Raw genomic sequence first — 576,716 nt, 5'->3', positions numbered from 1 at the left:
CCCATGAGAGACCGTGGGCAGTCCCAGTTCTATCTAAGCAGTCCCATAGATAAGAAATATGAAGAGCATGTGGTTCTAGGAAGTACATAACCTTCAGATTTTAGCATTTTGGTCTTCAGTAACAAGGAGTCTTCTATTTGCCTATTTTGGAATGTAAACTCACTGGATACAAAGCAGAAAGAATAATTTCTATAAGAATAATAGAATCATCCCAAATATTTTCCCTATTTCTCCTTCCGCTAGACAATGGATGTGCATGGTAATGGTATTGAATTGGGGAAGGGAGGGGTAGAAATGGGGTGGGAGTTGCTCAGGCACGAAATATAAGAGACAGCAAAAAGTAAAAAGCCAGTAATTATGATTAACAGTATTTTAATGCAGTGCTTTAAAACAATCAAATTTAATGCAAAAATCCGAAGTGAACAAAATGTCAAAATTTTAAATGAACATAGGATCAATACTACTGAGTATCTTAGCCTATTCAAGCTGTCATAACAAAACCCCAGAGCCTGAAGAACTCAGAGTCATCAACCCAGCCAATCTCAGAGCAGAAGTCGCTCCTAATAGAACTCTGTGTCTTAATGTTACAGTTTGGATATGAGAGGTTCCCCCAAAGCTCCTGCGTTAATGCAGGAAAACTCAGAGGTAAAATGATTGGATTGTGAGAGGTGTAACCAGTCCTAGGATGGATTTTTTTTTGGGGGGGGGCGCGGGTTACAGGAAATTGAACTCAGAGGAACTCAGCCACTGAGCCACACCCCCAGTCATATTTTGTATTTTATTTAGAGGCAGGGACTAACAGTTGCTTAGTGCCTCACTTTTGCTGATCCTCCTGCCTCAGCCTCCCAAGCTGCTGGGATTACAGGTGTGCACCACTGTGCCCAGCCATCCTAGTTTGAATAGATTAAATGGGTGGTAAATGTAGGTAGGTGGAATGTAGCTTGAAGAGGTGGGTCACTGGGGGTCTGCACTGGAAGAGTTTATCTTACCTCCAGACTCTTTCCCCTTTTCTCTCTGCTTGCTGGCCACCATGACTTGAGTAGTGTTCCTTCACCATGCTTTTCCTCCATGATGTTCTGCTTCACTTTGGGCCCACAGCAATGAGGTTGACCTTCCATGGACTTCATCTCTAAAACCAGGAGCCAAAATAAATTTCCCTGTAAGTTGTCCTTGTCAAGTATTTTGGTGACTGGGTCAAAAACAACCTGACAAAACCACTTAGCTTCCAGCTTGACCAAGAATAACTCTATCCACTGCCATTTATATCCAGCCGAGATTCAAACATCTGTCTTCATTTCCCACACCCACCCACACCCAGCAGAGGGCACATGTCAAACTGCATACGTTTCTCCTGAAGAACCTAACTATCCACCTGAGAAAAAGGGCAGCATGTCCTCTCCCCAAAGCAGTTAAGTGTGGCGTCACAGGGAGCAGCATCCACCCAATCTCTTAAGAAACCCTTCTACCTCTTCATGAACTCTTGGCCTTTTCTTATGCAAACCAGAGGTGTCTTCAAAATTCACACCAAATATGAAAAGGAAATATTTTTAATTTTAAGTGGTACAAGAGAATTCATATATGTTGGGTTATTTGTTTTAAATATGAAGCAAAAGATTCAAACAGTTTGATACAGCTTTATGAAAAATGATACCTTTCCTAAATACAGCATGACAGCATGACATCTTGTGAAAATGATAAAGTACACACACACACACACACACACACACACACACACACACATATATATATATATATATATATGTATATATATATCATTCGTGTGTGTGTGCATGGACCTATATACAATGGAAGAAATAAAAAGTTAAACACCAAGCAATGTCCTGAACTCATACAAAGTAATTACCATCAGTCAGACTTAACATATTTTCCTTTCAAAGCTCATTCCCATCCATTAACCCATGTGATGATGACACATGACTGATCTACCATGCAGTAAACTTTCCACCTCATCTTCCTACATACATGCTGCCATCCATCTTCTAGTCCACCCTGCATATCTCTGACTGGTAAATTTCCCTAAAATATAATATCATTCTGGTTCTTTCCTCTACAACCATCAATGGTTCTCTAGTGCCTACTGGATACATTTTAAAAGTTTAGACATGTTTTTCTTTTATTACTTCATATTTTATACATACACAATTTGAACCAAATTTATTTTCCTCTAAAACAGCCATACTTTTCTATTTTTCCACATAATAGACACTTAATAGACAGAGGGTTCTAAGTATTCCTGCTATAAGAAAAGAGTGGGTAGGGGTAGTTCCTGATGTGTTAAATGTGTTTGAATAAAATCCTTGAGTAAACCTCTATTACACCATTATATTACAATTCGATTGCTTCTCTTTTTTATTTTTATTTTTTTTTTATTTTTGGTATTGGGGATTGAACTCAGGGGCACTCGACCACTGAGAGCTGCATCCCCAGCCTTATTTTGTATTTTATTTAGATACAGGGTCTCACTGAGATGCTTAGCACCTGCCTCGTTGTTGCTGAAGCTAGCTTTGAACTCAAGATCCTCCTGCCTCAGCTCCCAAGCTGCTGGGATTACAGGCATGCGCCACTGCATCCAGCTTAATTGCTTCTTTATGTATCTATTTCCCTATCTTTTTTTTTCCTTTCTGAGGAGAAAAATTGTACCTCCTTCAGATATGGAAATTATTGGAAAGTAACTAAACGTTATTCAAAATATGGTAGAGATTAAAGGACTGCATTTAAGAGAATAAAAATAAAGTGATATTATAATAAGTACAAAACAAATAAAATAGGCAAAATAAATGTGTTTTGGTCATAGTAGGCTAGATTAACTGTGTAACAAGCATCACCAGCAACTTAAGGGTCTAATGAAAACTAGGTACATTTTTGTTCACTCGGAGTCCAATGTGAGTGCTCTTGGTTGGTAGTTTTCAAAGAAGACTTTGTTCACAGAGGTCTCTTACCATCAGGATCCTTTCATCAGCTCAATATTCATAAGTCTTCCTTTAAGTTTTCTTCTGGGTCCTCTGCAACCAACTAATTAACAAGCAAAAGCTAAGGTATGGAGGAATGTTATGGACTGGACTATGTGTATCTTGCAGGTGTTCATCATTTCCATCTGAACTCAAGATGAACAGGAAAATGTGGTTTTCATTGTACCTAAGGAGAGAAAGAAACCCAGATTTGGTGAATACCTGTTGTCTCTCCTTCCCTGGATTTTTCTGTATGGTTTTAGAGTAAGCACCAAATGTGTCGATCAGTCTCACAGGCTGCATCTTGATAATGTCAATTGCAATGAGATTATATTAATTATTAACTACTGCATGTCAAATTACCCCAAAGAGTAGTAGGTTGATAGAATGTTTATTATTTTGGTTTCTGCAGGTCAAAATTCCAAAAGTGACTTGGTAGGTCTGTCCTCTGGCTTAGGGTTTCTTTCTAACTGGCCATGATCAAAGCACTCTTTGGCCAAGGCTGATGATATTTTGGGGGTATATTATGAGCTAGCTCTCAAGGGCAACTGGCAGGATTCATTTCCTTGTGGCTCTTATACTGATGGCCTCAGGTGCTAACTGGTTGTAGGCTGGACAGTCCATCACTTTTCCCCTAATCTATTCATGGGCAGCCAGTCACTAGGTCCAGCCACATTCAAGGGGAGGGGACCATGCAAGGGTGTGTATATGAGGAGGGGGATCCCAGTGAGCCATTTTAGAAATCACCTACCACAAAAATCACAGAAAAAAAAAAGACAACTGTAAGTGCCCAAACTATAGAGGCTGAGTAATTGACTAAAGCATTTAATAAAGGGGTAGTCAAGGAAATTTGGTGCATGACATTTTGGTGTTGGAAAGGGAATGACAAAGGAGATTTAGGGAAAGAGAGAAGTAAGTCAATAAAAGTGTTTGCTCAGCAAGTAGAGTGCATGGTTTAAATTGAAGCTTTACTGTGCACAGGGAAATTGCTCTGGAAATACCTGAAATAGCTGAAGCAAAGAAGACAATGCAATTTGAGGGAAAGAAGTGATTTTTAGGGGAAAAAAATGAAAGATTTCAGTGTTGTTAAAATCATACCTAACTCATAGATTTGCTCTGAGAATTACATGAGCTGGTGCTTAAGAAGCTACATGATTCCCCTAGGTCCTGAGAATGTGGTAAGAAGCTCTGAAGTGACTCAGAGAATTTCTCATCTGAAAATCACACTTAAGGTCTCTAATACCCTGCTGCAGAGTTCCTGACCCCTGGATGCTTCCATGGAAATTATCATCCTATCTCAGTGGTCCTCATACCTGAGTGGGCATCAGAATGATCTGAGGGACTGTGGTACTGAACCGCTTGCTGAGCCCCACTGCCAGAGTCTCGGAATCAGCACATCTGCATTGGACCTGGGCACTATAAAGACAGTAAATTTGAAGGCAACTTCTTCTGCCCTGAAGAAGTTACAATGTGTAATTTGGAGAGGAAAAGTTCCTGCTCTCCTCTGGAGAAGAAGCTGTTATAAACTCGGCTACCACGAGTACAGGACACCCATTAAAACACACTAACAAATGGCTTAATTAGGGCAGGGCCAGGGAGCTCTGTAAATCTCCTTCCCAGCCCCTCTGCAATCACTTCCCCAACTGATGCAACCAGGTGTCCTTTTTATTTTTTAAACACCCTTGGAACAAAAAATTAAAGTCCTCTCCAAATAAGATCCTAAAAATTAAATGCTAACTATGATTCTCAGGATAGAAGTTACAATAGGAATTCATTTTAATCTTGTCACTTCATAAATGTACATCAGGTTGTATTTATCCCCTTGATATAATTTTAATTTTTTTTTTTAATTCTTGATTAGGAAGAGAGAAAGTTCTTATTATGGGTGGCAGAGAGTCTGAGAGGCCCAGTCAAGGACACTGTCATACTCCCCAGTAGCTCAAACTCCAGAGGGGAGAGAACACTGGAAAGCAACCTACCAAATTCATTTCCAACTCAGGCTTCTGCATAGTGATTTTCCCTAGTGGAATGCTCTTCCCGTAAAGTCTGCCTGGTTCCTCTTCCTCCTTAGTCTCAGGCTGCCTGGTCTGGGATTCCTTGCCCAGGAGGAGGAAACTCTATCTGACTGGGAGATGGAGACAGCTTCCCAAAGGGAGCTTAAGGCAGGCAGCTTGGAGTGGCTTCTTTTTTTTTTTTTTTTTTTTTAATTGCTTTTTTTTTTTTTTGAGAGAGAGAGAGAGAGAGAGAATTTTTTTTAATAGCGGACACAAAATCTTTGTTGGTATGTGGTGCTGAGGATTGAACCCTGGCCGCACGCATGCCAGGGGAGCGCACTACCGCTTAAGCCACATCCCCAGCCCTTGGAGTGGCATCTGAGAAATAAGAAGGCCTGTCCTAGTGGGGAGGGGGAGGCTGAGTAGAGCAGTCAGACAGAAGAGTCCAAGTCACGTGTCTGGGGGCCCAGCAGACACGTAGGTGGTCCCGTGTCATCATGCACAAGGAAGCTATGGGCAGCCACACGGAATCAAGGCCTGCAGAGAACAGAGAACTTCATATTGAAATCCACAGGATGTAGTGGACAGGAGGGAGGCACAGTGCCGCAGTCTGGCTGGGCACAATTCAGGAACCACTTGTCAAAAGAAACTAACTTTATTTTTAGAACCACACGCCAAACAAAACAGCTGCTCAGGAAAAACCCTCAGAGCCCAACTGCCACCACCAGCTTCTCACAAGCCTCTCAACCTCCCACAATCCTCCTGCTCTTGAGGCCGATTGGCTGAGTCATGTGGGCGGAGCCAAAAAAGTCCCCCAATGAGCAGCTCCGTGGTCTGAAAGGGCAGGGAAACAGCCTAATGAGCATCACCGCAGAGGAGCCAATCAGCTAGATGTTGCTGGGGCGGCTGTGAGCCAATCATCAGCTGGCAGCTGGAAGTTTGCTGGCAGCTGGAAGTTTGCTGGGGCCCCTTGGTCTGTGGCTCTCAACAGCACAGGAAGCTGTGTCAGGAGGTATCAGTGAAGCAGTAGGAAGATGGAATTCAAAGGCCTATAGGGAAGCAAGCAGGAAGGGGCTTCTGATGGGGGGACCCTGCATACCCGCAGTAAGGCCAGGGTGAGGTCCTGAACTAAGGCTGAGGCAGCAGTGTTTTAGGGATCCTTCTGGGGAGCACAGCTGTGCAAACCCACTAGATGAACATGACTCCAGCACCTCCCTCACATTTCCTTTATAGTCACCAGAATGAGATTTGTATCAAAATGTCTTGATCCCAGGTTTGAAATCTAATCCATGGACCAAATCCTTTCCTTTCACACAGGTTCTCTACAGTTCTAACCAATTCCATTAGATTGCCCGGTTAATCATCTTGGGCCTGCATTCTCTTCTCTTAGCTTCTGTCTGATTCTCAAAGAAGCCAAACTCATCTCCACTCAGGGCCTTTGCCTCTTCTTGGAATACTGTTGCCCACATTTGGGGCATTGTTGGCTCTTTCTCATCATTCACCTTACTGCCCAACTGTCACCTCCTTGAGAGGCCTCTTCAATCCTCTGCCCAGGGCACCATGTCCCCGGCTTTGATGTTCTCTATACCACATGCATGACACATAGTAGATGCTCAGTGAACTTTTGTTGAACTAGTGGACCTGAAGAACGTGAAGATACCTTGGAGTTACCCTTCAGTTCCCTTATCCCCATAGCATTCCCTTCTCTCTTGTCATACTAATTCACCAGCCAGTTCTCCAGAGGAGGGTTTAATCCCAGTGCCTGTCAGTCTGGTCCAGGGAAACACTCACTTTTTCCCTGGGCAAGGTACATATCTTTGTGACAGCCTTTGCCTGTAATAGCTACAGCAGCCACCAGACAGGAGGCATTAAAAATTAAACAACAGAAGAGTCGATCAGCTTCCAATCTCAGGTTTATAGACAGGAAAATGCTTAATGACAGGTGGTCTCTGTAACAGAGGTGGCCTCTGAGAGACATTTCTCTTGATTTTATTTTTTAATTAACTTTTATTTTCAGTATTTTGTCCCTTTTTTCTGCCCCCACTGGAATGATATTTAAATGATAAAAGGCTCACCACTGTTTTGAGCGCAGCCCAGACTGCCTCACCACCAGGCTGCAAGGGGAGGAAATCTTTAAAGACAGTTCTGTCTCGGAATTCTAATGCTGCCAACTGGCACACACGGGCGCTCATGATATGTCTCCCAACTGCAGTTCTTTAAGCTAAAGAGTGCAGTTCTTCACCACTTCATCATCACGGTCTCCTAATTACCCATTCTGAGCTCTCTCAAACAGCATTCCTCCTAGTTAAGGGTCTTTACCACCCGCTGCAAGACACACCAGTGAGCTGAGCATATTTTATTCAGCGTCTATCAACTGTGCATGAATAGTAAAATAGGCACAGTCACAGTCTTACTAATGGTAGTAAGATCCATTCCAACTTCGAATTGAGTCACTATTAAATTATGTGTGTGTATGTATATTTGTATACACCCTGCACATATAAAACATCGTCCTTAATATAGCAAGGGAGGCACACCTTGCTTAACTCTGAACATGCTCTTTCATGACGGATCTCCACCATCCCTCTGGGAGAAGGCAGTTCTACACTAGTCATCCTTTACATGTGAATGTTAAAGCACTGGGGAGATTAACTTATCTAAAGTCATGTAGCTCAAAAGGGCCACTGCTGAGATTTGAACCTAGGCAATCTGATTCCATAGCTGTTCTCCTAAACCCTTGGCAAGATTGAAGCATATTGGGTACAAGGAATAAGGAAAGAGGAAAGAAAAAATAATTTGGGAAAATAATAGAAACGAAATTGTGCAGGATCGTAAATGTCAGGAAAAGTCATGTGGACTTTTTTTTCTGCAAGTCAGAAGGAAATATCAGAGTGTGAATGAAAGGTCTGTGGATGAGGGGACTGACAGCTTTAACCCTCCATTTTACCACTTTATTAGGATGTAAAATTACAAACACATGTATGTGTGTGGGCGCGCGCGCACACACACACACACACACACATATATATATCTTGCACATCATGTCTCCTCCCTCCCTGGAATGAATGAATGTGCCACCAGAATAGTCCTTGTATGGCTTTTCCTCCAGTGCATCCTCAGTGCTTATAATTACTGAAGGAAGGAGTCAAGAAAATCAGGTTTAAAGTTCCACTACTCCCTGAAGCCTGAGTCACCTGGGTTCCTTGAACCAAACTCACACCACCTCCCAAAGCAGCTGTCCCCTTGTGGGGCTGATGCTGAGCAAAGCAGCCCCTGGTTCTGACTCTGTCTGGTGCTACTCATTCCTGGCCCCAGCCTTGGGATATAAATACTCTGGCCTCAGGTTTTCTTAGCAGACAAGATGACCTGCTTCTGGTCTGCTGAATGTAGAATACCTCTACATTGGATGGGGACTGCTGTCAAAAGAGGTCATCCTTGTCTATCTGTTGGGCAGTTTTCCTTTAATATTAATTGTTGTATCACACAGCTTCATTTGAACAATAGCAGAAGAAGAAAAAACAGGAGAAACAACAACCCACATCCAAACTCCCCCTCCCTGTTCGTTCCGAACCTCGCTTCATTGCCTCCTCCAGACCCTCCACATTTAGTACGGAGCACTTAACCTTCCATGGGATATTTTTATGCTCCATTTTCTGTGCCATTATGAAAGAGATGAAAGTAAATGGAGTTCACTTTGGATGGGTGCTGTCATCACCCACTTACTTGCTTCCCCACCCTCCCCACTTCCCAAAAGGGAAACACAGATGCAAAGAGAGTGAAGGTGTTTTCAAATTAAATGTATTTCAGAGAGTCAGTTAGGCAGGAATAAATGCCTTTTGTGAGGCATGCCAAACCAGTAAAGCACCTTGGATTGATTCGTACAGATGAGCATTTACTTAGTAACAGGATGGACCAGGACAAGACCAGCTTAGCCATCTCGTTTATCTTCCTCTGGGGCCTTGTGCTTCTCCTTTCCAACACGTGCGCATGTAACTATTTGTTTCACGTCTGCTTTCAAAGATATTGCCATGGCTATCTATGCCCATGTAACTTGATGGCTTAGAACAAAAACAGACATTTATTTTGCTTACAAATATGTGATTTGGGTCAAACTCATCAGCAATAGCATGTGTCTAATCTACATGGAGTTGGTGGGGTGAGCTACACCAGAGACTCTGAAGGGGCTACTTCCAAGATGGTGCGCTCACAGGTGGCAAGTTGATTCTCAGAACTGAGTTAGGGCTGTTGGCTAGGGGTGGCTCAGGTCCTTCCAGAGGAACCTCCCCTAAAGGTCATTGTGTTTCTTAATGACATGATGGCTGGCTTCCAAAAGCACATGTTCTAAGAAATCAGTTTCTTAAGGTCTGGCCTCAGACTCCAACCATTATGAGTTGAACTATGTCCCCTAAAAAGTTTGCATCGCATTCCTAACCAGCAGGAACTCAGCATGGGATCTTATTTGGGAACAGGGTATTTATAAATATAGGAAGTTAAGATCAGGTTATTAGGGTGGACCCTGATCTAATATGACTGAACTCCCTATAAAAAGAGGGCACTAGACAATGATACAAGTTTGCATAAGGGAAAGACCATGTGAAGACACACAGGAAAAATATCATGTGAAGATGAAGGCAGAGATTGGAGTAATGCATCTACACACAAAGATTGCTAGCAAACTACCTGAGCAGAGGCATTGGACAGATTTTCTCTCAGAGTCCTCAAAAGGAAGAAACCCAGTCAACACCTTATCTTGGAATTCCAGCCTCCAGAACTGGGAGAAAATTACTTTTTATTGTTTAAGCCATCCAGTCTCTTGTATTTCATTAAGGCAGCTTCAGAAGACTAACCCACTGGCACCACATCCTTATGGACCAGATCAGTCACAGAACCAGCCCAGACTGAAGGGAAATCCCAGGAGAAACACACACAAAAAAAATTCTTAAGATGTGGTGGCCCATTACAGTAATCCCAGTGACTCAGAAGGCTGAGGCAGGAGGATAACATGTTCTAACCAGCATGGGCAACTTATCTCAAACTAAAATAAAAAGAATTGAGCATGTTGCTTGGTGGTACAGGGCTTGTCAATCAGGTGCAGAATCTCAAGAAAAAAACAAATCTTGGCCATCATTAAGCCAGCACTCAGAATCAGAGTCTCTGGCTACGGTGTTTTCCTCTATTTCACCGGTGCCTAGTATGAGTGGTACACAATAAATATATTTTGGAAGAAAATGAATGAAGTTTCTTTGATGTCTTATTTTTCTGAATCAGTAATCTCAGGCTTCCTACTATAATATTGCTTTCTGAAAACTCCTCATTTGGTGTATGCAAACAAAAGGGCACCAATATGATCAGTAGCATGCTGAATTTCAACATTTTATAAATCACAGCATTTCGGTGATGTCCTCCATCTTCTGAGACCTCAGCCACTGTGGGAAATAAGGCTAAGCATGGCAGGACCTCTAAGGAATGAGAAGTGGTCAAAGGCTCAGCATGATTTTCCAGCTTCTCTTCCTTGCAGTGATACACACGGGACTCTGTGTCCAATTGAGAACATCTGATGGGACCATGCCACGCAAGAGTGCATCTGATGGAGTCTCCTCATGGAAGTCCATCAGAAACAGAGCACTGTGTTCCTAGAATAACCTAAAGAGGAGGAGGAGCAAGAGCAGGAGATGGAAGAAATAGAAGGAGGAGAGCAGTTAGTATGCATTAAACCCACATACGTTGCTTTATTTACTTACCACAGATTCCTCTGTCACAGGTATTTTTCTCCCTGTTGTATATCTGAGGGAACTGAAGCTCAGAGAAAGTTGGATCCTTGTACCCATAGCACAACGCTAGAGAATGGTGAGATTTGAATTCAGATGCAAGTTCATATAACTCCAGCCTGTCTTTTTCACTACCACTACCTGTTTTTATCAGATTTTTCACTGCTGTGACCAAAAGACCTCACAAGAAAAATTTTAGAGGAGGAAAGGTTGATTTGGCTCTCACATTTTCAGAGGTGTCAGTCCATAGACAGCCAACTCCATTTCTCTGGGTACAAGGGTAGGGCAGGAAATCATGATGGAAAAGTGTGGTGGAGGAGAGCAGCCCAGGACATAACTAACACCAGGGAGCTGAAAGAAACGTCCCTCACCACAGACAGCATATATAGTCCAAAGGCACACCTCCCATGACCCTCCTCCTCTAGTTACTCCCTATTGTCATCACCCAGTTAATCCCTATCAGAGGATTAATGCATCAATTAGGTTAAGACTCTTATAGACCAATCACTTCACATCTAAGCTTTCTTGCATTGTCTCACACGTGAGCTTTTGGGTGTCACAGGACTGGGGCCTTCTGGGAAACTGAGGCAGTGCAAAAGTAAAACCTTCAAACCCTGATTACTGTGGTGAAGTCAGGAAGATGTCAACATGTCACTCAGAGTCCCAGATGATGAGTTTATAAAGGGATGGGAAAAGGCAAAGGGGACACTCTCAAGGAACAGAGAGGATCCTCTCAGTGGCATTTTGTCCCTCTCCTGCACTCCAATTTTATTGGAGATCCCAGAGAAGTTTTCAGAGTTCTGCCCATCTCTGCCTCTTGAATTGTAACCGACAGCAGGATAACATCAGACTTCCAAATCCCCACTTTCATGACCACTCTAGATCACTTTGTTCCCTGCTGACTGGTTCTAATTTGGATTCTTAACCATAAATTCTTACAGATTTTATGATTAGGGGGAATTATCCTTCTGTCCCTGAATTCTGGGATTTGGTCTGTGAGAATGGTTACAAAATCTCCCCCTTCAGAGTAACTTGGGTTCCTCTGATTGACCTCATTTCAGGCTTGCATTTCCTCTGGAGATAACAGGTAGTTTGCTGAGGAATATGACACATCCTGTCCACTTAAGCCAGTCAGGGCTGCAGGTAAATTGTTTCTTAGAAAATAAAGTATGTGGGGATCAGGAAAGTGGACCCATTTTATGGAATTACTCCTTTAACCTCGTGTTCCTATCATTTGCATCTGTCTCTCCCCCATCAGGCAGACACAGTATACCTAACCATAACACGGCCCCAAATCAACTAGACGGGCTCAGTTAGACCATGTAGCTGTGTGCTCACATCAGATGGTCTGAGCAAGACGACATGGAGAGTTATTAAAAGTCAGGGGTGGGTTCAGCAAACCTGATGGAAAGACTGGGGCCCTCGAATCCTTGTTCCCTGCTATTTTGGGCCAGTCTATGTCATCCTCCAAATTCAAAGGAGGAATCCGAATTCATTTTTCCAAATGCTCATAAAATCCCACCGTACCATTTCATACCAGTTCACACGCAATTCCTCACTCAGTACTACTCTTCTGGAATGTACTATTGACATTCTCTTAATAACTGTGGCCTCCTGGGATGCTCACACGAAATGTATCTGTTTCTATCTACAACTGACAAAGGCAGGAGGACATCGGGGCCCTGTCTTCCCAGAGGCTTTTCCTGGCCAGAATTTCTTTTCACCATGGTTCCGGCCTTTGGCTGGATACTTGAGGCCTCCCAGTCTGGAGGAAGGAGGAAGGGGGAGCAGGAGGGCCGGGAGACAGGAGGGCATAGCTGATAAGAACAAAGACCCAGCGAACTCCGGAAGTCCATGAAGCATGCCGGGAGGAGCAGACTTCCAGCAACTTGAAAAGATGAGTGAGGAGGAGGATTACGGGAACTTCCTTCTCTTGTGGTGTGGCCGGGTCATAATGGTGCTGTGGTTACACAGCAAAGGCTCATTAAAACAATAAATAAACCACAAGGGCTGTAACCGAGAGTTCTCTTTTCCAGCATGCTTTCCTGAAAGACGGAGAAGAATGAGTCCCTGTCTCCTGCCATTGACTTGCCATCCAGCTGGTATTGGTAGTATGAATTTCGAATGTCAAAAAGGAACAGAAATCCCTTATGCCCTACTCTATGATGTGGGATTAGGGAGAAAAGTAAGGCACAGGTATTTAATATTCAAGAAAAAAGTCTTGCTGATGGATCATTCTGGATAATAACGAGGTCTCAACTTGGAGTTCAATTCCATGTACAATTTTCTTTAGGCACTGTAGAAATGTCCTAACTCATGCTATCACTAGAGAATAGCTGGCTGCATTTCTAAAATGCTTCCCTAGGTGGTACAGGCATTTGAATTAATGAAAGAGAGAGGATTGAGGACCAAAGGCAGGTAATTCACTATAACCAATTGGCACTTTAAAATTCCTCATATCTCTAGCATCTTTCTTTTTAACTCATCTAAAATTCTGAACACTCTCTCCTAGGATGGATACAAATAAGCCTATAATTTCACCAATACAACCCTATAGAAGTATTTCATCCTAAATTGCCCATTTCTAAAATAAAAGTGTAACTAAACTCTAGGTCACTCGTGCTCTTTCTCAATTATCATATAAATGTATCCGGCAAACACTGGCTCTTCCAAGGTGCCACTGTTCGCATGCACTCCCAACTGAAATCTCAACTTTGTAGCGTGGCCTTCAAGGTCCTCCAAGTTAAGTTCTGGCCCCCTTCTGCTCTGGGGACTTTTCTCACACACTTACAGCAGGTGCATCCTGAGTATTAAGATGGGTTTGTCACACTCCCAACAGGACAAGGAAGGGTGTGTGGAGACAGATAGTGGAGCAGCCTTTACTCCATGCCCTGACCTTGCCATTCTCCCTGATGGTGCATAGGACGAGTTTGGGGATAAGTCAGACTTGGACTAAATCTCTGTCCTGCCACTCATTAGCAAAACGATTTGGGGAGGAAAGAACACTGACTCAGCTCTAAGTGCTAAAAAGGGTTTAGATCAAAGACTCCTGCAAGAACTAAAGGAGAAAATGAATATAAAGGACTCAGTAAAATGCGTGACATAAAGCAAGCACTAAATAAAGGGCGGAGGGTGTTATTGCAAAAATGATCCCCTCCAGTTGTCAAAATCTTTCAATTTGGCAAGACCTAATTCGAATGTGCCCTCTAAGACTATTCCAGTGCAGTGGGAAGCCGTCTCTTTCCTTTCTAAACCCTTAGACTGCTAAATTGCATCTCTGGAGGGGATTTCTCCCTTATAGCCTTTCCATATAATTTTTTTTAGTAGAATGATAAAAATGTCTTTTACTTACATGTGTGCTGACTAGTACTCCAAGCACTTTATATACATTATCCCATTGACTCCTCACAATAAACTCTCAGAGACTTGGACTTTATTATCTCCATTTTACAGATCAAGAAACTGATACACAGAGAGATAAAGTAACTCACACCATGTTGCACAGTTATTTAAAGATAACATTGGAGTTCAAAGATTGAAATAATGTGTCTGGACTGATACCTCATCTCCACTGATATTTCATCAAATGAGACAGAGTGAGTCCTTATTTATTTATTTATTTATTTTTTTAATACCAACAACCTCCCTTGTCTCAGACTAGACCTGGTCCTGTAATCTTTTTGCAATAGAAAGGAAATGGGGTTTGAGATCACAAACTTGGCCTCAAATTCCATTTAGCCACTTAATAGTTATGCAACCTTGGGCAAGTCATTTAAGATTTCAGAGTCTCCATCTGTACAGCTGAAAAGTGAACATTCTTAAAAGATGATGGGAATAACATATTTCAAATGCCTCCTAACACACACACACACACACACACATATATAGATATAGATATAGATATATAGATATAGATAGATACTCAATTAATTTATTTTATGAATACAATCTAAAGGCTTTAGGGATCAAATTTCATGTGTTTTTTTTTCCTCTTAACCAGTCTAAGAAAGAATTCCAGATACTTCCTTGCACAAAAGAGCAAATACACACACACACACACACACAACAGTATTTATTTTGTGGTCTGAATAAGTAAATTCATCAATAAATGCCTGTGTGATATAAGTAAACCTTTCTAGAACAAGATGGGAAATGGTCCCATTTGGCTGAGTTTCTACCTAAAATCCTCATTAGTAAAACAGCACACGTTCTTCCACGTTGCAGTGACATTTCGAGTCTCCTTTAATATAACAAGTGATCTCTCCAACCCCGAGGCTGCCCTAGTTCAGGCGAGGTCCGGCCTGAGGTTGACTTGCAGGCAGAGAGCACCACCTACTGAACTGTGATGTCCGGCATTTCAAGAGGCCGAAATGTGAGCCAAGGCCACACAGGCAGCACTTCAACCCATGGTTAAACAGAGTGGAAGTGAAAGCGACAGGATCCTGAGAAACATCTCTTGGAAGAGGGCATTTCCTTCTGCTCACATTACCCTCCTTCCTCAAAGGACCCCTGGATGGAGCGTTCCGTTGGCCCTGGGAGGAGGGGAACCAGGGGCTCCCCTCTCAGCCTCCATTAGGGAGCAGGTGGGAGTTTGCTGGAGTTGATTTTCCACACAATTTGGCCGCCTTTCACTAAGAAGAGTAACTTTCACACAAACACCATCAGAGGTCACAGAGTTTTTTTCCTGAGGTCCACGGGCATTTATCCAAACCATTCAATTGCAGGATGGCTCAGAGGAGGGGACAAGGTCACCAGAGTGTGGGCTTCTCTTCCCTGAGTGCCAAGGGCAAACAACACTGGCTTTGACTCTCGCTTCCCTGCTTCTCTCTTCAGCATCTGCACGTCAGTGGAGGAGAGGAGTGAAAGAACTCGGCGTCTGAGCTCCAGTCACCCTGGGCTTGCTATCAGGGGATCGCTGAAGCCTCTGACACAGGTCCTGATGCATCGTAGATGTTTAGTAAGTGACTGGTACATAAATGGGGGAAATGTACTAGCCGTCTGACCATGGGAAGGGGGTCAGGGGGCACAGATCTCTTCTCTGCCCAATGCTCAGTGATGCAAACACCACCCAAACCCTCTTTGCAGACCACTCTGACGTCCTTTCAATATACCACACTCTGGTCCCAACTTCCTACTCCACAGTCCACGAATCATGACCCTGATAAAAGCCCTATGTAATTCTTACAGACCCAAAGAGCAAAACTCTTAGGGGGAGCCTCAACATGAGTCCATTTCATTGATATATTCCCAGTATCTAGACAAAGAGTTAACACATAGTAAGTTCTCAATAAATCCTTAATATCAATGTTTCACTTAAACTTTTTTATAACTTTTTTGATAGTGCAAAAGCAATACCTGTTCAATAGACTTATACTTTTAAAAAAATTTATTTGTTCTTTTTAGTTATATATGACAGTAGAATGTAATTTTTTTTTTTTGGTAGGGGATAAACACAGGGATGCTTAACTAATGAACCACATCCCCAGCCCTTTTAAATATTATATAGAGAAAGGATCTCACAGAATTGCTTAGGGTCTCTAAATTGCTGAGGCTGACTTTGAACTCCTGAAACTCCTGCCTCACTTTTGACATATTATACACACGTGGGGGTACAACGGGGTGCTATCCTGATAAACTCATCACAAGGTAATCATGTTGTAATTTGAAAATGCATTGGGTACACTTAACCTGTTGAATATTTAGCTTACCAACAGAGCATACTGTAGGCTATGGTTGCTTCCTCCTGTGGTTGTCTGGTTGACTGAGAGTGGCAATTCTCTGCCACTGCCCAGCATTGCCAGAGACCATTGCTAACCTTGGAAGGGATCAAAGCTGAAAGTATGATCCTAGGCAAAAATCTCTCACAGGCTTATCAGGGTGGTTTTATGAGGCTGCAAGCCCATTGTACAATAGGACAAACATCCGCAGTTGTAGAACAAGTGAATGGACATCCTGGCAGAGGGAGCATTCTCAGAAGGAAAGTTGAGGGAAAGAGAGGAGCAGAGAGGTGGAGAAGAGCTGATGGAAGGACAGGCTGAGCATCTGTCTCCTCATTCCAACCACGGAGCCACATCTCTGAACAAACTTTCCATTGGTGCTCAGCCTTCCCAGATCTCTCCCCCAAGGTCCTGCAGGAAGCCCCTCTAGTGGAATATGGGGTACAGGCAGCTGTGTTCTCTTCTACCGGCCACCCCTGGCTAAGCCCTGCTTTCAGGCTGTCCCTGGTTCCTTCTGCCTTGTGGCACAAATGGTCTCTCCCCATCTCGCTCAACAGCCTGCCTGTCTGACTCTTGCTCTTTCTCTGCTTTTCTCTCCCAGTGTCTCTCTTTTTCACTGTGTCCACTTTCTGTGTGCTGCGTTTCTATGCCTCTTGGTCCGTCTTGCTCTGTGTATGTGTCCCGCTCTGTCTGTCCCTCTCTCCTCCTTTGTCTCTGTTGTTGGTTCAGTTTCTTGCTTTCCATCTGCCTGTCTTTCTCTGGCTCTTTTTTGTGTGCTTGTGTCTCTGTCTTTGTCTCTGTTTCTGTGTGTATCCTTTATTCGTGGTCCATTGCTTTTTCTTTATGTATATTCTAGCAGAATCTAACAACTAACAAAACTACAGTGAATTTCCTTCCCATCCCTGTGTTCATCCCTGATGAAGGTCCTGTTCATAACTTTCTTTTAACTAATTTGAATTGTGGGATTGCAGAATCCTTCAGGTGACAGCAGCACTTTGGGGGCATGTGCACCCCCATCCTCTCAGCTCTGATAACCCTGTGAAGTCTGAATACCATATTCCATAAACATGCTCTCTCCTTCACCAGTTCCTCAGTGACTTGGAAACCCCCTCGATTGTGTATGCTGGCTTGCCCCCGAGCAGCACAGGGAGTGGGCCTAAGAGAGAAGGCCATTAGGAAGATTTTGTCTGTGTGTCTCTCTGTGATGAAGTCCCTGCCTGGGTGTTCTGACAGATAACTGGCAGCTCTCCCTCCCTGGAACTCAGCTTACCAGATTGAGCAGCCCAGACAGCAGTTTAACCCGAGGGTCAGAGGGCAGCCAGGCGTTATCTACCAACTGGCTGCCTTCCCTCCGCCTCGCTGAGTTCCACCTCCCCTTATAGACTCTGACAGGAGGGGCCAAGCCGCAGGGTGACCCCCTAGGACTTAGAGATGTAAAGAGCCTTCTAACACGCCCCCTCCCCCCCCATTTTTGAATGAATGAAACTCAACACAGATTCCTTATTAATAAGATATACCAGAGGATACATCTTGAGATGCTGGAGAGGAGAGTGACAGCACATCAATTTGGGATATGCACAAACACCCCCCCGCAACACACACACACACACACACACACACACACACACACCAGTGTGCATATCAAAGCCATCTTGTGAATCTTCAGTTGATTAAAGATGAGGATTGAAATGCATCTTAATAACGAGAAAATAACTTTTACAATCTAACATCTTGATTGTACTAGATTTCAAAGGGCAGCAAGATGTGTTGAAATGCACATATCTAATCACCAGTGGAATTAACAGATTTGCAAAAGTTATGCTTCAGAACATTATGTGTAGCTGTAACACAGCATAATCAAATTCCCATTTAATTTTATTAATGCTAAAATTCAGACTATTTGCACATTGCCATTCTTCCTAATGGTATTTTGGGGATTATTGAGAAAGCACATTTTTAAATGTTTTCTGTCTCATAGATATTTTTAAATCAAGATCATATGCATTAGTATCTTATTATTTGATTAAACAAGAGCATTTCTACTCTGTCTTCTAACCCTGATCCCATAAACCCAGCTCAGTAATGGAAAGAGAGCTATGGGCTCCTTGCCAGGCACTTGGGACATGCATTCTCATGGCTGCCCTCATTTCCCTTCCCTTTCTCTGCTCACCACTCCCAGTCTCACTGTCTGTGATGTTTACACATTACCCCATTGTTCTCACCTGGTTTCCCTCTGCCCCTGCAGCTGTCTGGACCCTACATCTAAAAAAGCACAAATTCTGGAATTTTTCTGCCATGCACCTGAGACTTTCATAGCACAGAATTCCATTCTGGCTGGCCCACATCAGATAAGGACAAGCTGCAGCTTCAAACAGAATTTGAATTTTTAAACAAGGGACCCACATGCTAATAATTGCATTAGGAATTTAAAAGAAAGCAAAGTAGAGGGATTTGAGCCACAAGAGCTCAACACTACAATAGTGCTCTTATTTAATGTGCCCTAAAGTCAGGCATGTAGAAATCAACATATTCACCCACTTATTGTGACTCGGCTTAACATTCAGGTCAATGGTTATGTGGGGTAAATAAAGGATTCTGAGAGTAGGAGGTAAAACAATAGTCTTTTCATAAAAGGAGGAAAGGACTGTTTTTATTTAAATTACCTAACAGAGTTTATCGCACAAAGAATAATCTCAATATGGTCAGTGCACCAAAAATGATATTTTCCCTTTAATTAGAGAAGCATAGCATAGAATCAGAGGATTTGAGTGCAAGTCTTGTTTTTATCACTTTCTACCTCTGAAACACCAGTCAAGGAGCTGAGCCTCTCTGAGCTTTAACTCAGGAGAGTTACAATCATAATGATCCTGATGTGAGGTGGTCAGCATGATTTAACTGATTCACTTAGAAAAGCAGCGGATATCTCAGTGTTCTGTAAAATATAAAGAGCCAAGCAAATTATTAAGAAATAATAAATATAATAAATGTAACTACTTAAATGTGATTCTCTATATTTGCTCTTTTATTTTTACTTCTTAAAAAATCAGTACCTTGAAGCTAGATATGGTGATTCATGCTTGTAATCCCAGTGACTCAGAAGGCTGAGGCAGGAGGATCCCATGTTCAAGGACACCCTGAGCCACTTAGTGAGACCCTGTATCCAAATAAAGTAACAAGTGCTGGAAAAGTAGCTCCAAGGTAAAGCACCCCTGGGTTCAATACTTAGCCCCGCCCCCGAGAAAAAAAATTAATACACTGTCCAACAAGCACCCTTCTTTTTCTGCATATTGACTACTGGAGGTTTCATTTTCATCTGTGAGAATGGCTGCTTGGCATATGAGTCTAAGCAGTGTTTTATTTATCAACAGGAAAAAAAAGGAATACCAGGAATATAAAAGGGCTTCAGAGTCATACAGGTCTGAGCCTCAATCCTGAGCCAGCCAGCCACTTGAAAGCTATGTGTCTTAAGATATTTTATGAAAATTTTAGTGTGCCCATTATCTCAAAAGTAAAAAGAGAGAAGGAAACTCACTGCTCTACTTGGGGGATATAACAAAAGTAAAAACAGGCTGTAAAAAAAAAATTGGTATTGGCCAAACCTCATTTAGGTACAAGTTATCAGAAAACAAATTCAAATTGGTTCAAGGGAACTTGTTGGTTGTGGTAATATTCATTTTCATATGTACATAAATATAGACACATATGCACTTTCATCTATTTGCACCTATATCTGTAGATAAATATATGAAAAGGCAAGAAATTAGATGAGAGGAAGAGAAATAGAAAAGGACATGTAAAGATAGAAGGGGGGGGTCAATAGATCATATCTTGGATTTTATGCCATTACACTGAACTACAAGAAATCTGTGCTAAGATTAAAGGTCTCTTTAAGTTATACAACTTGGAAGGAGAGTCAATTCTCCCAAAAATGAAGGTAAATAAAATAACATATATTTACTTTTCACCACAAGGCAACCCAGCATCCATGTACTTGACATTTTGCATTATATCATTTAAATGGCTTTCTTGCCTGATATGGATGACTGCAATCCACTCATTCACTTTCCAAAGAGAGACCATGCAAAGGTGCATCTATGCATTTCATCTTGACAAAATCCACATTTCTTCTTTGTTAGGTCCACAAATGGAAACCTCATCTTTGGTGATCTGGGATAAGTACACATAAAAATCTCAAGTTGGAAAAAGGGTCAGAGCATGGGACTGTGCTATTGAGAACTCTCAAAGGCTGCACCCAGGGCTTTCAGATGAGAGCTTTATCAGGCAATTGTTTACACCTTGATCCTGAGAAGGCTCATACATATCCATTTACCTCTATGAGTCCACCTGAGAAGGATAAGAGTTTCAGTCCCTTTTGGTGGGGGACATTACTTTGGCAAACCTTTCCATTTGGTTGAGTTACCAGGACAGAGCAATTTCTCTGTAAGTGAAGAAATCTGAAGCAATCACCTGTAGACTAACTCTGCTTGATTTCTAGATCCTCTTTGTTTGTGTGTGTGTGTGGGGGGGTGCTGGGGGTTGAACTCATGGCTTTGTGTATGTGAGGCAAGCACTCTACTAACTAAGCTATATCCCCAGCCCCTCTAGAATCTTCTTATAAAACTGTTTTATATAGTTGCTGTCTCTCCACATTCATTTAAGGCTGACACAGTCAGTTGAAATGCAGTCGTACCCCATCACCCCTGGTCTAAGTTAAACCTCCCTCCTCATGTGATTGTTTGCTACATGGCTTGCTTGTTCTTTAACACACTGACCCAAACCAACCCATTGCACAGCTGCTGATGCTAAAACCCATTGTCAACACCGGAGCTATACTCAGCCTCAAGGAATAGCTCCTATGGACCCTTATAAGGGCTCAGTCTCCCGGGCTTGTTTCTTCTTGCTCCCCACCTGTTGGTTGAGCTTCTTCTGCCTCCAGACTTCCCCTCAGGCTCCCATCCTCTGGAAACTGTAAGTGATAAATTTCTTCTATTTCACTCATTTTGATTGCAACTGCTCATTGCATCTTATCCAAAGAAGACTCTGAACCTAACTTTTCCTGTGGCTAGAACTCTCCTGAAGAGTAGTTTTTTGGTTTATGGTTGGTAAAAATATCTTAAAACCAAATTAGGAAGAAACCAAAACAACAAAAATTCTATGTTCTAATAAGTAATAACAAAATCATGTTGGATTGTTTTTACTTAAAGGATCCTATCTTTGCACGCTTGTCTCTTAGCAACAGAATTTGGTGCTCACTGAATTCCTGCAATCTCGCACTCAGGGACTTCCTTATTGTCATGTGTCTCAGAGCAACGTGAAACACTGGAGGGGAGAGCTGGGCTAGTTGGCTCATAACCTTTGGCTTTCTCTCCTCCATGGCTCTCTCCAGTTGTCAGCCCTTCATAGACAGGAGGCACACAGCTGCAGATAAAATCTGGTAAATAAAATCAGCCTTCCTCCAATTGTATAAGGCTTTCTGTGATGGCTCTTTAATGTGCCAGGATGGCTAGATAAAACTCTATCTCCCAGAATTCCACCACTTGCATGTTTCCATTTGGGGTGGGCCATGAGGGTCACTCTTAAGAGATTGGACAGAATCCAAGACAGCCATTTTTCACCTTATAGGAATTGTTGTCCACCTGATGACTCACCTTGCTGGTTTGAGGGAGTAGCTGGTCCTGCAGTAACTTTCCCTTCCTGGTGGATACTCCTATTGTTTTCTTCTTTCCCCCCAACTCTTGGGACAGGTGTGTGTTTAAGTCCCTGGTGAGGGACCCAGATTCTGTGAAATGCCTTAGAGTAGAGGCAACAAGTATTGACATACATTAAGTTCCCATGTCTAGGCTTGTAGGTTTCTGCTTGTCTTTGCTCTTCTACTATGTCTACTCTTCCATATTCTCTTCCTGCCCACCTGGTGGACCTCAGGCTCTGGCATTAGACACATAGGGTTTTATAGAGAACACCTAATCAGCTCCCACCATTGCATGCTGTAATATATCCATAATGAGATGTGTACAGTTATGTCTGTTCATCTTACTGACTCTGCTACTCTGGGCTGTGACACACTTTTTCATTCTAGCTTTATTTTATAATTTGATCCCCTTTACTTAACTCTTAGTAAAATGTTGACTTCTGTAATTTCAAAAAAAAATGTGGTTATCTTCCCCCCTCACCTTCTTGCTTTTCACAGAAGAATGAACCACAAATATATCTTGGGATCTATTTCCTCTTTCCTCAAGGAGATGGCAGTTCTATTCCTCCATGCACCTGGAGAAGATGGCTGTTGTTAGCCCAAGTTTTTCCTCATTCCAGATCACCTGGTTCTTTGAATGGCACCATTCTGGGTGTTAGCACCAAAGCAACACTGAGTTTTACTAGACGTAATTGTCCCCAACAAGTAAGGCAGTGATAAACTCCCAGCTAATAGTTCTCTAATTTCCCCTGGTGCTAGTAATACGAATGTAATGAGAATCTCTAGTTTCTACAGCAGGTGTGTCCTCCTTTCTTTGGGGTTCCCACAATAAGGAGTATCAGTGCTCATCTCAGTCAATTTCATAACCATTAAAAAAGAGATTCAGTTCTAACCATGGAACACAGCACATTTGAATTGGCTTTTCATGCTCTTGATGACCAGTTGCACTTAATTAGTCTTATCAGGTGTGTAAATCAGCCCAATTCAATCTTGAGACCCAAGATGTCCAGCTGGTTGTTTGAAATGTTGTCTTCTACCATATAGGTTATATCCTCAATTCCCCATTCAGGTTCTATGCTTATAGTGTCTATGGTCTATTGATATGAAGTATAAATTGTTACTAAACAAGGAAACTATGAAGGAATCTATAGAAATGAAGGTATATGGAATAATTTTAAGGAGATGTTTTGTCTTATCCTTTGGCCAGGGACTGGCCTCAAATCTTATGTATTAGGTTGAAACTGCATCAAATTACTACTTTTGTAAATCATATATTGGCAATCTTGGATACTCATCTGATAGAAATTTCCTTAACTTGGTGTGTATAATTTGGATTTCAGATATTTATAAAGAAAACATGTTAAGAACCCAAAAGTCTTTGAAAAAGAAAACAATTATGAAGAACAAAAGCATTTGGCTACCAAACAGATGATTTCAAGAGAATAAAAATAATTTTTCTTTCCACAGACCAGAGCTAGTCATGAGGAAATTAAGAAAGTGTTTATTTCAGATTTTAAGTGAATTAGTTTAACCTCAATTTTTTTTTGAGAAATTCACCTTTTAGACTAAAGCATCTTCTCATCACACTTCCTAATAATGTAGCTGTCAAGGTGACCAAAGAGACAAGAATATTAAAAGATTCCAGCCACCCACACCTTTGCAACTCAAGTGAAGCTCACAATAATTATAGTTCTCTTTATTAGTTTAAATATACTTTAAAATGTGGATTTAGGTTTTGTTGTCTTCCATCAAAACTTCATAACCAACTCAGTGCTGCATATATTCTGTCAAATAAACCATTGCTTCACTGTAAGGTAGTTACCTCTGAGAAAAATGTAGTGGATAGTAAGACCTTCTTGCAGCTCTGAGTTATAACTATGACACCAGAAATGTGGTACATCTTAAAAAGGTACAAACCATTCAATGGTCCATATTTTCCTGATAAGTTTTAAAAAATTACCCCATGGTATGGGCTGTTAAAAAAAAAGCCACTTATAGATATAACTGTCATACTGGAGAGGCTCAGACATGGCCTGTGTCAATCAGTAATACAGGAGGAGGAGGCAAAGAAAAAAGCCATGCAGGCCCCTTCCTCAATTTATCCAGGAGCCAGGCTATGTAGGACAGGACACATCTCTGGGGAGAGACTGCTGAGAATGAGGCAGCATCTTAGGGTGCCAGCAAGGAGAGTTTTATGAAAATGCCCCAGAGCCCAGAGAACCAGAAGGAATATGTGAATCTATGACACAGGAAAGCAGAGCACCCAGGGAGAATGCTGCATCTTTTTCCTTTTTGTAAATTTATGTTCTACTTGAAAAATGTGGGCTGGGATAGAACACTTGCCTAGCACATGTGAGGCACTGGGTTTGATTCTGCAGCACCACATTAAAACAAACAACAACAACAACAAAATAACTAAACAAGTAAAGATATTGTGTCCATCTACAACTAAAAATATTTTTAAAAAAAAGAAAAAGAAAAAATGTGTTCCATAGGGTAGACTCTAAAAATACAAAAAAAAAAAAAAAAAAAACAGTAGCCATTTGTATCTTCTACTATGGCAAGATTAAAATAAAAGAGGCGGGGGCTGAGATAATGAACAAGAGGGATATGTGTTGGGTGGGTGTGACAAACAAGTTACATTAGGTGAAAGACTCTCATGGAGCATCAAAACCCACATTCCCCCCTCCCACTTCTTTCCATCAACCATGGCCCTTCAAACAGATTCCTTAGGATTAGCTTTCCTCCTACGTCTTAGATGATATCAAGGGCAAGCCTCATGATTATCCTAGCTGCCACTTCCCCATTATAAACTATTCTCCACTCATGTTATTTTCAAAAAAGTCTGTTCAGTAACTGTCCTCTCCAATATGATAATCAACATTTTTAAAAGGTATCATAATTAAAGCCCCTAGCATGCAGCTGAGAAGGTGAGATGCAGCTGGCTGCTTCTCTGTACCTCCTCCAACTCATGTCCTCTTTGCTTAAAGACAGTTCTGATTCCAATAGTCATTTAGTTTTTAGTTTTGATGTTTTTAATTGGTGGTAAGTGATGAAGGGCAAGAGTCCTGATACCAGAATAATTCAATTTGGTTGCCACCCTGGTGACTTTGGTGTCCTCTACCCAATTAAGGCAAAAGTTGAAAATGACTTTTTCCTAAATACTTACAGACACTCCTCAGCCTTCTCCGGGGCCTCTCACCAACTGTTCTGTCCTTTCTTCTGCCAGTTCCCTTACTGATGACACCCTTCCACTGCTCATGCAGATAACCTACCAGCTGCCTCTTTCACTTGGCCCACCATGGCTTCTGACAGTTGGAAGACTGCCATCCCCCTGCCTCAGTTCTCTTCTCTGCTGCACAAGTTGCTAAGGCTGACTCCTACCTGTCAGACTCAAGGACACAAGACTATGCCTACCGATCTCAGGCTTTCCCAGTGTAGGTCTCTATAGCCTCTCCCATAAACTTGAAGTAGATGATCAGTTATTATCTCTGCTCCATTTAGAAATCTTGGTAAGTTAATCTGGTACCTAGTTTTGGGATGGATACAATTGGTACCCAATATCTTAAGGAATTGTAGAAATCAAGTCAGACAGCATCCTATTTTATCTGCCTGAGATATGCACTCACTTGAAACCACAGATGGATATATTACCCAGACCTTACATCTTGGTTCATAAAATGAAATTTCATATCCTTTTAATATCTGAAAATATTTTTATTTCATGGTCCCTGTTGAGTAAGCATTTGGTTCAATATAAAGTTCTATCACATTTACTTTTAATGACCTAGTTATGGCATTTAAGCCCCTACAGGCCTGACTGCTAAAAATTAATATTCCTCCAAGTGCCCTCCAGTTATTTCGGGGAGCCCCTTAAACCAGTCTGTGTTCTGCAGCCTCCAGACCTCACTGGGCCTGCTCCCCGCTCCTCTCCCACCTGTCCACACCTGCTGTCCGTGAGGCCTCAGCCTGATTATTACTGTTCACCATGGGATCTAGACACAGGATGCCAGATGCTCTCGAAGCTTCCAGCACATGCTTGCCAACATCACTGTTCCAAGCCGAAATCGAGGAACCACTTCTCTCGGACTGGAAGCTGACTATTTTGCCCACTGGCCTCCCCTAAACAGATCTACCAGCTTTAAACATTTACCAATGCCAAATATCTTTCCACATCTTTAAAGTGTCCCTTCAGTTTCTCTCTCTGCTTTCTGCTGGGGGAGCTCAAATATAAGCTCCCTGGGTGGAACAGTAACAGGACTGGGTGATTTGAAATTCTAATTTTGGCTTGGTGAAGTGGGCAACAGGACTAAAAACAACTTGCACCCATGAGCATCTCAGGTTGCAATCATGTCCATCATTAGTTGAGAGTCACTTCCTTTGCTTAATAGGAAAATTAAACCATCTCCTCACGTTTTTTTTTTTTTTTGTGTGTGTGTGTGCCATATTAGGAAGAAGAGAGACCCAAAGCCTGCATGTGGATTTCTCATGTCTAGGTTCATGCAGACATTGACTCAGATTGAGTTTGATTTATAAAAACCAAATGTGGCTTCTATTATGCATTATTTTCTACGCAGTGCTCTAGAGAGGAAGGTACTATTTCCAGACCCTTTTCATGGATGAAAAAGCTGAGGAATGGAGGGTCAATCATGCAGCTATCACAGGAACTGGCTGGGATTTGAACTTCTGGAACCAAGGTCTTCACCATTTTGTTTAATAGATTCTTTAGTAATGTCAGCTGTCTCTGGTCACCAGGGACAAAGCAATGACTAGGAAGATTTTTTTTTTCTTTCAGCTCAGTGGCTAGTACAACTTCATTTTTCTGTTGCTTGAGAGAGATCTATTGTCTGCACATAATAATCTCAGTATATAAGAAATTAAGGTTTGACTTTGTTCAGGTTGAGTCACATTGTGGTTGAGATACTGCTTCAGAAAAGCTGCCCCAATAATCAGAACTTATGGTGCTCCTCTCATTTTCTTGGTGTGGTTTGTTATTTTTGTTTTATTTTTTTTTCCCAAGCTGAAGATGGCTTTGACCTATTAGAAATGCTGCCCCAGTGAAATTTCAAATGACTACCAGCACAGAAATCAAATGAATCTCAGACTGGTTTCCAGTGAAAATCACTGATATTTAGCCATCAAAATCTGTCTCCCTCTACACCTCTTTTCTTGTACTTAGACATCTAATAAGACTGATGTCTAACATCTTTTTTTATCATTTGAAGGTTTGACCTCTAGTTGGGGTTGCTTAATCCTGAAGTCCAGTTAATGCTACTTCAAGCATCTTAACTAATCTAATCTTGTCCAAGTTAAAAAAAAATGTTTAGTCCTGTTATGATTTAGATAGGAGATATCCCCCTAAAGCTCTTCTTAATGCAGGAATATTCAGAAGAAAATGATTAGATTGTGAAAATATGACCTAATCTAGTTTGGGTGATGATTGTAGGTAAGTGCAGCATGGATGGAGGAGGTGGGTCGCCGTAAGCATGCCCAGGAAGGGTATCCCCGCATCCTGACCCTGTGATGAGTGCACCAACTTTCCTCCAGGGGGCCTTTCCCCAGTGATGTGCTCCCTCACCAATGGAGTCAGCCATCTATGTCCTGAGACCTCTGAAACCCCAAGTCCCAAATAAACTTTCCCTTCTCCAAGTTATTCTTATTGGGTATTTTGGTTACACTGACCCAAATGTTCTCCTGTTTGACATTTTAGAGAGGTAGCATTGTTTTTCCTGCCATAAAAAACTCCTTTGTCCCTCATGAAGAAGTTTGGGAAACACCCCCTCTGCAGCAAAGGAACAGGTAACTCAGATAAAGGATATGCCCAGTTCTATCAGCCAATAGTAAGACTGATTCATTCTCCATTGCCTTCCCTGGAAGAGGATCTTCCACAGGACCTGCCATTACATCTGGTTCTTTATCTACCAACTAGAGTTCAGAGACCTGTACCTCTTTTGCAGCCAGAGACCCTAGAGCACTGACCCTTCCCAGAGACTGTGCAGGGTATCTGGGCCCTAAGCAGGAGCATGGGAATCTGACTGGACAGTGTGCTATGCAGAGTACCAGGAGCCAGAGACACGAATCAGGATTAAACACATAGGAGAGTCGGTGTGATTATGACTAACCTGTCCTATGTTCTTCTCAGTGACACCTTGTGAATCTTTGCTTTTGATCACCTACTTCTGCTCTCACTCATTTGGGGATTTCCCCTCCATTTTTGGCTGATACAACAGTGTCTTGGTTTAGAAATGATGTGTTCCCCCAAAAGCTCATGTGTTAAGCAATAGTAGAACATTTAGAGGTGAAATGATTGGGTTATGACAGAATTAACCTAACCAATGGGCTTACCATAGCTAGGGTGTGGGAGGAGGAGGCAGGTTGTTGGGGTATGCCTTTGGGATATAGATCTTTAGTTTTTGGTGAGCAGAGTAGTCCCTCTCTGCTTCCTGATTGTCATGTCCCAAGCTATTCTCCTCTTCCACACCCTTCTGCCATGATGATCTGCCTCACCTCTGGCACAGAGCAACGGAGCCAGCAGTCTATGACCTAGGATCTCTGAAACTGTGAACACCAAATAAATTTTTCTTGTCAGCTGTTTGGTCACAGCAATGGAAAAGCTGACTAAAACAACTTACACCGTGTATTCCCCAGGGCAGTATGGCTCCCTCAAGAAATGGCAATAAAAGTTCTGAGTAGCTGAAATGAGTAGGCATGAAATTACCAAAGCAGTAATGGGAGATGGGCCCTGTTTAACACTTTAGAGATGATGGAGTATTGCTGAATACTCCTGGTCTACAAAAATACCTAATTCTCTCCTTTGTCTTTTATTGCAGTGTATTAAAACTGTGTGGCTTTGGTTTGATGCTTTACAAGAATAATAGAATATTTCGTACCTGGGAAATGTATTTCTAATTCTTAACCACAGAATATATAATTATGAAAACAGATATGTCATATGTGTCAGTCTGGCTTAGTTAGAGTCTCAGTTATTTAACCAAACACTACTAAGTACTTCTATGAAAGTGTGCAGGCTTGATTACAACTACACTCATTTGTCAGTTATGAGTAATCTAGATGGGCCACATGCAATTGGTTGAAAGTCCTTGAGAACAGAGCTTATCTGGGGAAGATGCAGGTTTGCCAATTAGCAGCAGAGTTTGTTCTCTCTGTTCTCTTTCCTTTCTACCCCACATTTTCCTTTCCTCCTCTCACCCTTCTCCTTCCTTTGATCTTACAGAAAAGTAACTTCTGAAGACCAGGGCATGGACACGCTCCTTTCTATCTTCAATGGAAGCTCTTTATTAACTTACATGGAACAACTAGAAGGTTAATTTTACTATTTTTCCAGAGGGCTTTCCCAGCTCATCCCTGGGTCATTCTTCCAGGGTTGTCCCAGTGGCTCTCTGAAGGTTCACACCCATACAATGACTGAGATTACTACATAGAGTGACCAACCTGCTCAATTAGGTAGTGGGAGCCATTTCTTGCAACAAAGCCCATACACTCAGAATATCCCACCCTAGTCACAGGCCTTGGGCCCCACCCTAGATCCTTCCTTCAAACAGCCTGCCTGGAGTTTGAGCCATATCACCTCAGTCCTAGGATGATGTTCGTACAATTCATTCTGACACACATTTTTGCTCTTCAACATTTCTGCAATTAGGTCTTATAATTGAGTGTAGCTCATGGTTTTGGTTTGTCTGATTTTTGCACTTGATTTCATTTGTTTTTCTGCACATCCCAATGTGTTTTACCCCATTCCCTCTCAGAAAAAAAAAAAAGGCTGTTATCAAATTGACTCATTTGTATTCAAAAGTATCTCAGCATTGACACTTTCACAAAAGATAGAGGCTCACTAAGGAGGAAGAGCCCCAGCATTCCCAGCAGCCCTGATATAAACAGTCACTGCCCCCCGCCACCACCCCCCACCCCGGGAGTTACCCTGATAAGCTTATCCCTGCTCTGGGTCCCCACAGATCCTCATTAACACCAGGAAACCTTGACCTCAGACCAACCCACAGGCTTGAGATTCCTCCATCTCACTACTTAGATTTGACAGGCCTCATTTCATTGCTCTGCATCAAACCTCAGCCATACACCTCTTAATACAAGATTTATCTCAGAAGTCAGATTCAAATATCATGGTGAAATCTATCTTTGTCTTGCATCTTCTACCCCAGGCCTCTGATGGTGTGGGCTTAACCATGAAGTGTGTTGCTGCTGAAGCATCTTTTCTTACTGTTATTTCTGTGAATTTCTCACTTCTACTCCCATAATAAGCTTCCTCTCTAAGGCTGTTTTAGACAGTTTTTATTCACTAGAGATAGCATGACCATATATATGACTTGAGGTCTAAACTAAAACACTCATGAAAAAGAAAGTTATTAATAACCATGCCAGAAAAACATACACATCAGGATGATCCTGGGTATATTAGTCAGAATTCTCTAGAGGAACAGAATCAACAGGAAGAATAATTATAAAAGGGAGACTTCTTAGGTTGGTTTACACGACCAGAAGCTGGATAGTCCATCATAGCCATCTGCAGGTTGGAGAGCTGGAAGAACCAGTAGCTGTGCCATCCAAGAGTCTGAAGCCCCAGAACAAGAGGGATTAATGAGACTTAAGGTTTCTGGGGAATCACTGGCAGAGTCTGCTTTGGAAGAGTGAAGAAGCGAGAGTCTGATATCTTCAGATGATCACAGCAGCAATCAAGAATGTGTTAAAGAACTATTGAGGAGCTTGCATCTGCTGTTTCTTCCTTGCTCTTCCAGCTTTTACTCCATCCATGCCATCATCCTATTGGACAGTGCTGCCCACACCGAGGGAGAGTCTCTATTTCAGTTGGCTATCCCATATGCCAATCATTCCTAGATGCACCCTTACTGACACACCCATGAGTCTCTTAATCATTTGCATCTCCTAATCCAATCAAGTTGATCCAAATTAAACATTACACTAGTTAAACTCAATTCATGTATTCTCCTCAGTGTAAGCCACTTTGGGTAGGAAAAACTTTGCTTTTGGATAACTCATCAACTCCTTATACCCCATAAATTGGGCTATAATTGCTCTTGGATTAGGAGTTCATATTTAGTTCAAGGAGACTTATGGAGAAGTGTGCCATGTAATAAATGGCATAGTCATTGCTGTCTGGGGGAAAGTAACATTAATTAATCATGTGAGCCAGAAGAGTAGGTACCTATTCCCTCTAGTTTTGTAGATGAGGCAAATGAGGTACAGAGAGGTTAAATAATTTTTACAAGGTCATTCTGCTAAGAGGTTGATCTCCTGAGATCAGCCCACATGTTCTGCATTTCCTCTTTCCATTCCCCAGGGATCCCTGTTCTGAAGATTCTTTATTTCAGATGAGAGTGACAGGGTATGGGTAGCTTCCCACTTCTGTGGCTGGAACTCAGAAAAATAAACATCTCTAAATATGCTAAATATAAATAATTATTAAAAGTTTAACATGAGCTCTGGCAGAGGTCACAAACCATACCTATAAAAGGCCAGAGAATAAATATTTTGGGTTGCTAGGGACATATTGTGTCTAGGAAACCATCAATTCTCCTATTGTTAGCATGAAGCAGCCAGGAGACTGTGCACATGTGGCTGTGGTCCAATAAAACTTTATGCATAAAAGCTCTTACCATCTGACTAATTGAGAGACTAACTCTGAAGTTTCACAGTCTAGCATCCATCTCTCCAGGTCAGGACTTTAAAACAAAATTATCTCTGAAAATGCCTTTGATGCTCACAGATGCCAGACTTCTGAGGAGGCTGAACAACACCAAAAATCTGAGGTATAGAAATTGTCACCTCCATTTTCTGCCCCTCCTTCCACATTGAGATAGAAATTTCAATACCAAAATAGGTTTGGCATGTGGGTAATAAGATTGTTTTTCATTTGTAACTGACTAAATAACAAAGTACCAACGACTTTCGGGAACTCTGCTTGTTAACTTCAAATATTCCAACAACAACTTTCTGAAATAAAGCATCAGTTCTGGAAAGCACAAGGCAGCTATTGCAGGGCTTAATGATTAAGTCACATCCTGCAGCCTAGTTATTGCACTAACACAATATGAAGAGGTTTTTGGAGTAAATCAGAAAACCAAGAAATGTGCTTTGCAGGAAGAATAAGATAATCAGTTTTCACATAGGAAAATGTAAAACAAACATATGAACCTCACACTCAAGATGTTTTGGTTCTGAAGTTGAGTTTCCCGATGGAATGGGAAGAGAAGGAACCAAGGAAGTTTTCTGCTCCTTCTGGGAAGTCAGGAAAGCACCAGGATGTAAACAGGGACCCAAAGTGGAACACTGTAGTCCACACTTTGGTGCTTCCAAAGGCCACCTCCTTTTGTACTAAGAGAGGAACATCTGCAAGTGGGAGGGAGATGGTAGGTTCCTGTGAAGTGGCCACAAGCTACCGGCAAATCTGGGTGAAACTTGCCTACAGAGTAGATATATCTCTGGTTGAATTTTCTAATAAAAAAGAAGTTTTTTAAAGTTTTCTTTTAAATCCTTTGTTAGATGAATTTAAAGAAAAGAACTTACATGCTCTTCAAAATGTTTCTTAAATATGGTTGTGACTTAATGACAGGGATATATTCTGAGCATGGTTGGTCAGTTTCATCATTGCACTAACATTGTACAGTGCCCTTATATATACCTGGGTGGTCTAAGGTGAAGCACTCCATGTGGCCTCTTACTGCAATTAAGAGACACAGAAAACCCAAGTTGTATGAGGCTACCGTGATTGCAAAAAAACGTACTCTTTTACAGTAATTGCTTTAATAAGTATAAGGGATATTTTCTGCAATAACAATAAAATGTATAGTAAATACATATGCCAGTAACATTGTCACTATCATTCTCAAGTACTGTGGACTCTACGTAAATCTAAGTGCTATATTTTTATGATACAGGTTTATATCAGCATTACCCACACTCACAATGTGTTGTGCTATGACTTTGTCATGGTTACCAGACATGGAAAAAGTTCCTTAGACAGTGGGAACTTTTCAGCTCAGTAATGATCTTATGGGACAACCATCATACATATATATGGCCTGTCATTGATGGAATATTGTCATGTGGTACACATCTGCAATTACTTTAGAAGTAAAAGACTTAATAAAAAATCAAAGTTGTTCCCATATCATTTTTCTGACTCCCTAGTTCTCCTCGCCACAGGTAACTGCTGTGATTGGTTCTGTTTTCAACATTATAGATATCTCTAAACATACACTGGGATATGTATGTTCCTTAAAAAGAAAGAAAAATGGCAGCAATATTTTGAAAAATTTTAACTTCCCTTTTTTAATATTTATTGGACCCACTCTCATATTTTTTTATATACAACAACTATTTTATTCCCCTTTATTGAATGTATTCAGTACATGAATGTATCATGATTTTTCTTCATGGACATTGGGGTTTTTACAAATTTTTAACATCATACTGTTGTTCTGTGAGTATCTTTGAATATATCTAAGTTCTTATATTTTTTTTTCAGTAATATCAATTTTCTAGGAGTAAAATTGCAAGGTCAGGGAGTATTTCTGTATTTAAAATTTAATAGATTTTTTTTCCAGTTTTTCTCTGTAAAGATAGGCTAGTTTTTATTTCTATTTGAAAAGTTTGGGAGTGTATTTTCCTATATCCTCTTCAAACTCCAAATGGATCTTTGCAAATCTTACATTTAATAAATGTTAAAACATAGCTTTAATTTATATCTCTCATGATAAGACATATTTTTAGCAGCTCTTTATAAGATTAACAGCCCTATTACCCTTAGATACTTAATTTGATGATATTGATTACCAGATGCATGTCATATGGGAATGGAATTAATTGTTGGCCTGTGGTATAAGTTGTAAATACTCATTTCCCAATTTTTCAACTGTAGTTTTGCTTTTGAACTTTATTTTTTGATGTCTAGCAATTTTTGACTATTATCCATTGGAATTTACCTAATGTTTCTGAATTCTCAGATTTTATTGTTCTTATAAATCCTTCTTTATTCTAATACCCTAAAAATACATTCTTTCATCTACACTTTACAAATTCATTCTCTGATCAGTAATATATTCTTTATTAAATATAAAATTCCTATATACATTTGGGCTATTATCAGACTAATTTTCATACTATCTCAATTATGATTTTTACAATAATTTTAAAATCTAGTAGGGCTAGTTCTCTTATATTCGTTAATTTTTTCTTTTGTAGACTGCTTTTTTTTGTTCTACATGAAACTCTAGAATACTATTTTGAGAAGAATTCATAGTAACTGTATTTTCAGAATTATTGCAAATTTGAAGATGTTTGCTGTTGTATTATACCATAATATCAGTTTAGCTAGGTATAAAACACTATTATCACTTTTTACTTCTTAATAATGCTTTACTCACTGCCTCACCAAAATTTCTAATACTATTAAAATATGTTCACATGTAATATGTACATTTATAACATGTCTACAAGTGATAAGGTTCATTTGTGTGTAAGAAGACTATTAATGTATAACTGATCATATAACACTTTCTGCAGACTTTCTGAAGTGTCCTTTTCTAATTTTTAATATTCTAACAACAACTTTCCAAAATCAGGCTCCACCATCAGGAAGGCAAAATGCTGGTACAGCAAGGTCATGCTGTGCCCTGCTACTGTACAACACTGTTGTATGTACGTGAAAGAGTGTTGGTAGGGCAAGAGAATAAAAATCATTAGTCCACTCTCACTTTGTCCATGATGGGAGATTAATTAATTTTACCTGTGTTTCCAAAGGATGCTTCTTAATCTTTGAAATGAAGTCAGTTACTACAATGTATCTTCATCTACCATTCTGTCTTAATTATTTTCCAGGCCCAAAATATCTCTGAAATTTATAAGTTCAAGCATTATTTTATGAAATTTTAACATATAAGCTCTTCAATATTTCATTATCTTACCTTTTTAGATACACTAATATTATGAGTTGGCTTTTATTTATTCTTTAATCTATTTTTCTTACAGTTTATTTAAACATTTTGTTTTATTTAATTGAATTTAATACTTATCTCAATCTGTCTTCATACTTCTTGTATTTTTTTTAAAAAGCCTCCCTTTATGTTTTTGCAAGTACAGCCCTCACATTTTTGTGAGCTTTGTGACTTCATGCCACCACCAGGATGTGCCAGCTCAATATTTCACCTCTTTATATTACCCTTATGTATCTTCCTAGAATGCCTATATCCCTCCTAGATAGGTAGAAACTTTTTTAAAAAATTAAATATAACAACATTATCAAAGTTTATTACTTTTATTTTCTCTTAATAGTAATGTGTCTTGTCAAAATTTTAATCTGTTCTATGGCAACATTCTCTTGGTGAGTGTTCTGACATTTAAAGGAACAAGAGGAGACATCATCCTTTTACTGTCATTTTAAAATCATTGATACTCTTTTTCTGACCTTTACACATTGATTATGTTGACAAATATTTGTGATAGACTCTATGCTAGCTTCTGGAGATCTGATGACCAGAAACCCCAGATAAGACTCCTGATTTCATGGAGCATAAATTCTACCTCATGTTGCTCCTCCATTATTTCTGTGAAAAAAAAAACTGTTCACTTGTCAATATTATTTTGTATTATGTTTCCATCTTTGTAACAAAATACCTGAGATAATGAGCTTTCAAGGAGGGAAGGTTTATTTTGGCTCCCAGTTTCTCTTCAGGGTTGCCTGAGATCATCGCCATTGGGCCTGTGGAGAGGCAACATGTCGTGGCCAGAACACATGGACAGAAGAGGCCAGCTCACCTCATAGCAGCTGGAATCAAAGAGAGACAGAAAGGTGCCAGGGTTCCAATATCCCCTTTGAGAGGATGCTTCTAGTAGTGCTACATCTGGTGATCAGACTTCTAACATATGACCTTTGGGAGACATTTACCCAAACAGACTTACCCAAACAGACTTTACTTAAAATTTCTGATGATATTCCCTCTGCTTTCCTTATTGTCTTCTGTTCTCATGAACCAATTACTATAACCCAGGAAAAGGACAAATCAGTTGGTATTATTTCCTAATTGTACTTAAGAAAATGAAAGTGACTATGACTTCTACTCTTTCAGACCAAGTGAGGTCATCTTTGGGATCCTGTGTAAGTATTCTTCCTTACCAGTGATGTTAACATTCCACTTCCATTATCATAGAGTCAATATTAATACAAAGAAAATCATGTCGAAAATTTTTTTTTAAATCCTCACTGCATTTGACACAATGACTGTGTTAAAAACCTCGTATCGCTCATTGACCCTGTTTTCACCAAGGCACACATTTACTTTGAGATTTATCTCTAGACTTCTGATAACCAAGGCAGTGCTTTAGTATGTCTCACTGAATATAAACTATGGCACCATTACCACAAAGTATGGAGGCAGACTTTTAGAAGAACTGACTTTCCCTATTAAATGTATGCAATTGGCTGGACATGCTGGCAATTTATCGAAAAAATTAATAGGCCCTCTATGTGACATTAAATAGCCTTTTAACAACAGTGCACTTAGATCCCACACCAACTTCCACAAAATAAATAGCACTGAATTGCCTAACAATCAAATAAGGATTTGTCTTCCATTTCAATTTAAATTGCTCTGAAAGATAAGCAAACCTAAAAAGCTAATGGAGAAATAAATCCCTATCTATTATGTTCTATTTGACACATATGTAACCCCAGTTGTCTTTGGGAAAATAAAGTCACATAATTTATTTTGTATTTTCCATACACCACTCATTAAAGCATCCTCAGTAAATAGCACTAAATGGAATACAATCAGGTTATAATATTGTCACAAGTGAGCACAGAGGGAGAAGAACTGGATGTTTCCACAGAGAGACTAACACTTTTTTTGTGCTCTGAAGGATGAAGAAGGGTCGGAGGGGGAATAAGAGTTGATATTTGGAGAGGGCAAGAAAGAAAACTTACTGAACTTGAATCAGATGGCTTGAAATGGCTCACATAACCTAGAACTTATTACCCATGGAAATGAATATATTCACAGAAGGAAATACACAAAGAGAAGGGTGGGATGTTTAATGGCCATTCTATCAATTTATAAAGTCAAGAGATGAAAGAATATAATGGTGAGATCCTCACAAAGTTATAAACACATGGAAGACATGAAGTCTACATTCTTTTCTCTTCCTCTTTATTTATGAGTGTAAAACAATGGGATTTAGGGAGAAAAGCAATAGAAAACAATGAGAATGGCAGTCAAATGGGTGAGAATTAACAGATTACAACATTTGAGCTGACCTGAGAGTGAGGAAGATCCTGTGGGACATAAGACCAACCATCATGATGGAGTAAGAGCAAAGAAGGGTCCAGAGGTGCTAATCATAGCAGTTGGAAGTACTGACCCACCTATTGGCCTACTCTTTCCCAGCAAGAGTTCTTCTCCACATTTGCTATGCTTCTGTACAGGTGTACAGTCGCCATATTGATGTTGACACTGGCCATAGAACTTAATCTGGCCAATGTGAAGTTAGTACATTTCTTACGCCCAGTAGAAGACACAAGAATATTTTGTCAATCAGGTCTTACAGTTTTCCTTCGGCCATGAGAATGGTACATCCCAGGGAATAAATCAAAAAGGGGTTGAACCATAGAATAATATGTGAAGCAGCTAAAGAAATCTGACAACATAAAATGAGGACTTTGTTTTTTTTATTAATGGTTGAATATATAAAGCTAGGCTACCACTTCAGCATAGATTCTGGACTATAGATAAGAAGGAAGCACAGCCAATTCAAAACGAGAACTAGAGACCTTTCTTATGACCCAAAAATGAAGAGACCAATGACATTAGTAAAATTAATTTTGATGCAGGGGAAAATGTAGAGGACTTCAGCATATTATAAAGTAGTTGGGAGGTATGGGCCTGGAGCAGTACATGTGAAATTTTCTTGAGACTTAAAAATGAGCAAAATGAAGTGGTTAGTAAATGGAGTGATGTTGGGTCCAAATCCATATTTCATACCTTTTTGTTTATTTGCCCCAATGGTGGGAAAAATCTGTGGGCTGACAAGAATGATGCAAATTAGGTAGGAAAATTAAGATATTGGTAGATGGGAGTGGGCGGGATTGTAACTCAGCTGTAGAGTGCTCGCCTAGCACATGGGAGGCCCTGGGTTTGATCCTCAGCACCACATAAAAATAAATAAATAAAATAAAGTATTAGGGGAGGGAGGAATAAGAAGAGCAGCAGAATACAACAGACACTAGTATTGCTGTATGTATATACGTGGCCATATAACCAATGTGATCCTGCAACTTGTACATGTGGAAAAATGAGAATTTATACCTCATTTGAGTCAAAGGTATGATATGTCAAGATCATTGTATTGTCATGAGCAACTAATAAAATAAAGATACTTAAAAAAAAAGATATTGGTAGATGGGAATAGGAATGTAGTCCAACTCCTGGGAGCTAGTGCATAGGCAGGTGGATCTTCCTTGGATGGGACAGTGAAGGAGAGAAATGGAATGTCTTCTAGCTCTTAATTACAGCCCAGCTGAGACAATTGATTAAAACACTTAATTCATAATGATCTCAATATGCCAAGTAGCATAATGGAAGTTGACAGTAGGGCTTAGATTTTAGAATAAATGTAAAATGGAGAATGCAAATGATTAGGTTCACTCTGGATTGGGATTTTGCTCATGATAAGTGAGCAAAGAGGCAACAAAGTTGAGCATATTTGCAAGAGTGTGTTTGCTTTCATCCATAGGTAGGCATCCTGTGCATGTAAATTTTTTAAAAAAGAAAGACTAATTAGTGAAGAGATGAGGAGAGATTAAGATAGAAACAGCTGATTGGGTGAAGTACTGCAGTATAGGAAGTTGAACCCAGGATCTGGGAAATCCAAGGGGTTATCTTCGGAGAATTACATGTTTCCATTGGTGATTTCAGATACAATTCAGTTTCTGGAAATGGAGATGGTAGCCCAGGTGCTAAAGTTCTCAGCAAATAAGGAAAGGGACAAGGAGAATAGTAAATGTTTGCAATGGGGAAGAAACAAGGAAGATAACAGGTATTTGGTGTGACAGAATGCCCAGTAACTGTTTTGACCACTATTTTGCTCTACTCTGCATTCTTAAGGAAATTTAGGAGTCTCCTAATTCTCTATCCTAAACTGAAACAAATGTGACACATGGCTCTGCTCTCTTGGCCACTCACTACAGACAATAGCTGTGTCCTCAGGCCAGTCTTCTGTAAAACCATGATTGATTGGGAAATGACATCAATCTTACTTCTGCACCTTAAATCAGTTTCATACATTTTTATACCTGAGTATAAGGTAGCTTGAGTAGTGGGAGTGTCTCAATTATCAGTGTGCTTAAAACTTAACTTAGTTGCTGATTAAAATGCAGATTGGTAGGCTTCTGAAGGGCTGAGTACATTGGGAGAATTGGTAATGTTAACCAAAACCTCCAGTGACTCTGAACAGGAGTAGTTGGGCCACACTTTGATAAAGGCTACTGTTACAGAAGGAAACATGAACTTTGATTGAGGCTTGCACCAACCACTAATGCAGCATGTTCATAGAGATTACATTACCTTCCTGAAACCAGGTATTATATGCAACTGCCACTTATTGATTAGAAGAAATGGGTTATACTTCTTGACACTGTGAGCTCCAAATAACAATTCTTATATTAGAGCTTCATTTCTTGGTCATACCACAGAACAAAGGAAAGCAGTACAGGTTGATAGGGTATCAACAAGATTAGCAGGCTCCCCCAGCTCCTTCCATCCTCCTGCACTACCATCCCAGTACTTCTCCCATCATTTCTAGAACTCTATTCTTCAAAGATAAACTGAATTACAAAAGAATTAAAAGAAGAATAGATTTAAAATGATCATATACACAGCTCCCTTTCTTTTAACTAGTCTTTTTAAAGCCTCTACTGTTCATCTGTATTCATACAACTGGACAGAGGACCCTAGCCAGTTGCAAAGAAGGTGGGAACTAGAGGTATTATTTTAGGTAGCAATGTAGCTAATCCAAAGTTCAAATTCTTTTACCAAAGAACAATGGAGACTGGATATTGGGAGACTCATCTTATTTGCGTTGTGGATAGACCTACTATGTTAGTTTGTTGGGGCTGCTATAACTAAATGCCACAGACTGGGTGGATCAAACAACAGAAACGTACTAGTACACAGTTCTGGAGGCTATAAGTCACAGCATCATCCCTATCTCTGCCTTTGTGTCCCCATGTTGGTCTTCCTGTATGACTGCCTGTGCCTAAGTTTCCTTTTTATGTCAGAACACTACCAATCATTGGATTAGGGACTATTCTGATGACTTCACTTTTTAACTTAATCATCTTTAAGACCCTCTTTCAAATAAGATCTTATTCACTAAGTGTTAGGACTTCATTATGTTTGGAAGGGACATAACTTCATCCCTAATATCAAAGTTGTAATGTTTGTGAACCCTCAAAGCCCGATCCCTCTCCTATATGACCAGTTCTGCTCTCTCCACAAATTGCTTCTAGTCCATGTCAGTGCCTATAGTCTCTAAAATCTGGTTCTCAGAACTAGAACCCCAGTGCCTACATCTCCTGTTCCTGCTATAATCTTGGATTTGAATCAGCCCCGGATTGGCTTCTTATCCAGTTCCCTATCTGCTTCTTCAATACACCACCAGGTCCTTGACCATGCCAGGGCACCTGCACTTATTAGCTGAAGATGGCTTCAGCTAAACTCTGACCACAAACTTGGTCTAATCAGATCTGCAACATACCTGTGGTCCAATGGCACTCCTGGCTGATATGTAGTGCTTTGTTCAATTGTTGTCCAGTTCAGCTCAGAAAGAGAGCACAAGACTCTTGTTGCTAAGCAGGCAGGACTTTTTTTTCACCCTTTGGCTCTTACTTCATAAAAATTTTGTTACCTATGGTTTCTCAAATTGGCTGCTGGGGTGGATTGTGCTGTTTTAAGCAGTAGAGAATGGCATCCGATGGGGATTAAGAAGCCTATGCACTCCTAAGAAACCTGTATCCAGCTTGGATTCACACAGTTTCTGGAAATAAGGGATTGAGAGGAACTCAGGGCAGCTGAGAGAATCTATGAAGAAAGAAGTAGCTCTAAATTAAATATTTTTCAAAGTTTTTCAGGAGGCATAGGTAGCTTGTTAAATATTAAGTAGAGAAATCTCCATCTGACTGTTAGAAGCGCATGGCAAGGGAGCAAACACAGTTTTTACAATTCCTGACATGGTGAGACCGGGAGAGGGACCACAGAGCTGGGATAATTCATTAGGAAAAAAACAGTGGCTTCCAGCAAAAGGTTCACAGATGCTGCCTTCTAATTAATTTTTTTTTAATTTTAGAATACAATTTTACAGACTTTATACCTGCAAATGAATGCCTCACACCACATGGCGCCTCCCAATGAACTGTGAAGGGAAAAGCCAGGGCAGCCTTCAATGCTTTGTGCCCCTGGATCTTCTACTTCCTATTGCCAGAAACCAAAGAAGGGAAAATTTAAATTAAAATAAAACACAAGGAGTCCAGTATGCATTTCCAAGTTGTCTTGGCCAGGAAATGAGATTGTGCTTTTTAAGAAGGCAGAACTGAATTTTATAGGCTGTTTCTTTTGCTTCTAAAAAATGAGTCAGGAAATTTAGAGGGACACTGATCCTTAAACCCAGAGAATTGTCGAGCATGGTGTGGTCAACGTCATCCAAAAGATGGTTGTTTGGGGAATAAGATCAAGAAGAAAAAGTATGACAAAGGCCTGTCATCTTGACCAGATTCACCTTTTCATTCAGTCCAGACATAACCTTAGTGGCCTAATGACCACAATCCAGTAGCCACTAGTAGTTGATCAGAGTTAGGAACTTAGATTTAGTGCACTTCTCAACTTTATGTCTAGAGCATTAGTTTTACTGGGAAAGCAAGATCCTTAAACAGCTGCCTAGAACTTCTCATGGATAATCTAGGAGAGTTTAAAACAGAAGTGATCCAAATTCCTTTCTTTTTTTTTTTTAAGTTTTAGTTGTAGATGGGCACAATACCTTTATTTTATTTATTTATGTGGTGCTGAGGATCAAACCCAGTGCCTCACACATGTGAGGCAAGCACTCTACCACTGAGCTACAATCCCAACCCCCAACTTCCTGTCTCTATGAAAAAAAAATAAGAACAGGAGGATTCTTTTGGTATGAAGTTCCCTGTTCCCCAAAGTAAAACTGCCAATTTATTTTCACCCTGAATGCCTATTTGTGGTTATTGGAAACACACCTGAAATGGCTTGAGAAGTGGCATTATCTGTGAAGAGAAAGACACCTTGATTTATTAGCCTCTCTCATGGGCATGGAGAAGATGAGTGGTCCATATATGAAGGTAGTCATTCCTAAATGTTGTGCAACATGGGGAAAATGAGAACTCAGATTCGGTTTTAGATTGAAGAACTCAGACTCAGTTCCCAAGTCAGAAACCTCTGACTTTTGGGCTGGTATTAGAGGCTGAGAACCTCTTATAAAAAACTCGATGAAGATACTTGTGAAGGAGCTGAATTCAAGAAAATTATGTTTTACTACTGCAACCACTAACTTACCAACCTTGACTTATAGGGCCTAGGAATAGGGGGTGATGGAGAAGCATTTCTACTCTGGGTCATTTCTCAGGATAAAGACTAATGGATGTTGAAACTCTATTATGTTAATGTCATATTAGCTGGTGGCCCTGGAACCCCAGTGATGCCCTTTCTTATCTGCTTCTTTCAATCCAGTTCTGACTATGAAATGGAGAAAATTGTACAACATTGTTTTTCCCTTTTTTTAAAAAAAATATTTTTGATGGACAAATCATTATATGTCCACATTGTATGTGTTATGGCTTGTTTTTTCAGGTGGAAGAACATCTTGGGTACAATAAGATATTTTGGTATACTTATATTTTGTGTTATAGCTAAGCCAAGCCAATTAGCATATGCATCATCTCAGTTACTTATAGTTTATTTTTATGGTTAGCTATTTTTTTGAAATGCATAACACATTATTATCAACTATACTCACATTGCTGTGCAATCACTCTTAATACCTATTTCTCATGCTTACCTGAAAATTGGTATGCTTTGATCAAAAACTCCCCGTTCCATTTTGCTCCAACCCCAAGCTGCTGATAACCATTGTTCTACCTTTACTTCTGTATATTCAACTTTATTGGATTTCACATATGTGTGAGATATTGCACTATTTATCTTTCTGTTCCTGGCTTGTTTTATTTCTGGTCCTAAATTTCCAGATTCATTTATGTTTTCACAAATGATAAGGATTTCCTTGTTTTTTCAGGTGGAAGAGCATTCTTTGTGTATATATACCACATTTTCTTTACCCATTCATCTGTTGATGGACACATAGGTTTTTTTCTATATATTGGTAAAAATTATGATAAATGACTCAATGGACATGGGAAAGCAGATATTCTCTTGCATGATTTAGTTCATTTGGATATACCAGAAGAGAGATTACAGAATCCTATGGTGGTACTGTTTTTAGTTTAAGAAACCAACATACTATTTTCCATAAAATTACACTAATTTGCATTCCTTTTACAAAGCTTGTGTTCCCTTTCCATCTTCTATAGCTCATTTCAGTATATCTCTATGGATAAATTTACATTAGTATTTGTTATTGCTGTTGCTATTATAAAGTGGGTTATTTTCTTTTGTTTTTTAGATAGTTCATTATTAATATATCAAAATGATATTGATTTTTGTGTGTTGATACTACATCCTACAAATTTATTGTGTTTGACTATAAGTTGATATAGTTTTTGATAAGGATTCAAGGTTATCTTTATATAATGTCATCAGTAAATAGACATTTTCATTACTTATCTTTTAGGATGCTTTTTATTTCTTTTTCCTTCCTAATTGCATTGGCTAGGACCTTTACTATTTTGAAAAGAAGTGGAAATAGTGGGCATTATTGATTCCCCCCCCACCCCAGTCTTTGAAGAATATCTTTCAATTTCTCATTGAAAACAATGTTCATGTAGATTTCATTTGTCATATATTGCTGTCATTGTTTTGAGGTTCATTCCCTCTGAACCTGATCAGTTGTCTTTAACTTGAAATTGTATAGAAATTAATCAAATGCATTTACTGCCTGTATTGAAATAATTATGTAATCTTTCTCCTTTTTAATGTATTACATTTATGGATTTGCATAAGATGAACCATCTTTGTACCCCAGAGATAAATCTCACTTGATTATTTGTAATGTTTTTTCATATGTTCCTGAAATTGGTTTGCTGATAGTTTATTGAAGATTTTGCCCATATATCAATCAGGGAAATTGGTCTATACATATATTTTTTTTCTTTTTGTATAATGTTTCATGTTCTTCCTTAGTTTTGGTACCAGGATAATGCTAACCTCATAAAATGACTTTGTGTCCCCTTTACTGGAATTTTTTGGAAGAGTTTGAGAATAACTAGGATTTCTTCTTTAAATGCCTGGTAGATTTCAGCTGTGAAACTGGTTCTGGACTTTTTAGAAGATTTTTTTTAATTCCTGATTTAATACTCATTATTGATCTGTTAAGATTTTATATTCATGATTCAGATTTCATAGGCTATATGTGTTTACTGAGAAGAATATGTACTGGAATGTTGGATGGTATGCTCTGTATATATCTGGTATGGCCATTTGGTCTAAATTATAATTAAAAATATAATATGATTAAAGACCTTTTATAAAAATTATCTGGTTGCAGTGAGGGAAATTAAATTTAAGAAAATGGAAGTACAGAAACCAGGTAGATGACAGTGATGCAGACAAACTCTTAGTACTCAGAGCAGGAGGATAGAGGTGGAGATGGTGAAATGGTAGGAATGGGATGCATTTTAAAGGTGAAGTTCAAAGTCATTGCCAATGGATTGGATGTGGAAGTAGGAATATAAAGCATATCTCACTATTCTAACACCTACATAGGCCTGACTTTCTAGAACTTTATGAACAATTCATTGGGTACAAGAGGAAACCAGGATGTTGTGGATACCTCCAAGATGTCCCATTGCCTTGTGAATGGTACCTTTTTATAATTCTATTTCCTTGAGTATGGGCAGACACATGCTTTTCTTCTAACCAATAGAATATGGAAAAAGTCCCATGCTTATGGCACCTTTGATAAGATTCCATGTGAACAGACTGGAATGGGAGATCCTCCTACTGGCATGAAGAAACAAAAGGCCATATTATGAAGAGTTCTCGGAGAGGCCCAGTAGGCAAGGAACTGTGAGCATACTCTAGAACCTGAGGCAGCATTCAGATGAGAACCAGAAGATGGGTCTTTTGGTTTTACTGCCACAGGGAAGGAAGTTCTGCCCAGAATGTGAATGAGGTAGGTGGGAGTAAATTTTTCTCCCATCTGCATTAAGAAGAAAAGGCAGTCTAGCTAATACCTTAATAGCTTCCAGAAACCTGAGCAGAGGACCTAGCTAAGCCATGCTTGAACTCCTATCTCAAAGAAACTGTCAGACAATAAACTGCCAGTGATAATTTGTTATACTACCAGAAATTATGCAAAAATGATAAGCTTTAACCTTCAAAGGAGAGATGGATCAATCTGTCCTAATATGAGTCACAAAGTGTGGTCTCTTGGCCCAACTCAACACCACTGCATTTCATAAATTATATCAGGGCAGAAGGATGAGGATGAAATTATAAATCTAATTTAAAATAGTGTTTGAAAATCAATTTTCCTCACTGTGTACTATAAAGAGTGGAGCTGCCATCTGGGCTCTGATGCCCCAGGAAGTCTCCATGAACATAGGGAAACCTAGAAGAAAATAAGTGGTGTCCACTGGACATGTCTATCAATTTCCTCAGAGCCCAGCACCCGACTGAAGAGGTAGGAGCCACACTTCCCCATGAAGGCAGTGGTCTCTGTTCAAATTGTTACCCTAGCACCTAGAGGTATTACCCAGGGGAGATGGAATCAAATGGAAGTATACATCATAAATGTGGACACCAAACTGTCTGAACAAACAGGCCACCAGAGTCGCATGGCTTCTTAAATAAACTGTGCTTAAAGCAGTGTGAATAAAATGTAATTTTATTTTTCTCTAATCATATTCATGTGAGAAAATATCTTTCTTCCGTATCAAGCAATGATAGCTGAGACTGTCTCTTCATACTAGAAGAATCTCATTTGAGGTGTTAAAAATTGAATCCAATTTAACTCAACAGGTAAAGATCTTTTCAAACTCCTGTGTTTATCCTTCCTTCTTAACTTGATTCAGAGACTAGGATTCAACAGCAGGGAAGGAAGGCAAGGTCAGTTTCGGGATTTGCATTCACTTGTCACCCATTGTAGCCCTTTTGTCTCCTCCAACCCTGGGAAAGGGGAAAGGAAATTGGAGGAAAACTAAAATGCTATTTGAATAAGTATTTTTAAAAATAATTTGGAACCCATACCCTCTGGATTGGCAGCACCTTAATTGTTAGCTCTTTTTCATAGGCATAGAATCTTCATGGGCTGTTTGGAGAACGCCTCCGTGATCTCTTTTACACAGTGTATCCTGAAGTATATTCTGTAGGTGGCTGCTGGCACACACCCTATGCTCTTGAAGGGCAGCATACCCCAGAAGTATAGACTTCCTGGTAGCAGTCTACTCAAGAATCTTCTACCCCTTGATGCTTCAGGAAGGTGGGCTTGCATTACATGACCCACAGCAAAACTGCATTCTGCACCCACCAAACCTCAAGTGTAATTCCTCTCAGGCAGTTTCTGCTGGTTTCCTCATTTTCTTCTTCCCTTGGTGGATCCAGAAATCTGTCTCTGTACTCACACAGCATGCCAAAGCTCTCAGGATTCCATGGCACATTCTCTATACTTCTCTGTACTCTGCTTCAAGGCTGTACATAAGGACCCGTCATTTCCCCTGATCTGCCAGTACCTTTCTATGGGTGTAGAGCACGATGGTCTCCTCACTAGAATGCAGTCACAAGCTCAGCTGATGGTTCTGGTTCCTCCTGCAATGCATTTTGGGAAAGAGGAAAAACACTCTCTCTTCCTCCCTCTTTTCCTAGAGGTTTCTGTTAAAGGATTTCATTTAATAAATCCGAGACTTAGTTTTGAAAGTTATTTTAAGGTCTTTATTTGCCTCTGGTCATCCTTGAATATAACTACAACTTTGGAGGTATCAGTCACCAATGTATTAAGCAGTCTCTTTTAAAAAACTCCCTTCAAATGTTTCAATATTCACTCAACTTGGCAAGAAAAATAAAAACTTGCTTTCTGCACCCCACTGGGGAGGTGAGGAGAGACAGCCAGATTCTAGACTGCCAGTCAATCCTTAGAAATACAGTCTCATGAGAGGCTGCATTTTTATACAAGGAACATGTAATAAATGCCACAGATGATAATTTTTAGGATAGTCTACAAAGGACTTGAGAAGAGACAAATCTGTTGACTCTAGAATAAATTATTTCCTCTAAATTAATAGAAAATGCTAAGTATCACATAGATAGCAAATCAAACACTGGGCTACACAAATTAATTTGACTTTCTGATTTCACTTATGAAACAAAATATCAGGTAGGCAGCGTCCATATCCTACCATTATAAATGTCAGTGAATAAAACTAATCTGAAGGTAATTTAAGTGGGAAATCAGTTAAGATAAAGTCTCAGATGTCACTTGTGCATGAAAATAGAAAGAAAATAACAAATATTCTGCTTTCTCACCTAGATAAGTGAAACATGAGCAGCACACGTTGTTAGATTCTGTGCTACTCATTAAACATTCAGAATTGGATGGCATGCGTGATATGTATTTTGATGACAGTTAAAAGAAATACCAGCTAACATTCCTCAACAGAAGATTCTTTATTTTAATTTTACTAATTTACTGATCAAGCTAATATGTGTGTTTCAGTTTGTTTGGGCTTGATGCATTTTTCAGTAACAAGTTTTATATTTTTCCTGAGTGATCAGAAGTCAGGATCAAGTGAATACCTAGAGGCAAATCAGTGTACAAAAAATAAAGTTTAAAAACTATCCTGTCACAAACTCAGATGTCTCTTTACTTTAATCCTGTCTTTAATTCTCTTTCACCATCTGCCCTTGAGGATTCCAAGGAAACTGCTCAGATCTACTTTTATTCATATTTCAGTAAAAATGAGCTTTGAAACCCTAAAGAATAAGAATCTAGCTCCCATATGTAATACTATATATGCACATATATGAAATTGTATGTTTCATATATAGTTTATATCAGTTCTTTAAGTTTATCGCTTGGTTTGTTAGTAGACCAACCAGCCATTCTAAAAAATCAACCCATGTTTTGAGTACAGGTGACCTGCTTTTTATGACTAAAAGACCCAGAATTCAAGTGAGAACCCACACCTCTGTTGAGAGCAGGAGGCCCAGGCCAATGTGAACATCTCAATGCTGAGTTTCTGCAGTCATCATGTGGACGTGCCCACTCACTCCCCTATCCACTAATCAGAGGGCTAGGCCCAGATTGCCCCTCTGGGAACCTGAGATGGGCCAAGAAGGGAAATCTACTTATCAGAGCCTCCCCAACACAAGACAGGCCATATAGAGGTGACCAACTATTGATAGGAACATTCTTCTAAGTTAAGTCAACTATAGACCACATCATTTCAAAATAAATTTTTTTTTCTGGTAACAAAAGTTATATAATCTCACAGAAGAAAAATTTCAAGGTACCAAACAATTAGGAGCCAATAAACCTCATAATTCTACTTTCTAGAAACCCCAGTGGTATATCAGAGATAACTAGTTCCAAGCAATTTTTTCTTGCATACATAACCATAAAACTATATGACCATGTAATCATATTCTACATAGTATTATGTACAGTATTTGTATTAAAATGTTTCCAAATTATTTAAGTTTAGTGATGCATGATATTGTAAGGATCAAGTATCATTTGATTCTTTACTCTCAACAAATATGTATTGAATACCGACTCTGTCAGGATATGTGCTAGTCCCTGAGAGTATAAAAATTTACAAGATGTGTTTTCTTTTTACAAGTGTCTTATACTTCCCTTACTAAACAGTAGTGAGTGAAATAATTGTCAATGATTCAAAAACACAGACATATAAGCAAAGAAGATTTCTACAATATGAGTAAGTGAAAAACTGGAAACAGAAGTATCTGACACTAAAGAATTAATTTCTCTCTTAGTCTCTTTCAGTTCAGAGTCCTGGTTTGCTATTCTCAGTTATTAAAACATATTTAATAGTTATCACGTGGTGAAGATACTTTGGATTGTTACAATATGTGATAGGGACATTGACATGGATGGGGAAGTCAGGGTGAGGAAAAGATCACTGTGCCAAGATAAAGACAATGGCTATTTTATCTGTCTGGTGGCAATGAGGGTGAGTAGGTTTGGGCTTCAGAGACACCCTTCCAGCTACACTGAAGAAACTGGGTGGCAGCCCAAGTGAAGTCAGGAGATGTATAAGAAACCAGTTTCAGGGATTCATAAAAGATTGGTTCCAAGATGATTTGTGTATAGTTGTCATGGAACTAACTAGAGGGGAAGGTATCATCTAGGACTGTGGATTTCTCAGACACAGAACTGCTGAGAATATAAAGTCAAGAGAGCTTAAAATAACAAACCAGGACATGTGAACTGAAACAGAGGGATGAAGAGAGGAACTAATTCCTTAGTGTCAGATACTTCTGTTTCCAGTTTTTCACTTACTCATATTGTAGAAATCTTCTTTGCTTATCTGGTTAATGTCTTAAGGCATAGCACTTAAAATGGAAGGATCAAATGATACAGGCATTGTAAAGATTACAAAGATATGCTCTGTTTGCTCCAATAAAAGCTATATTTCTTAAGCATATTTGGATATGCATAGCTTCTCCAGCATTCAGTTTTTTCTTCTAAGTAGATAATCCTAAATTGTTCTACTGTGCATTTCTTTGATTCCTAATAAACTTGCCTGAGACTGGGGGTTTTGTAATATTTTCAGTTAACTTATGTTCATGTCCCTTGCTCATGTTTCTTCCCTAAAATTTTGAAGTTTTCCTCATTAGGAAAATCGATTTACATATTATGCATACAAGTACAATGGAATTGTTGTGAAATAATTTTCCCTTCTGATATCTGTCTTTTAGTTTCTTTATCTTCAAACACAACATGGTAATTACACGGTCAACCCTACTGGTATTTTCCTATTTATATTCCTATTCTTAGAGTACAACCTTCCATTTGTAAACTTTTCTTTAGAAACTATCTTTTCCTTAATGTTTATAGATTTTCTTGTTCATTTTATTCAATCTGTAACTAATTCTGATGGTGGCTTGTTGTCAAAATCTAATATTTTTCCTATCACTTTTCTGCCATGGACATTTTGGGGGTTGTCTATTTATCCCCATTTCCCTTCTCTGGGGAACTTCCCATGCTGTCCTCGAACTCACCAAACCACAGGGCCACCTCAGTGTTTTCATATTCTTGTACAACTCTGCCCTCCTCAGGCCACAGCGAATCTATTAAAAAATGAGCAATTGGCAATCAATTCCTGGGATTTTTCAAACTAAAACTGACAAGGTAAGCCATTCCCTATTTGGTTGAAACTTACAATGTAGAGCATGGGCCCATCAATAACTAAAAGAAGAAATAAAATCTTAGCACTTGTATAGCATCTTAAGTAAGGATAGATCTACCATGAGACAAACAGAAGTGAGGGTGGGTCGCTGGCCCTGTGGACGTACAGGTTCTGGTATTTGAATTTATCAGCCTTTGAAAACTTCCTCAAACTCATGATTCAATCATAATTTTTTTCTACTGTAGTTCAAGGTTAGATGAGTTCTCATCTTCAGAAGGATGTCTTCCTTGTTGTGAGCATATGTGTGTTTTGACTTTATTTTTAAATATTTTTTTTCCTTTTTTTTATTATGTATCATCAGGGTTGTTGTTCCTGTTTCTTAAAAAATCCTTTCTTACATGCAATATTAATTTGTTTTGGCTTTACATGTGAATTTATTTTTGTAGTATATAGGAAAGCCTTTCTGTTTAATGATTTGAGTTTGAATGAGGACTCTTTCAGCTGAGTCTGCTCAATCTGGAGGCAAAAGAACTGGACCATCCAATACTCTGCTGGTGTTTGACATCTCAACATACTTTTTTCACCTAATCATGTGTGTCCTCCACCTTCAGGATATGTGGCATCCCTCAGAGCCCTTCCGTTGAAAGAATCACTTGGGCATCTATTTCTCTGCTCACCCATTGATCTTTGTTAATTTAATGCCCCTAATTTAATAGAACATTTGAGGAGATTCTCACCAAAATATTTGAATAGGAAGATGTACCAATAGTTTTGCTCATTAAAAAACTACCAAAAGACCTAAAAAGAGCATACTACAGGGATACAGCTACATCAATGTTCATAGCAGCACAATTCATAATAGCTAGACTGTGGAACCAAACTAGATGCCCTTCAATAGATAAATAGGTTAAAACAAATGTGGCATTTATACACAATGAAATATTACTCAGCACTAAAAAATAACAAAATCATGGCATTTGCAGGGAAATGGATGGCATTAGAGCAGATTATGCTAAGTGAAGTTAGCCAATCTCCAAAAAAAAGTGCCGAATGTCTTCTTTGATGTAAGGGGGGCGACTCAAAACAGAGCAGGGAGGAAGAGCATGAGATGAAGATTACCATTAAACAGGGACAACTGGTGGGAGGGAATGGGAGAGAGAAGGGGAATTGCACAGAAATGGAAGGAGATCCACATTGTTATACAAAATTACATATAAGATGGTGTGAGGGGGAAGTAAAAAAAGAGAGAGAAATGTGTTACAGTAGATGGGGTAGAGAGAGGTGATGGGAGGGAGGGAGGGGAGGAGGGATAGAAAGAGGATAGGAAGGGCAGCAGAATACAACAGACACTAGTATGGCAGTATGTATAAATGTGGCTATATAAACAATGTGATCCTGCAATCTGTACATGTGGAAAAATAAGAATTCATACCCCATTTGAATCAAATGTATGATATATGATATGTCAAGATCATTGTAATGTTTTGAGCAACTACTAAAAAATTAATTAATTAATTTAAAAAAAAACTAAGGTTTAAAAGACTTGTAGTAGTGTTAAATTTCATCACATTAAGCCACCACTTCATTGCCCTTATCTGCAAAATAAGAGTAATACTTCCCTGCTCAAATTAGTGAGTTGTGTTAGGGATAATGAGATGATCAGGTGTAAGCTCTTTGCCAATTATACAGTGGTATATAAAGATGAATTGCTTGTAAAACATTCTCTTTATTCAATGATTGACTGAGAGCAGATCACAGGAAGTATACCCTGGTTACAAACAGGACAATGGTTTTCAGAGCACAGCAGCTGGGGCCTTGGCTAATTAAGATCCATGACATTCAATGTCAGGAAGGCTCACTGTTGTGGCCACCACAACTATTGATGCTTTTAGTTTATCTCTATGATCCACTAGAATTAATTTTGTGGGGCTGTTTGGAAGTTTCAGGGGAGAGAGCAAACATAAAAAAAACAAAAGTTCAAATCCCAAATGCTTTGCCAAGTAATGCCAGAGTTATGTTTAACTTCAATGAAAATGATTTTCATAGAAGTATTCCCAACCATTCCATGAACACTTCTTATGCAAAGTCAGTTGTTTGTAATTGTGCTTCAAAAATATTGATATATCTTGGCACAAGAACCCAAGAATAGATATATCAACAAACACTGAATGGTTAAGCACTAGATTACAAAAAATGATAAAATAAATACATTGGTTTGAATTAGGTTCCTTTTTTATATACCTTTCAAAACACTTATTAACATGTATTACAAATATTGATGGAGCTCAGTGTGATATTTCCATATATGTATACAGCATGCATGGATAAAATTCAACTTCACTCCCCCAACTCCAACCCTTCCCAATCTCTAGTACTCACAATTCTACTTTCAGGTTAATTTTTCTTTAGCTTCTATATATGAAAGAATATGCATTACTTATCCTTCACACTTATTTCCCTTAACATAATGCCCTTGAGTTACATCCATTTTGCTAAGAATTATAGGATTTTTTCTTATGTTTGAGTAGTACTCCATTGCATATATACCATAATTTCTTTACCCATTCATCTGTTGATGTGCACCTATGTGATTCTATATCTTAGCTATTATGAACAATGCTGCAATATACATAGGCATGTAGATGTCTCATTGGTATGCTAGTTTCATTTCCTTTAGATATATATACCCCAATCTTGAAAAACTGGATAATAAACTACATCTAATTTTAGATTTCTGAGAAAAATCTATATTGTTGTTCATAATGGCTGTATTAATTCTCATTCCCCTATTAGTGTACAAGTATTCCACTTTCTCTGCATTATTATCAGAATTTTAATAAATATTTTATAATACCTGTTGTAACTAAGGTGTAATGATATTTCATGGTTTTGATTTGCATTTCCTTATTGACCAATGGTATTAGGCAAGTTTTTCATATTTGTTGGTCATTTCTTTTTGAGAAGTGTCAATTCATTTGCCCATTTTTTAAATTATTTACCCTCTGTCACATGAATAATTAGCATATATTCTCTCCCATTCTGTTTTTTTTCTTTGTTGATTCTTCCTTTGCTTTGCAGAAGCTTTTAAATTTGGTGTAATTCTGTTTATCAATTTTTGCTTTTTCATGTTCTTTTGAGTTCTATCCAGAAAATCGTTGCTTCTACCAATGTCTTGAAGTGTTTCCCATAAGTTTTCTTCTCATATCAGAATTGCTTTAAGTAGTTTGAGAGATTCAAGTCTTATATTTAGCACTTGATCCATTTCAACTTGATGTTTTTTGTCCAGGATGAGAGAGAAGGCTCAATTTTATTTTCTGCTTGTGGTTATCCAGTTTGTTGAAGGGGCAGTCCTTTCACCATTGTGTGGTGTTAATTAAGCACCTTTATCAAGAACCAGATAGCTGTAGATATGCACATGTTTTACTTAGATCTCTGTCCTGTTCCACTGTTCTGTTTCTGTTTTTATGCCAATACTATATTTTGGCTACTCTGGATCTGTATATCCTGAAATCAGGTATCGTGATGACTCTTACTTTGTTCATTTTGTTAAGATTCCTTTGGATATTCACGGTCTTGTGTGCTTCTGTATACATCTTAAGGTTGTTTTTCTTTGTTCTATGAGAATGTCATTAGCATTTTCATGGGAATTGAATTTGTAGATCCCTTCAGGCAGCATGGACATTTTAACAATACCTCCAATCCACGAATATGGGAGGTCTTTCCAACTTTATCTTCTTTTCATCAGTGTTTTGAATGTTTAATGTAGAGGTCTTTTATTCCCCCAATTAAATTTATTTCTAGGTGTTTTTTGTAGCTATTGTAAATGAAATTGATTTCATGATTTCTGTCTCAGCACATTAATTACTGACATTTAGACAAATCATTGGGGTTTTTTGTTTGTTTGTTTTGTTTTCTTGAGTATTTTTTTTGTTATTGTTGTTGATGATTTTTGTATTTTACTTCACTGAATTCATTTGTCAAGTCTAATGGTCTTGGTAGAATCTCTTTTTCCTACATATAATGTTATATCCAAACAATAATTTGACTTCTCTTGATATTAGTATGTATTTTTTTTCTCTTGCTTTGTTGCTCTGGATAAAACTTACAGTACTATATTGAGTAAAATGGAGACATTGGACACTTTGTCTTATTCCTGATTTTAGAGAAATGCTTTCAGTATTTCCCTAGTCAATATGATATTACTGTGCATTTGTCATACATAGCCTTTATTATGTGGAAATATGATCCATCTATGTCTAATTTATTAGGAGATTTTATAATGAAGGGATGTTGAATTACATGAAATGCTTTCCCTGAATGTATTGAGATAATCATAATCAAATTTTGTGCTTCATTCTGATGACAGGGAATATTGCATTTATTGATCTGTGTGTTTTGAAAATATCCTTGTCTCACTGAAATGAAACCAGCTTGGTCATGGTGAATGAACTTCTTGATGTGCTGTTAAAATTTTTTGTATCTTGTTGAAATTTTTTGTATCTATGTTCATCAGAGATATTGGTCTTTGTTTTTCTTTTTTAGCTGTAGCCTTTATCTGGTTTGGATAACAGAGTCAATTCTGGCTTCATATAATAAGTTTGGAAGTTTTCCCTGCCTTTGAATTGTTTGGAATAGTTTGAAAATTGGTGATAGTTCTTCAAAAGTTTACCAGAATTCAATAGTAAAACCATCTAAAGTTTACTTTCTTGAAGTATCGTTGTCTGGTTTTGATGTCATAGTTACAGTAAATTAATAGAGGAGTGTTTCCTTCTTTGTTCATGGAATAATTTAAAGAAGGTTGTTTTATTTAATTGTTTATTAGAACTCAGCTAAGGATTCATCTGGTTCTGAGCTTTCTTTGTTGGAAGGCTTTTAATTGTCTTTCAATCTCACTGCTTGGTATTGGTATATTTAAATTTTTCTGTATTCCTATGATTCAATGTGGGTAGGTCATGTATGTCTAGAAATTTGTCAATATCATCTATATTTTCTAGTTTATTTGAAGAAAAAAATTTTAAAGAGTTTCTAATGATCCTCTGGATTTCAGAGACATCTGTGGTAAAAATCTCCTTTTTCATCGTTATTATTTTTTTAATTTGGGTCTTCTTTTTTTTTTAGTTTGGTTAAAGGTTTACCAATCTTGTTTTCAAAGACCAACTATCTGCATTAATCATTTTAATTGTATTATTCTCAGTTGCATTAGTTTTGTCTCTGATCTCAATTATTTCCTGTCTTAAATTGATTCTGAAATTAGTTTGGTCTTGCTTTTCTAGGACCTTGAGGTATACCATTAGATTATTTAAGGCTCCTCCCACCTTTTCATGTGGACACCCAATGCTATAGTTTCCTCTTAAAATATTGTTCAGACAATCTCAGAAATTTTGATATGTTGTATCTGTTTCTTCTATTTGTCTCAATATATACCAAAAATGTGAGATATATATAAATCAAAGGAGAAAAGGAGAAAGCAACACACACACACACACACACACACACACACACACACATTGCTTTCTCCCCTGATTGCTTCTATGACTCAGCCTTTATTTGAAAGCAAATTATTTAAGTACCGGGTATTAAAATATTTTATTTTTATCTTGTTATTGATTTCTAACATCATTTCATTATGAGGTAAAAGGAATTAAGTTTACCTTTTTGCATTTGCTGTGACTTACTTTTTGTCCTAAAATATAGTTATTTTAGAGAATGTTTCATGTGCATGAGAAAGTGATTTTCATGATTGCTTGAAGAAACATTCTACAGATTTCTCTAGGTACATACAATTGATGGTATTTTTTTATTTCTGAAAGTCTTAACTTATGTCTGGATGATTTATCTATTGGAAAGATAGCTGTGCTGAAATCACACAATATTTTGTTAGGATCTATTTGATTCTAAATTGACCAGGGTTTTTAATGTAGGTAATTATACTAATATTCAGGCATAAATACTTGTAATCATTTTATCTTGTTCTTCAGTGATTCCATGAATCAGCATGTATTCACTACCTCTTTTGGTCAATTTTGGCTTGAAGTCTACTTTTTCATATATGAGAGTAGCTACTCCTGCTTGCTTTGGTCTTCATTTACATGGTATACAAATTTCCTTCCCTTTACCTGTAGCCTGTAGATGTTTTCACCTGTAAGACTTTCTTGTAAATGACACATTATAGGGCTTTTTTTAAAATCCATTCATAAAAACTAAGTCTTTCAGAGTGTTTAGACCATGTGTATTCAACTAGATTTAGTGTTTGAATTCTTAAAATTTCTGCTGAACATTGAATATTTTTATTTCATCTTCAATTCTACAGGAGAGTTCTGCTAGATTTAACAATCTTGATTGTAACCTCTTATCCTTTAGGGCCTGGTTTACATTATTTCAAGCCTTCCTTGCTTTTTTACACTCAAGGTTGAGAAATCAGAAGAAAGTTTAACTGACTTATATCTAAATATCATTTTTATTTGCAGCTTTAAAAATTCTATGCTTCTGTATATTATCTATTTTAATTGCAATGTGTCTCAGAGAGGACCTTTTCTTATCTTGTTTATTTGGGGTTCCAAATGCATCCTGTGTTTGGATTTATATATCATAACTAAGGTTTGGCATATTTTATGGTATTTCATTGAAAAAGTTTTGCATTCTTTTAATTTGTATTTTGTGTTTTCTTCTTCACCAGTAATTCTTAGACATGGTCTTTTAATGTTATACACCTATGTTGGTTCCTTAGTTTCCCTATTGTGAATTTATTGAATAGTCTGATTTATTTCAAGATTTATTGAAAAGTCAAAGTCTTTTTTTTCTTTTGTTTTGGCACCTGAATCAGTGTTTAATTAAACAGTTTTATCACCCAGTCAGTACAAAAAAACCTTAGTTTCTAAAATCAAAGTAGACCACGTAAACCTTATTCTTTAAGAGGAAGAAAAAAGAGGAAGATAAACAGCTTAGACTCAATGCAAGAGGTTATTTTTTAAAACTATTTTTATTTGTTTTTATTTATTTATTTATTTATTTATTTTTTTTTTTATCAAGATTAGCTTTAATTTCTTATGCACATGTTGAAATGCTGATACTGAGGGAAAAACTGAATTTTTTGTTCTAGCATTGTAGAAACAAGGTCTGGAATCAGACATTTACAATTCTCCTAGGTAGACATGGATTTTGAATAACCCTGGTAAGGGGAAATTGGGCAGAAGGAAGGAGAGGAAAGCCTAGTCCAGAGCTTTTATTACTATTAGTAATAAAAGCTTTTTTTTTTTTTAAATTTTTTTTTTATTGGTTGTTCACAACATTACAAAGCTCTTGACATATCATATTTCATACATTAGATTGAAGTGGGTTATGAACTCCCAATTTTACCCCAAATGCAGATTGCAGAATCACGTCGGTTATACATCCACAATTTTACATAATGCCCAATTAGTAATTGTTGTATTCTGCTACCTTTCCTATCCCCTACTATCCCCCCTTCCCTCCCCTCCCCTCCCTTCTTCTCTTTCTACCCCATCTACTGTAATTCATTTCTCTCCTTGTTTATTTTCCCATTCCCCTCACAACCTCTTATATGTAATTTTGTATAGCAATGAGGGTCTCCCTTCATTTCCAGGCAATTTCCCTTTTCTCTCCCTTTCCCTCCCATCTCATGACTCTGTTAAATGTTAGTCTTTTCTTCCTGCTCTTCCTCCTTGCTCTGTTCATAGTTGCTCTCATTATATCAAAGAAGACATTTGGTATTTGTTTTTTAGGGATTGACTAGCTTCACTAAGCATAATCTGCTCTAGTGCCATCCATTTCCCTGCAAATTCTATGATTTTGTCATTTTTTATTGCTGCATAGTACTCCATTGTGTATAGATGCCACATTTTTTTTATCCATTCATCTATTGAAGGGCATCTGGGTTGGTTCCACAGTCTAGCTATTGTGAATTGTGCTGCTATGAACATCGATATGGCAGCATCCCTGTAGCATGCTCTTTTAAGGTCTTCAGGGAATAGTCCGAGAAGGGCAATAGCAGGGTCAAGTGGTGGTTCCATTCCCAGCTTTCCCAGGAATCTCCAAACTGCTTTCCAAATTGGTCATACCAATTTGCAGTCCCACCAGCAATGTACAAGAGTACCCTTTTCTCCACATCCTCACCAGCACTTGTTGTTGTTTGACTTCATAGTGGCTGCCAATCTTACTGGAGTGAGATGGTATCTTAGGATGGTTTTGATTTGCATTTCTCTGACTGCTAGAGATGGTGAGCATTTTTTCATGTACTTGTTGATTGATTGCATATCCTCCTCTGAGAAGTGTCTGTTCAGATCCTTGGCCCATTTGTTGATTGGGTTATTTGTTATCTTATTGTCTATTTTTTTGAGTTCTTTGTATACTCTGGATATTAGGGCTCTATCTGAAGTGTGAGGAGTAAAGATTTGTTCCCATGATGTAGGCTCCCTATTTACCTCTCTTATTGTTTCTCTTGCTGAGAAAAAACTTTTTAGTTTAAGTAAGTCCCATTTGTTGATTCTTGTTATTAACTCTTGTGCTATGGGTGTCCTATTAAGGAATTTGGAGCCCGACCCCACAATATGTAGATCAGAGCCAACTTTTTCTTCTATCAGACGCAGAGTCTCTGATTTGATATCAAGCTCCTTGATCCATTTAGAGTTAACTTTTGTGCATGGCGAGAGGAAGGGATTCAGTTTCATTTTTTTGCATATGGATTTCCAGTTTTCCCAACACCATTTGTTGAAGATGCTATCCTTCCTCCATTGCATGCTTTTAGCCCCTTTATCAAATATAAGATAGTTGTAACTTTGTGGATTAGTCTCTGTGTCCTCTATTCTATACCATTGGTCCACTCGCCTGTTTTGGTACCAGTACCATGCTGTTTTTGTCACTATTGCTCTGTAATATAGTTTGAAATCTGGTATCGCTATACCGCCTGATTCACACTTCCTGCTTAAAATTGCTTTTGCTATTCTGGGTCTTTTATTTTTCCATATGAATTTCATGATTGCTTTATCTATTTCTTCAAGAAATGCCATTGGGATTTTGATTGGCATTGAGATACACATGACATTAGAGTGTATTTTGAAATATTATTCATACTTTGGAGTACAACCCGTTCCAAGGATCCCATTCTTGTAGTTGTACATGATGAGGAGTTATACTAGTCATGTATTCATATACGAACAAAGCAAAGTTATGTCCAATTCATTCTACTGTCTTTCCTATTCCCATCCCTTCTCTCTTCCTTTCATTCCATTTGTCTAATCCAGTGAATTTCTACTTCCCCTCCCTACCCTCCCTTGTTGTGGGTTAGGATCCACATATCAGACAGAACATTTGGCCTTTGCTTTTATGGGATAGCTTATTTTATTTAGCATGATATTCTCCCGTTCCATCCATTTACCAGAAATTGCCATGATTTCATTCCTCTTTATTTATATGTAATATTCCATTGTGTATATATACCACATTTTCTTTATCCATTCATCTTTTCAAGGGCACCTAGGTTGGTTCCTTAGTTTCCCTATTGTGAATTAAGCTACTATAAATATTGGTGTGGCTTCCTCCTGTATTATAGAGATTTTAAGGCCCTCCAGTACAAATGGAAGAGTGGGATTACTGGGTCAAATGGTTCCATTCCAAGTTATCTAAGGAATCTCTACACTGCTTTCCATATGTTTGCACCAATTTGCAGTCCCACTAGCAATGTATGAGTGAGCCTTTTCTTCCCACATTCTCACCCACATTTATTGTTATTGTATTCTTGATAATTGCCATTCTGACTAGAGTGAGATGGAATATCACTGTAGTTTTAATTTGCCTTTCTCTAACTGCTAGATATGTTGAACATTTTTTCATATATTTGTTACGATTCATATTTCTTGTATGAAGTGCCTGTTCAATTCCTTTGCCAAATTATTCATTGGGGATTTCTTGTTTTGTTTTTTGGTGTTTAGTTTTTTAGTTCTTTGTATATCCTGGATATTAATGCTCTAGCTGAGGTGCAGATGGCAAAGATTTTCTTCCATCTTTAGGCTCTCTGTTCATGTTTTGATTGTTTCTTCTGCCATGAAGAAGCTTTTTAGTTTAACACTATCCCATTTATCAATTCTTGATTTTACTTCCTGTGCTTTGGAAGTCTACAGAGGAAGTCCTGAGCCAATATGAGGGAGAGTGTACCCTAATTTTTCTTCTAGTAGGTGCAGGGTCTCTAGTTTAATCCCAGTCCTTCATCCACTTTGAAAAAAAAAGTTCAATTTAAATCGACTACATATAGATTTCCAGTTTATCTAGCACCATTTGTTGAAGAAGCTATTTTTCCTCTGATGTATGTTTATGGCATCTTTGTCCAGTGCAAGATGACTATATTTATGTGGGTTTGTCTCTGTGTCTTCTGTTCTATTGGTTTTCATGTTTACTTTGGTGCCCATACCATGCCATTTTTGTTGCTATAACACTGTTGTATAATTTAAGATCTGGTATTGTGATGCCTCTTTCTTCACTTTTCTTGCTAATGATTGTTTTGGCTATTCTGGGCTTCTTATTTTTCCAGATGAATTGTATGACTGCTTTTTCAATTTCTATAAAGAATGCCATTGGGATTTTAACAGGAATTGCTTTAAATCCAAATAGCACTTTTGGTAGTATGGCCATTTTGACAATATTAATTTTTACCTGTACAAGAACATGAGGGATTTTTTCCATTTTCTGAATTCTTCTTCAATTTCTTCCTTTAGTGTTCTGAAGTTTTCTTTGTAGAGTTTTTTCACCTCTTTTCTTAGATTGATTCCAGTATTTTTTGAGGTTATTGTAAATGGGATAGTTTTCCTGATTTTTCTTTCAGCTGATTCATCCTTGGTATGTAGAAATGCGATTTGAGTATTAATTTTACATCCTTTTACTTTCCGGACTTCATTTCAGGTCAAGATGATTTCTTGTGGAGATTTTACAGCTAATAGGGAGAGTTTGAGCTCTTCTCTATCTAGATCCCTTTATTTTTGTTCTTTTATCTAATTTCTCTGACTAGGGTTTCAAGGACTATAGTGAATTGGAATGGTAAAAGAGACCATCCCTGTCTTGTTCTAGTTTTTTGAGGGAATGTATTAAATTTTTCTCCATTTAGAATGATGTTGGCCTTGGATTTAGCATATATAGCTTTTACAATGTTTAGATATGTTCTTATTATCCTTAGGTTTTTTAATGTTTTGAGCATAAATGTGTGTTGAATTTTGGTTTTGTTTTTTTCTGAATCTACTGAGATCATTATTTAGTTCTTTAAGTCTACTGATCTGATAAATTATGTTTATTCATTTCTGAATGTTGAACCAATATTGCATCCCTGGGATGAAATTCACTTGATCATGGTGAACTATTTTTTCAGTGTTTCCGCATGCAATTTGTCTTATTAAGAATTTTGCATCAATATTCATCAGGGATATTGGTCTGAAGTTTTCTTTCCTTGGTGTGTCTTTGTCTGGTTTAGCTCTCAGGTTGATACTAGCTTCATTGAATGAATTTGGAAGCATCATTAAATAATTTTAGAAGTATTGGTATAAGTTGTTCTTTGAAGGTCTGGTAGAACTTGGCTGAGATCCATCAAGTCCTGGGCTTTTTGTTGGTGGTGGTGGTAGGCTTTTGATGGTGTCTTTAATTTCATTTCTTAAAATTGATCTCTTTAAATTTTCTGTGTTCTTCTGATGCAATTTGGGTAGGTCATATATTTCTAGAAATTTGTCAATGTCTTCATGATTTTCTGTTTTATTGGAGTATAGATTTTCAAAGTAGTTTCTGAATATCATCTCTATTTCAGTAGTACCCATGTTGATATTTCCTTTTTCATTACAAATTTTAGCGAATAGACGTCTGTCTTTTTTTCTTTGTTATCTTGGCTAAGGGTTTATCATTTTATTTATTTTGTCAAAGAGTAAAATTTTTATTTTGTTGATTTTAATTGTTTTTGTTGTTGTTGCTATTTTCAATTTCATTGATTTTTGACTCTGATTTTAACTATTTCCTGTCTTGTACTGCTTTTTGGTGTTGATTTGTTCTTTTTCTAGGACTGTAAAATGTAATGTTATTACTTTTGTGACTTTCTATTCTTTTAACTAATGTACTCAGTCCAATGAACTCTCTTAGAACTGCCTTCATAGTGTCCCAAAGATTTAATTATTGCTATTCTCATTTACCTCTAAGTATATTTTATTTTATCCCTGATTTCTTCAAATATGCATTAGTTTTCAATAGTGTATTATTTAGTCTCCAGGTAGCTTGTGTTTTTTAATGTTATAGTTGATTTCAAATTTCATTCCATTATAATCTGATACAATGCAAGATATTGTGTCTATTTTTTTTTTTTTGGTATTTGCTAAGAGTTGCTTTGTGGCCTAAGATATGGTATATTTTAGAGAAGGATCTTTTTGCTGCTGAGAAGAAAGTTTATTCAGTCATAGATGGATTAAATATTGTATATATGTCTGTTAAGTCTAAATTATTAATTGTACGTTTTAGTTATATAGCCTTTTTGTTTGAGGATCTATCCAGTGATGAGAGAGGCATGTTAAAGTCTCCCAGTATTACTGTGTTGTGTTCTATTTGATTCTTGAAATTGAGAAGGGTTTGTTTGATGTAAGTAGGTGCTCCACTAGGCATAAATATTTATGATTATTATGTCTTGTTGATGTGTAATTCCCTTAAGCAGTATGCAATGACCTTCTTGGTCCCTTCTGATTAATTTTAACTTCAAATACACTTTATCTGATATGAAGATAGAAACCCCTGCTTGTTTATGAAATGCCTATGAGTGATATGCTTTTGTTTTTCATCCTTTTACCTTCAGCCTGTGAATTTCTTTGTTTATGTGGTGGTGTCTTGGAAAGAGCATAATATTGGGTCTTGTTTTCTAATCCAATCAGCTAGTCCATATTTTTGATTAAGGAATTTAGGCCATTTATATTCAAAGTTATTATTGACATGACTTTCATTCACTGTCATTTTGATTCATTTCTGGTTTTTAATTTGAATTAGTTTCACATTGATTGACTGTGATTCTAGTGTAGTTTCCCTTTGCCTATTTTCACTTTTGTCTGTCATTTTTTTCATGAAATATCTTATTGAGTAGGTTTTGTAGTGTTTTAGTCAGCTATTTTGCTGCTGTAATTAAAAACCTGAAAAACTATAGAGAAGGAAAAGTTTGTTTGAAGGCTCACAGTTTTAGAAGTCTCAGTCCACAGAAATCCAGTGCCATTCCTTAGGGCTCCAGATGAGGCTGAACATCACAGGGGAAGGGTGTGGTGGAGGGAAGTAGCTTGCATGATCATCAGGAAGCAGACAGAGAGAGGTCTCCACTTGCCAGATACACATGTATACCCCAAAGCCATGCCCCAAATTCCCAACTTCTTTACCCACACCCCACCACTTCAGTGGTAACTATCAGATTGAGTTAAAAATATCACAAATCAATCATTTCTTCTCTGAACCTTTTTTCATTATCTTACATTTGAGCTTTCGGGAGACATCTCATATCCAAACCATAACAGGCACTCCAAGTTTCTAATTGTGAATTCTTTTAACTTGTGTTTATCGTAGGACATTTTAATTTCATCATCAATTCTGAAGCTTAATTTTTCTGGGTATACTAGGCTGGCAACCAATTTATTTCAGGGCTTGGTATATATTCTTCTAAGACCTCCTATCTTTGAGCTTTTGTACTGAGAAATCAGCTGAGATCCAGATTGGTTTCTCCAAAAAGTTGACTGGCCATCTTTCTCTGGTAGAAGTTAAAATCCTTATTCTATGTGTTAGGCGTGTTCATAATAATGTGCCTTGGTGTGGGTCTGTTGTATTTTCTATAATTGGAGTCCTATAAGCCTCCTGTACTTAGTTTTCTATTTTATTCTTAAAGTTTGGGAAGTTTTCTGATTTCAACTGCAAAGATTGTACATTCTTTTGATCTGTATCTCTTAGTTTTCATCTGTCCTAATAAATCTTATGTTTGGTATAGTCATGTTATTTCATATTTCTTGAAAGTTCTGTTCATATTCTCTTAATAATTTTTCTCTATTGTCAGCTTTCTTTTCTTTTAATTTTTATTTTTATTTTTGTTTTAGTTATACATGACAGTAGAATGCATTTAGGCACTTTGAACTACCATTTGACCTAGCTATCCTACTTACGCCTCAGTCTACACCCAAATAATGTAAAATCAGCATATTACAATGATGTGACCACATCAATGTTTATAGCAACTCAACTCATAATAGCTAATCTATGGAACCAACCTAGGTACCCTTTAATAGACAAATTATAAAGAAAATGGTCTAATAAAACATGCTAATTCACAGTAAGGGGGGGATAGGGGAGGGAAGAATAGGGTCAACTTTATTTTCAAAATTATATATTTTGTCTTCACTGCCTGAAACTCTGTCTTCCAAGTGTTCTATTCTGCTGTTTGATGCTTTCCAATGAATTTTTAATTTGGTTTATTGATTCCTTCATGTCAAGGATTTCCAAATGATTCTTCTTCAGGATCTCTGTCTCCTTATTGAAATGATCTATCACTTCTTGTATTTTCTCTGATTTCATTTTTTACAACATCTTTTATTTTGTACATAAGTTTAACCATGAAATTCCTAAATTCCATCTCTGACATTTTCTAGACTGTGGTGTTAATGAAGTCTGTTCTTGAGGTATTCTGTGTTGTTTGCAATGGTTTGTTCCATTGCTTTTTCATATTATTATGTCTACCTTTCTATCTGGTTGGATCTGATGTTGTAGAGTTTTTTCTACCTTACGAGTTTATACTGTCCCTCTATGTCACCTGTATTTCACAGATTGGGGGGAAGGCCAATGATAGCAGCATTCTATGCAAACAATATAAAGCAGTAGATTGATTCTTAGTTCTTATTTTGTTATCTAGTCTTAATTGGTAAAGTATGTAAAAATAGTAGGATCAGCAATTTCCATCAGTAAAACCAATAAATAATCATGCATTATGTCTGGATTAAAACCAAATAAGTGTTGTCTATGACGTCTACCATATAAATTATTGCTATGACATTGATGGAAGGAGCAGATGTTATATACATCAATTAGTTTAAGAGTTGTTAAGGATAGAGTTGAGTATGAGGAAAGAAGTAGAGAGATGAGGGTAGAAAAGTATTTGCAATTTCATTGTTTGAATAGGGCAGAAGGAGTCATAACTTAGAATATATTGTTAATGTGAAAAGGGAAGAAAAATAGATTATAAAGAAGAAGAGAGAATAAAATTTAAATGTCAATAATAGAAAAGATAAAGGGAGATAGGGTAGTGGCAAGGATGATACAAAACAATATCAAAATATGTCAATCAAAAATTCTAACTCTCAAAATCCAGGGAATGCAAAAATAATACCTTAAAGAAAGAAAAGGAATTTTTTTAAAAAGTCTCTTGCAATGAAATCTACAGAAAGCAATATGGAGATTCCTTAGAAAACATGGAATGGAACCATCACTTGACCCAGTTATCCAATTCCTCAGTCTATACACAAAGGAATTAAAAACAGCATACTGCAGTGACAGAGCCACATCCATATTTATAGGAGCTTAACTCACAATATCCAAGCTATAGAAACAATCTAGGTAAACTTCAACTGATGAATGGATAAAGAAAATGTGGCATATATACACAATGGAATATTATTCATCCATAAAGAACAAAATTATGACATTTGCTGGTAAATGGATGGAACTGGAGAATATCATGCTAAGTGAAATAAGCCAATCCCAAAAAAACAATGTCTCGATGTTCTCTCTGATTTGTGGATGCTAAACCACAACAAGGGAGATTGGGGAGGGGAAGAATAAGTCCATTTATTAGACCAAGGGAAGGAAGAGGGAAAGGGAATAGGAAAGACATTAGAATTAATTGGCCATAGTCATAACTTTTCTAGTCTTGTATTGATATACATGACCAGGTAACTCCACATCACACATAACTAAAAAAGTGGGAAACAGAATAGAATAAGGTATACTCTATATACACATATTCTGCCAAAATACATTCTACTGTCATGTATAACTAAAAAAAATTAAAAATTAGAAAATAATATTATAAATGTTAATTAGGAGAAAAGCCTAGAAATTAGAAAAAAACAAATATGTATATGTGTAGGAGTCCTTGAATCAATCAGTACCTGTTCAAATAAAATAAAAACCCAATATAGAAAAACAAAAACAAAAAGCAATACAGAACAACAGCAATCAAAATCTTGGTGAAATGCTAAGACATTTCATAGTTGTTCCCACTATGGTGGACAAATTTTACCTCTCACACATCCGATAGAATACTAATCTCTAGGGTATATAAAGAACTCAAAAAGCTAAGCACCAAAAACACAAATAACCCAGTCAATAAATGGGCCAAGGACCTAAACAGACACTTCTCAGAAGAGGATATATAATCAATCAACAAATATATGAAAAAGTGATTTGCATATAAAAATGCAAATCAAAACTACTCTAATATATCATCTCACTCCAGTCAGAATGGCAGCTATTATAAAGACAAACAATAATAAGTGTTGGTAAGGATGTGGGGGAAAAGGTACACTCATACATTGCTGGTGGACTGCAAATTGATGTTTCCAATATGGAAAGAAGTATGGAGATTCCTTGGAAATCTTGGAATGGAACCTCCATTTGACTCAGCTATCCCTCTCCTTGGTCTATACCCAAAGGACTTAAAAACAGCATACTAGAGGGACACAGCCACATCAATGTTTATAGCAGCGCAATTCACAATAGCTAAACTGTGGAACCAACCTAGATGCCCTTCAGAGGATGAATGGATTAAAAAATGTGGCTTATATACACAATGGAATATTACTAAGCAATAAAAGAGAATAAAATCATGGTATTTGCAGGTAAATGGATGGCGTTGGAGAAGATAATGCTAAGTGAAGTAAGCCAACCCCCCCCCCAAAAAAAAAACCAAAAAAACAAATGCCGTATGTCTTCTCTGATATAAGGAGGCTGACTCATAGTTGGGTAAAGGGGAGGGAGCATGGGAGGAATAGATGAATTCTAGATAAGGCAGAGAGGTGGGAGGAAAAGGGACGGGGCAGGGGATTAGCAAGGATCGTGGAATGGGATAGACATCATTATCCAAAGTATATGTATGAAGACATGAATTGGTGTCAACATAAAGTATATACATACAGAGATATGAAAAATTGTGCTGTGTAAGTGCAAGAAGAATTGTAATGCATTCCACTGTCATTTATTTTTTTTTAAATCAATAAAAAATAGACAGTATACATATTCACAGTCTGTGCCCAACTGATTTTATTTCTTTTTGAAGTATGAACTAAGCATGGAACTATGGGCCGTGGGCTGTTGGGTACTTCTTTTTTATTGTGTGGCTCACTGAGATGAAGGTTGGGTTTTAAGATAGCCCAATTTCCCTTCTTTAGAGATTAGTGTGGGTGGGCCAGTCTGCAGGCCAGGTATGAAGCAGCAGGCTGGGCCAGGCGGGCCTGGCAGTGAAGTGGCATACTAGGAAAGCTGGGTTGTGGGCAGACAGCAAAGCCACAGGCCTAATAGGTGGAGCAGTGGGCCAGGTCAGGGTCCAGGGGGTCGGTATACTGGGATCTGGGGGCCTGGAGGGCCCTTGCAGGAGTTGGACTAGTGCTGAACTTGGTGGGCTTTGGGGACCTGGGGACTTGTGGATACTGGACTGGGGAGGGAGCCAGGGACCCGCCAAGTGCTGGCCCTGGGGCTCCCCAGGAACCCAGTGGGTGCTGGACCACCTGCCTGGACAAGTGGAGAGCCAAATGCCCTCACACCCATACTTCCAACCTCCCAACCCACTCTAGCCAGCCCTGACAGCCCCCATAAGCTGCAGAACTCCACCCTCTCTAACCTGAGGGTGATGCTTTCCCAGTTTCTGACTTTCCACAGGTGTGTTGTTAGGCTCAGCCAAGTCCTAGCTAGGTCCTGGGATGGGTCCTAGATCAGCTCTGTGCTGGTCTTATTCTCTTAACATCTTTTCTGTACTGTTGATTTTATTTTCAAGATTATATACTTTGAAGCCTGAGAATCTGTCTTCCATGTGGCTTAATCTATTGGTGATGCTTTCAAGTGAATTATTTTAATTTATTGAGTCTTTCATTTCCTGGATTTATATTTGGTTCCTTTTCATTGAAATGATATTTCTCTTTCTGTATTTTCTCTTAGTTCATTCCTTATATCTTTCAGTTCATTTTAGGATCTGTTCTGAAAGATCAAAGAAAGTCTTATTGACTTACCTCTAAATGTGTCCTGCCATTCTTGCAAAGAACTTCAGTCCTCGTTTTCTGCTACATTATCCAAATTTCGAGTCCCTTCAAGTCTCAAACTGTCCAGTATTAAGTTTGAGTGTTTACTGTGTTACCCATTTTTCTGGTGAGCTGTTACTTCACCACCTTTTTTTGGACTGTGGAGGAGTTGAGGGTTCCTACTTTGATCCACTCTGCCATCCTTCAAATCTCTACATCTGTATCTTTTAATTGGAAAATGTGTTATATTTACATTCAAGGTTATTTCCAGGTAAGGACCTTTTCCTTGACATTAATTTTATTCTGGTCATTTTGAAAATTCTTTGTTCTTCCTCTCTTGTTCATCTTTGTGCTGTCCTGATTTATTATACTGATGTTTTTTTTCCTATATCATTTATGTATGTTTTCCTCTGGTGGGATTTATACTTTCAGGGTGGTAGTTCTTTATCTTTTACTTCTGAATGTAGTTCTCCCATGAGCACATATTGTAAGCCTGGTCTGGTGGTCAGGAATTCTCTCCATTTTTGTTTGTCTCAGAAGTAGTTTATATCCCCGTTTATAAAGGATACCCTTGCTGGATGTGGTATACTTGTTTGGCAGTTAGTGTTTCAGAAATTGGACCATGTCATTCTATTCTCTCTATAGGGTTTTTGCTGTGAAGTCTGCTATTAGTTTATAGAGATACCCATAAATGTCATTTGGCTCTTTTTTTCTCACAGATTTTAGAATTTTTTTTCTTATGCTTTTGAAAGTTTGACTATTTATGCCACAGTGAAGATCTTTTCTAGTCTTTTCTATTTGAGGTCCTATAAGCCTCCTATATATGAGTGTCCACATTATTGTCATGATTGAAGGAATATTTTATTGAATAGGATTTCCATTCAATTAACTTTTTTCTCCTCACCTTTGTTTATTCCAAACATATGGATATTTTGATAGGTGATTCCAATATCTTAAATGCTGTCTTCTTCTTATTTTTCTTTCTTATTTTTTCTTTTGTTTGAGATATTTCAAAAGATCTGTCTTCAACTTCAGATATTTCTTCTTCTGATTGATGTAGAAGGTTATTGATGCTTTTAGCTGTTTTGTTTTGTTTTTTAATTTGACTTGTTGAGTTTTTCCTTTCCAAGAAATCTATTTGTTTCCTTTTCAAAATCTCTATCTCTTTTACTGGATTTCTAATCAAATCCTGCATTACTAAATAATCACTCTGTTGGACCATGTTGAATTCACAATTTTATTTAACTGTTTATCCATATTTTTGATAATTAATTAATTTTAATTATTTATCAGCCTTTCAACCATATCAATTTCTTTGGGATTTTTGCCAAAGAGTTACCGTGTTGTCTTGGAAGCATCATATATTCTTTTTTATGTTTCTTGTGCTCCTATGTTGAGAATTGGGTTTATGGTAGATAAAGTATTTCCAGTACTGTTATGGGGTGATCTTCATAGTATAAAACTCTCTCTAGAAGTTGTGTCTTGGGGTGCCATTCAAGAGTTGGATAATTCTAGCATCAAGCAGGTATGGTACAAACAGCAGTAGGTGTGGGGATTCACTGTGTTGTTGTTCTTTTATTGGAACTGATGGTCTTTGTCAGATGATGGAGTTAACTTGGGAACTGTTAATGCTCACTCTCCTACTACAAAGGGCCTCTGGCACTGGGTATCACAGCATTTGTGAGAGGCCTGAAACATTTGTCCTCTGAACAGTGAATGTATGCTGTTGGCTCTGATACTGATACTGCATGGGGCTAGGTGGTGGTGAGAATTGCAGCATTCACTCTGTGATGCACACACCCATCTTGACAGGTATGCATGGTCAGACAAGGTGTGGATGTGGCCCCAGAACTGCATAGACAAGGTAGTAGCAGGAACTATAGTGTACTCCTCTGCTAGTAATAATGCATACGCAAGAGTAGAACTCCAGCTAGCACCAGATAAGTTTTTACTGGACTTCTTTGGCCTTGTGTACCTGAGTCAGGCCATGAGCTAGGGTTTAGTTTTTCCCACCCCACCCCAACTCCTTTATTAGCTATAGCACGTGCTCAGGGACAGAACAATAGCTAGATATATGGAGTTTCTGGGTGTCCCTCAGAATACCCCTATGGGCAAGGAGGAAGCAGGATCCATGGTTTCCTATGCACACCCTCTCAGTAACAGGTGCTAGAGCATGATGCAAAGGTAGGAGTAGCAGGAACAGCAAGGGCACTTGCCTATATTCCTGACATTGGCACAAGTCCACACACAGTGGGCCACATAGTTTGTCTCAGAATCAAGTGCCCTGATCTGGTTCTCAAGAGTGGCATGCTCTGCTATCCTCCACCTTGCACTATCCCCTATAGTGCTCAGTACCCAGTGGGATTACTGAATAGTTGAATTCACAAGGCAGCTGCTTCCCAAGCCAGTATATCAGGGTATCTAGAGATGAGAATATACAGGGATTTCTGATCCATTGATCTGTCCAAGCTCCATGGATCATTTCTCAAGACAGCTCTTGGCTACAGCACCCTGGGAGGTCACTGGAAGGTGATGTAAGATCTATTTCCAAATCAAGAACACTGGGCAGATTTCAGGTTACTCTTCTAGATGGACTGCAAGCCTGTGATAATTGTGATACTTTCCAGCAGTTATGCTTGCCAATATCTGTGCTGATGAAATTTTCCAGGACACTCTCATTAACCCTTATACCTCACTCTCCCTTTGTTATGGAGAAGGTGCTAGGTAATTTTGTTTCTTTGAATGCTGTTGTCCCAGGTCTCTGAATCTTACAAGGTTTGTCTCATTGATTTCTAATGTTCTCCCATGGTAGCCTCAAAATGCAGTTATACACTAATTATAGCTCAGTGTATGAGTGCTGGACATTTCTGTTATACTATGTTGGATCCAGATCCTTTCTTATCAATTCTCTACTCAATAGAAATGTTAAAGATTTACATTTTAGGTATCCAAAAGAAAATGTTGGAGAAATGAGAGGAAAAAAAGTGAAGTAAACCTTTTGAAATCAGTTCTAGAGAAATTCATGAATAATATTCCAATAAAATTAAGAGTTCACATTGCCTTACCTTCAAATCACTGAAATAAAAAACAATTGCTTCAGATGGAGCTATACATTTGTTGCTAGTATTGGCACAGCAATACAGCAGGACCCCATTGGTTTACCTGTAACATGTTATAACTCAAAATATGTAACAGAAATCCTGAGTTAACTTTGCCTGAAACTTTGAGTCATACATGTCACGACTAAACAGAAGTACTAAAGAAGAGTAGGGAAGAATACAGAGAACTGAGAATGGTTTGACCTCCCGACATTCTCCCAAATTGCCATCTTTCTGGCAATGAAAAGTGCAATCAGGGTATGGTCATTTCAACCTCCTCAATCAAAAGGAAGAGTGAGTCAAACAGTAGCAAAATGGTTCCAATATGGTAATGATATTCTACATGAAGAGTCTCAAACAAGGACTCATTTGTCACAAGTCAAATTTAGAGAAGACTAAACCTTTTATTTTCTTTTTTTTATTGATGACAACAGTTCCTTCTTCCTGAAGGCTCTGATTTAAGTTCTGTCTCTGCTTTCCACAGAAAGACCTTGTGTAGAGAATTTTCCCTTAAAAAGTAAAAATCGAAGCCATATAACTTAATTTAATCCCAATAAACTTTCAATATTTGAAAATTAAAACAAAAGAAAAGAGTGAATTTAAAAAATAAGAAAGAAAAAAAAAGGCTGCCTTTTAAAACTTCTAGTATTTATATCACTTTGTTTTTCATTCACACGAGGGAAATAACAAGAGGTCCTCTGATGAATGTTGCAGATCGCCATGGTTACGGTTCAGAGATGCAGCAAAAAGCAATTATGGTGGAACAGAAGAAAGAAATGCACCTCTTTGTCAGAATTTCATAACAGCTGTAATAACACTAGCGCACCCAAATGAATGTAAAATAACTGAAATATTGTGGCATGTTAAATGCCAGCACATTAAAAAATTGTATTTCAATGTCACATTATTTAAAACGACAGGAAGCATTAATTCCAGCTGCACCAAGGAGCTTGTTAGGAGATACAGGGTGGGGGTGGATGTAAACCAGCATGCACACAGGGAGAGGACTTCAACGAAAATATGAAAATACAATACTTTTAGAAGAGGAAAAGGAATGTACAAGACCAAATTTAACCTTATACTCTGAATTAGTTCCATTATGTATAATAGAGCTTAGATTTCCTACATCCTGACAAAGCTACTTTAACATTGGGACAGTCTCCTAACCCTTTCCTTACACTGCAAGCTCCAAATATTTAATTAAAAGTTCTCCTAATGAGGAATGTTAGCCCACTTTACAATAGAACCAAATTGGGAAATGATGATCAGATTATGGTGTGTACTTCTTATGAGCCGAATTTGAACATGGTCAGGTAAGTTTAGAGATGCTATTAGTTATGCAGTGAGAAAATTTTCTCATTCAGCTTGGATAGTTCAAACATTCTAGCTTTGAAATGTTGGTGACAGAAGATAGAATTTCTAACAATCATGAAATGCCATTTGTCTATTCAATGTCCTACAAATACAATTTCCCCTGGAGTAAAAATATGAAACAGACAAGAGCTCTGTCAAACACAAAGAAGGTGCCTTTATTCCTCTACCTTTCAGTTTTCTGCTTCCTCAAACCACAACTTATGCTCATTTTGTGGCTCTAATTCTAAGAAAAGAGACTCAAAATGGACAATGAACAGTGACTTACAGGTTTATGGCCAATATGACGGTAGCTCTCAAAAGGCCAATCATTCCAGATATTCCTGTGGTTGCTCACACTTAACTGGGCTAGAAGATGAACAATTGTTAATATCAGCATGACATAATGTTCACCAAGGAGAAAACATAGCTCTTAACAGCTACTGTTTCCATAATGGTTTATAATTTAGAACGCACCTGCATAAGCTTTATCAAGGTTCTTATAACAACTCTGGGATGATGCTAGGGAAAGTGTCAGAAGTCCTCTCCTAGCAAATGACATAACTAAGGCTCAGACTCAACCATCATCTGTGTCATCAGGACCCATGACTCCCCACTGCCAATATCCTATGACTTCATTTTACATTCCAGGGGGCCACAGCTCACTGTTGCACATATAAAGAAAGCCCCATCCCTTCAGCAGAAAGACACCTAAGTCAATCAAACTTTCAAATTTCCTTATGCTCTTCTTTGGATAAGTTGCTGCTTAATAAGCAAGAATTACTGACTTAAAATAACCATTCTATTTGGCAAAGGGATTCTGTAGGCCAGAAATTCCATGAGGACACAATGGCAGTAACTACTTTTTGTTCCTTGGTGTCTGGAGCCCTACCTTTGAGGACTTCAGTGTAGGACTTGAATTTTCAGAAGCTGCTTAATTTGTATGACTGACATTTGGGCTGCAATGACAAAAAACATGATTCTTTATGTACTATGGTTTCTTCACAGCATGATAGTCTTAATTTCTCTATATAGCAGCTCAGGACCCCAAGCCCAAGCATTTCAATAAATTAGAAATTGTCCCACATCTTATGATTCAGCCTCTCAACTCACACCATACTGTACTGATCCAAGGATAATCACTCATAGTTATTGTATAGGAAAATATCACTAACTTCTCAATGGGAAGAAACTACAATTCAATAAAGTACCTACAGCACTACACCTCTGTGATTTTGATTATTTTGTCTTGAGGAACCAAATTTTAAAGCTACTGTATTCATTAGTCAAAATCCACTTACTCATCTTTAGTTACATGGCTTGAACAACAACAACAACAATAAAAATGATAAAGAGAAATACAAGATAAGAATCAGATTGTATTTGATAATTCAAGATAATTACACTTGTTTCAAGTAGAATTATTTCTGAAGGGCATATAGATATATGGAGAAATTATAGAGTATGCCAGTTAGTATTAATGCTACTATAGGTACACAGGGCTGAAGACGAGCAGATGTTACTCTAAGTTGGTTACTTTTATTCACCACTAAATGTCTCCTTACCCATTTTAATGGGGAAGACTTCAACAGGCCTTCCATACATCCACTAAACTTCAAGGAAGTAAATGTCTGATTATCTACTTTTCATAAATAATGACCAATGGGAGATCACCTGAATCAAGGCATTAAACTGCTTTTTTTAGTTCTTCCAAGACAACTTTTTGCCTTGGCCCTAGAGTCAACTTTGAAGACTACACATTAATACTCAACCACCTTACTTTTGAAATTCAGGCAAAGATTATCTCCTAGGGAACAAAAAATATGTAAATGTTGCATTGAAACACAGAGAAAGACACAACTGATAAGAGTTTGATGCTTTTTCACAGAGAATACATATGTGGAACCAGCTCAGACCTAAAAAAAATGGAACTTGATATTCTGTGCTCTGGTCACTCCTATTCTCCAAGTGCTCACATATCATGTACTTTTAAGTTTGTATTCTTTACAAACTATTATGAGTATAAGAATCATCTGAATTCCTACACTATAATTCCTTGGCATCCTTGAAATTTGATGTGTCTTACTTTTCACACCTTATCAAAATGGAGTGATTACTGAACATGAGTCCAAGGCTGGCTTTACAATTCAATACAGTACCTACAGCACTATACCTTTGTGATTTTACTTGTTTTGTCTTTTAAATCCGCATGCTATCAACATATTTAAAAATCAATGTAGTGGTAGGAACAAAATTGCAGAGCTGAGGTGCTTGTCCCATGAAAATTCTAATTGTCTGTATGCCCTTGAGGTTAAGATAATTTTAAGAGAATTTTGTCTCTTAAAATTCTCTTCAGTAAAGTTGGCATAATCCGCAGGCTTATTTCTACCACCCAAACCCTCTGCTTTTTAAGCCATTCATACTAATTTTATGTTACCATACTTCTGGGTCATTCTTTAAAAAGAAAGAGTTAAACCTCCTATAAGCCCACTCTAGTCAAAAGAGACTATCATCCTGGAAAAGCAAACCCAACAGGAAAGTTAGGATATTTATAAATTGCAACATTTATAATGTGATAGTTTTCCTATTTACTAAGTAGACAAGTGTCAGTCTTCTTCAGGGTGATTACAATTTTTTTTTTAAATCCTATTAATGTAAGCCAACATGGCAGTGTCAAAATAATGCTGAATGGGTTACTCCTTGGGGTAGTTTCCCTCCTGCTTGTAGCAGAATGGACTGGGGAGAGGAAGCAATTTGAGCAACCACTACTGTGGCATCTGCTGGGGCCTGAGATGTGATTGTCAAGGTTTCCTTTGTGTGACAGGCAGTGGAGTTTCAACAGGGAGAAGTAAAAGACTGGATTTCAAAACAAAGGTTGCATTTCAGAGTGGGGGTGCCTCATCACTCCATCATTGGCTGTGTGCTCATGTCAGATAAGTGGGCTTGCAAAGCACCTTAATTAGAATTGAGGATTATGCTGGGCAAGAATCCACTGGACAGCAGGCCTCTCTGTGGGGACAGAAAGCACAGCCTCAATAAATACTGGGCAGACATGAGGATTTTTACTGAGAAAATGAACTTTAAGTAGCACAGGCTTCTCCTGGGTCTTCTGCATACTTTCACAGACTATTAATAATTTTCTCTTATTGAATATCTGAAAGGAAAAGAATATTTTCCCCAAAATATTTCAAAGATCTCAGAAGACTGACAGCACAAGTATCCATGTATCTTGTGACTTCAGAGATAATAAGTTAAAGCCATGATTAAAAAAAAATTGTTAGCTAGCTGTAAATATGGGGGTTGCCAGTATCTAAGGTTCTTATTTGAAATTTCCTACAAATCTTGATTCATCTCCCTCTTTAGCACTGTAGTTAATTATTAATGGATTTTTTTCTGCCATTTCCCTCTGCCTCACCAAAATATATTCTCTACAAATGAAAGACCATGCCTCTCTAGTTGTCTAACATATTTCCAGCACCCAGAACATTTTTCATATTTGAGAATTGTTCTTTATGTTTTAAATTTTTATTCTAATTTGTTATATATGACAGCAGAATGCATTATAATTCACATTACATATAGAGCACAATTTTTCATATCTTTGCTTGTATTCAAAATATATTCATATCATTCATGTCTTTTTCATACATGTACTTAAGGTGGTGATGATGTCCATCTTATTCCATCATCTTTTTTTTTTTACCCTCTTTCCCCCTCCCTTACCCTCCAACACCTCTGCCCTATCTAGAGTTCGTCTATTTCTCCCATGCTCTCCCTCCCAGCCCCACTATGAATCAACCTCCTTATACCAGAGAAAACATTTGGCATTTGTTTTTTGGGGGATTGGCTAACTTCACTTAGCATTATCTTCTCCAACGCCATCCATTTACCTACAAATGTCATTGTTCTTTTTACAGAAAAAGAGAACCAGAGCTACTCCATATTTCAATAACTAAGACTTTATTTATACTGGTTGGTACCTTCCCTACAGGTGTAAAGTCCTTATTTACTTGTGTTGTGGTTAACTGGGCAAAAAACGTATTTATAGGGACAATGCCTGCAGATGTTCTGTTGAGGGAATTTCCTGAATGAACTAGAATAGGCAGTTGACTCCTTGTTTTAGGACTACTCCCCAAAATACCTTTATAAACTTACTACTAGATTCCAAACACGTTACAAATGTGTTTGGAAGCCTCACTCTGGAATTGATCCATAAAACTTTCCAAGGTCTTCATTTATGGGTTTGTTGTTGCTTTGGGGTAACAATTACTGAATGAAGTGAAAGTTGGGAAAGAAACCATAAATAAAGTAGGATTCCCAACACCAGTGATGGTTTGATGAAGAATGTTGAGTCTCAACTCTGGGGTGCCTGGTCCTGACTTACTGTAAGTTTGAGAAGAGAAGAGAGCTGGGAGTGGATGATGGTATGCTGGCTCCATGTCACAGGGCTCCTCCCTGCTCTGGCTTGGTGTAGGTAATCCTGAGAGGGGAAGGGCTCCTTAGAGAAGCATCAGAGAATGTCTGAGGCTAGTGGGTTTGCACATTCTGCCCCCTCCTCCTCCCATTTTATAACTTATAATCACTATTTCCCTTGCTTATACCTAAGGCTGGACATAAAGGCTGTGCAGGGCAATACCATTCTGTAAGGAGCTCTAGGGCCCACAGCAGACCCTGGTATGAAAGAGCTCTCCGTGACATTTGGTGGGTAGGTGAATTCCATAGGAAGCAGGGGCCTGATCACTCTTATAGAGAGAAGCTAAATCTCAGAGGGAAAGGTCACTTCATCTTAGGATAAAAATAAATTCTATTTATAATAGGTATCCTCAAAATATATTAGCTTGTCTAAAATCTAAAAAAAAAAAATTGGCAAGTTTGTCTGTTTTCTCCATTCTTAGAATGAACCACATTACCACCCCTTAGAGTATATAACCATCTCACTTGAGGGGTGGAGAGAGCTATGACCTTCATGGCTATGGGTCACTATGGCTTCTTACTTCCAGGGAAAAGTAAAAACAAAAACAAACAAACAAACAAAAAAAAAAGGCTAGGACTCAAGTCCTTATGCAAATAACAGAGTTGGAAAAAAAAACTCTTCTTGCCTCAGGCTTGCAATATTTAACTGCCTGGCCAAGGTTTACTGTTTAAGCAAAGATAATTATTTACTTATCACTGAACTTCAAGTCTCCTTCCAAAAGCAGTTTAACAAAGCACATTGCAATCTGCCACCTCAGGTCCATAATCCCCCTTTTGAAAAGGGCTGGTGCAAGAACTGAAGGGGGAGGTCCCTGAAAACCAATCCTATTGATTTTACAAGGTCAACTTGGTGGGCTTTTAGCCAAAGGGCAATATGGACATCTGCATCAAACTCTTCCAAAAATCTTCCTCATTCTTATCTAACACTACCTTAGCCTTCTTTGGCTAAAAAGATGAAGAATTTGCGTAATGTTAATTGGCTGGTCAACTTAAGTTTTTATTTCTGGGTAAAATAATGTCGCTAGAAAACATTTTTAAACTATGCTAATATTTTGCTAATACTACAATGTTAATATTGTGAGGCTTAAAACACCAGAGAACATCCACATCTCATCATATCTAATTGTTCCAGAGTTTTAAAAATAACATTCATAATTATCATTTTTGACCATCTTCAATGCACAGCTCTTATTGTATTTCTTACAAAGAAAATTTCAGTTCTGTGCCTGAAGCCATGTGATGGTGTCCATTTAAACACTTACTATAAACAGCGATTATGTATGTTCATCCCTCACCAGTCGTCTTGAAAGGAAAATGGGGCAGAGTATGTCAGACAAAATCAAATTTATTTAAAATAAAAAGAGGGAGGATACTAAAATCATCCTGGCTATTCACTTTCTAGATGAGAAAATGGATTTGCTCCTGTAACCAACAGAAAGTCATTTTTAAAATACTAACCATACATATAATCCAAATCCCACCTAACCCTATGGGTAACTCGGTATCCCAGGGAGCCAGGAAGTATGTGATTGTTATAAAACTTTCTTCTTTAAACTTTCAAGAAATACAAAATTTTGTTAAACTCTGAAGAAGGAGAGGGGAAGTATAGGGAGAGAGAGATTAATGTGAAAATAAGAAATTGACAATGAGACAAGTATTGATAACTGACATAGAGATTATCTTCCTTCCCAGCCATGTAGGGGGCTTGGTGTCACTAAGCCAGTGGAGGACATCTTGCTCATGAGGTTTTTGTTTGGATCCCTTACTGAGGACAGAACTGAAACAGATGCTACAAAGCTATGCCCCACCCATAACCTCAGCTCTCTCCAATGTAGAATATACCAGTGTTGCTCTACCCCAAACATCTACACGATGCTTTTTCCCAAGAGTTTTGTTAAGCAAGTAAGTGAGGTAGACCAGAAGTTCTGGAAATTTAACATCACCTGCAGAACTCCTATTCAATGAGGGATAAAAATTGAATTACAAATACCTCAGCTTCCTCACTCCTCTGCCAGATTCTTTATCAAGATGGATCTCCAGTTACTTGCAAGAGTAACATGCTCATTAATGCATTCTGTCATCTTCCTTCTCTGTTTCCTGTTCTCATTTCCCCATTACCCTATTGGTGCTCTTGGGAAACTGCTTGTTCCTGGTCTCAGGATCTATTTGTGGGAGAATTGAGTTTAAGAGAATGAACCTAGCCAAAAATAACTACCACAGATCACATTCAGATTCTTTTATAAAACCTCACTTTCTAGGTGAGTTATTTAAGTCTACTTAAGTAGCTAAGGAAATGATAACAGATTGATTTCACTTCCTCTACTATCAGCTCTTTAGCCAACTTTTAAGATATAATGATGTAAATCATTCTATGGTGTTGGTCTCTTATGCTCTCCTACTCTCTGATGGTTAATTGAGGGCTAGGAAATAAAGCCAAATATTTATATATTTATTAGCATTAGAATATGCATGGGTTTGTAAAAATATGATATCTGAATTCAAAGAAATGGCAAGACTTGTAAGAATTACTTAAAAAAGAAAAAAAAAAACAAGAAAAACCAGAACATCCCTGTCTTTGATCCAAAAATCTTAAAGGCAAGAAAAATATCCTAATGGATAGCATACAAATAGACTAAGGAACTCACTACCTTGCTGACTCTAAGATGTGATCCCACAAGTCACTTTTGATCCCTAGGATGGCAAAAATTGCTGTCAAACATGACCTTCTTTTTTTACTAATTCATAGAAAAAAATGTTATTGGATAGCATTTTATAAGTTTCACATCCTTTATTTTTTTAAATATCTTTGGCACCTTCTATTATCCATCCTAGACTTGAGAATAGCATGTATTCTTTTTTAGCATGTTTATGTAACCAATAAGTTTTATACATTTCTTTCTTGAAAGAAAAATGTTTGATACATGTGAGCCACTATTTGACATTGAACTATAATGGAAAAAAGAAGGCTGCTTATCATATGGAGTATTTGTATTGGTGATGTGATGCAAAATATTAAATAGGAAAATTTATAAGTGAGAAAGGCTATATTAAATAGTAATAACAGCTGGAGAATATAAGTTAGGATAACATAGAGAATGACTAAAATTGTAAGTAATTTAAATTGGGTCATCAGGAAATGCAATGAAGAGACAATGTTGAAATTAACAACTGAACTATTAGAAAAAGACCAGACCTTTTATATACAGATGATAGAACAATTGAAAAAGAACTAAAGTGTTACTGAACTTGATGTGTTCTATTAATGTCACAAAAATTTCAATTTCTGAAGCATGATGTGCAATGGTGTCAGTCCAAGTGGTGTGTGTTTACTGAGCCATGGTATTTTAAAAATTAGACAAATTATAAGGATTTAGACTTTTGGGAAAGAAAATATCCTGTTTATTGACTCTAATTCCATAGTTCCCAAGCTATGTGCTAACAAGGCTGTGGTGGGAGTGAGGGACAATAAATCACATGGGAAATTTCAAAATTTCAAGGAAAATAACCATACTCAACAACGCTTCGGAATCATGCAAGTTCCTGATCAAGATAGTTCACCATTTCACAATGGAATCAAGCTACTTTCATTTTGGTGGGGAGAGTCCTCAAAAAATGGAACTGTTGTAGAACCCAGGAAAACCACTCCTGGGTATATACCCAAAGGAAATGCAATTAGCATGTAGAAGTGACACCTGTGTTTACTGCAGCAATATTCACAATCATCAAAATATGGACTCAAACTAAATGCCCACTAGTGGACAATTAGAGAAAGAAAATGTAGTATATACACACTAGAATATTATTCAGTCATGGGAAAGCATGAACTCCAGTCATTTGTGCAAAATATGGCTGGACTGGAGAATGTTAAGTAAAATTAGCCTTGAGAAAAAAATACTGCCTGATCTCATTCATTGTTGAATCTATAAAAGTTGATCTAATAGAATTTTAGAGTAGATTAGTGGTTACCAACGACTGGAAAGAGAAAGAGGTAAAGTGGCGGGGAAAGGTTGATCAATAGATGTAAGATCACAGTTTACATAGGGGTAAGTTCTGGTATACCATTGCATAGAAGGGTGAACAGTTATTAATGTACTATATAAGTCAGAGTATTTAAAAAAATTTTTTTTTTGTACCAGGGATTGAAACCAGGGATGCTTAAACACTGAGCCACATTCCCAGCTCTTTTTAGTTTTATTTGGAGACAGGGCCTTGCTAAATTGCTTGAGACCTAGCTAAATTGCTGAGGCTGGCTTTGAACTTGCAACCCTCAGAGGAAGATTTTTAATGTAATCACTATAAGGAAATGATAAAATCTTAAAGAAATGAATATGTTAATTATCCTGATTCAATTATTAGCCAATGTATACATAAACCAAAACGTCACATTGAACCTCATAAACATGTACAAATACTGTCAGTCAAAAATTAGGAAAATGATTTGAAGGCTTGATACATAAAAAAGAACTAGTACCTGCTGATGAGTAGAAAAGTTATCTCCTGTACTGCTCCTTACAGTCTGTCTCCTTCTCCCACTTTGGAAACCTGCTTTGTTCTCTTGTGACCTCTCCATGGTATTTAAATACTTCAAGATTTCGCACCTGATCTTCAACACATTCTCTTGACCTCACTTTCCTTGCAGTTTTCCCTGTTCCTCGCATCCCCTTCTTAAAGCCTTACAGTTGGCCATTATCATTCTCTGTACTCACTCCTCAGCCCCATGGCACCCACCCAACCAACCCATCACCCCACTGCAATCTCCAGGTCACAGAAACATACTTGATTTCTTAGGGATTCCTTCATTCTTAACTACTCTGTCCTTTTAAGAAACTCGTCTACTCTCATATTTCATGACTTTAAATACCTATGTCTCTGTTCTAATTTCATTTTTCCCACAATATATTCCTCTGAGTCCCATCCATGAAGGATGGTGTTCTCTAGGTTACCCACCTGGTCATCCATCCTTCTCATCTCATTTTCTGCCTTCTTGTCTATGCTAGTTGTTATTTTGTGCCCCCAGCCAGGACCTTATTCCTGCCAGGTGTAGGGTTCTATTTACTTGTTGCACTGTACTCCCAATCAATGGGTCCACAGTTAAATTCACGTTCTTCTCCCATCTCATATACCCCCAATTCAGCCTCCTTCCTATGTCCTCCACGTTAGTAAAAGTTGTCACTATGCATCTAGTGTCCCGTCCCTCTGAGGCTCCCCCAGGCAGAAGGCTACTGCTAAAATGAAAATAGCATCACGCGCTCCTATATTCTTCATTACCCAGGAGGAGGTTCTGAATCCCTAACCTGTTTCCAAGGCCAATTGTGACCTGGCCTGCTTGGATTCGTGCTGAGCCTTCACCCTTGTGCTAATCAGCTTTGTATCCTCATCACCAGATCACTGACAATAACAACTCAGAGAAGGAAAGTTTACTTTGGCTCTTGGTTTCAGAGGTTTAGTCTATGGTGGCAGACTCCATTGCTCTTGGTCTTAGATGAGGCACAATATCACAGCATGGCAGAAGGGAATAGTAGGGGAGCAGTCCTCCATTCATGACGGTCAGGAAACAGAGAGAGGGAGGGAAAGGGGGAACAGGAAAGAGGAATCATTTCGGGGCTTGCCTTCAGTGACCCACCTCCTCAAACCATGCCCCAAGTGCCTATTGTTACCACTACATCCAAATGAGTGTGGACTGATTAGGTTCTGACCACCATATCCTAATCATTTCACCTCTGAATATTCCTGAACTTACACAGGAGCTTTTGGAGGATACTTCATATCCAAATCATAATACTCCTTTATAACTTGTCCGAAAACATTTTGATCTCTCCCACTTCCCTTTCTTCTTTCCCTTTCTCTCCTCCCTACCTCTCCCTCCTCCTCTCTCACCTCTCCTGCCTCTCCTTGTCAACCCCTTCTCCTCCTCACCTGCTTTAACTCCCCTCTCCTTCCCCCACTTTCTTTCCTCCTCTCCCCTCCTATTTGTATATATTCTTCATTTCTACTGGTAATATTTTTCTTTTTCTTTTTTCTTTCTTTCTTTTTTCTTTTTTGTCTTTAATTCCTATCCACCTGCCATGTCTCAGCTTAAAGTCACTGCTTTTCATAAGCCTTCTCTGGCCAATCAAAACTTCTTTGATATTGCAGTTTCCACATTAAACTATTTTCATTAGAGCTGAATAGTATTTGGGTTCATTCCAACAAACACATACATGCATGAAAACCCATTTCAGCTCATGATTCCCCCCTTTTCCCTTCCCCTTTTCTTCCCATCCTCTCTCCCTCCCCCATTCGCCCTCTTCTACTTTACTAGACTTTCTTTAGATCATCTGTTAATTTGTATTTGATTGGCTCTTTGTTATTCTATCCTTGCCACCAGCTCTTCTGTATTTTACTTTAGCTTCTGCTTATGAGAGAGAACATTCAACGTTTGACTTTGACTTTCACAAAACCCCTTTTGTTGTTTGTTTTCATGTAGGCAGAGACTCTTGCTTGCTCTTTCATCTAATCACCCTGCAGAACATGGTACACAGCAATGACATATTATTTAATCAAGAGAAAATGCTTACCATGTGCCTGACACACTCCTAAAACTCAAACAGCAAGCCCTTGCTAAAGTTACTGGTGTTGTTTCCATTTACAGAAGGACAAACTGAGGCAGGGAGTATAGTGAGTAAGCAAGAAATCAAGGATCAATTCTAGAGAGTCCAGAGACCATACTCTTCCCATTATTGGTTGACTGAAGAAAGAGAATAAATGAAAAATAGGGGACTGGATCCAATGTAGAACATCTAACTTGATTTCTTTGTGGCACGTAGCTTTGAAGTGCTAGAGCTAGGGATTCAGCCTGAATCTTCAGACTCCAAATTTTATGCATTTAGTGACTGATCCACCCAGCCTCTTATATTTTTAATTGTTTTAAAAGCAAATGCATTTTGCTCTCTGTGGGCACAGTTTTAATAAGCCTGTTTAAATATTCATAATTCAAGTGCAAATTCCCCTGCTGCAGCCTTCTGTGATTCGCAGACTTCAGTGCATGGCCTCTGCTCTTGGTGGTGAGGACCCAGTGAACTGACCCGCCCGGTGCTTATCCCACTTCCTGTATGATCAGACGCTCAGAACAGACTGCTGAGCCAAGAGGTTAGCATAATCTGTCATAGCTTCCAAAATATTAATTGGATAGTAATATTTTTGCTCTATAGGCAGCTGGTTCATAACCTCACTGGGAAAGTACTAAATGGTGATAAAAAGTGTCTCAATTCTAGGAAAAATAATGTTTTAGAAGTGTCTCAGGAGTTAACTGAGCTGGCCATTTTTACTTTATTTTTTCCTTAATTCTCCCAAATTCACATTCACTGAGCATAATTAAACCTACGATAAGATGTTCATATCCAAACCTGTGATTCTCTGGCATTTCTGACTTCCATATCCCCATCAAATTCAAAAGCTAAATTCAGGTTGTGTGTGTGTGTGTGTATGCATGTATGTGTGTCTGTGTGTGTGTATTTTTTTAAAACCAAAATCTTCCTTAATTATCTGATGTTTAGAAAGAAATTATATTAAAGTTTATATTCTCTGTGCCTGAATTAATGTCACTTATATAATTGCTTTCTGAATGAATGCACAATTTCTTCTAAAGTATTTGGCTAATTTATATGTGTATGCATTCAACAAAAGAAGAAATACTCATCACTTTTAAGGTCCTCGTTTCTGCCACCAGTCACATGGGCACAGAGGCATTCATAACTACCCTTTTCCATTATCCATTCTGCATTCCCTTTGTGTTCAGTAAAAGCCTCTCAGATAATCCTGGTTCTTTGTCTGATGGGGTGACCTGCATATTGTCACCCCTTCATTGTATTCTCCTTTCTTTGAAGCAGATATCAAATATTTGGTTTGGAGCACAAACTTTTCCAACATGATTTCCATATCTGTTTGCATAGCAGACAAGCAGAAAGCATGCTCCTCTTTGTGAAAAACAAATGAAATTCAAAATACTTGTGTAATCAAGCATATACATTTTATTATGTTCCCACATCTTGGATAAGCTCTTCTTTTCCTTGGCTAGTTTGTTTTTCTTTGCTGCACCCCATTTCAATTATCAAAGTTTCTGTATTACCTTCTCTTTCTTTTTACATCCAGTCCTGTGGTTCAAACGCCCTTTGCATATTGATTTACACATTTTTATCTATATTCCTTATGTGTCCACAAACTCATTTATATAACTGACTACAAACTATCTCTCTTCTATATTCATCATCTTAGCAAGTGAATATTCCTTGGAGACACAATCCCAGAAATTAGGTAACCAAATGAAACACAAGACAGCACATATTCTGTGATTCCTCAGAGGGATTTTGACAAGAGCAAGCAGGGAAGGCAAATCCATCCCCAGCCTAAGTGCTTATCCTATTAAGAGCAGAGAGCTGTGCCTTCCATTATTGGAGCTGCCCAGTATAACCCATCTGTCCCCACACCACTCATACTTCTAGATCAACAGGCAGAGAAGGGGTTCACTGAACCCTCCAGGGTGATTGATCCTGGTTATCAACTGTAAATCAAGCTGATACTACACAGTGAAAGTGAGAGGAGGCTGACTGGCGTTAAAGAGATACCCGAAGAGCATGAGGAAAATCAGTTGAAAATTACGACAACCCAAATCAGGCAGGATTAGTAATAGTTCAGACATTTCAGGAAGCGAAATGCAGGGCACCCCATCAGTAAAAGAACCAAGAGTATCAGAGAGGCTTTTACTGAGCACAAAGAAAATGTAGAATGGATAAAGAAGAAGGTAGTTATAAATATCTGCTTTGACCATAGTATTCATAGCTACCAAAATACTGGTGATTATATTATTTTATTTAATATGTTTGCAAAAAGTCAAGTATTTTTGCTTTCTCCCCTCATTTCCTTATCTAACATAAGATGTATTAATTATAGTTAACTATGATATCCTGTAACTTAGATATTTGAATACAAAGGAGAAGCATGACCATTCCCAGCTGTGCTGCATTCTCTAGGGAGAGCAGTAGCATGCTTTCCATTGGAGGCAGGATAGTAGCAGTATTGGCTGGAAGCATAGCTTTGCTATAGTCACTGTTGGAGAATAAGTATGGTTTCAAGTTTTTATGGGTTCCAGGTGAACAAGAAGTGAACTGTGTGGTTTTTATGTCTTAATTTGGCATTGCAACAATTTCCAGTTATTCCAACATTAATCTTCTGTTGCTGTGAAGCTATTTTGTGAATGTGATTGAACTTCATAATCAGTTGACTCAAAAGCAGGGGAGAGTATCCTTAGGAATTTGTCTCTGTTTCAGTTATATGAAAGGTTTTCAAATGCAGAGCTGAGGCTCCCTGGAGAGAAGTACTCCTGCCCACTGAGGAGACTGAGGAGAGGTTCTGAACTTGCCAGTCTTGTCAATCTGCAGCTCCTGATGACCTGCCCAGTGAACTCTACACTCTCCTAGCCAGCGCCCCCTGGCAATACATTTCTTAATATAGATCTTCTCACTGTAGTTTAAATAAAATTCTTACTTCTTACTATAGTAAGAAGTAATAGTAATCTAGACCAAATATTTGGTCCCAGGACCAGATTTTTACCTTCTTAAAAACTGAGAACCCTCAACAGCTCTTGTCTATGTACAATATATTAATAAATAAACCCTACTGGAAATGAAAGTATTTAAAATGTACATGTTAAATAGCTCAATCAATAAATGGGCAAAAGAACTGAACTGACACTTCATAGAAGAAGAAGAAATATGATCAGTCAACAAATATATGAAAAAATGTTCATCATCTCTAGCAATTAGAGAAATGAAAATCAAAACTACTCAAAGATATCATCTCACTCCAGTCAGAATGACAACTATTATGAAGACACACAACAATAAATGTTGTCGAGGATGTGGGGGGAAAGGTACACTCCTACATTGCTAGTGTCTGTGCAAATTGGTGCAACCACTATGGAAAACAGTATGGAGATTCCTCAGAAAACTTGGAATAGAACCAGCATTTGACCTAGTTATCCTACTCCTTAGTTAATACTCAAGGACTTAAAATTAGCATACTATAGTTACACAACCAGATCATATTTTTATTGATTTTTTTAAAAAGTAAATGATAGCAGATTGCATTACAATTCTTATTACACATATACAGCATAATTTCTCATATCTCTGGTTGAAATATAAAGTATGTTGACACCAATTCATACCTTTATACATGTACTTTGGATAATGATGTCTATCACAGCCCAATGCACAATAATTAATAATCTATGGAATCAACCTAGATGCCCTTCAACAGATGGATATAGAAAATGTGGTATATATGCTCAATGTAAAGAAGACTGAAATTATCATATTTGCTGGTAAAAATGGAACTGGAGAATATCTTGCTAAGTGAAATAAGCCAATCTGAAAAAACCAAAAGGCCAAATGTTTTCTCTGATATATAGATCTAACTCACAATGCAGGGGGTGGAGGTGTGTTGGGAAGATTAGAAGTACTTCGGATTAGACAAAAGGGAATGAAGGGAAGTGAGGGGGAATGGGAAGAGGAAAGATAGTAGAATAAATAAGCTATTACTATCCTATGTGCCTATAAAATTACACAACCAATGTTATTCTATATCATGTACAATCATAGAAACGAGAAGTTCTACTCCAAATATATATAATATGTCAAAATACATTTTACTATCATGTAAAAGTAATAAGAACAAATAAAAATTTATTAAAAATAAAAAAATAAAATACACATGTAAAATAGCATGTTTAATGATGATTCCTATATTTTTCAGATAATTGGTACAGAATGTAATATTATAATTTTTGTAGACCTTTAACATCTAAGTAGAATATAGGCATGTCTTATCTCTGTTTTTAAAATGTTATATGGCTTTTGTTCAAGTGTATAGAAATTTAACCTTACCAAGAAATGTAGTTCAGAAAGGGAGAAATATTTTAATATCCTGTTTGAAATATTGGTACCAAAACTCAACAAATGATAGTTTAATTTTAAAGGTGAGTCACAATGTGGTATCTGAAACTACATAAATTAACAGTAAAATCCATTACTTTGGCTTTCAGTTTAAATTGATTTTTATCCATCCATGAATTTATAATACCTTGCTTTGGTCTTTTGGGGAAAAATATTAGTTTGACATATTAGATAAGCATTTCAAATCTTGATACGTTTTATGTATAATTAAAAATCATCTTCATTTAATAGTTCCACAGATCTCTTCAGAGATGCATTCCATTCACAATGGAAGATACAAGTTTTCTAAAATTCCAATTGCCTCTTAAAAGTTTATATTTTACTTTTACAAAAAAAAATACTGTCAGCTGTTTACCTTTAAGTGACAGGGTAATTTTGTTTTCCTTTTCATGAAAATATAGGCCAAAGAGCCAAAGCTGAATAGTTTTATTTAGTCAGCTGTTCTTTCAAGTAAACATGGTTTTATAAGAAAAATTGGATAGTTCAGCTAGCAACAGAAATAATTATATAAGTGGGTTTTTGTTGTTGTTGCAATATCACTATTATCTTCTAAAATGAAACAGAAGTGCTTCATGTGAACTTCCCAGTTTGCTAAAAGGAGTCATATTTGATAAGATAAATAATTATCATTGCTCTCTCAAGGGCATTAGTAATTGAAATTGCTTTTTATTTCCCTGCTGGTATGTGGAAGTAAGAAAACAATGTTTGGGGCTATTGTATTGATTCCTATTAAAACTGATGTGCCTTATGTCTCATTGCTTTTATGCAATCAATATAAATATCAACACAATGCAATAGACAAGGAATATCTTAGCATCATTATGACAATAAATGTGACATTATGGATGCCCTAAAAGGGTCTCAGGGAGCCTCACTGCATTCAAAGTCTATACTTTGAAAAATAGATATGCCTGTTTATAGTTCTCCACCCCCAGCCACTGTATATTTTTTAGAGCATTATAATTATACATAGTTGTATTCATTTTGACAAAAATCATATGTGCCTGGAATTTGATACATTTCAGTTTCCTTTCCCCACCTCTTTCCCTCCCATTTTTCATCTATTTTCCTTTCTCTATTATTCTATTTTTTGCTCATTTATTTTTGATTGATGCCTTGTGCATATACATAAATGTCCCAGTGGCATATTTATATATGCACATAGCATGATCCTTTCTCTGTACCAGGAAATCTCCTTCTACTGCACTAATCTTCCTATTGTCTTTACAGTACTCAACATCACCCCTTTTCCTCCTGATCTTTCTCTGGCTTCTGCATATGAGAGAAAACATTTCACCAGATTCTGGCTTATTTCACTTAGTATGACATTCTTCATTTTCATTCATTTGCTGACAAATGCCATAATTTCATTCTTCTTGAAAAATTCATTCATTCTTAATCTATTAAGATATTTATGGCCATCTGGACTGGTTTCATAATTTGGCTATTGTGAATGGTGTTGCTATAAACATTAATGTGACTGCATCAATGTAGTGTGCTGACTTTAGTTCTTTTGGATAAATACCAAGGAGTGGGATAGTTGAGTCATACAGTGTTTCCATTCCTAGTTTTCTGAGGAATTTCCATTCTTCTTTCCAATTTGGTTGAACTAATTTCCAGTTTCACCAACAATGTGTGAGTGTACCTTTCCCCACATCCTCACCAGCATTTATTATTATTCATATTCCTGTTAATTGCCTTTCTGACCAAAGTAAGATGAGATCTCAATGTAATTTTTATTTACATTTATCTGTTTGGTAGAGATGCTGAACATTTTATTTTCATATATTTGTTGGCCATTTGTGTTCTTTCTTTCTTAGAAATGTCTGTTTAATTATTCTTCCCATTTATTGACTGGGTTATTTTATTGATGTTCAGTTTTCTGAGTCTATATATTTTGGATATTAATCCCCTGTTAGAGTAGCTGGCAAAGATTTTCTCCCATTCTGTATGCTCTTTCTTCATACTCTGTTAGATAATTTTCTTTGCTGTGCCATGGATTTTTAATTTGATGCTATTCCATCTATGGATTTTTGGTTTTATTTCTTGAGCTTTAGGGGTCCTGTTAAGGAAATCAGTGCCTAAACCAATAGGCAGTTGCATAGTTTCTGGTCTAATTTTTAAGTCTGATCCACTTTGATTTGACTCTCCTGCACAGTGAGAGATAGGGATCCAATTTCATTCTTCTACATACAGATATTCAGTTTTCCCAGCACAATTTGTTAAAAGGCTATCTTTTTTTCCAACATAGGTTTGGTGATTTTGTCAAATGTCAAATGACTGTATTTGAGTTTGTCTCTGTGTATTCTGTTCCATTATCTTCATGTCTATTTGTATGTCAATACCATGCTGGTTTTGTTACTTATAACTCTGTAGTCTAATTTGAGATCAAACATTGTGATGTTTCCCTTATTGCTCTTTCTTTTTTAAAAATTTTTTAATTGTAGTTGTATACAGTACCTTTATTTTATTTGTTTAGTTTTATGTGGAGCTGAGGATCGAACCCGGGGCCTCGCAAATGCTCGGCTAGAGCTCTACCGCTGAGCCATGACCCCAGCCCCTCCCTTATTGCTCTTTCTGCTCAAGATTGATTTGGCTATTGTGGGTTTCTTACTCTTTCAAAAGAATTTAACAATATGGGTTTTTTTCTAGTTCTATGAAAAATATTATTGGTATTGTCATGGAGATTCCCTGTGGTAGTAGGGCCATTTTGACAATATTCTGCTTTGTAAACAAATGGGGGTCTTTTCATCTTCTAAGGTAGTCTTTAATTTCTTTCTTTAGTGTTCTATAATTTTCATTGCACAGATCTTTCACCTTTCTGGCTAGATGTATTCCCAAGCTTCATTTGTTTGTTTGTTTTTGAGATTATTGTGGTTGGGAAGGTTTCCCTGATTTCTTTCTCAGCAGAATCACTGTTGGAGTATAGGAAAGTTATTGACTTATAAATGTTGATCTTCTCTATGTTCCTTTATTGAATTCATTTATCAGCTCTAGAAGTTCTTCTGTTGGAATTTTTTGAAGTCTTCTGAATGGAGGAACAGGTCATCAACAGAGATAATTTAACTTCTTCCTCTCCTATTTATATCCCTTTTAGTTTTCTTCTCTTGCCTTATTTCTTTGACTAGAATTCTAAGAGTTATATTGAATGAAAGTGGTGAACATGCACATCCTTGTCTCTTTCCTGATTTTTGGAAGAAATGTTATCAGTTTTTCTCTGTTAAGTAGGATATTGGCTTGGGTTTGCTGTATATAGCCTTTATAATGTGGAGGTAAGTTCCTTCTGTTCCTAGTTTCTCCAGTGTTTTTACATGAATGTCATCCACTTTAATTTTAATTCCAGGGAAAATTGAGCCATTCAGAATAATGGCAAGCAGTAACATGTCATGCTGTTTACATTCTCTAACGTATAGAAATCTGGTGTCTATCAACTCTCTCTCCATTATTGATCATAAATAATGTACTCTATGGAATAGTTTTGATAGGTTTCATCTGTGTATTTGTGCTGCACTAGATAGTGTATTTGTCAGCTTTCTGATGCTAATAACATACCATACAGAGGGGAGGTTACAAAGATGGGACATTTTGACTTGTGGTGGTGGAGGTGAAGATTGAGGGCTGTTTCTTTGTGATGCCCTTCTTGCTGGCAGAGTCTCACAGCAAAGGAAAGCATCTGATGACAGGGAATGTGGATGTGTGTGTCTTATGGTTTCTTTCCTCCGTATCTTTATAAAGTCATTGGGATTTTATCATAGTCCTAATCACCTCTAAAAGCCCCACCTCTAAATACCATAGGGTAAATTCCCCCGTCTCAATACCTTGCAATGGGGATTAAATTTGAACACATGAAACCTGGGAGACAGAGTCAAATTTCATCCATATCATAGAAGATACTATATTAGTCAGGGTTTGTCAGAGAATAGGGTTTTATGTATATGTGAAAGAGATTGTTAATGGTTTAGAGGTGGTATCCCCCAAGAGCTCATGTGTGAGACAATGTAAGGTTTGGAAGATAAATGATTGATTTTAGCCTTAACCTGATCAGTGACTAACTGAATGGTAACTGGAGGCAGATAGGGTTTGGAGGAAGTGGTTCATTGGGACATAGCTCTGAGGTATATATTTTGTATCTGAAGAGTGGAGTCTCTCTCTGCTTCCTTATGACTGTGTGAGCTGCTTCTCCCTGCCACACTCTCCCACCGTGACATTCAGCCTCACCTAGAGCCTAAAGGAAGGGAGCCGACCTCCTATGGACTAAGACCTCCGAAACCATGAGCCCACAAATAATCTTTTCCTCCTAAAATTGTTCTGGACAGATCTTTTAGTCAATGCAATGAAATAGCTGACGAAAACAGAGACAGAACAAGAGAGAGGTTGTTTTTTCTTTGTTTGTTTGTTTGTTTTTAAATAAATGGTTCACATGATCATGGAGTCTGGCATACCCAATGCATGTAGAGCCATCATACTATAGATCAGAAAGAGCTAAAGTTCAAGTGTGAAGGCCCTTTGCTGGCCTTCTCCTTCCAAAGAAGGAAGTCTTTTTTTTTTTTTCTAGTTAGGCCTTCAACTGATTAGATAAGGTCCACCTACATAGTGTAGTCAATCTGTTTTTATCAAAGTCCACCAATTTAAATGTTAATTTTATCCAAAAACATTCTCAAAGAAATATCCAGAAGAATATTTGACTGTATATCAGGGGACTGTGGCCTAATTAAATTTACATAAGATTAACCATCACAAATTGATCTTTGTCAGAACCACTGAATGTGATCCTAGTTGGAAATAGAGTCTTTGAACATATACTTAGTTAAACTAAAGTCATACTGGAGTAGAGTAGGCCTTTTGTAAAATATCAACTAGTGTCCTTATAGGAAAAGAAGGGACCCAGAGAATAGATACAGAGGGAATATCGTGTGTTGAAGGAGGCAGTGATGTGTTGATAAGCCAAGGAATGCCCAAGGTTGCCAACATACCAGAAGCTAAGTGAAACACAGAAGAGATTCCTCCAGAGAGCCCTCAGAAAGAGAATGACTCTTCTAGTGTCTTGATTTCAGACCTCAAACCTGCAGATCTGTGAGGGAATGAACTTTCGTTGCTTTACACCACCTGGTTTGAAGTGATTCACCGTGGCAGCCCTCGGAAATGAATTCGCTTGCCCTTTTACCATATGCTATAAATTGTATAAGGTATGAGCAAAAAATCTCTTCTCGGGTGACAATTCATAAAGAATCAGGATTTCTCTGAAAAGGGTGGAGGGACAGGGATAAGACCCCCTGATCCGAACGTGCTCAGCGACCTGGGGTGTGAAGAGAGAGAGAGAAAAGCTGGGGATTGAGCACAGAGCCTGGCAGAAGAGAGAGGACAGCCGCATGGTATTGAATGGAACCAGCTGGAGATAGCCACAAAATGAAGGACGCCAATCAAGGGCACGGGGTGGAAGGTCAGGCGTGTTTCAGTCAGTCTCCTTTTTGATACAGGTATCTACCCTGGAGAGCTTTTCAGAAAGATATCTGAGAGTCACTCAGAGGGTCCCAATGTTGCCTCCTGCAAAATTAGGAGTAAGAAAGGGAAGAGAAAAGAGAGCCCGAGGGGTTGAGGGAAGAGCCAGACCTGCTGTCGCTGGGGAAGGGAAAAGAAAGTGTCAGATCGCAGCTGGTAAATAAGATGTTACAGTGAAACTTGAAAAGCCGGGCTCTTTCTCCTTTATAAAGGCTCTACCTGCATAACATGAAGGGGCTCAGTGACAGACACATTAAAACACCATTAAACTGTGAAATAGAACACAGTGTGAAAATAGATTTAACCTTCACAGCGTATCGATCTCTACCCCGCGCCGTGCCCAAGTTCTTGGACAACTGTTTTATAATAGGTTTTACTTATTTTCCTGTTGCTATTCTGACTTCCTCCGAGGAGGGTGTTATTTCTAAAAGCTCCTGACAGCTGAGAGAAGCAGGCTTGCCTCTCAGGGAGCGCCTGGCCTTGGAATGCTCCTGCCAGCTGCTCCATAAACAGAAATCCGTTTTGTGAAAGTGAGGGATGATTGTGTGGTGGCCGTAGGGATGACAGACGCCCACGCACGAGGAGGAGAGCTTGGCCAGGTTGGGGGGGGAGGGCGGGGGGAGGAGAGTGGGATGAGCCCCATACCACTGCAGATAACCGCCCGGCGTTGGGTGTCTAAGCCTCTTGTGACTTCATCTGAGCACCCAGGGACATGGCCACACTGCTACCCCGTAAGATGGCTCTTAGGCTTTATTTTGTTTCCCTCAATGTGTGCATAGACGCAATCAAATCTTTTTTATTCCAAGGCATCGGAGATTCAGATCTCTATCACAAAAAGGTCAAGGAGCTGTGATTCTCCAAATGATTTTCTGAAGACGTTTTTAACCCACATAGCATACTCACAAAAAGGAACAAAGATGGCCTAATCACTTACTTTTCATGGAGGCATTTATAATTAATTCTGCAGTGTCTTAGAGGATGAAGCAAATTTGAAGATGCATTTGTACATCAGAGCAAATGAGAGTTCAAGCCTCCATTCTAAGTGGGAATTTTATTACTTTCTTTTTAACCATCTTATTTACAAAATGAGCACATAAGGAACAGCCCCTTCCTACATGGCAGTGGAATCAGAGAAAAATCATAATAATGGAAACAGTGTTTAGAGGAAGCATTCAGTAAACCAGAGGACTTGCAGTGTTCGCTGTGAAAAGCCAAAGAGACCCAGACTCCTTGGTGTTTTGTGCAGCTCAGAAGGCTGCACACGAGTATGCCATCAGAGGCAGACAAGGTGCCCATGTGGACGCTCACATTGCAGCTCACAAGGATGTTCCCCTAGTCATATTTCTTATAATTCACCTTTTTTAATGTTTATTTTTAGTAATAGTTGGACACAATACCTTTATTTTACTTATTTATTAATATGTGGTACTGAAAATCAAACCCAGGGTTTTGCATGTGCAAGGTGAGCACTCTACCACTGAGTCACAACCCAGCACCATCTTATAATTCATCATATTAGGGGTTCGAATATGTTTGATAAACTGGCTGCGGTAGGCACACGTGTAATCCAGCTGCTCAGAACCTGATGCAGGAAGATTACAAGTTTGAGGCCAGCTTCAGCCACTTAGGTAGACCCTAAACAGCTTAGTGAGATTGTCTCAAAATATGAAATGGGTCAGTAGTAAAGTGCTTCTAGGTTCAGTCCTTAGTTTGTTCCCCCTCCTAACTCCCTCCTCCCTCTCATATGTATTTATATGATCACTTTCCATATGAAAACTCTTTTAGAGGGAATGTAAATTAGTATAGCCATCCTGAAAAACATGCAGATTCCTCAAAAAGCTAAAAGTAGAGCTACCATGTGATCCAGCAGTTTTACTATTGTGATCTGAAAGAAATGAAATCACAATATCTGCACTCTTGTTCATTGTGGCACAATAGCAATGAAATGGAACTAACTAAGGTGTTCGTCAACAGACAAATGCATAAGGAAAATGCTATGTATGTATATGTGTATGTATACATGCATGTATATATACAAACACACATATGAAGGAATATGATTCAGCTGTAAATAGTATGAAACCCTATTATTTGCAGCAACATGGATGAAACTGGAGGTCATTATGTTAAGTGAACTAAGCCAGGCACAGAAAAACCAATGACATGTTACCACTTGTTTGTGAAACTTAAAACAGATCACATAGAATAATGGAGTGGAATAGTGGTTACCAGAGACCAAAGAGGAGGGTAGGGGAAGGGAAAGGTGTTAGAGAAACCAAAACAAAGGAGGAATAGTTCTGTATTTCTATGGCTCAATAGAGTTACTGCCATCTGTGATGTATTTCAAAATAACTGTAGGAGTATGAAATGTCCTAACTCATGGATGATTAGGATGTTTCAGGAGTTGGAAGTGCTTATTACCTTGAGTTGATCATTACACATTATACATATATCAAATTAGTCTGTGCCTAATAAAAGTATACAAATATTTTGTCTTAATAAAAATCAAGAGAAAACAAAATCCTCTTTGTAAAAGGGGATAAAATTTTTCTTTTTAGCTTGTCAAAGAAATCTGTCCTAGACTAGGACCTGCCACACGTTGAATGGTGAAAAACTAAATTCACTTTAAGTTAGAAACATGATAGAGTTACTCTATTCAGTTATTTAGATTTTTTTGTGTAAGTAACAACTAATGAAATTAAAAATGTAATAATAGCTCTAATAAGGAAAGGGAGAAAAAGTGGCTGTTTTAGAGCTTGATTGCATAACTAGAAAATTCAGTATGGTCTAATACTAAGCGATTAAAATAACTTAAGTTTGTATTTTTGCTGGCTAAAAATATGTAGTGCTGGGCACAGTGGCCTATGCCTGTAATCCCAGTGGTTTGGGAGGCAGAGGCAGAAGAATTTCAAGTTTGAAGACAGTTCAGCAACTTAGTGAGACACTGTCACAAAAAAAACAAAAAGAACTAGGGATGTAGCTCAGTAACAAAGTACCTGTAGGTTCAATCCCCAGTGCCCACTCCCCCCCTCAAAAAAAAAAACCCCAGAAGTAAAGTACCAGTAACTTCCTATGTTACAAATATACATATTAATATAGGTGTAAATATATGGACATATATACATATTACAAATATGTCTACTTCTAAAATATAACAAGAAAATAAATCTGGCCCCTCCCAAGAGGTTGCATCCAGTTGCAACCAAAAATGTAAATGGGATTGAACCCCACAGAAAACAGGTAGAATCTTCCTGAATAAAACAATAAAGTATTGTATCATCTCATATGTTGAGAGAACTGATATTGTGAAAATAGCAAATTGTCTCCAAGTAAGTTCCATTTGGATGTTTTAGAGTGTGAAAAGAATCTTACCAAAGTTTACATAAAAGAAAAAACTTGGATTGTGTAGAGGGGAGTGAGGGGAGGGTTGGGGCAGTGGGAATGGGAAGGACAGTAGAATATGACTGACATTGTTACCCTATATACATGTGTGATTCCACTACTGGTGTGACTTAGCACCATACAGCCAGAGGAATGAGAAGTTTTTTAGCTTTCAAATCTGTATAAGCTGCACTGGAATTGTAGCTCAGTGGTGGAACGCTTGTCTAGAATGTGTGAGGCACTGGATTTGAACCTCAGCACCACATAAAATAAATAAGTAAATAGTAAATAAATAAATAAATAAATAAAGGTACTGTGTCCACCTACAACTGAAAATATTTTTAAAAAACTATATAAACTAAATGAACTTCTTATATTTATATTTTATAATGCATTAGATATTTTGTTACAGCAACAGGAAACAAACTAACACACAGGGGAGGGTCTTTAGAAAACAACTATCATTCTGTAATCTCAGTGTATATTAACCAGTATTCAGTTTATTGTTGAATTGTTTCATCAAATAATATACCACTTAATTTTTCCCCAGACTTTTAATAACTTTTCTATGTGTGTGTGTGTGTGTGTGTGTTTTGTGTGTGTGTGTGCATTATAATGATACAGAACAGTGGAATTCATTGTTCCATAATTCTACATGCACATCCCCATTGTGTATATATACCACATTTTCTTTACCCATTTTTCCACTGACTGACATCTGGGTTGGTTCCATAGTTTGGCTTTTGTGAATTGTGCTGCTGTAAGCATGGGTATGCAAGATCACCCTAGTATGATGACTTTAATTCTCCAGGATAGTTATTAAAGAGTGGTGTAACTGGGTCATATCCTGGTCACATACCTAGTCTTTTGAGGAACCTCTATATGTGTTTCTGTAGTGGTTATACTATTTTACAATCCTACCAACAGTATAAAACTGTTCCTTCTTTTCCACATCCTCATCAGCATTTATTATTATTGTTTATATTCTTGATGACTGAAATTCTGATTGGTGTGAGATGAAATTTCAGTGTAGTTTTGACTTGCATTTTCCTAAGTTCTAATTATGTTGAATGTTTTCATATACTGCAAGCCATTTTTTCTTCTTTTGGTAAGTATCCATTTAGCTCATTTGCCCATTTATTAATTGCAGGATTTGGATTTGGGGTGATAAGTTTTTTGAGTTTTTTTAATATATTCTGCATATTAATCTGCCACAAGACTATCTAGCAAAATTTTTCTTTCGATATGTTCTCCCTTCACATTCTTAATGGTTTGATACTATTTACTGAGCTTTAAGATTTCTACTGAGAAGTTTGTTGCTTATGTTTATGAGTTGGAGTGTTGACCCTATGGTTTCTTCTAGCATTTGCAAAGTTTCTGGTCTAATTCCTAGGTCTGTGATTCATTTGAGGTTGAAATATGTGCAGGGTGAGAGATAAGGATCTAGTCTCATCCTTCTACAAATGAATAATCAGTTTTTCTAGCACCATTTGTTAAAAGGGCTCTCTTTTCTCTAACATATATATTTTTGGGTGCCAGTATGATACTTTATCTAATACATTTTCCTTAGGTCCTTTAATTCAAAATTTTTTTTTCTCCAAAAATGTGAGTGTTCATTGTTAAATTAAAATCTAGTTACTCTATAGCTTTTATTGTTCTTTTAAAAGTAATATTCTTTCTATTTACTTTTCTGAATGATTTTCCCCAGTGTGAAAGATTGCTTTTCATTGTTAAACTTTATTTTAAGTGGAGAATATTAAATATTGGATCAGGGAGTGCTTTTTAAAGCATAATGCCAAAGCAGGATGCATACGGAACATGTTCATTTGCCAAGCACACCTGTCAAAGTCAAAAGATAAATGACAATTTGGGAAAAAATATTTGCTTACATATATGACATAAAAAGGGCTAGCAATCTAAATATATAAAACATTATTACAAAGCAAAAAGAAAATTATTCAAATATGGGAAATACCAGCAAAAAAAAATAACTAAAAAGAAGAAATAGACATACCCAGGGAACACGAATATTAAGTGTTTTATGCAAAGACCTGCAAATGAGATCTAAGCACCTTAGTATTATCAGATGTGTTCACTGGGATTCTTGCTTTAGTGACAGAGACCCAACACAATGTAAACTGTTTGAAAAGAAAACCTTTGGATCAGTTAGCTGGTATAGCTAGAAGTGGCTCTTGTTTCAGCATGGTGATTAACAATCCCCCCCCACACCCCCCACACCCCCGCACCGAACCTCATAGAGATTTCCTTTTAACAGGGTAACTTAAACACATATGATTTTACACTCTTGGTTATTTGGTGGAAACAACCAGTGCATGTGTGAAGAGGAGCACCACAAAAGAAATCGGCTGAGAGGGTGTTTTTAAACTTTCCCACATTTTCTAAAATCACAAATCATTATGAACAAACAAAACCTGTAAACAGAGAGGATCTGGTACGAATTCAAACATTTCCAAGGATATACTTGGGGTCTCCTTGTAATTTTCTTTAGGACCCCAGTGGCAACAAGACCTCATTACACTGAAAGTCACCTCCCAAACCACTCATGGGAACTTGTGGGCGAGAGTGGCTTGTTGTAGACATTATATCATGGTCCTTGGAGAGGGAGAGGGAGAGAGAGAGCAAGCGGGCGGGCGAGCAAGCACACTTGCACAAAGAAGAAACAATTCCATTTGGAGGGGAAATGTGAGCCTTGGAGAGGTGTAAGATGGAGAAAAGAAAGGGACAGCTGATCTCAACTCGGCCAGAACTAGGCTCTCAGTGAACAATGTGGTGTGTGCTGAAGGTTAGTCACAAACATAATCTCAAGCATCTGTGAGGCGCACAAACTTTTAGTTTTTCCCCCCTCTCTAAATTGATAGGTTGGCAGGTTTTGAGTCCTGTGTCCTTTAGAAATCCCAGTGCATAGCTCAGATATTTCATACAGCCAGAGAGAGGCAATAAATAGCACAAAGTTCATGATAGCCTCTATGAAGTGAAAATGTTTTATTTTATGAAAAACACAAAATGCAAAGAAAATTGAGCCTACAAAAAGATATGAAGACTGCAGAGAGCCCATAATGAAATACTGAATTCCCACAGAATTTTTCAGAAAAGTCAAATTCCTTTGATGGCAGGTCTGCCATCTTCCAGACTTAAATGCCTTCAAATGGTAAATGGCATTTGAGTTCTACATGGAGAAATGAGGCCACTCCAGGGTTCAGGAAAGTTGCCCTGGTCATATGATTACGTAGCTCCTTCTCTGGATTCAGGGAAATATGAGCACAGAGAGAAATGTATGGATAAGGAACTGCTCAGAGCCTGTCATGTCATGAAATGACAGGATCCCTACAAATATCTTTTCCACATTTGTTTTGCTCTGGACTCAGTGTTTCATAGAAGGTGTCCCTACTGCATCCATATCAAGAAATTTAATATTAAATGACAGCACCAGATAAGTTAGGAAGTACTGAATATTACTTTTAATTGTCCTATTTAAAAGGCAGAACTAGATTATACTTGCTTTCTGTTTTCATTCATGCCTAGCAACACGACTTGGCACACAGCCACCTGTCATAAGTCTTGACTAGTTTATTGAATAAATTTTAATGAATGAAATAGACTAGGCAATGCTTGCATTTGGGGATGTTTCTTTCCATTCAAACTAACATTCTTACCATATGGCCATCTACAAGCCTCCACATTTAAACATATTTAGAGATGAGGAGGCCACAGTCCAAGAAGGGCTAGAGTGGGCAAACACATTCCTCTGATGGAGTGGAGGAGGATACCAGTACCACCAGAAAGGTTCCAAAAGATACACAAACTTGAAAGCAGTAAAGATCATGCATGGTAGTGGGGATAAAAAAATGTTTTGTAAAGAGGTATGATAACAAGAAAAGCATTAGAAAATGGATCAGATAGCCACTGTGAGAGAAAGAAGAGAATAGACTTTTCCAGATTGAGGCAGGGATTATGTACTTAGAATTAAAGAGCAGTGGACTTTGCCAGAGATCAGCTATATTTGGAAACTAGTATTATACAGGACTGGAAAGTTAGATTAGAATCAGCTACTTCCCATATAGTCTAGCATGCTCCACTCACTGGAAAAAATTGCTCATATATATTGTTATTGTTTACATATTGCTATAATTCCTGACTGGCAAGAATCTGTGTGTCCATTTGTCTGTCTCAATCTCCTATTAGGAAGGGTCCCTTGCCCTATGCCTCTACCAGAGACAAAACTATGAAGGGAATGGTGGTGGAGGGGATTAGAATAATAACTCTAGTTCTTCTGGCTGACTTTGGGGGGAAAGAGATCTAGTTTCTATGATACACGTTGGAGAAGAGGACTATAACTCACTTCAAGGGAGAAAAAGAAGCAGGTCAGATAATCCTTGATTCTGGACCCTTGATATGTCCTTTAGTTCACCATACTCTGTATGCAAAACCATCATCCTTTAATATATTTTTCCCTGAGCCTTAGAACATGGGCCCCCCTGGTACAAGGACATACTTCTTAATTATAATGTTTGCACTTAGATCCTGACTTCATGCCCCACTCCTCTCACAGGTCATCCACCCTGAGGATATTGTCCAGTCGATTGAAGAACAAGAAGTTTTGATTTTTTTTTTAAACGTCAATGTTTGATTTGGATTTTGTTTCCTTTTTGTATATACTGAAACCTCTAGAAACTTCACATTTTGTCAGGAGCATACCAATGGAAACAAGAAATCCACTTGCAGTTGAAAGTTTGTATTTTAATGTTCAAATGGCTGCCTGGAATTAGATGGTCATCCCTAGATCTAAAGAGTCTTTGAAAATCATGAAAGCCTGAGATCACCAATACTTAAAAAGTTGAAGTTTGGGGATGTGATGGAAAAAAGTGAAAGGCATTGTGAGTTTGCTTCCTACAGATCTCTGGACAGGAATGCATGAACATCAGTGTAGAATTAAAAAGAAAAAGAAAAAAAAAGATGGGGAGTAGAGCCCATTGAAAATGGAAAAACAATTAAAAATATATTGAAAGTGGAAAGAAAAAGAGAAATCACTCCTAATTAATTCTGGTGCCCTACTCAACCCCAGTCTCTTTGTAATCCTACTGGGAACATCTTTATTGATCTGGGGGTCCTGAAGCAGGCTTCTGATGCTTATCTCAGCATAAAAACAGGCTCTCCTGATGAGCAGTGATTTAATTACATGACAATCACCGTTAACAATGCATGGCGAATACCAAGAAATATGCAGAGCAAGACTGGCAGTGATAAATGTAAAGAAGTGGCATTGACTTTCAGTAAAGTTTCTGGCTAAAACTCAACTGACTTTTCTCTCATAAGGAACAATGTTCAGTGACCTATGATGTCTGAGAACTGACTTCATTGGCTCATGTTTAGGTAATAAGTTAAATTTTAAAATATTTTAATATATTAGGACCCTTTCTAAAACCTGGGAAATATATCTAGCACTAAGCTATTCCGCAAAATTGTGAGATTTCTAAAAGGCAAGAACTTCTTGTCAACTGTTGAAGATTTCACTCAAGGATAATGCTATAATCAGTCCTGAAAAATTAAGAAAGAAACTCACAGAAATTGGATGTATTCTCATGATCAGACCTTTTTAGAATAGAATTCCAAATGACATCAGAAGTGTTATAATACCTTGACTTTTTCATAGGATGAAGTACATATTTAAGTCTAGGCATATTGAAAATACATTTCTCTCTTTATCACTAGATGATTAAGATTAGTAAATTGATTCCTACCTTAGAAGGATTATGCCATGTTAATTGACACTTTTTAAAAACATTTGAGCAGATAAATATGTGAGCAAGGACCACAGATTGTGCTTAATTTGTGTCACTTAAAACCTAGTCTACTGAACATGGTAGAGTGAACTTTGTTACAAGGACAGAAGTTGAGAACGTAGCATACAAGAGAATAAATTCATACTAAGAGTAAGGAAAGAGCCATCTCAGACAAGAGCTATGTGGATGTACGTGGATGACTGAAAAATGCTGGGGTTCCATGGATAGCACTGAACTAGAGGTCCCCCTATTGCCATCAGCAGCCCTTGAAAGGCTTCAGCTTAGAGATGGTAGGATTTAAAAAGTGTCTGGATGAGAACAGGGATATTCACAAGTATTTCATGGAGGTACACAACCAATGTGGTCCCAGCTGATAAAGCTGGAGGTCCCTTGAAAACATCAATGAGATTAATGAAGAGAGTCAGGGCCTTAGGTGGAAGGTCAATAGCACAAGGCCAGTCTTGGGATTCAAAGCCCAGGTCCTTGACTTACCAGTGTGTGGCCTTGAACAATGTCCCTAACCTATTTCTTGGTTTCCCCATCTGTATAATAGAGAATAATTGGGCTCAATAATGATATTTCAGCTTCATTGAAGTATAATTGACAAAGGCTGTATCTACTGAAAGTAAACAAGATGATATTTTGGTGTTGATGTACAAATGCACCACAGTCATTACCAAATCTGGCTAATTGGTTTCTTCATAACCTCACTTAATTGCCTGTTGTATTTGCAGTGATGAAATATTTAAGATATACTTTCTTAACAAATTTTAAATATATATCATTATTAACTACAGGCACCAATGCTGCCCATTGTCTCCATAACTGACTCATATTATAACTGAAAGTTTGTATACCCTATGAGTAGCACATCTTCCCCACCTCTAAAGCCCCACTAACCACACCCACCCACCACCTCCATCCCTCTACACTGTTTCTATGAGGTTTTTTGGTTTGGTTGGTGTTGGAATAACTTTCATTTGCAGCTAACAGCTATGAGCAGCTTGGAGTGCTTGAAGAATCTACACTCCTTCAGTCCTGATAGGAATGCCTCTTGGATAGGGTGCTCTGCTCTGGTGAGCCATTAGTGAAACCACATCCTTAGCACTTGTGGTTAGCATTGCCAAGCTACCAGGCCAAGAAACAATAGCCAGGAGCTTCAGAGCATGAAACCCCTAACTTAGAAAGCCCCCTTCCTTAGGGACAAAGACCCTTCCTGATGATACCAATACTCAGAGCATCCTCATAGTGCGGTTACATTAGGCATAAGATGATTGGTTTATTGATATTATCTTGCTTATGTATGATTGATGGGCATGCCCCACCTGAACCCTATAACAGTTGTACACATTCCAAAAATAAATGGGCTGCTGGATGTTGACTGCCTGCCATTGTCACCAGCCAGCTTCTCACCAACCCCACCCCAGCCCCACCCCAGTGTCTTCTGTTGATTCTGTGTCTCTGCCTCCCACGATTGAGGTAGCCGAGTGACTAATTGACCACATCAGGTTGGTTTTTTTGGTTTTGTTTTTGTTTGTTTAGATTCTGCCTATTTAAAAAATCATGCAGTATTTTGTGTCCTGCTTGTTTCACTTAGCTTAATGTTCTCAAGGCTAATTCATGTTATGATTAAAGACAGGATTTCGTTCTTTTATGGATGAATAGTATTCCATTTCTTTATCTGTTTATCTGACAGAATGTATATAGATTGTTTCCATATCTCCCCCAGCCCTTGATTCTAGGGATTAAACCCAGGACCTTGAACATGCCAAAGATGAACCTACCTAAATTTTCAAATAAAATTTAACTTCTTCCTTTTCAATTTATATCTGTTTAATTTATTCCCTTTTCTTACCTAATTGATTTGCTAGAAACTTTCAGTTATAATTTGCATAGATTGGCAGAAAGGACATCCTTGTTTTTCACTGAAGGCTTTTTTAAGTATAAGGTTAGCCGAGTATTATATTTTGCCTGCATTGTTTTGAAATACATTCCTTGTCCTCTTATATCTAGTTTACTGAAAGTTTTTATACCAAAATGTTCATTTACTCAATTTCCTTATCTCTTAAAATAATATTTTATTTTTTATTCTTTTAATGGGATGTACCAGATTTTTAAATTCATGTATGTCAAACCATCCTTGCATCCCAGGAACAATTTTTCTCCCACCAATTTTTCATAGTGTTTCAACATTTTTATGTGCTGCTGAACTCAGTTTTTCAGTACTTCTTTTGAAGTTTTTTTTTTTTAATTTCTGTTATTCAGGAATATTGGCATATAGCTTTTCTTATCTGGATTTAGTTGGAATAATGCTGGCCTCACAAGATGAATTTGGAAGTATTCTCATATTTTTTTCAATTCTTTGGAAGAGTTTGGTAAGCATTTCTTTAAGTGTTTCATTGATTTCTGCAGTAAAGCCCTTAGATCCTGGAGTTTTCTTATATCATTGATTCAACCTCTTGTTTTACTGTGTACATATTTGGAATTTCTATTTCTTCCTAAAGGAATATTGAAACCTTGTAGGTTTCTAGGAATTGATTTTCTTCTGGGATATCCAGTTTGTTAGTATATAATATCTCATACTAGTATTTGTGAGTCTTTGTATTTCTATCTGTTTTAATGTCTCCTCTATCATATCTGAAGATTTTGGAGATTTCTGTATTTTGTTCTGAATTAGTATAGATAAATTTGTCAATTATTTTAGTTATATTCATAATATTTGTTTCATCAATCTTTTTTTTCTTTTTGCACTTATTTCATTGATTTCTTTTCTGATCTTTACTCATTCCTTCTTTCTAAACTTGGTCTTTTTTCTTTTTTGCTTTTCTTTCCCTAATTCTTTAGCTATAATTTTAGGTTGTTCCTTTAAGATATTTGTTCTCTTTAAATGTAGATATTTTTTGTTATAAACTTGCCTTTTAGAACAGCTTTTTCTACATCCCTTAAGTTTTGGCATGTTTGTTTCCATTTAAGTTGTCACTAGATATTTAATTACCCCTTTGAACTTTTTCTATGACCCTGTTGCTCAGGAGTATCTTGTTTAATTTTCATGTATTTGTGATTTTTTTCAGTTTTTTCTCCTGTTATTAAAAATACAGTGACTAGAGACGATATGTGATATGATTTAATATTCTCAAATTTAAAGATTTTGTGGCCTACATGGATCTTGGAGAATTCCAGGTATGATTAAAAGTAATGTGTTATTATTAGAGAATATGTTCCTTATATGTCTGTTAGATCTTTGTTGTCTGAAGTATGGTTCAAGTTCAGTGTTTGTTAATCTGTTTTTAAGAGTGAAGTGTTGATTTTCTCAAATATTATTTTGTTGTCTATAGTCCCTTTGGATTTACTAATATTTGCTTTATGGGCTCCAATGTTTGGAACACATATATTTACAACTGTTGTATCCTTGTAATGAATTGACTCCTATGTCATTCTATAACAATCTATCTTCTTATTAGTTTTTATTTAAAGTTATATATTTGTTTTATATGTGTACAGCTACTCTTGCAGTCTTTTGGCTATTTTTTTTTTAATGGAATGCATTTTCCTTTTCTTTATATCACACTGTATGCTCTTAAAGCTGAAGTTGACTCTCTTGTAGGCAGCTTGTAGTTGTTGTTTTTTTTTTGTTTTTGTTTGTTTGTTTGATTTTTTTTAATCTATTGAGCCTGACTTTAGCTACAAATTCTACTTCATATTTACATTCAAAGTTCATTGTTAATAGGTAAGGACTTTTCTGTTTTTCCTTTCTGCTAACTGTTTTCTGGATCTTTTGTATATCTTTGGTGCTTTCTTCCTCACTTCATATATATTCCTTTGACATTTTATAGTTTAATATATGCTTTGGTTCCTTTCTCTTTACTATTTGTGTGTTAACCTTATATTTTTGTTTTATGAATGTCATTTAGTTTATCTGAAATATCCTACAGTTATAACTACCTTATGATGCTGACAGCTTTACTTGTATACACTCTAATTTATTCCCCTACCCACATATTCTATTTTTGATAACATAATGTGCATATTTTCTATTATGTACCTCAACTTATTGATGAAAGTCTCATTGTATGCAGGAAGTCTTTGCCGCTTTAAAATCACTGTCTTTGATTTTGATAATTTGATTATAGTAGGTCTTGGTAAAGTTGTATTTGGGTTGAACCTGATGAAAATTTGTAAAATTCACAGATGTAAATGCTCACATCTATCTAAGATACAGGAAATTTTTCAGTCATTTTCAGTCATTTGAGCATCCTGTCCTTTTTTTCCCTCATTCTTCTGAAACTTCTATGTGAGTGTTAAGTTTTATGGATTGTGTCCCAAAAATCCCTTGAGATTCTGTATAATTTTACTTTTTTCCACCCTTGTTTTAATCATCTGAGTAGTTCTTTTCTTAATTCCTTAGGATAATTTTATTAATTCAGTTGAAATATGATAATGACACAGAATAGTGAATTTTATTGTGTTATATTCCAACATTCATATAACATAGTTTGATCAAATTTCATTCCACATTACCTCTACTTACCATTCCCTCCTTCCTCCCCATGATACCTTCCTTTACCCTGGTAGTCTTCCTCCTGTTTTCATTATGTACTTTTTAAATATATATATTAGTTTTAGGTGGACACAATATCTTTATTTTTTTAAATTTTTATGTGGTGCTGAGAATCGAACCCAGTACCTCACGCATGCTAGGTGAGTGAGCTACCACTTAAGCCACATCCCCAACCCTGTACTTTTTATTTTTTTTCATCCTAACCTTTATGTATGAGGGCAAACATTTGATTCTTGTCCTTGTGAGTCTGGCTTATTTTATTAAACACAATACTCTGCAGATCCATCTATTTTCCTGCAAAAATAAAACTTCAGTGGATATATGAACCACATTTTCTTTATCTAGTCATCTGATGACTAGGCTGATTCCATAACTAGCTTATTGTGAATTATGCTGTAATTAACATGGGTATGTAGGTATTAACATATGCCGATTTTAATTTTTTAGATAAATACCAAGAAGTTATATATCTGGGTCATAGGTAGTGTCCCATTTTTGTGTCTTTTGAGGAATCTCCATACTGATTGCCACAGTGGCTGTACTAACTTACATTTCTATCAACATTTTAAAGTTCCTTTTTCTCCACATCACTGACAGCATTTATTGTTTGTATATTTGATGATTGCTATGCTGACCAGAATTAAATGAAATCTCAATGTATTTTGATTTGCAATTCCATAATGACTAAAATTGTTGAACATTTTTTCTTTCTTTCTTTCTTTATTTTAAGAGAGAGAGAGAAATAATTTTTAAAATACTTATTGTTTAGTTTTTGGCGGACACAATATCTTTATTTTTTATTTGTATGTGGTGCTGAGGATCCAACTCAGAGCCCCTCGCTTGCCAGGTGAGCAAGCTATAGCTTGAGCCACATCCTCAGCCCCATTGAACATTTTTTCATCTTTTTTTTTGCCATTTGTAATTCTTTGGGGCAGAGTCTGTTCATTTTGCATTTTGAGTTATTTGCGTTATTTGCTCATTTGTGTGTGTGTGTGCATGTGTGTGTGGTGAGTTTTTAGAGTTCTTTATATATTCTAGATATTAACTGTTAGAAAAGTAGCAGAAACATTTTCTTCTATTTTGTAGGTGATTCCTTTATATTGTTGTTTGCTTTGTAGAAGGTTTTTTTTAAAAAAAAAATTTATACTATTCTCTTTATCAATTCTCATTTTTTTTTCCTAAGAAATAGGGATCCTATCAGTAAATCATCACCTGTGCCCTTACCTACTGGTTATTTCAAAATGACCTGTCCTCAAGCACACTGAGTTTCTTCTGCTATTGATGCTTCTGATTATGTTTTTCATTTCGTTTTTTTCAGCCCTTGAGTTTGCTTGGTTCTTTATGCATCTGTTTCTCTGTTGAATTTCTAATTTTGCTCGTGTGTTTTCCTTATTTCATTGAATCTCCTAGCTACACTATCTTGGAGTTCTTTGACCTCCCTTAAAATAATTGTTTTTAATTTTCCATCAGGCCATTTGCAGATCTCCATTTCTTTGGGACCAATTACTAGAAAATTGTTTTATTTGATGCTGTCTTGATTTTGTGTGTTTTTATTTGCTGTTGTTTTCACATTTTTCACTGCAGTGCTTTAGTGTCTGTACATATGATGAAGCAGTCACCTCTGCGCAATTTCACAGACTGGATTTGGAAAGATTTTTGTTTTACATTTGTGGAATGAGAGGGCGGCAGCTGGGTAAGTTGCAGAAATCTCAGGTCCGATGAGGGTACAGCACTGTGGTGGACACTGTGAAGCCCTGCCCAAAGCAGCTGGTGTTGGCAAAGATTAAAGGCATATTAAAAACATGAGTTTAGGTTTCTGTGGTGATGGTGAGGGCTGTCAGGGTCTTAGGTGGTGAAGAACCTTACTGATACATTTTACCTCTTAAGGGGGATGCCATCACTAGATCTATCCCTTTTTGTGTCAGATTCACCTGATGGGCACACTGGCAGTGACAGTGACAATATTGTGTGATGTACAGTGCCTGTGAAGTAGCTAAGTAACCAGGTTTATACATGGAAGAACCACAACTCTGGAGTCGTGTTGTTGCCTTAGAGAAATCAAGAAAGAAAAACATCTGTGGCCCCAAAGACCATAGGTATTACCCAAGACCTAAACATACAAGGTATCAAAATAATTTGTACTTTTTCAATGTGCTTAAACAGCTTAACTCAATACCCCAATACCCTTTTTATCTGCATGAAAATGTTAAATTTTATATACATGAAAATACCAGTTCGGCAGATCAGAAAACCAAGCCCCAGAGAAATTAATTGAGTTAAGATTACCCAGCTAAGAAGTAAACTTTTCTCTCTTCATTCAGCATTGAAAATCCTCTACAAATGTGAGTCCAGTTAAATTTATGTCCTAAATGATACTAAGTAGGATAAGTAGCTCCCTACATTGGAACTTTTGTTCATTGAGTGCTACAATGCAAAACTGATTTCCATGTGGGCACTCACCTTTAAGACCAATAATAACTACATATGGTCCTTCATGACAATAAGATAAACATATTAAAACATGAAGAATTCCTCAGGCGAACATTCCTCATTAGCCTGACCTGTTGTCTATTTGTTGAAAAGCATATGTGCATTCCCAAATGTACGCACACAATGTCTCCTTAGAAGAGTTCTGTGTAGCTTGTGTAGCTGGCTGATATCACTAGAGTCCAGAGTCAGAAAGAAATCCTGCTAGTCAGTGTAAGCGAAGACTCAGGTCTGTAACTCAGTTTAATTGGCATTTATATTATGCAATTTCTAGCTTTGTGGTTTCTAGTTCCAACATAAATATTTCCTAGTGAGTTAAAGTAATGCAACTTTGTGTTTAACATGTAAGTTTACCATTAAGATGATCAATGACTTCAATCCACTCATGGCCTGAATCCAGAAAGAAAATTCTCTAAACCAATCTATTTAAATTACTTGAATATTTAATTTTTAGCCCCCCAAACAGCTTGTTCAGAAAGAATGATGTGATTATGGTTGCCAACTTGTGATTTCCTGAAATAGCAGGAGATACGTATAACATGGATAATTGAAGTCCAGAATTGGAAAAAATATAAACTGAAACTGTATCTAATGGTCAATTTGAACATCTACTTTTATTGAACAGTGAGAGAGCATTGTTACAGAATAAAATGGACTAATCCAATGCTAAGATCTCTGTAGATGCCAACATTTTGTGCACCATGCCAATATTAATGGCTTCATTCTAAATATATCATCCTAGTAGTTAGTGGAGAAACTGAGGGTAAGGTGTCTTAGAAGTTTGGATTCAATGCCTCAATAATGAATTGTGACATCAGGAATGAGAGCTTTGGATTCTGGCTTTTCTTCAGCTGAGATGAGCCTCCTGACCAGGACCAACTATGTAAAACTATTTCCTTCTCTGTTACACTTGCACTTGGATTATCCTCTTTCCAACCTTCACCCAGACTGACCTTGAGACTCTCTAATGGACTTTAAATATGGTGACTATCTTTGAGATAAATAAATGCCCATGACTCTACCAAGGTCTTTCAAGTACTACCCCTACAAATGTTTTAAATTTGAGTTTAACAAGGGCTAATACATATTGAGAACCTGGAATATTTGATTCCCAATTGGATATTCTTTACATCATTATATGCTGCATTTCATCCTCCAATAAGGATATTTTACCATAATAATAGATAATTAATTCATCACATAATTGCTTTTTGCAGTTGTGCTTATAAACTAGGAGTATGTTTGTGTTACATGTACTGTTATAACCCACAAAAGTATAAAACATTCTGCTTTGAAAAATAATGAAAAAATCTGCCAAGGAAGATACACAGAAGTGTGTTTCTGTGGACACTCATCAACTTTTAGCTTAGATAAGCCCTGGTGGGTATTGTACATAGAGTAATGACCCACCAAAGATGTCTATATCCTAATCTCCAGAACATGTTAGGCTACATGGTAAAGGGGAATCCGGGTTGCAGGTGGAGTTGATGTGGTTAATTAGATGTCCTTAAAACAGGGAGAGTATCCTGGGGTATCCAGGTGGAACCAATAGAATTGCAAGTGTCTTTAAAAGTGGAAGGAAGAATTGGAAAAGACAATCAGAGAAATGTCCAAGTGAGAAGGACCCTGCCCAACTTTGCTTGCTTTGAAGTTGCAGGAAGTGAACCATGAGCCAATACCTGGGTGGACTCTAGAAGGTGAAAAAATCAAGGAAACAATGATCTCCTGTGGACTCACAGGGAGCACAGTCCTGACACCTTAATTATAGCCAAGCAAGATCTGTCTGAACCCTGACTTCCAGGGCTGCAATGTACATCTGCATGTTTTAATCCATTAATGTTATGGTCAACTTTCACAGCAATAATAGAAACAAATAGGACTCTCTTCAAAGACACCTGTAATTTTTTACCAAAAGAGAAGAAACTGCATCAGAATTAAACTTCAGAGATTGTGTCTGTTTATAAATTGGTCTTTTATCTTTTAATGATTCTAGTGGACTTTGCACTTTCAGATAGTTTCACTATAGTTCTTTATTAAGCTTTTGCTCAGGGTAAAGAAATGGAGAAACATCATCTGCTATGTAGTGTTTAGCCAATTTCCATCAAATGTTGCTTTCTAAATAGTTGTTGTTTTTCCAATTCAGTTAATGTGATATGAAACTTCAGTAATTTGTATTTTCTGTTGCATATGAAATTCAGATATCTACAGCAGCGGAATACACAATGTGAGAACAAGTTGTTTATAATTTCTCATGTATTCTGATTGTCTTCCCTTATATTATAGCAACTGGCTATTATAAAGAAGATGAAAATGATTGTTTGCTAAGATTCTTATTTTTTTTATTATAACTAGTTCTCAAACATCTTACTTTCCCATAATTTAATGCATGGTGATTATGTTACTGTAGCTTTGTGTTTTTAAACACTGTGAATATTGAGAAAAGTGTTGTGAAAAGCTCTCAATAATTACAGATTTTGTTAATTCATAAATGATAAATATATGCAAGTCTATTAAGGTATTTTGTACATTGCGAAATTTTCCAATGGAGGAATTTTTTGAAGAAAATGAGATAAAACAAATATAAATATACTATAAAATATCATAAGTAAACCAGCTATTATAGACTCTATTTCCCCAAAATTGACATGCTGAAACCTCACCTGAATGTGATGCTTTTAGGAGGTAAGGCCTTTCAGAGACAATTAGGTCATGAGGGCAGAGTTCCTGTGGCGGGTTTAATGTCCTTATAGAAAAGCCAGAGACCTCCCTTCTGGATCTGCAGGTACCTTGATCTTAGACTTCTCATCCTCCAGAACTGTAAAAATAGCCACTCAGCTTATTGTATTTTATTAGAGCTGCTCATGTAAATTAATTCAAAATTTATCAAATTTGTTGGAATTTGTAGAGATGGGTTTGGATTATCTTCCACCCATCATCATTATCTGGATTTGACCAAGACATTCCCAGGTCTCAGTTTTGCCTATGTAAAATGATGATAGAAATAACTAAAACAAAATTCAGGGAGGATGATGAAAATGATTTAAAAATTGTCTCATAAACCCTGAGAGGGAATTTATGACATCATAACCAGAAACGTGACTACAATGTAAGCCACCCACAAAAAGTGTCATCACATTCCCACAAACCCCAAAATGCAAATTGTTGGTGACAAACTACTGGTACCTTCAAATACTACAGGAATGCCTCAGAGGAAACACGGATCACTGATAATGAATCTGTTATTTAAAAAACAAAAAAAGTCTTCAGATTTCTAACAGGTACTCAGAGAAGTATGGCAGGAAAACTGAAATTGAAAAGATCTCTAGGTTTCAGGTAAGTGCCTGATAAGCTCAGAGGGCTGGAGCTGTCTTTGCACTAGAAACTCACAGACCAAAGTTTATTCTCTTCCATGACCAAGTTTCACAACGGGGAAGAACTACTGAGAAGGAACTGGAATTGAATAGGAAAGCAGAAACAATAGGGCACAGTAAAAAAAAGGGTTAGATAGCAGTGGTAGAGAAGGGAAGCAGAGAATTCAAAGTGCAAGGCTGTTTTTAAATCAATTTGCAAAGAAAATAGCAAAAGCTGTGTTGAATCAGGTCACCACCCTAAAATTTCAGAAGAGATAATTTTGTGTAAAAATCAATTATAAAATGTTCACTGGATAACCACTTGGAAAAACCAGGTCTGAGCATTATTTTATACAGCAAACCAAACAAAATTCTGGGTTGATTTTAGATGTAAATGTAAATGTAATAGAACAAAGCTTTCAGAGACAAGCAAAGAACTTCTCCCCTGACCTTCTGACCTTGGACTGAATAGAATTGTCTTAAGATACATATAAAAAAAAATCACAGACCATAAAAAATGACAAATTGTACCATGTTAAAATTTAGAACTTCTTTTCATTAACATACCGTAGTAGCGAGATGTACAAATTTAAGTTGAAGTCATATAATAAAAAAATGTAAAACTTACTCTTAATGAAAGATTCACAAATAGGTAGAAAAGTTCTAAAAACCAGTGAAATAAATTCAGAGACATTCACGTTGCAAAAGGTGACAAGTGTCTATGCATTCTCTTATCAAAAGGGCATATTGAAATAGGAAACACTTTAAAAAATTACCCAAACTTCTTTAGTCATTGGGGAAATGCAAATTAAAACCTATGCAATGAATTCTACTACACAATAAATGAAATACTACTGCACACGTATCTAAATGATTGAAATGAAACACATGGGTATATAAAATGAAACACATTGGAGAGGATATGGAATCACCAAAAATCTCCCACCTTGCCTGGTGAAATGCAGATGGATACAACCACTTTAGAAAACTTGATCACTTATGAAAGTTTTGATGCCAACCTGTGACTCAGCAAGTGTCCTTCTAGGAAATAACCAGAAAAAAATTTCATATTGATGTGAAACTGCATTTTGAAAAGACTTGGAATAAATTGAGTTAAATTAACCCTGAGATATTTTTCTCTGGAAACTTGGACATCCAAGGAAAATAACTCATTAATTATAATTAATAATTAATAGAAAATCAGACTGATTTCAGACATTCTGACAGCACTCTCCTTGCCAGAAAAGTATACCAACAACAACAAAAAGGCAAAGATTTAAATATTTAAATGAAAATCAAATATTAAAAAGCAAAAAATAAATAAAAATAAAAATCATGGGTGTGTTCCTCTGCCTATGAATGACAGTTTTTTAAAATACAGACTGTACAAATATGGGTCACAAAAATTGATTAGACAACTAATTGAAAAGAAATGCGAAGAGATTTTTCATATGTTTAAAGCACTATTCAAAAGAAGAACAACACAAACTACACAAAGTAGCACACTGTGTATATATTTCCCCATGTATATAGACCACATATTCTTTGTGTTCATCAACTGATGGACTTCCCCACTGATTCCATATTTTAGCTATTATGAATAGTGCTGCCGTAAACATGAGAGCACAAGCATGTTTGGGGTATAATCATTTCATCTCCTTTGGATATGTATTGAGTAGTGAAATTGTGGGATTATGTTGTCTAATTTTAGTATTTTTGAGAAATTTTCATGTGGTTTTTCTATAATGAATGTATTAATTTACATTCCCACCAACAATGAATAACAGTTCCCTTTTACCGACATCCTCACCAGCATTTGTTTTTTTTTTCTTCTCTTTTTGATGATAGCCATTCTAACAGGGGTGAGATGATATCTCATTGGAGTTATGATTTGTATTTTCCTAATGATTGGTGAGATTGATCTTTTTTTCTTTCATATACTTGGCCTCCTGTACATCTTTTTAAGACAGTCAATTCAGTTCTTTAACCCGGTTTTTACTTGCTTCTTTGCTTTCAACTTCTAGAGTTCCCCCTAAAACTTTCTGACTTGAATGTTCCTTCTTTTCTCGGGTCTTGAGGCACCTTATTTGATTGTTTATTTGAGATTTTTCTATTTTTTTTGGTGTATGCATTTATTGCTAGAAACTTCTCAGTGCTAATTTTGCTGAATCCCACAGATTCTGATATGCTGTTACCATTTGCTGTTTTTGATTTGTATTTTTATTCTGCTCTGGTCTAGAAGATATATGATATGATTTCAGATTTTTAAAATTTATTGAGATTCCATTCATGGCCTAACATATAGTCTATCCTAGAGAATATCCCATGTGCTCATAAGTTAACCTTGAATTATACTCTGGTTGGATAAAATTTTCTATAAATATGTTAGGTCCATTTGCTTTATAGTGTAAACTTAGATGCAATTTTGTTGGATTTCTGGCCAGGTGATCTGTTCATTTATAAAAGTGTGTTTTTAATTCCACAGTTGTTAATATATTAGAGTCTCTCTAATCTTTGATCTAATACTATTCACTTTGTATATTAGGGTGGTCCCATGTGGGTTAGATATATTATTAACAGTTGTCTCAATTTCTTGCTTTTATTGATCCTTTCTTTCATTATATGATGATATTCTTTGTTTCTTTTTACAGTTTGTTTTAAATTCTGCTTAATCAGTTATGAATAGATAGCTACTCTTGTTCCCTTGTGGTTTTCATGTGTATGTCTTCCTAAACCTTCTCTTTTAGGCCATGTGTATCTTTATCAATGAAGTGAGTTTCTCCATGGTGGTATATAGATGGGTCATGGGATTTCCCCCACTTCCTTCATTAAACCAATCTGTCTTATGACAAGTTATTACTTACAGGTATAACTTATTTCCTGTCATATTTATTCTGCTTGTTTTGTATATTTTTTGTTCCTTGCCACCTCTCCTATTTATTTTTTGTGATTTGTTGGTTTTCGTCATGTAATGATTTGATTCTCCTTTTCTTTCCTGTATTGGTTCTAGTGATTTTTGTATATTCAAGTTTTCATGATGGTACTTATCCTCCCTTTGTTTCTAGTGTAGGATTCTGTTAAGAATTTTGAGTAAGGCTCCTCTGGAGGTGATGAGTGCCTTTTCAGCTTTCTGGGAAAGACTACATTTCTACTTGGTTTCTGAAGGTTAATTTTGTAAGGTATAGTATTCCAGGTTGGTAAGGTTTTTGTTATTGTTGTTATTGTTTTAATATTTTGAATATAACATTCCAATTCTCTTCTCACCTTTGTGGTTTCTGCTGAGAAATATAAATTTCCATTGGGCATTACATTATATGTGTTTGACACTTTTCTATTACTTTGTTATGGATTCTCTTTTTCTTGTACTATTGACATTTTGATTATAATGTCTTCATTTAATTTGGTTGAGTCTAGTTGGGATCCTTCATGCTCTTTTTATCTGGATATACAGATTTCCATGAGGGTTTGAAAAGTTTGGGGCTATTATTTCATGAAATAGGTTTTCAATGTTTTCTTCCCTTTGCATCATTTTCTGGAATTGCTATAATGCATAGTTTGAATATTTGTTTGCTTATTTGTGGTATCCATATGCCTTGTAGGCACTTATTCTTTTTATTTTTTATTTATTCATTTATTTATTTTGATTTTGTATTAGTTCACACAACCTATTATCAAGTTCAGAAATTCTTTTATCTTACTTGTTCTTATTTATTTTGTAAGCTCTCTATGTTTTTATTCATTTAAGTTTGAAGCTCTACGATATCTGATTGATTTTTTATGATTTCTTTTTTTGGTGAATTTCTCATTCAAATCCTGAATTGCTTTTCTCATTTCTTCTTATTATTTATCTGTATTGTCTTTCATCTTAATACATTTCTTTGGGATAATTACTTTGAATTTTTTTAGGCTTTTCTTCAATTTGGGACTTATTTAAGGAGAATTATTACTTTCCTTTGTAGTTATCATGTTTCCTTTCACATTTCTTCTGTCCTTAAGTTGATACCTGCATATCTGCTATAATGTTTGCATCTTCTAGTTTTAGGAATTGTGTTTTATAGTAAAAGATTGGGAAATAAGATATCATTTGGGTTAGTATTTGAGGTTACATTATAGGGAAACTCAAAAGCATATCCCATGTGACTTCTTTGTCTTTGATTCACATCAGCAGTGTCTGATACCTCAATAGCCTGGATGGCACCAGTTCATAGGGGTAGTTGGATGACTTTGTAGTTGACTCAATCTTCAAAATTTATATGCCTCAGGTTCCACAGAATTGAGCACTGATGGCACTGGGTTTCAGCAGGGAGCTGCAACAGACTCTGTGGTGCAGGGTGTGGAGAAAAGTGTCCTCAGGTCCCATGGGACAAGTACAGGTGATGTTAAGCATTGTAGAACTGGCATCCAGCCACAGAATATGAAGGAGATCTTCTCTGTGACTCTCAGAATAAATGCAGAAGGTGCCTGTGATTATAGCATCATTAGCCATACATCAGCCGACACAAATTTGAATGGGATCTTCCCTGGGTCTTATGGGCTGGCCTCAGGTGGTCTGTGTTATCAGGCATTTGTGATCTCAAGGTTGTAGAAAAAAGGAGGACCTTACCTACATTTTCTGCAACAATTATGATCATTTATAGGACTTCTAAATCTGATAGCTGCTTTTGTGGACTTGTGGGATATGGAATATACCTTTTCCAGGTCTCTGGGAAAAAGAACAAGGGGTACCAGACCTTTTGGCACTAGCATCAGTGGTCCCAAGTCCTTGGGCTGTGGAGGAGATCTTCCCTTGTCCTTTAGTGCATGTGTAGGTGATATTTGGGTGTGAGTACTGGTAGCCACAGTTCTGGAGCTGTAGGACATGGATGGGACCTTCTTCTGGCCCCTAAGGACAAACATGTATTGTGCTATGTCTTCTGGCATTAGTAACTAAAGGCTTTAGGGCATGGATTGGGAAAGGGACCTTCCCTAGTTCCTGCTGAGTGAAATGGGTGCGGTGCTGAGGATTGGGGCCATAGATAATCATATTGCTGGAGTTGAAGCAAGTGTCTGGGACAGCTCCTGAGAGATAGGCAGAAGTAAAGCCAGGACTTTTAATCAATCAGTAGCTGCAGTACTAAGGCTGTGGGCTGGGAAGGAGACCCTCACAAGTGATTGTCAGGGAATAAAACTTGGGCTTATGAATACTGTAGCTTTGATCTTGATGTTGAAAGATCTGTCTTCTTCCCAGTGAGGTGTGCAATGGCCCAAGGATTCTGGCGGTGTCAGGGGCCAGCTGCTGATTCCTAAGGCAAGATAGCACCTAGTAATATCAATGGGAGTAGGTAGGGTTCTTGAGGTTGAGGTAGGTCCAGTGTGGTTTCCTTCTTTGGAGGAGAGCAGTCAGTCAGACCAGCCAGCTCCCTAAACTGGATTGCAGAGCTTGTGGGGAGCCTGCATTTCTCTGCAGTTAGGACTGCTGTTCTGCTTCTGTATTGGAGTTGATGTCACCATCCAACTTAACTTTTCCAGGCAGTATGGGGTCCCCTGGCCAGGGAACCATGGGTGAGGTTGCAATTTGCTTTTTCCTTTTTTATAGGTTGCCTGTCTTTCCATGCTTATTAGGATTCCTGCTATCCCTTGCTGATTTCCAGATTCTTCCTGACTCTCGTTGAAGTCAGTTTTTCCCTTGCTGCCCTGCTACTTCTCTGTGGCAGAGTTGTGTGCAAGGCACCCTTATTTAGCCATCGTGGCTGCCTTACTAAAGCTTCTGCTAATGAGTCACAAGAGGAGAGGGAGAAGAGTGAAGGCTCACATAGGAGTTACCCCTGGGCCTCCATAGATCTCAGTTGGGGACAGTTTTGCCTAACACCCTACCTCACTCTATCTCAGGGAATATTGAAGAATAGCTAGATATTTTTTCTGCCAATAGTTGGTAGAGGGGTACAACAAGCATCTGGTAGGTGCCAGTGGTGCTGCTAAACATCACTACGATGTTGTGCCCCATTGTTCCACAACAAAGAATCATCAGGCTCACAATGTCAATAGTACCAAGTTTGAGAAACAGTGGCATGCATACATGAGAGGTAGTGTCTTGGTCTATTTTGGTTTCTGTAAAAAATATAGACTGGGTAGCTTATAAACAATAACCATTTATCTCTCACAGCTGTGGAGGATGGCAGTTGTAATATCAAGGCACTGAGAGATTCAGTGTCTGGTGAGAGCCATCTTCCTCATAGACAGCTTTCTTCTTACTATAACATAGCAGTAGGGGCAAGGGATCTATCTTGGTCCTCTTTCATAAGAACATTAATCTCACTTATGAGGGCTCTGATCTCACAAACTCATCACACTAAAAAGTTTTCACATCTTAATATCCTCCTTTTGGAGGTTAGAAGTTTAACATATAAAGTTTGGGACATAGAAACATTCAGATAATAGTAGGTAATAACTAAAAAGGGACATAAGGGAGACTCCTGGGCTGCTGGAAGTGGTATTTCCTGGTTTGAGAACTGGATATTCAACTACTGAAAATTTGCAGTGAGGATATTCAATTTGTGAAAATTTTCCAGGCTGCAAAGTTATGGTGTGTGTGTTTTATATATGTAACATGTGATGCATATACATATGTATGCATAAACACATGTGTGTATATATGGATATGTTTGTGTGTATATATATATATGTAATGCCACAGCAGGGAACCAATGTACCTGCCAATGTTCTGAGTACTTGTGTTCTTTATTCAAATCCTTCACAATTTGGATGCTACTCTTTACATTCTCGAAATAAAGAATGAGCTTAAGAAAAGTGAGTTTGCCCAAGACACACAGTAGGTTAATGCCAAATAGCAAATCTTGAACTTGAACCTTTAGCTTTCTGGCTCCCTGCCTTTGTGGTCGTCTAATTCTTTTTTTTTTTTTTTTTTTAAGAGAGAGTGAGAGAGATTTTTTTTTTTAATATTTATTTTTTAGTTCTCGGCAGACACAACATCTTTGTTGGTATGTGGTGCTGAGGATCGAACCCGGGCCACACGCATGCCAGGCGAGCGCGCTACCGCTTGAGCCACATCCTCAGCCCTGTGGTCGTCTAATTCTAAGCCAATTACAACCAGACACTAATAGCAGGCAGCTGGGAAGAGAAAAATTGTTTTCCATTTCCATATAATCCAAATTTGGGATTGACCAGAGTTTTCTCCCCTTTTAAATTGCCTCTTTTAAGACATGTAAATGTTTCTAACACTGACTTACAGAATGTGCAATGGTTAAAAAAAATAAGTAGATGAAACATGGATAAAATAAAGTTACAACTTTATAGACCATCAGGAGATTGGAAGTGAGATCTGAAATTACTAAAGTCAAAAACATAATGGATAGTTTTAAGACTGCATGAGAATTGAACTTATGATACTCCCATAGAATTAAATCTCGTTTAAAAACTAAGGATTTTAAGAAGAAGGGGCATTAATTAAGGTGAATGAGAGACTATTCATTTTGGAAATCTTTTACAGGAGTAGCCAATATGCATAGTATGTTGAACCAGCCCAATCAATTCTGAAGGAGATGGTGGTAAGAAGGAAAAAGTCAGGAAACACTGTGGTTCAAATGTCTCTTTCTAAAGTACTCAAACCTGCCACTCCTCTCTAACCACAACTCTTTTGAAATGGTTCACATAAAATAACAAACTGGAGCACAGATCAACATCTTAAGTCCGTACTTACCAAGTTAACTATGCAAAATATTTTTTGTAATTGATTAAAACTGATTTTGAAGTGTTTTAAATATGAATGATCTTCAAAAAATCATAGTGATCAGTGTGACTGAAACTGGTGTTAATGATAAAGCTGAAACTTAGGAATAGACAGTGGAGGCAGAAGGTAGGGGAAGCAGTTAACTAGAAATAGCCAAAAGACCTATTATGTATTATTTAAATAGATGATTCAGTGGAGTCTCACAGTACTCCACTTTTAAATTTAATTTAAAAAAATAAGACTGATATGTTGTAAATCCCTTATATTTTAAGGTAGTGATCATAATAAATGCTATAGTTCTAGTTAAAGAGAGATTGCCTGACCTTGAGCCAAAGGAATCAAGGTCATATGGTGACCTGTATTAGCATCTTTACTAATTATTTAGAAGAGAGGAATATACAATACAAACATTTAAGGAAATTTAAAAATGGGGGGGTGAACTAGCATACATTGACAATCTGAAAGAGAAGAAAGAAAAATCATAGACTTTTTCCTTAGTCAGAGCCATATGATAGGTAGAACTTCCAAATTCCAGGAATCAAAAATTTCTATACTGGAGGGTGATAATAAAAACAGCCAAGGACAAAAATTTTAGTCGAAATAACATAGGCCTGTGTCTCTCCCTTCATGGGCTTGACTATGCCCTATATTATGACTTTGTATGAACTGAGGACCTGTTTCAGGTTTTTTTTTTTTTTTTTTTTTTGTCTCTGTGACCAAAGACCTGACAAGAACAATTTAGAGGAGGAAAAGTTGATTTTGGCTCATGGTTTCAGAGGTTCTGTCTATGGTTAGCAAAATCCATAGCTCTGGGCCTTAGGTGAGGCAGAACATCATGGCAGACAGGTATGGCTGGAGAAAGCAGCTCAGGACATGACAGCCAGGAAGCAGAGAGAAGGTTCTGCTCATCACAGACAAAATATATGCTCCAAATGCACAGCTCCAGTGACTACTTCCTCCAGCCACATCCTACCTGCCTATGGTTAAACTCAGTTAATTCCTCACAGGGCAATTAAAACACTGAGTAAGTCAAGACTCTCATAACCCAATAATTTCTCCTCTAGGTGTTCTTGCACTGTCTCCACATGAGCTTTTGTGGGACACCACATATCAAACCATAACATTGTGGTCATTGTTATCCAACTTTATCTCAGTCCACAGAGAAACTGTGTCTTAGATTCCTTATACCAGATTCTAGTTCAGCAAACTCCGTTTCTACCCTGGCTGAACCCAACCCAATATAAGTATAAATGTGATTCATGTTTCAATAAGAAAAAAAAATTATCTCCTTGAAGTACAATGAATACTGCACTATTTCTGTTAATTTTTTTCAGATCTTTTGGGGTTAAAACAAACAAAAACATGTAAAGTGTGCAAAGTATTTAGCACTCTTTGGATCAAAATTTATGTAGTGGACATTTAACTAAAAGAGTTACGTTACCTGTTTATTATGCAGTTACAAAAATGAGTCATGTGTTTTTACTTTTCTAACCATTTGTCTTATTAAATGAGAAAACATGGAGAAGAGGAACTTGTATTTATTACCATAATGAATTAAAGGAAAGAAAACATGGAAATCTTAGGATTTCTCAATTATAAAGAACATAACAGGATAGGGTTGTAGTTCAGTGGTAGAGCACTTGCCTCATGTAGGTGAGGCACTGGGTTCAATTAGCACCACATATAAATAAATAAAGGTCCATCAACAAGTAAAAAAACATATTTTAAAAATGGACATTATAATAAAATATTTCCAGAGAGAAGCTAGATTGAAGAATGTATTACATTCCAACCTTGAGCAGGCTACTGCCATTGGGATCCCAGCAAAACACTTTCTCTAGCTGGTGGTTGCAAAGGCAGCCAGAGGCAAACATAGAATACTTACCCTGAAAGTTGAAATTCTTGGAATCTTACTCAGTGTCAAGTTACTAAGTTTTGGAAATATATGAAATTAAAATTTATGTGTGTGTGTGTGTGTGTGTGTGTGTGTCTGTTCATCTAATCTATTTCTTCCTATGGGAGAAAAACTATATAACTGTCCTCAGATATTCAAAAAGCAGTAGGACCTTTTTCTCTACAAATTTTAATGTGTGAAAAAAATAACTTATATGAGAAATGAAGTCCCAGGCTGCTGAGCCAAATGAACATAAATACAACTTAAAAATATTTTCTGGAACATTTCAGATGCTGAGGTTATATTGGCCAGTTTTCTCACATAAAGCAAATTTTCAATGCTTTTGTGAGTAATAAGCTATTACTCTTGGTAATAAAGATATTTTGAAATGATGATTGATTTGTAAGAAGATGAGAATTAAATATTCAACTACTATCTGCTTTGAGTTTGTTTAAAATGACTCCAAGCCCTTACACAAAATTTAAATGATCATTTTAATTGGTTTATGATAACACATTTAAAATGTTAAAAATGTGACTGGCTCTTTCTTTAAAACACTTAAGTGTTTGGCTTCCATTTCTTTAACCATAAAATAGGAATAAAATTGTAATACTTTAGTTTTTTCTTCTCAGTGAATATGCAGAAATTACACAGATCCTAAGTTCATAGCTCAACAAATTTTCAGCAGTTGACCAAAGCTCATGTAACTGGAATCTAGACCAAAACAAGACAATGTTGGCATCATCCCAGGAGTCTGATTTTGACCTCATTTAGTCACTGCTCCCCAAGCATCCTCAATTCTAGAACTGGAGATAAGAGTTTTGTCTGTCTTCGAACTTGATGTCAATGAAATTGTACATTGTATCAATTTGTGCTGGAGTATCCAGTTCAGCATTGTTTTTGACACTCATCCCTATTGTTATATGTAGCATTAATCATTCACGCCTTTATTGTATTCCATTTCATAGTAGCAGTTTGTGGATTAACTCAAATATTAATAGAAATAGGAGTTTCAGTTTGAGAATGAGAGGGAGTTTGGCTATGAATATTCATCCATGTCTTTCATTAAACATATATATACACAGTGTTGTTTATATACTTAAGTGTGAACTTCATATGAAGCAAGGGTATAGGGCACATGTCAGTTTTAATAGATACTACCAAACTTTTCAAAAAGTGATTCTACCAATTTTCATTCTCAGGCACCTCAATGCAATGCTAAACCTAGCTCACAAATTCCTCCCACGGCTGTTTCTACAGTTTTTTCAGTGAAAGGCAATACCATCTTCCTAGGCTTGGCATCAAAGTCTGTAAAATATCAACATTCTTGCATTCTTGAATGTCCATTGAGTGGCCATCCTTGACTTTCTCTCCCTTTTCTCATAGTCAAGAATAGTCAAGTTCTGCTCAGTATATCTCCTAAACTCCTGATTTCATTGTTTTCTGTGCCAGTTTTTGAAAGTTCAGGACATCATTAATTTATCAGGAGCATTAAAATTGCCTTATGATGTCTCTGAACATTCATATTTGCTCAAAAACCCACTGCACATGAAAGGATTATTTTCTTGAAACTGGAGTCTGAGCATGTCATGCTGTTGCTTGAAAGTATCAATTTAACATCTGGTTCTACCAGGGGAACATTTTCTGTTTCATTCAGGTGCATTATCAGTGTTTGTTAATCAATGTTTATTAAATAACGGTACAAGGAAACAAAGAATGTAAAGATTGTTTTACTGTCCACAGATATTTCTATTAACATGAAGGTAAGAACTCTGAATGTAAGACATAGTTTAATTTAGAAGTTGGTAATTAACATTGCCAGGGATTATAAATAATATTGCACAAAGTAAACTTCCTATTTAAAGCAAGAAATACATTCTCCAGGATAGACTACACTGATGTGTCCAGTTTAGAACTATGTTCTAACAGGAGCACATGAAAGAGAACAATGAAAATTTGTCTGTGAACTGGTCTGTTAGAAATGTTGTTCCTTAGATTGAAATGTTATATCTTAGGTGTCAGGATAGGAGGTCCAGTTGAAGACAGTGGGGGTCAAGCCTTTTGGTAACTCTGACCTCTTGCAGAATCTGGCAAATGCCAGCATAATTTTTCTATGGTTTGGTGCATCCTCCAGAATGTACTTATTGGAAACTTAATCCTCACCTGGTATTGAGATGGGGACTTGGGCAGGTAATTAGGATGTGAAGAGGCCCATCTATGAAGGTGAGGCTCTCTTGATGGCGATAACGGTTTCAGAAGAAGAGAGACCCTAGTGGGCATGCTCACTTATTCTAGAATTGTTCTTAAACTTCTGATAGTTCTTCCTTACCCTCAATTTCACTTTCAGTGGTTTCAGTTGCCCCTGGTGAACCATGCTTCAAAATTATTAAATAGAAAACTCCAGAAGGAACAAAACTACACATTCAAATGTCAAAGCACTCTGAATAATGTAACAATACCTAATGCCATTGTGCTCCATGCTGCCTATGATGTGAATCATCCTTTTGTCCATGTGTCCATACTGTATATGCTGTCAGTCACTCAGTTCCCATTTCAGTTATCAGACTAAGTACTGCAGTGCTTGTGTTCATGGAACCCTCCAAAGCCCAGGAGTAACAATGCTGGGAATTTGGATGTGCCAGAAAGTACTTCCTTTGAGTGAAAATATGCAAGTTTTCAATTTGATAAGTAAAAAAAAAAAAAATCTTATGCTGAGGTTGCTAAGATCTAGGATAAAAATGAATTTTTATACATGAAATTTTAGAAGAAAAAAATTCATGTTGGTTTTGCTGTCACACATCAATCTGCAAAATTTATGACCACAGGGTATGATAAGTGCTTATTTAAGGCATTAAATTATAGGGACTGGTATTATCTGAGGTGTCAAGCACCCACTAGGGGTCTTAGGAATTCCCCCAAGGATATCAGGGATTCCTGTTATTGCATCAATATTAACATTTCACTTATAACTAACATTGATTTTTTTTAACAATCAGTGTCTATTTAATCAATTAGCAATGTTTTCCATATACAATCTATTAAAGGTTGATTTGGTCCTGATCTTATATCTCAGCTAATGTTTGTGTCCTAAACTTAAGGCTGAGAATTCCAGTCAGGCTACAGAGGAAAAACATCTAACTAATGATGCCTTCTTGTAGGGAAAATTGTTTCATTTTGAAATTGTATAGCAAAAGAACAACAATAAAGCATTGGTTCCACTTTTAAATAAATAAGGGGTTATTTTGCTGCTGAAAGTTTTCATTGAAATGACTGATCAGATCTCACATGTCTGCTTAAAAATGTCTGACTTAGGTCGTTACAAAATGACAGACTATGATAAACTGGATGATAGTTGGGAGCAAGACAATGAGGCATTGTTTACACAGAAGATTGAGTAACCGGTTTAACAAAAGAGGTTCTTGGGTATCTATTGTATGTACAACTAAGAGATTTACTGGGGCTTTTATAATTTCTGCAAGGCTCTTTTCCAGCCAGCTTCATTAACTTGAAGTAAATCAAATCATGCAGAAATCTGGCTCAGCCAGAAAGAAACCCAGGAAGATACAATATGAAGAAAAACAGACACAAGATGATAAGGTTTAGAGTCTTTGGCATTTTTCATAAACATTTTGTTTGAGATTATTAAATTACAACCCAGAAACAAAAAAAAAATACCATAGTAAACTCACTATTAAATTAGGTCTTTTTACCTCAACTTTACAATACATATACATATATAAAATTGCACATACAAAGTATGTGTCAATAAAATACATTCTTTAAACTTTAAATATTATTTGAACAGAAAGATTTGCATATATTTTATATATGCACAAAATCAAGATTTTTCAGGGGATTACTGAGGAATTGTGGGGTATACAGGAATCAAATGCCAGCAAAAGAGGAATTTGGGGTGCTACATTCTAGGAACAGGGTTCTAAAATTTTCATGGCCGATGGCTTACTTTTACCAGAAGGGGAACCAAAAATAAATTTGGACCATCAAAATACTCTAACTTTCTGTCCAAAACATTGGAGGAAATGAAATGATTATATTTAGGGAACACCCTGATTTATTAGTTTTTCTCTTCATACCTTTATCTTTCTAAATACTCAGAATTCATTTATTCATCACCTAAACCCCGCCTTTCAGAAGCCAGCTATTGACATTTTATTTGGAAATAAATAAAGTGAGAAGAAATGGCTTTTTAAGGCAGCCAAATACTTTCAGAAAACCCTAATTCTTCCAAAGAGTGGTCCCTTGGGACCTCCTGGGGCATCCATTGCCAGCAATGGACCATAATGTAGGCTGGTATCCAGCACCAAGGGGTTCCAAAAATTTACATATATGTTCATGGTAGTGACTGCTAAAGATTTGGGTGTAACTATGTTAATTATTATAAAATCTTTTTGTAATATACATTATTTGAATAGATAGCTACCATAGACTTAATTCAGATGAAACTTGCATGAATGACAATCTGAAAGGAGGGTGGGGGTGGGAAGTAGAAGTAACTGAATCTCAGAATCTGTTGAAGGTGTGAAAATCAGGTTGTCACTCTCAAACCCAAGTGGTCTCTTGGTTGGTCTTAAGGAGGGACTTCAGATCCATGGGAGCCTTGCTTCAACTCCTATTTCAGAATGGATGTGTCTTTCATAATCTCAGAACTGGTTTCTTTTGCTGGGATGGACATCTATGCAAATGATAGAACACCCCGTGTGGAGGGGTGGGCACAGGAGTGTCGGCATCTGTGCACATAAAGAAGAGAAGAGCATATATCATGGTCTCCACCTGGCACACACTTCAGGTCCCAGAGGACCACTGAAATAGCCGTGACATTGGTCTGACCGAGTGCACAATATAGGAGGCTAGAGTCAAAAGTCTGTGTGCATCTTAGAGAGCGCTGCGCTTCTTCCGAAGGGGGCTGCCACTGCCACAGAGTTTCAATTCCGCATACTGCACCTGTGAAAACAAACAGACGTGTTGCTGGCAGTTAGGTAACCCTAGCTCACCACAGAGTGTGTTAATGGCTCCCCAAGGACAAACCCAAGGCAAAGGAAGGAAGGTTCAAAGGTAATGAATCATTTTCTAAACACAGGAACATGGAGGGATTAATTGCAGGAAGGATTTGAGAAGTCATGCATCATTTCTTGAAACCAAAATATTAAAAGCAGATTTTTCTAATGAGATGCATGGGTTTCTACCTGCTCTGGGCACTGCTAGATGATCTTAATTTTGTGCGCGTCAGTTCTCAACCATAAGTAAGTTTAATAACTGCCTCTTGGGAATGTTTATCTTAGTATATGATATAGCAACTTAGAATTATTCATTTAAAACTATCTAAAATCTTGGGGAAAAAATCGCAGCCAATTATGGACATTTATTTTGTCTAACAGGGGAAAAATGCTGAAATTGATACTGGGTACCAGATTTTATTATAGATTTCTCTTAAAAATTAATTTCATTTACAATATAATGGCTAAAACATCTGTGATAAATATGAGTGCTTGGTGATTCCCCAGGGGCACACTGTCAAGGTGTTATTAGACACTGCCCTTGGTGAGATGGGGAGGATCTTACTAGCATGCTGCGTGTCCTTCTCAGATGCTCTTTTGTTGTATATCTCTGTGTTCATGCCAACTCCAACTGGATGACTGCTCAGAGCTGTTGCTTGGACCATGCACAGACAACCCTTGGGGGCTTGATGGAAATTGCTATTCTTCAAGGATAGTGTATGAACTCACACTGCGGCCCAAGTGATGGTACAGTGCAAATGTATTGCTTTGGTGTGTGAGCTTTGGTAGGCTGCTGGTGGAATGCCTTTATTTAAGCTATTGTATTACAGACCACATGTGTTCACTATTTTTAGCATTTGTGCTAATCTCCCCAAGGACATGAGGCCCAATCACAGGTTAGTCTATACTTTGCCAAAAACAGATAAAAGAAAAACAAAACAAACAAACAACAACAACAACAACAAAAAAAAAACACACCGTTTTCTTCCAGTGTTTTGTAAAGGTTTAGTTAGGGGAGCAGAGAATGACATACCTGTCAGTCTTCAGTGCAAAACAGAAGTAAGGTTACTTTTTAATTATACAATTTAAATGTTAAAATACATTCTAGGAAGATGAATTTACTCTTTAACAGTTATAAAGTGAAGGTTAAAGAGAAAAATAGTCAATTTTAATCTCCAGAACTTGAAATGAAGGGGAAAGGAGCTCTAAGACCTTAAGCCCTATTTCTCCATGATCCGCTCAGATGCTGGGGAACAACTATGTCACAGTGGCCCAATGGTGAAAACTGATACTTGATTTGGGATTCTCTCAGATAACACAATATTGTTATCTTCGATGATATTTCATCCAATGTCTCCCCATCAACCTATTCTTCATTAGTGAAATTGCTGCCTGCCTTCCTTCCTCAGGATTTATACCAGGCTAATCTGCAGGGACCCACGTTGAGCTATTCTTCGGGACTTTCTCTTATTGTTGTCTTCATTAATCTCCGAGCATCCACAGAAATGAGACGCTGCTGGATTAAGTGACCATTACCTGTGAATAATACCTGTGATTGATCTCAAATTATCTCATGCCGTCTCTTCCTCTCCATGTAGCAAAGTAAGTGGGGGATTTGCCCTTACCATCTTTAAGTCTTTACAGGAAAGGGGATAGAAGGGAGGCCCAGGAGATAATCAGGGCAAACAAGAATAAAAAGAATAATCCTCTTGTTCCCTATTCCCTATAAATGCCTGCCATCCGGAAAAAGGAAGAAAATAAGTATCACTCCTGAGGTTTGGATCTCCTGCAATTGCACTTACTGAGCCCATCTTGTCCTCTTTAAGGAGGTAAGCAATCAAAAAGGGCCAAGCATCAGCACACTGCAGCTGCACGGTATGAGTTCCAGATCATTCTTTAGTAGCTCTTTTTCAGGATAATTTCCCCCAATCATCTCATGCTTTGGACAAAGCTGCCTTTTTTTTTTTTTTTTTTTTTTTAATACCACCTCCCTGCAAGCCAGGCCTCTTTAGGGCTTTTCAGATTCCTTATCTCAATTACTCACATAAGCAGAGTCTTGTGGTCCTTTAGCTCTGCGGCTGCCTAGAACTCAGTGTTGGAGCCCCTGTTGTTGGTGAGCACTCATTACATACCTTTTGAACGTCGGAAGGAACCCTGGAGAGGAAGTCTAGTAGCTCATTATTGTCGATGGCAAAGGGATTTCGGAGCTTCTTGGTAAATTTATTTATGCCTGAAACATAGAAACACCAGAGAGCTTTTTGTCTTTCTGTCTACCTACATCCCTATTTTTAAAAATCTTGCCTGACTTGGGTGTGTGTGGAGGGGTATTCACAAGTAAAAATTAGTGTGAAAACAATTACTAGACTTCAAGTCATGCACATGTTGCTGTCATGTGGAATCATTCACAAATGCCTTTTCCTGGAAGAAGGTGGAGGGGGCGGGGGAAAAAGGGCTCTGCCTTCTTCAGCTGTGAAAATCCCATTACAGTCCTAGCAGCAGGGCAGCAGAAACAAGCACTAAAACTGGAGAGCTCATTGGCTTTTTTGGAATATACTGATTAACAGCCTCCTTTGCTATGAAAACAAATGTCCCAGATGGGAAAAGGCCTTCATTAGCCAAAACAAGCCCCTACTTGGAGGCTCAGGACCCCGTGTAGCTGTGGGAGGTGGAGGGCGGGACTTTCTTGTTGTTAGAAAGAAACTGCAGCAATCTCTCTCTGCCCCCACCTCCAAGTCATTTTCACAGGATTCTCTTCTCTCACAGCAGAACAGAACTTGACATGTTGATCGTACTTTGATGCTGCAGGAAACTGTGAAAAGTTATTATTGGAAAATTATCTTACTATGGTTGCTAACTTAATTTGGGGACTGCAACACTGGAGAGTGGGTTTGTCTGGACAAGGCAGTATGTGCTAATTTAGGATGGGGACGATGGTTATTACAGAGGGGTTCAACATTTTAAGATGTGAGTCCACTGTAGAGCACCCATCTTTGGTGGCTGCACTTTGGGTTCCTGTATCTGCCCAGGACACACTCTGCTCATGGTTTCCTCTTTAGTGAAGAGGTCCTCTCCACCACCTTTTGTCTTCCACTGTGCTCCTTGGGGCTACTTTGCATGTACCCAGAGCTCACAGTCTGTAGTCTTTTCACCAAAATGTCAACTCTTTTTTTCATGTTGAGTGTTAGAAGCAGAAAGACTAGGTGGCCTTCTGAAGTTTTGCCACAGGGTGCTTGTTTAACAAGGATCCTATCTGAAGGCCTGTCAGTCCCAATGACCGCTGAATGGATTCTTAGCTTAGTTGTGCTCTGAATGGCTCCTACTCAGAAGCCAAGTTCAACAGTCCCCCAACACATAAAAGGTTTGATGTTTTTCTTTGTTCATTAAATATTACTTTGCTTTCATCTCGGGACTGGACTTCCTGCATGGCATTATACCTGACACAATGACAACCTCCAGTCCATTCTTTGGGGGGTCAGATTTACATCTGCTTTGCAAATGGGGGCCAGCCATTGTTCATGAGTAAATGGTAGCTTGGTGGCTGGGCTAGGGAAGGTTCCCAGCAAATGATTCCCTTTTCCTCAAGTCAAAGCTGCACTTTGCCTTTCTTCCCTCTACCCCCACAGCAAGCTTCATGTTTCTAACTAAAATTTCCCCCAGTGTTCCTTTAAACTAAAATACTCTCACTGTGTTATTCTAAAGACATTTAATTGTAGCATGGGCTTTTTGGCAAAAGAAAACAGACAAGGCAAAATGATGAAGGGAGACAAAGACGTATTGAGAAAAGATATATCTTCTATTGTTAATTATATATAGTGTGCGCATCTGGAGTCTTTACAATGAACAGCAAAGCAGGGATAATATCAAAGCCGATCAAAACACAGCATTCTCAGCCACTGAGAAGATTATAAACCTGCACAGTAGCTCAAATGCACCGATAAAGGCCGAAGTAGTCCACAATGCACTGAGACTGTCTACGTTTGAAAAAGTTAGAATAAAAATTACAAGGCATACAGATTGCATGCTTCAAAAGCACACCTTATTTTTTAAAGGTATCCCAGGTTTGACTCTTACAGTAATTCCAACATACTATTTATTATGTGAGATCTAGGGCCAACAGGAGATCACGGACTTCTTGGTCATTTTTAAGGGCCAATGAGGGATCACAACAAAGGTGATGGTGCAAGAATCCCTGGGCCTCAGTTTCAGCTACATGATACATTAACTGTGTGATTTCAGGCAAATCACTTAACCCTCCTCTGCATTATAACTGACCCAAGGCCAACCTCTAAACTTCTCATGAAATTTTAATGAAAAAAACTGCCTTATGTAATGTCTAGGGTTGATAGTAGAATCATGCTGGATAAGATATATGAAAGAATTCTGTATTTCCACAACAATGGAGGGGCTGCAATCATTACTGTGGGTATTAATAAGCTAGGAAGCCAAAGAAGGTCCGTAGGGAAGAGTTTTCATACATGATCACAAGAAAAATCTGAATGTGTGGCATCATCTAGTAGGATACTAGATGTAAATTTAAATTTTAACCTAAATGATACACATAGAGAGGTCTATCTCCTGTTAAAAAACAACAACAACAAAGCAAAACTTTTTTTTTTTTTTTGCTGTGATAAAACAAGTGAGATCTAAGTCCCAAAGGATAGCATTTGGGAAAGAGACTATCATTCAATGGTGATGGAGCTCAGAATAAATAGATGAGTAGGGTGGAAGGAGGGCTTCAATGTAAAAATAAATAAATAAATAAATAAACAAACAAACAAATAAATGTGGGGAAAGAGGATATGGGAAAATCTCATGACTGCCTTACACTCAGTAACTTGAAAATAAGCACTCAAAACAGAATAAGAAGTTTTCAGAAACTTCTATAAGTAATGGGCATGTACCTCTTCAGTGTGATTCCTTGGGGTCTATACAGGATCCTTGCTTACTCATTTTTCAAACCCTGAGCACCTTTCATATGAGAGCTGTGATGCTATCAACTAGAGATACAAAGTTAAATCTTGGCTCCCCTTGCAAAACCCCCAAACTTAAAAGTAGAGTCCAAGATTGGGAAGCTATAGCTAGGATCTGTGATGAAAAACTGAAAGAATATTGGGAAACTCTTCAACAGAAAACATGAATGCAATCAAATCTTAGGACTGCATGACTGATGTGATTCTACAACATGTACAATCAATTAAAAAATTAAAAATTATACCCCATTTGTGTATGATATATCAGAGTGCTTAAATGCATTCTACAGTCATGTATAACTAAAACAAATTTAAAAAAATTTTTAAAAGATACTTTACCATCTGGATATATATCAAGTGACTAAATTCCAGTAGATATTTTTTCTACAGAAAACTTCAGATATCCCTCTTGAAATCTACTTCTCAATTTCTAAAAATCACAGTTCCACACAAGAGAAACTGTGGGCTCAAAAAGAGTCACCTATGGAGAGTACAGGTATGGAGGCTGAGACTCATGCACTCAAAGGATTTTTTGACTGCTCACTAAAGATTTATATCTATGTTGCTGCATCAAGAATCATAAAGAGGGAAAAAATCATTAAAGAGGGAAAAACGTGTTTTACCTATCAAAACTTTACAGTAAATTGGAGTCCAGGAATATTTTCATATGTTTATGTCAAATAATTGATTTTAAAAATCGTTATACAAAAACATTATTTCCAGGTATAGAATATGAATATCTAGCAAAATGCTAGGCTCTTATTCATATGTTTAAGATTCCATAAAAATAAGTAACTTCATATGGTCCAGGAGACATTATTAAAGGATCATTATAAAGTTGACATATATCTTTTCTCATGTGAGAAAGCATCTGCAGGGGACAGAATCATATAAAAGATATGCAAAACATTGTACTGGACCTACAGTAGCTAGTAACTACCTTGCCTTGAAAATGAATAAGTTTTAATGCAACTGCAGAATATACTTCAGGATGGAAAGACAAGTCTTACATGATGAAATCATGGATTAATTGTCAAGGCATTTGTCCACTCTGTCTTTAATATGCTCACCAGTAAACTATGAATTCCTGTATAGAACGTGGAACCAAATCTCCAGAGGGTAAAGCTCAAAGGGTCACTGCTGGCTTTCAAGATAATGATAAAGTCCATGCTGTTTAATAGTTTCATCCATAAACTGAACAAGAAATAGAGAAATGTTTCACTAAGTAGATGCAAAGAGTTGTTGGAAAGCTGCCAATATCTTGGAAGAAGTCAAAGTGATTTAGGTAAATAGAACGGTTAGAATCCTAACATTGACAAAGGAGGAAATGGTACTGTTGGCCCTCTGTGTCTCTGGGTTGCACATTTGGATCAAAAATACTTGGGAAAAAAACTTACTTCTGTAATGAATGTATGCAGAGATTTATTGTCATTACTCCCTAAACAATACAGCATAACAACTATTTACACTGAGTTTACAGTGTATTAAGTATTATAAGTAAAATACAGGGGAGGATAGGTATAGATTATGTGGAAATACTGTCATTGTACAGAGGACTTGAACATCTGTAGATTTTGGTATCCACAGGGGGTTCTGGGATCAGGGATGACTGTATTAGTCGCCTTTGTGGAGGAAAGGAGCTCTATAAATAAATCAAGTATGTACTAGTGTTTAACAGCAGACCATGGCATTCAAATTAGATAAGCTGTTTGAACAAAACAGTAGCCAAAGAACTGTAATTTTGAATCGCACCTAGTTAGGGACAGACAGCTATATGAAGGTATAAGTTGTAAATGTAGTCAGGAATTGGAAACACAAACACAGACAAACACACACACACACAAAATAACAACTGTGAAAGAAAAAGATTATCCAGTCTATACAGATAATATTTAACATATAAAGTACTCATGGGAATATTTAAAAAAAAAATCCTGCCTTAATCAATGAGCCATTAGAGAGGCCCATGCTCTTTCCTAATGACCAAAGTGCTAGCATTGTTGCAATGTAAAACAAACCTGTGCATGAGAGGACTTTCCCAAGTTACAACAAGGGAGCTTGCAAGGATGCACATTGTCTGAAGCAACAGCAGAGAACCACGTGTTAATTCCTACCCCTCAGGAGAGGGTTAGAATATGTTTTTTTTTTTCTTTCCTCTTCCTAGACTTGCAATAAGGTCAGAGGCTTCTTTAGATAAGATTTTCAGCTCTAAATACTGTAGAGAATGATTGGGTTATGTTCTCAAAGTCCTTCTAGTTAGTTCTAGTAATTTTATGAGTTCTATTTTTCCCATGACTCTTCCCATTTCTGAATGTCCACCTTTGGCTTTCCTTGTGCACAGGGTTCTACCTTTTAGGTGAAATCCCTTGTAGGGATTCTTATAATGGTTCTAGAAAAGTTGCAGCTTTAATCCAGCATTTCCAGGCTCTCTGTCCATGCATAAAGATGAGTGTATCTCACCACAGACTCTCATTTTTGTGACTTCCCTGAACATCCTGACATAGGAAGCTCCCTGCAAGTAATGGGGGAGGAGAGCTCAGCAACAGTCACAAGACAAAGGCTGCCAAGTCCCCAGTCATGTAGTGCAGTGCATTCTCCTTACATCAAGCAGGGGCCACCCAGCAACAGACACAGAGATCCACAAAGTTTCATGAGTGTGAAGTCAGGAAATTTATTTCAAGTTTGATATTTTTATGTTTTTGTTTCTCTTTTTTTAAAGCAGCTAAACTTGTTAAGCATCCCATTTCCCCTGGTAAACAACAGCTTCCTCTTTTTTTTAAGGAACTGATAAATACTCACAGAATGTTCCCTCCTTCACCCCCACTCCTTCTGGATTTAAGTCCACTAGAGACAAAGGGTCAGGAGCAACCTGGCAGTGATCAGATCTACTTTGACATTATATAAAGGGCAAGATGCAGGTGTGGGCTCCTTGTTTGAACCACAGTGTTTCCAGAAAATTACTGGGCCACAAGCAATATATTATTCAAGGGGATTTATGACTGGCAAATCCCAAAGGGAAATAGCATGCACCATCACATTTTTATTTGATCACAATTATGCAAGGGGCCTATAAATATCCACGCTGATCCTTCACTCCACTGGCCTTTCCAGGGAGGTCCTGGAAGTGTTTGTTCCTCAAATGCTTTCCTTAATCTCCTGTTTAATTGCCAGCAAGAGCACATTTAAAGTTTATAGTCACACTTTAAAAATGAGTAATTGGTTCTTACCTGAAATTGATTGCTAGCAAAAGGACCATGTCAAACTTACCCCAGATTAAAATGATGTAGCGCAGTGGGATGAAGTACAAAGTGATGGTGGCCACGGCCAGAATCAAACAGGCCAGGAATGAAAGGAACGGGACCGTCCAGTTAAACGTGCTGTAGACAAACCACATAAATTTTATTTCCTTTGATGCTCAACGACTTCTGGAGTTACCTTGTCATATGTATTTCATGCTCAGATGTATAAAATGTCTACTTAAAATTATTTTTTATTAAATACTTGCAGATACATATTAAAACATCACACTGTGTTAATGCCGAAATGTTTGAAGGTAAAAATGATTAGATTATGAAAGCTATAACCCCTCTAGTGGATTAATTCTTTTGATGAACTAATAATTTGAAAAGACTACTCCAGGCAATAGGATGTGCCCAGAGGAAGTAGGTAGCTGGGGGCATGCCCTTGGGGATTATATTTCTTGTTTTCCTGGCTGCTGCTCTCTCTGCTTTCTGGCCTCCTTGAGTTTAGAAGCTTTCCTCCTTCCATCATGCTCTTCTGCCATGGTGATCTGCCTCACCTCAGGTCCAGAGCAATAGAGTTGGCTACTGTGGACTGAGCCTCTGAAACAGTAAGCCTGAATATACCTTTCCTTTGCCTAAAGTGTTTCTGTTAGGCATTTTGTCCACAGGGATGCAAAGCCATCACAACTCTCAGTGATTTAAAAACTGTGATACTGCCAAGATGGCTCTATGCATGGAGATCTTCAAAGCTTTGGTGGACTTCCTTTCAAATCAATATTTCTGTCAATGAAATACATAGTTGTAGATATTTTAAAAAGATTACTACGGTGCTTTCATGCTTCTGCATTCTCTAATATCTTCTGTTTAGAACTTCCAAGCTCATTTACTCTAAAAGGCAGAAATAAGGTGCTCTCAAATGGGTGGGGGGCATTGGCTACAAACCATCACACCACTAATCAAAGGTATGATTTACCATACAGTATTTTCATGGGGCTCTTTGATCCTTTGATTACATGCATGGCTTGTTTGGTCTTGAAGACCTACACCTTGGGATGTGGAATTCCATATAATGTAAAGATTCTTGAGTAGTCCTAAAAATAGAGCCCTACTTAGGATACCCAGAGTAGTTCTTCTTACTAATCTTCATCTTCCTATACAAATTTACATGTTTACTCTTTGCCTTGTACTAAAAATACCAAGAGGTAAAGATTTCTTCTGTTGTCTTTTGTATAAATTGAGGCAAGAATTTGGGCAATTTTGGAGGAAGTAGGTTATCTATCAGGCATTAATTTGTGCTAGTACTGAACATATATTTAAACTGCAATGCTCTTACTAATTCTGCTAAGTAAGTATTATCCCCATTTTACAGATGAGCACACTGAGAGGCTAATTTGTATATAAACAAAATTCCATCAACAGTATAGAATTAGGTACCTCACACTCTTAAGACTATTATCAATATTTCATCTTTGCCCATGGAGATAACATTTGTGTATGCATTTAATTTTTTCTTTAAATTATAAGTAGATTTGAACAACTTTTAATATGCTTGTTGATGATTTTTATAGAAGTTATTAAGAAATAAGTTATTTCCTTGCTCAGGGTCACAGTGTATAAAAGCATCAAAAAAAGGAGTTTACAAGCTGAGTTACTTTGGGAAAGTGACTACATCAATCTGAACTATAATTTCCTCTGTGCAAAATAGAAACAATAACACCTATGTCATAAATTTTGTTAGAATTAAATAAGAACTTGCATTTCAGAAGTTAGTTCAGTATTTGGCACATTATAAAATCTCAAAAAAAAAGGGGGGAGATGCAAAGGCAGTTACTATTTGTGAATTTTCCCTGAAGCTGTTTTGCTTGACTTTGTCATAAGTGTTTTAAAATACGTCTTTGGATGGTAAAGTAATTGGTCCTTTCTCATGTTTGTTATCATATTTTTACAGTTAGAGGCTTTGTCTGTATTGTAACTTAAAATATTACCAAACTTAACACTGATTTTCCTTTTCCATTCCAGGATTTGGCCAGTCTTAGAAGATACCTTCCTGAGTTTAGTGCAATGATGAAAACATTTTATAAAAATCACTGTTTCCCATACTCCGTGAATATGACATCTTTGTTACTTGTCATAGACTTGGTTGATTTTTATAATGGATGTACAAAAAATATTAAGTTTGACACTTTTTTGCAATTTTAAAAAGTAAAAACATGAGTAGCAGATCCTGAATTGAATTTCCACATATATGTTCAATCCATTTCTGTTCTCTCTCTTCTAGAGTAGAACATTTTGGATGGCAAATGAGCAGTATGTATTCTAAGGAATTTAACCTGCAGTCATCTTTGCCAAAGGCCAAAGAGGCAGTACATGAATGTCTGCTCCAAGCTGGTTTATAACACATACAAACAGGAAACCTCATTATCATTAAGGGGGGAATCTCTAGAAATATATAAAGAAAAAGAATTGATAAAATACTCTAAAATACTACACAAATTTTAAAAACTGATATGATCTCCACATTCTACCATAACGGCTCAAAACTAGAAAAGTGGAAAACAAATGCAGAAATAAATGTGCATATAATGATCATATAATCATTACTAAATATATACAAGTATCACATGTATAAGTTTATCATACTGAAAAAGAATATGAGGATTTACTCCAAGTAACTAATTCCAGTTAACAGTTGCTAAATATGATGGGGTTGGGGGAGAGAAAGAAGAAGGTAGAATGGGAGACTTGGTTGATTTTTATAATGGATGTACAAAAAAATAAATATTAAACTTGATACCTTTTTGCATTTTTTAAAAGTAAAAACATGAGTAGCAGATCCTGATTCAAATATGCAGCTCTTTAGTCACCTCTGATGATTATTTATTAACCTGATAGTTTATAATTTGAAAATATCTGTTCCAACGCTCATGAACTGTAAGCATAACCACAAGCAATGTACTCAACTTCTCTGTGCTTTACTTCTCCCATTTGTAGGATGAAAATAACATCTTCCCATCCTCTTGTGGAGATGTTGAGGAGATCAATGATTTAATAAATAGAAAGCATGTAAAACAATATCTGGCACTTAGTAGGTATTCAAGAACTGTCCACTGCCCTCATTTTTTTGTCATTGCACAAAAGTGAAGAATATGAAAATGGATTATATCAGGTAACATTCTGAAAACGGAAAATAATAAAAGCTACAAAATATGTAATATTACTTATTTTGTCAATAAAAAACGAAGTTCATTAATAAAACAACCAACTTGATTTTTAACTAAAAACCATGCTTTCTGCCGTTTTCTACATCTAGAAAATTACTTTTGAGACATACATATTTCTCCTCCTAGCAATACACCTTTAAAAATACGAGATAAATAGCCATCATTACACAAATATGAAAATAAGAAAATAGAATAAAAAATAAAATTGTAATAACTCTGAGGTAATGAAGCTTCAAAGTCAGTTTTCACTCTAATAACTTCTGCCAAATATTGGGATTTTGAGCTTCTGTTACCAGCATAGTGCATGGGGCACAGGAGGTAAAGCCTAAAATATCCTCAAAAAAAAAAAAAAAAAAAAGAATCGAATTGGGAACCACTGAATAAAGTTGATGTATGCAAGGTAAAGAGGAGTGTGAGTGAAAGAATGAATGGAAGGAAGGGAAGAAAAGAAACTATCCGTGAGTAGACATAGAGAACTATGCCTGTTGTCACTTTAGCACAAGCTAGAAAGGGTTGCCATCTAAGATTATGCTACCAGTGTAGACTGAAAAGCTTCAAGTATAAACTTTAAGGAAGACAAAATGATCCCATGTTGATAATATCCCAAGGTCACTCAAGAAATAATCATCCTGGGCCCAGCATGGTGGTGCACACCTGTAATCCCAGTGGCTTGGGAGACTGAAGCAAGAAGATCGCAAATTCAAAGCCACTTTCAGCAACTTAGGGGAAGTCTGTCTCAAAATAAAAAGGGCTGGGGATATGGCTCAGTGGTTAGGTGTCCCTCCCTTCAATCTCTGGTATCTAATAATAATCTTCCTTAGAGATGTGCAATATCAACCCAGATATTTCAGTACTCCTCACATAAAAATCCAAAGAATATGAATTCACAGTCACATATGCAAAAAAAACATGGCACAATTAGAGGAACAACAGCAGACAGCAAATTCCAAAGTAAAATACTGCAGGTAGAGATCCAAACCAATATATTAAATTAAATATTTAATATGGTAAAAGTCAAACTAGGGAATGAAAAATGACCAAGAAGCATTGAAAAATGAAAACTATAATGATTACAGTTAGAAATTCAATGAACTAAACAGAAGTTTTGCATAGGAATCTAGATAGTGCAAGATCATGCAAAAAAAAAAAAAAAAAAATACTTAGCATCACAGAGCCCAAAACAAGGAATGATAGCAAAGAGGTTCAGAGACAAGGAACACAGACAAAGAAGGTTTCAGACAATTTTAGACCATGGGAAATCATGCTCTTAACGTAGTGTGGCAACTGAAAGAATAGCAAGAGTGCGTTAGTGTTTCCGTTCCTAGGAAATAGAGGGAAAATGTAGAACATAAAGAGCAAGGATGAAGAGGGTACTTAAAAATCACAGGTTTAAGTCTATAAAAGAACACAAACTCTGAATAGACTACATGGTACAACTTGAAGTTTGTGATTGCCAGGTACAGGACTGAGATCTGAAAAAAAGTATGTTTAAAGGGAAAACTGGAAAGGTATTTATCAGGAAGTAAAAGAGGAGGTGACAAAACTACATGAAAAATCAAGAAAACAGGAAAGTTTTATTAGTTTTAAATAGGTTCCTTCATATTGATAAATAATTCAAGAAAATATGAATACTTGGACACATAAAAACAAAATAACAGCTTCAAAAACATAGTAAGCAAAAACAAAACCTCAGAGAAAGATAAATTCACAACCACAGTAGAAGGTTTTAACACAACTCTAATTGATAGAGGTAGCCAACCAAAGTCCAAAGATACTATACATGTAAAAGGTCTGAACTTGAGAAAACCTAACAAGCAGATAGCACAATAACCCAATAATCTACTTTTCAACCTTGAATAAAAATATGCAAAAGTAGGCCATAGTTGTATCGCTATTTTGTGAACTTAAAGTAATTAAACTAAAAACCAGAAATAATAACTAGAAAATTCCCAAAGTGTATTGGAAATTAAGTAATACACTTCTTAGCCAAGAAAGAAATCAAACTAGGAATGGCTTTACTTACATTTGAAAAAAAAATTATATTACTACATGCCAAAATGTTTGACATGGAATAAAAGTTGTGTTTACCAAAAGTCACAGAACTTTAAACCTTTACATTAGGAAGAAACATTGAAAATAAGTGACTTAATCACCAATGTTAAAGAGGTAGAGAAAGAATATACATTAAGGCCAAATAAAATGATGGAAACAGAAGATGAGCATAGTAATTGCTGGTTCCTTCCAAGGACTGATTGATTTAAATGTCTGTCAAGAAGAAAAGAGTGTCTGGGGTGGGGTCAGGGGACAATAAAAATCACAACAGTAGACCAGCTACAGATTTTGATAAGTTACAACATATAAATAAAATGGACAGACTCTTTAAAAATTACAGGCTTCAGGCTTACATAAACAGATGAGAAAAAAATGGGAAAAACACATGAAGAATATATAACAACCTGAACATTTAATTAAAAACCTCAGAAAGAAAACTGCAAGCCCAGATACCTCACCAGCAAAACTATCAGGTCTTACAGGAAATGACTCCAGACTTACACACAATTGCTTCCAGGGAATAGATAGAGGACAGTCCATCCAACCTTGTTTTATGTATTTAAAACCTTCTGTATATGAGGGATTTTCACAAATAGAAATTTATCAATCAATTTCATTAATGATTATAGCTACAAAAATACTAAGGGGGCAGAAATAGTAAATAAAAACAAGCACTATATGAAGGAATTTTGTAACAGAAAAAGCTGGATGGTTGAATATATTCCAGCAATGTAGATTGGCTTTATACTTGAAAAACAATCATTATATTACACCATATTTAAAAAAAAATGGAGGGAGGCACATATGATCCTCTCCAAGAATGCAGAAAAAAAGAAGTGTTTGACAAAACTGAACTCACATTCATGATGTAAAATTCTGAGCAAACTAGGAATAAAAGGAAATTTCTTTAATTAGATAAATCATCTTAACAAAAACCAAAGCCAATATCATTCTTAAGGGTGAACTGTTGAGACCTTTCTCTCTGAAACTGCATAAGAAAGTGAATGCCTGTGAGCTCCAATTCTGTTCAGCATTGTCCTATAACTACAAACCAGCAGTATTGTAGGGCTCAAAAATTAAAATGTGTAAGGACTGGAAAATTGAAAATTAGATGATATGTTAATTTAATAGATAATCCAAAATGATCTTCCTAAGAAAATGATGATAACTAAGTTTACCAAGGCTATTAGATATAACGTAGTCAATATAGGAAAATTAACTTCACTTCTACATATAAATAAGAGGAAGAAAATAATGCCAAACAAACCAAATCTTTAGGACTCTATCTCACAAAAAAATTCAGAGTTCTATAAAGAAAAATATAAAAAGTACACAGATAGAAATGACCAGAAGGATGGAAGAAGACAACAAGTTTATCTATGAGCAAACTTAAATTTTGTCACCATACCAACTTTCTTCCAATGGGTGCCATCCTAATAATGATACAAACACAGTTCGTGTAAGATAAGTCATATAGATTTATGTTGGATGCAAGAAATGGAGTTGTGCATCAGAAGTCCTGACAGATTTGTCCTCCCAACAGCCAAGTAATAGACTTTTCCCCTCAGTAACCCACAACCTTAAAGTGCTTTCAAAAACTCAGGTGTTGTGGGGGTGGGGTAACATTCATTGGGTTTAAAACACAGAGGAAGAAACTCAAGGCAATTTACAAAGAAGAGTATGTTATTAAAACATGCCATCCAGAGATAGATTCCTAAGGATGTATGCTTTTATGTTATTCTCCCCCCAAAAAAATTTCTCTAGGAATAATTGTCTTTTCCAGTTTACAGTGAAAGACTTATCCAATATCACTTACTCCCTGTCTGACAGAACATAAAAAATCTGAACTCAAAATCTTGGCTCCAGAGCCACGGTTCATTTTTTGCCATGTCTCCTACATGGTATCTTCCTCACACGTGTGTAGTTTTCACACTCGCTTATGAATGCTTTCCTTACACCTGGTTGCTGGTTCCCTCAGTGGTCTTTCTGTCTCCGTTACTTTAGGCATGTTATTCTCAAACACAAAATCCAACCATCAGTCATTCCCAATGGCCTTCCACTGGGAATGTGATTTCAGCTGCTTTCCCACCTACATGGGTGAGGATTTCACAACATCAGTGATAGGGAGGACAGTAACTTCAATTCATATGAATGTACCTTCCAAGATTTATTCTGGAATATGTGTAGAAATGGCTTACTCTGGCCTTAATCTCATCTCCTCCATGGAGGTGACTTTGCCACTAAAGGTTTGAAGCCATCACTCAATGATGATAAAACAGACAATATACATCACTCTTTTGACCCATGCTCTCTACTAACATAAATGCTGCAAGTTGAATAAATGTTTCAGTCAGACAGATCTGTATATTTAAAATGTGCCTAATATTAGAGAAGCTGATTAGAGAAGGTAGAGTAGGAAAAAAAAGAAAATAGTTTATTATTCCATGCAAATATAGCCCCACTGGGTTTCTCCCAGTTAGTGGCAGGGAAGCCTTGCTCTGAGAGTTTTATGTAACTGTGTTTATTTGCTAGTTGCCAAAAGTTGGGTAAAAGTCTTCCTGGTTCTTGAGCACTGAATTCCATTAGAGTTACACATGAAATCCCTCTTGAATGCACAGCAGGGACTCTAAGGTCACTATAATCATGAATGGCCAAAGAATTAATAGGAGTTGAGCCGTATGAGCCTTCCTGTGTTGCAGCTGGGCAGAACAGAGCCCTGTTGATGGGTTGAAAATGCATCCCAGACATGGTCGCTGCAGCTGTGCTGGGCACAGCTGCCCCTCAAAAACACCGTAGAGTCCAGAGTCTGTTTAAATCCCTCTGCCCTCTTCTCTCATCAGACACATTTCCTTTAATGTTATCAACTGCACAACAGCTACGCTTGTGTTTTAGAGACCTTTAAGAATGGACCCAGTTTTACCAAACCACATGATCTTCCTTCCTCGGCCTTGCCCCCAATCCACATCCTCTCGCCCTCCTTGCTGCCAGTAGTTCATCTTTTTTTTTTTTTTAATTGACTTTTTCCATCCCCTGAAGGTCCTGCATGAAACACCTCATCTCCAGGCATTGCCATCTCTATCCTCTATGGCAGGGACATACTGAGTCCTCCATCTTCCTGTATCTACCTGTCTTTTGCTTTGAGCTGGTGCACAAGGGCTCGCACTTACTGAAGGCCCCACTCCTCCATTCCTTGCCCAGTTATCTCTTCCTATTCTTGCAAATACTTATAAGTTGTTGCTGCTTCAACAACTGTTCCTTTGCTGTGTCCCCTGCGTCCCTTCTGGGGTGGGTCAGTCTTCTTCAGCAGCCTGTCTTACCTCGTTCCACCACCAGTGCTACTGAAATCTATTTGGCAATTAGTGATTTTCCCCCCTCATGTAAAAGCAGAAAATAATGACACAATAGTATAATAGTAAAGAGAAATGACCAATAAATAAGATAAGTGTTAATTCTTAGAACATTCCTGGCACAATTGTGGATTAAAGGAGGAAAGAAAACCTCCCGTTTTAATGGTACCAAATGAAGAGCATGTAATACAGATTTTAATGTGTAAAAAGAACATGAATCATAGTCTTAACTTGGACTCAGTTAAAGAAGTTATCACTTATGCTCAAAAATAAAGAATGATTTGGGTTTGATTAAAACCCAGCCTGCCTTCTTTGTAAATAAAGTTTTATTGGAACACATGTAACATACCCAATCATTTATGTATTGACTGTTCTATTTTTATGCTTAAGTAAAAGACTTATGTAGTTGTGTCAGATTATGAAAATATTTACTCTTTGGCCCATTACAGAGGAGTTTGTCAACTCCTATCCTATGCCATGCACATATTCACTGAATTGACTTGGTGTCTACCCATCATCTACAGTGTTAATATTGTACAATTTTTTGGAGAATTGATTGAAAAAATTTCACAGTGTCTTGAGGTTCCGATATAAAAAGTCTCTGTTAAAGCATACTTGCTTCCTTTTTTATTTCTGCAGAGGGCAATTCTATTTTTTTAATCTATAATTTATCACCCAAACCAGGATATTTCTGAAAGTGAAAGAGGACACTATTAATAGTTATGCTGGGACAACTAGTGTAAACTAAGCCATATGGTCACCCAAGTTCTGAGGCACCACCCAACTGTGAAGCTGACAAGCCCAAAGAACAAGCGACCAAAGTCAAACTGGTTTGCACAACACCACTGCTTTTGTTTTTTGCATTTTTCTGATCCCATTCCCCCTTTCTCCCATCATCCTTGTGGGTGGCAAATCTACTTTAAATACAACATATATGCAGAACTTACTTTTTAATTCTTTCTCCAAAAGAAGCTATTTCCTCCAAGATGTTTTGAACAGTGGAAACGATATCTTGTACCATGTAGATTCTCTCAATTAACCCCTTTCTCTCAGATTCCTGGGAAACATGAAAGATATAAATCAGTAACTTCATTTCTCATCATTCCGTTATGGAAATTATTACACCATGCTATAATAACATAGTTTTAACCAACAGAATGATTTCAAGAGATCACATTTTTTCACAACTTTAATGTTTATTGACTCCCAAAATGATTATCTGTTCACTCACCTTTCAGTCATAGTGTCCAAGCTCCATCGTTACCTCAATATCATGTAATGAATGGAAGTCTTTTGGAACCAGGGACTTTAGTTCCCTGTGGACTTGTTGATTGCCTCAGAGAAATCTGCAATTCCTTAAGTATGGCCAACTGGTTTCCTCTGTCCACATAAGGTTACATGTAAATTCATCCCAGCCCTCTTCTATCACAGTCCTTCAGAAATGCTCCCATAGAGACTGAAAGGTCATGTTGGACTTACACATAATATGCTTCCTAGACCTGTGACTTCTGAAACTCTGCTTACCACCCAGACACAGAGCAAGCACAGACAGCCACAGTATATAGTACTAAGGGCTGCAGGCTAACTAATTATGCCTTGAAGGATGCTCAATAGTTTTGATTTCTTCAGAAAGTTGGAAGCAAATATAAGTTCATCTTCCTCAGTTTCCAATTCTTCCCACAAATGAATTCAGCTTTCATGTAGAAAACTTTATATTTTACCCATACTAGATAGCTATAATGCTATAAAAATAGAAATCACTCAAGTGTTTGAGGAAGGATAATTCCCTAGAGAGTTGTAGTTTTACACTGTTTCTTATATTTCGCTGGTATGTGCTAGCTTCCCTGTAATTGGGATTTATTCAATGTCCTGCCTTTCTGAGTCATTGTTGTCACTACACCAGCTACATGAAACCTCAAGCCACTCTACAAAACTTATTTCTTATCTAAAATTTTACTTTGGTTAGAATTATGCTAAATTACTGAACAAAGGCTTCTAAATTTAAGGAGGACATTCCTATAATAAAAACAAATTATTTTCATCCTATAATCCCTGCTCCAAATCAAAATGGAGCCATGAATGGAGTGAAGGAATATCCATCACCCTAAGGATTTCTTGTAAAAGCACCAATGTGGCAGAAATATTGAGAAGTACATGCTTCCTTTCTTGCCTCTGCCCTCGTTTGTGAATCTGGAATTGAAACAGACCAAAAAGAGAATCAGGGGTTTCATGCACCTTTGCCAGCCTCTCTCTTGTGAAGTGTGCTGGTTGGGTGTTTAAATACAATATACGTGCAGAACTTTTGGTAACTTCCTGCCATCTGGCCTACACTTTTATAGTATCATTCTGTAGTCCTCCATCCAATCAATACATAAAGAAAGCAAAGTAAGGTTTATTATTTCTTCTTGCACCATCAAACTTTGAAGATATTTTCACTTTTAACCCTAATTTTAAATGCTTACTTTCCCTTACTACAATTCCTCAAGCAGTTTTTGTTAAAAATTAGATATGCTGCCACAGCGACCTAATTTCACGATCAGCAACCCACTGATATGTTTTAAGGAGTACAATGGTGAAAACCCATCTCTGTCTGCTAAACAAGTATTCACATTTGTAAAGAAGTATTTGAAAGCACTGGGGAATTTGACCCAAAGGGCAGAAGTGGCTTCCTCTTTTCAGTGGCATCCAGTTTAGGTCAAAACAATTTCTTGGAAAATGACTCAAATTTCCATGTGATTGAATTGCATAAAAACTTCCTATTTCAGTTGTCCAATTTTTTTCCCCTATGAAACAACCAAATACAAAGGTTCTGGTTGTGAAGAAAGCATGAATTAGCACACCAAAATAATAAATGAAGTGATTTCCCAAATGTCCTTTTGGTTTTTATCGCATTTGATGTTTTAATTTGAATCTTCAGTAGCCAAAGATGAGGGTAAAGAGCACCACTGTATCTAGGGTCAAGGAATATCTTATCAGCCATACCTTTGTATTTTAAAGGTGAAAACAAATGAAATTATATGATTTTTAGAATATTTACCAACTAACAACTTGGTTTACTTACATTGAAGAACTAGAAATTCATTTTTTATAAACATTGTTTTAAAACATAAAAATATTTTTGTGTGCATTAAAACAAAAACTTCTCTTTATGCTTATTATGTGACTGTTTTATAATCTGTGAAGAATAGCTATTAATAGAAAATAATCATATATTTTAGCCGATTTCCTAAGTTGTATCTGTCAATACTCCCACATAAGAGTTACTTTTCAAAGAAAATACAATTATAAAGTCATCTGTTCATTTCTAATATTAAGTAAAATTGTTCTTAATCATCTTCAAAGTTTAATGGTCATTAAATTGACATCTTATAAGCCCCACTGTAGACCACAATTAAGATAAAGTCTCTCTATAAGCACTTAGATACTTTGAGAACTCACAAAAATGTAATACATGGAGAATATTCTCCCCTCTCTATGTTAAATATTAAATGTCTATTTCAGTCCAAATATTTTCAAGGCCATTTTTTTATATCCATCCATATGACTTTATCTGTCAAACAATTTTCAGGACAATATAAGATGTCTCTGTGATTCCTTTGAACATTTAAGAAAATTTATTGCAAAATATAAATGGCTTCTCAATTTCTTTCCATTTCCTGGCAGAATATATTTTTATCCTAACAAAAATCAAAAGATTTACCCCACTCTTTGAAATAATCTAAAGTGTCACTGCAGATTTTAAGAAGAAAATGGTGCATATAGCATTTTGACCTCATAGTTTATTTTGTACCATATACACTTTTGCTTTGGTAGAGAATAAAAGTTGCCTTTTTGACACCTTTTTATTCACTTCTGTTCATGAAAATTTCCAATAGTGAAGTTAATTAGCACTTTAGTCATTAAAAATGTCCAAATAATTATGACAAAAATGCATCAAAAATCTAAAAGATTTTTTTTACAAGAGCAAAATAGCTTTAGAGAATGTATAGTTTGAGAATTATTTAGAGTTTCAAGTACTCCAAAAATCAAAGGGATGACGGGCAACAAAAGAGACATTTGCTGCTAGGCTGAAACTTAGGTTTTATATATATATATATATATATATATATATATATATATATATGTGTGTGTGTGTGTGTGTGTGTGTGTGTGTGTGTGTGTGTGTGTGTGTGTGTGTGTGTGTGTAAGGTAGGGTGTATAGCTCAATGGTAGAGCATATGCCTCGCATAAAAAGATATATAAAATTTGTAGATGGACACAATACCTTTATTTTATTTGTTTATTTTTATGTGGTGCCAGGGATCAAACCTAGTGCCTCACACATGCTAGGCAAGTGCTCTACCACTGAGCCACAACCCCGGCCCCACCTTTGGCTTATCTTGATCACAAATCCTTATTATCTCAATTTGGTACATATGAGACATGCACAGCTGTGTGCGCTACAACCTCTAATTGAATTGTTCGGTATTATCACTTGCATGCATGTGATCGTGGATAATGAGGGCACCACTGCCAATCCCAAGTACATTTCTGCCTCATGGATTCCTTATTTTGGAAGAGTATCTTGTTAGTTATGATGTGCTCCATCAAAATTTACATTCATATTACTAACATATTAATCACCAATGCCATATATTAAAATTTGCAATGTCATTCTTGATGTCAAAGATTTTATTATTTATAAAATTCACTGCAAGAGGCAGGGGGTATAGCTCAATGGTAGAGCATATGCTTTGCATGCCTGAGCCCTGGATCAATCGCCAGCACCCCAAAATATTTACATGAAAAAGATTTTTTCCATATATGAAAAAAATCCAGATGATTTCAGAATTAGCTAATTTGAAAATCTGAATACTTTCAAGGAAGATTAACAACAGCTTTTCTATTTTTAATACCCATACAAGTACAATGAAACTGGAATAGAAATGGATTAATGTGGAAAAAGACATTTGATTTAAATAAAATGTCCCACAAAGAGAGATGTAAATATACATTTTAGATGTATTATATTTTAAAATATTTTCATAAAGAGTTTTCTTAAATATGTATTTTCTGTTGAAATAGCTATTGTGGCTTCCTCTGCAGGTTTGTCAACTTAAGCTTACCTATGTCAATGACCTAAGCAGGGTCTTTGGGGTGGTTAGGAAATGGAAGCAACATATACAAGTTTGCTATGTTTGGATGTGGTTTCTCCTGTAAACAGTTCACGTGCTGGAGGCTTGGTTCTTAATGTAATGGTATTAAGAATTGATGGATCTTTTAAAAGGTGGGGCCTAATGGGAGATGATTTGGTCATGGGGTTACCACCTTTGGAAGGAATTGATATTCTCAGGGGAGAATATCATATTTCTCATGAGAGCAGGTTGTTGGAAAGCAAAGCCACCCCATGTAGCCATGCTACCATTTTCATTTCTATTTCAACACATTGGAAGACAGCTGGTATTAGACTTTCCAGCCATCAGAATTTTGAGCCAAAGATCTTGACATATCATACATTTGAATCAAATGTTGTAAAATCATTGTATTGTCATGAGCAACTAATTAAAGAAAAGTAAAAAAAAAGTGGAAAATCCTGTCATTTGTGAAAACATGGATGAACCTGAAAGGAATTGAATTAAGTGAAATAAATCAGGCACAGAAAGACACACACACACACACACAAAAGAATTTTGAGCCAAATAAGTCTCTTTACTTTACAAATAATCTAGTCTTAGGTATTTTGTTATAGCAATATAATACAGACCAAGACACAGTTAGTTCAACAACACCTATATTTAGAATTAGAAAATCAGTACTTGATTATTCATTAAGTACTCTTTGTATTTTTATTATTTATGGATTTAAAAACATTATCAGTTTTTAAAAGTTCATATTTACTTAATATAATGAATTAATCCACCCATGCAAAGAGGAAGTTAAAGATGGGATACCTAGGAATATCTAGGTTGTTTTGTTAGATTTAACTATTGTTACACTTTGAGAACTCTGGTCCCAACCTATGTATTTATGGACCACCAGTAATGACCTTAAAAAAAATGCTAAAAGTATACCATGAAAAAGCCCAAGAAAACTGTTCCAGCTTGTTTTAATAGAAATATAAAATTTAATACTTGGTTTAAAAATGGGGTAAATCATTAAGTGGGAATTTTCTGAGCAAACAGAGATATGTGATAAGCATAATAAGTTTTCCCTAAAATGTATTAGTATAGAAAGGAACCAATTCCTTTCAGGGTATGATTCTATATAGTGAGGAGAAACATTTTTTTTTCATGCATTTCTATGCCTTCCTTAGGTTGAACCCTGCATAAGGCATTTGCTACTCATGTTTGGGATGGCAAATATCATCATGAGATGGGCATCTTTTGTGATTAATAGCAAGTGTAGTCTCTGTTCTCTGAATGGTTTCAATTGCCATTGGACGATGTCTCTGTGTATTGGTCAAGGAATGGGAGTTTCTATGCTACAATAAGATAATATATATGTTTTATACTTGGATGTGCCCTTAATGGCTTCCAGAACCCTTCCATTCTGCTATGCCCACTTGAACTGGTGGACTAACAGAGAGAAATCCAGATGGCCTCATATGACCCTGTTCTCAGCACCAACAATTGCAGCAGCACAAGCAGGGTGCTTCTATGGCATTTTTTTTTAAATGGATAACTGGATGGAGGCAGGTGAAGTGTAGGGCTTTGGTTTTATGATAGTGTAAAATAATTATTTGCACGGACCTGAGAAATCAGCAAGTGTTTAGAATTTGTTTGTTTGCTTGTTTGTTTTGGTACCAGAGATTGAACCCAGGAGCGCTTAACCACTGAACTATATCTCCAGCCCTTGTTATATTTCATTTTGAGATAAGGTCTTATGAAGTTGATTAGGACCTTGAGAAATTTCTGAGGCTGGCTTTGAACTCATAATCCTCCTGCCTCAGCCTCCCAAACTGATGGGATTACAGGTGTGCACCACCATACTGGGCTAAATGCTTAGAGTTTACGAGAAATAAATCCAGCAGAAAGAATGAAAGGTCTACCCCAAGTTCCATGGTTTTTGAGAAGCATTCTAAGGGAGCCAGTCTACACTGACTACCACCTTTGTTCTCCCAAGTGACATTACATCTCTGTCCTTTCAGTCACTCTAGTAGCAAATGTTCTTTTCAGTCTCTGCACTGCAAACTTAATCTCCGTTAAATCATCAATATGCCAAAAGTCATATTACCTAGGCTTCAGTACTAGTAATTCTATTTATATGATACCAAATTCCAGAGAGATTAAATCATTTGTCTATGTTCACATGTACATGATTAAAAAAATCCCAGCTCAGAACTCGTAACTCTAAAGCTAGTTACACTTATTATAGGAAGTCCTTTAAGTTTTGGTTGGACATTTCAAAGCAGGCACTCAGCTTATATTTTCTCTGTCTGCCATTTGTTCCTTTTGTCTCTCTGGGTCTTTGTTGTCTATTCACCATTTAAGACACAACGTTCAGATGTTTGTCCAGTTATGCATATCTACCTACTGTTCTTTTCCATTACTGGTTTGCCCAATATTTGTGAGAACATATACCCTGACTTTTGACAATATTGGGGGAAAACCATCTCTTTCCTTTCTTATTTAACAAACTGATAGGTAATGAAAGATTATTTTAACCTAATAGATAAAAAAGTAGTCAAAAATGAGAAATATAAAATCTTAAAATATACCTAAGATATACCAACTCCATTGGCCTACACATTTAGAAAATGTGTTTATGTGTTTCTATAGTAACAAATGTTCTTTTTGTTCTCTGCACTGCAGATTTTATATCTTTTAAAATAAGATATTATCTTACAGGTGCAGTGGCACATGCCTATAATCCCAACTACTCCAGGGACTGAGGCAGGAACATCACAAATTCATGGTCAGTTTTAGCAACTTAGCAAGTTCTTGTCTCACAATTAAATTAAAAGGGCTGGGGGCATAGTGTAGTTTTAGATGGTTTGCCTAGCATGCACAAGACCCTAGGTTCAATACCAACTACCACAAATAATAAGATATTGGTATTATAGTCTGTTCTTTTTAATGATATCCGCTAATATAACAATGAATATATTACATAGCCTTTAGTATTAACTGTAAGGAAACTGAGATACGCCTCTGCAGAGCAGACTATGGATAAGAGAAAACTGGGTAACTCTAGTGTTGTCATCTACTAGCTTTTGAGATTATATTAGCCCATTTGTGTTGCTGTGACAAAAATATCTGAGTAGGGTAACTCATAAAGAATAAATTTGGAACACAGGGTTCTTATGAGGGAAGGTCCAAACAGCATGACACAGGGCTCTCTGGTTGTGTCACAACATGGTAACAAAACAGAAAGAAAACTAGCTGTTTGTGCAGAAGGGGCCAAGGATAAAAGATAGCCTGAGTTTATGATCATTGCTCTCGAGAGCACTCTCTAGGAGACCAGCATGAATGCCTTCCTTGGGTGGTGTCCCAGGACCTAATTACCTTCATTAGACCCCACCTCTTGAAGGTTCCACTCCATCCATATCACCACATTGAGGACTAAGTATCCAGTATATGAACCCCTTGGGGACACAAACAAAATGTTAACCATAGTAGTGATCATATCAAGATCTTGCCTTCTTGGAGTCCCAGTTGCATCTCTGGAAAATAGAGATCATAATCTGTGCCCTAACCGGAGGATTAAACATTATCATATATGCAAATTACCTAGGGTAGTCTAGTTTAGTCCACTTCCTTAATATAAGTCTCTTTCAAGAAGGCTAAGAGACAAAGAAGGAACTACCCTTTGTCTAGTTTAAAGGAACCAGGGTTAGTTTGAGTTTCAAAAGAAATGATCTTTCAGGACAAGTCTACTCATGTTGTCCTGAGTTGTAGGAAAGATCATCTGGCAGCTCTGTCTGCATCATGCTGGCTTTATTTACACATTTCAGATTGAACCAGGGAGTGTGGTGATAACACAGTTTAGCAAACACAACACCACACTGCATCTGTGGCTGCTGCTACTGAATTGCTTAGGAAGACTACAAACAATCCATTCAGAAAGACAGAACCGCTGTCACACACATTTGTATTTCCCTTAACATGGAAGCTTCTGATTATACAAGGACATTTGTAATAAAAATAGTGATAACTATGGATGAGATTAAACAACTAAACAAGATAATTGTGGCTAAACATAGAGCTTTCCATTGATATATTTGAAAAGAATGGAATTCTACCTGTCATTATAAACCTCCAAAACTATAGACTCTACTGGCAAATTCATGTGATACAGGGCCAACTTTACAACCAAGCATGTACCACAGGCAGAAGCAGCAACAAAGGATACAATCTACCTAATCCAGAAATCAAATTTCATAAACTTTGCTTTTTCAAAAATACACTCTAAAGAATGTCACTGATTATAAGACAAGTAACAAGCTCCAATTCTAACTAAAATTTTATATGATATAAAGACAAATGCAAGAGCGTAATTTTTAAACTGCTCATTTGTTTCTGAAATGTCAAAAGCATTGAGGCTTTTGACTAAGTTTTATAAGCAGCTGAATTAGGAACAATTAATGTGCCTGTGGTGTAACATAGCTGTTCGTTCTCTAAAATAAACCAAAAAACATAAAGAATAATTCAGAAGGCAAATCTTATTTTTTTTTCCTTAAGGTCTTGTTTCCTTTCCAGTGTCTCCAATGAGACACTGCAATAAACTAGCTTCGAGCCTCTGGGACAGAATTAACACCATCAAAATGAATTTACAACTGAGAATTAATTATATAAGCAGTATGTTACTTTAAATCTTTCCTGCATGTTCTGATTCAGAAAAAAAAACTCTCATTTCTCTATTAATTATCTAAGCAAAACCAGAGAGATATTCCTGAAAATTGACCCTGTCAGAAAAAAAAAAAATCCTTTTGACATGCTTAAAAATTGAGTAGCGTTTGTCACAGGATATACAGGATTCCCAAAAGAAATCGATGTAAAATTTTCTCTCACGATCCTCCCAGTAATTACAGCCACCAAGACTAAAGATACAAAAATACAACTTTACACAACAGGAATGTTTGGTCTGTTTCATTTCAGTGAATACTGAAAGCCTGGAATTTGAAAACTTGAAGAATTATAAACATTAGAAATAGTTTGAGTGGCATGTAACATGAAAAAAACTTCTGTGTCTGTCATAACAAAGAACAGGAAGCAACATTTATATATGAGATTAAAAATTATTCTTTAGGAATCGCAGCTTAATGCACTGGGAACCGTGTTTAGGATTTCTTCCCATGGGGCACTTTGTTGGCAGACAGACACACGTGTGGTGTCAACACCATGGTTCATGCTATTAAAGTGGGGGTGGGAAGAGAGAAATCTGTCCTCTTTCTGCAGAGTGCTTGTTTCTCAAGTAGCTCTTTTACTTTAGGAAATGTATATAAAGCAGTGTTTGGATTTGAATCAACATCATTTCTAAGGGCCTTTCCCCTGTCTGGTCATTATGGAGCTTATATACTTTATGTAACACCATTTTGGGCTTGCAATAGTAACCTCTGGTATCAAATAAAAGGATTGAAAAAATTAAAAACAAAAAAGAATGAACACCACCAAGAGAAAGAAATTACACAGAACTAAAAGATTGGTCACATTTTATATATATATATATATATATATATATATATATATTTTTTTTTTTTTTAACATAGATTCTGGTATTCATTCAGTTCCTCTGAGCCAACTGACGGAATGCTGTGCCACCACAAGGTTAATAGAGCTGTTTTTTATAACTATGACTACTGTAGACAAATACACAAAATGCAACAGTTGTTTAGTTTCTATGTGCCTCCTTTAGCTTCCTCTCAGGTAGGAGAATAAAGCAGGTATAAGGTAAAAATATTTATATCATCAAGAAATGCAAAACGTAATTCTCATTACCCTAAATCTGAATTTAAACACAGCTTCTGTTGGCACACCTGATTCCCCCAGCATTTCCTCTCCACTTCCCTTCATCATTTACAAATCCTGATGAAAGTATAGTAATCACACAGCAAGACTGTTGTTGAGCATGACCATCTTGCTTATTATAGCAATCTCTGTCCTCACAGAGGCTTTGATAAGAGAAATCAATAAATATCAGCAACAATAATGTGGAAAAGGGAATGAATAAATTGCTGATATGCTCCATCATAATGATGTAGCATAGTGAAATATAAATAAGATTTAGGAAATAAGATCTGGGTTTGAATCTTGCAACTATCCTGGCTGAGAAATCCTGGACATGTTACTTAATTTCTCTTAACCTGAGTTTGTTCAATTGTGGATGGGAAAGATAATATCAAAAGTAATGACTTGAATACTCAAAGAGTTAAAGGGTATAAAAGCAGCTTGTAAATTTGGAACACTCTGAAAATACTAGTATTTTAATTGATCTCACTATTTAAGTAATTCTTATATATCACAATCTTGTTTTAAATTAATACTTGTGTTTCGTTCTTTTTCATTTATTACTTAATTTTTCATGAGGGAAAAATGTGCTTCCACCTTTCTGTTAATTATCTCCATAAATTTTATTTCACTTTTCTAATAATTTTCTTATAGTCTTGTTGATGATTGGGACTTAGATTGGGCCACATTGAAATAGAAGGTTTCACAAGGAAAGACAAGAGGAAAAGCTACTGTGCTCAGAAAAAATACTTGTGGACGATTGGGATACAATATCTAGTGTATTCCACCCTAGCTTGACGTTAAAACTATTGGCAATGAGAACTTAAACACCATGATGCAGCACAGACTACTAAATATCAGAGCCTTATACTCAATTTTGTACATGTTAGTTAATAGAAGGATAATATGTAAATCAATTGAAGTGTAACTGATGTGATTCTGCAATCTGTATACGGGGTAAAAATGGGAGTTCATAACTCACTTGAATCAAAGTGTGAAATATGATATATCAAGAACTATGTAATGTTTTGAACAACCAACAATAACAAAAAAATAAAATAAAATAAAAAATTCATGCAATTAAAGTCTGGTGTATCTTATTTCACAAAATTTGAAAGTAAATACTAAGTACAGTCCTTACAGTAGACATGGCAGATAGGATCTACTAGTATTAGGAACGATAGTGTGATAATGAATAGTATATTTTGAATATTCCTAAGGGCTAGGTTAGTATCATTTTTGCATTACTTCTAAAGGTAATAAAGTCAAACCCTTTTAAGAATGGAAGTTTGAATTTTAGAAAAGAATGTGAGCAAGCTGATATGTCAAAGGAGTATAGGAACTGGGGAAGGCACCCTTTTCTCATTCAGAATGTCCACAAATTGAGAATTAAAAATTGGCTGGAACCCACTTATTATTAAAATCTTACGACAGTGTGGTCTAATTGTTATCAATTAAATCACTTAGCCAATAAAAACCATATGAAATAAAACTAAAAGGACTTATATCAGAATTTCCATTTACTTTAGTTCCCTAAATTTTATCCATAAGCAGATCTTCTATAACAGGCCCTGTATGTGGGTTGTATATGCGCTGAAGGAGTGTGTGTGCACAGATACCCACATAGGCACATCTACAACTATTGTTAAACATCGAAAGTTACGTCCTGGATTTTTATTTTCTTACTATCACCATACTTCATCATCTTAAAGTAACATGGTTAACGGAAGAATTAACAAGAATTAACACTGATCAAACCCATTTACTGAGCTTTGGACATCTTTTAAGAAGGCAAGAAGAATAGTAAGCAAACCACTCTTATTACTAGATTGTAAGGTGTCTCCCATGAACAATAGTTTTCCCGAGTTAGGACAGTAGATTAACTTCTCCCTCTACAACAAGAGGATGAAAGCAATGAGCCTCAGTGGACCGAACAACCCCACTGAAAGGAGTGTGCAGGTTAATTTACAGAGAGAACTCCTGGGTACAGAGGCCATGGTCTTCTTCCTTGATGGCTCTGCCTGTGTAATGATAATGTCATTCAATAGATTGCTGGATTGTGAAATTCACAGTTTAAATGTGCTTAAGTTTTAATGATGACATCCTAATTTCTGCAAATTGAAAATATAATGTCCATTTGTATCTTTTCATTAGAAATTGTTCCTCAGTCAACAAAAATGCATTGTGTTTCTTATCTTCTTCAAGGAAAACATCCATGTCTGCTTTTAAATCAATTACTGATATAAAAAGATGATTTTCTTTTTTCATAAACTCTATCAGAAAATTCTGACCTCATTGATGATCCTAAAAGGACAGATCATTCAAGTCCTATTTCTGTCAGCCTAGTTATAAATAAACCAACCCACAACGCAGGCATCAGAGTAGTTTCTTAATGGTAGCAATACACTGCTTTTTTTTTTCTTTTATTATATGCTCTATGATTCCTCTTTCCTGATGCTAATAGTAAATGCTGAAATATTCTATGTAAGTGGTTGTTGAGCTGGAAAAAGAAAGAAACTCTTAATGGAAGTATTTATACCTTCAGCAATGAAAACAAGATATTATTGTCTTGCATGACCTTTCCTAAGTACAGGATACAGCATTTTACACAATAGTTTCTTGGTTCATGCTTCAATTACTGACCTTTACTGTGTAGAAAATTAATGCAATTTTCATTGTAATCCATCCGTACAAATAAGGTCCACACGGAAGGATTCCACATATGGAATCTAATACAAATAGGAAATGTCAACTGATTGCTGTTGGCTGAACTTAGCCATTATCTGTTTGTTCTGGGGTCCCTTGCAAACTACACTTGCAACAAGCAATTTCTTACATGGGCCATCAGGTATAAGAAAGGAGGATTTCCTCTCTTTAAAGTTTAGCTTGTATGCTTCACTTCCTGAAAGCCAAAAATCGAGTTACCTGAAACTTCTATGCTCTCATTGAAAGTTCGCGAAAGAAAAGGCAAAATTGTCCAGTCTAATGTGGTTTCTAATACAGATCACCATCAAGCACTTTTAACAATAAGAAGGAGCAAGAGGCTACAGTGATGTCATTTTGCAACAATCCCTATTCCAGACAATAAAAGTATGACAGACCCCAGACCATGTCCTGGTCTGTGCATCCAAGACAGGCAGAAGATGAGAGTGCATTCATCTCCTGAGGAAGTTGGGCCAAGGGGCCCAGGCAGCCTTTCATCTTTCACAGTCATCTGTGACGGTATGTGGTGGGAAGGGGTGCTGGTAATTAAGGAGTGTCACTTTTAAGATGGATGGTTTGGGTAGAAAGGAGTTTCTCCACTCTTCTGGTTCTGTAAGAAATGGCTGTGTGTTTATAATTTGTAAACAGTTCCTCTTGGCATGGGTGTGTTACAGTTCCCAGAAGCACAGTCTGTCACATCTAACACACAACAGAAGCCAGAAGGGCTCAGTGAGGAAGACCTCTCTGACAGTCCACTGTGGTGGGGAGTCGCCTAGTCACTGTGTATCCATGTCTACGATGAACACATGTCAGTGGTGGAGGCTGCTGTACGTGGAGAAGAAGTGACTCTTTGCACACCCGCAGGATGTGCACTTGAGGAGCCTCCATGTTGAATACCCCTTTAGTTCAACAGATTTACAAGAGAAGGTATAGTGAAAAGAAATGAACAAGGACTAGGAAGCCTGCTGTTCTCCCCAGCTATTATTGAAAGGTATGTTAAGCAGAAGAGGCATAAACAGAGGTTGAATTATTTTACACTCATTCTTTAGAGGATTTTATAGAAATATAAAGCTGAAGAAGTAAAACTGCCATGGTTTTGCATTACCTATTAAAAGGCCCTATTTGAGCCAGGTGCATGCCCGTAATCCCAGCAGCTCAGGAGACTGAGGCAGGAGGATCTCAAGTTCAAAGTCAGACTCAGCAACTTAGCAAGGCCCTAAGCAACTCAGTGAGACCTTGTCTCTAAATAAAAAGGGCTGCAGCTATGGCTCAGTGATTGAGTGCTCCTAATTCAATTCTCAGTACCAAAAAAAAAAAAAGGCACTATTGAAATACTATAATAAAAACATGTCAAGAATGAAATTGCCCTGGAGAGAGTGAGGAGAGCCCTGCTGCCACCCCTTTCACCATGGAACAAGTTGATGCTACTGTCATGAGCAGGGCCATGCTGGGATGGATGAACCCATGCCAGGGTGCTGCCATTCACACTCTCCCCTCTGTCATCCTTGCCCAGAAAAACTTGAAGCACATTCACATAGATCTGACTGCAAACATCCAGGTAGTCTGAGGCAACTCAGTGGAAGATTAGACCTTGACAACCAATAATCTACACTTCATGGCCTAATTTTGTTGCTTGCCCTTTGCCAAACAATACTTTTCCATTCCTAGTCTTCTTGTTGGAAGCTCTTCTGCTTCAGACAGGCCAAAGACATCTGGTCCAAATGATCTCTAAAGGGTGGGCAGGCAGGGCCTTCTTCCTGGGGTGGCTCATTTAAATAGACTTGGTCAAATAGAAAAAAATTTTTTTCCTCTCTTTTGAGCTTTGGTCTATGAAAATTTAGAATTTTGCCTAGTGTGATATTGTGATATAATAAGAAATATATATTTGGTATTTGTTCCTGGCTCCTGGCCAGAGCTCCTAAAACTCTTGGAACTGCCTAAGTGATAAGAGTGGTAGGAGTATGTTTTGTTATATTTGGTTTTGTCTCCAGGTCCTGAAATAGCTGCAGATGTAGAAAGGTGAAAGGAGAATTTTTTTGTTGTTCATTAAAAAAAAAAAATGTCTATCCCACCTAAGTTTAAGTTAACGAGACAACATGTTTAAAAATCCCCTAAGGATGGGAGCTGGTTGCTAGAGGAATCCACCATGTGATTGGAGGATTGGAACTCCCAGACCACCTAGCCTCCAGAAAGAGGGGAAGAACTGGACATGGACTTAATTACAGTGGTCAGTGATTTAATCATCCATGCTGACTTAAGGAAGCCTCCAGAAAAACAACCACTAAAGTTAAAAAAAAAAAAAAAAAAACAACTATGTCAGGAGGCTTCTGTGCTGTTGAATATGTGCAGGAGCCAGGATCATGCAGTGCCTAGAGAGGGCAAAGAAGGACCACACCCCAGCCCCAATCTTCCTCTGTATGTCTCTTCCAATTAGCTGTTCCTGAGTTGCATCTTTTACCACAAACCAGAAGTGTAAGTAAATGTTTTCTTGCATTTTATGAGCTATTCTAGCAAATTTTTAAACCCAAGGGAGGGGCTGAACCCATAATTCATAGCTGGCTGGTAGAAAAACTGTAGGCCCAGACTTGCAACTGGTACAGTGTATAGGTTTATAACTAATTCATTAATACTGGTTATTTTCTTTCACCAAACATCCCTTATGCACTTTAGCCAGGCAACTAATATTCAATGATGGTCACATGGTAAACCCTCCCATCAATGCATCAGGATAAAAGGTGAATCTGTGGGACCTCTAACCTGAAAAAGGAGGATTTCCTTTTTATAAATATTATACTTTATTATTTTGCTATTAACGATCTTCTTAGCACAACAAATACAACTTACTTTGTAACCCACCCCATTTGCCTTAAATGGGCGAAACCATCTGGTCCACTCAATTAATTTTCAGACTCTTTGTGTCATGGAGCCAGTATCTTTGAATTAATTTCTATTCAATGGGCATTTATGTTGCACACTTACTCTTCAGGTTCTCCCTTTTGCCCTTTCCTCTCCCAGAAGCCTCCTCCATTCTACCATCCCTGGCCCCATATACCCACAGGTTTTAGGGGACTGGAAGTCCATTAAGCTTGAAGCATCTCATTTGGCACTTCCCTTTTTTCATTTTATTCCAGAAGGTTTGTCTGAAAGTGTAATGACAACAAAAGCAGCAGATTTGAGAGATTCTCCCAGGAGAAGTAAAAGGACAGATGTACACAGACATATAGCTGAAAACGCTGCCAGCAACAGCTGGGAAACTGACAGGCTCGGAAGTGGGTGACCACCCCACAGCGCGCCGACGTGAACCTAAAGGAGCAGCAATTTCACTTGATTTCCTTTTGACTTCCCAGGCTACCTTTTATCTACAAAGGGGAGGGCTAACCTTGGCTTTCGTCCAGAGAGCAGACTCCGATCGGTATGCTGTTTAGAACATTTTAGCTATTCCTAACGTTATATCCCCATTGAATCTTATTATGTGAAATCTTAGAGCCCAAATATCGCACTATACCCATAAAGGTGTACAAATATTACCTGTCAATTTGCAAGACAGGAAAGGCAACAGCTACTCCTAATCCATTTGGGTAAAGAGTCAAATAGAGGACTGTAACTGTTCCATTTTTAATACAGGAGATCCTGGGTTTTTTAAAAAAACATTTTAATATTATTGTATCATTTAATTTATAGTATTATAGAACCAAAAAGATGCAACCTGGCGGGGCAAATCTGCTGCCCCCATTCATGTCCCTGTCCAGCTGTTTCCTTAGAAGACTCACCCTCTCTTCCTCCTCTTCCTCCTCCTCCACGTCTGTGCTCTCCTGAAACAAAACCCCACAATTTGTTAATTAAGCCTCAACCATAATCATCCAAAGAAACTCAATTGCATACACATTTTAAATTTTGTCTACAGAATTCAAACATTAGTATTTTTAAAATTTATTACTAAAGTCTTGAAAATGACATTTTAAAAACTGAGGGACACCACAGCAAGACCACAAATGATAGGCATCACCATCTCCATAGAACAATTGTTTTTTAAAAAAAAGCTACAAGGAGAGTGCCCTTTGAAGGCATCCAGCTTCACAAATACATTGCTGACTTTCACTCTTCTGTAAACAGTTTCGTTCTCATTCTGACAAATGAACCAACTGCTCTGTTAAGGCTGAGAATACCGTATTCCGTTTGTGCTGGGCTCATGGTTGTAAGGACTCCTTTTTCCCTTTGGGGTCATTACTGAAACATTAGACAGTAGAAAATGCATTTGTCTGAATATAATACATCTTAAGGGTGAGTTACAGTTTCTATGTGGCTTTATTGTTTTCCTTGGGCTCCGAGGTTGGGAGAAGCAGGTGAGGGAAGAAAACCCAGGGCTCTGGTGTGGACTCGTCCACTTCAGCTCAGGTGCAAAATACGGTGCTGCCAATGGGCCCATTCAGATCTCTTTGGGAGTCTTGGCTATTTAATAGGTGAATTTTTAATCATATTAATACAGTATCTAAAAACACACATAAATGCATACATAATCAAATGAATTAAACAGTTCAGAAAGAAATGCTCAGTATTAACCAACTAATAATTAATATTAGGGTCAATTTTCTGCTTGAACACTTACCTGGTTGCTTAACTGTGCAAAGGTCAGGTGTACTATTTAGTATCACTCCAGCAGTTCAAAAAATAGTCAGTAGTATGCTAAGTTAAATAATTAGATCCAGAGTACTCTGCTATAGTACACAAAACCACTGAGTGGTCATCAAGAACTTTCTCCAGAGCTGGTACAGAATTCTCATGATCTTCAGCTGGCAGTATGGGACATTCACTGACCCTCTCAGGACCTGACCTGTTTACCATTGGCAGTAAACATGTTTCATGCACGCTGATAGATAAGTAAGAATGCTATGAAACTGGGTTATGAGAGGGAAAAGCGAGCGTAATTTGGGAAGTTGTAAGTCTTCAGCTTGAGTCACTGTCTAGCACATTTTCGCTCTGTGACTTTAGGGAAATTGTTTTGCCACTCTGAACTGTAGTTTCAGCAAGCATAAAATGAAAAGAGTACCTCTTCCACCCTTATGCTTTACTATACAGATCAATGAATTTGAATGTTTTATATACAGAAAAGGCATTATATACACACTTAGATTCATACATATGCAAGTTTATTTACACACATGCATATGTACACACATGCACATATAGATACTACAAACACACATCATGCATGTTGTGGGCCAAATGAAATCTGATTAAACATTTTAAAAGTGTCAGTTGATCACATTTGTTATGACAGATGTTTTTCTGTTAATTTCCCTCATTTATATACCTCAGTAAAACACTTTCAATGGATCTAAACTTTAAACCCATTTATTTATTTGGTTTCATTATCTTATTGTTATAAATCTTACTGTTATAAATCTATTGCATTAAATAATCAAAAATGAACAGAAAAGAATTTTGAAAGTGCCTGAGGTTTTACCTCTTACTACAATATTCATTTTCTCCACCTTCCCTGCATCCTAAATGAAACCAGAAATATCCCATAAACGTTCATGGTTTCAAAGACAAATTTTTTAAGTGAGAACGTAAGAAAACATATGTAACAATGGTTAGCTTTGAGTCTTGGGAAACCCCAGGTATAAGTAATCACTTTCTAAAGGAAATGATCAAGTTGAAAACTTTGGGTTTCTGTTTTTTAAACCTGGTTCTCCATCAAGGAATAGCAAAATTCATCCTAAAGCTAGGCTATAAATACAAGTTTCTGCACACTGGAGCACAAAAATATTCTTTGGGACTAGATGAGGGGAGCTGAGGCAGGAGAGTCAGAAAGGAAGCAAGATATGTACATGCTAAAGGGATGCCCAGGAGAAGGGCCCTTGTCTGGTCTTCCTTCTACATGACAGAAAATGAGAGAATTACAAAAAAAAAAAAAAAAATTAAATAAAAACTAATTTGGTCACCTGAGAACAGAAGAATCTACGTCCACCTGCTTTTACTCTGATTGCCCTGGGAGTTGACAAGCTTCAGAGAATCCTCTGATTCTTCTGACCAAAGGAGAACATTGTGTGGGCTGCCCATATGGAAAGGTCTGAGTCAGCTCCCTGGAGTGTCCCACAAGACCTGGAGGGGGTCAGGAATCCACCAAAGGTTTTTCTCTAGTGGTGGAGGAAATTGTTCACAGGAACCTTATGGCGAACTGGATGGGTGCACGCAAGTACTGCCCACGTGAAAAAAAAGACCAGCAACAACAGGGCTCCAGTCATGCAGAGGTTGTAGGCTGAGACAGGAAACACAGTTAACACAGCTGCCACCGAGGGAAGACAAAGACCTCCATTGCGAAACAGGTATGTGTGCAGGGATGCTCCCCAGGTCCCAACCAAAACAGATTCCGGGAGTGATTCGGTGGTAGTTGTTGTTTCCTATTGTGAGCACATTTTCCACAAATCACGAGCCAGAACTATGTCCATTTTTGCTCACCTGGCTGTCGTGCATGCAGCTCATTTTGCCTTTCATGGGTCCGATGAAATTGTAGACAAAGAGCAACAATAATGCCAGGGGGATCATGTACAGTTCAAAATTCCAGACTGTGACCAAAAATACCTGATAGGGAGACAAAGAACACAGGGTGACTGATAAAACAGTAGGAGCATAATCTTAAATCCTTACTCATTGACTTACAATTAAACAATCTAGGAACATAAACAGGTGTAAACATACACAAGTTCACATGCAATTAACTCAGTTTTAGAAATAGTAGCAGAATAAGAGCGCAGAATGACTTGGCCAGTGAAAACACTGAAACAGACAAATACAGGGACCTCACCCTATTCTATATTTTGGCACCTAGATTTTAAAGTGCCTGAATTTAGGGAAAACAGTCTGGAAAAATCCAAGGTCACAAAAAGGCAGGCCATGGAACACATTCTACCAACAGTGAAAAATTTATTTGACTAGAGAAATCAATTACTTCCGAAATCCATCCCAAATATTTACAAATCCAAGTATTTCAGACAAAATCTTCAGATTTCCAAATATTCATTAAAATTCTGCTGATTTGGGAACTGTAGGGTTACAGGAAAATTACTAGTTAACACTGTCTAGATCAGACAAAGCACACACTGACATGCCCAAGTTCAATCAACTTATGGAATTCACATCCTCTACTGCAGAAGAAAAAGGGGGGTTTGAACACAAGGGCCAGTGCTTCAGTGAATGCAAGAGCATGGATGCAGACAGGAAGAGCTCTGCCTCCAAGGAACACACTAATCAGGATGAACAGACTAGAACACCTGATGAGTGTCACAGGCAGCAGCAGTGAAATCCTGGGCAAGTTACTTCCAAACTTGAGCCTCACTTTCTTTTTTAAACTCACAGGTAATCTAGTTGATGAGATAAGATAATTATTTTTATGAGCAGCCAGCAAGAAAAACTCACTTTGTGACCTATTAACTTAGAAAGGACAAGTTACTGCCTCTTAAATATTAAATCTCCCCTTCCAATAATAATGTGGTTTTATTGCTGGATGCTTTTCTAACTTTTAAAAGAATTATTTTTATGTAGCTATTATATATTTCTTGCTTGTTTTATTTTTGGAGGCTAGGTAAATAAAATCATTTCTTTCATAATATTTTTTGAAACTAGCCATGGTTAGCATATATAAGGTAATAATTTGAATAAATTAGTTTTTTTTTTAGATTTGCCCCCTTGCTAAGTTTTCTTTATTGTTTCAAATGGCTTTCTATTTCATTCTTCTGGGGGTTTCTAAGATTATAGTCACAAACTATTGGACCAATATGGAATCTTTTCTGTTTTTACTAATATTCAAAACTTAATTTTTTCTTGTTTAAACTCATTATTCCTACAAAACAATGTCAAAACTGCTGAGAAGGATGTTATTGTGTGATTCCTAACTGTAATGAAAATTCTTCTAGTGTCTCATTTTTCTATTAAACATGAGGTTGGCTTCAGTTTGAATTATGTAAGTCATATCACATTAACAATACAAATACATACAATTAGTACCAGAAAATTCACACAACAGTATTGATTTTACTACTCTTTATCTCTTTTAGCTATTTTTAAAAATACTCTTTTGTATCCATCCCAAACTTAATGAAAACATTTCTTTAAGTAGGAATACTTGTATCAGTTCTAGCCAGGGCTTATTTCACTATTATTATTTTCAAAATCAGGAATAGATGGTGGTTGTTCAACTGTTTTATTTTTATGTCTTCTGAAAGAAGGAGGATTTTTACTTTTCATTTTAATACAATATAATGTATTCATTATAATGTTGAAGCCACTCTCATATTTTTTGGGGGAAACCCATTCTTTACTGGGGTATGACAGTCTTTTAACACACGGTGTATCTTATTTAATAATGCTCAAAATATTTTTCATATATACCTATGATTTTCATTTATCTATTACTTTATCTTTGTATTAAATCTAAGTTTTAGTGCTAGGATTATTTGTACATTGTATAAAATTTCAGTCTATCCTTTCTCTATGCTACAGATAATATTTGTTATTATATTGCAAGATTAAAAAATGCAAACTATTTAATACCACCCCTGCATTAACACTTACTACTGTGCTTGCTGTCATCATTTACTTATTATTCTTCCTTAAAAAAATGTCAAATACTTGGCTCCTAACTAACCTGGTCTTCTCATCCACGAACATGACATTTCTTAAAATTTATAAATCTATAAACAATATCAAAACATTCATATCAATTTAAAAGTAACTGTTTTATAGCTGTGTTGATGGTATATACATAAGTCAAGTACATTATATTTAACTGATACAGTTCCCCATTCAAATGAGTGTTATGAATTTCATATATGTATGCTCTCTTATCTATAGATTGAAACTTTTATCTAGTCAAACACGTTAACTTCAAGACTGGCACCTTCAATGTTCTGTACTCTACTTAAGGAATGCTATTTGACCTTAAGATGATAAAGCTTTCTGTTGTGTCTTCTTCTAAAAGATAAAGTGCATGTGATCTTTCTTCAATTTTCCTTCTTATAATTAGAATCAAGCATCCAATTTAAAGTTTTTTTTTACTCCTAGTCAACTTTTACAACTAACTTCCTTATAATGACCCATACATTTTTCACTGATCTACATTGTCATTTCTGCACAGGATAGCTGAAGAAGTCTTAATAGCTATGTCAGCATGAAATAGTTTAAGAAAACCATTTGAGAAAACATTTTAACAAATATAACAGGAAATCTATACTTACATATCCCTCTGTGGAGCATGACTTTTCATTTAGATCAAATGACTGTTCTTCTACATTAATTTGTCTTCTTTAGCATGACTTCACTCCTGCGTATTCCCTCCCTCACCCCATCCCAAGTAGTCTCATATCTTTCTGTACTAGTTCACCCTCCAGCATAAAATTCATTATTCGTCTTTCTTTTGACCCTTATTTGCTAAGCACTGACTGTGGACCATATCAATTTGGACAAGAGTGAAGAAGAAAAAAAAAGAAAGAAATATAAAAACACACAAAAACCAGACTTCATGGAGCTTATATTGAGATTTGGGATAATACATATAGAATAACTAGGTAAGCTACATATTTTATATCAGGTGATAAAAAGAGCTACCATGAAACAAAATGAAATCAAACAAAAACAAAAGTAAAAGGACATGGATACCACCCACTGGGGCCGATTCTACAATTATAAGCAGGTGGTCAGGGAAGGCCTTGCTTGGAGGGTGACATGAGAGCCAAGCCCTTGGTGGAAGTGTGTGTGTCAGGTGAAGGGTGTTTCCAGCTAGAAGTAACAGCAAGCACCAAGGCTGGGAAGTGGAAGGATGCCATTTTCTTTCTAGAATGTTCAAGGAACAGCAAGGAACCCTTGTGTCTGAAGCGAAAGACACAATGCAAACTTCGATTGAGAATGTTATGAGCACAATAATAACGTGATCTGACTTGTATCTAAGAAGGAACACTGCATGAGGAGGAAAAACTAAAAATAAATTTTATGAACAAATATTTTAATGACCCATTTTAATGAGTTGATTGTAGCTTAGAACCACAATAATGGCAAGAAAATTGATAAGAAGTGGTCATGTCAATTGTTGATAAAGTAGGGCCCAGATGACATGCAGATCGTTTGGATGAGAAGATTTTTTTAAAAATGGAATGTGTGAGAATACCAAGGTGTGGGGCCTCAAAAGTTGTAAGAATGGATCTATTCATTAGTAGAGAAAGTCTGAGGAAGAGTGAGTTTAAGGAGAGGGATGGGAGGTGTCCCTATGAAAACAAAGATGACACAGGATGCATGGTTTGGAGCTCAGGCTAGAGGCTAGGGCTAGAGACAAAAATTTATGTATTATCAGTATCCAGAAAGTATTTAAAGACATCAGATTGAAAAATCTTAGGAAGCAAGCAAGCAACTATAGAGAGAAATGGCCTAGGAGTGATCCTTGGTCCAAATTTAGAGATTGAAAATACCAGAAGGGATCAGAGAAAGATGCTGAGGAGCAGCCAGAGAGAGGGGGATACAGGAGGAGATGGTGGTGTTCTGGAAATCAAATATAGTAGTTTAAAAAACCAACGTATTTCTCTGAGTAAGATGATCCCTGACTCAATATTAAGGGATAATACTGAGAAATGCAGTAAGGACTCTGCCAAAGAGTTTGTTATAAAGGAGAGCAAAAAAAGCAAAAAAAAAAAAAAAGTGCCTGCAAGAGAATGAAGCAATGTTCTAGGAAAGAGAGGGACAGAAGAGCAAAAAAAAAAAAAAAAAAAAAAAAAAAAAAAAAAAAAAAAAAGGTAGACAAAGAGAGAAAAGACAAAGGGAGAAAAAATTGGAGAAGGAGGGAGTTAGGAAGGAAAAATGATTTGGAAGAAAGAAGAAAATCATTGGGACAATATTCTTAAAACAGTAAAAAACAATGGGACCCCAGCAGAAAGTTATAAGTTTGGTCTCAGCAACAAATCAGATCATCCACAGTTAAGAGGGAAAGCAGAGGACTCCAGCAGAGAGGATGATGAGGGATAGAGAAGGAGCCAGTAGGGTAGCAGGGGGTCATTTATGTCAATCTTGGTCATTGAGAGTGGAGATGAGAGAAGATATTAAGTTTGAGAGGAAAAGAGAAGCAACAAAATAGTCCAGAAAAGTAGAAAGATTATTGTAGAAATGTAATAGAACTGTCAGGGGCATTAAATATGGTTTTCTAGATCCATGCTTACCTAAGATTTTGCTAATTTAATATGTGCTAAATTATTGGACAGGAGCGTCGTAAAGGAAAGGGGATAAATTTAAACACACAGGATGTACAAATTGATAGAAACTAAAGGAAATTGAACAGAAAATTAGCAAATTGAGAGAGAATTCCAAAGAAATGATTCAGAATGCAGACAAGAGACAAAAAGATATATGAGAGGTCAAGAGACATGGAAGACAGAAACGGGGTGTTCTAATTTATGTTTTATAAGGGTTCAGGGTGGGGATAGACTATTCATGTGAGAAAGAGGGAAAAACATTACATAAAAATAAAATGCTCTAAAATTTCTGATAAATGTTGAAAGACACTAATAAAGGAAGCTCTCCCCCACTTAATACTATCCTTATTAGGATAAATAAAGACAAATCCAGTCTTAAAATACTCTTGAGAAAAACACTTGGGGAAAATAGAAACCGCTAGAGAGACCAGAAAATTCAACTATAAAGAAAAAACAATTTGAGTGATGTTATATTTCAGTGCAGCAAGGGAGGCAAGAAGATAGAAGAATAATTTAATATGTATGTATTTTTCAGTCTTTCAATTTAGAATCTTATATATAGCAAATTGTCTATGAATAAGAGTTAAGCAAAGATATTTTCATAAAAACATGAGCCAGGAATCCCTTATCTCCAAAAGAGTCTCGCAAACACATATATAAAAGATGCACTTTAAATAGAAGGAAAAATGCCCCAAGTGTAAAGGCTGCATGGGAGATATGTGTGGTGCTCAAATACAATGGTGCTGATTTAAATGTGTGTGCCAATACAAATAGACATTAACAGAAAAACAAAGTCTCATTTTTATGTAATAAAACGATCTAGAACTTTGGGAATAGCAAAAGCCTATAGATTTGGACAGGGATGCTTTGCTTTAAAGAATTCTAATTTGGAATCTGAATTACTTTCGATATTGGTTTTTTCTTTTTCTGTTTTTGTGGAAGACAAAAAGTTAACTCTTATGTGGAAGAGAATAAAAATCTAAGAATTTTCGCCAAAGCATTCCTAAAGATGAGAACCAAGGCCAAATAAAATTTGAGTAATACTGGTAGAAGGATAGGTAATAGATCAATGGAGAAGTCCACCTATATATGCAAAGTTAATTAATTAATTAATGTTTTAAACTTTTATTTTTTGTTGTAAGTGGGCACAGTACCATTTTATTTTATTTTTATGTGGTGTTGAGGATCAAACCCAGTGCCTCATGCATGCTAAGTGAGAGCTCTACCCCTGAGCCACAATCCCAGCCCTAGTTTATTACTGCTATCGTATGGATCATGTCTCCCAAAGGCCAATGTATTGAAGGCTTATATTACAGCTCATGAAACTACTGGGAGGTGATGGAACCTTTAGGAACGGGGGGGGGGGGGGTATTGGGAGGAAGTTAGGTGATTGGGGGGTGTGTCTTTGAAAGGGATATAGAAACCCTCAGTCCCTTCCTGAATCCCTTTTTGCTTCCTGGTCACCATGAGTTTAAACAATCCTCCTTTACCAAGTGTTCCCACATGATGTACCCTGCCACCTCCGGCTCAAAGCATCAGGGCCAAGCAACCAGGAACTGAAACCTCTAAAATGAAGAGCCAAAATAAACCTTTCATCCTTAGAAACTGTTTATCTCAGGTATTTGTCACAACAATGGAAAACTGACTAACATAATGTCTGAGTGGGAATTGCTGAGGAAAGGTAGAGTATATCATAAGTGGTATAAGTCAATTGATACCAAGAAAGCTAAAATGAAATCAAACCAAGAATAGATTAAAATCTTTAATGTAAAAGTTTAAATCGTAAAAAAAATATTAAATCCTATCTTAATGATTTTGGGGGTCAGAGATGGATTCTTTAAACATCCCATGAAATGCACAAACCATAGGAAATATAATTGATTAATTTGATATTATACATTTTCTTTGTCAACCTGCCTGTAATCCCATCAGCTCCGGAGGTTCAAGCAAGAGAATTGCAAATTTGAGGCCAATCTGGACAACTTAGTGAAACCTTGTCTCAAAAATAAATAAATAAATTTTAAAGAAGGGTTGGGGATATAGCTCAGTGGTAAAGCACCCCCTAGTTCAGTCACCAGTGCCAAAACTTTTTAAAAAAAATAATTAATTTTGTTCATCAAGGTAATTAACTTTGTTCTTCAAAAGATAAGATGAATAATGATAAAAACCAGAAACCTCAAGAAGATGTTTTAATTGTTTAAAAGTGCAACATGACTTCTTTTATATAGCCTTCAAAAATAGGCATAATTGAATACATTGTTCAGATATAAATACAGAGTTGGTGAAAGCACTCAGTTCCAATGTTACTTCTTCTGAGATGTAGAAAGGAGGATTCAGTCACAGAAAGTCAGAGAAAGAACTAAAATAATGAGAATTTTCGATTTTTAAATTGATCTTTTCTTTTTATTTTGTTTAAATAAATAAAATGTGTGTGCGTATATATATAAACGTATGTGTGTGTGCATAGCTTTATACCTCTTGTACATGTAAACCGTTTTGCAATTTTTTTTTAACAGCAGTTCACATAACTCCAGAACCAATGCATGTGATTCTGCTCTCACCTTCCATAAGCCATGGATTCAGGGTTCCCATGTAGCCACTTCTATTGGAAGTGCTACAACAGAAGCCAAAGTGCTGATTTTTAAAGTTAGAAATTCCAGACTGGGGAACAAAGAAGAGGATAAAAAAGCACTAACCAAACAATACCCTCATATCAAACTATGATGGTTACAAAGCCGTGGGGAGATGCTGAGGTCCTGGGCTTGGATTTCTACTGTACTCGGCCATAGGTTCCCCCTTCTCCATCAACACACACGGAAAAAGGCAGCGGCCAGTTTCTTTAACAGCCTCAACCCTTGACCTCTGAGACCTCTACCTCATACCTGTACAAACTCCTTTGTAGTAAAAATCATTTTTAAAATAATCTGTGGTTTAGTAAATGGGCAGGCACTACAGAAAATCATAGAACATACCATGTTTTTTTTTTTAAAAAAAATGTAATATCAAGTCTGACTCTGACACATTGTTTCTCAAACTTGCCTGAGCAAAGGTACCCTTCTTTTCTTGGATCACATACAGTGATTCAGAAACACTGCTACTTTTATATCAGTGTAAGAAATGTTAGCCACTGCCACGGGTTATAGACCAAAATGCCCACAGAGATCAAATAAGTAGTACAGACAGACTTGCAGGAAACCCAGGTGGCAGACCACAAGGTAAACACTAGGGTACTATCAAACAGCAGCTTCTCTCTACAGGCTCCATATCCCACTCAGTTTTGGCTGATTGTTCATCCAAAAGTAGGTGTGACATACCTAGTCCTCTAATCTTCAAGACAAGAAGAATGAGCTACTAATGTACAGAATAGGGATGGATCTGAAGATCACAAAGTGAGAAAGCCCATCTTAGTGAATTACATGTGGTATGATTCCTTTTTTTTTTTTTTTTTTTTTTTGGTACCAGGGATTGAACTCAGGGGCACACATCCACAGCCCTATTTCATATTTTATTTAGAGACAGGGTTTCACTGAGTTGCTTAGCACCTTGCTTTTGCTGAGGCTGGCTTTGAACTTGAAATCCCCCGACTCAACCTCCGGAGTCACTGGGATTACAGGCATGCACCACTGCACCCAGCTGATTCCTTTTACATAACATTGTTAGAGCTACCGTGATGAAAAATTAGAGTTATAGCAAAAGAAAACAGACATGTTTCTAAGGTTGAGTTTGGGGTGTGTGGACATTAGGGTGTAACAGGTGTGAGGTTCTCTATGAAAATAGAATACTTCTGCATCTTGATTATAAATAGGTTTATCTGGTATGTAAACTAGAATGCACCAATACCAGGTACATGTAAAAGCTAGTGAAACTTGAAACAGATCTGTGTCTTAGCCAATAGTCTGATGTCAACACTAGTCTCCTGGTTTAAGCCACTGTAAGCCCGCTGGTTATGTAAGATGTTATCACTGGGAAGAGTTGGCTTACTTAAGTAGGCATGGGAATCACTGGACTTTTTTAATTTTTAACTTATTTCAAATCTTAATTCATTTTAAGATAAAAAGTTTTTCAAAGAGTTCATGATATGAACTCTTCCAATTTCTAAATATAGGAAAGGAATTTCATCATTTTAAAATAACTTGTTTGCTTCTTTCCCAAACACAAACACCCACACACCACAGTAGACTGAATGGGGCTCTAACAGTTTGCCAGTTAAATAGGACTTGGATTATTCTAATACACTCCTAATTTATATATTATTCATAATTTTCTCTACTTCTGATCCATTCTACAGTAAGTTCTCAGCAAAGCATTTTATTCTCAAAGCCTTTTATATTTCTTCCCACTGCATATAGAGTCTAAAACTCTGTTTGCTATTCATGGCCCAACAAATCAAAATAAGACCTGAAATTACATTTGCAATGCTTTCTCTCTATATTTCTTACCATAGTTCCTACATTCTGGTCACATGCATTGGCCATTCTCAAAAACTGTTTTCCTTCTCGATGCTTTGATTCAAAGCATCTCTAGGAATGATCCTTTTTCTTCTTCACCAGTTTCCCAAGTTGGAACAAGCCATTCTTTCTATAAGATACTAGGAACATAGACTTTTGAGTAGGACCATGTTTATTTTGGTTCCATCTATAGTTTTCTCACCAGATTTTTTTTTACTCATTTATCTCTGTATTCCTTATAAAACATATGATGTAGGCTTATATGGAACAGGTACACATCAAATTGCAACTGGGGGTCAACATTGGAGCATTTAAATCAAATGCTATTCATTGTTATCCAACACAGTAGTTGGGCATTGTCATAAGGAAGCTCATAGACTAGAGTGTAAAGGGTAAATGGGGAAGCCTTGAACTCAAATCCAAAGTATGGCTTTGGATAATACAGATGCAAGAGAACAAAGCTAGAATCATTTCAGAATGCATGATTATCAAATGTTCTCCTAGTGCCTTCTCAGTGTGGCCACTTGTGTGTGGCTTGGAAAGTGTGAGCATGAATAAAGTTCCCATGAATGCTTCATTTCGGGTCTATACTGTGCATCAATGCCCTGGAAGCCAAGGTGCTCAAACACATCACAGATTCCAAATCAACTAAAACTGCAGAATTAAATCCAAACATCCAGTCAACCGGTATTCATGGAGGATTTGCCATATGTAAGGCATTATACTGCTGTTATTTATTGGATGAAAGAAATGAACAGTTTTCTCACCTAGCAGCTACTGATTACATGTAGTCCCATGTGATTTATTTAGATATAGTTTTTGGATAAATTATTAGGGTATATTATGGTACCATAATAATAAAGTTTTGCTTTTTCTATTACAACTTTATAGTTATACAGAGTAGTTGGATTCATCCTCACAAAAATTCATAAATGCATGGAAATCGATTTCAGCTCATGATCCCCCCACATTTCCCACTCATCCTCTCTCCCCTCTCCCTCTCCTTCCAACTACTCTCAGATTAGAATGACCAGAATACAATCTCTTCTCTCCTCCCAAATCCACATCTCTTACTAAAGTACTTTCTGTGCATGAAACCAGAACTTGCTCCAGAAATTCTTATCCATTAGGAAGCAATAAAGATGTCAGAACCTAGCTAGAGATCCATGAACTATCCCCTAGAACCTGATATGTGACATTGTAAAGGAAAGTAAGATTGCAGATGGAGTTAAATTGCTAATATTTGAGTTTAAAAGAGGGACATGATGGGGATTACCTGGGTGAGCCACATGTAATCACAAGAGTTTTTAAGAGTGGAAAAGGGGAGGTAGAAAATGGAGCCAGGAAAAGACCTAAGGACTTCAGACTTGCCTTGTTGGCTCTGAAAATGAGCTAAGGGAGGTGGAAACAGATCCCTCCGGAGCATAGCCCTCCCTTGGTGTTAGCTAGGTTAGAATTCTGACCTCCAGCATGATGAGATAATAAATTTTTGTTGTCTCAAGCCACCTAAGTTTAAAGCAATTAGGTATAATAGCAATAGAAAATGATACAGTAGCAAAATATAAAAAAAAATAAATATACCCAGGGAAATTATGGAAGGCCACTTGTACTGATAAGGGAACCTATTCTACAACTCTGGAAGGTTCCTGTAGACACAGAAAGGTCTTGTTATTCCAGGCACAGTTCTTACCTACAAGAAGGTGAGGAACCATTCACTCATCATGGGAGAAAGGTCTTGGCAAACTGCAACTGGTTTAGGACCCAGAGTTAAATGCCCTTCCCTGCCTTATCCTCCACGAAAACCTTCTTATTTCCACCTGCACCTCCCAAGTCCTCCTCTGGTTTTCATGAATGATACAAACTTTACCAAATCGAATTCATTAACCATTAGTTTTCTTGAAATCAATGTGCATCTGAAAAATTCTATTACTGGTATCTAAATGACATCTTCTTCAATTAATTCTACACAGCAAAGTAACCTGATTGGTCCATTAGGGGAAAAAAATCAATCTTGATATCTTGCCTCCTCCAGACAAAATTCAACTAGTTCATTCTAGTTTTTTTTTTTTTTTAAATTGGGGGTGGGGGTGGGGTGATCCCAATTGGTAGCTTATTCCTGAAAGTATTTTGGGCATACACCTGGATTGTAGGATTCTTACTTTTATTATTCTCTATGACTTTTTAAATAAACAATGCATATAATTTTCAAACTATCAATTTTACATTAACAGTACACTGAACACTTATATAATAAGAATGTGGCAAACTGCATTCTGATGATAGAGGAAGCCTATGTGTGTAGAACTCCATGTAATCTTAATAGTAAATACAAGTTGGGGATTTTAGACTGGAGTCTTTTAGAAATAGAATTTTTTGTTCACAAACCCCTTTTGAATGTATTAATGGATTTTTAAGGAGGAAAAAAAAGGTTTACCTACATTATTAGGCATTTCATGTTAAACAGTTTTTCCGTTTTAAGTGTTATTTATTAAAATCCCATCATTTTAATATTTGCATCATGCTTCCAGCAATCCTATACTTTATGTTTCTTGATGATTTTATTTAAGTAGAACAAAGTCCAACAGTCACCTGTGGCCCAATTAAAAAACCCCACACCACTCTCAGAGGCAGAACAACTAGTTTAAAAATTAGAGAAACACAAAACTAAATGAAAGAAAAAAGCATCTAATGTGCCACCACTATTGGCTTTTTCCCCATATAATGATCAAAATTTCAGGTGTAGAATCAGGCAATAAATTTCTCATTATGCATTTTTGCAGAAGCTGGTAATTGAGCAGTTGCAAGTCTGATTTTGGTAAATACAACTTTCAGGGCCATCAGTAGGTTCTGTGCTCTGATTAAAGGAAGGGATGGAAAATCCTCATACCTCTCTTTATTCCCTATAAAGCTGAATATCCAAAGAGGACACACACACACACACACACACACACACACACACACACACACACACAAAATCCCACTAAATGTACTGATACGTGTCACAGTCATTTCAGAAGTGCATGTTTGGCACCATAGGACCCTCCATGGTGGAAGTCCAGTGGAGCTCTAATTATCCTCTAAGTGGACAGAGCTGTCTCTAAAAGTGTTCTCTGGCTTTGGTCACATGAAAATCAGGCTGCATATGTGACTAAAAGCTTAAACTTAACACTAATGACATACTCCTCCATGTTCATAGAAAGATTAGATCAGAATGAATACAGAAAAAGCGCTCTGGGTAATAAAACAAGTGTATATAATTAGCATTAGTGCAGTGATGGAGTAAAGCCGTTCACTGTATTAAGTTACTTCACTTGAAGCTTTATGTCTGGCACTAAAAGAAGCAGGGTGGCAGCAAGTTCACATTAAGCCTGCAATAGCTCTGTCTATATTCAGCCTGCCTGAAACAGACTAAGGTGCCTTAATTTGGGGACCCTCCAATAGTGATTAGTGAGTGAAGCTATTTATAACAGAATACAATTCCTTTAGGAATCCTATCAAGAATGTCTTGGATGGCCTCCCATTAGACTACCTATTTGCTTAATTGAAAAGCAAAATTGTGTTTGTATCAGAACCGCACATACTTGACACTAAAAACAAAAAGGATGCCAAGATTTGGGTCCTCCTTCCCTTAGCAATGCTTTTAGAAGTCTTAAATTTATTCTGATCAGGATAAATCCAAGAAGCCTTTTTATAATGCTGAGACATCACGACAAATCAGGAAGAAATCAAAAAAAAAAATGGTCTTTATGCATGTGCATCTCACACACATACACACGCGCGCGCACACACACACACACACACACACATATCCCACACATATACATCCTTAAACAATCCTTTGCTCACCAAAATGAAAGTTCAAATCAAAATCCAACCACCACAAATTCAAGTTTCAGCTTATGATGTTCAAAATCTGTTGCATCATGTAAATAAATGTGTGTGTGTGTGTGTATGTGTGTGTGCATTTAAGCTACTGAAACAACAATGATCCTATTTGGATTTTAATATCTTTGGAATTTTAATGTCCTTATTATCAGGCAAAAGTATTAAGTTTGATGGCATGGATAGAAAATGAAGTCTTCCTCAGCTATTTTTGGATCTGGTCCTTTTAAGCACAAAATGAAAATATTTTAAGAGCTTCTTTAAAAACCTAGAGGCAGATGTTCAGGTAAAACCAAAGCCAGGAGATTGTTTATTTTAATAAAGCTATTATATGTGCAGCCCCAAATTAGGAGTGGCATGGAGGCCAGGGAATGTCTAAACCATCACCACCTGTTTGCCCTGAAAAATCAATTAAAGTCACACTTTCATAGCAGTTCCCTTCTAACCAATAAAACTGAGACAGCTTCATCACGAGGCCCGAGTGGCTCAGAGGGAACCTACTTGAAACCTACATCCTTAGTCTCGTATTACTTCCCCGCTCATATTCATATAAACTAACCACAGTAAAAGCAGCCTTCGGGGGCCATGTGGAAAATGGCAGGAGAAGAGGAAAGAGAGGAAGAGGAGAGAAATTCCTGCTTCTCTCAGTTTCATACTGAGGATCCTACCTCCGTTTGGTGAATTGCATTTTCTCAAAGCCCCCTTTTCTTTACTTCTCTTGTACAGCAGTATTCTCTGCTACATTTTCTGTGCAACAGAAGAGATCCAACTTTGCAAGTTGAAAGCAAGGGCAGAAAAGCCATCGCAAGTGTTTTAGTAATTAAATGAATATGCATAATGAACCATATGCCCAAAGGGCCTGTTCTTCATGTGGGCCAGATTTTTGTTTGAATTTTTAATTTTTATATACAGATGAAACATTCAGTGTAATCTACCAACAGTGTGAGATAACACACAATAAGAAAAAGTGCGAGGGACAGTCCTCGTAGAAGGAGGGACAGGAGATCCTAAAGAAACACAATTCTGAAGATTTTGATTCGAATGTGTTTTTCTCCCTCCAGCAATTGTTCCCATCATCTGCTCAGAGTCTTCAAGAGACACATATAACGAATACACTGACAGCTTTATACAGGAGGAGTAAAATACAACGCCGTCAGTCGAAAAGTGTGAAAATCCCATGGGACAAACAAGGATTTCTTTGTTAAAAAAAAAAAAAAAAAATCCTTCTACACCCATCACTCAGACTACCATCTTGAATTATAGGGAATCCTCCCAGGTCTCTTTCAGAAGCTACATAAATATTATATTGCAAGCCGTAGGCCACATATACAATTTGTATTAGCAATTGGGACTGATCTAAGACAAATTCCTACCTCCTAATGACGCAACTGACTGTGCCTAGTGGGGAGAGGAGACCCAGGGTGGAGCGCAAGCTTGCCTTCTCCACTCCTCTGGCCACAGACTATGAATTTAATGACTTCATTATGCTCCTCTGAACACACAGCCCCCACTACTTCCTAAACTATCACTGTGAAAGAATTGGTAAAATCTCCTTTTAGCTTTCTGGTGTCATTTAGAAAATACTGAGATCTAATCAAAGCAATGTAAGAGATACAGAGTCTGATAAAATCAGTGTATCAGCTCCCAGACACAAGAGTGAATCAGTATACTCCAATACAGAGAACAGAGCTTCTTAAAAAGGTGGTTGTGTATTGCTTGAAGTTTACTACAAAGGTCTGGACAAAGTTATCAGGTCCTGCATGTGAAGGGGTTTTGTACATGCCTAATTCTGGGTAAACATTTCAGAAGGAGGTATGTGCACCTATTTGCCTTTTGGGAGGCGGGAGGCGACACAGAGGAAATGCTAAAGTTCACCATTCTCCACATTTAACAGAAATAAACCCAATGCAAAATGCCACACTGGGAATTACCACTCTGAGAAAAGATTATGAAAATCTATCTGATCAAAAGTCAAAGCAAAGCCTTAGACCCTTTTCAGCCCTCCTTTTGAAGACAGAGGTGCCGTCATTTCTACAATGTAAACACCAGAAATGGAATGCAGAGCATTTAAAGAGCAAGTAATAATGGAGCTGTAAATAACATCTCTCATTGCTTTCATTCCTAATTCAGAGTTTATGCCTTTGACACTGTCTAGGATACTTGATCTAGTGGTCTCAGTGGAAAGACAGATAAACTTCAACTGCAGGCAGAAGACAAAAATTGACACGGAGCGTCACCTTCCCTGACTGTTTAAATCCTTTAAGGAAGTGTCTGAGCAATTAGAGAGGGAGTGTAATCTTTGCAGAGTGCATTAACACTCTCCGACCTCCCAGACAATAGATCAGACCTCAGACACATAATGCTTCCCTAAGGCTTTTTAGCCAGTGTATTTGATCTCTTAGTCACTTGGCGTGTGTTACCATAGGTATCATCCACGTAGAAGGCATTATTCATGAGCATTACTGTCCACTCACAGAGGCTGGACTGCAATCAAGCAGAAAGCTGGAATGTCACCATAATCCTCAGCAAGATTTTTCTTTTTTTTTTTTTCCAAAATTTTATTTTTTTTCAAGCTACAAAGCCTCTTCTGTCAAAGTGAATTAGTCACATTAATATTCATAGGTCATTGGATGATCATGGGGTGTGGATGGGGTCAACCCCCCCAAACATGCCAGGCTTCTGGCTCATAAAAATGAAGTTCATAATAGATTCATTGAGAAGAACCTCATGTGTGATAAACAACACTGTTATATGCAAAAGAAAGCAAAAGGGGGAAATCAAACAAAATCCTTACACTGCAAGCTTTTAAATCCTCATCTATCCTGCAGGTTTCTCTGCAGGACAACTGGCCAGGCAATAACCTATTTCCTGATGAACACATCCTGTTCCAACTGCTAATCTCACAGTGGAAGCTTGGCTCTTACCATTTATTATAAACATTTTCAAGAACTGCTTACCACGATATATTTTTAATGGATTAGATTTTGGTCAGCTGCTAACAGAGCAGAGAACTGAATATTCTTTATATGAAGGCAGCAAAATAGGTTTTCAGAGGGTCTGAGTTGCCTTCCACTCTTCTCCCTCATGAGTAATTGGAAGAGCAATTGAAACAGAATATAAGAAGGCCAGAAGGTTTCCTTTTTTTTCCCCACCCCCCTCTTCTATTACAAGGAAGTCTGGATCCAACGGTATAGTATACAAGACCTTATTGGTTTTCAACTTTAACATAAGACTTAGTGAAATGTTCAGAAGAAAGACAAAGACTAAAATTCACATAATTTCCTTAAGACTATCACAGTTGTCTGATGATGGCACTCAACATTGAAAGCCTAAAGCATTTAAACCAAAATAATTACATTTTCTTAGAATCAAGGCAGTTCCCCTTGAAAATGTGCACTGCAAGGTTTTTTAAATGAGACTTCAAGAAAATAGGAGAGCTGAAATTAGCTTTATGCTTAAGCAAATCACTCCAGAGTTAGCAGTTTTAAACTCAAACTTAAAAGATGTGTGTGTGTATATATATATATATATATATATATATATATATTTGTATGTGTGTGTGTGTGTGTATATATACACACACACAAAAAGCAATTTAAGAACTTTTGAACCTTGAGTAGCAGTGAACAATGAACTCCAAAATAGTTGATCCTTTAACTTTGCTTTGATAACGTCTAATGTCTAAAATGAAATAACTAAAGTAATTGAAAACATAATATCATATTCACTATGATTTTTCTAATGTTTTAGAAGAGATTTTTTGTGTTATTTTTTCAACCCTGGGTAGTATCTTTAGAGCAATTTGTGATTCTGAACATATTAAAACTAATCTTAACTACTTAAGGAAGAAAATACCTCTAAAAACAACTGTGTTTAACACTGTGATGCGAAGCTGTGTCTTTGTGCGTGCACTCATGCACCCACACACACACACACATACACACACACAGTCACACAGTCATACAGCATTGTCTAACCAAACAAAATTCTCCATAAAAGCCAAACCTAACCAATGACATAGCCAGAAACACTTAACTGAAAATTAAGTACAAATAAAACATAATAAAAAGGCTTAAAATGTTTAATTGACATATGAAATCTGTACCAGTTTGGCCATAATCTGGATCTTATCCCTTCTGCATAAAGATGAACATGCCATAGACTATATGAGAAAATTATTACAAAAAATGAAGCAGAAAATTACACATGGAAATTTAAATTTTTTTACTAATGTAATAATTTCTGCTTGCAGATTATTGTATCAAATTAAAAATAAATTGCTGAAATTAAAATCCCCAAGAAGTAGTCCACAGAAATTTACCTTGGCAGTTTCATCATTTATGAGTTTCTATCGCCACCTGCAGGACTATCTTTAAGTAAACTAAAGCAATCATCCAGCTATTTGCTATTCTTTTTCTCCTTCTCCCTCCTTTTCTCTCCCTTTATTTTTTCTTTTCCTTTCTTCTTTCTTGAGGCATATGTCAAATTTCCAAGAAACCAAGCACTCTGTTATTGAAAACATGTACATCATTAAAAAATTAAAAATCACCAATGAAATGCAAAATTAACTTTGCCAGAAAAGATGCACTTAACAAAGGAACAGGCAACTCATTTTTAAATAGCTGAACACACAATTTATTATCCTGTTTTCAAAATAAAATTTGGAAGGAAGAAATTAGCATATAGAAGTTTCCTTACAAAAATGTAAGGAAATAATTGGTTTCCAAGGAATAACGGCTTTTGCTATAAAATAGTTTCCAAAATGTTTATAACCAATGTACCTAGATTAATCCAGAGCAGGAGAAAAACTGCTATTAGCAAATGCATACTTTGATTTCTGTTTCTTTCTAAATAGAAGACAAATATTGAATACTTCACAAAAACTGTTATTGTAGCCCAACAAATCAAGAGCAAGTTTTTGAAACAGAACTCAGACACTTTCAAAACACACAAAACCCCCCCACAGGTTATCATCTTTGTCCTTGTTGTCATTATCATCACCTTCATTATCACCATCACTATAGCCATGACATCTTGATGAGGAAAATTCATTTGCTATCACAGAAAGGTCAGCCAACTGCACACAAAATAACAACATAGATTTATGTTCCTCTATGGCACACTACCCTCCTGAGTGGCAACTCCACAGACTTACAAAATATTTCCCCAATGTAAGGTTCAGGAAAATTTACTTTAAAAGAAATATCAGAATCTGTGAATACTTTGGAGATAAAAGTTTCTACTCAGAAGCTAAGACCATAATTATAGAGCTTTTGACAATAAAAATCACACCTTGTAAAAATGGTGTAGGACTGGGACTTCGGTTCCGACAAACTATGAAGCTTGAGGAAAACAATTCACTCTTTCTTTCCCTCTGGATGAAATGAAAGCCCCTCCAACTTGAACATTCTATGGCTCCCTGTTTTCTAGATTAAAACTGTAGCCATTGACAACTTACTTAACAATGATTGTGCCAAGAAGTATACTTCTTTCTTTCCTGCCACCCCTTTGACAAAAGACAAAATGAAGCATTCCTGACAATAAGTTGAATCAAAGTTTAAAGAGCTTGGGCAGAAATAACAAAGTCATTTCAAAGGGCCAAAAGAAAAATATGGATTTAGAGCATAAGAGAACCCCAGGGAGACAAAATTAGTCAGTGAAGACTCCAAGAATATAGCTCAGATGATTGCAACGTTGGACCTGGTTTTGATTTGTCTTTATATCACATTTTTGTATAAGTGAGATCTGAACTATCAGACCAATGAAGCCCCTCCCCCCAATAAATCTGTTATTTCAAATGCCAATGACATAACCTCAAGATAGAGACAGAGGTAACAAAACACACCTTTCCAAATCATAAATCAAATGGCAAAAGTACAATACACTGTAGTAAACCCTAAGCAGACCACAAAGAAGGTTTCTCTCCATAAACATCAGATCAGGCAGCTAGAATGATTACTGGGCTCTCTTGTAACTGTCACCTGTGGTGGGTCTAATTACAGACTACCCAGGCAAGCACGCCCACATCACACAGCAATAAAAGGGCCCTCCGCGTGCCAAGCCCAGCCAGACAATGAGAGCACACGCCACCTGATGCGGAGCCCCAAAAGATCAGCCAGGGAGACTAATAAAAATGACAGCTTAGAAACAAATAACAAAGCTCGGACTGCAAAAAAAAGGCAGTATCAAATTAGCCAGAAATGTAAGTGCTGAGCATGGTTCTTCCACAGGTCAAAACCTGTGCAGAGAATGGTTATGACTGTTTTCACACACACCAGGTCCCTTGCTCTGTTTCAAAATATTCTTTTTCATTTTTGCATCACACAAAATGTTTGCACATCCAGGTGTCACATGCAGAAACAGATGGAAGGGGGCGAAAAAAAGCACTCGGTTTTGTGAAAATAAAAAATAAAATACCCCTAGGTCCAGGGGCTGTTGAACCTGGGTGGAGATTGGCCAGTTCCCTTCTGCCTATTCCAGCCCTCCTACTGCTGACTGCCTCTTAGTCATTTGGGCTGTTAATTAGCTCCACCCTGGATGGGCAGGGCCAGGAAAATGCATATCAGACAAGATGATGAAAGTCCTTAGTCTGTCTGTACATTTTACCCACTGATGGGCCACCATCTTCCATAGAAGCTCCACTTTCTCTGAGGAGAGGAGTTGGAATAAAAAGAAAACATCTGATAGCAGATGATTTGCACTAATGCTAGCATTTTCCAAGATGCAATGATGGGATGCTTACTGTGTATCCAACACTATCCTAAGCAGTAAGGGTTTAAGACTGGTCTTTGCATTTTGCAGTTGATGCTATAAATATATCGAACCTTCCATCATGTAACTGTGCATAATTCTTTAATGTGTGATATTAACCTGATGTATTAGGTCATCAAAATAAAACCATCCTTTTTATATGTGAAGAACTTAATCTGCTAGAGCAAGCATGAAGAGAATTATCATTCCCTTGAAGGCAGAACATGCTTTGGTGTTTGAGAGTTGCATGCACCTTAGTCCTAGAACTGGTTAGTTCTTCTTGATATTCTCCACAGAAACAAACAAATAAACAAAAACAAAAACTGAGGTTTGCATTTTCACCCTGTCATGTAACAGTTCCTCTGGGAATCCTCAAATCACACACCCTTTGGAATAAAACCGCGTGTGTGTGTGTGTGTGTGTGTGTGTGTGTGTGTGTGTGTGTGTGTGTGTGTGTGTTTTAAGAAAGCTTTTCTCTGAATCAGAAGAGCTCCATCTTTATCTTTACTTATGAGTAGTTATATTAGATAATAATTCCTACTGGCACTTGTAGTTCAAAATTTTTAAGTACTTACATATTTAATATATAGTTTGATCCTCAAACAGCAAATTTTCCTTATGATGGACTTTAAAAATCAAAATATTACCTTTTGTTTTCAAATGTAAGGGGGAGGTAGAAGGAAAGTGGGAGAAGAAAAGTGGGGGACAAAGAAGGTGAGGAGGGGTGCTGGAGAGGGTCTGGAGGGAGTGAATGGGTGGGGTGAAAGGAGAAAGGGACAGAGGAAAAAAGGGAGAAAAATAGGGGAGAAGCTAAATGGACAAATGACTGATCAGTATGACAATTTCGTCTTTGCATCTTGGTAGTTAACAGTGTGTCAGACACTCTGGGCTACTCTGTGGACAGAGAAGGAGGGAGGAAGAGGGTCAAGGTTAAAGAAAGCAGTCAAGCATTAGCAGCATCAAGGAGCCACGTGACTTCTAGAGGCTTTTCTTTCTCTAAGATTTAAGATCCTAAAATGAGGATCCCATTCCAAGTTAACAATAAGATATCTCCAGGGAGAAGAATGCACTGCACTGAACTCATTGGGATCTACAAAAGCCAAGGGCTCCTGCATAGAAAACTCAAAGGTGGCAGAAAATATGTGCTTTCAAGGACACTCCAACAGAAAGCTCAGAGCAGGCAGTGGTGGTGACAGGGCACGCTGATATAGGGGCTGGACCCGTGACACCAGAGGAGGGTGAACCATTCACTCACTGTCTCACACAGTAATATGTCGATGTATGCTTCTCTAGATTAAAACAAAAATGATCTAATGTTTATTAGTCAAAATAGGAATGCTCTAAAATACCAAGTGATTTCAGTCAGTCTATCTATGATTCTGTCTGGAAGCACAATTCAATTATAAGGTTGAAAATATAAACATGAAAATATGCTAAAACAGTTAATAGTGTCTTTATACATTTTCAACAGATAATCTTTTAATGCAATTACTGTAATTTTATTAAATGGCATAATTAGCTAATGCCTGAGGAGTTGTCAATAGAAGGTACAATTATGTGGTACAAATTATAATCACAATGTACAGTGATGGATTGTTCTTATTTTTAAAAATGCTGAAAAAAAACCTTTAAAATATTTTTGAAAGTATATTATGTAGTCTTCCATGAAAAGGAAGATGTGGGAAATCAGCTAATAAATGTTAAAACAAATAATAAAATGCCAAATATTTAAGCATTTTATACATATATATTTGCAAGTATGTACACAAACATTTAAAAGTTCTCAGAAATCCTCTCTTTAGTATAAAATGCTTATATTAACTGTGTAATTTTTCTTTTCCTCTTTTATAGAAATACTGTTCATCTTTTAGTGCCAAGTATGCAGACACCTACCAAATGAACAGGGATGTCTGTGTCTGCTTTGTGTATCCAATGGTGACTTCTAAGGGGGTGCAGTCATAGACACCCAGAGAGTGTTTGTCATCAAATGCAAGTACAACCAGTTGCAAACAGGTGATAGAACTTTTTGAAATAGTAAATCTTCTAGATACAGTTAACACATTAATAAGTGAATCATTAAAAAGATATCTGACAGACATTACTTGAGGAATCCAATCTTGAAACAAAATCACAGGTGCATTTGTCATTTGGACCAAAGCAAAATAAATCTGAATGTTCTATGGACCACAGGGGAATCATGAGCACAAGCAAATTTCAAAGTCTTGCATCCAGTTTTTCCAAAATGTTCAGCAGGGCAACTTTATGTTCCTGAGTGCTCTACACTTCATTTTTTTTTTTAATGTGGTACAAAGAATTGAACCCGGTGCCTCACACATGCAAGGCAAGCACTGTACCACTGAGCTACAACCCCAGCCCCTGTTCTCTACTTTTTACAGTGCAAATGAGTGTAAGTGTGTGTGTATGTGTGTGTGTGTGTTGTGCAAACATGCTTATCATGCATTAGAAAGGTTGATTCTGTTAACTGCTACTATTGGTTTTAAGTTCCAAGTGAGATTATTTTCTGTTTCTCAATATTCTAGGATCTTTCTAAATGCTAAATCCTATAAATGTTAAATAAGGGACAGAAAAAAAGAGATGTATTTTTTAACCTTATTGGTGGGAGGTTGATTGATGCCTTAAATTATATATCATATTACAGACTCTGCCAACTCTGAAGAATAAATTCTTTATTTTCCCACACTTAAAAAATTCAGGAAAAAAGTCATAGATGTTAAAATCATAGCTTTATGAAGATACCATTGATATATGGTAGATTTAGATTATTTTTAAACATCAAATATCCGAGTAAAAATTTAATAAAACAAGGAATCCATCAATGCCCCACATGCTTGCCTCTCTAGACATAATAGGTGTATCTGAAAGATGGAGGAAAAGGCAGAACTACATAAACAGAATCTTATTTTAAAAGCATCAGAAGAACTTTGCTTTTGAAGATAACTTCTCATAATGCCATCTCTTGAGTAAATGCTCTTTTATCATATGAAAACATAAAGTTATATCATAAGTTTATATATTTTTATAGACCATCATGGGGTTTGTAACAAAATAATAGCAAAACAAAAACAAAGTGAAACCCCATACATATAATTGGTTCTATAATATAAATATCACAGTGCTAAATTATCTCTAAAACCAAATTTATCTTCATTACCATCAAATGAGGTACTTCCATTAAGACACTAAGGATATTATATAGAATGCCCCACATGCAACAAAAATATGGAGCTATGTCTTGGATTGCTATTGTTTTAAAATATTTTGAAGGAAGGCATTAATACAGACTATAACACTCCTCTAGCCCATCCCTTATTTTGAAAAAAAATCTTGAAATATATATTGATTCATTTCATGACCCCTCCAATTGGTTATACTTAGGTTTCATTATATTCTTTCCTTGATAGCCCTTTCACATCATCTAAGCAAAATCTAAGAAAAGAATGAAAAAAACTCAGACCCAAATCTGGGTCTAGAGCCAGATACTAGGGTTTTCCAGATCATCCAGCTGGATTCCAAGGATGTCACATGTGTGTAAATACTGATGTTTGTGTTGTTTCCCTGGAGTTTTACAGATATAATATTTCCATGTTTTGCTTCTTTTCCTTTAGCCCTATCACCTGTAAACAAAGTGCTAGGGATTGAGAATCTTACCATCCACATAATTAAGGTTTCTTTCCCCAAAGGTATCCTGGACAAGCTCAGGAGTACCCCATGCATATCATCTAAACACATATCTGAAATGATCAATATGGTTGTTTCTAGAGCCACTGCCTAAATACAAGAATGACAAGTACTGCATCCTGCTTTATTTATTTGTTTATTGGCGTACTGGAGATTGAAGTCAGGGTCTCTGTGATTGCTAGTCAGATGTTCTACCACTGAGCTACAATATCCTCAACACTCCTGGGTGTAAACCCAGCTCTGCCTCTTAAAAATATATTAGCTCTGATAATTTACTTAACCTATAAAGCCTCATTTTTTCATCTGCCAAAAGAAGATAGTAATTATTATGTACATCAACAAGTTGTTGTAAGAACTAAGTAAGTGAATACTTGTAAAATGCTTGGGACTCTGCCTGAAACATAGAAAGCAGTGAACTAACACAAGCTACTAATATGCCTGAAGCTCAAGGCCAGTGTGAAAATAACCATGCACATGTGTATAAAATGTCATCTATGTTTACACATCTATTCATAGGAAAATACACAGATACACTTAATTTCCAGAAAGATATTTTAGTTACATTTGGTCTTTGTCAATAAATTGACATCTCATATCAGTTTGTCTTTCAACTGGGAGGGTCAAGACTATGACTTTTTCAAGGGACAAAAATATATATTTAATTTAGCACTAATAAGTAAAACTTGAAGAATGTAATGCACCAACATATTTAGAAAACTTAGGAGAAGGAGAAAGACAGAACTGAAAGAATTTTTTTATATATATTTATCCTCACCACAGGGGGAAACAAAAAGAACAGAAACATGATCTGGAATGTTTTGACCACCAAAAAAACTCTTTTGAATTTAATTTTGTACAATAACAACGAATTCAACAATATGCAGCAACATTAGCACAGAAGGTTCAGTGAAAATTCAGGATAACTACTTTTCTCAATGTTGAGAATACAACCACCATGTAGGTGTTAAGAGCATAAATCCCACACATGGACAACCTAACGAGATAAATTCTCCCACGGCTGTCCATCCACTTCTGATTCAACACCTCAGGAACCGTAAAGTCTGCTTTTCTTCAACTGCAGCTTTCAACAAGATATGATCTTGGCCTACGCACACACATACACACATACAGAGGAGTCCTTGGAAAATGTATGGTTTGCTTTTATAAAGTCTTAAAATTAACAGCCAGAATATATTGACCATGATCCCCACCATGTACATGTTTTTTATCATCTTGAAATAAAGGGAAGAACATGAAACTAATAGCCTATTTATGTTTCCTCACAAAACAGAAGGGGAAAAAAATCCCTTAGAGTGTGGGACCACCGTCACTTCCTGTACCTCTGAGGGAAGAAGACCCCCATCTCCTGCAGATATCAGAATCTGTGGATGCTCAAGTTCCTTACATGAAATGGCACTATACTCTATATCACCTACACACATCCTCTCATATAATTTCAATCACCTCAATCAGATTACTGGTAATGCCAAATATAAATGTTATGCAATTAGTGGTTATACTGTGTTGTATAAGGCAAAAGAACAAGAAAAGTGCCTGGTTTTGAATCATACAGATACAATTTTATTATTATTATTATTATATGCCCTGCAAATCAGCCATAGGGAAACAAGCAAGAAGAAGAGCTCCTTTATTTGCTTTCTGTGGGTCTTGGGCATTGGAAGGTGTGATGCAGCAGGCTGCCGCACAGGGCTCTGTTTCAAGGTGGTGCTCACCAAGGAGGACTCACCTTAAAGAAGGGGCAGTGGAGAAGTGCCCCCCCCACCCCGCCTTCTGCCAAGGCTCCCTTCCCATCTAGAAGTCCTCTCCCCTGGCCAACCTGTTTCTATTCATTTGTTCTAATCTTTCTTCGGATCAGGCCAGCAGTCCATTAATCATTTCTGTCATCCCCTACAGGATCCAGGGCAACAGATCTGTTTTTCTAAAATCACAGTGCCAGAAACTAAACTCAAGGAGGAGGAAATCCTTTGCTCCTCGCGGCGGCTGGCTGGCGTGATGACTGGAAGAAGCCACCAATTGTGTTCACTTTCCTCTTCTGCCCAGAATTGCACAGAACATTCCATGGAAAGTTTTGAAAGGGAATTCAGGTGGGAAGTGGAATTGGCAGGGTTGAAGAGGAACCCAACACATAAAGCCACCCACCGGCTAAGGAGGATGTGAGAAAAGGGGGTGGATAAATATATGTCAAGACAATGACAGATATAAATTAACAAATTCCTTATTTTCAAGGCCAAATATTTTGACAACTCCAGACATCAGAGAAGGCATATTAAACATAAAACTTGTAGACAGCATAGTCCTCTATGCCCCGATGTGATGGAAAAACTGAAATTAACTAGATCAAACAAAATGCTCCCCAATGGCAGCGAAAAAGCAAATCAAATATATCCAATTGAGAATGAGTGACTATAGAGAGAGGGTGAGAATGGCCTTGGCCCTGTTGACATCTTGAGCTCATTTTTTTCTAAGTCTGAGCCAGTGGGGTAGCAGAGATTATTAAGGTAATACTGATGTTAGAAAACAAGAGATAGAAGAACCATGTGAAGTGCAAAAGTCAGACCTGTACTTATTCATAGGCCACTCATGCATCATGTCAGTCCCTATAGTAATCTCCACTCAATACAGAAATCAGTGCCATAATACCATCATTCAAAATTTGCCAGTGAAAGACATGATATCTTCTTCTTATGGGTAATAATGCCAATCTGATTTAGAACAAATCCCTTGACAAATAAGAGAGAATGTCCAGAGAGTCAAAGTGAGGGTGTTGTAACAACTGCCAAGTCCTTCCAGGATTCTTGAATACTCTGTGATACTTAGGTGGCTTTAAGTTCTCTTCCAGTTCTTTGATCCTATGATTATACATATGCTCATAAGAATGAACCAGTGTTATCAGAGAAAAGGATATACTTCATATACATGAATATTTCTCTATTATGACATTGAGTTAAATGGTAATATGTAATGATCAGTTATGCAGCAAGTGGCTTGATAGGAATAAATGCTTTTAATATCAAAGTTTATTAATACTTACTTAAAACCTAAATCAGAGCCATTTATTTATAATCATGTGATTATTCAGCTGCCATTTTTCATAGTAGGCGTCAGGACAGCAACTGTACAAATCTGGCTATATAACAACTACAGAAAATTTAAATATATATGTGTGTATATTTATATTATCTTTGCAGTATACACATGTATATTTAAATTTAAATACATATACATATGTATGTAACACTCTCTTAAGCTCCTCAAGAAATGGTACATAAGTAGGATTTTGTTAATTTAAAGCATTTTCATGACCTAAGTACAATCTTATAAAGACAAACCCAACATAATCCTTTATGCTATAATATATTTTACAAAGACAAATGGCTACAAAGAAGCAGCAAATAATCTGAACATAAAAAAGAAAGCTTACCACAAATGCTATGGTACTTCTTAACGTGGACTCCCACTGGAAGCAGCTCTTAAGGAACTGAATTGTATTCCATACTGCCATAGTGAGTCTTTTCACACGGTCCACATCTCTTGATAAGATCTGATATAAAAAAATGAAAATGGAGAACTTGATTTAAATACTCCAAGTATTATCTTGAGATCAAGTAGCCTGATCATTTAAATTATCTTCTGTGGAGGTGCCAATTAGAAAAACTAATAGAAAGGGAACGTCCGATACTACTAAAACTGTTTTACAATATTATCATCCATAAGAGGAAAAACAATCCCAGTGTATAGTTACAGCTCATTTGATGAAGAATAACTCTTTCAATAATATTCGGCACAAAACAGGTCTGGTAAAAGGTATAGCAACTGGGCTTCTGATACCATGGAATGTGTGAAAGTGTATGCGTGAGACACAGGGAGAGAGAGAGAAAGACAGATGGACACAAAGAAACAGAGTCAAAGCTCACAAGAATGGGAATGAATGCTGATATTGTTTTTCTTTGGAATTAACTGCACAAATTCATAGTGGACAATTCAAGTAATATAGCTCATCTTGTCTTTACGCCTATAAGAAAGTATAGTTCTTGGAAGAGAATCCAGTCCTCCCTCTTCCCAACTGTATAATCCTAGGCAAGTTACTTAACTCCTTTACAAAATAGGACTGCTATTAGTCTCACTTTACAAGTGGTTGTAATGTTAAGAGAATTAAGCGCCTTAGAAAAATACCTGTCACATAGTAAAAGTTTTTAAGAATTTGTATCAAAAGCAAAAGTATCACCCTTATGAACACTGGGGGTTACTAAGTGGTTAAAGGCACTCAGGAGGGTCGTGACCTACTCCAGGAGTTCAGCCTCAAACCCCTCATTTTTCTCAGAGCCCAAATCCACCCCACTTGGAGGTCATGTTTTACAAAGGAAATGTCTTTTCTCCCTGTTTTAGGCAGATTCATTTCAATTTGTTTGCAAAGCAGCTACACCATCTACCTTAACTCAAGTATTAACTTTCAGGCAAACAGAGCAAAATGCAATAATAATAATAATAATAATATAATAATAATAATAATAATAATAATAATATAAAAAAGGCCTTTACTCAGAATATACAAAAAAATAATATCATAGACTGCCAGTATTAGGGCAGACTGAAACAAAACATTTATTTGGATGCTTCCCTTTAGAAGATGGTTAAGGCCTTTTGCAATTGTGCCCAGAAGTTCATGGGAAACAAAAGGTTGATAAGATGCCTTTATATTTAACTGCTTTGTTTCATCCACAGCTGCTGAGCCCAAAGGAAGTAGTGGAAGTAATAAACGCTTTAAAAAGGGGACACTTTGTTCTTTGTTACACAACTGAAGAGGGACAATGGGTACAGAGTGAAATCCTGAACTGTATCTAAAGAGGACAGGGAGGGACTGAAGGGTTGGGGTGGGAAGGTAAAGGTCATAGTAAAAAAAATTGTAAAACTTCCACTACTTGTCCCTGATCTTCACTTTTGTTGGACCAAAGAGAGGAATTTCAGGCAACAGGCAGAGGTAAAGTTAGACAATTCAGCATGGGGTAAAATGCCAACACAGCCCAAATTTAGACAACACACAAGTGATAAGAAAAGTCTTTGGGTAATCTGAGGCCAGAAGTCTGGAAGAGTCCTCTGGGTTAATTCCCTTATCCACTCAACAGGCAGAACACCTCCCTGCAACTTCAAAAGCTAGAGACTGAAATAGCTACAGTGAAGGAGGGTGGACAGGCAAGGGAATTCAGGAGGATGTCTATGCTAGGAATTGTTCTTTAAGAATGATTCAGGAGAATACTGGAGGGCTGGCTGAGGCTTCTGCTTCAACCCATAGGTTTGTTTTAAGTCTCTGTACCCCATTCTTATTAAACTGCCTAATGTTCTTATTTTTGGAGAGAAGGAAAGACAAATGGAGAGAGAGGGAAGGAAAGAAGCAGACAAGCAGTGAGGAAGAAGCACTTGGGTGCTGGGAGTTTATGTGCCCAGCAGCCAGTCTAGGGGACCAGCCTACCTATTTTTTTTTTTTCTGTACCTGGAATTGAACCCAGGGGCACTTAACCATTGAGCCACATCCCCAACCACCTTTTGTATTTTATTAGAGACAGGGTCTCACTGAGTTGCTTAGGTCCTTGCTAAATTACTGAGGCTGCCTTTGAACTCTCAATCCTCCTGCCTCAGTCTCCAGAGCCACTGAAATTACAGGTATGCACCACTATGCCTGGGACCAGCCTACCTTTTTGGACAGCTTCCGGCTATCTTCAACAAAGCGCTTTTCTCTGGGAGTAAAGGTCCTAATACTTGCCTTGACCTAGAAAGACATCAGTTGTTACAAAGAACAGCATGCAAGTGGCCTTTACCATCCTTCTCCTCTGTCTAGTAACCAGATAAAAGATGGAAACCAATGCCTTTGGACCCTGAAGCCTCTGGCAGGGTCCAAAGGCAGATACCCTAAGCTCTGCCTTTGTGGAGCATTTCAGGAGAGTCCTTGGGCAGGCTGGATATTGGAGAGTGTTGCCTCCACTTCAGTAATTCCTAGGAGGTAATTTAAACCACACCACAGAGAGTGATGTTCATACATTCTCAAACTAATGTCCCTGGAAGATAAAATTTCCCTCTCATATTATTTTGAACTTAGCTTACACAGATAATACCTGGTACATGCTCATCAGTTTTCAGCTTATTAAAGGAAAAAAAAAATCTTTTCCACAGAGAATCTCAGTTCTTTTCAATGACCTGGAAAAATAAATGGATGTACCACATCATTCCCATTTTATAAGAAATAAACTGAGGCTCAGAGGGATTTAATGATTTATTCAAACCATCAGAGAGAGAAAAAACACACACAATAAAATCCAAGTCCTTCTCCTCTGCATCAGATGGACAACTGAAAAGTCACTTAAGAGAGATATTTTGTTTTTAAGGCGTTAATCCCACTTGCCCTTAAGCTCAGATTTTTGTCTGAGTATAATAACCTTTATATACAATGCATACACAAATGCTTGCCAGAGAAAGGCAGGAATGGGGGCAATATGTCCTCTAACCTCCTTATGTTTGATGTCCTTAAAGGTAAAGGGAGGAGATGACCAAAAAAAAGAAGGAGAAACATGCTCTTATACTGAAGACTATGCCCAGAGTTCTAGCACTACTGAGAGCCAGGGAACATAAGGATAAAAATATATTTATATAATATATAAAATTTTGCATTATATATTGGACAGATAACATATAATAGACTATGTAGAGATTTTTATATATATCATACATTTTACCTTGTATATAGGTTATATGTTCATTGTATAAGTTTCATCTATATATTACATAAATTTTAGATATATATTTATGTAATGAGCTATACTTTATATAACATATAGATATAGCATCTTTGGTATATATGCCCATTTATTTATATAATATTGAGCTATGTTATCTACCTATATCTGTATATTTATATGATATATAGATTACATAGATCTATTTTTTCCTTTTGTTTTTACTCATTCCTTTGCATTTCATTTTACTGAGAATTAAACACCATTGATTCTGCTGATGGAACCTGAAAGCTGGGATTCTCAGCACAAATTTTAGGGCTGAGGTTTTAAAAATGATTATCCCCTCTTTCTCCAATCACAACAATCAAGAGATACTGTTCATTAGTTTCAGTCTCTAAAGCCTGGTCACCTTTATTTTAAGTACAAAAATGCTAGGAAGTATGACCCAATAAGACTTACCGGATTATATATGAGGTCCATCTCTAAGTAAATAACTCCTTTAAAAGCTTGTTCTAAGTCTTTATTCTTCAGTACATAACAATTTGGTTGCCCGTCTTTAATCTGTTATAAACAAAAGATAAAATACACAATAGTACAAACTTTCTGTAAGGTTTAAACAGAATAACCACAACTCACTTTGGTAAAGTTGCAAAGGGAGTGAATTTATTAAACAGAACCTAAATCTATCATGAATCAATTTTTAATTCCAGAGACCTGTTATAATAGATAAGAAGGTAAAGTAACAACTACCAGGAACAAACTTGTGTGTTGATAGAAAATTATTGGTACAAATCGTGACAGAACCACATAGCCTTTTCCTTCAAACACCCCAGAGGTTACACACTTTCATGTACCCCCAAAATGATTAATATTCTACAAAATTCCTGGCCAATACTCCACAAGACTGTCAAGGTCATGGGAAAAAAGGAAAGACTAGGAAACCATCATAAATCAGAAGAGAACAAGGAGATAAGATGACTGAATATAATGGGATACCCTGATCTGGATCCTGGAAAAGAAACAGGACATTAAGTGCCAAAACTAGTAAAGTCCAAATTAAGATCAGAGTCCAGTTATTAATAATGTACCAATGTCATGGTGTCTCTTAGTTTTGACAAAACTATCACGGTCATTTGAGAGAGTAACATTAGGAGAAACTGGGTGGAGAGTATGTGAGGATTCTCTTGTCTTTACAATTTTTCTGTGAGTCTAAAATTATTCCCAAACTATCTTAAGGAAATAAATAACAAATCTTTATTTTTTCATAAAATGATAATACTTCACCAACTAGCAAAGTAAATTAAATAAACCAATCAGCCCACCTAATATTGAGGTCAAAATCATTCAAAATCTAAATCTTTAAAATAAACAAGTTCCTCTGATGTCCTCTTTCAACCAGTATGTCACATCTGAGTCACACACTTAGCTACCCACTGACCCAGCATATATGACTTCTAAGGAAAACATCCCCTGTATTGTTTTAGAAACCATTCAGCTCTCTCTTGAAAGGCATGTTAATTATCTAGATTTAATCACTCTCTTCAGATTTGATAGCAGCCCTGCTTTTCATTGTACACGTAGAGGTATATGAAGTAATTAAACTTCTAGCTTTTAAGAAGTGTATCCATTAACTCTAAAAGGTCCTCGGCAAAACTTGAGTTTTTCAGAAATTCTATCTGGAATTGCAATGACCCCATCATTTAGGTAGCTTAGGAAATTTGAGGGCCTGAAATTTGAGCCATATTTTAAATGACTATTGCCATCTCCACCGGCATTCACACAAGTGTTCTTATAAACAGTGGTGGAAATGAGTTGAGTAAGTCACAAGGGGAAACGGCAATTCCACTTTACAAGGGAGAGGTCATCTTCCTTCCCAAAGTCACTCCACCTCTCTCGGATTGAATAGCTTTTATACAGAAAGATGGTTTTCCTGGCCAGTGGCTAAGAGGAAGGGGGTGCCCCATAAAGACCTGGTTTCCTTCCTCAACGGTGTCCAAACAGGATTCTGAGCTTCCGCTTTGATACACAGTCTCACTTAATAAATTGTGGGTGTTAAAGTTGAAAGAAATAAATACAAAAACAGCATTGCAGTTTGCCAAGCTGAATTTGATCCAAATTAGCTTTGCTTCAAATCCATAGTCATTGTACTGTTATCTTAAAATTTCCATGATTTCTTAAGGGTTAGGGTGGGTCAAGAGAAGAACAAGAGGTATCAGTTTAAAAAGAAATATTTCATAGCAAAAGAAGATTTTTTTTTTTTTTTAATTTGGTAAATGGCCATTTCCTGTTACTCAATGTCCCTTGCATTGTGTCAGCAAAAACCAGCATCCACCTAGGGACATTAAAGCCGTCATCAAAGTTAGAGATATAATTAAAGCAATCCATGTTTAGCACTTTTGGAAAAATAATTCATTTAAAATGTACGAATTTTAAAAGTTTAAAAATTACAAAAAAATAAAGACCCTTTGAACTTCCTCAAACATCACCATTCTTTCCTTTGAACATAAATTAGAATGTGGCAGGTATTTTTAAATTTTTATTAAGAATTTATACTTATAAAAATAGCATTGAAAAAAGTGTTAAGCATTTTTTGCCTAAGTGATATGCTAGATGTATTCTGCAACTTCATTTTGTATTTACCAATATTATTTGTAATTTGATTACATTTATAAACAGATCTCATTTATAAACTACTCTTCATGTCCAACATGCAAATAAACTAAGATTTATCAATTCTGTTGATGAACATTTATTAATTTTACTTTTTCAATCTGTTCACCATAAGGAATATCTTTTGGGTCATAGTTAAAGATAAGTGGAAAATGGAAATATACTGTAATAGTTTGCAATTGAAATGTGTTTGGGTTATTAATAGGTTAATGCATTTGAATATTTAGTGTTAGAATTAAATACTGAAATAGTAACAGAAGAGACTAGCTTTTAAAATATCTTCACTTTCTACTGTCTTTATGTAATTAAACTTCTGACAAAACAATATAGGATTACAAGTTCTTCTGTAACATCCTAACTTACCAAATTCTTGTGTGAGTGCATGTATACACAGGAAATGAAAACAAAACATACACACAGGTATATATCACATGTTTGTATCACGTGAGTTATGCTTATTATTTGTACTTAGACTTTTGAAGATTATTCCTCATTGTCAATAATTTTATTATTTGTACTTAGACTTTTGAAGATTATTCCTCATTGTCAATAATTTTATATTTATATATAAATCTCAGAACTTTACTTATCATATTCAGTGAGAAAATAAAAGCACAAAGAATATTTAGAAGAGAGCATATACACAAATTTTCATCCCTGGCTATAGATAATGCTTCAACTTAAAACTCAGTTTAATTTTCAGTTCTGTATCAACAAAGGCAAGAAGGAAAGATAGTTACGTAACTCTGAAGAGTCTTCAGGGGCTGAATCTGAAAGGACTTCATTTGACTCAAATATAAGTGTCTTGGATGAATTTTGTCAGATAACTCTTTAAATCAACCTATTATTCATCTTTTTATACTGAATTTTTCATATGTAAAGAGTGCCTGATACTATGCAGTAATTTGTGGCAGGCATCTCCCCACAGCAGTAATATAGTTAACCTCATTAGGAACTAAAATGTCCATAACCAGAAAAATGGGTGTTTTCATGTTTCGTAGATGTTTTCAAGCATATTTTGTCTATAAAGCTTATATCAGGAGCCTAGGTAAGCATTATTTTATTGGTAAATTAGCTAATAAATGAATGAGTACAGGAAGCTTGCTTCTGAGTAATGATTCAGAATTTTATAATCAAAAAGAAAGTTACTGAGAAATTAGTCTGGTTTAAAATTTTTAATCTGACCCACAATAATTCTCAAACTATTCAACATTTTCGTATAGTAAAGATTATTAAATCTGCTTAAATGAGCTCTAAGCAAAGTCAATATGAAAAGCTTTTTTAAACATTGTTTGGTAGAAAATAATTTTTGAGTCCAATAAATGTTCTAACACTCATTATATTAGAAAACTAATCTATTTTATAAGCAGCATGTAATAGGCACAGGTATGTAAGAATAGAGAAAAAAGTTGTATCTAGAAATTTAAAAAAAATAATTATTTTCCAATAACTTGACATTTACTAGAAGAAAAAAAACTTTGATGCAATGAGTTATCAAGTGATTCAACAGCAAAATTGATCAGAAGCATTACAAAGGAATAAATCCACCAGTTGATTTAAGTAGAAAAGACACACATTTAAGATCAGAATCCAAATACAGAGTCATATTGATTCCTTCATTGTTTGACCTAAAAATTAGAAAATGGAGAACACTGGGGTATAACCTAGCATTTTCTATTAGATGTCTTTCATTTCATGCAAAAGGCAAAACTCGTAACTGTGAGAACACCATGGTGCACGGTTAGTCCCAGCTGATGTAAATGTAATAAAATGTGATGAGGACAGACATGTGGCTTGGCAAGAGTACAATACACTTTATCTGGGGTAGCTAGTCACCCATGAGCAAGAGGGTGGGGACGGACAACAAGTGGCAGGAACTTACAGGGAGGAAATCAGACACATACATCCAAGAGAGTCCACAGGTCACAGGACTGGGAACCCACAGGGAACCTTATCAAAACAGCCATCTGGAAAACGGGAACTGTTCTGCCAAAGCTCCCCGAGTCCTACTAGTTAATTTTTAACCCCTTAAGGGAAACTATTGCTTCAAGATCATGTCATACCCTCCCCTTGTGTCTAGGTCATCAAGACAAAGGGGCAATAAACTACTCACAGGACATGAGGGAACAAGAACAAAGGCACCTCAAGTCCTTAAAAGTCCTAGGTTCTAAAAGCATCCTGGTGTCCTCCCTAGAAGGGACCCATCCAGTGCCTGTCCTGAACATTTGTGCTCTTGCTCTTCCTGGTAAAGTCCTGCTTGAAATTCATCCTGCAGGATGGCAAGAACTGGCAGCTACTGATTTTCATGGTCTCTTTGGCTCCATGGGTCTCCCCTGCCACAGCAACAACTCAAATTTTTCACCCGACTTGGAAACAGGCCTGGTTCCCATGACAGGAGTTATAACCAACAGGAGAGATTAAACTGTCCACTAGGTCACTGTTGGTTCTGCAGGGAGTACTGTCACCAACCAGCCAAGGCAGCACAGAACTCCTTTTAAATAAAAAATAGAGAGGAAACATTCCCTTATATAATAACCCATTCTCCCACATTGTTCAGAATGGTTCTCTACCTCCCAAATATTCTAGAGTGAACCTGACTAATCCTCAGCTGTAATTCATTAAGTTCATTTCCAATTTTTAACAGTTGTAAACAGTGTGATGAATTTATCCGCAGATGTCTCTGTGCCTTCATGATACATTTCTAAAGATAAATTCCTAGAAATGGACTTGCTGAGTCGTGGAATACATCCATTCTCATAGTGCAGGTAAGTAGGCAGTTTGTCTTTCTGAAATGCTGTGTTAATTCACATTCCCAGGCTCAGCGAAGAAGCCTGTCTGTTTCCCCACAGCTTGGCCAACTGCAGGCATTTTAACTTAATATACTTAAAATTTCATAGAAAGAAAAAGTTTGGGATTAATATGAACTTCTTTTTTTTTTTATAACAAATGAGACTGCACAGTTTTCACTGTTTTTTTTTCATGTTAAAAAACAATAGACCAAGGTAGGGCTGTAAAACCAGACACATCTAGATATGATTCCCACCTCTGGCATTTAACATTGTGTGACTATGTGCAGTTACTGTACCTCTCTGAGCCCCAATGGTCTCTTCAAAATAGATAGACTATGAATACTCAAAGACATGTGTATATTAATTTTTTACCCATTTTATCCAAGTTTCTTCTGCAGACTTATACCAACTCATACTCCCAACAACAGAATTTGAGAGGGTCCTTTTCTATATTTGTTAAGCTGATTACCTAAATGAATTTCATCATTTAAATTGCTAAACAAGGTAGATGAAGATGACAGCTCATCCTACAAGTGGTTATTATATAACAGGGACTGTTAAATGTTTCATATGGGCCAACTCATTCAATTCTCACCATATATACCCACTGCATGTATAATAATAATTTTACCTTTATTTTATTAACAAGGAAATTCAGATAGAGAGGTTAAGTTACTGGACCAAAGTCACACAGCCAGTTTAGCTGAGGAGCAGAGGTGCCAACTCATGCAATCTACTTCCAACAACTACATTCTTTCCCACCATGATCATAATTGGATGAATCATGAGACATTCATATGCTTACAGGTTATTAGGATTTCCATTTAATTTAATTTTCTGGTAGGTTGAATTGTCGTACCTTATTGATTAAAGATAACTTATAAATTAGTGATGCCTATTTGCTTATATGCTATAAGTATTTTTTATATGCTCCTAAGTCTATATTTTGTCTTTTAGTTTATTATGTTGATTTTTGTTTTGGCCATATCTTAAGATATCTTAAGATTTCTTTGACCATTCCTCTTTTCAGTTTGTTTGTATAGAATGAGTGCTGTAATGCTTAGTGTAACACACTGACATTTTCCCCTAATCGATCAGCAACAAATTTTCCCAGAATCTCTTAAGTAGTTCACCATTTCCTCAATAACTTCATATTTCAAATTTATAATATATTAAATTATCTCCAATTATTTAGTCTTCTTTCAAGTACTTCAGTATGCTTCTAGAATTTCCTCACCTAAGTCTTACACATTCTAATTTGCTTTCTATTGTAGTCCGATGCTTTTTTAGATATTTTTTTTAAAAAAATCATTCCTATGAGTATAACCATTGATCTTGTTTAGTTAATATTGATCTTAGTGACCTTTTTATTTTAATGTTACATATTAATTTTTTTATGTTTATAGATATCTGACATCAAAGAGTATCTACAAATGTGTTTTGTTAAAATACACATTCTTTCTTTCTTCATATAATTCTGCATTGACTGGAGCTAACATAAAAGCCTTAATTTTCACTTGTTAATTCATAAACAAACTCATTAAATTCTCAAACAATTTGATGCGGAGACTGCTATTTAAAGTGAAGAAAGAGAAGGAATACGGCTGGTATTTCAGCAATGACTCTTAGGCCTTGAAATTTCTGATATCGTCCATCACATTAAGAAAGTGTCTTCAATTAGTAACTTATTAGACTATTTATTCATATTATATTGTTGTTTGTTTTCTTCCTTTAACATATCAGTGATTTAAATTGCACAATAAAGTTCCTAAACTTTCTGATATTCCAAGAAAGGTATATGAACAATTTCCTTCTTATTACATCTATAATTTTGGGGATGAGGATGTACCTTACTGATATAGCACTTGCCTAGCATTTGCAAGGCTCTGAGTTCAAACACAAGCACTGGAAAAAAAAAAGTGAGTTAAATGTGTTTTTGATGTCAGTTTTTCTAGTCTCAAGTAAAATTCATGAATTTTTCAATTTTATTTTTATTTTTTGGTTTGTTTTGTTTTGGTTTTGGTCCTTAACCACTGAGCCACATCCTCAGCCCCCTCCCCCCTTTTTTTTTAATGAGACAAGACCTCAATAAGTTGCTGAGGCTGCCCTCAAACTTGCTATCCTCCTGCCTCAGTCTCTATGGTAGCAAGGATTACAGGTGTGTACCTTCATGCTCAGCTCATTTTTATGTTCTTAATGAATTTAACGAAGAATTACCTGACCCTTTATGGTTTGGAAAAAACACACTCATAAAACAAATTATATCTGTTATTTTATATTTGGGGAAGATTAGGATGCAGGGAGTAAAGAAAAGAATAAATTTGATGATGTGTTCTCATCTTTGTATAATTAGTAATTTTCACTTAACTGTATATTAAATACCCACTATCCAAGTTACTCCATACTTGTTAAAATAAATTTCTTTGCTGTTTTTTTTTTACCAGTCCATTTAACCATGTGCAAAACTGTATTATATTTGCAGTTCATTTGGAAAGACTCAACATCTTTGCAGAACACAGGTTCTCAGGATCATAAGTTCAAGGTCAACCTCAGCAACTTAGCAAGGTCCTAATCAACTTAGTAAGATCATGTCTCAAAATAAAAACCAACCAAACAAACAAACAAAGGCCTGGAGATGTGACTCAGTGGTTAAGCACCCTTGAGTCAACCCTTAGTACAAAAAAAAATTAAAAAGAAAGAAAATATTTATACCACACATTCTCCCAGTATGTTTCTGTACTTTATTTCTCGGAGACCCCTCAATAAAGGTTGGTAGTGGTCTTCACAGCAATATTCTGTTTTTGTGTGTGTGTGTGTGTGTGTGTGTGTGTGTTGTTTATTTGTTCACTGTTTCCTCATTCTTGATGTTTTTCCTCTTTTGGCATTAACTCTGTAAGTTCCTGTCCATTTTGTTATTATTTCGGGGTGGGGAGCTGATACTTGGATTTATCATATTCACTGATAACATCTATTTTACATTGTTGTGGTGTTCTACAGTGCAGTATTCAATCTAGGACCTTTACATGCTAGGCAGGCAATTGAGCTACACCTCAGGACCTGTCTCTCTTTTATCTTCATCAATTCCTTCCCAAATTTTTTAGTTTTATTCTAGTTTCTTTTGTTGAGATGTATAATTGATTTTTAATCTTTATATTTAGTGACAAAGCCATCCAAGGTAAAAATTTCCTTTCAATAATACTTTTGACCCTTACTCTTAGTTTTTATGTATAGTATTTGTTACTTTCTAAGTAGTCTAGATTGCAGTTTGTTTCCAACTTAGTTACTTTTCCCCACCAAGTACATTAACACGTGTTTCTTTTTCTTTCTTTCTTTTTTTTTTTTTTTGAGAGAGAGAGAGATTGAGATTTTTAAAATATTTTTTAGTTTTCGGTGGACACAACATCTTCGTATGTGGTGCCGAGGATCGAACCCGGGCCGCACACATGCCAGGCGAGCGAGCTACCGCTTGAGCCACATCCCCAGCCCAACACGTGTTTCTTTTGATTTTTTTAATTTCTATTTTTATGGTGTTGGAACCACAGTACAATTTCTGCCTTTTTTGAAATTTATTGAAGTATTTTTGACCCATACAATCAATATTTGAACATGTTAAATGGGCTTTTTGAGCAGAATAATTTCTATACATATGTGTATTTTATTTTCAGTGGCTGTCACAGGGATTTTCACTAATAAACAGTTCTTAAAATTTGTACATTTGAAAATTACAATCTCCAAGAATCATCACAGCTTGCTTTTGTTTGTGGTATTTTCAAACGTGGGTAAATAATACACATTATCATTTGGTGATTCTAATTTTTTCAATTTTTTTCTTGTATTTTATATAGGAAAGAAAATAGGGAATAATTCATATGCAGGTCCATGTTTTTTATAATCTTACTGGTAGTTCAGTCTTTTTTTATAATGACTAGAATAACTCAGTGTATCATGTTTTTGACTCACTGTTTATTTACATTTGTATTCTATACTTTTACTATCTATTTTTATATTACTATGTTGTAGGTATCTCAATGCAGCAGCATTTAGATTTTACTCTGTTCAATGTAAGATTTTTTTTTCCATTTAATAGAAAAGTTGAGCCTATCCAACATCTACTCTCACAAGCGATATGTTCATTGATATACTGTGTAATGGCCATGTTTTTTTGTCATGTTATTTGGTACTAGGGATTGAACCCAGGGTGATTAACCACTGAAATACATCCTTAGCCCTTCCTTTTTGTTGTGTATTTTGAGTCAGGGTCTCAATAAGTTGCTTAGGGCCTTGCTAAGTTGCCGAGACTGGCTTTGAATTTTCAACCCTCTTGCCCGAGTCCCCAGCCACTGGGATTGCAAGTGTATGCCATGGTGCCCAGGCCATCTTGTTGTTGTTCCATGTTAGGGAAATCCCAGTAGGCCCTTCTCTTCCTTTCTCTCTTCTCCTGCCCAGCCTATCTGTCCTAACCAATATACTACCCAGTCAATATACTGCATAAGTTTCATGATAATTCAAACATATTAAAGGTGCCATTACCTAGGTTCCCAGGATGCTGGACAAAATTACCCTATTTTATTTTTATTTATTCCAATGGACTTATTGGAATAAGAGTAAGGGGTAAGGAGAATTGAAAGTTTGTGTTAAGAAATGACCATCGTTGTCCACATTGAGATTCAAGTCTTGCCTTTATCAAATAAACTCTCAGGTGACCCATCTTTTTTTCCTTATTACTCATCCTCTGTCCTCAAAGATTAATCACTTGGAATTCCCTGATCAAATTTATACCTAGAAAATAAAATCTTAGCCACAGACCACTTTACATTGTTTTAAACCTAATGATAAAGCCATTAACGTAAAGTTAAATATCAATATTGTTTAGTTTAATGGTTATCATTTCAGCATTAATCTAAAAAAATCTATGATTATATGAGTTTATTAAATTGGGCAAAACCATCACAGGTGAAACTTGTACAGATAAATACTTAATTGAAAATGTAAAGAGCTATTTGCATGGCATTTATTTGGTATAAGCAACTACAGAACATTTGTCTCATAAAACTAGGTGAAGTTGCTGTTGGTGCAGCTACTTATCAAGTACCTGAATCCACTGAGGGTGCTGGGGCCCCCTAATGGCACTGTGAAAGCCCTATTATTGTGATGACACTCTTGTGTCCATGTTGTTCTGACCCATACAAAAGGACTCATGTTTGTTTCAAAATGCAGTCTCTCAAAGTTTGGATGATTCTTTCTTGGTTATTAGAAAATAATAAATGTATGCTTGTTCCTATTTTACAGATCAAGTCTGTAAGGCAAACTTTAGTCATCTTAAATTGGCCCATTAGATAACTCTAAGAGAATAATTGTATGAGTGAATAAAAAGGACTGACCTAGAGGAGAATACAGCCCGATTTTCAAGACACGTTTAGTATCACTTAAATTGAGGATATAGACATGTTAAATAAATCGATTGAGCCAACTAATTATTAGAAGAGAATGTCTACTCCCCAAAATATTTTGAAAAATCTCAAATGTGCTTATTGCTTTCCACTATATTGTTTACTATATAGTAAATTGACTGATTAGAAAAGTATAGGAGCAAAGTGAAAATGAGGAGATATATGTCCCCTTTTTTGCTCTCACTGACCAGCCACGGAAGAAGTCTTCAGATGGTAATGCAGTCTAATCTCAGTTTCCCACTATTCTTAATCACCTGTATTTGATTAAAGAGCTTTGCATATCTGTAGAATAATTAATTTTTTTCAAAACTAAGAGAAATAAAATCTATGGAAGGAGGGCTTACTGGCCTGGATTCTTTTAATCCTGATATACGACCAATTGTACATATACATCTTGAACAATTCACCACCACTAATAAATATACTTATTTCAGTATATGGATTTTAAATGAACCAATAGTCAGCTAGTACTTTCACCTTGATTAAAAAGATATAGTGAATTTAGAACAGGCTCTTTATTTAACAGGCTTAAATGCACTTAACACATTAACATTTAGAGTAAGATTAAAAGTTAAAGTACCTTCTGCACTTTCTACTTAGACGTTAAAAAAAAATGTAGTTTGCATTGTCTCCAAAAGCATAAGCCAAATTTTAGTTTATGACTTGAATAAAAAAACTCATTTTCACAAAACTGTTCCCATTCCATTGGGAACAAATTGTTAATTATAAATTAAAATAAAATATTTGTTTTTAAACATAAAAGGAGACATTATTGAATATTGTTCTGTATTCTATAGATGATAGTGAAGCACCAGTAAATTCATTTTTATAATACATTCTCATATTAACCCCCCCACCCAAAAAAATAAGTTCTTCTCCTAAGAAGATACAATGTGATACTTGCATTTTCTTTAATGCTTATTTAATTCTGGAAATTTTAGTAAATTCCTCTCAGATTTACTTAATACTGTAGGAAAATTTTCTTCCTAGTCAATTGCACTGATGTCTCTGTCCCACAGTCAAAACCTTTCAGCAGCTTCCTGCTGACAGAATAAGCCAAACCTCTCTGCACCCTCCACAGGCCTGAGTAACCTTCCTCCTCCCCCTCCCCTTCTGTAATCATGCTGAGCTCCAGACACAGGTCCCGCCTAGCCCCAGCATGTGTCCCTCCTCTGCTTTACTGCTCACATATCTCTTCTACATAGAAGATCTTCCCTTTTGACCTCACTGAAGTCACTACCAACACCTATTCCTTCCTGACCCAGTTCCAACTCCTTGTCTTCTAAATGCTTACATCCATACTTCTCACTTCCTATTTGTCTAGTTCCTTTCCTGGGGCCCTTGTTATTTGAGGTCTTGTTTGTCTACTGCTTTGGGCACAATAATCATTTCATAGGTCTTTACTGTGCCCATCTGACATTTCTTAGAAGCTCAGGCTCTAATATGAAACTGCCTAAATTAAAATCCTGCTTCCATCACTCAGCAGCTATAGGATTCTTTCTGTGCCTCGGTTTCCTAATTTGTATATTGGCATAACAATAAAGCATGTCTTATTAAGTCATCAGAGAATTAATGATTCAACATACGTTAAGTGTACAGCACAGAGTTTGCTAGTTAGGCATCAATCAGTATATAAACTAAAGAAAAAAATCCTAGATCTAAATAGGTAGATTTTAAAATGTACTCTCTAAACCACAAGTTAGAATTACTTGTATATAGAAGGATCAATGAAATAATCAGCTCAAAGTATGCCAGTGATAATGAGGGTCATAGCATTTAAAAAAACATATTTATATCTCCATGTAACATTAGAGATCAATTAATTTGGAAATGGCAGGTGGAGCATAAGATGTCAAGACAAGCACAGGGATACACTGTGGGGTCTGATGGCTTCCCCGATTTATCTGTCAAAGAATCAAAAATAAATCAGAAATGAATCTGAATCAGATCAGCCACACTGAATGGCAGCAGCTGAAGTATCATATTCAATGCACCGTGCCAAGGACTCCAAAATCCGTAAGGGGAAAAAGGACCAGCCATGCTGCTTCACAAGGCAAAGACCTTTCATATTGGCATATATTTCCAGATGTGCCACAGCCCATTTATCCTAGAAACAAATAAAGTAAAATAAATCAAGCACTGTCTATCTCGAAACACCCTGTGGTTCCTCATCCTCCAAAAGGAAAAAGCCAAGTTCTTCAAACTTTGGCTTTCCAAGTCCTCCAGGGTCTTTTCCTGTTCTGCATCTCAATTTTCTCCACCTGACTCACACCATTCCATCCACAATAGTACCCAGGGATTTCTGGAATCTGACAATCAAGGTCCTGCTGCAAAGCAGGAAACCTGCATGAAAGTTTCCCCAGATATCATAAGACTCACTTCCTCATCTATATTCTCGTTCAAATGTCCCCTTTTTTGTGGCTCTCACTGGCCAGCCATGGAAAATTGCACTCCTCCCTCTGCCTGATTTTTCCCCATCTAACATACTGTGTACAATTTTTGTGTCATTTTGTATATGTCTCCTCTTCTACACATCTTGAAGCCATGAGCTCCAAGTGAGGAGAGAACTCCCCTGAGGTCGTCATTGGCGCTGTGTCACCTAAAACAGCGCCTGGTGCACAGTGACATTGGATCAATGCCTATGGACAGAATGATCAACAGACCTTAGGAAAGCTATCATGAACCTGAAAAAAATGTCAAGATGAATGGCTATTTGTATTTCAACCAGCTCTTCGACAAAACATTTCACCTTATATTTTGGAGGAATGTTTTGAAAAATGATTTAGTGTAAGTCAATGGTTCTACACTGGGAGGGATTTCCTGACTCTTCAGGATCTTTGGAAATGTCTGCAGATGACTTTGGTTGTCACAGCAGTAGTGGGTGGCAGCTGCTATCCATTGGAAGTCATGTAAGTAAGTTATGTAAGCACGTAAGTCAAAGATGTTTCTGGACATTCTACAGTGCAACAAGAAAGCTCCATGTGATGAAGACTATTCTGGCTCCAAATGTCAACAGTGTTAAGGTTGAGAAGCCCTGATGTAGCTGAAGTTAAGTTCTTAGATCTGCCAAGTAGAGCATGCGGGAAGAAAAAGAGAAAGAGGGAAGGAAGCAAGTAGACTAAGTGAGTTGTTGCAATTGTAGACCACAGGCATGAAACTTTTACAAACAAAAGGGGAGAGTTTTGAAAAATTAGCAAACGTGTTCACCTTGCAAGAAATAAAATGTGCTACTAAGATTTATGCATGAAAGTAAGAAGAGAAATGTCAAAAAAAAATTAGTGAATGGAGGAAAGTGAATTATAAAGAAGACCTTTTTCTCCTAGTACCTTTAGGGTCTCTAAAAGTGTGCCCCATATTCCTGTTACATGTATTCTTTCAGGAATAACTGACAACGCTGTAATAAAAAAGGGGGGAAATCCCAAATCACCACCTCCTCTCTGTGAGCCCCGCAGTCTGCTGCCGACAGCTCGGAGCATTTGGCAGGAGCCGGCTGTACAAGGGAGCAGATGCTTCACGCAGGCTCTTAGAGTAACATCAGGGATATGAGAACTTGGGGAGAAATTAACCAAGCGATCAAAAACAGACGAAGAGATATTAAGAGGTATAGCATTCCCCTCTCTGTAAACATTGTGTGAGCTAGACTAACCTCATGGTTGAATTACAGAGTGCTCCATCCACAAAGATGCACAAGTAGCTTTGGAAAAATAAGTCTTTGGGAAGAAATAAAATCTCATAGGCTGATGAAGCCATAGTCTACAACAAACCGTGTTGCCAGTTGAAGGAAAAACATAAAATTCTCTCAGAACAGTTCATCAGACCTACATGTTAATGTCCATTTAATGGATGGGGGAATGTGCTCCGTAGTTTTCCTTTTTCCCCATGTTTTTGGCTTTCTTTGATGTTTTCTCTGCTGTATTTTATAAGTATTTTTTTTTTCATTCAGCATTTCCTCTTTGCTGACCCCCGTATGTTCTCTTTAAACCAGACTACAGAAACACTCTCCCATTTCTAAGAGACATCTTTGCTTTCTTCCACAAAATATTTTTGGAGGCTGAAAATGAACAGGCCAAGTAAAAAACAATAAATACAAATGGAACTTTGGGATAAAAGGTCTTCCGCAGAGCTGAGAATGAAGGTACAGTTAGCAACAATTTAATTTTGAGGAAACATAGGGTGAGGAGGTATAAAGAAATACATGTTTTCCATTAATAAATGCAAATCTGAGTTGTAGATCCATATTCCTTGAAATCAAATGGAAACTCCAAGCTTAAAAATGGAGAGAAAGACTGAGAGTGAATTGACAGACTGGACAAAATGTTGTGGTTGATTAAATCAATACTGGACTGACACAGAAAAGATGATGTCTCTTTATAACTCAAACTTAAGGAAAAGGAATAAAGCGGTAGTTTGCTTTTATAGCTACAAGAATATTTCTTTTTTCTAGCACTGACAAGGACAAAGCAGCTCTGGATCACAGAAACTCATCAATTGTTAAATAACTTGCAAATTGTTGATGAACGAAAGGAACTTACAGACAGCAAGGGAATGGCAACTTTTCCAAGAAAATCAGGGGGTTTATCTCCATCTTCATCAAACACTGTCACTTCCAAAACATCATGGATGTCTTTAATGGGACTGAAACAAGAAATATCAGGTCTTATACACAAAAACACACAAGTGAAAGTCTGTTGCATGAAGATCTGAAAACACCGTTTCACTAATTAAGTCTGTGTGTCCTCAGAGTATAAAACTACCATTTAATTAAATTCTAAAAATTAAATCAAACTGACTGTATTCCCAAGCCTTCCATCATAGAAGACTCAGACATCCACATGAAAAAAAAAAAATCAAGTCAACTTTTTTACTGACATTTTCTTTCCATGTAGATGTGCACTTGAGGGTGCAACTGTTAGAGGAGCAGAATAAAGGAGAGAAAGAGTGAGAGGGAAAGGGAAATGATTTCAGAAAGTTGCTTCGAAATGAGAAAAGTAAGCATCACATTTTCTTTGAGTTAATGAAAAGGAAAGGTAAAATTCACATTTAATGAAATAGTGAGAAAGCTTCCTGTGGTCGAAACACAAATGCCAAAAATCCAAGGCATATTTAGAAACTTTTTTGTTGTTGTTGTTGTTGTTGACCATAAGGCAGACACCAGTGAAAATGAAAATAGAGCCACGATCACTGACAATGTGTTAGAGAGACAAGACACTCTTATTCCTGGCCACTGGCAGACCTGTTGGCAGAGCTGATCCACTTTCTCATTGGTCCTTAGGAGACTTCTATTAATATCATCAAAACCACACAAGCAAATTAGACTTTTGTAGACTAAGCATTTATTCAGCTTTGTGAGGATAATGTACCATCATTTCACCCAAATTCAACAGGGGCCATCCCTTGATGGTCAGGTACCTTGAAATCTAAAGTAGGAAATTAAGTATATCCTGCCTCCTTAATAGACAAGTTTGATGGAGTGGGCAGGGCATTGCTATGGATTGGGTCATTCAGCTAAATATAAATAGAAGGAGGCTCTGGGAGTCATTAAAGATTCACAAATAATATGTGTTTCCTAATGACTCTGGCATAATACAAGCTTTCAGGCATTTAAGGTAATGTTAGAGCATACAAGCTCCTTGAATTTAAGGCAGGTCTCCATTTGTGACTTTATTTAACTGAGGAATGAATTGGTTTAGATACATGGAGGCTTCTATATACCCACAGATTAATTTAGTCACTTGAAAGATCTACTTTACAAATGCCTTCTATAACACTCCCTTGCAGCTCCAAATGGTCTCTTCTATTATTAACACCACACTCCATAAAATAAAAGTATAAAAGGTTTTAAGGAAAAAGAAACAATAAAATTCACTCTTTGCACATAAAAATGGACAAAAAGTTCCACTCAAGAGCCCCAGCCTGCCCCAAACATATCAAGGATAATTGCTTTAAGTAAAGCCACTCCTCTGTATTTGAGAGGCTAAAGCACTTACAATGTAAAAACTTTGTTCCACTCTGGGTTGAGGTTTTTGTAAATGGTATGTGTCTGAAGCCGGTCATTGCCTACTTCCAACAAGCAAAAAGGATCACTCTTTCCTGGCAAGAGAACAGACATTAGTCAATGACAAATGAGTCCACAAAGGGTCAAAAGCACAGTAAACAAAAGCCATGTAGTTTTCCAACAATGAAAATTTCATGTTTGGTAAAAGAGGGAAGGTGAGACTACTTTTCTAGAAAGCTCTTTGGAAGCCCTCTTTGGGAAAGTGGAAGGTATACAAAGTCTATAGGTCTTTTTGCATCTTTTAACAACCTAGGACCTGATACACAATACCCAACTCAGCTCAGATACAGCTGAAAGTCAGTAACCATTCAGGTCTCACAGGAAGACTATCGGTTTGACCTGAGAGAGGATCCACTTCTTTGTTTTATTTTTAAAATAAACTCAATAGCAAAAATAAACATCAGAAACAAAACAAAAAAAACCAAAACCTCAAAGCCCACACACAATCCAATTTAAAAATGAGTAAAAGATCTAAAAAAAAAAAAAAAAGAATTCTCAAAAGAAGACATGCAAATGGCCAACAAATATATGAATGTTCACTAGTATTAATCACCAGAGAAATGCCAACTGAAGCCACAATGAGCTATCACCTTGCCCTAGTTAGAATAGCTAGTATCAAAATAAATAAAGTGTGTGTGTGTGTGTGTGTGTGTGTGTGTGTGTGTGTAGAAAGGGAACTCTTATGCACAGCTGGAGGGATGTACATTAATATATTCCTTATAAAATTCACAGGTTCCTCAAAAAGTCAAAAGTATATCTATCACATGATCCAGCATTCCATTATTAGGTATATATTTAAAGGAAATGAAGTCAATATATTGAAGAAATATTTGTACTCCCATGTTTATTGTAACACTATTCACAGTAGTCAAGAAATCAAAATAAGGTTCCATCGATGGATGAGTGGATAAAAAAATGTGGCACATATACATACATGAATAATATTCAGCCATAATACAGATGATACTTAGTTGGTTTTTTTTTTTTTGCCACAGCATGGATTAACTGGGAGGACAATTTTATGAAATAATTTAGGCACAGAAAGAAATACTGCATGATCTCAATTCACATGAAATCTAAAGAAGCTGCTCTAGTAGTGACTAGAGGCTGGGCAGGGTAGGAGTGACAGCTGAGTGGGGAAGATTCATCAAGAAGTATAAAGTCACAGTTAGGCAGGAGGAATGCATTCCAGCTTCTCCCGCATTAACAGAGAAACTACAGTTGACAACATTGCATTGAATATATTTCAAAGCAGAAAGAAGGAAGGATATTGAAGTTTCTCACCAATAATAAATGATTAATCTATAAATATGGTAAGTGCCCTGATTTAATTATTACACACTGTATTTATCAAAACATCACCCTGTATTATAAAACTGTTACTATATGTCAGCTGGAAACAAAAGGGAAAATGGAGCACATCTCTGCTTAGATCCTAAACTTTCTTTAGGTCAGAATGGATGGTTACTCTTCTACAATTAAAAGCCTATGAAAACTTCCATCATTTACATGGCTGTGAGAAGACATGCAAAAGAAGTGTAGAAATGACTGTTTAAGATTTAAAATGCTGCTTTTACTGACCACAAACATGTATGATTCTATATACTCAAGTGTATTGTAAGACCACGTGAGTTACATTTTTGGTGCTATGAAACATACAGACACATAATTCAATGAAATAGTTTGGGAATTGTATCTTAAAATATCTTAAGCTCATCCCTTACTTCTCATCTCTTCTTTTTTTCTGCCCTATCTCCCACACCCTCCAAAACCCCCCACACAAAAGTAAGATAATTCTAAATCTGAAGTTGAATTCAGAGTGCTACCAAAAATTCTCTTCCCTTTTGTCAGATTTGGCAGAGGGAATGTAGAATTGGAACTGTCAGGGAAAGAATGAATAGCCCCATAATATCCTTACAACATGAACTCATTGCCTGTGTCCCCAGCACATTGGTACTTTACAAAGCCGTGCATGCTAAATTAATTGAGGGCATAAGGACAGATGCTTCTCCAACAAATGCCAAGGAGTCCTGGGCCAGGGCCTAATGCAGAGAGTGCTTGCGCCTCTTGACCTGTTGACCTGCTATTCAGGTCAATGAACCAACATCTAATTCACTTAATAACCAGGAGCTCTGAGGTACTGCGTATTGAGAGAGAGACTAAGTATACAGGAGCCTTCATGAGGATAATATTTTTTTTTAAGAAAATGGAGAAGAGCAGATGCATGGTTGAGGTTCAGTTTGAAACAGAAGATTCCATTCCACTGACTTGTAGTCTAGACACTTGGATACCTGGCCAAACCTTTTAAGTCAGTGCCATTGGACACCGTTAGTGGTCAGTTACCACTAGACAACAATCAAATCACAGGTCTAAATGAGTGAGTTTGGGTCTTAACTGCAAACAATGGAAAGAAGCCCTGTCTAAATTTCATAGAAAAAGAATTTATTTAAATAATTCAGCTCTCAGAACACCTGCAAAGCCTGGAAAATCACAATAAAAAAGTTGCTGTCCACCAAAGAATAACTTAAGCACATAGTATTATAATAGTTAGTATTATATTGTAATAGCTAATGCTATTATAATAGCTAGTATTATATTATATTATAATCCTAAAGGATACTCCTGTCTCTAAACCCTGCCTGTGGCTTCTTCTAATATGAATTCTCTTTTCCTGCTTCTTTGCTTTGTTTGATGCACAAAGGCCTCCTATGAAACATCTGCCTAGCCATGCACCCATGCCCCAGTATCAGAGCTCAGAAAGGGAGACTAGGCTTTCCAGTCTTTCTAAATGCAAGTGGGTTCTGAAATGGTCTCCTCCAGATGCAATGGGAAACTCCTCTAATATAAGAGGGATTTTAGATGCTAGGCAGTCAAAAATCAAATGATCGCACAAATCCATCTGCAAAAAGATTCTGGCTTATTTAAAAAACAGTTTTCTCTGAAATGTACTCTGCAGGGGATTTAGATGGGGTAGAGCCTGCCAACATAGAACAACACTGAATACAGAGAGAACACATGCTCTGGGCTCCATGCTCAGGTATGGCATGCTTGATTCCTCAACCCAAGCTGAAACAGCTACTTAACCGTTTGTCAGACTATTAGTAGGTGTCAGCGCAGCTCCTCCAGAGACACCAACATGACATGCCATCAGCACTTGCTCTGGGGAAACCGCCTGACACTTTTAATGAAAGCCCTGGGGTTACTCCACAGCAGGGCAGAGACAAGGCCTCGTCCTGTTGTGGCACAGGTGGGCTCATGCTGCAGCTCCCACTCTTCTGAGCAAGCATGCTCTTAGCTGTCCCAGCTAATGAGGAACAGACTTTCCTCCAGAAACTGGAAACTTCAGTTATGTGTCTCCAAGGAACATCCTGCACCAACTCTCTGAACGTAATTCAGTCAAAGCTCATTAAAATGCTGCATTTATTAATATTACAGTATATACAGGCAGAGAGAAGAAACAAAGACATTAAGATGCTTATAGAGTAATCTATGTACACTTTTTAGTTTGATCTTTCTTATGTAAGACTTACAGGATGAATATTTTTATTGCAGACAATAATGATTTCCCATAATAAACGGAATGTCCCTATATCCCCAATGGCACTGAGAGAACAGCACTGGGCAGACTGCTGTCCAGACCTTCAAGGATCTACTTTTCCTTTCCTCTTCACACATTTTTTTCCTGTAAAATACCTCCCCGTGTCCAGATGACATGTCACCTAGAAATAATGATACCAATGGTGATTCAGTTTCACATTGGAATTTTAGCACCTTCACACGGTAGCCTTTTCCATTTTCTTTAACATCAGTTTCACATTCATTTATATTCCTTGAATAACAAATAAGAGTTTTTGATTTATAATTGATATAATGGGAAATTTTCAAAAGTTGAATGACAAGTAGTAAATGTATTTTAAGGGTCGTAGTTTTCATTTGAAAACCATTCCTGAACACAAACTCTGCTCCTACCACCACACCTTGTTCTGATATGCAAAGACCACCAAGCTATTACCTATAAGGAACTCTCCTCCTGGTCTCTGCTGTTCTGCAAGTATCATCTTTTCAGTGGAAACTTCCTTCACACTCACACTACAGCACATTGTGTTGTCCCTGTCTCTGATCTCCAATTGTGTGTTGTCTTTTTTTTTTTTTTTTCTTTTGGTACCTGGGATTGAACTCAGGGATACTCAACCACTGAGCCACATTCCCAGCCCTATTTTGTATTTTATTTAGAGACAGAGTCTCACTGAGTTGCTTAGTGCCTCACTTTTGCTGAAGCTAGCTCTGAATTTGTGATCGGGGCTCAGGAGGCTCCTGTCTCAGCCTCCTGAGCCCTTGGGATTACAGGCATTCACCACTGTACCAGCCAATTGTGTGTTTTCTTCACACCTCTCATATCCCGTATCTATAGATCTTTTTTCTATATTCAGCCTGTGTATTTTACTTAAGGATCCTGAAGCTGGAAAAACCAACATATGCTTACATGCCCTTACCATCCCTGGGAAAAGTGCCATGGCCAAGTGAAAGGGACTCCAGTGAGGAGTGCAGACCACAGGGAGCCATGCTTCTCCCATCCTTCGACACTCCCTGCAAGAAGCCATATTTCTTTATCTAGATTTCCTGTGTATCTCCCATCCCCCAAACCCATGTGCCATTTGTTCAGAAATAGAAATGAAAGTTCAGAGAAATTTAATTTGGTTGGGAAAATATTTCATAATGGAGGTGAATCTTAAGTGAGGCTTAGAAGGGGAATATTTGCCTGGTGCAGTGGCACACACCTGTAATCCCAGTGTCTTGGGAGGTGAGGCAGGAGGATTGTGAGTTCAAAGCCAGCCACAGCACAAGCAAGGCGCTAAGCAACTTGGTGAGACTCTTTCTCTAATAAAATACAAAATAGGGCTGGGGATGTGGCTCAGTGGTTCAGTACACCTGAGTTCAATCCCTGGTAACAACAACAACAACTAAAAAAGGTGAGTGTTCATTTAACAAAACTGGATATATCCTTCTTGGGCAGATTCCAAATTTATTCAGAAGATATATTTCTATACATATAAACAATTGGCCTTCTGTATCCACAGGTTCCACCAAGGGTGGATTATGTAATATGTACTTGGCTCATGATAGTTGCCTTTATAAAGGAACAGGTACAGACTTTTTTTTCCTGATCATTATTCCCTAAATAATGCAAATATCACAACCATTTACATTGTATTATGTATCATAAGTAATCCGAAGGTTATTTATAGTATGTGAGAGAATGTAAGTTTTATATAAATTCTATGTCACTTTACACAAGTGATGAGAACATCCTGGAATTTGGGTATCTAAGGGGCAGCACTAGAATTACTCTCACAGAGTTATCGAGGGACAACTATATATTAACAGGCAAGTACTGGCCTGAAGGTCATGACCAGTACTTTTCACTCAATTTCAATTCATGTTACTCATCCAGCAGCCAGGAGCCACCATACCCTGTTGACTCAAAACAAAGGGCAGGGTTTATAGAGGAAGATAATTCCTGAAGCTATGTATGGAGCATTGTAGCTCAAAAAACCTGGGAAAATAGAAAGGATGATAGCACTGCCGTTTCAGAGAAAATTTCCAAAAACCGCTTTTAGGCCCCGTTTTAACCCTTTATTTATAAACCCTCCCATCAAATATTGAAGAAAATTTTAAATGATCATTCTGAAAATTTGTATCCTCTGTCAACTGAAGCCGCACGATCCATCCTGATCCGCCTGCCGTTCACCAGTTCTTTAGCCAGGAATGTGTCTCTTTGCCCCACTTCCAACCACACCAGGCTGCCCCATCCTATCTGGCAAACAGGAACAAGGCTTATTCATGCTTCTCACTTTGCATGCAGAGCAGCTTGTCTGTGCAATGTTCTTCCAACTGTGCCTCTTCTCCAGAAATTAGAATGCCAGCTAACCTCCCAGACCTGGTGCAGACATACACTCTTCCTGGAATTTTCCTGGCAATCTACAGGGAGGTCCAGGATTCCTGTGGTGACTGGCTCAGGAATTAGAATATCTCCCATATAATCTACCTGTTCATTGCTTCAACAGATATATTAGGATCCCTGAAACATGGAGATCCCTGTGCCAGGAGCTGACAAGGACTAAAAATAATAATAATAATAATGAAGAAAATGCCAATCTTGGTTCTTGCTGGGCCTACTTTTTACATGTGCTCTGTGTTTTCAAGTAGATCACAGGTTCCTTTAAGACAATGTGGCTTCCTCAGCATCACACAGGCAAAGAGCTACTCTGTTTGTTGTAACAGATTTTCTGAACAAAGGGTAGCTGGTCCCCACTGGGAAGACGGCAAAGGACAAAGAGGACGTCATCTTGATGCAATGTTATTTCACTAAATTTCTGATGTTTTCATATTGCAACACAAATGTAGAAAAAACAAGGATTAATGACATCAGAATTTTTTACACCCACTCCCCTGCCACCACTCATGTTTCAAAACACACCAGTATCCCCTGCATTTGCTTAATATCACCATGATTTCATTCCCTGTGCAAAAGCCTTGCTGCCCATCAGTGCCAGAGAAAACTTTTAAAGTTCATATCAGATCACTTCACTCCCCTACTTAAGTTGTTTCCCAAATTCCTTTACCTGGCCCCGAGCTCCCACATGGTTCAGTGTTACCTAAGCTGATAGTTTTCTCTCCCCAAAGGTCCCTTTGCTCTCTGTTTTCGAGTCTCACTTGATTTCTTGTAGCCCCTCAGAAAACATGGCTTGGGAAATGGTATTCCCTCATTTAAAAATGCTGGACCAGCTCTTCATCCTTGACATCTCTACTAAAACATGACTTGCCAAAGCAACATCAGTTAGGTGTCTTTTAATGAATTTTAGCACCTATTCTTGACCTTAGCAGTATGATTATAATCAAATAGAGAGTCACTGGTTTAGTCACCTCATGTGAAACCCAGAGCCAATTCCAATTCTCCACCATGTTATCAGGGGCTATCATAGGAGAAATACATTTGCTGACATAAATTAAGATATTCCTAAGAACCCAACCACTAAGATCAAAGTGATACCTGTAATTTGTAAAGTGCCACAAATGAACTTAATTCATATGGTGTCATTAAATTACAACTGCTAAATCTTCTACATACTCCCAAACTTTGCCTTGACTAGAGAGTGCATTCTTTGGCAGACAGTTAAAACAGCCTGCCAAAGGTAGATTTATATAGTTTTTAATGTATTTTCAAAAGTTCTTGATTTGGGCTCAGTTATCCAGGAGGATCACATGAAAATTAAAAGCATTCAATCACTACCACTGAGCTTTCTAGAAATTCCAATTATAGTCGTCCCCTTGAAAATAGGGCATCTTTAAGAGGAGAAGTATTGCTATGGATACAGCTTCCAGAGACAGGCAATGAAAATAAACCATACAGTGGGCATGTGGTTTAAAATTCCCAGTGAACAATAACCACAGGACCACTCTTTTTCTGACACAAGTAGCCTTATATTTCAAAAAAAGAAAACAAAAACAACAAAACAAAAAACTTAATAGGCACCATTATAATTTACAGAAATAACTCAAAAGTAAGTATCATAGCATATGACTGGAACACTGTTTTTGTGTAATGTGGTTTAAATGCAGTATATTGGTCAATAGTTTCAGAGAATAGCACTTTACACACAATAAAAATCAGATGATCCAAAAAGGTACTTTATAGTAATAAGACTATTATCCACATTATGAAAATGTGAAATGAAAGCACTATATTAGGTTAGCATGAGAATTTCTCTCCAATAAAGCATTTTTGCCTTCATTTCTAGTAGGTAATAGAAGCAGAAACAAATCCAAAAAAAGGCATCTTAGTGTGATAGCTATAGATTTCTAAAAGTATCTGAAGACCTAAAAGTGATTAACAATGCTTTTATTTCTAGCTTTATCTAAAATTAGAGAAATTTATAAATAATATATCAAAAAGACAATCTGTAGGGCTGTGGCTGTGGCTCAGTGGCAGAGCACTAGTCTAGCATGAGTGAGGCACTGAGTTTGAGCCTCAGCACCCATTAAAAAATAATTAAAATAAAGGTATTATGTCCATCTACAACTGAAAATATTTTTAAAAGACAATCTATGAAATTCTCCATATACTATACTCTAATAAAATAAATTTAATAAAGAATAGGAAAAACATTTCCTAAACACATAATATATATTGGACATATTCAAGATACCCATGAATGTGTGAAGGCTTAAGAGTGGACCCCAGGTTAGTATGTGATAGAATCAAGACAGCACATGGGATTCTGCTTCTCTGTATACTTTGTATATTATATTCCCATATTGCACAGGGATTAATATGTGAGGCTACCTCAAAAAACAAAGCGCCACATCACCACCACTAATTTTCATCAGAAATGAAAAAAATCATTGAACAGAACATTATTGTACTTAAGGCAGGAGTCACAGGTACATGGAAGGACTCATGCACTTATGGAATGGAGTGTTTTGCCCTTATAGTAATGGGAACTCAAACCTGTGTGGGGGACATGCCAAGAGCTCCTCCTAATGGCACACCTAAGGAACCACTCCCTAATTTTGATGAGGGTCCTCATCTATTTTGATGGTGCACGCCACCCCCTGCATCAGGAATTCTACAGCAAAGAGTATGAAGGGAAAGAAAACAGAGCCCTCTCTTACAGCTTCTAATCTCACTAAAGGTTTGTCTGTTCACTGAGTATAGGCATTCAGTGATATGTGTTCATCATCACATCTACCACCAACTTGAGTTTGTTTAAATTGAGAAAAACTTAAAAAGCAGGCAAGGGCATTATACTGAATTCACCAGAAAGCAGCAGGGTGTTCTGGAACTAAATGTATTATTGTTCTTCTGAATCGGGTACTGGAACTTTCCCTAACATGCTTATTTATCAACTAAGGCCATCTTGTAACAACCTAGATTTCTTTCCTGAAAACATGTTGTTTTTACCATTCCTCTGATAGATATTTTGAGATTATGTTAATTTGATCATTGACTCATTTGTCAACACTGGCAACAGAGAGGGGTCCAAATAATGACATCACTACTCATAGGTCAAGAGGATCCTCATAAATTTGGAAATTTTTGTTGTTGTTGAAGGATGTTTTTTCATGGCAAGAAGTGCCAACAAATCTCAAGCATGACAAGAAAAAAAAAAAAAAGAACATGTTGATTTTTGGAGAAAAACCAGGTCCATACTATGAGTAAAGTTGATCCTTCCAGCTTTGTTCTTCCATTGCTTCCTGACAACTCCCAGCTTTTCATCATGACACACAGATTATTATAATGATAGAAACATAAAAAATAAAGATGAGAATGAATTATAGAAGGAGGGGATAATGAGGTTTATGTGATATTATTTGGTTATATTACTTAATACCATCCTACCCGATCTGCCATGGAATTCTTATCATTTCCTACTATTGGAACAACAAGTTTAAGAAACTCTCCTAAGTTTCTAACAGTTCTATACTTTGAAAGCATTCTAATGGGCAGGGGCCATCCGGGTAGCAATAACAGTGTATGGGTAGCTGGAACAAAGCTGAGGGAGACCAACAGAACCCATGTTGCCACAAGAGGATTACTTTAGAGGGAGTTTTGTTATGTAAGAATTATTTTTACAGAACAAAATCAACAAAGAGAAAACACTGTTGACAGGATGGTATACATCTGAAAACACTTTTTGATTCTAAGAATGAGAGTGAAGAGCCATCGACTAGATGTTGAATATTTTCATGTGCATTATACAAAAGGTGGCCATAATAGTCTCAGTCCTGATACAATGAATTAACCCCACAAATTACAACATTCTATCAATCATAATAAGACTCTCTTGAATGACTCTGCAAGCATGTCAAAAGAGTTTCCTTCTCTTCATTGGCTAATCTCTTTCACGTATAAGATACGTCTTCTTATCTAACTGTACAGTTATGACCAGAGAATACTTCAATTCTCTAAAGCTTTTCTATGAACCCACTGGGTATTTTATTACCTTTTTTATACTTTATGAGATTAAAAAATCTGCCCTTTTTCTCCATGGTATTAATGCAGGAATCTGATATGCCTCAGGGCAAACCAGAGTATACAGCACTAGTCTCTGTGAGGGCTTCCATTGCGGATAAGGAACCTGTTGCACTATTTTTCAGCTTTGTCCAGAATAAAATGTCTGTCTCCTTTTTAATCGTTACAACATGAGCTTCTTTTCTTGAAATAGTCCAAGTGAGATATGTTGGTCTCATTAAACCTTTAGACACAGCTATATTCACCTTGATTCTGAAAGCATGGTATATCATTTGTTTCATGAACAAAGGCTATGGTTTGGTTACTACAAAAGTAATTACATCAGATTGCACAACCTATTACTTAAAGATTTTAGGTTGTGCTGTGTGCAAAGGTTTTCTGAAGAGATATCTTTAATAAAAATATCTGACACGCTCTTCTATTAGAATAACTGTTCATGTATCCATGACTAATGTAAGCATACACCTGAGAACATTAGAATATCCTTCATCAGTTTTAAAGTGATGTGCTCCAAGACAGACAGCTTAATTCAAATTCCTGTAATTAAAAAAGCCTCTCTCTTTTTAAAAAAATAAATTTTAGAAACTCTAAAAAAAGCCAAGATATAAATTTAAATTTATTCATAATTAATAGTTTTTAACCACATAATACCATGTTTACAAAAGGATGTATAATTTTAAAAATAAATATATTTTTTATACTAGAGCCTCAAATTTCTAAATATCTTTATATCAGTTACATTTGTAAACTTAGGTTATTAATATATTTTGTGATATTTGAATACACTAATCTTTTCCTTCATATATGATAATGTTTTTATGGAAAAGAAATTCACTTTAGTACATGAATGTTATCCCAATATTCTAAAATACCAGCATAGTAACAAGTGTTCAAATTTGATTTCTTTTTATGACTATGGAATCATAACATCAATAACAACTGATGAGGAATACCTGGTTTAGTCATAGAGTCTTGCATGGCTCATTTTCTTTTTTAATTGTCACTTGCAAAGAGGTAGGTGGCTTGAAGATTAGCAACCTGTGACAACAGGTCTTGCCACCTGCATTCACTCCTCCCCTCCAGTACTTGAGGTCCTTGCACCCTACAAACAGTGACTGTGGCCTTGCTGGTGGTGACCACTGCCCCAACTACCCCCCTCAGGCTTGTACTTCATGAGAGTTTCTGAAGCTTAAGTGAAGAAAACTGGAAGAATCAGTTATTTAGCATTATGTTAAAGAAGCAATTTGTATGGATAGATAAAAAGTGGAAAGTCTGGGGAGTTTCCTTTTGTACCCTTTCTAAAATGACCATGATACTTACTTGTACTAAGGTATTCCTTTTTAATTTGCAGGTGAATACTTTGTTCCCTGATCAATCACAATATATGAACGAACACCTGGTTATAAAATAAGGCTGCCTAGAAAAGGTTGGATATAAACAGCCACTTATTTTTTTAATAATTGGCAATAATTCATTCCTGCCAATAATTTATGCCTCTTCTAATCCACAATCAAGTGATACTGTTTTTTTTTCCCTATACATCAGGGAGTTGGTAAAGATGATAATAAAAGCAATAAAGGTGGAGCACCTAATGTACCTCATTACTGCTAACCTCCAGGAGATACAAACTGAATCCATGGTGCCATCATACTGAAATCTGAATGCATTTCACTTCACACATAGAAAAATGGCATGACAACTGTGTGAAGTAGGTCCACTCTGTCATGGGAAAGCAATGTCTTAGTTGGGAACACGCTGGAGGACTCATCTACAATCTTGAGAACATGTAAGGGAAACAGAGATTTGATTCTAAAAACAAACATCAATGTGGTCGAAGGACAAGTTTAGCTAATGACAAATCATTTTGTCTCAATTCAGAATACTGATAATTTTCTCATAAATATAGCACAGAGATGGTAAAGCAGTAGGACATTTGGTCAAACCACACAGTGTCATTTCATTGTTAACTGCTGCTTTTAGACACTGCCATCCTTTGATACTCTGCTTCATCACTACAAAACTATCTGTTACATATTTTGAATATAATAAAAATAAACAAAAATAACTTTTCTCCCCCCCAAATTATTCTTACATAAAGAGGGTTTTGACTTATCTTCTAGTATTTACATTCATTCCTTTGTTTTCTTTCCTATTTACCTTAAATATTCAAAATACTCTTAGGAGATGACATATTGGCCTGAAATAACTCTCATCAATACTAGTTTGGGGGCTTGAAGGACACCTGATAATATAGAAAAAAATAAAATAGGTTGTAAAAATATTTTCCCACAGATGGATGTTATTGTAAAACAGCCTTTAAAATAAGGGAAAAAAACTTTGGATGCATTACAATTAGTTTTTGCAGATTAAAAAACTACAACTACAAAAGGAATCTTTAAAAAATACTGCTTGAAGGCATAAATAATTTCTTGGGGCTTAAGACATTTCTTGAGATAGTAACAAATGTGGATTCAAAGAGGGCTGCTCTAAACACTTAGAAATAATAACAACTTGCTCCAGGAAACTAGTGAATAACTCTAGACATGTTCTAGTAATGACAAACTGCTAACGTCAAAGACACATGTTAAACAGTCAAGTTAACTGTCAAAGGCTCACTTGAAATATTAAACATTTTCATAAAACATAAGTACAAAGAAAGGAGCATTTTCAAATTAACATGAGACTATAAACATTTGCAACTGTATTAATGACTATCAGAAGTAACCATTTTAGTATTTCATCTACAGTCCTTACAATTTATATCATCCATTTGGCCAAATAAATCCATTATATGCAATTGCTCACTGGGCACTTCTTTCAGGTGGGAAGCAGTTTATATAAAGAGACTACGGAGTATTTATTTCTACTGAATTGGTTCACTGAAGTGGGTGGAAAGAACTCCTGTTTTAAATTAAGTTTATATTTTCCATAATTTTGTAATAATATGTGCTTAAAATTAAAATTCACTTCCCCAATGTTTGAGTTTCCTTAAACACAGTCTCAGAAGTTTAGAAGTTATTCAGGTATAGTATAATTGTTTCTGTATGGAGGAATAAAAAGAGTAGACCACATTCTAAAAATACAAATGGGGGAGGGAGAGCGGGAACTACCCAATACAGTGTCAATAGATGGATGGATGTTGAACACTTTCTGTGTTCATCAATTTGCTTGGTAAATAGCATCTGTCATGTAGGCATTTAAATTGTTAGCACACAGAGGTAATTTGGCAATGAGCTTCGCTGATTAGATGCTGTTGAATCTGGATGACTCTACATGCCATAGAGCACAATTCAGCACTAGGCATACCTGCTCTAAACTTCACCTGAACCACCAAGAGAAACTTCTGAAAAGACGATATCCATGGCAAGGTGATCCTAGGGTCTGAAATCTGCTCACTGTCACAGTGAGATTCCAAACAGACATGCTAGCACACGCAGGTCAATAAACCACATTCTGTCTGCTGTGAAGGGTGCAGCACATTCAGAACATGAAGGGAAGAGGGGAAGGGCTCCAGGGCAAATAGCATGATTTGAGGTGCTGCAGCAAAGTTCAACCCCCATGTTAATTTAAGAAAGAAAGAAAGAAACCATGACATGAATAATCCAAAAATATCTCTGAATCCAAATTAATCTAATGCAATACTGAATCAAAGTATAAGTATTTGAATTTTTTTTTTTTTTTTTTTTTTTGCAAAAAACCAAAAATGGGTACCATGAGAACACAGTTGTTCAAGTCCGCATTGTTTTTCTCTGGTTGTTCTTTCTAAAACTGCACAGTGGGTGTACACTTACTTATATTTATTCCACATTTTGCTTTGCCATAATATCATTTCAAAGCATGAAATAAATGACAATAACAATGTAAAGCAATTAAAAAATGAAAGTGTTCCATACCTGAGAAATCTGCAGCTAGGAGATCTACTGCCTTCAAAACCTTCACTTGTAAAATGCCAACATCCTTTATATCTTTCAGAGAGTTCTGTAAGCACTGAGGGGAGAAAAGGAGATCACAAATGAAAATAGTTTTTCAGTATACTATTAATGCTCTGAAGGCCTATGGGGCATCTGTACATTCTATTATCTTCTCGTCTCATGAAATATTAGAAGAGTTTCAAACATACACTATGCCAGTCCACAGGACAGTTAGGCATTTACAGCAGCCAGATTAAAAAAAAAAAGTGACTGAGAATTAATTAACTACAACTCCAAAATTAACAAATTAAAAACACATACAATCTACTTTTAACATCGCCCCCTGGTGTTAGCAAAGATACCCCACTGGGAAAATGTGTGGGTAGAATGACTTCTCTTTTTTCTCTCTTTTTTTTCTCTTTAATGCAAATTTTAAATCACACTAAATGCAACATTATTCTGACCTATTTAGTATAAACTTACGGATGCAAGAATACTAAATTTGGACCAATGTAAAAATTTATTACCACTGGAAAGAGTGGGAATGAAAACAGAGTGAATTTTCTGATCCATGCCATAGCCAAGTTCTTTAGAGATTTAGTATCTTATATCAACCTATATTCACATTTTCTGTAATTTTTAGTTTGCATTATACAAAGTTGGAATATTTGGTCTGGTCATTCTTAAGCATATAAAGCAATATTGAGATGTCTAAATATATGATAGCCTGAAGAAATCATGCATGAAAAAGATAATTATATAAACCCTCTTCTCAAGCATACAGAATGCATCCAGTGAAAAAGATCCTGTTTCAAAACCTTCAGATACACATTGTTATTACCTAGCCAAAAACCTGTCATAAGCAGATCCCCAGGGATTGATATTGAGACAGTAAATTCCATTTTATTTAGGCATCTCAGGGTTGAATAGGAAAAGTTTAGTAAGAATAACAATAGGCAGACCTAATACATATAATTCTTAAGAACTTTTAAAAGTTGTTTCTCTTTGAATTTTCAACCTAAACCAAACAAAGTTAACTAGTTCTTAAGCTAAGAGGAAAACATGATACAATACACTTTTATACTGCAGAGAGAGAAATACCTTAAAGGAATATCTACTCTTACAACCTAAAAAAAAAAAAAAAAAAAAAAAATCCCACCTCTTTAACAGTACATTATTGCCTTCAAATGCTCTGGCCAGCTTGTAAGTTGAAGAAACACCTGGAATTTCTATTTTCATTATAGCTTCTTTAAACCTCAATTATTATCCCTGAAATTCTAAGGCATTATTCAAATATATCATTACTACGCTATATAATGTTACTTTTCAAATATACAGCATACGCCATAAATTTTGTAAATTGTGCAATTTATTCATTGGAAAGCTTGGGGATACTTTTAGTTTTTACCATCAAATTTTCATTTGCTTATGTAAAGTCATCAGAGAGACTACCAATAGGGTATTCTGTCCAAACTTCTTCAGAGTACATCAAGCGGGCATGCAGAATTCGTGACACAGAAATATATGTGGTTAGGCTTTGTACTCTCCAAGATAAAGATCTATTCAATTAATCAATACATGCATACAGTGAAGGATTCTGGAGGCAACAAAGTTTATGCTGAGGATGATATTGCCATTGAATAAGGATTCATCTTTGCTTTATTTTCATGCCACTTTCTTAAAAAAAAACATGCCTTCCATGTATGGAAATCAAGTGGATGTATTGATTTACAAAGAAGATGGCATAAAAACAGAATACAAAGGGGAAAAAGCGCTTTTAGAAAGTCAGCATTAAATAAATAAATAAATAAAGATAAGACAAAACAGGTATTTGATTTTAAAAATGTGGACTGGACTGTTAAGTACAGGGCAACTACTTAGGGAAGAATCACATTGATGTCATCATCCAGGTTTCAGGATTCGATGGTCCTCTGCTGCTCGTTTTAGGCTTTGTGAGACAGGAACATACCCTCTCTTGATTCTAAAATAACTTAGGAGTCCATAACCTTGCAACCAATGCCATTAAAATCCATGACATTACAAACATTAATGGTTGGTTAAAAAACAAAAGCCACTTTTGTTGAACTTCCATTAAAATTTCTATGCACATATCCAAACATGCTGAATTAAAGCCACTTCCTTGAAACAACTTGCAAAAGGCTAAAAATTTAAAATATCTTTTTGGGATTTAAAAATAACAAGGCAAACTCCAAGTCTTCTTTCACTTTCCAATAAGTATATTAATCCGTAGGTCCAGTGCCTTCTTTTAGGAGATACACAATGAAACTTGGGACCAAAATCTCTTTTGATGTAGTTTTTGATTCATAGACTTTGTTTTAATTTAAAACTAGGAGGGAGTAGGAGTGGTATAACAAGGCAGCACAACTCACATATCGTTGGGAAATCTGCTTTCTTTCGCTGGGGTCCTCAAAGGGGCAGACACACAGATCTGAGATGGAAACTCCCGCACAGGGTGTAAGTGTGATCAACATAAGGAGAGCCCCCAGGCAGCTCTCCAGCGGCAGCTCCAAGCAGTTGGCTTGCTTCAGCGGGAGTGCTGCGATATCCACTTTACACCTAGAAATTTTCAGAAGTCAGAGAAAGAAAAGTGATTAACTCAAGGCCACTGTAGAACCTCCAAAGCACCTGTCTTGCATTCCATCATCCCCAAACCTTACTTTGTCTGAGCTCAGGTTTATTGAGCAGTGAAGGTTCTAAGTGCTCCCCTGGCTTGGAACACTCACTCCCAAACCACCCCACTCTAAAAGTAAGGAGAGGAAGAGATAAAGCAAAATCCACGAGCAGGCAGCATGGGGGGCAGGGGTGGCAAATGCAAAGAGATAAGTCAGGTCTGTGTCAAATAAGGCCTGCAGAAAGACAATAAGATCAAGAATTAAGTAGAAAAAAGTTTCCAAGTTTAATGATCATAAATATAGATACGGCTTCCCTTTGTTGTGGCTTTTAGGAGTAAGGAGAATAAAAGAACATGGTTCAAATAAAAGAAGGAATAAAGAGAAATCCAAGTGGGAGAGGGTTAATAGAGAAAGCATTTTCTTCCCGATTGATGCCAACTGGCAAATTTTTATTTAAAGAAACGTGTTAAGGTGTTTTCCTAATAGGCACAGTTCCACAGGGTTTCCCCAGGTGGGTTTCTTTTGGACAAATGGAGCATGAAGTGTTGTTGATTGATCCCATCTCCCAGCACTGCCAGGAAGGGCTGTACCCATCTGCTATAAATTGCATGTTTTCCGCCTCTTAACAGCCAATGTTCTGGAGTTGTTGAAAACCTCAAACACATTTAAATACAGAAGCAAACACCAAAAGGGTGGGGGGGAGGGTGCTGAGGTGCTAAGTAATTTATTTGCTTTAACATTGAAAGCTCTGGGTTTGCCTAGACCACACCTACTATGTTTATGTATGCAGGTGGGTGAGGAAGCCCTGATTGGGGCAGGAACACACAATAATTCTTAGATTAATTTTTAACATCATTCGTATTTGTGCTTCACAATTATAGAATATGATGAATATTCCAGACTTTAGGAAAGGATAGAAGTATTGCCTCTCACAACAAGCAATAATGATGCATGCTTGCCCTGACAGCAGATAACCAGAAAGAGGTAACTAAGATATATATTATATAAAACAATGATGACTTTGAGGTACCTAGATATAATAGACAGAACCTTGCAGTTTACTATGAAAAACTGCAATCCTTTTCCCAATTAAATGGAAAGAATCAATTACATTAAAAGTCCATACCAATTATTATTATAGGATGAAAATACTTATTGATAATTGTCTATAAAATTAAATAAACATGGATAATTGTTTCCTATTTACCTAAAGTGATCCCACTTGAGAAGTGATTTTCCTTTGCATAGAGTAAATTTATCAAGTATGTCTACTGAAGGAAGATTACATATAGATCTACATATATTATTTTCTATGGTTTGTATCAAAACAATATTTTCTATAGCAAAAGGGAATCTTAAAAAAAAAAAAAACACCTAAAACTAGGGCCTGGAGTTGTAGCTCAGTGTTATTGATTGATCCCATCTCCCAGCATTTGCCTTGCATGCTTGAGGCCCTGGGTTCAATGCTTAGCATCACATAAATAAACAAACAAACAAATAAAAATAAAAAAATTGTGTCCATTTACAACTAAAAAAATTAAAAAATTAAAATCACTCCCATGAAGAGAGAGTTAATATTTCTATATCAAATGCATTTATGTAAGTAGGTAATTAAACATGTTTGGAAATAAATATTAAGTGCTTTATATCATTTTAAGACATCTATGAACACACACATTCTTAACAAATTTTTCCATATATATGCACAGGAACACATTATTTTACACTGTTATATACTTTCATTTATTAATAATACCCTTTCTTATAGAATGATAAAAGATCCAAATTTGTAAGAATTTTAATGGTCACTTTAATTAGTCCAAATTCTAACTCATTGATGGTACATGCTTTTTAATGCCATTAGTAATGGCAATGTTTGCTCTTTAAATGTTTACTGTGTGGTACTAGTTTGTTCATTTGAACAGTCAGAAGTTATTTAGAGGCAAGCACTCTGAAGGTTTGTAGTATTTGGAGGTCAAAAGTAATGCATAAATAGGCAACAGTAAATATTTTATTGGATAATTCAAAATGGTTCTGACATGTTTCTAGAGTAAACTAATAATGTTGTGATCAATGTTAGCATATTTATAGTAACTTTACAAACTCTCCTAGTGTCTGCTAAAATGCACAACTTATTAGAGAGAAGTTGATTTTAAGCAAAAGCTGACCACCCACCAGACAAAATGCAAAGTAAATTTTGAATTTCTTCTCAGAAATTATACCTTTGCACAGCCTTTTTAGTCATCTCTGTTCACTGTGAAAGCTTGGATTTACCTACTCTTTTAAAGATTATGTAATTAACTAGGAAATAACAGTTTTATGCAAAACAACCGTATCTACATTAAATACCAGAGCTCCATAAGCAGCAGGTTAATGATACTGGTACCAGTTTAATGTGTTCTACATTCTCCACTAACTACTGAGTATATACTCCAGTTTTCTTTTTGCAGTGACTTGAAAGAGCAAGTTAAATTGGTATATAGGTATCACATCAATCAAAAGGTTTAAAAGTTTTGCACATGGATTTTGATCTGTTTGGGTTCCTGCACCAACTATGTGTATTGATTCCTTAAGTCTTAAGAATTAAAGTTCCTTTTTCCTGATTTTAACAACCGGTTCCTCTATAAGGATGACTTTCTACAAAATGTCTAAACTTCTTCCACCCACCTTGCTTCCCATTTGTTCTCTCATTCAAGAAGAAAGAAGGAAATATAGAAGGAAGGAATGCATCTCATACAAAATCCTCTCCATCAGGCCTCCCATTTTTCTGTTTCAACCTCAGTCCACACTGCTCCAGCTTGCTCTACAGTTAAGAGGAGAACCACTAGAAGTTCTCAGGTGAGCCAGAGGCAGGGAGAATGATCCACATGAACACCAAACTAGGAGTGGGCAATATTAGCAACAGGTAGTAGAAAGAACCTTTAAAGAAGTTTTCCTTCAGAATTTTAAAGACTTTTAGCACAATATCCACCCAAACTTCCTAAGAGGAGGGAAGAATCAAGTGAATATAATAACTCTGTGGGTTTTTTTAAGGTTCAAAGATAAATGGACTAAAATCTAAAACATTTAAGATGTAAACATTTTGTAATACACTCAAAGATATTTTTAATATAAAAATAAATCCTGAAAGGAGAATCCAGAGACTTCTTTTCCATTTTCCATTATTGTATCACATTCTCTCAGAGTATTTACTAAATATTGTGGTTGGTCTTTTAATTTCTTCTAGTTGTTACTGAAGCCCTAAAAAATCTTTTGTTGTTTTCCAAGGCTTTCTGTCCACTATGCATCTACTTGTTATGGATGGGGCATAAGATTTTCTCACATGTAGACCTTTTTCAGTGAAGGACCAAAATTTTAATACCTTCACTTGGAAGTCCATGTGGTCTCTGATGAAATTATTCAACTCTACCCTTGAAGCAAGAAAGCAGTAATAAATATTGAAAACAAATGAAGAGAATTGTTTCCAATAAAGTTTTATTTGTAAAATCAGGTAGCTATCCGGTATTGACCCAGGAGCCATAGACTGCATAATCTTGACCTACAGAAATGTTAATAATTTAGCTGTGGTGAATGATAGCAACAGAATTATATTTTTTTTAAATCACAATGTTGCAGAAAACAGAAACAAATAAACTAAGATAATAGATATTAGTCTAAGGATAATTTTTATAAACAATTTTAACTCAACACAGACCCGGAGACCATGGCCAAATTATGCAATGATCTATTTGTCAATAAAAACTGATATAGCATTAAAACTGCTCTTCTATCTGACAAACAATGTGGAAAACATACTCAGAGCATCTCTGTAAGGAACATGATCAATGAGCATTAACCAAGTAGGCCTGTCCCATGGCTGTCTGTGTGGCATCACATTCAAGGTGAGTGCCATGCTTGGATAATAATTCCCAAGGTATAATACACTGATGCTCAAGGGACCAGAAAATTCTCATTTCAATGTCAGATCTTAGAAAATACAATTGATAGGAGCTCCTCTGTGATTACTTTTATTATGAAAATGAAAACAGCATAATCACTGATGTGTGTGTACCTGGAGAGGAGCTCCCAAGATTCATTCATGGGACATGGAATCCCACAGCTTTGTCAACTGCCTTCCTCTCCAGCTCCACTAGGTGACATTTCGAACCCATTCCACCCATTAAGTTTCTCAGGGGGATTGTGCCCTATCTTCTCTGTAGACATCTGCCCATATTGTGTGCTCTTCCTAGAAAATTCTTTCAATCTCCTTGCCAAGGTCATTCCCAGCCTTTTTAGAGGTCTCTGTTTAGATGCTGTTCTTCTAGGAAGCCTCCCCCTCATACCCTCCCCCCATGCCAAGTTGGTTTCCACAGTACTGAGATGCTCAGCCCTCACTCCATGGTACCATCACTGCTGGCTGACTTATAGTACCAAAAATTCGATGCCCATGGACAGCAGCCTTGAATCAATGAATCCTCAGCACTTTACAGCCCAAACAACATACAACATAGTCTATATATTTGAATAAGATGAAGACACAAACCAATGAATGTCACTGGTGTCAGGAAACTCATGAAGTCAAGAAATTCAAATCAGAAAATAAGTACTTTATGTTAACTAAATCTTCTGCAGTCCTTTTTTTCTTTCCATGTTAGAAAAACAAAAAGTTGAAATAAATGTATTTCCTAGGTGCCTCTCAGATTAAAAATTCCACTTCTACTCACCTGAAGGAAACAGGAACTAAATTACTTGTATTTTTTTTTTTTTCTGGAACAGGCATATGTTAGAGCTTTCCTCTCTCATCCACAGGCAGTTAATGTGCTGACTTAGCATTTGCTTTTGACCTCCCATACTTGTCTTTCTCCATTAATCCTACAGCATTTTGATGTTTTAATTCAACACATAATTTTACCATATCAGTCAGCCAAACCTGCTCAAGTTTTACTTGCCATGATAGCTTTTAACCTCATATTCATTACCATAATTCTGTTTTATATTATAGACTGGTCAGCTTTTAACTTAAATGCAAGGGGCCAAAAAAAAAAAAAGTGCTATAGTTTTAAATGCTGTAAATCTCAGAAGCTAAGGAAGCAAGAGAACAGGAAGAAAACAGTGAATGTGCGAAGCCCTGCTGTCAAAGCAAATCAACGACGTGGGGTGCAATTTGTCCAGAGAAATACTCCAGCTCAGATTTTTCACTGCCTCAAAGTCCCTAATAAACTGGTAGAATGTCAGAGCCACTTTATAAGACACCATTTGGGACCTAGGAGTGACCGTGAGGCAGGCCAGTCAAAAGAGACTTACTGATTCTCATTCTTAACCTTCCCAAACTGAATTAAATCTAGAATATTCTATAACAAGTTAAGGTCTGCAATCAGTTTGGAATGGAAACGAATCATTGAGACAAATGATTGTGATTTCTTTAAAACAACACAAAATTAAATAATCAATATTAATCTATGTTCGTATTTTTGTATTTTGTTAAATAGCTGGAGCAGGTTAAACCTAGCTTTATGTTTTTACTCTCCCTAATTGTTCCCTATCACTGTCTAAGAGCTGCTACTATCCCTTTTTTTTTTTTTTTTTTTTTTGGCTTTGACCATGAACAAACAGTGAAATCTAGAGGCAACACAGTTTCAGGGGATTGTGGATTGTGGGTCTTACTTAACCACTTTCATCTCACTTACCCCAAGCCCATAGCAGTTTCCCTGTGGCACAGCCAGTGCCCACAGGTGGGAGGAAGATGGCACAAAGAGAAGTCAGAAAGCCCCATATAACTCAGGAGAGCTTAGAGGTCACTGGTTGCTGGCAGGGCCATATTTTAGTCATCACGAAAATAGTAACCTACCAGTGATAATGGAAGTTCTCTTCACGTAACCAACCATCATCCCAGCCTTTCTATTCACAGCTACAAAACCCCAGCATTGTTCAAGCTTATCTATACAGATCCATTCTTCATTCAGTATGTGTCCCTTCCACCATGTCCTTGAAGATGTTCACTGCTCACGTCTACCCCCCACCCCCCAAAAAAAACAATCACAAAAAATTGTCTGCACTGTTTTGAATAAATGCTGAATTTTGATAGTCACATTTCATTCACTTAATTGCATAAGTTCAGTCACGAATGTTGTGGGGATCTAGAGTTGCCAGACAGAAAAATCTTAAAATTAATAATCATATCCACCATAGATGATATTAAATAGACATTGTTACTGTTGGACATGATGATCCTACAAGATGGCCAATGGCCCCATTTTACAGCTAAAGAGCCAGTCTGCACAAGCAAACTCATGACCCAAGGTCATATGGCTACTTCCTGATAAAATGTTCTTTTCCTCATGCAAACTGTCTGTGATGGGAAGCTTTAACAGTTATTAACATGAAGATGTTATCCAAAAAGAAAATATGAGAAGGTCATTAGGGGACACTTAAGGATCATTCATATTGTCAGAGAGCCTTCTGATGTCACAAGGTATTTTCACAACAGTTGGAACATAAAATAGTTGAGCCTCAGAATACATAACATAAAAGAAAATGTGTGTGGGGGGGTACCAAAATATTTAAAAAGTAACTAATAAGAAGGAGCCACAACACATCAGTGATAGGCTCAGCACAGTACCTCCTTTAAATCTGAGGGGCCATATTCTATTTTAGTATAGGTCTCTCCCCATTGGTACAGCAATACTGTGGAGCCTGCTCCCAAGAGATACTTTTGTTATCTTTTGTACTACGAAAAAAAAAAAAAAAAACTTTAAACATCCATGAAGAGGAAGGATAGAAGGACTGAAAGACCAGAAGACTGGTATATTTCCCAGTTGCAAACAGGAAATAGCTAAAATAATAAATGAATGTCCAAATGACAAAACATGAAGTGAAAGGAACATCTTAAAATTATGTTTTTGTTCCTGTGAGGCAATGCAACACTCATTTGGAAAAGCATTTCCTCTCAAGTGATGGAAACTAAAGGCAGAAGGATGTGTGAAATGCAAGGGCATTATTCCTTGTACCTACTAAAATAACACTCTGGCCATTCATCACCAGAGGGCCAAATGCCCACTTGCATTGCAGGACACAGTATTCTCAGTTTTAGTGTAACTTACCCTTGATCCATGGCTAGCACTAAAGTTTCTGGTTCTCCTACAATCTGCATTGTTAGGACCCTATTATGACACAGCAGTGACAATGCCAGAAGTACTGACATTACTGGATCTGAGTCAGTTCAGGTACCTGGTTTGAGCACAAGAGGGAGAGATAAGGTCAGACCAGTAACCTGATAGGCATCATCCATGAGATGCTGGCCCACAGGAGGTCTCCTGCTTGAGGTGGCAAGTTTGGCATGGCCTGGTTTGCTATATAAATACACAAACCTGGCTTGGGACATTGTAAACAAAGCAGAAACTATTGCCCACCAGATAAGCCAGATTGCACATGAAGACATTGCATTAAACAATGGAACCAGGGTATGGCACATAGCGAGCGAACAGCAGAGACTTCAACTGACAGAGGTCCTGGCAGTGCTGGTCCCCCGAAGCATATAGACTTGTGTATTGCATTGCAGGTATTCTATATGCTTGTATATGTGCAGATGAATGTGCATTCCACCCAATAATTGGGGAAAGTTATTGGCATCAGGTGAATGAGAGCCAGGTTTAGCTAAAAAATATCCTGCAACATGTCAGAGAGTTCCTTACAACAGGGACCTTCTGCTGAGAAACACTGGAAGAATTTTCTGTGGATATTCAACTCCCCACTCATCTATCTCAGAATAAACTCCTGAGGGAGACTGAAGCAATGACAGCAAGAAGAGCTAAAACCCTGGGCAGTGGGTACAAGTCTAAGACCTTCACAAAGTATTGTCAGACATATTTTTAGCTGAGTGACATGGCATTTCTGCCTCTAAAGTCCTTGCTACCTGAAAAAAAAAATTTTTTTTTGCATCTCTAGGCCACTGTATTTCCTTAAAATTAAAGAATTATATTAGATGAGTCACTTTCAATCTTCAGTTTTGGATAATAAAACTCTTTTCTCAACTGGAATGGCAAGGTAAACATAGGCCAATTTGAGATGCTCTGGCCACAGGGGAAGAGAAGTGAAAAGAGGACCTCCCATTGCCAAGGCATATCCTTGACCCCAAGTTCAAGGTTTGAAACAAGAGATCCATAGCAATTGAGATACTTTTAAATGTTTGTGTTCTTAAGATATGCATACAAATTTTATTTTTGTGGGATAAACAAAAGGCGATGATGACTTGATTGAAAGAACTAGGTCTTTGAAAATACAAAATCCTGACTCTGGAACTCATGGTTCTCAAGTCCAGTTCCAAGTCATGTGTGATTTTTAAAAAATATTTATTTAGTTGTAGATGAACACATAGGATCTTTATTTATTTTTATGTGGTGCTGAGGATTGAACCCAGTGCCTCACACATGCAAGGCAAGCACTTTCCCACTGAGCTACAGCCCCAGCCCCTCATTTGTGAATTTTTGCTTAACTTTCTCATCTACAAAAGGAGCTTGCTGGGCTAGTTCTGCAGATCCAAGGTGACCTGTACTTCTAGCAGCATCTCTTTTGTGCTTCCAGTACACTCTTTATTATACCCTAAGAGGAAGCTGTAAAACTTGTCGTATGTGGAGGAGTGTGTCAATGAAGTTGGGAGAGTCCAAGGTAAAGAAACGAAAAACAAAACAGAATTGGCCTTGGTGGATTTCATTATAGTCTGCTACAAAGAACATTGGAATTTAAGAGACTAAGTCCTATATAGCAAAACCCAAATAGGATATACTGGAAAGTTTTTTAAAGCAATTCTTTTATTTATTATACATTTATTTATTTTATTTATCTTTCTACTTATTTATATATTTATTTTTATGCAGTGCTGAGGATCAAACTCAGTGCATCACATATGCTAGGCAAGCGCTCTAAAACCCAAACGGGATATACTTGAAAGTTTCTCAAAAATAATTATTTTATTTATTATTTATTTTTTATTTATTTTTATGTAGTGCTGAGGGTCAAACTCAGTGCTTCACATGTGCTAGGCAAGCGCTCTACCACCGAGCTACAACCCCAGCCTCTATGCTGGAAATTATTACAAACATAGTCTCCAAAAGGTAGTTGGAACCTCATATTTCAGAGAATTCTTGACACAAACTACAGTTGGCCCTTTGGTTCCACATTTTCAGGTTCAACCAACCTTGAGAGAAAGTATGGAATACATGCAAGGACATTATGAGGGCGTTTTTATTCAATGAATAATATAGTATAACAACATTTTACTTGCCATTTATATTGTATCAGTAGTTATGTTAATATAGATATAATTTAAAATGTAGAGGAGGAAGTACATGAGTTGTACATAAATACTGCACCATTTTATACAAGGGACCTAAGACTTGGGGGTTTAGGTATCTACAGAGGGTCTTGGAACCAATGCATCGTGAATATTGAGGAACCATTGCATTTTGTTCTCTTTTATCTATGGTTTTTAAATACTGAATTTATCAATTAAAAACAGGAAATTCTTGGGGTGGCACAGAAGCTATTTCCCTCAGCCCAACCTCTCTGCACCAGCCCCATGCACGCACAAGCTCCCACAGGTTAGAAGCAGAGCAGACTCACGTGCCCAGTCGCTCTTCGTGCTTTTTGCTGTCTCTTCCCCACACTTCAATGTCCAAAATGCCCATCCTGTCAGAGAAGTAGTGAAAGTCAAACTGTTCCTGCCACTGCGGATTTGCACTCTTACACAGTGTCTAGAAAACATGCAGTTATAATATTTATTTTCTTAAAACGTCATACATTGCTATAGCAGCTACACATTTAATTTCATTTCTAAATGGCAGGAGGTTGAGACTATAGACTTGCCCCTTATTAAGTTAAACTTCCTTTTATTAAATAAAAGTGACTTCAAGGGTTCAGAAATTGGCAAAACATGGCTACTTTAACTGGTCTTAGATTCAATAATTTATCTAAGTTCAGAAGAACGACGTAAGAAACCAAAAATATCATATTCACACCCATTGGTATGTGTATATAGTGGATGTACATCAATAGACAGTGGGCAATTTTTCTCTCTTGAGAAGATAATACTAATTGGAAAATCAAATGCAAGTAACATATTAGTTGGCTTATGCATTCAGTGCTGGCTTAGGAACTACATAAATTAACTGTTTTGGGGTCTTAATTAACATTGATCAGATGCATTAAATGAAAAACCCATAACTTGTACATTGATGTCTGTTTCTCAAATCCAGTTACTGGATCCAGACAGTAAAGTGGGGATAAGACGTGGAAATTCCACTGCAGCCATACTTAAAAATTAATAAGAGTAGTTTGAAAGTTCTACAACTATGTCTGTATTCTCTAAGAATAATTTCAAACCATATATGTGTTTGGTTCATTGGCAGGTTTTTCATTTTTCTTTCATCTATGGAGATCCAATTTATGAATAAGGTGTGAATAAAAATGTTGAACACTGTGTATCAGCTCTAGGGACACAGCATCAACTACTAAATCCTAGCAATGACTATCTATGCATGAGAAAAACAGGGGCAACTCTGATCTCAGGTGTAGTCAATGTCACAAGAAGTCTTTTAACTGGGCTTTCAAATCACACTATATCAGATCACAGAATTTGGAAACCAGGAAGAAAAAGGGATGTATTAGAACCACGAATTATATATGTAGTGTTCCCCAAAGGACAAAGTGGCAGATACGGGACAAATTCTACACTTCACCTTAGTCCAAAGAGCTGTGTTCCTAGTGATGAATAAGTTCCCACAAATCCTGAGCCCGACCCTGACTGGCTAAAGGAATCTTAGTGGAGAGATGTGGTTACTTCAGATCCACTGGTTATAAAGTACAGCCTAAAACTACCAGCTTAAAATAATTATCTGTGTGTTTCTGCTATAACTCACCCTAGATTTTTCACAAACCTTATAACTTATTCTTCAACATGTGCCTATTCCTCTACTCCCTTTGTGCTGAAATTTTAAAAATGGCTAATATTGGATTTTGCACTGGAAATTGTGCAGCATAAGACAACCTCTTGCCTTCTGAAATCATTTTCCAAGTTTTCTGTTTCTTCTGTGCTCTCAATGCTGGAAAGTCCAAACTGCAAATATCCTGGGTCTATTTTCAAAAATTTCCACTGAATTTTATTCTATGTGGCTTTTGACAAGTGACATAACTTTCAAGTACCTTAGCTCTTTTGATTTATAAAACATATGAAATATTCCTGTCTGACAGTTATGTAAAACTAATTAATTTCCATGGTTTAGAGACTATGGTTTAAAATAAAATCCACACCAAATTACTAAGATTAAAAATTAAATGGAATTTGGATTTACAGAATAAGAAGATTTAAAGACAGCTAAAAATGCCATTACTTTCACTTTTAATACTGTAGTAGTCTATTTAAAAAAAAAAATCACATCAAAACCAGCAGCACTTAGATAACTATTTTTGGTATTCACACTAATAAGTGAGAAACAGCACAGAGGTATATAATTTTGAAAAAATTTCTTCAGTTATCTCTTATATTTTAATCCAGATTTCAAGTAGTATGTGATTTTATTTATATAGGATTTTGGAGACATCCAGCTATTTTTTTCCCTGAATTCTCTGAAACCATTTTTATTTTCAAAATGAAAATAAACCGTGCATTCAAAACTATGACTCAAAGCTTTCTCTAGCTCTGAGATATTCTATTAAAACAAATTACACTAAGCAATCAAAGCAATACTCATATTAATTGACTGCATCTACACCATTATTTTGTTTTCAGTAATGTTCTCTATTATAGTTAAGACAGCTAAAAATAAGTTATTTCTATTTTTGTGAAATTTATAGTAGAAAAGTAGTTTTTAGCTAATTTTTTTTTTTAATTCTGAAAGACATCATCTTTGTTGTGGCATTGATAGAACTTACCTTGCTTTTATACCTCTGATCTCCCAGTTTTAACTGAACAAACATTTCGGTCATGTTTCCTCCTGAGACGTTCTTCCCTTCCAACAAAGTTATACTTATAATTCCATTCCAGAGTTGGTTCTTTCTTAAGGACTCTGAGAGCCGCAGACTGCGTATCAAAGAGGACTAGAGCAAAAAATAAAGATGACAATATAAATGTACTGATAATTATTGGGAGTAATTCTGGCCATCTTAGGAATTCCAGCTTTCAGTGTTGGATTATGTAATCACTCCTTGCCTGAGGAGAAGTGCTATTCTTCCTTGGTTTCTCAGTCCTGCAGTCATAGTTATGTGACTTGCTTCTGCAGCTTTGGACTTATAACAGTATAGCAAAGGATGAGCATAAGCAACACTCTGATTTGGCACTGGTATACACTCCCACCCAGTTTGTTCTTTGCTAACTTTGTTCTTTGTTCTTTGGACTGTTTTAATAGTAAGAAGGGAAGAATGGCATTTGGGGGAACAGAGATATCAGAAAGAGGCTTTGCATGCCTGGGAGACATGGTATCCCTGGACATTCAAAATGACTATGGATTTATCCTTCACATTTGAATATGTCTCCATGTCCCCTTATTCTTTGGACCAATTTTGGAAATCTCTATGCCCCTGTGAGAGTAACAGTTCCAAACTCAGCTTGTAGTGGCCTAGCTGACCAAATGAGCTTTGCAGATCGAGTGGGTAGGGTGGGGTGGAAAGGAGGATACATTAAGTATCATATAGCAGCTGGACCTAGAAGGGGATACTTAACTATTAACCTATTTTTTTCTTTTACTAAATTATATTATTTATGCTTACCCATAAATACCTTGAACAGAATATAGAAAAAGGCAAACATTACTTATTATTAAATGATAAAGATGATTGCATTCTAAGTATTTTTAATTTATTTCTATTATGTAAAAATTTTAAGCAAACCCAAAGGTAAAGACAATAAGCAGCATGATAAATATCCATGTATTTACTCACAGGATTCAACATTTTGCCTACTTTAGTTCATTTCTCCCTTCATTATTTTTTTCTGGCTAAAATATATTAAAGCTAAATTCAGCATTTGTTTTTATATAATCATCATACCATGATCACCCTCAACAAAATCAATCATAAAAAAGTTTCCTCAATATCATTAAATACCTGCACATATTCATGTTTCTCTGAAGGTCTAGACAATGTCTTTCTATGATCTGTCTGAGTTAGGATCCCCGCATGATCCACGTGCTGCATTGAGTTGGCAGCGTTCATTTGTGTTCTCAGCTCCATGAGAGAAATGGCACAAGCATAGACTTTTTATTTGAAGGAGAGATAAATGGGCTAAGGAATGTAAATGGTGCTCAGCATCATAGTCAAGCAATGAATTTCTAACACTATATATTCACTCCTGTCGTCCGCTCACTATATTTTCAAGATCATTTAGACACCAATTTTCTTGGACACTAGTTAGTAACAATTTATCACAACAAATGGTATGTCAGGACAATGTTAATTATATACCAGCTTACCTCAGCCAGCCCACGTCATCCCCCCATCTCAATAAACTATGCAACACCACCATACCAGGGCTTTTGTTGATCATTCAGGGAAGATCTACTTCCAAAGCAGCAGTGGATACACGTTGCTTTTTTTCAGAAACACACACACACACACACACACACATACACTATTTAGAGGTGCTGATTCAAAATAGGGTGGGCAAATGGGTAAAGAATTAAAAGAATAAAAGTCCTCCTCTTACATCTCTTAACTCCCATTAGCAATCATGAACAGATAGAAATATACTCAACTAAAGTTTTGTGAAAGAGATAAAATTAAGTAACATTATATTTGTTAATAACAACACACCATAATATGGAGACAGGCATAGATGTGTTTACATTCACAGATGTGTATACACCTATAAAATATACTTACTAGATTTAATAGCTTGTATAGTATATAGGTCAAAAGCTTCTACCTTTAAAACAAAAAGATTTTGATTCATATTTCCTGCTGCAATTCCTTCTTTTCCTTTTGTTTTTAACCCCCCTTTCTAAAAGTTTGACTTGCCAACCAACAAGCTAAGGCATGACCCGTCCCACGGCCATGCTTCAAAGTTCCGACAGATATATTCCTCCCTAAGCACTGCAACTATTTCAAAATCCTTTTTATAAAATAGGGAGTCATGTCCACACAGGATCAAAGGGCATCCTACAGTCTGGCAATTGCCTAAGAAAAATGGCAGCACTTCCATGAAATATGCCCTAAAATAATTCTGTAGCTTGGTATGTCCTAATTTCAAATTGGATGTTTATCTTGGAAAGGCTTCTATCTAACTTGTCCATAAAACAGCTCCACTTAGCTCTATGAGCTCTGTGAAAATGGAATCCAAAGCTGGTTATTAAGGGGGCCTAGAGATAGATTCCATATGGCGGAACAGCATGGGAGGGCAAGGCTGAGGCCTATACAGGCGGGGCTTGGCTGGAGCTCCTGATCTATCCATGGACACTCGTTGCATTACACCATAACATCTGGATTATTGCTTGTAATGTCCCTGGGAAATATCCACTTTCCATCAAAGCCTTTATCTATCTCAGTCGGACTTTGAACATTTTAGTATTTAACGCAGTCGTGTTTGATCTGATGGACTTGTTCTCTGCTGTCCAAGTTTTTTTTTTTTTCTCTCCTTCTGAAAGGCTGTATAGAAGAGAAATTTTTGTGGAATTCACAGATAGAAAAGGACACAAGACCTTTATTCTACTTATTTCACCCTAAATATTTCTGCAAATGCCACTATAAGGCTATGTCCATAATAGTTTTGTTTGTGAGCCACATATTCTGTGTGTAATTTAAAGAAGTTTTTTTTTTTTTTTAAATTACTTTAACATTTCTCTTGCACCCTTGAGAGGTGTGCTGAGGCAGAAGGTATAACAGCAGAGTCTGTGGTTGGGGGCGGGGTGGGCCATTCTCGATGTGCTGTAACAGAGCCAGCTGGCAAAATCTTCTGTGTTCCGCTCTTTCTCCCCACAATAAATCGATTCATCTGCACTCACTCAGTTAGCTGAATTGCTCAGGTTTCCATATCTGTGCCCCCACCTATAAGTGAAATTTGTCATCTTAATGCAGCTGGGGATATGAAAAGAGAGGAGATGACCCATCACAGGGGAAGCCCACTCTACCTGAACTGAACTGAAACAAGCACCAGGAGATAGAGCAAAGTTTCTGGGTCCTGACCCTAATTCCTCAGCAGACATAACAGATGAAATATAGTCCATCAGGGTTTTGTTATTTTTCACCTTCCTCCCAAGAGATCGGAACCTTTTGCTATTTCTGTGTTCATTCCATTCTTGTGCACTCTTCCTCAGCCCCCATGCCATCATATCGACACCCACTCTTCTAAGAGAGAAAAAGTGATTTCCACGTAAAGCACACGGGTTGGCTATGAATAGTAGAAATAAGGCATGGTGTTCAGCTTATAAGCATACGGACTCGCATGAACATGAAACGACCTTGAAAATAGTCATTTGCCTCTGGGTTATGACAAACCATAGTCGAGGCAGAATGGGAAGAAGGAGACTGGGCCTAGAAGTATATACTATGCAGCTTTCATTCACCTCAAGTAGTAAAAGGATTCACTTCTAAGGCCTCAAAAGTTTGTGACCTGGGGATACTTCATCAAAACAGTGAACATGCTGAATTCTAAAGACATATAAAATGGGCTACAGCTTAGCAACAGATATTATTTGGGGCTATATGCTAATAGGCATAATGGGGAGATGGTGATATGGAGTCCAGTAGTCTAATTCCTTGGTGTGGCTACAAAAAAAAAAAAAAAAAAAACAGGAATGATGTAAGGACAACTCAGTACCTCCTATCTGTAACAAGTAGCAGAGAGGCTAGGAGTAAAGAAAGATCTAGAAAGAAAGGAGTAGAAACCCGTGTTGGTTCTGCAGCCATTGATATCAAGGTTACATTCATCTGTGCCAAACTCTTCAGCTGATGATGGTGACCAACAGCAAAGAGTGATTATCCAGAATACTTCCTTATATATAACAAAATTAAAAAATGGAATGCAATGAGAAAAGACAGTGTGACTAGGGTGTATCTACAAGGTGCCAAATACTGGGCCAGTATCCTCTCAGTGATCAAAGATTAACAATATCAGTGTCCCATACTGCTAACACTTCCTATATTGACTATTATTTCGTTTTCAATGAAAACACATGCACAAAAAAAAAATGAACTAAGCTTGTGAGAAAAAATGAATGGTAAAGCAGAATTCCCAGCTCTGCTGACCATTGCTTTGAAAAGCGAAGGGGAAACATGGGTCTATAAAAGCTTTCACTGAAATATTCCTTTCAAGTATTTTCAACATGTAAAACTACTGTTCCTTGTCAACAGCTTTTATAGCAAGACATGAGAAGATCCATACATCCAGGGAACAGGCTCTCAGACAAGACCTTCTCCGGCAGCTCTTTTACATCATCTGAAGAGGATCCTGTAGCCATAAATTCTAGAGCTGCACAAAAATCTTTGCATAAGGATAAAAAGAAAGCCTTTTAAATTTCCCACATGTGCATGAACACGGAAGATGAGATTTATATTTGTAGGTGAAAACTCTATCACAGTTCCAAGGACATAAATAATCTGTGTGTACAAAGACATTAGCTATAAAAGTTCCGTTTTAAATTTAATATTTTGAAATTATAAGGGACTGTCATCGCTCAAGTTTTCCACTTAAAAATTAAAAAAAGAATTAACTAAGAAAAGATTAAATAAATAGATAAGGATTATAAATATCCAATGACACTCAGAATTTAGGACCGGGGAAATATTTTTAATGCCATTTCCTACCATTAAAAACTAGAAGAAAAAAATGAAGGTCATGTGATCCAACAAGATTATCTTTTTGTTCTGACATCTGGGAAACTGAATGTTGTGTCCAAAGGCAATATGTTCATCATCTAGTATTTGATTTTTGGGTTGTCCTAATTGTGTTTACATCTCTGTTCCATTTGTCTATTCTTCTCCTTTACTTAAAGTACTACAGAAACACCTTTACTTAAAGTATTTCAGAGTCCACGACTGGCAACTCACAATCAAGCTACTGAAAGTGCAGAGCTGATATCTAAGCCGGAGTGTCTTCTTATGTTTTGCACAATAGGTACCTCCTCATTGCACCCTAATCCTAGCCCCACCCACAAGATCTAAGGACTTGCAGCCACAGCTGATGACCCACAAGGGCTACCCTTTCCTACACCTACAATTTGACTCCTACTATTCCAGCATCCCACTTAATTCTCTAAATCAAACTCCCCATTCTCAATCAAATGCTAATTATAAAGACTTTTAGGTGAAACCTGTATCTATTTTTGAAGGCAATCTCTCTATATTTCCTACATCAAAAGTGGGGCAGAATAGTAAGGAAACAGTAAAGAAGAGAGTCTATCAAGATTCTCCCATTCAGCAATATCTGGGATGATACAAAATTATAAAGTTATGGGAAAAGAATCAGTAATCAAAATTGCTCTAGGAATTACACTGAGGTTAAAAAAAGGCAATGATATTTTACGCTAATCCACTATATCAGAACTAGTAAAATTTTATACTCCTAATGAAGTAATCTTCATGCTAAATATTACTCAATATTAAAATCCTAAGAAAGAAACTTCAAGTTAAAAAATACCAAAAAGGCCAACTAGGATATTTTAACCACATTTACAATATTAATCAGAGTGCCTACAGTTTTCATTGACTCGTTTTGATAAGCCAAAAAGGTATCTCACTTTTTTCTTTTAAAACTGCATATTCCCAGAAGCAAAACAATCAACATAACTATAAAAAGCCTTCACCCATCCATAACTTACATGTCACAAATAAGATCACAAGAAGCTTTCAATTAACTTTATCCATCTATGATCTTAACTAGGTATAAATACGAGGTTTGGGCATTTATTACATTCCTGAGCCCAGTATACAGAAGTCAAAATTCTGGAAACTACCATGATTTGGAGGAAAAAAAAAAGACAACAACTCAGTTTTGAGACACAACTCTGCAGTATATATATAAATACTGCTCTCTGGATCCTCTGTTCCCTTCATATTTTTGATATCTTTATCCAAGCCGTCAACATGTTTTCTATCCCTCTTCATTCCTTTGGCCATTCTTCCATAACCTCTCCTATCCTCCCTAGACACCAATATTCCCCAAGCTCACAATTTTTCTTTCTAGCCTTTATGTTCTTCAACAAACTGCCAGTGCTCTTCCACAGACCGAAGCTCCCTAACTAAAGATGGTTATTGATGTACAGTACCAGTGTTTTAGTGCGGCAGCAGAATCAATAAACGAGAAAATACTGCTTTGTCAGGTTTCAACAAAGCATTCTGGGAAACTTTACTGCTTTGGGTGGTTACAGAAACTCTTAATACAGAGAGCGAGAGCTGGGCTCCCTTTTGTGGTGAGAAATGATGTTCTTCTACCCTCTAGTGACTATAAAGGAATAAAGCAAAAGTTGGAGGAATTTTAAAGACAGTGTTGCACTATTATTTATCATCTCTTAAGTTTATTTTTAAAAAGAACAAGAGTGTAAGGAACCAGGCAAACTGGTAGGATAACAAATCACTTTATCATACTTATTCTAAAATGTTCAAAATGCAAAACATTTTAGTAAATGCGTGTCAGAACTTAGGTTCCTTTGGATTTTTTAAAAATACAATGGATTATAATTGCTCTCCCTCTCACATACACACACATATACATCACAGAATCTCTGACCTGGAGGTGCCACCAGTTTCAAATTCCTTACTTTACAGAGAAGTAGGCAACTGAGGTACATTAGGTTATAATTTAGAGATGTCACATGTGTATTCAGATATGTGAGTATATACATGTATACAGAGAGACTGTGTAGCTTCTTCCTGCCACCTGCAAATCACCCTACCACCATTCAGAAACTGAACTGAACAAACAACTTGAAATATTGCATCATTTAATAAGAATTTTTTATTGATTATTAATCTTTTAAAAAGTAATAGAGGTGCTAAATTAAGCTATAAATACATTTTGGGTTTTGCTTATTTCTAAAATAACTTTTACACTTAGTCACCTAAGTTAAATTTTGCTAATTTGGTAACAATTAGTTATTAAATAATGCATTCCTACCTTGATACACTTATACTTTTTCTAAATTAAATATTTATAAATTTTGCTTATAAAGATACTAGGAATGTAAAAACAAACAAAAGTATTATATGAAAAAAAAACTTTAAAAGAAATTCTTACCAAAAAGTGACTTTTTCCAAAAAATATGGAGACTTATAAAATATAGCATATATTCAGTCCTTTCAATCAATTATTACATTGCCCCTATAACATCAAAGCTGGTGTCAAGCTAATGGTAAATAACTTCCTAAAGGACTAAAATGAACCATGCTACATTATAAATAATTCAAGCTTAATGAAGTGTAAACTTCTAACATGGCCAATACATATAAAATGTCATCACTCCAGACAGTGTAAGTTCAAACATCTGGATATGCCTTTATTTAATAAAATGTTAAAGGAACATTGTTCCTTTCTTATTCATTTTGGCAGTAAAAGGCAGAGAATGTGGTTACAAGTAAAGGATGGATAATATCAATTACATATACGTCTGTATCTGTCACAAGCATAAAGTTTTAGTCAAATAAACTAAACAAAAAAACAAGCGTACTTACCTTGCTGGCACTCAGGCACTTCCGATTTGACCATCGCTATGGATCATGTCCATTGAACATTGAACATGGCAAAATGAAAGAGAAACAGAATGGATAACAATGTAACCATATTATATTATATGGTGCATATTACGTGCACATGAGTGATAACCAAATTTGGAAGGTACCATGAAAGTGCATTTGAGTAAACAGTAACAAAGAAAAATCACCACGTTTATGTTGTTGTGTTACATAATTTTCTCAAAGCATTTTGTATGCAAAGGCAATGACAGATGAATACTCTTCAATCTCTAGAAGTACTTTTGTTCCTTATTTTTTTAAGAACTTAATCTTTATTTATTTGTTGTTATTTATTTGTCTTTTTTATGTGGTGCTGAGGATGGAACCCAGGGCTTCACTTGTTCTAGGCAAGTGAAACCCAAAACCTGTCCACATTTGTTCTTTAAGTTATCTTAAGACAGTATAACTTTATCTCTTAAAAAATTTCTCCTGTTTGAAATTTACAAATTTTACTACCAATGTTAATTCATGATTAGGGGTCCAAGGTTTTGATAACAGAAAACACAATTTTGTTCACTTTCATAGCTCATTCAATATGACACAACATTCAATATGACAGAAAACATCCTAAATCATTATTGTTCAATTAATAAAAATGAGTCAATATAACTGTGTAGGAGGGTAGAAAAATTTTCTTAATAGCAAAAAACTTCACCCCTGTTACCTTCTGATCTCTAACTTGTCATTTGAAAGCTGCTAAATTTCATCTACAATTAAAATTCTCTCTCAGCAAAATCCTCTCATCACTTCTGTGACCATCCAGTACTTCAAAGCTCTACTCTGGCTGGTTAACCAGCTAACTGGATATTAAAACTTGGATGAATTTGGGAGATTACAACTCAATTATGTATCTAATCGAGCAGACCCCATTTACTGATATGCTTAAGAAAAAAAATACCTTTAGTTAAATGACCTATCCACTTGGCCAATAATGTCTTCCCAATAAATGAGAATTTAAAAAAATATATTATTTAAGAGAAACCCATTTACCCTCCATTGACCAGCAACTAGAACACAATGGTACAGAACTGACTTGAAAATATTCTTTGTGAATAAGGCTTTCCTTGGTGAAACAGGATTCAACATTTAGCACACGACATGGGGTTATGATAATACAATCAGGGTACTAAAATCAGGTTTCCTGGTATTTTCTCAACATGACAATGAATATTTTCACCCAATTCAAGCACCAAAATTAATTACCATCTTATAGGTACACAGGGCTCTTTAGCCCTTTGATGGATAATATTTCATTTGATTTTTATAATGATTATAAAAGACAAAATAGATCAGGATAAAAAGGGAAGTGACTGGTACTATTTGCTGACTTACTGCTGTGCTATGAAATACCACATATTGAATGTCTCTACAGCATGGCAAGCACCCTATTTGGTAACCTCAATCATCATGACCATATGAAAGATACTCTTCTTATCCGTATTTCATACATAAGGAAACTGTAGCTCAGAAAGGTTAAATAATTCTGAGAATTTTACCAGAGCATTGGTGGTACTGGAGTTTAAACATGGGCAGTCAGATGACAGAGTCCATTATTTTAATTACAATCCTATTTTTTCAAAGGAAAAGAAAAAGCATATTTGTCTGTCTTCCAGTCTCTTCCAGCCAGAGCCTTACCTTCTGACTGTACCATGCTCACATATATTTAAATCCCTAGACACAATAGTAAATTTAAAAATATTGCATAGATGAAGGTTTTTGCCAGTGTGGTTCTAAAGCAACAAAAAACCAACTCATGGTGTCGTAAAGAAAAAACAGGTACAAGACTAGGAATTTAAACTGAAATTTCTCCAACAAAGTTTAATTTAAAATAATATTTAAGGACTGCAGGTTGTAGCTCTGTGGTAGAGAGCTTTCCAAGCATGCAAGAGGCTCTGGATTCCATCACCAGCACCGAAAGAAAGGGGGAAAAAAAAAGAAAATTTATAAATTACTTTGATCAAATAATCTAGTGCCCTCCAGTCCCAAGTGGTAGTCATGCCCACTTAAAAAACTCCATATAAGATTTCCTTTAAATATAAACTTAAACTCAATGAAAACAACAAACATTTTCTTTTGTCTATTATACCCAAAGAGCCCATGACATGCACTGTAAGTTGAATAACCACATATGGCCTCCAATAAATTATGCTTCAATTAACTGTTCCTTGATAATATTTTGATCAAGTATACAAAAATAAACCCAGTCAAAATAAATGCAAACAGGCAAGGTTTTCTCTGTTATAATATATCTATAAGAATATACAAAATAAATATATTGTACATCAACCCTTGCCAGGAAAAAAGAACAAGAATGGAAACAAGTGAGCAGAAAGTCTGAAAAATTCTTCAACACAAGGGATAGGGAAGGCCAAGTAAAAGGAGAGCCAACTATTGTGATATTCTTTGAGATGTTTCAGCAAAACAAATCTATACTGCATCTAATATTAATTGGCCTGCAATTTGAAATAAACTGAAACTGTCATGTCACTAAAATTCTAAATTTTAGCAATATTTATAAGTGTATTTTAAGAGTCAACATGACTGTTAAATATAATCAAATATACTATAGAAAAAATCACAAAAATAGTCAATACATAACTATTTTTATTGGGAAATCATCTAATTTTCAAAATACCTCTGAAGTATGTTAAAATTTTTTTAACAGATATATGTTAACAAATATACAACCATGTGGCAAATTATGGTATTTTATTACATGGTATTTTATTCTAACCTAGTATTTTATTACATGGTATTTTATTCTAACCTAGTATCCAACTCAAGCAACCTAACACCTGCAGTACCATTGACATAGAAGAAGACTGAGAGGAAGTTAGAGAACAACACTCCATCACTACGTGAGTAAAGAAAAAGTTTATTTTTAGCATTAATAACACATTTTAACATCAAAATATCAACTTTATTGATATCCTAAATGTGAATAGTGCCACATTTTTAAAAAGCAATTAATAGAGTTTTCTTCTGTTGCTGTCAAGTAAATTCTCACAAATAAGGAATTTAAATTTAAAGATCAAGAGTTCAGTTGACCCTCTGGCAATTAAAAGTTTAGTGTTCTAAAGCTGTCTTTATGAGTTTCCTAGAAAATCATTCATGATATTTTTAATTAAATAACTTACTTAAAAATTACTAGTTATGCCAAAACAAAAAGTTCTCTCCTTAAGCAACCCACTGCCTCAATTTAAGAAACATTTTTAAAGGCATTATTATTAATAAGCTTCAGATTTTTACAGTGGATTCTGCACATGTGAAATTGATATACATCTTACTCTTTTTCAAATAGGTATTTAGCTGGCTTTAATAATATCTTTCAAATAAATTATCCCAAACTCATTTTGTCCTATTTTAATTCCTGGAATTATCATGCATAATCCCTAAAAATAAAAGGACATTATGATTCTTATAAACAAATGTGCTCAAAGAAGAGTCTCAATTGATTCTATCTTGTGAAGTCTAATGTTTTGTTGATGTTATAGGCATCTTCAGTGGGTAGAACATTAATTAGAAATTTCAATGTAATAGACCAGAGAATATTAAAATTTGCATCTTTCTCAAAGCAGTACCAATAGAGCACTTAGTAGCTAAAGTTTATTAAAAAAAAGAGGAATGATGCAAATGTATACTCAATCACCTTAATAAAATGCAATCAATACTTAAATCCTGAGAACTGCTTTTCATGACAGAAAAATATCTCAGTTATCTGGGACCTAAAACATTACTACTAAATAATTGAAAGCATATTTTGTATGATAGTTATGAACATACCATATGTATCATGTAAGTTTTAATAACACTAATGCTAACCATATCCATAACTAAAATAGAGATTAATTTCTAAGTAGATTTTCTTTTCAGTATTTCAAAAGAGAAGATGTATATAACCACAGATAGGCACTTTAACTCTATGAAAATGTTTCCACTCCAAAATCATAGTAAAAATGTCAGTTATCTGCAGCCCAGCAACCAAAGGACAATCACAATGACAAGTTTAAAAAGCACAAAAGGGTCACACTTACGTGTCTCTTGAAATCACCCTGTTTTACTACTAGGCTCAAATTCAACACAATCACTCCCATGTCATCTTCTAAACTGTTTGGATCTTCCAATTTTAAAATATGCTCAGTTGTTCTACGAGCCAAAAAAGAGAAATAAATGTAGCACTTATTAACAGTAGCACTTACTGTTGTAGTTCATCAGGAGTTTAAAGTAAAAGTTTCCTTCTCCTGGAAAACTATTAGACACAATGCTAAAAAGGCCCTAAATTTAGTGAACGTAAACCAACAGGAAAAACTATTTGGAATTGTCTAATTCAACAGTTGGTTAACTTATCTCCCTCTCCTAACACCCAAATAAAATATACATGTTTGTTTTAAATTAGGTTAATGACCCTGAATATTAATGAATGAATGAGCAAAACCCCATATACATTTTAGAATACATAATATATGACTTAGTGCCTGATTAACATTTGACATCTAGAAAGCAAGTCTCAGAAAATATGTTGAGAGTTATAACACTTTAAAGCACTCTTCCTGTCATTCATATTATTTTGTTATTTGATCTAAAGAAGTACCATTTAACATCATCTTGAGTTCCTTCTAAAATTGCAGTAATGACAATTAAGATGTAAAACTACAATACCTGTTAAGTTCAAGATCACTGAGAATGATAAATGCAGAACCCATGAAATCAGATGTGGTTAAATCTCGATCATACACCTACAAAAGGCAGAGGCCAGTTAATGCACGTGAAAATTGTAATAAACCAATCAAGTTTATTAAATGATTAACAAATGCAATAGGCTAGAAATTTTGAAATCCACCTTTCAGATCTTAAAATAATCCACCCAGTATAGGTAAAGAAAAATTTAGCCAAGCCTATTCAGAGAACAAAATTATCCAGTATTGCCCATTTTGCCTACACAGGGACCAAACAACAGTAGAAAAGACTTTCAAGTCGTATTCATATGAATTAAAATGCTACGCACAATGTACCGCTCTCTTTAGTTTAAATGGCCTCTCATTAAAATTTAGTATTTTCCATGGTGAGTAGATCTGCCAATTAAATAAGAAATTTGCTAAATATTCTATAGCAATCCCATTCTGCACTCAACTCATGCAGTGTTAACCCAGATGTTAGAGCAATTGATGCTTGCACCCAGTAGCTTGAAACTCTATTAAGTATAAAGTTAGTCCTAATGAGAAAGGCTTTAGTACCTGTCGCCGTTGCACTACCAGTAATAATTCTTCCACATTCAGTAAATTTGAATACAATCAATGGAGATATTATTTTCACTCTGATTTGCTATAGAGCCTCTCTCATTGATTTGAGAGAAACATAAAGTTTCTGCTAATGGTATAAAGAATTCATTCTCTATCATTAATACCCAGCCTTGAAGATTAATAAGGGCAAGTTAACTTTTAAGAAGTCATGGAAAAACTACTGAGAAATATTTCTGCTAGAGGAGGAGATTTGAAAAGCATCTATGATTACCTTCACCCGCAGCTTTTGATCAAGGCTTTGTATTGGCAACACAACTATCTCATCCCAAATTGGGTTTAAGTTCTTATATATGACCTTGCTTTTGTACAGCGTCTTCCCATTCAGCTTAAATTTCACATATGGGTCACTTGTGCCTTTAAAAGAGAAAGAACAAGACAGAAGTTTTTAATATCCAGGTTTAAATCTAGAATCTCTATTAAAGTAAAGATGCTTCCCACAGTCCCCAGGCTCAAAGCAGTCTACAGAGCAACACCCAGAACAAACATCTCCTTACATAGAGATAGAAGGCCCCAGAAAAAAATAAAAAAATAAAAAAAATGGGGGAGTGAATGACTAATTCCCCTTTGCCTTTACAGTCAGAATACCAATGGGTTCCCTGAGCTTTTTCTGTTTGGTTTCATTGTGGATTCATCATTCCTCCCCTCCCTACCCACAAAAATTCCAGAAATCAACATCAGTGTCAGGAGTCATGGGGAGAAGCCCACCCCTCCTAGGGATAGCAGAGAGTCACTGAAAAGGGAAAAAAAAAATGTTTCAAATATTTAGCCAGATGGCTGCTTCGACAGAACCCCATACTTTGAAATATAATCATAATAAATCAATCTCCAGAACCAGTGGCTCAAAAGATGGGGCGATGGGACTCAGACTGGATGTGGGGACGTAGAGATTAAAACAACAGAGTTGCCATTCTCTGTGCATCCAGGCACCTGCACGACAGCAGAGAGCATTGTTTCCCCCCTGCCAGGGGAACTCCAGTCAGCCAGGCCCTCAGCTGGCCTCAGCCCTGACACCGCTGACCTGCTGGGTTCTTCCCAGGGGCTGTGAAATGGACACCAAAAGGGAAGAATAATGTCCCTCCAGTTACTGCGCTCAAAGCAAAATGAAGGGCAATGGCAGATCCTCTTCCATAGTTTTCAGATCAATTGAGAGGAAAGAAAAAAAAAAAACAGGCTTTAGACATAACATGTGAATTATGTGCTGTGTCCATGTGTTATATGCATAGGCACCATCGTACAGTGCCTGGGATATGCTAGTTCATTAATACCTGAGGAAAAGCAAAAAAAAAAAAAAAGGCACAAATGAATGAAAAATCAATGAGGGGATAGAGATGAAGATCATCTGAAAATACTATAAAGAAGAAATTCAAATTTGAGGCATTGTAGTTTATTCTGAAGCACAGCACTATGAACAGATATATGAATACCAACAATCTACCCCAAGTGGCTTGGACAGAGAAGATAGGTCCCCAGAAATATTTACTGAAATGAATTTCTAATATCAAAGTGAAGCAAAAATTATGTAAGAATAAAAATTATCGATTAGGTCACTCTGGCCCAAGCATTTATAGAATTTTTTTAAAAACTTTTTAAAGTTGTCGATAGACCTTTATTTTATTTACTTATATGCAGTACTGAGAATCTGACCCAGTGCCTCACAAATGCTTAAGCAAGTGCACTACCACTGAGCCCCAGCCCCAGCCTTGTTAATACCCATCATTAATTAATTGAATTATTTTTCAGGTCCTTTTGTGTTTTTATTTAGCCCCATATTAAAAATTACTTTAAAAAAATGTTTCCCAACGATTTTAGCTGAAAGTAACATCACTATAGAGGAAGAGAGGTGGGGAAAGGAGATGTCCTGGGAACAATTGCTCGAATTATGTTTTATATATATGTACAGATGTGGCCTAACAAATCCCACTACTTAAGTACAATCATAATGCACCAATGAAAGAAAGTTTTAATAGGTATACCAAGGTACAATTTGAAAAGTCAGCCTTCCAGCATAACAAGGCTACTACTAACTTTTTTTTTTTTTCCTTTTATTATGCTGGGGATGGAACCCAGGGCCTCTCAGATGCCAAGTAAATGCTCTACCACTGAGTGATTTCCCCAGCCTCCAGGATACTAACAAAAGAAATTAAGCTATAGATACATGTATATATTCAACTCTCACATTTTAAGTTTGGCAACACAGAATATGGGTAGAAGCCCAGTTCCTCTGATTTGAAACTTGGGCACACACACAACATGTTGAGCAGCAGCTCTTAGAGGGATAGTGAAAATAAATGCATTCACAGTCATTCAGTGGAATTCTCAGTAGCGAGTGAGCAACCCGCCCACCCGCCTCCCTTTAACAGTCCAAGAGAAATCCTCTGGCTAGCCAGACTTTAACAATCATTCTGATATATATATATAAAAAAAAAAGTGGTGGAAAACTATAATAAAAAGAGGCCTTTAATTAAATGAAATTGCCACTCTGGGATCAGGCCTTCATGCTTGTCAGCGTACTCTCAAAATAAACATCTCAAAACTCGGCCTCCGTGGTGTCACTTTCTCACAGGCAAGGCATACTGGGTAATCCCCAGGCATCTTGACAGCTACATAATGTTCAAACTGTTTCACGGGTGAATGGCGGCAGTTGCGTGAAAGAAAATATTAATGTCTGGAATTAATAGAAAAAAGGACCTGGGTTTACAAAGCCAAACAAGGAAGAGGGTGTCAAGTTAGTGCAGCGTTAATTGTTAGGGAAAATTTGAGAAAGGAAGGGAGCGCATGGTGATTTTCTCTCTTGGAGCCTAAGTGCCTCACTGTCAGGGAAGTGACATCTCAACTAGGCAGGTTCTGAAAAGAGGGTCGGCTGCTCAGGAATGCAACTCCCAGATTATACAAATGATGAGATGACACCTGAATGGGTGGACTTTAACCTTGTTTGCTGGGAGCTTCCTACACAATGAGGCTCTTGTGGTAGTTGGTATTGTGGGTGGAGAAGGATGGGAGTTAGCCCAGAGACAGGGTCTCCATGTAGGCGCTGCTCCCAATTCTGCCACATGAGCCTGATTGAGTCTCAAAAACTCAGAATATCAAGATGTCCAGAATCCATGGCCTGATGAGTGTCCTTCTCTTTTATAAAAACACTGGCTGCTGAGCAGAGTGGTACACACCTATAACCTCAGGGAAGGAGAGGCAGGAGGATGGTGAGTTTGAGGCCAATCTCAGCAATTTAGAAACCCCCTAGTCTCAAAATAAAATTAAAAAGGGCTGAGGATGTGGTTCAGTGCTTAAGCGCCCCTGGGTTTAATCCTTGGTACCAAAAACAAAAACAAAACAAAACAAAAAAAATCACTTTGGCTTCCATATCTATCAGTTCTGCATCTGTAGAGTCAATCAATCGTGAATGAAAAATATTTGAAAATAAAATGCATAAACTGCATCTGTACTGAACAAGTGAAAACTTTCTTTCCTTGTCATTATTCCCTAAACAATGCAGCATAACACCTCTTGACATAGCATTTATGATAGTTATTATAAGTAATCCAGAGATTATTTAAAGTACATGGGAGGATGCATATGTAAGTTATATACAAATATGATGACATTTTATATGAAAGATTTGAATTCCATGGATTCTGTTACCTGCCAGGGTCCTGGAACCAATTCCCTGTAGATGTCTAGTGATGAATGTAGATACTGAGAGAAATGATGGCTAGTCATTGGTCCTCCAAAAATGCTGCACCTATTCCTGCTCCTGACACCAGGCAAGACAGTTCTTTTCTGTGTTCAGGATACTGACATTACTACCAATGGCCATATTTTGCTTGGCACTGAGCCTGTCAGGAAGCTGACATCACATCTGAGCTTGGTTCTGTGCTAGGCATTCTGGGAGGTTTCTGAGGTACAACACTCCCACATCCTGCTGCTCTGTTCCTGATAGCAGCAGACACCCCGTAACAGAATACCAAGTCACAGAGCGACTGTCCAGGTAGAACTGAACAAGGTAGGGGTTATGCTAGTTCATGTGCAGGAAACATGATTTTCAGCTCAGATATCAGTGGAGACTGAACTAAAGGATATGAGAGTTAAAATGAATGGGTGTAAACTTGCTCGGAAGGACTGAGGTCACTCCAGTAGGAGGTACTGGCACTGAGGAGGAGGTAGGGAGGGGACCCAAAATGAATGGAGATGTTTGGTACCAAGCAAGCAGTCCATTGGATCCAGAAGTTAAGGTAGAAAAATATAATGAGAAATAAAGTTTAACAGGAAGGTTCACATCAGAGGCCCAAGGGCACTAAAAAAATAATAAAGAAGATTATCTGTTATTCAGCAAGAATTACAGGTGTTTTATTTCCTGTACTACTTTTCTATTTTTAAAAAATAAAAGTAATATGTGCACAAAACCCTGAAAGGTATGAGATGAAAATTCAGTACCCTATTACTCTTATCTGATTCTGTTTGTTTGATGTGCTCACCATAAACAGTTTTATGGGAATTTTAGGGAGGGGAAAAAAAAACACAAGAATTTGTGTTTTCACCGTAATGTACCTTGGAGTTCTTTTCATATTAGCAATTTATGTTGCTGGGATTTATGTTGTTGTTGCTGTTGTTGTTTTTTTCAATAACTTAGCATTTGGTTTTATCAATTTATTTAACTAATCACTAAAAAATGGATATTTACATCACTTCCTCTTTTTTTTACTGATACAAGCAATATTGCAGTCATCATTCTTGCATAACTATAAGTTCAAAGGTGATTATATTAAAAAGAAAGATTTAATACTGGAACTGTTGGACAAATGAAAATGTGCCATTTTGTTTCTGACACATATTATCAAATTGTTTTCTAACGTTTAGCAAATTTATATTCCCACCAGTACTATATATATTTTTTTATTTGTTTCTTATCTTGCTTACCAACTTTGGATATTATAGGTTTTTATTTCCAACCAATGGCACATGAAAAACTTGCTATCTCCATATTCCTCTATCTTTAACATTTTCAGGATCTTTCATATTTCATATTTCATATTTTAGTTAACTGTATTCGTATTTCTCCATCAGTGAAATTCTTGTTCTTATCTTTTGGCAATTTTTCAATGGGCTCATGGTTTGTCTTTGGCTTACAGGTTTGGAGGATCCCTTCACCATGGAAATCAGTTATTGAATATAAATCTTGTCAAACTTTATTTTAACTTACTATTGGCAAGGTTAAGTTCATTTTTATTTAGTCAAATATACCATTTTTAAAAAACTTGTGGCTTTGTTATTTAACATCCTGCTTAGAAGCAATTTTCCCACTACAAGATTTCAAATTAATTCATCCCTGTTACTTTCCATTTGTTCTGGTGTTGTTGATGTTGTTGTTGTTGCTGCTGCTGCTGCTGCTGCTGCTGCTGTTCTTGTTGTTTTTAACACTTAGGCTTTTGTTCCATCTAAAATTATTTTAGTATGAACAGCAACAGCGAAGGAAATTCAGGTTCACTCATGAGTAGGAGAGTAAAATGATCAGAGCCAAGCATTAGAAATATAAATCTGGCAGCAGCTCATAATTTAGAATGAAGAAGAAAGACGATAAAACAAAGAAACCTAGCAGCTGAGATACACAGTAGATTGTTGAAGACTGAGGAGGACACTGGACCTAGACCACAAGAGGTGGCCATCCAGGGTTTCACCAAGTGCCATCCAAACAACCTCATCTGCAGAGATGCTCTGCAGACTGAAAGAGGTATACCATCATAGCCATTAGCAAAAGCTGCCTGATATTTTCTTGCTTGGAACTTATACAATGTATAATAAATTTTTTTTAAAAAATGAAACTCCGCTAAGAAATCCAGTAAGACAAACAAGCAGCTTAAAACTTTTTCACTCTCTATATCAGAATATATTGTTGAAACAGAGAATGTTACATGGAGAATTGATGAATGTAATGTTAAACTCACCAAATCATAGTTTCTGGAAGAGAAGATATGAATGGTGGATCATAAACAGGATGAATGAATGAATACCCTCTGAGGTTAGATGGACATGGTAGGTGCAAATCCCCAGCCTTCCTTCCAGGAACTGTGTAACTGCGGACCATTGACTAGATTTCCTTGTACTACACTGTCTTCACCTATAAGATGGAAATCTGCGAATCTCAAAGGGTTATCTCAAGAGCTTAACAGATTTATACACTTCAATGACGGCAGGCTCCAGCCATTTGCTTAGAATGCTTTTTAGTAAGGGCTACTATTTCTAGTATCACTACTCAATTAAGTTAAAAAGGAAGAGAGTGCATAACCATTTAAGTAGTACTAATATTCACTTGCTTTATTTTAATGTCCAGAATAACACCCACTGCTAGTTTTCTCTATAATGTTCCATTATTGCCATCTCTAAAGGCATGAAATTTATATCACTTTCCTTTCCATAAGTTGGATAGAACATTTTTTATCTTATACATTTCTCACAGGCATTCAGGTGATTTGAAATTTTTTGTCAAACAATTTTAACTCCCCTATAAGGAAATAGCTGTATTGAAACTAAAAATTTCTAAGTCCTCATGAACACTGGCTACTTCCCTACCTGAAGTCCTGGGGTTACTCACTGAGAATTTCAGAGCAAAGTGGAGATAAAACCCGGTGAAAAAAACTGGGCTGCTTCATTAAGATACAGGGCAATGCAGGTCTGCCATCAGGAGGGAGTCACTAGGAACCAGAGAACTTGGGCATTTTATTCTCCTTCTGGCTTTATCATCCTTAGAGTTTTTATTACATTATGGGTGCAATGAAAAATTGGCCAGTATCAATAAAAGAAGTCATAAACAGAATGCCACATTGAATAGCCCAGGAAAACCACTGTGATATGCAAATAAAATACAAATAATACACCTCGAATTACAAGCAACTTCTCTTTGTGGTTTCTGATATAATAACTCATGGCTATTATGTCAAAAGCAAAATCAAGATGTGGTTAAAGAAAAAAGAACTAAGGAAGAATGAAAATTCCTACCACCTAAGAAAAGCTTAGTGCTGATGTTTATTTACATTTTACACACTTATACACACACACACACACACATGCACTCTTTTCACAAAAACAAATTGGTCTTCAGACAGTTTTATTTGTCTGCTTTTTTCAGTCAATAATATCAGTTTTTTTCCAAGCCCATAAATATATTTCCATGACTCAGTTTAAATATCTGCACATATATATATATATGAAAACTCACTATATAATGTAATTTCTAAACACTAGCATTTATAATTTAAACTAAAAATCCATTATTTTAAATAGAAAAGCATTATTTGTAAATAAACTACTTCTTGGCCATCAGCAAAGCTCATGTGCCAAGTGATAAAATTTAGAACTTGCAATTTCTCTGAAATAAAAGCACACTTTAGCTAGTTTAATTGCATGTATCTCTTAAAGGAGTCAATTGTTCATTAAAAAAAAATCACCATTTTAAATATGAAGTTCACATTTGGCAACATCTGGTAAATTTTTTCAATAGAGTTTAAAATTTCAGATTAAAGTAAATCAACAATTATTCACTAAGTCTTTACGGAAAATATGAATTCATCGCATAAACAGTATATGTAAATATAAATAGTGTAAACCTGACTTTGTCTTATCTTCTAGGGCTAGAGTAACAAGGGATGGTTCATTCTATTTATATGAACACATTCAGAATGTTCTGAATATACACACCTGTTTAGGATCCTTCCTCCTTGCCAGAAAAAAACCGAGCTGCTTTTACATGGGAGCCCTAAGTTCTTGCTTTCCTTGAAGTTAGCTAAATGACAGAGCCAGACTTGACTTTGAGAGAAGGGAAACGAAGGCAGTGCTGATTTTTGCACAGGGGCTGCTGCCCTCTCTCTGGCAGTTAGGCTAAGATATCCTGATGGAGTAATGTCTTCCTGCTGTATTCTTTTCTGACCTCTTCAGAAACGATAATGGACATTATGAAAACACAGAGGTCATTTTCCCTTAATTATATAAGGAGATTTTCCTATGGAGAGTAAAATCTATACTGCTTAAGTTATTGGCAGATTCCTAGCCTAACCCAAGTCCCAGCTAAATTATATCCCCTCTATATATGATATATCAAAGTGCATACATGCATTCTACTGTCAAGTATAACTAATTAAAACAAATTTAAAAATTAATAATAAAAAGAAGTCCCAGCTAGTTTTTTGTTTTGTTTTGTTTCGTTTTTCATTCAGGTTAAATGAGGGCACACACACGTTCCCAGCTAGGCCCTGTCCCATCCTTCCATAGATGGCAGCTTGATGCGTCTAGGAGTTGATTTTAATTACCAATTTCAGGATTGTTTCTTCCCCAACCTTGTACTGGACTCACCCTCTTTGCTTTGCTACTTAACACACCCCAATCGAACTATTTTGAAACTGTCTCCCAACTATGTTTGACTTCTCCCCTCTAAGAGGACTCTCAATGCAAAAAAATATCTCAGTGGTACCTTGAGCCAGAATTGTCCCTGGGGGAATCTTGAGATGCTGTAGCTCCAGGCAATTTTGAAAAAATCCACTTTACTGACAGATTTTTCCAAAGACCAACTTACAGTGGAATCAATGATCTGAAATTTTCAATTTTATCAAAACTTGCTTTGACAAGTTTACAAAAGTTTATGGAAACATATACGGAAGAAAAAGCAGATTATAAGGAAGCCCTGGGGAATTAGGCACTGAGGTTCTCCTAGGGCTTCTGGATTATCTACCTGCACCATGGCTTCCCCAAAACTTCCTCAGAACTCCCCATCACCACTGCAGACTCCCTCACCCCTTTCTGTAAGTCCCATCCCCACCCAACTTCCCTTAGTACCTTCTGTTTTTCTTTCCTTAGGCTTCTCTTTTTGGGGCTCTGCAGTCTAGGCTAGCATGTGCTCTGTTTCTTCTTCTTCTTTTTTTTGGCATAAAAAATTAAATCTTGTTGAATTGCTACTTTTGTTATGTATTCATAAAGCATCAATGATGTGAGCCAGAACTCCGTGAAAGGTATTTTTAAAAGTCCCCACCCAAAATTAAAATGTACAAGTACAATTTGTATAACTTCTTTTACAGATGAAAGAAACATGTCAATATACGGATAAATTCAGTAATTTTAGTAAATCCTCTATTTGTTGAGTATATGAAGGAACAAACTAGCTTCTGATGATCATTGAAATAGTCATTGAAATACTGGGCTTGGGCCCCATTCTTGGCCAGATGACCAGAGCACTGTGAGATGGGAAGCTTAGGTATCTCACACACACTATCCCCGTAACATCAAAACAGGAGGAAGCACAGCAACCTAGAGAAAAGTGAGAGAAGAGGAAGTGGATGGAATGCATCAGTAAAAAGTAGCTAGAAAGAGCTAGGGAGAAATAAGAAATATAAGAGGAGCAAACCAGATAACCAGGGAATCTGTGTTCCAGAAATCCATGTTGCCATAGGACACATAATTATTGATATATTAATGTTTTCCTTTCTATTAAAATACACTAAAACATCCCCTGCACAAGCTATTCTTTAAGCATAGAACTAAAAAAAGAAAAAAGGGCATAAGCCCACATGGAAAAGATGGAACAGGATTGAAGTTTGGTAAGAACACTGACAATGGGTGTCATCTCACTTCATCCCACAAAACTCATAGAGACACGCAAGATTTACACTGCTGCTTTAAAGAGGAGAAATTCATCCTTATAAAAGGAAATCCCGCCATTCACGACAAAAGGGATGAAACTGAAAAGCATTATGCTGAATGAAATAAGCCAGGCTCAGAAAGAAATACGGCATGATCTCTCCTATTCGTGGAATCTATTTCTTAGAATGTTGAATGCACCAGAGAATAGAACAGTGGTTCCAAGGAGTGGTAAAAGGAGCAAACAGGGAGAGGTAGACAAAAGAGATACAAAGTTATAGTTAGATAGGAAGAAAAAGGCTGGAGAGTTAATACATAGCACAGGGATTATAATTAATTGTGTTGTCTTGTACTCTAGAAATGTGATAAATTTTAGGTGATCTCTCTACCCAAACACAAAAAAGATAACTATATAACAGATATGAAAATTGGCTTGATTTTTAGTAATCATTTCACTAGATGTGTGTATGTATGTGCATATATGTAGATAGATAGCAAATATCCAGTTGTACCTTAAATATATATATATAACTTAGGCTGGGATTGTGACTCAGCAGTAGAGTGCTCACCTAGCACAGATGGGACCCAGGTTCGATTCTTAGCACCACATAAAAAATAAAGGCTTTGTGTTGTGTCCATCTACAAAAGAGATATATTCTTTCTCTCTCTCTCTCTTCCCCTCCCTTAAAATGTATGCATGTGTGTGTGTGTATGTGTGTGTGTGTGTGTGTGTGTGTGTGTGTGTATCAAAACATTTTTAAAAGAATGAGGGAAGTAGAACATCCCACCTAACCATTATTTAGCAGGGTGTGAATATGTGCTGAGGCTGAAATCACAACTAAGCTTTATGTAAATTATGGACACATGGGTGGGGCACAGGTGTACATAAACATGCACACACTGTGTCCAGAACACCCCATATCAACATCACAGACACTGGGTCAAAAGAAGCAAAAAGACAACTTGTAGTACAGCATGCAGCATGACATACATCTTAGGAGTAGGAACAATTAATATAAGCATACACTTAAGAAGTCCCCTTCAAGCAAATAAGAGGTGTACATTAAATTCAAATCAATGATCTTTGGTTGGGCATAAGGCATTTTATGTAAAGGAAACCAAACAAAAAAACCAAGGTTTTTTGTTTTGTTTCATTTTGGTGCTTCATAGGAATTTAGGCAGGATTCTGATGAAACAGCAGAGAAACAGACTCAATAAGGTTGTGAGTATCCAGAACATCCAAACCAACTCATGAGTTTGTAGAGCCTCAAAACAAAACCAAGCAACACAACTCTCCATAGGGCAAACCTCAGTGACAATGATACATTAAAGCCTGTTAGGAAGACCCTGCCTGCTCCTGATGTGTATCTAGTCACAAAAAAATAAACAAACTGATTTCAAAACTCAGCTCCACCCTTTTACTCCAGGACCTGGGCACTGCTGCCCATGTTACATCTTTTGAGAGTTTCTGGTTTGCCCTATGTTTCTGCTGCTCTCACACCAGCATCTCAATGAAATCATGCCATCTGGTGTCCAGAGAAGGTACTACACTGAGACACAAACTCCAATTTTCAAAATAAAGTGGTCTAATTGTGTCCTTTCAACTGTGGTTGGTGTTTGACCCCTGTACAAAGGAATGTGTCAGCCGGAATCAAAGAGAATTACAAGGTGCAAACCCCTACATTTATGGCATTTCAATATATTATAAAAGGTGCCAGTCAAATTACTAGGGAAAGAAATAAATAGGTCTAGTTTGTTTTACTTTTGCCAAATGGATACCTAAGTTCCTACACTGGACCAGAAATCAAAATAAATTTGAAACAGATGGAAGAGATAAATGAAAACTGTAACCTAGAGTCTCATGTGTATGACTCTCCGAAAAGTCCTTTTTCAGTGTGAAAACAAAGGAATACCATCTTCAGAATCAGATTGTGAGACTAAAGTGATGCTTTTTAAAAAAAAACATTATAAACAAAATAAAGGCAAATGACAAATTAGAATAATAGATATGAACATGTCTAGGCTATGGTAGAAACAGTCACGACAATAGATAGAATAAGATATGTACAGTAAAAGCAAATACCCCATAATCAAACATATTTAAGGTTCCAAATATATTAATACAAACTAAAACAAGAACAAAATCACTATTTTCCTCCATCAAAATAATAAACTTATCCTTCATCCAACATAGGTAAGAAATAGAAATTGAACAACTTTGATGCTTCTAGTGGGTAACAAAAGTAGGTCTTTCTCAGGACTAAGCGGGAAATTCTGTAATGAGAATCTTGAATAGGTCATATCATGTGGCAGAAAAACTCCAATCCACCCCAAGAGATGACTTCCAAAGAAATCAAAAGCATAAGTTGACCATGTAGATTTAGACAGTTCGCTGTGACCTTATTCCAAGTTACAGAAATTTTGAATAAACTTACTCTGAATCACTGATTAAACAAAGTATAATGTACTATTAAGCTTTGGATTTCTTCTCAAAATGAAAATCTTATAAAATAGAAAAATATGCCTAGGAAATAAAAGCCCATGATCCAGCAATATGAAAACCAGGTCCTGTTTTACTTTAGAAGGGAAAGCATCTTTAAAGAACCTGGTGAAGTGTGTGCTATTTAAAATTCTAGCATAACCTGTTGACATGGCTTCACCCATGCCAATTTTTCCCAGGTCACTATTATATTTGAAGGAAATTTGCTGCATCAAATTTAAGATGGAAAAAAATGAAACCACCAATCCACAAGAGTCAACATTCAAAAAACATACCTTCCAAAATAGTCTTTTTCATTTATTCTGTCTCTTCAATAATAGGAAGTGGCTTCAGAAAAGACCTCAACAACCATCTCCACCCTTTCAATTCCAAAAACTAAAAAAGCAAAATGCTCAATAAATTATCAAAAACTGGGAAGAAAGAGCCCATAATAAAACCTGAAAAATTCTGAAATCATTTCCCTTCTATAGGGAGTTTAAAAAAAGTAAACCAAAACAAAACCAACTAAGACAAGAATAAGAATATCCATAGCAATCACAGCTAATGTCCATCGTACATTGCCATATCACCCACTACCTCTCACCCAAACACACACAGAGGTCCCACAAAGGTACCCACTAGCTCAATCCTAGTCATCAGCTAAGCCAGTAGGCTCATGGCTCAATAGTGACCAAGGAAATGGCCATGTTCAGATGGACTGTGTTGAAAGTCCATACTTGTTACTAATTATCCAATGCTTCATAACACTTCAAATTATGGCACAAAAAGAAATTATCTTTTTTTGTGTGTGTGGGACACACAGCAAGGGACATGGAAGAGACTGCAAAGGAGCTGGCCAAATCCCAGTGGATGAAAACCTCAGTATACCCCTGAGAACACACCCTTTGAGATGTATAGGTCTCCTCGTCAGTTCACAGAATAGAGATCTCGAAATGCCCACTTGCCCTGTATTATAGCCACAAGAAGAATGTATTTTTGTCTAGATATAATACAGGAGTATATTTTCTTTATAAAGAAAAAATGTATCATCATAAAAAGGGTATGATCATAAAAATTAGTCTGCTAAATAATAAAAGCTGAACAGAAGTTAAATCAGAGGGACCTTATATTGGAACATTTTGGTAAGAGTTTGGTAAGTTACTAAGTACCTCCTATGTTGCAGAATCCTATCCTATTGGGAGAACTTTAAATCTTTTCTCTATACCATTCCTTTTGGATATGAAAATTTCTTGTCAAATCTATTATTTCGGTCACCTGCAGAGGAAGCTGTAGCTACTCTATAAACAAATGTCAACTATCTATCTGTGCTGGCAATCGAGAACGGAAGCAGTTTTATGGATATACAGATCATGAATTTTCATAACCTAAAATTCACATCAAAATGACGACCATCAACCCTCAACTCAGCTGGAGTGATTTTTATGGCCCTAATAATGTGACAGGAACTCCTTCAATCAACTTTTCTTTCCCTTTTGCAATGCTGAGAAGTGGCCACAAGAGGGCACCAGCAACATGCTAGTCTTCCAGTCCTCAGAAGGGAACTCCTGCAACTGGCTTACTCCTTGGGAAACACAGGGTGTAAATGCAGGGCTACTGTTTTCCAGTCAGTAATGCTGCAGGATTTCAGAGGATATGAGCTAACTGTCACAAAACCAAAGCTCAAGCTAGGCCTAGAACCCAGCTGCTGACATAAGCACAAACTTGCTCTGTGTCACCAAAATACTTTCCTCAGTCAAGTTTCTTGCTGTGGGAAATTGAGTCCAATTTCCCTCTGTGCATCAAGGAAATTATGAGGCAGTTGGATTTAAACTTGAATGGTCATATCATGCTTTGTGTTTTTACCAACCTCAAAATTTGAGACCAAGAGCTACTAAACAATGGCTCAGATCAAAAATTTAAAAGAGGTATGATGTGTGGTTAAAAATAATATAATCCCAGCGGCTCAGGAGGCTGAGACAGGAGGACCACAAGTCTAAAGCCAGCCTCAGCAATGGTGAGGTGCTAAGCAACCCTGTCTCTAAATGAAAAAAATACAAAACAGGGCTGAGGATGTGGCTTAGTGACCAAGTGTATCCTGAGTTTAATCCCTGGTACCAATAATAATAATAATAATTATACATCACATCTAACTTCTCATAAAAAATGGGAAGGAAATGAGGACTATAAAAAAGTTTTTTAAGGGAAAAAGGATTAAGGGAAGGGGTAAACATGACCAAAGGAGAAGCAGCAAGTTAAAAGAAGATAAGAGAGAGAAAAGAGGAGAAGAGTCAGACAGGGGAAAATAAGCAATGGCTAAGGTAGAGAGAGATGGCCATGATTTTTAATCCTACAGATTGCTAAACAGGATAAGAACAAGGCCATGCCTGGACAATTTACAGAATTTAGGAAAGTCTTGTTCTATAGTAAGCAATGTTTCCCAGCAAAATCAAAAACAAGCCAACAAAAACTATTGGTCTGCTTAATTGAATAATGAGCTCTTCAATTCAGGGTCTAGTCTAATAAACGTTGAAGGAACACAAGCCAGAAATTCAAAGGAAATCTGTGAACTAGAAAATGACCAGCAAAGAGCAATCTTCTAAATCTGGCCATACTTCTAGAATGATCTAATTAACACTCCCCAGTCACTCCTAGTGTATAGGCATGTTTAGGACAAGGACTTATTCCTTCGTCACTCGTCACTCACTCACTTCAATTCTTTTTAATGATGGGCAGGCTTTTTCTGGGTTTACACACACACACACACACACACACACACACACACACACACACACAGGACAGGGGACAGAGGACAGAGTTGATCATTCAGTACCCTGGGTAGCAACTATACAACATGACTCCTTCCCAGACACCACTGCCCAATCTGCCCAGGATTCTGAAGTCTGAGCATCCTTCTGGTTTCTCTCCAAAGAAGAAGTTACAATTTTGTAGGTTAAAAAGCTTCTTCAGGGGAAAAAAAAAAAAACACAGAAAATCTCAAAATCCCACTTTGAGAGTCTACACAATAAGCCAACAAGCCAAATGTATTTGAGCCAGAGAAGTGAGGAATTGTATTAGATACAATGATCACAGCATTTTAAACAGTGAAGCCCACTGCCCAGCCAGGCCAATGGTACCAGCAGATGGTGCTCTGTTTCCAGGACCCCAACCCCACCTGCCACCTTCCATCGGTCCAAGGGACTGGGGTTCCAAACATCACTCACAAACCCTGTAAGTACCATTTAACACTCATTCTTGAGATTTGTGAGAGCTGTCTTTTCTCAGAAAAATGCCTTGTCTCTTCCCTCTGCTGCCCAGTGAAATATCAAAATGATGACTTTTTGCTTCTCAATCTCGAGATTTTGTGCATTATTTTAGATCACATTACCACCAAGATGCTTCCTACACAGAAACTTCCATTGAAAGCACAAACTTCCAATATTGATCACTGCCTAATTAAATGCTGTACCTCCTTTATTCCAAATAATTAGTTCACTACACTAAAAAATAAAAATAAAATTTAAAAAAGTTTCATAGAGCAAGAATCTATAGTAAGCAGTGTAAGACCTTATTATTTGAGGTTAGCAAATCCATCCCACTACTTGTTGTTGTAAATAAGATTATTGGTACACAGTCATGCTTATTTATCTACTTCTTATCTACTGGTGTTTTCCAACTATGTCAAGACTGTTGAATAGTTGTCACTTATGGGCCATTGAAGTCTAAACTGTCTACTGGCTGGTCTTGTACATACAATGTTTGCCAACCATGTTCTAGACAGAGGTTACAAAAACAGTAATGCTTATGTAACAATTCAAAGAAAATGCTCTTTCATGAGAAGGGAGTGAGTCATCAAAAATGACTTTTCTCCTCCCAAACTCAAAAAAACAGAGGAGACTGCACAACTAGAATTAAAGATCCTGCAGCTGCAGTTCCTCTACCATCAAGGGTGGCAACACAGCCGAACACTTTGAGAGGACATTTGTGTTGTGACTGGAAATCAGTAGCTGATCAATTGGATCTGCTGTGTTTCTAATCAAAAATACATGATTTCATATCAGGAAAATAAGATGTCCCAAGGAAAACAAAAACAAAAACCTGTGTTCGAGAAAGAGAGGGCACAGGGACATTGACAAATTGACACAAGGGCCCAAGTTCACTGATGGGTGTGACGGGTGTGTTCCCGTGGATCACAGGAATGAGCTCTATACTGGGTGTCAGAAATGCAGGGGACTTTCATTATTATCACTAATTAATAGTAGTAAAACACATTGGTACACATTTAGGGGACATAAAAAGGTTGAAATGCTGTCATTTGTGACATGATGAACCCGGATGGACCACTATATTAAAGGAAATAAATCAGGTACAGAAAGACAAGTGTCTCATGTTCTCACTCAGCTGTGAGATCTCAAAAAGTTGATGTCCCAGGAGTTGAGAGTGGCCTAGCAGATGCTGGGAGTCACAGGGGTAAGAGCCGGGTGGGGAGGACTCAGCCAGTGGGTGCTACAGTTAGACAGGAGCAAGCGGCTCTGGTATCCTGCTGCACAGCAAGGTGACCATAGCTAATGACAACACAATTCATATCTCATGTAGCAAGAAGAAAGGATTTTTGAATGGTCTCACAACAAAGAAATGGGAAAAGTTCAGGTAATAGATATGTTAATTACCCTGACTTGATTATTACACAATATATACATCTATCAAAATATTGTATTGTACCCCATAAGTATATAAAATTATCATATGCCAATTAAAAATTTAAAACAACAGGGTATGGAGCAAGTGCACATGAAACCTGTTGTTTTGTTCATTATGTGCCATTTGCAATTATCCACTGTGCTTCATGAATATCCATTGTGTGTGCTGACTGCCCACTAAGAACTGTGCCCTAACTGTATCAGTAGGATTGATCAAGGACAGTTGAATAAACCAAAAAAGAAAAAAAAAAGGAATATTGGAAAAGCAATAAGCGGCCCATAGTAGAGATCCAGAGCTGTAAATCCCCAAAATTTCATACTTGGGGAAAATTCCAAAAATTTAAAATAGGACATGAATGGGCATGTCCCAATAAAGCTAAATATAGTCTCTCTAGAACTCTCTTTTAGTCTATGAGTAAGTGGTCACAAAATGAACTTGATGTGAGCTTTATCTGACAGAGGTACCTACTGGACACCATGCAGCCTCAACACAAGAGTCAGGATATTGATTGGAGGCAAGTTCACATTGATTGATGACCACACCCTGTTGATGTTATTTCAGGAGACAATGGTGTCTACGCTCCATCAGTGAAAACAGCATAAGATATCTGTTTATGAATGGATTTGTTTATGACAATGATGGGACCCAAGAAGAGGCACAATGCAGAAATGAGCAATTGTGATTTGCAGATAAAACTACTTACCAGAAAGTAGAGAATGGAATTGTGTGGTTATTTTGAAATGATACATCTGAGAAAATATGAGAGAAAAAAAGAAGAACATGAGAGAAATTTTAAGAAAAAAAAAAAGGGAGGGTGTGAGACATCCTTCACCTAGTCTGGACAAATGGAAACCAGGTGAGAGCAATTTATGAAAGAATCCATGGTTCAAAATATAAGCAGTAGAAAGTCATAGTCAAAAGGTTTCTAGGGCGGGGGTGGAATGGATGAGAAACTGCAGGACAGTCAATCAGGGATACGCCAAACTTAGAGGCAGCAGGTACAGGAAACAGAAATCACCTAAGCAGGGTTGGTGCAATGTTTGTAGAAAGGATAAATGGGTCACTAGGCTCCTTTCCCTTGATGTTGAGCAATGACCAGTAAAGGCCCTTGCGGGGGAGCAGGAGAGCAGGCAGGAAGCCAGAGAGGAGGCCTTAAGTGTCACTTGATAACCAGGAGGAACAGGAAGGAGGACTGGGAAGTGTTCAGTCTGAACTACTGGCTCATCTTGTCCAACTGCATGCCCCAGCCCCCTTACTGTCAGACAGGGCAGGACACAGCAAAGGAAAATAGCATCCATAAATGGGGGACCAAGGACACATGCATAACACGACGGACACAGCTCTTCAGAGAATCAGACCTGCAAAGGAAACTAAAGTCCCACAGCAAATACAACAGACTGCTCTCCCAGGGCAAGAAAGCACCCAATAGATTAGAAATGTGTCCTTGATCTTCTCAGATGGAGATGGCATTATTTCCTCTGAAACACAAAATTAAGCTGTGATAACAATGAAGACATGACAGCTCAATTAGTGAACAGAGGAGCACAAAGGTAACAACCAACCAGAAAATGGATGAGTGAAAACCAAACCAAGGGATTCCTCCCCAAAGGAAAAGGGATGGAGGAGGAAGGGGAGGTGAGAGACACAGAGGACAGAGCCAAGACCCTGCATTCAGCGCAAAGCTCTTCCAAAAGGAGTAGAGAGGCCACGGCCTGAAACAAGACCCAGACTCCTCAGAATAGGAAGATGAAGTCGTCAACCACTAAACAAAATGCATGGAAAAAAGAGACCATAAAAAAAAGTGATATTTGCATGATGAAATGCAAAACCTCTGAAGGACACAAGAGGCCATAAGATTAGGGAGAGGCAACAGATGGGGAGACAAATATTTGCATCAGACAATAAATGTAAATGCTGAAAATTATAAAGAGTTATAAGAAAAAGAAAATCTCAACTTAGCACATGGGACTTTATGTCAGTATATGTCTACAATCCTCCTAAAAGCCTAAAAGGTTTTTTTATTATTACCTTGTTTTAGTATTGTTGTTTTATAGGTGAGGAACCTAGAAACCTAAAAATCAGGTAACAAAGAATGAAGAAGCCAAAATTTGATCCCAGACAGTGTGCGTGACTCACTGTCTGTTCTTAAACCCATGAGATTTTTTTTTTTTATGTAAAGAATAACCTTCTCTGCGCACAGGGGCATACACATCATTTATATGGTCAACAAAGTAGGCCAAAAACAGGCATCATCATTAGAAGAGATAAATGAAATTTCATAGTATGGAGTATTACATTGTCTTTAAAAAGATATTTACATGGAAAAACTCCAAGATATTGTTATCAATCTTCAAAATATTGTAAGGTTAAAAAAAGAGCTTATGCTAGGATAATGTGGGCATTACAGTTCCATCTCAATTTCAATATATATATGTAGGTATGAACATAAGGAAATGTATACAGACATGCCAGGAGTTTGTACAGAATCATCTCAGATAATAACATTTAGAGAGAGTTCAGTGGAATTTCAAGGCAGAATGATGGGGTGGGGATTTAAGCGACATTTCTATCAATGTATCTATTTGATGACCTCATCCAAAAAAAAAAAAAAACACTATTCACAGCTTTCTTATAGATAGTTAAGGAATAGGGTCAAACACACGTGCTTATGAATAGTTGCTATGTGCCAAGCATAAGGGTACCATAGTTATTCATTCTAAAGTAACTTTATGTGTTAGTGCTGTTAATTTAATAATTTTAAAAAATGACAGCAGGGTTCAGGGCATTTAAAGAATTCCCTGCCTGGAGATGCTTAGGCTTCAGTTCTGGTGTGTCCTAAACCATGCCAACATGAAAAACATGACTAACAACCTTCACGTAAGGGTGGACAGAAAAAAGTTTTCAGGCTACAAAGAGCCAACAGAACCAGCCTTACCACATCGATCTCGGACAACCAGGTTGCGTCCTTCCTTCAGGTGTATGGTGAGGAGGTATGCAAAAGGGCTGGGGAGGTTACTGAGGCCATCGCCAGCCTCCTCGAGAGTCTGTAGAGACAAAGGAGGCATTTAAATCACCAAGTCTTGAACCCAACAAGAAAATTTCTACAAGAGCAAAGACATTCTTGAATTCAATAAGAAAAAAGGTCACAACCATTGTCAAGTGTTATCTCCAAGCCCCACTCACATTGATGATTTATTTCCATTGCTCTTGAGGGTTAGATCTGGATTGTCCTCCAACCCTCAGGTATTCAGAGGTGGGGGTCTGAGGACTCTGATCTCCTTGGATTAGCCCATTGATGGTCAAATGGACAACTCAAAGGCGGGTCCTAGCTGAAAGAAGTCGGCTACTAGGGGATGCCCTGGAAGGGTTTATCGCCTCCCGACCCCTTCCCCACTCCAATACCACCCACCCTCTCTGCTATCGGACTGCCAGGAGCTGAGCAGATTTTCCCCACCATGATGTTCTGTCTCACCTTGGGCTCAGAGCAATTGGAGCTGGCTGACCCTGGACTAAGTCCTCCAAACCTATAACCCCATATAAATTATTCCCCCTCTAAGTGGTTCTTGTCAGGTATTTTAGTTACAGCAATGAAAAGTTGATTAACACAACCATTTTATTAACAAATCCTTCTTATTTCCCCCAGGAGGATCTTATCGGAATTCAAAGGCAATCATGATCATTTCTTCACAGGATGAACTTCCCAATGATTACATAAGGGATCTGCCAATCTCTGAAAACCCTCAAACTCATCAATTTTCTCTGGGATTCCTTATAGTATGATAGAGTTCTGAGAGGAAAACAGCCTGCAGAAATACAGCTGCCAGCGTGGCTCCATGAACTTGTGGCCACACTTCCAACCTCAGAGATAGAATGCCTCCCAGCCTCCACCTTCACATCCATCCCCAACAGCTCTGGCACGCCTCCTCCACCTGTGGTAAGCTTTTCCGTGCCTGACACTCAGCAAATCCCTCCTAATAAGCCCTCTCGACCATCAGACAAACGTCCCTTGCTTGTACCCACATGGGACATCCACACCGTCTCTGCCCAGCAGTCTCCCAGATCTGCCACATGTTCTTTCATTCTCTGGCACCCACTCTTGGGGTCTCCTCCTCTTACTTTCCTTCTCTCACCCCCACCAAATCGCATCACTTTCCTTTCCAGAAACACATTGTCTCTTAGGGCCATAAAGTTGAAGTCAATTTTTTAATATATATTACACGAATCCAGTGAAATTATTGAGCCAATTTAAATGTTTGCCTCTCTTCAAAGAGGACAGATGAAAATATGTATCATTCATTTATTAGACAATTAATTGATTCTGTGGCCAAAGCCGCCCTTGACAAGTCTTCTTTAGAAAATTTCAAAGGACTTCAAAATGGCTTTGTCTCCTTTACCATTTCTCTCAATTTCATAGCTTCTGTGTATTTTTAGAAGACTCTATTCCAGTATGACCAATCAATAGATACTGAATTAATTTCTTCCAGCTAAAATTGGCAAGGCCGGTTTGTGAAGGTGGGTAGAGCTTTTATATTCTTTAGAAGTTAAAGAGACAAAGAAATATGAACATTTGATGAGAAACACTTATAATGTTTACTTCAGTGTTTGTTTTTAAGGAACGTCACTCACAGATTGTTCATCAAAATGTTGAGACGTCAAAGACGCATTCAGATCACCATTGCCACGTAACTTCTGCAAAGAAGAAGAAAAGCCTTCATTTAAAAACCAAATGAATGATTGTCCATGATGATATCTGTTCTCAGGTCTTCCCCTTTGGAAATCTGATATTTGCATATCCAGTTTCAGGTGTGTGGGCTGCTGTCCTGTTAGTGTGGGCAGAAGAGGTGAACTGAAAGGCATTAGTTTGTCCACAGCTTTTGCCATCAAAGTCATTGACTGGAATATTGGGACAACCAGTTCTATTCTCCTGCTGGACCATGGGTTGCCCTAGTTCATCGCATGCTTAGCAAGCAAATACCACTGAGCAAGTGAAAACAGAAGGGTGGGCCGTCAGGGCTTGATCCCTCCCAGGAGAAGCCTGGCTGGCCTCCCAACTCCAAGGGAGGTAAACAACTTGAGATTCAGAGAACTGAGCATGTCAATAATGTAGGAAGCATTTCAAGATGTGAACGACCTTCCTCAAACCAGATCTCCATGGGCCCGGCAACTATATAGTCAGTCACCGACCCAAAACTAGGAAATGCAAATTCTGCCCAAATGAGCTCACAGTGAGAGATATATCTTTTCTAATACAAACATACCTCCCCCACGCTGGATGTGATTCCACGAGGCATTAAAACTTGCACAATTCGTTAGTTAGTAGGGGAACAGCAGAGACCTTAGTTGTGTCAGGTCTTAAGTGCACAAACAAGGGTGTGCACAGAAGAGCTTTCACGCTCTGTGAGGACAGCTGACTGTAATAAAAGGCAGGATGGAGAGGACAGGGAGGAGCAGATCCCACCCACCCCCCAAGCCATGGGAGCACATTCCTGTTTTTCTGGTACATCAGCCAGAGCCGATTTCTTGTGTGGAAAAAAAAGATGGGATTTCCCCCCTCCAAAAATGGTTAGATAACTCCAAGGTTTAGAGGCCACTTTGGAGACAGGAAAGAGGTTTGCAGAGATTGATTAGATGACCATGAATTATTGGGGATGGGACCCAGGACCCAAGGCACTGAGGAAATGTCATTTGTTATTCCATCCATAGTGACCACTAGGAACATCTTGGGCACAATTAGAGATCCTGGATGGTAGGATGCCTTCCAAGACATACATGCGGCAATAAAAACCCCAGTTCCAGACGGGAAATCAGTTCTATTCTCCTGCTATAGATCTTTCAGGCCCCAACAGTGATGGTGAGGAGTTTGCTTCCACAAAAAAAGGAGCCCTGGGCTCAACCTCCCAGCAAACAAGAAAGGGGGCAGCAGGTACTTTGCTAAACTACCTGTCCTTTGTGTTCTTGGTATCTCCCTTATGTGCTATCTCTAAAAATTAGACACCTAGGTGAGTCCGCAGGCCAGTCCAAAAGTTGCTTTATGATAGAAATCAATTATCTTACTCAACTTTCACAACGTTAAAAGATCTCTTCATATATCTTTAATACTGTACACTATCAAATCCCATGAATTCAACTTCTTCCTGATTACTATGTCAATAACTATGACTTCACATGCAGAGCCAAGAGTCACCAGTGTTATCTGATGCTCTGCAGCCTGAAAATCCCCCACTATTGTTCTCAAGTGGGTTAAATGAAGTAAGTTCCATTTGGCCAATCCTGTTTCAAGACAAAAATTTTTTTAAACTACCATGTCTAGGTTCAGAATTTCTGTTTAAAATATCTGTTATTAGCCACAGATCATGTTGGCCTGGTATCTTCTACTTGCCATGGGAAAAGAGGCCAGATGGATGCCTAAATTTGGTCCCCCTACAGATTTATACACAATATATATTCTCCCAGGTTGGCCTCACTGTACTTAATGATGACGTTAATTAAATGACAAAACAACCACCATCATTTACATGCTATCAGAAATGAACACAGAGCTCTTATTCAAAATGTGGTAAGTCTTCCACTTATAATAGCAGGGAAATTCAATGTGAGGAATGGCATTAATTCAACATTATGGCTGGTTTTACTCACAGAAAAGTCACAGAACTTAAAGTTATGATTCCCACAGCCACTGTAACTGTCATACACCATATATACACACCGAGGCAGGAAAGTGATTACCATAAAGAACAGGAAAATGTTCCATATGCACGAGAGGACGACTTATAGCCACTGGGGGACACATAACTTTGAATATTCCCCTACACTCTTGCATAGAGTCTCTGGTATTATTCACTGAGTAGAAGTGGTATTATTTTCACCTTATTTTGTAAACCTAATAACTACATCAATATCTTTGTTTTCACTAAAAAGAGCACAATTAATATTTATGTCAACAGAACTCACTAGTTTATTAATCATTTGAAGAAAATTTTTGCTCTTAATAAGCATAATTGACATGTTACCTGTGTGAGAGTGCTGAGATTTTTAATACATGGACAAATCTAACTAATGCCTGCACAAGTAGGATACAAAACAGTTCTGTTACCCCAAACACCCCTCTCTTCCATACCACTACAGACAGAACTTCCTCCAATTCCTAACCCCTGGCAACTCCTAATCGGCTCTCATCACATCTTTAATTTTTTTTCCAGAATATCACATCAATGGGATCATACAGTATGTAAATGTTTGAGATGGGCATCTTTCACTTAGCATTGTGACTTTTAAATTTTCAAGTTTCTCATTTAATTGCTAAGTAGTATTCTATCATATGGATATATTACAGATTGTTTATCCTTTAAGAATCAGTTATCACAATTTTAAACCTATTGTGCTTAAGTATGTAATCGGGAAAATAAATAATTTTGAATATTGAAGCTAATAAATTTCCACATGATGAGCTTCATAATTACACACAAGCATTCAGAAATACAGCTTTAACATACTGGGATGAACACTAGTATGAGGGTGTCATCTCTCACATGAGTCTTACCACTGAATTATAGCTAAACACATTTTGGTGTTGGTTTTCAATGACTGAGTTTGTAGTGGTGTCTCCATTCTACCTTACAAACTTGAAATTTATAGGAAGGTAGCACATATTTTGCATTCTCTTTATAGGAGGATCCTCAGCTACAAGAATGCAAATCTATTACAATTCAGCAGAATATAGGAAGACACAAAAATAAACTCATCAATTATTTAAAAAAGAAAATCTCATCTAGTTATGGGAAGATTTTGAGAGCAAGACACTGATGTGAATAAACAATATTTTCCTTTTGTATAAACCGCTTGTGATCTTATACAAATACCACCTCCCCTGTGTCTGTCGGAAAGATCTTTTCATAAACTACACACAGGAAGCCAAATCACAAACTATGTTAGCAATTACTGGCTATTTAAACTTTAGTGGAAGACAACACACACCCACATCCAGAAGAGCTACCTAAGAGTAAAATGTTTGCTAAGAAGATCAATTATTTTGTTTCTGGAAGCTACTCTATTTTAGTTTAGCAAAGGACATATTTATTTCATTCTGTAACTCACTCCAGGCTTTTGAGAATATGCATATTTAAGACTACAGGAATCACAAACATAAATATCTATAGGACAAACAGTAATAAAATAAGCAAAAAGGTTTGGTTGGCTAGACTGACCATTATCAGCTTCAGGACACAGTGAAAGGATAAAAGATAAGCCAAATGGCAATTAGAGGTCAAAATCAGAATATCTATTCCAAAATTAAATAAATAAACAGAAACAATCAGGCCTACCAAATAGCTGTATTTATTCATATTCAGCCTTTGCACCTTTTAGGAGGCTATTGAACATACAATCATGGTTTATATATTTAATTTGTTCTCATCTCCAAAATTGTTAAAAGTGGTAATCCTGGAATATATCTAACAAACTTAACATAATTGTGTGCGCGCGTGTGTGTGTGTGTGTGTGTGTGTGCATGTGCACGCGCTCCCATCTACCCTGTTTAACCACAGGTCATGCCATCTTACCCACACTGCATTTCATAAATTGCAGCCTGTGAGGCACATCCAACCTACCACTTGTTTTGACAAATAGTCTAATTGAAAACCAGCTCCGCCTGCTCATCTCTCTACCATCCACGACTGACTTCATGCTACATCACCAGAATTAATTAGTGGTAACCAAGGACCTTAGTGGCCCCCAAAAGCCAAATGCAATTAATATCAGGGTCTTTACAGAAAAAGTTTGCAAGTACTGGTACAATGCTTTAAAACCATTCTTTACTCATCACTAATATTTCTCCACTGACTTTCCATAAATGTTTGCATACTAATTAGCAAGAGAAATTTTAAAAGAATAATAATTCCCTTTATATTTGCTTAGGACTTCCTAATTCACACATTCTCACTCTTGTTATCTTCATATAAGAAGTCCACCAGTTGTCATTTGTAAACTGGCAAGTTTACAAATAAAGGAGCCAGAGGTAGAAGAAAAATAAATGGTCGCCAGCAGGGAGTAGGAAGGTGAGGGCTTCAGAAATACACCCAGGACTCCACTCGATTCACTCTACCACAACTGTGCCTTGAGCATCCAGAAACAGCCCACCCTGTCTGATGTGCTACTGCACAACAGTAAAGAAGTCCTAGAATCATGAAGACCTAGTTCCAAATCCCACTTCTGCTACTACTTAGCTCTCAGTTCTGGGGGAAAAAAATGTACTTAAAATTCAAGAAACATAGACATCTCCCAAAGTGGCAAAACAAGATGCTTACTTTATAGGTTACTGAAAGAAAAATTAATTCCTTCACTGGATATTTGAATGGAATTGTATGAATGGATATTCGAGTGGATTCTCTGGGCCAGACACTGGGCTAGGTAGGCTCTTTGTATAGAAAATAGACCAAGCAAAGGTGGTCCCACAAGATAGTACCTACATAGTAAGTAGTGGAGCTCCTTCCACACAACCTCACAGGAAGTGGTATTAGACTGGAGTTGTTTTGTCATTTTATCACTATCATTATTGTTGCTGTTATTATAACAGCAGATGTGTTTGGGAAGTAATAAAAAAACTCTCTGAAGAAAGTGATTTGATTTGATCATTACACATTGTACACATGTATCAAATTATCATGCTGTATGCCATAAACATGCACAATTAATAAGAAAAAATATTAAAGTCCATGAAATTGTCCAGCAACCCAAGTCCCCTCATTCCCACCAACATTCGCAGCTTATGACAGTTAGAGGGCTGGCTGATGGAGCCTCAGGTCATGCCGTCTTGCCCACACACAACCCCATCAGCCTGGGCAGTCTTCCTCCAGTGCTCCCTTCTGGGGCAGAGCTTCTATAGATTGCTATTCCCAGTGTCTCCAGCAGGCACTGCCAATAAGCTGCTGCCTCATTCTGCCTGCCTGTGAGCTGTGCAGCATTGACAGGAGGTGCCTTTGCATCCTGCCCACTCAGTGACCCAGGTGATTGCTCTAGTCTACTAGTTGCTAGGCAGATGGGAAAGCACCATGTGAAATGACCTCTGTTAACTTCCCTGATATCTCCCAGCATTGCCCCTCACACCCTCCTCTCCAGCCACAGTACTTCTTTATACTTCTTGAAACACACCAAGCCCACTCCGGCCACCCAGGTCCTTTCCACTGGCTGTCCTCTCTTTCTGAAATGTTTTTTCTCTAGATAGGTACCTGACTATCTTCCTCACTTCCCCTATGGCTTGGTGTCAAGGTTATCTTCTCTGAAGAGGTCTTTCTTCACCCCTCTTTTCAAAACGGTGACAGCAAAACCCCAGCTCTCCCTAGAACTTTCTGTGCTTTATTTATCTTCATAATATTTAGCACTTTCTGATCACATCTGTAGCCTGCCACTCTTCAGAAGAGGCACTCTCGGCGGGAGAGGAAATGCTGCCAGAGTTGTCAACTGCGACTGCTGTGTCCCTAGTGCTGTCCCTAGCATCAGCATGTGGTCAGCGTCCAGTCCAACAGATAGGGAAGGAAGGAGGGCACAAGAAAGGGGAGGCCATGTTCATGAAGGGTCCTGGGACGTGCCTGCATATCTGCCTCACTGACACCATGATATTTGGGTATGATTTGGAGATCAAACAGAAATAGTTCAGAACACGTAAATGAGGGGTAGTGAGACTGACGCACTTGCGTCGCTTTGCAAGCTGGAGACCATTTCCTCTCTTCAGTGGTTTGATACTTCGCTTCTCTGTGGTCACTAAACTGAAGCTCTGTGGTTGCCAAGCAGGGTTTCTGGAAACATCTCAATGGGAGTAACTCGAAACCACTAACTCACCCACATGAGCTAGCACCAAAGCTAGTTATTTACAATTCCAACCACCAGATGAGATGTCAGGGAAGGACCTCCTCCGTGGAGGACTTGCAAGATGACAGGGAGAGGGAAATGATCTTTCCATTCCTGATCATTTGGTTTTGACCAAGACAGTAAGCTCCTCTGACCACTATAATTATCACTGTGTTTAATGGGCCACGGTAGATGCTGAAAAAAGAACATCTTCCTTTTATGATTGACTTGTGTGGCTCTCCAGTTCTCAGTCCTCTGAAGTTACAGTGGGTTACTGCTGTCTAGGAAAGGAAGAAAGAAGGAAAAAAAATCAAGATAAAAAGAAGAAAATAAGCTCTTTTCCCTCTCAGGTCTCCTTAACTTTAGCTTCTTTACTCTTCTCCTGACACTGGAAACTCCTCAAGAAATCGTTCTGTGTACCCAGGGACTCCGTGTGGCACCTATGCCCCAAACCAAATGAATTTCTTATGACCCTCAAAGCACCTACCATTGGCTTTGGCTTTGGCTTTGGCTTGAAAACCAACTGCGGAAACAACACAAATTACCATATATTCATATACATAGAGAGTGTTTGCAGAAAGGCTGAGAGGTGGAAAAAAATAAGAAGGCATCATTTCTACCTCTTGGGAGCTCTCAGATAATAAAAAAAAATAAAAAAATAAAAAAAACAAAACTTCCAAACAACGATTTTATACATGTGTATGTGTATGTGTGTGTGTATGTGTGTGTGTGTTTGACTACACATGGGAGTGGAGAGGGGTGTTTGACAGTATTCTAAAGTGTTCTTACTTCCTCCTCAGCCTCAAGTCTCAGATGATCTCACTGATCATCCTCTGAGAATGAAATTGTAAAACCACCATCTCAGTAAAGGCTGTGATAGCAAAATACCACGGACTGGGAGCTTCAATAACAGAATTCTTTTTTTCTCAGACTTCTGGAGTCTAGAAGTCCAAGATCAAGGTCCTGTCCCACTGGGTTCCTGTCCAAGGCCACTTCCTGGCTTGTAGATGACCAGCTTCCCTGTAATGTCCTCACATGATGGGGAAAGAAATCTCGGAGGTATCTTCAATAAATAAATCCTCATCCCCTTTGGAAATAAATACATCACTTCTATTGGATCAGGGTCCCAAACTTATGATCTCATTTAACCTAAATCACCTCTTAAAGGCCATATCTCCACTACAGTTGCATGGTGGAGATGGGGGCTAGAACTGCAACATGTGAATTGTAGATGGCTCAATTCAGTCCATAGCAACCATTCTTCGTCCATCAAAGCCCAGATGTAAAAAGTCACATAAAGGAGATAATGTAAATACCAGTTCACCCTCATAAGGCGCCAGCATGACAAAAAGTGATAATATATAATCAATGAAACTGTGTGTCAATCAGAAAAAGAGGGACCATGCAAAGAAGCCTGGGTAAAAGTTTAGATGTGCTCAGTGGGAAGAGAGAGCCTCTGCCACAGAACTTTGAGAGTCTGAACTCTGTTAGCTATCTGGGTCACCTGTAAAGCATAAGGAAGGTGACGCTGAGGTGGGGTGTGAGGATGTCCCATTCTCATCATCAGCTCAATCCTCATTGTGAGACAAATTGCACTAAATGCCATTCACAGAACCCATCCACCCTCCTTGCACAGATTCACTTGCACCAGCCTCCTGACTCTAAAGTGACTTCTCATAAAGACTGGCACTGGGGAAACATGTCCAGGCCCTGAGACAACCAATTAATAAAGTTGACTTTGGTTACAATTTGACTTCCAAAGGACCTTCACAGCAATAAAGAAGGAGCTGTTTACATCAAAAGGAACCTTAGTGGCTACCCAGTATTTCATTCTCATTGCAAATTACTTGTGAGAGCTAGTGGTAGAGTGGTGTCATGACCGATTGGTTAGTATGAGTCAGTCCTCAAAGCAGCTGTCCACTAGACAGTTGACCCAGGTCTTAGAGCAGAGTGATCTTCTCAAAGTCAGTGATGCCCTTACCCAACATCACCCTTGCCCAGCACCAATTCACTTCCTCTCCATGTGGTCAGCCCTTCCTCTCTCTACCACTTTCTACACAAAGACTGAGGCTAGTGTTGAGTGACAGGAAAAGCAGCATGCTGTGAAAACGAAAGCAGGTGAGGCTACTGTTTGCAGAGTTGGGCAAAGCACCAGAGAAAAGGAAGAGGTTACCTTGGCCTGGGAGGATGGAAGGGATTTCTGTAAGGGAAGATGAAGGGTGAAAAGGAGGAAAGAGCAGATGAGAGATGGATAAACGAAGGCTCTATAAAGTGTGAAAAGAGAGGAAAGAAGAACACTCCCCCTGTTCACAGGACTTGGGATTGAACAAAACATTGTGACAACAAAGTTGCTGAGAAACGATTGTCTGTATCTGGGGGAACCCTTCAGAGAAGTGTCAATTGTTTTAACAGAAAATTATCTCAAGGTTTCTGGGGGATATACAGACAATAAAAATCTGGGGATCAAGAGGGAGGTCTGGCAGGGTCCTCTTCAGCCACCATATCATTTCTCCTAAGTCTGCTTTCTCCATTTAATGGCTGGTTTGAACCCCTGCACTGGCAACTTGAGGCTGCACCTCTCTTGTACACCCCGATATCCCATCTCCCTTTTACTGCATCTCCACTTTCCTACTTGGTCTCCTCATTCCATTCCCCCATAACTATAAACCAATATTTCACTTCTTGTGCCGACACTGGCAGGACTGGAGAATAACTGTGGAATTCAGACATGACTGATAATCGAGGTCCTATCCCATCAATGTAGGTTCAACCTGGCACCAAACCAGCACTGGCACAAAACAAGTGCGACAACTCTCTAATGGGTCCCTCAGACCACAGATGTCCTTTGCCTCATCCCCTCTGGAAAGCTGCAAACAAAATAAGTTACACCAAGGATATTTGGCAAGCCTCCGAGTGTCCTTGCTGTATACCAGACTGGTCACATGCCAACCCCTTCCTTCCTCCTTCTTTCTTCCCCCATTCCATTAAAGTTGTAGAAAGCCTTAGGCTATTCATGAGAAACAGATGTGCAGATCCAAGATACAGACTAACTGACTTCAAGACTCTCAGATGGCATGCATTCAGCAGGACTTCTGTATTTTAAAAAGCAGGAAAAAAATAATATTTTAGATTAGCATCAAGCTTGGGGTACGGCAGCTACACCTGCCTAAACTTCTTTGTAAGTTCACTTACCATCATAATAAAGGAGATTTCATTTCTAAATGAAAATTTATATATTAACAAAAGGTTGATTCAATTAAATCCTAGAGAAAATTCATGGGAAAAACACTAACAAAAATTCTATTCATGTGAGGATACATATTGCCATGATTAGTGTTTACATTAAACAAGTGCTGGTTGAGCTCAGACTGCCTGTTAGGTATGAAGCTAAACCTTGGATACAGAAGGCAAATTAGAGGATTCTCTCCTGGCCATGCCAGTTCTCCGCACTAACCCATCCTAGTAGAGAAGATAATTAGGGGTGTAGTGCTTCTCTACCAGTTGATAAACTCTGGATCCTCAGGTAGTGGGAGAGGCCCACACAGTATAAACAGCAGTGGAGAGAGAAGCGGGGGAGGAGGGGAGGATGAACAGAGCTGTACACTTGACTGCAAGTAATCCTAGGGGTGATTAGCTGCAGCTCAGTTCCTCCATCCTCTGCAGAAAAAAAAAAATGAAACCAACAGATAAATGACACTTGAATGATGAGAACCTCAATCTTAGGTAAGATAATTGATATTAGTCTCTATCTCTTATCTCCTATAACTGTAGAAGGGAAGTAAAAGATTCTTTTTTAAGAATGATACTTTTTTTTAAAAAAAAATGGCCAAATTAAAACATAAAAATCAAATGATCCAGAATAAACTATTCTTGAAGGACTCTTCTTATTTCAGGGTTTCTGTATTTAGCCTGTGAGCAAACAGCCAACACCCACTAACCATCCTTCCTCTGTCCCTTCCAGAAAGCTTCCTAAGAAGTCTCTTTACCAGATAGGACAGAATGCTCACCATGGCCAAAAGCACCCAGCCACACGTCAGGTCAGTGTTGGTCACATTTCCTTGCTTGGCTAATGTGCTATCCCTCTGCCAGCCTGGACACTGCCTCAACATGATATGTGTCCATCCCCCACACATTGATTCCCCTCCACTCTACTAAGCTGCTAGGGGATCAGACTTAGAAGCTTTGCAAGAATAGCTCTAATATCTGATTGCCTCATGCTGTGTGGTGCAAGGCTGTCTCCCCAAAGCTCATAGCTTGAGCACAGTCACCTTCTTACCCATGTCCACTCCCAAGCTCTCCATTTATAGCACCTAGTCTAGAGCAGCATTCAAATACCTACACATATTCAAACAAAGGGGAAAACAGTTCCACAGTGCTCAGTTTGATTGCAGTTAATTTAAAAATTCTAACTGGAAACTTAAGCATATCAAAGCCAAGAAGTCCACTTATTTTTGCTTATTGGGTAATAAGTAAAAAGATAATGAAGATTAATTTCAGTATAGAGTTAAACATGTTACCTCACCATACTGAAATAATTTAGTAATTCGAAAACTTTGAATTTTGTTTAGTGGAAACACATAATTTAAATTTTAATACAAGAGTAAGTTTTACAAAAAAGATTTCATAAATGTTAATGTTCAAGAAAATACAGTTAAGTAATTTACTGAGTAGTGGTACCCTAACATAGTAACGTATCCAAAAGAATACAGCCACACAATCTTCTGAGCCTTCATGATTCAATTACCCACCCCCCAGAAAGACCTAAATAAATTTAATAATCAACAGGCTTTTATTTGAATAATAAACCCCAAATCCCAGTTAACTAATTTTTTCTATTCAATTCTAATAGTAACCTGGAATAGAGAAACAGTTAACTTTCTTACTTTGACACTGAAACATACTTTACTGCCATTACTGCAGGAATTTAAAAAAATAAAAACTTCTGATTACATTCATTATTCAAATCATGTTTTGGTAACTGGATGGTGATATAACTTAAAATTAAATCCATCATAGAAATACTAGCTTTGTCTCATAATTACACTTAACTGACTAACCTTGTTGAAATACTAAAGCTGAATCACTTATTTCTTAATTTATTTTTAGAGAATGCAAGCAAAGCTGCTCAGAGGTGTATATACACATACTTACATATCCTCACACATAGAAGGAAGACCCAACCCTGTCAAAGTCAAAGGGAGACACACATTCATAAATTCCTTAGGCACACTAATGTACATGATTTGTCTATTAAAAAAGAGACAGACTAACTGACAGAGACATTTATACAAAAAGTTAAATGGAAGTTACAGTCCTCATTTCTTTGCCAGGGACTGGAAAAATAAAAACTCATTCAATAGAGCATTTAATGTCTTAAAATGTCTTAGAGAGGCTTTTTGTAACAGTTTTTAAATACTTAGAGGTCAACTCGAAACTAATGGGAACCCTGGGTGCAATCGATATTACATTAATTTGAATTCTTGTAAATGACATTCTCCTTATCCAAGCTAACCACAAAAAAATGACCCCTGACCAAATTTTCCAAGGGCACAGAGTACATTTTAAAAAGGAAAAGAAGGAAATGAAACTGGAAAGTGCAAGCCCTGGTCTCACCTCAGGCTCTTCTTGTGCATCCACTCTAAGAGCAGGTTTCTGGAACTCAAAGATGCCCTGGCTGGAGGCCCGATGGTCCTCAGCAGGAGAGGAGTAAACCTCCTCTGAGTCTGTTTCCACCGCATGGAGATGGCTTGCTTCTTCCTGGCTCCAGTCCAGTTCTTCTTCAGACTGTTTCAAAGAGCTGCTACTACTTTTGGGAATGATCCCTGCAGTGGACAGGCTGCTGGGAACCGAGGTGTAGGACGACTGGGGACCTGAGTAGGGTCGACCCTCTGGAACCAAGTCCTCAGCCTCTAGGAGGTCAGGAACAGAGAGACTGAGCCTGCGGTCCAAATGGTGGCTTGCCCTTAAGTCTAAGGGCTTGTTTGCATTCTTCTTTACCTTCTTCTTGCTCAAATTGATTAGCAATGGCCTGGTCCGCTGTTTTAATGAGCCCCAGACAGATGGTTTATCCAGATCCATGGTTGCATGAAGAACAAAAGAATTCACTCTTCAAAAGAGTGTGCCTCTATTGAAAACAACTTCGGTGACTCCTATAAAACAGAACATAAAGAGAAAACATGAGCCTTCTCGGTGGGTTCAGGGCACATCAAGTGGGAAACGGCTCAGAAATCCCATGCTATCTTCTGAATGATCAAGATTCAAACATTCAATCATAACTTCTACAAATGCCAGGAAAAGCATTTTTCTTCTAATATTCTTTTTATTAGCATGTTATAGTTGTACATTGGAAATAGAAAGAACTTTTAAAAATAACTTTTTAAGATTTTTATCAGAGCCATGATAGAAAAGTTGGAAGCAGTGAATGAGAAAGTCAAGTTGATCCAAAAGAAAGCTTCCTAGGAAGACCACTGTTTATTCCCTTTCCTGAAAAAGCAAAGCTAAATACTAGAATAGTGCCAGGGGCAGTTCATCAGCATGATTAGGGGCAGGGGACTCCTTTTAAGTCAGGGTCAGCCAACAGCTTCCCTAATGGGCCACTTATTAAATATTTTTACACTTTGTGGACAGGTACTATGTGCTGCAACTTCTCACCTCTGCACTTGTGACCTCCAAGATGACATAAACATCACCTACATGAAAGAACAGGGCTGTGCTCTAATAAAACTTCATTGGTAAAAACAGGTAGCAGACTAGCAGTCTGGTCACCAGTGGTCATTTTAAACATGCCATCTTCCTCTCTAGAGTCAAGTATATGTTTTGAAGGACAAAATTGGATTTTTGCTCACACCAAATTGGATTCTGCCTAGCATCTTTAAATTATATAACAAAAAAAAAAATGAGCGACTAGAGAGAAAAACATTTGTAAAAAAAAAAATGGGAGTTCTGTCTTCATCCATAACTGGCAAAACTTTTACACTGGAACCCTCACAAGAACAAGCCTCAGAGACTCAGTCTGAGGACATGAGGGGGGAGAAAAGTGATTCTCACCAACAATTGGATGTGAACAATAAAAAGGCTTCACAAATAAATATGCCATCACAAAGGGTGGTAAATGCTGCTATCCAAAATATGGCTTCAGAGATGACAGGTCAAATTTAGCAGAGATCAAATCAAAATCAAATTTGGAAAAATAACCCTTATTTTATGTGCCAAATGGCTCATCATAAATTGTTTCAATGTGAAAAGATCTGGCCAGGCCACTGGGACCTGCCCTATAATGACTTTGCCACATTTGGCTGAGAAAGAGAAGTCAGGAGCCTCCACAAAACAGATTTTTCTAAGATCAAGAACTCCATGTTTTTTGTTCGCCTATCCAACTGATTTCAGGAGAAGATATTGAATCATTGAAAAGAAAAGTCCACACATCAGGGTTCCTATGGCCTGGTGAAAGTCAGGACATTATTCTCTACAAGGACCGTCAGTACAAGATGAACTCAGTTCCTTCAGTGAGAACCATGCAATGCTGGAATCAAGGTATTGGGCTCTAGAGACCAATTCCAGGTTAGAATTCTTCTCTGCTTTGTTACATTCTACTGAGATGTTTGAGAGCAAGTAACCGCACTAAGGCCAAGTTTTATCACCTATAGCTTGAGAATTAGATTACCTAGTTTACAGATAGAACTATAAGCATAAATCATAGTATCTGCTGAATTAACATGTTCAGTCAAGGAAAGCTATTTTTATCATTATTGCTATTGTCATTATGCCTACTTTCGATAACTTAGTCAAGTTACGTAAGAGCTCTATATCTCATTATTGTTCCTACTTCATAGATTAACTTAATACTAAGTATTTCTGGGACTGTGGTAAGAACTGAATGAATTCGTTCAGCTAAGAACAGTGCCTATCATGAATAGTGTTTAATACAATTTTATTAACTACTCCATAGTGCATTATTCTGACTTTAAATATTCAAAATATTTTATAATCTTTTGCTGACATTGAAAAATTTATTCTAAACAGAAACTTGTATTTCACATTAGCAAAACACAAATACATTATCCAAGTCATGTACTGTACCTTGCAGATATGCTACGGTGCATGGTTCCTATGTTTACTTATAAATATTTTCCTTCAATTAGCATGCAATAGAGGTGGGAGATATAGCACACTACCTAACACAGGAGAGGACTTTGAGAAAGGAAAAAGCCAAGCCAACAGATATATCTGGTACATTCACCATGTGACAGGCACCATAAAGGTCCCAGGACACCCATCACAGCCTTGAGAAAAATATCCTAGGAATGAGAAACGAAAGAATACAAATAAAAGCTCTGAGCAAAAGAATTTATACCAATTCCAAGCTAATTTCAACCAGATAGTTTTTGACCAAAAGAAACATTATTCTGATCGACTAAAAATTGAAGGCAGAGGAAAAAACAACAATTTAAGTAACTAAAAGGTTGTAATGAAAGCAATGTATTAGAAATATAAAAAGGAGAGGGTAGCCAGTCACAGGTGGCAAGAACAATGGGACTAGGATTGCTTATAACACATGTGCTATGAAGTCTCTGACCACAAAGACAACAGCACATGGGTGGGATGAACAGAGTACACTTCAGGTGGACAAGGAGCAGTAGATGGCAACTTTGACGAGTGTAGCAATGCTCAAGACTCACTCATGTGACAGAATATGATGAAACACTGTGATGTGTAAAACAGTCAAGTAGAGGATTATGGATTTCAGACATGTAATGAGAGTGAGAGTCAAAGACACAGGCAGGCACATAGATATCCCCCAGATTCAAATCCCACATGATTTCACAGAGATTGTCCCTGCACCTCCTGGCACAGTCTTATCAAGAATGTGTTTTCAAAATGCTTATTCCTGACCTCCACCAAATAAAGTGAGCCCAAGTCCCAAGAATTTCCCTGCTGAATACTGCACAGACTCAAGGTTACCTATCCAACTTCCAGAGATGCTTACATTCCCCTTCAGAGGAAATGAGGGAAAACTGATTATTTTATGGGAAGGCTGAGAAGAAATAACCTCTCATACAATGGAGAGGTTTTGAATCTCCAAGAAACAACAACAACAACAACAAATAATAATGTGATGGAAAACAGAAAAGGTTGAAATGAACAAAAAGCATCTCTGAAGAATGCGCTCTCTGTGTGAAAACATTGATTTTCCATGTAAATGGTCCCAGTGAAATACATAGTCTCCATCTCTTTTGGGGGATCAGGGGGAATTGGTAGAAATGGATACAATATTGGAACATTGCAACATTTTCAAGAGCTAGTTCAGGTAGAAGCAGGGATGTGCTTAGGATCACTGGATGCTGGAGACAACAGTTTCATCATCTTAATTTAATAAATATATATTAAATATATTTTTTATTTTTAAAATCACCTCAAAGGAAAATAGGCATTTCTTCCCTTTCATGTATACTTTTGTAACTTTAGCACACATAGAGATTTGTTTTATAACCATCACAATAAGAAGGATCTTCCCCTTAGAGTTATACCCACCTCAGAACCCCCCATCCAATAATAATTGATCTCTTCCTCATCATTATAATTCAATCTTTTTGAAAATGTTTTATAAATAGAATAATAAAAAAAACAGTTTTTTTGCTCAACATAAGACCTTTGAGAATCACACAAGTTGTTGCAGGAGTCAGTCATTAATGAATATTCTTCACTGCTGAGAGTATTCCATGGTCTGAGTGTATCAGAATTTATCTATTACACCTTAATGGACATATGAGTGGTTTCCAGTTTTGAGCTCCTAAAAATAAAACAGCTGTAGAGTTCAGATGTGTAATTTTCACTTTTCTAAGGGGTGTGATAATGGGAACCTTTTTATGTATTTATTTGCTATTTTTATGTGTAGTTTAGCAAACTACAAGACTTTTACCCAATTTTTTAAATTGGGCTGCTCGCTTTCTTTTTACTGATATATTTTGGGTACAAGGCCTTCCTTGAACACATAACTTGTAAATATTTACCATTTTATAGATTGACTTTCTTTTATTTTAATGATGTCTTATGATACAATTTTGGTTTTTAATTTTCAGTTTTCAAGCTTGATGAAGGTTAGCAGATACTATTTTTTATTTTATGGAAAATACTTTCTGGGTCAGTCATGTCTCCAAACTTATTGTTTAACTCCAGTTAACAAAAGTTTCTCTCATTTTCAACTAATAATTTTATAGTTGTACCTTTTACATTGAGATTTATGATCTATTTTGTGGGAGTTTCTACATAAGGTTTATGGTTTCATCAAAGTTCCTCTTTAACATATGGATGGCAATTTTTTTCTAATATCGTTGCTTCATTTTTCCACTGAATTAATCTGCATTATCCTGAACATCAAATGCCACATTCATGTGGGCGTGTTCTTTGGGTCTATTCTGTTCTAGGAATCCATGTGGCTATCAGTTTTTCAGTGCTACCTTGTTTTGATTACTGTGACATGCTAGTCTTAAAATCAGGAAGTGCAACTCTTCTAAATTCATTATCTCCCTACCTTACTTATCTACTCTAGTTCTTCTGTTCTTCTGTATAAATTTTAGAATAATTTCATCTATATATGCCAAAGAAAATCCTGCTAGATTTCTATCGCATTGTATTAACCTACAGATGAGTTTGGGAAGTACTGACATGTTTACTAGGTTAAGTCTTCCAATATAAGTATATTGTATTGCTATATATTTAGATCTCCTTTGGTTTTTTCATCAGTATATTCTGGAGTGAGCTTACATATCCAGTATGTTTTATTAGACTTACAAGTATTTCATTTTTGTTGAAATGAGAGCATATATTTTTCATTATTATTTTCAATTGTACAATGCTAATGTAGAGAAATAAAATTGAATTCTGTGTGCTGACCTTGAATTCTTTTTTAAAAAATATTTTGTTGTTGTAGATATATGCAATATCTTTTTTATTTATTTATTTTCATGTGGGGCTGAGGATGGAACTCAGTGCCTCACACATGCTAGATAAATACCCTACCACTGAGCTACAACCCCAGCCCATGACCTTGAATTTTTTTTAACTTGCTAAATATACTTAGTTTTATAATTTTTATTAGATTCCTTTGGCTATTCTATCTTGAAAAAATCATGTTTTCTGTAAATGGGGATATTTTTATTTTTTTCCATTTTATATGATAAACCTTCATTTTTTTGCCTTATTAAACTGCTTAAAGACTTCCTGTAAATGAGAGTGAAAGTTCTTATAATTTCTCTGATCTTGAAGAGAATGCATTCAACCTTCCATTATTAATTAAGATGTTAGCCTTTTATCAATTTATTGACTTCTTCCCCCAAGAAAAAAGTTTTGCTTTAATTATTTCACTATTTTCAACATCATACATGTTTGCTTATGACTTTATGACTTCCTTCCTTCTGTTTGACATTGGCTTCATTTTCTCTTTTGACTTTAAGGTGGTAGCTAAATTCAAAAGGTGAAAAACTATAGCCCAGCAAATAAGATCCACAAAAACCACCTGTTTTTGCACATAAAGTTTTAATGAATATAGCCACACCCATCAGCTTACACATTGGCCATAGCTTCTTTTGTACTTCAATGGCACAGTTTAACACTTATTATATGCCTCAAAGCTTAAATATATACCATATGAACGTTTACCAAGAAAGTTTGTCAACCATTGGTTTCGAATGATTGATCTGAGCCCTTTATTCATTTTGAAAATAAAGTTTAAAACTACATATTAGCTGCATTCCATAAATTGTGCTATATGGTATTTTCATCTAGATCAAAAACTTGTCTAATTTACTTGAAACTTCCTCTTTGAGCCATGTATTACCTGTAAGGATATAATATTTCCACTTTCATTTTTAAGTTTTTCCTTTTCTTGGTTTAGCTCATTTTTATTCCTTCTTGCATGTTTGTGTCTCCAATATTATATAGAGCAACTTAGATATAGTACAAGGTACTTTTAAAATTGATTTTAAAAACATGACAGTGGAATGCATTACAATTCTTACTACACATATATACCACAATTTTTCATATCTCTGTTTGTATATAAAGTATGTTGACACCCAATTTGTGTCTTCATACATGTACTTTGGAATATGATGTCTATAACATTCATCATCCTTGTTAATCCCCTGCTCCCTTCCTTACCCTCCCACCCCTCTTCCCTATCTACAATTTATCTATTCCTCCCATGTTCCCCATCCCTACCCCATTATGAGTCTGCTTATATCAGAGAAAATATTTGACATTAGTTTTTCTGGGATTGGCTAACTTCACTTAGTATTATCTTCTCCAATGCCATCCGTTTACCTGCAAATGCTATGATTTTATTCTCTTTTATTGCTGAGGAAAATTCCATTGTGTATATATGCCACTTTTTATTCATTCATCCACTGAAGGGCATCTAGGTTAGCTCCACAATTTCGCTATTGTGAATTGTGCTGCAATAAACATTGATGTGGCTGTGTCCCTGTAGTGTGCTATTTTTAAGTCCATTGGGTATAGACGGAGGAGATGTATAGCTGGGTCAGAAACTCTGTGTCTAATAGAAGAAAAAGTAGGCCCTAATCTTCATCATGTGGGATTAGGTCTCACCTTCCTTAATAAGAGTACTAAAGCGCAAGAATTAAAACCAAGAATCAATAAATGGGATGGAATCAAACTAAAAAGTTCCTTCTCAGCAAAAAGAAACAATCTGTGAGGTGAACAAAAAGCTTACATCCTGGGAGCAAATCTTTACCCCTCACACATCAGATACAGCACTCATCTATAAGGTATATAAAGAACTCAAAAAGCTAAGGACCAAAAAACAAATAACCCAATCAACAAATGGGCCAAGGACCCGAACAGACACTTCCCAGAAGACAATATACAATCAATCAACAAGTATATGAAAAAAATGTTCATTATCTCTAGAAATTAGAGAAATGCAAATCAAAACTACTCTAAGATATCATCTTACTCTAGTCAGAATGGCAGCTATTATGAAGAAAAACAACAATAAATGTTGTTGAGGATGTGGGGGGAAAAGGTATACTCATATATTGCTGGTGGGACTACAAATTGGTGCAGCCAATATTGAAAGCAGCATAGAGATTCCTTGGAAATCTGGGAATGGAAGCAACATTTTTAAGTTTTTCTTGAACCTTCCTTTTTGAACTAGGTTTTAGTCAAAAATAAAGTGTTAATTTCCAAATATTTGGAGATTTCTCAGATATATTTTCACTAATTTCTAGCTTAACATCAGAAAACACATTTTACATATGATTTCTATTATTTCAAGTTTGTTAAGGTTTGATTTGTGACCCAGACTGTGGCCTATCTTGTGACTGCTCCTTATGACCTACAATTACTGTTGGGTAAAGTTCCATAAATTTCCATTTCATCTAGTCGCTAGATGCTTCTGTTCTACTACATCCTTGAGGATTTTTGACTACTACTTCTACTACTGGGAGAAGAGAGTTAATATTTTTTAACTACAACTACATATTTGTCTATTTCTCGCTTTATTTATATAGTTTTTTCTCTGTATTTTGAGGCTCTGTGGTTAGTTGTGTATACATTGAGAACAATTATGTGTCTTGCTGAACTGACCCTTTGGCCAATGTGCATTACCTGTCTTTCTTCCTCAAAATTTTCTATGTTTTGAAGTTTGTCTTGTATTATTTTAATATACCCATTCCAGTCATCTTTTAATTTGTATCTCTGTGGTATTTTTCCACCTTTTGCTTTTGAGCTACCCATACCATTACCTATATCTTACAGAAAGTATACAGACGAATTACATAAAATGACCTAACTATCTCTACCTTTTAGTTGGTTTCTTTAGACCATTTATATTTAATATTACAATTGATTTATTTGTTTGGGGGCCTGTTTTACTCTTTGCTACCCATTTATTCCTTTGTTTTCCATTCTTCTGTTTCTCCTTTTCCTACATTCTTGGGGGTTATCTGAACTTTTTCTTATTGTTCCATTTTGTCAATTGTAATTTTGACTGTACTTCTTTGCACACATTTTTAGGGGTTGCTGTATGGGTTACAACAGGCATCGTTAGCTTTTCACACCCTACTGAGAATATTTTGATACTTTAATTGGAATAAATAAGACCACTTGCATTTGTTTTCTATTGCTATCATAAAAATTAATGAGAAACTTAATGGCGTAACAAGATAAATTATCCTTCCGTTCTAGAGGTCAGAAGTCAAAACAGTTCTCAGTGGGCTAAAAATCAAGGTGCTGTGAAGGATGCGTTCCTTCCTGGAGGCTCTGAGGAGAGTTCAGTTCCTAGATATTCCATTCCTAGGCAGAATTCCATTCCTAGGCAGAATTCCATTCCTAGGCAGAATTCCATTCCTAGGCAGAATTCCATTCCTGGCTGTGATGAGCAAGGTCCACATTGTTGCTGAATGTCAGCCAAGGGCAGTTTTCAGCTTTCAGAGGCTGCCCACATTCCTTGACTCATGGCCCATCCCTCCATCCACAGAGCCAGAAACAGCAGCTGAAGTCCTTCTCGGTGGCACATCACTCTGACCAATTAGCTACCTTTTCCTTTTTGAGACTCCTGCTGTTTGATTGGGCCCACCAGAAAACTATATAGACTACCTCCCTATCTCAAAGTTTATAGTTTGAATTGCATGTACAAGTCTTTTTTGGCATGAAATACAATTTCAGAGGATCCTGGGTTTAGGATGTGGGGATGGGTATAAGGGTGGGCAGAGAGATTGTTGTATCTACCATAATACCATGAAGCTCTCCAATCTGATTAATAAATTGTCATATATTAATCTATATACATTGAAAATTTTCATAGACAACGTTTGCCTGTTTATTTCAGCCATGAACTATACTGACTATAATTTAAAAGAATTATTGTATTTATCATTTGTTCCATTCTAGATACTCTACATTTTCTTCTTGCACCATTTTTCATCTAAGAAATCTCGTTAATTGATTATTTTGTAGTAGTTCTGCTAGCTCCAAATTCTTTAATTTTTTTCCTTATGTGAGAAAACCTGTTTCACCTTGCACCCTTGAATAGTATTTTAGCTGAACATTTGAACTTTTGCTTTAGAACTTTAAAAATGGGGTGCCATTTCCTTTTAGTCTCCATGATTTCTGACATGATATCTCAGTCATCTGAATCTGCTGTCCCTAGGATTCATGATTATTCACTCAAAACATTTATATAATAGTTCCTTTTACATAGTATTTTTATAATCATGTGTTGATTACCTTCTTTCATATAATTCAAAATTTTTGTCATTGTTCATATGTCAATAAGGATTGTACCTAGGGCATTTTCAATGTTTTCTTATGAACCTGTGGTTTATTTAAATTTATGGAGAATGTTGATATCATTGCCTTAGGAGGCATTTGATCTGGTTAGCCTCTAGACATAAATTACAATCTAGTTTCGGTGGGCTCTGATTATTGTGTCAGTCTGCTTTTTATAAGCTATGCAGACCCATTTGGATCTTCTTTATACTGCACAGCATAGAGATAAGTCTGGGACTCCAGTGGAATTCTATTTCAGTTAGCTTTTTTCACTATTGTGACAAAAAGACCTGACAAGAACAATTTTAGAAGAGAAAAAGTTTATGTGGGGGCTCACAGTTTTGGAAGTCTCAGTCCAGCAAAAGCAGTTAACAATGTAAAACTGCAGGGGCCAAAGCAATGGAACAAGGGAATATCTTAAAGTGGCAGTTCTAAACCACAAATTTGTTTTGTTCTTCTTTTAAAATTTCTAGATCTTTTGGCAATGATTATAGAAGTGGGTTGTTTCTGGGAAGAAAAAAAAATGGTAGACTTATATCCTGTTCAGTGGTATTTTAATTCTGGTATTCCTTAATCCACTTGTGATATTAACTTTATTCCATCTTATCCAGAACCAGGGCTATTTTAATATGTTTTGCAAATGTGTTCTGACCATAATTTCCAAATGCATGTAAGCAGTACAGAACCATGTGTATTGAATTGCAAACATATAACATAAAAACCTGTGCTCAGAAAAAATAAGGTTCTTAAAGATGTACATAAAGCTAACACACTGTTGGAATATCTCTTTTGTCCATAAAATTGCTATTCCTTCAATATACAGTGTGTTCTCCAGAGTAAAAGAAAACTTAAAAAAAAAATAAATCAAAGATTAGGTTTGAAGAAAAGCATGGGGAGAAAAATCCAATTATTTGAATATTTTAATATATTTAGGTTTCCTTAATTAAAAGCATACTTAAAAAGAAATGTGTTATCTGTTCCATTTTATATTAAGACACAAGTTCACAGGTTATTGTTCTGAACACCGAGAGGGCTACATATTATAATGTAAACTGTTATAACTCAGCAGGATAAGGATGGTTGACAACAATTAAGTGAATATTTCAAAACAGTTAGCAATGTGGATTTTGATGTCCCCAACAGAAAGAAGTTATAAATGTCTAAAGCTACAGATATGCCAATTACCTAATCTGATCATTACACGTTGTACACAGGTATGGAAATGTCACACTGTACTCTGTATGTATGAATACTCTGTGTCAGTTAAAAGTCTTAAAATTTTAAAAATACAAACATAGCCCAGCCCAGTGGCACAGTCCTGTAATCCCAGCGGCTCGGGAGGCTGAGACAGGAGGATCACAAGTTCAAAGCCAGCCTCAGCAAAAGCGAGGTGCTAAGCAACTCAGAGACTCTGTCTCTAAATAAAATACAAAATAGGGCTGGGAATATGGCTCAGTGGTTGAGTGCTCCTGGGTTCAATTCCTGTTACCCCCCCCAAAAAAAAAGAAAAATACAAGCAAAAATGTAGCCCACACTCCATCAAGCATCAGGACCAGAAGCACCATCTAAATAAGAAGCCTATGTACTACCCTACCCGATAAACTTCAGCTTTCACTTAATGAACAAAACAGCGTTCAGCCTTCTCCAAACCACTAATGGTAGGATAAGGACTTTACAGGAAACATCCCCAAGTCAAGGAGCCTAATGGAAGTTTCATTTATTATGGTTTTAAACCAGACACCCTCCCCAGCTGGCTGCTAGCAATTGCCTAAATGGAAAAAGAACAATGAGCCTTTTAAACACCAGCCACAAAGTGTCTGATTGAACCTGGACCAGGATGCTATCTGAATAAGAACCATCAGGAAGGAAAGAGTGTCTCAAAATGACAAAAGCCAAGTTTTGAAGAGCATATCACAGTTGTTCAGTAACACTGATGCAAACTGTGCTTCTCCAAGTTCTTCTTAAGTGTAAACTGAAACAGCAATTGCTTTCACAATCTAAATATCAGTTCAAATGAAAGAGCAGCGAGCAATGTTTTCTACCATTTTTCTTTTAAATCAAGTCATCTCCATCTAGAATTCTGGCAGGACAGAAAAATCCAACTAAATATATAATTTGGGAAGTTTATCTCATGAGAAGGGGAGGAAGAGAGAGGATTGTACTGTGAATACCTGGTGCTCATAGTTTCTGTCAACTTTCAAATTAGCCAGTATAAGAGTATGGGTACTAAACCTCTGAGATGAAAAATGCAAATTTCTTCAGCACCTGTGGTTCACTTGGTGTCTAGAGAAATCAAATCACTTTGAAAAGCTAAGTAGCAACCTGCAACCACACCAAGGATCACAGACTTGCCATTCCGCTTTCTCTTATTTTATGGTCAAAAATTCCTTGTTAAAATCCAATAAGATTGTATTAACATTAAATACTAAACCAGAGGGTTTAGATACCATATTCCCTGCTCTGAGGTCTGATCTTACCTGATTTTTCTTGTTCTAAGTAATTTTAAAGCCTTTTAGTTTACACATAACCCTGCTATTTTCCATATGACTCTCTTTATTATGATTTCAGACCCTTGGACCTGTACTCAAAGACTCTCAGCTTTGGTATTTCCCCATGAACTTCTGATGCCATCATTTTATACTTAGTTTTCTTTTGTTCTTTTTTTTTCTTTTTTAACTATACAAACATATGGTAGTTTTTATAACACACAGATACTGGTGATATAACCCATGAAATAAAAACAAATCCTTGGTACATCTCTGATGATTCTTTCATCAAGCCTTGCTAGAAGTAACTTTATCTTAAAATCATATTTATTACACCCATGTATTTTATTGAATATTTAGGGATATATACACATAGAACAAATTCTCATGATTATACACATTTTTTATAAAAGTTATAAGTGGTATATTACTACATCCTCTTCAATCAATATTACTGGCAGGAAATTTTATCCACAATGATAAATATAGTTTTATTAAAGCCATTTTAAAAGATGCATAGTATTTCATTGTGGGAAGATCTATAATTTATTGATTAATGTTCCTTCAGATGATACTTAAGATGCTTACCTTATTTTACCACTATGGAGACTTAAAGAAGTTTCATAGACTCTTCTGATGCACATTCCAGTTTCTCCCATAGTTTTTAAGTCAAAGATAGATGTCTGATTAGAAGAGATTGAAAATGTGTGAAGGATGTTTGGTTGTCAGAAGGGACATGGTAAAGGAGATAATTCACACATTGTATGTGGACATTAGGACTTGAAAGATATCCCCCTGGATAGATTTGTCTTGCCCAGTTTACCAATAAGGGCCCATTGAGAAACACTAAATGTCAGATAAATTCTTGGTTTGTAGCTTATGCATATCTTAAACTTGACTAGCAAGGTATTGCCAAACTGCTCTACAAAGAATATTTATTAATTTGAATACCTGACATCAGCCAACGAGTCCCCATTGTGCAACATCCTGGCCTGCACCTCATGTTGTAAGACTTTATATCTGCTAACCAAGAATTGTAGAAAGAAACCCAAAATCATATTTATTTTAAAATTATTCCAAGAATCACATTTTTAAAAACATTGGTGAGTTGAATTTAACAATATCTTTCATGTACTTTAGGTGTGGAAAGTGTAGGATTTTAAAATCCTCAAGGCTACAGGTTTCTTAGGAAGGTTCTAAAGATTTATTTTATATAACCATTTACTCTACTTGTTTATAGTTTATATACTCTATTGTTTATAGTTCCAGATAAGGATTCTATTTCATTTTTTATTCATATGGATAATCAAATTTCAAAGAACCTATTATTACAAAGGCTTACACCACCCCCAAAGATTTGCAATGTCATCTCTATCAGGTGCAAAATTTCCATATATGAAGTCTATACCTGGTTTCCTATATCTGTGTCATAACATAATAGTTACTGCTATAGATTTAAACTAACTCTTGGTATCTAGGAAGGTAAGCCACCTATCTTGTTATTCCTTCAAATTGTTTTTTATTTCTTTGTATTTCATGTAAATTTTAGAATTCATTTGTTTAACATTCCTACTACTAAAGAAAATTCTGATTGGCAATGCCTTTACACATTGATCTGATAACATGATTCATGATTTTGTAAACATGATTCATGATTTTGTGTCACCTTAGCAATGAAAATGGTTACTTTCTGTACATCTTTTTTTCTTTTTTAAAAATTTTTACCCAGGAGTGCCCTACAAATGCACCACATCCCCAGCCCTTTTTTTATTTTATTTTTTTTTTGAGACAGGATCTTGCTAAGTTGTTTAAAGCCTCACTAAGTTGTTGAGGCTGCCTTTGAACTTACAGTCCCCCTGAGCCACTGAGATTACAGGTGTGTGCCACCACACCTGGCTTATACATTTTTTAAATAATAGACTATTTTTAGATCTAGATTTAGATTTACAGAGAAATTATACAGAAAGTACAGAGGAGAAATTAACTATTTAATTCCTCTTTCTCCTAATCCTCAACAGTTTACCCTGTTATTTACATTTTTTGGATCAGTATGGTACATTTGTTCCATCTGGAGAACCAATACTGGCCCATTATTAACTAAGGCCCATGGTTTAGGTGAGGATTATCTCATTGCATTGTACACTTCTATGAATCTTGACAAATGTATAAGTCATGTATAAGCTACTAAGTAATATCAAAGTAGTTTCATTGCCTTAAAAAAATTCCCTCTGTTCCATCTATTCTTCCTTCTCTCCTTTCCCATTGAGCTCACAGAAGCCACTGATATTTTTATATTCTCTGTAGCTTTGCTTTTCTAAAACACCATAGTGTTGGAAACCCCACACTGTGTAACCTTTTCAGGCTAACTTCTTTCACTTAGCAATGTGCATTTAAGTTCACTCTTCTTTTTCCATAGCTTGATAGGACATTTCTTTCATTACTGGAAAATATTGCACTGTATGCACCATAGTTTATCCTGTAGCCTACTGAAGGGCACCTTGGTTACTTCTAATTTTTTGGCAATAGAAATAAAACTGCTACAAACATCTATGTGCAGATTTTTTATTCATTTAGCAAACACCAAGGAGGGTTGTCTCTGGATTATATGATATCAAAGTAGTCTTCATTATTTTAAAATTTCCATAAGAGGCATCTTGCCCATATTTTGCTCAATCAGTGCCCAGCCATCTTAGATTTGTAGTTAATACTTACATTTTATCTTGATTTACTAGTATATAGGAAAGTAGGTTTTTATGTGTAGATTTTAATTCCAATCATTTCATTGAAATCATTCTAACACTAAAAATTTCTTTTATAATCACTTACAGTTCAATGTAGATGACCAAATTACTTTCAAATGATAGTTCTGTTTCACCTTTTCTAAGCTACCTATTGTTTTTTTTTTTCCTTTCTGCATGATTGAGGCTTCCAAATCAACACATAACAGTACTTATAATGGTAAGCATCCTTGTAATATTCTTTGAAACATTTTAAGGATATGAACTTTTCTTATTTTACTAACAGTTTATAAGATGATTAAGTATTGAATTTTTTAAACATTTTCCTTTATTAGTTGATCATATTTTCTTATTTCATCTATGAATGTAGTATATTACATTGATATTCCAACGTTAAACTGTATCTGAGATAAATTAAAATAATTATTTTATTTGTATTACATTTTAAATACCATTACCAAAATTCAGATTGAAAATATTTTACTTAGAATTTATCCATACATGTTTACATGTAATATTGACTTGCAATCTTTTGTTGATCTTTTTGATTTGAGAGTCAAGATTATAAGATTTTCAAGGGAAAATTTAAAAGTGAAATTTTGGAAGTGATTGCTAGAATTCACCTAAACGCATGGCTGTGCATGAATTGTTGGGGACAACAGTGATTTAGCTGTTAAATTCCATTGCTGATTTTAAGTTATTGTTTTATGTATCTTGGAAATTTTATGGGAGAGTGTAGAATTTTATCGAGGTTTTCAAACAGAGTCCAAAATATTTACAGTATTGCTATTTCATTCTTTGCCCTATATAATGTGTCCCTATTATTATTTTTCATATTATTTTGGGATATAATAAAAAGAATAGATAAAACCAAAACTGTTCCTTTAATGATGCTCACAAAACTGACAAAACTATGTCAAAACTGACAAAACTGTGACAAAACTTGCCAAAACAATGATATTTCTCTACTGATTTTTAAATCAATTTTATCAATATCTATCTTTATGTTTCTTGCAAGTTAATTTAAAAATATGTTTCTTGCAATTTAATTTAAAAATATGTTTTTTAAAGATAAAGGACCCATAATAGGCAAGACATCTTAGATAAAAATAAATTAAGTCTGAATCTTCAATGACTCAATATTATCATAGAACTTCAGTAAAGAAGGTATTGCTTCATTGGTCCCAGTACGCCCAATTAGATAATGTAATAAAAAGGAAGCACAGTCAGTGGGGAAAATACAAGAATATGGGGCAAATAATATGGAGCTTCAAATTTTCTCACTATTGAAAGTTTTAATGTATTATCAAATGTATTTTTATTTAATGAAATAAAAATACATTTGATAATAGCTTCAAAACTTTATCTATTATGGGCATATAAGAATACAATTTACCTTTTCATATTGACCTTATACTCACTTGTCATGCTGAGCACCATCAGTCTTTCTAAAAACATATTTGTTAACTATTTTCAGGTTTTGCATTCATAAAATCTCACAGTCTATGATTAATGAGTTTCCTTTTGTGCTAAAACTTATGACTCGTTTTTTTTTTTTTTCATTGTTAAATACAGTGTTGATGGGCATCCTTCTATTGCAGTCTGTCTCGCAAGGAAAAGTTTTTAACTTATGTTATATGATGTTTTCTCTAAGCTTCTTTTTTGGTGGGTTTTTTTTATTGTTGGTTGTTCAAAACATTACATAGTTCTTGATATATCATATTTCATACTTTGATTCAAGTGGGTTATGAACTCCCATTTTTACCCCGTATACAGATTGCAGAATCACATCAGTAACACTTCCATTGTTTTACATATTGCCATACTAGTGTCTGTTGTATTCTGCTGCCTTTCCTATCCTCTACTATACCCCCTTCCCTCCCCTCCCCTAATAAATTCTCATAAGGCTAAGGAAATTTCTGTTTCCAGTTTGATAAGAGTTTCTATTGTACAAGGAACTCACTAGATAAATGCGTCTTCTGAAAACTTCAAAGTGAACATATATTTTTCTCTTTCTCTATTAATGTGAGAAATTGTAGTGATTTGCAAGTATGTGTTCACCCTTGCACTGCTGAAATAAACCTTACTAAGGTAATATTTTACATATTTCTGGATTCTATTTGCTAATGTTTCTTAGGATTTTTTTTACCCCTATATTCATAAGAGGATAATTATAACTTTCTCTTTGTAATATCCTATCATACTTTGTTAGAAATCAGAGAGGAACTTCATCTACCTCTATCATTTTCTTAGTATTTGCATAAAATTGTGTTTTTCTAATGTTTAAAAGAATGTACCAATGAAGTTCTCAGTGAATTTCTGTGTGAAATTTTTAAATAATTCAATATATTTAATAAATATCAATCCTTTCAAGTATCTCTTTCTTCTTTGACAATTTTGTCAATTTTTGTTGTGGAGGATCCATGTCAAGGTATTGAATTGTTTGAGATAAAAGGTATTCATAAAATCCTAATTTTCAGTTAGTAAAATTAACCCTTTTATTACTTGTATTAGCAAATGCTGTGTCTCCAAATTAACTGAATAATTTTACATGTTTATTTATTTTTTCCTAAATTTAAATTTTTCTTTGTTGATTTATTGACTTTTTGATTCTTTCTATGCTCTTTAGATTTATTTGCTATTTTTTCTAAACTCTTGCAAAGAAAAATTAATATTGACTTTCAGATTACATTTTTCTTGTTTATCCATTTAAAATTGTAAATTTCCCTGGAAACCCTGAGATACTTGCATCCCACAAATTTTGGTGTGTTGTATTTTCATTATCTCTTACTTATATTTCCTAATTTCCAATTTAAACTCTTCTGTGACATACATTTTTAGAGACAGTGGTTAATTTTTATACAGAGATTGACTGTCTTTGATTATTGACTTATCTAGCTTTATTCTTGAGAATCAAGTTAGAAAGCAAATCTATATTTTCAGTCCTCTGAAATTGATGGCTCCTCTAATGGCTTAGGCTATGATTAACTCTGTAGTTGCTGGAATCCGTACATGTACACGCCATTATGTTGAAGCTGGTTGCTGTGTTGTTTAGATCAGTGTTCAGATTCTTTCCTCTTCCTGTTCTAGCAGTAAGAAGACTGGCCTTGAGAAATAGTAATGGTAATAAATGGATGGCAATGAATAGAGGGGATGAGAAAGTGTGTTCAGGATGGAGTCCAACCCAATTAGAACTAGTATCATTCACTGAGAAGTTCATATTTTGAATGGATAACCTGAGCGCAGCCTTGATTTCTTTGTTTCAAAAGTCCAGTTGTGAAAGCCAGGTTGGCAGTTGGACACCTGACCGTGAAGCCAGGTTGGCAGTTGGACACCTGACCGTGAAGCAAAGAGGTCAGACTGGAGAGACTTGTTGAGAAAATTGGCATTCAGATGACAACTCAAGGCATGGCAACAGAGAACATTTCCAAGAAAGATATAAGATGAAAACATGGAACTACTTTTAAGGAACATTTAAGGGCCAGTTAGAGCAGAATAAACTCACAAAAGAAACTAGAAAGAATAACCAAAGAAAGTGGGGAGAGGTGTGATATCATCTTATGACAAATAGAACCCAAGACAGAGAAACCAAAGGAAGGGTAGGTATTTGGAAAGGAAGTGGTCAGCAGCACCAAATGCTGCTTGCAGACCAAGTCACAAAAAATATTGAAAATCCCCATTTGATGGAATGGAGGTAGTTTGTAATCCTGGTATGAGTGTCTTGTTGGCAAGCTGGGGGCAAAGCATCTGACAGGAGTAGGTTGAGAGGAGAGTGTAGGAGGAGGAAATGGAGACTACCAATTAGATCACCTTCACAACTGGTCTGAAGGGGAATAGAGATGTAGGTCACTAGGGGGGATTTGATCATGTTCAGAGGAAGACAGTCATATTAAAAGCACAGAGTGTCTTCATTGCAGTGATCTGTCACTCCTGACTGCTCCCATCATTTGCCAACACACACATACCCAGAAGTGCATACACTCTCTTGATCTTCTTATCAAAGTAGTTATTATCTGACACCCAGCTATAGATCCAAGTTTTCAAAAATCAAATACTGTCAACAACTGCAAAGTCTCACCAAGTGTAAATGAAGGTAATTCACTTCTTCACACAACTGAGTTTATTGGCCCCATGTTAAACCACAGACAAATGTCTCCATTAGAAAACAAGTCAAACTTAAAGGTCCTGCCTAATATTATTATCACATTTAAAAGTTTCCCTTCTCTAGAAATTACCTGCAGAAACAAAACACACCTAAAGTATTTTCAGGGCTTCCGTGGCAGATGAGACACTAATTTCTACTATCAAATGTTATTCAATCTGGATAAGGAACTATTTTAAAATATTAAATGTATTGAAAGATTAACTGAAAATCAACATTAATTTAGAATATGTAATGACATACATTCTTAAACCATTTCTGATGTTAAGCAGAACATATTTAATAAACTGTGTATATTTTTGAGCCACCAAATCAACAAAATTTTCAAATATCAAAGTGAAGTCTTTTAAATAAATGATTGTAGCTACCAAAAAGAAAAAACTTATATGAAAATATCTGTATTTTAAATAAATATCTCACACACTTTATCTTTTACTTGCTTCTAAATCATTGAGTCAATAGTTTCTTTCATAACATAACCTTTCAAAACATGTACCCAACACACACCTATATCAACAGAAGCATCACACACCTATTGTTTACATAGAGAGCAATCCTCCCAGCATACAGGAAAACTCAGTAATTCCAACATCATATAGACAATTTTACTGATAAAGTCTAGAGATTGGCAACACATTTCAAAACATATTCAAAGATACCCTGAAGATAGTCTCTATAAAAATTAACATATCAAGTTTTTTTTCAATTAAGATGAATCAAGAATCACAGTGTTAAATAAATATCAAGAAATATAATTTTTGGACAGCCTGATCTATGCTATCTCTTGAAAGATTTCTCAAAATTGTTCAGATGGGAAGGCTCTGGTAAATCATTAGTTCCCTCATCTACATTAAGAACTATTTAACTAGAAGAAAAAGAATCTTTTTATATACACATTCTCTCTCTCTTCCTCTCTCCCCCCTCCCAACACACAGCATATGTACATAACCAAGCATAACTAAATAATTTTTATTTCTTTTCCAATTTTATTATTTGTTGAATAATTCATTTATTCAATAGATATCAGTGGCATCTAAGTAACCAGGGGATATGCCAGCCTTTGGGGATATATCAGTGAACAAAAGAGAGTACTTGATTTCATGCAACTTATGTTCTCCTTGGAAGAGACAGACAATAAGCTAATGCATATTTAATATGTTGGCTGATGGTAAGAGAAAGAGCAACATCAACGGGAAGGGCGGCTGTGCACAGCCAGGCTGCCTTTTCTATACCATGCATAAGGGAAGCTCACCTTGGAAAAGGGCACAGGGTAAAGACAGATGAAGGATAGAAGTCTCTCACACCTTAGGTCCACAGGGCAGAGTGGGAAGCTCACTTGGGAAGACTAAGAAATAACAAGAAGGTTAGTGAGGTCGGGGCAGAAGCACACAGGGCAGAGTGGGAAGCTCACTTGGGAAGACTAAGAAATAACAAGAAGGTTAGTGAGGTCGGGGCAGAAGCAGAGAGGGGAATCAGTCAGAGATGAATTCAAAGGGGCAGGATGTGTATCAGTCAGGTCTATGTAGTCACTGTGAGGGTCTTGGCTTTTACTTGGAATGGGCTGTAAAGACCCTGGGGGTTTAAAAATCTATGCCAAACAGTCTTTACTGGTTCCTGCTATGTGTCTAGTCCTGTGTTCATTGCTTTACACATATCATTAATCTTCTCAATGATTTTATGCAACATGTATTTTACTACAACTTTACAGATGAGGACAACGCAATGGGTTCAAGTTACCAGTGTCAGACATTGGACCCAGGGCTACGTAACTCAGTATTGCTCAATCGGGCATTCCTGGCATTTGGGCTGGGGATTTTTTTTGTGTGTGTGTGTGTGTGTGTGTGTGTGTGTCATAGGAGACTGTCTTATACATTATAGGATGGCAGTGACCACCCACAGCTCACACCTTTTATGTGTCAGCAATGTCTCTGGCATCATGACAATCAAAGACATCACCCACGTTTCCAAAAGTCCCCTACAGGAACACTCCTTCCACTGGCTAGAACCACCAGCGCTGTCCCTGTCCACACCTAGAACTTTGTTCTGCCTCCAAGACTTCATTCTGCTATCAGAAAGGAGGCAACTGGAATGATCTTCATAAGGTTGATGGGTGACCTGAACAGTTTAAAATTGGACTATTTTACCCACATTTTTAGACTTTTATGATAGGCACTCTCCCTTGAACTATGATAAGACAGTACTAGTGTTAAATATCAGAGTTGGAACATAATTTTCTATCCCAGAGAATACACAATATTCTTTAAGTAGAGACTTGAGCTCTGAGAATCCTTGGGGTAATAAAACAATTGCCTGAGGACTTTGTAATATAATAGGCTCTATGGAAAATACTTAGAGATAAGAAGATTTGGCTCAGATCCTTGGGTATATTAAAATGTTTCTGGAGGGGAAAACCCCACGTGAAATACTAGAAAACAGTCTGCAGCAACACATAATCATATATAATCAAAAATGCTATTATCGCCACATGAGAAAGCTTACATGAAAAATGCCCCAAATACTGAGATCAGTCTTCAATAAACCTTTATAAGGTAATCATTGAAAGCATGTGACACAAGATAAGTAAAATGGTAAAGATAAATCCATTATTATCTATCTATATGATCAGTTATGCTCACAATTGAATTTAAAGACCTAAACACCAGAACTTGAAAATATGCCCAATTTTTCATAAGGCAATTATTTAAAAAGATGACTAAATGATAAAAAAGTTTGTAGGGGAAAACTTTTATTATTATTTGTTGAAATCATCAATTATGTTTACAATTGAATTGAAAAGAGCTTGGAAATCTGCAGCAGTAGGGGACATTTCTTTTTTTAAAATTTTTTATTTGTTTTAATTAGTTATACATGACAGTAGAATGCATTTATGCACTTTGATATATCATACATAGATGGAATATAATTTCATTTTTTCCGAGCATACATATTGGAGAATCATATTGGTCATGTAGTCATGTATATACATATAGAAATAATGTCTGTTTTATTCTACTATCTTTCCTTTCCCCACATCCCATTCCCCTTCCCTCCCATCACTTCCCTCTATCTAATCTAAGGTAATGCAATTATTCCCTAAGTAGGGGATATTTCAATGGGAACTTTAGAAATAGCACATGAAGCTACCCTAAGAAAACCAATGTTGTCAAATCACTTAAAATCCCTTATATTAATAACTTAAGCATTGTTAAGTTTTGCATCAATCCATCTTTGATTCAGAATTGGAAATCTGACAATTCTGCTTCTCTTAGGTTCTAAAAACCTATCAACAATATATTATACACAGAAGAATAAAAATGAGAATCACTTTTATTAAAAATGATTTTCTCAGGGCTGATTTTATTCAGTTATCCCCTTAAAATAAAATCAACAAATATGAAAGTGTCATCTGAGTACCTACTGGTTTTCATGAGAGAAGCACAAAACCTGTCCACAAGAAGTTTACAATCTAATGGCAAGAATTCAGTGGAAAACATACATTGATAATTGTATTTTTAAATGCAAAAAATAAATAAAATACAAGAATAATTCAGTGGACAACTGGTAGTATTTAATTTATATAACTCATATACCAAAATACAAGTTCTGACACTATTCAAAAAGGTATTTGACATATAAACTATCCACAAGGTGTCATTCTGACTGGAGTGAGATGAAATCTTAGAGTGGTTTTGATTTGCATTTCTCTAATTGCTAGTGATGATTAATATTTTTTCATATATCTGTTGGTTGATTGTACATCATCTTCTGAGAACTGTCTCTTCATGTCCTTGGCCCATTTATTGATTGAGTTATTTGTTTTTTTGGTGTTTAGCTTTTTGAGTTATTTATATACCCTAGAGATTAGTGCTGTATGCATACAAATAACAACAAGTGTTGGTGAGGATGTGGGGGAAAATGTACACTCATACACTGCAGGTGGAACTGCAAATTGGTGCAGCCAATATGGAAAGCAGTATGGAGATTTCTTGAAAAATTGGGAATGGAACCACCATTTGATGCAGCTATCCCTCTCCTCGGTCTATACCCAAAGGATTTAAAAACAGCATACTCCAGGGACACAGCCACATCAATGTTTATAGCGGTACAATTCACAATAGCTAAACTGTGGAACCAACCTAGATGTCCTTCGATATGTGAATGGATAAAAAAATGTATCATATATACACAATGGAATATTACTCAGCATTAAGAGAGAATACAATCATGGCATTTGCAAGTAAATGGATGGAGTTAGAGAAGATAATGCTAAGTGAAGTTAGCCAATCCCAAAAAACCAAATGCTGAATGTTTTCTCTGATACAAAGAGGCTAATTCATAGTGGAGTTGGGAAGGGGAGCATGGGAGGAATAGAAGAACTCTAGATAGGGCAGAGGGGTTGGAGGGGAAGGGGGGCATGGGGTTATTAATGATGGTGGAATGTGATGCTCATTATTATCCAAAGTACATGTATAAAGTACATAAATTGGTGTGAATATACTGTGTATGCAACCAGAGATATGAAAAATAGTGCTCTATGTGTAATAAGAATTGTAATGCATTCCACTGACATATATAAATAATAATAAAAAACTATCCACAAGGAGTCAGTAAATGGATGAAACAAAGAGAGGGGACTTTCTGGAAAAAAAAAGAATAATATAGATTTAGAAAGAAAACAAAATTAAAGTAAGTCTAAATCAAGATCTTTACCATTACCCTTGAAACTAAATGACCTTCTGTAATGACCAAGAAGCAACAACAAAAGACAAACTGACAGTACAGAGTGCTGATGTGGATGCAGAGCATCTGAATTCTCATATTGCTCATAGGATCGCAAATTGGTACCAACACTTTGGAGAACTGTGCAGCAGTTTCTTTCACAATTAATACACACTTAACAGATGATCCAGTAATCCCACTTACCAGTATTTATTCAAGAGAAATGAACATAGATGTCAACATCAAGACTTTCACATGAATGCTTAGGAAACCTTACTCAAATTGTCTAACACTTAAAAGAATTACCTAGTAAATGGATTCTTAGAAATATGGCCCATCCCTAAAATGGAATACTAATCAGCAATATAGAGCAATGTACTTCTCATACACAAAACACAGGACTATGAAAGCATTATGCTAAGTGAAAGAAGCCATATATGAATGGGTATGTTTAGTATGATGCCATTTTTACCACATCTGGAAGATGGTAAACTATATGGACAGAAATACAACCAGTGGTTGTAATCAACTATAAAAAGGAAACAGGAACTTTGGTGGGAGTGATAGAAACCTTCTAAGTTATGGTTTGTAGTGGGGGCTATATCAATTCAAATCTTTTGAACTCAGATAACTGTATATGTAAAAAGGAGGGGAATTCACTATATGCACATTTTACAATAAACCTGATGACCCCCAATTCAAAAAAAAAAAAAAACCCAAACCAACTGAATTTCAGACAAGTAACAAGCAGTTCTTTCAAATGATTTCTAGGTGGAAATGATGCAATCACCTGAGTACTTCTGGTCTTGTCAGTCATACCAGTATGGACACATCACCTGCCACAACCACCATTAAATATGTTACAACATATGCTTCAAACATAAGCAACTCCTTTGCACAAAATTTCAAAATGTTTTACATTGTTCTGAATAAGATATTGCATTTACTTAATTTTTTTTCTGACTATACTTTCACTTCTTCCCTCTAAAAGGGAGGACAAGTAAATTGGTTCTGACTCAAATGCCAAATGCCAAGCATGTTAATAAACATTTCCTGTTGACTCTGTGCTTCTTTCGGACCTTCCCTGTTTCTCTTGCTATGCTTACCCTGCCCTTCTGCAGGAAACGGTCTCCCATGTTGGCTGGCAATACCTCCATGTGGGCAGGAAGAAAACACCACAACTTCAAGGTATGTGTATTTTTAAACTGAGTTACACTTATTGATAAACTTAATATGCAAACCAGTTCACTCATTTGGCAACAGTCACAGAGGCAAGAATTTGTGCCAAGAACTATTCAAAATGCTGAGAATACAACAGCAAGCAAGACAGAGTGAGTTCCTGAACTCTGGAAGAATATATCCTAGAGGAGGAGACAGACAAGACATCAAACAAACCAAAAAAGATACTCAAAAATTCACACAGGGAAAGGTGCTAATAAAGAAACCTGCTGCCAGCAAAGGGGGAAGAATGTGGTCCCCTCACCGTTTAGGTAGCAGTGATTCAGAAGCTACTCAGAGCTTCATGGTGCACAGAGGTATTCACAGGCCACACACTCTCAGGATCATCCTGTGTGCCATGGATCTAGAGACTATGGGGCATGTGTGTGCATGTACTCCTAGCACATCTGGCTTCAGATATTTAAAGATGATATTTAGTTTTACAAAAAATATTCTTAAAAAGAAAATGCAGAATGAACATAATATTCATGAGAAGCATAAGTATCCCCAGCATGGTAATTATACTCCTAGTATGAGATTTTACTGAAATAATTAAGTGATTAAAATTGTTGAATTGCATGTTCAATCACATTGCTCTTACTACAAATGAGTGAATAAATTAAGTGAGCAAAAGTTTTCTTATATTTTATAACTTTAAGAATGCTGTATCTAATTTCACCTTCATCTCCCTTGGCCATTTTAAGTGCACCAATAAATAATAAGTACTTAGTAAATTTACTGAGTTACTCACTGCCTCTATGGTTTACATTTAAAACAGTCATCCTTTTTCTTTTCTTTCACTTCTCAGTATGGAACCCAGAGCTTCACACAAGCGAGGGAAATGCTTTACCACTGAGTCACACCCTCAGTCACCCCCAGTTTGTTTGAGACAGGATCTAAGTCACTCGGACTGGACTCAAAATTGTGATCCTCCTGCATCAGCCTCCAGAGTAGCTAGAATGACAGGTGTGCACCACCACACATGGTTTCCTTGTTTTAAGCATCTCTCAATGCAAATCATAGTGTATATATGATAAGTTTTGAACTATGCTATGCAATTTACAGGTAAATAAATGCACACATGGAACATGTGGTGTAAAATATTTATTAATAGAGGTCTTTATTAGTGAAGCCTTTACATGGAGACCTTGACTTTAAGACCCTACCCACTATGTCCAAGTCCATGTAGTCCCCTACACAGACTCAGTCCCTTTATCAGCCTCACTGTGCCTTCACCATATGTATAAAATCCACAAAGTATTTTTGGCAATAAAGTTGCATGAAAGCAGTCCATGATAAAATTGAAGGAAAGGGCACACACTATTCTTGTAGGAATAAGTATTTTGGCAATCACATTATCAGAAGACAGAGTTCTAATGTTGCTTTGTCTTGAGCTTCTCATGCTCTCATTTCTTTCACCCAAATTTTTCTCTTTAACTTTTTTGATTTTCTTTTGTTGGCAGTGCATAATCCAATCCTTAAGGAAAAGGAAAAAGAAAAGCACTGATACTAAGTGAATCAATACTTAAAGTTGAGGACTTACTAAATGACAATCCCTGTCTTAAATAACTTAAATACAGCAGAGAACGTGGAAGAACATCAATCATCAACACTACAGCATAAACAGGCTCATTTTGATAAAAAGTGTGCATAAAGAGGGTGAGGAGCCTGCCCCAGGGCACACAGACCATAAGTGATAGATCCAGGATTTGAACCCAGTCCACCCAAAACCACAGCCTGCTTTTTTAATCATGCTGTAAAACCTCCCAAATCAGGGCATGTGATCCGGTGGGTAAGCCAACTGCAGGGCCCTAGGGAGTAGGCAAAAGCAACTCACTTTGGCAAGCAGAAGTGGAGCCTATGACTCAGAACAGGTGAGAAACTTCTATGACGTCCCAAGTGTTAGCACCAAATAAAAGAAGCAACAGGGAGAGAATCAGCCTTCCAGGGAAATTACTCTCACAGATTAAGCTCTTGATAAGAAATGGTTTGAGAGTTCAACTGACAATTCAAGGCATTGAAAACTTGAAATAACTTCAGCCTAGCCAATGTGGACCCTAATTATTCAAGAATCCCTTACTTGTGAACCATCTCCTAAAATGTATTCACAACCATAATCAGCACTTCCATGAACCTTCTCAGACACATGTGTGGGGAAGTACTGGTCACCTGGCACTGGTGTGTTCCCATATAAGACCAAGGAGGGTCGCATTCTGCCTTCTGGCTTCAGCTCTCATGCTGTAAAGAGGCATCTTTTCTGCAGTTTTTTTAGTCCCATTTCTCCTTACTTATGTCTTTTTTTTTTTTTTTTTGGTGACTTCACTGTTTAAAATGGTCCCCAAGCATAGTGTTGAAGTACTGTCTAGAGTTCTTGAGAAAGTTTTGACCTGCCTTACAGAAAAAGTATGTGCACCCTTTAACCTTTGTTTAGGCATGAGAGACACATATAATTCATATATATTATATATGTGTATTCTATATATAATATGCACATAAGTCATATTTATACATATAAGTATTATATATTACATATTGTATTATAGTAATACATACTTTAGATGTATTATGTATAAATACCTATATTATATAAACATTTTATTTTACATATAAAAACATTTACATAAACTATACATGCAAAGCCATATATAGATAGATAGAGCCCCTTCCACTTTATCTCTGCTTCCTACTGCCCATGAGGTGAACACTTGTTCTCTACCACATTCCCACTGCCATGATGTATTATATACAACCAGAGATATGTGTATATATGTGTGTGTATATATATATGTATATATGTCTATATATAATATATTTAAAATGTCTTTAAACAAAACCACTTATAAAACAAGGTTATGTGTTAATAGATGCATTAAACTTCTGTGACCTGAGTTTCACATGAACTGAAGTGTACATTTCTGCTAGGACAATGGTTTAGTCACTCATTCTGTGTTGTTGTCTTTTCAGAACATAACTGTCAGGACGTCTGGGACCAAATAAATGTAATCTGATGAACACTGTCCCATCAGTATTCCCTCAAAGCTAAGTGTATCATGTGTCCTTCCTTGTTTAATTAACAGGCTTATTGACATAAAAGATTATCATGAGTCTATTTTCCTCAATAAAGAAAAATAAGAGATCTTCTCCAGAGGGAGCTACGTGTACAAGTCTATTTGTTCTACAACTAAAAGAAGAACACAAACCTTTAAAACATGCTTTCAGAAGCTTTCCACTTTCAAAAGCAATGGATATTCTGAATGTATTTAAACATAAACCCTGCAGCTATGACTTTCATAAATCTTGAATCGCTATTAGATTTGTTTGCACAATTAAACTTAAAAATAACAGTGAACTCTAGATAGGGCAGAGGGGTGGGAGGGGTAGAGAGGGGGCATGCGGTTAGAAATGATGGTAGAATGTGATGGACATTATTATCCAAAGTACACGTATGAAGATACGAATTGGTGAATATACTTTGTATAAAACCAGAGATATGAAAAATTGTGCTTTATATGTGTAATATGAATTGTAATGCAGTCTGCTGTCATATAAACAAAAACATTAATAACAAAAAATAACAGTGAGTTTCACAAACTATTGATCTTAATAAATAAAGTTAAGTCAATGTGTCCAGCAACATCTTAGTTATCTACCAAAATAAATGAATAGCCAAGATAAATTTCTAAAAGACTAGGAAACACATGATTCACAAACTAAAATTGTAATCTTCAATTATTTTTAAATGGAGTCCAGTTAGCAAACATTGTACATATTTAAAGTATCCTAAAATAACACTTAATCATAATTGTACAGACTATCATAAAGTTTCACGTAATACTGAAATATTTCATCTGACATCAACTAAAAGCCCTTTAAATATAGTTCATTGTTTGTCTTTCAAAACAACTTAAATTACTCTATATAAAACAAGAGTAGATTATATTGCTACAATTAAATGTGTAAAGATAACAAGTAGAGGGGAATAAAATAAAACATTTCAGTTTCCAAAAGCACTTAAATGTTTGTCTAAATAATTTTTTTAAATATTTATTTTTAAGTTTTTAGGTGGACACAATATCTTTATTTTACATTTATGTGGTGCTGAAGATCGAACCCAGTGCCTCGTGAGTGCTAGGTGAGCTCTCTACCACTGAGCCACAACTCCAGCCCTGTCTAAATAAATTAATTCATATGTACAAGAAGTCATAATGTTTTTCAAAAGTCCTAAGTAAGTATAATATAGTCTCTTAATCTATAAATTCAACCTCATATAGACCACACAGGCATAAGTGAGATTTTCCATCCAGTATTATGTATAATAAGAAATAATACTACATTCATCACTGACTTTAAACTATGACATGGATTCATTTGTAACAGACATAAATACTAGGTAATCATGGATTTTGATAGCCTAGTACATGGTTAGAAAATTTTTCTTTTACTAGAATGATCTAACCAATAGTATTGGTGCCTATTAATAGAGACTGTATTTGTAATATCAAAATCATCAACTTTTTATGGCTAGATTTCGAAGTTCAGATTGTAGTACAAATATCTCATAGTGTGTGTGTGGGGGGGGGGTAATCAGCAACATTTATTGAGCTATTCCTGGCATATGCTGAGCTATACGATGTTGTAGTTTGGACACTCAGTGTCCCCTAAAGGCCCATGTGTTGAAGGGTTGGTCCCCAGCACAGTGCTGTCAGGAAATAGTGAAACCATTGGCAGGTTGAGTTTAGTGAAAGGAAGTTGGGTTTACTGGGAATGCTCCTGAAGCCCCTTCCACTTTATCTCTGCTTCTCACTGCCCATGAGGTGAACACTTGTCCCCTACCACATGTTCCCACTGCCATGATGTACAAACTCCCCACAGGCCCAAAACAACAGGGCCAATCATTGACTAAAGCTTCAGGCACTGAGAGCCAAAATAAACCTTTTCCTCCTTATAAGGTATCTATCTAAGGTGCTTTGTCACAGTGATGGAAAGCTGACTAACATGGCAAAAACTTAATTCATATTCATAAAAATTATGTAGGAATTAGGAGTAATCATGAAAACCCTACTTCATAGATTAAAAAACTAAAAAAAAAAAATTATGTAATTTGCCCCAGCCACCAGCTAGTTTTGGTGGCAGTTATTATTAAAATCCACAACTGCCTTATAATGATTCCATGTGCTTTCTACTCCACGAGGCTGCTTTATCTAGATAATTAGGTTAACATTTTGCAATTACAAGGAAAGAAAGGTATATTAAGGGTATCCAAGAGTTTACTCTGAATATCTGATCCCCTTTATCAAATGTTACTGGGTCTCTCCAAAGTAGCAAAGCAGTCACCTTCAGTGACTCCTGAAGAAGCGAAGTCTACAAAAGTTCAAAATCCCTAATGTGAAGGCCCATTTGCTATCTGGATCTACTAGACGGCTAGGACCTGTATTCCTAGACATTCTGTCTGTGTCCAGAGATGAGAGAAAGTGAAAGGGCAGGAGGTTTGGAAATGTCACTCTGGAAATCATGCCAACCTCCCAAGGAGCAAAGCACCCTGTGATCAAGAAATGCTCCCCAAAGCTGAGAAGCAGGAGTACGGAGTGGGTAGGTTTCAGGGAGGGAGACTAGAGGCTGGAGGAGGAATGACAGATGGCAGAGACTTCTGGTGTTGAACACAGCACACTGAGGCTGGGCGCTTGGTTGGGGAGAATGTTTGCATACATCTATTATCCCAAAGGTTAGATGTTTCAGTGACCAGAATTCCCAAGAAGAGCAAGTCAATTTTCTGTAAATAGACAAAACAGATGAGGAGGGAGACATTGGACTCTCAGAAAGGGAGTACAGTAATAGAGGCAGGGTTGTTCATGTGTGCCTAAGAATAAAGCCAATGATCCCCTGGTGAACAACCAATGAGGAGAAAGAGGTTCATGCAATTAAGAGAAGGGTGACTGGAGGTCAGAGGATCCTCACCCAAGGTGTAAAAAATGGAAAGGGTGATTCCATGGTCATGAGGGAATATTACAGTGCATAGGAGTTATACCTACAACAATCTACCATTCCTGTTCAATCATAGTCAAGAATAAAGGACAATACTGGTACAGGTAACCAAGTTAGGTACTCAACTTTTCTACAGTACAGATCTGAATAAACTATGCTAATCAGCTTTCTATTATTCTAACAAAATACCTGAGGTAAGCAAGTTATAAGGAGAAAAAGGTTTTCTTTGGCTCACAGTTTCAGAGGTTTTTGCCCATGATCACTTGGTCCTGTTGCTTTGGGCCTGTGACAGCACACCACATCACGGTGGGACCAGGTGGTGGAGAAGACTTTTTCAACTCATGGTAGTCAGGAAGCAAAGACAGGCAGGAAGTGGCCAAGGTCTCAGTATTCCCTTCAAGGTCATGCCCCCAATGATTTAACTTCCTTTCACTAGGCCGCACCTCCTAGGGTTCTATTGCCTCCCCAGAGAACCACAGGCTGGGGACTAAGCCTTCAACACATGTACTTCTAGGTACATTCTAGATCAAACTACAGCAGAAGCCTTTATGAGTGACCCCGTCCCTTGATGACCAGTGTCCTTTACCAAAAGATTTTACATCCCAAACAACAGGACAAGAGGCTTCAAAGTAGGAATGATAGTGTGCATATCAGCTTTCCCTTATATGAAAATCACAGGCCCAGTTTGCTTTTAGAATCCAGAATTTCAGATTTGGGGAGGGGTGCATCGTATCTTAAATAATACCCTAAATTGTTTCAGTTGCAGTATGCCATCATCAAACGTATCAAAATTCAATCTGAATAGGATTTATGGACCATAAATAGCTTAAGAAGTATTCAGATCAGAGTCTGCTTCCAAATAAGTAGGAAAAACAAAAGCAAAATTTTCCATTTTCAGAAGTTTTCAAATTTGGAATTTGGGGAGAAGAGATTTATGAATCAGGCATGACAGCTGCAGGAATAAAACAGCAGCAGAAATAAATGCTGAACGTCAGCTTCCGCTTCCTGACCACCAGCTGGCACCAGGACCATGGTCTCTTTAAAGAGGAAGGGTTTAGAATACAATGACTTTCCTTCAGGAACTTTAGCAAGTGGTTCTCCTCTCAGCGTCCCCCAAGCAGAGTTCTGGCAGCTGGTACATTTAGAAGTCCTACAAACCCATCACATGCAGGAGACCAGATTGTTAAAGGGGGACCCCAGAGTAGACTGTGTATACCTAAGAAGGTCCAGAATAACCGTGGGGGGTGGCAAGAAAATATGGGAACTTCCACTCAGACTGAATCTAATGTGTCTTTTTAATTTCTATTTTTGTCTATGTTTAATAATATATGCATTATCATTACCACAGTACACGTACATAATTTATAAGTAAATATGCAAACTTATGTCTCAAAAAGTATCTGCTGAGAGGGTAAATGAGCAAAGAATATGCAGAGAACATTTTTAGAGCACCTGAACAATTCAATCTTTTGGTCTGCTGAAAAACTCAGAACAAAAATAAACAAAAAGCTGTAATAACAAGAATTTGGTTTTCTCCTTTAGGCAGTGACTATTTTCAGAACTATGTCTCTTTTCTTCCAGTAAGAAGGATCAGGTAATGAACATAATGCAAAACAGATGAGCTTAAATAGACAAGGTGCTCATTAAAAAAAAATAGAACTGCAATTTAAATAGAGTTTGGTATATAAGACTGTCACCTTTGCTAAGGGGTGTTCCTCTTGAGAGATTCATTAAGCAGTAATTTCAACGAGTGATCATTTGCTTCAAGTTTACTCTAACATTTGCAAATAACATTGTGTATGACTTTCTTTTGCTTCCTCTGGCCCATTTGTATGTTTTGCATTTTCAAAAGTAGATGCAGATGTCTTTCTGTAGACTCAGGTGACAGGGCAGAGGTAGGGAGGAGAAAAGATATGTATCTCTTGAGAGAGGATTCACTCATCATTGGAGCAAAACCGTCAACTAACAAAATTAAGATAAATCCATTTACCATAATGTGAGGGTAGAGAAATCTGGAGATAGAGCCATTTTACAGAGAAGGAAGTGTCTTAGCCGAGTTTTGTTTCTATAACAATGTTTTGGAGACTGGCTCATTTGTAAAGAATAGAAGTTTATTTGGCTCGTGGTTCTGGAGGCTGAAGTCCAAGAATAGAGTGGAGCAGTATTTCGACATGGCCGAGGACGTCACATAAACAGAGCAAAGGCTCTAGCTCTGGCTTTTCCTCCTTTTCTTAATAACCCACAAGTGACTTCTTGTGGGCCCCACTCTCATGACCTCATCGATTTATGATCAGTTCCCAGGGGCCTCCAAATATCATCAACATATGGTTTGGGCAATAAGTTTCCAACACATGAAATTTAGGGGCAAAATTCAAACCATAGCAAGGGGGTACTCTGTGAGCAGGCATCCGAGTGAGGAAAAAGAAAAACAGTAGCTATTTGAAGAAGAGGATTCCAGACAGAGGGACAAGTCCATGCAAAGGTCCAAAGCCAAAACCACAGTCCCTGAAAGAAATGACAGAGAAGTGGCAGGAGCTGTCAAAGGCTTGGGATTTTATTTCATGTGAGCCAGGAAGACCCGGGTGGAGAACAGCGTGTATAGCTGAGCTTTATGAGGGGACTGATCAGAGTTTTCACCTGTTTTTAAGGCATCTCAGTGGCTGCGGGGGAAAAACGTTTCACAAAGGGACAGAATCACTGGAGGGAGACCAACCAAGAAGCCAATGTCCAAGGTTCTTTGATTTGCAATTTGCACCTTTGGTTTTAGCTTTCTGGTTTCGACATGGCTGGAAATGCGATTTTGACACTGATGGAAATTTGAAGCCACAGACCACATCTCAAATTATCCATTTCCTGGGGCATCTACTCAGGAAGTAAAAACGTGGGAAAGTTGCACTTCCTTTCAAAATGGTCCTTTACTTCTCTGAGACTGACCTTCTCAGAACAGACAACAATCTGAGGTTTCCCACCCTGATATTCACTAGTGACATGATAACAGACTCCCAGTCTAAGTAATGTCAAGTTACTTTTTGTGAGTATTTACTAGGACTTCCATTTCTATCTGAAAGGGGCCCCATGTTGTGTAGGGGAAGAGCACATAAAGTTAAATATATTATTAATAAAAGTTCTCCATTCAACAGAGGTGTATGAAGGAGTGAGAAAAAGTCTATAATTTTTCCTACCATATATGCCAAAAAGAACTATTCTGGGCCCTGGAAAATGGGGTGAGAGAAACAAATGCCTTCCTAAGGTATTTCAGAAAATAGAAGTCATCCCTCCTAATAATCAGAATGGGATGGACAAATCCAAGGTCAACACAAAGCATTTTCACCAAGGTCAACCCATAGTTGCCCAAAACTGTAATAACCACCTTCATTCTTGACAACCTCCTGGGTTCACTTCTTTCCTAAGCAAAGATCACTGGGATACCCAGGGTCAAGATGTTGCCCAGTGCAGAGCTAATCCTGTCTCCCCTTGGTTCATCCTTAGAACCCTCCAGCCTAAGCCCAGATCCTCCACCTCTACACCCTGTTTTGTACCCTTTTATCAAGCCCTCTAAGATTCCTCCAGGAGTCCAGCCTCCCTTTGTGGGACTAAAAGCAGGTATATGGAGGTCTGTATCTAATGTATCACTACCCAGAGAAAACAAGCACAAATAAAATTATTAAAATACTTATAATAAAGTGATAAAGTGTTGTGACAAAAGGTATTGGTTAAAAATTATTCATCTATATTTAAGTTGTTGCTGATACCAAAAAATTTCAGTTGTACAGAAAAATGAGAAAACACACCCTAGATTTAATACTAGAAACAGTATCAAATCTTTTGATCCTCTTTCTATACTGACTCCAGAGTACTAGGCTAACCAAATCAGAAACTTAGTAAATTTCCCTAAAGATATTACTGCCCTCATTAAATTGATGATCTCACTAGGAAAATCAGGATGCAAATTATAAGATCAAAGTGCTGAAGACTATTTTTCAATTATTGTTTTTATCCACTGAACTATATTTTTACAAAAAAGGAAGACTATGCCTTATGTTTGAATAAGAGACTTTTAAAACATTCTGTATTTATAAAACCTTGCTTTGTGAAGCCCTATATCATATTTATTTACCTTCTCCATGACTCTCTTTCATATAAGTGTTAGGTAAAATATGTCTGGGAACTTCAATCTTTAGAATAATACAATGTGTCTTTTAAATGATGAGTTGAAATTTTTCTCTAGTTAAGTCATTAGTTTTTCTCAATAAATGGCCATCAATCATTTAAGGTTGTTGTCAATGACAAATTAATTATTAATTCTCATTAGGACAAGTATACAGTGCTAATGAATTAAAAACCTGCTTCTACAACTCACTATCAGCATATAAAATCTGTGGATTCTTAACCTTTGGAGAGCCGAGTTGTGTTGATTTCAATTTCATTTCAAAATATAAAAAACTAGTCCAAGAAAACAAACATTGGCCACATTAGAGATTCCCAAATGAAGAAGATAATTTAGGGATAATAGAGTGACCCTTTGTTTTGTGGTGACCATGTGCAAGCATTATTCTGAACACTTTTTGTCTATGATTTTTCTGAATCTTCATTTACATAATAGAGCTGAGTAACATTATCCTGGTTTTACACAGAAAGATGACTAGGATTAGAAATTAGCCACCTGTCAGCTAAGGAATGGCAGTGCCAGGATTAGACCCAGGTTCCTTCTAATGGCACTTGTGCTGGTATCTACTAGACTGTGCTATTATCCCCAAGAGGGTATTATCTCTCTTCTGGACATGATTCAAAGGAATAATTAAATTCCCCAAAAAGAGTCATTCAACATTATAATTATTGGTTCATCAGAATGGGAAACGACACAGAAAATTACAAAAGCTAATTCAAAAGTGTTGAGATTTAAATACACTATAAATTACGTAGCAATAATAATATGCAATTAGGAAGTGACTACAAGAATATCTGAATGCCAGCAGCTCAGGAGGCTGAAGCAGGAGGATTGCAAGTTTGAGGCCTGACTCAGCAGTTTAGCAAGGCCGTAAGCAATTTAGTGAGATGCTGTCCAAAATAAAATATCAAAACAGCTGAAAATGTTGCTTAGTGGTTAAGTTCAATCCCTAGTACCAAAAAAAAAAAGGAAGAATATGTAAATGCTATGAAGAAAAATTTGGGGGTCATCAAATACTATCAAAACATGTCACCCACTGTTGTCCCATCCTTTTAGTACATGCATGTGCAACTTTAACTTGTACAGTTGGAAATTTGAGTCAACAAAGGTGAAAATAAACAGTGTGCTCTGGATCATAAAGAGCCAAGTTAAAAGCAGGTATTGGTTTCCCCCCATCACTGAGCTATAACATCATTATACTTTTTTAAACTGAGAAAAAAATTTGTTCTGAGTTTAGTGGATATTTGTTATAATAGCATTAGTTCTATAATATTCAAAGGAAGCTATTATATTGCTTATGTTTTCTAAGAAAAAAAAATGAAGCTGGAGTACAATGTTGATGAAGCTATGTTTTTTTAACCTTCCAGTTAGCCCAAGGAATAAAATATATTCCAATCATTTTCTGTAAGCACTCAGTTTAGTAGGAGAGATGAGTATAAAAGTAATGGCAAGAGCATGCTGAAATCTATAGGGATGTTAAAAATAGGATGCTTGAGCACACAGTAGATGTATCAATCCAATGTATCAATCCAATGTAAGTAAACTGTAATTAAGAATGAAGGGGACTGATTGAGAAGGTGAGCTGTGTCCATTCAGCCCCTATATCCATGGGTTTTACATTCATGGGTTCAACCAACCACTGATTGGAACATGGGAGATTAATCCCAAAAAATTGCATTTGTATGAATAGACATTTTTATTATCATTATTTCTTGAATATACGGTATCTAAAAATCTATTTACATAGCATTTACAATGTATTTATAAGTAATTATAAGTTATTTAGAAGTGATTTAAAGAATATGGAAGGATGTTTGAGGGTGTATGTAAATTCTACACCATTTTATATAAGGGAATTTATCATCCTTAGATATTTGTATTCACTAGGGTCTTGGAACTAGTCCTTCCCAGATACTGAGGGAATAACTAATTTGTTAGTTTTTTTGTGTGTTGGAGAGGCATAATTGAGCAAAAACATATGTTTAAGGTTTCTGAATGGACAGTGGGGGATATGGTGAAATCACCCATTAATACAGAGAAACAAGAGCAAGAGTCACTGACAGGTGATAAGGTACAATTCATGTTGACTATGTTCCTTTGGATACACTGACAAATTATCAAAACTGAAACAGACTATAGTCCAATAGGATATTCAAGGTTGGAGTTTAGGAACAGGTTTTTTTGTTGTTGTTGCTGTTGTTTTTTAATTTGTTATATACAATTGCAAAATGCATTATGATTCATATTACACATATAGAGCACAATTTTCCATTTATCTAGTTGTACACAAAGTAGAGTCACACCATTTGTGTCTTCATACATTTACTTAAGGTAATGTCCATCTCATTCCACCATCTTTCCTGCCCCCGTGCCCCCTCCCTTCCTCTCCCTCCCCTTTGCCCTATCTAGATTTCATCTAATCCTCCCATGCCTCCCGCCTCAATCACATTGTGGATCAGCACATGAATGATGTGAATATACTTGGAATACAACCAGAGATATGAAAAATCGTGCTCTATGTGTATAATATGAATTGTAATTCTTTCTGCTGTCATATATAGCAAATTAGAATGAAAAACAATGGAATATTTCTAAGCAATAAAAGAGAATAAAATCATGGCTTTTTCAGGTAAATGAATGGAGTTGGAGAATATAATGCTAAGTGAAGTTAGCCAATCTCAAAAAAAAAAAAAAAAAACCCCAAAAAAATACTGAATGTTTTCTCTGATTTAAGGAATAGGGTTTTGATGGAAGGTTGGGAAAGTTTTGCTCTTAAACAAGTGGATAAAGTGAAAAGGAAGTAGGATTAGTGACCACATCACTGGGAGTCACTAATTTTTAGTGACCACATAGGAAAAAAAAAAAAAAGAGAACTCTTAACCAAAACAGAGGGCATCTGGCCAGGGAGGGACAGGAGGGCCTGATAAGAAGTGGAGCAAGATCAAGGAAGCCCAGAAAAGAAGAGGTCCCCAGGAGGGAGGGAGCAGTATTTCAAAACACCGCAGAAGTCAGCTGAGGAAGACGGAGGCGCACCATCAGATTCGGCAGTAGAGGCCTTGGGGACACAGAAGCCTTCTGTGAGCTGGGAAGGCAGGGAAGTAGGTTGTAACAAGAAACAGCCTTTCAAGAAGCTTGTAGAGGAGACACTCAGTAATCCTGGGCCAGTGAATACACAGTGAATAACAGTATTTGGTTCAAATAGGTTTATTAAAAAAAATATTTACTTACAAACTGTACTAGAATTATTATTAATCAGACTGCCACAGCCTTTGACCTCCTAGCTACACAAAAGACCCAGATGCAAGTGGCTAACTATCAAAACAGCTTGGCATTAGATTATCTACTGGATGTGGAAAGAAAAATATGTAGAAAGTTCAACAGCTCAGATTGTTGCATCCAAATGGGTGACAATAGACATGCAGTTAAGGATATAGCCAACAATACAAGAGAACTAACACAGGTGCTAGTGCATACCTAGAAGGGCATTAAAGTTTGGGTCCCAAATATGCTTTTCGGAGATGGTTTTCAACTTTTGGTAGATTTAAAAGCTTAACTGGTATAGTGCGTATTCTACAGTTAACCTGTTTATTGTCCCAGGTTTGGCTCCACTGTGCATTAAAACTATTGGGTCCATTATAGAAGTTGCTGTTGAAAGGATGACAACAACTAAGATTTTGGCATTATATGAGGCTTTAAGCCAAGATAATGGTAATGATGCTCTTACATTTAAAGGATTAAATTATGGGGAGCATCATTAAAAGGGGGAATTGAAGTGGCATCCCCTTACTCCACAGAAAAATCTTAACAGGGCTGCTCCAGAAATCTTCACCAGGGCTGATTTTAGGACTGTCAGCAAAAGAGTCTCTGCAAAAGAGTTCAATGTAGATAAACTTTATTTTCATTCCCCCCTACCACCCTTTTACTTGGCCACTGGCCAGGAAGATACCAGCACTCCAGGTGCTGGACACCCCCTTTACTAGTTTTTCACAGACATATCCAGTATAGTAGTTTGTAGAAATGTGTGAATAAAGCCTCTGGCCTTGAGCTGGGGCTTCACAGAGATGTCTATATTTTTAAGATAAGTTACCATCTGGGCTCCATGGTTACAACTGGCAGGGGGAGGAAAGAAAGGGAGAAGAAACTCCGTCCTTCTCAGGTGTTGTCCTTGAACGGTTAACTTACATAAAACAGTGATAGAAAAAGCTGCTTTTATGTGAACTTCTGCAGAATATGAACTTCTGAGCCCTTTCCCTTATCTGCTGAGTATAAAACACTGAAACTACCTGAACTCAGGGTTCAGGGGATTAATTAATTATAGCAAAAGCTGTGCCCTCTGAACCTGGCTGCAGCCAAATAAAACTGTTTCCTGCCAAAAAAAAAAAAAAAAAAATTTATAAGGGATACATGAAATCAAACTATTTTATAAGTTTTAAATGCATAAGATTCAGATTTTAATAGCAAATTCCCCCCAAATCTCTCAATTGCCTTTCTCCTCCTGCATTACAATTTTCTTGTCCTACTCTCATGGTTTAGATATGAAGTGTCCCCCAAAAGCTCATGTGTGAGAAAATGCAAGAAAGCTTAGAGGTTTAATGATTGGTTAATCAGAGCTTTAACTTAATTAGTGTGTTAATCCCCTGATAGGGAGTAACCCAGAGGTAACTGGAGGCACATAGGGTGGCTGGAGGAGGTGGGTCATTGTGGTGTGTCTTGGGGGCATATATCTTGTTTCTGGTGAACAGATCAGTCTCTCTGATCTGAGCAGATTTCCTCCACGACATTCTTGTGCCATGATGTTCGGCCTCATCTTGATCCCAGAGCAATGGAGTTGACTGTCTACGGGCTGAGACCTTTGAAACTCTGCTCACCAAATTACATTTTCCTCCTCTAAAATTGTTCTTGTTGGGTCTTTTGGTCACAGCAGTGAAAAAGCTGACTAAAACACCTACCTAGGTCTGAAGACACTGAGTTATAATTTTAGGTTAAAAACTTTAGAATTAGAAAAGATGTAAGCTATGGAGGCTGAACAACAACAAAAACACACACACACACACATTAAAACACCACCACCACCACCACACCAAGAGAACTATTTCCAGAAACAAGAAATGTATAGACCAGAGAAATGAATGGAAAATTTGTAGTTTATTTTTCTCCTCTCTGTGGTGCAGGGCTCAGCACTGGGCAGGGGCCCTAATTAAAGTCTGTTAAACAGAATTGAAGGTCAAATGGCTAATTCGAGATGGAGACATGGCTAGAATCCAGACCTTTTGGCTCTCTAGGTAATTTCCATTCAACTATAATTCAAAAAGTTACATATTGCATATACAATGAATGTCTTTGAAAAGAAGCTATACTCGCCATCATTAATCTTTAGAAAAATGCAAGTCAAAACCAAAGTGAGAAAGACTACTTCACACCTATCAGGATGGCTACAAAAATAAAGAAAAAAAAAAACAGAAAATAACAAGTGAGGCCAAAATCTAGAGATATTACAACCCTTAGACACTTGGTGAAAGAGGAATACCTACAATGGAAAACAGTACAACAGTTCCTCAAAAAATGAAATGTAGAATTATCATGAGCTAGACCAATTCTGCTTCTGGGCTTATTGTGCAAAAAAAACTAAAAGCAATGACTTAAAAAAAAAAATACTTGTGCACCCAAGTGTTCCTCAAGAGGCAAAAAGTAAGAATAAACACCTGCCCCCCAAACACATTGATAAACAAAACGTATCATGCACATGCAATTGGATATTATTCAGCATTAATAAGAGAATTCTGACACATGCTAGAACTTCGATAAGCCTTGAAGACATTGTGTTAAATGATATTAGCCAAAACAAAACCTAAAAACATGACTTTAATTCTGTTTATGTGAGGTATCTGGAGTCATGAAATATTAAAAGAGTAGAAAGGATGTTTTCCAGGAGCAGAGAAAAGAGAGAAGGGGGAGAAGCTGTTTCATGGAAACCAAGTTTCAGTTTTCCAAGTTGAACAGAGTGCTAGACGGTGGTGGTGATTGCGCAACATGACGGTCCATACACTGAAAATGGTTCAATTTATGTTGAGTATATTTTATTGTTTTAGTCGTAAAAATTGATTTGTAAGCCAAATTGGGACAAATATATAGCTATCTTTTAAGAGGGTGTATTTGGTAAAATTATAATACTTCTGGTTTCCAGAGCAGGGTCAAAAGCTCAGGCAAGACCTTGGGCACTACCCTAGCTGTGCATAGGGCAGCCCTGCAGTAATGCAGTCCAACATGTCTACCACTCTGACTTCAAGAGATGCTCTTGGCTCAAATATGTACATGAGATTACTACATTTCTATTCACTGACAATCAAACAGGGGTTATCCAAAGGCCACTATTTTCTAATCTCCTGTAATCACACTTCTTATTTGAGAGTACAGATTTCAATGGATTTCTTTCATATTTGCTTAAACTTGATGAAGACATCTTCTGCTGCTTCCTCTATAAACACTCAACACCAGTTCACATGGAATAGCACAATGGAGACACCTTTATTCCCTCCAAATGGATTCTTTTTATACTAAAATTGTTGGGCTCTGCTGTTGATTTTGCTTACTTCCATTATGCTAAATTTTATATAAATAACCATAAAGATCAAGATGTATGATTTCAGACCACTTTTCTCCTAATGTTATTTGTTCTCTGAGCGATTTCACCCTGCAGAGCCCATGTCACTTCACCTAACTGGGAGACAAAGACCCTTGCTGAGCTAATACTCAATGTCTCCATGGTAATGTATAAATTCACTTAGCTAAATTTTGTTTTCTAGGTAATTCCATGGTGTTGGTTCTTTTGGGAGCCAGGTGCTTTGCCTCAATGTGCTTTTAGATCGAGTATATTAAAGAAAATCCACACAAAAATACATGGTTCATAGGCTTTTGTACCAACTCCCAATACATGCTCTCCACATAAAATTTCAAATTACTCCATGATCACAGGTGAAGCGTAGAGTGTTTTGCCCAGTTTTCACAAGGTGCCAACTGAGTTAATAGAAACTATAAATATACCACAAGCTTAAGAGATTCTGTACAGAGTGCACATTAAGAGATGTACTTTGAGATACACACAGACCAGAACAGAAATACAAATCATAAATCATCATTAATGCAGCCATTAAAAATTAATTCTGATGCTATGTGGTTACCTGAAAAATTATTTGTGATGTCATCTTAAATGGGAAACAAACTACAAAGTCACACCTAAATTATGTTTATGACCAAAAAATGATGCAAATGTAGGGACTAAACTGAAAAGAAACATGAAAAAACTGCTAATGCTTAATTTTTTTCAAATCAGAGTATACATTCCTTTTTCACATTTATTTTTGTTACTTTTAGTATTTATATAATTTTGTTTGTGTAATAAGTACATATAAAAATAAAAGTGATGCTTGCAGCAATATTGGGGATGGGAGGGTGTCCTGTGGATTCTTTCTCCCAACAGAAAGAAATACATCCAATCAAACACAATCTTGGATGACAACTAGATTTCTCATGGTCAACTCAGATCAACTCATAGCAGCTATCTGAGGAGTTATTATTACAAAATATTCTGAAGCTGAATGGTAAATACAATGGCATCGAGATGAACATCTGCCCTTGGCTTTAGAAAGTGGAGCAATGGGGCTCTGGGCCAGGAATTTGTCACCTCTGTCTCAGCACCAGTATCAGAAACATACTGTGGAAGAACCAAGAATAGCCTACAGCTTTTATCAAAACAATCAACTCAAGAGATGTAGGTGACTCAAAATATGACATGATTAATTTTTGCACAAACCCCAATAGAAAAAATATAGCATCTTAAAATGTAATATTCTAAAGGACACAATTTTCATAAAAGATTGTAGCCACATCACATAGCACAAGCATGTGATAAGAAATCAGGACAGATATCTGTGTACTCTGTTTTATTATTAAGTTCCTATAATTCCTACATGTTTACAATAAAATCTCGTCATGTTTTTTTGTCTCTGTACAGAAGATTCCAGAGAGAATAGCCAAGGTAAACATCTATCTGCACAACTCAAGTGCTTAAATAGTACCTAAGCTTAATATTTAATTTAGTAATTTTCCACTTCTATATAAAGCTTTAAATCTTTCTTACCATACCCTAACATTCGGAAGTAACCAAATGATACTGTTTTGTAGTCAGAGTTAATCAACAAGACATGTGAAAACTACTCAGGCCACCGTGGCAGGTTTTGTACCACAGGGTGACTTTGCACTGACGGACCATGAAGGACTCCATCCAGACACTTGCACGTTTGCAAAGTCTCACTGCCTACTTAGATTCATTTTCCATAAATATATAAGAAAGCCAAACTTCATTAATAATAGAAAATGACTGGAAGGGAATACAGAGTTGAAAAGATGCAGAATGGAAGTAGAGGAAGCTCTAATTTCTAGCAGGTGTCTTGAGATAAGTGTGCAGGATCTTGACAGCTCAAGACAGAACAGTGTGGCATTTACAGAGAGCTTAAAGCATCAAGTGAGATAACATATTTCAGGCAGAAAGGGAAAGTTCTAGCAAGTCAAGCCACTGTTCTGGACTTATCTATCCAGCCAGTGTCACTGGAAAGGAAGCTAAGAAGCAGCTCACGCTAGATGCAAAGTTCACTTGACTTGCGCTGGACACAGGGAAAAGCTCAATTGACCCATGGTAATGACCTTGCCTGGCAGAGCCCATCATGTTCAGAATACCCAGTCCCACCTGGTCTAAGGAAATGTGTATATGAAGCAGAAAGCTGTAGCCCCAGTAAAAGGAGAAAATGCATGTAAGCATTTGGAGTGACAGCCTATGGATTTCGTATGTTGGTTCAGGACTATTACTTATATGTTCCCACATGTCAATCACCAGCTCTTTCAGGGCCAATCAAGCTTTACCTCTTAGACAGCCCTATCCTAACATTAACCATGACCCTCTAGTATGATGCAGCACCTCTGTACCATAATCTCATCATGCCAATCATGGCCCTAATGATTCAAAGTTATCTTTTTATTTTATTTATTTTATCACTTAATCCAGCCACATTCCAATACTGTAAGTAACCTCAAGGTAAGGGACTATATTTACCTACTCCATGTAAATACCAGCCACAAAGCAGCTATATTTCATTGAAGAATGAATTAAAAAGGGAATTATATCTACAACTGTTATGGCAATATTCACCAGAAATCTGAACCTGCATGGAGACCAGAGTATTCCATCAAGTATTCCATCAAAGGTATAACAACTCTTAAGCCTTTTAGAGACATCCGCTGTAGAACACATTTATTGCACTATGATATGGGATATAGGTAGCTTCATACAGGAGCTATAGAGCATAAAATCAGTAATAACCATCAGTCATGGCACAGCGTCATTAGAGGCCCAGGAGTCACTATGGTAAAGAGTAACCATGGTGAGAACGGAGCCTGTTTTTTCCTACCTGTAAATCCCCATCTGGTTTTTCCAAATCATTTATTAATGGAACAACTGACACCTCTTACCACCTTTATAAAAATCAGACAACAAATTGACAATGATACCCTTGACCTCTACAACAGGGTGAAGCCCACATAATTGAGAACTATTTTTCCAAAAGATTGTAGAACTTTCAGAACTGAAGTTTCCTAGAATTAAGAGTGATGGCAGGAGTCTGTGAGCATACCCCTTTTTTCTTCTTTCCGTTAACATTTGGTTTTCAATGAGCAGAGATTCTTGGGCAATGAGCAGAGATTCTTGGGGATCCTGGAGACAGCTGGTGTCCCCCAACATGTCAAACCCAAGAAAAGGCAACCTGAACTCCAAGAAGGAATTATGAGAAACTGGCTGAACTACATTTACTCCCCTCTGAACAGATTCAAATGTCTGAATCAAATGAGAAAAATCGGTTCAAACAAATTAAAATGAATTGGGTATGCATACATGAACAAACACACATACCCCAAGCCCCTCCTTGCCTATAAGGAAAAAAAATAAATTTAAAAACTCTAAAATATGAATTAATATTCCTTTTACTTACGTGATACATGGTTTATTTGAAGAATGTATTTCTATGCTTGTCACTGATGTATTTTAAAATGATATTTGCCAAAATCATGTGACTTTTGACTTTAAAAAAAAGACTATCAAAGACTGCAGTCAACCATCAGTACAGTATTTCTAAAGCATTCTATTATAACATCCTCTCTCAAATGAAAAGGTAATGACAACCGTTATTGATATTAAAACCATTTATCTTTTAAAAAGGTTATATCGATTTCCCCCACTGCTCCGATTCCATCAATGCCAGTGTCAGCTCCATGAAGAGGTTTAAATTGATAATTCCCAAATGAACTTTCCCAGTTTTCTATCACCTCTCGCTATGAGCATTTTTTGAACCCAACTCAGAGGATCATCTAAGAAAAGGCTTGGAATGACTAGAAACATCCAAAAGAATCTTCCCATTGAGCTAAAATACTGCAAATAGGTTTTAAATATGAAGCAAATATAAGGTCTTATTAAGGTCAGGCAACATGTCCCATCCCATCATACTTCATTAAACCCAAAATGATTCTCCCCACCTTTAGTATTCCAAAATAGCACACAAGAGCAGCACCTGCAGCCACCACTCACATGGAGCAAATTATGTAACAGACACCAGGTACTAAGTGTTTTAGGGACCTTGTCATGAAATCCTTGTAACCCTATTAGAAGCCTCATTTCACTGATCAATAAACAGAAACACAAAAAGCTTACGTAATTTGCCTAGAGTCAAACAGTCAATACTTAAAAGAGCCAAGATTTTTAGTGTAGTATCCTAGCTCTGCATACTTGATCTTTATGCAACCTTGGTCTTGTTTCATCACCTAATTTCCCATGAAGTAACATGTGTGTGTGTGTATGTGTGTGTGTGTGTGTGTGTGGTGCTGGGGATTGAACTCAGGGCTTTTTGCATGCAAGGCAAACACATGAAGTGACTTTTACATAGAACGTTTTTCTAGTAAATGACTAGCAAAGGACTCTTCAACCAAGTTTCAGGAGGCTATGTAATATAGAAGAACAGACAGACACAGTGAAGATCTCTCCCAGCCACTCCTACAAACCTCTGGCAGTCAATTTCCTCCGTCCTTCCATCAGGTCACATTTTCCCTCCTCCCCATGGTCTAAGCTGATCTTACCTGCTTGTAAAATCCTCTCTGCTACCAAGAGAGTGCCACAAATAAGTCTTACATGAAGTTAATCTTGATTTTCCAGGGAGACAAGCTTTTGAAATGAGAAACCTTTTCTATTTTCTCTAAACATCTATTTTCTAAACAGGATATCATGGTCAATTTATTCTTTTTTGGCAATTGAAAATGTAGGCATGTGGATCCAGTGAAGTCATTGATTAGGTTTCACCTTCCAAAGTCAGTCTTCAAAGTGGCACTTGTCAATACAGACTGAGGGAACATTTTCCACTTTGCCCCACGAGTGGCCCAGCTTTCATCAAATTATACTACAATTATGAAGAAAATACTAAATCCAGCAATATTGATAGGATGCCTGTGTGTGTCTGATATCAACTTTCTGAATTCTAACTTAGGTAAAATTGAAAAAGCAACTTAGAAACAAAAGAACCTAAAGCATTTTTGTTTCGCATTTTATTAAGAAGGGGAAGTTCTATAATCTCATCTCTTAAAAATAACAGCCTTAAATTGGAAAAATGAACTGAATTTAAATTCAGCATCGTCTAAGATGCACCTTTAGTTTCCTTTTTAAAATACAATAATTTAGTACCACCACTCCTTGCTTGCTTTCCTTATTCTGGTCTGAAAGTAATAAAGGACAAAACATCAGTGCATGGGGCTAGATGGGAAAAGCTGCCAGAACATTTTGGACACTTCTGTAGGTTTCTTTATTACTAAATGACCAAGCTCTCTCTGTTCCTTGTAAAGTACCTATCATGTGCAAGGTACTCTTCATAAATTACTACTTCAGCGCACCCTAATTGAAGTACTTTTATCTCCTAGGAAAACTAGGTTTCATGAACAGAGAAGGCCTGCAGTTAATGTATGTCAGAGTAGATATTTGAGTGGGGTTTGTCTGAATCTAAAATCAAATCTCTTCCTGTAGTAGAGGTTTCTTAAGCAGTTCTGCCCCAGGCCTACCTCAGAGAAGGCACTGGGGAAGGCTTGCTGTACTGAGAGGAAACTTGGGAAATTTTGTCTCTGTAAGCATTTTAAATTACATAGACAGTAGTGTGAGTTCACCTGATTTCAGAGAAACAGATTAAATCTGACAGTAAATGCCAAAGGCTTGTTCAAAATCTTAAAATGTTAAACAAATTCAAAGTATTTTTACCATTGTCATATCCCAAACAAGCTTTTTAAATGACATTTCAAAGACAACAAAAAAGGCCTATTATCTCACCATCCGATTAGCTATGGTAATGTTTTTTAAAAGATATGCCTTATGAAATGGTTATTGTGCACAGAAGCAAGCGATGAAAAATGACTCAACCCTGACAGACCTTCTCCCTAAAGTGACTACTAGTAAGTTTCTCATGATTATTTTCAGAAAAAAAAATATATATACGTATATATATACACATGCATTCATATGCCAGCAATTTGTGCACATAAAGAGCATTTTGTTCCGTACTATTTCATACTATGCTTCAAAATGTAATTTAAATGCAATGGTAACACCAAAACATTGTAAGTTCTAAGTCAGTGAATGCTCATTCAAAGCCACGGGCAAGAAAGGCTTGGTAGGCAGGGTCTGGTTTTCTTACTGAGTAGATTTGGGTTGTCACAGCAAACCACAGAAATTACTATAAAGTATCAAGAATAAGATATTCACAATTGCTAAGCAAAATTTATGTTTAAAAAGACCTCAACCAATACCCAGCTATCATTCATAATGCATCTTAAAATGACTGGCTTCTTATTGGAAAGAATAAAAACAGCAACATAGGTGTTCTCAAAGGCACAAGAGGCTATGCATGGGACATGAGGGTGCTAGGGAGCTTTAGTCACATCCTCTCCTTTCCCTCCAACACTCTTGTCAGCTTTGGCATCAGCTGTCATGTCCTAAGAAGTCACAGGTACTTATGCCCAAAGGAAAGAAAGCTACCTAGCAGGTATATCAGAAGCCTCCTGGGGACAAGCGGAGTGTTCAGAAAAGAAGCTTCGGCATCTGCAAGATCATAACAACCAGAAAATCAACCAATCTCTTACTGTGGGTTCTGAAAGGATTGCATTTGATAAATACATCCTGATGCTGATAAATATATAAATACAAAAAAAAGCACCTAGGTCTAATCAATAGCACCATAAAAACTTTATCTTGGTTTTGAAATGCCAACATCTGTTTATATTTAAAAGTTTATCTCACTTAAGAATATAAAAACACAGTAAGGCCTGGTCTCACGTGAACATTCAGGAATTAAATGTGGTGTTGAGATGTAAGCAACTGCTTCCTTCCTTTGACAAATGGATTTTAACAATCACACATTACAGCATCACTTGGGTCAGATGAAGGAGCCCTTTCCTGAAAATCCAGGTTCACAGACTCACAATCTTTTCACAGGAAATTGCTCTAAAGTGATAGATATATCTAAAGCCACACTGATCCTTACTACAATAGGGTAAACAGGATTCCAGGGGTTCCTGGATGTGTCTTTTAAGCATGCTCTCTGATGCTTTAAAGGGTCTCACCTCTGTGTTGTACCTGATAATGAGTAGATTAGTCACTTCCAAACCCAGAAGAGAAAGGAATTCCTGAAATCTAAGTTGGAATGGGTCTTGGAGACCCAAGGTCATCTGAGAAGCGAAACAGTGAAATGATTGAAATGTAACTGACTTGAAAAGAAGTAATGGGAAAAGCTAAAAAAGACATAGACTTGCACTCCAACCAACTGGGTGACTTTGTACAAGTTAGTGGTTTCTCCCAGTGTCAGTTTCTCATCAGTAAAATAGGAATGGCTCCTACCTAGTAGGGTTCCTAAGGGGTTGAGTGTGACTAAGAGAATGTTGCCACTGAGTAGAGGCCCGGAAACATCAAGTGGTTGGTACAAAAAATGAAATAATACAGCAGCTGAGTCTGTGTATCCTATAATGTGAGTGTTATTTGAATAAGATGTGTCCCCCCAAAGATCCTGTGTTAATCAGGAGTGTTCAGAGGTGAAATGATTGGATCGTGGGAGCTGTAACCTTATCAGTCCACACTAGTTTGAATGGACTGACTGGGTATAACTGTAGGCAAGTAGAGCTTGCTGGATGAGGCAGGTCACTGGGTGTGGGTTTAGGAAGGGTATAACTTCCCTGTTTCCCTTCCCCTTTCTGTCTCTGATTCCTGGCTGGCAGAGCTGAGTGGTTTTCCCTCCTCTATGCCCTTCTGCATGATGTTCTGCCTCACCTTGGGCTCAGAGTTAGCCAACCATGGATTGAACCTGTGAAACTGTGAGCCAAAATAAATGTTTCCTAAACTATTCTTGTCAGATATTTTGGTCACCATGACAAAAAGCTGACACACACAAAAAATAAGTTCTTTCATGAAATAAAAAAAAAACTGTCAATTAAAAGGTACACATTGACTACTGAACATAAAATCTAAGCAAAAGCTATTACTTTAGTACCTTGGGTTTATTGTGAGAAAACTAGAAACAGACAAAAGGCTAAAGCTGGAGAGAATGTAAAGTGGCCAAATCCCAATCTCTTATTGGTGACTAGGGCCACATCTACCTTTTTTTTTTTTAACATTAAAAAAGTCTCATATTTAAAGACAATTCATCGTGTAACTTCTCAGCCCTGCCATGTCTTCTAGTTCAAATATTAACAAAGAAAACTTCCTTCCCAAGAACCTTTGTGGTAAAGCTCTGTGCCAGCTCACAGAGGCTTAGAGAAACAAAAGAAATGTCAGTGAAAGGCTACCTGCTGAGACAGGCCCAAAACACTGGAGGAAACTTTTGCCAAGGATTCCTACAGAATTCAAAACACTCAATCATGTAGGAAGAAATTGGATGACATGCAGACCAAAGAGAAGATAGAGGAGAAAGGGGAGGTTGCCTTGTAGAAGAAGCAAAGTCTTGAGGGAGGCAGAGTTAGTTCGTTCCAGGGTGTGTTCTGGAAACCGACAACAGACACTATAGTGAAAAACCACAGACGCATTTGTAAGCAGAGAGCTAGGGATACATTTGTCCAACAGATGCTGTCACCAACTGACTTTGTAAGGTATTGAAACAGCCTGGGAACCAAGAGGAGGATAGAGGTGTCACTAAAAGAACAATTGATCCCAAAGTTCATTTCCAGAATATAAATCTAGGAAGCTAAACTTATTTATATAGATAGATATGTGTCATTGACATTAGGCAAAACTATTCTGGCAATAAGGTAGGTTATTGGGGTTGCAGTAATATGTTCTGTTCTTAGTCTGAGTTGACTAAGCCAAGGTTAAAAACATTAAAAATGACCTCTCATTCATCACCACCAAAAAGAAATATTACATAATAATTTTGTTTGTTTTTGGTGTTAATCTGGCTTAAGCAGGGTATTTTCACTTTTGTTGTTCTTTTGCATTGTCACCTCTGTTGCATCTTGGCTCTGAAGAAACTCTTCACAGCACTTCTCAAAAATACGGTCCCAGATACACAGATCCATCAAGCAGTTTGGTTTTCCTTTTCTAAGTGGTTCACCGACCTCTCATGAATATTCCCATTCATTAGTTAGCTCTTCATTAGCAAAGCTTTAATAGACTGCTTTAGCTTTCAGTTCCTCAAAAGCACCCATCCATCCATTTCTAGAGACAATCTGTGTACTCTGTAAACCTTCTCCATGTTCATGCTCCTGCTCAGCAGTTTCTCACACACTATCTCTCCCAGCTAGCCCCAGCTTCTGCTTCCTGGAGGTTGCCCTGGAGCACCTGCTCCCACACCACCTGGCCATCACCCTTAACCACAACACCTTTATTGCAATTATTGGTCAAATGTCTGACATCCCCCACCAAGCTGTTTGCTCTGAGGGTATGGAGATTGATTTTATTCACAACCGCACCTCCAGCACATAGTATGTCTAGTGCATGACCAATGAATCATTTTGGGATAAAAGAATAAATTTTTATCTCAGCTACTTTTAAAAACATGTTCTGAAGAAGCCTTCTACTTTGAGCACCTAAGAAAACCAAATATCCTATTTTTAAAAAAAAGTAATCTCCTGACTTGTGTATCAGCAACAACTATAAGAACACTGGGCAATTTGTATGACACACAAAATGATATGGTTAGTTTATAAGACATGATCTACATAAATAAAATGTGTTTATTATAATAAAAATAATAAATTAAGAATACGAAACATTTTACTCTCTAAAAAATTCTGAAAACCAGTTATCATCAACACCCCTTTGTTCACTGGGTTCTTGTTTGCTTTTCCATGTTGTGAACCTCCTTCCACTAGTCAGACCTCAGGCTCTCAGACAAGTGAAAGGCCAAAAGTGTGGAAAATTCATCTCTGTCTGCTAAAATATGAGGAGTAAACCTTCACCTTTGATATCAAAGGAGGAGGAATGCATTTTTCCTAGCCAGAATGAGAAAGGTCCAAATTTCCTGTGCAACCTGCTTCTCTTATATTCTCCATCATGTAATTGTTGATGTTATAAAATCAGTTAAGTGATTCAGTTGTAATATTCTATCAGTTGGCATTTAGTTTAATCAGTTGATAATTATTTAGTTATTATAGCCAATCGTTAATAATTAGTCAATTATTCAATACCACCTGAAGACCAATTCTTTCAAATTTCTGCAATGCCAGCCTCCTTCCTGGACTTCAGAACCTTACTGATCCAATTGTTCAACCACCACGAGGTCATACAGACATTTCAAACTGATAGTGGTCCATGAAAGTCGTCATTCTCTGCACACAGACCTCCCCTGTTTATTGGCACAAACCTGATTCACAGAGCCAATACTTCCCTCCTTCTCATCACCTGGTCACCCTTGCAATTTCCTGGAATTCTCTTAATTCCTTCAACACCTCTGCTTCCCTACTGCCTTAAGCCAATCCAAATAACATCACTCCTAAAAGACAATAGCTTAACTCCTTTCTCACGGAAAGTGTCTCTAATTCTGTTCCTTGTAACAAATACTGCACGGCAAGTACTTCTCTGCTATTCCAGAAGGATGTTGTCTGTCCTGAACATACCCGTACCTGCTTCTGATGCCTAACATAACACTCAGCACAACTAGCAGGCAATCAGTCACCGCGCAAAGGAAAGAATGTGTGAATGATACAACTGGTGCTCAGATTCTGCTGTTCACCATGAACTCCAGTTATTCATCTCTGTAGGAAAAGTGAAGACAGTACTCTGAAGTTCACACCCAAGGGCAAATCAACACTTACAGGCTCCCACATTTACATTAATCCATATTCAGTCTTACTTATGCTGCCTGACACTGTGGAGTTAGACTGTGATAAAATGTATAGAATTTGTTTTCAGGAAAAATATATACTGAAAATGCAAGGCCCAGCACTTCTCGATGCCTGCCCACATATAAGGGATAAACACAACATCACATGGAATTGCTCTGTGGCCAGGAAAAGAGGATAGCTTTTAGAGGGAGTTAATATCCAGACTAAATCTCAGCATCCTAAACAAGGCCATCTTCCACAATCATCCATGTGGCACTTCACTGGGGCACTCAAATGAGCCTATGATAATGAGGTGATAGGAGAGACACTCCCATGGTTTTCATGTGTATGAAGTTATGTCCATTTACTCATGAAATTTTTAAAGTTTGCATTAGAGTCGAATAACAACATTTCTTCTTTCAAATCTGAGAATTTGTTCCTAAAGAAAAGCTCATGAAAACTAAGTGTTCAGGAAATGACTAGGATTGTTCAAAAAGGCGTCTCAAGCCTGCCTTCCAGACCTCTTGCCCAATGCCAACATCCAACTTGAGCATGAAGCAGGACCAGATAGAAAGTTCTGGAACCAGACTTCCTGTGCTTAAATCCTGACTGAGTCACTTTCCAACTGTGTGACCATGGTAAATTCTCTTTGCTGCTCTCTGCCTCAGTTGTCTCACATCTAAATAAAAATGTCAAGAGCCCTGCCTCATCTTGGTATTGTGCTGATGATTAAGAGTTAATATTTTCAGAGCATGGGTGCTCAATACACGTTAGTGAGAGAAATACAGATTACTTTTTTTAAAAAAAGGAGAAAATTTCCTTTATCTGAAATTCTTGGGACCAGAGTATTTTGAATTTTTTTCAGATTTTAGCATATTTGTACATTTAATGAGATCTCTTAGTGATAAGACTCAAGTCTAAACACAAAACTCTTAATTTTTTCATATGCACATACCCTTAAGGTAAGTTTACATGACATTTTAAATAATTTAGTGCATGAAACAGTTTCATGGCATCTTACTTATGGCATCAAGGCAGCACTCAGAAAGTTTCAGATTTTGGAGGATTTTGGAATTATGATTTTCAGATTATGGATGCTTAACCTGTATGACTATAATAATATAATATCATTTTTACTTCCTGCCTTCAATCTTCCCAAGGGATTCCATGCCCAACCAGTTCTCTTAAACTTTAGAAGCAATGGTTCTCAGTCTTTATCATGTATCAGCATCATCCAGTGGCCAGTGGCTTCTTAAAATAGACTTCTGTTCTTCTGTGCTCCAGAATGGGGCCTGAGAACATCTTTTTTTCTTTTTCTTTTTTAGTAGCAGATATTGAATTCAGGGGAACTTTAACACTGAGCCACATCCCCAGCCATTTTTTTTTTTTTAAGTTTATTTCAAGACAGAGTCTTACTGATTTGCTTAGAGCCTTGATAAACTGCTGAGGCTGTTTGCGCTCGCCATCCTCCTGTTTCAGCCTCCTGAGCCACTGGGATTATAGGTATGCGACATGGTACCTGGCTAGAACATGCATGTTTAACAAATTAATCTCAGGTATATAGATGCTGCTTCTCTGGAGGAACAGCGAGAAATTTAACACTACTACTAGAGGACAACAGGCAGCTACAAACCCACAGGGCTTTCTATGGCCTTTTGCCCACCTTAGAATGCCCTTCCTGGACTCCATCTCAGTAAGTACACCAATATCTCCAAAAGGATTGAGCATGAAAAGCCAAACAACAGCTCCCATGGTCACTTTGTGCAGAATCTTAAAACAATGCAATGCACTGTGGTCAATGAAATCAGTTCCACCAGACTAGAAGTCCCTAACAATTAGGACTTTACTTAGTACTTGAGACACAGAAGATCCTCAATAAATAGTGACTGAAAGAAATTCTGGAGAGCCAATGGCCAAACACATCCCTGTGAACCAATAACCTGGAAGGTCTTAGAGATCAGATCCCAGTTGTTCACTGGACAGGAGTGCCCAGAGTTCCTGGGGAGCCCGTGATCTCGGCTACCCCACCCAGGAGTCTCTTCTCTGCTCCAAGGTCCAGGAGTCCGTTGCCTCCAACCACAACTTTCCCTCTCTTTGAAAGTAACAGAGCTTCAGCTTTAGGCTTTTCATCAGCATAGGCCCCCACGGGAACAACAAGCTGCTGGAAGATGCTCAGTATTATCAGGAGAGGAGAAGCCAGACTGCAATCAGGAAGCATTTCTGTGTAAACATTTCTGGTGAATTGCCCAATCAGATCTTGGTTGGCAAAGTCATGTATTTCTCACAAGATTTTTTAAAATCTCTTTTTTTCTCCTTTTAAATTAATACATACCTTTATACCCAATTTTTATTAAATTTTTAAAGAGGGCCACCAAATTGCTTACCTACCAGGAGTCACAAAGCTTGCATCAGCAGCTTCACACACTTCTACATATTCTGCTCCTTGATCTTTTGGATTTTCTAGAAATTTCTTGAAATTTTCACCCATCTTGACCCTCTTTCTTCCCTTATACCAGAACCAAGCCAAGAACTCTTTTATAAACACCTCCTATAGAATACTTTAAGTGTCTTATTGATTTCTCTGCCAAAGAAACATACACACACACACACACACACACACACACACACATCCATGCCAAGAATGATCCAGGTAAGATATTCTACCTGATCCTCTCCACACAGGCAACAGTTAACCACTGACATCTCAAAATATATAAATATTGTTTTTGAAAGTCAGATCACTTTTTTTAATTTTTAATATTTATTTTTTTCAGTTTTCAGGGGACACAACATCTTTCTTTGTATGTAGTGCTGAGGATCAAACTCGAGCCACATGCATGCCAGGCGAGCGCGCTACCACTTGAGCCACATCCCCAGCCCAAAATATTTAAATATTAAACTCTGATTTTTTGAGTGTAATCACAAACCATTATGAGACAGTTTCAAGAAAGCAAGTGTCCTCTATGTCAGGAAATATTATAAATTCTTAGTGATAGTAAAACTCTCATACTATACAGTGTAATAATTTTAATTTAAGAATCACTTCTGAAATTTACTTGCACTTTAAGATATCAGTTGTTATGAATCATTTACCCCAAAAACAAATCAGTAACTTTAGGATGTTTTGCTAAATCTGCCATTGCTGTACCTTATATTGCTTAAGATAACTTTGAGGAAAAATAAATATAGTCTTTAAAAATAAATATTAGAATCAAAATTTTAAAATTAATTAATTAAATATTAGATATGTTGATCAATATAGGTTTACGCACAGTCTGTTCTAGGTAACAACAGTAGTTTCTAGTCACTTTACAGGCATGGAAAGAAAACAACCTAAAATATGTGCATGTGAATACAATAAAAATCAACTCTTCATTCAATTTGTAACAGCAGTTTTACTAATTGACCCCACTTGGATATATTAGCACTTTAAAAATGTTAAGAAAGACATGACAAACTAAAAATTTTCAGTTTGAAAACAAACTGAGAAAAATAGCTATTTATCTACTTGTCTCAGGTAGGTCATAGTAACTGCACAAGTACAAAGAAAACAATGCTCATTTTATTTATGACAAACTAAACCCCAGGAGGTGAATTTTATGAATTTAAATTTGAATTCCAATTTCCAGTAAATCTGTCAGATTTATACTATCTCCCGTCACAGCTGCATGGAATATCAAATTAAAATAGCACTCAGATATATTCACATTCAATTCCTGGGTCAGTTACCTTGTACAAATTATTGAATTGCTCCCTTCCTCAGTTTTTCATCTGCACAGGGAAGTAATATCTATTTGTATATTTTAAACCATAAGACAAACTGTTTAGCATGGCACATGATTGATTTTATTTTTCAGTACTGGGGTGGTACCCAGGGTCTCAAACATGTTAGTTCAGTGATTTACCATTGAGCTACACTTTCAGACCCATAGTTGATTTCAATAATTCATAATTCCTGTTGCTGTGGATGAGTGATCAAGCTAATAACCCATACAGTCAAAGAACTACATTTTCCCTGCACTTAGATACTGTTTACCAGCATATAATGAGATGCTGGATGGGAGGCAAAGCATAACATGCCATTAATCTTATTCTGAACACCCACCTGTAAGGAATAAATGCCCTAAATTACCCCTTTGTGTCAACACCTGTACTACTAAACAGCACAGCAGAGGTTTGCTCTTAACAGACATACAACCAATATTTGTTCAATTCAAATGTTGCTGATTCAAGTTAAAACATGAATGCACAATCCTTAAAATCCCTCAATAAATGGTGACTGAATTCTGCATGTCACTGAAACCAGTGTTCTAAGGTCCCAAGGTTCACCAAGCAGCTCTTTGACATCTATAAATGCCCAGCCAAGCACACTTGAGCATACTCATATAACCATCCAGAGGAGGCTGAAACCCTCAGACATCGCACAAAAGTTCAATCAGACCAAAGGAAACCCGTTCTACGGAAATTCAATCATTTTAAAGCCATCAGCGGCACTACCTAACAAATGAGCAGTGCACTGAAGTACTGACTGAAGAAATAAACGACTTTAAAGGAACATCGCCATCATCGTTTTCTTCTTCCTTGTAATATGATTAAGACTGCAAATTTTGCTCTTAACCTAGGGTTTTCTGCTCCCCTTTAACTGGATAAACGTCAACACAAGGAACCAAAGTTGATTCTCTGCAGTTCCAGAAAGCGAGCGCATCAAAACCTTCCAGGGAGGGAATGACCTCTACAGAGATTCCAGGCCACGGCAGAGAAGTGACTAATACCTTTGCGCCTGGGGAAGACCCAATGTCTGGCCTTTAAAATGCAAAGAAATCCTGAAGCAGGCTGCCCTCCTCTCACGGGCTCTTTTGCACTCCAAGCTTTGCATTTCTGTCGTCCACAGGACACTCCTGAACCAGTAGCTACAAGGGAGGGCAATAGCTCCGCTACATTCCCATCCTGGACCCTCAAGGTCTATTAACTCCCTGCTTGGGTTGAGATCTGACGCCCACCCCTAGGAGAGAGCAGGCGGCGAACCTGCTGTGCTGCCAGGTGAGCCCCGCACCACACTCACCTGTCCTACGCTGCGTCCCAGGGGCTGCAGAGCAGGGTAGTCACGCGCCCCTTACCTGCGCGGGATCTGCCGTGGCTGTGGCACTGTTTGCCGCTCCCGAGCTTAGGGAGCAGCCCTTACGCAGCGAGGGCAGGGCGTTGCGGAGCGCCGCGGGACTTCCTCGGCACCCCCTTGCGAGCCCCGCCTTAAAGGGGAGGAGGCGGCCGCGCGTCACCTTTGAGAAGCCTCTGAGCCTAGCGCGGGCGCAGCTGCGAGCTGCTTTGCCAGGTGTTACGTGAAGGCGCCGGGGCTCGGTGCTGGGCACTGGCTGGGCGTAGAAACAGTGATTACTTGCAAATCATTCGTCTGGGTTGATCTACAGGAAGAGAAAGGTGTGTCCAAAAAGTCCGAAAGGACAAATGTGACCTGCAAACGTCTAAAAACCTGTCTTCGCTGGTACTTTCAGCAGGTCCCTAAAAGATCAGCGGACAGAAAATCGGTTCTCTCTTTAACGCCCTCACTCTAGAAAGAGGTGTTTCCAAGCTTGGCGGCCTTGTTAAACCCGTGCCACGTTTGAGCGATCGAGGTTGGAAGTCAGTCACCCAAATCTACAGAGATATGCTTTCTGAATCTTAGTTCCTCATGTATAAAAATAAGGCTGCCTTGTGGGCCCAGCGAGTTGGGTATTCCCAGAGGCCCCCAAAGACTCTTGTCAAATATTTATGGGCCACTAAGGTGGCCCATAAATATTTGCCTTTTGTTACTCTTGCACTTCCCTTTCTTCCTTCCTTATTCCTTTCTTTTTATTGCAGTTTGCACCCTTTGGTGCTTGGTCAGTTCCTTTTCCTATATATTCATGAGCCCGAATTTACTGAGCCCTGATTCTATGCTGTGTCAGGTGTTGGGTGGCTTTGGAGGAGACATGCAGGTTAGATGCCTGCTTTGAGGGCTCAGTCCCAAGAAACAGTAGTTTTGAACTTAACCAGAGATATGAAAAATTGTGCTCTGTAAGTGTAATATGAATTGTAATGCATTCTCCTGTCATATAAATTAAAAAAATAATTTAAAAAGAAAAAGAAACTAGATACAAGAGAAACAGGCTGGTGTGACATAAAACCAGGCATCTTATAGATTGTTCTGGGAATGGGGAGGTCTGTAAAGTGAGAGGAGTTTAATTGGTGTAACTGATGATTAAGAGCTTAGGTTCTGGAATCAGAAAGGCGTCAAATCAAATCCTTGCTGGGCAACTAATCATGTAAATAGGAGAGTTCACTTAACTACCCTGAACTCCAATTTTCCCTTTAATCAATTATGATTGAAATATATTCACATATATTCAGAGAAATAATGAAGTCAGTGTGCTGGCCCACAGTAACCATTTAATAAAGTTTAGCTAAATGATAACACATACTAATATAGAGGATAGGGAATGGGTTTAAATTTGAGAAAACAGGATGTAGGAAGAAATAGTAGAAAAAGAAGTGTATTACAATAAAAATTCCCACTTACAGCTGTCATTGAGGAAGACAACTTTGCACCAGTCTCTGAGCTTGGCATGAAACAATCTTATTTAATTTTTATGAACCTGTGAGACAGTTGATAATATCTCTGCTTTAAGGTGAAGAACTAGCCTCAGAACCATGAAATAATCTGCCAGAAGGTAGGAATCAAGTTCCCAGCCAAGTCAGAGCAAGCTGAGGCCCATGGCAAATCTACGCTTTTTTCAATGTGTTAAAGGTTACATTCCCTCCCAGTGAAGAGAGATAATTAGAGAACATAGAGTCTAAAAAGAAGAAGAAAAAGAACAATGCAGGAGAAGAAGCAACCATACCTTTAAAGCTGAGTAATAATATAAATGAATTAAAATAGTAAGCCATCCCACACTAAAAGCTTTTTCCCTCTGACTCCTGCTCTGGTGAAGTTCCTGTTCTGTGGTTCCGGCAGCCCAACCACAAGTAAAAAATGACTACCAGCATTTTGCAATCATTAAATGTTATAGAAAGTGAAACAGATATCTATGGTGATACTCTCCCCACCACACGCAAGGTCATCTGTCCAGCTTCCTTGGGTTTTCGGGTCTCTTTTGTCTTTTAATTAGCCCAATATGTTACACGCCTCCTTTAGCAGTGTGTTTCACGTAGGGAATAATAATGTCACATTTACTAGTTGAAGTTTGCTGCATAACCACAGCAGCAATTAGAACAGCAGCTGGGCTCATGTATATGGCTGATCAATTTTTAATATGCTATTGTCCTATTGAATTTTTTTTTAATTTAAACAGGTTTTGATCCAAGTCTTACACAATGAGCACTTGTCAATGATGTCAGTTGTTACTTTTTAAAAAAATAATAATAAATACTTCCTGAATTTACAATAGGCAACCTTCTCCCTCTGGCCTTCATAATTCACCTAATTCACAATGTAGTTGGCCTCTCAAGAAACAGCACTGTTGTCATTGTGATGACTGAGGTGGAGATTTCCTATTTCCTGACAAAATTGCTTTTAAATCTTAGTGCATATTTGGTTGCATGGCTATTTAATAACAGTGCCTGTCTTTTTAAATTTTCAATAGCAGATGTCTTCTGCATTCCCCATGTACTCTTTTGCATCACATCCTTTGCAGCACCAGAGATGTGATACATTCTGTGTGCATTCAGAAGCAGTGCAGTGGAAGTATCTTAGCAATGTTGTTGTTCCTGTTTTAGCTTTGAATGAGCCAGAGCAGTTTAAATGGGGCAAGCTACAATTGCTACAGTCACCCAGAATCTGTGATGATGGGAATGGAGCCGTCTTTTCTAACAGAAAGAATACCCTGGGTATACATACATACAAGCTAGAATTCTGACTCTTCTTTGCTCAGAGGGAACCACAAAGGACCACCTTGCATCATTCTACCAGAGTTGACCATGCAGGCAATTCTGCCTAGCTCCAAGTGGAAAATGAAGGGCTTTTCTTGAGAGAACAAGTCCCTTCAATTTCCAAGAGAAAGCTGTCTAAACTCTGCTACCAATGCCAGCTGTGATACAAATTCTTGGCACTTAGCATCCGTCATATTTTTCTTCATTGGTGCTTCTCAGCATTTCTGAGCCAATAAAAACAAAAGAAGAAAAACAATTTAGACATAAACATGTAGATCTAGATCTAACAGGAGGCGAAACAAATGTGATGGTTAAGGCAAAATTTATTCTGTTGACCAAGTAGCAGATGTTTAGTGTGTGCTATAAGGAAGTTTATGCACTTCATTACATGGTATAGAGAAAAGGGGCATTCCTTTTATGGATGGTGCAAATGGTCTTTGTTATCATATTGACTCAGGTTCTTTTATTTTTCTATTGTATAATCATCATGTCATCTCCTTTTTATAGTGGCAGGTGTGAAGACCAAATTTAGTGGCTCACTTCTGACCTGACTCTGTCACTTATTAGCTATGTGTTTTTCCTGCAGTCTTCACTCTCCTGAACAAAAATGGGGCCCTAACTAAAAATGCATTTTGTTTTCTAATTACTCAGGAAAAAAAGCCTTATTATAAAATCTTTTTTTATGGAAACAAACACCAGCATTTAATTACTTTAATGATATTTCTATGTAGCAAGTTTTTTTAAATACCTAGACATGTATTTAACACAAGCTGATTGGCTAAAAAAAATGCTTGCAGATAGTAAGTTGTTCTACATTCAAGTTTTATGGATATTAACCTTTTACTGGATGAAATTTTTTTATGGCCAAGATGAACATCTGGTACTGGTTGCTTTGAAAAAGTGAAGATTATAAGAAACATGAAAGCTGTATCTTAAAAGAATTAGTCTCACATGCATCAGATGGGTAAAGCATAATGAAATTGACTTTTTGGAGTGATATTTGCCTTGCTCAAGACTACTCCTTTAGCATCAGCTGTTTTCTATTTGATGTCCTAAATTCCATCTATTTGATTCCTAAATTCCCCCACCCTGCCAATACCTTATCCAGGAGAGAGATTCCTATTATACAAAATTACTGTGGGCTCAATTGTTTTACTGAATAATATCTAATGTGTCACCATTGGCAACAGTGATGGGCATATGAAGAATCATCCTTGAGAGATAGATTGTTGAATCTGCTTTTGGACTGTTGGTTAGGGTCTATTTCTTAAAATTGCAGTGTGTGTTTTAAAATGATCTGAAGTTGAAGTTGTCACTTAAGAACAGAAATCTTAGGCTTTCTCATGGTAGCTGGTTTGTTTGCATCCTCTGGGTTTTGCAAATATCAGAAGTGAACTTGTTTTCTCTCTAATTGGGCTGCTAGAATGCTGAGTGGCCCACTCCTGACATATTTTCAAAATTTTTTAATTTGTACATTGTATATTGGAGTTATCTCCGTCTACTTTTATTCCCCTAAGTCTGAGATAAAAATAGAGAAATTTTCAAGACTGTGTAATAATCAAGTCTCCAAGCAATAAGCAGCACATTGATTGATATTGTCTTTCACATAACTAACATATGCTAGCAGCTACAACCAGACCACAAATGAGGATGCCAATGAAGGCCAGGCTCATAAAATAAATGCTTGACTGTGATCACATATAAAAAAAACAAAGACTATCACAAACAATAGAAGGCACACCCACCCAAAGACATTCAAATTCACATACAGTGAAACCTGGGCCGGTGGCCAGAAGCCAGGTGACTAGTGTGTGTCCTCTCAAAATCAATGCATCAAGCTCTATGATCAACACTATGGATATAAAACATGGTGGCTGCTGCCCTCCAAGGAACCATTTGGCTCAGAGGAAAGACATGTAAATAAATAAGGACCTAGAGTGTCAGAGGAAAGTAGGTCTGCTGGGGTCACCCACAGAATCTGACAAGAGTCAAGTGCAGGAGTCCAGATATCAAATAAGGGGAATTATAAGAATCGTGATTCCAGGAAGCCCCAAGGTCTAAGGGAAAGGGTCCTGATGGGTGAAACCCAGCTTATACCCCTAGGATGTGCATAGGCTCAATTGGCAGGCGAAGATCAATTCAGGGAATGAAGCTAGGCCTGGTAATATTTCCACAATTGTTTATTCAATCAGAAATTTAAAATGCAAACACATAGGGAGAAATAATAACTATGCTTATGCCTGAGGACATTACCAAATTTTGGACTTGACATCTCTAGTCTCTTTTTGTGACTGTGTGGGACATATAATTTGAAGAAGTTCTAATTCATCCAGGCTTCAATTACAGACTGTAATGAAGACCTACAAAGAAAGTACAGAATCACTAATTAATGATTGAAAGTAGTCAGAAAATAGATGGAGCCTCATTAAGGACCTAATAATAATATTTTCAAGCTCACTTGGTGTACAATTACCTGACACACTTATCTTTAAGTATAACTCTACAATGAGTATTGTTGCTACTTTCTGAGAAAATCTGGGTCCCCAAATAAAGACTGAAAGAGCTAAGAAATCTGACCTGAAAACTAAATTATTTTTTTTAAATTTCCAGCAATCTTTTCTTTTACCCTCTTGTGAAGCATCATCTAAATGTAAAAAAAAAAAATTATACACTCCCTTAAAAGACATAATTCTTTCAAAAAGCATATTTACTTAAAGTTATGGTTCATCAATTTTAAGTGAAGAAAAAATAAGGAAAACCCCTATTCAATCAAGTAGCTGCTTTAAAGGGAAGAGGACTTCCTGGCAGATTTGCTGTCAGAGATCTATAGCTGTCATTTTTAAATTTTCACAATGACCTTTGCACCTACCCTGCTGCAGCATGTGACCTGACTCCTTATCCGTCATGGGTTATGGTGAAATTTAAGCTGTACTTGCTGAACTTGCATAATTGTTCCACCTGAGTACCTTTCATTTGAAAAGCCCAGCCTTATATTTCAAACTGCATATACTTCACCCATGCACATTCACTGGTAAAATATGCTCAGGAAAACCACAAAATAAGAGAGCTACATGCTCATACAGAAGAAACCATGCTGTGTTTTTGTTAAGTTTTGTGTCTGGAACGACTGGGCTCTGAAAAGACTTATCTTTCCAGCAATGAAAAATAATCCTTTCTCTTGAGAACCAAGCAGATCCTAATGTCATCATGTGATTTCAGTAATATTTTAGCATATTACTGAATCATGACTTTGTTAGAGTATCTTCTGAGAGTTAGAAGTGGAGTCCCGGACCAGAATTTCAAATGTTTCTGGTGACATCATCCTGTGGGTCACTCCTGGTTTTTTTGTAGTTGGGAAGTACCTGTTGTAGCAAGGTGTGCTCCAGGGGGTCTTGTGTCCTCTGCGAGCTGGAAACTTCCACAGTAACCGAATATGACACGTGGCAGGAAAATGAAGGGCAGAATTAGCAGCCCTATGAAAAGTGTGACTGCAAGTCAGAAGGGTGGAAATTAAAAATGAGAAAGCCAGTGATCAATGAACGGTGGGGGGAACCAAGCTGGAACTTAAATTGGCAAGGAGAACTACTATAGGTCATCAAAACCAGGAGATCAGAAGGCTAGCATAAATAAGATAGCAACAAAGTTAAAGGGAATGGCCTGATTATGTCAGGAGTGAGGATAATGAATCCAATATAAATCAGAGTTCATACTCTGTTGCCACAATGTCAGTCAGACAAGAAAATGGATTTTTCTTCTTTGGACTCACACCTCCCTCAAGGTGTGGCAGTCACTGCAGCTTTTTGCAGTGAAGCAATACTCTGCTTAATGAAGGGATATGTAGGCTACCATTGTACTCTACCTGACTGCATTATCCTCTAAGAATATGGAAACTCATTAGCTCATCTCTATAAATGCAACTCAGGTAGAGGCATATGCCCATTGTTCCTAAAAAGAGTATAATATTAAAAATAACTATTTTACAGTTATTATTACAAGATATTTTTGCAAGAATATGCAAGAATTGATGTTTTGTTTTAATATCAAGATCCACCTGACATAAGCTCCCGAGAAAATTAGTTATCTCTGCAAAAAAAGTCTTTTATTTCCTTGACTAAATTTTTATTCTTGTTTTCTTACACTGTCTTCCATTTTTATTTCCTATACATAGCCTTTGACTTCCCACCTCTCCTCCCATTTCACTCTTACTTTTTCTAGAAAGAAATATGGACAGAAACATATCCAGAATCTATTTTTTCCAATGCCTGTAAAAATGCTGTCTTCTTCTCAAAGAATTCCCTCATTCCTCAACCAAAAGCTATCAGTAATCCCCAGAGTAATATAGATTCCAACCTGAAAATATTTCACTCAAGAACAACTGCTTCTACCTTTATGAAATAGTTCAATACCAGTCTTAACTTTTAAACATGTGTTTGTTTATAAGTATGCCTAGAATACATACTCAGTGCTAGACAGTGTATAGAACATAAGTTTTTAAAATATTATACCTATGTGAAATGTAAAAATTATCTATTTTGGTATACCAAATAACCCTAAAACTCAGCCGTTGAAGGCAGTGAGCATTTGTTATCAAAGAGTTTTTGTGAAACAGGAATTCTGGGGTGGCCTAGTGGGTATCTCTGACTCAGGAGCTCTCCCAGATGGTAGTGAAGTCATCTGCCAGAGCAGTGGTGATCTCAGTGGTCACCTGGACCCCGCAAATCTGCTACAAAACTCACACATAAGTGGTGGTAGGATTCGGTTCCTTGCTACATGTATGTCATATTTTATGAAACTTTTTTCATCAGATGCAAACTTTCTGAAAGTTGTAAACTCACAGATGCAAGAAGTTGATGATATTTTCCTGCAGTGTCCTATCTACTGTTAATAAATGTTACATTCTTTTCAAATATTGTAGTTTTCATGTTGTGGTAACCAATAATGAGAGAGAGAGAGAGAGAGAGAGAGAGAGAGAGAGAGAGAGAGAGGCAAAAGCATGGGAAAAAGAGAAAACATAAGAGAAACCTGAAGATAGAAGTTGCCATCATTTTACATCCTAATTTTGGCAATGACACCCCATCCCGTAATCTATTCACAAGATAAAACTCAATAAACTCATTGAATATGCAAGGGAAGTAACTGCACAAGGACTTGGAAACCAGGAGGATGGGATAACCAGAGTTGATGGAGAGGCTGTCCTTCCCACCTAACAAGCACAACAAGGATATGATAAATGTCTGATCAATCAATTATCTGCTTAAATCTTGTTGAACTTTTGAATCTGTGAATTTTTAATTTTCATAAAGTTTGGATCTGATGAAAAATGTCCTGATCATTATTTCTTCAAATATTTTCTCATGCCCTCCTTGCTTTTCCTTTTTGAATGTCAGTTACAGATATGTCAGGTCCCTGAATATTGTCTGAATGTTCACAAGTGCTCTGTTTGTTATTTCCCCTCAAGCTTCTTTTCTCTGGGTGTTTCTTTCATTTTGGATTATTTCTATTTCTTTTTTTTTTTTCAGTTCTTGGGATTGAACCCAGGGCTTTGCACATGCCACGCGAGTGCCCTACCATTGAGCTATACCCCCAACCCTGGAGAGTTTCAATTTCTACTGTTCAGGTTGATTAATGTTTTCTCCTGCAATGTCTTCTCTGCTATTAATACAATACAATGTAACTTTCATCTCAGACATTTTAGTTTTATTTTTAGACACTCTTTCAGTCTTTTTACACTTCCATTTATCTCCTCATTCTAATGATTTCTTCTACTTTGTTGAGAGTAGAGAGTAATTGATACTACAATTTTACTTTCCTTGTATACTAATCAAATCATTTCCTTTCTAGATTTCATTCAATTGAGTGCTTTTTCTACTTGTTATGGTTCTTTTTTCTTGCTTCTCTACATAAACATAAATGTTAATTAAATATCAAACAGTGTGAATTTTGTGTAATTGGGTGTTGAATTTTTTTAAACATATTCCTTTACATAGTTTGGGTACCATGGTAGAATGAATCAGACATAATTTTACTATGTTCATATATGAATATATAGTCAGTGTAACTCCACATCATGTATAGCTGCAAAAATGGAAAGTTACATTCCATGTACTTAGGCTATATCAAAATACATTCTACTGTCATATATAACTATAAAGAATAAATAATTTTTTTAAAAAAGAAAAAGTTTGGATACCTTGAGGCTTGGTTTTAAGGTGCATTGAGTGGGTACAAAGTGGTTTTTCCTCTGGGATGATAACCCCTAAAGAGCCTATTCCATGTCTTAAGTCTTTTCTTACTCTCTTATGGGGCTGGCCTATTCCTAGTGATGTCTGAACTTTAGGAATTGTTAGACCAGCTTTCCTCTAGTGATTTCTGTTGATACATGAACTAATTAGCATTCAACTAAACATTAAAAATAAATTTTTTCAACTACCTTTCTGTATACATACCAATCTCTTTCTTTCTCATCACTCTATATAATGTAGATTTTTCCATTTTCTATTCCCCACCACAAATTATGGCTATCTTGGTCTCCCTAGTCTTTTCTCAACTAAAAGAAGCCAAGGGATTTGTTTGGGGTCCCCATTTCTGAGCCACAGCCTGCAAACTCTCCAGACAGTGAATTGGGGCAAACTTAGGTTCATCTTATTTATTTCTTTTCTCAGGGCTCACAGCACTGCATTGTCTGTTTTCTGATGCCTAAAAATGCCACTGTTTCAGATATGTGGCTGTCATTGTTAAATGTGGGACAGCAAATCCAGTCTCCTTCATTTCATCATGGCTAGAAGCTGAAGTCTAATCCAATACACATTAGACCCAATCTCTCTATGGAGACCTGGATGACGCTTGCTGTAAATGAGAGAAGAGCCTTGCCTAAAATTGTTTCAAATCTCAGAAAAAAAAATGCACTAGGATTAAAGATTTCTAAATTCATCATGTAATTCTTTACAAAATTATAGTGTCATTTTTCAGGTAATCAATTTCTAAAACAAATTTCAGTTGATTCAAAGTTCTTCATGTTTTCATCCAAGAACTTAAATGACTGTATTACTATTATTATTTTCAATTTGGTTACATCAAATATCCTGCTGACAGCTCACATAAAAGAGTCCAGCCTCCAAATCCTATAACACCATCTATTCTCAGTCAGGGGTTTGATGGTCATGACATCATCAGTATTCATTCATTGAGTTGATCCACTTTCAACTAAGAGCAGAAAAGGGGCTCTATTAGACCATCTTATGGGAAATAGTTTACTTCCAAGACTATATTACACAATGACAGGAAATAGTTTACTTCCACTAAAGTAAGTCTGTATGGATCTAGCACTTCAATTTTACAAATCTTTGCCTCAGTACTAAAAGGTATCTTTTCACAAAATGGAATACTAGTTAAGACTTTAAATGGGTCTCATCATTCTCATTTCAGCTAATCTTTTGACTATCACCAGGAAATTTTCCAGATCCTAATTATAGCAAACAAAATTTCTGGGTCAGGATACTGCTTCTTATTCTCTTTGAAATATACCAAGAATGTGCTTATTTTTTTTCATTAAGAAATTTAGACAGGGTCTCACTACATTTTACATTTATGTAACCTAAAGTAATTTGGAAATTTATGTAACCTAAAGTAATTTGGAAATGAAGCTACCACATTAAATCAGTGAGCAGTTTTGCCTTCTGAACTAACTGGAAAACAATCAAAGATAAGACCCATTAAGCCAAAGCATCCTTATGCATCTTTCATTTGTAAGCAAAAGAAAGGTGCAACATCATCAAAGGAGTTCTATAAATGTGGCAGGGTCTTTGTTCCTGTCCTTAGATGAGTAATTGCAGAACACCCACACTGTCTTTGATAACAGTGCTCTTGACCATGCTCCATCCCAAGTCCAGCTCAGTGTCTCCTATTTGTACACTGGGACCTCACCTCTTCTAGAGCCATGGATAGCATAACAAAATCAATCATAAAAATTGCCCCTTCAAGTTATCTCTATTTCCTATTTATACATATATTTTCATGTTATTCAAACTTTGCTTGATCATTTCTTTCTGCTTTCCTGAGGTATTCTATAGTCAGAGCAACAAAATTTCAAACTTGAGTCTCTAGAATCTCATACTAGGTTTTCATTGCTTTTTCACATGCTCAGGGGAGGTCAAAAAATCATACTGAGAACAAAAGCTATAACAAGTAAATAAAGTTAAAGAAGAAACCTGATATAGCAAATGAGCTCAAGTGTAGCCACTTATTAACTGGGAAACTTGAGCAAATTAATTTCATTTATATGTAAGCTGAAACCACCACCCACTTTTCAGGTCTAATGTGATAGTCATCCATATTTTGAATGTACCTCAGTCCATGCAGATTTGCAATGAATTTAAATGGTGGATGTGGTAGTGATGCCAATGAAGATGATAAAGCTCATGTATGTAAGCAGTTTTTTTCTCTTTAACTTGATTGGGCTTTCCCCTCAACATTTCATTATGGAAAATCACAAGTATACAACCAACTTGTAAGACTTACCTTGTATCCCCACAACCTGGTTTCTAGTATACATTTTATCATATGCCAATCAAACTATCTACCTCTTTATCCCATCAACTAGTCTTTAACTTATATTTCATTTAATTAAAATTTAATTTAAAAATTGACACATTTTAAAGTAAACTTTAGACATTGTTAAATCCACACATTTGCCATTATCTAGTGTTTGATATTTTTGATAGTGATGTTATGTAATTCATATGTACAAATCATACTTGTAAATGCACTGTTTTGAATAATGAATACAACTATGATAGCAAGATAATAGGACATTATCTTCCCAATACAAAATTACTTGTTAATCTTTCTTATTCAATATCTACCTATACACTCACACACACACACACACACACACACACACACACACACACACACACAAATCAAAAAGGGACACATCCACTGCCTACCTCAGTTCCAACATATTTTTTCTTCACAGATTAGCTTTGCCCATTGTAGAAATTTAAATAAATAAAATTGCACATTTGTACTCTTTATGTAAGGTTGAGTTGTTTTCACTCCTGCTAATGTTTTTGAGGTTAATCCACTTTGCTATGTTTGTGGGATGTGTAATTATATCACAGTTGGTTTATTTGTTCTTTTGACAGATACCTGGTAGTTTCTACTTTGGGGCTATTATGAGTTAAGTTGATAAAATCATTTTTGGACAAGCAATTTTGTGGTCATATAGATTCCTTTATGAGGTTTTTGAGGTTATAATGGTTGATTATCTTCCTCTTTGATTTTTATTCTGCAAATACCTACTATAATGTTGAACAGAGAATATTATCATACCTCGAATATACACACTCTTACTCACACACACACACAAACACACACACACACACACACACACACACACAGCAAGTTCACTAAAAGAACACATGCAAAAACAGTGATCTGTTTCTTGGCTCCCTTATTGAGGGCTAAGAAGAGTACAGATGTCAAAGGTTTGGGATTATTCCCCCATATTTTGGGGGGTTGGGGTGCCAGGGATTGAACTCAAGGGCTCTTGAACACTGAGCCACATCCCCAGCCCTATTTTGTATTATATTTAGAGACAAGGTCTCACTTAGTTGCTTAGCACCTTGCTTTTGTTGAGACTGGCTTTGAACTCCTGATCCTCCTGCCTCAGCCTCCCAAGCCTCTGGGATTACAGGTATGTACCACTACACCCAGCTCCCCCATAATTTTATAGAAGAAAAATATACAGACCTATTCCTGAAATCAATTGAGACCATAGTTACATTTTTTCATCTACTTGGTTGAAATTGATGCTTTTGTATCATTGCTTAGTTAATGGGTTTTGCAAAAATAGTTGGCCAAAGTTTCAAGAGTGCCATGAGTTTAGGAAATTTAAAGTGTGGGTGCACTGTACAACATTTTAAAGACCTCAGGTCCAGAGTGCTGATCTCAGGAGCATTGATAATGGCAGCTGTGTTCCCATCCCTCTACATTGCCATATGCTTTTCACTCCATGCCTAAAAGGGCTGTGATGGGCTGTTTGAAGTAGAATATTGTTTTGTTGCTTTCCATTTGGGACTTGGAGCCAGTGCCTCCAAGCTGTGCTAAGGCAGATGGGACACTTGAATTCCAGTACCTCCTTTGCCATGCATCACTGTGCCACTATGGGAGGACCCTCCATGACCTCTAGTGCCTTTGGTATTCCAGTGGTAAAATGAGCAAATGGGACCCAGTGACCAGGAGAGTGCAATGGCAGTTAGTGAAGGCAAATTTAGAATATCATTTCAACTGAAATCAAATAACAAATGGTCTTCCCTTTTGAATTTCCTTAGGATTGTTGAGTCATTATGACTTCAGTTTATTTTTCCAGTCATTGTAGGGATTATTTATTTGAGTGTTCTTGACTCAGCATTTCATAAAAATGATCCTCAGTCCCAAGGTCATGCAGCCAAAATATTCTGAGATTGACCCTGCCTGAATTGGTCTGAACATAAAATCTGAACATAAAATGTCTTTAACATTTATATAGCCTATGGTGATATCACCAGCTCCGTGATATCTGGGGAGAATTGGCAGATGCAGAAGATACTGGTGCTAATGAAAACCACCTCCACTTAGGGCCTCCTAGCATCCTATAATAATGGCAAAGATTGCTATGAGCTGTTTAGCCACAAAGGAGCTGCATTTCCTCCTAAGTGAGACAACAGCAATGCTGCTGTGTTTTCTGAGCCCTAATGGAGAAGGCTGAAACTCTCTCAGAGAAGAAGTGCTGACTTTGCACTGGAAATCTCTCCCTGTTCTATAGCTCTGGTAAGATCTTTTGTAGGTAGCCAGTGTCTTTTTTTTTTTTTTTTTTGTAATTTGTCTCAGATTGCAAGATTTCTTTCTATGAACAGTCCATTTGTTTAAAACCCAGTGCCAATTATATCTGATGAACATTTACTGTGCATCAGTTATAGGCATAGGCAATGCAAAGATGAATATAATAGTATGTATATCTTATTAAAGAATAATTTTCCAAAAAAAAGTAAGATATGGCTATCATATAGATGTCAACTGATTGTCTCATTTTGATGAGGGAGACCTTTAAAACGTACAGACCAGTTCAAAGAGGGGAGCCAAAAGAACACACAAATTTATATGGAATCATTAAATATTGAAATGAATTAGCAAGTGGGATGGAAAATCTACCTTTTCTAATGGTGGGGCAAGAGTTATTTCTACACTGGACTGAATTAAATCTATAGACAAAAAATAGTTTGCATTATATTTGCCTACCTAAAAGTGACCAAGATAGTTTAAAAGCTATGAAAAGCTGGGCTCAGGTTATCTGTGCTGGTGTACTATAAACCGTGTAGTTTCCCATGGAAACCAAAAATTTTCTCTATACCTTAATTTTTAAAATTGTATCATTTTTGCCTATGTTCCGCACAGAAATAAACATTCCAGAATCTAACAATTTGCCTTGGAAGATTAGTAGTATCTAATTTATTATTAAGAACATAACTTATAGAAATGTGTCACACTGTTCAGTTACCCTGCTGGAGAGTTCAACCGCTGGGAATTATTTATATGTTAAGCTATTGATTCCAAAGACTCTTTTCCACCCACATGTTACTGCCTCACCCCCCCAAAAAAAATCAAGGTGCAAGGAGACAGATGTGTAAATAGTAATTATATGTTGTGTGTTAGAATGAATAAAGGTTTGCGCAATAGCACCACAGGAAAAAAATAATCAGTACAATCTCCTTATTTGTACAGCTCTTCACATCACATGGACATGGGGTTTCTTTTTTTATTGAAACATTTTTTTAAATAGTTTAATTACCCGTTTTTTAAGATTTTTTGAAATTAGTTATACATGACAGCAGAATGTATTTTCACACATTGTATACAAAAGGAGCACAACTTCTCATTCCTCTGTCTGTACATGGTGCAGAGTCACACCAGTAGTGTAATCATACATGCATATAGGGTAATAATGTCCATATCATTCCACCACTCTTCCCACCCCCACACCCCCTTGCCTCTCCTCACTCCATTCTGCCCAATCAATCCAAAGCTCCTTCATTCTTCCCCACACCCTCATTTTGGATTAGCATCCGCTTATTAAAGAAAATATTCAGCCTTTAGGTTTTTTTTTTTTTAGTTTCATTGATTTCTTTAAAAAAATACATGACATCAAGATGCATTATAATTCTTATTACACATATAGAGTACAATTTTTTATATCTTTGTATATAGAGTATGTTCATGTCAATTTATACCTTTATACATGTACTTTGTTATTTTGGTTTTTTTCTGCATTATAATTCTTATTATACATATATACCACAATTTTTCGTATCTCTGTTTGTATATAAAGTATGGTGAGACCCAAATTGAGTCTTCATACATGTACTTTGGATAATGATGTTCATCACATTCCACTATCCTTGCTAATCCCCTGCCCCCTCCATTTCCCTCCCATCCCTTTTCCCTATCTAGAATTCATCTATTCTTCCCATGCTCCCCCTCCCTACTCCACTATGAGTCAACCTCCTTATATCAGAAAAAACATTTGGCATTTGGCTTTTTGGGATTGGCTGACTTCACTTAGCATTATCTTCTCCAATGCCATCCATTTACCTGCAAATGCCATGATTTTATTCTCTTTTAATGCTGAGTAAAATTCCATTTTGTATATATGCCACATTTTTTTATCCATTCATCCACTGAAGGACATCTAGGTTGGCTCAACAGTCTAGCTATTGTGAATTGTGCTGCTATAAACATTGATGTGGCTGTGTCCCTGTAGTATGCTATTTTTAAGTCCTTTGGGTATAGTCCAAGAAGAGGGATAGCTGGGTCAAATGGTTGTTCCATTTCCAGATTTCCAAGGAATCTCCATACTGCTTTCCATATTGGCTGTACCAATTTGCAGTCCCACCAGCAATGTATGAGTATATCTATTCCCCACATCCTCACCAACACTTATTGTTGTTTGTCTTCAAAGCACCTCTTAACAAATACAAAAAGGTACAGATACTACCATGCATTTTATCAGATCATAATGGAATTAAATTGGAAATCAATGACAAAATAAAAAATAAAAATTTCTCCATCACCTGGGGACTAAAAATATGCTACTGAATGAACAATGGGTTACAGAAGACATCAAGGAGGAGATTAAAAAATTCTTATAGGTATATGAGAACATAGACACAGTATATTGAAATCTCTGGGATATTATGAAAGCAGTACTAAGAGGAAAATTCATTGCATGGAGTTCATTCCTTAAAGAAGAAAAATTCAACAAATAAATGACCTCACGCTACATCCCAAAGCGCTAGAAAAAGAAGAACAAATCAGCAGCAAAAGCAGAAGAAGGCAAGAAATAAAGAAATAATTAAAATTAGAGCTGAAATAAATTAATTTGAAACAAAAGAAACAATTGAAAAAAATGACAAAACAAAAAGTTGGTTCCTTGAAAAAATAAAATTGACAGATCCTTAGCCATGCTAATGAAGAGAAGGAGAGAGAGAACTCAAATTACTAACATATGTGATGAAAAAGGTAATTTCACAACAGACACTACAGAAATACAGAGGGTAATTAGAAATTATTTTGAAATATTATACTCCAATAAAATAGAAGACATTGAAGGCATCAACGAATTTCTTAAGTCATATAATTTGCCCAGTTGAGTCAGAAAGACATACACAATTTAAACAGACCAATAGAAGAAGCCATCAGAATCTTACCAACCAAGAAAAGCCCAGGATCAGATGGATACACAGCTTAGCATCATATTCTCCAGCTCCATCCATTTACCTGCAAATGCCAAATTTTAATTCTTTTTTTTAAGGTGAAGTAATATTCCATTGTGCATCTGTACCACATTTTCCTTATCCATTCATCTGTAGAAGGGCATCTACGTTGGTTCCATAGTTTAGCTATTGTGAATTTAGCTAAATTTATATGTGGCTACATCACCGTAGTATGCTGATTTTTACGTCATTTGTGTATAAACTGAGGAGTGAGATAGCTGAGTCAAATGGTGGTTCCATTCCAAGTTTTCTGAGGAATGTTCGTACTGCTTTCCATAGTGGTTGTACCAAATTGCAGTGCCACCAACAATGAATGAATGTACCTTTTTCCCCACATCCTCACCAGCATTTGTTATTGCTTCTTTTCTTGATAATTGCCATTCTGATTGGAGTAAGATGAATCTCAGAATAGTTTTGATTTGCATTTCTCTAATTGCTAGAGATGGTGAACATTTTTTCATATATTTGTTGATTGATTGTATTTCTTCTGTGAAGTATCTGTTCAGTTCCTTAGCCTATTTATTGATTGGGTTATGGGTGTGTGTGTGTGTGTGTGTGTGTGTGTGTTTTATGTTTTTATAAAATTCATTCTTTATATGTCCTGGAGATTAGTGCTCTAACTGAAGTCTTGTGGTAAAGATTTTCTCCCATTCTGTAGGTTCTTCATGTTATTTATTGTTTCCTTTGCTAAGAAGAACCTTTTTAGTTTGAATCCACACCATTTTTGGTTTTTGATTTTACCTCTTGCACTTTAGGATCTTGTTAAGGAAGTCAGGTCCTAATCCAACATGATGAAGATTTAGACCTACTTTTTCTCCTATTAGGTGCAGGGTCTCTGTTATAGTGCCTAAGTCTTTGATCCACTTTGAGTTAATTTTTTTTGTGTGTGTGCTGTGTGAAAGATAAGGGTTTAATCTCATTCTGTTTCATATAGATTTCCCAGCACCATTTGCTGAATAGGCTATGTTTTTGGAGCCTTTGTTCAGTATGAGATAATAGTATTTATGTAATTTTTTGTCTCTATATCTCCTATTCTGTACCATTGGACTACATGTATATTTTGATGTCAATACCATGCCATTTTTATTACTATTGCTCTGTAGTATAGTTTAAGGTCTGGTATATGATGCCTCCTGCTTCACCCTTTTTGCTAAGGATTGCTTTACCTATTCTGAGTCTCTTATTTTTTCAAATGATTTTTTTTTTAGTCTCCTGAGGAGAGTGCACTCTTCCTAAAGGTACTGCGATACCAGGTCAATGTGTGGAGTGGATGGAGCAAGCTCCTATTCCATTTCCCTGCTCCAAAAATCCATTTAATATATTGTCCTCAGAGAACATATCAGATATTAAACTGATAAGAACAGATACTACACTTGATTTTAGCCAAAAGGCCAAAAAGTGATTCCAAATGAATTTTATAATTGCTTTTTCTAGTTCTGTGAAGAATCTAACTTACCAACTTTGGGAAGGATTTTGGTGGGGAAAGAGAACCATGCAATTCAAAGTATAGAGGAAATGATTTAAGAACATCATCTGCTTAGATAACTTTTTTTTTCATTTATTCAGGCATCATCTTTGTGAGCTATAAAAGTTTATTTTTTTGACTTTGAAGTTTCAACAAAATACAAACATTCTTTTTGGATTAACCTTTTAAATATAATTTTGAAGAGAATGTTTAAAAGTTTTAGAATAATTTATATTATTGTGGAAAGTGCAAAGATGTACACATAGTTCATCCAGATTCCCTCATTGTCAATATCTTATAATGCCATAATATATTTGTCACAATTAAAAAAACACTGGTGTTTACTATTTACTAAATGCCAGACTTTATTTGGATTTTGCCAGTTTTTCCACTGATGTATTCGGTGAGTTCCAGGATCCTGTACTTAATTGTCATTTTCTCCATGGTCTCTTATGGTTGAGGTCAGCTTCTCTCTTTGCTTTTTGTTCATGCCCTTGACCATTTTGAGGAGTTCTGTCTGGAGGTCCTGTAGAATGTCTCTAAACATTGTGTTGGTCTGTCATTTTTTTTTCCATACGTTTACTCTGGAAAAGTCTAATATTACATTGGAAAAATCTTGCAGGTTAAGTGTCTTTAATGTCATATCACATTGGGAGCTTTATGATGTCCACATGATACCACTGAAGATGTCCACCTTCATCACACTGTAATTTCTGAGAATGTTTAAGAATAACTCTAGAACTTGTTGGAGCATTTCATCACCAGAAAGGGGATGTGAAGTTTAAAGGGGGGCATTGTCGGATGTTCTGTCCTCTGATGTTCCCCCTCTTCCATGAGTCAGTAACCTGACTTTCTCTAGGGTCAATGTCCTTCTCCAAATAGGAAAGGACAAGAAAAAACGCCAGTCATGTTAAATGGTGTTTGGTTTGTGCCTGCACAGCCAGAGCAGGAGGAACACATTGGCTTCCAATAACTTACAAAGAAGCTCTGCTGGGTCATGTCTCGCCCTCCCACAGCAAGCCCTTTGAAGTAAGAGAACATTTCCCTGGGAGAAAGATACATGGCCCCATTGTAATTGTGTCAAACACCTAGATAAATCTTGAAATTAAGGAGCCACAGCTGGGGATGGGCAGAGACTCCCTCACTCCCAACCTTTCAGACTCATCTAAGTGTTCCTAGGCTGGTTTTGCAGAAGTCGCTTGCCCTCTTTTCCAGGATAAAGAGGGCCACTCCTGAAACCCTCTCTGAGTCCAGTCATAAAGATATTTTCTAAAACATACACAATGTGCTGAAAATAATCTCCTTTTTTTTCAGGTTTATTTTTCTTTTCGTGCATACAGCCTGTACATAAGCAATTTTTAAAAAATTATTTCATATTTTAAGGTGGAGAAAAAGTCTCTGTATGCATTGATCTTACCTAATAAACCAGAACTCTTAGGTGAACTTGGGAAGGGATAAAGAACAAAGGGAAATGATGACTTTTTTATTTGTTTATGTTCTGTGTAGTTTAAAATGAGCCATGCCAACTTCCTTTTAGGAGTACATCAGAATACTGACTGTCCCATGTTAAAGGTATATGATTGAGTAAATAATACAAGTTTGACATTGGGTTGGCTATCTCCTACATCAACCTCTGAACCTCAGGGGAAGGAGAGGCCCATGGATATACAAACAACAAAGACTAACTTCTGGAAATTACAACTTCTCTCAAGACACAGTTCCATGTGGACTTTTCTACATTTTTGGTTTTAAATGGAGACGAGGAGGATTTGCACAAATTGAACATGTGACACAATCCTAAAAACTAAATTTAATTTTGCGAGGCTTTTAGCTGGATGAATTCTGTTTCAATTAGAGAGACTAATTTAGAAGAATTTTCAAAGCACCCTTTTACAGAACATTGAAAATGTTAAAGTCAATGTCATCGTGTTCAAGTTTATTAAAGAGAGAGGCTGCAAGTTAAACACATTGTTTTTGGAAATGGATCCTCTTCTAGTATTTGCCATAACTCTAGCTTTAAAAATATTGATAAATGATTAATTTGCAGTTAAGTACATATTTTGAGGTGTACAATTGAATGTGATTGACATATTTATGTATCAATGAAACCATTATCACCAGAGTTAAGACAGAGCATATCTATCACTCCCAAAATTGCCCATGTGCTCCTTGGTTATGCTTTCCTCATTTCCCATTTGCATTTTCTAAAAATATATAAATTAATTCATATATACTGTAGTCTTTTAAAAATCTGGCTTCTTGTAGTCAGGTAAGGAGGCATACGCCTGTAATCCCAGAGGCATGGGAGGGAGAGGTAGGAGGATTTTGAGTTCAAAGCCAGCTTCAGCCAAAGTGAGCCACTAAGCAAATCAGAGAGATCCTGTCTCTAAATAAAATACAAATTAGGGCTGTGGATGTGGCTCAGTTGTCAAGTGCCCCTGAGCTCAATCCCTGGTACAAAAAAAAAAAAAAAGAATCTGGCTTTCTTCACTCAGCACAGTTATTTTGGGATTTGTTCACACTGTAGTGTATATCAATAGTTCATTCAGGGTTATTGCTAAGTAGCTTCATTTGTGTGGATATATCATACTTTTTCATGCATTCACCTGTTGATTTACATTTCAGTTCCTTCCAATATATGGCAATTACAAATGGCCCTTAATATTTGTGTACAAGTCTTTAAATGGACATATCCTTTTTTTCCCTTAGTTAAATAACTAGGAGGAGACTGGCTGGATTACATGGTACATGTATATTTAATTTTGAAAATAACTACCCAGATATTTTCCAAAGTGTCTGTGCCATTTTATATTCCCTATAGTAATATATGATAATCCCAGTTTCTCCACCTAACATTGTATACACCAATCTTTTTAAAATTTCAATTTCTGATTGATCTTTGCTGGATATAAATAAAATTGATTTTCGTGCACTTATTTAGCATTCCACAACCTTGCTAAACTCACTTACTAATTGTAGTACTTAAATTTTATAGAGTGAATTAAATTTTCCACATTGGCAGTTATGTCTTCCACAGATTAAAAAAAAAAAAGTTTTCCTTTTTCCTTTAAAAATGGGTTCGTTTTTTTCAAGCACTGGGGAATGTAGTTCATAAAGTGACTCTGGGTTCAATCCCCAGTACTACATGCAAAGCAGGGATTCCATTTTACTTTTCTTTTGGTCTTTTGACTCTGAAAAGAACCTAAAGCTCAATGATGAATAATAATGCTGAGCACAGATATCACATTATTTTATTTTATTCGAAGTACTGACAATCTGGATTTAAATCCAGTGGCACTGTACTACTAAGCGACAATTCCTGCCCATTTTTATTTTTTATTTTGAGATGTGGGTCTCACTCAAACTGGAGTTCCAAACTGAACTCCAGTTTTCTAACCTCCTGCCTCAGCCTTCCAAGCAGCAGAGATTACCGGTATGCACCACCATGCCTGGCAACCACCTGATTTTAACACTTAATTTATGCTATGGAGATTGAGAGGATAGGATTGCTTTCAAGATATAAGAATGCATCAGTGAACCAAGAAAATAAAGTCACAGGCATATTTGCTTTTTCTCCCATCTTAGAGGAATAGTATCTAATCTTTTATCACTAACTATCATGTCAACTATAGAGTAGTAGGATGAAGGAGTCCCTATTCCAACTTTGCTGAAATTTTCTTGACTCAAGAATGAAGTTGAACTATTGTCCAATTCTTTTTCTCACCTAAAACCTTTTTTTGCTTTTTAAAAATTTGTAACATGGCTTGCCACATGCATTGGTTTTTAAATGTCAGACCAGATCAATCTTGCATATCTGATAAACTCCACTTGATACAGCATTTTGCCCATTTTTATGTGTAGTTGGATTCAATTTGCTAAAATTTTGTTGAGAAATTTTACATCACTTTATGAGTTCTCTGTTTCCATTGTCTGGCTTTAATATCAGGGTAATGCTGTACTCCTAAGTTGAGTATTCAGTATATTAGTTTTCTGTGGTTTTCAAAACAAACAACCACAAGCACAGTGCTTCAAACTAGCACCAATTTATTAGTTTAGAATTCAGAGTATCAGAAAACCATCACAGTGTGGTGAACTAATCAGCTCAGCATACCACAAGACTACGAAGGTGGGAAGGTGGTGTTGGCTAGACTGGGACCTTGTGTGGAGATTTGGGAAAATCTATTTCTCAGTTTCTTCTTCCAGAGAGGATTCAGTCCTCAGTAGTTGTAGAATAGAGATCCCTGTTTCCTTGTTAGCTGCCAGCCCAGGGCCGCTCTCTGTCCTAGAGTCTCCCCACATACTTTTCTATATACCAAACTCACCTTTAAGCTCTCCAACAGAATATCTAGTCCTACATACAGTTTAAGTTTTGTGATTTTTTTCTCTCTGTCAACTGACAGAGAAAACTCATTCCAAAGGGTACATCTGATAAGGTTTGGTCCACCCAGACAATTTTCCTATCTTTGAGTCAGCTGATTTGGAAACTTAATTACATTCTTTCATAGTAACACCAAGATTAGTGTTTGCTTGAAAACCTGGGAGAGGATGTGAATACAATTCATTAGTAGAACTGTTTAGGCTTTCAGTTTTTTTTTTTTTAAGGGAAAGTTGCTTACTAAAAAACTCAATTTCTTTAGTGTATTCAGAATCATGCAAGATACATATTGCTTCTTGTATGAGGATTATTAGTTTATATCTTTCAAGGAATTTGTCTAATGAATTTGCATTGTAGAATTTACTGCCACAGTTACTTATAAAAACCCCTTCATAGTCCCAGTATATATTCTGTCCATTGAATTTTATCAGTGAGTAATTTGGACTTTCTTCCCTCTTTCCGGGATCAGTCTGCCTAGTTTGTCAAAATTATATATTGATAATCTCCAGTAACTAGTTCTTAGTTTCCTTTATTTTCTTTAATATTTTCCATGTCTTTTATCTATTTTCATTCAGATCTTTGTTATTCACTTTTCCTACTTAATTTGGGTTAAATTTCCTCTTAAAAGGAAATATAGGTCATTGACTTCAGACATTGGTTCTGCCTCAAAAGAATTATTTAATATTGTAAAGGTCATCCAGTATCTATTCATAACATTCAACAAATCTTAATGTATTGTATTTTTATTTTCCTTTTCCATTCTAGCTATCTTCTATTTTCCTTTTGAATTATTTGTGGACATGTGACCTACATAGATGTTTGTTATTTAATTTCTGAATTTCAGTTATTTTTAAGAGATATTTCTGTTTTTTAATTCTAATTTATTTCTAATTTTAATTCTAATTTAATTTTAAATTTATAGAGAACATGCTTCACATAATTTGAATTACCATTTTTTTAAAATTTTTTATTTGTTGTGGCATGCTTTCTGGCCAAGTTTATGGTCCATACTTGTAAATGGTGCATATATCATTGAAAAAGAATGTGTATTCTTAAGTTAAGTCTATTGATAAATTAGTTCAACTTCCCTAAACCCTGCTGACTCTGTGTCTATTCATTCCATCAGTTGTTGAGAGCAGGATATAAAATCTCTAACCATGTCTGTGAATTTGTGTTTTCTTAACTTTCTGAAGACTTTGCTTCATGAACTTTAAAGGTGTGTTATTTGGTACACACACATTTTAAATTATTTTGTCCTCTTGACTAATTGGCATTCTTATCATCATAAAATTATCCACCCTAAGGCTACTCCTGTACTTTTACTTATTTTTAAATTGATTTTTAGAGAATTTTTAGGTTCACAGAAAAATCTGCAAGAAGGAACAGCAGATTGCCCATGGGTCCTGCCCCAGGGACCATGCCCCACCACATCCACAGCCTCCCCCAATAAAAACAGCTCATCCCAGTGGTGTATTTATTACAGAGGGACCTGCCTTGACACAACATTCTCAGCAAAGTCCAAGCTTTACAGTACGTCCACTCTGTGTAGTACATACTATGGATTAATGCATAATGACCATTATAGTATCATAGAGTATATTTTCATGGTCCGAAATATCCTCTCTGGTCTACCTGTTCATCTTTCCCTCTCCTCTAACTCCTGGAGACCACCAATTTTGTTGCTGTTGTTTTTTGCTGACTCCACAGTTTTGCATTTTCCAGAATGTCATATAGTTAGAATAATACAATTTTAATAAGGTTGGCTTTTTTTTTCATTGAGTTCTATGCCCTTAAGTTTCTTCCATATCTTTTCATGGCTATATAGCTCATTTTCTTGGAGCTTTGAATAATATACCATTATCTAGATATTCATTCGTCTACTGTATTAGTCCACTTTTATTAGTATAACAAAGTGCCTGAGACAGGCTAACTTTGTAGAGAAAAGAAGTTTATTTAGCATATAGTTTTGAAGATTCAAAGTCAGGGTGCTGTCATCAGTTTAGCTCTGATGAGGACAACATCAGCTCTATCACAACACGGCAGAGCACATGTGGGAAGAGATCACTTTTCCAAACAAAAATCCAGAGAGGATGAAATCTCGGGATCTCTTCTGAAAGCATACCCTAAGTATCTCATGGTATGTTCTACCTATTAAAAGTTACATCAAATTTCACACTCTCACACTGGGGACCAAGCTCCCCACACATGATTCTTTGAAGAACAAGCGACACTTAAGCCATAGCACCTACTGAAAGACATCTGATTGATTCAAATTTTGGGTCATTATTAATAAAGCTGCTATGAACATATTTGTGGTTTTTGTGTCAACATAAATTTTTAACTTCCTTTGGGTAAATATCAAGTGATTGAGGAATTGTTTGTGCTATGGTTTGGATCTGTAATGGTTCCCAAAAGCTCATATGTTGAAGGCTTTGGTCCCTAGTGTAGCAATTGTCCTGAGGTGGTGGGACTTTGGGGAAGTAATTGGATCATGAGTGCTGATTGGATTAAGGATCTCACAACCCAATCATTTCTCCTCTGAATCGCTTGCATTGTCTCACACGTGAGCTTTTGGGGAACATCTCACAACCAAACCATAGCACCTCCCACTGTCTATAAATGAAAGTTCCTCCTGCTCCACATCCTTCCCAGCAAGTGGTATTGTCAGTGTCCTTAATTTAGGCCATTCTAATAGGTTTGTAATGGTATCTCATTGTTTAAATTCATTTTTTCCTGATAACATACTATACACAGAATATTTTCATAGCTTTGTTAACTATCTTCATGTTTCTAACAACAAAATGAGGTATTATGAATTTTGGCTCATTTTTAAAATCAGGTTATTTATTTATTGTTGAATTTTGAGTACTATTTATATGTTTTGGATTACAGTTTCTCATCAGATATGCTTTTGCAAATGTTTACTCCTAGTTGATGGCTTATCTTTTTAGTCCCTTGACAGTGTCTTTTGCAGAAAAGATTTTTTTAATTATTATTTTAATGAAATTCAGTTTATCACTTCTATCTCTCTTTGGTGTCCTATCTAAAAAATCATCACTGAACTCAAGGCCATCTAGATTTTCACCTATGTTGCCATCTATGAATTTTCTAATTTTGCATTTATGTTTAGTTTTTAAGCCACTTGGAGTTATTTTTATTTGAGGTACAAGGTCTGTGTCTAGATTTTATTTTTTATATTTGCATGTGGGTGTACAGTTTTTCCAGTGCTATTTTGTAAAAAATTTTTTTCTTTGCTCCATTGTATTAATTTTGCTCCTTTGCCAAAGATGTGAACCTATTTCTGGGCTCTCCTGTTCAGATGACCTATTCCTCTATTCTTTCACAGCAGCAGTCTGTCCTGATTACAGTAGCTTTAAAGTAAGTCTTGAAGTGGCTGGTGTCAGGCCTCCAGTTTTGTTCTTCTCCTTCAATATTGTGCTGACTGTTCTGTGTCTTTGCCCATTATTTTATTTCTGTCTTTTTTTTTTTGGTTTTATAATATTCATCTCAACCATCATGTAGGTGGTCTAATTTTTTTAATCCACCCTGACACTTTTACTTTTAACTGAGATATTTGAGCCATTTACATTGACTGTGACAACTGATATTATAATTTTTGAATCTATAATTTTTTAATTCATTTTCTATTTGTCCTATCTTTTCTTTTTTTTACTTCTCCTCCTTTTCTGCTTTCTTTCGAATGAGTTAAATGTATTTTTATGATTCCATTTCATCACCTTGTTGTTATATTAACTGTACTATATGTTTTATTATTTCAGTCATTCTCTTACAATTTGTCTTAAACTTATTACAATCTACCTTCAAGTGATACTGTACCATTTTATATGTGGTTAAAAATAACTTATAATGATATACTTCATTTTTATGCTATTTTTCTATATTTTACATAATAAAGAACTTATCAAAGGTAAAAGAAAGAAGGAAGGAAGAAGGGATCTAGAAAAAGAAAAGGAGACAGAGGGAAAAAATAGAATAATAATTCCTTACTTGCAATTTCAAAATCCAAGAAATTCTGCAAACCTGATTTCCATGACATCATTTACAGCAACACTATATGTAATCTTAGTTGGTAGCAAACTAAACTAACATGAGTTTGTAATCTGCATTTATCCCTCTTAGTATTATTATTAATTTTTTCTACAAAAATTTCGGTCAAAAAGTCAACAGAATAGAACTGAAACAGCCACTCTTGAAAGGCCTCCTTGCCAGGTTGGTTCCTCACTAGACTCTGGAACCTTGGATAGTGGGAAGGTTGCTACCATTCCCCAACTTATAGTGGTGGTTCACTGTGCCCACGCTATTCATGCAAACCCCTGGTTTATGTTAATAACCTGCTTTTCTCCTGAGATTCTTGAGTTTCGGCAAGTGCTGAGCAGAAGTACGCGTATACTTCTGAGTACCAAGAGTCTCATGAGCTTCTCTGGCAGTCGACATTTCACTGTGTTGTAGCAATTTGTGGCCAGAGATGTTAAGTGCATCCTGTGAATCCACTGAGGAATACTCCTGGAACCTTATGCCTGGTTTCGTCTGGACTTCTCCCCATGAGCATTTTTCCTTTGCTGGTTTTGTGTCTTTATGTTGTAAAAAGTCATATCCAGGAATATAAGTGTATGATAAACCAGACCTGGAAGCAGTCTTGGGGACCCTGGACACAGAAATGAGCATGAGTGATGACAGGGTGTTACTCCAGAGCTTGCTGGGATTGTGATGTAGCATATGCTATATGCACCATATAACTTCTTAAAAATCCCCCACATGTGAACTTTAAAATACATGTTACCTGTACTTTTCAATGAATGATTTTGGAAGTATGCCCCAAACCATAACATAAAATAAGTAGTTTGCAGATATAAGTAGTGAAGATTTTCTTTAACTACAGATCTTTTCCAGAAAGGAGAAATGGACTTTATGACAGAATGATGATGATGATAGTGATGATGATAATGATGATGAAGATGATGATGATTGTTATGTTTTAGATGTGAGGTATCTCCCCAAAACTCATGTGTGGTTTAATCCACTAATATGGATTAACTGGGTGATAACTTTAAGCAGGTAGGCTATGGCTAGAGGAATTATATCACTGGGGCCTTGCCTTTGTTGCTTACATTTCATCCCTGATGAGTGGAATACCCCAGCTTTCCTGGTAGCCTTGTTCTGAACTACTTTCCTCCACCACACCCTTCTGCCCTGATGCTCTGCCTCATCTCAGACACAGAGCAATGCAGTCGGCTGTCAGTGGACTGAGACCTCTGAAACTGTGAGCCCCAAACAAACTTTTCTTCCTCTGATTATCTCTCTCAGGACTTTTGGTCACAGTGACAAAAAAAAGCTGACTAAAACAATGATGATGGTCATGATGAAGATGATGCTAGTGATTATAATTATTATGGTTAACATGTCCTAAGTCTTCACACCAAGTACTAGATAATATTTACAAATTTCACAACAACTCAGTTAAGCAAATATTATGTTGATTCCTGTTATTGTTGAAAAAACCCCTGAGATTTTCAAAGGTTATACAACTGGACCAACATCAAAAAGTTTGCAAGGTTGGAGACCATGTTTAAACCTAAGTTCACCTGGCTAGATGCCTGGAGCCCTAATTGCAATGTGTCAAGAAGTGACTGCTGTACAGTTAACCCTTTTCTCTAGTTTCTTTCTTGAGCTGGGTCTCCATCACTCATGGGTTCACATCTAGAATTTTCACTAGTCTCAGGCTGATTCACAGAATTACATGCAGACTATTTGCTTCCTTCAGTCAATGCTGCTGTTTGACAGCAGCCAAAGTGCTTCTGTGTCTCCTCTCTGAACATTTGTTACTTTACCATTTAGTCATTACCATGTGCTGATTTTCTTCCATGCTAGTGTTCTTGTATTAAGTACTGAGTGCAGATGAAGATAAACTTTGCCAATCCACATTACAATAAAACAAACCAAGTCATACAGAGAGGAAAAAACTAATGCGTTTTTATGAAAGGTAGAACTCAGGTCTCAGACAAGGTTAGGACTGCACAGACTCAAAAAGTGAGTCTGATCTAGGATTTTGCTAGTTTGTAGCCTAAACATAATGTCACAATTTTCAAACTAACTAAAAAGGTTGGGCTTAGAACATGATTTATAGGTTATAGAAAAATATACCAGGGACATATAGGGGAAAGCTCACAGAAGAAAGAACATTAAACCAACAGTCAAGGGATGTAAGTTCCATCATGTTAGTTTTTATTCTTTAAGTCATGACATTGGACATGCCATTTAGTTTCACTGAATTTCAGATATCATTAAAAGAAAAAATAGGGTTGTTCAAAATTATTCCCCAAATCCTGTGCTAGTCAGTTTTGTATCACTATAACAAATAACCTGAAGTAATAAACTTACAAAGATAAAAGTTTGTTTTGGCTCCCAGCTTTGGTGGTTCCAGTTCATAATGTTGCTTTGGGATTGTGGTGAGGCAGCCCATCATGGTGGAAGTATGTGGTGAAGCATATCATGGCTGGAAAGCAAAGAGAATGGGGGAGGAATGGACAAGAATCCTTCAGCCTCCTTCAGGCTCACTCTGAATGACCTAAGACCTCCCACTAAGTCCTGCCTTTCAAAGGTTCCACCACCTCCCAGTAGCACTGCCCTAGAGACCAAGCCTTCCACATTGCTTGTGGGAGACATTCAGCATCAAAATATAGCAAGTCCTCTTCAACACAAAAATTCTCAGATCATCCAGAATAAATTTTCTGGGTCAAAGTATATGTCACAAAAGGCATTAGAAGAACAAAAGTTTTCAGAAAAGGACTATTTTGTGAGTTAAATGTTCTCATTAAAATATTATTTCAGGATGAAGTCAATATCTGTAATGAGCGTCCTCAGGACTTCCCTGTCCCCATGTTTGAGGCTTCTGTTACCAATCTCTGTGAAGTTTCAGAGGTTCAGAGAGACCAGTGTCAGAGGCCCAGTGTTCTCGAGTTCAGCAGGACCTACCTGAATTAACCTGACTTCATTTTTCTTCTTTTATCAATAAATTATTTTGCCCTTACTATAGATGTTTAGGGCAATATTTCAATATCTACTACCATTTAATTATTTTTTCATAGCTGCATTATGGATTATTTAAAAATACACAGAAGGCGATAAACACTAGTTAAGGAATCACTGCACATCAAAAAAAAAAAAAAAGAGGAGAACTTTTATATTAACAACATTGTGTACTAACTCTGTGACCTTGGCTACTGTCTAACCTCCCTCAGTGACTCTGTGCTTACATGTGACATCAAAGTAGAGTGGCCAGTTCTGCCTTTGGCTGAATTCCTGAGAAGAATGAAGTGTTATGCTACCTGGGACTCACTGAATGAGTCCCAAGAGGCTCAGTGTAACTGTCTCTGAGAAAGTGCTACTTGGACAGACCTGTGAGGACAGAAATGATCACCAAATTCACATTTTTCCCCCCAGTAGGTTTTATGTTTTAGTTTGGACTCTGAGCTAGAATAATTGACCAAATAATGATTTTAGAAGCTATTAATAATAATGATATTATGATAGTCAATTAACTGTATTGAATGCTTCTGATGTATAGCCCGGTATTTAGCATTTTGACTACATTAATTCATTTAACCTATCATAGTGGCCTAGCCGGGACTACTAGTGTCTGCACTGAACAGGTAAAAAAAAAAAAAAAAAAAAAAAACAGATCAAAAAAGTTGAACCTACACAGGATTACAGTAGTAGGATAAAGAGCTATGTTTTGAACTAAAGTGTCTGATTCTAGAGTCCATTTTTGTAGACAAAGCAGGCAGTCAACGTCATAGGTCTTGGTTGGAAATATATAGGTTAAAGAACTAAGTTGATCATTGACAAATTCTAATTCTCCAAATTATCCTAATAGTAGGAGGCTACATCCCAGGGCATTGAACTTAGACGAAGAGAACTTTAGATAAGATAAAATAGTAATGATCCTATAGGTATTTCTAGCTAAGGGTTAGCATTACTTTCTTATTAAGGACTAAGTGGATTTTTAGAACTTTACCACATAGAACCATTTTATGGCTGCCGATCATGCAATAAAATATGTATGGTTTACAGGTCTGGATGTGGGTTGGATTATCCTTGATGACTTCTTCAGCTCTTTTTGCACAGTTCCTTTGTAAGATTTCCATGAAGCAAAACATATATCTGAGATTGGCAACCTTTATTCATAAAGGAGTAGATAGTAAATATGTTCTGCTTTTTAGGATATATAGTCTCTTCCAACTCTGCCAGCTTAGCCTGAAACCATAGTCAATATGTAAATAAATGGGTATATCTGTGTTTCAGAAAAATTTTAATGACAAAAATAGTCAGCAGGCTATTTAACACCCCCTACTCCCCATCTGTACAGGGACATCTATATTCATTAGGTCAACCACCTCATCACATTTTGCTGGGAGCTTTCCCAGGTTTGGCCCTGAAAGTCCTAAATCCCATAAACCCTTATTCCAGAGCAAACTGAAAAGGTTGTTTGCCTTAAACTATTAAGAGGGTTTTATTAGCTATTTACAAAGGTTCTGAAATAGAACACTTTGAGTATGTTAAAATTGCTTTGGCTAAACTTATACTTGTGAGCAGAAAGTCATAAATGATAAGTGCAAACTCTAAACCCTCAAGTATTACATACATACAAGGGAAGAAAACAGGACCACAATTTTTCTTTCCTACATCTTTTTCTATATAGGGACTGACTTCCCACTTCCTCCCACATTTGAACCCACCTCTAGAGAAAGCTGCATACTGAGTGTTAGCAAGGTACCTGGATATCTTAAGACATGAAAGGCCAGTTAAAACAGAATTGTCATTCTTGGACTAATTGTTTCATGTTAGCACAAGCCTGAAGTCTGCTCAATTTTGGTAGATAAACAAAAAAGAGAGTCTTTAGGGACTCAGGTAATTCAGATGAAAAGCAACCTCAAACACAACACTAATTGACTGTTTCCTTGACAGCTTCTACCAGCTCCTTTGTGGAGTAAAGTGTTAGAAATTACCAAAGCCTTCAGCACCAATGATTTTTCTACTGTCAGAAGCCCTTAAATACCAGGGCTACAAAGAATATGCAGAAACTCATGGTATTTAGAATAAGAAAACTGGGTCAGATATGGTGGCCCATGCCTGTAATTCCAGCGACTTGGGAGGCTGAGGCAAGAGGATTGCAAGTTTTAGGGCAGCATGAACAACTTAGTAAGACCCTGTCTCAAATAAATACAAAAAGGGATGGAAGTGTGACTCAGAGGTAGAAGATCCCTGGGTTAAATCCTTGTACCATATGCGCACGCACGCGCACACACACACACACACACACACACACACACACACAAATAAATAAATAAATAGAGTAATAAAACTGGCACATACTATTACTACTGATGTGGCCTTGGACAAATTTTCTAACCATTTGGCCTAAGTAGCCTTATCTTCCCAAGAGTAATAACACAAGCACTGCACAGAACCATTATGATAATGGAAAGAGATATTCTTTGTAGATTTGCCCAATGTCCAGAACACATGCTTACACAAATGCTTTTGTGATTATGCCACATCTTTTTATGGGACTGTGTAACAGGGAAACCTAACCCTGTCTTGGTGAGTCAAGGAAGGCATCCCAGTGATGGTTGCTTTCCTAAGGAAATGATTATAATTTACTTAAGTAGACGAAAGAGGAAGAGAGAAACCAAATGAGCTTGGAAGACCAGAAAGATGTGGTGATGAAAGAACGAGACCAAAGAAAGAGAACAAAAAAGTTCACAGACCTGAAAGACATCCATGACCTAGAAGGGAAGGGATCATGGGAGAGTGGGGAGAACTGTAGTTGAAGAAGTAAGCCTGGCCCAGTTCCATGCAGGGAAGATGAGAAAATATCTAATTTAAAAGCAGATAAAAAGTCAAGCATGAAATTGATATTTGCTGTTTCTCATTGAGCTAATTTCTCGACTTCTTATGTCAAATGACTGCTCCTGATTTCCTTCAGGGGGACCACTCTTAGACCCCTGTTGATACACTCCTGTGCATAACTCCATTCCTGGGCTCTCTACTCTCTTCCATTGGTCTATATGTCTGTCTCTATGCCAGTTCTGTTATTTTTGGATTACTGAAGCTTTGTAATGTAATTAGAGGTCAGAGAATGTATATCTTTAACTTTCTTTTTCTTGCTCAACATTACTTTGACTGGAGAGTTCAAAGCCAGCCTTAGCAACAGTGAGGTGCTAAGCAACTCAGTGAGACAAAGACCCTATCTCTAAGTAAAATACAAAATAGGGCTGGAGATGTGGCTCAGTGGCCATTCATTGGCTGAGTGCCCCTGAGTTCAATCCCAGGTACCTAATAAAGATTGGTCATGGATCCAGAACTGGTCATATGTCTGTGAGTCTTAAAGAACATTAAGTGCGGGGAAATCCAAGATGGCGGGCCACAGGGAGGCAGCATTCTCTGTTACTCTGTAACCTGGGACTCAAGTAGTGAATATAATGCTTCTCTGCAAGTGATATTCCTGCTCCCAAGCAGGAATAATAGTCACAGTGCCCATCTGGTGCCCCAGGCCTCAGTGTCAATTAGGTCTCCCAACTACTTGCCCATACAGGACTACCAATACTGAGCAAAACCATCGGCATCTGCACAGATATTTTGGCTACCCAACCAAGCAGAAATCATAGATGCCACTCCCACGTAGGACAAGGGACAGCTTCTCCCATGCAGGAACTCCAGCCGCGCCATTCCCATGTGGACCCCCATCTATCAATGTGGCGCTCCCCCAGTTGCCGCCATCTTGGGACTCTGTAGCAGTGGAGATAGTCCCCTACATGCAGTAGCCTGCCTGCACCTGCAACTTCACACAGGTTCTGAAGTCAGCCAACAGCCACACGCTGCATGCCTAAGGCTCCTTTCTGATTTCATCCTCCAAAGACATCAAGGAGGAGATTAAAAATTTCTTAGAAGTAAGTGAGATCCCAGATACAACATATGAAAATCTCTAGGACACTATGAAGACAGTACTAAGAGGAAAGTTCATTGCATGGATTTCATTCCTTAAAAGAAGAAAAGTCAACAAACGAATGACTTAACATTACATCTCAAGGCCCTACAAAAAAAAGAGAATAAATCAGCACCAAAACTAGGAGAAGACAGGAAATAATTGAAATCAGAGCTGAAATCAATGAAATTGAAACAAAAGAAACAATTGCAAGAATTGACAAAAGAAAGAGTTGGTTCTTTGAAAAAATAAATAAAATTGATAAACCTTTAGCCATGCTAATGAAGAGAAGGAGAGAGAAAACTCAAATCACTAATATACATGATGAAAAAGGAAATATCACAATAAACACTACAGAAATATAGAAGACAATTTCAAATTATTTTGATAACCTGTACTCCAGTAAAATAGAAAATATTGAGGGCATTGACAAATTTCTAGAGTCATATAATTTGCCCAAATTGAATCAGGATGATATACACAATTTAAACAGATAAATTTCAAATAATGAAAAACAAGATGCCATCAAAACTCTACCAACCAAGAAAAGCCCAGGACCAGATGGATACATAGCCTAGTTCTACAAGACCTTTAAAGAAGAACTACTACCAATACTCTTCAATTTATTTCAGGAAATAGAATGGGGGGGCACTTCCAAACTCATTCTATAAGGCCAATATCACCTTGATTCCAAAACCAAGCAAAGACATATTAACAAAAGAAAACTTCAGACCAATATCTCTAATGAACATAGATGCAAAAAATTCTCAATAAAACTCTGGCAAATCAAATACAAAAAACATATCAAAAAGATCGTGCACCATGATCAAGTGGGATTTATCCCAGGCATGCAAGGCTGGCTCGACGTATGGAAATCAATAAATGTAATTCATCACATCAATAGACTTAAAGGTAAGAATCTTATAATCATCTCAATGGATTCAGAAAAAGCATTTGACAGAAACAGCACCCTTTCATGTTCAAAACACTAGAAAAAATAGGGATAACAGGAACATATCTGATCATCATAAAGTCTATCTATTCTAAGCCCCAGGCCAAAATCATTCTTAATAGATAAAAGTTGAAAGCATTCTCTCTAAAAACTGGAAGAAGACAGAGATGCCCTCTTTTGTCACTTCTATTTAACATAGTTCTTGAAACACTGGCCAGAGCAATTAGACAGACAAAAGATATCAAGGGATACACATAGGAAAAGAAGAACACACATTGGCACCATTTGTTGATGACATGATTCTATACCTAGAAGAAACAAAAAGTTCCACAAGAAAACTTCTAGAACTACTAAATGAATTCAGCAAAGTAGCAGGATATAAAATTAACACCTATAAATCAAATGCATTTCTGTGTATCAGTGACAAATCCTCTGAAAGGGAAATGAGAAAAACTATCCCACTTACAATAGCCTCAAAAAAAAAAAATACTTGGGAATCAACGAAAGAAGTGAAAGATCTATACAATGAAAATTACAGAAATCTAAAGAAAAAAATCAAAGAAGACCTTAGAAGATGGAAAGATCTACCTTGCTCTTGGATAAGCAGATTTAATATTATCAAAATGACCATACTTCCAAAAGCACTATACAGATTTAATGCAATTCCAATTAAAATCCCAATGATATTCCTCATAGCAATAGAAAGAGCAATCATGAAATTCATCTGGAAAAATAAGTGTCCCACAATAGCTAAAGCAATCCTTAGCAAGAAGAGTGAAGCAGGTGACATCACTATATCAGAACTTAAACTATACTACAGAGCAATAGTAACAAAAACAGCATGGCATTGGCACCAAAACAGACTAGTAGACCAATGGTACAGAATAGAGAACATAAAGACTAATGCACAAAATTACAATTATCGTATATTACACAAATATGCCAAAAAACATGCATTGGAGAAAAGATAGCGTATTCAACAAATGGTGCTGGGAAAATTGGAAATCCATATACAACAAAATTAAACCCCTATCTCTCATCATGCACAAAAAGTCAACTTAAAATGGATCAAGGACTTAAGAACAAAACGAGAGACTCTGTGTCTAATAGAAGAAAAAGTAGACCCTAATATCCATCATGTGGGATTAGGACCCAACTTCCTTAATAAGACTTCTTTGGCACAAGAATTAAAATCAAGAATCAATAATTGGAATGGATTCAAACTAAAAAGTTTCTTCTCAGCAAAAGAAACAATCTGTGAGGTGAATGGAGAGCCTACATCTTGGGAGCAAATCTTTACCCCTCACACATCAGATAGAGCATTAATCTCTAGGGTATATAAAGAACTCAAAAAGCTAAGCACCAAAAAAAAAAAAAAAACCACCACCAACAACAACAAATAACTCAATCAATAAATGAGCCTAGGGCCTGAACAGACACTTTTCAGAAGATGATGTGTACAATCAATCAACAAATATATGAAAAATGTTTATCGTCACTAGCAATTAGAAAAATGCAAATCAAAACTACTGTAAGATTTCTTCTCACTCCAGTCAGAACGACAGCTATTATGAAGACAAACAACAATAAGTGTTGGCAGGAATGTGGGGGAAAAGGTACACTCATACACTCCTGGTGGGGCTGCAAATTGGAGCAGCCAATATGGAAAGAAGTATGGAGATTTCTTGAGAAATTGGGAATGTAACCACCATTTGACTCAGCTATCTCTCTCCTCTGTCTATACCTAAAGGACTTAAAAACAGCAACCTACAGGGATACAGCCATATCAATGTTTATAGCAGCACAGTTCACAATAGCTAAACCATAGAACCAACATAAATGCCTTTCAGTCGATGAATGGATAAAAAAAAATGTGGCACATATATACAAGGAATATTACTCAGCAATAAAAGAGAATAAAATCATGGCACTTGCAAGAAAATAGATGGAGTTAGAGAAGATAATGCTAAGTGAAGTTAGCCAATCCCCCAAATCCAAATGGATCAAAGACATAAGAATAAATCCAGAGACCTTGAATCTAATAGAAGAAAAAGTAGAAGTAGAAAAAGTAGAAAAAAAGAGAAGAAAAATGTTTTCTCTGATATAAGGAGGCTGATTCATAGTTGGATAGAGAAGGGTAGTGTGGGAGGAATAGACAATCTCTAGATAGGGCAAAAGGGAGGGAGGGGAAAAGGAGGGGGCAAGGGGGTAAAAAAGATGTTGGAATGAAAGGGATATCAATATCCTAAGTATCTGTATAAAGGTAGAAATGGTGTGAATATACTTTGTATACAATCAGAGATATTAAAAATTGTGCTATACATGTGTAATGTGAACTTTAATGCATTCTGTTGTCATATATAACAAATTAGAATAAGAAATTTTAAAAAGGTTGCTTTCAATATTTGGGGTCCTTTATGGTTTCATACAAATTTTAGGATTTTTTTTCTTTTCTTATCTGTGAAAAATGCAATTGGAACTTTGACAGAGAATGCATCAAATATTAGATCACTATAGATTGTATGTATATTTTAACAATATTTAAATTTTTTTAGATATTGATGGACCTTTATTTTATTCATTTATTTATATGTGGTGCTGAGAATCAAACCCAGTGCCTGACACATGGTAGGCAGCTCTGCCACTGAGCCACAACCCCAGCCACATACATTTTTTTTTTTTTTGCAAATTCAAATACACATGGTGCTTTATTATTATACCTGCTTCCAGTTTTCTTTTAATTCTGTTGCTTTAAAATCAGTCAGTTTCATTGAGGACAAACAGCATTATAATTCATGCCTGAAGGAAGCTTATCTAACACAATCAGTTTCTTTTGGGGGCACACCACAGATCTTTTGCACTTAGAGAATAGTAGAAAACACTTCAGCACTGTGAACAACAAAATGATGAACAAAAGTCATTTGAAAAACATGGCCCTAAATAGACCACAGAAGAAGAATTGTTCAAAGAATTAGAGCTAAAACAGGGCAGAATTTGATTCTGCTCCTCCTCAGGTGGTGCATGATTAGGGAGTGAAATTTTTCACCGATCTGTTCTTTTCTATGAATAATTGTGAAATCCCTATAAGTATTTCTCTTAAGGTTACAAATACATTTTTGCAAATAGGTAAAATTGCAACTGTGAAGTCTATGAATAATGAGAATTAGATGCATATTGTTTTTGTTTCACTTATTTTCAAACTATCAGATCTTTATGTGTGAAATGTGCATTTTTGTAGATGTCATAACATTGGGTCTTTTTTATTCCTTTCTGGTAATCTTTTTTTTTTTTTTTAAATTTTTGTCCATTACCATTATGGAAGGGTTCTTATACACTCTTTTATCATTCCTCTGGGTTCATCTTCTCTTTCATGTTCCTCTATTCTACCTCTTCTGAATTATTTTAGATTAATAATTATCATTTACAATTCCAGTACAAGTTTTTGTATTGTACTTTTGACTGTATCTCATACTTTTTAAAGGTTTGTTCCTATGATAACAATGTGCCTCCTATTTTTCTTAGTCTATTTAAACTTAACATTACACCACTTCTAAAATACAGAAATATTGCAATTTCATAAAACATTTATCCTCTTCTGTTACTCTTTTCAAACCAAACAAGTTCCACCATTGTTGCACAAAAGCAGCCATAAGTAGTTTAGGAAGGAAAAGGCATGGCATGCTTTCTTATAAAAAAGATCTATAAAAATAGCCCCTAATCTGCCCATATTTGCTTTATACCATACACTATCATTTTATTATGTACTTCTTTCACAGATTGCATAAATCCTGCAAGATAATGTTTTAATATTTTTATTCAAAACATAATATGTATCTTTAAAGGACATTGTCTTTTATATGTATCTATTTATGTGTATCTGTCATTTCTGGAACAATTTATTCTTTCCAGACTGCCTAGGGTTTTACTGGAATCATTTTTCTTCAGATTGAACAGTTTACCTTAAAATTTTTGTAATGTAAAATTTCTGATAAAAATCATTTAGTATTTTGTTTTTCTTCTTGTTTTTGTCTAATTAAAATGTCTTTATTTTACTTTCATATCTGAAGAATAATTTTGCACAGCAGAGAACTTTGAACAGGTTATGTTTTTTAGAAATTATTTTCTTAATTTTTGTTTTAATTAGTTATACATGACAGTAGAATGCATTTAAGCACTTTGATATACATAGATGGGATATAATTTCTTATTTTTCTGGTTGTACATGTCATAAAATCACATAAGTTATGCAGTCATATCTGTATATAAGGTAATAATGTCTGTTTCGTTCTATTATCCTTCCTACCCCTATATATCCCCTCTACCTTTACTCCCCTCTACCTAATCTAAGGTATCTCTATCTTCCCTAGTGCCCCTTTTCTTGTGATTTAGCATCTGCATATAAGCCAGCCCCATACATTTTAACAATATTAATTCTTAATTGTGCCTAGTGAGAGGAACAGAAAAAATACATCTATTCCTATGGTGGAATTTCACTGAAAGTGAAAATGCCGGTTTTCCCTTAAAGACAGACTCTGGGGGGGGGGGGGGAAAGTTGAAAGTAGACATTGAGTCTTTTATTCAACTTTCCTGTAATCGTTTGAAAGAAAGATACTCAGATCTTTCAAAAATCACGGCTTACAGCCATATCTAAAACCAATTCTTGGGAACTCAGAATACCACTGTTTATGGTGGTCAGAATGGAGTCTTACAAGGGTCAAGTCACAAATGGAGTTTTGATCCACAAGTGCCTGTCACAGTGCCAGTAGATCAAAAATCTATTCTCACCCAGTATCTACCTGTTGGGAATATTATGGTTATATATATTCTCTATCCTGGAAAAGTATCTTGTCTAGATTTTCACGTAAGAGCTATGAAAATAAGAGGCAAGTAGAAGGCCCTAAAGCTGGCCTAACTACCAAAATGGTAATGTAAAATAATTATAATTTCTGTGAAGAAAATACTGAAACTTGTCCTACCATAAAAATTATTGAAAGATATACAGGTATTATGATTTCTATTTTGCTTTTATTTAGTTCTCCAATTTCTCCAGAGTCAACTGGTTTTGGATTGTCTTGGAAAATGAAAGTGAATTAATGAAATTTACAGGTATCAATTTCAACTACATGTAATTTGGGTGTGATCTCTTTGCAATTATCTCTTTCAAGGAGCTAATCTATACAATTCTTCCTATTGATCCACTGGAGTATGGCTTATTTCACCTTCCAGTATGTTATAATCATTGTACCTCAAAATTATATTAACCATTTGGCTCTTTGCCACAACTTAGTCTACAAAGACATGACTGTCTTACCTATCCATAAAATAGAAAGCTGGTCAAATACAATGGTGGTAGTAACTTCCAGACTCTGAAAGAAGGATGTATTTTGACTTTACTAAAACTCATATATGGCATGGAGTGAAAGATAAACTCTGTGAAAACATAATAGTCTGTCAGTTCATGGTAAAAGACATTTTCTCCAAAAGTAAAGGACAATCATTCCACACTAAATGGTGTACTATTAAAAATATAAACTATAGGTGGATTGATATCTAAAGCTAATAACTGAGTAAACAAAAAATTTCTGCAATGGCTTAAAAAATATATCCATATGCTAAATCAGTGAATCTCTGCATGTGACCCAATTTGGGAAAAGGTCCTCTTTAGATATATTTCAAAGCCTTGATAGTGCTTATTCTAGATTGAGGCTAAACCCTAAAGTCAGTTTCATGTGCTCTTGTAAGATAAGGAGAAGTTACACAGAGAAACAAAAGTAAAGTGAAGTAAAGTGAAGTTACACAGAGAAACAAAAGTAAAGGGGAAATAAAGTGAAGCAGATGGGCATGATTTGTCTATGTGCCGATTGATGATAAGGATTGCCAGCCGCTGCCAGAGCTGGAAGGGATCCTCCAGTAGGAGCCCACCCTTCTGAAATCTTGATTTCTAGATGCTTGGCCTCCAGAGTTGTGAGAGAATATTATATATACATGCCAAGTTTGAGGGCATTTGTTGGAGCAGTCCCAGTGAAGTGAATGCAGCTTCTTAATGTGAGTGGATCCCACAACAAAAGAAACAAGGTCCAGATGGCAGCTCAAAAAGATCCAATGAATGTATACAAATTTTGGGGAGTGGATCATGATAACACACGAGACGGTGACAAACACCAATAGGAGATTCCCAGTCCACTGGAATGTTAAATTTATGTACTCTATGGCAAAAAAGTTATTCTCCTTCATAGAAAAGAACTTTGGGGTTTCTATATTGATTAAAACTGGCCTCTTGATAGTGGAGAATCAGGTAACTACAGGTCCTGAGTCACCCATTAGGAGTTATAAACTTTGTATCTTTTGAATCTGGAAGAACATCATCATGAGGAAGTGGTAAATAAATATTAGGCCTAAACAGGCCCTGGAAGCACAGATAGGCAACACATGACTCAAATTTCTTGCATGTCTGTTCTTGCTATACCATATCAGGCCAGATTCCCATATATATATGCCAAAGAGCAAGTGACTTCTACAAATCCTAATCCAACCCATCCTGAAGTGGCTGGCGAAAGCATGCATCGCATGCATACTCTCAAGACACTTGGGGAGGGCTGGGGATGTGGCTCAAGCGATAGCGCACCTGGGTTTGATCCTTAGCACCACATACAAACAAAGATGTTGTGTCCGCTGAAAACTAAAAAAAAAAAATAAAGAAATATTAAAATTCTCTCTCTCTCTCCCCCCCCCCCTTTTTTTTTAAAAGACACTGGGGGAAAGCAGCCTGTGACATCATTCTTGTAACCTAGATTAAAGTAAAGGTGCCAGCATAATTCAGAAAGAAATTTAACCAAAAGCCCTTCCCAACAAAATGCATAGCATCAGAGATTGTTAGTGGAAAATGTGATGAGAGAAGCAGATCAAAAGGAAGACAGCAAGAGTAGAGAACCTTGAGAAGAAAGCTGAGGGAGAAAGAGGGAAGAGTACTTTCTGGAGTTCAGTTAGCTAGTTCTGGGTAACTGATCTGGGGAAAGCCTCAGCATTTTCCTGGTGGAATTTTTGGAATAGGAGGGGACATGAATAGGAAGTTTCCAGAAGTTCTTCTGAACTTCCAGTATATGTTCAGGATCTAAAAGATAAACTGAAATCGGAGGACAATCCAGTTTTACTGTGGTATATGATACTGGTACTCCATCCAAATGTCTATGGAACCCCTTAATTCTATTTTGGGGGGACCCAGAGCTCTAAGAAGCTTTTGCTCTCTTTTGCAGCTCTTTTTTCCAGTGGACTGTTTATGTGAGGATCTGGAGATTTCTTTCTCTTAAGCTAGATTGGATTTAAAAGTTTGAAATTCCTGTGCCTCTTGCCTTGCATCAGCATCTCACTCTCAAGAGCTCACTTGTGGGATAAATTAGAACAATTCCATGTAAAATTTTTCCTGAAATCATGCCCTTTCGATGCTTCCCATTCACTCACAGATTTCCCTTGAGATTCCTTCATTCATGAATCAATTGTACAATGTGACCTGTCTTAGTGTCTGATTTGGGGGCAATTGACCTAAGACACATTATCATTCTCATCGTCTAATGCCTTCTAAACAGAGAGGTTTTGCTGAAATAAAAACATCCAGATCACTTAATTCAGGTCATGATGATAAACCAACAAACATCTGACCTTCTCGTCAAGTACAATGGGGCTACTTTGGAGATAACAATTACCCTCTGCCCCAGTGCAGCAGAAACATTTTATAATTGATTTTCTATTGATATTTTCAAGCAATGCTTTCTGACTAGTAAATACAAAATTTATGCAATTCTGATAGATGAAAATATTGAAAACATAAATGCAGGTAATTCACATATTTATTAACTAATAATTTTGTTGGATCTTTTTAATTGGTTGGTGTGTTAGGATTGTAGGACTTCCATACCAAAGCAGGCCAGGCCAGGTAGCTTAAATCACAGACATTTATTTTCTTATAACATTCAAGGCTGAAGAACCAATAACAAGGTTATCAGTGGGCCTGGCTTCTCCTAAGGCTTCTCTCTTTGCCTTGGAGATGGCTGCATTCTTGCTGTATCCTCACATGGTATTTCCTCTGAATGTGTGTACAAACTTGTGTTTGTGTGTTCAAATATCCTCTTTGTATGAAGACACCAGTGAGATTGGACTAGGGCCTGAGGGTCTCCTTTTAATTTATCCATCACTTTAAAGCACTAATTAAGGTCACAATCTGTATTACTGATTGTCAGATCTTCAGCACATGAATTTTAGGGTAAAAAAAAAACAGCAAGTAACAGTTGCAGATGGAATAAGAATTTAAGGTCGGAGATATTTCTTGGTCTAGTTTGTGTGGAAAATGGTTTAATCAGTGAGAAGCAAATATTGCATACCATTTAAACAGTTAAATACTATTGTGGCATTTTGACTTGGTCTTAAGCCATCTTTCATTTAAAAAGATTTATTTTGATAATAAAACAGTTGGATCCACACATCTAGAATTGAATTACCTGGTAGGGTTTAAGTAACTGTTGAAAAAGTTATATATTATAAGCCTACATGGATAAATTAGGAATTACTTGGCTGAGGAGAATCAAAATCTTATTGTTTTGTGAAGGGCATTGCTTTGTAATTATACAGTAGGATTAATTTATCATCAAGTAATCTCATTTTAATTATTGTCCAATATAGCACTGAAATATTTTTAAACAGTAATAAGAAATTTGTGAAAGACAGTTGAAAAACTTTTGCAAGTCTATGTCTGTAGAACCACCAAGGCTGAAATATTCATATGTGATGAAATATTCATATGTGATGTTTTTAGGATCAAACCACTGATCCAATACCATGACTGCTGAAGTATAAGCACAAGGTAAGGTAGACACTGAGTGAGCCATGGAAGTGGTAAGCCACCATTATTATCCACAGCCATGGTACTTGCTGCAGAGAAAATAAGTAGACTTATTTATTACCTGAATTTCCTTCCTCATTGCATATAAGTATTTCAACTAGTTTCCTCATTTTTTTGTCTTTTTCCACCAAGACTGCTCTGGCATTTTCTGTCTTTGTAATAATTCTGTGGTTTTCAATACATCAGAATGGGATTGCTACAGAATTAAAAACAGAAATAGATTCCAGTCAGAGGTTTTGGGGCTGGAGTTTGAGCAAAGTAGGTAAGTTTTATTGGCTTCACATGGAGAATAGAGTATTTTCAGTTGTGCAAAGGTAAGCTGGTTTAGGTTAGGAAAAGCCTTTGGCATTTTGTGTTTTGTTTTATTTTTGAAGTGCAGTTATGGGAAATAATGGGGTGGGCTACTTTCTTATTTGGGCTACTGGTAACCTTAAGATCCTGATCTCTGTCACGCTGTCAGGTGGGATGTTACATATACTCAGGCTGTCTCCCAAAGGGAGGTCAGGCTCTCTTGCAAGTCACGGCTGTGAGGAATGGGACATCTCATGGGGGTTTGTCAACATGACACTGCCAAAATTTGACTTGACAACAGCCATGACACAAAGAAACCAGTATCATCAGTTGATGAGGCAGTTGTCTGTCAGGCACCTCTAACCAACAGCTCCCTGCCAGCACTTCTCCTGGCTTCTGCTATCGGGCATTCTTCTGGTTTATTCTACTTCCTTGGCCGGTTATTCCTCTGTTATCTTCACTTCCTCTTCTTTCCTGTTTGCATCCCTCTCTGAGTCTCTTCTTCATAATTCATTAAAACTGCATAACATCCTAAGGCACCTGTCCCCAGTCTGAAACTGTTCCCAGACTTAAACTGACTGTAGCAATTGCCCTAAGGCCAGCTTTTCTTCCCTTTTTTAAAAGCTCTCTGACTGAAATATGACATGAAATTTTTCATTTTTACTATTTTCAATCATACCATTTATTAATGTCAGCTGTATTCATATGTCTATACATGAATCTCTAGAAACTTTGTGCAAATCTGAAACTCCACAGGCACTGATCAAAAACTCCAACTCCCATGTACCCTCCCATGAATTTGCTGCTTTTGATTTTTGTCTTCATCTTTGATTTTCCCCAATATTATTATAATGTGTCCAGAAATGAATTTCTTTTGCTATTTATTCTATTCATTTATCCTAGGATTCACTGACCTTCTTACATTTGTGTATGGAGTTTTTCGTCAATTCCAGAAGATTCTCAGCCATTTTCTCTTCACCTATTGTCTCTGTCCTTTCTCATTTTCTTTATATCTGGAGCATAGATCAAGAATATATTACCCAAAAAACCAAATGCCAAATGTTTTTTTTTTATATAAGGAGGCTAATACATAGTGGGATAGGGAGAGGGAGCATGGGAGGAATAGACGAACTCTAGATAGGGCAGAGGGGTTGGAGGGGAAGGGAGGGGGCATGGGTTATTACTGATGGTGGAATGTGATGGACATTATTATTCAAAGTACAGGTATGAAGACACGAATTGTGAATATACTGTGTATACAACCATAGTTATGAAAAATTGTGCTCTATATGTATAATAAGAATTGTAATGCATTCTGCTGTCATATATAAATAAAAACTAAATTTTAAAAAAAGAATATATTAGACATTTACACATGACATTTGTACTTGTCATATTTCTTCAGAGAGAACTAGTAAGATAGATGGGTAGGTAGATATAGATATATGAGAGAGGAACTGGCTTACATGTTTGTGGAGATATTCCACAATAGGCTATCTTCAAGCTGCAGAACTGGTAGAGTATCTCAGTCTAAGAACCAAGAACCCAAGAATGCAAGAATCTAGGAAGCCACTATGGCTCTCAGTCTAACACCAAAGGCCTCAGAGCCCTAAGGGGTTTTGGTGAAAGTCCCAGAGTCCAAGGCTGAAAAACCTGGAATTCAGATGTCCAAGGGGAAGAGAAAAAAGACATCCTGCCTAGAAGAGAGAGAATTTGCCCTGTCATGACAGTCAATCTTGGTTGTCAAATGAGGGATGTCTAGAAAATTGGCAAAGCATACCTCTGACTGTGTTTCTGAGCGTGTTTCCAGAGATGATTGTTGGCATGGGGGTCAGTGAACTAAGAGGGGAAAGACCTGCCCTGAATGTAAACTGGGGACTCAGATGGAATAAAAATAACAGAAAACTAAGGAGGATCATTTGTGTACAGTTGACCTTCCTTCAATGGGTGAGTTTGGCTGCTGCTGTTGTCCTTGGATATCAGACTCCAGATTCTTTAGCCATTGAACACAAATGTCCACCAGCGACCTTCCAGGGAAATTCCAGGCCTTGAGCCCTGAACTACAGCCGCGTCATTGGTACCTCTTGCTTTGAGGCTTCCTTGCCCTGACCAACTTGTGTTTCCCCCAGTTCTCTAGCATCCAGAAGGCCTTTGTGGTACTGTCTAGCCTCTGATGGGTGGAGTCAATAAAATGAATCCCTTCTTGTAATTATATATACATCCTATTTGTTCTATTCCTTTGGAGAACGCTGACTAATGCCCTCTTCTTCCAACTTTTTCTTCTGGCCAGGCCTCCAACCTTTTTAATGTTGTTTCCCTACATTGAGGAAGGACCTTCCCTACTCAGTCTGTCAAATCACATTCCAATCTGCACCATCACGCGCACACCCAGAATCCGTGCTTTGCCAGGCTTCTAAGTACCCCTCCATCCAGTCAAGCTGACCTTTAAAACTAAACATCACAAGGCTTTATGTCTTTTCTCACCCTTCTATATTTTTTCTTATTTTTATTTGTTTTTTAAATCCCATTTTTATATGTTAAAATTACTATAAAACTCACCTGTATCAAACTGATTGTTGAAAATATTAAATTTTAAAGCAGTTTTTTTTTTGCAATATAATTTACATGCCATAATGTCTACCCATTTTAAATATACAATTCAATAAATTTTACCATACACTTATAATTATACAACCATCACCATAATCTAGACTAATACCGTCATCCTAGAAAAAGACCCTTCCAGCCCTTTGACTTTTTCATCCTTCTTGCCCCATTAGACTGTTAAAGGAAAAGTTTGAGTTTTCCTAGGTTGACAGATACCTATAAGCCAAAAGTTTCTTCAAAGTTCATGTGTCTATCTGCATGAGGATTTTCTGTTTAATATTGGTCTAGTAATTCTTTTTTGGTGGTGGGAGTAATGGGGGTTGAACTCAGGGCCACTCAACCACTGAGCCACATCCCTAGCCCTATTTTGTATTTATTTTTTAAGACATGGTCTCACTGAGTTGCTTAGTGCCTCAATTTTGCTAAGGCTGGCTTTGCACTTGAGATCCTCCTGCCTCAGTCTCCTGAGCTGCTGGGATTACACGTATGAACCGTTGCACCCGTGTAGTCTGGTAGCCCTTCACTGTCCCAATAAACATCTTTGTGTATTAAAGAAGACTTAAATTATGTTCTTTGGATTTTCCATCAGTTGGCAGCTGGAGTGTACATTTTAACAACCAAATTCACAAGCCAGATAGAAGGAGTCCCTCTCTGGTTTTGTCTCATTTTGCTTCCCTGCTTGAACTTAAGATGAAAGATCACCTTTGTGCCTGAAGGAGCATCACTGAGCAGGCTGGGGATCAGAGAGCACCCAATGGCTGGCTGTGCGCTTGGTTACTCAAGTAACCTGTGTATCTGTGTATTCCACTGCATCTGTGTGCATCCCCTTGATGGACAATGGCTTACATAAGTAGGCTGGATCATGTACTTATGGCCCACAGAAGTCTCAACTGGCATAATTGCTGAAGACATGATTGATGGTCATCATCCAAAGAGAAAGGTGTACCATTTTGGAAACTAAAGCTAATGTTCGCTGCTTTTGATAGGCCAATTCTTCCAACCCTGCAAATCTTTAGTCTACTTACAAAATCAATAGCATTCACATCAGCGCTCAAGCCCAACTAAGAACTTATTCATAATAGAGACACACAGTACAAAGATCTTTCTACTAGAGAATATCCTTGAGAGAAAATATGTGTTTGTGTGTAAACTCCCCCAAACCACCACACATACTCTCACACAATGTACAATTGAACTCACAGAGGTCTTCCTTGGCCACCTCCTACACTATTTCTCTGAATAATATAATCATAATCTCTAAACTTAGCTTCTTTATTGATTTATTTATTGTACATATGGTTCTTCTTGACAGCAAGCAAGCAGGGCCTCATCTTAATTATGATAGTCATTTTCTGTCTTTTTCACTGTTGTGCCTCCCAGAGCTTAAAAAACAGTGCTTGGTACAACTTTAGTGATACACAAGAGGACAATGGGAATATTACTCTGTAACAGTCAGCTTTCTGTTACAGTAATATAATGCCTTAGGCAATTGTCTCATAAAGAGAAAAGGTTTGTTATGCTTCACAGTTTTGGAGGTTCCAGTTCATGATCAAGTGGACCCATTGCCTGGGTCAGTGTCAAGGCAGCTCATCATGGTAGATGTGCATAATAGAGCAAAACTACTCACCTCATGAACAGAGAAGCCAAGAAAGACAAGAAGGGGCTAGGATCCCAAAATTCCCTTTGAGGTCATGTCCACAATGAACCAAAGATTTCTTAACCATCACCTTAAATATTTAACACTCTGTGATGAGAATACTTGAAATTCACTTTCCTAGTAATATTTAAATGAGCAGTACTAAATTACCAGCTACGTTCACTATGTTGTGCAATCGATCTTAAAAAAAAAAAAAAAGAACAAATGTATTCCTCTTATCTGGCTGAGGCTTTATGTCTTTTAACTGTTACATTCACATTTTCCCTATGCCTTAGCCTTTGGTAACTACCATTCTATCCTCTTCTTTGAGTTTGTTTTAGATTCTATATAGGGGAACATGCAGTGCCCATCTTTGCGGGATTTTCTTATTTCATTATTTTACTTAGCATAATGTTCTTCAATTTCATCCATGTTGTTGCAAATAACTTCTTCCTTAAGGAGTTTTAAAAGCTTTCCAAGTGATTCTAATGTGAAGAAGTAAAAAATAACCTCCCTAGGGAATATCAGTTCTGGTACATTGTAGAAAACAGGCAGTTAATTATCATTCAATTAATATCAATTGGCTACCTACTACAGCTCCAGCTCTATGCTGGGAATATAACTGTAAGTAAGACAGAGGAGAGAAGATTTTCACATTGATAGCTATCATTTTAACTGGCTGACATATCAAGAAATGTAAGCACAGAGAACTGCCAGGGACCATGGTCATGCCTGAGGAGAACAATGAAGTTCAGGTAGAAAAAAAGTTTCACTAAAGAACTTGAACTTCATTTGCATGATGCTTTGTGGGCAGAAGAACAGGTGGAAGAATATTTCAGGCAGAGGGAGCATATAAGCTAAGGCCTGGGGGTTCACAGGTGATCACGGGGGGCTGGAGCCTCGTGTGGTAGGAGAGGTAGTCTAGAATCATGCTTAGAAGGTCCTTTGGGAGGCATTGAGGGGTTTAGGAGGAAAGTAATGCAAATAGACTTATCACCAGATATTATCAAGCAATAAAACCTACATGAGAAATATTCTTTACATATATTGAAAGAAAGAATAACCAAGACAACAGCTACCTAGCCTTCAGCCAATCCCTCAATATTTGATTTTAAAGTATGAGGAAAAACACTAATGCATCTGCCCATTTCAGAACATGAAAATGTTTGGGAGGAAAATAGTTAATAAGGAAAAAGAAGACATCAGAAGGATGGAAGAACTCGCCACAGAAATGACCCTTGGGTTTGAACCACCTTTGAAAGGGCAAATAAAAATTATAGCTGTGAAAAAAGTTGCCCCACCTGCGCCTGATCCTCTGAAGACTTTTTCTTTAAGGCCAAAGGCCATATCCAGTGGCCTGCACTGCCATCTGCAGGCAGGAATTGGGAAACAGCGATAGTAGACTTCTGGGTTTTGTTCTCGGCTTTGGAGAAAGCAAAAGGAAGCCAGATCATGTCTTGCTTATCAACATTTTGCCTGCACGCTGGGCCTTTATGTTACTTTCTTGTGGTTTACATTTAAGCTGAGACATTAAATTGCCATTTTCTGTGGATCTTAAAGGGTGCTCCTCTTCCAGGCAACACACATACTTTTTTTTTTTTTTATATCTGAAATGAGAATGTCTTGAAATTGATTGACAATTCAACGGCTGAATTTATTTTCCTTGTTTATCCACAAAGAACATCTTACATTTAACGTCATTTTAGACTTGGCCATATTTATTTTGCATTTATAATAAGTGTGCCCTGATAGAAAAGCATGATTTTCCTGGGTATGAAAAAAATCAAATGTTACTTTCAATCTATAATAATCCCTTCTACTGGAATTTTGGCTCTCGATTACTTTCCAGCTATTTGAGTCTTGATTTCTTCATCTGGAATAATACTTATGAGATTTCTCAAGAGTTAAGTAAAATTATGCATAAAGTCCTTGAGCAGGTCCTACCTGGTAGATGAAAGGACTCAATAAATGATTGCTATCATCTTTTCCAAATTAAAGTCTCAAAAAAAAAAAAAAAAAAAGAGAGCTGCTCCTGTTACCACCTGACTTAAAAATGCCCAGACAAAAACACCATTCCTTTTCAGAATGTGCAATTGAATCCCAAATGCAATTGGTGCAGTTTAATCCTTGGAATTTATGAAAGCTACTGCTGAGCAGCTTGTTGATAACAAAAGGCACGAGGGTTCAGCTGGAGTCTATGGGGGCATTTATTTTAAGTGCACCTATTTGGATGTTTAAAGTCTTAAGCAGAACCTGGCTTATCTTTGCCCACTATAATTCAAAACCTCTTGTCACCAAACTGTGTTGTTTTTCCTGTGCCCTTAAAACTACCCAGCCTGGTTTCTGCCTTATTCTGATAAACCTGGAAGTGCACGGCTCAGCCTTTTAAGTAATACTGCTTTTCTGGTATTTAAGGCAGCTGAACATAAATGAAATGGAAAGTGACAATGATGACAGGTAATGCTATCGCTGCCTGCTGGATGCTGTTTGTAGCTCTCCCTAGCAATCACAGGATAAAATAAAGCCCATGTTGAAGGGCAGTTTCTCTAATTGCTGCCACAGGATATCAGCAGCCTGGGCTTGACGCCTCTGTGAGCTCTGCAGGGGGGCAACTCTAAGGAGCATGGGGACTGGGATGGAGCCTATAAAGATGTCTTGAAGCAGGCTTTCATGTTTGCCAAGTGGATGCCCCTTGAACTCCCTAATATCTCTTTTTGCTTAAATGATATGAAATTGTACAGTTCAAGTTCTTAGCACAAGTCCCAAGGAGAGAGAAGCCACCACAGAAAGGGAGGAAAATCAAAGCTGTTCCTGGCGTCTGCCACATACTTTCTCCGTAGCATCGCTGCCTTTCTGGGACTTACATTGGAACAAGAAGCTGCAAGAAGACAGATGGAGACTTCAAATGCTTGTCTTCCCAGGCTCTGGCCCTTGAGGCCAACTTCCCCTATTCCTGGGAATCATTAAGTTTTATATCTCTTAAGTACAGAGTGTGTTCATTTTATATATTGGGGTTTCAGATATTGTTAGAGTGTGACACAGTCAGGATTTGAATCCACGTTGATGTGACATCAGTGCTTGTGATTTTTTTTTTTTCCTATGAAATGGTCCTGGCACACCATGTTGTTCTATCCCAAGCGGAAATGACACAAGAATCCATATCTACTCACTCCCGTAGACCTTGTGGCAGATAGGGTAAATGTTTATACTGCTTGTGTATAAAGTATGCAGACATATGATAATGTTTTATGTCTCAGAACAGCCTGGTGAGATAAATCATTGGGCATATTTATAAATAAGAAAGCACTGGGCCCGTTAAGTGTGAAACCAGAGATTCAAAGAAGGGAATGAACAGATCCAAGGTTACACAGCACACATAAATGTAAATATGTGTGTGTGTGTGTGTGTGTGTATTTCAACACTTCAAATGCTTATGAATTAACTCCTTGAGGGGTACTCTTATGAGAGAGATTTTTTTTTAAATACTAGAATTGAACCTAGGGTTCCTTAACCACTGAGATACATTCCTATCCCTTTTTAAAAACATGTTTTTTAAAACTCTGAGACAGGGTCTTACTGAGTTTCTTAGGTCCCCACTAAGTTGCTGAGGTTGGTTTTGAATTTGTGATCCTTCTGCCTCAGCCTCTCAATATTATAGGCATGAGATGTTCCTGGCAAGAGGTACTCTTTTTTTTTTATTGGTTGTTCAAAACATTACAAAGCTCTTGACATATCATGTTTCATACATTAGATTCAAGTTGGTTATGAACTCCCATTTTTACCCCAAATACAGATTGCAGAATCACATCTGTTACACATCCACACTCTTAATTGTCATCTAAGACCTAGATTTCTTCCCCTGATGACTACACCCAGTTTAAATGAGGAATAGTAGATTGTATCCATTCAAAGTATAGCACATGATGATTGGATATACATATACATAGTGAAATTATTACTACAATCAATGTAATAACTAAGCCCATTACTATACATAATTACAACTTTGTGTGTATGTGTGTATGGGTGTGTGTGTGTGTGTGTGTGTGTGTGTGTGTGTGTGTGTGGTCAGAACACTTTACATCAACTATCCTTTATTGAGTTTCAGATAAACAATATGGATTTATTAAGTATAGTCACCAAGCTGTACATCAGTTCTCCAGAATTTATTCCTCTTATACCTAAACTTTGCTTCTTCTGAACAATATTTTTTTTCCTGTTTCCTTCACCTCCAGACCCTGCAACCACCATTTTTTCTGTTTCTGTGAGTTCAGTGTTTTTAGATGCCACATATGAGGGGGATCTTGCAGTATGTCTTTCTGTGCCTGGCTTCTTTCATTCAGCATAATGTCTTCCAGGGTTATCCATGTTGTCACCAATGGCAGGATTTCTTTCCTTTTTATGGCTGAATAGTGTATATGTATTCCATATTTTTCTGATCATCATGATCTTCTTCTGTTTGAAATGCATGTATTAAGTAATAAAAATTAAATTACCCTAAGTAACCCCTCACTATCCCACAGAGTCTCACATACCTACTTCTGTGGAGCTAGATGGAAACAGCAGGAGAAGTGCACAGTATTGGAGGCGGGGCAGAAAGGAGGCAGAGCAGGAAGAGAACTGGGACTGCATTCCAGCTCAACTTTCCTGTGAGATCATCCCCTTGATGATTTCTCTGTGCGCATCACTCTCCGTGCCTCTTCCTGCTTGTGGACAATATGAGAAAAGGGTCCAGGATTGAGAGACTGTCATGAAGATAAAGCAAGATACTGTTTGGGCCAGGCCAAAGCTCTTTTTTTTTTTTTTAAATAACTGAATTTATCATTTCTATTGTACAGAAAAGGAAATAGAACCACAGAGTGAGAGCTCAGTAGACTTCACACAACCCAACTGATTGGCTATAAAGTCAATTTGAGAACCTGAACATGGGTGGTTTCCTTTCCCCCTGTTCTAGACTTGTTCAAAATGCTCCATCCTATGCTCTTCTGCAAACTTTCTGATTTGTAATGAAGTTTTCTGAGTTGACCCATCCACCAAAATGGCACAGGGTAACAAACACTGTTCATGTTCCCAGATACAGTACTCAGTGGAGCGAATCCACTGGCTTTGGAGTTGCCTTTCTTGAGTAGGATAAGTGTGAATTATATCTCTGACCTCCCATTCCAGCTTCCACATCTCTAGCAAAGCCTACAGTCCAGTAATCCAGCCAAAATATTAAAGCGAGTCCTTGAATCCAAATGGACCTCTTCCCCATACATTTCAGATGCCAAACTGACCAGGCCTCTGCTCACATCCACAGTCATTCCAACTGGCCTTTAATGAACAGAAATGTGTTGAGGCAATAGATTTGTTTGTTTGAGAAATGGAGTAACCTCCTTATAAACAGGGGTTTCATTTAAGGACATTCCTTGGATATGTGAAACTACGGATGGTTCCAAACCCTGTATATGTTATATTTTTTCCTGTAGATATATTCCTATGACAATTTCTAATTTATAAATTAGGTACAATGAGAGCTTTATGAAAATATTACTAATAACAGAGAAATTTTAATAATGTACTATCATAAATTATTTGAAAGTTACAAATCCTTTGTTTCTGGAACATTCCATTTAATATTTTGACTGCAGGTAACAGTGAAAATGTAGGTAAAAGGTATCCCTAGTGCTGAGGATGTAGCTTAATGGTAGAGCACTTGCCAGCATGTTGTGAAACCTGGGTTTAATCCCTAGTACTGCAAAAAATTAAAAAATTAAAAATAAAAAGATACTACTATATTCATCCTTTATTTGATTTAATTTGGATAAATGTTCTCATATGAGCTAATATTAAGGCTCAAGATAATCAAATCCTTTGTTGAAAAAGAAAGTTCCTTATCTATAAATACTGTAATATAGCCAGGTAATGATTTCTGTTGACAATGCATACAAATCTGTTTTGTGTATCTCCGTTTAATATCATAACATCACTTATAATTCTCTGCATGTTTTTATAATTACAAAAATAATTAAAGCACTCCATAAACTTTGATATAGCAAACCTCAAGGGTCTTATTGGCTCTGTTGTTTCTCTGTCATGATAGTTAAAGAATAGAAAAGCAAGAAAAGGTATTTAACACAGAGACGTGCATGCGTGTGACGCACACACACACACACACACACACACACACACACACACACACAGGCAGAAAGCAGTCAGGTGCATCATAAAGCTTGTTATGTTATCTGTATGATTTATTGAAGAAAAACAAACCCAACTCAAATATGTTTGCCCTGGGGCTTCCTTTTTTATGGATTGTATGAGTTCTCAGAAATGAGCCTTGGAGATTTCTGCAACAAAGATGAAAAAATACCAGATGCTGGGAAGAAGGTAGGCTGCTGAGGTATGGGAAGCCTGAGCAATGTGGGCTTAGGAATGGAGTTTGTGCACCTGACACCCAGATGCTAAGAAGTTGCTGAGTGGACCAGCGGGTTCACTGAGGTGGGGCGCTCAAGAGAAGAGGGGTTTACTCAGGATCCTCAATTGGTGATGGTGGTGGGGGTACTTTTCTGCTTCTCCTCTATTAGCCATGGGGAGAATGGAATCATTTCCCATCACTCACAGAGCCCTGGCCACTTGCAGACTCCAGAGATGGTACCTGAGTGACAGAATGCTTACCCAGAAAACTAATAAACCATCGAAAGAGCACAGATGCCACAGTAAGGATGAAGAAGAATATAAACAATCGAAGTGCAAAATAACTTTCATAATAAAGACTGTTACAGTTTGGCTATGAAGTGTCCCCTGAAAGCTCATGTGTGAGAAAAATGTAGGAATGTTCACAGGTGAAATGATTCAATTTTAAGAGCTATCACACAATCAGTAGGTTAATTCATTGTATAGATTAATAATTCAAAAAGAGTATTGTATTAGGTAGTAACTGGGGCATGCTAGAGGAAATAGGTCAATGGGGGTGTAACCTTAGGGTTTATATTTGGTCCCTGGTGCCTTGTTTCTTCTGCCACATGTTCCCACCTTGGTGTTCTGCCTCAATTTTGTCCCAGAGCAATGAAGTCAGCTGACCATGGACTGATGCCTGTAAAATAGTGAGCCAAAATAAACTCTTCCTATTCTAAGTTGTTCTTGTTAGGCATTTTCATCACAGCGACAGAAAGCTAACTAACACAAAGATTTAACCATTTATAGAGAGATTAAAGACTTAAAAACTCAGAAGATTTTCTTGGAATTTAAACTTTGGATCCTCAAAATAAAGACCCTCAGTTGCCCAGGCTGTTTCTAATGCCTTAAGAGTGGCCCCAGCAGTGTGTCCTCAGGGTCTCCCATTTTGGAATTTGTTGAAGTTATTTTAACCACCAGTAGCTCTAACTGAAAGGAAAGCGAGGAACCAGGAGATGGGTGAGCCAGAAATGAAAGACAGAGACAGAAATACACACCAGAGTTTATTTGTCAAAGCTGACAAATAAAGGCACATCTCTCAATAGACGAGGCAAAACAGGCTAGGGGTTCGGGACTTTTAGAGCCCCGCAGGCAGTTAGGGGAGTGGTGAGCCTTTCTCAGAAAGGCCCTAGGGCAGGAAAGTGAAATTTTTCTTAAAATGGCTGTCACTTAAGATGGCCTACTAAGCAAACACAAAATAACCACTGTCTTTTCTTCGAAGAGTTAGCATTCCTGATTTTTTTAAAACTGAGAGAATACCCAAGGTTTGGAACTTTAGGTCCTAACTCCAGCAAAGTCCCTGGTTAAACCTACTTTCCATTCTTCTGTACTACCTACATCTGTCTTACCAGATGGTACGAGAAATAACACAGGAGCTTATGGGGTCTCACAGAGGGGAGATTGAATAAGAATGCTTTTAATTTGAATTCAGTGGTGTACATCAGTGACTTGTGTCACTTTGTATTTGCTGAAGCACTTGGTGACCATCCTCACGGAGGAACTGCCTCCAGGGTGTTAGTGCAGCCCACGTTGCTAACCTATCTCTGTCTCAGGAAGATACAGGACCATACTTGAAACATGCTCTGATCATGTCCTACTGAAGCCAGAATTAGACAGGCAGTCGGTATAGATAGGTAAATCAAATCAGGTCAGATCAAGGAGGCCAATTTTGAGTAAGTCAGGCAAGTTGGAGCCTGTCTCCTGAGGGATTGAAATGTTAATTACTTTAGAGCCCTTTCTCCACCCTTCTCAAGAACCTGACCCTGCTCCAACCTGTGGCCAAGGTAATCTTTCCCAGGAATTGCCCCTCCCTACAGGGAGCTGATAGGTTGTTGATGCTCCAACAAGTTCTTCCTCCTTCAGCCTACCTGTTTCCCAGTTTTGGCCATCCTACTGAAATTCCTAGACCTAATCACCTATGCAGAAAGGAGAAAGATAAGGGGAAAAGGGCAGGAGAACAAAGGAAGCCTAGGAGAAATATAAAGGGCAGAACACTTCACTTCTGGGGAAACCAGGATACCAGCTATGGCCCTCTTCTCCCTCCCAGGAGAAATCTGTTACCCCTTTTAAAATAAAACCTGGTTTATATGCTTGCCTCAGTGTGCTTCTCTAACGTTATACTTCCACAAGTGAGGGAGCAGGACTCCGATAATTGGCGGTATCATTACTGTGTACAACACCAAAGCAAAGAACAGTAGAGGAAAAACAAGGTTTGGAATGTGTAGAGCCAGAAGTTGCTTTGTGGAAAAGTCTTCCCATGGTCAAGTACACACTGTTGATAACGGAAGATGGAATTCTCATTGGTACGGAGTCAAAAGGGAAGCTCTCCCCTTCAAGAGTGGACTTGAGATGTAGTTAACATTGCCAGTTACCTTGATGAGTCCTTGAAAACATCAGAGAAGTGCGCTGAAGGCAAGCATAGAGTAAAAAGTAAGAAGCTTTATTTAAAGGATAGTAAAACAGACCTCTCCCAGGAGGAAAATAGGGACCCAAAGACAGAATCCATGGGTTGAGGAAGTCCTGTCCCTTTTGTGCATTCTTCTCCCTTATCTGGTTTATTGCCCCCCATCCTGTACATGTGATCAGGAGATGCTGCTGGAGAGGCCAAAAGGTGGGAAACAGGTGGGCTGGAGGGGCCAAGTGCAGGAAGAGGATCCAGGGCAAATTAATTCTCAGCTTCCTGTCTGTTCCAGAGTTGCTTCATGAACAACTCTTTAAGAGGGACAAAGCTCTGGGAACATTGACATTTCAGACTCCCAGAGAGCAGTCTCCAACCTTCCAGACACAAACTGGTCAGTTTTCTTCAATCTGCCCCAATTTATCTTTCTACACTGATCGCCTGTCTTTAATTCTGGCTTCACAGTGCACCATATGTTTTTCTCTGTTGCTAAAAATTGAGTGAAATGGGGTTTTTCAAAATTTCCTGTTTCAAAGACACTTCGTGCAATAATTCTACAAGTGGTTTCAAGAACCCAGCTCTCAATAATAAAATAAATCTGGGTTATTTCTGCTAGAGGAAAGACTAACATATCTCTTTATTCTCTCTGTGGAAAATAGTGTAAAGTTGCAGTTACATGAAGAGATGAACAAAGAATGTGAAGTTAAGAAATGTGGAAAGATAAAAGCTCTTTAGATAAAGGTCAGGTAGTCATCAATAAAAACGCAATGCCATCTTTCTGGATTTGGAGGATGTTCAGGGAATTTGGCAACATATTAAAATACATGTATTCTCTCATGATTTCTTTCTCACGCTGTAAACAAATATTCACATTTGTACCCAACTTTGTATTTCTGTTTGCAGTTTTCTTAAGAAATATTTTAATATGTAGAATTAAATGAAATTTATTCCCCAAATCTGGATCTTGCCCTGAAGAAAATAGGTTTAATATTCCAAAACTATATAGGAATCCACATTATCTTGAGTAATATGACATCCTAACACATTGAAATAAACACAGGCAAATTTATAAATGCTAAATAAAATTTGTGTGTGTGTGTGTGTGTGTGTGTGCGCGCGCGCGCGTGCACGCTAAAAGATTATTTTATTGAAGCCAATAAAGAAAAGATTTGGAAAAAATATATGTGTGGAACCCATATATGAGAGGAAATATTAATATCTAAAGTGAATAAAGGTATCTCAAGATTGATGGGAAGAGGGATGCACAAACCCTTAGGGGAAATGTGGAAAAGGACAGAAGAAGCAGTGTTTCTTTCAAGTCCCTGTGTTAAGCCATAGGGAAATTTCACCAAATAAAATAGTAGCACTACCACACAGGTCCCACTTTGATAATAACAAATTAGAGGACAAGAGCAGAAGAACCAAAAGAACCCATCATGTGGAAATATGAAATATACTTCTAAATAAGTCATGGGTCAAAGAATTCATCATGGAAACTAAGCACTATAATGGAAATGCCACATATCCAATGCTGTGAATTGCACCTAAAGCTAGAGTCTGAAATGTTTCTATAAAAATCAAAGGATAGAATCAAGGAGCTAAGTGTTCACAATAAGACTTTTTCCTTTCTTAAAGAAAGGTATGGTCTCCAAAGCAGATAGGAGATAAAAAAAATAGGAGCAAACATTTTTTAAAAATACAAAATACATGAAAAAGTGATTGCTTAATTTATAACTTATTAATAAAATAGAAAATTCTGTTGTTATTGAGAAGGCAAAGAAACAAAAGATATGAAGAAACAATATAAGGAACTAAAGAGGGGCCACAATTAGGGATAAAGAAGAGATATGTATCAGGATTTGGATATGTGTTGTCTCCAAAATTTTATGTGTGAGGCAATGCAAGAATGTTCTGAATAGAAATAATTAGGCTAGAGAGGTATGAACTGATCAGTGCATTAATCCCCTGATATGGATTAACTGGGTGGTGACTGTAGGTAGGTAGTGCATGGCTAGAGGAGGTGAGTCACAGAGACCTGTCTTTGGGGTTTGCATTTTGCCACCGATGGGCAGATATCTCTCCCTGCTTTCTGATTGCCATTTCCTGAGCTTCTTTCCTCCACTGCATCCTTTCTCCATGATGCTCGGCCTCACCTTGGACTTAGAGCTATGGGATGAGCAGTCTATGGACTGAGACCTCTGAGACTGTGAGCTCCAAACAAAATTTTCCCACTCTAATTGTTCTTATCAGGTCTTTTGGTCACAGTGATGAAAAGAAACTAACAAAAACAATATAAAAACAGAAAATGAGAGATTTCTAGAAATTATTGATTTTGAGTTGAATATATCCAATTTTCAGTTATATATAAGTAACATACCAAATTTGTGATTCTAGAAGAAACAGAGCCAGAATTGACTTTTAACCATTAAAATTTTAAATCAGTAAACAAAATTCTATTCTCTAAATTACCTGTATATTAGATGTTTAAGGTACAAATTCTTTCAGACATGAAAAACTGCAGTCTTCCTTTTTTTATACATAATATTTCAAAGAAAAAAAAGAAAGAAGGAATGCTCCCTAATTCTTTTTCTGAGTTTGATAATAATATTGACACTAAAACTTAAAAATATCCACATGAATAATCTAGTATGCAATCTTGCTAATGAATATAAACATAGAATTCCTGAATAAATGTTAGCAAATAGAAGACCACTTTATTATTCTTAATACCATTATGGTCAAGGTGGATTTATTATGAGAATTCATGGATGATTTAACATGTGAAATTAAAAACCTTAATTCTATTCACCACATAAATGCATTAAAATATAAGACCTATCTATATATACCTAAATGCGTATAAAACAAGCATTTGCATTTGATAAAATCCAACATCCACTCAAGATTCACACATGTCTGCACATGTACACAAGACATCTAAGGCAACTATCTTACTGATGAATGTAACTCAACCTTACACAAGTCTTATACCTTGGGAGACCAAACTTGCATGTTACTGAGTCACACTCCTTGGCTGGGTGCTGAGACACTCAGTCACAGAAATGTGGCAGAGCTTTCCCCACCCTTCTTGGGTTCAAGGTATGGTGTCTCCTGCATGGGTGTGTCTTGTTACAGCCCCATGGGTGGAACTATGCTCACCTGTTCCTTTGTAATATAACCTCTTGCCCTGTTTATGATAGAATCTTCCATGAAAGTGACTTGTGTGTGTCCCCTTCTCTTACTGTGCCCTTGGGTGTGGTCTACCCAGGTGTCAGTCAACCTGCTGACAGTGGACATCATGAAGATAGACTCAGCCCCTTGAAACCTGACCCCTTGCCTCATTTGAATAGCTTCTCATTAAAAGAGGTCAGCATGTTTCTCTCTCTCTCTCTCTCTCTCTCTCTCTCTCTCTCTCTCTCTCTCTCTCTCTCTCTCTCTCTTCCTGTGACCCTTAAGGTCAGAGGAGCCATCACATCGACCACAAAGAAAAAGGTATTTGTGTCTCTTGTGTGGTTATTTTGCGCAGCCCAATTAGCTCAGTTCAACTGGAGTGACCCCAGCCTTTTAGTCAGAACAGAAACCCAGCATTACACTGTATAGTGAAATGGAAAACCATTCCTTTCCAAGTTAGATACAATGCAAAGATGTCTGCTGAGTCAGCACAATATCAAAAACGTAGAAATTAAAAATGATGTACTAGATTTACAGAGAGGAAAAAAACTTTATTGAATCATATGAAGAATTAAACAGTCATTGCATGAAGATATCAATTATTATCAAATTAAAATATATGAATTCCATGGAATTCATGAAATTCATATCTTGTTAGTAATGTATTTATAGAATTTGATACGCTCATTCTAATATTTATGTGAAAAGTATAAAGCAAAAAAGAAAAGGCAAGATAATTTTGAATTAGAACAAGGCTGAAGAACTCACCCTAAGCCAAGTGCAGTACTGCGTTACTGTAATCACAGTGACACAGGACACTGATACAGGAGGATTCCATGTTCGAACCAGTCTCAACAACTTGGCAAGGCCCTAAGCAATTTAGTGAGACCCTATCTCAAAATAAAAAATAAAAAGGGGTGGGGAATGTGGCTTAGTAGTAAAATACCTCTGGGTTCAATCCTCAGTATAAAAAACACAAAAACAAACAACAAACAAAAACAAACAAAAGAAGATGCAAACCTCACCCTACAGATATTAATATTTATTATAATCTAGTACTAATTAAGAGAGTATCCATGTGTGGTAGACACAAAGCAAGTCCAAGAAAGATGATGTGTCTAACACTATTTTTATAAACCATAAAACTTACAAAATCAATATAATATGTACTTATAGAAACAAATGTGCAATGAAAGTATAAAATATTGATGAGAATACTACCTCAGATTTTAGGTTGGTAATTTCTTTTAATAAGATAAACACCTAGAGTCACAGGGATCGGGGTGGGGTGGGGGTGGAGGCTACAGCTCTAATTGTAATTTTGTAAAAATTTGTATAATTCTTATAAAACAAGAAAAAATAAATAAAGTGTAAGGTAAAGATTCCAAATTGTCTTGGCTTATAGTATTAGAAGATGTTAAGTGCAATGGGAAAAAAATTAGAGAGGACATGAGGGAAAAGAGAGGAGAAGAGAGGGAGAGAGAGAGAGAGAGAGAGAGAGAGAGAGAGAGAGAGAGAGAGAGAGAGAGAATGAAATTTGAGGCGACTGCAATTAAAAACTAGGATCAGAAAATTCAAATCAACAAATATACTTTGGCTAGGCAAACACTTTTAGAAAAAAAAATGGGCATGCATTTGAACAACCCCTTACTTTATGGTCTAACATGATATTTCCACCACTTAGTGCATTTGAATGGCATCTCTGGTGTCTGCTAATAGTGGAGATGCCCTCTCCATTGCAACAGAAATTAATGTGTTCACTGGTACAGTGTCTGGTCATTGCTTCAAGAGTGCACACATCAGAATCATTAAAAGAATTTGCAAAGAGCCAAGCATGTGGCACACATCTGTAATCTCAGCGGCTTTGGAGGCTGAGGCAGGCAGATCACAAGTTCAAAGCCAACCTCAATAACTAAGGGAAGGCCCTAGGTAACTTAGTAAGACCCTGCCTAAAAATAAAAAATTAAAAAGTGCTAGGGAAGTGGCTCAGTTCAGTGGTTGAGCATCCCTAGATTAGATTTAATCTTCAGTATGTATATGTGATAATATACATATATATTATCTCCAGTAAAGAAAGACTCAGTGATTAAATTCCTGCTTCTTTATCTGTCTGGATATGTCCTTGCTAGGGTATATCTTCTTGGATCAACATAATTAGGGGAAGTGTCTCAGGGCAATAACCTAAGCACATAGGAGACCACCCAAGGCTTCATGCCTTACCTAAAGAACTTCAGGGAAAGACTTTGGGAAAAGGCTAAAAATGCAAGATATCAAGATATTGCAACCCAAATCGCAAATTCAGGTTTATTTAACTGGGGAAAACTTGAGAAAATTTCTCAAAAAAAAAAATAGAACAAGGGCAACTGTTCTTCCCTAATAGAACATACCTTAGGATAGCAGTGCATTGCTTATTTCAAACAGCTATAAGAGAGGATTGTGAATGTTCTCATTTCCAAGAAATGATACATCTTTAAGGTGATGGATATGCTATCCATCCTGATTTGATCATTACACAGTTTTATACATGAATCAAAGCATCACATTCAAACCTGCAACATGCTCAACTATCACGTGTCCATCAAAATCCCAATAAAACAGAATTCTAAAGAGTAATAGGAAAAGAAAAATGTGATCAACCTGTCACAATTGCTTTCTATAGCCAGCCTTCCTCCTAACTCAAACAGTACACATACAAAATAGTACACAAAGCTTAGAGAAATGTCTGACACTAAAAAAATCATCTTATCAATCAAGATCTTGTTGATAATTCCAAGAATAAATGTTAAAATGAAGTAAAATAATCTTTCAAAAGCAAAATGTGAATACAAATGGGTAGATTAAATTTTTGTACTTGAAATAAAACAGATTACTTTTGAAATGGGCTTCCTTGTGATTCAATGTTTTGTATCCACAGCAAACTTTTTAGAACATATAAAAATAAAAATGCCCCAAAATTCTATGGTACTTAGTGACAATGATCAGAACTTAATTACAGACTTTCATCTCCAGTTTTTCAATTACTAGCCAAGTAATTAATTATGTCACCAAAGTTCACCTAAATAACAATGTCTTATCATAGTTGTTTCATCAACTATAACTGCTAGTAGGAATGGTTATTTAGGATTAATTATCTCCTTTGATCTCTACAGTGATCATGCAATATAAATGAACAGGTGACCTTCTGAAAGGAGGATTATTTGTCTTACCTGGAAGGCAAATTCATAGACTCTTCATCTATTTAACAACAACAACAACAATAAAAAATGCTGGGATCAGAGCCCTACTCTGCCAGTGTCTCACTGTAGAGTTGTGTGAGCAGAAGTCAGAGATCTGTTTGACCTCCTGAGGTCATTGCTTCCAACAGCAGAGCTGTAGACTGTTAGATTGTCATGTGACCTGGTTGAATCTGCAACAAAATGGGGGTAGGAAGCTAATAATCTTTCTTAAAAACTGTCCTCTATTCAAGATTACTCATATTAACTTAAATCATAGATAGTTGAGTGTTTTCATTTGAGTTCACATTCATTCTTGATACAATTTGAATTTTCAGTTTATTTTAATCCTCTAATTCTTATTTTAAAAATCTATTTCACCATTAAAATTAGAAATTGAAGGAAGAATGACTTTCAAATTTCATTTTACTTTCTGTTCTCTTCTCAAGATACTAGACTGAACTTCAACTCTGAGTCATCTAAATTTTGCAGAAAGCACCAAAAAAAATTTAGTAAGATGAAAGTTCAAATAACACGCCAAAAAATCAAATCCTTTCACTGTGTCGATCAGAGTTCAAAAAGTTTTGATTTATAGCTATTGACAGGTGTGGTTTTCCACTCTGTGTACTTAGAGGGCATGCTTGAAATTCACAACTTAGCAGAAAAAATAAAAGATCTGTGGGGAAATGGTAAGGAATTTGTCACTGCTCAAATCTAGTGCTCAGCCTTGGGCTGACTTTAATATTAATCTTCATAGAGCCATGTTTCTAGTAGGACAGAGAATAAGAGAAATACACCTAGGATTTATTGAGCATGTGGTACAAAATCCATTTTTGTAGGGCTATTTTTCTTCTGCAATAAATGATTAGGAAAAGAAAAAAAGAAAAGCTTAAAATTGGTGTCAAGCTCTTTATTCCATCCACTTGGGATTCGATAGAAGATAAATATATCTGTTTATAATGTATCATTTCCAATGAAGTTGAAAAGATGGAGAGGAGAAAAGTATTGAGCAGGCAGGGGCATGTGGGGATTCAATTGAAGTCCTTACAGTGGGGTTTGCCAAGTAGCACTATCAAATGTATTTTTATTGGCTGAATTGGATACACAGCCAAGTACAGCCTTAACCAATTACATGAGGAAATAAGTGTTGCAAAATGAGAATGTATTTCTCCTTCTTGCCTAAGATTTACAGATAAATTCATTTTTCTCATCTGGCAACAAAACATACAATACCCTATAACATGGATCATGGTCAAATTTGGCAGCTTGTATTAAATTACAATTGTTCAATGAAACCAGTGGGTTTATATCCCTGTTCCCACATTAGTGGAAGAAAATCCATAGGTATTCACAGCACCTGCTGTTTTTTAAAGACCAGGGCTTCAATATAGCTTCTCAAAATTGTCCATTATTCTACCAAGCACAAGTTGAATCAAAAGGTGCAATTTAGGATAAGAAGTCAACCACATTCTGTTTTCTACCTCTTTGCTTATTGTCCCCAGGATGCTACCCCCAAGTTGTTAGTTGGAGGGTTTACTGCTTATGTCTGTATTTGGCACATTTTCAACGACTGCCTGTATCAGATAAAAACTGTCCATTCAGTCTTGGTGAACTTCTGAACAGGAGTATACAAGAGAAGAGGAAATTAATACAGTGGGAAATACCCGGGGAAGATTCTTTACAGTGCTCGGTCTTATGTGTATATTTTGGTAATGTTCATCACCCACATGAAAAATTCCATTTCGTGATGCACCAACAAACCAGATACATTAAATCATAAACGACATGTGAACCAGTTGCCCAGAGTGGTTCTGCCATCTCCATGAGGACATCTCCTTTCACCATGAACTTCTATATAAGAGTATTCTTTGATTACTTACATAATTGGGTTTACTTTTAATTTCTATACATCTTCCCTGTAGAAAATCTATAGCAGAGTCCTTTGCATCTGTTAAGAATCCAGGCTGTAAGTAGATGATGGCTACATATTTTTTCCCTACCACGTCCCAATGTTTTCATGTTCCCACTTGATTTACTAGAAGACTTTCCTTAAGAGAAAGATGTTATATATTTCATCATCACTCTGCAAAACAAGTTTGTTGAAAGATGAGTGACAAATTTAGAAAATAGTTGCTAGCTGAGTTCTGTATTAAGTCATCTATCTATTGATGACTGTTACATAGTTATTTATTCCAAAGCTTCCAGGTTAAGTCAGACCGGACTGGATGACATCAAGTCAAATATCAACAACTTCACACACTACATCCTGCACTACTAAGCAGAGCATTTCCTCAGATCTGTTTAGTACATTGACATCCCTAGGAACTATGTCTTATGGCATGGCATGTAGCATTGTTTAACGGACTTTATGGCAAACAACCAGCACCTCCTTTGGGGGTTCTTCTCCCTGCCAAGGAGAGTGTAAGCCACCTGAGAAATAAAGTCTAGAATAATTAGTAAAGAACAAAAGACAAAGTCAGAAAGATAGTTTCAAAAGGGGAGCTCCTGATAGGCCTAGCCCACACAGAAGCTGGAGCTGAACTGAAAAATGGCTCAAGTGGTTTATTTAAAGGGATACATCAAAGGCAGGGGTAAGGTTTCAACGGTAGAGTCTTGCTTCCTGCTGTCTTGGATTTAGCAAGTTGATTGGCATCTTGGCAGGTCACACCCATCTCAGGTGCTGTGTGGGAGCTTTGGCAAAGCTGAGAGGGAAGTTCACCTGCATCAGGTGGTCTATCCCTGTGGGGGGTGCCATGGGAAGTTCCCAGTGTCAGGCCTGTCCCCTCATTGGCTGCAATGTGTAACACAGTCCACACACAGCCCATGATAGCTCTCAACAGTACTCTACTATTTAAATCAAACACTATCAACAAATTGTAGGATCTAATATATTCATCAAAGTTACAGTGTCCAGGAGTGCTAATGTTCAACAGAGTCTAAAATACTGGCACCTCTTATTTTTTAAAGTGTGAAATTTCTTTTTAACATAGTTTGCATGATTTAAGCTTGTGTGTTTTAAGAAGCATATTACCTTCATGATGATATGGTTTTCCTATTTTTGAGGTGAAAAAAGTATCTCATATAATTCCTATATGCCAATAAAACTTCAGAAACAATGGAACACCCCATTCCACCTAAACTGTAGTAAATATAGTTAAAAGTATCAGTCTAGGAATTGATAGTCAAAGGAATAAGACAGAAGTTAAGTCTTAAGACTTCTTAAGAAGTCTTTTTAAAATTTCTTTTCTTATTTATGTATGACAGCAGAATGCATTACAATTCTTATTACATACATAGAGCACAATTTTTCATATCTCTGGTTACATACATAGTATATTCACATCAATTCGTGTCTTAATACCTGTACTTTGGATAATAATGATCATCACATTTCACCATCATTAATTACCCCATGCCCTGTCCCTTCCCCTCCAACCAGTCTGCCCTGTCTAGAGTGTTCTTCTATTCCTCCCATGCTCCCTCTCCCTATCCCACTGTAAATCAGCCTCCTTACATCAAAGAAAACATTCGGCATTTGATTTTGGGGGATTGGCTAACTTCACTTAGCATTATCTTCTCTAACTCCATCCATTTACCTGCAAATGCCATGATTTTATTCTCTTTTATTGCTGAGTAATTTTGCATTGTGTATATATGCCACATTTTTTTATCCATTCATCTATTGAAGGGCATCTAGGTTGGTTTCATAGTTTAGCTATTGTGAATTGTGCTGCTATAATCATTGATGTGGCTGTGTCCCTGTAGTATGCTATTTTTAAGTCCTTTGGGTATAGACCAAGGAGAGGGACAGATGGGTCAAATGGTGGTTCCATTCCCAATTTTCCAAGAAATCTCCATACTGCTTTCCATATTGGCTGCATCAATTTGCAGTCCCACCAGCAGTGTATGAGTGTACATTTTCTCCCACATCCTTGCCAACACTTATTGTTGTTTATATGCATAACAGCTGCCATTCTGACTGGAGTGAGTTGAAATCTTAGAGTGGTTTTGATTTGCATTAATCTAATTGCTAGTGATGATGAACATTTTTTTCATGTGTTTGTTGATTGATTGTATGTCATCTAATGAGAAGTGTCTATTCAGGTCCTTGGCCCATTTATTGATTGGGTTATTTGGTTTCTGGTGTTTAGCTTTTTGAGTTTTTTATATACCCTAGTGATTAGTGCTCTATCTGATGTGTGAGGGCTAAAGATTTGCTCCCAAGATGTAGGCTCTCTATTTAACTAACAGAATTTTTCTTTTATTGAGAAGAAACTTTTAGTTTGAGTCCATCCCATTTATTGATACTTGATTTTAATTCTGTACCAAAGGAGTCTTATTAAAGAAGTTGGGGCCTAATCCCACATGATAGAGATTAGGGCCTACTTTTTCTTCTATTAGATGCAGGGTCTCTGGTTGTATTCCTAAGTTCTTGATCCATTTTGAGTTGAGTTTTGTGCATGGTGAGAGATAGGGGTTTAATTTCATTTTGTTGCATATGGATTTCCAGTTTTCCCAGCACCATTTGTTGAAGAGGATATCTTTTCTCCAATACATGTTTTTGTCAACTTTGTCTAATATAAGATAATTGTAATTTTGTGGGTTAGTCTCTGTGTCCTCTATTCTGTACCATTGGTCTACCAGTCTGTTTTGATGCCAATACCAGGCTGTTTTTGTTACTGTTGCTCTGTAGTATAGTTTAAGGTCTAGTATAGTGATGCCACCTGCTTCACTCTTCCTGCTAAGGATTGCTTTAGCTATTCTGGGTCTCTTATTTTTCCAAATATATTTCATAATTGCTTTTTCTATTTCTATGAGGAATGTCATTGGGATTTTAATTGAAATTGCATTAAATCTATAAAGTGCTTTTGGAAATATGGTCATTTTGATAATATTAATTCTGCCTATCCAAAAGCAAGGTAGATATTTCCAATTTTAAGGTCTTCTTTGATTTCTTTCTTTAGAGTTTTGTTATTTTCATTATATAGATCTTTCACCTCTTTCATTAAGTTGATTCTCAAGTATTTTTTTTGAGGCTATTGTAAATGGGGTAGTTTTCCTCATTTCCCTTTCAGAGGATTTTTCAGTGATATACAGAAATGCCTTTGATTTATGGTGTTGATTTTATATCCTGCTACTTTGCTGAATTCATTTACTAGTTCTACAAGTTTTCTGGTGGAACATTTTGGGTCTTCTGGTATAGAATCATGTCATTAGCAAATAGTGCCAATTTGAGTTCTCCATTTCCTATGTGTATCCCTTAAATTTCTTTTGTCTGTCTAATTGCTCTGGTCCATGTTTCAAAAACTATGTTAAAAGAGGGTATCCCTATCTTGTTCCAGTTTTTAGAGGGAATGCCTTCAATTTTTCTCCACTAAGAATGATTTTGGCCTGTTGCTTAGCATACATAGCCTTTATGATGTTGAGATATGTTCTTGTTATCTCTAATTTTTTTAGTGTTTTGAACATAAATGGGTACTATATTTTTTTTTAAGAGAGAGTGAGAGAGGAGAGAGGAGAGAGAGAGAGAATTTTTAATATTTATTTTTTAGTTGGCGGACACAACATCTTTGTTGGTATGTGGTGCTGAGGATCGAACCCGGGCCGCACGCATGCCAGGCGAACTCGCTACCGCTTGAGCCACATTTCCAGCCCTAAATGGGTACTATATTTTGACAAATGGTTTTTCTGCATCTATTGAGATGATCATATGATTCTTATCTTTGATTCTATTGATGTGATGAATTAAATTTATTGATTTCCATATATTGAACCAATCTTGCTTCCCTGGGATGAATCCATTTGATCATGGTGCACAATCTTTTTGATAGGTTTTTGTATTCGATTTGCCAGAATTTTATTGAGATGTAGTTTTAAGTCATTTGTTTGTTGACTTTTTCTTCTTTTAAGGGATGAAATCCCTGCAATGAACTTTCTTCTTAAAACTGCTTTCATAATGTCCCAGAGATTTTGATATGTTGTATCTGTGTTCTCATTCACCTCTAAAAACATTTAAATCTACTCCTTGATGTCTTTGGTAACCCATTGTTCATTCAGTTGCATATTATTTATTCTCCAGGTGTTAGAGTGGATTTTTTATTTCTTATTTTATCATTAATTTCTAATTTCATTCCATTATGATCTGATAGAATGCAGGGTAGTATCTCTACTTTTTTATTATTGAGACATAATTTGTATTCTCAGACATTTTTGTTTATTTTGATATTTAACGTGACTTGGTTTCTCTTCTGATTAGATTTTCCTTCAGTGTAATTCCTCTCTCTGCTAATTTTCATCATTGTTTTTTGTTTCCTCTTCTTGGAATATTTTGCTGAGGATGTTCTTTAGTGCAACTTTCTAGTTGTAAATTCTTTTAACTTTTGTTTTTCATGGTAGATTTTTATTTCATCATCAAATCTAAGACTTAGTTTTGCTGGGTATAAGATTCTTGATTGGCATCCATTTTCTGTCAGAGCTTGATATATGTTGTTCCATGATCCCCTGGCTTTGTGGGTCTGGGTTGAAAAATCTGCTGAGATATGAATTAGCCCCTATATGTGATCTGATTCCTCTCTCTTGCAGCTTTTAAGATTCTATCCTTATTCTGTATGCTAGGCATTTTCATTATAATGTGTCTTGGTGTAGATCTGTTGTAATTTTGTACATTTGGTGTCCTGTTAGCCTCTTGTATTTGGTTTTCCAATTTGTTCTTCATGCTTGGGAAATTTTCTAATGTTATCTCATTGAAGAGATTGTGCATTCCTTTGGTTTGAAACCCTGTGCCTTCCTCTATCCCAATAACTTTTAGATTTGGTCTTTTGATGCTGTCCCATAATTCTTAGATGTTCTGCTCATGGTTTCTAACTTTCTTCACTGTGTGATCAACTTTATTTTCCAGATTGTAATCTTTGTCTTCATTAACTGATGTTCTTTCTTCCAAATGGTCTAGTTTGTTGGTTATTTTTTCTATTGAGTTTTTTATTTGATTTATTGTATCCTTCATTTCAAGATTTCTGTTTTTTTTTTTCAGGGTCTTTATCTCTCTCTTGAAGTAATCTTGCTATCTATATTTTCTCTCTTATCTCATTGTTGGAGTGATCAATTTTTGCTTATATTTGCTCATTTAATTCACAGATCATTTTAATTATGAACTTTCTGAATTCCTTCTCTGACATTTCATCAACTTCGCTGTCCAAAGGTTCTGTTATTAAGTGTCCTGCTTTGTTTGAGCACTTTCTTCCCTTGTTTTTTATGTTGTCTATGTGTCTTCCTTTCTTGCAGTGTGGATCTGAGATACTACAGTTTCTTATCTATATTCTTGTAGTACCTGTGCAGATTGTCTGTACCTCACCTTGATGTTGAGCTTCCAGACCCTGCTGGTGTCCCTCAATGGATGCTACTGCATCCTGGATCTGGGACCTGTGTAAGTTGTAGTGGGTGGATCTGGGCTGCTGGGTTTGACCTTTGGTGGTAGTCTGTTGATAGGAAGGGGCAGTCCTGTGCCAAAGGCTAGGCTCTGGTGGTCTCTGCCCTGCTGGGGGAGGGGTGAACCAGGCCTACTGAGATTTTGGAACCTGTGTGGGCTGGTGTGGTGGTCTGGGCTAGATCTCGTCTCCCACAGTAGTTCACTGGTCAGAAGGGTGGTCCTGCACAAGGGTCTAGGCTTTGGCAAGTTTCTGCTCCACCGGGGCTTAAGGAGTCTTAAAAGTAAAAAGGTGGGATAAACAAGATCTATTAATGCTAGTAACAATAGTATTCCTCATTTAAAGTTAGGGTGATGACTTGGATTACATCTTATGTCATATTATAAATGATCTCCCAACAACAGATTGTGATTTGAGTTTAATTGGGGATTATTAAATCTCTTCTCCTTTCTCCTGAAAGGATTCATAGCAGTGGAGTAGGAAAAAGAAAAAATCTCTCTTGGCTCTTTCTGCTGGCACTTCCCACAGCAGGCCAGTTCTTATTCCCAGTTCTTTAGGTTCTGGGGAAAGATATTCTTGAAATATTTTCTGAGCTGAGAGATCTACACAAAACCTATGGGGTGTCTGGTTGGACCTTCAGAGTCCTTCCTTCCTTCTGCTCTTCATGCTGTGCTCCTCCCTACCTGTTTCTTCCATATTTCCCAACACTCCCAAGACTGATAGGAGAGACACTTTGGACTGGCTTAGGGCATGAGCATCCTTCTCTGGTCACAGTTGGTCTTTTACCTAAAAACAACTGAAGGGCAATCTAGAAAGTTCTTCTGTGAATATATTCTTTATCCAAATGACTATGTATAATTATAAATCAATGTAGGGTATTTTAGTCAGCACTTTGTCCCACCTTCTCCAGCCACACCATACCTGCCTACAGTTACATGTACTGATTAGGTTAAGGCTTTGCAACCCAATCATTTCACCTCTAAATATTCTTGTATTGTCACACAAATGAGAATTGGGGGGACACCTCATATCTAAAGCATAACATTCTACCCATGGTCCTCTAACGTTCATGCTCATCTTTCAATGAAAAATAAACTTAGTGCATTTCCAAGAATTCCCATAGTATCAACAATTAAAGGATTGACCAAAAAGTCCAGTTTCCTCTGACATGCATGAAAAACTCTCACCATGAGTCCCTCTACTAATCAAAAGCAAGTTATCTACCTCCAATATATACATGCACAAGAGTAAACATTTCCATTTCAAAAGGAAGAAATAGGGACATAGCAAGAATGGATGCGACCAAAGCAAGACCAAAACCCACCTGGGCAAACAAGTCCTTTAATGCCATGTCCAGCATCAGGAGCACATGGCATTGTAATATTCTTTCCAATGGGCTTATGTAGCTCCACTCTAATGGCTTTGCTGGTTGTAGCCCATGTGGCCACTCTCTTGGTTTGCTTCTGCTCTACTCCTGAAGATTTCCTCAGGAGGTGTCCCACATTACTGGCATGTCTTAATCTTGGGGGTCTTCACTGCAGCTTTGGCTTACTTCTTCATGAAGTCCCTCTCAAGGTCAGCCCATAGGGACTACAACCCTGTTGCACTTTGCCTGGTCTACCAGGACTTCCTTTCATGTCTTAGTGGAACCCTCCATGATCCCTAACTCCAGCACCCTGTATTCCTGCAGAAACAGCATCATATGATTGCTACCAAAGTCTGCCACCATCTTGAGCAGTATCCAGCCTGCAGGGAACACAGCTGCAGCATATTCTAGTGCCTGGGTAGCTGACCATGGTTAAACAACTTCATAGGCCCCCTTATACAAATAGGGTGTCCCACTGCTCTCTGCTCAAAGGAATGTTTACTTTTACACCTTTGAGTCTGAGATGGTTGTGGTCTTGGCAATTTCTGAGGTGTCTTCAAGCCATTTTTCCTTTTGTTTCTGAATAAAGTACTCAGCAGCATCACTTTCATGGTTACATTCTTTTTAACTACCACAACTTTTTTAGCTCTAGTTTTACTCACAGTTTTCTGGTTAAACTTGAAATTTTCAAGATTTCTGCCTTGCTTTCTGCTCCTGATTATCATACTAAACTTGACTAAAAGCCACCTTCAATAACATGCCACCCACTGAAGTCTGTGCTGCCTTTAACTTTCTTCTGCCAGATTAGTTGATTTATCACCTTTAAATTCAACCTCATAGAAAGTCTCAGGACATGTGAAAAATGTAGACAGCTTCTTATCCAGATAACAGAAAGTATCTACTCCCACTTCCAATAAAGTCCTCCTTCTTCTTTGAAACCTCATGATCCCAGTCTATACTGTCCACAGTTCTATCAGCATTATGATCTTCTGATCTCCCACCAGAAACATCCTTAAAGCTCCACTTAAATCTATAAAAATTTTCCAGATTGTGTCACTAAATTTTCCAAATCCCTCCCACAAATTCCAAAAAGCTCCAAAAGGATCAGAAGCTGAGTCACAGCAATGGCCAGGTTAGTAACAGCATTGGCGCCCCTTCTCTCTACCAATTTCTCTTTTAGTCAGATTTTTTTTTTGTTGTTGTTGCTATGACCAAAAGATCTGACAAGAAAGATTAGAGAAGTAAAAGTTTGCTGTGAGTCTTTCAAGAGTCTTTAGGATTTTACTCTAACCTCATATTTTTTACAATATCACATGATACTATTTTATTCTTACTCTGACTTCTTAAAATTTTTGAGTAACTAAATAGGAACAGGTCCAACTCTTTCTAAGTCAAGTAATAAGCCAAATACCTGGCAGTAGAGATTATATATAGCTTTAAAAGTTAAGAAGAGAAGATGATTTTACATTTCTTATACTAAGTATATTAATGAAACACACACACACACATATGTGTGTGTGTGTGTGTGTGTGTGTGTGTGTGTTTTCTTATTTAAATCTTCTGTGGGAAATGACAAAGTAGGATTTCAAGCATTCTCTAATATGGGATTCACCAAATTGTAAGATAACACACAAGGAGCATAACAGATTTCTAGTTTTACAACAGATGGATCAGCCTGAGTAGGACTAAACCTCCCACTGACAACTATGTATGAAACAACTGTCGGAACTCATTGAAGAAAAATCAACAGAGGTGGGATGGTACAACTGTGAACCCCGAGGAGAGAGAAGCACACAGGAAGCTCACATTTACCTTAGCTTTTCCCATGAAGACTGTGATTCAGCTTTGTATTTCAGTGACAAAAATACTTGACAAGAACAACTTAGAGGAGTAAAGATTTATTTTGGCCCACAGTTTCAGAGGATTCAGTCCATGATTGGCTGGCTGCCAAAGCAAAAATATTATGGTTGAAGAAACATACTAGCTCACAACAACCAGGAATGGGGGGGGGGGGAGGAGAGGGAGAGAAAGAGAGAGAGAGAGAGAGATGAAGAACTGGGGACAGATATAGTCCATCCAAGGCCATGTCCCTAATGACTAGCCACTGCCCACCTGCCTCTGATCACTACCCAGTAGTCTCTTCAAGTTATTAATGCATAAAATGAATTAATCTACTGATGAAGTCATAGCTTTCATAATCCAATCTTTTTACTTCTAAATATTGCTGCAATTCCTAACACATGAACTTTAGGGGGAATATTCCAAATCCAAACCATAATATTCTTCCCCTGGTCTTCAAAAGCTTATGCCCATCTCACAACGAAATACACATTGAGAGGGGCTGGGGATGTGGCTCAAGCAGTAGCGCGCTCGCCTGGCATGCCTGCGGCCAGGGTTCAATCCTCAGCACCACACACAAACAAAGATGTTGTGCCCGCCGAAAACTAAAAAATAAAGATTAAAAAAATTCTCTCTCTCTCTCTCTCTCTCTCTCTCTCTCTCTCTCTCTCTCTCTCTTTAAAAAAAAAGAAAAAGAAAAGAAATACACATTGAGTGCACCTCTGAGATCCCCATAACCTTCACATTTCAAGCATTGCTCAAAAGTCCAATTCTAAACTCACCTGAAAGAATTAAGGCAAACCTTCCTCTGTAAAGATCAAAAGTAAGTTACATATACCCAATGTAAAATGGACAAAGTAAATATTGCATTTCAAAATGGAAGAAAAGAAGCATAAGAAAGAGGGATTGAGACCAAGGCAAGACCAAAACTCAGCTGGGAAAACAAGTCCCATTGCTTCACATTTGGCATCTGGAGAAAATGGTGGTGAGACATGGGCCCCAAAGGTCTTTGTCAGCCTTGACAGTTGCAGCCCACAAAGACATTTCCCAATGTTCTGTTGAGGAAACCAAAGGCCAAGCAGAGAGATTTTAGTTGTTGTTGTTGTTGTCTGTTTTTGGTTTTACTGTAGTAAAGATATAGAAGTTAGAATTCCAAAATCCTGGAGGATAGGGGCATATAGAGCGTTAACCATTCTATCAAGCAATTGGCTGAATTTGACCTAAATATGGAAGACTAAGAGTTCAAAAGTGCAACAATTGGAAGTGGCGGCATTTTGGGGATGCAAATCAAGTCAAGATGGCGCCTGGCAGTTTCCCAGGAGGAGTAGTTTGTAAAGCAACGCCAGTGAGCCATTAAGATGATGAGGATTCCTTATTGGCTGACTGCTGTATCTAGATTATGTTAATTGAGTCAAGCTGTGTGTAATTAGTTAGGTATATATACCTCTGCTATCCTGCAGTGAAGTGGTTCTGCTACCTTAGGAGCCCGCTACTTTGAATTCTCGCTCAGTTCCTGCTGAGTTCACTCGAAATAAAGTAGTTCCTGCTTCAACCTTCAAGTTGCTTGTCATCTCTCCATTATTTGCCCAGCCGAAGAGCAGCAGAATAGCACAGATTTCAGCAGCTGTGTGTTGCCAGAAAGACTGTGCTGGGGTTTAATCCTCAATACGTCAGAGGGGCTTTGGAATAAAGTGTAGAGGTCCATGATCCTGAAAGGGTCATGAGATGGGAATAAATGCCACAGAATCATGAAAAGCACCAGCTCTTAGAAGACAGGGCTTAGGAGTAATCACAGACCCAAACTATGCCAACCCCAAGCACTAAAATCCAACACCAACAAGATTATAGGGATCTGCAGTCCCTGTTTCCTTCCTAGGAGAAAACCATACTCTTTTCAGAGGAGGATGGCATCATCCATAATCCCCATGTTGTGCCATCTATAAAGTCATGTATTCAAAAAGATTAGTATGAGAATTGAAACACCACACAGACAAATTTAAAAAAAATGTTTCTTAGTAAGTCATAGAAGAGCCCTATAGGAGATCCAGATAATTGAGTTAAAATTGTTATGATTAAATGGGAAAAAAGATGAGAAATTTCATCAGAGGACAGGAATTTGTAAATTGAAACTTTAGAACTGAAAAAATACACTATCTATTCTCTCATGGGTTTAAGAGAAGATTATATCCAGCAGAACAGATGAATAGTGAACTGAAAGACAGGTCAGCACAAAACATCCAACCAAAAGACAGGAAGAACAAATGAAAAATAAAGAGAAAAAAAATAAAAGAAAAATATAACAGCCCAGTCAAAGTAGAAAGGGAGCATCAAATAGAAACAAGACTTAAATTTTAAAAAAATCAGAAAATTTTCATCACCAGAAGAATTGCAATGCAGGAAACCTCAAAGCACATTTTTCAGGTAAAAGAAAAAAATTGTAAGAAAATTGTCAATCTACAAAATGAAGTACATCAGAATACCAAAATCCTAAATGTATTAAACAAAAGAGTTAAATTTGTGGAAAGGTAACACACTGCTTAAAACATTGTAGTATGAAAGTTTAAAACATATGTAGATCTACATTTTATAAATAACAAAAAGCTAAGAGGGAGAAATGTAAGTGTGCTCTAAATTTCTTACACTAATATGTGAAAACATATAACAACATTCAGAGTGAAACTGAATGAATAAAAATGTATGCTATAACCCATAAACAACCACTTAGATAACAAAGCAATATGTTTGGGGATAATAAGCCAAGAAAGGAAACAAAACTGAATCATAAAATTTCCATTAATCCAAACAAAGCAGACAAAATGAAAAGGGGAAGCAATAATCAATAAGACAGTTAGAAAACAAATAGCAAGATGATAGATTTAAGCCTCCCATTAATTATCATAGTACATGTAAAAGGTTTGTAAACTTCAATTATAGGTCAGATGTTAGATTGGATTTTTAATTTTTTAAAATTTGTTTTAATTAGTTATACATGACAGTAGAATGCATTTATGCACTTTGATGTATCATACATACATGGGGTATAATTTCTCTTTTTACTGATTGTACATGTTGTAGAATCACATTGGTCATGCAGTTATATATATATATATATATATATATATATATATATATATACACACACACACACACCTATAATAATAATAATAATAATAATAATAATGTCTGTTTCATTCACTATGCTTCCTATCCCCACATGCCCTGCCCTGCCCTTCCTTCACTCCCTTCTACTTAATTTAAGGTACCTCTATTCTTCTCTAGTGCCCTCCCCCTACATTGTGAATTAGCACCTGCATATAGAGATAGCATTCAGCTGTTGGTTTTGGGAGATTGGCTTATTTTGCTTAGCATAATATTCTCTAACTCCATCCATTTACTCACAAATGCCAAAATTACATTCTTCTTTAAAGCTGAGTGATATTCCATTATATATACATATATATAATGTATATATAATGTGTATATATATATATATATATATCACATTTTCTGTATCCTTTTATCTATTAAAGGACACCTAGATTGGTTCCATAGTTTAGTTATTATAAATTGAGCTGCTAAACCTTGATATGGCTGCATCACTGTAGTATGCTGATTTAAGTTCTTTGGGTATAAACTGAGGAGTGGGATAGCTGTGTCAAATGATGGTTCCATTCCAAGTTTTCTCAGGAATCTCCACACTGCTTTCCATAGTAGTTGTACCAATTTTCAGTCCCACCAGCAATGTATGAGTGAGTCTTTTACTCCACATCCACATTTATTGTTGCCTATAATTTGATGATTGCCATTCTGACTGGAGTGAGATGAAATCTTAGTGTAGTTTTTATTTGCCTTTCTCTAATTGCTAGAGAGAGTTGAAAATTTTTTCACATATTTGTTGATAAAATGTATTTCTTCTTTGAAGTGTCTGTTCAGTTCCTTAGCACATTTATTGATTGGGCTATTTATTTATTTATTTGGTGTTAATTGTTCTGAGTTCTTTATATATCCTAAAGATTAATACTTTACCTGAGGTTCATGTGGTAAAGATTTTCTCCCAATCTTTAGGCTCTCTCTTCACATTAATGATTGTTTCCTTTGCTAAGAAGAAGCTTTTTAGTTTGAATAAATCCCATTTATTGATTTTTGATTTTACTTTTTGCACTTTAGGGGTCTTGGGAAGGAAATCAGATCCTAGGCTGACATGGCGAGGATTTGGGCCTACTTTTTCTTTCATTAGGAGCAGGGTCTCTGTTCTAATGCCTAAGTCTTTGATCCATTTTGAGTTGTTTTTTTTTTGTTGTTTTTTCTTTTTTGTGAAGGTTGAGAGATAGAGGTTTAATTTCATTTTGCTACATATAGATTTTCAGTTTTCTGGCACCATTTGTTGAATAGGCTATCTTTTCTCCAGTGAATGCTTTTGGCACCTTTGTCTAATATGAAATAATTGTATTTGTGTGGGTTTGTCTCTGTGTCTTCTATTCTGTACCATTTGTCTACATGTCTGTTTTGGTGCCAATGCCATCTGGTTTTGTTACTATAGCTCTATGGTATGGTTTAAGGTCTGGTATTGTGATGCCTCCTTCTTCATTTTTCTTGCTAAGGCTTTCTTTGGCTATTCTGGGTCTCTTACTTTCCCAAATAATTTTTATGATTGCCTTTCTATTTCTATGAAGAATGTCATTGGAATTTTAATAGGAATTGCATTAAATCTGTATAATGATTTTGGTAGTATGGCCATTTTGACAATATTAATCTGCCTATCCAAGAACAAGGTAGATCTTTCCATCTTCTACGATTTTCTTTAGTTTCTTTCTTCAGTGTTCTGTAGTTTTCACTGTAGAGATCTTTCACCTCTTTTGTTAGATTGATTTCTCTAAATGGAGAAAAATTGAAAGCATTCCTGCTAAAAACTTAAACAAGACAAGATGTCCTCTTTCACCACATCTATTCAACATCATCCTTGAAACTCTTGCTAGAGCAATCAGACAGAAGAAAGAAATTAAAAGGATATAAATAGGTAAAGAAGAATTCAAACTATCACAATTTGCTGATGACATGATTCTATATCTAGAAGATTCAAAAAATTCCACCATAAAACTTTTAGAAATAATAAATGAATTCAGAAAGTAGCAGGATATAAATCAACAGCCATAAATTACACACATTCCTATATATCAGTGATGAAATCCACTGAAAGAGAAATTAGGAAAACTACTCCATTCAAAATAGCCTAAAAAATTGATTTTTAAAAAGTCAACATTCAAGTATATGTTACATATAAGAAACACACTTCATAAAAACACAAATATGAAGGTTGGGAATGTGACTCAGTGGTAGAATGCTTGCCAAGGATGCACAAATCCCTGGGTGCAATCCCTAGCACCATTGGAAAAAGAAAAGAAAAATTAAAACAAGATAATTCAGGTGCAGGAATGGCTATATTATAAGAAAAACTAGATTTCTGGCTAAAGCTTTTATGAGGAATAAAGAAAGTAATTTTGTTATAATAAGAAGTCAATCCATCAAGGCAATAAAATAACCCTAAATGTTTTTGTATTTAACAATAGAATTTTAAAATACACAAATTGAAAACTGATAGAATGGGAAGAAAAAAACAGACAATTTCACAAATAGTCAAGTAGGCAGATAACTTGTTCTTTCTCCCAAAACCCTCCCCTCAGTAATTGATGGGACAGGTAGACAGAAAATCGGTAAGGATATAGAAGATGAATAATACTGCCAACCAGCCTAATCTGTTTGACCCAATTTGTGAAACATTCAACCAAAAACAGCTGTTTCTCATTCTTTTCAAGTGCACATGAACTTTTAACCAAGACATATCAGATTCTGGGCCATAAAACGAGTCTTGATTTATTTGAAATCACTCAAGATATACAAAACATATTATTTGATCACAATGGAATCTCATTAGAAATCCATAACAGATAAATATCTGAAAAGTCTCATGTATTTGGAAACTCAACCATATATTTCTGTATGAACTATTGAAAAGAAGGGAAATTAATAGAAGCATATTTTCAACTGAATGAAAATAAAAATGCACTTTCTGGTTTTAGCTCTGACATACACACAGTTTGGAAGAGAGAACCTTCTTCCTTATAACAAAAAAGGCAGATATTGGAATTCATAGACATGAAATTAAAAGAACAATGGTTAATAAGTTAAAGGCTTTGATGGGAAAATGAGACAGTATGTGAGAACAGATGAGTAATGTAGGCAGAGAGATATCAACTCCAAGAATCAAAAGTTCCTAGAAATAAGAATTTGTTGCAGAAATGAAGAATATCTTTAAAGATCTTGCCAGGAGTATGGACACAGCTGAAGAAAGTTTTCATACTTTTTAAGATAGATTAAAAGAAGCCTCCAAAATAGAAATGAAAATAAATAAAGAAGGAAAAAATGAAAGAAGGAAGGAAGGAGGAAAGGAAGAAGGAAAAAGAAAAAAGATCAAAGAACTATGGGGAAATATACAAAGGTAAAACATACACATAATTAGAATGATGGGGAGAAAAACAGAAAAGAGAGCAGAAGAAATATCCGAGTAACAATAATAACTTTTCAAAATAAATGACATGCCAATTCAGATTCAGGAAGCTTAAAGAATATCAACTAGGATGAGAACTGAAACAACCCAGCTAAAAATGCATACTACCTGTAGAAAACCAAAGAAAAGAGCAAATTTTTGGAAGAGGTTAGAGGGAAAAACATACCTTACCAAGACAGGAACAAATATAAGAATTATAGATATCTTACTTTTAAGTAAGGCGAATAGAAAGATAAAGGAGTAAAATAGTTTGTTGAAAGAAAACAGTGCCAATCTATAAATTTACTTCCAGAAAAGTTGTCTTTCAAAATATAAATGGAAATACAGACTTTCTTCAACAAAGGAAACTGAGAGAAAGGATTGTCAGTGGACTGGATCTGTAAGAGACATTCAGAAGGAAGCATCCCCCAAAGAAATGCAAATATAGAAGGAAAAAAGTTCTTCCAAATGTTTGTTATTGGTTAGAAACTCCAATCTCAGATCTTTCCAAAAGGGAGAGCGTTAGAGAGAAGTAAAACATGTAAATAAAATAAAATCTTTAATCTTTCACATACTCATTTAATACAGCAGTGGAAGTGAAAAGTAACAATGTATTAGGTGATTTGTAGCAAATGAAGAGATGAATGATATTTCTGTCTTATAGAAGGATTAGGGATACTTGTTCATAAGTATTTGGAAACATGAAACAATATTACAGTGATTTGAAGGAGGACTTAGAATAACTTAAATGTTTATTTCAAACTCTATAATGTAACAAACATTTCAAAGGAATTATATTGATAATTATGCTAAATTTTAATGGTCTGAATACAATAGATAAAAGACATAAATTGTCAGCATGAATAAAAAACAAGATCCAACTATGCTTGGTCTACTATAAATCCACTTTAAATATAAATACACAGGTAAATTAAAATTAAAGGATGGGCCAGGGTTGTGGCTCAGTGGTAGAGCACTTGCCTAGCCTGTACGAGGCACTGCGTTCGACTCTTAGCACCATATAAAAATAAAATAAAGATATTGTGTCCACCTAAAACTAAAAAAAATATATTTTTTAAAAAAATTAAAGGGTTGGAGAAAGATGTACCATGCTAATATTATTCAAAAGAGAACTGATATAGTTATATTAATCTCAGAGACAGCAGAGTATAGAATAAGGAAATTTATCATTGAATTAAGAGGGGACACCTATTAAGGTAAAACTTTCTCCAAAGGGACATAATCATCCTAAAAGTGTCTGCCTCTAACAACAGAACATCGAACAGAGGCAAAATTTGATGAAACTAAGCAGAGGGACTAGGGCTGTAGTTCAGTGGTAGGGTGCATGCTCAGTGTATGCAGACATTGAGTTCAATCCTTTGCCTTAAAAAAAAAATAAAATAAGACACAGAAAAATTCTTTGCTATGGTTGTAGACATCAACATTCCTCTTATAGTATTCACTAGATAAAGCAAGCAGAAAATCATTATATTTACAGTTGAAATGAAAAGCCCTATCCATCAATTTGATCTTAATTGAGATTTATAGAGTACTCATCCAACAACATTATAATATACATTCTTCTTAAAACACATGAAACATTCACCAAGATAGACCATGTTATGGATTATAAAACACACCTGAAATTTAAAAGAATATAACACAAATTGTTCTTAGATTACAATGATATCAACTATAAATCATAATACAGAGTTGATTGATAATCTTTAAGTAAATAACACATTTCTATATAACATATGGGCCAAAGAATAAGTTAAAAAAAATCCTGGAAATAAGGTACCTCACAAGGTACAAAGCAAATATAAAGAAGTAAATTGCTTTCCAATATATTAGAAATAAATAGAGTTTGAAATTTTAAGGACCCAAAATAAAACCTTTAGGTATGAATCTAAGCAATGTAAACAGGATCTTATCTTCATTTGGAATGCTAGATAACTCTGATGACAGAAATCAGGGACTATCTAAACAAGTGGCACAATATTCTATTTCCATGCATTATGCTTTATATATTTTGGGTCTCTGTTGTAAGATATATATGTATTTATAATTCTTTTATATTCCTGATGAGATGACATTTCTGTCAGTATATGATTACTTTATTGTTTCTTGTATTGATTTTGACATAGTCTATTTTATTTGAGACTAGCATAAATTTTGTGTTTGATTTTTTTTTTCTTTCTAATGTTCCTTTTGATTTTCTATCCTGTAATAGTTCAGGGCTTTTTTTTTTTTTTTTTTTTTTTTTTTTTTTTTTTTTTACTGTTAGACTGTGCATTACAATTCTCATTTTAAATTTATAGCTACTAGTGTGAATTAATACCAAGCTAACTTTATATAGCACATAAAAATTCTACTCCTATACAACTCTATCACCTTCCCTCCCTTTATACTGGTAGATTAAAAAATCATATGGTTATATTATTGTGTGTACACTAACATCCATTTATGATTGGTTGTTCATGAGTATGCCTTTTAAGTCATATAGGAATACAAACAGGAGTTATATGTCAGCAAAAATAATACTGAGGTTTATATTCCCCTATGTGGTTACTTTTGCCCCTGTCTCTTTGTTTTTTCATATGGCTTCAAGTTACTGCCTGGTATCCTTCCATTTTGGTATAAAGGACTCCTTTTAGCATTTCTTACAGGGCAGATCTACAAATGATAAATTCCTTCAGTTTGGGTTTACCTGTGAATTTCTTGGTTTTACTTCATTTTAAAGAGATTTTTGTTCTGAATATAGTATTATTTTTTATGAGTTTTCCCCCCTTATCTATTTAAATATTATTATACTGTCTTCTAACCTTCAAAGTTTCTGATAGGAAACGAGCTATTAATTGTACAAGAATCACATACCTATGATGAAACTCCTTTGCTGCTTTAAAGATTCTTGTTCTTTGACTTTTGATAACCTGATAATGATGTGTTGCAGTGTGGAGCTCTGCTTACCCTCTTTAGAGGTTATTAAGATTCCTGAATGTATAGAGTTCACATCTTTCATCAAATCTGGGAATGTGTTGCCATTATTTTTTTGAATATTCTCTCTCCCTATTTCTCTTTCTTCTTTCCCAGGACTCCTATAATGTATGTGTTGATACACTCATGGTGACCTGCAGTTCCACAAAAGTTAGAATTTTCACTTCTCTTCATTGTTTTTATTTCTGATGCTTAAACTGGTTCGTTTCAATTTTACTGTCTTCAATTTCACTCATTCTCTCTTTTGTGTGCTTAAATCTGCTATTTAACGCTTATTGAATTTTTGTTTCAGTTTTTGTATTTTTGAGCTTCAGTATTTCTATTTGGTACTTTTGAACGATTTCTGTCTCTCCACTGACAGTTTATATTTGGTGAGGTTTCTTTTGTTTCTACCCATGGTTTCTTTAGCTCTTTGAACATGTTTAGGACAATTTTTTTTTTATTTAAAGTCTTCAGCAAGCACAATATCCGAAATTCCTTGGGAACAGTTTTTAGTAATATTTCTCCCTTGTAAATGGGTCATATTTCATTGCTTTGCATGCCTTCTACTATTTTGTTGAAATCTGAATATTTTTAACATTAAAATATGGTAACTCTAAGAATCAGATTTTCCTCCTTCTCTAGATTTTATTTTGATGTCTGTTATGGATTACAGTTGCTTGTTGGGTGGCTTTTCTGAACTCTGATTTGTAAACTAGAGTCTTTGTCATATGTGGTCACTGAAGTATGTGAGTTGTTACCTTGGTGTTGAACTAGTGATTTCACAGAAATTTCCTTTTAAACCTGGAGCCAAAAAATTAAAAATTAAAAAAACCAAAATAATATTCTCCTGCCCTTTGCACATTAGCTCTTTGTTAGGACATTGTTTCACAATGGTTCACCAGGCCCCCTTTAATACTCTATCTTACTCTGTATTTTCTGCTTGCATGAAGTATATAGTTCAGCTATAGTTGAAAGCTTAAAGTTTTCTCAGGTCTTTTTTTGAGCATGTATCCAGCCCTGGCATGCATACAGTTTTATAGATATTTAATTATATTCCTAATTATCAGCCAAATCACTAAAGTCCTGAAAATTTGACAATTACTTGAGTTGACTTTCTATCAACTGGTATGAGCTAACTTAAGGACACCACTGATTTATCGTTCCCAGGGGTAAGAAAGTATGGAAAGTGAGAAAAGAAAGAAACCAAGAAACGTAACTTTGAGGCAAGGTTCATTTAAAACTGATGAATAAATATTTATAGCAGCATTCTTCATGATTGTTCACACCTGGAAATAATCCAAATGTCTTTCAGCAGGTAAATGGATAAACTGTAGTACATGCACAGAATTGAATACTAGTCAGTAATAAAAACAAATGAAGTATGCCATGTGCGTGTGTGAATATATCACAATGCACTCCAATTTAATATGCAACTATAATGTGCTAGTTAGAGAATAAGTTAATAACTAAATAAAAGGAAGACCAATAGTACAGAGGAAGGGTATCAGGGAAAGGGAGGTAGAAAGACAGGGACGGGGAATTTACTGGGGATAAAAATGGAGAAAACCACATCATATGCATTTATGAGTATGTCAAAGTGATCCCCACTATTCTGTATAACTACAATGTACTAAAAGTAGAAAATTTAAAAAAGAAAAGTTTTTCACTTCACATTAAAGTTGTCAGATATTACAAAGTATCCTTTATATTCATAACTACTTAAAATTTTTAAAGATATTAGAATTATACTAAAAATGAACTATTAATTCATAGAACAATATGAATTAACCCCAAGCACACTGTGCTAAATTAGGAATTCTCACTGACCAGGTAGGAATGATGTAGGGATGTCTCCACATTGCGGACTCTTTTGACACATCTCTGGCCTCTAGCCACTAGGTGGCAGTAACACTCTTCCCTCCCAAGTTAAGACAAATGAAACTCTCTCTGGGCTTAATCAAAGGTCTCTGATTAAGGACCACTGTGCTAAGTGAAAGAACCTAGTCTCAGAGGGTTACATCTTGTATCGTTCCATTTACAAGACATCCATCCAGGAAAAGTAAAAACAAAAATATAAGAACAGCAGTTTGGTTAGTATTGTAAGGGGGTTGGGATTAGGAGGAAAATCTGAATACATAGGGTCAGAACAAGTGAATTCTTTTGAGTATTGGAACTATTTTATATCATCTCTCATAGGTGCACACTGATACATACTGCTTTGCATCTGTAAGAATACACAAAATTCCATGTAAAAACATACAATACAGTGTGCAATTTTTTTATCTTATTTTACCTATTTATTTTTTTAATTTTTATTTGTTCTTTTTAACTATGCATGACAGTCGAATCTATTTTGATATATTTATACGAGTATGGACTATATCTTAATCTACTTAGGATCTCTGTCTTGTGAATGTACACAATAATGAGATTCACTGCGGTATATTCATATATGTACATAGGAAAGTTGTCAATGTGCAATTTTAAAAATTGAAGAAATAAAAGCAAACAAAACAAAAACAGGTTGCTTATTTTTGTTTTGTTTGCTGAAAAATATAGGCATGGTGTAAATGGAAAAGAATCCATTAATTTGTCAATCAGCAGGTAATCTTATCAGCAGAGTTCTCCAGAGGTTGATGAGGGTGGCATGGTTGAGTCAATACTATAGGATATGTAGTGAATTCAGGTGAAGGAGAGTGATGGCAGGAGGGTCTGGCCTTTTAGGAATGTCCATATTGTCCTAGATTCTTTCTTTATTTGAAGGTTGTAGAGGATAAGTAGAAACATAGGCAGCACCTCAATGCAGCTGAACATGGGAAGGGGGTGCAGGTGCATGCCCTCATGCTAAGGAGAGAGCAGGCCCAATATGGGTCCTAGGTAAGTCAATGGGGACATTCCCATAGTAAAGACATCCAGAAGAGTTTGTCCTGTGCCCACAGTGCAGTGGTCCCTGTTCTCTTCCAAGCTCTGATATGTACTCTAAGTCAAGGCTATTAGGGGTATTTTTCAGAGGTGCATCCTGGGTGGTCTTCTTAGGTCCCATACCTCACATTTCAGGAGTCTTCCCATTGAGCAATCTGGTGTATTTGGATGCCCTGTTTCCTAAGTGATGCAACTTGTTACTAAAGATCTTTTGACCTATTTTCTGGACAGTAGTCACGTTCTATATGTTTATAATGAATGCCAAAACATGGTGGCTTGTACCCAAGAATTTGATTTGAGTCAAACTTTTCCGAGATCATGAAGTGTGTGCATATCTGATCTCCTGTGGGTGGTCAATGGTCTCTGGATTAGTTTCTTTTCTAGGTTCACTATGTTCTATGTTCCATTCCTTTTTTAGGAGATCACCTGGAGACACAGGGTACAGAAGACATACAGATTGGCACATGGAGGAAGGATATGAAAAACACAGATTATATATTCAAGGGAGAGAAATTTCAAAGGTCAACTAGACCTTCCATCAAAGGGTTAGAAGTCAAAAGATTAGTCTGAGAAATGGAACAAGCCAAGTGTGAGGAGCAGTGGTCCTCTGGGACTCGTTCTTGATTAATTTTGTAGGTAAAATTCCCATTCAAGGATTAGAATTTTACATAGTGCCAGCCTTTATTTATCCTGGAGAATCCTGGAGAAAGAAAATCATTCAGAGATTCAAGTACAGTACAAATGGAACAGCTTGGAGTACAGATTGTGCACTGAATAATTAAATGACGAAATACATCATGTTTATATGGGATGACACTCCCGGAAAGGTATGATTAGTTGTGCAATACTCCAGTGCCTCTCAGTAGCTGGATTTCAAGAATGTAGGATTAGTCAGAGCAGGAAATATGAGAAGGAAAGTGGAGAGAAACAGAGAGAGAGAATCAGAGAGAGAAAGAGAGAGAGAGGACATTTACATAACAGAGTGACCATACTGTTCATTATGAAAATGAAACATTTTTTGAGAGAAAAAAGGGACATTATAATAACCGCCCAAGAACAAAATTTAAAACAGGCTTGCCCTGGGCAAACAATAATTGCGTATTTCCCCCAAGAATTGGCAAAGTTCCCTGGGCTGAGTTTGGCACAGAAGATATTCCTTTTGATACTTATAACCTCTGAGAAGCAGCAGAAGGCTCCTGAGAAGCGCTGATGGACAGGGCTGGAATCCTCAGCTCTAGCCCTTCCCATACTGCGCTGCGCACATCGGAGCCAGAGTGACCTTTTTCTCTCCTCATTTCTTGGAGGTGTGGTTTGCCGTTCTGCCATCATCCCCTCACCACTTACAAGTAGTATAATTCAGTAAGGCTGCTCAAGGTTTGACCCCAGAGTATGTGTTATTTTTGGTTCCATATTTTTAAATGGTGCATTATAGTTGTGCATAATAGTGGGATTTGGTGTTATACATATTTGTCCATGCACATAACAATATAATGTGGCCACTAAAAATAAGTGTTCTTAATGGTCCTTTCTAGGCCCAGCCACAAAAGGATCCTCATCACCAATCCTGGGATGCTTGGCCTCTTAATAAAATTTTGGTGGTATTTTGTCTTTTATTTCCTTTCTTGATTTATAACTAGCAATATGTTTGCTGTTAATGACTTAAACATTAAACTGCTGTTTTGGCTGAGGATATTTTCCAGTTTGTGATGACCAGAGCTTTCTTTATTTACAACATCAACCAAAATGTTGTTTTGATTTAATGTGACCCTTGCTCACATCATTATACCAAATAACATGTCCACTGACTGGAATATCATAGGGCCTGCCTCGTTGAAAGTTGCTGATCATCTGGTATGCTACTGGGCTCAGTCTGCTTGAGCTTCAAGGTGCCTGCTTATCTGCATGTGAGAGGCATAGAAATTTCATACAAAGTACTGAACAATTTAGGTCAGTGGCTCAAATTATGTCACTTGAGGATGACTTGAAATCACCTGGGGCAGGAGAAATTATTAAGCCACAAATTGCTGATTCCTCTCCCCAGAGCTCCTCATTCACTGTCAGAGGAGGGATTTAAGACTTTGCATTTTTACTAATTCAACAGTTGATACTGATGCTGCTGTTCTGGGGACTGCACTTTGGAACTACTGTCTGAAAATTAATGATTCAATAGTGATGTAACTTACCCAACGTGGTCACTGCAGTTTCTTTCTTCGTTTGAAATGTTGGCAGGCATCATTATGTTTGGAGATGGCAAACTGAATGGCAAATTAAGGTTACTATTTAGCATAATATTAATTTGGTGGTGGCATCAATATTCTTCAAAGTCAGGTGATTTCTGTCATGGTTATTTCATGAGTGAAATAAAAAGCTGGATGGACAAATTCAAATCAGTGCAAATATTTTGGGGGAATTATTCTGTTAGGCATTACAGTATGAACCTAAACAGACGCAGGGCCTTGTGGACAGTGTGAAGACCATGCCTGAGGATTCTGGCTGAAAGTCACACTAGTGAAATCCTCACACAGTGGGTGGGATTCACACCACCTCTGGGAGGAAGTAAGAGAGGGTTAATTATCATAAATTTCAGAACATTTGGCAATGGGTCAGTATGATATAGTAATAAGGCGACCAGATTAACCTACTTTATCCCATTGTTCCAGATGTTGGATACCTATAAAAACTTAAATATTGCATATAATACATACTGTAATTATAGTAATAATATAATTATATAAAAATATAGTTATACATGACAATATAATGAACAAATATTGATTCATATAGAGGGCTTATATACGTGTTAATTCTTAACTATTTTAATGCCCCCATGTCAATTTCACGGAGCTATTTGCAGAATTGAAAGCTTGAGACTTAATGGGTTAAAATATAGAAAGTAAAATTCTCATCAAGTGTATAATCCTCTGTTTGGAGAAAGAATACTTTGACAAAAAAGGGCAGCCAGCACAGATAAGGAAGTTCGGCAACACCTAATTTCCAACCCTGCCCCTAAAAATCTCTGAGGGTCCTAAAGGAGGACCATTTGAGAAGCACAAATTTGACACCAGTGATTATTTTTGTTCATATAACTAATACTTTCCATCTCTACCCTTGATTCATTCAGCTATCTGATCATACCAATATCTGAGTATTCCTGTGTATTATTTATTATAAATCAATAATTTGCCACTCCATTCACCTTTTAAAATGTAGTAAAATTGATTATCATGAGAAAACCCCCTTCAAGGACTATATGTTCTGGAAATTGAGAATTGAGTTACTGAGCCTGTGAGGCTGAGCATCAGATTCTAGAATATGCTGATGTAGCTGAGTGTGGCGGGGCAGGAGGTGGACTTGGAGACAGCTTGGCAGCTGGCCTGCAGACTGATAATGTCCCAACCTTCCTTATGCTTCTGTGAAAATGAAACCCTGCTCACAAATAGAAAGAAGAGACAGACACAAACAGTGATAAGTATCGTAATGGATGTTTACAAGTAACTGATACAGGTGCTCAACAGAAAAGAAGATTCCATTGTTTAGGAGCACCTGCAGAGACTGCAGGCAGAAGGTGGGATTGAGCAGAACAGGAGGCTACTACTGTCTCCTACAGGCTAAGATGGAGTGGAAATGTTCCAGACAGTTGGAGCAGGAGAGCTCTGGCAGAGCCTCCTTTTTCTCTGCAAGGACAAATGGCTGTTGGGTAGATGGCATACTATGTTCTAGAGAAGCTCTTGGCTTGAGGGTCACAGTTTTATCACAAATGATGTCACTGGGTTTTTGAATGCCTGTGTCTTTTCTCAAAGTGAATGGTTTGGAGTGAAGCAGGGAAGGAAAATCTCCGAAGAAACTAAAATTTACAGTATTCAGCTGATTCCTTAAGAAAATTTCAGTCATAACCCAGAAAAAAATATATAAGAAGGAAGATTTTACTAAGTAACAGAGACAGATATGAATTCCTTATTTCCAATTAAAGGAGTCCAATTATTTTGACAGGCCTAAGGAGGTTTCTTTCAATTTAAAGAAAGGACTGAGCCATTTACCAAAGTTCTGGCTTAAAAATTAATAGACTTTGGAACCTCAGCTTGAACCTGCTCTGAGAGCAAAACTTGAGGTGTAGGACTTGAAGGAGGAAAAACTCACACTGGCTGAATTTCTCAAATATTAAGATTTCCAAATATTAAAGAATTTTCAGAATATTTCCATTGAGGTCTTCAATCATTGTTAAAGGGAAATAGAATAGACCAATGGCTGAGACCCAGCCCTCTTGAGTCTAGTTACATGAATTTAAAATCTTACTGAACCATTTGCTAGCTGGTTACACTTAGGGAATTTTCTTGACTAGGAGCCTTGATTTCTTCCCTCTTTGAAATGGGATCATAATAGTACCTACCTCCAAGTGTTATTGGATTAATGAGGGTAATCTATACCTGGCATAATTATTATCTGAGAGAGAGGGAAAATGTCATGTGGTGATGGTGACTACTTGTGTGGTTTTGAGCCAGTTACAGGTACAGAGCTGTGGGGAGGCAAGAAAGCATGTGTTTCCACTCTTGCACTTCATAAGTGATAAAATTAAACCCCAAATAATGGAGAGTCTTACTAGCTGGGACCAACTCTATAGTACTGGGTGGTGTTCTTTCAATTCCTCAATACCTGTTTTGTCAAGAGTCTACTCTTCTAGAAAAATTCCAGAGCCTCTGAATACAACTGGGCCTATCATTCCTGTGCAAACAAATTCTCTAAAATGCTGTGATCCTTGGCATGCTCCTTTCAGAGTCTTTCAGTTGCTACCTCCAAAGTTTCGCCTCTCACCCCTACCACACCGAGCATGCAATTTGCTTCTGGTATCTATTACAGAAAGATAAAATAGCTCATGCCAAGGGCCCCTTAACTTTACTCCTTTTCTGAAAGCCATTCCGCATTGACTGCCTTCCTCACCTCTTCTCTTCTGGTTCCCCTTGCTCTCCTCAGCTTTTCTCCTTCTTTCCATCTTCTCAAAAGACAGTCCAAAGCAGAGGTGAAGATCTACAAACTAAATATTGGCTGTGGGATTTAAGTGATATGGAAACATTAGTAAAATATGCAATTTCCTTCATCTTATTTATTCTGGCACTGACAACAGTTCTTGCTAAACCCTTGTGACTCCACTTCGAAGTCTCACAAACATTTCCTCCTCTTAATTAACCACTGGAAGGCATTTGACTCTGTGGACCACCCTGGGTTCTCCAAAGCTTATTTGCCTCCTGTCTCTTCTATGTTGCATCTTACTTCTTCAGCTCCAGGAGAAGGATCTCCAGCTCATTTGCCTACACTTTCATACCCATCCTTACATATCCATATTCCTCCAGGCCCTCCCACATTGCTTGTCTTTGCATTGTACATAATATCCATACACGACATTACCACCTCCACCTAAATTGATTCCTACACTTAAATCTCCAGTTCAGCACTCTTTTTTTTTTTTTTTTATTGTTGGTCGTTCAAAACCTTACACAGTTCTTAATACATCATATTTCACAGTTTGATTCAAGCGGGTTATGAACTCCCAACTTTACCCCGTATACAGATTGCTGTATCACATCAGTTACCCTTCCATTGATTCACATATTGCCTTTCTAGTGTCTGATGTATTCTGCTGTCAGTCCTATTTTCTACTATCCCCCCTCCCCTCCCCTCCCCTCCCCTTTTCTCTCTACCCCTTCTACTGTAAATCATTTCTTCCATTTGTATGATCTTGTCTTACCCCTCCATTACATATTTCTTGATATATCATATTTCACATTTTGATTCAAGTGGGTTATGCACTCCCATATTGCCCCTTATACAGATTGCAGATTCACATCAGTTTCACTTCCATTGCTTTACATATTGCCATCCTAGTGTCTGTTGTATTCTGCTGCCTTTCCTATCCTCTACTATCCCCCCTCCCCTCCCCTCCCCTCCCCTCTTCTCTCTCTACCCCCACTACTGCAATTCATTCCTCCCCCTTGTATTATTTTTCCCTTTCCCCTCACTTCCTCTTGTATGTAATTTTGTATAAACCTGAGGGTCTCGTTCCATTTCCATGCTATTTCCCTTCTCTCTCCCTTTCCCTCCCACCTCTCAACCCTGTTTAATGATGGTCTTCTTCTTGTGCTCTTCTTCCCTAGTCTGTTCTTAATTACTCTCCTTATATCAAAGAAGACATTTGGCATTTGTTTTTTAGGGCTTGGCTAGCTTCACTGAGCATAATCTGCTCTAATGCCATCCATTTCCCTCCAAATTCTATGATTTTGTCATTTCTTAATGCAGAGTAATACTCCATTGTGTATAAATGCCACATTTTTTTTATCCATTCGTCTATTGAAGGGCATCTAGGTTGGTTCCACAGTCTTCCTATTGTGAATTGTGCTGCTATGAACATCGATGTAGCAGTGTCCCTGTAGCATGCTCTTTTTAGGTCTTTAGGGAATAGACCCAGAAGGGGGATAGCTGGGTCAAATGGTGGTTCCATTCCCAGCTTTCCAAGAAATCTCCATACTGCTTTCCAAATTGGCTGCACCAATTTGCAGTCCCACCAACAATGTACAAGTGTACCCTTTTCCCCACATCCTCGCCAGCACTTATTGTTGTTTGACTTCGTGATGGCTGCCAATCTTACTGGAGTGAGATGGTATCTTAGGGTGGTTTTGATTTGCATTTCTCTGACTGCTAGAGATGGTGAGCATTTTTTCATGTACTTGTTGATTGATTGTATGTCCTCCTCTGAGAAGTGTCTGTTCAAGTCCTTGGCCCATTTGTTGATGGGATTATTTGTTATCTTATTGTCTAATTTTCTGAGTTCTTTATATACTCTGGATATTAGGGCTCTATCTGAAGTGTGAGGAGTAAAGATTTGTTCCCATGATGTAGGCTCCCTATTTACCTCTCTTATTGTTTCTTTTGCTGAGAAAAAACTTTTTAGTTTGAGTAAGTCCCATTTGTTGATTCTAGATGTTAACTCTTGTGCTATGGGTGTCCTATTGAGGAATTTGGAGCCCGACCCCACAGCATGTAGGTCGTAGCCAACTTTCTCTTCTATCAGATGCCGTGTCTCTGATTTGATATCAAGCTCCTTGATCCATTTTGAGTTAACTTTTGTGCATGGCGAGAGAAAGGGATTCAATTTCATTTTGTTGCATATGGATTTCCAATTTTCCCAGCACCATTTGTTGAAGATGCTATCCTTCCTCCATTGCATGCTTTTAGCCCCTTTATCAAATATAAGAAAGTTGTAGTTTTGTGGGTTGGTTTCTGTGTCCTCTATTCTGTACCATTGGTCCACCCGCCTGTTTTGGTACCAGTACCATGCTGTTTTTGTTACTATTGCTCTGTAGTATAGTTTGAAATCTGGAATCGTTATACCACCTGATTCACCTTTCCTGCTTAGTATTGTTTTTGCAATTCTGGGTCTTTTATTCTTCCATATGAATTTCATGATTGCTTTCTCCATTTCTATAAGAGATGCCGTTGGGATTTTGATTGGCATTGCATTAAACCTATAGAGAACTTTTGGTAGTATCGCCATTTTGATGATGTTAGTTCTGCCTATCCATGAACAGGGTATATTTTTCCATCTTCTAAGGTCTTCTTCAATTTCTCTCTTTAGGGTTCTGTAGTTTTCATTGTATAAGTCTTTCACCTCTTTTGTTAGGTTGATTCTCAAGTATTTTATTCTTTTTGAGGATATTATGAACGGGGTGGTTGTCCTCGTGTCCATTTCAGAGGATTTGTCGCTGATATACAGGAATGCCTTTGATTTATGCGTGTTGATTTTATAACCTGCCACTTTGCTGAATTCATTTATTAGCTCTAACAGTTTCTTTGTAGACCATATTGGGTCTGCTAGGTATAGAATCATGTCATCTGCAAATAGTGATAACTTAAGTTCTTCTTTTCCTATTTTTATGCCTTTAATTTCTTTCGTCTGTCTAATTGCTCTGGCCAGTGTTTCGAGAACTATGTTGAACAGGAGTGGTGAGAGAGGGCATCCCTGTCTTGTTCCAGATTTTAGAGGGAATGCCTTCAATTTTTCTCCATTCAGAATGATGCTAGCCTGAGGCTTAGCATAAATTGCTTTTACAATGTTGAGGTATGTTCCTGTTATCCCTAGTTTTTCGAGAGTTTTGAACATAAACGGATGCTGTACTTTGTCGAATGCTTTTTCTGCATCTATCGAGATGATCATATGGTTCTTATTTTTAAGTCTATTGATGTGGTGAATAACATTTATTGATTTCCGTATATTGAACCACCCTTGCATACCAGGGATGAATCCTACTTGATCATGGTGCACAATTTTTTTGATATGTTTTTGTATCCGATTTGCCAGAATTTTATTGAGGATTTTTGCATCTAGGTTCATTAGAGATATTGGTCTGTAGTTTTCTTTCTTTGAAGTGTCTTTGTCTGGTTTCGGAATCAGGGTGATGTTGGCCTCGTAGAATGAATTTGGAAGTTCTCCCTCTTTTTCTATTTCCTGGAATAGCTTGAAAAGTATTGGTATTAGTTCCTCTTTAAAGGTTTTGTAAAACTCTGCTGTAAACCCATCAGGTCCTGGGCTTTTCTTAGATGGTAATCTTTTGATGGTTTCTTCTATTTCCTCAATTGATATTGGTCTGTTTAGGTTGTCTATATCCTCCTGACTCAATCTGGGCAGATTATATGACTTAAGAAATTTATCGATGCCTTCACTATCTTCTATTTTATTGGAGTATAAGGATTCGAAATAATTTCTGATTATCTTCTGTATTTCTGAAGTGTCTGTCGTGATCTTGCCTTTTTCATTCCTTATGCTAGTAATTTGAGTTCTCTCTCTTCTTCTCTTCACTAGCATGGCTAAGGGTCTGTCAATTTTATTTATCTTTTCGAAGAACCAACTTTTCGTTTTGTCAATTTTTTCAATTGTTTCTTTTGTTTCGATTTCATTAATTTCAGCTCTGATTTTAATTATTTCTTGCCTTCTACTTCTTTTGCTGTTGTTTTGCTCTTCTTTTTCTAGAATTTTGAGATGAAGTATGAGATCATTTATTTGTTGGTTTTTTCTTTCTTTAAGGAATGAACTCCAAGCAATGAATTTTCCTCTTAGAACTGCTTTCAATGTGTCCCATAGATTCCGATATGTTGTGTCTGTGTTTTCATTATACTCTAAGAATTTTTTAATTTCCTCCTTGATGTCTTCTAAAACCCATTGATCATTCAGTAACCTATTGTTCATTCTCCAAGTGATGCATGATTTTTCCTTGCTTCTTTTATGGTTGATTTTTAGTTTCATTCCATTATGATCAGATAAGATGCATGGTATTATCTCCGCTCCTTTATATTGTCTAAGAGTTGCCCTGTGACATAATATATGATCTATTTTTGAGAAGGATCCATGTGCTGCTGAGAAAAAAGTGTAGCTGCTTGATGTTGGGTGGTATATTCTATATATGTCAATTAAGTCTAGGTTGTTAATTGTGTTATTGAGTTCTATAGTTTCCTTATTCAACTTTTGTTTGGAAGATCTGTCCAGTGGTGAGAGAGGTGTGTTGAAGTCTCCCATGATTATTGTATGGTGGTCTATTAGACTCTTGAACTTGAGAAGAGTTTGCTTGATGAACGCAGCAGCACCGTTGTTTGGGGCATATATATTTATGATTGTTATGTCTTGTTGGTGTATGGTTCCCTTGAGCAGTATGTAGTGTCCTTCTTTATCCCTTTTGATTAACTTTGGTTTGAAATCTATTTTATTTGATATGAGTATGGACACTCCTGCTTGTTTCCGCAGTCCATATGAGTGATATGATTTTTCCCAACCTTTCACCTTCAGTCTATGTATATCCTTTCCTATCAAATGCGTCTCCTGAAGGCAGCATATTGTTGGATCTTGTTTTGTGATCCATTCAACTAGCCTGTGTCTCTTAATTGGTGAGTTTAAGCCATTAACATTTAGAGTTATTATTGAGATATGGTTTGTTCTTCCAGCCATATTTGTTTATTAATGCTGTTAAACCTGATTTGTTTTTCTCTTTGATTTTTCCCCCCCTTTACTGTCCTACCTCCCACTGTTGGTTTTCATTGTTGTTTTCCATTTCCTCTTCCTGTAGTGTTTTGCCAAGGATTTTTTGAAGAGATGGTTTTCTAGCTGCAAATTCTTTTAACTTTTGTTTATCATGGAATGTTTTAATTTCATCTTCCATCCTGAAGCTTAATTTTGCTGGATACACGATTCTTGGTTGGAACCCATTTTCTTTTAGCGTTTGAAATATGTTATTCCAGGATCTTCTAGCTTTTAGAGTCTGTGTTGAGAGATCAGCTGTTATCCTGATTGGTTTACCCCTAAATGTAATCTGCTTCCTTTCTCTTGTAGCTTTTAAAATTCTCTCCTTATTCTGTATGTTGGACATCTTCATTATAATGTGTCTAGGTGTGGATCTCTTATGATTTTGCACATTCGGCGTCCTGTAGGCTTCTAGGATTTGGGGTTCTGTCTCATTCTTCAAGTCTGGGAAGTTTTCTCGTATTATTTCACTGAATAAGTTGTCTATTCCTTTGGTTTGGAGCTCTGTGCCTTCCTGTATCCCAATGACTCTTAAGTTTGGTCTTTTGATATTATCCCATATTTCTTGGATGTTCTGCTCATGGTTTCTTAGCAGACTTGCTGAGCTGTCTATGCTCTTTTCAAGTTGAAATACTCTGTCTTCATTGTCTGATGTTCTATCTTCTAAGTGATCCACTCTGCTGGTAGTTTTCTCAATTGAGTTTTTAAGTTGGTTTATTGCTTCCTGCATTTCTAGGATTTGTATTTGTTTGTTTTTTATTTCCTCTATCTCCCTGTGAAATTGATCTTTTACTTCCTGGATTTGTTTATGAAGTTCCTTGTCAATGTGATCTTTCATTGTCTGATTTTGCTGTCTCATGTCTTCCTTGAGACTCCAGATCATCTGAAGCATGTATATCCTGACCTCTCTGTCTGACATTCCATCTGTTGCAGCTATTACCTCTTCTAGAGTTGAGTTGACCTGCATTGCCTGTGGTCCTTTCTTTCCTTGTCTTTTCATACTGCTGGCGTTTCTTTCTGCTTGGTGAAGCTGTTGTGTTTTTGAGATTTTCCCTCTATTTATTTATATTGCTCTTGTATAGTTGAAAAGTCTCCCTTGCAGGACAGATGGTGGCTGTGATCCTCCACCAATTGGTGCGATCTGTCTACCACGCTGGCGGGCCCTAGGTCTGCTCTGCTGGCCGGTCGAAGGTCCGCCTACCCAGCAGGCGCGAGGGGCACCTCTGTCTCTCTGTAGGTTGCTGGGCCTAACCTCCCGATGGGTCCCTGGTATGCCTACCTTGCAGGCACTGGGGGTGGCGCTGGCTCCGGCCGCAACAAGCCGCTGGGCCTGATCTGCCGCTGGTCGCAGTCCCGCCTACCTTGCAGGCACTGGGGGAGGGGACGGGCCTGCCCCACAGAAGGCCGCTGGTGGGTCGCAGGACCCTGTTCCCTGCAGGCGCGTGTGTCAGCTCTGTCTCTTCGCAGATTGCTGGGCCTGACCTGCCTGTGGGTCTCCGGTTCTCCTACTTTGCAGGCACTGGGGGTGGGGCCGGCTCCGGTCCGCAACCAGCCGCTGGGCCTGATCTGCTGCTGGTCGCAGTCCCGCCTACCTTGCAGGCACTGGGGGAGGGGACTGTCCTGCCCCTCAGCAGGCCACTAAGCCTGATCTGCTAGAGGTGACAGTCCCGCCTACCTTGCAGGCTCTGGGGGTGGGGACGGGCCTGCCCCACAGAAGGCCGCTGGTGGGTCGCAGGACCCTGTTCCCTGCAGACGCGTGTGTCAGCTCTGTCTGTCCGCCGATTGCTGGGCCTGGCCTGCCCGTAGGTCGCCGGTTCTCCTACCTTGCAGGCACTGGGGGTGGGGCCGGCTCTGGCCCCAACCAGCCACTGGGCCTGCTCTGCCGGTGGTCACAGTCCCTCCTACCTTGCAGGCACTGGGGGAGGGGACAGGCCTGCCCCACAGAAGGCCGCTGGTGGGTCGCAGGACCCTGTTCCCTGCAGGCGCGTGTGTCAGCTCTGTCTCTTCGCAGATTGCTGGGCCTGACCTGCCTGTGGGTCGCCGGTTCCAGTTCAGCACTCTTGCAAGTTTGGATTAACCACTAGATAGTCCGATATTGCTGCTGAGACAGTGCAATGGGAGTGTCTCAAAATCCCATTTTCATATAAACTCAGACCATCTCTCCTTCTCCTTGTTTTCTTCTTTGGAGAACAACACCTCCAAATTTCCCAGGTATTCAGTTCAGAGCAAAAGGAAACCTGAGAACTATCTTAGTTTCTTCCTCCTGCTTAATGGTCCATGTTCAATCATGTCCGTGCCTGCTTGTTCTATTGGGAAGGTCTTCATCTCCAAGCCTCCTTTCCAGTTCCACTCTCAGGTCTTCAGCATCTGAAGCTTGAGCTCTCAGGATAATATTCTCGCCTATGCTCTTTGTTCTGCTGCACCCTCCTCTAATCCACCTTCACACTCTTCCCAGGGACTCTTTCCAAGCACAAGCTGAATCCTGTTTCTCCCCACACAAGTGCCTGTGACTTCCTGTAGTTCACCAATATGATGAAACATCCATTCTTTGGCAAGGTCTGCAGGCCTTTTGATGTGGTTACCTGCCCCCTTGAGCTGTTTCCATTTTCACTGGCTACAAATGTTGTAATGCAAGAAAAATGTATGGTTTCTCAGGGATAATGAGCTCCTGCTTTCCTATGTACTTTTGTGCATTTGTTTTCTTAGGATGATATTTGCCCTCCATTCCCACAGGCCTGCCTGGCAAATGCCTGGATATTTATACATTTTCCTGGAAAGCTGTTCTATTCTCACTGGAGAAACCTTGCAGGACTTGTTCTTCTTTGTATCATTTTTTTTGGGGGGGGGTAGGTGGTTACTAGGGATTGAACCCAGGAGTGTTCTACCACTGAGCTGCATCCCCACCCCTTTTCACTTTATTTTGTGACAGGGTCTCACTAAGTTGCTGACCCTCCTGTCTCAGCCCCTAGGTCACTGGGATAACAGGCTTATGCCCCTGCTCCCAGCTGTACTCTGGATATTTGACATAACCTCTGGCTTCTCACTCGTTATAGTTGAATGCATGTAGCTCCTCATGTGAGAGTTTACATCCTGGAACAGAGAGGGCTCTTTCTTTGAAAGCAAACATCTCTAATACACTGAACTTAAACACTCAGGAACTTTTGAACAAATGACTATATGAAATATGGTGACACTGGCTGAAATCTCCATGTGGGTTCATGAACCAGGGTGTTCATGGAGTCACCAGAGGAGCACTTTAAAATATAGATTTTCTGAATCAGAATTTCTCAATGAGAAAACCAATAAACTGATTTTAAACTATCCTCTAGCTGACTATTACGCAGCCAGCAGAAAAACTTTGGGCATCAGTAACCCAAAGCTTTTCAGATGCAGAATGTTCCTGGTGTTCTCTCACATTCTTGAAGATAGCTGATTTTTAACTTCCTTGGGTAAAATTCTGCATTTGTTTTTTCACCAAGATTGTATGAATTCATAGACATAAAATGGAAATGTTCAAAGGACCACAGATAATTAGCCATTGTTAGCAGTCACGTGTCCACAATTTGGTGGATATTTCATTTAAGTTCTGGTCATTTAAATTCTGGGCCTCTGCACCTTAGTATCATGGCATGCAGTTCTCAGAATGGCCCAGAAGATGGCAACAAGACCTCATGAAATTATGTTGGGGCAGCCCCATGCACTTGGCCACACGGTGGCAGCATAGCACAGAGTTATGAGGTAACACAAAAGTGGAATCCGTGCTTAGATTCTTTCCATTTGAGAAGCTTCCTATATTTAGTTCATTTAAAATCAAACTTTATCTTCTCAGGCTTCTAAAGGTGACTATTTAAGAGACTGCCTCTACTGTGTAATTTGAATCATTTTAGGTAAAATGTACCTTCTGACCAGTCAGTACATCCAACGTGGGGAAAAAAAAAAGTTCTTTTTTTCCCCCATAGTTTGGCTTTCATAAAATGAAAAATCTCCATAGATATGTAGGATGAATAATGCATCTTCATCAATCACAGTGACTTAAGGTGAACACTCCTGCAGGCTTTGAAAGGTTTCCTGAAGTTTTTAAGGATTTCTAAGGCACAGGGGGTGGCAAAATCCATTTCCCCAGAGTGATGCCTCATGTAGGGGATCTAGGACTCAGTACTTAGAACCTTTTGTAAAACCCACCAGCAGGGCTCCCAAGAACTGTTTCCTGGCAAGACTATGGGCTCAACCTTAGAATCTTCAGGTTTTTAAAACTTGCATAATTTTTATGAAGACTTCCAATTTTCCAAAAGTGGCAAGTAATTAAAAATAATTTACAGCAGTACAAACAAAACACAACTGTAAGCAAAACTCGACTTTTACCAGATAGCAGCTCCTGTATTCTCAGAAGAGTTCCAAAGGGCTGGAGTCAGGCTGGGAGGGGTCAGAGGAAGATGACCAGAGACCCAGAAAGCAACATTTTGCTATGGATTTTCTTTCACAAAAATTATGTTGAAATAATCTCCAGAACACTGGTAACAGGACAATGCAGATATTTATCAACATACTATATTCTCAGGAGAGTTCCCAAGGAGCATTTGAATTGTCAAATAGGATTCAAACAACTTTGTTTTCCTTGGCTTTACTTGCCGAGAAATCATGTTTCTATTGTGCCATTGAAATATTGTCAGAAATAATAATAATAGCCATAATATTTCTATGAGAGTCATGTAATTTTCTCTGCATTGGAAATTTGTCATTTTTCCTGATTATGAAAGTAACACATGTCCTTTGGGAACAGGAAGGGGGGGGAACCTCAAAAGCTATAATAACACTTTATAATCCTAAAAAGTAATAAATGTCCATTCACAATCCCACCCTGCCCCCCAGCATGGTAACAACATTTGTAAACTACTTCTATGCACATCTAAACACATCAGTGTAAAGTTAATATGGAAATTCAAGTATTTATAGCTTTTTTTTAAAAAAAGTCGAATACTGGTTTGTAATCTACTTTTTCATTCAATAATATAATGATATCATCGATGAGTTGATTGCTATATTGATTGGTTTCTTTGTGGTCATCATAATCTACCAACAGAGCAAATTTGCATTCTAATTGTAGCCTTTCCAGTATACCAGTGCTGCCAGCTGACAACTGAATTTTGTTCTTGTTTTTATATGTGTGGTTTTTCACAATTAAGCTTAAGGCTGGCTTTGGGTTAATATGTCTAATATTTTTAACATGTTGGGGAAGTATTCACTTATATCTATTGAAATTAAATGATTAATTTTCTTTTAAATCATGGATGGGTATTAACACATTAAAATGCCATCTTGACATCTGATGAAATATTTATGACCTTTTTTAACTTTTAATGTGGTGAATTATTTCAATAAATTTCCTATTAATGATGTAGTCTTGTAGCTTGGCACAGACTTGACTTCCCTGTAACATATTTTTCTTATTCTATTCAATTCTCTTATACAGCATATGATATCAACCTGCACTTTAATTTTCTTGTTTTTATGCAGATGTTCTAAGATTTGGTTTTATTGTTATTCTGGCCTCACAACAATTACTTGGATGGGTTCCCCCCTTTTTTGTTGAATATTTAAAATAGCATCAACATAATTTTTTCATACTGTGAAAAGAATTTATATAACAAGGTCTGGTGCTTTTTTAAATGGAGCTCTTGATGACTTTCTAAATTAAAAAACAAAAATCCTATAGAAATAAGGCTCAACTTTTTGCACATATTGTCATCACTTGAAGACTTCTTTTAATGTTTAACATATATCAGAAGACAGAATATCAGAGTATATGTGCTTGCATTAGCTTAGTTTAACACTGGTTTTGGTTTTCAGCCAGTCTCTTCCTACTTCCACAATTCTAGTATGAAACAAGGATTGAGAAATGCTACTTAGATATCTTATCTCTTATTGAGTCAATTTTAATAAATGTAGACTTGGGTTTAAAAATGCATCCACATCATTTGTGTTTAGTTGCATTTTCTTTTTTCTTTTTCTTTTTTATGCAAAAAATATAAGTATGAATATATGCCTGCATACTGTATTTGTGCACTAGATTTTCTTTTCCAATTTAGATTTGCCAGTGATTGATCTGCTTCTAAAGATGGAAATAACTCTGGAATCGATTAAACAATTTCCTTAAAAAAGAAAATTTCTAGTTTATTACTTACTCTGAATCCTTATTAAATTTTTCCTTGTGCTTTTCTTATGTTTAGTTTTTGTCTTTTTCTTATTGAGTTGGATATTTAGTTCACCTGCTTTTTTACTTTCTTATTTAGCAATATAAATTTGTTTCTCCATACAGTTACAGTCATTTTCTGGTGTTGTATTTTTATCTTCTTGATATTTTGAATTTTGGGGTTAAATATCATTTTTAATAACCTAACTTTTTTAAGTTTTAAAATTGATATTTCATAATATTTTCTTGGGTTTTTAAATTTTTACTATAGTTTTATATACTTATTTGTTCTGTAGTTGTACTTTATATAATTTCTGATTGCCTAATATGGTCAATTGTTGTAAATTTCTCATCAATATATAGAAAAAAGACATAGCCTCTACTTGCTGTGCATTACTTTAGTATGTATTTTATAGCCATTTTTTTCTGTTTATCTCTCCCTTTATTTGAGCTCTGTAGACTTTGCCTCAGGTATTGTGATATTTGTATATAACTTGGTGCATAAAAATTCATGTTCCACATACCTGTATCATATATTATGTTCTTTGTTATTATAAAAATATTTTATTGCTCACTTTTTCTTATCTGATAATGAAGTTGAGAGTCTTTCCTTCTTTCTTTTTTAATTTATATTTTAAGGCTTTACTTGAAATGGCTGTTTATTATTATGTTTTCAACATTTCTCATTCATTTTAATGACTCTTGTATTTAATTTTTCAAGTTTTAATTATAGATACAACATGAAGAATTTTTATTAAGTTCTCATCACACTTTTATTTAGCAATTTAACAGAAATTGTTAATCTGAATAAAAAGGGATGCTGGATGGTTCATATATTAATTCATAATATTGCGTCATGAGGTTTGAGGTTGATCAGCTAATAAAAAAAAAAAATGTTCCAAACTTCACTTTAGAGTTAACTCTATTGCCCATGCAGCTTTCCTTCCCACTCCCACCCTGTCCCTGGAAGGACGTATCTGTTGTGATTACCTAAATCAAAAGCCAGGACCAAAGTTGCAGGAGGAAGAGGGTGTGAGCATTTGCATGGTTCAGAGCTGGGGAAGTTTTTACTGCCCACCAGGACTCACAAGAGCGAATTCTCCAATGTAAAAAGCAGCTCAGATTCCAGAAAGCAAACCATGAAAGGCACGTTGCTGTTCTTCTAATAGCTACCATTATAGTTTAAACATAATATAGCTAATCCTCTACTTCTTGCTTTATTGCCTGCCGTCCATATTCACTGATCCTCTGCTATGAAATATGAAGAAATTAGCACACATATATTTCCTCTTACGTCTCTTCACCTCATTCTCTTTCCAGTGTCTATGAAATATTATTTTACATTGGCAGCAATTAAAGCATTGTTATTCTGTTCCATGATTACAGTTCACTTAAATTTTGCAATAAGTGGGAAGAGTACTAATTTTATAATTAAGCTATAATAATAAGTCAAGGATGCATATTGTAACCACCACTTTTACTCAAATAAAAATGAAAATAAGGTAGTAGAAGGGAGAATGGCATAATAAAAATAAATTAAAAGAAAGTAAGAAAGGAGGAAACAAGGGCTAAAAAATAAGCCAGCTTTTAGAAAGGATTATTATGAATTAATTAGGAAAAAAGCAGAGGAATTGCCAAAAAAAAATGTGCAAACAAGTTGCATAGGCATTTCTCAAAGAGAATATCCATGTTTAAGGATCCTCAATCCCATAATAGAATAAAAAAGAAAAAAAACTACCAAAAAAACCCTACTACTGCAAATGTGCCTGGATGGTTAAAATGAAAAACATTGTCAGTGCCACATATTTGCAAAGATGTGGAACAATGTGAACTCCTATTCCCTTCTGTTAGAAATAGAAATCAGCACCTCTACAGTTGAGCATATGCACATCATATAACCTAGCATTTCTATTCTTATGTGTAATCCCTATAGAAATGCATGCATGTGTGCAACCACAGACTGTCCAAGAAGTTCATAGCATCAACATTCATAGTAACTCCAAACTGGCAATAACTCAAATATCCATCAACAGGAGAATAATTAAATTTTGTTATATACTATGCATGCTACACATTAGTGAAAATAAGTTAACTACATCCAACTGCAAGAAGTTGGATGAATCCCACAAATCTGGGCACAAAATATGCATACTGTGGGATTTTCTAATAATAAAATTCAAAAACCAGTAAAAGTAATCTATAGATGTTAGGACACTGGGACCACCTTGGAGGCTAATCAACACGGGGGTGCACTGTTTGCATTTCTCTGTAATTGAGCTATATCTCAATAATGTGTTTACTTGAAATAATTTTTTGTGAATTTTATTTAGGAAATAAAAGCAATGAGATACACTAAGAGTATAAGTCACCTACATAAATGTTGATAACTATTCTCATGATATAATGAATCTATATGACTTTTGTAATCATCACCATTACTTCCAAAGATCAGCAAAGCAAATATAAGGTAATCATGATGAAGGATAGCAGCAGAATTTGGAATCATCAGATTACATAGAGAAGAAGTATATGTGGGCTCTGGAGCCTGTCTGCTGGACTGAAAGGTCATCCTGGTTGTTTGTTTCTTAGGCAAATTCTTTAGGTTATTTAAATTACTTAGGTTATAGTGCCTCAGTTTCCTTACCTATAATATATGGATAAAAATAGGTCCTGCCATATAAAAGAAACTTTTAAGGATTATGTAAGTCTTTATTCTCATTAGATTAATAGTTCTTTAAAATTTGTAACAAAAGGAGGGAAACATTAATGTATTTGTTGTCAAATGAGAAAAATTATGACACATACCAAGAAGTGTAAGTATTGTGGTAATGTAAGGGTCAACATGAAGATTAAAAAACTTTAAATGCATGATTTTTTTTCTGAAAATATAAAGATAATTAACATTATAAAAAAACCAACCATAAACAGAGCAATAAAAATTGAACAATGTTTTAAAATGTTGTCAAAATTGTATCTGTAATGAAGTTTTCCAACCAACTGCTTCTCCCCATGACCCCTATCTTCATCTTGCATAATATTTTCTTATTTTTAAATTTCTTTTCCATTTGTTTACCTACTTTGCTCACAAATATTCAAAGTTGGGCCATATTTCCCCTTTCATTAAGAAGAACGTTGGTAATCAGAAAAATGAAATAATTTCTTGACTATCACACAGCTGAGAAGTCTCTGAATATGGACTTTAATCTCTTGACATATTGCCTTCAATAGAATAATGCCAATCTGGACTTAAATTGTTACAAGAAATTAAATTTATCTTCTAACTATTGTGTTCAGAAAGGAAGCAAAATGCACATACCATCTTAGAAAAGTTCCGGTAAAATTTTGTAAGTATTTAACACTTACATTATTTGAGGTAAGTCAGGACAATCTGTTTATAAGAAAACTGTTTTTAACCTTACCCACTGCATTTCAGAAAGTAGGGCTGAATGATCAGCTTAAATGCTGACGTTTTATAAATTATTCTTGAGCTGACTTAAATGAGACTAAAACTGTAATTCACCAGGCCTATCGTTTCATGCTTGGAGAGTAAGGAAAATTTAATAATTCTCAGTTATTTTAGGCCATTAAAGAATATTAAGCTTTTCAGATATAGTACCAATCATCTCAGACCTGGCAGAAAATGTAGGCAGGAAGATATTTGCTTGATTTTGCTCTTTTGATTTTCATGTGAGGACACTTTGTCTTATGTCTCTTTCTCTTATTCTCAGTTTTCTGTTTTGCCTAAATCCAGCAAGCATTTCTGCATCTACAGAGCCAAGCAAGTCCCAACTATGTTTACATTCTTTTCTGCATATTTCTTTGCCCAGCAGCACCTCAGCCCTGAAGTGCGTTCAAGAGTAAACACCATTCTTTATATAGACTAGAAGAAGAGGTAACTCAAGCAAACCTCACGTGATACTAAGCCTTTGAAAGCTAATATTTAGCAACCTCTTGTGTTCTTCAACTTCAAAATATTTGTCTCTAGAAATAATGTGAGAACGAGTTTGTCAAGGGGAAGTCAAAGTGGACAAAACCCAATCCTCAAATGTTTTGCTATCTAGGTGTTTAAGTAGGGGCTGTGACCACACAGATCAAAGGCAGCAGTCACATCACCTGTGGTTCTGCAAACAACAAAGTCTGTCACCCAAGATTCAGACACCACATCTCAGTCACACTTGGCAGAAGGAGGGAGGAGATCTTGGGGTTTTTAGTTGGTGGAGTTATAAAAATTGGAGGGGGAGGGACTAAAATTATGTCGCATCAAAACAAGAGCTCTTGTTGCCAAATTGAAAGCTATTGTCCATTTCTGGTTTTCAAATTCAATGTTTTTAAAAGTGAAAATAAACTTGCATGATAATAAAAATAAAGTCTTGCTATTGGATTTGTTTTTAAGGAAGTGAAGTGTTGAATGTTGATGGTTTAGGTTAAGCGAAGCATAGATTTTACACTTAGATCAAATTTGAAATAACTTAAGAAATAGACCTCAAAATAAGTCCGATAGAGCTCAATCATTGAAACAAATTGATAACTTATAAAAGGATTATTAAAGTCTGTTTAAAGGATTCACAAATTCCCCATTCCAACCAGATATAGCCAGGTATATCTGGAAATTACTATTTCTTTGCTTTGCAGGGCTAACAGAACTCAAACTCATTTTTATTATTCCTGACAGTGAACAAATATTAGTAATGTCTTTGAGAAGTGAGTTAAAAATAATCTTTAAAAGTTTAATAGAAGTTTGAAGATTAAAAGATCCATTGTTGAAGATTAAAAACAAATTTCACTTAAATATAGTTATTCATAGTACCACAAGAGAGAATCCATTAATTTGTTCTTTGTAACCCAAGGTCTTAACAATGGTGTTGGTATTACAAAACACATGAGACTGGGTAATTTATACAGTAAAGAGGTTTGTTTTGTCTTACCATTTTGGAGACTGTGAGTCAAAGATTGGGTGGCCACATCTGGTGAAGACATCACACTGTATCTCAAGATGTTAGATGGGATCATATAGCATGAGCACATCACAAGAACTGGTGTAGAGGGGACAAACACATAAGGTGGCCTGGTAAAAATTACACCTACTGAAGCAAAAAAAAAGAATCTAGTCTTGAGATATGGACTTGTAATCACCTCCCACTGGGCTCCACCTCTTCAGGGTTCCACCGTGTCTCAATAGTCTTACACTCATGACCAACCTACCAACACATGAACCTTTGAGGGACAAACAATAGCCAACCATTCAATAGTTCACGTATTTCATTCATTTTAACCATTTTTCACTGTGCACCTACTATGCATTAGTTTCAGGGCATGCAGTTTGAATAAAGCAGATTAAATCTCTTTGCTCATGGAATGGAGAGTCTAGATGGAGAGACATAAATGATCAATGAGTCCCAAGACAGAGTTAAATACTATGAAGAGAGAAGGAAGGAGTCCACAAAGAGTACCAACCCATCCTGGAGAGTCAGAGACATGATATAGTAGTGGATGATTCAGGATATGGATTGTTTTCTTTCCTTCCTTAGAAGGCTGACAGCAACTTCACCAGTAAGTAAGTTTTGTGTTAGAAAATTCTTCCTCTGGGCTGGGGATGTGGCTCAAGCGGTAGCGCACTTGCCTGGCATGCGTGCGGCCTGGGTTCGATCCTCAGCACCACATACAAACAAAGATGTTGTGTCTGCCGAGAACTAAAATATAAATATTTTTTAAAAATCTCTCTCTTTCCCTCTCTCTCTCTCACTCTCTCTTTATATTTTTAAAAAATGCTTCCTCTTATAGCGTAGTTGACACTGATAACACTGCAGCCCTGCTTTGCAAAAAGAAGTATTTTCATATCTGGAGGAGAAGAGATGGCACAAAAGAGAGATACATCAGGTTCCCAAATGCCTGGGGTTAGAGGATACCACTATTTGGATATGGTGTGGATGTTACCCCAGGGTCCATGTGGTTGGAGATTTGGTCCTCAGGGTACTGATACAGGAGGTTGCTGTGGAACCTTTAAGAAGCAGAGCCTGGTGGAAGGTCCTTGGGTCACTGGGGGCTGTTAAGGGTCGGATATGAGGCATCTTCCAAAAGCTCAGGTGTGAGACAACACAAGAATGTTCAGAGATGAAATGATAAGTTTATAAGAGGTGTAGCCTATTCGGTGGATTAATCCATTGATATGGGCTAACTGGGTGGTAACTGTAGGCAGGTAGGGTGTGGCTGGAGGATTGGGTCACTGGGATTTGTATTTTGTCCCTGGTGAGTGGCACTCTCTCTCTATAACCCCATTCCCTGGTGCTGAGCTGCTTCCCTCTGTCATACCCTTCTGCATGATGTTTGGCTTCAATTCTGGCCTAAAGCTACGGAGCAAGTCAACTGTGGACATGATCTCTGAAGCTTTGGGCAAAAATAAACTTTTCCTCCTTTATGACGTCCTTGTCAGGCCATTTGGTCATAGTGATACAAAGCTGACTACAAGAGGGACCCTGCTCTCAAGAAGGGTTAGGTATTTCTCATAAAGCCTTTGCAATCTCCTGAGAGGGTTGTTTTAAGAGGAGCAAGCCTGGCTCTCCTCTCTCTCTGCTCCCTGTGCTGCTATATGATCTTTCCCCCTCAGCCATCAGATTTTCAGCAGAACCTACTCTGTGCTATTTGAACCAAAACCATTGGCTAAATAAACCTCTGTTCTTTATGAAGTTTGCTGCTGCCTCAGATATTTTGTTGTAGTAACAAAAAGGTGCCTAACAGAGAGGGATCTATCATCCCTCATAAGTTTCTACCAAGGGCTGAAAATTAGCTCTGATTCTTGGTATCCATGTCCAAATGGGCTTAGAGCATTTAATCTATTGAGCATAGTACATCCAGCAGCTGGGAGAGAGGAAGCATTGATTTTAGAGATAAAGAGAAGATTGTTCCAGATCCTACAGAGAGGAGGTTATCAAGAATTTGCAGATGCCAGGCGTGGTGCTACAGGTCTATAATTCTAGGGACATGGGAGGCTGAGGCAGGAGGATTGCATGTGTTCAAAGCCGGCCTCAGCAACCTATCAAGTCCCTAAGCAATTTAGCAAGACATAAAAAGTGTTGGGGAAGTGGCTCAGTGGTGATGTGCCCTTGAGTTCAATCACTGGTTCAAAAAAAAAAAAAAAAGGATATAGATTCCTACTGTAACAGACAACCCCACAGGGATTTGGTGGATTCCCCAGTCTAGCCCAGGAAAAACCAGTCACCATTGGTCATTTGAGAGTCTTTGGTGATCTTAGGACAGTTTCCAAGGAAGGGTCAAAAGAAAGGACTGAGAGAAGCTGTCAATTTTGTTCTATTTTAGTCATGTTTTTGCTTATGCTTCATTGAGCACAAGTTTATATCTTTAAAAAAGCTTGAAAACCTCAGATCTAGTTCTCAAGGCAGGTATCTCATCTCGGTTATCTAGTAGCTATGAATCCCTAGGAATTTAAACCTTGGTGTGCTTAGTATTTTCTTGTGAGAATTCATACAATAATGCCTAATTTATCAGGTTGTTGTGAGAACTGAATGAACAAACGTCTATCAAGTACTTACCAAATGGCAGGGTGGCCACTGTATGTGGTTTTGTACCCTGGGTTTTGCACAACACTGGCTAACATCCATTGGATAGGGCCTGATGAATTATGAAGCTCAAAATATGTATGTACACATATGTCATCTCTGGCAGGCAATAGTAAGAAAGTGGTCACTGGCAACCACTGTGATGACACTGTGATGAAATCTTGTTATAAACAGTAAATATAGTAAAAAAAAAACAAACCAAAAAACCGGAAAAGACCGGGGCCTTTTGAGGGGTGGGCATAAAGATAGCCAGGGCACAACGGAGCCATATGACTGCTGAACTAGAGCTGTATAATAAAATCCAAGTGTCACTGCCTGGTGCTTCTGAGCCCAGACCAAGAACTGGGTGGAACAGAGCTGTTCTGGTGTTCCCAAATATTGAGAGGCCTCAGTACCCACCTCTAGGGAACACTCTGGATTATCTTATTCTTGAGTGAAAACAAGGGGATTAATGATCCCCACGGAGCTTTCAAATACTATTAGACAAGGGTTTTATGGAGTTAGGAATTTGGGACAGTGGAGTTGCAGACTTTGTGGAAGAAATCTGGACGTAGAAGGTGACCCTCGAGAGCCCAGTGTCAGCACGTTAGCATGGTCATCCAGAGCAGAGGTATCTGAGAGCCATTACCATCCTGAGTACTTTGTGGTTGACACTGGCAAGTTACCAAGGAAACACAGTAGAGGATGCATTAGATCTTTGCCTAATGACCCTGGCTTCTTTTGCAGGAATCAGCAGGATGTTTCTTGCAAAGTTCCTATTTCAACAAATCATTTCATTCCAAGAACAAGTTCACAATGAGAGTGAGAAGCAAAGATTAAAAGGAAAATTTCAGACAAGATAAACTCACAGGCTGTTTTACATGTCTTTGAATTAAGGAAAATGCATTTCCAATTAGTCTGATTTGGTAGGAAAAGAAATGAGATATATGTGTAGTCTCCATCACAGATGGCTTTTAATTCTAGTATCAGCTTCCACTTCACCGGGCTTTCTCTCTCTCCTCTCTCTCTTTCTCTCTCTCTCTCTCTCTCATACACACACACGCACACACACACAAATAGAAATGAAACATCACTCTTGCTAAGGTACATCTCTCTCTCTCTCTCTCTCTCTCTCTCTCTCTCTCTCTCTCTGTGTGTGTGTGTGTGTGTGTTTAAAATGCCAACCATAATGATCATTTGGAAGAAAGTGTGACCTTCTGAGATTATTAGCCTTTGAAAAGCTAAATCTTAACAAAACTGTCTCTAGCAACAAAAATAATAAAATAGTTATCTTAAATTTATTATCACAAAATAATCTTAGATTTGATCCCATTTGACCACTTTACTTAAAGTCAGGAAAGATGAGATGCAGAAAGGAGAAGAGATTTCCATTAAAGTTAGGAAGTAAGGATTCTTGGGAGATGATACTTCTTGGATCTCCTGCATTTCTGTACTTCTTGTGAGGAACAACGTTGCTTCATTTTTTATATAATTACAAGCAAACAAACTTAAGAAGAAAGAAATGTATTTCTCCTTCCAGAGCACAGTACAGACTTGCTAAGTCTCCTCCACCAAAGAACTAGGCTTCCTCAGCTCCAGAAACTTCTGTGTAAAACAAGTCACCTTGTGTGCATGCAGCCATCTGATCCCATCTACCCTTCCCTGTGGGTCTTATGGTTTGGATCTTGAATGTTCCCAAAGGCCAAGGGGTTAAAATCTTGGTCTCCAGTTGATGGCCCTATTGGGAGGTGGTCCTACCTTTAGGAGGTGGAGCTTAGTGAAAGGCAGTTAGGTACCTAGAGGGTATGGCGTCAAAAATGACATTGGGACCTGAGATTTTTCCTGTATCTTTGCTTCCCAACTGCATGAGGTGAGCAGATTTGCTCCATCATATACTCCAACGTCAATGCTCTTTCTTTCCCCTGATCTAAAGACAATGGAGCCAACCAATCATGGACTGAATCTTCTGACACTGTAAGCCCAAATAAACCTTTCCTCCTTTAAGTTGTTTATCTCAAGTACCTTGTTATAGTAATTGATAGTTGACTAAGAGTGGATAAGGGAAAATGATAAAAGTATGTAAATGATCATATTGCTTGCTGCACTGTGAGCAATAAAAGTTTTAGTCTCTGACCCGGAAATCTTATGCTTTCTGTCAGCAGCCATGAAACTCTGGCAGTCTGTGTTGTTAACTTGCAAGTAGGATACAATCTCAGACCCTAACCAATTGTTGAGAAAGAGGGCCTTAAGTAGGAATTCTGATTCATAATCAGTCATTGTGATATTCTTCATTTGACAAGTAGTTTATAAAATGGTGCTTTCCTCCAAATAAATGAGCAAAACACACATGTGCATGTGCACACCTACACACACAAACACAGCCAAGTTTAGACCCTGAATAAGACACAGATTACATAATTATGTAGAGCAATGATGTTATTTCCTAATGCTTTTGGTTGCAAACTAAGTGATAAAAGGATCCATCCCAAGGAGCAGGTAATATTTCTAGGATTTTCTGCTTGATGTTAAAAATCAGGAGTTTTACACATCTTTCATACCCACAGCACTGCCATACTGAACTTCACTTCTGTGAAGTGGGTCTGTGGTTTATTTCTCCTTTTCCTCACCCTCCACCAAAACCTTATTTTCATGTGTCTTTAAATCCAATTGTTGTAAAGTCATTCTTTGCTCATAATAATATATTTCTTTCCCCATACTTTCACCTAGCAATGCTCATTCTAGGTTTTTCCAAGTTTTCATTGTTGACCCTGAAGCAATTGCTGCCCCATTGCAACAGTGAGTGAGAAGTCTTCCCCTCTTCCGATTCTCCTGAGCACGTCTGTCATAAATCCTGTCGACTTCATTTGTCTTTTATCCTCTCTGACTTGCTGCTTGGTATTCAGAGCAGCAGAATGGATGCCTTTTCATTCCACTGCCTTTGTCTGCTTGGCTCAAATAGGGACATACACTTTTATCAACATGACTCACGGCTTGCCTCCACTCTGTCATTTCTCCCATGGGCAGGGAGATTTAACTTAGCAGATCTGACTCTTGAGAGAACAAGGAAATCAGAGCTGCCAGGTTGAGAAAAACAAGAGCTCTTAAGGTGATTGCAAGGATATTCTAGAAATAAGGAAGGAAGATGGGATTGTGAACAGACAACTGTACTCTTTGGCATTCAAGAAGCATCTCAGTGAGGAAGCATGCCCAAACCCAGGCTGAGAAACACTTGGGCCACATTTTCAAGAACAGGCAATAATTCAGGCTCATGTACCTAAAAGCAAAATCATGTTAATGATCATTACTTTTGTAATCTTTTCTAACCTTTCAAATTCATTTTCTAGCAAGAATACTTTTTTTATTTTTCAGTCTCTCTGGGGTCCCTTAAAGGGATCCATGAACATTTAACAAACAAAGAAAATAGAATTGCAGATGATGTTAGGGCACTGCCACAGATGCCTCAAATGTATCTTTTACATAAGCCAGGAATGTTCTGTGAAAAAAAAAAAAAAGATACTTTTAAAATGTGGTAGTAATTTTATTCATTTTATATATGACTTTTCTCCCCAAGAGGATTATACAGTCTTTTTGGCAAGGAGAGTGTGATACATTTATTTTAAAACCCCCTTACTATTTCCTTTTGAAAAAGGTACGGTCAATAGATGTATTTAGCCTGGGAAACACTGCAGAATGCAGTTCATGGTCTTCCAGGGATCCCCTAACAAAGTCCACCGAGGGACATTTTGCTTGCTCCTGAATGGCCTCTCCGTCTTCTTTTTTATCTGAATGATGGAATGTTCCTGGGGAAAGCAGCTTTCCCAGGGCTTCTATGCAGCAGTGACTCTTGGAGCAGCAGCTTTTCCTGTTGAGATGGAATCCCCTGAGTTAACACTATGTTGCCATCTCCTTGGCTGCCCATAACTTGCAGCCATAATCCATAGGGCCTTGGTTCTATGAGTACAACTGTTCTGTTGCCCATTATAATACTGTCGCTTTAGAGTCATTTCTCCTTACAGGCATTGATGCTTACCTAGCAGCCCCAGGAACCTTCTCCCCACGACTGTCCTGACCAATGAGAATATGATAGAACGTTAAAGGAAGCTCCCACTATCCACTTTCCTATCCTCCATCATCAGTACACACACACACACACACACACACACACACACACACACAGAAAGATAGACTATGCTACTGAATTATTGAACTCCAGGCACTTCTGAGGATGAGACTGAGGTCATTCAGGACCCTGGCAGATTGGCAGATAGACTGAGCTAGTGATATGTGGCCTTTCTCCCTCATGCCTTGTGATTTAAACCTTTTACGCATGACTTTATGGAATCATCTGTTGGAAATGAATGCAAACTGTTATGATTTAATTTATCCTTTCTTTCCTGATGATAAAAGGCTTGGGGATTAAGCTATGTCTCACACGATTCCAAGGGACACAGCTTCATCTCTAGAAGTTTCTTGAAAGAAAAGTGGATTGTGTTATAGTTCTCTACTTTGGAGCACTCGAGCTGCATCACCAGCAGCTCAAAAAAAAAAAAAAAGTGCTGAAGGAATGAGCAAGCTCCAAGACATTAATCCCTGAGGCAGGGTCTGCCATTTCAGCCTTATAAGCTCATGATTATATACCTAGGGCATCCAGGGGCCCAAGAGAATAGCAAACACATTTTATAATGAAGAAATCCTCGGTTGGCCTAACCCAACCTCTGCTGCTGCCTTGTAACCCTGTTTCTCCTGTTCCACACCTACCAGCAATAATGAGTGGGTGGCTTGCCTTCTCCCAGAGGTCACTGAGCTTATGAAATGAGACTTTTCCTCTCTGCACAATTCTAGTTTTTCCAGTTTGCTAGAATGGGTGAGTTCCATGCTTGGTACCTAGCATTTGGATTCATACAGTGGATACTGACAACACATCTGGTGTCAGGCAAGGGAGTTTACCACCCAAAGAAAGTCTATGCTGTGGTTTTAGTTATTCACAAGCAAAGATTATGGGATGCCACAAGAAAATCCCAGGGCTGTTCCATAAAGAGATCCCTTGGATAAATTATTCACAATTAGTCCTCCACAGTCTATACATAAGGCATCCCTGTGAAGTGCTTTCCCCTCTGCTTCAATCCCACTTGCACGCATGCCTGCTAATGGAAATCAATAATGCAATTAGTTTGAGTAAGGGAACCTCCCCTCTAGTTCTGCCTACAATCGTAGCACTATTTTTTATTAGTTAGCTTTTCTTTTGATTCCTCCTTTCTCAAAAAACCCATTCCTTTGTAATGATGATTAAAGAGGTCTACTCAGGCTGGTCTTCTACCTCTCCAATGGCCATGTGTTAAATTGAACTATCTTTCTTCCTTCTTGTAGTTCATCCTTTACGATCAAGTTCAATTATAACCCTTACATCCTTTCATTTTCTCCAGTTCACAATATTTTGCTCAAATATCTGTTGCCCTAATTTCCTGTGGTAATATGCTTTTAACATAATCTTAGAAATTCTCCCTCAATTAGAACCCAACCTAAGATTCCCTCCTTTTCTACATATGTGTTCTGATTCTTCCATAGATTTGTTTCTTTGTTTCGAAACCTATAGCACAACTTTATGTTTTTTATTTGTTATTTTTAGACATATATGACAGTAGAGTATATTCTGAGATATTGTACATATATAGAATGTATCTTATTCTAATTAGAATTCCATTCGTGTGGTTGTACACAATGTGGAGTTACACTGGTCCTGTACTCATATATGAACATAGGAAATCTATGACCAATTCATTCTACTGCCTTCCCTATTCCTATCCCCCATCCCTTCTCTTTATTCCCCTTTGTCTTATCCAATGAACTTCTGGTCTTCCCTTCCCTACCCTCCCTTGTTGTGTTTTTTTATGGTTAAATTTCCTCCATTAGATTCAGCTATTCTTGGACCTCATAGAATTGTATCAATCATCAAGTTAATTGGAATTTTTATTTCTCCCAAATCATGTGGTTGATAAGTTTATTTAATGTGAAATGAATTTCCTCACATTTGTCATGGATATTAATGCTGATCAGAACTAAGTTTGGGGTAGATTTGCAGCTGCTTGGCATTACAAGTAGATGCCTACAAGGTGAGCTAAAGAAATATGCTAATCATGGTAGTGAAGCATATAGGAGGGTGGGACTTCTGAGTAGGTAACTAGAAAGATGAAAGCAACTCTCTATTATTTCATAGGAGGTTGACATGAGAAGCTATTCAAGCTTAGCAGATGTTTTAGTTAGCTTTTTCATCACTGTGACCAAAAGTCCACACAGAACAATGTAGAAGCGGAAAAGTTTATTTTGGGCTCACAGTTTCAGAGTTCTAAAAATCACGCATACTAGGCATGTCACTGGTCTCAATCTACTCCTAAACCTGGCTCTAAACCTTGTGCAGTGGCACAGGCCTGCCAGGGAAAAATTCTGGATTCAAGCATAAAACCATATCATAGAGTACCTGTTTACCAGTGAGGTACTCAAACATATTCTCAATGAAAGAATTTGAAGTGAAATGAAGAGACATTGTCTCTGACTATCACCATCAGGGAGCAAACTGACAAGGTCCATCAGAGCACCATGCAGACTTATCCATCCCAGAAAGACTCCAACTGCAAGGAGGACAGCAAGGATCCTGACTATGCCAGCTACAAAGGACAGAAGTCCCAACTCTTCTGCCCATTGCAACTTGGTTTCGAAATGACTAAGTAAACACACAGAAGCAAACATTGGAGAGAATAAAATTTTACTTACTTGGAAAAGAGATAGAACAGCATCAGTTTCAATAGTATGTGTCAGGCCCAGGTGGCCACAGGATTGATGACACCCTCTCAAACTTCCACTTCAACTCCTCTTTTCTGCCACAGAAGAAAAGCCCCAATGCATACACTGTGTTACAAGAAAATGGAAAACCAGAGGAGTGTCTGAGGGCATCAGCGTACACACTTAAGCAGAACCAAGGAATGTTCAGAGTCTGAAACATGGAAAGCTATTACCATACCTGGTCGGGAAGTGGTCAAGGCTCAAGGTCCATTCTTATGTGGCCACAAGACTATGTGTATGAGACTGCTTTTTCTTGCAGATAACAACAGGTTTATTTTGTCATTCCACTTTTTTATTTCACCTTCTGTGATGCACACATGCCCTCTTGCCCACATGTACACATATGCACACACAAAGTACACACAAGACACCTGGACTCTCAAACTGTAGGCTTTCCAGCACTGCTATTGCAACTTTTTGATGTTTAGTTAGTTTTTTTGTTTATTTAGTTTGCAGTTTACTTAGTTTATAGGTTAGTTTGTTGGTGTACAAAATGCAGTGTAGTGTGCTCATTCCTCATAGTCTCCTCTGGCCGGACCTGAGGAACTTTTGAACCCTAGATTCAAGGTAGGAGGCAGTAGCCTCCTTCTCTAGTATACACACTTGCCTTCTACTTCCCCACTGATGGATAACAAGCCCTCAGGAGGGTGCTGCTTCAGAACCAGGGGACCCTGTGACCTGGAGGAGCCCTCCTTCCATGCTTGCTCACCATTCCTACCCCCCCTGTGACCTATTCACCTTTTTTTCCCTTTGCTCCACATCTAGTAGGAATATTTCCCAGAGAGTTAAACTTCAAATTCTAAGCTACAGTGCAAAAATGGCACTCCACGTCCACTCTACAAAATTTCCTTCTGCTTGTGAATTTTTCACCCCTCCACTCCCTTTGATTTGCCCTTCTTTTACTTACCTGAATCAATTTGTCTTCTCACACATTTCCCAGTGGCTGTTGTAAGCAGCAAAAATGTTCTACACATGTGTATACATATTTTGTCCTATTTGAGGTGTTTATGAGAATAGCATGTAGATAGGCATTCTCAGAAGTTGCATTGGGCTGTTTCTGTTCTGATTGGAGTGCTTCATTGACCTGAGTACCATGTTAGACTGTTTGATTTTGTGTTAAGCACCATATTAGGAAAGGGACTTTTAGTGTATCACGGCAATGGGGAAATGCCCTGGCCCCTTCTGGGGATGGCTACTGGAGTATTTATTAACATGCTGCATTCTAGGGTGCCAGCTGTTGCCAGAATGGGGAGTGTGTTCTCAGTACTTTGTCAGCTATCAGGCTGAAAACCCTCAAATTCCATGTGGGATGATTAAATAGGAGCCTTGCACATTATAAAATATGTTCAATGGAGTGCTATCGTGGAGCTCAAAGTTAAGGCAGAAACAAACACAAGGCAGGAATCCTGCCTTGTCAATAGGACCTTAGATGTGTTCCAGGATAAAAATAATGAGAAACAAGGATTTTAATCGAGTAATTCAGAAGAAACGAAACAGCCCTGGGTCAAACATTCTCAGTCTTTGATTATGCTCCTTGTAGGGTCCCAAAGCAACACTGGACAGAAAGGAAGCCAATGGTCAAGACCAGTAACCTCCAAACAGGTCTTACTAAACAGAGATAGAAATGTCTCCCTCAGATTCCTAGTGTGAAAGTCTTTAGAAACACTCCTACTGGATGCAGGTCAATTAACTTTATCAATGTCTTCTTAGTTATACTTATAAGAAATGGATAGACTTGACATTTGCTGTTATGTCCTACTAGTGGTTCTGGTTCTGATCATTGTCTTTGTTGGATGTTTAGTAGAAATGGATGAAATATAAATATTATGCAATTGACTCTCAAAACCCATAAATTTAGCTCACAACAAAAGAGTGGAATGTAATAACAGAAGATAATTTGGCTGGGAATCTAAATATTAGAATCACTTGTGCAGAGGAAGCAAGATGGTGGTGGTATCCAATGCCTAGTCTGTGATAAATAATGATTAAAGTGTTGCCTTTAATCATTATGAGACACAGCAACAGATTTAGGGCTACTTCATGTTTTGAACATTCCATAAATGTTGTGTTACAATACACAGATATAGCAGAAACAAACAGATGTCACTGTGGAACTTTTCAGAACTTATCATTTGCTTAGTTTCTGTAGATCAAACTGCTTTGCCACAGTACATCAATAAGCGTTTTTTAATGTTGCAGAGTGATCTGATGGTCATATTTGAAATAATTTTTTTCATCTTACAAATTCAGATACTGTGACTAAAGATCTTCAGTTATATATTAACTCATTTGTATAGCTAAAATTTTAAGATTTATATACTGTTTTATCTCAATTTTCAGAAATATAAATTGATTAAAATTATGGTAGGTCTTTTTCTTTGGTTAATTTACATGATTTATTTATATTCAACAAACATGAGATACATATTCTTTAAATGTCATTTAGCTTTTTACTATATTTATAGTCCATTTTCTTAACTATATATGCCCCCATATTGCTCTCTTTTAATTACCCTGCCTGTCTGTGTCTTTTATATCTATATTTTAGAAATACCATTAATAGAGTCCAGCAAATTTTAAGAGTTTCAGTCAAGTGCCAGCTGGAAATCAATAGCACACTCAAAGTGGCGTTTTTCAAAGACCTTAATAAAGAGACTGTGAAGATATGGACAAGATATATGGAAACCATAGAAGATGGTGGCATCCTAGGGCAGGTGCCAGCTAGAAGTCATTACCCATTTATGCTTGAAGTGGCAGAAGGGGTAGTTTAGTCAGCTTTTTTTTGCTGCTGTGACTAAGGGACCTGACCAGCACAATTATATAGGAGGAAGTGCTTATTTGAGAGCTCATAGTTTCCATAGGTCCTAGTTCATAGAAAGCTGGCTCCATTCCTCAAGGCTCAAGGTGAGGTTGAACATCATGGTGGAGAGGGTGGCAGAGAACATTATGGTGATCAGTTGATCACGAAGCAGAGACTCCACTAACTAGTTACAATACACACCGGAAGCCATGCCCCAATTCCTACCTCCTCCAGCCACACCCTATAACTTCAGTTACTACAACTCAGTTAATCCTTATAGGGAAATTAAATCACTGATTGGTTTAAGACTCTTACAACCCAATAATTTCTCCTCTGAACTTTCTTGCATTGTCATCATACATGTGAGCTTTTAGGGGACACTCCACATCCAATCCATGACAGGGGGTGTGTAGTCAGGGAATGTGGATGGAAGAAAAGCAATCAAGGGAAAGTTGCATGGTGATTGTGATAACAAGCCTAGACAACTCTTGAGTCAAGTGAATAAATGTTCAGTTTCATTCTCCATGCCCCCACAGTGTTCCTGATTAGCAAATTCAGTGGTAAGGTAGAGTTGACACTGTCCATAGAAGTCAGCATCTTAGCTCATATCACAGGCAGAAGTAGGACAAAGAGTTGTTTAGAAACATAGAAATGAAACTATCCAGAACATCTTGTAAGTAATATTTCTATTATGTGAGCATGAACTTTTTGCTGTGAAATACTTCTGTAAGCATTGCATGAGACTTCTCTAAGGGCTGATAGTTCCTCTTCCCTCCTGATCAGTGTTCCTTATCTGGGTAGGTTCATCAGAACCCCCATGGTGAGCCTGTCCAAGCATCCACCAGGACCTATTCAATCACAGACTCTGGTTTGGGTCCTGGGCCTGTAGAGCTTGGTATGTTAGGGCAGTGCTGACCAATTTTCAATTAAGTATTATTGAATGAGTACCTAACATATATTCTAGGTTAATTCTGTTCTTCACAGAGTCCACTTATGGACACAATAATTTGGACATTGGTCCTTCCTCATTTTTTACCCATCTCTTCTCTTTTTCCAAGGAGAAAAAAATGATAAAATGAAAGGAGATGTTTCTAGACATACCATATTTTGATACTTGAAGGGCATTATTTTAAAAAAAATTATATATCTTGTTAGATTTACTGTAAAATATTACTGAAGACATTGTTTAGTATTTATCTCTCTAAATAATCCATGTAAGAAATACCTGTCTATCATAATCCAGGAATAAGTTTTTCTTAAACTTCCAGTTCATTTTTGTCCCACAGATTCATGGATCATAATAATTATTGCATGTTTTTTAAAATTTTGTTTGTTTTCTAATGAAAATTCTTAGTACTAAATTTTGAGCCACTTGCTTATGCCTATTTACTTGTTTCCTAAACACCTTTATAATATTTACTCCACTGAAATGTAATTGATTTTTATTTTTAGCTGTTATATTGTGTATATGTTTGAAATATATCTTAAATTCAACTAAATAGATTTATTCTGGTCATTTAAAAATTTTTTTTAAATGCAATGATAAATGAAGGGGGCAGTCATCTTCTGTTTTCCTTTCTAGGGTTGGTTTGCATACACTAAACCTGACCTAGACTGTATGGTATACACTGTCAGTTTTGCAGTCCATTTCTGATCAAAAGCTTGTAATGTGGCACATGATTATATTTTGAAATCTGAAAAATGGTGGCACACTACAGAAATAATGTTACTTTGGGTAAAATGAATTAAGTTTTTCTGTTTGGATTTTCTTGTTTATATTCTACTGAGCTCCAGTAATCAGATTCTCAATGTGTCTAATTAGGATCAACCTAGTACCTTTCTATCAGTTATCACATTTGATCACTATAATACTCTGAAGTAGGCAGAGTAGTTCATCGCTGCGATGATACAGATTTTGATACTGAAATGCCTACTTGGCATACTTGAGAATGTTAATTTCTTATATTCCTAAAACAGACATTTCTTTTTATTCTACAAATTCCTAAACAGTTTTAATGACAAAGAACAAAATCACCTGTTTTTATGATGCAATATTTTCCTTCTGATCATACACAATTTTTTTGGAAATGTTTTAACATAATGAATTATGAAAGGAAAGACCAAGGTCCTCTTGGCTATGCAGAGGTGCATTAACCAAAGACTTTTTGAGGTGGGCAGAAAACCAAGCTAAAATTTTTTGTACAAACTCTTGCTGCATGAGGCAAGTCATTGTAGGAGATGTTTGATATATAAAACCTTATGCACTCTAATTTTAATTAATGTTTCTAATTCAAATGAAGAATATTTTTTGAGGGGAACTCACTCTAACTTCAATCCTAGGAATAAAATTTTAACCAGAAAAAGAAAAGCAGAATGTTTTAAAAATCTATGCAACTTAACTATTGATCCAGTAGTCTTGGGGCTAATATATGGAACATTAGTAGAAGAATAGGCAACAATTTTCAGTGAGTTAATTTCTTTGTGGGAAAATTGCTCATGGTAATTTTAGCAGAAGATCTCCTTCATGCTTTCCTTCTGTCTCCCTGTGCCAGACAATTCCAAGTCAGAACATGGCATGGCCAAAGTTACTAAATGAATTCTTGATTATGGATAGGGTTCATTATATTCATAAAATCATTTGACTGGTACTGCAGGCTCATTTGTAGTGACACTGAATTTTGATCACTATTATCTCAACAAGACTGACGGATTCATCTTCTGAGTGGAAGAAGAGAAGATGAATCAAATTAGAAGCACAATAACATATCAGCTATTCAGATTAAGATGGGGAAGCAAGGCAGAATTAGTAAAAATGTCAATTATAAGTGTTTTGAAAAAGCCTTTTTTTTTAACAAGAGAATAGAATTTATTTGTCCCTTTAACCTAAAGGAGACTCAGCTAAATATGTTTTAAGAAACTGTTGAAAAAAAATAGAATCACTACTATTTTTAGACTAGAAACAGATGCTCTTAAAATATTTGGAAACAGTTTGAATGCTTGAAGGGTTTAGGTATTTTCCATTTTTGCATTATTCATCTGCTTATCTTTTTTATTTAAAAAAGTAGTCTAACTTCATTGTTTAAAGCAGCACAATTCACAACAGCCAAATTATGGAATCACCCCAGATAACCATAAATAGATAAACGGACTGAGAAAATGTGACACACACACACACACACACACACACACACACACACAATCGAAGTTTTACTCTGTCATAAAGAACAAAATAAAGACATTTGCCAGCAAAGAAATGGAAATGGAGAACATCATGCTAAGTAAAATAACCCAAACTCAGAAAATCAAGGGTCAAATGTTTTCTCTCATATGTGGAAGCTAAAGCAAAATAAAGGAAAGAAAGGGTGGGTGGGCAGGGATCAAATATTATAAATGTATAGGGAAGATAAGTGGAGTAGAAGAAGGAGGATGAGAGGAAGGCAGAAAGGAAAGGGGGAAGATGTGGAATAAATTTAACAAAATCATTTTGCATGTATCATATGAGTGTTTCAAAAGGAATATGGCATTTATGTAGATGTAGAAAGTACCCATCAAAAATAAATAAAGGAATGAGAGGAAGATCAATAGGGTTGAGAAGGGAAAAAAGAGGGTAATATGAGGGGAAGAAAAAAGGTGGGGAAGGGGGTTGAATCAAATTCCTTTCATGTTTGCTCTTGTCAAAATGAACCCAACTACTATCTGTAATTTTAATACTAAAAAAAAAAACCACACAGAAGTAGTCTAAAAGAATATTGAGTTTAGAGCTGTAGTGACCAAAGATTGATCCATAGCCAGTTGCATCAATTTCACTTAGCTGCTTGCTAGAAATGTTGACTTTGAGCTTCACACTCAATTAAAGAATCATATTCTTCCTCCTTCCCTCTCTCTCTCTTCTCCTCACCCCACTCTCTCCACTTTCTGTTCTTCAATGGCTGATTATTTCTTCAGTAATCTCAAAGAAGCAGGAAAGACTCTCTAATAAATTTTATTTCGACTATTGTGCTTTTCAATTCTAGAATTTTTCACAATATTTATTGACTGCTATTCTCTATTTGGTGCTTTCCTTTTGGTTCTTTAAAATTTCAAATCACTAATTTGAAACATTTGTCTGGTAATCTAACATCCAGGTGCCCTCAGTGATTATTTCTATTGCTAGAGCAGTTTGCTGTCTTTTTGTATGTCTTATCATTTCTGTTGAAAACTGGACATTATAGTTAATCATTTGTAGCAACTCTGGGTTTTTATCTCTCCCCATCTTTCCCTCTGCTCTGACTCCTAACTTTCTTGGGCAGGTTGTGATTGCCTGAACTCATTTAACGGAGTCTGTGTTTTTTCTGCAGTGTGTGGTCTCTAAAGTCTCACCTCAATACATTTTTTTTCCAATTCTAGCTTTTATTTTTAATACTGGCTTTGAGGAGTTTTCTTTGGATCAGTAGTGCTTAGTGGGCAATCCATGACTGGTTGGAAGTTGTCCTTCGACACCTGGAGCCAGTGAATCTTCCACCCTCTGCCACTGGATTTGTGTGTGGCTTGGTGAGTTATCTATTGCTGTGGAAGAACACCACCACAAACCTAGCAGCTTACAGTGACACACACTGAATGGCTCTCAGTTTCTGTGGATCAGGAATCTGGGCATGACTTCACTCTGTCTTCTGCTTCAGGGCCTCATGAAGTTGCAATCAATGTGCCTCTTGGGCTGTGGTCTTACCTCAAGGCTCAGCTGGAGAAAGATAAATATACTTCCAAGCTGACATGAGAACTGGCAAAATTCAGTTCCTTCTGAGTCATTGGACAGGCTAGTTAGTTGCTGACTATAAGCTGGAGGTTGCCCCTAATTACTTGCTACATGGCCTCTTTATAGGGTAGTACACAGAAGCTTGCTTCATCAAAGCCAGAAAGAAGGGGAGTCTCCTAGAAAGACAGACATTAAGATATCATGTAACATGATCAAGGAAGTGGTGTTCTGTCACCTTTGTAACATTCTCTCTCTCTCTATCTCCCCTCTCTGCACCCCCTCTTTCTGTCTCTTTTTGAGATGGGGTCTCACTATGTTGCCAGGCTGGCCTTGAGCTCCTAAGCTCAAGTGATTCTCCGTCTCATCCTTCCAAGGAGCGGGGATGATTTGCCTGTATACCATGCCTGGCTTTCTCTTTGTTAGAAGTAATTCACTGGAATGTGGTTTTACCTACATTCAAGAAAAAGAATAATACAAGAATGTAAATACTGGAAGGTAGGGAAAATTAGGGACAACTTGGGGAATGATTTCTAACTTTGGGGAGTTGGCAAGTGTGCTGTGGTTTATACTTTCTACCTTTTCAAGGGTTTATGTCCAGCTATGAGTGTGAGACTCACCAGAGCTTTCCCTGGTTTCTCCTAAGGGTGCAGCCTTGTGTGTTTGCATAGCTTCCCAGGTGTCCAGGTAGAAGCAGGCTGTCAATCAGCGTGAGTGTCCCCGTTACAGTGGTGGCTGGCATATTGTTCTTTTGGTTGCCTGCTCATTATGGACCTCAGGCTTCTGTTATCCTTCCCTGGCTGTTAGCCACTCCTTATCTTTATTATTTTCAACAACAGGAATTCCCAATATCTGCTCCAAATACTACAAGTTCTCCTTCTGCAGAGAGCAGAGCTTTCAGTGATTATGATCTTTCTTCTGCTTCACAAATGGTGAGTAAGGCTTCAGAAAATGCAAAGTCCCTAGCAAAACTGCTACAGACTTCCACTCTTCTTATGGATACACGCTTTCCCTGATAAGCGCTTCTTAAATTGTTGTAGGTCCTTTGGTCAATTTTTAGAGTCTTTATATAGTAATTTTAAAAACCCTGCTATTATTATTATTATTAATTTTAAAGGAATTTGTCTAGTTCCTCATCTAGGCATTTTAAAAGTCCTGTCTTCCAGACTTACAGAATCAGAAACTGAATTATTTTTAGCAAGCTCATATGAGATGTATGCACAATAAGTTTGAGAAGCAGAGGTTTAGGTTATTTTCAGAAATTCTAGTTTAGGAGAATTCCAGATGTAATGGTATTAACTATTCTCCATTTGGGCATGTTAGTACCATCCATATTGGGGTTGAGAGAAATTAAAGGCACAGATACTTGTTTCTGGAGTGTTCAATAAGAAAGAGTAATTATTTTGTTCATGTATTTGAAAAAATACTATGTTTATAATACCTATTCCAATTCATGAAAACAATAATATATAGTTATAAGTAATAAGTGGACTGGAGAGTAGTATAATCCTGTCACTCATAGTCCTGACATAGAATTTTAAAAATTAAAACCATGGCTCTATATTTTATATGTATATATCTGCAATAAGAAGTAACTTAACCACTAAATATTTATGCAATATTTAGAACATTCTATTTACTCTGTCTTCAGAACTCATCTTGAATCTGACCAAGATTCAAGAGGAAGTATTGTGTAGCCAACAAAATTCCTTGAAATTGAATCCTCTTTATACCTCAAGTTACTTCTTTACACTTCAGCGTTTTCATTATGTAGTGACACAAGAGTGTTTATTTACAGGTATGTTATGAGTATTAAATGAGTTAATAGTAAAAGATTGGAAACAAGGTCTGACCCTTAGAAATACTTTGTGTTTGCTTCTATTACTCTCTGATGTTACAGTCCTTGTATGAGCTGCTTTTCCTCATTTTCTGTATTATTGTAACTGCATATTGTCTCCTGGCTTTCTGCTTCTTGCTTCCTCGGGGTCTATGCTCCATCCTGCTGCAGTAGTGACCAGTTAGAAAGAAGCTCCTAAATCTTTTCACTTTCTTGTGTCTGTGGAGTGTAAGGCCTACTGGCACTGACATCAGCAAGCTGATGGTACACACCTCTTACCAGCTCCACCTCCAATGACTTCATGCTGGTATATTGAACTTGGCCTTGGTGGGAGAGTACACACCATGGCAGTTGGCAAAAGCTACAACTGGCGTTTTTTCCCCAGGAAAGCCAGACTTTAAACATTTAGCTGCATGCTTCTGCCCGTTTGATACCTCCAGGACATCTCATACAAGTTCACATATAATCTAAAAGCCACCAAGGCTCCGAAAGATTTGGTCCCTGGTCACTTCTCCAACTTTGATCCTGTCTCTCTTTCCCTTGCTCAGCTGGCTCTAGACAAATTTCTCTTGTTCTTCCTCAAGCACAGTTCATCCTATGGAAGGCTCTTCTTCATTCTTAGGTAGGTCTTTCTTTCTTTCTTTCTTTCTTTCTTTCTTTCTTTCTTTCTTTCTTTCTTTCTTTCTTTCTTTCTTTCTTTCTTTCTTTCTGGTTTCTGCTCAAATGCAACTCCTTTGAAAAGTTTTCTTTATCAATTTGAATTTTTTTAAAAAAATTATCAACACATACAAATGGAACATATTTGTAAGGTACCATGTGATGTCTCCATATACATATCTATTAAGGAAGGTTCTAATCAGGGTAAGCATATATATATCCTCAAAAATTTATTTATTTGTGATGAAAATATTCCATATCCTTTCTTCTAACTTTTTTGAAGTATATAGTACATTATCATCTATAGTTATGCTACATGCAAGAGAATACCAGAGCCCATTTCTCCTAACTGTAACTTAGTACCATTGACCAAACTTACCATTTTATCTCAAAGAGTGACCTCTTGTCACCTTCTACTTAACAACTTCTTATTTTTCTATAAAGTATTTTTCTGTACAACTTCTTGATCTTATGTTACATATTGAAATATGTATGTACTCACTGCCCGTTAGGATAAAAGGATCATGATATCACGCAATTTATCTGTTCTGTTCAGTAATGACAATCCAGGAAAGTCCATGTTTCTGTCACATAAATGGTATCAAATAAGTAATTTTTGAATGAATTAATCAATTAGCATTTCAGAATAAATGTACAATTGTGTGTGACCCTCCAAAAAATGTTTGGAAATATTTCCCTTTCTCATACTAATAATACTAATAAATTTATAATGTTTGTATGAATAATAGTCATGTGCAGGGCACAGTTATAAGGGATATGTTGGTATAAACTCATTTTCTATTAACAACAATGGATAAACAAAAAAGTTGAGTGACTTTCCCAAGGATAGGGGGCTAGGTGGTAGAAGAATGAAGCTACAGATTCCAAGCCTGTGTCTTCAAATATTTCACTATATAACTTCATAATTCTGTTAAATACACTAACCACTGTTAGTTTGCATTGCTTCTATTACTAGCGAATATACATAATTTTCATGAATGTACTGACTTATTGTATGTTTTAACATAAGATACAACTTTGAGTTACTCGATTGCTATGTTTTTCAATGTAAGTTGGGGTTTTAATATGATGGGAACTTCAATGTCATATCACTATTTTTAGTGCTTTTAAAAATGTATTAATAAAATAGTCACCCAATCAGGTCTTTGTATACATTCACCTTTCTTTTCTTTGGCAATATGCATTGAGTTTTGGTATCAAAGTTATTCTGGTTTTGGGGGGAGATTTCTCCCTCCATATGCTGGAGGAATTTACATTGAACAAGATTTTTTTAAAATTATCAGTGGTGTTTAGGATTTCTTATCTCTTGTATTAATTCTAGTAATTTGTATTTCCATAAGAAATTATTTTCCATTAAAACTTTTAAATACAGTACTGTACATTTTTTTTTTTCAGTTCCCTTATTATCTTTGATTTTGAGCTCCGGAAAGTCTATGTACAAGAACCAAGAAGAGGGTGATCTTATGGAGTAACAGTAGGAAGATATTCTCAGACTTATATTGAAGCTCTGCTTCACAGCATTTCATTTGAATGTGAAGGAGCATCATTGTGTCAAACTTTAATATTCTAGAAGCGTACACCAAGCAGGTGTTCATGTGCTTAGTCTCCTTTCAATGATACAGCCTACCCTATAACTTTTATTCAAGATCTGGAAAGGAATTCAATCCTGGTCATGGGATGTGAGCCATTATTTTTATGCCCCCACAGTCTGTACTACATACTATAAATTTTGTTTTCACTTAGGTACAAATTGTGCCATATATAAATTCTTTCCTGAATAAAGGAAGGCCTATCTGACGAGCATAGATTAGCTCTTTGTTCTGTTGAACATTTTTTTAAAAGGCTCTTTTTTTACAGAGCAAACACAGCATCTGAAAGACTCCTTTCCACCATTATTTATATGCAAATAAATATCTATAATTATTCCTGAAAGACAGAAGTAAAGAATGTTAATGATCATGGGGTATCAAATGCAGGAAGTTTGGATGAACTGTGCTTCACTCAGACTGAATCAAAAGGACCAAGTGATGCTATGAACCAGCCTAAATGAAGTGCCAGATGCAGTGAAGTGAGTTGACACAATTTGTTTGAAGTAGAATAGAAAACCATATATCTGATCAGGGGTTAGTATCCAAAATATACGAGGAACTCAATTACACAGCACAAAGAAAGTAAAATTCAATTCTAGAAGTGAGCTAATAATCTGAATAGACATTTCTCAAAATAAGATTCATAAATGACTAACAGATATATGAAAATGTGCTCAACATCACTAATTATCAGGGAAATACAAAACAAACACAGAAGGATGATACCTCTTATCATTTAGAATAACTCTTATCAAAAAGACCAAAGATAACAAACATGGGGTAAGGCTGTGGGATATAAAGAAAAACCCTTATATATTGTTGGTGGGAAAGCAAATTAGTTCAGTTGTTACAGAAAACAATATTGGGGTTCCTCACAAAATTAAAAATAGAACTGTCATATGATCCAGAAATCCCACTTCTGGGTGTATAACCAAATTAAATGAAGTCAGTATGTGAGAGAGATCTGCATTTCACATTCACTGCATCACTATTCTCAGTAACCAAACATGAAATCAACCTAAGTGTCCATCAATGGATAACTGGATAGATAAATTATTATAAATTAATGTAAACACTATTATAGAATGTGAATATTATTCAACATTTACAAAGGAAGAAAATTCTGTCCTTTGTAGCAACATGGATAGAAGTGGGAGACATTAGCCAGACATAGAAAGGCAAATACTGCATGACCTCACTTACATGTAGACTCTGATGAAGAAAAAGTGGTTGAGAGGTGACACCAGCGAGCCATTAAGATGATGATGATTAAGTTAAGCTGTGTATAATTGCTGTGACTGGATGACGCTGGATTGAAACAGGCTGTCTATTCAGTTGTATATGGACCCCTGCTCCTGTTGAGTTCGCGGGGATTCCTGGAGAGTTCCCATTGGTTGGTGAGGTTCCGGTGGAGGGAGTTCCGGTTGGTGTGTGGTGTTCCTGGAAGGGCGGAATGGGTGGTGTTGGCGGGAGTTCGGGCAATAAAGGAGTTCCTGTTTGAACCTAGAAGTGCCTCGTGGTGGCTCGGTTATTTTGTGCCCAGCCAGACTGCGGCATATGATTATATTGTGGCTTTGTTTATCTGCTTTATACTGAATGGACTCACCTAAAGATGACTGAGTTCAGAGTTGTTCTCTCAGCTTTATCAAAAGTCAGAATCACCTACAACAGTGTCTCTGCAGTGGATGATGTTTGGATAAATTACATCACAGCAAGAGAATGAAGTACTTCCATGGAAAATAGTATAAGAGATGATGTAATAATTTGAAAATATGCACACAATGTATACCACCAGGTGAAGGAGCGTTCGACAACATCATATTCTTGTTTCAGAGACCATCAACTATTAAAGAAAAAGGAGAACTAGCAAGATAAACAGCAGCATGTTCCATCTATTGGGATGTGAAGTGAGTTATGAGTTTATTTTTTTGGTTTGTATTTACGTGTTTTCTAAATTTCTGTTATAAGAAGAGTTGAAATAAAGTTTGTATTTAAGTGTTTTCTAAATTTCTGTTATGAGTAAAGACTAGAGCCCATCCTTTATAGATGCACAAGAAAATAAACTGGTTGTTTTATTCTTGGCATTCCTAACCCCTACAATATCTCAGCAAGGAGGTATTACTATCTTCATTTTATAGACCGGAGAAAGAGACCCAGAGCCGCTTTGGGTCTTCTCTCTGAACATGTGTGTGAAGAACACAGGGCTTCCAACTCTGCTCTCTCCTTTCTGCTTCCTTGCTCAGCACTTACTCACCCAGCAACTATTTACATACTTGCTACTCTATGTGCTCAAGAGAGGGAGGGACATGTGGGTGATGTAGAGAGAAATCAGACATCAGCCTAGACCTTCAGAGGTTCACAATCAATGGCACAACACTGGACTAGTAGTTTAAAATACAACTGTATGTTGCCAAGTGTTAGATTATAGGCCAAATGAGTTGAGTACAAGGGAAGTGCCCTGAAATGAGTCATGAAGTTGGAATCAGGTGGTTTCGTTTATTAGAATTGTGCCTAAAATGAAGGAAAACAAGGGAATCTCCCATTTCAGGGTCACTGTGGTGCAATGCAGAGACAAGAGGGTAGCTATGCATCCCCTGTGGGGATAATGCTTCATCTCATTACATATTTAAATATTTTCATGAAACAATAGTTTGATATTGTCAGTGTTCGTAGAGTTGTGTTTTGTCATTTTATTGCAATCTTTGCCATTGCAAGGAAGAAGAATTGTTTTGAACCTAGTCCAATCCCACAAAATTAATGGGTAGATAAAAATGATCCCTGAAGTGAACTTGTAAATTCTTTCTTTTGGAAGTAAAAAAAAAAATGTTTTCATTATAAAATTAGTAAAAATCAGGAATTAAGAGAATTTATTTTAAACCATCAAAAATATTTGTTGTACTCAAAACATAAACTTAATCCTTTAAAAATGTATGAGCTGTAATATAGTCTCTTTCTCAGACTTAATTAAAAATACAGTGATATTCCTTTTTGATAATGCTGCAATTTACATTTCTGCACAATTATTACTCCTTTCTAATCTTTATTTGTCTGGTCATGCTAATAAAATGAGTCCCTGAAATGTCTGCTTAATTTTCCATAGTTCATTTTCTAGAAATGCTTGACAAATGCCTACTGACTTTTTGCCTTTCAGCAAAACCAATCTTGAAGAAAAGAGATCTTACTGTGAATGGAGCTGATAAGGGCCTTCTGTATTCAATCATTTCACCTTAATGCCCTATGTATGTCAAGATTAAAAGATGTTAATAAATTCGATGATTGTTGAGTATGCTTCTGGTTGGTGTGAAAAATAACACTGTTGAGGAAATGCTAATATTCAATCAATCAGTATTGATTAAGGCCTCAGACGTGCTAAGCTTTTAGCTTAAAGTGTAACTTGGTTGTGAAACTGGAGAAAAATTCAGTTTATTTAAAGAGTATAATAGTTTATTATTGTTTCAGTATAATATATTCTAGAAAACTGGCACAATCACACTGTAAGGTGTGTTTTTGTGTTTTAAAAATTCATGACATATGGGCTGGGGATGTGGCTCAAGCGGTAGTGCACTCACCTGGCATGCGCGGCGGTGCTGGGTTTGATCCTCAGCACCGTTGTGTCTGCTGAAAACTAAAAAAAAAAAAAAAGTTAAAAAAATTCTCTCTTTAAAAAAAAAATTCATGACATAGTTTCTTATTTTTATCATTCCCTGTGGTTTCTAGAAAATGTGAAGGTGAGCTTTTGCTGCAGTCCTTAGTGTGTTTAACTGAGGTATGGTTCTTATGATAGAAAATGACCATTTTTCTTAATTTAGGGTTTCATAGTATATAAACAGCTCCTGAACTAAGATCTTTCAAAAATATTATGTTTGACAGAAGATAAAAAAAACATACTTCGGAAATACAGATGTTCCTCAATTTATGTCCTAATAAACCCACAGAGAGTTAAAGATCTTGAAAATGCCTTTAATGCACCTAAGCTCTTGAACATCACCCCTTAAGTACACTGTACACTGCAGGTTATCCGTTGTTTTGCTTTGTGATTGACTGGATGACTGAGAGCTGCAACTACTGCTTTCCAACATGACCCTAATCCTAACCTAGGAATAGGCCAAAATTTAAAATTTGAAGTATGACTTCTACAGAATGCATATTGCTTTCACATCATCATAAAGTACAAAAGCCTAAGTCAAGCCAGTAGATGTCTAGGGCTGGGTGTCCTATTAAAGGGACAGGGTATGTATACTTAAAATGCATAATTCTACAGCAATGATAGCCATTATGAGGAAGAAAAGCATGCTACTAATGGCTGCAGGTGCTGGGGTCATACCCTGCTTTAAGTCCTACTCGGCCACTACTGGCTATGTACTTTGGGGAAAATCCTTAATGTCTCTAAGACTTGGTTTTCTCTGCAGTGAATGGAGGCTACAATACTATCTCACTGTGATTGCAAAGTGCATATGATGTGCCCATGTATAATGCTCACTGCCTAGAGTCACGAACATTGCCAATAGTCTTGATAAAAATTGGTAAGCCTTGTTTTATCAGGAAAACTGTGTAGTACTTCCACAACTATATCTTATTTTATCATGCCTCTGTTCCTTACTAGTTGTACAGTTTGGGGGCCTGTCACTTCACCTCATGATCCTTAACTATTTTATTGGAAAGATTCAGATACCTAAAATTTAAGTAGGATACCTTGGTATCTGGGTTTACCTGCAAGTTCCTGTCAAATCTAGGTGAAAAGTGACTTTGTGGAAAAGGAGACAATTTATCCAGAGGCTGGGGACTGAGGCAGACATGGACCTGTGCTTCTTTGATCCTGCATGCTGTAAAGAATCTGGTTGCCGGACAGCTGAGGGCTTCTTCTTCCCTTGGGTGGCCCTTTAATGAATCTTCAAAAGGAGAGGTGTCTCAGATACCTTCATCCAGTGAGAGAGGGAAGGGATGGGAGAGGCTGGCCTTTTCTATTTCCACTCTACACTGAACCTCTCTAATGGCAATGTGTGGAGATGGTTCAGGGCTGGTGGAGACATCAGGTTTGCATGGAGCTCTGACAACATCCCCTGCCTATTCTCACTTTTACCTTTTAATTTTTATTCATAGGTATCATTCCTCAGCAAACCTTTCTCACACCAAACTCTGATTCTGTGTCTGTGTCTGGAGAACCCCACCTGAGATAGGAGCCCAGGCTCAACAAATCAACAACATCCTATTACCAGCAGCTCTGGGAAGGGTGACTAGGATAGACACTGCCTGCGTGTCAGATGAGGCAGAGAAGCTCAAGCCAGACCCAATTGGATTAGATCAGTCTTGACTTGGACAACACTGTAGAGGAATCAAGGTGTGAAGATTGGCGTTGGAAGGTTTGAAAGGGTTACCCATTGTGGGTCCTCATAAAGATATGGCTAATATATCACTGCCCTATATACTCCAGAACACTGTTCAATTGTAAATAATGTTTTGATTTGTAACAATTAATTGTTCTGTACCCTAGAGGGTCAAGGAAACTTCCTAAAAAGATTTTAGGTGGATCGGGCACTCATTACAATCTTCCTTCAATTAGCAAGATTGGTGGTGCTCTCTATTTTCTCAAATCTCATGAGCAAAAATTGGTCAAGCTGCAGACTCCAACCTTGGCCCACTGCCAAACTTGAAGCCTTTAGGGGGTATTTCAACATCTGGTAAGATTGCTCATAGCCCTGTAATGAGCACCTTGTGCCAGAACTAGGACACACCTGTGCAGGCAATGTTTTGGAGAGAGGAGGGTAGGCTGCAAACCCAATGCTACCACTTAGAATGGACACCTAACAGTTAACGCAACAGCAATAAAATTCAGAAAATATGGAACGAACATAGGACCTTCAGGGTGTGTGAAGTTCAAGGTTTTTCTCTGGGCTGTCAGCTCCAGATTCTTTACTTAAGGAAAAGCGTGTTTACATTGAGTGTTTCAATGACCTCTGTTTATGCAACAGTAGACAAGAATGTAGAATTGCCAGGATTTCCCCCCTATAATTCCACCTCTCTGCCTACGATCTTTATGAGGAATTTCGTTGTTGAAAGATGAAGAGATAACATATTAATTGTAGAGGAAGAATAGGGCAGACCCCTGCCTTTCTCCTTCAGCATATGCTGCAATGGCATTTGGTAAAAGGCCTCCATGAAAAATCTGCACTGTCATCGTCATTGTTTTTTTTTTCCCCTTAGGATAGAGGCATTCTTTTAAGCTACGTTAACTACCTTGGATTCACTGTGTCTGTAAGAATAAATATGTCCGTACCTCTTTTCTTTTACCTTTCCCCTTTTCAGCTAGAAGCTCTTTATGTATGTGAATGACCTTTATAGATCCTCTCAGTTTAAATGTGTAGCAAGACAAATTAGCTATAAAGGTGGGCCTCATGGGCTGTGCTGTGTTTTCCACTATAAAGACACACTTTTGATACTTTCCATGAAGCACTTAAAACATACAGAAATGTAAAAGTCACAGGGACTTAGAATTTTGTATTTTTAATCTTGGAAGGTGTGAAAAACCTAATGAAAATGCTAAAGCCTGTTATGCTTCCAGAGTAAGAACACAAAAGTTGTGAAAGTAAGGAAACTGTCCTTACTTATATTTGGGGGTATTAAATTTAGAAGTATAACTATCTTTAACTATATATTTCTCTATGGTAGTATAGATTTTTGTTGGGAGCTGGCGACCGCACCCTGAAAATGGCGCTGGTTTCCTGCTTCTGCTTCTTTAGCAGTTAGAGTTGTTAAGGCTGTGGGGCTGGGCTCTGGCCTGCTTCCGCTGCGCTGTACCTATTAGACTTTTCCACGTGGTGCTAGTTCATTGGCGGGGGCTGGGTACTTAAGCCAGGGCAGACCGACCGCTCGTGCTCTTTCCTGTTTTCTTATCATGCTTCAAGGGTCCTGAATAAACTGCTGAAAGAAGAATCCTGTGTTGTGTTTCCCTTGCTGGTGAGGGGTCGCGACAGATTTTCTCATTGAACTTATTTCTCATTAGATTTCATGTATGTTACTCTAAGGGTGTTAGTCATATTCTGAGAATCAAAGCTGAACTTTAGAATATATCCTAGGCATATTAGTTTGATAGCATATTAATATGAATTCTGTCCTTTTCTCTTCAGGGTGAACTAGATATATAAAATATTTGAGCCACTTTTGCTAATCAGGTTTATTCTTTAACTGTCACAATGAATCAAAAGATTCATTTTTGACACACTTTTATAATTTTTATCAATTTCTAATACATAGTTTACTCTCTCTCTGTCTGCAGGGGACAAGGTCTAGGATTTCCACAAAGACTAAAATCTGCAGTTGTTCAAGACTTGTATAAAATTGGGCAGCATTTGCCTATAACCTATGCACATCTTCCTGCATACTTGGAATCTTCTCTAGATGGCACGTAATAACTAATTCAATGTCAGTGCTATGAAATAGTTGTGATACTATACCATTTAGGGAGTAATGCAAGAAAAAACTATGTATACATACAGTACAGATGCAATTTTTTCTGAATATTTTGATCTGAGGATTGAATCCATGGATGGAGAATATGTAGATAGAAGTAAGAAACAGGGATCCAGTTGTAATACCACCAGTGGGTTCTGTCAGCTGCCCTTAGCACAGAAGCTGAGTCTGTCTCCTTATGTTCAGACTGAGGTGCTAAATTCTGTACTATAAAAAAAAAAAATCTCTTGTTTTAACCTTTGATAAGTCTTCTCTCTGTGTTTATTTCTTAATTTTGTACTTTTACAAGCAGATTAAGAATTTTATATGAAACAGAAACCAGAAGTATCTAAAGTAAACCAGAAAAGGAATTCAGGGCTAAATTATCCTAAGACCCTGACAACAAGGGCCAAGTGCATTTCTGGGTGGATCCCATAGGAGAGTCTAACACTTGCTCAACTGGAAGAGTAACTGTCACAGCCCCAGATCCTGATAGATTGTGCATGTTCCACAATCCTTTTCATTTCTCTGTGCTTTGCATCCAAGAGATTGGGAGCAGAATGAATTTTCTGACACAGAATGAATCTCTTTTCCTGATCGGCATTTTACTTGCCTTTGCTTTGTACTCACAAGCAGAGATGTGCTGGGATTAGCTAGGCCATTTGGGAAAGAAGGTCTGCCAGACGCTCACCATATGATTCAGATATTGTTACTGCTAAAGACGGACCTTTTTTTTAATCTTCAGTAAGTTTGACAGTTGAATCCAAACACATCTTCATTGATTGTAGTGTTTGTTATATTCCCAGATACTTTAAGAGCCCCAGTGATTACTGTTTGGTGAAGAAAGAGTCCTTTTTTCTTCCGTAAGTTCCCGTAGGCCAATGTTGATCTTCCCTGAGGAGTTTATATATTTGCAGAGCTTGAGTGATGTTGTATGCTCAACTTGTTCTTTGTCTGCTCAAACTTGAAGATAAATGCTAGCAAAGCAGTCAGTAGAAGCTACAAAGAATTGTTTTTTTTTTTTTTTTTTTTTTTGGTTTGGTTTTCTAAGTGAACTATGCAATATTGCCTAAAGACCAAAATTCATTCTATTTCACTAACAAAAATACTTTTATGTTTGTAACCTAGGGATTATATTGGTCTGCTATCACATATAATTTGACATTTGTATGAGGTCATGCTTTGGCCTCATACATTATGAAAGTAGCAAGCACATCAATGATGGCCACTTACCAACTGTGGAACATCTGAGCGGACTGACCTCTCAGGTTCCCAACTCTTCATCTGTCCTCAAAATATGGCTGTGAGAACCAAATGAAGGAATGTGTGTGAATTGCAGCACAGCACAAAATCTGGCAAATAACACATTCAACAAATTAAACGATAATTTATTCGTCATGGAGAAATATCCATGTTTCCATTGTCTGAATCATACTAACCACTTTAAATAACATTTTATAATCTAACTTAAGAATACTTGTAAGTGGGAAAGAAAAGTTTGACAAAATATATTGCTTTGGAAACTTTCCTCTTTATTCTGGGAAATGCACACATTTATGACCAACTGATGAGCGAAGCGGGTATAAGTCATTGGAAATGTCTTTTTCTCCATTTTTGGTAAAGAATGCACGGTTCTGGGCTGAGGGCGTAGTTTTCTGGTAGAGCACGGCTTGCCTAGCATGCATGAGGTTCTGGGTTCAAATCCTAGCACCACAAAATTAAAAAGAAAATAATATAAGATTCTGACATAAGAAAAGTTTTCAACTGTCTTCTTCCATTTTTGTAAGCACTCATTAATCCTTGTAATATGCTGTGTACCTGTTTATTATCAATTTGATCATGGCTTACAACATTTACTGTGAGCTGAAAAAATCATAATCTTTAAATACAGTTACAAGGGTAAGAACCCCTTTCTATGAATGCTTCTGGGAAAATTCTTACCTAGTAAATAGAGATATTAGCTGAAAAAAAAATCATAGTATACTCTCAAAACTAACATGTATCAAGTGTTACCAGGTTTGCTAGATTTTTAGTTGATCTAAAATATAAATCGCATATACTCACCTTCATGGAGCTGCAAAAGTTTAGAAAAGCTGAATTAAAATTTCATGGATAAACTTTTTCAGGTGTACAAATTCTTAGCTAATTATAAAAGTTTAAAGGATTATAAGATAACCACTTCTCCAAAAACATTTCTAGAACAGTCTGTCAAATGTCACTAAATGATTTTGGGTTCAACATGGACAGAGTTTACTTGTTGGGTTCAGTTGCTCATCAGCTAAGGATCAAAGAAACTAAAGGGCTGGATCTCAGGTGAGGTTAGGGTATGACAAGAACAGCTTTTATGGGGTATTTTAAAAGAGATACTATGAAAATAAGGGCATTTTTGTGAGACTAAGTAATGCTAGTCCCTGACAGAAATTGAGAACTTAGGGTACTATGTGGCTACTGCCCCAAGTGTGCCGGTAAAGGCAAAACAACCAGCTCTCACAGTGGGGAGAGGGGTGATCTTATGGTGTCTACCTGTTTCTGATGTATAAATAATTTATCATGGCTAATTTCAATTTATTGGTGTGAAATGAATGAACACATGTTGAATGGAGATACCAAGAACTGGCTCTTGAAAGCTGGTGTATACGAGGTCCAACACACAATTGGCTCTGTCAGACCATCTATGCCTTACTTTTCATTGGCTTATTATAAGCCAGAAAGTCTTGCTGTGCATATTTAATTACTTCTTTTAAAACTCATTGTTTTTTTATTATTAAGAAAGTACAGGATAAATGTGTTTGAAGTAGATAAGAAAAAAACTATATTAAAGATAGTACATGGTATAACTTTGATAGTACATTGTATAGTCTATGTGAACCATACCCTGGATTTGTGTAGGGTAGAACCTGCTTGGCAAAACATGGTGGCCCTACTTACTATAGCTCCTGCTTAACCTCACCACTGCCCACGTGTCTACACCTAACAATTCATGACACATTTATATTCTACTCTGTGCTAGGTGGTTACTCCAGCCTCTTCTCCTCTTCTATAATCTAAATGTGACCTGCGTCTTCTGAGTTCTCCGCACAGGCTGAGTGAGCAGTACTCAAGGGGAAATCAAGAGAAAGGGGTGTTCTGACAGCTGAGTTCTGAAGCAGTGTGCAGAAGTGTTTTAGGATACAGTCTGGGAGGGGAAGGTGGAGGAGTCCTGGGGTTACTCACAGTCCTGTCACCAGCCCAGGAGCACTTAGGCACAGTGTCCATTATCTGAGGGAGGAAAAAGAATAAATCAGAACTTCTACATGCAGCTAAATTACTCTTAAAAGACCTTGCTACTCAGTTGGCTTCCTCAGCTGAGTCATGGCTTCCTGAGCAGCCAGGGGCCTAATGAAGACTCTGTGGGTGGCTCGGTATGGGGCAAAAACAAAGTACTAATCCCAGATCCTTGGAATGAACCTTTCAAAAAGAACAAGTCTGGTTGATTAATGGTGTTATTTTGACCTTTCTTGGTCCAAACTCACTTTGAGCACACAGGGAAACACTCTAGGAAGGGTGCTCAGGGCTTGCACACCCAGGAAGGGCTTCAGAGGGTAGAATGTCATCTGCCCAACCATCCAAGGCACACCTAGGGGGAAGCTTCATCTGGCAGGTCAGGATTCAGGGGCCTGGCAGTATGCAGGGCCAGTCCTTAGAGTAGTCTGTGTTTGTGTGTACAACCGTAGTGAGCCCTCACTCTCCTCTCCCACATACACACTACACACCCTCATCATTTTTTTCCAAGGATAGGAAACCAGAAATATATAAAAATGGAGGTGTTAGCACAACAGCATGGATAACAAGTTCTTTGCTGCCCCCAAATGACAAATAATGCAGTCATAATTTTACTAGGAGATTATGGATTCTTCAAAGAGACGGTCAGACTATAAAGATTTGTAGAATATGTGCATAACATATATTAGTAAAGAAACTACCAGTTAGTAGCAGGTAACAGAACTACTTCAAAGCAGCCTAAGAGAAAGGTGAAGGAATAGAAGGTCAGGAATAAAGCAAGGTCATTGTAAGGTCATAAGGCCATTTCATGAAGCCAAAGAACAGAGAGACTGCCTGCAACTTTGTTCTTTTTTATCCACACTCCCAGGTTAAGCCCTGCTAGCTGCAGATAATACCTTGGAACATAGGTCCACAGCACAAGAAAAGAGTGGCCAAGAGCTATACATTTTCTAGTCTACTTTATCTATCCCTGTCTATAGAAATACCAAAGAAAGAAACCTGAGTTCCAGCTTGGATCAGCTGTGACCCCTGATCAACAATTGTAACAATGACACAATGGCACAAAAGGGAAGAATTCTGACTTACCCAACTCAGGCCTCTTGAGCCTGAAAACATGAATAATATTTTGCCCCCTGCTGCAATCCCATTTTTGCCTAAATAAAATTGATCAGAAAATTCAGGGATTTAGAGTCAGGCAAATCTGAATAACAGACCTTACTTTCTTGTTTCTTAATCCTGTAACTCTAGACAAATCATTCAGTCTCTCCCAAATTCAGTTTTCTTATCTGTAAAATTGTACTAAAAATATTAGCATGCAACCTTGTTAATCTGAAAGGACACCAGGTAGGGCTTTTTCTGATGCCCCAAAAGTGAGGTCAAAAAGATATGTATTGAAATTCAGAGTCTCTGGCCTAGTGGTCTTCAATGTGATTCCTGGGGTCATTAGCATCACCCTCTTCTGTGAACTTTCTAGAAATGCAAATTCTGAGATTCCATCTCAGACTTACTGCATCAGAAACTCTGAGGGTGAGGGCCTGTGATCTGTGTTCCAACAAACCTTCCAGAGGAAACATGCTATATTTTTTGAGAATTTCTGCTCTTTGGTTCTAGAGAGAGCCATCAAAGAGCCTGTAAAAGTTGACCACAACAAACTCCTGATGGAGGCCAATTGGGTCTTTTACCCCAGCTCCCATCCTCCATGACAATAGTCTAGAAATGAAGACTGGAGAAACCAATACAGGAGGGAATCTCTAAATTTCAAAATGTTTGGGATATTGGGAATCCAGCATGGTTTTTATGGGAAGAAGCAGGGCCTCTCTGTCCCAACACAAATGAAAATTAAAGATTTGAGGGCATTTGAAAGAATAAAGAATTGGGGATCCTCTGGCAAGGAGCTTTGTATAGCTACAGAAAATTGCTGACCCACCCACTGTTGGGGAATTTCTCCTCTCTCAGAGCTTTTAGACTCTGAAGAGAAAGGAGAAGCAAAGAGAAATAGCAGCCCATGTCTTCTCCTCATGGAAGGTGAGACAAACTGGACACCAGATGGGCTGGGAAGGGATGGAGTGGGGATAGGAGACTGTAGCCTTAAATAGGGTGGGACTGAGTCTTACAGGCTGCAATGACACTGGTCCAATACCCAAAGGTAAATGGAAGCTATGTGGGGTACCCTGCACTGCAGCATTGCAGAGAGAAGCAAGAGAGGAGATTTGGTGGTAATCACTTGGCGGGGAAAGCATTTGAAATGCTCTTTGGAAAAACGCATAAACAGTGGATGCTTCATAAATACATGCTACTAATTGAGTGAAAGTGGGCTGGACTATCAAGCAGCTTAAAAAATTAAAGTTGGGGGAGAATGTGTCACATTAAATTTCTATGGCAACCTTATAAGGATGTTATAATTCCTATGTTGCAGGAAAGGAAAGAGGCCCAGAGGAGCTAAGTTGCCAAAAGCCACACAATGAGTGGAGGAACCACACCAGGGCTGCCATGAGCCTCTCCCTGCTAAGGAAGCCATGTTGTAACCAGTGCTTCTTCATGGAAGCTATTTTAATTATATGCTAATCCCTAAATCAGGGATATTACTCACTTCTTTCTGGGAAGGAATCCCTGAGCATTCTCAATTGCAGATCCAGCATAGAGAGACTATCCTTTTGTGATTCATTGGTTCTCATGATCCTGGCCCACAGAACCACGGTGCTGGTTTCAGGACCAGAAGTCTGCTTTTTGGAGTTTGTATGATTTACATGGCCTTAAAATTTGAAACAAAAATAAAGTTCAAGGATTAAGTTTTGCTCCTCAGGCAGAGCTCTGGGAAATGCCTCTGAGAGGGCTTTGTAAGTAGTGAAAGGCCAACCTGTGTGGGGTTTTGAATGGAGCCACCTGCACCTGCTTGAGATGGCTACCACAGTGGAGGGCGATGGGGTTGGAGTTGAACTCACCTGCACACTCCAGCCCTGCAAGCAAAATCAAGATTGTTCATAGCTTCTATCTCTGTTTATGAGCATGAATCATAGATTTCCAAATAACAAGCATGAGCTATTTCTTTTTTAAAACACCCACCACATAACCCAGTGTCTTCCAACTTCCCTTCTCAGCTGCCTATCAAGCCAGATTCCAACTAGCCCATGAGAAAAGGGGTGAGATGGGGAACTATTAAGTCAGTCCCCGAGGGGTTCAACACTTGCAGCAATTTGTAGTGAAATTACCAGCTGAATGTGGTTTAGAACCTGGCCCCAGCCCTCCCTGAAGGGTGTGGTGTCAGAGCCTAACAATTTGCTGTGGGTGAAAGCTTTGCAGTTGATTACTAAGGAACAGGAAAACCAAAGGAACAGCAGAATGTACCCGAAAGGCTTACAGCTGCAAGAAGCTATGGTCAGGGTCACTCTAGCTCCTTTTTCAACTTCTAGAAAAACATTGCTAATTCCAATAAACTTTAAGAAGGACAGGCTGATTGGCTTACAAAGGAGGCCCCAACAGTTTCTTGTTTGGGATAGAGGAGGCCCATCCTCTCTCATAAGTCGGTTTACACTCCTAGATTAGCTGTCTAGGAGTCAGCTCTCCATCTATGCCTCTCTGAGTCTGGAAAGCTTCTGTCACCCAAGAACTGTGTGGCTTAATAGGAAGGTTGTTCTGTCCTGTCTGGAGTGGTGGAACGTAGGCTGAAGGCTTTTTATAAAGCTCAGGGCCCCTCTTTACCTTTGCTTTGCTCAAAATATGAATTGAGGCTCACACTTCTTACATTTAATTGTTTACATTCACTGTTGACACAGTGCTATCTTAGCTATGATCTCATTTCATATTTACAACAAACCTGGGTGCAGTGCTTTTAAGCCTCATCAATCAAAAGATTATGGAAAACATCAAAGTGTTCAGACCAGCACAGTGGCCAATGACATAAATATCAATATGATGTTTTGCTTTGTCTGATGTTTAGCAATATACCCTAAATTACATTTCAAATTATATCTCTTAAGGATTTGCAGGCTGAAAAGGAAAAAAAAAACTATGCAAAAAGTATTTTTTCTTAGCTATCAGTGTTCCTGTCTCTAAAGAAGGTTCATGTGGCTTGTCATGTTTTCCTCATTTCCTGAGCTGCCAGGAAGACCAGAGCAACCATTGGTGGGCAGCTTTTGCATCTTTATACTTAGCATACCATCATTTCTCCTTTTTTAATGTTTTTCCCTTCCTTTTAATCTGCTTATGTATAAAGACCTGAGATTCTTTGGTAACTAAGGTTGGCTATAGATAAATAATTTAGAAACTAAATAAACAAAAATGTTAGTGGCAGAGCTGGCACCAAAAGCAGACCTCCTAATTCCCCAGCAACACAGTTTCACAGCCCCATGCTGCCCGTCCTGGTTCTTGAGGGGGACTTGGACCACTGTGGCCTCTTTAGTCACCAGCCTGGACAAAGGGGAATTCGGGTCTTGTCACAGTAGAATGCTCTAGAAGTTGCTGGTCATATGCCATTGATATTTCTCTCTTAGGAGCAATCTTAAGTGGGGGTGGGGGACATTAATTACAATAAATTTACAAATGTATTTGGAAAGAAAGGTAGGGCATTTCTTCTTCAGTTAGATAGAAGCTGGTTTTCATCACCTCTGGCAACCTGTCCCTTTGGGAGGCAAATCCTTGTTCTTATGAAGACTTGAGCAGGGAATCACAAAAGGAGCTTTGGGCTGGAGGCCCCTCCTAGTTTGATTTGTGGTCACATGAAACTCCAAACCCAGTGTTACATAGCCATTTTTAAAATTTTAATTTGATCCGTGTGATATTACTTCAAGTCACCTGGAGCCAAGGGGCATCAGCAGAGTTGACTTTCTGGTCTGTGGTCACCTGGGTGAGGACAACAGATACATTCGTCAGTTGTCTGATGAACATCTCCATATTCCTTAGCACCTTCCATGAGAAGAGACTGTGTGCGGGATTGTTTGCACAGGTGGGGGTGTGTGTGAGGGAGCATGTGTGTATGTGACTATGTCTGAGTGCATGAGGATAAGTGAGTGCAGCGGAGTCATTTTCCCATTGTGCTTCCCACCTGCAGCTCTGCAGCAGGACAGGCTTGTGCAATAGCCAGTAGCCAGGTCCCCGCCATCTTCTCTAACTGCCCCAGCTTGTTCTGGACTTCACACATGGGATTCTGGATCTGGAGTCATCGTAGGGAGGAGCAGGGATCAATGATACCACATCTATTGTTCCAGAGACAGAAGAAGAGTCCCTGAGCGGGTCTTGTTCCTCTTGTTTTCTGAGAGCACAAAACAAATCAAGGATGGAAGTGGGGCCACACCCAGCATGCTCAGTGCACACTCAGAAGGTGATTTATTCTGGCTTTCTCAGAAGCCTGTTTTCTCAGGATGTCTTATTCTCTCTTCATGCTAATTCCCTCCGTCCCATCCTTCAGATGCCATCTAGCCCATGACTGGACTATTTATGCTGTGTTATGACTGGTCTCCTCTTCCACTGCACCTATATAAATCACTGCCCTTTATTCAACCTTATAATTGCTGTATGTATGTTACTGCTCTGTTCAGATATTAAATTATTCCCCAATTAGAAAATAAAACCCAACACATTTAATTTGCAGTTCAAATTCATTACAATCTAATTTCCACCTTCCTTTTTTACATTCTTCCCCCTCTATTAATAGTCTACTAATTGTACAAATAATGTACTCTGTTCAGTCTTTCCTTCAATGAACACATACTGTGGATGGTCCAGTTCTCAGCCAGCATGCTAGAAACCACAATAAAAACATGATGCTTACTAAGCATGTACTATTTACCAGGTATGTATGTTCCTTGTAAGTACTCTGCACAAAACAACTAATGTAAAACCTCCTGGATGTACAAATTCAGGGATGCTATATAGATGAAAATATGATTGCATCTTTTGGCTTCTGTAGCACCTCAACTCTACATATAATCTTCACAACAATGGTGAAAGAGGAGTGGTTATATTTACCCACTGTATATTTGAAAAAACAAGAACCAATTATAGAATAAATTTCAATGTGAGCATTGAAACCTGGTAGTCAGTATTCAGAATGATTATACCTAATTTATTTTTACCATCTATCCAAATATGTATTATCTCATCAACTACTTAAAGCAATACTATGAGGCAGTTACAGGTATCATCATTTTGTTGGTAAAAAAAAAAAAGTGCAAGGCTCAGGAAAGTTAAGTGACTTGCTAGACATAATAGGTCATAAGTTTCTATTAGGATTTGAATCCAGGTTATGTCAATATCTAAAGCCAAAATAGGATTTTTCTAATTTTAATTATTGCTTACTGTGGCAATTACACTGGGTTGGGACTCCAGAGGACAGAGGTCATGACCTGTCACTGTCCAGCATTGATGTTGGATAAGTCCCTTTTCTCTGGCACTTAAGTTCCTTACTAGCAACATAAAAGGATATGACTACAAACAGTACATCTTAATCTTGAATGCACATTAGAATAAGCCAGGAAATTTTAAGATGTAGCCAGGATTCAGAATTCTGAGTATTTTATATTCTGAGGATTTTCTTCTATTATTTCTTCTACTTCAGTTTTTTTTTTTCTTTTAATTTAAAATCAATGTATGACCTTCTACCTGCAGGATGTTCCTGAAGACCATATGAGTCAGGGTAAGCTAGGGTGTGCCACAATGACGAATGACCTTGAAATTATCCCAAGTTTTTATTTTGTTTTGTTTTTGTTTATTTTAATTTCCTGCCTATATGTTCTCAGCTTCTGTTCTACTTCCCATTACTTTCCCTCCTGGGTCAAGTTTGATACAATAAAGTCTATCTGAAAAATTGCCAACAGATGGGAAAATAGATGGCAAACAAGGTTCATGGCCCTTAAAGCTTTTTCTACTTCAAAGTGAAAATCATTACTTCAGTCACCTCTCATTAGCCAAGCAGGTCATATGACCACAGCTGGGGTCACTGGGATTGGTAAGTATAATCTATTCTCAGGCAGGGGAAATAATGTTTTTGAGCAATAATAGAGTCACAGGCAGCTATATCTCTTCAAACCCACCTCACTACCTGTTTAAAGACCTTTCTGAACCTAACTGGTCTCTCATTCTACTTTGAATCTCTAGAGTGCCTGGTTGAACCTTTCTTTCATTATAGTAGTTTGTGTGCTGTTTTTAGTCCTTATACAAAATAATACACCTTCTAATGCAAGGGCTGTGTTTACCCATTTTTTAGTTCTTTTGCAGTGAAAGGATTTACAGAGACAGTGAACTTAAATAAATACTTTTCAAATCAAATTGACCATTATAAAAAGGGATCTATTTTGACATTTATTAGCCTGAATGGGAGTCTTATTGATGAGTCTGTACCACAGAATTTATTTCTATTCTATGAATATTTATTGAATACTTACAATAGCAGAGAGGGAGTTGGCATAATCATGAAGCAATCTTTAACTTTGGAATCGTATGAACTGGAGATCAATTCCTGACTCAGTCATGTACCAGTTCTGCTTTTTTTGTGAACAAGTTAAACTCTCTGAGCCACAGTTTTCTTACCAATAAAACAAAGATTTTTTAAACGAGTTCATGGAAGTTCTTGTAATGATTAAAAGAGGTAATATATATACCAAAATGATAAACTACTATTTGAGTTGTTGATTTCTTGTGTACTAATACTTACCATTTCTTTAATGTTCAATAATCATTCTCTCAAGACATGGAAAAGGACTGCTGCATCTGGTCTCTCCTGTGACTCAAGATAGGCTAACCTTACTCTTTTTCTGTATGCTCTCCAGGAAGATGCATGATCATACACTTTTCTGCTTTTAATTTTTTCTTTTATGTGCAACTACTATCCTTCATCAAGGCAGGTCTTGTATCTTCTTTTCCTTTGTAGCTGTATCAACTCATTTAAAATCTAGACTGGAGTCAATGTGATATCATTGAATGAGTGTGACTTTTGGGGTCTGAGTATCTTTAGCTCAATTCTCTTTAGGAGTCTATGTGGAATTTACCAAGTTCACTAACTCTAAGTATAGTTTTTCATTCATTAAAAGTTATAATAGACATATGCCTTGCAGAATTTGTGAATTGATTAAAACACACCCTTAACCTAGTACATGCCATGTGATCTGGTACTTAATAAGCATTAGTCACTAACTTCCCATCATTGTACTTGGATCAAGGGGAAATCTTGCTAATTCTATTAGGGTTTTCCCTGGGTGAATGCTTGGGACAAGTATGCCATTACTGCAGAATAAGGTAGAGGATATACTAGCAAATGTGTCTTCCAATCAGGTCTGTGTCAAACCAGATTCTTTCTGGGTCAGCTCTGAAACTGATTTCTATAAGTTTTATTCCCAAGTCTTTACTTATGAACATCTCCAAACCACAATCCAGGGATATAAAGAGAGAAAATTTGTCCTTCAATTTCCCTTTTCCTTAAAAGGAAATTTCTATGCTCTTCCTGTTTCTGTCTTGGTGACTTTCAAACAGCAGTACAGCATGTTCATAGGATTTCATGGTTCCACCACATATAAAAGTGACATTGACTACAAGTATGCAATTTCTGTTACTGAAGCCACCTGCAGCATGTAATTACTAAATAGCCTCAAGATGTTAAAATGTCCTCTCCCACCCACGTAATTCTGATGCAGGTGAGAATCATTCTGTTAGCCAATTTCATTTTACTATATGGAATGCCTGAGATAATTAACATATAAGAATAAATATCCTTGGTCCTGGAGGTTCTAGTACAAGATTAGGTGTTGCTTTGGGCCTCATGTTTAATGGCAATGGTGGGAATGGGTGGTTCAGAAAACTGCTCAACTTAAACCATGAACATAAAGACAAAGAGGACAGTTTGGGGTCCTTAAATCTTCTTCAAGGGTACATTCCTAATGGCCTAAGAACCTCCCATAAGGGCTCACCTGCTTATGGTCCACAGCACCTCTCCTAGTTTCACCCTAGAGCCAAGTTTTTAACAAGTGGGCCTTTGGGAAATATTCAACATCAAACTATAGCAACCGTATTTTCAGAAAACTTGCTCCAATTTGAAAGAAAACCAGCACCATTTTTCTAATTACTTGGCTTATTTCTCATTGCGTGGTTTATTTCTAATTACTTGGCTTCCCATTGACTACCATGAGATCCCATTTTTCTTTCTCATTTTTTCCTGTACGAGTCATAAGAATTTTTGTGGATTAGTAAAAATACCCAAATAATAGATTTATTACTTCCAGAGTCTAAATTCCTAGGATCTAAATCTTTTTAATAAAATGTCCAGCTCCATGCTAGTTTTAATCTTTTTACCCCTCCTTCTCTACATCTCTGCCATCTGACCATCAAGCCCCAGCCCACCATATATATAGACAAGATGACAGGAAATAGGCACAGGATGCAAAGGAAATCTCCAGTTGGTCTCATCTTTAGCCAAATGTAATTCTCATCCAGTCAGGTCAGAGCCTCAAATCTATTTCAGGAAAGAGGGTTTCTGTTCACAGTTTTCCTTCCCATAATCTAAACAATACTGCTTCCTGTCCACCTTACTAAGGTCATTTTCTATCCACATCACTTGTGCCATTTTCTAAGACATCTACACTGACCTTTCTTCTGCATATTGTATATCTAAAGAGGTTTTAGTTTAGTTTTTTTTTTTAAAAAAAAAAAAACCTCCCCATGCATCAAGGAATTATTATTCTTTAAATTAGAGGTGATGTAGGGCAATGGAAGGTCTTGTGCTTTGAAGGCAGATGATCTGATGGCTGTCAGGAATGTACCCATGGAGTGGGTCAGCCTAGGAGAATTCTAGCTTTGTTGTGCAGTAGACACACCGTCTTACACGTTACTCGATCTTTTCTGATCTCAATTTCATCATCCATAAAATGAAGATAAGGGTAGGACTGTAAATTTTATTCAGCTTTTTTTGCTGCTGTGATTAAAGGCCTGACAAGAACAATTTTAGAAAAGAAAAAAGTTTATTTGGGGGCTCACAGTTTCAAAGGTCTCAGTCCATAGACAGCCAACTCTATTTCTTATGGCTTGATATGAGGCTGAATTTCATGGCAGAAGAGTGTGGTGGAGGAGAGCAGCTCACATGATGATCAGAAAACAGATCAGAGATACTCCACTAACCAGATACAAAACATATCCTCCAATGGCACGCCCCTAGGGACCCACGTCCTCTAGCCACATGCTACAAGACCTCAGTTACTACTTGGTTAATCCCAGCAGGGGTTTAATTCACTGATTGGGTTAAAACTCTCATAAACCCAATCATTTTTCCTCTAAGCCTTCTTGCATTATGTCACACCTGAGCTTTTGGGGAACACTTCACATCAAAACCATAACAATACTGATACATGTAAACATCACTCAGTATAACTATATTTGAAGTAAGATTAGAATTCACTTAGAATTAGATTTGAATTCATTTTTTTGCTTGAACTTTAACCTCAAGAAGTTTAGATTCCTCATCCATAAAATAAACAAAATTTTCTACCTCATGAAGCATGGTAGGGAGTGAGTATAAATACAAACATTTCCTGGCACATACTGACATGCTTAGTAAAAGTAAGTCATTGTCCTCAACTCCACTCCCAAAGCCCTCAGAAGCTCTAATTGTGTTAATTCCCTCTGCTGCCTCAAACACCTAGAATGACTTTTATAGAAAATGGAATTCAGCACAAGGAGTGGGATTGCTGAGTCTTCACCTAAGAAGCTAACTCGGGAGGTCTCAGGAAAGCGTTGCATACCCTTGAGTTGCATAATAGGAAAGCTTTTCTTTTAAATTAATAACAATGCCTACAACATATTTCAGGGAAATAACCCTCAAATGCCTCTCTGCACTCTTAATTGCCCACCAAGATTGCAAATGAGTATGGTACCTGGGCTGCTTCCACCGCCTGCCATTATTTTAGGCTAAGTTCATTGGCTGTGGTTTCAGTCTTCCTCAATAAGGCATATATGCTGAAATCTATTGGCTCTCTCTGCAAGGGATCCCTGAGCTGAGCTTAAACCTCAGTCCCTTGCACAACCTGCCCTGAGCCTCCCATCTCAGAGCAATCACTCAAGTCTTTTTTGTGAGTTTCACATTTATCATATCTATAGTGATTTTCTCACAGTTGCTATTAATTTTGCATCAGCCAAAAAGCTCAACAAGTCCAAATGAGCCAGAGGTATATGTTCCCCCCTTTATTTTCTTTAAATCTTTTTCTAAGAACAGCAACAAAAACAGGAAGCCCTGGAGCCTTCATCCCCACTTATTTTACTGCCTGGATATAATTTAAGGGGATGTGCTAAAAATGTCAAAAGTGAACAGGTTGGAAATAGTGTTTCAATTCGCCAGGCATGAGACAAACTCTCCAGAAAACAAATCTTTAAAATATTAGGAATTGACCACATCACTTTAAAACCTCAAATGAAAAGTGACCACTCTTATTCTTGCCTTCTGGGTACAATATTGCCCACTGAAGTGCAGTGGGAAGAAATCCTAACTTTCTGCATCTACAGCCTAGGACATAAGCCCCAAAGGCAGAGGCATCCCTACTTCCTGCTTGTGTCATTTCAGGGGAAGATGCCCCTACCCCCTCAAGCTGTGCTCTTCCAAGAGGTCAGGGCTCACTAGGAAGACTCAGTTACTTTCCACTGATAATCCCCTACATTAAGCCAGAAAATGTTTTTCCTCTGCCTTTGACAAGGAAGGCTAAATGTTTTGCAAAACTGATACTCCAGCAACTTCTCAGTGTTTCATCTCATGCTGCCACCTCCTGTTGCTCTTGAAGTCTCAACTGGATCCCAGATTGCCATTCCTTTTCACTTCCTGTTCTGGGCCTTTGAGCAGCACTCATTACCTACCAGCTGTGACCAGCTGCTGCATTCCACACTGGAGGGGGCGTCCTGCACCTGGTGTGTGAGCTCATTCCCCTTCTGCCATAGAACATGGTGCATTAAGCCTTCTGGGTCTCTGTTTTGAAAGCAGCTCTATAAATGTCAAGTATTATTAACTATCCAAGTGAGAGGTGGGAAAACTGAAGGACTCGGGAAGACTAAAGTTTGAGTAAAAACTTTTTTTTTTTTTTTAAGAAAGCTTTTTCCTTTTATTTTTTTTTCTCCAATTCTTTCCTTTTCCATCTGCCACTTTAAATTGAATTTCCAGAGCAGCAACCAACATATTTAAGTGGCCATCTCCATATATATACAGGTTGACCCAAATCTGGAAATACTATCCATTTTAAGAGAAAACCAAGATTATTATCATTACTCATATTCACAATAGTTTTCACAAGTAAGATAGAAATACAAGCAGATGTGGTTTATTATCCCTAAAAAATTTTCAGTCTAATAAAATTAAAGATAATATGTTCAATACGCATAGTGCTTATTGTTTGATAAAATTAAAAGCAATATGTGAAACACACAGTTTCAATGTGACCAGGAATGTGTTCTGTTTCCTTGGATGTGCCAAAGTATAGTGGCTGTTGGATATCCCAGTTTGATAGATATTGAAACTGTTTTTACAACAACATTTTAACTCTCGGCTTGCTTTTAATCTCACAATATATCCTCTCATTTGTAGGTCAAGTGATCTTCCTTAGATACAGTCTTATTGGGTCTTTTCTTTATTGTTTTTGTAAGAATTCTTAAGAGGAAATCAAAGAAAGTACAAGAGCAACCTATTCAAGTATAAGAAAATCTTCCTAGAATTCATTCTTTTAATACTAAAATTTTCTTCTTTTTAAAGTCAATTGTTATCTATTGTTGTTTTGAATATCACAGAAAGATTAAAATATATTTATAACATGTTTTTATTTATATAAATATATGCATTTATTTATATATTCAGATAAAAATGCATATCCCAAGGTAAACATTTTTCAAGAAACTACTTATAGAACAACTTATTCTTAAATAAGAATTTCAACTTTTAAGAGAGTTTTGTCAATGTGCTTACCTTTAATGTTCTATTGTCATTCGTTAATTTATAACATATTGGGCTTAGAAGAATTTCCTGGTATGTTGCTTTCCTTAGGATGTATTCAATAAGCCACACTTGAGGCTATATTAGCAAGTGAAGCCTTACAAAGGGAAAAATGTCACATGGGCATTAGATTATGAAGGTTATTTAGCTGAGTATTATGACTCATCAGGGCTTTTTCCTCTAACTGATCTGTTAACCTTTGCAGAGGATCTTTTTGGATTCTACATCTGCTGGATTAGTATTGGCAGGATCAGGCTTCTCTGAGAGGGAACACTTCCTAGTAAGCTAGGGTTATTTGTTTTGTACTAATTTATGAACATCTTTTCAAAACTTATTTCAGCAAATACTATTTTCTGAGGTAGTTTCTAGATGTGATTCACAGTTGAACAAGGACTTATATTTCATAGGTTTATCATCTTGCATTAACTTGTATTAATATTGTATTGTATTAATTGTAATATTATACTACTTTTCTATTGTCACATACTCAGTGCCAGATACTGTTAAATATGTGTGCGTTAAGCATAAGAAAGAATGGCTTGCCATTGAGGGGAGAAACACACATGTCAAAAACATATAAAAGACAGATTGTGACTGCTCTAGCATAGAGAAAGGACTGTTTTGTGCTCACACAGAGCTCTAAAAGACTAAAACAATCAAGAACCATCTTGCTTCCAGAAGATACCTCACGATAGTCTTAACCAGCTAAAATAAAGTTTTTTTATGTTGACAAAATGTAATTATAGGACTATGTGACCATAGTGCAATGGCTTCTCCCAGAGCTGTAGAAGAGACCAATAGGAGAAAATGAAGCATAAATTTTTGTTTGTTTCTTCTCTGAGAATGGAACTTTGTTTTGCTGTTCAGATCAACTACCACAATTATTTTCAACCCTTAGACAGTTTATTACCTATGGAATATTCTATTTTATTTCTATCATCAGCCTGACTTGCAGGGAATGTCAGAGTTGCATGGATGAGTTTTCCTAGTTGTGTTTACACCATTGAAGTCAATATTGAAAGAATATCATGGAAATCCAGAAAGGAGTTTGGGTGAGTGGAAATCTAAAGTCACTCTTTGTGTGAACCTCAAATGCTGTTTTAGGCATTATTGTTCAGGCAGCTTCTTTTCCTCCAGAATCCATTCTCCTGATTTTCCTCTCAAAGTAGAAGCCTCCATGGACACACTACATGGCACTTCCATTTGGATGCTTGGGTCTCTGGTGGCAGTACCATGTTCACAGCCTCCCTTGCAGCTAAGAGTATAATCAAGGTTCTCATCAACAGAAAATGAACAGAAGTGATGTGTGTAATTAGGTGCATTTCCTTTAAAGAAAGAACTTATGTTTCACTTGTTCCCTTTCTCCCTTCCCTGTGGTGAAGAAACAGAGAAAGGAGGAGTAATCACTGTGGATTCTGCTCTGTGAGCCACATGTTGAGTATAAAAGCCACCCCATAACCCTAACGGCTCACCTCTGGGTCCTTAGGTGGAATGAAATAGAAGAATAAGCTTCTATTTTGTTAAATCCACTGAATTTTGAAGTCTCTTTGATACAGCTACTTAGATAGGCATTTAACAAACTAAAATGACAAGTTGAAGAACCAAATCCCTTCAAGAAGAAGCTTTTACTTTCACATTGATGGGGTCATTGCCTACAAATTTGCTGGAAAATGACCCCAAACCCAGGCCGGAATGGTGTATAAATTTCCCCTGTGTTTCTGAGCTCACCTCAGTCCTTTGTGGCCCTTATTCACAGACAGTAACCCTCCTTTTCCAGTATTCTTTTGATGTGAAGAGAAGGTGGAGTGATCCTTTCACCACTGTTGTGTGCTCTTTGAAGATGAGTGATTGTGTGCTTTGTCTGTGACATTCTCCTGGTGGACACTTTTGCTCTCTTTCCCTGCTCACCTGGTTTGTCTGCTTGGCTCATTTCAAACCTTGTGCTGGGAAGAAACCTGTCAGCGTGTGTGGGTGACAAGAGTGAGGTGAGAACTGGATGTATGGTCTGAGGTTACAGGAAATGGTTGTTTATGTAGCACCATTGGTACTTGGGGGAAATTCAAATTTTCTGACTCAATATTCCCTTGAGAAAAAGATTTCAGAAAACACAGGTGTGCGGTCTACTGAGCTGGTGGTTTCCTTTACAGTTTATTTCTGTAGAAATAAACTTTGACATTCTATCCCAGGGGCTGTAAAGTTTTGCCTCCCAAAGAGACCCCCAGGGTGATGTGTATTTTAGAAACCCCAAATGTAAATTTGTTTTTAAGCAAGATTCACCTTTGGTGACATCAACCCAAGTTAACCTTCCTAGTGATTCCTGGGTTTTTCTCTGGCTCTCTCTTTTTTTAAAATTTATTTTAAAAAAATTTAAAACATTTTTATTTTTACATGCTGATTGCTCCTGAATCATGCTTAAGCCTCCTTCTCTTAAATATAGACTGGCACCATGGGTGTAAATATTATCTAGATTCCAATGCCATCCAAATTTCTACTCCTGATTTCCCCTGAGAATCCCAGAACTGTATATTCTAAGTGCTTAAATGGCTTTCTAATAGAGATCTAAAAGTTAGCATGCATGACAAAACATAAAGACAAACAGTATCCTGCCTGTTTTCAAAACCTGTTCTGTATCCCTTAGGTTAATAATAAAGGAAGTCTGAGGCAAGGTAATGATTTTAAAACCTCCAAACAAATGACTCAAGCACAATAGAAGTGCATTTCTCACTCATTTAGATTTAAAAACAGGTATTTCAGATCAGCAAGTTATCTTACACATGGTGTTTGAGGACCTGTGTTCCATTCTATTGATATACTAACCTGAGGATTATATTTCTGAAATCACCATGCCTATGTATATTAAGCAGACAAAAGAAAAGTTTGAAGGATTTTGCATGGGAAGTTTCTGTGAATAGCCTTAGAAATGACACACATCAATTTTAAATGCTTTCCAGGTATAAATTGCACACCAAACTAAAAAAGAGTATAGGGACAACGGGAAAACTGTTTTAGCAAACAAATACCTGGTCTCTAACAGATTTCACTGTTTTGTTCAGCAAATATCTGTTTTCTCCTTTCCTCTCAAACAAAGTACAGAATCTATAACTTCACACATTTTGATCAGGTCTGGAGGGATCCGCCCACCACAGTTCAAGTCACATTGGAGAGTTCACAATCTTTTCATTTTCTATGAACATTTTGGCCTTTGATTGTAAACAGCCAAGTTTTACCTGAGCTTCACTCTTTAAATACTTTAAGAAAGGCAGCCAATATTAACCACCTGTTAGGGTTGTAAAAGGATCCAAACTCTCTACCATGGATTAAAAGCTTCTGTGTAAACTGGCTACATCTACATTTCCTACCTCCACTGATAGGACTGTTGTCTTATATACTATGCCACATTTATTTGGGGCCACTTTCTATTTCTTGAACATGCCCAGCACCTTTGTGTTAGTTGCTCTCTTGCCTGTAATGATCTTCCTTTTTATTATCACTTTTAATGCAAATCTAAACCTTCTTTATAATTAGCATATGGAGGGTTAAATGTAACTTCTTCCAATAGCTTTTCCTGACTTCATTCACCCTCTTTTAATTTCTTGCATAGTAAATGCAGAAAATTAGACATTAGATAAAATATTCCCTGCTTTCTAATACTCTCTCCCCTAGTAGAAAGTAAGATAAAAATTTGTTTAGTTTTATTCCACAAATGTTTTGTCTATAGATAAGAACACTACATGGGCCATTCAAATAAATAATATATTTATATATTATTCAAATAAATAATAAATATTTATTCAAATAAATATTTATAGAGCAAATGAGTTAATTTGTCTTCTTTTTCTTATTATTACTATTAAGGAGTTTATTTTAATTAGGCACATATGACAGCAGAATGCATTTTTATTTATTGTACACAAGTGAAGCACAATTTTTCATTCACTGTGATTGTACACAATGTAATATGGCATCATATGTGCAGTCATACATGTACCTGGGTAATGATGTCCATCTCAAGAATAGCCAGTACTGAATTTTATGCCAACCCCTAGAGTAAACTTTTACTCACCTCCCCCCAAAATGTGTAGTTTAATGTTTACTATAATTTTATGTTACTATTTCATTTTAATTTTTATCATTATCACTTGCTCATTGAGAAAACTGAAAAATACATGCCACCTGATATCCAACTGCAGAACCATTTTGCCTCCTCTTAAACTTATAATAAAACTTTACAGTTTAGTTATATCTAATGAAAAGCCTTCTGTTATTTCTTCAAAGGAGGATTCTGACATAGAAAGTATTTCTCAAGAAACCAATAAAATATCTGGGTATGGTAATGCATGCCTGCAATCCCAGAGACTCAGGAGGCTGACTCAGGAAGATCACAAGTTCAAGGCCAGCCTCATCAACTTAGTGAGGCCCTAAGTAACTTAGCAAGACCCTGTCTCAAAATAAAAACTAAAAGGGTTGGAGATGTGACTCGGTGGTTATGCACCACTGAGTTTAATCCCTGGTAATAAAAATTAAAGATCAATAAAATAACATAATCAACTAGAGTTTCAGTTATATGCTATGGGGAACAGACTACTGGTTGGTGCTCAATATTCATATTTTTTTTTCTGAACAAGCAGGCACCAACTGAAACTTTATCTTCCAGCTTCCTTTGAAGCTTAGTATGGCCATATCCTTATTTTCTAGCCAATGATATGTGAAGCAAGGGAATGTGAGTCATTTTTCCTTTTCTACTTCCCACTGATGGGGCTGCAGGTGCAACGGGAGAATTTGGGGCAGCTGTCTTAGACCATGCTTCATATGGCATTGGTAGAGCAATAAGAGGGAAAAGGTGGAGCACCCAGTTCTAGGGATTCATCGTGTTAGTCTAAAATTGTTGATCCTCAACACCAGTAGGGTGAAGGAAAAATTAATAATTACATTGTTATTCTACTCTCTGATAAAATAGTTGAATCTCTAGGCTTCTATGGATAATAATTATAGTGTTAAAATAGTATTAACTTATAAAATATTGAATAGTGTGCACAATGACTCCATTTCAAATGTGAATATCTTACACATTCTGCAGGAGGGACTCTCAACTTAGAGGGGAACATGCTTCATGATTTGAACCACATGGGACTGACTCTAAAGCAGAGGCCAGAGTATTGTACTGAAATCTGCACTGGACACAAGACAACGAATAAATGAAGGTACTGGTTATTGGGTGTCTTTCAGGGTTTGAAGTTTTAAAGTTTTGGGTCACTAATGATTTCATAACGATGAGTGCAAGTCCTTACCATTTATTGAATATATACAGTGGCAAAGGGGTCTGTGAGGACTGCTTTACAGCTTTCACCTTATTTAGCTTTTCTAACATCTCATTTGTGATGTGGAGAAACTGAGTTTAACAACATTGGAGTTGCTAGAAGATGCTTTCAATCAGCAGCAAAATTGCCCTTGTCTACTCCTAAGATCTCAGGCTTTGTAACAAATCCTGGTGCTCTTGTATAGTCAGACTGCTTTCACACCAACATTCCATGAAGCTTTTAAAATCTCTATTTTGCTTTTTTTTCTCAAATACAATGTAAGAATTTTACCTCATGCTAGGAAAGATGAAAGTGTGAGATGGGCTGCCTTCAACCAACTCCCAAATCTTCATGCTACACAGTCATTAAGCCATGGTGCCTTTTACTAGTGATTGATTCAGAATAGCTGGATTCTTAGAGAGATAAAGGTTCTAATCCTATAGAATGTGAAAATTATGGTAACTAACAAAGGAATAAGGAATATTTTGTTAACACTTTCTTACATACGAGGAAAGAAAGGAACAGAGGAGCCTAAGAAATTTTCTCAAGTCTACACAGGCAGTACTAGCCAAAGCCCTATTCACATCAAAGTTAGTATGCTCTGATTTTGAAGAAACCAAATTTTCTGGTATAAATTGTGGGGACAAGTGCATGGAGTACTGCATGCATGGCATATGTTAATGGCGTCTGAGTGGCAGGCCACTCCCCTTGTGCTAGGCTTATAAGCTACAGACCTCTTACCCAGTAGGCACAGCCCTGGGCGTGAGGCCATGTGTTGCACTTACTCCAAGGCTTGCTCCTCAATTGGTCACTATAAGGACAGTTAGCAAGAGAGTGTATTGGTGGCTGCCTATAATCTGCCTAGCTACTGCCTGAGTATATATACATGGAAACTGCACAATAAAATCAGACCTGCTTCCTGCTTGGTCTCTGGAGGTCTTGAATAGTGACTCCACAGCCACATTCTTCTCTACCGTGTTCCATGGACCTCCTCTCTGGAAGACAGAGCACCCAAGCAATCCATGTTTTGAGTAGTTTCCTCCCACATTCACTCAGGGGATTTCCATGAAAATAGCTTGATTATGCTAATTCAAGGTAGGCTGAGGCTTGATAAGTGCTTTCACATTGTGTTTTGATATTTTGGACGGCTTGCTCTTTGGATACTTCCTTTTAGATTCTAACTGCCAGGCTGAAGACCTAGCCTTGTCAAGAGACCAGATGGAGAAAAACTCCATGACGCCCCCATGGGACAGCCTGCAATAACTTGCTCTGTGACTGAGCCATCCAGGAAGTGACTCTTCTGTTCAATCAAACCATCCTGTCTGAGGTCATGAAGAGTCCTAATTTAAGTCTTTAAATTTCCAGATAGTAAATTATTTTTTTCTATGCTTACATATCTAAGTTTGGGGCGGTTTGTTTCCCAGTAATAGATAACTGTTTATGATTTTTCTTTCTATATATTGGAATGCACTGGGTCAGAATTAGGATGGTCAAAGTTTCCATCTATAAACATCATATTCATCAGGGTTCCCCAGAGAGACAAACCAAGTAGAATATATGCAAAAGATAGATAGATAGATAGATAGATAGATAGATAGATAGATAGATAGATAGAAAGATAGATAGATGAAAGGGACATAACAACAGAATTGGCTCATGCACTCATGGAGATTGAGAAGTCTCGTGTTAGGCTGTCTACAATATTGTAATGTGGGATGCCAGTAGCTGGCTTTGTCCAAGTCCAAAAGCATCAGAACTAGAGAGCTGATGGTATGATTCTCAGTCTGAGGCTGGAGGCCTGAGAACCTAGGATGTGTGTGTGTGTGTGTGTGTGTGTGTGTGTGTGTGTGTGTGTGTAGTAGGGAAACTGGGAAACTGGTCTAAGTCCTGGAGTCCGAAGGCCAGACAGCCTGATGTTCTAATGTCTAATGGCAAGAGAAGAACATGTCTTAGCTTCAGGAGAGAAAAATCTCTTTCTCTCCTTCTTGTTCTCTCTGGGAACCTATTTGTTGGATGTTGCCGGTCTGCACTGAAGGCAAAGCTTTCCCACTTAGTCCACGGACTTGCATGACAATCTCTACTGAAAACATCCTCATAGCCACAGTCAGAAGTAATGATTTACCAGTATTCTAGGCATTCCTCGGTGTAGTCAAAGAATGACTAGAATTAATCATACCAGATACTATCAACACCTTATCTTTATAAGTCCAGGAAAACATTAGGCTTAGTCAAAATCTTGCTTTCTGTGTATTGTTTTATAGGAAAATAATGTAACTCACTGACAATCAAACATGTTTCTTATCAGTCTTTCCATCCCACTGCTAGGAAAAATGGACCAGAACAGAAGAAAGCAGATGGGTCTAGAGTTCAATCCTTCCCTAATTCTGTGACTTTGGCTACATGTCTTAACCTGTCTGCTCATCTTTTTTCACATGTCTAAACCACAAAAGAAGATCACTCTTAGGTTGCAGAAGAAATCATATATATATATATATATATGTGTGTGTGTGTGTGTGTGTGTGTGTGTGTGTGTGTGTGTGTGTGTGCTGATTTCTATGTACTGGTTCCAGCATGATCTGTCCTATACAAGGTGACAAGGTGGCTGGTATTGTCATTTTTTTTTTATTTTGGAATACCAGGGATTGAACTCAGGGGTACTCGACCAGCCCCATTTTTATATTTTATTTAGAGAAGGTCTTGCTGAGTTGCTTATCACCTCACTTTTGCTGACTCTGGCTTTGAACTAACAATCCTCCTGCCTCATCCTCTGAGCCACCAGGATTACAGGTGTACTCCACCATGCCCGGCTGGTATTGTCAATTCTGAATATTAATTAATATGTATATAGTTTACCACATACTCCTCTAGAATCCATGAACAGGCTACAATCTAAGATTTGTACCTTAGTAGCAGGTTTATCTATATAAAGAGCAGCTCTTTGTGATCCAGGCTTCTAAATTCCATCCACTGACAACAAAGGCAAGTGACACACAAAGTGTAGAAGCCTACCTTTGGCTTCCCCATTCCACACCATGACCCTTGGCACTTCAGAGCAGGGGAACAAGATGGACAAATTGATGACATATCTTAAAAAGCATTCCTCCCTCAATTATTCCTGCACTGTCAATTCCATTTGGGCATAATTGGGCTCTCCCTGTATTCAAATTACATCCTCCCTGCCATGCAGCTGATGGACGGAAACTTTGGCCTTGGAAAAGCTTGAAATCAGTGAAGTGGACAAAGACATCATTAGACACCAGTTCAGCTTATGTGGAAGTGACACTTGACACCTCAGAATGGAGGTGGAAATCATTAATGATGATGAGGGGCAAGTTTGTAATTCGCTATGCAAAGAACACCCTTTCTTTTTAAACTGTTCATATTTAGAGCACTGTCCTGTCTTTACCAGTGAAGGATAGGAAGGAGATGGAACAAAGAAGTAAAAACCAATCAGAATACACCTCTCAGCAGGAAACAGGGTAATGATTGACGTGTGACAGCACTCACAGGTCCACTCCCCCTCTGTGATACAAACTTGCATCCTGCAAAGGAAGTCCTACTTAAGAGGCTCCCAGGTCCGAGAAAAATGAAATAAGAAATCTGAATGATACTTTCTGTGAAGAGGAAATTTTAGTTCAATTTCTATGGCAGGCAAGAAGAAAGCAGGAAATAAAACATCAGATGTTGAAACATTGATGACAGCCCCAGGTGGGAAAAAAAATGCAGTACACCTGGAGAGCTTATTCCAAGACCATTAGCTGACCTGTCTGCTTCTTCCTCTTGTCCCCCTCACCACTCTGTCACAGGTTTGAATCAAGGGGTCTCTGCCTTCGCTGTTACATGTGGGAGCGCTTCGTTTGTTTGCAATAGTATTCATTGTTCTTTGCTAGAGTTTAAGTGACCTCGAGATCTTACTGAATCCCCTCTGTTCTGAAATTGGGAGAGAGGATTTGGGTGCTGGAGTGAACAAGGTGCATTGTTACTGTTTACCCAACTGGCAAGGGACGGTAGTTCTGCTTTTGCAGAATACTATGAAATGCCCACGATATATTTAAAATGAGAAATTAAAGGAATTCCTTCTAGGTACTAAAGTGCTGTAAGTTCAGAGAGGGTGAATTTGGCATTATGTAAAACGTCCTTGAAGAAAGAAGTTACGTGCAAGTTTGTTGAGCTACTATCTCCTTCAACTTGAAAGACAGAAGCTTACAAAATATAATTCTGTTTAAAGCATAGAATTCTCAGAGATTGAAAGCCTTCACAATTTATATTTAATCAATATTTCACTTTACTATATTTGAAAGTATATTGAACTTAATTTAATACACCTTTATTGGCACTAGGATCAGCTCAAGGAGCATAACTCAATATAATGCAAACCTGAGACAAGAGGTATGCTCTGCAACCCAAATTTCTTCCAGCCTCATGTGTAAGTCTGGAAGAGGAATGTTAATACTCAACAGAATTGCAATTCTACTGGCATTCTCTAGACTTCATCTGGTGTGGAAATCCCTCCAGTCATCTGTTGTTGGAAATTTCAGGAGGTGATTCATCTATGTTCATGAACAAGTCTGCAGCCATGCTGCTGGGGCATGGCATTCTCTTGCCCACCACATCTCCTGCTCTAGCAGACTCCAGTATCCTTCCTAATGCTACCTTTGTAGGCAGCATCAATTCCTAGCATACCTCAGGATGTTAGTGTGCCCCATGCCCTATATGGCCAAATGGAAGAGCAATAGAAAAATGTCTCTCTTGGCATTTAGAGAGGGCTCTTAGCAGGACAGTTATGTCTTAATATTTCCAAGGGATTAATAAAAAAAGTATTATCAGTTTTCATTTTTTGTACTGTCTTATCACTATCTTCTCTCATTCCAGGATTTAATATAGATCCTTAAAATGAAGACGAATACATATAAGATTGTCAGAAACCGAACTATGTTCATGCTACTAATTTCCTTCAACAACCAAACCTCAGCTCTAGAGCTGATCCTTTCCTGCCTGGTTCCTTCTTTCCTTTTAATGTTTTCTTTGATGTTTCTCTAAACCAGATTTTACATGAATGTGGTCCTGGAAGATTCTCTGACCCAACTTTCCAATGTGCTTAGACATGTATGTATTGGCCAGACAAGTCTTTGTTCATGCAAATAAAGATTTCAGTAATGTGAACCTTAGTGGAATCCTGAGTAGAATCCAGTGTAGCTATACTCAATCCACGGCTGTGGCAGAGCTCAGTGGCAGAGTGCTTGCATAGGGTACAGAAGGCTTTGACGTTCAGCACTTCAAAAACAAACAAAGAAACACTCATTCTAATCATTCACTCCTGTATGACTCTTACTACATATGGCCTTATTTTTTAAGGCTGTTCCACATTTATCCTACCTTACATTCATCCTACATGGATTTATGGAGCTACCTGGTTGCGCTGTGCAGTCTTACATGTGCGCACTTGCACATACACACAGTCTTAACTCTATGTATTTGGGTGGTGGGGACTGAGGATTGACTCAGAGGCACTTGACTACCAAGCCACATCCCCAGCCCTATTTTGTATTTTATTTAGAGACAGAGTCTCACTGAATTGCTTAGTGCCTCACTTCTGCTGAGGCTGGCTTTGAACCTGTGATCCTCCTGCCTAAGCCTCCAAAGCCACTGGGTTTACAGGCATGCACCATCGTATGTAGCTCATACAGTGATTCTTGATCACATGACTTCTTCTCCTTTCTCTATCTAACAAACCTTTGCATATTCTTCAAGAGTCTCCTGAAATGTTTCTTGCTCTCACATTTTGAAACATTCTCATCATTGCTTCCATAATACTTCATCCACCTATACAGAGGTGCAGAAATATTGCTGAGCCCATTACAGGCTAAGGGTATTTTTGCTAGTCTATACCTTTCTTTAAATTCTGAGCTACTCAAAGGTAGCTCATTGTCTTATTTCCTGTGACTGGCACAGAATTTAACATGAATCAACACTCCATAGTTGTTGAATGGAAGGCAAGAAATATTCATGTTTTACACCAAGCAAAACAATGAATACATCACCTGGAATCATTGAGTCTGTGTGTTACAAGAGAAGGTCCATCTCTCTGGGAGCTTTATGAATGGACATGCATGTGGAATGTGTGTTCAGACCACTGATTTCGACTAATTTAGAAGCCAGTGTCCAGAATCAGAGACTTTATTCTAAATACTATCAAGAACAGCAAGGAGAGCCAAGGAAAAAGGTGAAACATAGTTACTGCATTTCTAAGTCTTGTGCTCTTTGAGGGTTTCTGAAGACTGCAAATCCCTCTTAGAAACTTTGTATACATAAACTCAGAAGAGAAGCAGATCTGGTTATGTTGAAATAATCACAAGAACTTCATCACAACCTCTTGGAAGAAAGACCACAACTGGTGAACAAACAAATCAAACTCAACCACAAAAATGATAAGTCAAAACAAAACAAGACAAAAACCAATAACTAAGCTCTAACTGCATTTTCACAGCAACTAAGTTTCCACTGAAGCTGCACACACAGCATTATCCATTGGTATCCATGGGGTTCAGTTCCAGGACTCCGTTGCAGATACCAAAATCTGTGGGTACTCAAGCCCCTTGCTGTCAGCCCTTCCTACCCACAGTGCTGTGATCCAGGGCTGACTTTAACAAATTGAAATGGTTCCTGAGAGTCTCCTCTTCTAACAATGGTGGTCTGAGCTCCTGAGAAACTCATTTCTCTAAGATTTAATCCAGAAGAGATGGATTTATTTTCTAAACCTATTGTTCCCAACACGTTAGCCATCTGAGCCCTTAACAAATATATTTTCAGATTTCTGCACAAGCCCTCATCTTCAAATGGTGCCATTTATATTCTTCAAATCACAGATGATGTAATTTTGCTCAAGTTATTAGGAGGATTATTCGCATCATGTGCTTTAAGGGGAGAAAAAACCCCAAAACAGAAAGCAGGTGCTCATTTTATTGATGAAATTCTTGAATTTGAATGAGACGGATCATTTAATATATGTAGAAATTGTATCTGTTAATCATAAAACACATGGATTCTCATGTAGCACGTGTCTTTTTGTATATATGTAAAGAAATAGTTGCTTTATTTTTAACTTTTTATGGTAGAAAATGTGAAACGCAACAGAGTAGATACAGTAATAAGATAAATTTGCATATAACCCTCAGCCATGCAACAGTTATGAACTCCTGACCAATCTCCTTTCACCTCCATGCTTGCTCTTTTTCTCCTTCACATCCACATCATTTTCAAGCAAACCTAAGAAAATACAATTTTATTCAAACATTTTAGTATAAATAAATGACTATTATGAGATGAAACTCATATTTTTCAGTTCATTAGATTTTTAAAAATTCTATTTAAGCAATTGAAATGAAAAAGTATCAATTATAAAGATTACATGACATTATTATATTATAACAAAGAGAGTGATAACTCCCAAGATTTTTACATGTCAGAGCTGAAACTAAAAGTAGATGTATTTTTAAAACATATTTTGGTGTGCTTGGTCAATTTATTTTGCAGAGCTCCTGAAACTTATACATTCCTAACATCTATGAATGAAACTTCCTCACCAATAACTGCTATTTTTATTTTTGAACAAACTGATGGGTGAAGTATGTTTTCTTCATAGTGATTGTCTAATTATGATTCCAAATCTTTCTTCAGTGAGTCAGCTTAACTGAATTGCTCTTGCATAAATTTCCTGTTTAAAGCATTTCACCACTTTTGTATTGGTTCCCCTCCTTTTTCTTATTTGTAGATTTTATGTATTTTAGATGTTAGTGTTTTTCTGTTGCATTTTTTTTTGTAACCATCTCTACCTCTTCTTTCTCCTTTTCTTCTTCTGAGTTTGTCTGAGAGTTTCTTATTCATTAGACAGATACACAGAGATGTTCAAGTTTTAGTGAGTTTCCCTCTGGGCTGGACTTTTCTTTAAATATTTCTTTTAGTTGTAGATGGACACTATACCTTTATTTAATATGGTGCCGGGTATCAAACCCAGTACCTCGTGCATGCAAGGCAAGTGCTCTACTACTGAGTCACAAGTTCGGCCATGGTTTGGCCATTCTAAGTCTTGGTTCAAAAAGCTTTTTGTGACCTATATTTTCTTATATTTTACTCTAATACCTTTTATTTATTTAAAAAAATACTTAGACCTTAATATATGTAGCATGGCTTTCATTTTTTTAATGAGCTGCTGATCATTTTTAAAATGTGGTACCTAACCATATTTTGATCCACTGGTTCCTGGGTGCTATCACCAGCCAATCACAATACTTTCATCACACACCAAGGTCACATGAGTGGTTTTGGTTTGACTTGAACTTCCTATCATGATTCATTGACCTCTTTAATTTCCTATGCTAATACTAAACATTTTAATGATTCTAAATTTAAGCAAAATGGCGGACACACCTGTAACAGCAAGGGCTCAGGAGGCTGAGGAAGGAGGATCAGGAGTTGAAAGCCCGCCCTTCAGCAAAGGCAGGGTGCTAAGCAATTCATTGAGACCCTGTCTCTAAGTAAAATACAAAATAGGGAGGGGGATGTAGCTCACTGATTGAGTACACCTGAGTTCCATCCCTGGTAGCTTATATATATATATATATATATATATATATATATATATATATATATATATATATATATATATATATATATATATGAACAATTGATCCTACCTTATATTAATCTGCTTTCCCCTTATTTTGTTCTTTTCTAAGACTCATCTTCACTATTCTTGAGGTTATATACTTCCATGTAAATTTTAAAATTAGATTCTCTGATTTTACCCAAATATCTTTCAGGATGTTTTTATAATTGGAATATTATTAATATTATAAATTTATTTGGGAACATTCAACACCTTAAAATATTAACATTTTCCACACTTGGATATGTTATATATTTTAATTTGTCCACTTAGGTCTCAAAACATTCTGCTGTGCAGGTCTTGTATCTTTTTTGGGATTTTTTATTCTTGTTTAAAAGCACAGTTATTCATAATAGTGGGGTTCACTTTGATATAATCACCCATGCATGGAATATAGTTTGTTCCATTCCACTCCCCAGTACTTCCTCTTTCCCTTGACTCCTCTCTACCCTTGTGCCCTCTCCTCTATAATCCAGGTCTTCCATTTATTTATTTACTTACTTATTCATTTTTTTGGTACCAGGGATTGAACCCAGGGGTGCTTAATCACTGAGCAACATCCCAGCCCATTTTTTTTAAAATTTTGTAACAAGGTCTTGCTAAATTGCTCAGGGTCTTGATGAATTGCTGAGGCTGGATTTGAAATTGTAATCCTCCTGCCTCAGCCTCCTAAACTGCTAGGATTAAAAGTATACACCACTTCACCGGATTATTTATTTATTTTTTAATTTGTGCTTTATAGATATACATAAAGGTGAAGTAAATTCACAGTGATATATTCATATATGTACATAGCATATTTGGTCAATTTCATTCAACAGTTCTTTCCTTTTCCTGTCTCTTCCCTCCCTCTCTATTCCTCTCCTCTACTCCACTCATCTCCCTTCTATTTTCATAGAGCACTTTCTTTTTTCCCTAACTTTGCTCTATCTTTCATGTATGAAAGAAAATATTCAACCATTGACTTTTTTAAAAATTTTTTTTTTGAGAGAGTGAGAGAGGGCAGAGAGAGAGAGAGAGAATTTTTAATATTTATTTTTTAGTTCTCGGCGGACACAACATCTTTGTTTGTATGTGGTGCTGAGGATTGGAGCACGCTACTGCTTGAGCCACATCCCCAGCCCCAACCATTGACTTTCTGAGGCTGGCTTATTTCACCTAGCATGATGTTCTCCATTTCCATCCATTTATTAGTAAATGTCATAATTTTATTCTTCTTTATGACTGAGTAAAATTCCTTTGTATATAGATGCACCACATTTTATTTATTCATTCTTCTGGAAAGAATGATTTTAATTGATTTTTTTGAAGATTTATTTTTTTAAACATTTATTTATTTATTTATCTTTATGTGTGCCAAGGATTGAACCCAGTGCTTCATAAATGCTAGGCAAGTGCTCTACCACTGAGCCAGCCTTCCAATTAATTTTTTTAAACATTAGAATAAATAAAATCAAATTGGTTGAGGCATGCAATATGGATTGCAGTATATCTATCAATTCAATATGAAAAGCAATATCTATAAGATTAAAATTGACATTTGAGCTATTTATAATAATACATGCTGATTTGGGGAGTCTTAATTCCTGATTTGGAATGATTTCATCAGCATGTGGGACCTTGAGAAGGGGCCCACCAATCCTCGAGTTTCTCTGGGTGTGGAAGTAGTGATCACACCACTTCAACTCATACCATTCTAGAAGGCCACCTCCAATATTTGGTGTGTCCCGGTGTCTACCAGTTTTCTGTTGGGGAGGAGACAATCCCTCATCATCTGTGACTTAGTAGTGAGGTTGTTCCCTATTAAGGGTGAAGTCTTATGTTCCTTCCTGAATAAAAGCTCTGTGTATGCCCCACGGCTATCAAATCCAGTGGAGAGTATGGGGTGTGGTGGTCTAAGATGAAGGTATTGTAGTCTGTTTGATTTGGGTCTGGGTGTCCTGTGGGGCAGTATATTCCTCGGGAGTGTACACCTTACAGGGCTTGTGTCTGGGCACCCTGTGAGGTGGCTGTTGTCTATGGGACACTCCTCTGTAAGTCCCTTTGTGGGGTATACTGCCTTTCTTTATGCACAAGGTTCTCCACTGGATGCTTGATGTCATCCCCAGGAAATGCCTTCAGAGAGTCTGTGCCTTTGAGTAAGACTTGAGTTAACTGACAACTCAGTGACTTGCAGCTGTGGACACTCCTAGATGTGCTCTCTCACAGGAGCTACTTCCCCGGTTACTATGATTTTCTCACCAGCCAGCACTTGTTAGTCAGTCCAGAAGCCTGAGTTCTGCATGCTTGGAAGATGCTTCATCTGCTCGCTATTTCTGTTGGGTGTGGGTGAACAAGGTGCATAGACCTTGGGGACTGTCTGCAGCTGTGCTGCCTCTGAATGCAGGCTCTCTGTGGGTGGTCCATGGCACAGAAGCCTCCACCCTAGCTGATGTAGATCACCCAGATACCATTCCTGTGACTTGGGTAGAGTCTCATTTGGCCTGCCTTCGTCTGGTCTCCTATGACTGGCAATTGTGAATCACTGAGGGCCTGTTCCCCTCTACTGGGGCTTCTTTGTAGTAGTACTTACTTAAGCACTTGGTGGCTGTTTGCAACTGTGGGGCCTGAGAGTGCAGCCTCTCTGTGGGCGGTCTGTGCTCAGAAACCTCCACCCTGGTTGCTGCAGATCACTGGAGTTATACCTTCACTGTGATGGGGTAGGTTTGTCTGTTGGTCTGTTTTTGCCTGAGCTCCTGCAGGAGGCTGTGGGGAGCACTTGGTTGGGATTAGCACTCTCTGGGAGTGATGCACTCTCAGGTCAGCTTCTCCCCACTCCCCTTGTTCATGGAGGGGGAGGGGATTTCTGTAGAGTTCAGCTAGCAGCAATCCCTATACAAGTTTATTCTAAATGGATTATTACTGAGACAACTCATTTCAGAAGCATTCCCTGTGATTTGATTCATTATTATCTGTAGGTGGGGAAAGTTGTGTTGATTTATCGTATTGGAGGGAGGCTGGCTACCTGTGGACTCCATAGAATGGCTGCCCGTCCTGGCACAGCTTTCAGCCCACAATTTGGGCCAAACTGTGTGACCTCCTTCACTATCTTTGCTGCTCCTGTCCCTTTTTGGTCTGCTTTTATTTCCCTGTTGTTAAGAAGGTAAGCTTATGGGCTTTTCCTCTCCCTCTTTCTTTGTTACCATTCCCCCCAAACAACCTGGTCAGTGTCTAGGATCTGTCTTATTTTCTGCTCTGGTACCACATTCCAAGTTTCTCCCAGCCTCAAACTGCCCAGTATTGAGTTTTAGAAGATTCACTCTGTCACCCACCTCTCTGGTCTTACACTGCTTCATATCTGGGCTGTAGAGGAATTGAGGACGGCCGCCATGATCTTCTCCACCATCTTCACTTCTCTGTTTACTCTTAATAACTGTTTTGATCACTTATTGAAATTAGTTGTTTGTCTTCCCCAATATTTTTCCAACCGATTACTCTTGAGGTATAGGAAACATTACTGTATGGTCCCACTTCTGCTTTTTTATTTAGCACACTAGCAGAACTTCCTCATTCAATTAGTTTGGCCATAGATATTATGTTTGGATAAGAGTTTGTCTGGGAATGATGCCAGTTTCATCTTTTTCTCACCAGCCTTCGTGATTATCTTTCCTTCTTTAAACTGATTTCATTGTCTTGGTCCTCAAATGTGATTTTGAACAGTGAAGTGATCCCCAGTTTGTATCTGATTCACATGGGGAGACTTCTGAAATTTTATCATATATCTACAACTTTATATTACTATTATGGCTAGGTTTGTAAATGTTTTGGTATTTCCTCAAATAAAAAGGATTTTAGAGTTTGTATTGGTGTACAATTATGTATACACACACAAAGAAAACCATTAGAACTCCGTGACAGACACTTTGCTAAGCATCCTTAGTGTGAATTATTTAATTTTATGCTTACACACACACACAAAAAAAATCTATGGAATAAGCACTATTTTACCTACTTTACAACATAGGATACAAATGTGTGACTTGTGTAAGATATCTAGTAAGTCGGATTGCAAGCATTTGAATCTAAGATGTCTGAATACCAACTTTCTGTTGTCAACCAATTCTCCTCCTAAATTTACTATATTTCCACTGATTTTAGGTTAAATTTGTTAATCATGTTGACCTTAATATTTTGCATTCTTACTCTGTTTTTGCCTGCCTTAGCATTTTATGAGAAAAGAGCATTATTGTCAGGATGATTGTGTATCTGTCATGGAAGTCATTTTTTCCTCAATATTATTCTACACCATCTCATGGTGTAACATTCAGAAATACTATGTTTCAGTAGAGAAGTACATGTTTTTACTAAGTAAAATCCCTCAGAAAGGGGATCGTTGACCTAGATGAGGATAGAATAATGGGAGGTGATGTTGTTGAAAGCGCATTAGCTTTTACTCTGAGGGAATTTTGAACAATGGAGTAACAAGGTCTGACTTGGACTTTGGAAGGATTTGCTCTTGCTGCTTGGTGGAGATAATACCGTGTCAGCCGGGGAGGGAGGCCGTAAGACCAGTCAAAAAGGTACTACAGCCATCCAGGTATAATGATGCTGGCCTGAACCAGATGTAAGAACTGGAGATAATGAGAAATAACCACATTGAAGGAAAACCCAACAGGATTTTCTGATTAATTCTTATACCTTTTTCCAATTTGGTATTTGCCTAATAAATTTTCACTTTCTTATATTCAATCCTTCTGTGAAATCATGTTTTAAGAGTGTCTTTTTAAGTAGTATATAGCTATATTTCCCTCCTCTTTTCCTCCCTTATCCCCCCCTCTTTCTCTCTCTTTCTTCACTAGGTATTGAACCCAGAGGTGATTTTACCCCTGAGCCACATGCTCAGCCCTTCTCATTTATTCATTTTTTTAAAAAATTTTGAGACAGGGAGTCATTAAGTTTCTCTGTAACAAGTGCTGGCTGGATTAAGCTGGATTTCTAAAACTTCTAACTATTTATTCTCTATCTTTTAATATTTAAGTTTAATACATTTATATTTACTTCTTAGGCATCTTAATTATATACACATATTATCTATATTATATGACAGTTAATTTTATAAGTCAACTTGACTGAGTTTTGGCACGTCTAGATAGATAACTGGTAAAACATCATTTCCGGGTCTGTCAGTGGAAGTGTTTCAGAAGAAATTGCCATTTGAGTGAGTAGATTGAGAAAAGAAGGTCTATCTTTACCAGTGTCAGTGGATGCATCCATTCTGCAGAAAGCCCAGATAAAGTAAAAAGGCAGAGGAAGATTAGATTCTTTCTTTTTGTGAGATGGGACATCCCTTTTCTCGTGCCCTCGGACATCTGAGCTCCTAGCTGTTGACCCTCAGACTCTGGCACTTCTGCCAGGAGGTTTCATTGCTCTCAGGTCTTTAGGCTTAGTCTGGGATTATGCCATTGGTTTCAATTGGTTTTTAAGTTTTGGGACTTGAACTCAATTTATACCACTGACCTCTCTGGTTCTCCAGAACTCTTGCAAACAGAAGATCATGGGACTTCTTGGTCTCCACAGTCATGTGAGCTTATTCCCATAATAAATCCTCTCTAGGGTGTGTCTTCACATATGTATCCTAATGACTTTAATTCTCTGGAGAACCCTAACTAATGAATACTATGTGTAATATATACATAATATGTAATATTTATATACACATCTATACTTAAATACATATAGAATCTCTTTTGATTTGTTTAAATCAAATTGCTTTGTGTTTTCTATTGACCAGGATTTTTCCTTACTATTCCTTTTCTTCTTTTCTGCTGCTAGATGGACCAATGTTTTGTTAATGTGTATATTAAATTGATTATTGTTTCTTTCTAGGTCATACTTATCCTAAGCTTACTTCTTGTTGTTTCACCAACTCAGTTATCCTAGAGTTTATAACTTTCTTGGTAATTTTTCCTCTTGATTATCCTTCTATTGACCTATCACTGATACTTCCCCCAAACCCTCAGACTGATTTATAAAAGCCCTTTTAGCAAAATGAAATCATCAAGTATTTCTTGAGTTCTGTTGGGCATTTTCCTGCTTACCTGTGAGGTATGTTCCTCATTTCTTTTTTTTTCTTTTTTTGTGGGGGAGGGGGGGGTGGTAACTGGGTAATGAACTTAAGGCTACTCGACTACTGAGCCACGTCCCTAACTCTATTTTTGTGTTTTATAAGAGACAGGGTCTCACTGAGTTGCTTAGTGCCTCCGTAAATTGCTGAGGCTGGCTTTGAACTCTTGATCCTCCTGCCTTCACCTCCTGAGCCGCTGTGATTACAGGGATACACAACCTTTCCTGGCAGTGTTCTTCATTTCTTTCATGGTATCTTCCTCAGACTCCTTGGATTCCCTTGTTGTTGGATCTACTGGCTCTTTGATCCTGTCATTTGCCATTTCCTGAAACACATCTTTAGCAGATCACTGAGACCTGGCATGCCTAAAGTATCTTTATTTTATACTCAAATGCTAAAATTTGCTTGATACTAAAATTTTATGTTGTAAATCACATTTCCTTAGAATTTCTAAGGCCTTGTTCCACTGTCCTCTGCTTTTAAGAATTACTCTTGAGAAATTCCATACTATTCTTATCTCAGCTATTGTATACGATGGACTATGTGTCGGGGCAAGTGTGTGTATGTTGTCCACACTTCAGTTCTAGGAAATTTTCTTTTGTAATTTTTTTATTAATTTCTACCTTTCCATTTTATATGTTCACTCTTTCTGGAATTAATGTCAGATATTAGATATTCTAAAATAATAATCTAATCCCCCCATTCCTCTCCTATTGTAAAGTCTTTGCATTTTCCTTAGATTTCTTATGAGTCTTCTTGACTTTTTCTTCAAACCTCTATTAAACCTCTATTAAATAAAAATTATAAATTTTTATTTCCGTATGTTTTTAATTAATGCTAAAAATTCCAAAAAATAATTTTCTTGATTCATGGAAGAAGTATCTTCTCTCTGGTTATATAAGTATGTATGTATTTTTTTAAAAATTTCATGCTATTTATTAGTTTGTTTCTTCTGATATTTTTAATTTTTCTTTTGGCCTTTTAATTGCAAGAATTTCCACAAATTCCAGATGATCTACTCTTTATTTCTAAATAAATGTACACCAAAGTGTTGAGTGTAAGCTGTGTGCATGGTAGAATTTGTCAACTGGTAAACTTTATTAGAAGGAAATTGGGCAGTAATCAAGAAGTTATTTGGGGCAATGCCTGAATGCTAATATCTGTATCTTTTATCTTGTACCATTCTATGTAACAAAATTAGAATCCATGAGCAACTTCCTTTAGGGATTTTGAGCTTTGCAGCACTCTAGGAACTAAGTAGCAGAGGAGGGAAGTACACATTGTTCAATATGTACTTGTTAACTCAATCCTCCTTTGGATGCTTTGAATGACACTACACCCCTGTTCGTGTCTCTGACATCCTGAGCTTGAAAAGCTTTATCCTTGAGAAAGAATAATCTTTTTCATCAACTATGAAAAATGAAAGTGAGGAAAGGAAGAAGGGAAACTCTAAATCTAGTGCTTTCTTATGCAGGGTCTCATTCCTTTTATGTTCAGATCCATTCCACTTGCTCTGATTCCTGATCTGTCAGCATTATCTGCCATGAATCAGTTTGCCTCTTTTTGAAAGGCCTTTATAGCACATAAGTTTCCTCTGTCCTTTGTTCCTCCCTCCCTCCCTCCCTTTTCCTCCTCCTCCTCCTCCTCCTCCTCCTCCTCCTCCTTCTTCTTTTGTACTGGGGATTAAACCCAGGGCCCTACACCACTGAACTACATTCCCTGCACTTTTTATTTGCTAAGGCTGGCCTTGACCTTGCATCCTCCTTCCTCAGCCTTCCAAGTTGCTGAAATTACAGGTGTATGCCACTGTACCCAGCACACTCAGAGTTGTTTTTTTAAAAAATTTGTGCTTATCTTGTCATTGTTTTTCTTGTCCTTTTCACTTATTTTCTACATAGAATAGAAGGAATCAAATACTTATATTTACCATATTTAAATGGAAATCTATGTGATACATTCTCAAATGAGAATTTATTTTTTTTACCCTGTTCTTTTTTTGAATCTTCTCAGATATGTTATATGCAATTTATTTCTATGTCTCTGAACATCTTTAATATGCTTATTTCTATGTGATTTTCATATTGCTATGTAAAATAAACCTCCCTTCTATTTAGCCCAACTGACCTTCCTCACAATACAGTGTCTCTGTACTTTGCTTACTGACTTTTGCCTGTTGACTCCCAAAACAATCTAAAATGTGCACTGCTTTTTTACAAGCAAATGTTTTGGAAGTATAAAGGCAAAGAGAAAACTTTCACTTCGCTCTCTGAAGGTTTGCTGGAATAAATTGGGAGTAGATTACTAGGAGAAAAGATACAGATTTAATGTGCATCAGGGAGAATCACAGAAGTATAATTACCCAATAACCCAATTAGGCTTACATACCCTTCTACTTGGGGAGAAGAAGTGGAATATGACAACTTCAAGGGTTATTAAATGATTGTTAGGGAAATGTATGTCCCTAAAGATAGAAAGTAGCTTAAAAATGGTTCTCTTTGGAATGTGAATGAGCCTAAGGGTTAAGCATTATCTTCTGACCAAATACTTCTGTGCAGGTGTGGTCACAGTCCTTAGTCTTCTGCAATAGATAATGAGATTTCAGGGAGGGAATGGCAGGTGTTTTTGATTGGTCCATTTTTGAGCCCCCAAAAGAGAATATCATGTCCTTTTCTGTACCTGTAAAGTAAGAGAACCAAGAGACAGAGTGCAGGGGAGGTGGACAGTGATGGTTTTCTGAACCACATCAGGGGATTAGTTTCAAGCTTGCCTGTTTTTGGTCCTTCTTCATTTTTAAACCAGATTTTTTTTTATTAGCCTCTTAACTAATAATTTTCTCCACGTTGTTGGAATTCCAGTTGCCTGGAGTCCACCTAACCAAAGTAGGTGTCCTAACTGTAGGGCACATGATGGTTTGAAAAGTAGAGATTCTGTAGAGTGAACAACTGTCCAGATTCCAAACTTGCTCAGCCCCCTGCACTTACCTCCAGCACAGGATCTGTGGCTTTAATCCCCACCATATGGACAAGAGTGATAGAAGACACATGTGTAAACTCATTGTCTTGTTAAAACACTGGGCTTAGATTCCAACTTTTAGCTATAGGTCTGAGCTTCTGTGTTCTGTGCTTTCAAATACTAGTGTATTTTGTTGTGTCTGTGTGTGTATGCGCACGTGCGCGCACGCACTCGCAAGCACATGTGTACTTATGTGGAAGGGCACATACAAATGCAATTTTGTGCTTTGACACATTTCACACCAGGTGACTACTAAGCTTAAACTGCTCAGGTTTTGTAAGTGGGAGGAAGAAAGGATTTCTATTTGGAGGTCAAAGTGATCACACCAGTGCAACCTGAGCACAAGAGAAAGCAGACGCGTCCATCACTTAGAGAGGCTTACAGAAGTTTCCCTAACAAAACATCTTTCATACTCATGCCATGAAATCCCACTCAGACTGAGTTTCTGCTGTGTTTAAAGGCAGCTGTTTTTAATCTTCTGTTGCTCCCTAGCTAGACTTGAGGGAGTTTGTGTAAATCCTGAAATTGTATGCAAAACTATGTGGATAAGGGATTTGTTTTAGGTGAAATAATCCATAGTGTTTATCTTCTGCTAGTGTACAAATAATCCTCGTGATGAAATATGCTTGGGCCTATTTGTCATTGGCATTCTTTGGTTTTTCAAACATTTACTCAAGAGCGCTAGCAGGTTCCCAGCAACAGGAACAGGACCTGCCATCTCTTTATCCCCATTCTAACACAGTACCTGGCACTTCCTAAGTGGATTACAAGTATTTGTGAAGTGAATTCATGTGAGAAAAGGCAAGCAGAGGACTAGAGAAAAGTATTTCTTCAAAAAGAGAATGTTTGAGAGAGCATCCTAGAGAGGAACTTGGTGATTTTGAAATTCCAAATACAAATCCAACAATCTTTACAACATATTACTGGCCTGAACCAAATTAAATAAAAAGCAATAGGTGATAACTTTTTATATTTCTAGCTGAAAAACGTCTTAAAATATTACTAAACATAAACAATGACAAAATTGCCATGGTTTTATTTAACAGAGGCAATGGATAACCTGTGTGCACTTGAACATCAAATAAAGAGAAGTCAAGCATATTCCACACATGGGCCTTCTCTATTAACCCATTTTAAAATGATGAAGAGGGGCTGGGGATGTGGCTCAAGCGGTAGCGCGCTCGCCTGGCATGCATGCGGCCCGGGTTCGATCCTCAGCACCACATACCAACAAAGATGTTGTGTCCGCCGAGAACTAAAAAATAAACATTAAAAAAAAAATAAAAATAAAGTTAAAATGATGAAGAAAAATAGTTGATCATAACTTTCAGATCAACTTCCCACCAGGCCTCCAGGGAGCCTCTAAATTTATCCCATCTCCATTATGCTTAGTGGAAAGACACATGACTTCTTTGTCTTTCAAAATAAGAACCAGGCTCCTTGGACAGATGATGCAAGAAAGCAATTATGTGCACACCAATTGCTTCCACAGCTTGGAAGAGAAGTCACTAGAAGGCAGACAAGCTGCAATGTTTTCACAGAGCCTCTCAATCTGGACTGTATTTGATTGCACAAGCCTTTCCCCCATTTCCAGTCAATTTTATAGTTAGGAGAGAAGGGACAACTAAACAGGTAAGCTGCCAACTGGGGCAGGTTGAAGCAGAGTTTTTGAGGAGCTGCAGAGTTGCAACTTCAGCATAATTTCCTCCCTGCCAATCTAGCAGAAGCACAGTAAAAATAGATGAAGTGGCATGCTCAGTGCTAAGTGCATTCTGTCCCTGATGCCTCTGCAAATATTTCTACCAGGTTTTCAGAGCAGCATCTGCTGCCAATCATAGTGGCTCACTGGATGAGGGGGACTCTAAGAGGGAAAATAAATCAAATGCTAATTCTCCTAGCTGGAGGGAGGTGAAGGAAGTAATGTATGATAGGGAGGGTTAAGGAAACATGTTAATAAATAAGAAAATTCCCTAAAGAGTGGAATATAGCTATTGAAAAACTTCCAGACTAGCTTACCTGTACAGATTTCCAAGTGTTTCTTCCCCAGCAGGATATTTTACTCATTGATTGGCATCCTTATTTTCAATTGTAAATTAATAAAACATAATTTTGTCTTTGAAATGAAGTCAGCGTTCAGAGAAAGAAACTCCAAAACTGCTTGAGACTCTCTGGAGCTCTGGAAACATACCCAGAACTCCTCAGGAAAGTACAAGTCATTGTTCCTGTCTTGAGCCTCTGTAAAAGATCTCATGTCCCTCCAGAATTGTAAATTATCTTTCCAGTAAGGGTTGTAGTGGTACAGTGCAAGTCCAGGATGAAGGGCTGGCCACAGAGACATATTGAAATAGTTTACACTCCTTCCTGGAGCACAATCTCTGGTTTTGATGGGTTCTTTCACCTTCCCTTCTGGGTTCCTGAGTCTGTGCTTCCAGTATATGACTGTTGGCCTGAACATCCTCCTTCCAGCTCTACCCCAGCTCTCTAGACCTGGACCAGTTTGGGCCAGTACCAAGTTCACTCCATTAGGGATCTGACTTTCTAGAGACATAATGTTATTTACATTCCTGTGGTTAAAATCTTGAACTCTATTTGGCTATTCATCTCTCAATTAATCACTTACTGGACCTGGGATCTGGGGAAACCACTAGGGGTCTATGAACTTCATTTCTCATCTGTAAAATGGAAGTTATGATAATTGGGTTTTTGAAAGTTATTTTGACAATTAAGTGCTCTAACATGTGAAGTAAGGTGTATTGTTTTAATGTCTGGGCAATATTCAACAAACAGTACTTGTGTTAGTCAACTGTTCCCTACCATGCCCAAATACCTGAGAACAACTTAAAAACAAAATGTATATTTGGGGCTCATGGTTTCCGAGGTCTCTGTCTATGATTGGCTGACTCCATTGTTATGGTCCTGAGATGAAGCAAAACATCATGGTGGAAGGGTGTGGTGGAGGAAAGCTTTTCAGCTCATGGCAGCCAGGAAGGAGAGAGAGAGAGAGAGAGAGAGAGAGAGAGAGAGAGAGAGAGAGAGAGGGGTATGTGGGGGAACCAGTGACAAGATATAGTCAAAGACCACACCCCCAGTGACCTACTTTATACAACTGTGTCCCAGTTGCCTACAGTTACCACACAGTATTATAGCCCATTCAAATTATTAATCCATCAAATGGATTAACTCACTGATGAGGTTACAGGTCTCATAAAGTAACCATTTTACTTGTGAACATTCCTGTTTGCCTAACATATGATCTCCTTAGTGGACATTTTTAGATCTAAACTATCACAGTACTATTAGTTACTACTGCTTCTTTTAAAACACTATTTAACTCAAACATATAGTTTCTTAATGATAGGCCCTTATGAATCATCAAGGAAAATGGGGGCTAGGAAAAATTTTCTGTCAATGGGTTAATGCTATCTATTTATCTGTGGATGTGTGATTTGAACACATGAGAAGATAATGGGTAAGATTTGAAATTAGGAATGTCTCAGAGTTCCTAATGTGTATTAGTGTCATAATAATATTGGCAACACTACATACATGAACCATGGATGTATATTTATAAGATTTACAATCTAATGACTTTAGTCATTGAATCCCTATATTAATTGTATTATTCAACTAATATTTAATAAGAACCGTCAAGTGTCAGGTCCTGGTTTAGATATTGAAGCCATGAGACAAAATATCCCACAATCTTTGTATTTTAAAAAATTTGTGGTTTTACCACGAAGGTAAAACAATTGCAATACGAGTCTAAAATTGGATTAACTTATTAATACTGGTTTAAAAACATGCTTCTATGCAGAATGACCCTCCCCAGTGGCCCCCACAACTCATCCTTGAGGAGATATTTTGTTAAGTGAGTCAGCTTTCCTAAAATGATATTAACTTCATCTCTCTCTCCCTTTCTCCTAATACCATTGCAGTAGTGGCACAAAACATCTGTCAGGAATGTCACCAAAGATCACTGAAGCTCATACAATAATCCTGGAAGACTTATTGGAAAAGAATAGTTTAAAAAGCACACAGCCTATGACTTTAAACAGCATTATAAAGCCATTCTTGACTTGAAGCTGACCAATGGAGAATGAAGAATGTGGACTACATCATTGTGGTTATTCACTGGCTCACTTTTTAATAGTAATTCTTGGTCTGATTTCATTAGCTAACACTAGAGAGTTATGGTAAATAAAAAAATCCTAGAGAAACTGTTATTAGATTAAAAGATAAACTGATGTTGCATCTTGGACTCTTCTTTTTTGCTATAGTTTTATTACTGCATCCATCTTTAAGAAACAAAGGCTTCCTTGATCACATATCACCCTCCAGTCACTTGGACTATTTCTGTTTCTCCTCAGAAGAAGAGAAGCTCACTATAAAGCATCTTTCCACATGGACTCTACATAGTTATCCCAATCAAGCCTTCATCCTCTTAATCATGCCTTTTAGTCCCCCTGCTAAATAAAAAGACATAATATTAATTATTGGTTAAATCATTAATGCTAAGGCCAACAATATTGTCTTCCCTGAAAACCAATAGACTTGGCTGGGGATGTGGCTCAAGTGGCATGCACGGGGTGCTGGGTTCGATCCTCAGCACCACATAAAAATAAAATAAAGATGTTGTGTCCACTGAAAACTAAAAAAATAAATATTGAAAAATTCTTTTTCTCCTTCTCTTTAAAAAACAAACAAACAAACAAACAAACAAACAAAAAACCCCAATAGACTCATTCCTGTTTCCACCTTACTTTGCCTCCAGTGGCTAACCACATAGTCACTTGCCCTCTTGCTCCTGAAACAGTCTCTCCTATTCATTTGTGATCCAGGTGATGGTGCTCTCTCTTTTCCTTCCCATATTGATCCCCTTTCCTGGTGTCTACATTACTATGTGACATCAAATACTGATTCCTAAGGACTCAGTCCTTGATCTCTTCTGTTGTTATTTTTTATTCTAGGTGATCTCATCTATTCCCATGGATTTAAGTGGTTTATTTAAGTGGCTAAAAAACTATAGAATTTTCATATGATCCAGCACTATCACTACTACATATGTATCAAAAGGAAGGAAATCAGTATGTCAAAGAGACATCTGCACTCCCATGTTTGTTGCAACACTATTCAAAATAGCCAAGAGTGGAATCAACCTGATAAATCAATAGGTAAATGTGAAGAAAGTCATATATATATATATATATATATATATATGTGTGTGTGTGTGTGTGTGTGTGTGTGTGTGTGTGTGTGTGTGAATGTGTGTGTGTGTGAGTGTGTATATATATATGTATATATGTGTATATATATATATCTGTTATATAATACATATGTATAAATAAATATATAATATATAAGTATATATTAGTATGATCTATAATATACAAGTGATATATATACCTATATATGAAGAATATATATGTATAAGAAAGGAATCTATCTCACACACAATCTCACACACACAGATATATGTATGTATATATATATATATATATATATACATACACTCACACACACAGATACACACACACATACATATATGTATTCAAACATAAAAAATCTCTTTTAATTTTTGAACACATTAATGAACCTGGAGGGCATTACGTTAAGTGAAATAAGACAGGTACAAAAAGACAAATACTACATGATATTTTTTATATGTGGGAGCTTAAAAAGTTGATCCCATAGAAGTAGAGAGACGCTGTTTGTTACCAGAGCCCAGGAAGGATAGAGAGGAGGAGGAAAGGAAAGTGTTGCTTGATAAGCACAAAAATATATTTAGATATGAAGATTAAGCTTTGGTGTTCTGCATCACAGTAGAGAACTCTTTAGTTAAAAACAATGTATTATATATTTCAAAATAACTAAAAGAGAAGAATTTGAATATCTCTAGCACAAAGAAAAGGCTAAATGTTGAGGTGATGGATATGCTCATCACTCTGATTTGATCATTGTACATTGTATCAATGTGTTTAAACATCACACCATACCCCAGGGACATGTACTATTTTTATGTCAATTAAAAATAAGTATTTTAAAAATAAATAAGAAGAAGGTACAAAATAATAGAAATAGAAGTAAAAGGAAGGTACAAAAAATCATAGCCACAATTAGAGCTGCTACAGACAATTAATAAATAAGAAAATATTATGAAAAAATCTAAGCATATACCTGCAGCTCAGAAATCTTTGCACTTTAGATGTGGATCTCACTGCTTCACTCATACAGTTCACAGTTAAATATCTCTCAGGTGTTTCAAACTTACTTAATTACTTAAGCATATTTCTTTCTTTCCCCTTTATCAGAAAATTAACATATATTTCCCATGACAATAAATGACTGCACTCTTTAACATATTACCTAAGCCAGAAACTCAGTGGTTATTCCTGATTGTATCCTCTCTCCCCATTGATGGCTAGCTTATCAGGAACATCTTCTACCTTCAGGACACAAGGCACCTCTGTCTACAATTTGTATTCTGGTGTCACCACGTAGTATGGATTTGTCAGCTCCGGCTGGAATTCTTCAACCGGCCTCATGATCCATTCTCACATGTTTCCCCACAAAACAGAAATGATCTTCTTTTAAGTGAACTGAATCACATTGTTTTACTCTTTAACACTCTTAACGGGTTCCTTTCCTTCTTGAATATCATACAAATTATTTTCTATTGCCTACAGCTCTCTAAAGATGCATCTTCAGCCTTATCTTGACTCTGGTCTTTCAGTTTCTTGGGCTGACCTAGTGCTGTCTCTACCTTTGGCTCTCACAGAAGTCCCACGTATGCCTGACATGTCCTCCTCTGACTTTTTGTCTTTTACATGTGTATTTGTGTTTCCCTTTTCAAAGAGGCACCCCTTCATCACCCACCTAAAGACTAAAACATTATTTCTTATTCCACTCATTATTTTATGTCTCCATAATAGTTCTTCTTAACAAGCAATGGAAACTTTCCATCTGAGAAAATCCTTTCTTCCATTCTTAGAAATTGTCTCATATTGCTTCTTTGGTGATTATTTCCTTGCCTCCAAATTTCTGGTCTTTCTGAAATTGTTAGATATTATATTCTCTAAATCCTTCCTACATCTCACTTAACTTTTGTCATGTTAACATTTAGTTCTTTGGGTTTTTTTTTATTTTGACTGAATTTGTCACTTTATACTTTAATTGAACAATTGATATCTAGAAATTTCTATTATATTATTTTTAATTTTTTTTCTAATTATATATTTTATTGGTTATTTTTAGTTATATGACAGTAGAATCTATTCTGATATAATTATACAAGCATGGAATGTATCTTGTTCTATTTAGGATCCCATTCCTGTGGATGTACACAATGGTAGAATTATTCCTTAATAGATTAATAGTTTTTCATGTTCTTACTCCTACTTTTATAATTCCCTATTCTTATTTTAATGGATTAGTCTCTTAAACATTCTTTGGATGCTGATTAGATTTTTGCTGATGTTAGTTTTTTTCTAGGGCCTATTTATTTTATGTTTTATTTACCTACAACTATATTTTGCAAAATCTTGGTTGTTCTCAAAAGCTTTGTGACTTGTAGCTGACTAAGTATAATTATAAATAATAAATTGGCTTGATTAGTATGCTGGATAGTGTCTTTCCTCCATCATCTGGACCTGTTTCCCCTTTCTTGAATAGAATAAATAACTGTGGGTTTTGTAGAATTCAAACTCACCTGTCACAGAGGCAAACTTCCCTGTTTTGTGTGTGAACAGAGAGTAGGCTGGTTCAAGAGCAAGCAAGTAGCAAAGGTCCTAAAGATTAACTCTCAGATGGGAACACTCAATGTACCTGCCCCCTGAGTGTCCAGATCTCATTTTAATTATATCTGGATTCCCTTTGAAGGACTTCAGAATCCCTCTTTGAGGTCTTCAGTTCCTCTCCTTTCTTCTCTCACATCTCAGCATCTATACTAATAGTCCTCTTTAAGATGATATTTGTATTTGTTTTGATTTCATATAGCAAGCCAATGTTCCATATTGTCAACAAAGAAGAGTGCCCTTACTCATCTGACCTTGAAATAGCCCTTCAGCCTTAAGCCTCAATGATTGCCACCAGCCCACATCTGCTGTGCGTTTCTTGACCTCAGTTTGTGTCCCTCAGACCTTCCCTGAGAACAGTGACTCTTCTCTCTGTAACAGCCTTTGCCTGTTTACTTAGAGCTGTGGATTCCACTACTTTGGTTTTCTTTCCATTCAACTGGCTTTACTTTATGTTGTTAAGAATTAACTCAAAATGGTACTCACTTAAGTTTTTAGACAAATATTTATTTTATATTTTAAAGCAACTTTGACATAATTTGTGTGTGCAATTAGGAAGACTGGGAAGTAACACATTAATTTAATTATGTCATCAGTTTTTGAAAGTCCCTGTTTCATAGCTTTATCTTCTTCAAGCTTTTGGTTTTTGTTTGTTTGCTCTGAGGATCTAAGGCTATCTTACCATATTTAACACATCCTTGTTAATCACTGTAACTTGTCATGGCATAGTGTGAGATATAAGTAGATTAGGTGAAATATATAGGAGAAGTGCCACCAGAATCAGATATGAATGCTTTGTGGATGAAAGGATCAGTGTGACCAGCTGAGGCCATGGATATGCACAGAGGAGTCAGTATAATAGAGGATACAGCTTGAGCTCATTCACAAAGAAGGCTTGTTGTAAAAAAAGAAGATCCAATGCAGAGGGGACAGGGTGCATCAAGGCATAAGATGTAAAAGGACAACACATGAGGGAAGCCATGAGTAATTTTATATGCCTTGCTGGGAAGGAGTATGTAGGAAATGAGGCAGAGTGCAAAATCAGGAGCCAGATCCTGAAAGGCTTTGTCTATTTTGCTAAGCAGTTTGGAATTTACCCTAAAGGAAGTGGTAACTCCTTGAAAGATTTGAAACACCGGCATAACGTGATGAATAAAGCCTAAAATTTAGTAAGTTCACGGGATGTGCCAGGCAGTATTTTGCATGGATTAAGGTATTTACTCCTTGTGACAATCTGCTGAGGCACATGCCTTAATAATATTCATTTTCCTGTGAAAAAGCATATGTTCCTTGAGGGCAGGTTCTTTTTCTCTTCCTGGTTGGGGCCTGCGACTCTAGCACTGGGGCCTGGAAGGATGAGTGTATATTGAATAAATAAGTGTGGCACAGTGGTTATATTCCCAGGGAAGAGCAGAGCAGAATTGGAAGAGGGTCAACCTAACTCAGAGTGAACCCATTTAAATATTTTCATTGTTTCTATGTTAAAAAGAACAAACCATAATTCAAATTATAAAAAGAAAAGATTGGAATCTAATTCATGAGAACCAAAAAGAGAACTGAACGCATTACAGTGAGGTTCAAAGTAGAATCACTGAATATTAACTTGAGTATTAATTTGGGTGTTCATCTGAGAAAGAGGACTGTGAAAAAGTAAATATTACATATTTACATGTTTATTGTTGCTTTTGATTTCTGTATAACTTTTTCTACTAAAATTTGTTCTGCAGGCAGTTGAAGATTATTTTTCTTCTTTGTTTATTGTTTATTGTTATATATGTTCAGCACCTCAAAGAGTTTCATGCTTATGATAGCTGATTAATAAATATATGTTGAATGAATAAATGGTTACATAGCTTTGAAGATACTTCATATTTGATCTCCCCCTGGGTGATTCTTGACCCATATTAGCAAGTTAATGACAATAGAGAAAATTTGTTTTTTACCTTCATGTTCTGAATTTTATTTACCTAGCAACCTTTAATTCTTAGAATCGACATTTTTCTTAGAATTGTTGGATTAGAATTGGATCTCCTTTGAGGAAACTCACCTACAGGAAGTTTCTATCCAGTGTTTTCTTACAGCATGGCGTGGTTTTATATCTTGCAAAATATGTGCATGGCGCTCACTATCAATAATAACAAAGACACAGTCTTAGACACTGACATAATCCAAGTTAAACAGGCAAAGTTTGGCCTGCTTGGGTTTACTCAAGTGGGCAACACAGGCAGGCTGCATTGAGTTTGCAGTGATTCAGTTTTCAAGAATACCCAATGTAATGTGGAATAAGAAGTGGACATCTAGAATCCTCACAGAAGTCTGGCACAATGGATGAAGGAATATGTACCTGTGATGCTCCTAAACCTGTTTACTTCATGCCCTTCCCTGCCTTTCCCCTGCTCTGTCTTGAATCATGGGTGGCTGGGATGACGTTGTACCTGAGGACTGCAACTCCCAGGTACCCCTGTCATCTAGCTTCCAGACCAGTGCAGCCAGTGGGAGGAACTGACAAGAGGAAGGATGGGATGCCAGGGCGTTCTCTTCCCTCCTTTACTGGCTTGGATGGAACTTCAGGCACAGTGATGGCCCCTCCATAGCTCCTCTTCCTGTTATACAAGATCATTGTGGGAACCAGTTCTTGAGGATAAACTCAGTGTCAGGGATGCTGAACTACCACATGCTTCCATTGTCCCGCCTGCCTCAGGATGGGGTGACCTCCCAATGCTGCTAATTCTGAAGTTTCATCATTGCTCCCTATTTGGCATCTGAGCTTCTTCATTACATCTGTAACCAATTTCCTCCATTAAATTCCCTCTACTTTGAGAACATACGATTGTTTTAAATTTCCTAGTCATAATCTACATGATAAGGTCAACAACTACAAGGAATAGAAAGATTACTGTTGGGATCATCTTTCTAAACTACAAAAGGAGTGACTTGATTGCAAGATGAACTTTCAGTTTTGAAATTCAAAGGTCCTAAAGTGTGATCCTCAGGTCATCTTCAGAATTCTCCTGAAAAGTTGACTTAAGGTGCTTATTTTTCCATTAATTTTTAACCTGCTAACTCAGAATCTCTGAGTAATGTGGCTGGGAAACCTATTTCAACCAACTCTTTATGACATTCTTACAAAAAAAAAAAGTTTAAAATCAAGTGGTCTACCATCTTTGATCTTGGAAATGTTTTGGGGGGACATGACACAATGTTTTTATTAAGGCGTTCAGATGAGTGTTTTATGTAATCTGTTTCAAGAGCTACCATCTGTCAAATCAAGGAATTTAGATGAATTTGGCTAATTTTTTAGATGTTGCTGTTTTTTAAATAACCCAGAAGTAAACTAAATCCTAAGCAAGAGTAAATATGTTACATATGCCACTAAAGAATTTCATAATCCATGAAATAGTGAATATATTAAATATAAAACTACTTACAGACAAAAATTCCATGCCTTTCTTGCTAGGTCAATGATTTCCAAATACGATTTTATTAGACCTTGAGGAAAATGAACTTGTGTAAGGGGTAGCAAGTACTTTCAATACATTTCCCCATTAAAAATAATCTTAAGGTATTCCTTAAAATATGTGTTGTATAGCACTTTCACAAGAAACTAAATGGAAAGAATGTTTCAATGATAAAATATAATAATAACCTTTTATTTGACTAGGTTCCCCTAAGAAGCAAGCTTGAGGTAAGCACTTGGGTACATTGATGATGATGATGACGACGATGATAATGATGACAATAAAGTAAACTCAAGAGAAAGAGGAGTTAATTTAGAAAAGGAAAAGCCAATCCAAAAGTGTTCTCTCAAAGAATTTAATGAGACAAATTTTAAAAATGTACTTCAATTTCATCCTCTATTTAGAAGAGGGAGCTCAGTCCTTGTCCTTCATTGGTCAAATGATCACACAATGGTACATGGACTTCTCACTCTTCCTGGTGAGTTTATCAGTTAGAATGACTGAATGGGTCTTATCAACCACTCTATGTAGTGCTTGAAAAATTGGCACAAAAATGAGGAGAAACTGAGACAAACTGCTGGTAAGTATTGCCTGCCTCCGCTAGTTGCTGTATTAATGGCTGTTGTACAAAGGTGGGCAAAAAAATGAAGTGCAGCCCCAAGGGGTTCTGATATACTCTTTAAAATCTTTAATAATTATCAGAAATGACTTACCAGGCAAATGAGTTTGGGTTTTTTCAAGTGCATGGATTATAAATATTTTATCTCCAGAGATGGCTTTTGTATTTTTAGTCTGGATTCTGTTTACACCTCATCTCTTTTCCTCCTGGCCTGATAGGAAACATTTGTCCCTTTGTAGTTAACAGGCAAAACTTGGAAAGCACCCATGAAATAAAAGCAGGTTAAAATAAATCTCCCATGACATAACATTAACCATCACAGCTATGCCTTAGAATTGTTTATTTGGTAACTAGAAAGAATTTTGTTGGACATTGAGCAGATGATGGAGTTGCCACCAAAAGATCTTCTAAGCACAAGTTGCTTTTAAATCATTCTGGTGATAATGTAAGCTATGGTGTTTTGGATCATTTGAAAAAGTATGAGATATGTCCCCTCTTGCTTTCTTAGCATAAGCACAATGAGTCATTTTTTTTCCTTCTCTGCATGGTCTCAAGTCTTCCAGATCCTTCTTTAACCTAGCTCCCCCCTGGCACTTTTCATAAATCATCACGATACTATTTTCTTGTTTTCTATTGCTTTATTTTTTAATAAGAAAGGAAGGAAAAAAAATATTTTCTAATTTTTGTATTTCTTCTGTTTTTATTTATCTACTTATCTATTTTTATTGACCTATTTTTAACCATGATTTCTTTAAAAAACTATCTAAGCTGCCAATGTTGGTTTATTAACTGTGTTTTGATATTGGTGAGACCATAGACCCTGGACTTTGTCAGTCCTAGGTCTGTATCCTTGTTCTATCACTGGATGATTCTGAGGGGCTCCTCTGTTCCCTTGTGTAAAGTGAGGATAATAATATGTTTCCTATAGGATTACTGTGAAATCTAAATAAGGAAATAGATGAAAAAGTACTTAGCATAGTGTTTGAAACATATTAAAGATGTGATAAGTGATAATCACCATCCTGATTCATGTTGTCCACAATTTGCGTTTTCCACCTGCATCCTTAGATATTATCTATGAGTTTAAAAATAAAATTAAAAACAGGATTACTGGTAACATAAGAACTTGAAATCAGTTTTGTCTGACAGATCTAAGTAGATGCTCTTTGACCCATGCTGCAATAAACTAGGTGTGTGGAGACTTGCAAATAGAAACAAGTCTGAGCAAGTGTTTCTTAACAACAAATCTGGGCAGCACAATGATTCTTAAAAAGAATCCTTAAAGTAAGACTTCTAGACATGATACACTTGAGAAATGGAAATGGAGAACTGGCCTACCTGAGAAGAACCCTTGAAACCTGAACTGTTTTTTACAAAATTTCTCAACATCAGGAACAGCAATAGGTTTTGTTTCTGCACCTGCAAACATGTAAAAAGAATGCAAGCTTTGCATGTGCTCAATGAAGAAATGATTATTGGAGGCATCTCATGCTCTTCAATTTCTTCCAAAGTGTAGTCAGTACCTCATAGTATAATACTGCAATCAAGTTGATAGTTCACAGAGATACCATAAAGATGAAAAGAATAAAAAAAATTGGGTCTTGGAGTGTAACTCAGTGGTAGAGTGCTTGCTCAGCATGCATGAGGCCCCAGGTTTTATAGTAATGTAATCAATGTCCTTTGACTCTATTTAGAGAGCATAAAGAAGAAGAAGAAAAAGAAACAAAATAGAAAAGGCTCAGCTTGAAAATTGGAAAAGAGAAGTCTGGGAGCCAGAATTTCATAGGATTTCTCTAAAATCCTTAAAAACAAAGCCACTGGATGGGTGCACACAGGATGTGGCACTACAATGGTATTTTCTGGCAATTAGCAGGGTTAACCTGATCTCTATAGGTACCCAATAGCATCATGAATTTCTTATGAGATGTCTTTTGACATTGTCCTTCAAGACTTACTTGCTGGTAGAGTTATGGTTAAGTCTGAAGTCTGATTATGCTAAGGTAAGAAAAAAGTTCTGGATATAATTTATAATAGTTTAGATAACAGTCTTACCTGAACACAGGCACTGTATAATATTAAAATAAAAATACAGGTGCATGTATTCATCTGTTTCATCTGCTTGGAATCCTCATCTGCAGACCTACTCAAGGCAGAATCCACTTTATCTTTCACATCCAGCCAGGAAACATTTCCAATCCAGCCTCCCCACAGCCAAATTACCTCCCCTGTATAGCCTGCAGAGCTCCCACCCCTTGACCTGATTTCCAACTCATTGTTTCCTGAATTTCTCTGTAGCAATTTCACCATCTGATATGACCTTACTATTTATTTATTTATTGCTGTGCATTGCATGTCTTTTTTCATAAAAATGTAAATTCTATGAAAGCAAAGTCTTTTAGAGTTTTATCCTCCATATTCAGAATGGGGACTGCTGCCTAGTAGATGATTAATCATAACTGTTTTCAGATAAATGAATGAGTAAATAATGAATTCATATTTGACCTTGATCTGGAGTTACATATTTCTATTATAAAACTTGACACCAGAAAATTGGTTTAAGCAAAACATCCTCTCTCATCTTCAGTTATTGTTATGGGTTTCGGAAATATCTTTGTATATTATTTATACATTTATGTGTTTTTTATAGTTTTTATGTCTTCACTCCTCACTAGGCATTTTCCTCAAAGTAATTGATGTCAATTCTGAGACTATGAGCCAGATGATATTCTTTTTCTTAAAAGGTATCTGCACATTTCAAGTATTTTTATTCTTAAATGAAAAAAAATTCTTTATGTATTACACATATACCAAGGGGTTACATTTGAAAACCAGTGCTTTGAGTAAAAGTGCAACACATCTGATGGAATTTCAGAAGTCAGTAAAACTCAGGAATTGTTTGGGTGGAGACAAGTTGTTTTCTTGTTGCCCCAATTATTTTGTTCTGTGTCTTACTGACTCAGATGATTTGGAAAAAAGGAAGTTAACTAGAAACCTCCTCTCTCTCTGCCCCTCACCCCCTTTCTATTGGTGTGAGTCTTTCTTTCCCTCTGTCTCCCTGTTTACCAATGTGCATAACGTGCATATAACAAACCCTGTCTTCCCGAATCAGAGTGACCCCTTGTACCATAAGGATGCGATTCCTTCAACACTAACGGGACTGCCCAGGTTCTGAATAAAAACTTCCCCCATGAGTAAGCAGCCATTCATTTATTCATTCATTCAATAATAATGAGCAATTGCTGGGTGTGAGACCATGCTCAGAAACAATCAAGCAACAACATTTGGTCTTCCTCCTTAGAAATATACAATTTATCTTTCAAAGTTCATGAAGTTTGATTCTCTGACCATGGGCCAACCCTCATTACTGGACTCCCCAGTTTTTCTTCATGACTTGCTGCTCCAGAGACTGCTTTTGCCTTTGTGATTCTGTTCCACCTTCTACTGACAGCCTGCTTATTGCTAACGAGGAATCTACCTGATCCTGGATCCTGCACTCTTCACTTCTCCACTTGTTCTTATTTAACCTTTCTGCATAAGTTGGTTCTTTGGTGATCATTATGAGAAAATGGACCTCACTGATTTGGCCACTTAACCCGTTTGAGCATTCTAATGCATTCTATAAACCTAAATAATTTCCTAAGCTTGCACTATCCAAAATGATAGTGACTTTTGAGCATTGGAAATGTGACTTGTCTTCATTATTATTGTAGAGTAAAATGCATACTGGATTGTCAAAACTGTGTATAAAAATGAATTAAAAATATATCATGAAGTTTTCATTGAGTACATATAAAATAACATTTTGTATGTACTAAAGAAAAAATATTATTGAAATTCATTCACCTTTCTAATGTGTCTAGAAGTAAATTATAAATTACACATGTGGCCCACATTGTATTTCCAATGGACAGCACTGGCCATTGTAATCATAGAGATATCAACTCAACCCCTCAACTTTGAACTGCAAAGTTGAGTATATGGTATCTTAAGGTCTGTAAGACTAGTATATACCATCCTTTATTATTTCTGGAATTTATTCCTAGCACTGAGGCTTCATGAAATTATGTCCATTAAGAATGGTATGTAGCTCTGTGGCAGAGGACTCTCAGGCTGCTCTATAAGGTCAGTGCAATGGTCTACCATTGAGGCTTGCTTACAAAAGCACATTGTCTAAGTCAGACTTGGGCTTTCTATGTGCTTTGTATTTGTAGTAGCAATTATGGTTTCCAGGGTCAGATGCTTTTAGGCAGTTAATAACCAGTTTGACTAAAGGTCCATCAGCTTCCTAGCCACTCATTAAATCTTAAGAAATCTCTTACCCCAAGGTCAATACTGCTTAGCTCAGTCATACTTTATGACTAAGGGAAAGAACACTTTCCCCTTCATTGTCAATAGTATTGATTGGCAGTTCTTTGGGTGGTCCTGGTCATTTTTATTTGCCCCCTTTGTTTTCAACTGCCAAGAGAATGACATCATCTTTCCTTTTACAATATGGAATTATGGCAATGCTGAAAGCTGAGTACAAGGAGGTTCACTGTCGGACACTGGACCTCACCTCTTCATTATTATTGTAGAGTGACTCACAGGGGAAACAAAATTCAGACAAGCAAGGAGGCCTATGCCATAAACCCCACAAGTCACCAGCCTGATAAACTGCCATCTTTACCACCAGTCACAATGCTCCCATTAGTCTCAAACAGAAGAGTAGGTATGACTAATTCTTCCCTTTACCACCAAAAATAAATCACAGCAGTGAGCTGGAATGAGACACAGACTTTTCCAGGATCAAGAGTTGAGTTGGAGGCTGAGACATAGGAAACATTTTGAAAAGGATCCAGGTGGCCCTGAGCAGAGTATTGCTGAACAAACTCCCCAGACCAGAACCTTCAATGAAAACTATGTTATTAGAAGTAGCTGCTGGTACCTGCAGGATATTATGGCATGTAATATTATAGATGATATCTTCCTAGACATTAAATATTAATTATCTTCATCAAAAGTTCACTCATTAATCCATTTTCATAAGCCTTTGTCCTTCAAGGACTTTTATAAATTGTTCATTTTTAGGGATCATTATGATCCCCAAAGGCATTTATCAAATATTCACAGCAGCTATGTACAAATATTTTGCTTGCTTGCATCTGATTCACTGAAGTTCAACTGCATGACCCAACATAAGCAATGCCCAGGACGTAAGAGGTAGCAGAAAGAACTAGGGTGCTTGGTCAAGAAAGATGTAAGATTGAACTATAGATACCATTTTGAGCTTCAGATTTCTCTTCTAAAAAGTGGGAACATCAACATGTATGTTGCAGTATAAGCTATTTTATGAAGGATATATTGTAGTGCTGATGATGGGAAAAATTTTTCATAGTGACCGAAGTTAATCCGCAGTGGAATAATATGATCAAAGCTTTGTATTGCTTTTGATCAGAAGTGATAAGTTAATGTGGTCAATATAATAGAAAGCATCACATCCTGATGTTTTAGAAATGGTGTATAATTTATTGTGAATTCAGATTGAAAAGTTCATTACTAGAATTATGAAGTTTGAATTATTGCAAATCTTGATGATCTCTTACTTCGTGCTTTATCTTCACAATGTATAGCTCATTCCTTTGGGACAGACAGCTGTCCTTTGGACAGACTGAAGAAGAGAGATGCAAAGGACACATTCTTGAATTTAAATCCTGGTTCTATAAGTTAAATATTATATTACCTAAGGTAAACGGTTTCCTGTCTCTGTATCTCAGATTCCTCACCTATAAAACACAGTAACAGTGCAAGAATGATTTGTACCCCCATGTTCATAGTATCATTATTCATAATAGCCAAAAGATGGAAGCAACTCATATGTCTATGGAAAGATGAATAGATAAATAAAATGTGGCATATGTGTACCATAAACTATTATTCAGTCTTTGAAAGAAAATTCTGACATGCTACAACACAGATAAAATATAGAGACATTATGCTAGGTTCAATAAGCCAGTCAAAAAACAACAATTATTGTATGATTCCATTTGTACGAGGTAGATAGAGTACTCAAACTCACAGAAACAAAAAAGTAGAGAGGTAGTTGCCATAATTTCTTTACTTTTTTGTTGTTGTTATATGGATAAAATGGGATAATGTCTTATGATTTAGTCTAGTGCTGAACACATACGTGTGAGCCAAAACAAACAACAAACAAAAAACTAAAAAAAAAATGTGTAATTTTTAAATAAAACAAACAACCAAAAAACACCAAAACCCAGCAATGGACTTTAATTCACAACTGTCAGCTCTAACTCACTTAGCCTCTTTGATAAAGCTAAGAACAGGCTTGGGACTACCTATACCTGGAATAAAATCAGTTGGGGACAAACAGTGGTGAGGTCCTTTGCAAGACAAGACACTCAATCTGAGTCAAGGTGAGTTTATGACTCATAGTCCAAGACAGATGCAAACAGCCAGCAGGAGGCGACAAAGAAAGGAGGCACAGTGTTTTAGGGCATGCCTGGGAAGGAGGGCGACAAGAAAGCCCTATGGATGGTGTCCCAATATGGCGGGAGGTCGCTGGGTGTGCCTCCAGCCAGCCTAAAGATGGGTCCTCTGGACATAGCCCCTGACACCCAACCAGGCAGTAATTTTCCCTCATTATAAATGCCTTTCACGGGCTTTTGCTCACTTGGATGTGTCTCTTCCCTGAAGCTAACAAGCTTGGCAAACTTGCTCTTCTTAATAAAACATTGGGCCACTAGGAAGATTTTTTTTTTTAAGTAAAATATTTCCTAAACATTAAGATGGTTCAGTACCTGTCAGATTTGCATGGCTATCACTCATGAGGACATGCCCAAGCCCAGCTGGGGCTACCTAAGGTCAGGCAGCAGCAGCTTTTTTCTCATAGGGCTGGGTCAATTTGCTCTTTCAGCTCTCTTGCACTATCCCTGCAAATCTGGCCACACTTCCTCCTACTGATCTAAAATATTCCAGTTTTTAATTAGTTCCAGGCCTGTCGATGTGACTGCCCCATCTGCACAATGCATTTGTGCCAATTCAAAGTCTGAAGCCGATGAACTAATATAGCCAACTGAAGACCTGTTGAAGGAGGCAAATGGAGCCATGCTGCTGCTGGAAAATTTGCCTGGAGTGCCTGCCAGCACCAGGGCCCTTTCCAAGCCATGCCCGAACCACAGGCCTATTATGGAAGGATTGCTGAATTCCACATTCTGCCCCTGTCTCTGCAGAAACCAAAGGGCGATTAGTTCATGAGATGCAAACTCCCCACAATCTTGGGGATGTGTTCTGCAATCAAAAATATCATTGGCCCAGCACATGTTAGCAGAAGTCATGGCCAAAATTCAGCAAGGGCCAGCAGAAAAGAAAAACACTAATACAGGTACAGTTCCTTCTCAATAGACAGCATCATTTGCCCTTAAAATACAGAGCCAAGCCCTTTGAGACTGCAGCTCAGTTTTACTCTTGCTTCCCTATTAGATAGTGTAGAGATTTTTTTAAATCCAAAATTATATTTAGCATTATATTATATTTCCCTCTTAACTATAAAGAGGAGAAAATAATATCTTTGTAACATAGACAGAGGGAATTTATACTTATATGCATCTATCTCTGTGATTTGAATTTGAATTTGAAATAATGCATCTAAATCCAGTGTGCTCCTTTATTTTGCACTTCAACATAATACAAAGGCTTAACTCATAATCCCCAAAATAAAATACTCATCTGGAAAAATTCTCATATTAACAGGGATTGTGTTTGTGTTTGGTAAAATTCAATTTAGGTTTTACTAGACTAGAGGCAATTGCTAATTTTTCTCATTTTAAGTGCTATCTAAAACATACCTTTAATGAATTAATTCCCTTAGTTGGTCCATGTATTGAGTACCTACTGTGTATCAGGCTAAATCTACAATGAAATACACAGACAAAACTCCTTCATGAAACATTTTCATGTTAATATTTACCTCCCACCTATTTTCTTTCAAAAATACAAAAAATGAATGCATCTCAAATATGCTCAGTTATCAAGTAATTACTGTTAGCTAATTGTCATATGATCCTGATATCTCTTTGCTTTTAAATCATATTCGTAAACTTTGTGGCTGACCTTGACCTTGATGGTTCCTGTAGTGGCATTCCCATCCCACAGGGGAAACTGCATTCACCCTATTTCCATGCCATCTACACCTCAGTGACCAATCCCACAGGACTCTTGGGGCTCATAATAGCTGGGTCACACTTCTCATTCAGGAAGTATATACTTTCTCAGGCTGGCATACATACAGATTTTGGTTGAGATGGTAGGAAAAGTGCAGTCATTTTACTGAACTGATTAAAATGGGCAGTCATAAGATGGCTTGTTGCAAATTCTTCTTGGGGGAAAAATGAACAAAAACTCCTTGTGCTGCAGTGACATGAGAGAGTCAGCATCAGAATCTTATTTCAAGTTTGGCAGTTCTCCTGTTCTCCTCTGTGGGCTCTTCAGCATCTTGCTAGATTGCTCCTGAGCAATGCCTGGGTGTTAGAACCCATATGCCATATTGCACCCTCAGTATTCCTCACAGAAACCCTCTTCTCCACACCATGCCACAGCATTTTGTTTCCTAGTGTTAGACCTGACCCCTTCTCTCCTGAGTAGCTTCTCCCATCCTCTGTATGTGTGGTTACAGAAGAAGAGTCACATCACAGGACTGTGTTCATCAAAAAGAATCAGGTAGGAGGCCAGAAATGTTTTTATGGGATTAACCTGCTCCAAGGAGGTAAGGAAAGCAAAAAGGAAATTGGAAAAGGGGATGATTTGCCTCACCTAGTCAGAATTAGCCAGACTTACCTTTGACCTGTGGTGTTGACCAGCCCCGTCAGTTCAAACTAAACACATTTCACAATGGCAGTCAGCCAAAAACATAAATTCTGCCAAAAACTAAACACTGCAGAAGGTCTGCCTAGTTTCAAAACATTTATGCCAACTCCACAATACACACGGTGTTGTGAGTGTGATCTTGCAGAACCACTACAGGGGCAGTGTACAGAAAGGGGGTCAGCTCTTAAAGCTGCCCTGATTTGGGAAAGAGCCTCAGGATTTTTATCTCCTATGAAGTAATAAAAACTAGATGTGATGGGAATGGTGAAGAAAAAAAATTAATTTGATGATATGCCCATTTTCCTTCAAGAAAGGAAGTTTCCAGATTGATCCAGGAGCAGGGAGAATAAATGGATTGTAAAAAGAGTACAGGGAATTTTTCAGGGTCACTCCTTTCAGATAGTTGAGGTAATAAGTAAGGGCAGAGTATAAGGTTGCAAGAAGACTTAGCTTCAGAACACGAGGACTGGTTTTTAATTTTATTGTCTATTTTAAAATAGACGAGACCTAAGAATATCTCATAATGGCAACAGACTTGTGGATTCCACAACCCAAGCTAGAAATGGCATGGTGACATTTGGGAACCACATGGATATACCCCATGACTTGGGAATGTGATGATACATAAATAAAAAGGGCATACATTGTCTAAGAATAAATACACGTGCATATTTTACTGCCTTTGTTTAACAAATAGTTTTGAGGGATTTCTATGTCCTGGTTTCTGAGAAAAAAACAAAACCAAACCAATGAACGTGTCTCTCCAAGCTCTTAAAGTTTTGTGGGAGGTTTAGTCAAGCAAGTAGCCACTATGAAGGGCAGGTTGAGCTCTAGAAGAGGGACAAGCACAGGGCCCTGCTGGGGTGTACAGGGTGGCATCTTATTCCATCTTGGTGGGAGGTGCCAAATAAATCAAAAGACTTTCCAGAAATATCTGGAGAAGCATGGGAGTCAATGCAATGAAAAGATAAAAAAGAAACTCTACTAATCACAGGAAACAGCACCTACAAAGAAAAAGTATAGGAGGCCTGTTGGTTAAGAAGACATCTGAACAGCACATGGAGGTGAGGGATCTAGCCAACCACATGGCTTTCTGGGAGACCATTTCAAGGAGAAAATTCCTGAGAATGGTATTTGCCTCATGTGTTCAAGGAAAAATAAAGAAGGCAGTGGGGTCAAAGTCCATGTGTCCATGTCCGCTGCCCAGTCTATTTTGATCAGCAGTCCCCACTGGGCCATGTTTTGCTCCATTAGTTCTTTGAAGAGCTGCCCAGCAGATCTTTCCACCCTGATCTCTATATGGTACTGGAACTAATTACTGTTGGATTCCTCTTCAATTTCAGCTCAGAATTTTACTTTTCTTGCTCATAACAGTGAAAGGCCCTGAGCCAAAGTTTTCTTGATGAAGCATCATTATGCATCACAATTGCTACCATGTATCCCTCACTCTCAAAGGAGGGTAAATTAGCAGCCTTCGTTTATAATTCTACTCCAGTGAAGGAAACTTCACTGCTATGAGGGCTTTAACACCTTTTTGAACTTGAGTGGTCCAGAGGAGTCTGTTTTATTTCTCCAACCACCTCAATAGAATATTGTGGAAATAGGTGCTCTTTAGTAAATAGAAAGGCTATCAAGTCTCTTAAAATCATAATCTGCATCTACTAAGACCTCATGACCTGCTCCATAAATTCTCCATTTCAGCATCTTTCCAAGAGGCTCATGACATTGAGGTCCTAGCAGGAAAATTTGTGGGTAACATTATGTAAGCTATGACAGCTTAATTCAATGTTCAAAATTTAAACAGGATCTGGGTCAGAGGGTATTGGGTAACATGAAAAGCTTGGGAGCTCTGGGTGGTGGCAGTTATCAGCTTATAGACTCACGCTCTCTGTTTCCCTATTAAAATTTTTATTAACACCAACAAGAGGGCCAGAAATGGCCACCAGACCTGACACAATTGGCTGTGAGCTATGGCTCTATGGGAGGACACTCTCTAATTTCTGCCAAGATGACATGGCAGGATGGCCTAACCCGAAAGGTTGCTATCCTGGTCTGACAATTACAAATTACCTAAACTCATTAGATCTTTTTTGAAAAAATGATATATAAAAACACATTTTCATCTTTCAAAATATCAATAATTCTGTATGGAAAAATATAAGATTGATTCCACTCATCTGCACACTAAATTCGTGTTCCTTAGGAAGAAACATAGTAAACTCTTCAGAATTTTCTCTGGAATGTGAATAAAACGTTAATATTTTCACATTTAGATGTTATCTGTCATTTTCTGTTTAAAAAGATGCATCTTTAAGTGCCCTTAAATCTACCTTACCACCAGACATATCTCCTTTTTTCTCCTTCACTGCTAGATTCTCAAAAGAAGAATGTTTTAATTATGCTATTATGATTATATATACTATTCAATGTTCCTGAATGAAGTCCTGCAGTGTGCTTTGATTATGCTTCCTTTCTTGTATGAAATTTTGCTTTTCTGCAGTCTTATTTTCTGTTTACATAGTTTACAATATATCTGTTACAAGCTCTTCTAACAAACACTCTGTCAGGTGTGTGAAACACTTCCTCAAGAAGTCAGAAACACCAGGCCATCTACAAGTCCCTTCTTGCATATGCTTCTTTCAGAATCTACCTCCTTTATCTCCAATATGGCTCTCTAGAAATGCAGCTGCTTGGTTATCTATCACCCTGTAACAGCACTAAACTCAGTGATTTAAAGCAACAACCATTTTTTTTCATCTCTTGTGATTCTATGAGTTGCTCAGTTGGGCAATTCTGACTAGGATATCAAGACTCTGGAACTTCCTCTTTCTCATGCAGTCTCTTGTGTCTCTAAGTGGTTGGCTTGGGTTTTCTATTAGAACAGCAGGCTGAGTCACTGGACTTTTTATATGGTATTTGGTTTTCTCCAGCATCAAAAGTCAAAGATACAAGGACTTCTTAATTTCTGTGTCAGAAATTTCCAAATATAATTTCTGTTCAGTCTATGGCCAAAGGAATCATGAGGCCAGTTCAGACCTAAGAGGAAAAACAAAACTCACCTCTCAACAAAATCATGGCAAGTTCACATTGCAAAAGAAAAGTATGTAGGATGGGAAATAATCTTTGGCCATGTTTTGTTTGGAAACATGATTTTCTATAGCTGTGTATTTTTTAATTCCTAAAACCTCTCTTGCCCAGCATAGTGATAAGTTTCTTTTACCATAATCTTGAACACTCTGTCCAATATAGTAGACATCAGCTACATGTGGCTATTTAAATTTAAATTAGAGCTAAGTGAAATTAAAGACTTGGTCATAAACATGTCAAGTTTTCAGTAACTACTTGTGGCAATTGGCTGCTATACTGGAAACTGCAGGTGCATAGTATTTCCATTATCACAGAAACTTCCTTTGCATGGGCTTATCTAGAAGATTTCTTCACCTAGTTCTCCTGTGATAAACTCACTATCTCCTTCGCCCCTCATCTTTGACTTGTTTGGGTTACTCTTTTACTTTAGTGGAACATAAAGTATGTTCCCAAGAAATGGCACATGATTACATATTTTCCTGAAAGGTGATATGTCTGAATATGTCCTTATTTTATTCTAATATTTGATTAATTTTTTAACACACTATAATTTTGGGGTAAACACTTTCCTCCAGGATTTTGAAAATATGCTCTATGCTTTTCAAGATTATAGTACTGCTTTTCTATATTAATAGACCTTTACTTTCCCATACTTTATCTATGACTCCTTCTGCCCCAAATATAAATATGTTCACAGTTAGATAGAAATCATCATTGCTCTGTAATTTTATAAAGACATGTCCTGAAAAACATTTGTAATGTTTAATGTTTTAATGCTCAGCAGGCCCTTTCCATCTGGACAGTGGTGTTCTTTAGTTCTAAAATCTGTTCTATATTATTTATTCAATAATTTCATTTTCAACCATTTTCATTAAGAGATCCTTTATTTATCAATAAACCTTTTCCTTGGTGTAGTAGATCTCTCTAGAAAGGTGTTAAAATAAATAAGCACAAGAACGTTGGTCTGAGGCTGTCTCACATTTTGTGCTCCTTTATAAAGAATTATAGCCTATACAAAGTACAGGTATGAAGACTTGAATTGGGTGTCAAGATACTTTATATACAAACAGAAATACAAAAATTATGGTATATATGTGTATTAATAATTGTAATGCAAAAAACCTAACAAAGTACATGTATAAAGATATAAATTGGTATGAACACACTTTATATACAGAGATATGAAAAATTGTGCCCTATATGTGTAATAAGAATTGTAAGGCTTTCCACTGCTGTCCTGTAGTTAAAAAATAAAAAATAAGTAAAATAAAAATAAAAAAGAAAAAATATTTAAATTAAAAAAAAATACACAGAAACCTAACTTAGGAGACGTAAGTGTCCCTAACCTAGGATATTTTGACTTCACACTTGTGCAAAAGTTATACACATTCCTTGGAAACCATTCAACAAATTTTGAATTTTGATCTTTTCCCAGGCTAGGTATATGCAGAATGATACTCTCTCATGGTGCTAGGCATTCAGCAGTGAGCTGCAGCTCAAAAAGCACACAATCACCCAGAAAACAACTGATACTCAGCCACTGTGTTGCTAACTGTGATCTTCACTAGGTTAGGTATTAATTGCACTTTCAAGTGATGATATTTTTCCTTTGGAATTCTGAGGAGCATCTGTACACTTTTTGTAACAGACAGCCAAGAGCCAGCCAATCACAAACTGTCAAGTTTTAACCAACCACAGGCTGTCAACAGATCAGACCATGTTCAAATAAGGCAGATGCCTAGTTGTAACTAGTTAAGCAATTTCTATACTTCACTTGTGCTTTCCTTCAGTACACTAACTAGGCACATTGTATAGCAGGCTGTCTGTACCTCTTCTGCTTTTGTGTGCTGCCCGAGTCATGAATTGTTCTGTGCTAAAAGATGTTGAATGTTAGTTCTCTAAAGATTTTGAATTTAAAGTGTAGTCCTCAGACTTGACTTTTTTTTCCAATATAGCTGGGTCTGCTGGTATGTAGGAGACCAAAGGGCAAAAGGGTAGGAGTTAGATCAGCAGCCAAACTTTCACTAATCCTCCCTTTTCTCTCCTGAAACCCTAAACATACCTCCCCTTTACTCCCCCATTTGTCCTGCCATCGGTCAGCTTCACATGTTCTTGATACATCTAGGCCTGGAGCCTCTCTGGTTATACCTCTTCAAAAAATAAAGTCATATCTTATGCAAGTAATATATGTCCAACCCCACGGGTTGTGGAGGGAAGCAGAACTCTCTCTATACATCTTCCCATCATTTCCCCTGTATCAGACCAACCCCACCTCTTCCTTTGGAGGCACCTAGTACCTCAAATTCAGAATATCTCCATGGTTTTATGGCACAAACATGCTTTCTTCATTTTGGCAACCCTCTTAAATACACTGAGGCTAGGTTACCTGTGCTTTGCTCAGTCAGCTGCCAAATATCCAAAACCTAGCCATTGGCCCTTGATGGGTTTTCCAGAGCAGTGTAGATAGTCAAGGTTTTCTCCTTTTTTCACCACAATTTTACTCTATGTTGACATCCACATGTAGGCCAAAGTTTCCAGATATGTAGAGCAGTTTGAATGGGAAGAAAGTAGGATTAATCTTTGGGTGCAAAGTAAGAAAGAGGTTAGGGCTGAAAGAATAGATCTTATAAGGCTCCTTTTCAGGTGTGGCTGATTTTTATACACCCTTCTGCATAAGGATAATAATAGAATGAAATGTTAAAAAAGTGCATGAAGCAATCAATGTAAGAGGGTTAGGTCATAGTAATTCACAATTCAGATTCTGTAGACCAGCAGAAAATATTGGATAAATACCTGCTAGTCAGATCAAAACTTAAAGTGAATATCTCTCGATATGCCCTTCATTTAAGTAGGGTACTCACTATACTAACCAAAGATCATGGATCCACTTCAAGAATGAACCATGTGGAGATCAATGTGATTCTCTAGAATATGTGAGTATGCACATGCATACATTCATAGACATATGTCTGATTCTCATTCACATACACTGTTCCACTGTTTAACAGATATGGCCAATTTCTCTATCCACTTATAAAAATTGCAAAATTCTATCAAAACTAAATATCCCACCAATGAAATATCATGGCTAATTTTACAAATGAATACAAATGAAAAACTATTAAATAAAATGTGAGTGTGTCATGCTCAGCAAATAAAAAAAAATCCTATGGGCAATAATAATTTAGTCCATAAATTCAAATACTTTTTACATGTGTTTATCTCTAATAATTTATAAATATATAAAATACTATGCCAAATAAAAATAAACATTTAGAACAATTCTCAAGTGTCCCTGTCTTTTCAAAAGTACAGTTTATAATTATTCTAACATGATTAGAAAGCACAATCCTTGAGATGTAAATAAGCAACAAAGATTCTATGCAAAATTGAGTTTGAGTAATACTATTTAAAGCATATTAAAAAACACATCAAAAGATTAAAAACTATTTCTGATTTTCTGAGCTTATCTAGAGGCTTTTATATGCTAATATGCATGTGAATTTCCACAGGCTACACATGCACAGTTCCACCATTATCCTCTTCTTCTCCCCAAAGCATGCTTTTGAGACTCATTCTCTCGTGACCATGATTTTCATTCTGAATTCTATAATATGAATTTACCTTTGTTCTGAAAAATTCCACCAAGGCCATGTGCCATGAATAGTCAAGGGGTTATGAATATTTTAAAAGATGACGATAATTTAACAATTTTTTTGAACGACTTACTTGTTCTCTTGGAAAATTAAGAGAATCAGCTAAAATTTATGTACATTATGGAAACACCCTCTTTTCCTAATCCTCAAAATAACAAAATAATACTTAAACACAACTTCAGCGAAAACTGGAAACAATAATAAAAAGACTATAACTTTGCCAAGAGACTTAGAATAGGAACTGGAGGAATAACCCAAGAGTATACTCCTGGATAGGCATGGTACACAGATGTTAATCTCCAAATTAATTTTAGGTTTAATTTAATGAAAATCAGAATGCCATTTATGTGAGGGTAAGCCTGGAAAAGAAAAGACTTGATACTATGTCTCTAAAGTACACCTGAAAAAATAAAAACTAGAGAATGACCCTCCCCACAAAAAAATCATGAAAATGATAAGGAAAATAGAAATGCCAGTCAGGTATAAAATTATCTTGTAAAGCTGCTCTATTAAAACTGGGAACAACTAACTTATGGAATTTAACAAACTATAACTAATAACTAATAAATGAGCAACCATAAAGCAAAATGATATTAAATTTATAGTGTAAAATTAGGCTATTTCAATATGTACATTTGTAAACATTACTTTAACATACAATAAACATACTATCACAAATAATTTTGAGAAGAGGCAAGACCATCTCATAGACTCCACTGGGGCAACTGATTTACTCTTGAAAACAATTGAGATATCATCCTTCCTTACTATCTCAACTAGAATCCACCAGACAGACTGAACAGTTTGATGGGAAAAGTGAAACTATATGAGAAATGAAAGAACATGTGCATGAAGGTGCACCTGATCTTGGTGGGCGGGGGCATTTCTATCCATCACATCAAAGAAGGAGACATCAGAATGATCAATGGGCTTGAGAATCTGTAGGAAAAAAACTTCCACACACAAACTGGCTTCTTAAGGTTAAAGGATTGAAAAATGGAAGGTGCTAATGAAAATCAGTGATACAATAATGTCTGAGTAAACTTGTGACTAACTGACATAAGTGGAAATATAAATAATCAATATGAAAACAAAAGCCCAACTCAGTAAGTATCAAAGAAATGCAGATTTAAAAATAGCAGTGATATGTCATGTTCATTAACAAATTATAGACTTACAATTAATGGTGCAATGATAAATACATGCCAAACACTGCTGTTCAGAGTACAAATGATGTGGCTTCTGCAGACTGTAATTTAGTAATATGTATCAGGAATGATCAAAACATTCACTTTTTGATCTGATACTTTGCCTGTTAGGAACAGTACCATAAAAAGCAATCAAAAATGTAAAAATTTATGCTTGAAAATATTTATCACAATTTTTTAGTAAATAATTTTTGGCACTTAAAATTTCCTAAAATGATATTTTCTACATTATTAGGTGAATACATCATATTCTATTGTAAAAATTGGGTTAGTAGTATGAATGAATGAATGTATTCCAACCTCAGTTTTATGCTGTTCCTAGAGAGAACCTGGGGAGTCTACTTGGTGCCGAGGTTCTGATATGGGCTTGTCACTAGCATAGAAGCTAAGAAAGTGGTGGGTAAGGAGAGGTTCATGCCACCTGCTTTCAAGAGGGAAAATCAGGATGACTACAAAGCACTATAGAATAAACACAAGCATATAAACTCAGTGCACACATTATAAAAGCCTGTGGTAGATTAGCTATATCACTTTTCTGAGATAATGACCAAACCATAGAAGGCAGACATTTTCATCTAGCTAGATGAAAAACTGGAGATGAATCAGCTTACAATGGGTCTTCTGTCATGGTTTTGTGAGTTCTGCTAACAGGATAGTAAGAGCTGATCATCTCAAAAACACAGCTGTTCATCACTAGTTACATAATTTTCTTACTTTTCCATAGTCAAATATTTTATAGATGTTGGTGATAGTTTCTGGTTGGTTATATTTTACTCTCTAAAAACCATTATTTCTGAAGCCAATATGTGCTATTATTGCTTATGAAAATGTTGATGTTTTTGGAAGAATTGAGTTATGGTGGTGATGGTAAAAATATCTCCTTTAAATAAAAAGCAATTCAAACCACACAGTTGGGAACAATTAGGTAATTAGACACATTAACTGGAAAAGGGAGTTGAGACACAGCACTTTTCTTGGAATGATAGGTATTTTTAATTTGTCTAGTGAGCTGAGACATGATTCTCTTTCAGTAACCAAATTATAGAACATACCTGAAACCTGATGGATCATTGACATTATTTTTTTTTATTCAGCTTCCTTTCTTATATCCATCTATTCTGCATTCAAATTGATTTTTTTTATCTGGGACAAGTTTTATCTGAATAAACCAAAGATCAAGTTATCATTTCTGGATTATTTCTGTAGTTATATTTGCATGTCTGTTTATAGTGGCCCTAATCTGACTAACTCTGAGTTTGTTCACAGAGCTTATCACACTCTGCTTCCAGAAAGAGATTTAGGTAGTTTAGAAGACTAAACAAAACCATACAGTTTAATACCTACAAAAGAAATGTGGACATCTTGAGGGAGTAGGACAGAATGCCTTACTTTATTTTCAGGTTTGTTTGCCAAGCTACCAGTAAGGCCGTGTCTGTGACAATTACGTGTCCAGTGCAAAGGCCTGAGTCTCTTCATTCAATCAGAACAGGAAGCATCTCATCTCTAACAAATGAAAGTTTAGAATGTTGCCAAGTCCCACAGCTCAAGCAGCTGGAGACCCTTTGATTAATCTGCACCACTCCCATCCTCTGTGGAACAGCTGAGCTTCCATATGCCTAAGGCAGCCGACCAAGGGCACTCTACCATCCTTGGCACTGTGCCTACTGGCAGACCCAGAGAGATCTTAGAGCTCCTTTGTTCACGTACTTGGTTTAAAGTTGCTGGGTGGGATTGTGCATCCAAGGAAATATCTCTGTGACTCTGAAACTTCAAAGCTACACCAATGGTATCACAATATCAATGTCCATCCTTTTATATCATTTAATATTCTCCACATAAAAAAGGAGGCCACAAATCACAATTTTTTTTTATAGAGTAGTTATCATTCTCTAGGTCCTAAGAAATTTATTCCCACTATTTTTTCCCATGGCTCTTTGATAATGGTGTTCAGAACTTTGAATAATTTATACCACACACCTATAACATTCATTCATGGCAATGTTCATAGCTTAGTTTAAATGGTAATGGGTTAAATCTAATATCATTTGCATTTTTATTTAAAAATAATTATTGATCAGGATGTACTTAGGTGTTAGAGCACTTGCCTCACATACATGAGACTCTAGGTTCAATCCCCAATACCTAAAAAATTTTAAAAAAATAAAATAAATAAAATGATTGTCACCAATGGTTGTGAGAAAAATGTCTTTCCATTTGATTGGTGCTATCTAAATTTTCATCAGTTTGAGGTTCTAGAATTGAGCAAAAATACTGCACAATTTCATCTGTGTACATTTCCCCCCTTAAGCCTATTGTTAGGGTTGAGATATGATATGTCTCCCCCAAAACTCATGTGTGAGATAATGCAGGAATTTTCAGAGTGAAATAATTGAATTATTAGTGCCTTAACCTAATGTGTGGATAAATTTATTGATGTATATTAACTGGGCAATTAGTGTATGCAGGTAGGGTGTACTGTAGGAAGTCAGTCACTGGGGGTGTGACTGAGGGGTTCATGTTTTGTCCTTGGGGAGTGGAGCTCTCCGCTTACTGTTGGTCATATCCTGAGCTACTCTCCTCCATGATGCCCTTCCATCATGGTGTTCTGCCTTTCCTAAGGCCCAGAGATATGGAATCAGCTGACCATGGACTGAAACTCTGAAACCATGAGCCAAAATGAACATTATCCTTCTGGGTTGTTGTCAGGTTTTTTGGTCACAGTGACAAAAAAGCTGACTAAAACATCTGGTTTACACTTTTATGTCTATCAAGGTGCCTAAACTGGATCTCTTACAAATGTTCCATGACCCTGGTCACTGTTACTCTTTCTCTATTTCCTTTTCTGGCTTTGCAAATGACTAATCACTAGGCCAAGAACCCAGTGCCTAAAAGAATACTTTTCTATTCTTATGTGGTGTTGAGCATCGAACCCAGTGCTTTCACACATGCTAGGCAAGCTCTCGACTACTGAGCTACACCCCCAGCTCCAAGAACATTATTCTTAAGTATTACGGTTTGAGTGTATCTCACAGTAGGCTAATGGCATTTAAACAACAATAGCAATTCTCGTCAAATCTGTGGGCTATATCCAGACGTTAGCATTGAGGGTGACAGCATGTGCTTCTGAAGCCCATCGGGGATATCTCCTTGTTGCCTGTGAATGGCTCATTGCACTTCTCCTAGGATCAGAAAAAAACTGGGTTAGCCCTCATTGGAGTTAAACATGTTACATTCCTGGTTAATTTATATTTCCTAGATTTATTAGGTACTGTACTGTAATACCTGATCTTAGCATATAAACTCCCTAAATTCTCTAGCAGAACTGCAGCATGTCTTAAATTTGAGTTTTAAAATGGAAATTAATTCATGGTGCCAGGACACACTCTTAGAGGTCAAAGTTGACAGGACGGGAGAGGCCTGCCCCGTCCAATAGACTTTCCAGCTGGGTGTAGATTCCACCCCAGCAAGCCAAAGTCAGCAGAATTGGGAGTCATAAACAGGAGTCCTGGAACAGTCCCCTCAACCGTAGGCAACTGAAATCTGGCAGGCAGAGTCTGACAAGCCATTCAAATAGTTCCCCAAACACATCTGTGCAAGTAAAGAAGGATCTAGCAGAGCCAGTCAAAACCAATAGGAGAGTTTAGATGGGATAGGCTGGAAACTGCCCTATTGGTGCAAACTTACCCAACAGCATGTGTTAAACGCCCAGAATGAACCAAGCACTATGCCAGGTAGTGTGCAAGAGGGGAGAAGTGAGCCTCCGACTCTGCCCATAGAAATCTAATTAGTTTGCGGGTCAAGGGGAAACTAGAGCCAACATGTGGGCTGGGAGTTCTCTATGACCCTGACTGCCTCTAACTCTTTATTTCCTTATCAATATTATGAACATTATAGGCTTAATTTGGTCAGAATGTCTAAATTAATATTTACCAACCTGCAGGCCCTTCTCATGTTTAATAATTATTGGAAATGCTCAAAACATAAAGAAAAAAGATTGCTAAAATTTAAACCTTTGGGATTAAAATAGATCAATATGAAGAAATAAGTTGTGGACTGCAATAACAACAAGAACCAATAGACCAAAATGGCCCCTTGGTGAAGAAAAGCAGTGGCAGAGGACCTTTAATGTCTTCCAGGCTAATACGTTAGAGGACCCTGTTACAGAGAGAAGTAGACTTTAATGGTGTGCCGGAGCGCTGAATTTTCAAGAATGTTGTGAGCTGGTTTTTAAATGCGGTCATCATTAAACATTAAAATATGATAACAGTTAAGTAAATTTAACAGTAATACATAGAATTTCACCAAAATAGAGGAAAGATCAGTAGGCAAAGGACATTGAGGAGGAAGTAGAAGGGACAGGAAAAAGGAAAAACAGTGGAATGAATGTGACCAAACTTTCATATGTGTGGGCATGGATGTGGCAGGGTAGGTCCCAATATCAGGTGTATCCACTAGACACTAATTTAAAACCTTAAATAAATAAAGAAAGAAACTTTGAACATATTGAAGAGGGATTGGTGGAGTGGAGAAAGGGGAGTGAGGGCAGGGTCAGGAAGTGCTGGGGACTAAATCTCAACAGGTTGGGTTCGATGCTTATGTGCCTGTGTCAAGGTGTATCCTAGTGTTGTATTATAACTAAAATAAAAATTTAAAAATGATGTCAGTGGGAGGAAAAAGTATGTTAGTGATTCCCAGGAGCTGGAGGAAGGGAGGATGGGAAATGATTACAAATGGGTACAGGGTTTCTTTCTGGTAAAAACAATATGACATTACAGACTGATGATGGCTGTTCAACTTTGTAAATATACTGAAAATCAGTGAATTGTATGCTTCAAAAGGGCAAATGTATGGTAAGAAAATTATATTTCAGTTAGAAACAAAAAGGGGAGGAAGGAAGATGGCGGGCCAGAAAGAGGCAGCATCCTGTGTTGCTTCGTGATCCATATCTCAACCTGGTTGGAATACTGCTTCTATGAGAGAGTTAGAAGACCCCTATACAGCTGCTATCCCCAGAAATCACCAGTGCTGTGACTCCTCACAGGGCTCTGGACCTCAGCGTTGGAGCAGGACCTAAAGCCTGAAGTTCTATCCAACTCAGGGCTCCGAGCACCTTAGCAGAATCACCTCTCAACACATCTGCAGATCACCAAGACTTCCCTCTGCTCTAATGAAAGTCATTCAGCTACTACCTATCCACAGGGAGCCTCACCAGGCTCCCCCACCTCACCAGGCTCCCCCTACCTCACCAGGGTCCCCCCAGCTCACCAGGAACCCCCCACCTCACCAGACATCCTGGTGCTGAAGGCAGACTGCCTCCATCTTGGTTCAACATTCTCACCATGGGGGCAGCTCCCAGTTTGGATCTCCAGCAGCCAGGTACCGGGTTCCCAACCTTCCACCCTCCCCAGAAACAGTAACCCAACACAGTAGCTGCCCAACACAGGTGTGCAGTGAGACCAGGGAGCCCCCCATGGGAGTCCCGGTGTGAGAGTTTCCTCAACTGGGAACTGCTAAGGAAGAGGGAGACGGGGCTAAAGTTTGCAGCCTAACAGAGGGACCAGGAACTGGGAAATCTCCAGGCAATAGAGGGAGATAGTACTAGGTGCTCAAGTCATACGAAAAGAGACTCATGATGTGCAGTCTCCCTGCAGGGATGGGCGAGTGCCATTCCCTGATGCCCTGCACCAGGACCAGTCTTCGCACCCTGGCTACCTCCACCATCCTGAGGGCAGAGACACCAGCTTACAACAGACAACCCCACCTATTGGATGAGAAGAACAATAGGAAGAATACGGATCTCTAAAACTAGCAACAACCTGGTTTCTTCCTTCGAGTTTTATTTATTTATTTATTTATTTTCTCTTCTACCCCTCCATCCTCCGGGCCCTCACATTCCCAACATATGTGAAGCCAAGAACTTTGCATGAAATAGGATATTGAGGACTGAGTCATCTGAATAATTTAATATAGAGGTATTGTATATGCCCTTTTGTTTTCCTTTTTCTTCTTTCATTTTTCTTTCCCCCTCCAAATTTTACTGTTTTAACATCTGTATTTTTCTAAATACTCATGTGCATTTGTTTTATTTACTCTACTGTCTTTGCAAGTACTTGCCTACACTAAATTACTTCCTGTCTATTCTCTTGCTACTAACCCTCTTCACTACATTTCTCCTTCATACTTCCTAAGATATATTAACTCTATATCCTCACATCCTACCTACTCAGCATATCATCCTACACCCTAAACCCAGTTCATTGTCCATTGTCAGAAACTGTAAACTCTTTTACAAAACTACTGATTGTATTTTAGATAATAATTGAATCCAACTTTTCTGTACATTAAGACTAAACTGTACACGTCTTAATAACAATAAATTATTCATAGGTAGCATATCGTTGATATTGGAATCTGTTAACATTGTCCTTCCCCACAAAGGAGAGGTCTTAGAACCCTAAAATAGCACTACAAACCTATGGGGTAAAAACAATAACAATCCAGACTCACAGAACTGGAAAAGAAGACACACGAGCAACATGAAAAGAAGAAAGTGCCCCAATCAAAAGAAGACACCGCATCGTTAGATTCATTGGCAGACAAAGCAGAAGAAATTACAGAAAAGGAGTTCAGGATGTACATGGTTAAAATGATCTGTGAACTCAAGGAAGATATAAGAGCAAATACAGGCAGTGAAAGATCAGTTCAATCAGGAGCTACATAAACAAATACAGGAAGCAAAAAATCATCTCAACAGGGAGGTAGAGTTTCTAAAAAAACAAACAGAAATCCTTGAAATGAAAGAAACAATAAACCAAATTAAAAGCTCAAATGAAAGCATCACCACAGAGTAGATCACTTGGAATATAGGACATCAGACAATGAAGACAAATATATAATCTTGAAAACAACATAGACCACACAGTGATAATGATAAGAAATCAAGAGCAGAACATTCAAGAAATATGGGATAGCATAAAAAGACCAAATTTAAGAGTTATTGGGATAGAGGAAGAAAGAGAGGTCCAAACCAAAAGAATGAACAATCTATTCAATGAAATAATATCAGAAAACTTTCCAAACATGAAGAATGAATTGGAAATCCAAATTCAAGAAGCCTACAAGACGCTGAATGATCCACACCAAAGCACATTATAATGAAAATGACCAACATACAGAACAAGGAAAAACTTTTAAAAGCCGTGAGAGAAAGGAATCAGATTACATATGGGGGAAAACCAATTAAGATAATGGCAGATTTTTCGACACAGACCCTGAAAGCTAGAAGGTCCTGGAACAACATATATCAAGCTCTGAAAGAAAATGGGTGCCAACCGAGAATCTTGTATTCAGCAAAATTAAGCTTTAGATTTGAAGATGAAATAAAAATCTTCCATGATAAACAAAAGTTAAGAGAATTTATAGCTAGAAAGCCAGAACTACAAAACATCCTTGGAAAAATACTCCAGGAATAGGAAATGAAAAACAACAATAAAAATCAGCAGAGGGAGGTAGTACCCTAAAGAAAAACTAATCAAAGAAGAAAATCAAGTCAAGTTAAATAGCAAAAATAAACAAATATGACTGGGAATAGAAACCGTGTCTCAATAATAACCCTGAAAGTCAATGGCTTAAACTCATAATATATCAAAAGACATAGGCTAGGGATTTAAAAAAAAAAAAGACCAAACAATATGCTGCTTCCCAGAGACTCATCTGATAGGAAAAGACATACACAGACTTAAGGTGAAAGGTTGGGAAAAATCATACCACTCACTGGGACTGCAGAAGCAAGCAGGGTTTCCACCCTTGTATCAAATAAAGTAGACTTCAAGAAAAAGTTAATCTAAAGGGATAAAGATGGATATTACATACTGCTCAAGGGAACCATACTAACAAGACATAACAATCATAAATACAGATGTCCCAAACAATGGTGCAGCTATCTTCACTAAACAAATTCTTCTCAAGTTCAAGAGTCAAATTGACCACATCACAATAATCTTGGGTGACTTTAACATACTTCTCTCACCACTGGATAAATCTTCCAAACAAAAGTCAAGTAAAGAAATTATAGAACCCAATAATACAATCAATAACTTAGACTTAACTGACATATTTACAATATTCCAATCTTCAATGAGAGAATACACTTTCTTCTCAGCAATAAATGGATTCTTCTCTAAAATAGACCATATAATATTCCACAAAGCAACTCTTATCAAATACAAAACAGTAGAGATACTACCATGCACTTTATCAGATCATAATGGAATAAAATTGGAAGTCAATGACAAAATAAAAAATAAAAATTACTCCAACACCTGGAGACTAACCAGTATGCTACTGAATGAACAACGGTTCACAGAAGACATCAAGGAGGAGATTAAAAAGTTCTTAGAGGTAAATGAGAACATAGACACAACCTATTGAAATCTATGGGACATGATGAAAGCAGTTCTAAGAGGAAAAATCATTTCATGTAGTTTATTTCTTAAAAGAAGAAAAACTCAATAAATAAATGACCTCACATTACATTCCAGAGCCTTAGAAAAAGAAGAACAAATCAAGAGAAAAAGTAGTAGAAGGCAAGAAATAATTAAAATTAGAGCTGAAATCAATGAAATTGAAACAAAAGAAACAATTGAAAAAATTGGCGAAACAAAAAGTTGATTCTTTGGAAAAAATAGATGAAATTGACAGACCCTTAGCTATGCTAATAAAAAGAAGAAAAAATCAAATTACTAGCCTGTGGTGAGCCGTGTCAGCGGACCGTGGTCACCATTACAAGATGGCACTGATAAGCGCCGTGGCCTGTGATAAACAACTCCTTGTTTTGGGAGAGTTGGCACGTAGCTGTAAAACACCCTATGAGAAAGATCCACGTGGCAGTTGTGCATTGGGGCTTGATGTGCTTTATCAAGGCTGGGGTGCTCGGGTGTAGAAGTAGAAGTAGAAGTAGGAGTAGTGGTAGTAGTAGTAGTAGTAGTAGTAGTAGTAGGAGAAGCTTCCAGAGACACATAATTAAAGGCCTGAATAAACTGCTGAAAGAAGAATCCTGTGTCATGTCCTCCTTGCTGGCAAGGGGTCGCGGCACTAGCCTATGTGATGAAAAAGGTAATATCACAACAGATACTACAGAAATACAGGATAATTAGAAATTATTTTGAAAAATTATACTCCAATAAAATAGAAGATATTGAAGGCATTGACAAATTTCTTAAGTCATACAATTTGCCCAGATTAAATCAGGAAGATATACATAGTTTAAACAGACAATATCAAATGATGAAATAGAAGACACCATCAGAAGCCTACCAACCAAGAAAAGACCAGAACCAAGAGGATACAAAGCAGAGTTCTACAAGACCTTTAAAGAAAAACTAATATCAATACTCTTCAATTTATTTCAGGAAATAAAAGACGGAGCACTTCCAACCTCATTCTATGAGGCCAATATCACCCTGATTCCAAAACCAAGCAAAGACACATCAAAGAAAGAAAACTTTAGACCAATATCTCTAATGAACATAGATGCAAAAATTCTCAATAAAATTCTGGCAAATGCAATACAAAAACATATCAAAAAGTTTATGCACCATGATCAAATGGGATTCATCCCAGTGATGCAAGTTTGGTTCAACATACAGAAATCAATAAATGTAGTTAATCACATCAATAGATTCAAATATAAGAATCATATGATTATCTCAATAGATGTAGAAAAAGCATTTGAAAAAATATAGCATCCTTTCATGTTCAAAACATTAGAAAAATTAGGGATAACAGGAACATATCTCAACATCATAAAGGCTATCTATGCTAAGCCCCAGGCCAACATCATTCTAAATGGAAAAAAACTGAAGGCATTCCCTCTAAAAACTGGAACGAGACAGGGATGCCATCTTTCACCCCTTCTAAATAACATAGTTCTTGAAACACTGTCCAGAGCAATTAGACAGATGAAAGAAATTAAAAGGATACATATAGGAAAATGAAAACTTTAATTAGCACTATTTGCTGATGATATGATTCTATACCTAGAAGATCCAAAAAACTTCACCAGAAAACTTCTAGAACTAGTAAATGAATTCAGCGAAGTAGCAGGATATAAAATCAACACCCATAAATCAAAGGCATTTCTGTGTATTAGTGACAAATCCTCTGAGAGGGAAGTGAGAAAAACTACCCCATTTACAATAACCTTAAAAAAAAAAAAACTTGGGAATCAACTTATTGAAAGAGGTGAAAGATCTATACATAAAAACTACAGAATCTTAAAGAAAGAAATCAAAGAAGACCTTAGAATATGGAAAGATCTACCTCACTCTTAGATAGGAAGAATTAATATTATCAAAATGATCATACTACCAAAAGCTCTATACAGTTGATACAATTCTGATTAAAATCCCAATGGCATTCCTCATAGAAATAGAAAAAGCAATTATGAAATTTATCTGGAAAAATAAGAGACCCAGAATAGCTAAAGCAATCCTTTAGTAGGAAGAGTGAAGCAGGTGGCATCACTATACCAGAACTTAAACTATACTATAGAGCAATAGTAACAAAAACAGCATGGCACCAAAACAGAATGGTAGACCAATGGTACAGAAGAGATGACACAGAGACTAACCCACAAAATTACAATGATCTTATATTAGACAAAGGCACCAAAAACATGCATTGGAGAAAAGATAGCTTCTTCAACAAATGGTGCTGGGAAAACTAGAAATCCATATGTAACAAAATGAGATTAAACCCCTATCTCTCACCATGCACAAAACTCAACTCAAAGTGGATCAATGACCTAGGAATTAAACCACAGACTCTCCATCTAATAGAAGAAAAAGTAGGCCCTAATCTTCATCATGTGGCATTAGGCCCCAACTTCCTTAATAAGACTCCTATAGCACAATAATTAAAACCAGGAATCAATAAATGGGATGGACTCAAACTAAAAAGCTTCTTCTAAGCAAAAGAAACAATCTGTGAGGTGAATAAAGAGCCTACATCTTAGGAGCAAATTTTTACCCCTCACACATCAGATAGAGCACTAATCTCTAAGGTATATAAAGAACTCAAAAAGCTAAGCACCAAGAAACAAATAACCCAATCAAGAAATGGGCCAAGGACCTGAACAGATACTTCTAAGAAGATGATGTACAATCAATCAACAAATATATGAAAAAATGTTCATCATCTCTAGCAATTAGAAAAATGCAAATCAAAACAACTCAAGATATCATCTCACTCCAGTCAGAATGGCAGCTGTTATGAAGACAAATAACAATAAGTGTTGGTTAGGATGTGGGGAAAAAGGCACACTCATACATTGCTGGTGGGTCTGCAAATTAGTGCAGCCAATATGGAAAGCAGTATAGAAATCCCTTGGAAAACTGGGAATAGAACCACCATTTGATCCAGCTATCCCTCTCCTTGGTCTATACCCAAAGGACTTAAAATCTGCATATTACAGGGACACAGCCATATCAATGTTTATAGCAACACAATTCACATTAGCTAAACTGTGGAATCAACCTAGATGTCCTTCAGTAGATTAATGGATTTTAAAAATGCGTTATATATATATATATATATACACACACACACATACACACACACAGTGGAATATTACTCAGCAATAAAGGGGAATAAAATCATGGCATTTGCAGGTAAATGGATGGGGTTGGAGAATATAATGCTAAGTTAAATTAGCCAATCCCCAAAAAACAAATGCTGAATGTTTTCTCAGATATAAGGAGTCTGACTCATAGTGGGGTAGGGAGGGGGAGCATGGGAGGAACAGATGAACTCTAGATAGAGAAGAGGGGTGAGAGGGGAAGGGAGGTTGCAGGGGGTTAGCAATGATGGTGGAATGTGATGGATATCACTATCCAAAGTACATATATGGAGACATAAATTGGTGTGAACATACTTTATATACAAAGATATGAAAAATTGTGCTCTATATATGTAATAAGAATTGTAATGCATTCCACTGTCATGTATTTAAAAAATAAAATCAATTGGAAAAAAAGGGTACCAGCCAAAAACAAATTAATAAATATTCAAAACTCATTCTCATCCTACTGTATCTGTGTCTTGGAGGGTGTTCATGTTGTTTCATCTGTAACTCACTCTACAGTGGTGAGCTATGTTCACCCGCCCTCTTATCTCTACTTCCAGTGACATCAGGTCAGTGACCTAAAATCAGCCAGGGTGATACTACATACACAATGAAAACTAGCAAATCTAAACACACAAGCTTGGTTTACTGTTTGTCAATTGGCTAGACCTGAAAAAAATAAGTATGGAGGAAATATTTTTAATGCAAATTAAAATTAAAATATATCAAGTCTGTACCTATTACCTTGAGAATTATAAAAAACAACAGGGAAATTTTCCATCAGGTATTAGGCAACTATTTTCTGATTCATCAAAAGAATGAGCAAGTAGAATTTTGACACTATATTTTATTATTTCACTTCTGTTAATTGAAGTGAAAGAAAACATCAACAATTATGTTGAAACTATGCTTGTTCAGCAATTGTATTTTTAGATACAAAAGTTCAGAGCTAATAAAAACATTCTGTGAAAAACAATTGGCAATATGAAATTTAAAGTAAAGAATACTGTGTTTTTAAGGATCATCATTTTTCACCATATATCTTTTGCATGGGTAAAATTCATAATAAACTTATGTATATGCATGTAGACCTGCATTTTCCCCAGAGACTTGTTTAATAAATATTTATTAGCATGTCATTTCATTTTCTTTCTTTTTTTTCAACCAAGAGATTTAATTGGGGAGCTGCCCAAAGGGGAAGAAAAGGAGAGTCAGAGAGCAGAGAGAGGAGAGGAGGAGGGCAGAAAAAAAGAGAAAGAGAGCAGAGAGAGGAGAGAAAAAAGAGGATCATTTCATTTTTCCCAGTGGAAAATGGTGGAGTCTTGCTAGGAAACTGAATGGCAAGACTAAAGAGAAAAAAAACTAAAGCCATAGTTGACTGTGCCTTAAGACCAGGCAGCAGTTGGTTCAATAAGCCCCGTTCAGGGTCTCTGTGTGCCTGATGGCAATAGTATGATACACGTTGGTGAATGTTACAGCCAGTGGGATGTTAGAAGGAATGCAGCATTTTTTTAAATGCTGGATATGATTTTATTAGTAGGCTTAGAAATAAGAGTCAGAAGTATTTGTAGCTTATAAATTCGTAGCTATTCTATATGTGACAGAGGTGAGGAGAGGGAGCGTTTCTCTCTCTTTACCACAACACAGTCACTCACATTCACTTTCTGGGAATGAACTGAAATGATAAAGCACTGTTGCTGAAAAGCCAACCATGGAGGGAATATGAGAGGTCCTGACCAGCACTCCCTCTCTAGGATGAGAGTCCAGAACTCTGAAGATGAAAGCATTATGTCCCAGACCCCATCCTGATAATTCTTACAGGTGGTTTATTCACTCACAGCCTCAATATCTCTCCAAGATGATCCCAGGTGCTAGCTTGCAGGGCCTCCTTCCCTGAGGATGCTATTCACCTAGAGTCCTCTATCTGCCCTAACTCTGAGGTGTTTTGAGTCAAGGAGAGGTTATCAGCTCGACTGTCTTCCACTCTCAGTAACCTGTGTGAAAATAGCCATTCCACAAGTGTTAAAAATGGGAAAATGTGTCTCTCAAACTCTGACTCAGGCAAGGATCTATATTAAACGATATGCACAGTTTATACAGTTTATACTACCTCCTACCTACACACACACACACACACACACTTGGTCAATGCTCCATCACTATAACAATCACTTGGGATAAATAAAGAGGAAGACATTTGTTTTAGTTCACAGTTTTGGAGGTTGCAGTTCATGATTGATTGGCTTCATTGCTTTGGGGCCTGTGCTGAAGCAGCACATCATGACAGGAGTGAATAGCAGAGCAAAACCTGTCTATCTCATGACCAGGAAGGAAAAGAGAGAGAAACTGACCAGAATCCTATAATACCTTTGAAATCACATCCCACGTAACCCAAATGCCTCCCACTAGGCCTGGACTCTTAAAATTTCTAACACCTCCTAATAAAGTCAACCTGGGTCCAAGTCTTTAACACACGGGCCTTTGAGAGACATTCCAAGATCCAAACAATAGCACTCTCATATACATAGAAGTCTACAGAAACATGGAAACAAGATTTCCTTGTTTAAACTAACATGATCCAAATCCAACACCCTATCTCATTATGCAGGTGTACTACACAGTGCACTTAGGTACGAATGAGCTTTATTGGCCTACTGTTTTACAGTGGCACTGCCAACCTTGCATCCATTTTGGACTCATGCTATTGATATTTATAAAAATGTTTGAAATAGCAGGGACCCGTGGCTTGGGGGATACAGGAGGATCACGAATTCAAAGCTAGCCTCAGCAAGGGTGAGGCGTTAAACAACTCAATGAGACCCTGTCTCTAAATAAAATACAAAATAGAGCTGGGGATGCGGCTCAGTCATTGAATGCCCTTGATTTCAATCTCCAGTTAGCCCCTGACCAAAAATATTTGAAGCAAATTGGAGAATATCTTTGAAGAAAATCTCTATCTACCTATCAGTGGCTTTGCCTATAGAGCAAATTGATTGAAGTATAATTCCTAGGGGTTCAGGCAGGTGTATGTTCACATCAGTTGATTCACTTAGTGGTTGAAGGTGACTATAAGAGATTTGGCTGTGGATGAGTGGGTCTGCATGCAGAATAGTTTGGAGGGTAGCAGACAGCAGAGGAAGGATGGAGAGCATGGTATGGTTTGTTTTCTGTCATTCAAATATGCAGTACCTGGAATCTCCATCCATCATTCAGCACTAAGGGTTCATCGTGTGTATTCTGCATGCTATGCGTCATTCTAGGCCCTTGAGAGTCATCAAAGAATTACTCTTGAGAAGTTTATTCTTAAATGAGGTGTTTTATATGTGTATATTATGTAAATCATAAGACAGAAGAAGACAAGCAGAGGGGGAAAATTTGTAAAATTGTATTTGAAAAGTCAAAATTCTGAAGTAATCTATGTCCCCTTTCAATTTTAGGTTTTAAGGCAATTATAACATTTTTTTATGTTTTTGCTATGGTAGTCTGTGTATCTATGGTCTTTTAGTGGAGAATTCTGAGGTCTTCCACTCCCTCTTCCTCTCCATGCGGGGGAGAAGGAAGGTAGAAATAAATAGATCAATGGCCAGGATATTGATTGGACCACTTTGGAAGGCTCTCTATTTTAGTCTCAAGATTCAATTTCTTTGGGCATTCTTTGTCCTCCTTACTGATGATACTGTAGAACAAACGTTGGGGTGTCTTACAAGAAGCCTACTAACTTACCTATTCTTCAAGGTCTGAAGTAACTCTGATCTATTTTGTCTTGACATAGGTTTCCTGGAGCTCAGCTATCCTGTCCACAACACTCTACATATGTTGAAGATTTGAATACACAAATCTTTTGAGAAATGGGTATAGGGATGGGCAAGAAGAACTCAAAGAAATTTCTCAACTTAATTGTTTTAAGCCACATGTACATGTCACTAGTTGGGAAAATGAGGATATTAGTTCACTATCATGGACATTGATTGGTTTCCCAATGTTCACCCTCTCTTTCCCTAGCATGGAGCTGACAGATGGTTTGAATGAGCTGAGTAGAATTCATAAAATTCCTAAGTAAATCGAAGCAATGCCATTCTTCCTAATGAAGGATTGGTTCAGAAATAAAGCCCAGGATATCACTGGCTATATAGTAGTCTAGTCAATTTAAAACACAGGAACACTGCTAAGGATTGTAGTGTGCCTGTGGCATCTCTCTCCCACCCTTGGTGTAATACACGGATGGAAGTGAAACTGGGGTGAACAGAGTTGAGAGAGACAAAGAGAAGTGGAGCCAGAACCCTGATACAAAATTGTACCTGAAACTGAACCAATCTCTAGACCTCAGAGTTGCATAAGGAAAAAAAAAACTTTCTTTCATATTTCAGCTCATTTAAACTGTTTTTATTTTCTCTTTTACAATCTGGGCCATCTTCGTTGAATCTTAGCAAGAGGTGATATTAGAGTTGGGGAAAGTGTGTCAGTAACTCAGTACCATAAGGAAGGGGAAACATTTGCTTGGCCTGGTAATCTGTGTGTATTTCTCCTCCCAGGACCATTCCGGTTCTTGGCTATCTCTCAATCACTTCACCAGAGAAGAAGTGAGTAACAAGCTCCACTTCCAACATGTGTCTCTTGTTCTTTCTTGCTCCCACACTGCACGGTCCTTTTACATATTGTCCAAATAATCATGCAATTTCCCTCTGGAGTAGAAAGGAAAAAAAAAATCGGAGGGAATAGGTGAAGAGGATTAGCCAGATGTATTTTTTGACAATTAACAGAAACATCTGAACAGTTCAAATCCAGCCCTTTCCTGTTAAAGAACCCTGGCTGATGATGTATATTAGCTGTATTTTTCTGACATGTGTTTTCAATAATCATGATGATGACATGGAAACTCCCAAAAGTTGATAGCAAACAGAAAAATTCTAGTACCTACCAGGATTTTTTTCCCCCTAAAGCCAGAGAGTACATTTTTGCAATGACCTGGGGTCAGTCTCCATCATCAAAAATCTCACTGTTCTGAGCACTTTTCTGCTGAGGAAATTTCTTTTAGAGAACAACACATCGTTCACCCAGGAAAAAAAAAAAAGAAAACATCTAAGCCTTTATCTGAATTGTGATCATCGTATTAGAAATGCTCTTGTTTTTATTTGCTATCCTATATTGAATTGTTCAGTGTCCACTTCTAGAATGTGTTTTTCTTTTCAAGATGAAACATTTTGTCAGCTGTCAGCTTAAAGATGTGGCCATATTAAGACAGGTGGCTTGATTCCTGAGGAATTTGAAGCTGAAGGCTTTTGAAAGAGAAGACTCTGAACAAGGTCTTGTTCCTGACATGATCTTGGAAGAAGTGATCTTTAACACCTCTTCTCCAAAGCTGTTGAACTGCGTCTCTGCCTCTGTGCACACTCCCAGCCCCATCACTCCAGTCTGGCTTATTCTCTTCACTGGGCTATTTTGCTGTCTTATTCACTCTGCCAGCATTGAGAAACATCCTGGCATTAATTGGAAGCAACCCTTCAGTTTGTACCTCTCATACTCCTCCATCTTTTATAACAATAATTTAGAAAAACTTAAAATAGTTATAAACTGAGGTTTCTGTTTCAAAAGTTTTTAATGTATGCTCATTGTCAGAAAAAAGCTAATAAAGGCAAAAGTTTTCCCCAATTCCACACTGCAAATGTAACTGCTACTATTATTTGATGTATATATTTCTGGATTCATCTGTAAATATTTTTCTAACCACACATAACTATATATATGTCTGTATACATGTATCTGATACATATATCTATATATAGCTGTATATATTTATCTGTTAGATAATTTTTTAAATACTCTAATATGGATATATATTCCAACATAGTATATAATTAATTGTACTGTACTATGCATATAATTTTTTTTTTTGGTACTGGGGATTGAACCCAGGCATTTTACCACTGAGCTACATCTTCAGCCATATTTATTTATTTATTTTTTAGTTTTAGATGAGGTCTCACTAAGTTGCTGGGGCCTTGCTAAGTTGCTGAGACTATTCTCAAATTTGTGATCCTCCTGCCTCAGTCTCCAAAGTTGCTGGAATTACAGGCATGTACCATCACATTCAGCTACAAACTACTTTTTTCACTTGCCACAAATGAATTGGATTTCCTTTTCAGTAAATACATGTATACTTCATCATTGTTAATGACTATGAGGTAGCCAGTTATATTAACATGCCATAACTTACCTCCAATGAATGACATTTTGAAAGATACTCAATTTTTTCTTTTTATATACTTTGTCGACATGAACATCTTAGAGCTTCCAAATGTTTTTTTTTTTTTTTTACCATTTGTGTAGTTAACTGGGATACATTTCTTAGAAGAGTATTTTTCAATGTCATAAGATATGAACACTTTTTAAATCATTTTATTCATATTCATAAAATATGTATCAATGTATGTTTGTAGTAGTAGTAGTAGCAGATGAAACAGCTAAAGCTTTGATGCTATTTGAATATTATCTATGGGATCAATGATTGGCAGGGCCTTGAAGATGTTTGTTTTACAACCAGTCAAGTACTGTTCAGCATGATCAATAGTGATCAATGCCATTGTCTTGGATTAAAAATAAAATTATTAATGTTAACTATAACCTAAAATCCTTAATATAATGACATGAATACCAGAAGATAGTTGACTTAAAAGAAATCGGGCAAAGTAAAGAAAAAGTAGTAAAAATTGAAAATAACTTTTATTTCATAAAATTTTTATTTCACAGATACAAAAGTTATAGCCAATGCATTCAAGTAATTCTTGCTGAATTCCAACTTTGATTCTAGGTGTATATTTCTCTCCTGGTGCAGAATACATCTACCTTAAATGGTATAGTTTTATTCCAGAGTTCAATTTCCAACTTTTCCCCCAACTTTCCTATTTCTGCTAAAAGTACTGCCAATTCTTTTTTTCCTCCAGGCTTAACATATCTGAGCTGTCCATAACACATCAAAATCATTGCAGTTCTCTATAATATCCCAGATTTCTATTTCCACAAATAAAATCTGGGCTTCATATTCTTCTCTAAATGCAAAATAATTCCTGGTCTCCTTACTGGCTGGGTTTTTCCCATTTCTCATTCATTTGCTATTTTATGACTAATTAATTTTTCTAAGTTATGACTCTGACTCAGCTACTCCCTATATCATATGTTATAAATGACTCCTGACTGCTTTACTGGAATATGCTCAAACATAATCTGGCATTGAATGTCTGGATACCATTATCCAACTCAGCTGTCCAGTAATGTTGTCATATTCTCTCCCAATTCTCCTCTCTCCCAATTCTCTTTCAGTTTCTTTGAATTGGAGCATTACTGGGCTCCACATTGTTTCTACTATAAATATTTGCTCCTATTATTCCTTGTCCAAGATACTGTTCTTGTTCATCTCTTACTCCCATGCCTTCACTATCTTCTCTACCTTTAATTGTTCTTTATTATTTTAATTTGAAAGAGATAAGAAGCCTTTTGCTGATAAATTTCCACTATACTTTTATTTGATCCTTCAGAAAGTGTCTTATTTGGCTTTGTGTTGCTATAACAAAATACTTGAGCATGGGTAATTTATGAAGAAAAGAAAGGTTTATTTGGCTTACAATTACGATGGCTGGAAGATCCAAACAACATGGTTTCACCTTCTGGTAAGGAATCCCTGGGTGAGTCACAGAATGATGGAGAACTAGAAAGAGAAATAGGCATGTGCAAAGAGAAATTCAAGTCAGATTCTAAGCATGCTAATGGCCCACTCTACCAGTCTACTGCCTAGAGAGTTTAAAACTTACACGAGAGAACATTAATCTGTCTGATCCTCTCTTGTAGGCCCCAACACCTCAATACTACTCATTACCATGAAGAATGCATGTTCAACATGGGGTTTGCTGGGATGAACCACATTTGAACCATAGCAGACATGAATAGTTACTAGCATTCTTATATCACCTTTGCAGTGGAATCAGTTGTTTATAAGCAGAGTTTGCTTATCCTTGAATTTCTTCTTTTACCCCATGCCTCAGGAAGATATTAAAATACCATAAAAATAGGAAAGCATGACTGAGTAATTCAGTAAGTTCCCTAAGTATTCCAATGCTTTAATACTTAAAGAGTTTTAAAAGGGCTTTCATTCACAAATGATGAAGGTAAAGTCACATTGGATGCTCCAGTTTGCACGATGCATTATTCCAAGTAATGAGACATATTATATGCTTTTAGAAATCTCAGAATATTGGAAGGGATTATGAGTTTCCTGCAAGATAAGTGGACTCTGTGATGGAAACTGTATTCCAAGTGGCTACTTTGCAAGGATCAATACCTTAATTAGGGTCTGCTGGATCATCTTCTATAGCAACTGAGAATACTGTTCAAAAGTTGCCCCCTGCCCCCTGCCCCCTGCACCCACCCTCTGCCGCCCAGTTTGCTAAAGGCCTCACCTTAGTTGACTCTGTCTTTTCTGAAAAGGACAGAAGAAAACTCCCCTTCATCTATTATTTTTTTTCTCAAGCCCTCATTGCTCAGAAACTTGTCACAACTTGCTTTCATAACTGGCATGCCCAACACTGAATAAATCTAGAAGGATAAACAATTTCCACTAATGCTTGGGCATCTTCCCTCAGTCCCCAAAAGGAGAAAATAAAGGTAAGACAACTAGAAGTTTGTGATGTTTTTAGTTCCCTTAATTTTGCTCTGATTTTGAAGAAGTTTAAAAACAAACATTACTGGTTAGTTATTTTAATTCCTATCAATCAGTAGAGTGGGATTGATCTATTTTTTAAGGTAGTGAATTGAATAAGAATCTTCAACCTTGGATGAATTGACATTGTGCATATGATTTTATTTTAATACTGATATTAAAGCATGTCACTCAACAGCTCCAGAACCTTCTGTGGCTCTCTGCTGTCCCTAACATCTAGCCCACATGTGACTTGTGAGCTCTTTGTGTCCTATATCTTCCTATCTTCTAGATAAAAGGATAAAGGTGTGAAAAGCCAGGCTCTGGCATTTGGTTTAGTCTGGTAAGCAGCTGGGGAGATTTTACATTTGATATTAGTGGAGCTACGTAAGAGTCTTGACTTGGGAAGAAAGCAATGAAGTGGTGAACACAAGCCCTCCGTGAAGGTGATGAACATGCAGACATCTCTCCCAGATCCCTTTTTTTACTTGTCTGGAATACTAATTCCAATATTCCAGATCAGACTCACCCTTCAAGGCCCATATTCGCGCCTGGGACAGTTGCCAGAGATGCATTTTTCCCTGAAGGAAAAAAAAAAAAAAACTACTGTCCTTTCAGGCATTTTATAGTATCAATTGTCTGAGCCTACCTGAAGCATTATTTATTTATTTATTTATTTATTTATTTATTGCATTACAATCCTTATTGAAATATTTAATTCCCTGCTGCTTTGCAATATACCATTTTTAACATAATAATTTAATTTTTTTTAATACATGTTATTTCTTTCTTCAATTAGATTATAAGTTTTGTGAAACCTGTGATTATATTGTACTCATCTTTAGAACCAATGTACGTAGTGTAGATGTGTTATCAATATTTGGCAAGTATCATTCATGCACAATGAAACTGTTCGGGAGATGATGGCTGATGGCTGATGCCTGCTCAGTTACCTCTGGCTCCCTCTAGTGATGGCCAAAATATAACACCTAGTTGCAACTTGCTTCATCCCATTTGTTGAAATTTTACATCCATCAGATGTAACACAGAGAACAAATTCAGCTCAAGCAAGGAATAATAATCAAAATTATTATACCCCAAGCACAACAAGGTTTCACTGCATGCCAAGAGATGCCTAAGATATTTGATGAATTTTCTCACCTAACCTGTACAAGAATTGACTAAACCAATTCTACTGTTTCTAGAGAAGAGGATACTGAGGCATATTAATGTCAAGGGACTTGCCTAATGACCCAGAGTGTGATTTTCCCTCTACTTTGGCAGTTTAGAGCATATAAATGGATATATTAAGACTATTGAGTGCTTGAGTTTTTTGGCTGATGTGCTTTATCCCTAAATCTTATTGTATGTCTTATTCACAAATGCATGGCTCTGAAAAACACATGCACACAGCAGGTAATGTTTAGTTTATTTCGAAAAGAATTGGAAAACTGCACATAACAATGCAGGGGAAAAAGCGAAGAAAAACTTAATCAAATGAATAATCAAGCTCAAATATCCAAAAGGAAAACAATGTCAGAATAGGCCCTATTTTATATTACCATGCCTATAAACAGGCTTATAGAAATTAAATTGTTTGCATAGTTACATTGTATATATCTTCTCTCTTGGGTTTTTTTTTTGTACCAGGGATTGAACTTGGAGGCACTCAACCACTGAGCCATATCCCCAGCCCTATTTTGTATTTATTTAGAGACAAGGGTCTCACTAAGTTGCTTAGCGCTTTGCTTTTGCTGAGACTGGCTTTGAACTCATGATCCTCCTGGGATTATCAATGTGCACTACTGTGCCTGGCTTACCTTCTCATGTGTTAGCATCACAAATTAAATTAAAACTATTGAAAAATAGTACATAATAGTAACATTAGCATGTATTCCATACTGTAGACAAAGGGAATATCAACACAAAAAGAATAAAGTACATGAATAAAAAAATCATGCTATATATTACTTTTTGAAAGGATGTAAATACTTGATTTCACATAAATTATGCTGTATTTTCAATATAGATTTATTTTGAAATTATGTAAAGCTTGATAGCACAATTATTTTTGAAAAACAAAACTTTAAAGTCTCTCCCCCCACCCCACTCAGTCTCTTGAGCATACATTATTATTAACAAGAGGCATCTGGTTCTTGTTAACATTGAGAGAAAAGATCTATCTTGGAAATTATGGTATAAGTTGAATTGTAGGCCAGGGAAATTAGCCATTGCTTCTGCCTCACATGTATTTGTAGTCCTGCTAATCACGAGTAGGGACCTAGTCACTTTTTCTCTTTAAAAAAAATGAATTAAGTAATGTTAAATGTCTTTCATGGTATTTTAGTCGAGTATGCCATATGTGCATGTGAGATTGAGAACCTGAATGTATCTGTGTATTTGTGTGTGCATACGTGTGTGTATGTGTGTGTGTGTATGAGAGAGAGAGAGAGAGAGAGAGAGAGAGAGAGAGAGAGAGAGAGAGAGGAGAGAAAGTCCTTGGAAATAAGCCTTCATGCTGCCATTCACAGCAAGCACTTCATCTTCTATGAGGAGATCAGATTTTGAAACTTCTCCATGGACTTATAAAACTACTTTTAGGGATTATCCAGGTACTTGGAAAGACAGTCAAAAAATAAATGATTTCTCATTAAAAAAAAATTAAAGTGGAACTTGAAGAGCTGAATTAGAGGTGTCCAGGGGGAAAAATAGCCATTGGCAGCCAAAAGCTGCAATGTGAGTGGAAATCAGAGCTATTTAGTGCCCAGAGCCCTGAAGTCTAGGCAAAGGGAACCAGATCTGCAGCCTATCTCTGCCAATCACTTGTTCTGTGACCCTGAGAAAATTACTTAGCCTTTCTGCCTCCTTTTCCTCACCTGTGGGCGAGTGTTATTTATTTTATAGGACTGGGACAAGGATTAAGCTAAATACAACCTTATTGCAATGCCTCTGGGAGTACCCAGGCCCACACCATGGTTGCAGGCTCTCAATACATGTTTGTTGTCTTTTTTGGTTTCTTTCAGCTTACCTTGGGAAGGCTCCCAGTCTGTCACCTGCTTAAAATATCTGCACATAGTCACATTATTCTTACATAATGGCAGATTCTGATTACCTTAGCTAAAGCAAGATAAACAGATCAGAAAGTTCATTTCCACCTGGACTCATTAAGTAATGGCTTGTTCGTCTGCATTTTGGCCCCTGAGCCAGATGGAGGTTAAATATATCGACCTTGACATTTCTTATGAAGATGCTTGTGTCCCCTCATTGCCAAAGAAGGAAGACCAGTTCTTATTTTCTTCCAGCCCAGAATTAGATAGTATAGATGGTCCCTGGCTCACAATGGTTTTTCTAACAATTTTTTGAATTTACTGTGGTGTGAAAGCCATACACATTTATTAGAAATTATACTTGAGTTTTGATATTTTTCCCGGGGCTAGCATTATGCAGCCAGATACTCTCTCACAATGCTGGACAGCAGCAGAGGGCTATGCCTTGCAATCAGGCCCACAGTCGCAAAGAAAACAACCAAGACTGTTCTGTGTACTGTGTGCCTGAGCTATGTTTGATGTTTGATAGTATAGGCACTTTTTTTTTAAAGAGAGAGTGAGAGAGAAGAGAGAGAGAGAGAGAGAGAGAGAGAGAGAGAGAGAGAGAGAGAGAGAGAGAGAGAATTTTTAATATTAATTTTTAGTTCTTGGCAGACACAACATCTTTGTTGGTATGTGGTGCTGAGGATCGAACCCGGGCTGCACGCATGCCAGGCAAGTGTGCTACCGCTGAGCCACATCCCCAGCCCAATAGGCACATTTTTAACTTAGGATATTTTATATTTGCAATGAGTTTACTGGGACATAATAAACCCATAATAAATGGAGGAGAATCTGTATTTTTGCATCCATGGGTAAGTTCTTCAGTTGCTTTTCTGTCCTCTCACTTTCTTCTCAACCTCTCCCCGACTAAATAAATCAATAGGAAGAATTTGATTATAGAAAATGCCAACCGAGTTTCACATTTTAATAAAATCAACACATCAGTGGGGGAAGCAGGGTTGTAAGAAAGTAGGTTTCTTCTATGATAATCTTTGTAATGATGCTGAAGAATCAAAGTAGTTTGTCATGGATACAGTTTGAAATACCAACTATCCTTTGACCCAGATGTCAAGGTAGAGGTCAAGAGGGGAACAAAATGGTTCTACAAAAGACCTACTAAATATTCCCATAGGAAAAGTATTGTTTTGGTTCCACTAGACACTCCTTCAACCAGTAATTCCCAGAAGGCAGAGTGATGAAATAAAGCTTATTTTACAGTCTTGCTTCATTAGCTTTCAGGTTCAGGAGGAAAGGGTTGTAACATGTGGCCAGATAGGCTCAGGAGAGCAGGTGAAAGAATAAAGAGGCATCAAGGAGAGGTCAGATGCTGCAGGCTGAGAAAGTTCCATAAAGCAAATGGAAATACAAATGATGCCATGGTGACATGGAGCAGGAGAATACTAAACCTTGATATTTCTTCATATACAGAGACTGTTACACCTGCGCTCTGCAAATCATGCTTGTGGGAGTTCCTCTGGATGAGGGCCATTGACAAGTGTTATCTTTAGAAAGTGTCCTCAGTAGTTAGGGGTGGGAAGAAAGAGTCACGTAGAATTTTAAGAGAAAGAAAAGTAATTATTATCAACCAAATGCCAACTGTCTGCCAAGTACTATACCAAATGATTTCCATTTTGCTCAGTTATCATCAATCATTCTGCTTTTGAGATTGTTAACCACTTTTTTGCAGATGAGATAACTTAGACTTGATCTCATTAAAGAATCTATACCCAAGTGAACACAACTGGTGAGTGTGAGATGAAGTTTTAAGCTGAATCTGGGCTCTTTCCTTCCAGTTTTTCTTAATCCATTACCTTAAAAAATGTGCTCTATGAAATGCTAATCTTGCACTCTATTTCCCCCAAATTTGTTGTTGCTAACTAAATGTGTATATCTTGTCTGTTCTTTTGTGCATTTACGGAGAACCAAATACATATTAACTTATTTACATTCATGACACCCTCTGTAAAAAGAAAATCAAGTTGTTGAACTGTGCTTCCAAATTTCTTTTTGAAATTTTTATTTTGACCAAGTCTCTGAGCTAGTGGTGGCCAACCAATGTTCTTTAAGAAACACTGTTCCAGATACCCACACCACACTGTGTTATTCTTTTTTTTACAATAAACTAGCCCACCCTTTTTATTGGAAACTTGCATCCTGTAGAATGAGAACCCCTTTCAGTAAAAAAAAAAAAATAGGATCCAGGTAGCATAGAAGCAGCAACATAAGATATATATTTACATGTTGGGGGGCTCTGATAAATATGACAACCCTATGAACACCTCCTGTGTCCAGGCTTTCATGGCCAAGTCTTGGACAACATTTAATCTAGGTTCTAGTTTACTTTTCAGTGTTATAAAAATAATAAATATTACTAGAAGAGTTAATGATTCTTGAAAGAAGTGACAATTAATGAAATCATAAAACTTCACATGACATGCCTTACAGAATTGGAAAAGCTAATCATTTTAAACTTGTTCTTCCTTTAAATAATTCCCTTTTCATCATGTGCCTTTTCTTTTATAAATGTACAATCAATTTCAAGAGGGAAACATGGTATTCTGAGGTTTCAGTATCACTAGTTATGGGAAGTGAGATCAACCCATGCTCTTCTAGAGACCATTACCATTATTTCACAAAAACAGTAAAAGTTGCCTCAATTTACATGTAGTATTTATCTAAAACAAAGACTTATTCTCAGACTTAATTTTGAGACACTGGATTTGAGGAATCTTTATTAAAACCTGGAGCAGTATTCTTTTTACTATTGATTATTAATTATTTTTATTCAGAAAATGCCATCAACACATAGCTTGAATCATCTGCAATTGTTTCTGTAAAACACAAAAGAACAAATAGGAACTACTTTCTACAGTTCTACCTAAAACGTACCTGCATATCCTCTGAGGGACAATTCTAAAGACCCTTAAGATGCAAGCTTCTGGAGTAAGGAGATAATTGGGGCAAAAGTAAAATTTAACTGTCATATTGAAAACTGTTGTATTGAAGATAATTTCTTCTTCTTGAAATTCTGAAAGGTTTTTGAGTAGATAGTGAAGTGAACAAAGGTGGATCCAACTTGAATTCTGTTTCCATGTAAGATTGACAGAGGACACAACATTGCTCTATTCCTGCCCTAACCTTGTTGTGCAAAATGGATTCTGTCCAATTATAGAATTTGTTAACCAAGCTGTCATGTGAATGGACAGTTAAACTATTCCGAGCATATTTTAGAAATTTGCATCCAAGAAGTTTGAAGGTTCTCACTTATTCGATGTATGTCCACCACTACTGTGATTCAAAATACCAAATCCCACTTAACATATTACTAGCAATATAACTGGGAGAAAGAGTTGTTTAACCTTTGTGTGTATGATTATCATATTTCAAGTGTAAATAAAGGTCTAAGAGTGAACCAGTTTCTTATGATTTTGTACCTAGTTCACGCTGGGAATGAAAAGCAATTTTCCCCCTACAATGTTATCATCTCAATTACTTTTTTAACCAAAACAACCAAATTATATCCCTAGTTTATTATCATAATCAATATTTCTTAAACAAAAGGCTGCAAGAATTATCTAGTACCTCTGTTATAGTACTTGTATTATAGTAGAGTATATATAAAGAAATTGTGGTTTTAGGGAGGCCGTATACACTTAGTGTTTTCCATCGCTATAATAAAATACCTGAAGCTGGATAATTTTCAAAGAAAAGAGGTTTGTTTTACTCACCATTTTGGAGATGAATGTCAAAGATTGGATGGCCTCATCTTTCATGACTCTGTAAGGACCTTCTGCTGCATCACAATATGGTGGATTGTATCACATATCGGGAGTATGTGTAAGAGAAAGAGGTTACATGACAGAACAACTAAGACCTGGGTAGGGGGCCAAGCTCCCTCTTTTTACAATAGCCCACTCTTATACTTGGACATTTCATTCATCCCCTGACATCACTATTAATCCCTTCATGAAGGATTAAGGGAGGCCACTTACAGGTGCTAAATTTGAAAATCCCAGCTTGAGTCTGCTTTCAAGTCATCCCAGCCCAGGTCTCCCATCTGTGAGTGAGAAAGCCTTCAGAAGACTCCTTCATCTCCTGGCAGCTCCCCACCCAAGGCATTATTGTCTTATCAGCTGAGGCCCAAGACACTGTGGGGGCAGGATCAGGACATCCCCACCATACTCTGTTTAAGTTTCTGACTCACTTGAAAAATTGTTATTAATTCTTTCTGTCATCCAAGAGCC

The 576,716-nt window shown here is 37.1% G+C and overlaps 1 protein-coding gene, 1 long non-coding RNA gene and 1 other non-coding gene across 9 annotated transcripts; 1 reads left to right on the top strand and 2 right to left on the bottom strand.

Moving 5' to 3' along the window:
• Window positions 1–125,341: 125,341 nt before the first annotated feature.
• Mctp2 (multiple C2 and transmembrane domain containing 2) lies at window positions 125,342–345,434 on the bottom strand. Of its 7 annotated transcripts, none has more exons than XM_078051223.1 (23): window positions 345,288–345,434; window positions 287,641–288,176; window positions 275,812–275,874; window positions 274,121–274,229; window positions 254,605–254,747; window positions 253,753–253,829; window positions 253,128–253,239; window positions 249,034–249,069; window positions 241,309–241,473; window positions 239,002–239,132; window positions 229,162–229,348; window positions 226,754–226,847; window positions 212,760–212,862; window positions 211,305–211,407; window positions 196,323–196,424; window positions 194,828–194,902; window positions 192,560–192,679; window positions 165,567–165,689; window positions 162,875–162,916; window positions 146,424–146,533; window positions 136,882–136,991; window positions 130,777–130,874; window positions 125,342–128,591 (listed from the first exon to the last, which is right to left on the bottom strand). In XM_078051223.1, the coding sequence occupies exons 2-23, from the start codon at window positions 288,103–288,105 to the stop codon at window positions 128,523–128,525; spliced, it is 2,637 nt and encodes an 878-aa protein (XP_077907349.1). In that variant the 5' UTR covers window positions 288,106–288,176; window positions 345,288–345,434; the 3' UTR covers window positions 125,342–128,522. The 7 variants fall into 7 exon arrangements, with proteins under 7 accessions (XP_077907349.1, XP_005320159.2, XP_077907351.1 ...); XM_005320102.5 differs by having other exon boundaries at window positions 345,233–345,416; XM_078051225.1 differs by lacking the exons at window positions 287,641–288,176; window positions 345,288–345,434 and adding an exon at window positions 286,035–286,141.
• On the top strand, window positions 285,672–315,732 carry LOC144378020 (uncharacterized). The gene is made up of 4 exons (XR_013439450.1): window positions 285,672–285,750; window positions 285,989–286,064; window positions 312,542–312,608; window positions 315,603–315,732. It is a non-coding gene; the product is annotated as an uncharacterized LOC144378020 (long non-coding RNA).
• A 17,659-nt stretch (window positions 345,435–363,093) lies between the features above and the next one.
• LOC120887016 (U2 spliceosomal RNA) lies at window positions 363,094–363,280 on the bottom strand. Its single transcript, XR_005730186.1, has one exon. It is a non-coding gene; the product is annotated as a U2 spliceosomal RNA (small nuclear RNA).
• Window positions 363,281–576,716: the final 213,436 nt, after the last annotated feature.

Source organism: Ictidomys tridecemlineatus, chromosome 5 (genome assembly GCF_052094955.1).
Source record: "Ictidomys tridecemlineatus isolate mIctTri1 chromosome 5, mIctTri1.hap1, whole genome shotgun sequence".
NCBI lineage: Eukaryota > Metazoa > Chordata > Mammalia > Rodentia > Sciuridae > Ictidomys > Ictidomys tridecemlineatus.
This window is presented reverse-complemented; position numbering and strand designations above follow the sequence as displayed.

Excerpts from the sequence above, each read along its gene's own strand:
- Mctp2 (XM_078051223.1), bottom strand. The coding sequence starts at position 288,105 with ATGGATCTGGATAAACCATCTGTCTGGGGCTCATTAAAACAGCGGACC. Across the intron at positions 239,133-241,308 it reads ATCAGAGGTATAAAAGCAAG|ACACTGTGTAAGAGTGCAAA; the intron begins GTAAGTTCTATC and ends CATGTTTTCTAG. Across the intron at positions 211,408-212,759 it reads TGGAACAAAGTTTTTACATT|TCCCATTAAAGACATCCATG; the intron begins GTAAGTGCTTTA and ends TTCTTGTTTCAG.